At 36.0% G+C, this 575,484-nt stretch overlaps 37 protein-coding genes, 1 long non-coding RNA gene and 1 other non-coding gene across 75 annotated transcripts; 23 read left to right on the top strand and 16 right to left on the bottom strand.

Annotated features, from left to right (window-relative positions):
- Positions 1-38,568: 38,568 nt before the first annotated feature.
- Positions 38,569-39,802, top strand: LOC132254059 (uncharacterized). The gene is made up of 2 exons (XM_059737958.1): positions 38,569-39,428; positions 39,536-39,802. Exons 1-2 carry the CDS (start codon positions 38,606-38,608, stop codon positions 39,562-39,564), a joined length of 852 nt encoding a protein of 283 aa, XP_059593941.1. The 5' UTR covers positions 38,569-38,605; the 3' UTR covers positions 39,565-39,802.
- A 167,850-nt stretch (positions 39,803-207,652) lies between these two features.
- On the bottom strand, positions 207,653-211,136 carry LOC104879814 (uncharacterized). 2 transcript variants are annotated; one of them, XM_010654051.3, is made up of 2 exons: positions 210,866-211,136; positions 207,653-210,000 (listed from the first exon to the last, which is right to left on the bottom strand). In XM_010654051.3, the coding sequence occupies exon 2, from the start codon at positions 209,910-209,912 to the stop codon at positions 208,092-208,094; it is 1,821 nt and encodes a 606-aa protein (XP_010652353.1). In that variant the 5' UTR covers positions 209,913-210,000; positions 210,866-211,136; the 3' UTR covers positions 207,653-208,091. The 2 variants fall into 2 exon arrangements, with proteins under 2 accessions (XP_010652353.1, XP_010652354.1); XM_010654052.3 differs by having other exon boundaries at positions 207,653-210,052; positions 210,866-211,122.
- A 4,320-nt stretch (positions 211,137-215,456) lies between these two features.
- LOC100267480 (cathepsin B-like protease 3) lies at positions 215,457-226,593 on the top strand. Its single transcript, XM_003632373.4, has 10 exons — positions 215,457-215,896; positions 223,923-223,976; positions 224,086-224,166; positions 224,290-224,446; positions 224,659-224,738; positions 224,823-224,948; positions 225,190-225,408; positions 225,670-225,783; positions 225,912-225,947; positions 226,032-226,593. Exons 1-10 carry the CDS (start codon positions 215,825-215,827, stop codon positions 226,167-226,169), a joined length of 1,077 nt encoding a protein of 358 aa, XP_003632421.1. The 5' UTR covers positions 215,457-215,824; the 3' UTR covers positions 226,170-226,593.
- Positions 226,594-226,752: 159 nt separating this feature from the next.
- Positions 226,753-321,953, top strand: LOC100245180 (uncharacterized). Of its 2 annotated transcripts, XM_002281992.5 has the most exons (19): positions 226,755-227,373; positions 230,983-231,114; positions 249,150-249,221; positions 269,907-269,977; positions 270,086-270,185; positions 270,262-270,360; positions 274,006-274,132; positions 274,655-274,788; positions 274,880-274,939; positions 275,181-275,416; positions 292,320-292,749; positions 293,251-293,574; positions 293,701-294,303; positions 294,431-294,604; positions 299,617-299,847; positions 299,936-300,219; positions 303,099-303,383; positions 321,017-321,139; positions 321,487-321,953. In XM_002281992.5, the coding sequence occupies exons 1-19, from the start codon at positions 227,218-227,220 to the stop codon at positions 321,617-321,619; spliced, it is 3,774 nt and encodes a 1,257-aa protein (XP_002282028.2). In that variant the 5' UTR covers positions 226,755-227,217; the 3' UTR covers positions 321,620-321,953. The 2 variants fall into 2 exon arrangements, with proteins under 2 accessions (XP_059593937.1, XP_002282028.2); XM_059737954.1 differs by lacking the exon at positions 321,487-321,953 and having other exon boundaries at positions 226,753-227,373; positions 321,025-321,134.
- Positions 321,954-323,156: 1,203 nt separating this feature from the next.
- Positions 323,157-329,873, top strand: LOC100248665 (glucose-1-phosphate adenylyltransferase large subunit 1). Of its 3 annotated transcripts, XM_010654046.3 has the most exons (16): positions 323,191-323,498; positions 323,627-323,905; positions 324,010-324,132; positions 324,204-324,377; positions 324,704-324,796; positions 324,956-325,039; positions 325,134-325,189; positions 325,308-325,401; positions 325,511-325,623; positions 327,509-327,581; positions 327,681-327,761; positions 327,845-327,931; positions 328,017-328,121; positions 328,709-328,815; positions 329,060-329,120; positions 329,370-329,873. In XM_010654046.3, exons 2-16 carry the CDS (start codon positions 323,714-323,716, stop codon positions 329,469-329,471), a joined length of 1,545 nt encoding a protein of 514 aa, XP_010652348.1. In that variant the 5' UTR covers positions 323,191-323,498; positions 323,627-323,713; the 3' UTR covers positions 329,472-329,873. The 3 variants fall into 3 exon arrangements, with proteins under 3 accessions (XP_059593938.1, XP_010652348.1, XP_059593939.1); XM_059737955.1 differs by having other exon boundaries at positions 323,157-323,905; XM_059737956.1 differs by lacking the exon at positions 324,956-325,039 and having other exon boundaries at positions 323,260-323,498.
- A 529-nt stretch (positions 329,874-330,402) lies between these two features.
- Positions 330,403-338,387, bottom strand: LOC104879811 (LRR receptor-like serine/threonine-protein kinase RPK2). Of its 2 annotated transcripts, none has more exons than XM_010654044.3 (2): positions 334,676-338,387; positions 330,403-332,754 (listed from the first exon to the last, which is right to left on the bottom strand). In XM_010654044.3, the coding sequence occupies exon 1, from the start codon at positions 338,036-338,038 to the stop codon at positions 334,703-334,705; it is 3,336 nt and encodes a 1,111-aa protein (XP_010652346.1). In that variant the 5' UTR covers positions 338,039-338,387; the 3' UTR covers positions 330,403-332,754; positions 334,676-334,702. The 2 variants fall into 2 exon arrangements, with proteins under 2 accessions (XP_010652346.1, XP_010652347.1); XM_010654045.3 differs by having other exon boundaries at positions 330,403-331,917.
- A 282-nt stretch (positions 338,388-338,669) lies between these two features.
- Positions 338,670-340,219, top strand: LOC104879810 (uncharacterized). Of its 3 annotated transcripts, none has more exons than XM_010654043.3 (6): positions 338,670-338,802; positions 338,905-338,961; positions 339,061-339,204; positions 339,359-339,432; positions 339,530-339,667; positions 339,961-340,219. In XM_010654043.3, exons 2-5 carry the CDS (start codon positions 338,914-338,916, stop codon positions 339,663-339,665), a joined length of 402 nt encoding a protein of 133 aa, XP_010652345.1. In that variant the 5' UTR covers positions 338,670-338,802; positions 338,905-338,913; the 3' UTR covers positions 339,666-339,667; positions 339,961-340,219. The 3 variants fall into 3 exon arrangements, with proteins under 3 accessions (XP_010652345.1, XP_010652344.1, XP_010652343.1); XM_010654042.3 differs by having other exon boundaries at positions 338,671-338,802; positions 339,972-340,219; XM_010654041.3 differs by having other exon boundaries at positions 338,671-338,802; positions 339,964-340,219.
- Positions 340,220-341,558: 1,339 nt separating this feature from the next.
- On the bottom strand, positions 341,559-350,029 carry LOC100253760 (uncharacterized). 2 transcript variants are annotated; one of them, XM_010654040.3, is made up of 7 exons: positions 349,852-350,024; positions 349,282-349,374; positions 348,247-348,277; positions 342,480-342,506; positions 342,264-342,396; positions 342,063-342,138; positions 341,559-341,827 (listed from the first exon to the last, which is right to left on the bottom strand). In XM_010654040.3, exons 1-6 carry the CDS (start codon positions 349,915-349,917, stop codon positions 342,084-342,086), a joined length of 405 nt encoding a protein of 134 aa, XP_010652342.1. In that variant the 5' UTR covers positions 349,918-350,024; the 3' UTR covers positions 341,559-341,827; positions 342,063-342,083. The 2 variants fall into 2 exon arrangements, with proteins under 2 accessions (XP_010652342.1, XP_059593940.1); XM_059737957.1 differs by having other exon boundaries at positions 341,559-342,138; positions 349,852-350,029.
- Positions 350,030-350,256: 227 nt separating this feature from the next.
- LOC100245002 (pectinesterase) lies at positions 350,257-352,435 on the top strand. Its single transcript, XM_002275783.5, has 2 exons — positions 350,257-351,370; positions 351,450-352,435. Exons 1-2 carry the CDS (start codon positions 350,320-350,322, stop codon positions 352,145-352,147), a joined length of 1,749 nt encoding a protein of 582 aa, XP_002275819.3. The 5' UTR covers positions 350,257-350,319; the 3' UTR covers positions 352,148-352,435.
- A 488-nt stretch (positions 352,436-352,923) lies between these two features.
- Positions 352,924-355,047, top strand: LOC100241799 (pectinesterase/pectinesterase inhibitor). Its single transcript, XM_059738810.1, has 3 exons — positions 352,924-354,032; positions 354,112-354,734; positions 354,796-355,047. The coding sequence occupies exons 1-3, from the start codon at positions 353,030-353,032 to the stop codon at positions 355,045-355,047; spliced, it is 1,878 nt and encodes a 625-aa protein (XP_059594793.1). The 5' UTR covers positions 352,924-353,029.
- A 5,101-nt stretch (positions 355,048-360,148) lies between these two features.
- Positions 360,149-364,591, top strand: LOC100252061 (peptide chain release factor 1, mitochondrial). The gene is made up of 11 exons (XM_002274031.4): positions 360,149-360,375; positions 360,791-360,891; positions 361,315-361,413; positions 362,010-362,193; positions 362,326-362,374; positions 362,469-362,547; positions 362,870-362,944; positions 363,019-363,096; positions 363,373-363,531; positions 364,009-364,104; positions 364,188-364,591. The coding sequence occupies exons 1-11, from the start codon at positions 360,237-360,239 to the stop codon at positions 364,401-364,403; spliced, it is 1,275 nt and encodes a 424-aa protein (XP_002274067.2). The 5' UTR covers positions 360,149-360,236; the 3' UTR covers positions 364,404-364,591.
- A 1,436-nt stretch (positions 364,592-366,027) lies between these two features.
- LOC100250300 (protein RADIALIS-like 4) lies at positions 366,028-368,530 on the top strand. Of its 2 annotated transcripts, none has more exons than XM_002281761.4 (2): positions 366,028-366,788; positions 368,246-368,530. In XM_002281761.4, exons 1-2 carry the CDS (start codon positions 366,520-366,522, stop codon positions 368,271-368,273), a joined length of 297 nt encoding a protein of 98 aa, XP_002281797.1. In that variant the 5' UTR covers positions 366,028-366,519; the 3' UTR covers positions 368,274-368,530. The 2 variants fall into 2 exon arrangements, with proteins under 2 accessions (XP_002281797.1, XP_059593936.1); XM_059737953.1 differs by having other exon boundaries at positions 366,085-366,788; positions 368,055-368,530.
- Positions 368,531-369,693: 1,163 nt separating this feature from the next.
- On the bottom strand, positions 369,694-369,800 carry MIR408 (microRNA MIR408). The gene has a single exon (NR_127824.1). It is a non-coding gene; the product is annotated as a microRNA MIR408 (primary transcript).
- A 227-nt stretch (positions 369,801-370,027) lies between these two features.
- On the top strand, positions 370,028-370,887 carry LOC109122925 (uncharacterized). Of its 2 annotated transcripts, none has more exons than XR_009466023.1 (2): positions 370,028-370,401; positions 370,543-370,887. It is a non-coding gene; the product is annotated as an uncharacterized LOC109122925 (long non-coding RNA). The 2 variants fall into 2 exon arrangements; XR_002030464.2 differs by having other exon boundaries at positions 370,028-370,429.
- Positions 370,888-371,035: 148 nt separating this feature from the next.
- On the bottom strand, positions 371,036-374,238 carry LOC100255480 (uncharacterized). Its single transcript, XM_002281596.4, has 4 exons — positions 373,669-374,238; positions 372,826-373,406; positions 371,506-372,021; positions 371,036-371,432 (listed from the first exon to the last, which is right to left on the bottom strand). The coding sequence occupies exons 1-4, from the start codon at positions 374,078-374,080 to the stop codon at positions 371,295-371,297; spliced, it is 1,647 nt and encodes a 548-aa protein (XP_002281632.2). The 5' UTR covers positions 374,081-374,238; the 3' UTR covers positions 371,036-371,294.
- Positions 374,239-380,769: 6,531 nt separating this feature from the next.
- LOC100257187 (two-pore potassium channel 5) lies at positions 380,770-384,373 on the bottom strand. Of its 4 annotated transcripts, XR_009466022.1 has the most exons (4): positions 383,448-384,286; positions 382,912-383,360; positions 381,054-381,350; positions 380,770-380,980 (listed from the first exon to the last, which is right to left on the bottom strand). XR_009466022.1 is itself a non-coding variant. In XM_010654039.3 (3 exons), the coding sequence occupies exons 1-3, from the start codon at positions 383,934-383,936 to the stop codon at positions 381,203-381,205; spliced, it is 1,086 nt and encodes a 361-aa protein (XP_010652341.1). In that variant the 5' UTR covers positions 383,937-384,286; the 3' UTR covers positions 380,770-381,202. The 4 variants fall into 4 exon arrangements, 2 of the variants coding, with proteins under 2 accessions (XP_010652341.1, XP_002274039.1); XR_002030380.2 differs by having other exon boundaries at positions 382,912-384,286; XM_010654039.3 differs by having other exon boundaries at positions 380,770-381,350.
- A 10,531-nt stretch (positions 384,374-394,904) lies between these two features.
- Positions 394,905-397,503, top strand: LOC100260553 (acyl transferase 4). Its single transcript, XM_002281493.4, has 2 exons — positions 394,905-396,251; positions 396,432-397,503. Exons 1-2 carry the CDS (start codon positions 395,844-395,846, stop codon positions 397,296-397,298), a joined length of 1,275 nt encoding a protein of 424 aa, XP_002281529.1. The 5' UTR covers positions 394,905-395,843; the 3' UTR covers positions 397,299-397,503.
- A 3,483-nt stretch (positions 397,504-400,986) lies between these two features.
- Positions 400,987-408,435, top strand: LOC100267452 (ABC transporter B family member 11). Of its 2 annotated transcripts, none has more exons than XM_002273951.4 (13): positions 400,987-401,336; positions 402,180-402,594; positions 402,845-402,899; positions 403,006-403,181; positions 403,298-403,519; positions 403,650-403,888; positions 404,048-404,573; positions 404,684-404,957; positions 405,214-406,097; positions 406,194-406,460; positions 406,552-406,815; positions 406,893-407,186; positions 407,800-408,435. In XM_002273951.4, the coding sequence occupies exons 2-13, from the start codon at positions 402,256-402,258 to the stop codon at positions 408,151-408,153; spliced, it is 3,894 nt and encodes a 1,297-aa protein (XP_002273987.1). In that variant the 5' UTR covers positions 400,987-401,336; positions 402,180-402,255; the 3' UTR covers positions 408,154-408,435. The 2 variants fall into 2 exon arrangements, with proteins under 2 accessions (XP_002273987.1, XP_010652340.1); XM_010654038.3 differs by lacking the exon at positions 400,987-401,336 and adding an exon at positions 401,379-401,478.
- A 7,041-nt stretch (positions 408,436-415,476) lies between these two features.
- Positions 415,477-420,855, bottom strand: LOC100265766 (uncharacterized). The gene is made up of 7 exons (XM_002281398.5): positions 420,695-420,855; positions 420,517-420,591; positions 420,088-420,145; positions 419,474-419,529; positions 417,939-418,001; positions 416,709-416,777; positions 415,477-415,799 (listed from the first exon to the last, which is right to left on the bottom strand). Exons 1-7 carry the CDS (start codon positions 420,755-420,757, stop codon positions 415,545-415,547), a joined length of 639 nt encoding a protein of 212 aa, XP_002281434.1. The 5' UTR covers positions 420,758-420,855; the 3' UTR covers positions 415,477-415,544.
- A 683-nt stretch (positions 420,856-421,538) lies between these two features.
- LOC104879845 (diacylglycerol O-acyltransferase 3) lies at positions 421,539-422,855 on the top strand. The gene is made up of 2 exons (XM_010654243.3): positions 421,539-421,935; positions 422,028-422,855. Exons 1-2 carry the CDS (start codon positions 421,594-421,596, stop codon positions 422,709-422,711), a joined length of 1,026 nt encoding a protein of 341 aa, XP_010652545.1. The 5' UTR covers positions 421,539-421,593; the 3' UTR covers positions 422,712-422,855.
- A 1,633-nt stretch (positions 422,856-424,488) lies between these two features.
- LOC100243446 (L-cysteine desulfhydrase) lies at positions 424,489-428,791 on the bottom strand. Of its 3 annotated transcripts, XR_786228.3 has the most exons (3): positions 427,279-428,788; positions 426,615-426,671; positions 424,489-424,864 (listed from the first exon to the last, which is right to left on the bottom strand). XR_786228.3 is itself a non-coding variant. In XM_002281379.5 (2 exons), the coding sequence occupies exon 1, from the start codon at positions 428,636-428,638 to the stop codon at positions 427,283-427,285; it is 1,356 nt and encodes a 451-aa protein (XP_002281415.1). In that variant the 5' UTR covers positions 428,639-428,791; the 3' UTR covers positions 424,489-424,864; positions 427,279-427,282. The 3 variants fall into 3 exon arrangements, 2 of the variants coding, with proteins under 2 accessions (XP_002281415.1, XP_059593935.1); XM_002281379.5 differs by lacking the exon at positions 426,615-426,671 and having other exon boundaries at positions 427,279-428,791; XM_059737952.1 differs by lacking the exon at positions 424,489-424,864 and having other exon boundaries at positions 426,455-426,671.
- A 202-nt stretch (positions 428,792-428,993) lies between these two features.
- Positions 428,994-435,524, top strand: LOC100248579 (protein transport protein SEC23 A). Of its 2 annotated transcripts, none has more exons than XM_010654036.3 (6): positions 428,994-429,241; positions 429,372-430,400; positions 430,699-432,519; positions 434,544-434,660; positions 434,770-434,841; positions 435,030-435,524. In XM_010654036.3, exons 2-6 carry the CDS (start codon positions 429,924-429,926, stop codon positions 435,165-435,167), a joined length of 2,625 nt encoding a protein of 874 aa, XP_010652338.1. In that variant the 5' UTR covers positions 428,994-429,241; positions 429,372-429,923; the 3' UTR covers positions 435,168-435,524. The 2 variants fall into 2 exon arrangements, with proteins under 2 accessions (XP_010652338.1, XP_002281404.1); XM_002281368.4 differs by having other exon boundaries at positions 429,024-429,241; positions 429,907-430,400.
- Positions 435,525-437,131: 1,607 nt separating this feature from the next.
- Positions 437,132-444,384, top strand: LOC100253683 (proline--tRNA ligase, cytoplasmic). Of its 3 annotated transcripts, XM_010654035.3 has the most exons (14): positions 437,193-437,289; positions 437,482-437,625; positions 437,954-438,032; positions 438,129-438,214; positions 439,480-439,572; positions 440,036-440,152; positions 440,623-440,810; positions 441,016-441,082; positions 441,523-441,645; positions 441,784-441,936; positions 442,290-442,574; positions 442,724-442,942; positions 443,358-443,448; positions 444,066-444,384. In XM_010654035.3, exons 3-14 carry the CDS (start codon positions 437,969-437,971, stop codon positions 444,128-444,130), a joined length of 1,551 nt encoding a protein of 516 aa, XP_010652337.1. In that variant the 5' UTR covers positions 437,193-437,289; positions 437,482-437,625; positions 437,954-437,968; the 3' UTR covers positions 444,131-444,384. The 3 variants fall into 3 exon arrangements, with proteins under 3 accessions (XP_002281375.1, XP_010652337.1, XP_059593934.1); XM_002281339.5 differs by lacking the exon at positions 437,482-437,625 and having other exon boundaries at positions 437,132-437,289; XM_059737951.1 differs by lacking the exon at positions 437,193-437,289 and having other exon boundaries at positions 437,482-437,504.
- A 755-nt stretch (positions 444,385-445,139) lies between these two features.
- On the top strand, positions 445,140-463,773 carry LOC100250268 (protein translocase subunit SecA, chloroplastic). 2 transcript variants are annotated; one of them, XM_010654034.3, is made up of 20 exons: positions 445,140-445,667; positions 447,507-447,579; positions 453,946-454,152; positions 456,883-456,986; positions 457,137-457,316; positions 457,922-458,140; positions 458,585-458,698; positions 458,799-458,912; positions 459,465-459,632; positions 459,852-460,027; positions 460,574-460,640; positions 460,736-460,882; positions 461,093-461,188; positions 461,276-461,344; positions 461,459-461,560; positions 461,644-461,895; positions 462,011-462,078; positions 462,342-462,459; positions 463,060-463,299; positions 463,415-463,773. In XM_010654034.3, exons 1-20 carry the CDS (start codon positions 445,287-445,289, stop codon positions 463,571-463,573), a joined length of 3,054 nt encoding a protein of 1,017 aa, XP_010652336.1. In that variant the 5' UTR covers positions 445,140-445,286; the 3' UTR covers positions 463,574-463,773. The 2 variants fall into 2 exon arrangements, with proteins under 2 accessions (XP_010652336.1, XP_059593933.1); XM_059737950.1 differs by having other exon boundaries at positions 445,559-445,667; positions 447,488-447,579.
- Positions 463,774-463,951: 178 nt separating this feature from the next.
- On the bottom strand, positions 463,952-465,550 carry LOC100255449 (uncharacterized). The gene is made up of 6 exons (XM_002273855.5): positions 465,397-465,550; positions 465,234-465,281; positions 465,084-465,141; positions 464,863-465,000; positions 464,589-464,756; positions 463,952-464,472 (listed from the first exon to the last, which is right to left on the bottom strand). The coding sequence occupies exons 1-6, from the start codon at positions 465,459-465,461 to the stop codon at positions 464,359-464,361; spliced, it is 591 nt and encodes a 196-aa protein (XP_002273891.2). The 5' UTR covers positions 465,462-465,550; the 3' UTR covers positions 463,952-464,358.
- Positions 465,551-469,222: 3,672 nt separating this feature from the next.
- Positions 469,223-473,787, top strand: LOC100260519 (probable polygalacturonase). 2 transcript variants are annotated; one of them, XM_059737945.1, is made up of 7 exons: positions 469,223-469,478; positions 469,610-469,979; positions 470,702-471,019; positions 471,454-471,574; positions 471,659-471,833; positions 471,972-472,042; positions 472,729-473,787. In XM_059737945.1, the coding sequence occupies exons 2-7, from the start codon at positions 469,962-469,964 to the stop codon at positions 473,424-473,426; spliced, it is 1,401 nt and encodes a 466-aa protein (XP_059593928.1). In that variant the 5' UTR covers positions 469,223-469,478; positions 469,610-469,961; the 3' UTR covers positions 473,427-473,787. The 2 variants fall into 2 exon arrangements, with proteins under 2 accessions (XP_059593928.1, XP_059593927.1); XM_059737944.1 differs by having other exon boundaries at positions 469,223-469,488.
- A 477-nt stretch (positions 473,788-474,264) lies between these two features.
- LOC100258831 (protein S-acyltransferase 18) lies at positions 474,265-477,486 on the bottom strand. Of its 2 annotated transcripts, none has more exons than XM_010654032.3 (9): positions 477,315-477,486; positions 476,885-476,998; positions 476,461-476,787; positions 476,270-476,338; positions 476,099-476,170; positions 475,859-475,987; positions 475,681-475,761; positions 475,027-475,197; positions 474,265-474,950 (listed from the first exon to the last, which is right to left on the bottom strand). In XM_010654032.3, exons 1-9 carry the CDS (start codon positions 477,357-477,359, stop codon positions 474,432-474,434), a joined length of 1,527 nt encoding a protein of 508 aa, XP_010652334.1. In that variant the 5' UTR covers positions 477,360-477,486; the 3' UTR covers positions 474,265-474,431. The 2 variants fall into 2 exon arrangements, with proteins under 2 accessions (XP_010652334.1, XP_002281242.1); XM_002281206.4 differs by having other exon boundaries at positions 474,265-474,944; positions 477,315-477,485.
- Positions 477,487-478,616: 1,130 nt separating this feature from the next.
- Positions 478,617-481,940, bottom strand: LOC100264000 (probable WRKY transcription factor 47). Of its 2 annotated transcripts, none has more exons than XM_002281158.4 (6): positions 481,644-481,940; positions 481,466-481,546; positions 481,213-481,353; positions 480,075-480,422; positions 479,870-479,983; positions 478,617-479,735 (listed from the first exon to the last, which is right to left on the bottom strand). In XM_002281158.4, exons 1-6 carry the CDS (start codon positions 481,851-481,853, stop codon positions 479,109-479,111), a joined length of 1,521 nt encoding a protein of 506 aa, XP_002281194.1. In that variant the 5' UTR covers positions 481,854-481,940; the 3' UTR covers positions 478,617-479,108. The 2 variants fall into 2 exon arrangements, with proteins under 2 accessions (XP_002281194.1, XP_019076896.1); XM_019221351.2 differs by having other exon boundaries at positions 480,075-480,419; positions 481,644-481,898.
- Positions 481,941-491,517: 9,577 nt separating this feature from the next.
- Positions 491,518-492,717, top strand: LOC100265739 (chitinase 10). The gene is given in 2 exon segments (XM_003632336.4): positions 491,518-492,045; positions 492,132-492,717. Coding segments are annotated over 2 exon segments (804 nt in total). The 5' UTR covers positions 491,518-491,608; the 3' UTR covers positions 492,499-492,717.
- LOC100241721 (auxin-responsive protein IAA4) lies at positions 492,685-493,869 on the bottom strand. Its single transcript, XM_002281109.5, has 4 exons — positions 493,471-493,869; positions 493,162-493,367; positions 492,993-493,092; positions 492,685-492,909 (listed from the first exon to the last, which is right to left on the bottom strand). The coding sequence occupies exons 1-4, from the start codon at positions 493,659-493,661 to the stop codon at positions 492,855-492,857; spliced, it is 552 nt and encodes a 183-aa protein (XP_002281145.2). The 5' UTR covers positions 493,662-493,869; the 3' UTR covers positions 492,685-492,854.
- A 2,700-nt stretch (positions 493,870-496,569) lies between these two features.
- Positions 496,570-501,459, bottom strand: LOC100243415 (protoporphyrinogen oxidase 1, chloroplastic). Its single transcript, XM_002273757.5, has 9 exons — positions 500,920-501,459; positions 500,373-500,558; positions 500,164-500,248; positions 499,542-499,689; positions 499,385-499,465; positions 499,036-499,207; positions 498,180-498,339; positions 497,919-498,022; positions 496,570-497,431 (listed from the first exon to the last, which is right to left on the bottom strand). The coding sequence occupies exons 1-9, from the start codon at positions 501,331-501,333 to the stop codon at positions 497,132-497,134; spliced, it is 1,650 nt and encodes a 549-aa protein (XP_002273793.1). The 5' UTR covers positions 501,334-501,459; the 3' UTR covers positions 496,570-497,131.
- Positions 501,460-502,573: 1,114 nt separating this feature from the next.
- On the top strand, positions 502,574-510,581 carry LOC104879806 (meiosis-specific protein ASY3). Of its 2 annotated transcripts, none has more exons than XM_010654030.3 (11): positions 502,574-502,717; positions 503,258-503,344; positions 503,788-505,332; positions 505,621-505,774; positions 506,930-507,070; positions 507,175-507,238; positions 507,530-507,679; positions 507,756-507,814; positions 508,745-508,879; positions 509,703-509,794; positions 510,287-510,581. In XM_010654030.3, the coding sequence occupies exons 2-11, from the start codon at positions 503,306-503,308 to the stop codon at positions 510,356-510,358; spliced, it is 2,451 nt and encodes an 816-aa protein (XP_010652332.1). In that variant the 5' UTR covers positions 502,574-502,717; positions 503,258-503,305; the 3' UTR covers positions 510,359-510,581. The 2 variants fall into 2 exon arrangements, with proteins under 2 accessions (XP_010652332.1, XP_010652331.1); XM_010654029.3 differs by having other exon boundaries at positions 503,251-503,344.
- A 1,771-nt stretch (positions 510,582-512,352) lies between these two features.
- Positions 512,353-516,191, top strand: LOC100253874 (transcription factor PHYTOCHROME INTERACTING FACTOR-LIKE 15). Of its 4 annotated transcripts, none has more exons than XM_002273693.4 (7): positions 512,354-512,712; positions 512,803-513,875; positions 513,983-514,090; positions 514,206-514,271; positions 514,354-514,419; positions 514,507-514,962; positions 515,068-516,191. In XM_002273693.4, the coding sequence occupies exons 2-6, from the start codon at positions 512,805-512,807 to the stop codon at positions 514,903-514,905; spliced, it is 1,710 nt and encodes a 569-aa protein (XP_002273729.1). In that variant the 5' UTR covers positions 512,354-512,712; positions 512,803-512,804; the 3' UTR covers positions 514,906-514,962; positions 515,068-516,191. The 4 variants fall into 4 exon arrangements, with proteins under 4 accessions (XP_010652329.1, XP_019076835.1, XP_002273729.1 ...); XM_010654028.3 differs by having other exon boundaries at positions 515,059-516,191; XM_010654027.3 differs by having other exon boundaries at positions 512,353-513,875.
- A 334-nt stretch (positions 516,192-516,525) lies between these two features.
- Positions 516,526-525,474, bottom strand: LOC100259014 (uncharacterized). Of its 2 annotated transcripts, XM_010654026.3 has the most exons (8): positions 525,193-525,474; positions 525,061-525,120; positions 523,097-523,261; positions 521,089-521,271; positions 518,314-518,444; positions 518,015-518,183; positions 517,652-517,781; positions 516,526-516,986 (listed from the first exon to the last, which is right to left on the bottom strand). In XM_010654026.3, exons 1-8 carry the CDS (start codon positions 525,382-525,384, stop codon positions 516,700-516,702), a joined length of 1,317 nt encoding a protein of 438 aa, XP_010652328.1. In that variant the 5' UTR covers positions 525,385-525,474; the 3' UTR covers positions 516,526-516,699. The 2 variants fall into 2 exon arrangements, with proteins under 2 accessions (XP_010652328.1, XP_019076837.1); XM_019221292.2 differs by lacking the exon at positions 523,097-523,261 and having other exon boundaries at positions 525,193-525,449.
- A 7,076-nt stretch (positions 525,475-532,550) lies between these two features.
- Positions 532,551-535,355, top strand: LOC100264193 (cytochrome P450 709B2). 2 transcript variants are annotated; one of them, XM_002273627.5, is made up of 5 exons: positions 532,551-532,875; positions 533,603-533,826; positions 533,934-534,184; positions 534,270-534,654; positions 534,748-535,355. In XM_002273627.5, the coding sequence occupies exons 1-5, from the start codon at positions 532,590-532,592 to the stop codon at positions 535,177-535,179; spliced, it is 1,578 nt and encodes a 525-aa protein (XP_002273663.2). In that variant the 5' UTR covers positions 532,551-532,589; the 3' UTR covers positions 535,180-535,355. The 2 variants fall into 2 exon arrangements, with proteins under 2 accessions (XP_002273663.2, XP_010652327.1); XM_010654025.3 differs by having other exon boundaries at positions 534,733-535,355.
- Positions 535,356-549,350: 13,995 nt separating this feature from the next.
- On the top strand, positions 549,351-551,585 carry LOC100247039 (transcription factor MYB61). Its single transcript, XM_002280991.4, has 3 exons — positions 549,351-549,773; positions 549,899-550,028; positions 550,128-551,585. The coding sequence occupies exons 1-3, from the start codon at positions 549,641-549,643 to the stop codon at positions 551,218-551,220; spliced, it is 1,356 nt and encodes a 451-aa protein (XP_002281027.1). The 5' UTR covers positions 549,351-549,640; the 3' UTR covers positions 551,221-551,585.
- Positions 551,586-553,659: 2,074 nt separating this feature from the next.
- LOC100252166 (probable cellulose synthase A catalytic subunit 8 [UDP-forming]) lies at positions 553,660-564,597 on the bottom strand. 8 transcript variants are annotated; one of them, XM_010654023.3, is made up of 12 exons: positions 564,221-564,597; positions 562,826-562,939; positions 562,495-562,614; positions 561,001-561,845; positions 560,647-560,913; positions 559,860-560,205; positions 558,008-558,145; positions 557,809-557,934; positions 557,523-557,732; positions 556,293-556,709; positions 555,478-555,828; positions 553,660-554,730 (listed from the first exon to the last, which is right to left on the bottom strand). In XM_010654023.3, exons 5-12 carry the CDS (start codon positions 560,859-560,861, stop codon positions 554,149-554,151), a joined length of 2,385 nt encoding a protein of 794 aa, XP_010652325.1. In that variant the 5' UTR covers positions 560,862-560,913; positions 561,001-561,845; positions 562,495-562,614; positions 562,826-562,939; positions 564,221-564,597; the 3' UTR covers positions 553,660-554,148. The 8 variants fall into 8 exon arrangements, with proteins under 8 accessions (XP_010652325.1, XP_019076659.1, XP_019076658.1 ...); XM_019221114.2 differs by having other exon boundaries at positions 555,682-555,828; positions 561,657-561,845; positions 564,221-564,541; XM_019221113.2 differs by having other exon boundaries at positions 561,657-561,845; positions 562,826-563,086; positions 564,221-564,538.
- Positions 564,598-568,490: 3,893 nt separating this feature from the next.
- On the top strand, positions 568,491-569,887 carry LOC100262404 (uncharacterized). Its single transcript, XM_002280873.4, has 2 exons — positions 568,491-569,399; positions 569,492-569,887. The coding sequence occupies exons 1-2, from the start codon at positions 568,607-568,609 to the stop codon at positions 569,575-569,577; spliced, it is 879 nt and encodes a 292-aa protein (XP_002280909.1). The 5' UTR covers positions 568,491-568,606; the 3' UTR covers positions 569,578-569,887.
- Positions 569,888-570,473: 586 nt separating this feature from the next.
- LOC100247073 (pectin acetylesterase 3) lies at positions 570,474-573,629 on the bottom strand. Its single transcript, XM_002280829.5, has 12 exons — positions 573,427-573,629; positions 573,237-573,319; positions 572,914-573,043; positions 572,731-572,804; positions 572,113-572,199; positions 571,904-572,028; positions 571,738-571,798; positions 571,519-571,572; positions 571,344-571,421; positions 571,151-571,256; positions 570,906-571,051; positions 570,474-570,730 (listed from the first exon to the last, which is right to left on the bottom strand). The coding sequence occupies exons 1-12, from the start codon at positions 573,605-573,607 to the stop codon at positions 570,623-570,625; spliced, it is 1,233 nt and encodes a 410-aa protein (XP_002280865.3). The 5' UTR covers positions 573,608-573,629; the 3' UTR covers positions 570,474-570,622.
- Between the last annotated feature and the right edge of the window lie 1,855 nt (positions 573,630-575,484).

Here is a 575,484-nt window from a genome sequence, read left to right as displayed (position 1 = left end):
AATGTTTCTTGGAGTTTCAAATCACTAGGCTCAGATTCCTCATACAAAAAGGGAGAGTTCCGGTCACTTGTTTCTTTTCCTCGCATTAGAGAATTAACATATAGTTAATTCTCTAACCGGTGTTGTACAGATGCTTCCCATTAATGGGTTCAAACATTAAATCCCTCTCACTGATGCATCTTGCAATGACTCATACCTCTCACCTAGCACTTGCCATTCAAGGTGATCTTTAACCTTGGATTACCCGTCAAAAGCTCGCAAGAGATAACTAATGGATGTCTCCTTGGAGTCCAAAAGCTTACCAAGTGTTGGCAATTCTAGAAAATCCTACATTCAAGTCACCTCCCAGAGGCTCGCAAGGGGTAAACTAGTGCATTTCCATGGTTGGAAATCACTTGCCTTACCAAGTGTTGGCCCAGGTGACTCTAAGGTGTTTTAAGTTAACTAAAAAGATAAAAACCATTAACGGTCACACTTTCTCTTCATTAAAAACTAAAACAACAAAACTTCCAAATTATGCATGTGGAAACTTACCCGGCTTTCCTTACTCCAAGAGACAAAAAGCTTAGCCTCTCATCCTCTGTGGAAAAATCCTCAGAGTTTGGTTGGCTAGAAAATGAAAATGAAGGAGAAGACAAGAATATATATGAAAAACAGAGCAAGTGCTCTGTTCCTTGATTCTATATATGATATATCTATATTTTACATACTTCCCCGAGCGTCCTTTGAGAGTGTTTACAAGAGAGTTTATATAGGAAGGTAATTTACCCTTCCTTAGATACTTCCTAGCTAAGGAATTACATGAGTGGCTGAATACAAGGAGAAAATGGAAATTTATACAAAAATATCTAAAGAAAAGATCTAAAAGAGTCGGTGCAAAAATATCGGGAAGCTCCAGGAACATTTCGCAGGTGAAAACGAGGTCTGCGAGATTTCGCAGACACTCAAGAGGGCTGCGAAATATTTTCGCAACAACAAGTTAAACTCGCAGGGCTGTGAAATTGGCTTCCACCTTGAGGTTCTCAGCGTTCCAGCTTGCGGCATGTATCGGGTAGCTTCAGGAGGAATTCCATAGCACTATACAAAAAGGCTGCGAAATTCTCGCAACAAAAGGTTGATTTCGCAACACTTTGGAGTGATCTTCTTACAATGGCTGTAACTCCTTCGTTTGAACTCCGAATCGTGCACCGTTTGAAGCATTGGATTCTTGACTTCCTGAGCTTTGAAATGGTATATAGAATGTAGAAAATGGACTTCGGGAAGTACTCCAAAAGTGCAAAAGAAGACTACAGCTAGCTTTCCTCTGTTTTCTTCACTCTGTTTTTCCTCTCTCCTTGCTTCTCTCCTTGCATACTTTGAACGACTTTGGCAAAGGGCTATGGAGCTCCAAAGCTTGGTTCTTCATGAATTTGAGCTCTTCATTGCTTTGCCATGGATTCCAAATAACTCTCCTCAATCTTGGATTGTTTTGGTGATCAAATTACTAACAAAAACACCAAAACTTACACAATTTGATTAGAAATGATTGCAAGGGTCCTTAACATGTTAATTGAGTTAAAAGGCAATAACTACTACTCAAAAGTGTTTAAAAGAGTTAATTATAAGCTATGAAATTACACTTTTTGAGTAGTAATCAGTGCTAAAGAGCAAGTCTTTAGAGTAAAATGGTCAAGTAAATTTGTGTACTTAATTTAATCTCAAATAGTGAATTGTAAATTATAGGTCTTAACCCCATGGTTTTTTATCATCGTAATTAATGTGAGGGTTTTCCACGTAAAAAATTATTGTGTACCTTGATCTTTGATTACTTTGAGTATAGATCATGTATCTTGATATTCATCATTGGTGCATAAATTAACAATTTAATATTTTGAACTTTACTGATAATTTAACATGCATGTTAGTAGACCTAATTTTATATGCTATGAATTTCACCCTTGGTTAAAGTATATACAAGGACCAAAGTATCAGCTGAGACAAGTACAACTCAGCCAAGTCCTATCCGCCTTAGTCAAGCCTACTACGAAATTGATATTTGAGTTTGACTCAAAGATGGTCTAGATCCATTCAAAATGAGAAACAGCCTAGAACTTGAGCCTTGAGGAGAATCAATCACAAATGGTTTTATTCTCATTCACCTAATTGCAAAGAAAGGCAAAAAAATACGATTGATTGAGAAGAAGAGAACGGAGAGGATGGTTTTACCCTCATTCACCTAGTTGGAAAAAAAATGGGTTTGAAAGAGAAGAAAAGGATGGGAAGGATGGTTTTATTCACATTCATCCTATTGCAAAGAAAGAAAGAAAAAAAAGTTTTGAAATATAAGAAGAGGACGGAGAGGATGAAGAAATGGAACTTAGGTAATGAGGTAATGGATTTACCCATGGGTGTTAGGGTATTTATAAAAATAGGTAATGAATATAGTGGTATTTATACCATGGGTAATGAATATAATGAAATAAATAGAAATGTAAATATAAATTATAAAAATTTAATTTAATTATATTTTAAATAAATTATTAACTTTTTTTTTAATACAATTAAATAAGATGTATAAATTGAATTTTATTAGATAACATATTACTAAAATAATAATAATTACTTCTATCAATATTAACAAGTGAAAAATTTTATGATTAATTAAATTTAATATGAAGATATTAAATTAAAAGAACTTTTAATATTAAAAAATAATAAACATATTTTTATGTTTATTTAAATAATATTAAATATAATTAAACTTGAAACTTTATAAAAATTATATTAATTATATACATTTTGCCTGTCATCATCTGATACCGATCAGAGTGCCTCAAGACCTCCTAAGTTAATGACCAAGACTATGACTTTAAAAGATAGGTATATACATATATTGAGAACCCATCACTTGATCAACCCAATTAACACTTTTATCACGTACCTTTGGGGAAAAAGGGACTTGTGCTCTTGATTTGTGTTGTAACGTGTAACCATGTGAAGTTTGTACACTTCGTGATGATATAAAAAAATAAAAAAATAAAAAGAAATTTGAATCATGAACAAATTTTTGCTTCTTGTTGTTGTGCTGATCATTGATCTTTTGTAGGGCTAAAACTCAGCAGTCTATTAATCAGTGATTTACTTTATTGGAAAAGTAGAATAGATCAACATAGAATGGATTGCCCTGTAATTGAACTTTTCAAAAAATCCGGGCCACCCAACTGATAAGAATAGTAGGTTTTTCAATCAAAATCCTAACCATCTCATTGATAAGACATTTTGAAGACTACAAGTATTAGGTTTTTCAATCAAATTTTATAGCATGCATGTCCTTTTTTTTCATTTCTAACTCTCTAGAGTCTTAGGTGTATATATAACCTACCTAAATATGTTTTTGGATTGGAGACTTTGAGAATCAACCAACTTGCCCTATTATTCCCAATTTCTCAAGAAATAATTTATAGGATTGAATTTTAGGTTGTTAGAAGGATCTCTATTCCCTCAGAAGCTAAGAAAAATCTATTGAAGCATTGGAGGTACTACATCGCATATGTGAATTGTAGATTAGAGGTCTTAAGCCCTATGGATTTTTATCTCCACAATTAATGTGGGAGTTTTCCACATAAAAAATTATTGTGTACATTGTTCTTTAATTACTTTGAGTATAGATGATGTATCTTGATATTCATCATTGGTGCATAAATTAACAATTTAATATTTTTTAACTTTCTTGATAATTTAACATGCATGTTGGTAGACCTAGTTTTACGTGTTATGAACTTCAGCCTCGATTAAGGTATATACAAGGTCTGACCTATCAATCGAAATAGGTATGACTCATCCAAGTCGTTTCTGCCTTGGGCAAACCTACTACGAAACCAGTATTGAGTTTGACTCAGAGATGGTCTAGATTGATTCAAAATGAGAAGCACCCTAGAAGTTGAGCCTTGAGGAGAATCAATCGTGGATATTCTCATTCACCTAATTGCAGAGAAAGAAAAAAAAAAGGTTTGACTAAGAAGAAGAGGATGGGAAGGATGGTTTTATTTTCATTCACCTAGTTGAAAAAAAAAAAAGTTTGAAAGAGAAGAAGAGGATGCGATGGATGGTTTTATTCCCATTCATCTTGCTGCAAAGAAAGAAAAAAATGTGGGTTTGAAAGAGAAGAAGAGGACGGAGAAGATGAAGAAATGGATCTTGGGTAATGAGGTAATGGGTTTACCCATGGGTGTTAGGGTATTTATAAAATGGGTAATGAATATAGTGGTATTTATACCATGGGTAATGAATATAATGAAATAAATTGAAATGTAAACATAAATTATAACAATTTAATTTAATTATATTTTAAATAAATTACTAACTTTTTTAATACAATTAAATAAGATGTATAAATTAAATTTTATTAAATAACATATTACTAAAAAAAATTAATAATTACTTGTATCAATATTAACAATTGAACATTTTTATAATTAATTAAATTTAATATGAAGATATGAAATAAAAGAACTTTTATTATTAAAAAATAATAAACATATTTTTATGTCTATTTAAATAACATTAAATATAATTAAACTAAAAACTTTATAAAAAAAAAGTATATTTAATTATATATATTTTGTCTGTCATCTAGTACCAATCAAAGATACCGAAACCGACGTGCTTCAAGACCTCTTAAATTAATAACCGATACCATAACTTTGAACCATAGGTATATAAATATATTGAGAACCCATAACTTAACCAACCTATTAACACTTTTATCATGTGCCTTTGGGGAAAAAGGGAGAAAAGTTTTATATGCAGTTTTCTTGCATTTTCTAAAGAGATTTGAACAGAAGAAAACATGATCATAAACAAGCTTTGTGGTGGTGTGAAAATGGTATGTATATGCGTACACACGCCGGATGATGACCCATTCAAGGACACACACGTTCCTATCATGCCTCAATTCAGGTAATTCAAGGACAGTTTCTCCTTTATGACCGTTCAATTCCAGTCATCTCGTGGTAAATCCTAATAGTCAAGAATCCAAACCCTTCAAACAAATCAAACAATGAAAAATCAAAGTGATACCATTGGATATGCATGCATATAAATAACAATTAACACCATCTCCTCTTCATTTGTATATCATCCACATATCCAATTTATTTGTATTTCATCTCCTAGCCTGTTTGCCTCACCATCAAGACTATCATGAGGTTTCTCAACGTTCTTTTTACTGTCATAGCACTTGTTTTTCTTCTGAGTGTCCAGCCACACAATGCTGCTAGGGTTCAGCAAAGGGGTCCTGTCTCTCCTTCTGGCCCAAATCCATGTGGGAAAAGCCCCATTGGAGGCCCTCCTTGCAAACACCCGCCTGCATCTCCTGCAAGAGCACATGCCACTGCTCCGGCTGTCAAGGCTACCATGCACAAGTGACATTTTTACAGGCCATCAGCTCCAAGTATTCATAGTTTAGTGTCGTGTTTGTCATCTGAATAAACTGATTTGCAGGTCATTTTGGCTTTAGTATCTGTATTTTATTTTTCATCTTTTGATGAAGTTTGTGTTCAATGAATAACATGGACGAGTTCTATGCGTTTCTGTGTATTACTTTGGCTCTTGATTTGTTCTGTAACCATTTGAAGTTTGTACGCTTCATGATACAAAAATAAAAAGAAGAAAATTAATTGAATGATGAACAAATTTTTGCTTGTTTCTTTTCTGATGATCATTGATCTTTTGAACGTCTAAAAATATTTTTTTTCCTTCATTGACTATGCTCTTTTATTTATTTGACATCCAAAAATCAACGGAAGGTTTCAAAGGTAATTTCATTCTCAGCATGTGATCCAAAAAAGAGAGGAAGAAAACGGAGAGTGAGGGTCGAATGCATAGAAGACTTAAAAATGGATTCAAACCCAATTCTAAAGTTTCCCAACATAGCTCAAGTAAAGATACATGGAGTCATAGGTGGCTGCTGTTATCGCACAAAACTATGGTTTGAAATTTGACTTCTGCGATAATTCATCTTCCTGACTTCCTTTTCAACTTAAAATTTGGTCTCTCCTGACTTTGTTTAAGTCTAAGTTAGATGGATTTTAATTTCTTCTTTGATTATTTTTATTTTTTTTAATCAAGTGAGTTTTGATGATCAGCCAAGGGAAACAAACATTGAGGTGGCATATGAGACATATATATGGTATGTGTTTATGTGCCTATTTCTAGAGAAAAGACCATCATTTGGAATTACAGGTACTGTTAATTGTCTCTTGGCTTGTGACCATGCAAACATTCCATCTCCATGCATATGGGTCAATCTACCCCTTACTCTTCTTACTAGATGAAAACTCGATATATTATCAAATTCCAATCCCCTAGGAACTCAGGTGTGTCTGCAATTTTAAGAATTTTTTATGGCAAGATATATATAACTTTCCAATTGCTTCAATTTATAATTAATAATTATGTGCGGGTTCGGGTTTTGGTAGATTGCTCGAATCATGAACCCACACCAACCCTAATTTTTTTTAATTGATATTTTTCCAACCCAAGTTGAACCTTAACTTATTCAAAGTTTATCCTTCAACTTGAACCCTACATTGGGCACAAATTGGATCGACTCAAGTTGCAATCCTATTCTCATATGCATAAAATTGTTCAAATATTATATGATTTACAAAATATTTGATAAAACTTAATATGTTTTATTTATAACTTAAGTTGAATTGAATTTAAATTATTTTTAAATTGTGAACTTAAAATTTATTATTTAATTTATACTTTAAAGTATTAAGGTTATTCAATAAAATTAACTTAATATTTGTACTAAATCATCAAATTGACACATTATTCTTATTAATTTCAACTTATATTTACATTTTTTAATTTAAATTAATATGTACTTTTATTAATATTAAGTAATAAATTTATTTGAAAAATGTCTTATAGAATAGTAAAATAACAATAATATATTTAGTTATAAAATTATATGAATCACAAACGTGGAGGCATTGACATACAAGATATTCTCATTAGATTTGTGTATGGACAAAAGGCAATCAATTATCTAAAATAAGTTAATTATTTTGATTTAATGATTAAAATTATTTTTACCTTTGAGTTATAACATTAAAGTGGGTTTGGTAAAACTTAATACTTATTACTTAATAACTTAAGTTGAATTTAATTTAACTTTGGTAAAAAATAGTGAGAAAATAAAGGTTAATCTTAAATGAAAAAAACACCCAAGAGGGGGGTTAAATTGTGTTTTTAAAATTCTTTTTGAACACAACAAATTCAAGCACAAGAGAAGCAAATATAAAGAGATAGAGTTAAAGAAATCAAACTCAGATTTTATAGTGGTTCGGCACTTCCTTACCTACATCCACTCTCCTCAACCTCCTAACCGATTGAGGGTTCCACTAACGTGAAACTTCAACCAAGCTTCTAATCTCCTTTACACTTGGATTCTGGCTCCAATGGGCTCTTACACAATCTCTTCAAGATTCAACTCACTTAAAGGTTTTAACACTCAATTTGACAAGAATGAATCCCTCAACTTAGCTCAATAATAATTCAAATACAAATCCAAGCTAGGATGAATAACAAAGGTGCACTAAAGGATATGCAAGTGAAGATTTAATGCACCAAGAAAGAAATGAGAGCTTTAAGGCAAGAACAAGTGGGTAGACAAATAAATGCAGGTGTTCTCTTGTTCATAAATGAAGTGGAGCTCTCTATTTATAGGTTTCTAATCTCGGGAGGCAAAAAAAAACAAAACGCAACCTCAATCGATTGAGTTATAGTCGACCGGTTCATTAGTCGTTTGAGCATTTAATGCTTTGACAGGTTACCGTTACTTTGACCGGACCTCGACTGAATGTCGACCCGGAAGGGAATTACCTCGACCAGAAAGGGAAGGCTACTAGAAGAGAGAGAGAGTGTTTTTTGCACTCCTTGACCGAACCTCGATCGGGCAAAGGGAACCGGTCGACCGGTACCCTAGCCAGTTGAGCCGGTTGGCTAGTGCCTCAACCGGTTCACCATTTTGGCTCCGAAAACCTATCTTTTTATGTTCTTTTCTCTTCTAACGCTTAGGCAAGGTCTTTAAGTAAATTAATATATCAATTTTGAAATGATTTGCCTAAGGCACATTTGATAAAACTCGGGTTTTAATGAAATAGTAACTTTAAAGAATAAACTGAGTTTTGAAAGATGCATGAAATGATATGTAAAACCTAAGTGCACCCATGCATTCATCTTACATTTGTTTCCTATGATTGAAGGTCTTCCAAACGTCTTGATCTTGCATCCATTAGGTCTTTTGATGAATTTCCAAATTAATACCTGAGATTCTTTACAATTCAAACTAATTAGTAACTTAATCATGGTATGAAAGTAAAAATATTGTTTCTATAAAAAGTAATATTTCTTTTTTTGTATTAATAAAATCATAAGTTGTTTGAACAAAATTAATAAAACATGCATAAAAGTTTTTATTGATTTTAAAAAAAGAGTTTTTGACTTCTCAAATACGAAATCAAACAATATCTTAATCTAATAATAACTTAAATTAAGTTCTGAAATTATATAAAGTCGATCGTTAAATTGATTTGTCAAACAGTGTCTTAGTCATCCATTTTCTTTGTCAATCATGAGCAAAGATAAATGAAGGAAAGACGTCTTCAAAATTTAATCAATTATGAATTTTCCATTTTGTATATAAATATATCATTTACAATATTTTTAGGGCAGAATTGCAAGAAAGGATCACAAAAAATAGGTAAGAGTTTTGGGAAAGAAATATAACATATAAGAGGGAATGTTTAGAGAATTTAGGAATAGTGGGTGTTTCTCATTCCTTAAAAACTTTAAACGATAAACTTGGTTTTCATAATAATTAAATATTTAATTCAAAAGTTGAAATATATTTTTAATATTATTTTCATGTTTATTTATTTTGTTTTCACATTAATTGATTTAAGATTAAAGTAATTCTTTGGTATCTTTTGCATTAATAAAGGGTAGAATGCGAGTTCTAAGAATAATTTGGGATTTCATGAGTTATTTTCATAATCTATTTCAAATTTTGAAAATGAATCTTCAAAAGAGTTTAGTGTCTTTAAAAGTGATGTTAGGTGCATTTGATAGTATTTTTACTTGAAATGTTTTTTGTGAAAGCATTTTCTTTAAAAATTTTGGACTAAAAACATTTCATATAATCACTACCAAACGCCCTCTTACTAATCTTACGTGAGCTAATGTACACCTTTTTGTTTAGAAAAAGAACAAAATTATTTATCTTAATAATGTCATTAAAATATTATTAAAAAAATAGTCTATGAACCATCATATTTTTATCGGGGATGAGTTTTTTCTATGACTTGATTTCCAAATCAATAATAACTTTACAAAGATTTTCATTCACAATGAGGCTTGAATGGGTAAATAAATTCAAACTTGATTCTAATGCTTGTAAAACATTGGTTTATCTAAGACTTAATTTATATGTCATAGGTGGGTAGGGTTCTTAAAAAAATCAGAGTTTGAAGTTAGGTTTGACCTTTGATGCATCATTGTTCGTTTCTTCCGAATTGGTCGCTCCAACACACGCCCAATATATATATATATATGGATTTAAATTTTTTTTTTTTTAAAAAAAGGCAGCTTGTCATCTACAATAGCCTAACTCCAAAGCCAAGCCTACGAGCTTCGATCTTGAGCATGGCTATCCTTAGCAACAGAAGCCACAACAACATCTATCATAAAATTGGGAAATGCAGGCGGCGCAAGTCCGACACGGCCAGCTACGTTGATTTCATTCAAGGCGCACCTGCTTCCACTCTAACGAGGGATATGTGTGCATGGACTGGGACTAGATGATGGCACCGCACCCGACTGCAGGGACTGACGCAACATATCATTTCCCTCGGCCCATCCATGCAAAGGCTTCACTGCTTCAACTTGTCCGATCCTCCAACCTAAGAAAACTAGGAAAGTAAATAGCATCATGAAGAGGCTTTTCCTACAAGTGAATCCCATTTTTCAAACAAGGAATGAAACGTTTTTGTTTTATATGTATTGTTTTTCTATCTCTGGATCTTTTCTGAAAGGTGAGAGTTAAGGAGATCGAGAGTTGATTTATAAAGGGGTTGGCCTTCCTCTTTGTAGTCCTTGGTGACGGTTGACTAGTGGCATTATGGTTTTCTGAGAAAGATGGTTTGACTAGGCCAATCTTTTCAGGGTTGGACCGAGTGGGAATGAATCAAGTGATCTACTGACAACTACACGGCAACATAGTCTTCATATATAAAAGTCATCAAAATGAGGGAAGTGATTACGATTTACAATATGTATATAAATGTAGGGCATCATGTGGGTCAACTTGGATAATTCTTTCTAGGATTCTTAATTAAATATCATAGTTTTCAAATCATATAAATAGCCATGGATTTGCACAAGTTTTGGTAATTGAGTAATATAAAAATAGGTATTAGATCAAATTCAATCTTGAGAATATTTAATCATTTCAATCTTTCTTTTCTTTTTTTAAGGGTATTTGGTTTCTTAAAAAGTATCAAAAAGAGAAAAATAAAACAATAAAAGAAAGTAATTTTCTTACGTTTAAATAATATAAAGAAAAGATAAGAAAAATATCACAAAAATAAGAGAGAAATATGCTAAATAGTTTTAATTTCTTCTCACTTTGCTTAGAATTAAATAAAAGAAAAGTTGAAAAAATGTATTTTCTTTTTCTTTTAAATGTTTAATTTTCTCTCTTGATTTTTTCATGAAAAAGAAATTAATACTTTTTCTTATTTTTCTTTTTCCTTAAACTTTAGAATAATCAGATATAGTCTCAATAACAAATATATTGTATATGGAATAGATATGAAGTAGAGGATGATTTTGAATATATCTATGAAGTTACCTTCTTCAACAAGCTAAATGGCCACATGGAAGGAGGATTAACTACCAACTCCAACTCGATTTGATAATCTTTTTTCCTCTTTAAGGGAGCCTTTTAAGCAACTCAAGTGGTATCATGCCCTTAAACTCATCAAGGATTCCCTTGATTACCTTAGGTAAGCGTTCCCCTCCTTAAGTGTAGCCAAGTAAGTCACCTACTTTTTCTTTAACCCTTTTTTCACTTGCATAGCTGATAACAAAAGGGTTATGAGTATACCTTTGGTGACCATAAGGACTACAAATGGTGTCTCCTTATCTAAGATATCATGGAACATAGAAAGGATAGTCGCACTATCTTGACCTTGCATAGGAAGTCCATCCCTAACACAACATTGAAGCCATCCATCAATGCCACTATAAAGTCCATCTTGCTTTCCCAAGTGTCAATATGTAGGGTAACCCCCCATGCTACATCTTAGAGTGGCTTGGTAGCAAAATTGACTCCCATAAGCCATTGACCTTCCTTGGATGCATGGAACTTTAGTTTCTTTACCTTATCCACAAAGACGATTGTGTATGGCACCCTTGTCCACCATGGCCTCAGTAGGCTTGTCATTCACATAGGCTTTTACGTACATCAATCCTTTGTTGAGAGGAGTCTTAGGCACCGACTTAGTCTTAAAGGAATTTAAGAGATACATTGACCTGATATGAGCATCACTTTTTTTCCTTCTTATCAATCATGGCATTAAGGGTCTTCCTTTTAAGGCAGTCTCATGTCCAGTGTGAATTGTCGCATAGGAAGCAACTAGTCTTAAGAGTGAACTCCTCCCACTTGCCCTTGTCTTCCTTGGCATTAAAGGTCTTGTTCAATCATTCTTTAGAGGAGTTGTAGCTCTTCGACCCTTTATCTCCCCCACTTTTAGCATGGTTACCCTTTGATAATGGCTTTGGCTTGGAGAAGTCTCCCCTCTTATACTCCACTAAGGACACTACTACTACCAAGGTCATGGAAAGGTCTTGGACACCACAACATCTTAGCTCATGTGATCCAACTTTATGGGTTGTCCATGAAGTTGAACAACCCCTTTGTCATTTTAGGAATCTCAAGCATGAGTGTAGAGAACTCTTTAATGTACTCATGAATCAAGTTTATGTGCTTGAGACACTTCATGTTCTTTCTTGCTAGGTAAGGTACATCTTTCAAGTATAATTGCCTATCAATCTCCCTCTTAAAGGCATCTTATTTGTCTATAATGCATGTGTCTTTTTCTATATCAACATACCTCTGACGTCACCATAGAGTAATCATGTTAGTAAGGTAGAGGGTTATGTGTACCTTAACGGCCTCATCAGTTAGTGTTGTTACCTCAAAATACCACTCCATGCATGTGCCACAAAAATTTGTTTAGATCCTTAGCATCCTTCTTGCCATTGAAGACATGTGGCTTTGGCATCTCTACCTTAGGTGCCTTATGAGTGGTTGTGACTTGAGTAGAAACCACACTCTTATAAATGGTCGGTTCTTGATGTACCTCATTACCATGAGTCTCTATACGTGTTGCCAATGACTCTATAGACCCTCAATTTTGTCCCTTTAGCACATATCTTTAAGTTCAATTCTAGTGCTCCATAGTAGTTCCTTGATGGCCTACTACTACTCGTGTAGCTTACCTTTTCTGAGCCACTTTGGAGACTTTGGTTAAGGGGTTTATCCAGTTCCACATTACGACCTTGGTTGCCCTTCAAGTTTAGATTAGGTTTCATTTAGATACACTTGGCCCATTAGGCACCACCCTAGGCCCACTTAGATTCACCTTGACACGCTTAGATCCACCTAGACACCTTCTAAGTTGCACACATTCACCTTAGGTCACTTAAGCACTTTTTCAGAATAGGTCACTTGGACACTTGCTTTGGCATAGTCCACTTAGGCATGTTCTTGATTTTGGTTACTTCCTTTTCTGAGATAGGATGAGTATTGGCTTGATTATATATTGCATGAAATGAATTTTTTATTTTTATTTTTGAGAGTTTGAGTTTGACATTTAAATTATTATAATCCGTTGCATTAATTTAATTTTTTGATTTTTTTTCTAATTACATACGTCTAATATTTATTTTTATACCCTTATCAATTTATTTGTTTATTTACTCACTTATTCATTCATTCTTTAATTCCATGAATTGACATCTTGGATTTTTGTGGCCATGTGATTTGATTTTCTATTTTATTTTACTCTATTTTCAATTATATGATTTCTTATTTCAACTTTATTTTTAATTTTATATGAGAGTTGGAGCCATCAAGGAGAGGATATCACAGTTGAATGGAGGATGAAAAGAAGATTTATATTGTTAAAAAATGAAGGCAAATCACGATTGAAGGTAAAAGGAAAGGAATTTTTTATTATTTTTTATATGTAGAAAGTGGAGATTGACAGATCTGGAGAAGGAGAATTTCACTACCTCGGCAAGAAGAGGTCTTAGATTATGACTGATAGGAGACGTTTTTCAGTATGCATTGCATAGATGATTTGGTGCGATTGCATGCTTATTGGGCTCCTTTAGAGCTAAATCTGAATAAAGATCCAGTTGCAACTCGTGGAGTTTGGGAGAGCTTATGATTACTACTCAAAAAGTACTTTTTTATAGCTTGAAACTAACTATTTTACATACTTTTGAGTAGTAGTTAATACCTTTTAACTCAATTGGCACATTAAGGAACCTAGCAAGGGTTACTAATCAGTTTTTGGCAAGTTTTGGTATTTTTGGTAGCTTTTTTATCATTGAAACAAGCCAAAAAGAGGGAGAATCTTGTGAAATCAATGGCAATGCAAGTTGAAGCTCAAATACATGAAGAATCCAAGCTTTGGAGCACTTCATAGCCCTTTTCCAAACCAATCAGAGATACAAGGAAGAAGTCCAGTAACCAGTAGTTTCGCATGGTTGTGTGAAATTTCGCACACCATGCGAAACCACTTGAGGCAGCCAATGGATTTCGCACACCATGCCAAATTTCTCATGGTATGCGAAATCTTCCTGTGCACCGACTCCGTTAGATTTTTATCTTCAAATATTTTGTGTAATTTCCTAGTTTCTCCTTGTAACCAACCTAGATATTTTCTTTTATATCTTTTTATATATCTTTTAGGTAGCTTATATATAAGGGAAGAAAGAGAGGGAGATAGATATGTATATTTTTCATTAAACACTTGTAAATTCCCGTGGTAAGAAATATACAGAGCTTTTGCTCTACCTTTCCTTCTCATATTTGTTTTTACTTTTCTTTCTAGAAAAACAACCTCTGTGGATGATTTCTCAGGGGATGAGTGGCTAGGTTTTACGTTTCTTGGAGTAATGGAAGTTGGGTGAAGGACCCGAATGCAAAGATAAGAGTCGTCCTTCCTTTAAATGAAAGTAGTTATTAACCATTAATGGTTTTTATTTTAAGGTTTATCTTTAAATCCCTTAAAAGCACCTTGAATGGCCAATACTTGGTAAGCTTTTCGAATTCTATGGATGCTTATTGCTAGATCCATGGGTGTCTATTAGTTATCATTTACGAGCCATTGGAAGGTGGTTCAAGGTGAGGGTCTTTAGTGTTTGAAGCCATTAATGGGAAGCAACTATCATTTTCCATGAAACCTTTGGACCAAATCTTAATTGCTAAATATAAAACCGATTAGGGAGATAACCATCTATAGACCCTCAATTTTGTCCCTTTAGCACATGTCTTTAAGTTCGTTTTCAGTGCTCCACAGTAGTTCCTTGGTGGCCCATTACTACTCGTACAACTTACCTTTTTCTGAGTCACCTCGGAGATTTTGGTTAAGGGATTATCTTACCCTTTATTGTGATCCTTGGAAGTTTTGATTTAGATTTAGGCTTTTCTTGCTTTTTTTAGGATAGCTTTTAGATACACTTGGCCCATTAGGCACCACCTTAGGCCCACTTAGTCTCACCTTAGGCCCGTTTAGGTATACTGGGTCTATTAAGACTTTTTTTAGCGTGACTTATATGACTTGCGTGTTTGCATGGCTCATGGGGCCCATTTTTTGTTAATTTGTTTATTTTTATTTTATTTTATTTTATTTTTATTATTATTTTTTTATTTTTAGTTTTAGTTTTATGATTATCAGTCATTTTTTATTGGTTATCTTCCTCTTTATATTATTTTCCTTAACTTATTTATTTATTTATTATTTTTACCATTTTCTGATTTTTTTACTTATTTATCTATTCATACAATTGTTTAACTTCTAAAATTTCATGTTTTTGCAAGGAAACTTACCATTGGATTTTAAGGAAAGTGGGACTCTCCTTGGAAGGTTTTGGAGGGGAATTTGAAGTTGGGAAGATTGCTTTTGAATTGGAAGATTTAAAAAAGGATAAAGAGAAAAGAAGAGAGAAAACAGGAGATTTCACCTTTTTTTAGGGAGATTTAGGTTTTAGGGAAAGGCGGATATATATACGTGAGAGAGGAAGAAAAAAATGAGGGAAGCTTTTTTTATTGTGGGAGGAGATTCTTTTTTGGTGAGAAGCACGTATTGGAGTCTAGAGAGGGAGGAGGAGGAAGAAAGAACAAGCAAAAAGAGGATTTTTATCTGGGAATTGTCTTTAGAAGGAAGAGGAAAGATAGCCAGAAGCCGAGCCATTGCAACCAAAGCTGTCCAGGTATGCACCTCGTTGCTTTTGGAATTCTTACCTATATTTGATTTTTCCGTGTGTTCGATTCCTGAATATTTAATTGTTTTGTTGATTTTTGTGTGGACGAAAAGGGCCACAATTTGCTTTGTTGAGATTGGTTACTTGCCTGTTTGCCTTGTTTTGATTTTGGATGTCATTAATGTCTTCGGAAGCATATAACTCCATGCCTGTTCCCACTAACCTGAGCCTATTGAAAAATCATGAGATGTGGTTTTATTTTCTTTTAATCTCCCATGTCTGTTTTCCCATCGTTTCCTCTACTCTCTACCATATCTGTTTTGCTTTTCTTCCTACCCGTCACATAGCCATCAATTCTTGATATGGGGGTGACTCCAAGGTTTGGGAATATAGTCATGAGATTCAGCAAAGAGATCAAACACTTCAAAATTCTAGCTGGTCGGCTGTTTGTTCACTTGTTAAGGATATGTAGATCAAGGACAAATTGGGGAGCGTTAGATTTGTTTGAAGAAAATACCAATGAGAAGGAATCTGATTTTTCCAGTTTGCAATGATAAACTTTTCGAAAGAAGAAAGTCGAACTGAGGTTTTCACGGATTTTGGAAGTGGACGATAGAGGAAAGAGCGATCATAGCCAAGACTGTTTAGTGTTTAAGTCTTAATATATTTAGGCATGATTTGGGAGAATGACAAAAGTGCTGGTATGAGGGATGAAGAGTGCAGCAACCCGTCACAACTCTCAGAACCCAACCTCTCTCACCTTCAACTATTTGATCAGAGCCCATTCCAAAAGTTCAGCACCTCATTGAAGCTTTCACTTTTATAGCAGAATTCTTCTTTCCGCTGGTTATTTGGTCTCTGATAATTACACTTTCACCTCCTTGGTTTGTACCTCTGCTCAGCTATTGGTGCATGGGATCAGTTCGTTTGTACAGGGTGCCGTTCTGAAAAAGTGGGTTTGAGTATGACTCACCTGTTCAAAGTGGTTCAGTTTACATGTATGCAGGAATTGGGTGGTTTGGCTGCTTGCTAATGGATGTTTTCATCAATTCGTGAGCTAGGTTTGATGTGTCAAATTGAAGTGGTCAGTGTATGTGCTAAGATCGGATACTTTACTTTTGCTCAGAAGCTGTTTGATAAAATGCCCCACAAAAACCCTGTTGCATGGAACTTAATGATTTCGGGATATGCGTAATGTGGAGAGTCAAAGACATTGAGTTTGATCAATTTGACGAAAATACAGGGCGTCATCTTAGAGGGATGAATTTCTGGGGTATCCATTCGATTCAGAGGTTTCATGTTCAGTAATGCCAAAACATTCCTTTTTATTTATATAGTGGATACAACCAATTTTCTCATAAAGACAAGGTCACTGCACAGCAGGCATCTTCATGTCAAGACATTCCAAATGTTTCTTGAAAAATCAGTCGTTTTCAGACTTTCTAAGATGCTAACTTGGTGTATGGGAGCTGTGAAGGTATTATACAATGGATGTGAGCAACAGAGAAAGAAGAATTGGAAAATGTGGTGTTTGAGGAAGATGGTAAATTTAGATGATGCTGAATTTTCCTTATATTTTAAGAATGGCCTTGAGCTGTGACTGAGAGTATTTATTCATGAAGGACTGAATCTGATAGCAAACCCTCAAAAGGGTTAATGGTTACAAAATCTTGTAGATAATCTGCTCTTTAGTGATTACGGAAACTTTCAGTTCACTTCAGCATCGCTGCTCCAAAACCAAAGCACTTCGTTGTGGTCTTTCCCCTCATGCTGTTGTTTTGAAGACATGCACACAATCAGATGTTTTTATGTCCAACCATGTTCTCAATGTCTCCTGGTTAGTTGCGATTTCTTGCTATGACCAGGCTGGGGAGCCTCAGATGGCAATTGACCTATATTCCAAAATATTCCTTGTTCCAAATAAATATGTCTTTGCAAGTGTTATTAGTACCTGTGCAAGGCTTGCTTCAACGAGCCATGGTAAGCAGACACATGCTCATCTGATGAGAAAGAGGCTGTATCAAGATCTGGGAGTTGACAACCCACTCGTGAACATGTTTGATGGGGTAGTATTGGCTATGTATGTGATATATTCAGCAAAATGGTCCATCACAATCTTGTCTCATGGAACACCATAATTGCTGGATTTGGAAATCATAGGCTTGGGGAGAGTGCTGTAGAATTTTTTTTGAGCAGATGAATGCAATTGAGATAGGACCAGATTCAGTTATATTTATTGGGCTTCTAAACAGCTTGCAATCATGCAGGACTAGTAGATAAGAGGGCAATTATACTTCAATTCTATGGAAGAAACTTACAGAATTGCCCCTGACATGGAACATTTCTTTTGTCTTATTAATATGCTGGGAGACTGGATTTTTGAAGAATGTGCTCAGACGGACGTAGACTTGCTGGACCTATAGTTCTGAAGATGAGTGCCTGGGAAAGCCTTTTGAAATGGATGGTTTGAACTATGACTGCCCAGTAAGCAGAAAATTTTAAAAGAGCAGTACTATAAGGCTGACGATCATAATATTCTATTACAGGGAATTTGTAACTCATTATGGGCGGTCATTGAATATCCCTCTTAAGGATACATTCATTCAAAGTGAACATGGATTAGAAAATTTTCAAAGTGAGAGTAATGACAAGTAATGTGAGGCACCTCCATGATCAGCAAAAGCTAGAAACTTTTAGGAACTTAAAGGACTCAGTTGTTTGTTATGGAAAATATTCTCATGGGGACACAAAAATTGAGAAGCAAGAGCATGAATCTGATATTGAAATTAACAGTTACAAAGCTGTTAGTTTGATCGAAATGGAAATCAAATGCCTAAATTATGGTTGTCTCTTTTAGTGATTTATCATTACAGATGCAAACAATTCAAAGTAACTCTGTTCTGTAGTTTTCACTTCAAGAACCGTTCAACACATGGCTTTAAGATGGTGAAGAGAGCATCTTCTAGAGAAGGCACTGATGATAATTGCTTGTACTGTCCAGCTTCACATGACTTTTTAAAAGAGGAGAAAAGGCTTTGTTCCTGATCCAGGTTCTTCTAGCCTAATGAAGCCTGAGATCCATAACGAATCTCTAATTCCAAATGCCTCAACGACCGGTCCTGTAGTGCCTTCAAATTCTAATGATTGTCTCACACAACCAGAAGAGCAAGTTCCAGTCCCTGGCATTACTATGCTTGCTACTGATTTGCAGCTTTGTCTGGAGGAAAACACAGTTACCAGAACAATACTTTGAATAGCCTTTCCAGTTCTGACAACAGTGTACGGTCAACTCCCGAGTCAGCATGATCAATTTATGATGGCTTATATGAGGCAATTGATTCCTACTCAAAGGCGCACCAGAACTTAAGCTGAAAATGAGAGGCAAGGCTCATGGTGTTAGCAATTTTAAGGTGCTCGAATTTCAGCTTGGGTGCTCGGTGGAGTGCACTTGGTACTTAAAGGGTAAATTTAAACACTCATCTTAAAAATGAATCTGGGCAAGCTCCACAACAGTCTCTGTAACGACCCGCACCCAACCATGTAGATATTGTCCGCTTTGGGCCCAAGGGGGCCCTCACGGCTTTAAAACGCGTCTTCTTGGTTAAGAGGAGTCTCTACATATATAGCGCCAGGAACATTCTCCCCTATCCGATGTGGGACATCACAAAACACCCCCCCATGCAGACACAACGTCCTCGTTGTGTCCCATGGGATTGCGGGGCCAAACAGACAAACACCCCTTACGGAGCCAAACAAACCCCCACACCGGGGTCGGGGATCGGCTCTGATACCATTTGTAACGACTTGTGATGTCCCACATCGGATAGGGGAGAATGTTCCTGGCGCTATATATGTAGAGACTCCTCTTAACCAAGAAGACGCGTTTTAAAGCCGTGAGGGCCCCCTTGGGCCCAAAGCGGACAATATCTACATGGTTGGGTGCGGGTCGTTACAGTCTCTAATTCAACAGCCTCAAAAAGGATTTCTGACAAAGCCCTTCTAACAGAAAATGTTTTAGTCTCTAATTGATCAGATGTGGTACCTATGATTGTCCCCCGAACCAATGAGAGGTTAGATGAGGCAGCTGAATCCAAGAAAGAAGTTGGTATTTCTAGAGGAGCACACCCCGTCTCTTTGCAGTCTAGAACAAGTGATTTCAGAAAGTCCTCAAGTATGCAATGGCACTTTTACCACAATATCTGTTAGATCCACAAACCATATCACAATCTGGTAGGTTTCATGCAGCCCTCGCTCTTGATGACCTCTTCCAGTATGGAGGACTTGCTAGAGCTAGTGATTCTACATCAGTGTGTCGTATATTGATAAACAATTTCTGGTGAGATTTCAGCCGGTTCCAGTTGACAAGCAGTCCAAATTTGAGCATCCATATTTTTTACTAAAGGATAGCTATTGCCTCTTTATGAGTGTTTTCTCTGCATCTGTCGCTTCAGGAAAATCAATGAGCGGTGGTGTGAACCTGAATTGATTCGTGAAGCAGTGTCTTTGATATCAAATGCTCACCAGAATCCCCATTCAGTAATTGCTTCAATGTGAGCTCATAGATCCAAGGAAAACATGGATGGGGAAAGATGATTATGTCAGGACAGCCTCGGAAAGTGTCAAAAGGAGGCAGAATGTGTTTGGGAATTCAACACCAGCAAGATAGTCTCAAATTTTATTCCCAAGATCCACTCCATCATGGCAACCTTGCTATGCACACCTCTTCCTCGTATTGCTTCTTTGATTGGGAATTTATTATTTTAAATTGAATTTTTAAATCATTTTTCAACTAAACATTTCTAGCTTTGAAAAATCCATCTTTAGAGCCTTTCTAGTGACTAAAATCCAGATTTTAATAAATATGTTGCCACTTTCCTCTAGGCATGCATTTTCACTATTTTCTTTTATTTTAAACCATTTTCATGATTTTCTTGATTTTCAACAAGCATGAATAAACTTCATGATTCCAAACAATGGAATTCATTGAATCGACTCATGCAAAATCAACTTGGACCTTGGTGGGGGGTCCTACATTCTTGATATCTTCACTAATATTGATTTTAAAGATGATTGTTTGGTTTTTAATTAAATTTGATTCCTCTTGGAGATATGCTTGAATTTGTTTCATATTTATTGTTGAGCCAACCTTGCTTCCCAATAAAGTGCTCAAGTTACTATCCTCCATCACCCTATTTTCAAAATTCCATGAATATCTATGTCCTCGTGTACTATGTCCATGTTAGATGCATGCTTGACTTGCTTGGATAAAATGCATGTTGAGTGTTATACCTCTATATTAACTCTGATGTTTTGTGATAGCGCTTGAGAAGCGGTCCGGGTACGCATCCTAACCTTCCTTTATTATAATTTGATCTTGTTTAGCATGCTATTTTTTGAAATCACCTATGTCTATCTAGGTACTCTCAATTAATCAATTAATTGCCTCATTTCCCCAATTTAGTCAGTAAAGACTTCTTTAGGGCTTAGAGGGGTGCTACCTCCTAGAGGGGTGCTACCTCCTAGAGGTACTTTCCCAATAAGTAACCTGATCCCCGGACCTAGACTCGGGTTTTTCAAAGACATGCCTTTTTTCCAAAAATTATGGAGTCATATTTTAGGGTTTTTCTTTCTTGTTTTATTTTCCCTTTAAAATAAAAATAAAATAAGTGGCGACTCCGACTTTTCCAAAAATTATTTTTCACAAATAAAAAACGAGTCTCGCCGGTCGAGTGGGGTCGCACGTGAAAAATGCGGGTCCACACCATCCTTTATGTTATTATCCCCAACGCGAGGAGAAGATCCAGAATCTCCCCATTTTCCTAAGGAACTTGATCCTAGTGACCTAAAGCTCCAAGAAACCTTTTCTTTGTAGTTAATTTCACTTATTGTTTTTACTTAACTTAAAATCAATCTTTGCAACCACAATTCCATTTTCTTTAAAAGCTAATTTTCATAAGGAAAAGCACCATTTTATTTCCTTCATTAAAGTCAACTGTATGATGAAAACCCATCCATATGGACAATCCTAGAGCCACTATACTATGTTAGCTATGCTACCTTAGTGTAAGGTATTTTAGGTTTTATAAATTTTGTTGATAACACCCGTCTGACCCAGAATCAAATGGCATGACTGCAATGGGGACGAATCAAATAGCGCCGTTGCCAGGGATGGTGCCAAAGTACATTGACATGACTTTTGGTGAATACTTGTGATTTTCATCACAAGTTTGGTGATTTTTCTTTTTACTAATTACTTTTCTTTTTCTATATTTAGCTTATCTTTTATTTAGTTTTTAGCTAACCTTAACTTTTTCCTAGTATTGTATTTCTTTTGTTTTCTTTGTTTTTGTTTTAGTGATCTCTAGTTGTGCATGCCCTATTGGATAAGAGATATTGAGGGAAGACTTGTGAAGATTGAAACTCCTCGAGAAACTGAGTTGGAAGTATGCTTGAACATCATGGATGTTCCACCTGAAGATCAGAATAGCCAACATGGTCAAGAGGATAATTTCAACGCATACCGATCCATGAGGGACCGCATGTATCCACCTCGTATGAGTGCATCGTCATGCATAGTGCCTCCCACTGAGCAGCTAGTAATCCAACCTCACATTGTGCCACTCCTACCTATTTTCCATGGGATGGAAAGTGAGAATCCCTACTCGCATATTAAGGAATTCAAGGAGGTTTGTAATACATTCCAAGAAAGAGGACCTTCAATTGACTTGATGAGGCTCAAGTTATTTCTTTTTACCTTGAAGGATAAGGCCAAGATTTGGCTTAATTCATTTAAGGCCAAGGAGTATCCGAACTTGGACTGATTTGCAAGCCGAGTTTCTCAAGAAGTTCTTCCTTACTCATAAAACCAATGGTTTGAAAAGGCAAATTTCGAATTTCTCGGCTAAAGAAAATGAGAAATTCTATGAGTATTGGGAGAGGTACATGGAAGCTATTAATGCTTGTCCTCACCATAGCTTTGACACATGGCTCTTAGTGAGCTATTTTTACGATGACATGTCTTCTTCAATGAAGCAACTCCTAGAAACTATGTGTGGAGGAGACTTCATGAGTAAGAATCCGGAGGAAGCCATGGACTTTTTGAGTTATGTGGCTGAAGTTTCAAGAGGATGGGATAAACCAAATGCTAGAGAGGTTGGAAGAATGAAGTCTCAACCTAATGCTAAGGGTGGGATGTATGTTTTGAATGAAGACATGGACATGAAGGCAAAGGTTGCAGCTATGGCAAGGAGATTGGAAGAACTAGAAATGAAGAAGGTACAAAAAGTGCAAGCCATTTCTGAGACACCATTGCAGGCTATGCCTTGTTCAATTTGTCAATCTTATGAGCACTTGGTAGAGAAGTGTCCTACAATTCCAGTAGTGAGAGAGATATTTGGTGATCAAGCAAATGTTATTGGTCAATTCAAGCCCAATAACAATGCTTTATATGGCAACACCTACAATTCAAATTGGAGGAACCATCCAAATTTCTCTTGGAAACCAAAGCCACCTCAGTACACACAACCTGCTCAAGCACCTCAGCAAGCCTTGAATCTTGAACAAGCTATTGTGAACCTTAATAAGGTTGTGGGAGACTTTGTGGGAGATCAGAAATCCATCAATGCTCAACTGAATCAAAGAATCGACAGTGTAGAGAGTACATTGAACAAAATGATGGATGGGATGCAAAATGATATGTCTCAGAAGATAGACAATGTCCAATACACTATCTCAAGGCTTACCAACCTCAACATAGTGCAAAAGAAAGGAAAGTTTCCTTCTCAACCTCATCAAAATCCCAAGGGTATCCATGAAGTGGAGTCTCAAGAGGGAGAATCTTCAAAGGTGAGGAAAGTCAAAGCAGTTATCACCTTGAAGAGTGGTAAAGAGGTTGATCAGCCCACGTCCAAAACAAAGCATGATGAAGAGAGTGTAGCAGAAAAAGAAAAGAGTGAGGAAATGAAAGGAAAGAGAAAAGAGAAAAGTGCAAGGAAAGATGACCATGAGTCTAGTGTGGGTGAAGAACCCGAGAGGATAGTGATCAATGAAGCTTTGCATGGCAAAAATGGAACTAATAATGGATCAGAAATTTTTGAAGTATTGAGGCAAGTGAAAGTCAATATCCCTTTGCTAGACATGATCAAACAAGTGCCAACATATGCAAAAAAATTTAAGGACTTGTGCACTGTAAAGAGAGGGTTGAATGTGAACAAGAAAGCCTTTTTGACTGAGCAAGTGAGTGCCATAATACAGTGCAAGTCTCCAGTGAAGTACAAAGATCCGGGCTGCCCTACCATCTCAGTGAGTATTGGAGGGACTTGCGTGGAAAAAGCTTTGTTAGACTTGGGAGCAAGTGTGAATTTGCTACCTTATTATGTCTACAAGCAATTGAGACTTGGAGAGTTGAAGCCAACATCCATCACTCTATCTTTGGCAGATAGATCAGTGAAAATTCCAAGAGGGATGATCGAAGATGTCTTGGTTTAAGTTGACAAATTCTACTATCCAGTGGATTTTGTTGTTCTTGATACGGATCCGGTTGTCAAATGAACTAATTATGTTCCTATCATACTTGGAAGACCATTCCTAGATACATCAAATGCAATCATCAATTGTAGGAATGGAGTCATGTAACTCACGTTTGGCAACATGACATTAGAGCTCAACATCTTCCATTTGTGCAAGAAGCATATCCACCCGGAAGAAGAAGAAGGTCTGGAGGAAGTGTGCATGATTGACACTTTAGTGGAGGAGCATTGTGATCAGAGAATGTAGGAGGATTTGATTGAGAGTTTTGGGGATCTTGATGAAGGGTTGCCTAAACCCTCAGATTTGCTTGCTACCTTGTCCCCATGGAGGAGGAGAAAAGAAATTCTACCCTTGTTCAATGAGGAGGAGACGCAAAGAGCTGCTAAGGAGGAGTCCCCAAAGCTTATTCTTAAGCCACTACCCACAGAGTTGAAGTATGCATACTTGGAAGAAGACAAGAAGTGCCTTGTTGTTATATCTTCAGCTCTTACCAATCATCAGGAGGATTGTCTACTTGAAGTCCTTAGAATATGTAAGAAGACAATAGGGTGGCAAATTGCTGATTTGAAAGAGATCAGCTCTTTAGCCTGCACCCATCATATTTACATGGAGGATGAAGCTAAGCCAGTTCATCAACCTCAGAGAAGATTGAACCCTCACATGCAAGAGGTGGTGTGAGCTGAAGTTCTTAAGCTACTTCAGGCTGATATTATTTACCCCATATCAGATAGCCCATGGGTGAGTCCTACTCAAGTTGTACCAAAGAAGTCTGGGATTACGGTGGTGCAAAATGATAAGGGAGAAGATGTTTCTACACACCTCACTACAGGATGGAGGGTGTGTATCGATTACAGGAGGTTGAATGCGGTGACAAGGAAGGACCATTTCTCGTTGCCCTTTATTGATCAGGTTCTCGAGAGGGTCTCTGGGCATCCTTTCTATTGTTTCTTGGATGGCTACTCCGGGTACTTTTAGATAGAAATTGATGTTGAAGACCAGGAGAAGACCACTTTCACATGCCCATTTGGAACCTATTCATACAGGAGAATGCCTTTCGACTTATGCAATGCACCCGCAACTTTCCAAAAATACATGTTAAGCATTTTCAGTGATATGGTGGAACATATTATGGAATTCTTTATGGATGATATCACCATATATGGAAGTACATTTGATGAATGCTTGGTCAACTTAGAAGCTATTCTAAACCGATGCATTGAGAAAGACTTAGTGCTTAACTGGAAGAAGTGCCATTTCATGGTACACCAAGGGATTGTCCTTGGGCACATCATCTCCAAGGAAGGCATTGAAGTTGACAAAGTAAAGGTTGAACTCATTGTTAAGTTACCATCCCCAACAAATGTCAAAGGAGTAAGGCAATTCCTTGGCCATATTAGGTTCTATAGGAGGTTTATCAAGGATTTCTCTAAGCTTGCAAGGCCTCTTTGTGAACTATTGGTGAAGGATGCTAAATTCATATGGGATGATAGATGCCAAAAGAGTTTTAAAGAATTGAAGCTATTTCTGACAACCGCACCAATAGTGAGGTCATAAATAATAACTTATATATTATATAAAATTTTAAATAAATATAAAAAATTAAAATTATATACAATTAAAAGTTTTAATAATATTTCATTTTTATATTTGACATATCAAATAAAATGATGAAGAGAAATATAAATATATTAATATTTTAAATTTTATTAAATAGAACATATATAATATTTAAATATAAAGATATATTTAAAATGAAAAATATATAATATTTAATTTTATTTTCATGTCTTTTTTATTTTATTATTTTTAAATTATTATATTAATTAATTTATATTATTTTTATAATTACATTATATAATTATTATAGAAATCAATGTGACAGGGTTTTATACAATAAAAATTTGAAAAAGATATTAATTTTATTATAAATTTTTATTTGCAAATATAATATAATGAAGAAGCTTCATAGCTTAGTAGTTAAACTTCAATTTTTACACTTGAAGGTCCTAGCTCAAGCTCTCCTACTTGCAATTTTTTTTCTTCTCATTAACTAATCCCACATCCGAAATGGATAAAAAATATTTAAGGATTGTGGGGTATAAAAGGCATACAAGAATCATTAATTTGCAAGACTAAAAACTTATTGGGCTTGATCTCTTTTATACTAAGGCAAATGGCTTCGTTTTGGTGAGGGTTAAAAAAAATTAAATTGTTGAACCGTCTGGTTCAGATGGAACTAGCCAGTTCGTTGGTCGAACTGTCGGTTTATCTGATTCGCCAGTCGAACCGCCAATTCATCCAATCCGATCCCAGTTCAACCCTCTATTGGCTCAATTATCTGAACCAAACCGGAATCGTGATCACAGAAGGTCGGACTGAACCTGTACCGTGACCAGCCAGTGGTCAAACCCATTAGTCTGGTCCAATTTTTAAAACCATGATTTTAACTGATATTTACTTTTTTAATTTAAATTTATATTTGCTTTCTTTAATATTAAATAATAAATTTATTTGCTAAACATTCATATTAAATATCTTATAGAATCATAAAATAATTATAAATTATTAATTTTAAAAAAAATGAATCATAAATATAGAGTCATTGAAATAAAAGATACTCTCACTAGACGTGTCTAAATAGGACAAAAAGAAATTAAGGATTTAAAATAAAGTTAATTATTTTAACTTAATAATTAAAATTATTTTTGACTTTAAGTTATAACATTATGTCATTTTATTAAATATACTTAAACCTTGTGTGGGATGTGGGATAACTTATTATGTTTGGATTTCATTGGAAGCTAAAACCAAAAATATAATTTTTAAAGGATACTATTAAACACTATAAAATTTTCATTAAATATAAAGGTGCAACTTGAGTAGGTTGGCTCGATCCAACCCAAACCCAACCTGATATTTAGGTGAGTTTGGACAAACATTTTCAATATTTGGGTTAAGTTCACATATTAAGTTTTCTTCACCTGAGCTCAATTTGGGTTAACCTTGGATCAAGGTTCAAACAACCAAAGTCTAAACCTAATTCGATTTAATATTTTTATAGTTGTTATAATATTTATTATCTTGTATAATAATATTGCTTTTCTTTTTATATTTTAAAAAAAGGTGAATTACAATTATATCATATACTTTTCATTTTTTTTAAATATATAGAAATTTATTTTACTTTTTTATTGTTATCTTAAAGTTTTGTCTTATTTATTATTTAAATTTTGGTATAAATATATAGAAATAAGCTTTATAAAAACCATTGTGAATGGATTTTAAATCATGCAACCCAATCAATCCACCCAATCAAGTCTAACTTGATGAACTCGAGTTTAACCTAATCAACTTGAGTTTAACTCAACCAACCCCAATTCAACCCGAGTTTAGAAAAATAAGATTGAGTTGGGCTTGGGTTAAGTATCATAGGTTAGAGGTCGGGTTGAGTTGAACTTGAGTTGATTGTTTCTTAATTCGAGTTGGGCTCGGGTTAGCCGTCAACCAGACGAATCCACTTAAGTTGCAGCCCTAATTAAATATGAAAGTGAAAATATTATTTCTATAAAAAGTAGCATTTTTTTTCATATTAACTTTTTTTAAAATTATAAATTCTTTGAATAAAATTAGTAAAACATGTATAGACGTTTTTATTGATTTTAAAAAAGATTCTTTGACTTTTTAAAAGTCGAACCAAACAATAGCTTAATCTAATCTAATATTAAGTTATAAAATCATATAAAGTTATTAAATTGATTTACCAAACACTATTTTAGTTGTCCATCTTTTTTGTCAATCACGAGTAAAGAGAAATGAAGAAAAAACATCTTCAAAATTTAATCAGTCATGAATTTTCCTTTTTGTATATAAATATATCATTTACAATATTTTTTTTAGGGCAGAATTATATGGGAGGATCACAAAATTAATTAGGTAGAGTTTTGGGAAAGAAATACAACATACCACAGGGAATCTTTAGAGAATTTATTAGGAATAATTACCCCTTTTTCATTCCTTAAAAATTTTTAACGATAAACTTGGTTTTTATAATTAATTCAAAATTTGAAATATATTTTTAATATTATTTTCATGTTTATTGATTTAGTTTTCACACTAATTGTATATAGGATTAGAGTTTTCTTTGGCTATCTTTTGCAATAAGGACAAAAATTATTTATCTTAATAATGTAATTAAAAAGTTATTACAAAAAAGGTCTATGAACCATCATACTTTTCCTGGGGAAGAGTTTTATTCTATGACTTGATTTCCAAATCAATAATAACGTTACAAAGATTTTCATCCACATTGAGGCTTGAATGGGGGCAACATATATCATATATGTAAATAAATTCAAACTTAATTCTAATGCTTGTAAAACATAGGTTTACGTAAGATTTAATTTATATGTCATAGGCGGGTAGGGTTGTTAAGAAACTCATAGTTTGAAGTTGGATATGACCTTTTGATGCATCATTTTGAATTAATCTTTTGACTTACAATTTGTTTTTTCTAACTTTTAGTATTCTATTACTTTATAAAATATCTCTCTAATTTGTTAATACTTTAATTTCTCTTAATGCTTCCTCAATAATGTTACATTGAATTTAGATTCTTGTGACGAGTCTAGCTTAATTGATACTCTGAGTAGCCTTAGGTGGTTTTTTTTTTATTATTGAATAAATAAAACATTTAACTTCTTATATTTAGTTAATAGTAACTTGTTGACATCAATCAACATAATTATACTAAGTTTATTGATTATAAGTTCACTTTAATTATATTGGTTGATATTAATAGGTTACTTTTAGTTGAATAGAAAAAAAAAATATATTAACTTTTTTCCATGCAGTCAAAAAACAAACACCACCTTAATATTTAAATTATTTAAATATTTGGTTATAATATAATGTATCAATTTCAATGAAGCCTAGATATTTATCACGTTTTTATTTGATTTTATTTATCTTCCATTATTTATTTATAGTACATTAAGGAGAATTAAGGTGTACTCATCCTTATTTTTCAAAATAATTCCAAAAATCTCTATTTAGTAGCCAGTTTTATCTTAACGAATTTGGAAGTGATAAGCACATGTAGGAAGAGAATAAGTCAAATTTTGTTGCACAAAATTAAAGCTTCGATATCTGTTTATTCCTAATAGAAAATTTTACATTTGTGTCAAAATAAAAATTTGTAAGGCTAGGGCTTTATTTAAGAAGTGTTTTCACAAAAAAATATAAAAAATGGTTTTTTGATAACGGTTTTCAAAAACTATTATTTAATGTTTTATAAAATAAAAGTATATTTGAAAACATGAGATACTCTTAATTTGTTTTCTATGTTTTTAAATATATAATGAAAATAAATTTTCTATATATTATTTTATTTTTAATCATTTTTCATATTTTTATCATTATTTTTAAAAATAATTTATGAAAATACCTCTTTTTTTTTAAACATTGTTATGTTTTCTAATTATCAAACTTGTGTTCTAGTTTTTTGTTATGAAAAATAAAAGACTATTTTAAAAAAAAATTATCAAACATACTTAAATCTTCTGGCATCCTAACAAGATTCTTAATTTCTTAGCAAAAAATAAATAAATTAGTTCATCTATAGAAGTTCTTGCGTGCTTTGAAGTCATTTAACTTAATGTGTAAATTAAGCTTTGTGACAATTCATTGGAATAAAAGGTATAAAATCAATTTCCATACATTTGAAGTTACATCAGTTATGAGAGTTGTTGACCACCTTTTTCTTTTCTTCGGAATTGGTCACTCCAACACACACGCCAAAAATAAAAATAAAAAAGTAAAAAGCTTGTCATCTACAATAACCCAACTCCAAAGCCAAGCCTACGAGCTTCGATCTTGAGCATGGCCATCCTTAGTAGCGGAAGCCGCAACAACATTTATCACAAAATTGGGAAATGCAGGAGGTGCAAGCCCAACGTGGCCAGCTGCGTTTATTTAATTTAAGGTGCACCTACCTCCCCTCTGTCTAGGGATGTGTGTGCATGGACTAGGATTAGACGGCGGCACGAGACCTGCCTGTAGAAACTGACGCAACTAACCAATTCTCTTAGCCCATTGCTCTCCGCCATCAACTTGTCCTATTGTAATATCTAGGTTTTTAATGATAGGTCAAAAATTAAATTTATCATTGGCATATATATAAAGAGTAGGAATTTCAAAAATTAAATTTATCTTTGGAAAAAAAATTTAAACATCAAATAATTGAGATTAGATTTTGAAATTTTGAATATTAAGTATATTATGAGAATTAATTTAATTATTATTGCAAATTATCAAAGAATCGTAGTAAGAAAATTTTGGTAAAAATTTATATTATATCGAATTGTTATAATGGACTGTTAAAAAGAAATTAAATTTAATTCTATAACATTTAATTTAATTTTTATAATTGGAAGTAAATCTTATAGAATTTAAAAAAAAACATCAAACATAATTAAATTGAAATTAAATTAAGATTAAATCATGATATATGAATTTAGAAAAGTATACACAAGGGTAAATTAACTAAATGTGAATTTAGTGAATTTTAACTTTTGAAAGTTTGATTCAATTGAGGAATTTGACAAATAAAGTAAATTAAATAAAAATTATACCAAAGGGTTATAAATTTGATTATTATAAATTGAATGACTAAATAATTGATGAGTCCCATAAGGGGAGCAGTGTCTAGAAGTGGGGAAACAAGGCCACCCACTTTAGGATGCCAATGGACCTATCAAACGAACTCCATTTCGCATAAAATTTTAGGAGAATATTCTATTTGATGGGAGGGGGGAAGAGGGAAAGGGTGGGGGTGGGAGAGAGGGAGGGGCATTCCTTAAGTGAAAGCTCGAGAACAATAATGCATTACTTGATTGCGTGTAAGCATATGTATTATGTTTGCATTTGGAAGAAGGATTTGTATTATTTAATTGAATAATATCAATTATATGTTTGAATATATTATTCGAGACTAAAATGACTTATTTAATTTGTAAATTTAGAATTATTTTATATGCTATACATATGATTGAATAAGAAAAGTGATAATTTTGATTGATTTAAATTTGTATAGTTGAGGTTTCATTTAATGTATATAATGTAAATATAATATTATATTTTGGTATATGATTGTGTTATATTAATTTAAGTCTTTTTTTTTAACCCATTTAGGTGTAAGACACCCTATTGAGCAACATGAAAATGCTCACCCCTTCATTTTTTAAAATGTTTAGATGCAAATATAATTTATAGGAATCAGGAAGATCATATAGTATTCTAGAAAGCCCTAGAAAATAAAGGAACAATAATAATAGTTGTTTTTAATTTACATTACTTTTTTAACATGTACTAAAGTGAGTTATATGGACTTTTGTAACTTATATTATATTTTGTTATTTTTGTAAAACAATTTTGGAAATATTTTTTACTTAAATATCATTGTAGATATTTGGATTATCGCTTTAGGTGGTAAGATGATTAATAGATTTATTATACTTGTGAACAAGTGATAGTTGGTTTGACAAAGAAAAAGGAAAAAAAAGTAACTTACACAAATTTATTTGGGATTTGATGTCAATTGATTATATATATAAAAAAAAAATCAAGTTATCAGGACTAATTGTCAACTTGGATAAAAGTAACCCTTAGGGTCAAATCATTAACTTGGGATCACAAGTCAGATTCTGGGTTACCCAGAATTTGGGGTGTGACAACATGGTATCAAAGCTCAAGGTTGCGATAATACCTAAGCTTGTGTGTTATGTATGCCTACTTTCTTATGTTGTCCTCTTTTTTTGCTTTGATATATCATATAAGTTGTTAGTGGATTTCAATTTATGTGTTTAAGAAATAGTGTAGAATGAGTATTGAAAATAGCTTGAGCATGCAAACTACATGTTTTGGGCACATAAATTACTTATAATTAATATTGTTGATAATGATTGAATAAAGTATGAATTAATGTTGTTACTTCTTGTTGAGATTAAATTGCAATCATGTTGCTATGTCTTATTGTAATTTCGTTTATATTATGATAGATTGGTTTGAATATTTCATTAATCTTAAGTAGAATAATTAAAGTGAAGGATTTGGACATGGGATTGGGATGTTTCGGAGACTCAGATGAGGCGATATGATCTAAGAAAAAAGTAGAGAACATGTATGTATTGAAAAGCATATTATGAGTATATGGTTTTTTTTAAAACAAGTAATTAAGAGTTGAAGATTGTCTAAATAAAATTGTTTTGTATATTTATATGGGGATATATTGATATTGTTAGATTTGTGGTTGTGGTTGTGATAGTATAGTGTTATGCAAATGAATATATGCAATGCCTTGAGAAAAAAGAAGAAGGTAGAATTGCATCTCATAACATTTGAATGATTTTGGAGTTTTTCAAATATGACTAGTATTGTGATTGCTTATATAGATGTGTTTTTTACTTCTTAAAAGCCAAACCAAACAATATCATAATCTAATAATGACTTAAATTAAGTTATGATATTATATAAAGTTATTAAATTGATTGGTCAAACATGGTCTTAGTCATCCATCATCTTTGTCAATCACAGGCAAAGAAAATATGAAGGAAAGACGTCTTTAAAATTTAATAAATCATGAATGTTCCATTTTGTATATAAATATATCATTTACAATACTTTTTAGGCAGAATTGTAAGAGAGGATCACAAAAATTAGATAGAGTTTTGGGAAAGGAATATGACATACCACATGGAATGTTTAGAGAATTTAGGAATAATTACCCCTTTTCATTCCTTAAACACTTTAAACAATAAACTTGGTTTTTATAATAATTAAATATTTAATTCAAAATTTGAAATATATTTTTAATATTATTTTCATGTTTATTGATTTAGTTTTCACATTAATTGTATATAGGATTATTTTCATTTTCTAAGAATAATTTGGGATTTGATGAGTCATTTGGACAATCTATTTCAAAATTTGAAATTAAATGGAACTTACCAATCTTGTGTGGACTAATGTACATCTTTCTCTTAAGAAAAAGAACAAAAAAAAATTTATCTTAATAATGTAATTAAAAGATTATTTTAAAAAAAAGCCTATGAAACATCATATTTTTCTTGGGGAAATTTTTTTTCTATGACTTGATTTCCAAATCAATAATAATGTTGCAAAGATTTTCATCATGATGAGGCTTGAATGGGAGTAACATATATCATATATGTAAATAAATTCAAACTTAATTATAACACTTGTAAAACATAGGGTTATCTAAGATTTAATTTATATGTCATAGGCGAATTAAGGTGTACTTGATCTCTATTTAGTAGGTGGTTTTACCTTAACGAATTGGAAAGTGATAGCCACATGCAGGAAGAGAATAAGTCAAATTTGGTTGCACAAAATTAAAGCTTCGATATATGTTTATTCCCAATAGAAGATTTTACATTCATGTCAAAATAAAAATTTGTAAGACTAAGGCTTTCTTTAAGAAGTGTTTTAAAAAATAATTATGAAAAATGGTTTTTCAAAACAGTTTTTAAAAACAATTCTCTAACATTTTATAAAACAAAAGTTTATTTAAAAACCTGAAATGTTCTTAATTTATTTTCTATATTTTTAAATATGTTCTAAAAATAAATTTTATTTATTTTCAATCATTTTTCATATTTTATAAATTCTTTTTTAAAATACCGTGTATTCTTAAAATTGTGTTTCGTTTTCTAATTATTAAACTTGTTTTCCAGTTTTTTGTTATAAAAAATAGAAAACTATTTTTGACAATAATTATCAAACATACCTAAATCTTCTTGCATCCTAACAAAATTCTTAATTTCTTAACAAAAAAATTAGTCTATCTATCTAAGTACCGACTTTGAAGCCATTTAACTTAATCTTCAGATTAAGCTTTGTGACAATCCATAGGAATAAAAAGTATAGAATAAATTTCCGTACATTTGAAGTCACATCAGTTATGAGGGTTCAGCAAAGGGGTCCTGTCCCTCCTCCTGGTTCAAATCCATATGGGAAAACCCCTGTTGAAGGCCCTCCTTGCAAACACCCACCTGCATCTCCTGCAAGAGCACATGCCACTGCTCCGACTGTCAAGGCTACCATGCACAATTGACATTTTTACAAGCCATCAGCTCCAAGTATATGTAGTTTATTGTCGTGTTTGTCATCTGAATGAACTGATTTGCAGGTCATTTTGGCTTTAGTAGCTGTATTTTAATTTTCATCTTTTGATGAAGTTTGTGTTCAACGAATAACATGGACGAGTTCTATGCGTTTCTGTGTATTACCTTGGCTCTTGATGTGTGCTGTAACCATGTGAAGTTCGTACACTTCATGATACAAAAATAAAAAGAACAAAGTTAATTGAATCATGAACAAATTTTTGCTTGTTTCTTTTCTGATGATCATTGATCTTTTGAACGTCTAAAACTTAATAGTCCATTAATCAGTGATTTGCTTTTATTGGAAAGTAGAGTATAAATATATCAACATAGGGTGGATTTGCCATGATAAGACAAGCATTTTGGACACTAATAGTAGGTTTTTCAAGCAAAATCCTTACCATCCCACTACTAAGACATTTTGAAGACTGACTAGTATTAGGTTTTTCATTCAAATTTTATAGCATGCATGTCCCCTTTTTTGCTTTTGGGTTGAACAAACTTGTTCTTTGTCTTTGCATATATGTTTATCCTATTTTTTCATCTATATTTATGGATCTATTGAGAGGCCCAAACTATCCCAAATCTTTTTATGGGGTAAGGGTACAATTATTTTTAATGTCAACGGGGTAAGGATTGCTACAATAAATTTTAATATCCCTTTGTAATGGCTTCGGCTCCTTCATAGATGGGACTAGAGAGTTCACAGATTGCCCCACCATGAGGAATGTAAACCCATTTCAATGAATTTCTTGAAACGTTAATTTATGCCACTCAATTATAAATTCTTTTATAGAAAATCTATGAAACTAAAATCTTGTTAGAGCTTATAGTGGTATCTCATCCTAGGATCCATTTCTTTTTCTTCTTTTTTTTCTTTTTTTCTTTTTTTTCAGGAGTAGCATTGCATATCTAACAACCCCTCTCCCAACATGGGCTCCCAATATCACATACCTAACAATCTCTTTCCCAACATGGGGCTCTTGCAACTCTAACCCATGACGTAGTTCTAATTAATATCACTTATTATGATCAAGGACTTAATTAACTGTAAACCAATTAACTATCAATAAGATCAAGTTAATTCAATCATATTCTTTATTTTGGAAGCAGTTTTCTATGACTATGCTATCTTATTTATTTGACTTCCAAAAATCAATGGAATGTTTCAAAGGTAATTTCATTGTCAACATGTGATCCAAGAATGATAGGAAGAAAATGGAGAGTGACCCAATTCTAAAACTTTCCCAACATTTGGTTTGAAATTTGACTTTTAACTTCTGTAATAATTCATCTTCCTGACTTCCTTTTGAACTTAAAATTTGGTCCCTCCTGTCTTTGTTAATGACTAATATTAGATGGATTTTAATTTCTTCTTTGATTATCTTTATTTTCTTTAATCAAGTGAGTTTTGATCAGCCTAGGGAAACAAACATTGAGGTGGTATATGAGACATTTGGTATATATTTATGTGCCTATTTCTAGAAAAAAGACCATCATTTGGAATTACAGGTACTGTTAATTGTCTCTTGGCTTGTGACTATGCAAACGGTGTTACAAGTTAAGAAAAAGCAGAGAGAGAGAGAGAGAGAGAGAGAGAGAGAGAGAGAGAGAGAGTATGTGGAATGGATCATTTGGTCTGGTTTTTTGGCTTGTGAGAATGGAAACAGATAGACTGAAGGCCTTGAATTCCATAGGAGCTCAAACTTTGAACCCTAATTCGATGCCTTCTTTTGGCAACCAGACGAAGCCATTTTCATAGGAGAAAAGCTCCACGTGACCCCATGTGGAATGGATCATTGGGTCTGGTTTCTTGGCTTGTGAGAATGGAAACGGGTAGACTGAAGGCCTTGAATTCCATAGGAGCTCAAACTTTGAACCCTAATTCAATGCCTTCTTTTGGCAACCAGACAAAGCCATTTTCATAGGAGAAAAGCTCCACGTGACCCCATGTGGAATGGATCATTGGGTCTGGTTTCTTGGCTTGTGACAATGGAAATGGGTAGACTGAAGGCCTTGAAATCCACAGGAGCACAAACTTTGAAACCTAATTCGATGCCTTCTTTTGGCAACCAGACGAAGCCATTTTCATAGGAGAAAAGCTCCATGTTCTTAAATTTTTAGGCTAAAAATGTTTTATATAATCACTACTAAATACACTTTTACCAATCTTGCATGAGCTAATGTACACCTTTTTCTTCGAAAAAAGAACATAATTTATTTATCTTAATAATGTAATTAAAAAATTATAATTAAAAAAAAATCCATGAAACATCATATTTTTCTTAGGGAAGAGTTTTTTCTATGACTTGATTTCCAAATCAATAATGACGTTGCAAAGATTTTCATCCACAATGAGGCTTGAATGGGGGTAACATATATCATATATATGCATTTTTCTTGTATCGTGTGACTTCGGGGAAAAAGGGAGAAAAGATTTATATGCATTTTTCTTGCATTTTCTCAAGAGATTTGAACAGAAGAAAACAAGATTATAAACAAGCCTTGTGGTGGTGTGGAAATGGCATGTATATGCGTATACACCCCTAGATGATGCCCCAGTTTGAAAGGACATGTTGATAGAATAAATGTGGACCGACAATATATTAAACATTGTCCAGGATTAAGCTATCTTTTAACATGCAATTTCTGATTTAATCTTGAGTATGGGCCACCTAATGTGTAGAGCCCAATGCCATCATGGGCTTTAGATGATGGGCCTAAGGCCCGTGAGGCCCAATAACCAATGGGTATGGTCCCTAAGGCAGGAGGGTATAAAAGGGTTTTGGCTTGTGTCTTTTGTGACGATCACATCCTTTTGAAAAGAACTGAACCGCTCTCTCTCTCTCCCGCTCCCATTGCCTGAGAGAATACAGTGAAAGAGGTGGTGCCCTCCGTTGCTCTTAGAAGATCCATACCGTCTTCATCAAAAGCGACAAAATGGATTCAGGTTGGTTCCTATCGAAATGATTAATTGTTGAATATATTCTATATGTGTGTTTTGGTGTTAATGGAGAAGACATGAAGTCTCAACAATGGTATCAGAGCATAGGTTCCCATTTTCCCCAAAACCACATTCAAGTTCTTCCCGTTGCATGTTGCATTGGGAATCAAACAGATCCAGGACCCTTTAAAGGATCCTAATTATATCTAACTAGTAAAGTGTAATTAAATAGAAAATGGATTCAGACGCGGCATCCTTTACAGTGCCATAGGAAGTGTGCTTTAAGGCGCCACATGGAGGAGCCACTCAGACACGGCGTTCAGACGCCGTTAAGGGGCTATTATGCAGCGCCCTTCAGGAGCCAATGGAGGCGCCATACCAGGCACCAGTGGGGGGCGCCGTCCAGGCGCCAGTGGGGCCGTTGTTCAGGCGGCGTTTAGTGCCGTTCAGAGCGCGGTTCAACCAGCGCCATTAAGGGGCGCTTCAGGGCGCTATTCCAGCGTCTTTCAGGGCCATGTTTGCAGGCGCCCCCACTGGTGCGCGCTGTTGGTGCTTATGCCGCTGGTGCGTGCCTTCAAAGGGATCGGAAAGGTGCCATTTCCGGCACCGTTTTGACCCCCCGTTCAGGCGTGTTTAAAGCACGCCGCTCCAGCGCCTTCAAGCGCTACTTCCAGCGCTGTCCGCAGCGCCATTAAGGCGCCTTTGGGCGCCACTGCCGACACCTCTTCCGGCACCTCTTCCGGCGACGTTCAAGGCGCACTTTAGAAGGCATGCAGTTGTAGGCTCCCTTTTTTATTAAAAAAAAAAAAAAAAGTGAAAAATGAGTAAGACCACCAATGGGGCTCGAACCCACGATCACATGGTTGGAAGCCTTGTGCTCAACCAACTAAGCTATGAGAACTTTGTGTTTATATATGATTTTATACCATAAATGATCGTGATTTTGATAAATTTTTGTATTCTCTTCTCTATACCATGTTAAATATAGAGAATTTACCATTTCTTATTACATTTGTGTTTTATATTTTAAAATAAATGAATTGTGTATGTCAGTTGCCAAAGTGACTTGTATTATATAATTTATTTATTTTATAATATGTAAACATATTATTGTTATTTAAAATAATCGGCCCAAAGGAAGATTATATTGAAATAATAATAAATAAAGTAGTCATAAATATGTGATATATAATGTTTATCTTGCATTGATATGTTAGTCCAAAGACAGACATATTGTGTTTGATTTTATTGTCAATATTTATGTATTAATTTTGTATAAGGATACCAATTACAAGTTAATATTTTTGTCCAAAGACTGAATATTAATGTTTGTGCTAGGTATCTTGCATTATGTATATTTATTCATGTATGTATGATGCTTATGTGACTAATTGTGAGCTTTATTATTATGAATTCAGCATCTTCTATATCTGCAAATGTTAATAACATTCCTGTGCTTAACGGCACAAATTTCAAGAAATGGAAAGAGCACGTTATAATTGTGCTCGGGTGCATGGATTTAGACTTTGCATTAAGGGAGGATCGCCCATCAGATCTTACTAGTGCCAGCACTGCTGAGCAAAGGTCTACTATGGAAAAATGGGAACGATCCAATCGCATGAGTCTAATGATTATGAAGCACTCAATTCCAGAAGCAATAAGGGGTGCAATACCTGAGGAAACCCAAGCCAAGGCATTCTTGGACCAGATAGCAAACCGATTCGCTGCAAACGAAAAGGTTGAGACAAACACTATTCTTAGTAAGCTTGTCTCTATGCGGTATAAAGGGAAAGAGAATATTAGGGAGTACATTATGGAAATGTCTAATCTTGTGACGAGACTCAAGGCACTAAAGTTAGAGTTGTCGGAAGACATACTCGTGCACTTGGTCTTGATCTCTCTGCCTACACAATTCAGTCCATTCAAAATCAGTTACAATACACAAAAGGAAAAATGGACTTTGAATGAGCTTATTGCTCAATGTGTGCAAGAGGAAGAGAGATTGAAGCAAGAAAAGATAGAAAGTGCTCACTTGGCTTCCACATCTCAGGGATTTGGTACCAACAAGAAAAGAAAGAGGGACAATAAAGGAAAACAAACTGCAGTTTCTGGGACATCAAAGCAAAAGGAGCAAAAGAAACAAGATAAGGAGATCACTTGTTTCTTTTGCAAGAAGGCTGGTCATATGAAGAAGACATGTACCAAATACGCTGCTTGGCGTGAAAAGAAAGGTACACTTCTCAACTTTGTTTGTTCAGAAATTAATTTAGCTGTAGTGCCTACTGACACTTGGTGGATAGATACGGGTGCAACTACTCACATAAGTGTCACTATGCAGGGTTGCCTAAGGAGCCGAATGCCAACTGATGGTGAAAGATACATCTATGTGGGAAATGGCAACAAGGCTGCAGTCAAGGCTATTGGTCTTTTCAGATTACAGTTAGACTCTGGATGTACATTGGATTTGGAAGAGACTTTTGTAGTACCGTCGTTTAGACGGAATTTAATTTCTGTTTCATGTTTGGACAAATTTGGATATTGTTGTTCATTTGGAAATGGAATGGTTAGTCTTTATCTAAATTCAAATATTATTGGTACAGGTAGTCTAACAGAAAAACTATATAAATTGAACATAAAGGCCACTAATGGAAATGAAACCTTGCATTCAAGTAATTATGGCATTAAGCGAAAATTAATGAATGAGAATTCATCAATGTTATGGCACAAACATTTGGGTCATATTTCAAATCAACGAATACAAAGACTTGTGTCAGATGGAATTCTCGATCCACTTGATTTCTCAGATTTTCAAGTCTGTATAGAGTGCATTAAAGGAAAACAAACAAATATGAAGAAAAAGAATGCCAATAGGTGCAGTGATGTCTTGGAATTGATACATACAGACATTTGTGGTCCATTTCCTACCCCTTCATGGAATGGACAACAATATTTTATCACTTTCATTGACGATTACTCGCGTTATGACTATCTTTATTTGATTCATGAAAAGTCTCAGTCATTGGATGTGTTCAAGAATTTCAAAGCTGAAGTTGAGAACCAACTAAGCAAGAAAATAAAAGCCGTCAGATTTGACCGTGGAGGTGAATATTATGGTAGATATGACGGATCCGGAGAACAACGTCCAGGGCCATTCGCCAAATATTTGATGGAGTGTGGTATCGTTCCTCAATACACCATGCCAGGGACTCCGAGCCAAAATGGTGTAGCAGAGAGGCGAAACCGTACTCTTAAGGATATGGTAAGAAGTATGATTAGTCATTCCACCTTACCAGAATCACTTTGGGGCGAAGCCATAAAAACTGCAGTTTATGTTTTGAATAGAGTACCAAGCAAAGCAGTAGCCAAAACCCCATATGAGTTATGGACTAGCAAGAAACCTAGTATTAGGCACTTGCATGTCTAGGGTTGTCCAGCTGAAGCTAGGCCTTACAAGCCAAATGAAAAGAAATTGGACTCCAGAACAGTGAGCTGCTACTTTGTAGGGTATTCTGAAAGGTCAAGAGGTTTCAAATTTTATGATCCCTCAACTAGATCCTTCTTTGAAACGGGCAATGCTAAGTTCATTGAGGATGTTGAGTTAAGTGGGAGAGAGCCATTAAGAAAGGTGGTCTTTGAAGAGGAATTTGTTAATATTCCTATTATTACGACTGGACATGGTCATATTATGTTTAATGACACTATTCAGAATGTACAGTCAATAACAGGGATTCAAGACACACCTGAGATTCCTCCTACTCAAGTTATGGAACCGATTCAAGTTCATCAAGAGGTAACTCAAGAACCTCAAGAACCTCAAGTACAAGTGCCACTAAGGAGATCCACTAGAGAAAGGAGAAGTACAATTTCAGATGATTATGTTGTATATCTCTAAGAACATGAGTTTGACATGGGTCTGGAAGACGATCCAATTTCAGTAAGTCAAGTCAAACAAAGTTCTAATTCTGAAAAGTGGATAGAAGCCATGAAGGATGAGATGAAATCAATGAAAGACAATGGTGTTTGGGACCTAGTAGAATTGCCTAAAGGTGTAAAACCGATTGGTTGTAAATGGATTTTTAAAACCAAGTGGGATTCGAAAGGCAATATTGTTAGGTATAAGGCACGCCTAGTTGCAAAAGGTTTCACTCAAAAGGAAGGCATTGATTATAAGGAGACATTTTCACCAGTTTCATCAAAGGACTCCTTTAGAATCATCATGGCACTTGTAGCTCATTATGATTTAGAGCTACATCAAATGGACGTTAAAACTACGTTTCTTAATGGCAACATTGATGAGACAATATACATGGTGCAACCGGAGAACTTTGAGTCTAAAGATTCAAAGCAACTTGTATGCAGATTAAAAAGGTCCATATATGGTTTAAAGAAAGCATCCCGACAATGGTACCGAAAGTTTGATCAAGTGATTACTTCATTTGGTTTTAAAGAGAACACTGTTGATCAATGCATATACCTTAAGTTCAGTGGGAGCAAATTCATTATCTTAGTGTTATATGTTGATGATATTCTACTTGCAAGCAGTGATGTGGGACTTTTGCATGAAACCAAGCGATTTCTGTCTAGTAAATTTGACATGAAGGATCTTGGTAATGCATCTTTTGTGCTGGGTATACAGATCCATAGGGATCGTTCAAGAGGTATACTTGGGTTATCACAAAAGGCCTACATCGATAAGGTGTTGAGTAGATTTGGCATGAGCAATTGTGCACCAGGAGACACGCCTGTAGCAAAAGGCGATAAGTTTAGTTTGCACCAATGTCCGAAAAACGAACTTGAGAAGAAAGATATGGAGAGATTTCCTTATGCCTCGGCAGTAGGAAGTCTCATGTATGCACAAGTTTGTACGCGTCCGGATATTGCGTACATTGTTGGAATGTTAGGCAGATATTTAAGTAACCCAGGTATGGATCATTGGAAAAAGGCAAAACGGGTTATGCGGTATTTACAAAGAACTAAAGATTACATGCTCACATACCGTAGATCAAGTCACTTAGAGATCGTGGGATATTCGGATTCCGATTTCGCGGGATGTCTTGATAGTAGGAGATCCACTTCAGGCTACATCTTCATGTTAGCTGGAGGAGCAGTTTCATGGAAAAGTGTTAAACAAACACTTGTTGCTTCTTCCACCATGGAGGCAGAATTCATAGCCTGTTACGAAGCATCAAACCATGGGATATGGCTACGGAATTTTGTCACTCAGTTACGAATAGTTGATGGGATTGAGAAACCATTGAGAATCAACTGTGATAATAAGGCCGCAGAATTATATTCTAAGAACAACCGAAGTTCGTCAAAGTCCAAACACATTGACATCAAGTTCTTGGTTGTGAAAGAGAGAGTTCAGAGTCTTCAAGTATCGATTGAACACATAAGTACAAACTCCATGATTGCGGATCCGCTCACTAAGGGTTTGCCACCCAAAGTATATCATGAGCACGTCACACATATGGGTATTGTACACATTGATGATGTGTCAGAATAGTGGGAGTTTGTATCTAGATTTTGTGTTTATTCTCTTGATGTGATATTATGTTGTGTTATCTGTACAGACCTTGATTTTAAAGACTATTGTATTTGAACACTCTGAATTGAAATGATGACTTTCAGAAGCAGTTTAGCATCAAGTGTTGAAAGTGTTATTTGACTATCTTTTAGTCATAAAATAGGACCAATTGGAAATAGACATATTAAAGATCATATTCTATGTAATTTCCATGCTACACATCCATACTTGATCCATGTTGCTAATTTTGTTAATGTTGTGATTGATGATAGGTCAAGTTATAATTATGATTAACGAAGGCCGCTTTAATCCTATGTTAGCATAATTAGTAGACCGGATTGTTTAAGGATATTTTGAATAAGATAGCAAAGATGAGCTCAATAAAGTATTATCATGAACATTGTTTGTAATATATATATGTGGTCCAAGTGGGAGATTGATAGAATAAATGTGGACCGACAATATATTAAACATTGTCCAGGATTAAGCTATCTTTTAACATGCAATTTCTGATTTAATCTTGAGTATGGGCCACCTAATGTGTAGAGCCCAATGCCATCACAGGCTTTAGATGATGGGCCTAAGGCCCGTGAGGCCCAATAACCAATGGGTATGGTCCCTAAGGCAGGAGGGTATAAAAGGGCTTTGGCTTGTGTCTTTTGTGACGATCACATCCTTTTGAAAAGAACTGAACCACTCTCTCTCTCCCGCTCCCATTGCCTGAGAGAATACAGTGAAAGAGGTGGTGCGCTCTGTTGCTCTTAGAAGATCCATACCGTCTTCATCAAAAGCGACAAAATGGATTCAGGTTGGTTCCTATCGAAATGATTAATTGTTGAATATATTCTATATGTGTGTTTTGGTGTTAATGGAGAAGACATGAAGTCTCAACACATGTATTGTGTCTTAGGTATTGACGATAAAGGAAAGGTTGGTGCATGTGAGTGGAATCATCTGCAAAGAGTTGATCAATTCTTAATTAGGAGTTACGAGAAAAGCCAGCTTAAAACATCCAGAACTGTGGCCAAACCCCGAAATTTCAAGCCTCAATCCAAGCAAAATCACACTTAGTCTTTTAGAAACTCCTCAGCATATGGGTCCTGTCCCTCCTTCTGCCCCGAATTCATGTGAGAAAATCCCCGTTAAAGGCCTTGCTTGCAACAACCCCCATGCAAGACCACATGCCACCACTCCGGTTGTCAAGGCTACCATGCACAAATGACATTTTTACAAGCCATCAACTCCAAGTATACGTAGTTTATTGTTGTATTTTGCATCTAAATAAATTGATTTGCAGTTCATTTTAGCTTTAGTATTTTTATTTTATTTTTCATCTTTTGATGAAGTTTCTATAAAACGAATAATATAGCCGAGTTCTATGCGTTCTGTGTATTACTTGTGCTCTTGATTTGTGTTGTAACGTGTAACCATGTGAAGTTTGTACACTTCATGATGATATAAAAATAAAAAGAAGAAAGTTGAATCATGAACAAGTTTTTGCTTCTTGTTGTTGTGATAATCATTGATCTTTTGCAAGGCTAAAACTTAGTAGTCTATTAATCAGTGATTTACTTTGTTGGAAAAGTAGAATAGAACAACATAGAATGGATTGCCCTGTAATTTGTTAGAACTCATGAGAGTTTGCCTCTGAAGTTTGAAAAAGTCTTTGTTAGACTTAGTCTTTGTTATTATTTCATATCAGATTCTTGCTCCATAATTTTCTGTTTTCAGTTAGTAGAAGTAGAACCAATAAAATATGACAGTAACTGAGATTTTTTTGCAATTTCCGTTTGGTTGTAAGCCTATAAATAGGCATTCTCATTTGTGAAATATGTGTGTGTCTTCCTTCAATTCTTAACTCTCAAATTATTTATTTTTCTTTGCAAGTTCTAGTTTTTTTTTTCTACAGATTTTGACAGTGGTATCAGAGCACTGTTCCTCCGAGCCGTGAAGCAAAGTTTCTTTGAGTGTTTTGAGTGCTAAACACAGTGAGGTTGAGTGATTTATTTTTTCAGGCAGCTGTGGTGCAAACATGTCTACTTCCAGCAATACTTCCTCTGTAATTGCAGTGTTTAATGGTGAACACTATCACATTTGGGTTGTCAAGATGAGGTTTTACTTAAGGTCTCAAGGTTTGTGGAATGTTGTGATGTCTAAAGCTAATCCACCACCATTAGGAGCAAATCCTACAGTTGCTCAAATGAAAGCATATGAGGAGAAAAAACTCAAGAAAGACAAAGCCATCACCTGCCTACATTCAGGACTTGCAGACCACATCTTCACCAAAATCATGGACTTGGAAACACCTAAACAAGTATGGGACAAGCTCCAAGGTGAATTTGAGGGTAGTAATAGAGTCAAAATTGTCAAGCTCCTCACATTGAAGAGAGAGTTTGAGTTTATGAAGATGAAAGACAACGAGTCTGTGAAAGATTATTCTAGCAGGTTAATGGATGTTGTAAACCAAATGAGGCTTCTTGGTGAGACGTTTACATATTAAAATGTGGTAGAAAAGATCATGGTTTCAGTGCCACAAAAGTTTGAAGCCAAGATCTCTACAATTGAAGCGACTTGTGACTTGCAAAGTCTCACAATTGCAGAGTTAATCAGCAAGCTTCATGTAAAGGAGCAAAGGGTCTTAATGAGAGGTGATGAAGCTATTGAAGGTGCTTTTCAAGCAAATCATAAAGGAAAGAGTTCTGGAAACCTGCAAGGAAAGAAGTTCTTCAAGAACAACAAAGGGAAAGCTAAAGGATCTTCGAGAAAAGAAAAATTTTTGTTTTGCTCTCATTATAACAAAACCAACCATGCTGAGAAAGATTGTTGGTACAAAGGTAAACCTTCTTTTAATTATAATTTCTGCAATAAACTTGGCCACAATGAGAAGTATTGCAGAGCCAAGAAAAAACAATCTCAACAGCAAACACAACAACATGCAAATGTGATTGAATAAGAAAAAAATGATGATGAGCATTTATTTATGGCATCACAAGCACTCGGTTCTCATGAACTGAATACTTGGCTCATTGACAATGGTTGCACCAATCACATGACCAAACATTTGTCAATTTTTACCTCCATTGACAGATCAGTTCAATCAAAGATCAAGTTGGGAAATGGTGAAGTTGTGCAAGTCAAAGGAAAAAGGACAATTGCTATCAACACCAAGAGAGGTACAAAAATTGTCACTAATGTTCTTTATATTCCAGAACTAGATCAAAATCTTCTTAGTGTTACACAAATGCTAAGAAATGGATATGTAGTCTCTTTTAAAGAAATTTTTTGTTTTATCACTGATGTACATGGAACAAAGATAGCAAAAATTAAATTGAATGGAAATAGCTTTTATTTGAAGCTTGATTTAGTTGAAGGTCATGTCTTTTATGCCAAGATTGATGAGAGTGTTGTTTGGCACACAAGATATGGTCATTTCAACTTGAAGTCACTGAAGTTCATGCAAAAAGCTGGTATAGTTGAAGACATGCCTGAAATCACAGTTAATGCTCAAACTTGTGAAAGTTGTGAGCTAAGGAAGCAGCATCACAAATCATTCCCTCAAAATATGTCCAAGAGAGCTACTCACAAGTTGGAATTAGTTCATTCAGATATTTGTGGACCAATGAGCACAGCCTCATTGAGCAACAATGTATATTTTGCACTATTTATTGATGACCTCAGTAGAATGACTTGGGTTTATTTTCTAAAAACCAAATCACAAGTGCTCTCTGTGTTCAAAAGCTTTAAGAAAATGGTTGAAACTCAAAGTGGCCAGAAGGTTAAGGTGCTCAGAACTGATAATGGAGGTGAATATACCTCAAAAGAGTTTAATGTTTTTTGTCAAGAAGCTAGAATTGTACACCAGCTGACAGCTCCATACTCACCACAATAGAATGGAGTCTCTGAGAGGAAGAACATAACGGTAATGGAGATGGCAAGGTGCATGCTATTCGAGAAGAAGCTACCAAAGCTTCTATCGGCTGAAGCAGTTACCACCTCAGTATATTTGCTTAACAGACTACCGACTAAGTTTGTTCAGAGCAAAACACCAATAGAGGCATGGCCTGGTGTAATACCATTTGTCAAGCACCTGAAAGTGTTTGGCTCATTGTGTTACCTTCATGTGCCATCTATCAAGAGAGGCAAGCTTGATGAAAGAGCTCAAAAATGTGTTTTTGTTGGGTTTGCAGCAGAATCAAGAGGTTACAGAATTTATAGCTTGAGTAAAATGAAAATTATGATAAGTAGAGAAGTGCACTTTGATGAAAATTCCTACTGGAATTGGGACTTGAAGAAAGTCCATAAATGTGATCAAACCACTCCATCTATTCTTGAACCAGTAGTAGAAAGTACAAGTCTTGAAGATCCACTTGATGTTGAAGCAACTTCAGACACACCAATGCTTAAGGTAAGGCCATTATCTAATGTGTATGAGAGGTGCAATCTTGTACATGCTGAGTCTACATGTTACACAGAAGCTACAAGATTTCCAGAATGGATTGAGGCTATGAAACCTGAAATTGATGTTATTGAAAGAAATGGAACTTGGAAGTTAACATAATTACCCAAATCTAAGAAGGCAATTGGTGTAAAATGGGTTTTCAGAACCAAATTCAATTAAGATGGTTCAACCTTCAATCACAAGGCTACATTGGTTGTGAATGGTTTTGCTCAAGTTGTTGGAGTGGACTATGGTGATACATTTGCACCAATAGCCAGACATGACACTATAAGGCTGCTACTTGCACTTGCTGGTCAAATGGGATGGAAAGTGTACCATTTAGATGTCAAGGCAACTTTTCTAAATGGTATACTTCTTGAAGATATTTATGTTCAACAACCAGAAGGCTTTGAGGTTACTAGGCATGAACACAAAGTGTAGAAGCTGCACAAGGTTCTTTATGGTTTGAAGCAAGCACCAAGGGCTTGGTATAGCAGAATTGACTCTCACTTGATCCAACTTGGATTTAGGAGGAGTGAAAATGAAGCTACTTTATATTTGAAACAAAATGAGGATGGTTTGCAATTGGTAGTGTCACTTTATGTTGATGACATGCTAGTGACTGGAAGCAATGTACGATTGTTGGTTGAGTTCAAAATGGAAATGCAAGATGTATTTGAGATGTCTGATCTTGGCATCATGAACTACTTCCTTGGAATGGAAATATACCAATTCAGCTTGGGTATCTTCATTTCATAAAGAAAATATGTTATTGATATTCTCAAGGAATTCAATCTAGAATCATGTAAAGAAGTAGCAACTTTGCTGGCACAAAATGAGAAAATTTCAAAGAATGATGGTGAGAAACTTGAGGAACCCTCTGCATATAGAAGCTTGATAGGCAGCCTACTATACTTGATAGCAACTAGACCTGACTTGATGTTTCTAGCTGGTTTTCTTTCAAGATTCATGAGTTCGCCTAGAAATGTTCACATGGGAGTTGCAAAAAGCGTGTTGAAGTATGTTAAAGGTACAACAAATCTTGGCATCTGGTATTTAAAGACAGGAGGAGTTAAGTTAGATGGCTATGCTAATAGTGATTGGCCAGGAAGTGTTGATGACATGAAGAGCACTTCAAGTTATGTATTTACAATCGGTTTAGGTGTCATTTGATGGAATTTAAGAAAGCAAGAAGTAATGGCACAATCAACTGCAAAAGTTGAGTATATCTCCTTAGCAACTAATACAAATCAAGGAATATGGTTAAGGAAATTGCTTGCTGATCTAGGCCAGGAACAAAGTTCACCAACAGAGCTTTACTATGACAACAAGTCAGTCATTCCCATTGCTCAAAATCCTGTCCAACATGGCAAGACCAAGCACATGAATGTAAAATTTCACTATATAAGGGAAGGTGAAAAGAATTCACTTGTCAAGTTGCATTATTGCTCAACTGATGTGCAACTTGTTGACATAATGACTAAGGCACCTCCTAAATCAAGGTTGGAGTTCCTAAGGTTGAAGCTTGGCATGTCCAAGGCAAATCTCAAGGAGGAGTGTTAGAACTCATGAGAGTTTTCCTCTGAAGTTTGAAAAAGTCTTTGTTAGACTTAGTCTTTGTTATTGTTTCATATCAAATTCTTGCTCCATAATTTTCTGTTTTCAGTTAGTAGAAGTAGTGCCAATAAAATCTGACAATAGTTGAGATTTTTTTGCAATTTTCGTTTGGTTGTAAGCCTATAAATAGGCATTCTCATTTGTGAAATATGTGTGTGCCTTCCTTCAATTCTTAAGTCTCAAATTATTATTATTATTTTCTACAGATTTTGACATAATTGAACTTTTCAAATAGTCTGGGCCACCCAACTGAGAAGAATAGTAGGTTTTTCAATCAAAATCCTGACCATCTCACTGACAAGACATTTTGAAGACAACAAGTATTAGGTTTTTCAATCAAATGTTATAGCATGCATGTCCTTTTTTTTCTTTTGGATTGAACAAACTTGCTATTTGTCTTTGCATATATGTTTATCCTATTTTTTAATCTATATTTATGGATCTATTAGGAGAAGACAGAGAAGTAATTGGGCTCTTGAGAGGCCCAAACTAACCCAAATCTTTCGATGGGGGTAAGGATGATAGTTTGTAATATCCCTTTGTTATGGTCTTGGCTTCTACACAGATTGTGCCCAGAGAGTTCACCGATTACACAGATTGTGCTCCCTTGAGGAATGCAAAGCCAATGTAAAGTGATGAACTGCAGTTTCATGTGTCCTCTTCAGTGAGTTTCTTGAAATTGTTATGCCATTTATAAATCATTTTTTCTGTAAAAGAAATCTATGAAATTACAAAATCTTGTTAGGATCACAGAGTTATCTCAACAAAAAACCAATCGACTCTACTTATTTTGAGGCTTATAGTGGTGTGTAACCATCTCCAGCATTAAACACTCATCCCAAGGTCTTTTTTTTTTTTTTTTTTTTTTGTGGAGCAACATTGTTGCATACCCTAATAATTCCTCTACCAACATGAGGCTTTTGCAACTTGAACCTAGCTCCAATACCACTTGTTAGAATTAAACACGTAGTTATCTCATCTAAAAACCAATTAACTATCAATGAGATTAAGTTAATTTTCCACCTTACATACTCGTCCCAATGAGATTATGTGACTTGATGCCATTCATTCATATTCATCCTAAGACTTAATCTCATTGTTAGACACTATTTTCTTAATTAACTTTTGAAAAGTTGATATTTTACCTTTTAAGGAAATTTCATTTCTAACTCTCTAGAGTCTTAGGCCTATATATAACCTACCAAAATATGTTTTTGGGTTGGACACTTTAAGAATCAACCAACTTGCCCTATTATTCCCAATTTCTCAAGAAATAATTTATAGGATTGAATTTTAGGTTGTTAGAAGGATTTGTATCCCCTCAGAAGCTGAGAAGAATCTATTGAAGTATTGGAAGTACTACATTGCATATGTGGATCAAGGTATAGATGTTGAAAAGTAAGTGTTTAAGGTAAAACGGTCAGGTAAATCTACGTACTTTGATTTCAAATAGTGAATTGTAGATTAGAGGTCTTAGTTTCGTGGTTTTTTATCTCCACAATTAATGTGAGTTTTCCAAGTAAAAAATTATTGTGTACATTGATCTTTGATTACTTTGAAAATAGATGATGTATCTTGATATTCATCATTGGTGCATAAATTAACAATTTAATATTTTGAACTTTATTGATAATTTAACATGCATGTTAGTAGACCTAGTTTTACATGTTATGAATTTCACCCTCGATTAAGGTATATACAAGGTCCAACCTATCGACCGAGACAAGTATGAGTCATCCAAGTCCTATCTGCCTTGGGCTAGCCTACTACGAAACCAGTATTGAGTTTGACTCGGAAATGGTTTGGATTAATTCAAAATGAGAAGCAACCTAGAAGTTGAGCCTTGAGGAGAATCAATCGTAGATGGTTTTATTCTCATTCACCTAATTGCAAAGAAAGAAAGAAAAAAAATAGGTTTGACTAAGCAGAAGAGGACGAGGTGGATGGTTTTATCCTCATTCACCTAGTTGGAAAAAAAAAATGGGTTTGAAAGAGAAGAAGAGGATGGGGAGGATGGTTTTATTCCCATTCATCCCGTTGCAAAGAAAGAAAGGAAAAAAAAGGTTTGAAAAAGAAGAAGAGGACGGAGAGGATGAAGAAATGGATCTTGGGTAATGAGGTGATGGGTTTACCCATGGGTGTTAGGGTATTTATAAAATGGGTTATGAATGTAGTGGTATTTATACCATGGCTAATGAATATAATGAAACAAATTGAAATGTAAACATAAATTACAACAATTTAATTTAATTATATTTTAAATAAATTACTAACTTTTTTCAATACAATTAAATAAAATGTATAAATTAAATTTAATTAAATAACATATTACTAAAAAAAATTAATAATTACTTGTATCAATATTAACAATTGAAAAATCAAAGTGATACAATTGGATATGCATGCATATAAATAACAATTAACATGATCTCCTCTTCATATGCATATCATCCACATATCCAATTTATTTGTATTTCATCTCCTAGCCTGTTTGCCTCACCACCAAGACTATCATGAGGTTTCTCAACGTTGTTTTTACTGTCATAGCACTTGTTTTTCTTCTGAGTGTCCAGCCACACAATGCTGCTAGGGTTCAGCAAAGGGGTCCTGTCTCTCCTTCTGGCCCAAATCCATGTGGGCAAACTCCCATTGGAGGCCCTCCTTGAAAACACCCGCCCGCATCTCCTTTTTAATTATATTTTAAATAAATTACTCATTTTTTTAATACAATTAAATAAGATATATAAATTAAATTTCATTAGATAACATAATACTAAAAAAAATTAATAATTACTTGTATCAATATTAACAATTGAAAATTTTTATAATTAATTAAATTTAATATGATGATATTAAATAAAAGAGTTTTTAATATTAAAAAATAATACATATATTTTTATGTTTATTTAAAGTATATTAAATATAATTAAAATTAATGATTGAGACCATGACTTTGAACCATAAGTATATTGAGAATTCATAACTTGACCAACCCAATTAACACCTTTATCAAGTGCCTTTGGGGAAAAAGGGAGAAAAGTTTTATACGCATTTTTCTTGCATTTTCTCGAAATGGTATGCATACGCGTATACACCTCAGATGATGCCCCATTTTGAAAGGACACGCACTGTGTCTTAGGTCTTGAGGATAATGGAAAGGTCGGTGCATGTGAGTGGAATCACCTGCAAAGAGCTGATCAATTCTTAATTAGCAGTGTATGTTACGAGAAAAAGCAGCTTAACATCCAGAACTCTGTGACAAAACCCCAAGATGGGCCACTGCAGTACAGTAATCTCGAAACGCAAGCCTCCATTAAACAACTGTCGTCCCTTGGTGTGAATGTAAAATGAAATGAGAAATTAGACTTTGCCATTCAGGTAATTCAAGGGCAGTTTCTCCTTTATGACCATTCAATTTCTAGCCACCTCGTGGCAACCTAATAGTCAAGAATCCAAACCCTTCAAACAGATCAAACAATAAAAAATCATACCATTGGATATGCATGCTTATAAATAACGAATAACACCATCTCCTCTACATATGCATATCATCCACATATCGAATCGATTACATCTCCTAGACTGTTTGCCTCACCACCAAGACTATCATGAGGTTTCTCAACGTTGTTTTTACTGTCATAGCACTTACATTTCTTCTGAGTGTCCAACCACATAATGCTACTAGGGTTCTTGAAGGAGAGAACCGTGAGTAGTTGATAGAGAAAAGACGTGGTCTTCCAGAAAGTCCTCAGCAGATGGGTCCGGTCACTCCTTCTACCCCAAATACATGTGAGAAAGCCCCCATTGGAGGCCCTCCTTGCAAACACCCGCCTGCATCTCCTGCAAGAGCACATGCCACTGCTCCGGCTGTCAAGGCTACCATGCACAAGTGAAATTTATAGGCCATCAGCTCCAAGTATACGGAGTTTATTGTCGTGTTTGTCATCTGAATAAACTGATTTGCCGGTCATTTTGGTTTTAGTATCCGTATTCTATTTTTCATTTTTTGATGAGGTTTGTGTCAGACGAATAACGTAGATGAGTTCTATGCGTTCTGTGTATTAATTTCGCCTTTGATGTGTGTTGTAACAATGTGAAGTTTGTACACTTCATGATATATAAATAAAAAGAAAGTTGAATCATGAACAAATTTTTGGCTTGTTTCTTTTCTGATGATCATTGATTTTTTGAACGTCTAAAACTAAATGGTCCATTAATCAGTGATTTACTTTTATTGGAAAGCAGAATATATATATATTTATATATCAACAGAGTGGATTTGCCCTGATAAGACAACCATTTTGGACACTAGGAATAGTAGGTTTTTCAATCAAAATCCTGACCATCCCACTGCTAAGACATTTTGAAGACGACTAGGAGTAGGTTTTTCAATCCAATTTTATTGTATGCATGTCCCTTTTTTTTCTTTTGGGTTGAACAAACTTGTTATTTGTCTTTGCATATAGGTTTATCCCCTTTTTTCATCTATATTTATGGATCTATTGGGAGAAGAAATAAAAGCAATTGGGCTCTAGAGAGACCCAAACTAACCGAAATCTTTCGATGGGGTAAGGATGATAGTTTTTAATATCCCTTTGTTATGGTGTTGGCTTCTGCACATATTGGGCCCAGAGAGTTCACCGATTCCATAGATTGCACTACCTTGATCGAGGAATGCAAAGCCAATGTAAACTGATGGACATAAGTTTCATGTGTCCACTTCAGTGAGTTTCTTGAAATGATTATGCCATTTATAAATTCCTTTATAAAAAATTCTATGATATTAAAATCTTGTTAGGATCGTAGAGTTATCTCATCAAAAAACCAATTGACTATACTTATTTCGAGGCTTATAGTGGTGTGTAACCGTCTCCAGCATTAAACACTCATCCCAAAGTCATTTTTTTCATGGAGCAACATTGTTGCATACCTAATAATCCCTCCTCCAACATGAGGCTTTTGCAACTCCAACCTTAAAACATAGCTCCAATACCACTTGTTAGAATAAAAAACTTAACCATCTCATCTTAAAACCAATTAACTATCAGTGATATTAAGTTAATTCTCTTTATGTGGCTTGATGTCATTCATTCATATTCATCCTAAGACTTATAGTAGTGACTAACAATCTCCGATCTTACATACTCATCCCAAAATCAAAAGCATTATTGCATACCTAATAAATATGTTTTTTCCTTTTTTGTCATTTTTGTTTCTCACAGTGTTAGGACATTTTTATGTATTGACAATTTTATTCCTTCACATTATGGCTTAGAAATCTTTTTAAATAATAACTTACTCTCTATTGAAGATTCAAGGCTATGTGTTCAACTGGGTAGTCACAAATAAGTTTGAAAGATTTTGTTAATGGCAAATTAATTTTTTTGGAAGTTTTAAAATTGAGTTAAAATGTCTTCATTAATTTTTTGCAACTTTGCAAATTTATTTTTAATTAATTTTTAGAAAGTTAGATTTTATTTTTTATTTTTTAAGAAAATTCTTTTTTTAATACATTTTTGGAAGTTGATATTTTATTTTTAGTTAATTTTTAGAAAGTTGATTAGTTTATTTTTTTTAAAAAAAATTAAATTCTTTTGTTAATTAATTTTTGGAAAGTTTATATCTTACTTTTTAAGAAAATTTTGTTTCTAACTCTCTAGGGTCTTAGGCATATATATACTCTACCTAAATATGTTTTTGGGTTGGACACTTTGAGAATCAACCAACTTGCCCTATTATTCCCAATTTGAATTTACAAGATTGAATTTTAGGTTTTGTTAGAAAGATTTGTATCCCCTCAGAAGCTTATAGGAATCCACTGAAGTATTGGAGGCACTACATCACATATGTGAATCAAAATATAGGTGCTAAAGAGCAAGTCTTTAGAGTAAAATGGTCAAATAAATCTGTGTACTTAATTTAATCTCAAACAGTGAATTTTAAATTATAGGTCTTAAGCCCATGGTTTTTTATCACCGTAATTAATGTGAGGGTTTTCCATGTAAAAAATTATTGTGTACCTTGCTCTTTGATTACTTTGAGTATAGATCATGTATCTTGATATTCATCATTGGTGCATTAATTAACAATTTAATATTTTGAACTTTATTGATAATTTAACATGCATGCTAGTAAACCTAGTTTTATATGCTATGAATTTCACCCTCAGTTAAAAGTATATACATGGACCAAAGTATCAGCTGAGACAAGTACAACTCAGCCAAGTCCTATCCGCCTTGGGCAAGCCTACTATGAAATCAATATTTGAGTTTGGCTCAAAGACAGTCTAGATCCATTCAAAATGATAAACAGCCTAGAACTTGAGCCTTGAGGAGAATCAATCACAAATGGTTTTATTCTCATTCACCTAATTGCAAAGAAAGGAAAAAAAAAGGGTTGATTGAGAAGATGAGAACGGGGAGGATGGTTTTATCCTCATTCACCTAGTTGGAAAAAAATTGGGTTTGAAAGAGAAGAAGAGGATGGGAAAGATGGTTTTATTCACATTCATCCTGTTGCAAAGAAAGAAAGAAAAAAAAGATTTGAAAGAGAAGAAGAGGATGGAGAGGATGAAGAAATGGAACTTGGGTAATGAGGTAATGGATTTACCCATGGGTAATGAATATAATGAAATAAATAGAAATGCAAATATAAATTATAAAATTTTAATTTAATTATATTTTAAATAAATTACTAACTTTTTTTTAATACAATTAAATAAGATGTATAAATTAAATTTTATTACATAACATATTACTAAAAAAATAATACTTACTTCTATCAATATTAACAATTGAAAATTTTTATGATTAATTAAATTTAATATGAAGATATTAAATTAAAAGAACTTTTAATATTAAAAAATAATAAAGATATTTTTATGTTTATTTAAATAATATTAAATATAATTAAACTTGAAACTTAATAAAAATTATATTTAATTATATACATTTTGCCTGTCATCATCTGATACCAATCAGAGTGCCTCAAGACCTCCTAAGTTAATGACCGAGACCATGATTTTAAAAGATAGGTATCTTGATCAACCCAATTAACACTTTTATCACGTACCTTTGGGGAAAAAGGGAGAATAGTTTTATATGCATTTTTCTTGCATTTTCTCAAGAGAGATTTGAACATAAGAAAACAAGATCATAAATAAGCTTTGTGGTGGTGTGAAAATGGTATGCATATGCGTATACACCACGGATGATGCCCCATTTTGAAAGGACACGCACTGTGTCTTAGGTCTTGACGATAATGGAAGGGTCGGTGTATGTGAGTGGAATCATCTGCAAAGAGCTGATCAATTCTTAATTACGGTATCAAAACTTTATTCTTTGCTCCAGATAGGAAGAAATTACGGTATGATAAAAAAACACAGTACTGTACAGACCCCGATCCCAAGATGGGCCACTGCAGTACATTAATCTCGAAACGCAAGCCTCTGTTAAACAACTGTCGTCCCTTGGTGTGAATGTAAAATGAAATGAGAAATTAGACTTTGCCATTCAGGTAATTCAAGGGCAGTTTCTCCTTTATGACCATTCAATTTCTAGTCACCTCGTGGCAAAACCTAGTAGTCAAGAATCCAAACCCTTCAAACAGATCAAACAATGAAAAATCATACCATTGGATATGCATGCTTATAAATAACGAATAACACCATCTCCTCTACATATGCATATCATCCACATATCGAATCGATTACATCTCCTAGACTGTTTGCCCCACCACCAAGACTATCATGAGGTTTCTCAACGTTGTTTTCACTGTCATAGCACTTGCATTTCTTCTGAGTGTCCAACCACACAATGCTACTAGGGTTCTTGAAGGAGAGAACCGTGAGTAGTTGATAGAGAAAAGACGTGGTCTTTCAGAAAGTCCTCAGCAGATGGGTCCGGTTACTCCTCCTAGCCCAAATCCATGTGAGAATATCCCCGTTGGAGGCCCTCCTTGCAAACACCCGCCTGCATCTCCTGCAAGGGCACATGCCACTGCTCCGGCTGTTAAGGCTACCATGCACAAGTGACGTTTTTACAAGCCATCAGCTCCAAGTATACGTAGTTTACTGTCGTGTTTATCATCTGAATAAACTGATTTGCAGGTCATTTTAGCTTTAGTGTCTGTATTTTGTTTTTCATCTTTTGATGAGGTTTATGTTCAACGAATAACGTAGACGAGTTCTATGCGTTCTGTGTATTAATTTCGCTCTTGATGTGTGTTGTAACAATGTGAAGTTTGTACACTTCATGATAGATAAATAAAAACAAGAAAGTTGAATCATAAACAAATTTTTGCTTTATGATCTTTTGCATGGCTGAAACTCAACAGTCTATTAATTAGTGATTTACTTTTATTAGAAAGGAGAATATATTATCATAGAATGGATTTGCCCTGTAATTGAACTTTTCAAATTTGTGAATCAAATTTTAAAGCATGCAGGTCTTTTTTTTTCTTTTTTTTTCTTTTGGGTTGAACAAATTTTGTTGTCTTTGCATATATATATTTTTTCTATATTTTATGAATATATGGGAAGAAGAAATCGAAGCAATTGGGCTGTTGAGAGGCCCATACTAACCCAAATCTTTCAACCTTGTAAGGATGTGATAGTTTTAATGTCAAGGGGCTAAGGATCGATTCATGATTATTCAAATCCTGTTCAAACCTCATGTAACTTTGTGAGAATTGTTTTATTTTTATGTTCTTGAACTAACATTATTTGCATGAAGCTTCCACCGGCACAACAGATACTATACATTTTAACATCTCCAAATGTTCATAAACCAGATATTTGCCAATGCAAGTGGAATAGACATGTTAATCTATATCAATCATACTCATTTTTAGAGGTTTAGGTTAAAAAGACTAGTTACTATGATTTGTCCTCAAAGAAAAGTCAAGAAATGAGTAGAAAGCCCAAGGAGCATAGGAAATTTTTGTAAACCATGTGTACTGTTGATCCAAGTCAAACAAAATCTACCTGGCGTTTGCTATATCAAACTTGGAATACTTGAATAGTAATGTCAAACTTATCATCTTGTAACATGGGTATTTGTGTGTGTATAACACGACAATGTGAGCCAAATTAATGCTCACTTATTGCATTGTTTGTGTTGTATGGTTAGCTTTTAGCTAGAATGCTTTTTCTTCTCTTTTTTTTTAAATAAAATAAAATAAAATAAAATAATTTAAATTCATGTGTATGTTGAAAATAGTGAGTTTAGGAATTGAGTATAGATCATGCATCTTGATATTCATCATTGGTGCATAAATTTATTACAACTTAATATTTTGAACTTTATTGATAATTTAGCATGCATGTTAGTAGACCTAGTTTGATGTGTTATGAGTTTCACCCTTGGTCAATGTATATACATATATTGATCAAAACCCATCATCCAACCAATCTAATTATCTCTTGTATCACGTGCCTTTGGAGAAAAAGGGAGAAAAGTTTTATATGCATTTTTCTTGCATTTTCTCAAGAGATTTGAACAAAAGAAACAAAATCATAAACAAGCTTTGTGGTGGTGTGCAAATCGTATGCATATGCAAATACACCCCTAGATGATCCCCCATTTTGAAAGGGCAAGCATTGTGTCTTAGGTCTTGATGATGGAAATTAAGGTTTGTGCATCTGAGTGGAATCATGTCCATAGAATTGATCAATTCTTATTAGGAGTGTTAGGAAGTGTTCCAAATTTCTAATTAGCATAGATTCTTTTTTTTAAAGAATATTATATAGAATATTTTTAGGTTGATATATTATTGAAATATTAGACTTCCTTATAAAATAAAAAAGATTGTTGGAAATATCTCTATAAATATTCTAAGTCATGAGGAAAAAAAGTTATAAGATGAAGATGGGTCTATAAAGATTATTCGAGGTGAATAAAAATGTGAGGAAGAACGGGAGTCACCCGGTGGAGCGAGAAGGCTCGTGATAGAGTAGGAATACGAAGAGTGGAAAAACATGGGATGTTTTGAGAACCCAATAATTGTATATGGTTATGTCCTTTGTAATGTTCTAGTTATGTCCTCAATAATGTTTTCTATTGTATAGTGGAATGATTCTCTCTTATCCATGGACATAGGCATGGTTGGCCAAACTACGTTAAAACCTCATGTATCATATATGTTATTGTTTTATCTTTGTGTTATTGATTAACAATGTTTGCATGAAAGCTTCCACTATTGTAACAAATTGGTATCAGATATTGGGTTGAAGATTTATTTAAGAATAAAAGATCATGGAGCATACAAGATGAAGGCAAAAGGAATTTTCAATGAAGGTAGAGTCGATTGCTCTCTCGTAGTGATATAATACAAAAAATTGTGTCATGGAGAGTTTGAAGATTGACTTCATGGAATTTGGTCCAAGGTGGAGATTGTTAGAAAGTATCCCAAATTTCTAATTAGTATAGATTCCTTTTTTTTAAAGAATATTATATTGAATATTTTTAGGTTAATATATTATTGTAATATTAGACTTCCTTATAGAATAAGGAAAGTTGTTGGAAATATCTTTATAAATATTTTAAGTTATGAGAAGAAAAATTTATGAGATGGAGATGGGCCGGTAAAAACTATACGAGGTGAATAGAGATGTGAGGAAGAACAGGAGATACTCGGTAAAGCAAGAAGACTCATGATAAGGCAGGGATATGAAGAATGGAGAAACATGGGATGTTTCGAGAACCCAATAATTGTATCTGGTTATGTCCTCCATAATGTTTTTTATAGTGAAATAATTTTCTCTCATCTGTAGATGTAGGCATGGTTAGCCGAACCACATTAAAACTTCGTGTACCGTTTGTGTTAATTATTTTATTTTTGTGTTCTTGATTAACAATGTTTACATGAAAGCTTCCGCCATTGTAACAAGGAGTATATGTTGCGAGAAAAAAGTAGTTTAACATCCAAAGCTATGACCAAACTCCAAAGTTTCAAGCATCACCAATTCAAATAAACCCTTGGTGTGAATGTAAGAATGAAATGAAAAATTAAACTTTGACATGCATTCAGGTAATTCAAGGGCAGTTTCTCCTTTATGACCATTCAATTTCCAGTCATCTTGTGCCAAAACCTAATAGTCAAGAATCCAAACCCTTCAAACAAATCAAACAATGAAAAATCCAAGTGATTACATTGGATATGCATGCTTATAAATAACAATTAACACCATCTCCTCTTCATACACATATCATCTACATATCCAATTTACTTTTATTTCATCTCCTAGCCTGTTTGCCTCACCACCAAGACTATCATGAGGTTTATCAACGTTGTTTTTACTGTCATAGCACTTGTTTTTCTTCTGAGTGTCCAGCCACACAATGCTGCTAGGGTTCAGCAAAGAGGTCCTGTCCCTCCTCCTGGCCCAAATCCATGTGGGAAAACCCCCGTTGAAGGCCCTCCTTGCAAACATCCACCTGCATCTCCTGCAAGAGCACATGCCACCACTCCGGCTGTCAAGGCTACCATGCACAAGTGACATTTTTACAAGCCATCAGCTCCAAGTATACGTAGTTTATTGTCGTGTTTGTCATCTGAATAAACTGATTTGCAGGTCATTTTGGCTTTAGTATCTGTATTCTATTTTTCATCGTTTGATGAAGTTTGTGTTCAACAAATAACATGGGCGAGTTCTATGCGTTTCTGTGTATTACTTTGGTTCTTGATGTGTGCTGTAACCATGTCAAGTTTGTACACTTCATGATAAAAAAATAAAAAGAAGAAAATTAATTGAATGATGAACAAATTTTTGCTTGTTTCTTTTCTGATGATAATTGTTCTTTTTAACGTCTAAAACTTAATAGTCCATTAATCAGTGATTTACTTTTATTGGAATAGTATGTTGTGATATATATATATATATATCACCACATAGGGTGGATTTGCCCTGATAAGACAAGCATTTTTAAATCAAAATCCTTACCATCCCACTGCTAAGACATTTTGAAGACGACTAGTATTAGGTTTTTCAATCAAATTTTATAGCATGCATGTCCCCATTTTTTCTTTTGGGTTGAACAAACTTGTTCTTTGTCTTTGCATGTTTGTTTCCTATTTTTTCATCTATATTTATGGATCTATTGGGAGAAGACATAAAAGCAATTGGGCTCTTGAGAGGTCCAAACTATCCCAAATCTTTCTACGGGGTAAGCGTACAATTATTTTTAATGTCGGGCTAAGAATTGCAACAATAAATTTTAATATCACTTTGTCATGGCTTCGGCTTCTTCATAGATGGGACCAAAGAGTTCACAAATTACACAGATTGCTCCACCATGAGGAATGTAAACCCATTTCAATGAATTTCTTGAAACGTTAATTTATGCCACTCAATTATAAATTCTTTTATAGAAAATCTATGAAACTAAAATCTTGTCAGAGCTTATATTATTAGTACCTTATGCCTCTTCGTTGCCTCTGTCCTCTCTTTTATATTGCCAAGGAAAAAAACATCAATCCCCACCAAAAAAAAAAAAAAAATTATTATTTTATTATTATTATCAATAATTTATTGATATTATTATTATCAATAATGTAAGAAAGGGACACGAAGATTCTCTGGTCTTTCTACTCTTCTATTGTACGGTCCAATTATTTATTCATTTAAATCCTATTTTATGAAAATTATTGGTTTAATAATAAGATAAAATAATAATTTAATTTATAGCTTTTATTACACATTAATAAAATAAAATTATTATTACTTTTATTATTAAAAATAAAATTCTATACCATTAAAAAATAAAAATATTAATCTAAACAATATTTTTAGGTATAAATCTAATATTTTATTTGATTGAATGATTAATCTAATCCAAAATTTCTGATACAGGTTATTGTGAACCAAACCCACGACCCGATTCTAATATCAATTCTTAAAAAACTAATTAGCATTAATTGATAATTGATCAAATCTTTTATAATATTCCATATCACCGTAATTTGAATTATTCATTTAGGACTTAATAATAATATTATTACACTCCAATAAAATAGTTTTAAAAATATACATAAAAATAAATTTTTAACTTTAAATCCATTTATCTTCTTCTTTTTTCTCAAAATTTTGTCTTAATTTACATTTTTTTTATTTGCCTTTTTTCTCAAATTTTCCAATTTTAACCTTGTCCTTATTTATTTTTTTTGCCTTTTATCTCAAATTTTCCAACTTTAACCCTATAAATATTACACTTCTTAGCAATACATAGTTTGAGATCATTTCACCCATTCACCCCAAGAACCCTTTCTCAAATTTAGCATTAATATGTAGCCAAAACCCAACTCACTAAAATAAAAATACACCCACATCAATCTACATTTTCACATACATTATTGTAATACTATCAAATCATTACAATATTTCAAGTTTTTTGGATAATAATATAACTTGAATATTAAAAAGAGTTTGTTTGACAGTGATTTTAAGAAGCGTTTTTAATATTTTTAACATTTAAAAAAATTTATTATTCAAATGTTAAAAAAATCAAAAACGTTTTCTAAAACCAGTGCGGAACGCACTTGGAGAAATGGTGAATTCAGTGAGGGGTGGGTCGGAGAATTTGCCCGTTAGTATTTGTGAAGAAACATATAAGTTTGCAGCTTCTGTGTAATGGTTTCCATCCCAATTCACATATTCAGTTGTGTTATCACAGGGCTTTGCAGTCACCAAGCTTCCATTCAGGCTCTTCGTCTGCCCGCAGGCTATCCGATTGTCAAAATTTAAGGGCGGCCCGCCGTAGCCGCAGCATGCAGCTATGGATTCCTTGAAGCCTGACAGTCACGAGTGATTGAAGGTTCATTCGAGTCAGCGAAAAAATGAGAGCTTAAAAACACTTCCTAAACTCATCCTAAAATAAATGTCTTAGGGTGATTTTAGAAAGTATTTATAATATTTTTAACCCTTAAAAATTTATCTTTTAAGTATTAAAAAAAGGTTAAAAACACTCCGTGCTTATTGTTTCTAAGTATTTTTGTCTTTTTAACACTTAGAAAATTTTTATTTTTTAAGTATTAAGAATATTAGAAACACCTCTAAAAATTACTGTAAAACACATTCTAATAAAGTCTGTTTTGAAGTAATTTTAAAAATATTTTTAGCATTTCTAATACTTGAATGATAAAAACGTTTTCTAAAATTACTATCAAATACACTCTTATAGAGTGTTTAGTTATGATTTTAAAAAATATTTTTTTTATCTTTTTTAATATTTAAATGATAAAAATTTTCAAAAGTTAGAAACGCTTCAAACGAGCTTTTAGTGTTTTTGACACTGATTATAAAAAGTGTTTTTAATATTTTTAATACGTGAATGATGAAAATTTTCAATTTTTATTTTTATTTTTAAAAATTTTCAATTTTTAAGATATTAATATTTTTAATATCTTATCATAGGGTCCAATTTTTATTTTTATTTTTATTTTTTTTCAGGAGTAGCATTGCATATCTAACAACCCCTCCCCCAACATGGGCTCCCAATAATACGTACCTAACAATCTCTTTCCCAACATGGGGCTCTTGCAACTCTAACCCATGACGTAGCTCTAATTAATATCACTTATTATGATCAAGGACTTAATTAACTGTAAACCAATTAACTATCAATAAGATCAAGTTAATTCAATCATATTCTTCTTCAAGCTTAACTTTTCGTCGGGTTTGACTCATCCCACATAATACACGCATCGTTGGGCTTTATTTTGGAAGCAGTTTTCTGTTACTATGCTGTCTTATTTATTTGACTTCCAAAAATCAATGGAATGTTTCAAAGGTAATGTCATTGTCAACATGTGATCCAAGAATGATAGGAAGAAAATGGAGAGTGACCCAATTCTAAAACTTTCCCAACATTTGGTTTCAAATTTGACTTTTAACTTCTGTAATAATTCATCTTCCTGACTTCCTTTTGAACTTAAAATTTGGTCTCTACCGTCTTTGTCAATGACTAATATTAGATGAATTTTAATTTCTTCTTTGATTATCTTTTTTTTTTTTTTTTAATCAAGTGAGTTTTGATCAGCCTAGGGAAACAAACATTGAGGTGGTATATGAGACATTTGGTATATATTTATGTGCCTATTTCTAGAAAAAAGACCATCATTTGGAATTACAGGTACTGTTAATTGTCTCTTGGCTTGTGACCATGCAAACGGTGTTGCAAGTTAAGAAAAAGCACAGAGAGAGAGAGAGAGAGAGAGAGAGAGAGAGAGAGAGAAAGAGAGAGCATGCGGAATGGATCATTTGCTCTGGTTTTTTGGCTTGTGAGAATGGAAACGGGTAGACTGAAGGCCTTGAATTCCATAGGAGCTCAAACTTTGAACCCTAATTCGATGCCTTCTTTTGGCGACCAGACGAAGCCATTTTCATAGGAGAAAAGCTCCACGTGACCCCATGTGGAATGGATCATTGGGTCTGGTTTCTTGACTTGTGAGAATGGAAACGGGTAGACTGAAGGCCTTGAATTCCATAGGAGCACAAACTTTGAACCCTAATTCGATGCCTTCTTTTGGCGACCAGACGAAGCCATTTTTTAATTATGCGCAGGTTCGGGTTTTGGCAAATCTTGAACCCACACCTACCCTAATATTTTTTAATTGATATTTTTCCCACCCAGGTCAAATCTTAACTTATTCAAAGTTTGTCCATAAACTCAACCCTACGTTGGGCACAGATTGGACAGACTTAAGTTGCAATCTTATTCACATGCATAAAATTGTCCAAATATTATTTTATTTACAAAATGTTTGATAAAACTTAATATGTTTTACTTATGACTTAAGCTGATTTTAAGTTAAATTATTTTTAAATTATGAACTTAAAATTTATTATTTAATTTATATTTTAAGTATTGAGGTTATTCAATAAAGTTAATATTTTACTAAATCATCAAATTGACATATTATTCTTACTAATTTCAACTGATATTTATCTTTGTTAATTTAAATTAATATTTACTTTCATTAATATTAAATAATAAATTCATTTGCTAAACATTCATATTAAATGTCTTATAGACTCATAAAACAACTATAATATATTTAGTTAAAAAAATATATATGAATCATAGATGTGGAGTCATTAACATAAAAGATATTCTCATTAGATGTGTGTAAATATGACGAAAAGAAATTAATGATTTAAAATAACTTAATTATTTTGACTTAATGATTAAAATTATTTTTAAATTTAAGTTATAACATTAAGTTATTTTATTAGATATACTTAAGCTTGTTTTGGATAACTTACTATGTTTGGCTTTCATTAAAAGCTGAAATAGAAACCAAAATCATAATTTTTAAAGGATAGTATTAGCAGTATAAAAGTTTCGCTAAATATGAAATTGAAAATATTATTTTTATAAAAAAAAAGTAACATTTTTTTATATTCATACTATCTTTTTTTTAAATCATAAGTTTTTTAAACAAAATTAGTAAAACATACATAAAAGTTTTTATTAATTTTAAAGAAAAGTTTTTAACTTCTTAAAAGTCAAACCAAATAATATCTTAATTTAATAATGACTTGAGTCACGAAATTATATAAAGTAATTAAATTGATTTATCAAACACCATCTCAATCATCCATCTTCTTTGTCAATCATGAACAAAGAGAAATGAAGAAAAGACATCTTTAAAATTTAATCAGTCCTGAATTTTCCATTTTGCATATAAATATATCATTTACAACAATTTTTAGGGCAAATTTACAAGATAGGATCAGAAAAATTAGGAAGAGTTTTGGGAAAGAAATACAACATATCATAGGGTATCTTTAGAGAATCTAGGAATAATTTCCCCTTTTTCATTCCTTAAAAACTTTAAACAATAAACTTGTTTTTTATAATAATTAAATATTTAATTCAAATTTCGAAATATATTTTCAATATTACTTTCATGATTATTGATTTTGTTTTCACATTAATTGTAAATAGGATTAAAGTAGCTCTTTGGTTATCTTTTGCATTAATAAAGGGTAGAATGCATGGTTTAAGAATAATTTGGGATTTCATAAGTCATTTTGACAATATATTTCAAATTTTGAAAATGAAACTTCAAAAAAGTTTGACATCTCAGATACCTATAAATTAAAGTGTGTTTGGCAGTATTTTTACTTAAAATGTTTTTTTTATGAAAGTGTTTTTCCTAAAAATTTTAGGCTAAAAACGTTTTATATAATCACTACTGAACACACTTTTACCAATCTTGCGTGAGCTAATGTACACCTTTTTCTTCGAAAAAAGAACAGAATTTATTTATCTTAATAATGTAATTAAAAAATTATAATTAAAAAAAAAATCCATGAAACATCATATTTTTCTTAGGGAAGAGTTTTTTCTATGACTTGATTTCCAAATCAATAATGACGTTGCAAAGATTTTCATCCACAATGAGGCTTGAATGGGGGCAACATATATCATATATATACATTTTTCTTGTATCATGTGACTTCGGGGGGAAAGGGAGAAAAGATTTATATGCATTTTTCTTGCATTTTCTCAAGAGATTTGAACAGAAGAAAACAAGATTATAAACAAGCTTTGTGGTGGTGTGGAAATGGTATGTATATGCGTATACACCCCCAGATGATGCCCTAGTTTGAAAGGACAAGCATGGTGTCTCAGGTCTTGACGATAAAGGAAAGGATGGTGCATGTGAGTGGAATCATCTGCAAAGAGTTGATCAATTCCTAATTAGGAGTATATGTTACGAGAAAAGCCAGCTTAAAACATCCAGAACTGTGGTCAAACCCCGAAATTTCAAGCCCCAATTCAAGCAAAATCACACTTACAGTCTTTTAGAAACTCCTCAGCATATGGGTCCTGTCCCTCCTTCTGCTCCGAATTCATGTGAGAAAATCCCCGTTAAAGGCCCTGCTTGCAACAACCCCCATGCAAGACCACATGCCACCACTCCGGTTGTCAAGGCTACCATGCACAAATGACATTTTTACAAGCCATCAACTCCAAGTATACGTAGTTTATTGTTGTATTTTGCATCTGAATAAACTGATTTGCAGCTCATTTTGGCTTTAGTATTTTTATTTTATTTTTCATCTTTTGATGAAGTTTCTGTAAAACGAATAATATAGACGAGTTCTATGCGTTCTGTGTATTACTTGTGCTCTTGATTTGTGTTGTAACGTGTAACCATGTGAAGTTTGTACACTTCATGATGATATAAAAAAAAAGAAAGTTGAATCATGAAAATTTTTTTGCTTCTTCTTGTTGTGATGATCATTGATCTTTTGCAGGGCTAAAACTCAGCAGTCTATTAATCAGTGATTTACTTTATTGGAAAAGTAGAATAGATCAACATAGAATGGATTGCCCTGTAATTGAACTTTTCAAAAAATCCGGGCCACCCAACTGATAAGAATAGTAGGTTTTGCAACCAAAATCCTAACCATCTCATTGATAAGACATTTTGAAGACGTCAAGTATTAGGTTTTTCAATCAAAATTTATAGCATGCATGTCCTTTTTTTTCTTTTGGGTTGAACAAACTTGTTATTTGTCTTTGCGTATAAATTTATCCTATTTTTTAATCTATATTTATGGATCTAGTGGGAGAAGACATAGAAGTAATTGGGCTCTTGAGAGGCCCAAACTAACCCAAATCTTTCGATGGTGGTAAGGATGATAGTTTGTAATATCCCTTTGTTATGGTGTTGGCTTCTGCACAGATTTTGCCCAGAGAGTTCACCGATTACACAAATTGCACCCCCTTGAGGAATGCAAATCCAATGTAAAGTGATGGACTTCAGTTTCATGTGTCCACTTCAGTGAGTTTCTTGAAATGGTTATGCCATTTATAAATTTTTTCTGTAAAAAAATCTATGAAATTATAAAATCTTGTTAAGATCGTAGAGTTATCTCAACAAAAAACCAATTGACTCTACTTATTTTGAGGCTTATAGAGGTGTGTAACCATCTCCAGTATTAAACACTCATCCCAAGGTCATTTATTTTTGTGGACCAACATTGTTGCATACCTAATAATTCCTCCTCCAACAGGAGGCTTTTGCAACTTGAACCTTAAGACATAGCTCCAATACCACTTGTTATAATTAAACACCTAACTATCTCTTCTAAAAACCAATTAACTATCAATGAGATTAAGTTAATTCTCTTTATGTGACTTGATGTCATTCATTCATATTCATCTTGAGACTTACAATAGTGTCTAACAATTTTCCACCTTACATACTCATCCCAATATCAAAAGGATTGTTGCATACCTAACAAATATATGTTTTCTCCTTTTTCGTCATTTTTGTTCCTTTTTATTCTAGCTTAGAAATCTTTTTGGGTAATAACTGACTCTTTATTGAAAAATGTGTTCAACCGGGTTGTCATGAGTAAATCTAAAAAAGTTTGTCAAAGGCAAGTTAGTTTTTTGGAAGTTTTAAAATTGAGCTAAAAGGTCTTCATTAATTTTTGGCAACTTTGAGATTTTATTTTTAATTAATTTTTAGAAATCTAATTTTTTTTTTTTAAGAAAATTCTATTATTAATGAATTTTTGGAAAATTGATATTTTATTTTTGAAGAAAATTACTTTCTTAATTAATTTTTAAAAAGTTGATTATTTATTTTTTATTTAAAAAAAAAATCTTTTCTTAATTAACTTTTGAAAAGTTGATATTTTACCTTTTAAGAAAATTTCATTTCTAACTCTCTAGAGTCTTAGGTTTATATATAACCTACCTAAATATGTTTTTGGGTTGGACACTTTGAGAATTGACCAACTTGCCCTATTATTCCCAATTTCTCAAGAAATAATTAATAGGATTGAATTTTAGGTTGTTAGAAGGATCTCTATCCCCTCAGAAGCTAAGAAAAATCTATTGAAGCATTGGAGGTACTACATCGCATATGTGAATTGTAGATTAGAGGTCTTAAGCCCTATGGATTTTTATCTCCACAATTAATGTGGGAGTTTTCCACATAAAAAATATTGTGTACATTATTCTTTAATTACTTTGAGTATTGATGATGTATCTTGATATTCATCATTGGTGCATAAATTAACAATTTAATATTTTTGAACTTTATTGATAATTTAACATGCATGTTGCTAGACCTAGTTTTATATGTTATGAACTTCAGCCTCGATTAAGGTATATACATGGTCTGACCTATCAGCCGAAACAGGTATGACTCATCCAAGTCGTTTCTGCCTTGGGCAAGCCTACTACAAAACCAGTATTGAGTTTGACTCAGAGATGGTCTAGATTGATTCAAAATGAGAAGCAGCCTAGGAGTTGAGCCTTGAGGAGAATCAATCACAGATGGTTTTATTCTCATTCACCTAATTGCATAGAAAGAAAAAATAGGTTTGGCTAAGAAGAAGAGGACAGGAAGGATGGTTTTATTTTCATTCACCTAGTTGAAAAAAAAAAGTTTGAAAGAGAAGAAGAGGATGGGATGGATGGTTTTATTCCCATTCATCTTGCTGCAAAGAAAGAAAGAAAAAAATAGGTTTGAAAGAGAAGAAGAGGATGGAGACGATGAAGAAATGGATCTTGGGTAATGAGGTAATGGGTTTACCCATGGGTGTTAGGGTATTTATAAAATGGGTAATGAATATAGTGGTATTTATACCATGGGTAATGAATATAATGAAATAAATTGAAATGTAAACATAAATTATAACAATTTAATTTAATTATATTTTAAATAAATTACTAAATTTTTTAATACAATTAAATAAGATGTATAAATTAAATTTTATTAAATAATATATTACTAAAAAAATTAATAATTACTTGTATCAATATTAACAATTGAACATTTTTATAATTAATTAAATTTAATATGAAGATATGAAATAAAAGAAATTTTAATATTAAAAAATAATAAACATATTTTTACGTCTATTTAAATAACATTAAATATAATTAAACTTAAAACTTTATAAAAAAATATATTTAATTATATATATTTTGTCTGTCGTCCGATACCGATCAAAGATACCGAGACCGACATGCCTCAAGACCTCCTAAATTAATAACCGATACCATAACTTTGAACCATAGGTATATAAATATATTGAGAACCCATAACTTAACCAACCTATTAACACTTTTATCATGTGCCTTTGGGGAAAAAGGGAGAAAAGTTTTATATGCAGTTTTCTTGCATTTTCTCAAGAGATTTGAACAGAAGAAAACATGATCATAAACAAGCTTTGTGGTGGTGTGGAAATGGTATGTATATGCGTACACACCCCGGATGATGACCCATTCAAGGACACGCACGTTCCTATCATGCCTCAATTCAGGTAATTCAAGGACAGTTTCTCCTTTATGACCTTTCAATTCCAGTCATCTCGTGGTAAAACCTAATAGTCAAGAATCCAAACCCTTCAAACAAATCAAACAATGAAAAATCAAAGTGATACCATTGGATATGCATGCATATAAATAACAATTAACACCATCTCCTCTTCATTTGTATATCATCCACATATCCAATTTATTTGTATTTCATCTCCTAGCCTGTTTGCCTCACCACCAAGACTATCATGAGGTTTCTCAACGTTGTTTTTACTGTCATTGCACTTGTTTTTCTTCTGAGTGTCCAGCCACACAATGCTGCTAGGGTTCAGCAAAGGGGTCCTGTCTCTCCTTCTGGCCCAAATCCATGTGGGAAAACCCCCGTTGGAGGCCCTCCTTGCAAACACCCGCCTGCATCTCCTGCAAGAGCACATGCCACATGCCACCGCTCCGGCTGTCAAGGCTACCATGTACAAGTGACATTTCTACAGGCCATCAGCTCCAAGTATTATTTTGGCTTTAGTATCTGTATTTTATTTTTCATCTTTTGATGAAGTTTGTGTTCAATGAATAACACGGACGAGTTCCCGTTTCTGTGTATTACTTTGGCTCTTGATTTGTTCTGTAACCATTTGAAGTTTGTACGCTTCATGATACAAAAATAAAAAGAAGAAAATTAATTGAATGATGAACAAATTTTTGCTTGTTTCTTTTCTGATGATCATTGATCTTTTGAACGTCTAAAAATATTTTTTTTCCCTTCATTGACTATGCTCTCTTATTTATTTGACTTCCAAAAATCAACGGAAGGTTTCAAAGGTAATTTCATTCTCAGCATGTGATCCAAAAAAGAGAGGAAGAAAACGGAGAGTGAGGGTCGAATGCATAGAAGACTTAAAAATGGATTCAAACCCAATTCTAAAGTTTCCCAACATAGCTCAAGTAAAGATACATGGAGTCACAGGTGGCCACTGTTATCGCACAAAAATATGGTTTGAAATTTGACTTCTGTGATAATTCATCTTCCTGACTTCCTTTTCAACTTAAAATTTGGTCTCTCCTGACTTTGTTTAAGTCTAAGTTAGATGGATTTTAATTTCTTCTTTGATTATTATTATTTTTTTTTTAATCTAGTGAGTTTTGATCAGCCAAGGGAAACAACCATTGAGGTGGCATATGAGACATATATATGGTATGTGTTTATGTGCCTGTTTCTAGAGAAAAGACATCATTTGGAATTACAGGTACTGTTAATTGTCTCTTGGCTTGTGACCATGCAAACATTCCATCTCCATGCATATGGGTCAATCTACCCCTTACTCTTCTTACTAGATGAAAACTCGATATATTATCAAATTCCGATCCCCTGGGAACTCAGGTGTGTATGCAATTTTAAGAAATTTTTATGGCAAGATACATATAACTTTCCAATTGCTTCAATTTATAATTAATAATTATGTGCGGGTTTGGGTTTTGGTAGATTGCTCGAATCATGAACCCACACCAACCATAATTTTTTTAATTGATATTTTTCCAACCCAAGTCGAACCTTAACTTATTCAAAGTTTATCCTTCAACTCGAACCCTACATTGGGCACAAATTGGACCGACTCAAGTTGCAATCCTATTCTCATATGCATAAAATTGTTCAAATATTATATGATTTACAAAATATTTGATAAAACTTAATATGCTTTATTTATAACTTAAGTTGAATTGAATTTAAATTATTTTTAAATTGTGAACTTAAAATTTATTATTTAATTTATACTTTTAAGTATTAAGGTTATTCAATAAAATTAACTTAACATTTGTACTAAATCATCAAATTGACACATTATTCTTATTAATTTCAACTTATATTTACATTTTTTAATTTAAATTAATATTTACTTTTATTAATATTAAATAATAAATTTATTTAATAAATGTTCATATTAAATGTCTTATAGAATAGTAAAATAACAATAATATATTTAGTTATAAAATTATATGAATCACAGACGTGGAGGCATTGACATACAAGATATTCTCATTAGATGTGTGTATGGACAAAAAGAAATCAATTATCTAAAATAAGTTAATTATTTTGATTTAATGATTAAAATTATTTTTACCTTTAAGTTATAACATTAAAGTGGGTTTGGTAAAACTTAATACTTATTACTTAATAACTTAAGTTGAATTTAATTTAACTTTGGTAAAAAATAGTGAGAAAATAAAGGTTAATCTTAAATGAAAAAAACACCTAAGAAGGGAGGTGAATTGGGTTTTTAAAATTCTTTTTTAACACGACAAATTCAAGCACACGAGAAGCAAATATAAAGAGATAGAGTTAAAGAAATCAAACTCAGATTTTATAGTGGTTCGACACTTCCTTACCTACATCCACTCTCCTCAACCTCCTAACCGATTGAGGGTTCCACTAACGTGAAACTTCAACCAAGCTTCTAATCTCTTTTACACTTGGATTCTGGCTCCAATGGGCTCTTACACAATCTCTTCAAGATTCAACTCACTTAAAGGTTTTAACACTCAATTTGACAAGAATAAATCCCTCAACTTAGCTCAATAATAACTCAAATACAAATCCAAGCTAGGATGAATCACAAAGGTGCACTAAAGGATATGCAAGTGAAGATTTAATGCACCAAGAAAGAAATGAGAGCTTTAAGGCAAGAACAAGTGGGTAGACAAATAAATGCAGGTGTTCTCTTGTTCATAAATGAAGTGGAGCTCTCTATTTATAGGTTTCTAACCTCGGGAGGCAAGAAAAACAAAAAGCAACCTCAATCGATCGAGCTAGGGGTCGATCAGTTCATTAGTCGATTGAGCATTTAATGCTTTAACAGGTTACCGTTGCTTTGACCGGACCTCAACCGAATGTCGACCGGAAAGGGAATTACCTCGACCAGAAAAGGAAGGCTACTGGAAAAGAGAGAGTGTTTTTTGCACTCCTCGACCGAACCTCGATCGAGCAAAGGGAACTAGTTGACCAGTACCCTAGCCAGTTGAGCCGATTGGCTAGTGCCTCGACCGGTTCACCATTTTGGCCCCAAAAACCTATCTTTTTCTGTTCTTTTCTCTTCTAACACTTAGGCAAGGTCTTTAAGTAAATTAATATGTCAATTTTGAAACGATTTGCTTAAGGTACATTTGATAAAACTCGGGTTTTAATGAAACAGTAACTTTAAAGAATAAACCGAGTTTTGAAAGATGCATGAAATGATATGTAAAACCTAAGTGTTACATTTGTTTCCTATGATTGAAGGTCTTCCAAATGTCTTGATCTTGCATCCATTAGGTCCTTTGATGAATTTCCAAATTAATACCTAAGATTCTTTACAATTCAAACTAATTAGTAACTTAACCATGGTTTGTTATTATCAAAACCTAATTAGGAGAACCCTTGGGTTAACAAATAGTGTTAGCATTATAAAATTTTCACTAAATATGAAAGTAAAAATATTGTTTCTATAAAAAGTAATATTTCTTTTTTTGTATTAATAAAATCATAAGTTGTTTGAACAAAATTAATAAAACATGCATAAAAGTTTTTATTGATTTAAAAAAAAAGAGTTTTTGACTTCTCAAAAACGAAATCAAACAATATCTTAATCTAATAATAACTTAAATTAAGTTTTGAAATTATATAAAGTCAATCGTTAAATTGATTTGTCAAACAATGTCTTAGTCATCCATTTTCTTTGTCAATCATGAGCAAAGAGAAATGAAGGAAAGACGTCTTCAAATTTTAATTAGTTATGAATTTTCCATTTTGTATATAAATATATCATTTACAATATTTTTAGGGCAGAATTGCAAGAAAGGATCACAAAAAATAGGTAAGAGTTTTGGGAAAGAAATATAACATATAAGAGGGAATGTTTAAAGAATTTAGGAATAAGTACCCCTTTTTCATTCCTTAAAAACTTTAAACGATAAACTTGGTTTTTATAATAATTAAATATTTAATTCAAAATTTGAAATATATGTTTAATATTATTTTCATGTTTAATTATTTTGTTTTCACATTAATTGATTTAAGATTAAAGGAATTCTTTGGTATCTTTTGCATTAATAAAGGGTAGAATGCGAGTTCTAAGAATAATTTGGGATTTCATGAGTTATTTTCATAATCTATTTCAAATTTTGAAAATGAATCTTCAAAAGAGTTTAGTGTCTTTAAAAGTGATGTTAGGTGCATTTGATAGTATTTTTACTTGAAATGTTTTTTGTGAAAGCGTTTTCTTTAAAAATTTTGGACTAAAAACATTTCATATAATCACTACCAAATGCACTCTTACTAATCTTGCGTGAGCTAATGTACACCTTTTTGTTTAGAAAAAGAACAAAATTATTAATCTTAATAATGTCATTAAAAGATTATTAAAAAAAATAGTCTATGAACCATCATATTTTTATCGGGGATGAGTTTTTTCTATGACTTGATTTCCAAATCAATAATAACTTTACAAAGATTTTCATCCACAATGAGGCTTGAATGGGTAAATAAATTCAAACTTGATTCTAATGCTTGTAAAGCATTGGTTTATCTAAGACTTAATTTATACGTCATAGGCGGGTAGGGTTCTTAAAAAAATCCGAGTTTGAAGTTAAGTGTGACCTTTGATGCATCATTGTTCTTTCTTCCGAATTGGTCGCTCCAACACATGCCCAAATATATATATATATATATATATATATATATATATATATATATATATATATATGGATTTAAAATTAAAAAAAAAAAAAGGCAGCTTGTCATCTACAATAATCCAACTCCAAAGCCAAGCCTACGAGCTTCGATCTTGAGCATGGCTATCCTTAGCAATAGAAGCCACAACAACATCTATCACAAAATGGGGAAATGTAGGCGGTGCAAGTCTGACATGGCCAGCTACATTCATTTCATTCAAGGCGCACCTGCCTCCACTTTGTCGAGGGATATGTGTGCACAGACTGGGACCAGATGATGGCACCGGACCCGGCTGCAGGGACTAACGCAACAAATCATTTCCCTCGGCCCATCCATGCAAAGGCCTCACTGTTTCAACTTGTCAGATCCTCCAACCTGAGAAAAGTAGGAAAGTAAATAGCATCATGAAGAGGCTTTTCCTACAAGTGAATCCCATTTTTCAAACAAGGAATGGAACGTTTTTGTTTTATATGTATTGTTTTTCTATCTTTGGATCTTTTCTGAAAGGTGAGAGTTAAGGGGATCGAGAGTTGATTTATAAAGGGGTTGGCCTTCCTCTTTGTAGTCCCTGGTGACGGTTGACTAGTGGCATTGTGGTTTTCTGAGAAAGATGGTTTGACTAGGCCAACCTTTTCAAGGTTGGACCGAGTGGGAATGAATCAAGTCATCTACTGACAACTACACGGCAGCATGGACTTCATATATAAAAGTCATCAAAATGAGGGAAGTTATTACGATTTACAATGTGTATATAAATGTAGGGCATCATGTAGATCAACTTGGATAATTCTTTCTAGGATTCTTAATTAAATATCATAGTTTTCAAATCATATAAATAGCCATGGATTTTCACAAGTTTTGGTAATTGAGTAATATAAAAATAGGTATTAAATCAAATTCAATCTTGAGAATATTTAATCATTTCAATCTTTCTTTTTTTTTAAGGGTATTTGGTTTCTTAAAAAGTATCAAAAAGAGAAAAATAAAACAATAAAAGAAAGTAATTTTCTTACGTTTAAATAATATAAAGAAAAGATAAGAAAAATATCACAAAAATATGAGAGAAATATGCTAAATAGTTTTAATTTCTTCTCACTTTGCTTAGAATTAAATAAAAGAAAAGTTGAAAAAATGTATTTTTATTTCTTTTAAATGTTTAATTTTCTCTCTTGATTTTTTCATGAAAAAGAAATTAATACTTTTTCTTATTTTTCTTTTTCCTTAAACTTTAGAATAATCAGATATAGTCTCAATAACAAATATATTGTATATGGAATAGATATGAAGTAGAGAATGATTTCGAATATATCTATGAAGTTACCTTCTTCAACAAGATAAATAGCCACATGGAAGGAGGCTTAACTACCAACTCCAACTCGATTTGATAATCTTTTTTCCTCTTTGAGGGTGCCTTTTTAGCAACTCAAGTGGTATCATGCCCTTAAACTCATCAAGGATTCCCTTGATTGCCTTAGGTAAGCGTTCCCCTCCTTAAGTGTAGCCAAGTAAGTCACCTACTTCTTTAACCCTTTTTTCACTTGCATATCTGATAACAAAAGGGTTATGAGCATACCTTTGGTGACCATAAGGACTACAAATGGTGTCTCCTTCTCTAAGATATCATGGAACATAGAAAGGATAGTCGCACTATCTTGACCTTGCATAGGAAGTCCATTCCTAACACAACATTGAAGTCATCCATCAATGCCACTATAAAGTCCATCTTGCTTTCCCAAGTGTCAATATGTAGGGTAACCCCCCATGCTACATCTTGATTCGTCCCTAGCAGCGGCAGTGGCAATGGCACCATTTGATTCGAGGTTTGATCCTCGGCAACGGCGCCATTTGATTCATGCCCAATTGGTGTCTCAGCTGATTCGTGTCCAGCTGGTGCTCCTTGATTGAGGGATTGATCAACAAAATTTATAACCTATTACACCATATACTAGGGTAGCAAAGACAAAGCTACTATAGCATAGTGGCTCTAGGATCGTTCACTGGGATGGGTTTTCACTTCACAATTGATATTAATTCAAAGATGAATTGGTGCCTTTTCATTTCAAGGTTAGCTTTAAAAGAAAACATAAAGATGTTTAAATGAAAAAGGTTTGGTTTTAAGCTAACTAAAAATAGTAACTGATTTTACTTACAAAGAAAAGATGTTTCTTGGAGTTCAGATCACTAGGCTCGTTCCTCATACAAAATGGAGAGTTCCGGTCACTTGTTTATTTTCCTCGCATTAGAGAATTAACATATAGTTAATTCTCTAACCGGTGTTGTACAGATGCTTCCCATTAATGGGTTCAAACACTAAATCCCTCTCACTGATGCAACTTGCAATGGTTCATGCCTCTCACGAGCACTTACCATTCAAGATGATCTTTAACCTTGGATTACCCGTCAAAAGCTCGCAAGAGATAACTAATGGATGTCTCCTTGGAGTCCAAAAGCTTATCAAGTGTTGGCTATTCTAGAAAATCCTACCCTGAAGTCACCTCCCAGAGGCTCGCAAGGGGTAAACTAGTGCATTTCCATGGTTGGAAATCACTTGCCTTACCAAGTGTTGGCCCAGGTGATTTAAAGGCGTTTTAAGTTAACTTAAAAACATAGAAATCACTAACGGGTCACACTTTCTCTTCATTAAAAACTAAAACAACAAAACTTCCCAATTATGCATGTGGAAACTTACCCGGCTTTCCTCACTCCAAGAGACAAAAAGTTTAGCCTCTCATCCTCTGAGGAAAAATCCTCAGAGTTCAGTTGGCTAGAAATAAAAAGAAATGAAAAATGAAAGAGAAGGAAAAACAGAGCAAGGCTCTGTATATTCTATATATTGATCGATATTACATATATGATCCTCCTCTCTCTTTTACAGTGGATGCAAGGGAATATATATAGAGGAGTTTTTCCAACCTTCCTAGCTAAGAAATCTTGTGGTTGGTGGCTTACAAGGAGAAGAATGGAAATTTATACACAAAAATCTGAAGAAAAATATCTAAAAGAGTCGGTGCAAAAATATCGGGAAGCTCCAGGAACATTTCGCAGGTGAAAAATGGTGTCTGCGAGATTTCGCAGACACTCAAGAGGGCTGCGAAATATTTTCGCAACAACAAGTTAAACTCGCAGGGCTGCGAAATTGGCTTCCACCTTGAGGTTCTCAGAGTTCCAGCTTGCGGCATGTATCGGGTAGCTTCAGGAGGAATTCCATAGCACTGTACAAAAAGGCTGCGAAATTCTCGCAACAAAAGGCTGATTTCGCAACACTTTGGAGTGATCTGCTTGCAATGGCTGTAACTCCTTCGTTTCAACTCCGAATCGCGTACCGTTTGAAGCATTGGATTCTTGACTTCCTGAGCTTTGAAATGGTATATAGAATGTAGAAAATGGACTTCGGGAAGTGCTCCAAAAGTGCGCATGAAGACTGCAGCTGCTTGTCCTCTGTTTTCTTCACTCTGTTTTCCTCTTCTCCTTGCTTCTCTCCTTGCATACTTTGAACGAATTTGGCAAAGGGATATGGAGCTCCAAAGCTTGGTTTCTTCATGAATTTGAGCTTCCAAAAGCTTTGCCATGAATTCCAAATAGCTCATCCATCATTTGGCATGCTTGAATTGATTCATAAGCTGATAAAAACATGTAAACTTGCCACAAAATAGTTAAAACCAATTACTAAGGACCTTAATGAATTAATTGGGTTAAATGAATATGATTACTACTCAAAGGTGCTTAAAACCATTATAATTAGGTCTACAAAATAGCACTTTTTGGTAGTAATCACATCTTAGAGTGGCTTGGTAGCAAAATTGACTCCCATAAGCCATTGACCTTCCTTGGATGCATGGAACTTTAGTTTCTTTACCTTATCCACAAAGATGATTGTGTATGGCACCCTTGTCCACCATGGCCTCAGTAGGCTTGTCATTCACATAGGCTTTTACGTACATCAACCCTTTGTTGAGAGGAGTCTTAGGCACCGACTTAGTCTTAAAGGCATTTAGGAGCTACATTGACCCAATATGCGCATCACTTTTTTTCCTTCTTATCAATCATGGCATTAAGGGTCTTCCTTTTAGGGCAGTCTCATGTCTAGTGTGAACTATCGCATAGGAAGCAACTAGTCTTAAGAGTGAACTCCTCCCACTTGCCCTTGTCTTCCTTGGCATTAGAGGTATTGTTCAATCATTCTTTAGAGGAGTTGTAGCTCTTCGGCCCTTTATCTCCCCCATTTTTAGCATTGCTTGTCATCCGATACCGATTGAAGATACCAAGACCGATGTGCCTCCAGACCTCCCAAGTTAATGACCGAGACCATAACTACTAACCATAGGTATATAAATATATTGAGAACCCATAACTTAACCAACCCATTAACGCTTTTATCATGTGCCTTTGGGGAAAAAGGGAGAAAAGTTTTATATGCATTTATATTGCATTTTCTCAAGAGATTTGAAGAGAAGAAAACATGATCATAAACAAGCTTTGTGGTGGTGTGGAAATGGTATGTATATGCGTATACACCCCGGATGATGCCCCATTCAAGGACACGCACTGTGTCCTAGGTCTTGACCATAATGGAAAGGTCGGTGCATATGAGTGGAATCATCTGCAAAGAGTTGATCAATTCTTAATTAGCAGTGTATGTTACGAGAAAAAGCAGCTTAGCATCCAGAATCCAAACCTAATAAACACGTTCCTATCATGCCTCAATTCAGGTAATTCAAGGGCAGTTTCTCCTTTACAGTCATCTTGTGGTAAAACCTAATAGTCAAGAATCCAAACCCTTCAAACAAATCAAACAATGAAAAATCAAAGTGATACCATTGGATATGCATGCATATAAATAACAATTAACACGATCTCCTCTTCATATGCAATTTATTTGTATTTCATCTCCTAGCCTGTTTGCCTCACCACCAAGACTATCATGAGGTTTCTCAACGTTGTTTTTACTGTCATAGCACTTGTTTTTCTTCTGGGTGTCCAGACACACAATGCTGCTAGGGTTCAGCAAAGGGGTCCTGTCTCTCCTTCTGGCCCAAATCCATGTGGGCAAACCCCCGTTGGAGGCCCTCCTTGCAAACACCCGCCTGCATCTCCTTTTTAATTATATTTTAAATAAATTACTCATTTTTTTAATACAATTAAATAAGATATATAAATTAAATTTCATTAGATAACATATTACGAAAAAAAATTAATAATTACTTGTATCAATATTAACAATTGAAATTTTTTATAATTAATTAAATTTAATATGATGATATTAAATAAAAGAATTTTTAATATTAAAAAATAATACACATATTTTTATGTTTATTTAAATAATATTAAATATAATTAAACTTAAAACTTTCCAGAAAGTATATTTAATTATATACATTTTGTTACTCAAGACCTTCCAAGTTAATGATTGAGACCATGACTTTGAACTATAAGTATATTGAGAATTCATAACTTAACCAACCCAATTAACACCTTTATCATGTGCCTTTGGGGAATAAGGGAGAAAAGTTTTATACGCATTTTTCTTGCATTTTCTCAAAATGGTATGCATACGCGTATACACCTCAGATGATGCCCCATTTTGAAATGACACGCACTGTGTCTTAGGTCTTGACGATAATGGAAAGGTCGGTGCATGTGAGTGGAATCATCTGCAAAGAGCTAATCAATTCTTAATTAGCAGTGTATGTTACGAGAAAAAGCAGCTTAACATCCAGAACTCTGTGACAAAACCCCAAGATGGGCCACTGCAGTACAGTAATCTCGAAACGCAAGCCTCCATTAAACAACTGTCGTCCCTTGGTGTGAATGTAAAATGAAATGAGAAATTAGACTTTTCCATTCAGGTAATTCATGGGCAGTTTCTCCTTTATGACCATTCAATTTCTAGCCACCTCGTGGCAAAACCTAATAGTCAAGAATCCAAACCCTTCAAACATATCAAACAATGAAAAATCATACCATTGGATATGCATGCTTATAAATAACGAATAACACCATCTCCTCTACATATGCATATCATCCACATATCGAATCGATTACATCTCGTAGACTGTTTGCCTCACCACCAAGACTATCATGAGGTTTCTCAACGTTGTTTTTACTGTCATAGCACTTGTTTTTCTTCTGAGTGTCCAGCCACACAATGCTGCTAGGGTTCAGCAAAGAGGTCCTGTCCCTCCTCCTGGCCCAAATCCATGTGGGAAAACCCCCGTTGAAGGCCCTCCTTGCAAACATCCACCTGCATCTCCTGCAAGAGCACATGCCACCGCTCCGGCTGTCAAGGCTACCATGCACAAGTGACATTTTTACAAGCCATCAGCTCCAAGTATACGTAGTTTATTGTCGTGTTTATCATCTGAATAAACTGATTTGCTGGTCATTTTGGTTTTAGTATCCGTATTCTATTTTTCATTTTTTGATAAGGTTTGTGTCAAACGAATAACGTAGATGAGTTCTATGCGTTCTGTGTATTAATTTTGCTCTTGATGTGTGTTGTAACAATGTGAAGTTTGTACACTTCATGATATATAAATAAAAAGAAAGTTGAATCATGAACAAATTTTTGCTTGTTTCTTTTCTGATGATCATTGATCTTTTGAACGTCTAAAACTAAACAGTCCATTAATCAGTGATTTACTTTTATTGGAAAGCAGAATATATATATATATCACAACATAGGGTGGATTTGCCCTGATAAGACAAGCATTTTGGACACTAGGAATAGTAGGTTTTTAAATCAAAATCCTTTGTCATGGCTTCGGCTTCTTCATAGATGGGACCAAAGAGTTCACAAATTACACAGATTGCCCCACCATGAGGAATGTAAACCCATTTCAATGAATTTCTTGAAACGTTAATTTATGCCACTCAATTATAAATTCTTTTATAGAAAATCTATGAAACTAAAATCTTGTTAGAGCTTATAGTGGTATCTCATCCTAGGGTCCATTTTTTTTTTTTTTTTTTTTTTTTCAGGAGTAGCATTGCATATCTAACAACCCCTCCCCCAACATGGGCTCCCAATATTACATACCTAACAATCTCTTTCCCGACATGGGGCTCTTGCAACTCTAACCCATGACGTAGCTCTAATTAATATCACTTATTATGATCAAGGACTTAATTAACTGTAAACCAATTAACTATCAATAAGATCAAGTTAATTCAATCATATTCTTCTTCAAGCTTAACTTTTCGTCGGGTTTGACTCATCCCACATAATACACACATCGTTGGGCTTTATTTTGGAAGCAGTTTTCTGTTACTATGCTGTCTTATTTATTTGACTTCCAAAAATCAATGGAATGTTTCAAAGGTAATGTCATTGTCAACATGTGATCCAAGAATGATAGGAAGAAAATGGAGAGTGACCCAATTCTAAAACTTTCCCAACATTTGGTTTCAAATTTGACTTTTAACTTCTGTAATAATTCATCTTCCTGACTTCCTTTTGAACTTAAAATTTGGTCTCTACCGTCTTTGTCAATGACTAATATTAGATGAATTTTAATTTCTTCTTTGATTATCTTTTTTTTTTTTTTTTAATCAAGTGAGTTTTGATCAGCCTAGGGAAACAAACATTGAGGTGGTATATGAGACATTTGGTATATATTTATGTGCCTATTTCTAGAAAAAAGACCATCATTTGGAATTACAGGTACTGTTAATTGTCTCTTGGCTTGTGACCATGCAAACGGTGTTGCAAGTTAAGAAAAAGCACAGAGAGAGAGAGAGAGAGAGAGAGAGAGAGCATGCGGAATGGATCATTTGCTCTGGTTTTTTGGCTTGTGAGAATGGAAACGGGTAGACTGAAGGCCTTGAATTCCATAGGAGCTCAAACTTTGAACCCTAATTCGATGCCTTCTTTTGGCGACCAGACGAAGCCATTTTCATAGGAGAAAAGCTCCACGTGACCCCATGTGGAATGGATCATTGGGTCTGGTTTCTTGGCTTGTGAGAATGGAAACGGGTAGACTGAAGGCCTTGAATTCCATAGGAGCACAAACTTTGAACCCTAATTCGATGCCTTCTTTTGGCGACCAGACGAAGCCATTTTTTAATTATGCGCAGGTTCGGGTTTTGGCAAATCTTGAACCCACACCTACCCTAATATTTTTTAATTGATATTTTTCCCACCCAGGTCAAATCTTAACTTATTCAAAGTTTGTCCATAAACTCAACCCTACGTTGGGCACAGATTGGACTGACTTAAGTTGCAATCTTATTCACATGCATAAAATTGTCCAAATATTATTTTATTTACAAAATGTTTGATAAAACTTAATATGTTTTACTTATGACTTAAGCTGATTTTAAGTTAAATTATTTTTAAATTATGAACTTAAAATTTATTATTTAATTTATATTTTAAGTATTGAGGTTATTCAATAAAGTTAATATTTTACTAAATCATCAAATTGACATATTATTCTTACTAATTTCAACTGATATTTATCTTTGTTAATTTAAATTAATATTAAATAATAAATTCATTTGCTAAACATTCATATTAAATGTCTTATAGACTCATAAAACAACTATAATATATTTAGTTAAAAAAAATATATGAATCATAGATGTGGAGTCATTAACATAAAAGATATTCTCATTAGATGTGTGTAAATATGACGAAAAGAAATTAATGATTTAAAATAACTTAATTATTTTGACTTAATGATTAAAATTATTTTTAAATTTAAGTTATAACATTAAGTTATTTTATTAGATATACTTCAGCTTTGTTTGGAATAACTTACTATGTTTGGTTTTCATTAAAAGCTGAAATAGAAACCAAAATCATAATTTTTAAAGGATAGTATTAGCATTATAAAAGTTTCGCTAAATATGAAATTGAAAATATTATTTCTATAAAAAAAAAAAAAGTAACATCTCATTGATAAGACATTTTGAAGACGACAAGTATTAGGTTTTTCAATCAAAATTTATAGCATGCATGTCCTTTTTTTCTTTTGGGTTGAACAAACTTGTTATTTGTCTTTGCATATATATTTATCCTATTTTTTAATCTATATTTATGGATCTAGTGGGAGAAGACATAGAAGTAATTGGGCTCTTGAGAGGCCCAAACTAACCCAAATCTTTCGATGGTGTTAAGGATGACAGTTTGTAATATCCCTTTGTTATGGTGTTGGCTTCTGCACAGATTTTGCCCAGAGAGTTCACCGATTACACAGATTGCACTCCCTTGAGGAATGCAAAGCCAATGTAAAGTGATGGACTTCAGTTTCATGTGTCCACTTCAGTGAGTTTCTTGAAATGGTTATGCCATTTATAAATTTTTTTCTGTAAAAAAATCTATGAAATTATAAAATCTTGATAGGATCGTAGAGTTATCTCAACAAAAAACCAATTGACTCTACTTATTTTGAGGCTTATAGAGGTGTGTAACCATCTCCAGTATTAAACACTCATCCCAAGGTCATTTATTTTTGTGGAGCAACATTGTTGCATACCTAATAATTCCTCCTCCAACATGAGGCTTTTGCAACTTGAACCTTAAGACAGCTCCAATACCACTTGTTAGAATTAAACACCTAACTATCTCTTCTAAAAACCAATTAACTATCAATGAGATTAAGTTAATTCTCTTTATGTGACTTGATGTCATTCATTCATATTCATCTTGAGACTAATAATAGTGTCTAACAATTTTCCACCTTACGTACTCATCCCAATATCAAAAGCATTGTTGCATACCTAACAAATATATGTTTTCTCCTTTTTCGTCATTTTTGTTTCTAACAGTGTTAGGTCATTTTTATGTATTGACATTTTTGTTCCTTTTTATTCTAGCTTAGAAATCTTTTTGGGTAATAACTTACTCTTTATTGAAAAATGCGTTCAACCGGGTTGTCATAAGTAAATTTGAAAAAGTTTGTCAAAGGCAAGTTAGTTTTTTGGAAGTTTTAAAATTGAGCTAAAAGGTCTTCATTAATTTTTGGCAACTTTGAGATTTTATTTTTAATTAATTTTTAGAAATCTAATATTTTTTTAAGAAAATTCTATTCTTAATGAATTTTTGGAAAATTGATATTTTATTTTTGAAGAAAATTACTTTCTTAATTAATTTTTAAAAAGTTGATTATTTTATTTTTTATTTAAAAAAAATCTTTTCTTAATTAACTTCTGAAAAGTTGATATTTTACCTTTCAAGAAAATTTCATTTCTAACTCTCTAGAGTCTTAGGTTTATATATAACCTACTTAAATATGTTTTTGGGTTGGACACTTTGAGAATCAATCAACTTACCCTATTATTCCCAATTTCTCAAGAAATAATTTATAGAATTGAATTTTAGGTTATTAGAAGGATCTGTATCCCCTCATAAGCTAAGAAAAATCTATTGAAGCATTGGAGGTACTACACCACATATGTGAATTGTAGATTAGAGGTCCTAAGCCCTATGGATTTTTATCTCCATAATTAATGTGGGAGTTTTCCACATAAAAAATTATTGTGTACATTGATCTTTAATTACTTTGAGTATAGATGATGTGTCTTGATATTCATCATTGGTGCATAAATTAACAATTTAATATTTTTTAACTTTATTGATAATTTAACATGCATGTTAGTAGACCTAGTTCTACGTGTTATGAACTTCAGCCTCGATTAGGGTATATACAAGGTCTGACCTATCGACCAAAACAGGTATGACTCATCCAAGTCATTTTTGCCTTGGGCAAGCCTACTACGAAACCAGTATTGAGTTTGACTCAGATATGGTCTAGGTTGATTCAAAATGAGAAGCAACCTAGAAGTTGAGCCTTTAGGAGAATCAATCGCATATGGTTTTATTCTCATTCACCTAATTGCAGAGAAAGAAAAAAAAATAGGTTTGACTAAGAAGAAGAGGACGGGAAGGATGGTTTTATTTTCATTTACCTAGTTGAAAAAAAAAAGGTTTGAAAGAGAAGAAGAGGATGGGATGGATGGTTTTATTCCCATTCATCTTGCTACAAAGAAAGAAAAAAAATGGGTTTGAAAGAGAAGAAGAGGAAGGAGAAGATGAAGAAATGGATCTTGGGTAATGAGATAATGGGTTTACCCATGGGTGTTAGGGTATTTATAAAATGGGTAAAGAAAGAAAAAAAAATAGGTTTGAAAGAGAAGAAGAGGAAGGAGAAGATGAAGAAATGGATTTTGGGTAATGAGATAATGGGTTTACCCATGGGTGTTAGGGTATTTATAAAATGGGTAATGAATATAGTGGTAATTTATACCATGTGTAATGAATATAATGAAATAAATTGAAATGTAAACATAAATTATAAAAATTTAATTTTATTATATTTTAAATAAATTACTAACTTTTTTAATACAATTAAATAAGATGTATAAATTAAATTTTAAAAAATAACATATTACTAAAAAAATTAATAATTACTTGTATCAATATTAACAATTGAACATTTTTATAATTAATTAAAGTTAATGTGAGGATATGAAATAAAAGAACTTTTAATATTAAAGAATAATAAACATATTTTTATGTCTATTTAAATAACATTAAATATAATTAACATATCCAAAGTGTATAGAAAATATTATAGACGACACAGAAGTTAACTGGAAAGGGTGGGGCTTGTTTAGAAGCTACAAAGTGAAGAAAACTGAGCTTGGATGTTAGTTAACAGTAATGGGGCATATTTTAATAGGGGTTAGGAGTGGTCCGGAATAAGGGCTTCTCCATTATAAAGCCACCTTTCAGCTTTCTCGCATATCATACGTATATTGCCAAAGCTGTGACGAGGCAAATCACTTGTTGTATAGGAATCGGGGATTTCATTGAATCATAGGGTCTTAGGTCTCCTTTTTACTGACAAATTAGTTTCAGGGGCACCACAAATATTGATTTAAACTGGTTGGTATTTGTTTTTATTATCTGCAGACCAGTCATTAAGAGCATGACAAGAACAAACAGACAACATAACTAGACAAACACTAGATTGTGCAAATTCAGGTCCGCCCACTTTCATTAAGAATGGAGATCGAAGCACTATTTAACCTATATAAATCAAAACCCGAAGCTTCAAACTTCACAAGCAACTAATTTTTCAAAACACCACAGGCTAAATGGCTAGCTTGAAATTTAGTGTGTGCTTGATCCTGGTCTTGCTTTCATTTTCAAGGCACGAATCCCGATCTACTCCACCGATTGAGGAGAGGAACAACTCAACCGGACCATCCCAATCATTGGTTAAAGGTACCGAGGAAGAACTGAACTCAGAGTTTGGAAATAACAATTAACACGATCTCCTCTTCATTTGTATATTACGAGAAAAAGCAGCTTAGCATCCAGAATCCAAACCTAATAAAGACGTTCCTATCATGCCTCAATTCAGGTAATTCAAGGGCAGTTTCTCCTTTACAGTCATCTCGTGGTAAAACCTAATAGTCAAGAATCCAAACCCTTCAAACAAATCAAACAATGAAAAATCAAAGTGATACCATTGGACATGCATGCATATAAATAACAATTAACACGATCTTCTCTTCATTTGTATATCACCCACATATCCAATTTATTTGTATTTCATCTCCTAGCCTGTTTGCCTCACCACCAAGACTATCATGAGGTTTCTCAACGTTGTTTTTACTGTCATAGCACTTGTTTTTCTTCTGGGTGTCCAGACACACAATGCTGCTAGGGTTCAGCAAAGGGGTCCTGTCTCTCCTTCTGGCCCAAATCCATGTGGGAAAACCCCCGTTGGAGGCCCTCCTTGCAAACACCCGCCTGCATCTCCTGCAAGAGCACATGCCACCGCTCCGGCTGTCAAGGCTACCATGCACAAGTGACATTTTTACAGGCCATCAGCTCCAAGTATTCATAGTTTAGTGTCGTGTTTGTCATCTGAATAAACTGATTTGCAGGTCATTTTGGCTTTAGTATCTATATTTTATTTTTCATCTTTTGATGAAGCTTGTGTTCAATGAATAACATGGACGAGTTCTATGCATTTCTGTGTATTACTTTGGCTCTTGATTTGTTCTGTAACCATTTGAAGTCTGTACACTTCATGATACAAAAATAAAAAGAAAAAAATTAATTGAATGATGAACAAATTTTTGCTTGTTTCTTTTCTGATGATCATTGATCTTTTGAACGTCTAAAAATATTTTTTTTCCTTCATTGACTATGCTCTCTTATTTATTTGACTTCAAAAAATCAACGGAAGGTTTCAAAGGTAATTTCATTCTCAGCATGTGATCCAAAAAAGAGAGGAAGAAAACGGAGAGTGAGGGTCGAATGCATAGAAGACTTAAAAATGGATTCAAACCCAATTCTAAAGTTTCCCAACATATGGTTTGAAATTTGACTTCTGTAACAATTCATCTTCCTGACTCCCTTTTGAACTTAAAATTTGGTCTCTCCTGACTTTGTTTAAGACTAATTTAGATGGATTTTAATTTCTTCTTTGATTATTATTATTATTATTATTTTAATTAAGTGAGTTTTGATCAGCCAAGGGAAACAAACATTGAGGTGGCATATGAGACATATATATATGGTATGTGTTTATGTGCCTATTTCTAGAGAATAGACCATCATTTGGAATTACAGGTACTGTTAATTGTCTCTTGGCTTGTGACCATGCAAACGTTCCATCTCCATGCATATGGGTCAATCTACCCCTTACTCTTCTTACTAGATGAAAAATCGATATATTATCAAATTTTGATCCCCTGAGAACTCAGGTGTGTCTGCAATTTTAAGAAATTTTTATGGCAAGAAATATATATATATATATATATATATATAACTTTCCAATTGCTTCAATTTATAATTAATAATTATGTGCGGGTTCGGGCTTTGGTAGATTGCTTGAATCATGAACCCACACCAACCTTAATATTTTTTTAATTGATATTTTTCCAACCCAAGTCCAACCTTAACTTATTTAAAGTTTATCCTTCAACTCGAGCCCTACATTGGGCACAAATTAGACCAATTCAAGTTGCAATCCTATTCACACATGCATAAAATTGTCCAAATATTATTTGATTTACAAAATGTTTGATAAAACTCAATATGTTTTATTTATGACTTAAGTTGATTTGAAGTTAAATTATTTTTAAATTGTGAACTTAAAATTTATTATTTAATTTATATTTTAAGTATTAAGATTATTCAATAAAATTAACTTAATATTTGTACTAAATCATCAAATTGACATATTATTCTTATTAATTTCAACTTATATTTGCCTTTTAAAAATTAAATTAATATTTACTTGTATTAATATTAAATAATAAATTTATTTGCTAAATGTTCATATTAAATGTCTTATAGAATCGTAAAATAACAATAATATATTTAGCTATAAAATTATATGAATCATCGACGTGGAGGCATTGACATACAAGATATTCTCATTAGATGTGTGTGTGGACCAATGTTTTCATAACCGAACCGGTCATTGAATCAGAAAAGTTACTGGTTCACAGTTCACTGATCAGACCGATAGTCAAACCGTGGTCGAACCAATAATGTCATAAATATATAATTTATATTTTATTAAAATCAAGAATAATTTTAAAAAATTTATATATATATATAATATTAAAATTATAGCATTTCATTTTTTTGTATTTAATATATCTATTAATTGATAAACATAAATTAATATATATAAATATATCATTTTATAAATATATCATTTTGTATATAAATATATCATTTACAATATTTTTAGGGCAGAATTGCAAGAAAAGATCACAAAAAATAGGTAAGAGTTTTGGGAAATAAATAATAACACATAAGAGGGAATGTTTAGATAATTTAGGAATAATTACCCCTTTTTCATTCCTTAAAAACTTTAAACAATAAACTTGGTTTTTATAATAATTAAATATTTAATTCAAAATTTGAAATATATTTTTAATATTATTTTCATGTTTATTGATTTTGTTTTCACATTAATTGATTTAAGATTAAAGTAATTCTTTGGTTATCTTTTGCATTAATAAAAGGTAGAATGCGAGTTCTAAGAATAATTTAATATTTCATGAGTTATTTTCATAATCTATTTCAAATTTTGAAAATGAAACTTCAAAAGAGTTTAGTGTCTTTAAAAGTGATGTTAGGTGCATTTGATAGTGTTTTTACTTAAAATATTTTTTGTAAAAGCATTTTCTCTAAATTTTGGACTATAAACGTTTCATATAATCACTTCCAAACGCACTCTTACTAATCTTGCATGAGCTAATGTATACCTTTTTGTTTAAAAAAAGAACAAAATTATTTATCTTAATAATGTCATTAAAAGAGCGATTATTAAAAAGAAAAAAGTCTATGAACCATCCTATTTTTCTTGGGGATGAGTTTTTTCTATGACTTGATTTCCAAATCAATAATAACTTTACAAAGATTTTCATCCACAATGAGGCTTGAATGGGTAAATAAATTCAAACTTGATTCTAATGCTTGTAAAACATTAGTTTATCTAAGATTTAATTTACATGTCATAGGCGGGTAGGGTTCTTAAAAAAAATCCTAGTTTGAAGTTAGGTGTGACATTTGATGCATCATTTTTCTCTTCTTCCGAATTGGTCGCTCAAAACACACGACAAAAAAAAAATAAAAAAACACAAGATAAAAATAAAAATAAAAATAAAATAAAATAAAAGTCATTTATAATGACCCAACTCCAAAGCCAAGCCTACGAGCTTCGATCTTGAGCATGGCTATCCTAAGCAACGGAAGCCATGGCAACATCTATCACAAAATTGGGAAATGCAGGCGGCGCAAGCCCAACACGGCCAGCTACATTCATTTCATTCAAGGCTCACCTGCCTCCTCTCTGTCGAGGAATGTGTGTGCACGAAATGGGACCATATGGTGGCACCGGACTGGCCTGCAGGGATTAACGCAATAGACCATTTCCCTCAACCCATTGCTCTCCGCCATGCAAAGGCCTCACTGCTTCAACTTCTCCGATCCTCCAACTTGAGAATGTTAGCTTTTTTTCTTATAATGTGTGACCATATATAATTATATTTATATGAATATTATTTAAGGGTATCAATTGATAGGTAGGTGAATCAATTGATTGGGCATCCAAGAGTCTTATGTATGGAAGACTCAAATTACAAATGGGGAGTTAGAAAATTTAACTCATATGAATGTGGTGTTACAATTTTTGTAACCCCATCTTTATGAAATTTATTTGTACATTATGTTTATGAGTAATGGAGGAAAATGGAAAGGTATAACCTATGCAATTATATGGATGCATTCAATTTCATAACCCACCATTACCCATTAATTTGTACATAATGGGTGTAAATAATGAGTATAACTCCCATATAGTCTTTGATGGGAAGACTAAGAGATGTACAACTTATTATAAATTGAGGTCCCAAGCCACACTCTCATTCTTATGTCTTTTTCTTTCTTGTTGTTTATTTTTTAACAACATACACCACACAAGTGACCCATCCACTATATGAGAGTAGTGAGTTGAAGACCTTGACAATACAATTCACAAGGTGACTCAATCTCACTTCATGGATCAAGGTAAGAATATGATCATTATTTTAGTACTTCCATTTATTTGTTTTATGTATCCAAAATTGTTTTCAAAAATAATTATTTCCACATAAAGTTTATGAAAGTTTGGTTAACAATTGGTATCAGAGCCAACCAATTTTGGATCATAAACAATTAGTTATGTGTGTGTTGTTCAACTTATGAAACAAGTGTTGATCAACCCAACGGAGGATCATCACCATGTTTGATTATATGACAAGAGTTTAATAATAAAAGGTTGATGAAGTTTTTACCCAACGGTATTAAACTTCTTTACGTTTTAGTACTTTTATTTTAATAATTATGTCATATCTATATGATTTATAAATTATTATAATCCAACCCAACGAAAGGATTATAATAATATACTTTTGGATTATGTGATTGTAGTTCGGTCCAACGAAAGAACTATGATATGATCTCTTATGTTTATGATTAATGTGATATCTAACTTAATTTTTGTTGTAGTTAGATTATTGTAAAGTGTGGTGTTAAATATTGTCATGATATAAAATAATTTTCCTTTTGAATTAAATTTTATTTTGCAGCAATGAATCCTACTGCTATTATAGGCTATTTGTCTAGTATTGAACAATTAAGTGGGGCAAATTTTAAAAAATGGAAGGAACAAATTGGAATTGTTCTTGGTTGCATGGATTTGGACTATGCCTTAAGAGAGCCTACACCCACAAAGCCTACTTCTGAAAGTACTAATGAATAAAAGGCTTTATATGAAAAGTGGAAGTGCTCTAATCGCATGAGTCTAATGATTATGAAAGGTTCAATCACTCCTGCAATTCGTGGAGCAATCTCGGATTCAGATAATGCAATGACCTATCTTAAATCAGTTGAAGAACAATTCTTAGGAACTTCCAAGTCCTTGGCAAGTACTCTTATGATCAAAATGATAACAATGAAATATGATGGTCATAGTGGTGTACGTGAGCACATCATGAAGATGAGTGACATGGCTTCTCAATTGAAAGGAATGGACATGGCAATTTCTGAAGGTTTTCTTGTTCACTTCATAATGACTTCCCTTCCTTCACAATTTGGTCCTTTCAAAATTAATTATAACACTCAGAAGGATAAGTGGAAAATGAGTGAACTAATTGCCATGTGTGTTCAAGAAGAAGAGAGGCTTAAACTGGAAAAGCCCGATATGGCTCACCTCACCATTGGTCTAAATAAAAAATCCTTCAAGAAAGGTAAAGGTAAGAAAAATAAGTAAGGTAATGATGTATCTCACAATGGGTAAAAGGATGAAAATAAGATACAATGTCATTTTTGCCACAAGAAAGGTCACAAAAGAAGAGATTGTTCTGGTTTTAAAGGTTGGTTGGAAAAGAAAGGTAAAACTCAATGCTTAGCGTCTTATGAATCTTATTTAGTTGATATACCACCAAACTCTAGGTGGATTGACACTGGTGCAAGCATTCACATAATGAATTCATTGCAGGGATAACTTACAAGCAAGAGACTAAGTAAAGGAGAGCGAACCATTACTTTGGGAAATGGAACAAAAGTGGAAATTGATGCTATTGGCACTCTTCATTTAATTTTGGATACTGGTTTCATTATGGATTTAGTAGATACAGTTTATGTTCCTGTTTTTACTAAAAACCTAATTTCAGTTACAAGACTTGATTCTTATGGTTATGAATTAAAGTTTGGAAATAAAGAAGTTTCCTTGTTCTATAATTCTTGTTTGGTTGGTGATTCGTGCCCAATTGGTGTCTCAGCTGATTTGTGTTCAGCTGGTGCTCCTTGATTGAGGAAGTGATCAACAAAATTTATACCTATAACACCATACACTAGGGTAGCAAATACAAAGCTACTATAGTATAGTGGCTCTCGGATCGTTCACTGGGAATGATGAACAAGCAATCAAGGATACCAATTCCAAGTGAATTGGTCTTGTTTCATTTCACAGTTAGCTTAAGAAGTAAAACACAAAGTTTGATTGGTAAAGGTTTAGACTTAAACTAACTAATCTTAACAGAAGTTTGGAATAATTTAGGAAGAAAAGCATTCCTTGGAGATTTAGGTTCACTGGGGTGGTTCCTCATGCAAAAGACATAGCTCCGGTCAGATGGTTCATTTACTCGCATTAAAGATTCAACTTAGAGTCAATTCTCTAACCGGTGATGTACAGAGACTCCTTCAATTAGATTTCACTTTAATTCTCTCACTGATACAACTTGCAATGGTTCATGCCTCTCACGAGCACTTACCATTCAAGGTGATCTTTAACCTTGGATTCCCCTTCACAAACTCGCAAGAGATAACTAATGGATGTCTCCTAGGAGTCCAAAAGCTTACCAAGTGTTGGTAATTCCAGAAAATCCTACCTTGAAATCACCTACCAGAGGCTCGCAAGGGGTAAACTAGTGCATTTCCATGGTTGGAAATCACTTGCCTTACCAAGTGTTGGCCTAGGTGACTCCAAGGAGTTTTAAGTTAACTAAAAACATTGAAATCACTAAAGGATTTCACTTCTTCTTCATTACTAGCTAAAACCACAGAGCTTTGCATTTTTGCACTTGGAACCTTCCCTGGCAACCTTAGCTCCAAGGAATTGGAGGTTTAGTTACTCATTCTCTGGGGAAAACTCCTCAGAGAATTCATAACTTAGAAATAAAATGAAAATACAAAGTGAGAAGGTAAGGCAGTAGAAAGAAAAGACTTTACTTACTTACCAAATGGTTACAGAAGGAACTCCTCCCTGAGAACAGGCTCCCGAGAGGTATATATATCAAAATAATATAAAACTAATTGTTACAAAGATATTTGGTCTTTTTACTAACTTAAAAACTAAGGAATCATGTAATTGGTGGTTTACAAGGAGTATTTTGGGATTTAGACAACAAAAATCTAATGGAAAATATCTCCCAATGTCGGTAGCAAGCTTCGGGAGGCTTCAGGAGCCATTTCGCAGGAGAAAAGTGGTGCCTGCGAAATTTCGCAGACACCCAAGAGGGCTGCGAAATTAAAGGTAAGCTATCTTCACCAGGCTGCAAAGTTGGCTTCCATCTTGAGGTTTCCAGATCCCTTCTCGCGGCATGGTTCGTGCATCGTCAGAAGGAGAAACACCTTACTGTACAAAAGTGCTGCGAAATTCTCGCAACAAAAGGCTGATTCCGCAACACTTTAGAGTGATTGACTTGTAATGGCTGCAACTTCTTCGTTTCAACTCCGAATCGCGCACCATTTGAAGCATTGGATTGTTGACTTCCTGAGCTTTGAAATGGTATATAGCATGCATCATTTGGACTTCAGAAAGTGCTCCAAAAGTGGCTGCTACGACTGTTATCAAGAATAGGCTTTATGGCTGATCCTCTTTGCTTTTTCTCCTTGCAATCCGGATTCACTCTTGGCAAGTGAATTCTAAGCTTTGCCCAAGATTCCTCATAGCTCTCCTCATTCTTGACTTGCTTTGGTGATCAAAATACTAACAAAAACACCAAAACTTACACAAAGTGATCAAAATTGCTTTAAAGGACCCTTAACATGCCAATTGAGTTAAAAGGCCTAAACTACTACTCAAAAGTGTTAAAAAGGATTAATTAAAGGCTATCAAATAGCACTTTTTGAGTAGTAATCACTCCCCCCAACCGACATATTGCTAGTCCCTTAGCAATATAGGAGAGAAAAATGAAAATAAATAGCAACTAATCTAAAATTTACAACATCAAGCTAAAGGAAAATAATTCTCAAGTGGCATGATGATCCAATTCTCACATGAATCATTAAAGAAATACAAACCCAAATCTCAACAAGAGTCATAACACCTATGCTAAACACTGTCAATCAAGGGAGTGCATTATGCAAACTGAAGTTTTAAAATCATTTCCCCTTTTAAAGAACTAAACTTCAATCTTCCACAAAAATCTATGTGTATTGGCTCTTTAGGTTCCGAGAATAATATGCTACTAATCTCACCCCCCAACCTATCTCTTTTCAACACTTTAGCAAACTGACCAAAATCAATAAGAAAAGAACACACTTTCATCTTTTTTTTTTTTTTTTCAAGGTAGCTTTATGGGGTACTCTTTCTGACTTGTCCATGTAATGGGGGTCCATCGATGACTCCCAACCAATTAAGGTTTAGGGCACCAAGTTTTAAGGATCTTTCAACCACTAACTCCTCGGATTTTTCCCCGGACTTTTAAGAATGAATTTCTAATACCCAAGCATCTACCATATGCTAGCTCTACCTATTCACCCTTGTAACGAGCATTGAGGTCGGTGTCTCCCAACCAATTAAGGCTTAGGGCACCAGGCTTAAAAGATTTTCACCATATACCCCTCAGACCTTGCTCGGGTTTCAAGGCAAGCAAACAACTTTCTTTATTTCAAAGGCTCATTGGCCTTTTGCAGGGTGTTTCAGTTTTTATCAAATGAGGTCAAATATACCAAGTCCCAAAATTATACTAAGTCAAGAGGGAAATAGCTTTTCATCTTATAATCAGAAACTAATGTGCACAGTGTGTGGATAGCTTAAAGTGGAAGAACTCAATTCAATTTCAGTAGAAGTTTCAACAATTGGACCACTTTAGTAAGCATAATCCATACTCTAAGTCAAGTGAAAAACAACAGTTCAATTTCTCTTGGTTTAATTTGAAAATTTTCCTCAAAATTCATGGAGAATAGAGTAACACTAGTAAAAAGTAAAAACTACAGCTAATTAACCAATATAATTGCAATACCAAAAAGATTTAGCATACTTCCTTCCTCATACCCCCCAACCGAACTGAGCATTGTCCTCAATGTGATTTGAGTGACTGTAATAAAAGGGAGGAAGTGGTACCTCATTGCTGATATCAAATTCGAATATTGATTGGGGAAAACCACATGTTTCAAAAAGAATAGAATATGTGAGAAAAGGAAATAAGGAAACTTTAATGCTAACTTTTAACAAGAAAAAATCAACTTGTATTACTTTGAGTTCATTTGATTACAATGCTAAGGATAAGTAACACAAGGAATCCCATATATAGTACCAAAATACTGGAATTTCATTTCAACTAAAACAAAACAAACATGCATAAAAACATAAAAAAGCAAATATATATAATGTCTGATGAGTAGGGTGATGGTGCTAAGCAGAAGGATCTGCCTCCTCAGTAGGTGGATCAGCTGGGGCTTCGGGCTCTGGAGGATGAGACTCTGAAGGCTGAGAGTGTGGCTCTGGTGGAGTCTCAGTGGAGGGCTCTACAGCTTGTGGCAGATCGAAATGGACTTGAAGTTGCCTTAGGATGGCAGCTTGTTGAGCCTGAGAGGCTAACATCTGCTCCTGGCATGCTTTGATGGCTGCCAATTCCTGAGCAAGATTGCTCTGGGAAGCTGTAAGAGTTTCCAATGCACGGCACAGCTCTTGATATTCGGATATAGGGATGGCCATCCTCGGCTCAGCTGATGTGGATGGCTGTGATGGAGCAGGTGCAGCTGGTGAAGCTCGAGGGATGGCAGGAGTAGCAAGTGTTATACCTTCAGGTGCATGTCTTGGGGAGGCTCTCCTTGCTGCTTGCTGAGGCTGCCCAGGCTGATCAATTTTGTAGGCCGTCATATTATTCCATTTATCAAGGGTAAATGGCTCACGACAAATTCTCTTTCTTTCCTGCTGAGGCTCAGAGGGGTATCCGAGATGTTCCAAAACTTGGCATAGCAGCCTTGGGAAGAGGAGTGGAATGCAATCTACTCTTTGAAGCTTCTTCTTGTGAACCTTTTCCTCAATGTATAGAAGGGCTGCCATGATCAGATGATGAGGCCCAAAGAAGAATCCTTCTGACATCTTGTACAAGGCTTCCAGGAGAATTCCCCTTCTTTGGGTCCAATGCTGCAGGGGATAGATATTATGCCTCAAAAAGGCATCAATCAAAAACATAACTGGAGGTAGCTCCCCCCTCAGCAAATGTGATCGATTTGCAGCTCCTCTAGTTAGTGTGCGAACCATCTCTAACTCAGTAGGATTTGCCCAAGCTTTAAAATTGTCGAATTGGGTTGGCTCAAAAGGAATTTGCAGAGCTTCAGCAATATGTCTTGCTCCCAAAATACCATGTCTCCCATCAATTATAAAATGAATCAAGGTTGGATTTCTTACTTCTTTGGTTGTCATGGTCTGGTAGAAGTCCGTGACTACCCGGGGATAGAAAAAATCCCTTGGAGCTAGCAGATGCTCCATATGATATCTCCTCAGCAGCTGGAATGATTGGGCTAGCTCTGGCCTCACTCTAAATGCTGCTAAATCGAAGCACAATTCAAAATGGAATGCCCGAGTTCGGCAATCCAGGTTTCCTTCGATTGGGGGCTGGGGCAGCATTGGCCTTCGGATTACTTCTTCCAGAGGTGCTTCAGCTGCAATTTGGGGCTCTGGAATTGGCGCTTGAGGCTCCTGAGCTTTTTCTTGGGGTGCCAGAGATAGTACCGGCGATGGAATTGGAGTTGCTTCTGGTGAGGGAATTTGCGAGGGAATCGGTGACGACACTTGGATTTGCACCGGTGAAGGATTTGGTGAAGATACCGGAGATTGAACCGGTGTTGGATTTGGGGATTTCTCAGGGGATTGCTCAGTCAAATCAATTGGTTCAGAGCTCTCAACCCTGGTTTTCTTCTTCAATGGCTGACCGCCTGACCTTGTTAAATAGCGCCTTGCCGGCGGCTTTGGTAGCGCCGGCTTCACTGGAGGAGGATTTGGTCTCGACGGCGAAGGCTTTGGAGCAGGTTCTGGAACAGAACCTGGACTTGGCTCCTTTCGCAAACTCCTTTTGCGGTTCGAAGGGGATGAAGACTTCGCCCCTCGCGTTCGTGCCATTTTGGGCTATCGATCTTTGGCCGGCGCTGCTAAACGGAGAAGACGACCGGAGACACGGACGGCGTGGCTTGGTGAAGAAGATGAAGGGGCTGCGAGAATGGTGCTCTAATTTTTGAAACCCTTTTCGCGGCACTTTTGACCGGTATAAATAGGAAAAACGGAAGCCCAGGGGTCAGTTTAAGTTTCGCAACAAAACGCCAATTTCGCAGCAACTTGCCATTTTCGCAGCAACTTCGCAGTGAGTTTCGCAACTGCGAAATTGATGTCACTGTGCTGCGAAGTGGCACTCGTGTGCCAAAACCACTTTCGCAATTGCGAAATGCCCCGCGGAATGGGACTTTTGGTGCGAAATCATGCTTTTCCACTTCGCAATGGGTTTCGCAGCTGCCAAATGGATGCTACTGTACTGCGAAGTGGCACTCGTGTGCCAATTTCACTTTCGCAGCTGCGAAATACACTCGCAGAGGCTTCTACAGTGCTGTGGAGCGGTTTGGCAACAAAAATCACATTTCGCAGAAGTTTCCTTCACTCTGCGAAATTTCGCAGAGCTCTGTTTTCCCCCTGTTTTTACTCTGTTTCGGCTCCAATTTCGACCCGATTTTTTTCTTTTCAATCCCCTTGAAATTTCTTCCACCTGGGATCATATAAAACGATTAAAACACACCTATAAACATGATTTAAAATCAAAAACTTAGATTAAAAGCATGGAAAAAACTTGAAAATTTACAAAATTTACAAAAATTTTGGACTGTGGTAAAACCACGCCCAGCAAACCCATTTCACTTAGGCTTTTTGAGGCTCAAGGAGGTTTAGTGCCTTCTTTTCTGATTTGAATGACTCCATGAACGGCTTAAGACGATATCCATTGACTCTAAAGCTGTCCTTGCCATTGGAATTCAATAAGTCCACCACTCCATTGGAATATACTCGGTGAATAACAAATGGACCAATCCACCTTGATTTGAGCTTCCCAGGAAAGATATGGAGTCTTGTGTCATACATCAAAACTTTTTGCCCTTCCTGAAATTCCTTGTTGGAGATGAGTTGATCATGCCACTTCTTCATCCTCTGCTTTGCAACTTTGGAATTGATATAAGCATTATTTCTTAATTCCTCCATCTCATTAAGGTCTAGAAATCTCTTTTCTCCGGCCTTGATCAAGTCCATATTCAGCTTCTTTATTGCCCACCAAGCTTTGTATTCAACTTCCACAGGGAGATGGCATGCTTTACCATAGACAAGACGATAGGGAGACATCCCAAGAATAGTCTTATAAGTTGTTCTATATGCCCACAATGAATCATGAAGCCTAATAGACCAATCCTTTCTGTTGGAATTCACCACTTTCATCAAGATGTTCTTTATTTCCCTGTTAGCTAGCTCAACTTGCCCGGAAGTCTGAGGATGATAAGGTGTGGCCACCTTATGCTTCACTCCATACTTGGATAACAGAGCTTCAAAAGGTTTGTTGCAAAAATGAGCACCTCCATCACTGATTATGGCCTTGGGCACCCCAAATCTTGAGAAAATGTTCTCTTTAAGAAACTTGAGAACCACCCTGTGATCATTTTGCTTACAGGGGATTGCCTCAACCCATTTAGAAACATAATCCACCCCCACCAAGATGTAAGAATTACCAAAAGACATTGGAAAAGGTCCCATGAAGTCAATGCCCCATACATCAAATATCTCAACTATCAGAATGGGGTTCATAGGCATTTGATTTCTTTTTGTTAGCTTTCCGAGCCTTTGGCATCTATCACAATTCCTACACATGATGTGGGCATCTTTGAAAAGAGATGGCCAAGTAAACCCTGATTGCAATACCTTCATGGCTGTTTTCTGAGAGGCAAAGTGGCCTCCACATGCATTCTCATGACAATGAGATAGAATCCCTTGCTGCTCATCTTCAGGGACACACTTCCTAATAATCTGATCTGCACAATACTTAAAGAGAAAGGGCTCTTCCCAATAATAAGAATGAATTTTGGCGAAGAAGTGCTTCCTGTCCTGTGCATTCCACTCACTTGGAATTTCACCAGTTACTAAATAATTAGCAATATGAGCATACCAAGGAGTTTTCACTAGGAACATGAGTGATTCTTCAGGAAAATCATCATTGATAGGTAAGGGATGGGAATTATGTGCTATAACTAACCTTGACAAGTGGTCAGCTACTACATTCTCCACTCATTTCTTATCTTTGATTTGAAGATCAAATTCTTGTAACAATAGAATCCATCTAATCAACCTTGCTTTTGCATCTTGCTTTGTCAATAAATACTTCAAGGCTGAATGGTCAGTAAAGACAATGATGAAAGACCCCACTAAATAAGCTCGAAATTTGTCCAAAGCAAATACCACAGCTAACAATTCTTTCTCTGTAGTTGTGTAGTTTCTCTAAGCTTCATTTAGTGTTTTACTTGCATAGTAAATCACATAGGGCTTCCCATCTTCTCTTTGGCCAAGCACAGCTCCTATAGCAAAGTCACTGGCATCACACATCAATTCAAAAGGTAATTGCCAATTAGGGGCTCTCACTATTGGAGTTGTTGTTAAAAACTTCTTCAGTTGATCAAAGCTATGCTGACACCTTTCATCCCATATAAACTTAGCATCCTTAGCTAACAACTCACAAAGAGGTTTTGAAAGACTTGAAAAACCTTTTATAAACCTCCTATAGAACCCTGCATGGCCAAGGAACTGCCTTACTCCTTTCACAGTTGTTGGAGATGGTAATTTGGCAATAAGCTCCACCTTTGCTTTATCAACTTCAATGCCTCTTTCAGAGATGATATGGCCAAGGACAATTCCTTGACGTACCATAAAATGGCATTTCTCCCAGTTGAGCACCAGGTCTTTTTCAATGCATCTATGAAGAACTGCTTCCAAATTAACCAAGCACTCCTCAAATGTACCTCCATATACGGTGATGTCATCCATGAAAACTTCCATAATTCTCTCCACCATATCACTGAAAATACTCAACATACATCTTTGAAATGTAGCAGGTGCATTGCATAACCCAAAAGGCATTCTTCTATAAGCAAATGTTCCAAATGGACATGTAAAAGTGGTCTTTTCCTGATCTGCCAAATCAATTTCGATTTGAAAATACCCTGAATACCCATCCAAGAAACAATAGAATGGGTGTCCAAAGACTCTCTCCAGCACTTGATCAATAAATGGCAATGGAAAATGATCCTTCCTGGTGACAGCATTCAGCTTTCTATAATCAATACACACCACCCTCCATCCTGAAGTGAGGCGTGTAGTAATTTCTTCCCCTTTTTCATTTTAAATCATTGTGATCCCTGACTTCTTTGGTACCACTTGAGTAGGACTCACCCAAGGGCTATCAGAAATAGGGTAAATGATTCCTGCTTGAAGTAGCTTCAGCACCTCAGCTCGCACCACCTCTTGTAGATGAGGATTCAACCTTCTTTGAAATTGACGAATTGGCTTTGCTTCCTCCTCCATATATATATGATGAGTACAAACTAAAGGACTAATGCCTTTCAAATCAGATATTTGCCATCCTATTGCCTTCTTACACCTCCTGAGAACTTCCATTAAACAATTCTCTTGTTGATTGGTCAAAGATGAGGATATCACAACAGGACATTGATTATTTGCTTCAAGGTATGTATATTTCAGCTCCACAGGTAAAGGCTTCAGATTGAGTGTTGGAATTTCTTTTTCAACAGCTGTCTCCTCTCCTTCATTGAACAAATGTAGAATTCCTTCTATCTTTCTCCAATTTTGTAGAGTAGCAAGCCCAATAGGAGATTCAGAAAAACCTTCCTCAATATCCTCAAGACTTTCATTCAACTTGTCTTGCATATGCTGATTGCAGTGCTCCTCCACCAAAGTATCAATAATACATAGCTCTTCTGGACCTTCTTCTTCCTCAGGAGTGATTTGCTTTTTAGACATATAGAAAATATTTAGATCCAGTGTCATATTACCAAAAGTGAGTTGCATAAGCCCATTTCTACAATTGATGATTGCATTTGAAGTTGCAAGAAATGGCCTTCCAAGGATGATAGGAACCAAATTAGCTTCCTTTACAGTAGGATCTGTATCAAGAACAACAAAATCTACAGGATAGTAGAAATTATCTACTTGAACTAATACATCCTCAATTACTCCTCTTGGAATTTTCACTGATCTATCTGCCAAAGATAAAGTGATTGTTGTTGGCTTTAACTCTCCAAGTCCCAATTGCTTGTAGACATAATATGGAAGCAAATTCACACTTGCTCCCAAGTCTAGCAAGGCTTTCTCAACTACCTTTCCTCCAATCATGACTGAAATGGTAGGACTTCCAGGGTCTTTGTACTTCAAAGGAGACTTACATTGTAATATTGCACTTACTTGCTCAGTCAAGAAGGCTTTCTTGTTTACAGTCAACCCTCTTTTGATAGTACACAAATCCTTTAGGAATTTTGCATACGTTGGAACTTGTTTGATCATATCCAGCAGTGGAATATTAACTTTCACTTGTCTCAATACTTCTAGGATTTCAGCTGCATTTATAACCCCCTTTTTCCCTTGTAATGCTTGAGGAAAAGGTGGAAAAGTTGATTTCTTCAGCATTTCTTCCTTCAAAAGCTCCTTCTCTGGAATTACTTTCATTGTTGTATCAGAGTCTTTCTTTTCTTCACTGATCTCACTCTCTTTATCTTCCATTTCCTTCCCTTTCTTTATCTCTTCTTCTTTCTCAACATGTGGCTTGGGTGCTGGCTGCTCAATTTTCTTACCACTCCTTAGAGTGATCAAAGCTTTCACATCTTTCACCTGTGATGATTCTCCCTCATGGCTTTCCACTTCATGGACACCTTTGGGATTTTGGTGAGGTTGAGAAGGAAATCTTCATTTTTCTTGCAATGTATTCAAATTTGTAAGCCTGGAGATTGAATATTGGATGTTATCAAATTTTTGATTCATATCATTTTGCATTCCATCCATCCTTTGATCAAGTCGAGCATTGGTGGATTCTTGCTTTCCAATAAAATCTCCCACTACCTTGCTGAGATTGGCTATTATTTGTTCAAAACTTGAAGATTGTTGAGATGGTGGATCCGGCTGTTGGTATTGAGTTGCTCTGGCCTTCCATGAGAAATTTGGATGATTCCTCCAACTTGAATTGTAGGTATTTCCATATGGTGCATTGTTATTGGGCCTGAATTGTCCAACAACATTTGCTTGATCTCTATACATTTCCCTTTCAACTGAAATTGCAGGGCATTCCTCTACCAAATGTTCAAACGATTGACAATTGGGACACAACTTCACTTGCACTGGTGCTTCAGCAACAGCTTGCACTTCATGCATTCTTTTCAGCTCCAGCTCCTCCAATCTTCTTGTCATAGCTGCCAACTTTGCTTTCATGTCATCATCTTCTTTCAAATTATACATCCCAGCCTTTGCATTGTAAGCATTCAACTGAGACTTCATCTTTCCCACTTCTCCTTTGGTTGGTTCATCCCATCCCCTTGAAACATCAGCTACATAGCTCAAGAAATCCATAGCTTCCTCTGGATTTTTGCTCATGAAATCTCCTCCACACATTGTCTCGAGGAGTTGCTTCATTGAGGAAGACATACCATCATAAAAATAGCTCACCAATAGCCATGTATCAAAGCCATGGTGAGGACAAGCATTTATAGCTTCCATGTATCTTTCCCAACACTCATAGAATTTCTCATTCTCTTTAGCTGAGAAATTTGAAATTTGCCTTTTCAAGCCATTTGTTCTATGAGTAGGAAAAAATTTCTTAAGGAACTCAGCTTGTAAATCAGTCCAAGAGCGGATACTCCTTGGCCTTAAAGAATTAAGCCAAATTTTGGCCTTATCCTTTAAAGTAAAAGGAAATAACTTAAGCCTCATCAAATCAATTGAAGCTCCTCCCTCTTGGAATGTATTACAAACATCTTCAAATTCCTTGATATGTGCATACGGATTCTCACTTTCCATCCCATGGAAAGTTGGTAGAAGTGGAACAAGATACGGTCTGATCACTAGCTGCTCTGTAGGGGGCACTATACATGATGGTGCACTCATACGAGGTGGATGCATACGGTCCCTCATAGATCTGAATTCATTGAGATTGTCTTGACGACCTTGGTGACTATGCTGATCTTCAGGTGCAGCCTCCATGATATTCAAGATTACTTCAAATTCTCCTTTCTGAGGTGTATCACACTTAACAAGCCTACCTCCAATGTCTCGTATCCACTTTGGCATACACAACTAGTATTCAGCTGCAACTTAAATAAAAACAGAGGACAACAAGAAAAACAGAGCTACAACAACAAAATTAAACTAGGCTAAATTTTAAAAGATAAACTTAGATTGTAAATAAACAAAGAAAGAATGAAAATTAGTAAAGTGAAAGAAACTTTACCAACTTGTGATGAAAATCACAAGTGCTCAAAAATGGTATCACAATGAACTTGACACTCATTCCCCGGCAACGGCGCCATTTGACTCATGCCCAATTGGTGTCTCAGCTGATTTGTGTTCAGCTGGTGCTCCTTGATTGAGGAAGTGATCAACAAAATTTATACCTATAACACCATACACTAGGGTAGCAAATACAAAGCTACTATAGTATAGTGGCTCTAGGATCGTTCACTGGGAATGATGAACAAGCAATCAAGGATACCAATTCCAAGTGAATTGGTCTTGTTTCATTTCACGGTTAGCTTAAGAAGTAAAACACAAAGTTTGATTGGTAAAGGTTTAGACTTAAACTAACTAATCTTAACAGAAGTTTGGAATAATTTAGGAAGAAAAGCATTCCTTGGAGATTTAGGTTCACTGGGGTGGTTCCTCATGCAAAAGACATAGCTCCGGTCAGATGGTTCATTTACTCGCATTAAAGATTCAACTTAGAGTCAATTCTCTAACCGGTGATGTACAGAGACTCCTTCAATTAGATTTCACTTTAATTCTCTCACTGATACAACTTGCAATGGTTCATGCCTCTCACGAGCACTTACCATTCAAGGTGATCTTTAACCTTGGATTCCCCTTCACAAACTCGCAAGAGATAACTAATGGATGTCTCCTAGGAGTTCAAAAGCTTACCAAGTGTTGGTAATTCCAGAAAATCCTACCTTGAAGTCACCTACCAGAGGCTCGCAAGGGGTAAACTAGTGCATTTCCATGGTTGGAAATCACTTGCCTTACCAAGTGTTGGCCTAGGTGACTCCAAGGAGTTTTAAGTTAACTAAAAACATTAAAATCACTAAAGGATTTCACTTCTTCTTCATTACTAGCTAAAACCACAGAGCTTTGCATTTTTGCACTTGGAACCTTCCCCGGCAACCTTAGCTCCAAGGAATTGGAGGTTTAGTTTACTCATTCTCTGGGGAAAACTCCTCAGAGAATTCATAACTTAGAAATAAAATGAAAATACAAAGTGAGAAGGTAAGGCAGTAGAAAGAAAAGACTTTACTTACTTACCAAATGGTTACAGAAGGAACTCCTCCCTGAGAACAGGCTCCCGAGAGGTATATATATCAAAATAATATAAAACTAATTGTTACAAAGATATTTGGTCTTTTTACTAACTTAAAAACTAAGGAATCATGTAATTGGTGGTTTACAAGGGATTTAGACAACAAAAATCTAATGGAAAATATCTCCCAATGTCGGTAGCAAGCTTCGGGAGGCTTCAGGAGCCATTTCGCAGGAGAAAAGTGGTGCCTGCGAAATTTCGCAGACACCCAAGAGGGCTGCGAAATTATTTCGCAACACCAAGCTATCTTCACCAGGCTGCAAAGTTGGCTTCCATCTTGAGGTTTCCAGCTCCCTTCTCGCGGCATGGTTCGTGCATCGTCAGAAGGAGAAACACCTTACTGTACAAAAGTGCTGCGAAATTCTCGCAACAAAAGGCTGATTCCGCAACACTTTAGAGTGATTGACTTGTAATGGCTGTAACTTCTTCGTTTCAACTCTGAATCGTGCACCATTTGAAGCATTGGATTGTTGACTTCCTGAGCTTTGAAATGGTATATAGCATGCATCATTTGGACTTCAGAAAGTGCTCTAAAAGTGGCTGCTACGACTGTCATCAAGAATAGGCTTTATGGCTGATCCTCTTTGCTTTTTCTCCTTGCAATCCGGATTCACTCTTGGCAAGTGAATTCTAAGCTTTGCCCAAGATTCCTCATAGCTCTCCTCATTCTTGACTTGCTTTGGTGATCAAAATACTAACAAAAACACCAAAACTTACACAAAGTGATCAAAATTGCTTTAAAGGACCCTTAACATGCCAATTGAGTTAAAAGGCCTAAACTACTACTCAAAAGTGTTAAAAAGGATTAATTAAAGGCTATCAAATAACACTTTTTGAGTAGTAATCAGTTGGCTCTGGCACTTTACGTGGTAATCTTTATTCATTGAATTTAGATTGCAAATATTCACAGTCTCTTTTATCTTATCATGTGTATGAATTCTCTAAAAAACGAAATCGAGTGAATGAAAATTCATCCATATTATGGCATAAGCGATTGGGTCACATTTCAAGAGAAATGATGGAACGTCTTATTAAAGATGAAATTTTGACTTCACTTGATTTTTCTGATTTTACTAGTTGTGTTGAATGCATAAAGGGAAAATACACTAAGGTTAAGAAAAAAGGTGCCTCAAGGGCTACTGAATTGTTAAAATGTATTCATTCTGACATTTGGGGACCTTATTCAATTCCAACTATCAATGGACATAAGTACTTTATTAGTTTTATTGATGACTTTTCAAGTATTCTTATGTGTATCTTATTCATGAAAAATCTTAAGCATTAGATGTTTTTGAGATTTATAAAGTTGAGGTTGAAAATCAACTCAATCGGCGAATTAAAAGTGTAAGATCTAATAGAGGTGGTGAATATTATGCTAGGTTCACCAAATCAAGTCAACATCTTAGTACTTTTGCCTTATTTTTAAGAGAGCATGGTATCATTGCAAACTACACAATGCTTGGAACACCAGAGCAAAATGGTGTAGCAGAGCGACGAAATCGTACTCTAATTGACATGGTGAGAAGTATGATGAGTAACTCAACCTTGCCTGAATTTTTGTGGGGTAAAGCATTGAAAATTGCTATTCACATTCTCAATCGTGTTCCTAGTAAGGCTGTACCCAAAACTCCTTATGAGTTATGGGTAGGTAGGAAACCGACTTTGAATTATTTACATGTATGGGGATGTCCAGCTGAAGCTAAAAATTTTAACCCACAAATAAAAAAATTGGATTCTGAAACCATAAGTTGTAATTTCATTGGCTATCCTGAAAGATCAAAAGGTTTTAGATTTTATTGTCATGGTCAAGGCCCTAAAATTGTTGAAACTAGACATGCTGTGTTTTTGGAAAATGAATATTTTAGTGGGAGAACTGAGCTTAAAAAGTTAACCTCTAATGAAGTATCAACACCAATGATGGAATATGGTGTGACTCAAGAGGTTTCTTGTAATGAAAATGAGAATGTCCCAACTACAGAAGTATTTTTACGTAGATCACAAAGAGAGAAAAGACCTGCTATATCAAATGACTATGAAGTTTATCTTAATGAGTGTGATTATGATGTTGGCTTGGAAAGTGATCCTACTTCTTATGATCAAGCCATCAATAGTGAAAATTCAACTCTATGGCTTTATGCTATGGAAGAAGAGTTGAAATCAATGAAAGATAATGAAGTTTGGGATCTTGTAAAATTGCCTAAAGGAATTAAAACTATTGGTTGCAAATGGATTTTTAAAACCAAACATGATTCTAAGGGCAATGTCGAAAGATACAAGGTCATGTTAGTTGCAAAAGGATACACTCAAAAAGAGGGAATCGACTATAAGGAAACATTTTCTCATGTTTCCAAGAAAGATTCCTTAAGAATTGTCATGGCTTTAGTAGCTCATTTTGACTTAGAGTTACATCAAATGGATATTAAAACTGCCTTTTTGAATGGTGACTTGCATGAAGAGGTTTATATGGATCAACCTGAGGGTTTTCAGGATAAAGGCAAGGCACATATGGTATGTAAACTTAAAAAGTCCATATATGGTCTAAAGTAGGCTTCTAGACAATGGTATCTTAAGTTCCATGAAATTCTCATCACTTTTGGTTTCAGAGAGAATCTAGTGGATCAATGTATATACCTTAAGATCAGTGGGAGCAAAATTTGTATTATTGTATTGTATGTTGATGATATGTTGCTTACTAGCAACAATATGGGAATGATTTTTGAGACCAAACAATTTTTATCCAAGAATTTTGATATGAAAGATCTTGGTGAAGCATCTTATGTGATAGGAATTGAAATTCATCGAGATAGATCATGTGGATTATTAGGATTATCCCAAAAGAACTATATTGAAAAAATTCTTAAAAGATTCAACATGCAAAATTGTTCTAACAGTGTTGCTCCTGTTGTGAAAGGGGACATACTTTGTGAACTTCAATGTCCCAAAAATGATCTTGAAAAGAAACAAATGGACAAAATTCCTTATGCTTCTGCAGTAGGGAGTATCATGTATGCTCAAGTCTGTACTCGACCAGACATAGCTTATGTGGTAGGCATGCTTGGTCGATACCAAAGTAATCCAGGTATTGATCATTGGAAAGCAGTTAAGAAAGTATTGTGTTATTTGCAAATGAATACAGACTACATGCTTACATACAGAAGAACAGATAATCTAGAGATTATTGGTTATTCTGATTCCGATTATGCTGGCTATAAGGATACCAGAAAGTCTACATCTGGGTATATTTTTATGTTATCAAATGAACCTATTTCATGGAAGAGTCATAAGCAATCGTTGATAGCTTCTTCTACAATGGGGGTAGAATATGTAGCATGTTATGAAGCCACATGTCATGCAATATGGTTGAGAAACTTTGTCTCAGGGCTTCATGTTATTGATTCGATAATGAGACCATTGCGAATATATTGTGATAATAGTGCTGTTGCGCGATTCTCTAAAAATAATAAGACTACAGGAGGATCAAAGCACATTGATATTAAGTACTTGGTTGTAAGGGAGAAAGTTCAAAATGGAGTTGTCTCTATTGAACATATTAAAAATACACTCATGTTGGCAAATCCATTGACAAAAGGTCTTCCACCTAAGCTTTTTGTGGATTATGTTGCACGCATGGGCTTGGTGGCAAGTTTGTCAATTTTAGATTGATTGAAAGTGTAATGTATGTGATCACATTATAATGAGAATAAAGTTCTTGATTATGATATATTGATGATTATTATGTTACTTTTATACATCATTTTTGTGCACAATCTAGATGTTTAAAAGTTGATGGGACCATTATGTGAATGAATTAGCATTATTACCTTAATGTTGCTAATGTCATAAAAGTCATTGATTCATGTTAATGGATGTGCTAGTACTATAATCCTTGAAGAATATTGGATCGTTGTGTGATCCAATCATTTCAATGATTTGGTGCTAGTAGTTCCATGAAACATAATCTTAAAGTAAAGGATGCCTATTTTGAGAAATTGTTATGGTCATATTATGTTTTAATCTATTACAAATATAATTATGTAGGCCAAGTGGGAGATTGTTAGCTTTTTTTCCTATAATGTGTGGCCATATATAATTATATTTATATGAATATTATTTAAGGGTATCAATTGATAGGTAGGTGAATCAATTGATTGGGCATCCAAGAGTCTTATGTATGGAAGACTCAAATTACAAATGGGGAGTTAGAAAATTTAACTCATATGAATGTGGTGTTACAATTTTTGTAACCCCATCTTTATGAAATTTATTTGTACATTATGTTTATGAGTAATGGAGGAAAATGGAAAGGTATAACCTATGCAATTATATGGATGCATTCAATTTCATAACCCACCATTACCCATTAATTTGTACATAATGGGTGTAAATAATGAGTATAACTCCCATATAGTCTTTGATGGGAAGACTAAGAGATGTACAACTTATTATAAATTGAGGTCCCAAGCCACACTCTCATTCTTATGTATTTTTCTTTCTTGTTGTTTACTTTTTAACAACATACACCACACAAGTGACCCATCCACTATATGAGAGTAGTGAGTTGAAGACCTTGACAATACAATTCACAAGGTGACTCAATCTCACTTCATGGATCAAGGTAAGAATATGATCATTATTTTAGTACTTCCATTTATTTGTTTTATGTATCCAAAATTGTTTTCAAAAATAATTATTTCCGCATAAAGTTTATGAAAGTTTGGTTAATAGAGAAAACTAGGAAAGGAAATAGCATCATGAAGAGGCTTTTCCTATAAGTGAATCCCATTTTTCAAACAAGGAATGGAACGTTTTTGTTTTATATGTATTGTTTTTCTATCTCTGGATCTTTTCTGAAAGGTGAGAGTTGAGGGGATCGAGAGTTGATTTATAAAGGGGTTGGCCTTCCTCTTTGTAGTCCCTGGTGACGGTTGACTAGTGGCATTGTGGTTTTTTGAGAAAGATGGTTTGACTAGGCCAACCTTTTTAGGGTTGGACCGAGTGGGAATGAATCAAGTCATCTACTGACAACTACACGGCAGCATGGTCTTCATATATAAAAGTCATCAAAATGAGGGAAGTGATTACGATTTACAATATGTATATAAATGTAAGGCATCCATCATGTGGGTCAACTTGGATAATCCTTTCTAGGATTATTAATTAAATATCATAGTTTTCAAATCATATAAATAGCCATGGATTTGGGTCGGGATGTCCCACAAGTTTTGGTAATTGAGTAATATAAAAATAGGTATTAAATCAAATTCAATCTTAAGAATATTTAATCATTTCAATCTTTTTTTTTAAAGGGTATTTGGTTTCTTAAAGAGTATCAAAAAGAGAAAAATAAAACAATAAAAGAAAGCAATTTTCTTACATTTAAATAATATAAAGAAAAGATAAGGAAAATATCACAAAAAAATAGAGAAAAATATGCTAAATAGTTTTAATTTATTCTCCCTTTGCTTAGAATTAAATAAAAGAAAATTTGAAAAAATGTATTTTTTTTCTTTTAAATGTTTAATTTTCTCTCTTGATTTTTTCATGAAAAAGAAATTAATACTTTTTCTTATTTTTCTTTTTCCTTAAACTTTAGAAGAATCGAATATAGTCTCAATAACAAATATATTGTATATGGAATAGATATGAAGTAGAGGATGATTTCGAATATATCTGTGAAGTTACCTTCTTCAACGAGCTAAATGGCCACATGGAAGGAGGCTTAACTACCAACTCCAACTGGACTTGATAATCTTTTTTCCTCTTTGAGGGAGCCTTTTAAGAAACTCAAGTGGTATCATGCCCTTAAACTCATCAAGGATTCCCTTGATTGCCTTAGTTAAAGGTTCCCCTCCTTAAGTGTAGCCAAGTAGGTCACCTACTTCTTCTTTAACCCTTTTTTCACTTGCATAGCTCATAACAAAAGGGTTATGAGCATACCTTTGGTGACCATAAGGACTACAAATGGTGTCTCCTTCCCCAAGATATCATGGAACATAGAAAGGATAATCGCACTATCTTGACCTTGCATAGGAAGTCCATCTCTTACACAACGTTGAAGCCATCCATCAATGCCACTATAAAGCCCATCTTGCCTTCCCAAGAGTCAATATGTAGGATAACCCCTCATGCTACATCTTAGAGTGGCTTGGTAGCAAAATTGACTCCCATAAGCCCTTGACCTTCCTTGGATGCATGGAGCTTTAGTTTCTTTACCTTATCCACAAAGACAATTGTGTATGGCACCCTTGTCCACCATGGCCTCGGCAGGCTTGTCATTCACATAGGCTTTTACATACATCAACCCTTTGTTGAGAGGTGTCTTAGGCACTGACTTAGTCTTAAAGGCATTTAGGAGCTACATTGACCTGATATGAGCATCACTTTTTTTCCTTCTTATCAATCATGGCATTAAGGGTCTTCCTTTTAAGGCAGTCTCATGCCCAGTGTGAACTATCGCATAGGAAGCAACTAGTCTTAAGAGTGAACTCCTCCCGCTTGCCCTTGCCCTTACCCTTGCCCTTGTCTTCCTTGACATTAAAGGTCTTGTTCAATCATTCTTTAGAGGAGTTGTAGCTCTTCGGCCTTTTATCTCCCCCACTTTTAGCATGGTTACCCTTTGATAATGGCTTTGGCTTGGAGAAGTCTCCCCTCTTGTACTCCACTAAGGACACCACTACTACCATGGTCATGGCAAGGTCTTAGACACCACAACATCTTAGCTCATGTGGTCCAACTTTATGGGTTGTCTATGAAGTTGAACAACCCCTCTATCATTTTAGGAATCTCAAGCATGAGTGTAGAGAACCCCTTGATGTACTCATGATCAAGTCTATGTGCTTGAGACACTTCATGTTCTTTCTTGCTAGGTAAGGTACATCTTTTGAGTATAATTGCCTATTAATCTTGATTACTACTCAAAAAGTGCTATTTGATAGCCTTTAATTAATCCTTTTTAACACTTTTGAGTAGTATTTTAGGCCTTTTAACTCAATTGGCATGTTAAGGATCCTTTAAAGTAATTTTGATCACTTTGTGTAAGTTTTGGTGTTTTTGTTAGTATTTTGATCACCAAAGCAAGTCAAGAATGAGGAGAGCTATGAGGAATCTTGGGCAAAGCTTAGAATTCAATTGCCAAGAGTGAATCCGGATTGCAAGGAGAAAAAGCAAAGAGAATATGCCATGAAGCCTATTCTTGATGACAGTCATATCAGCCCCTTTTGGAGCACTTTCTGAAGTCCAAATGATGCATGCTATATACCATTTCAAAGCTCAGGAAGTCAACAATCCAATGCTTCAAACGGTGCGCGATTCGGAGTTGAAACGAAGAAGTTGCAGCCATTACAAGTCAATCACTCTAAAGTGTTGCGGAATTAGCCTTTTGTTGCGAGAATTTCGCAGCACTTTTGTACAGTAAGGTGTTTCTCCTTCTGACGATGCACGAACCATGCCGCGAGAAGGGAGCTGGAAACCTCAAGGTGGAAGCCAACTTCACAGCCCTATGAAGATAGCTCGGTGTTGCGAAATAATTTCGCAGCCCTCTTGGGTGTCTGCGAAATTTCGCAGACACCATTTTACTCCTGCGAAATGGTTCCGGAAGCCTCCTGAAGCTTGCTACCGACATTGGGAGGTATTTTCCATTAGATTTTTGTTGTCTAAATCCCAAAATACTCCTTGTAAACCACCAATTACATGATTCCTTAGTTTTTAAGTTAGTAAAAAGACCAAATATCTTTGTAACAATTAGTTTTATATTGTTTTGATATATATACCTCTCGGGAGCCTATTCTGAGGGAGGAGTTCCTTCTGTAACCATTTTGGGAAGCAAGTAAAGGTCTTTTCTTTCTACTGCCTTACCTTCTCACTTTGTATTTTCATTTTATTTCTAAGTTATGAATTCTCTGAGGAGTTTTCCCCAGAGAATGAATAACTAAACCTCCAATTCCTTGGAGCTAAGGTTGCCGGGGAAGGTTCCAAGTGCAAGAATGCAAAGCTCTGTGGTTTTAGCTAGTAATGAAGAGGAAGTGAAATCCTTTAGTGATTTCAATGTTTTTAGTTAACTTAAAACACCTTGGAGTCACCTAGGCCAACACTTGGTAAGGCAAGTGATTTCCAACCGTGGAAATGCACTAGTTTACCCCTTGCGAGCCTTTGGTAGGTGACTTCAAGGTAGGATTTTCTGGAATTACCAACACTTGGTAAGCTTTTGGACTCCTAGGAGACATCCATTAGTTATCTCTTGCGAGTTTGTGAAGGGGAATCCAAGGTTAAAGATCACCTTGAATGGTAAGTGCTCGTGAGAGGCATGAACCATTGCAAGTTGCATCAGTGAGAGAATTAAAGTGAAATCTAATTGAAGGAGTCTCTGTACATCACCGGTTAGCGAATTGACTCTAAGTTGAATCTCTAATGCGAGGAAATGAACCATCTGACCGGAGCTATGTCTTTTGCATGAGGAACCACCCCAGTAAACCTAAATCTCCAAGGAATGCTTTTCTTCCTAAATTATTCCAAACTTCTGTTAAGTTAGTTAGTTTAAGTCTCAACCTTTACCAATCAAAGTTTGTGTTTTATTTCTTAAGCTAACCTTGAAATGAAACAAGACCAATTCACTTGGAATTGGTATCCTTGATTGCTTGTTAGTCATTCCCAGTGAACGACCCTAGAGCCACTATACTATAGTAGCTTTGTATTTGCTACCCTAGTGTATGGTGTTATAGGTATAAATTTTGTTGATCACTTCCTCAATCAAGGAGCACCAGCTGAACACAAATCAGCTGAGACACCAATTGGGCATGAATCAAATCTCCCTCTTAAAGGCATCTTATTTGTCTATAATGCAAGCGCCTTTTTCTATATCAACATACCTCTGACGCCACCATAGAGTAATCATGTCGATAAGGTAGAGGGTTGCAGTGTGTACCTTAACGGCCTCATCAGTTAGTGTTGTCACCTCAAAATACCACTCCATGCATGTGCCACAAAAAGTTGTTTATGTCCTTAGCATCCTTCTTGCCATTGAAGACATGTGGCTTTGGTATCTCTACCCTAGGTGCCTTATGAGTGGTTGTGACTTGAGTAGAAACCACACTCTTATAAATGGTCGGTTCTTGATGTACTTCTTTATCATGAGTTTCTATACGTGTTGCTAAGGACTCCATCCTTGACTCCAAGCTAGCAAGCATGCTCATGACCTTGTCTTAGAAGGGCATGAATTCCTCATGTAACACTCGTTGAACTTGTGAGGCTAGCATGCCCTTTCTAAGGTCTTGGATCTATTCCCTTGGATCCTTTAAGCCCTCTTTGTGTTTTACTCAATCAAATTCATACCCTCTCCAACATCTGTCATGGCTAGCTTTACCTTGGCCAACCTTGCCTCCACATTCTCAATGGCATAAGACTCCTACTTCCACCACCATAGGTGGTACGTCCGGTCTCCCTCCCACCTATTTGCTCACTAGTCATATCCTCAACATGTTTCCTTTACTTTTTAATATGTTTGCCTCATAACCAGGCTTTGATAACACTTGTTACAAACGTAGGTATTTTTTAAGCTCATGTATGATACTTTGACAACTTAAGCCACTTAACGTTACTAAGTTAGTCTTTCCCACATACTTAGTTAACTATGTTAAGCAACCCAATGCAACCTAGAATCTTGAGATGAAGAAAGGAAACAACACTTAGAGAGTTTGGAATAAAGGAACGTCTATTGCACTAGAATGCTTTATAAGGTGTAAAATGTTTTCAAGTGTTCGATGTCTTAGTCAAATGAGGTCATCCTCTATTTATAGGCATCCTAGGAACTATCTAAAACCCTCAAAGGTTCCTTATATCTCTAAAATTCTCAAAAGTTATGTATAAGGTATATACAAGAGCTCTCATGAAGTACTTTCTAGAATATTTCACAATTCTCCACTTTCTCCCATCCATGTGTGGAAGTCCCCAAACTTCTCTAAAATTTTCCATGTTGCTCCACTAGTAAGTAAAGATGTGTAGATGACTCCAGGTGATTCTAGAAGCTTGTTGCTACATATAAAAGCTCAAGTGATCATTTGAGTAGGTTGTGAAATTAAGGAGCGTAAGAACTTTTTTATTTTAAACTAACTGAAGTGTTGATCCATCACATTAAAGGAATCGATAATTAGTAGAATATTTTAGTCTTAGGAATATTGGTTGGATCAATCATACTATATAAAATTTCATTTTTTTTTATCTGATCTATATGGTTAGGGACTCATCTTTAGATTTGGGATTAATATAAAAATAATAATTTAATTATTCCTCTTAGAACTTCAAATCTTTTCTATATTAGGGAGTGTTTGTTTATTTGAAAAAAAAAAATATTCAAGTTAAATATCATATTTGAGTGAGAAATTTCCCAACAAAATGTGTTGATTGATTTTATGTTATCCCTACACTCGTTCCTTATCTGTACGGTAAAACCCTTTTTATCATTTCTACACTTGTTTTTTATCTATACAAACAATCAGAGAGAAGATTGGAGGTCTTGAGTAAAGTAAGTCCTTGTATTCAATATTTTCTTTCAAACGAATTTTGTAATTGTGATTCACCCATGGTTTTTTTTATCTCTTTAAAGGTTTTCTACATTATATCACTGTGAAAAAACTTATAAAAAGGTTAACCTATTAGATGAAGGCAATGTGAATTCTAATACCCTTATTGGCGAGTTTTGACCAATAGAGAAGGGCAGCCTAGTTTGGACCACCCCTTACCAGGATTAAACTAGGACAATCCAAGGAATCACCAAAGGGGACAATACAAGAACAAAGAAAAACATTCAAGTTGTCAGGTAACGTAACTGTGGTGTCCTTTAATCTCTTGTGGGTTGAGCATCTAAAGGACAAATTTCAAGTCATTTTGATATGGTTTCAGAAGGTACACCCCAAAGTTTATGAATAATTCCATTTCCATATTCCTCCCATGAAAACTTGATGACACTAACAGGGTGAGGATCAAATTTGGTGATAGGAAAAATTTTGGCCAAACAAGAGGATCAAATTTAAATAACAGGCCATCATCTTCAATGGTTCTTCAGATGCATGTAGTATGAAGGTATCAAAACTGGTGAAAAATGAGACTTTCTCCATTCCATAGATAATGAGACATTTTACATCAAAGCCCCAACAGGAGTGAAACAAATGAATATAAGAGAAAAATTAGACACATACTAGAATATGTTTCCAACAACTTGGTCATCTCCAAGTTGAACATCTTTCTATTCACAATTTAACAGCATACTCTGAGGAAAAAGAGAGAAATTTCACCAAAAATGAAACATCCCAATAGTAGGTATAGGAGGAACAGATCAAGATGGGCATAAACTTATCAGTGTTGGAACTGAAGTGAGTACATCTTTCAGGATCTCCTTTGAAAAATTTAATAAACAAAGCCCGTCACAGACAAGCTTCAAAACTGTCAAGATTATACCATAATGTTTGACACCAATATTTGTGCCTGTACATATTTTTAGTCCTGCAGATAGAGAAGGGCATATCAGCTATTCAAGATTTCTTGTCCAGAGACTGTTCTTTCCAGCCCTTGAACATAATCTTCACTGCTTTTGCAACTTATAGTGAATCCACTGAAGTATTGGAGGCACTACATCACATATGTGAATCAAAATATAGGTGCTAAAGAGCAAGTATTTAGAGTAAAATGGTCAAATAAATTTGTGTACTTAATTTAATCTCAAATAGTGAATTGTAAATTATAGGTCTTAAGCCCATGGTTTTTTATCACCGTAATTAATGTGAGGGTTTTCCATGTAAAAAATTATTGTGTACCTTGATCTTTGATTACTTTGAGTATAGATCATGTATCTTGATATTCATCATTGGTGCATAAATTAACAATTTAATATTTTGAACTTTATTGATAATTTTACATGCATGTTAGTAGACCTAGTTTTATATGCTGTGAATTTCACCCTCAGTTAAAAGTATATACAAGGACCAAACTATCAGCTGAGACAAGTACAACTCAGCCAAGTCCTATCCGCCTTGGGCAAGCCTACTATGAAATCGATATTTGAGTTTGACTCAAAGATGGTCTAGATCCATTCAAAATGAGAAACAGCCTAGAACTTGAGCCTTGAGGAGAATCAATCACAATTGGTTTTATTCTCAATCACCTAATTGCAAAGAAAGGAAAAAAAATACGGTTGATTGAGAATAAGAGAACGGGGAGGATGGTTTTATCCTCATTCACCTAGTTGGAAAAAAAATGGGTTTGAAAGAGAAGAAGAGGATGGGAAGGATGGTTTTATTCACATTCATCCTGTTGCAAAGAAAGAAAGAAAAAGGTTTGAAAGAGAAGAGGATGGAGAGGATGAAGAAATGGAACTTGGGTAATGAGGTAATGGATTTACCCATGGGTGTTAGGGTATTTATAAAAATAGGTAATGAATATAGTGGTATTTATACCATGGGCAATGAATATAATAAAATAAATAGAAATGTAAATATAAATTATAAAAATTTAATTTAATTATATTTTAAATAAATTACTAACTTTTTTTTTAATACAATTAAATAAGATGAATAAATTAAATTTTATTAGATAACATATTACTAAAAAAATAAAACTTACTTCTATCAATATTAACAATTGAAAAATTTTATGATTAATTAAATTTAATATGAAGATATTAAATTAAAAGAACTTTTAATATTAAAAAATAATAAACATATTTTTATGTTTATTTAAATAATACTAAATATAATTAAACTTGAAACTTTATAAAAATTATATTTAATTATATACATTTTGCTTGTCATCATCTGATACCAATCAAAGTGCCCCAAGACCTCCTAAGTTAATGACCGAAACCATGACTTTAAAAGATAGGTATCTTGATCAACCCAATTAACACTTTTATCACGTGCCTTTGGGGGAAAAGAGAGAATAGTTTTATATGCATTTTTCTTACATTTTCTCAAGAGAGATTTGAACATAAGAAAACAAGATCATAAATAAGCTTTGTGGTGGTGTGAAAATGGTATGCATATGCGTATACACCACGGATGATGCCCCATTTTGAAAGGACACGCACTGTGTCTTAGGTCTTGACGATAATGGAAGGGTCGGTGCATGTGAGTGGAATCATCTGCAAAGAGCTGATCAATTCTTAATTAGCAGTGTATGTTACGAGAAAAAGAAGCTTAACATCCAGAACTCTGTGACCAAACCCCAAAATTTCAAGCCTCAATTCAAGTAAACACGTCCCTATCAAGACTTTATTCTTTGCTCCAGATACGAAGAAATTACGGTATAATAAAAAAACACAGTACTGTACAGACCAGATCCCAAGATGGGCCACTGCAGTACAGTAATCTCGAAACGCAAGCCTCCGTTAAACAACTGTCGTCCCTTGGTGTGAATGTAAAATGAAATGAGAAATTAGACTTTGTAATTCAAGGGCAGTTGTTCCTTTATGACCATTTAATTTCTAGTCACCTCGTGGCAAAACCTAATAGTCAAGAATCCAAACCCTTCAAACAGATCAAACAATGAAAAATCATACCATTGGATATGCATGCTTATAAATAACGAATAACACCATCTCCTCTACATATGCATATCATCCACATATCGAATCGATTACATCTCGTAGACTGTTTGCCTCACCACTAAGACTATCATGAGGCTTCTCAATGTTGTTTTCACTGTCATAGCACTTGCATTTCTTCTGAGTGTCCAACCACACAATGCTACTAGGGTTCTTGAAGGAGAGAACCGTGAGTATTTGATAGAGAAAAGACGTGGTCTTTCAGAAAGTCCTCAGCAGATGGGTCCGGTCACTCCTTCTACCCCAAATACATGTGAGAAAGCCCCCATTGGAGGCCCTCCTTGCAAACACCCGCCAGCATCTCCTGCAAGAGCACATGCCACTGCTCCGGCTGTCAAGGTTACCATGCACAAGTGAAATTTTTACAGGCCATCAGCTCCAAGTATACGTAGTTTATTGTCGTGTTTGTCATCTGAATAAACTGATTTGCTGGTCATTTTGGTTTTAGTATTTTTCATTTTTTTGATGAGGTTTGTGTCAACCGAATAACGTAGATGAGTTCTACGCGTTCTGTGTATTAATTTCGCTCTTGATGTGTGTTGTAACAATGTGAAGTTTGTACACTTCATGATATATAAATAAAAAGAAAGTTGAATCATGAACAAATTTTTGGCTTGTTTCTTTTCTGATGATCATTGATCTTTTGAACGTCTAAAACTAAATAGTCCATTAATCAGTGATTTACTTTTATTGGAAAGCAGAATATATATATTTATATATCAACAGAGTGGATTTGCCCTGATAAGACAACCATTTTGGACACTAGGAATAGTAGGTTTTTCAATCAAAATCCTGTAGTTGAATCATAAAAAGAAGAAAGTTGAATCATAAACAAATTTTTGCTTTATGATCTTTTGCACGGCTGAAACTCAACAGTCTATTAATTAGTGATTTACCTTTATTAGAAAGTAGAATATATTATCATAGAATGGATTTGCCCTGTAATTGAACTTTTCAAATTTGTGAATCAAATTTTAAAGCATGCAGGTCTTTTTTTTTTTTTTCTTTCTTTTAGGTTGAACAAATTTTGTTGTCTTTGCATATATATTTTTTTCTATATTTTATGGATATATGGGAAGAAGAAATCGAAGCAATTGGGCTGTTTAGAGGCCCATACTAACCCAAATCTTTCAACCTTGTAAAGGATGTGATAGTTTTAATGTCAAGGGGCTAAGGATCGATGCATGATTATTCAAATCCTGTTAAAATCTCATGTAACTTTGTGAGAATTGTTTTATTTTTATGTTCTTGAACTAACATTATTTGCATGAACCTTCCACTGGCACAACAGATACTATACATTTTAACATCTCCAAATGTTCATAAACCAGATATTTGCCAATGCAAGGGGAATAGACATGTTAATCTATATCAATCATACTCATTTTTAGAGGTTTAGATTAAAAAGGCTAGTTACTATGATTTGTCCTCAAGGAAAAGTCAAGAAATGAGTAGAAAGTCCAAGGAGCATAGGAAATTTTTGTAAACCATGTGTACTGTTGATCCAAGCCAAACAAAATCTACCTGGCGTTTGCTATATCAAACTTGGAATACTTGAATAGTAATGTCAAGTCAAACTTATCATCTTGTAACATGGGTATTTGTGTGTATAACACGACAACGTGAGCCAAATTAATGCTCAGTTATTGCATTGTTTGTGTTGTATGATTAGCTTTTAGCTAGAATGCTTTTTCTTCTCTTTTTATAAAAAAATAAAATAAAATAATTTAAATTCATGTGTATGTTGAAAATAGTGAGTTTAGGAATTGAGTATAGATCATGCATCTTGATGTTCATCATTGGTGCATAAATTTATTACAACTTAATATTTTGAACTTTATTGATAATTTAGCATGCATGTTAGTAGACCTAGTTTGATGTGTTATGAGTTTCACCCTTGGTCAATGTATATACATATATTGATCAAAACCCATCATCCAACCAATCTAATTATCTCTTGTATCCAAGGAGGAAAATATCGCGATATGTTGGCAACCAACTTGCCATCCGGCAAACTCACCCTTGATACATAATATGAACTCAACATATATATATAGTTAAACTCATTATATAAAGAAAATATTAAAAGAATATTTTAAAGAGCAAATTAATTATAATTATTTTATAATTAAATGCAAAATTTTCTTTTAATTGATTACCAAAAATATAAAAATTATATAATTTTCTTCATAATGTTTTTAATATCATTAATAATTAATTAAATATTAAAAAATTATACATATATCATAATTTATTTTATATTGTTTAATACAATTGAATTAAATGGATCAAAATTTTGATATTAATATATATTTTAAAATTAGACATATTACAATCAAATATCATAATATTAGATGTAATTTAATAATAAATGTACACTTATAAAATTCATATTTTTATCAATGCATTCGATATTATTATCAAATATGATAAATCATATTATACATATATCAAATTATTTAATAAAAATTAAAAATATCATTATATTTCTAATTACATTTTTATGAAAATTTTCTTATATTTTTATAAATTTTGATCAATTTTAGGCTTATCGATATTTTTTTTTCCAAAATATTCGTCAATATATCTGATATATCCGTAAAATCGAAGTACCGATATATCCGTAATTACCGATATTTTCATCCTTGCTTGTATCATGTGCCTCATGGGAAAAAGAGAGAAAAGTTTTATATGCATTTTTCTTGCATTTTCTCAAGAGATTTGAACAAAAGAAAACAAAATCATAAACAAGCTTTGTGGTGGTGTGCAAATCATATGTATATGAGGATACACCCCTAGATGATCCCCCATTTTGAAAGGGCAAGCATTGTGTCTTAGGTCTTGATGATGGAAATTAAGGTCGGTGCATCTGAGTGGAATCATGTCCATAGAATTGATCAATTCTTATTAGGAGTGTTAGGAAGTGTCCCAAATTTCTAATTAGCATAGATTCCTTTTTTGTAAAGAATATTATATAGAATATTTTTAGGTTGATATATTATTGTAATATTAGACTTCCTTATAAAATAAGAAAGATTGTTGGAAATATCTCTATAAATATTCTAAGTCATAAGGAGAAAAAGTTATAAGATGAAGATGGGTTTATAAAGACTATACGAGGTGAATAAAAATGTGAGGAAGAACAGGAGTCACCCGGTGGAGCAAGAAGGCTCGTGATAGGGTAGGAATACGAAGAGTGGGGAAACATGGGATGTTTTGAGAACCCAATAATTGTATATGGTTATGTCCTTTGTAATGTTCTAGTTCTATCCTCAATAATGTTTTCTATTGTATAGTGGAATGATTCTCTCTCATCCATGGACGTAGGCATGGTTGGCCGAACTACGTTAAAACCTCGTGTATCGTATATGTTATTGTTTTATCTTTGTGTTCTTGATTAACAATGTTTGCATGAAAGCTTCCGCTATCGTAACAAATTGGTATCAGATATTGGGTTGAAGATTTATTTAAGAATAAAATATCACGAAGCACACAGGATGAAGGCAAAAGGAATTTTCAGTGAAGGTAGAGTGGATTGCTCTCTCGTAGTGATATAATACAAAAAATTGTGTCATTGAGAGTTTGAAGATTGACTTCATGGAATTTGGTCAAAGGTGGAGATTGTTAGAAAGTATCCCAAATTTCTAATTAGTATAGATTCCTTTTTTTTAAAGAATATTATATTGAATATTTTTAGGTTGATATATTATTGTAATATTAGACTTCTTTATATAATAAGAAAGGTTGTTGGAAATATCTTCATAAATATTCTAAGTCATGAGGAGAAAAAGTTATGAGATGGAGATGGACCGGTAAAAACTATACGAGGTGAATAGAGATGTGAGGAAGAATGGGAGATACCCAATGGAGCAAGAAGACTCATGATAAGGTAGGGATATGAAGAATGGAGAAACATGCGATGTTTCAGGAACCCAATAATTGTACTTGGTTATGTCCTCCATAATGTTTTTTATTGTATAGTGAAATAATTTTCTCTCATTTGTATATGAAGGCATGGTTAGCCAAACCACGTTAAAACTTGGTGTACCGTTTGTGTTAATTATTTTATTTTTATATTCTTGATTAACGATGTTTACATGAAAGCTTCCGCCGTCGTAACAAGGAGTATATGTTGCGAGAAAAAAGTAGTTTAACAACCAGAACTAGGACCAAACTCCAAAGTTTCAAGCATCATCAATTCAAGTAAACCCTTGGTGTGAATGTAAGAATGAAATGAAAAATTAAACTTTGACATGCATTCAGGTAATTCAAGGGCAGTTTCTCCTTTATGACGATTCAATTTCCAGTCATCTCGTGCCAAAACCTAATAGTCAAGAATCCAAACCCTTCAAACAAATCAAACAATGAAAAATCCAAGTGATTACATTGGATATGCATGCTTATAAATAACAATTAACACCATCTCCTCTTCATACCCATATCATCTACATATCCAATTTACTTTTATTTCATCTCCTAGCCTGTTTGCCTCACCACCAAGACTATCATGAGGTTTCTCAACGTTGTTTTTACTGTCACAGCACTTGTTTTTCTTCTGAGTGTCCAGCCACACAATGCTGCTAGGGTTCAGCAAGGAGGTCCTGTCCCTCCTCCTGGCCCAAATCCATGTGGGAAAACCCCCGTTGAAGGCCCTCCTTGCAAACATCCACCTGCATCTCCTGCAAGAGCACATGCCACCGCTCCGGCTGTCAAGGCTACCATGCACAAGTGACATTTTTACAAGCCATTAGCTCCAAGTATACGTAGTTTGTTGTCGTGTTTGTCATCTGAATAAACTGATTTGCAGGTCATTTTGGCTTTAGTATCTGTATTCTATTTTTCATCGTTTGATGAAGTTTGTGTTCAACGAATAACATGGGCGAGTTCTATGCGTTTCTGTGTATTACTTTGGCTCTTGATGTGTGCTGTAACCATGTGAAGTTTGTACACTTCATGATAAAAAAATAAAAAGAAGAAAATTAATTGAATCATGAACAAATTTTTGCTTGTTTCTTTTCTGATGGTCATTGATCTTTTAAATACGTCTAAAACTTAATAGTCCATTAATCAGTGATTTACTTTTATTGGAAAGTAGAATATATATATCAACATAGGGTGGATTTGCCCTGATAAGACAAGCATTTTGGACACTAGGAATAGTAGGTTTTTAAATCAAAATCTTTACCATCCCACTGCTAAGACATTTTGGAGACGACTAGTACTAGGTTTTTCAATCAAATTTTATAGCATGCATGTCCCCTTTTTTTCTTTTGGGTTGAACAAACTTGTTCTTTGTCTTTGCATATACGTTTATCCTATTTTTCATCTATATTTATGGATCTATTGGGAGAAGACATAAAAGCAATTGGGCTCTTGAGAGGTCCAAACTATCCCAAATCTTTCTATGGGGTAAGGGTACAATTATTTTTAATGTCGGACTATGGATTGGAACAATAAATTTTAATATCACTTTGTCATGGCTTCGGCTTCTTCATAGATGGGACCAAAGAGTTCACAAATTACACAGATTGCCCCACCATGAGGAATGCAAACCCATTTCAATGAATTTCTTGAAACGTTAATTTTTGCCACTCAATTATAAATTCTTTTATAGAAAATCTATGAAACTAAAATCTTGTTAGAGCTTATAGTGGTATCTCATCCTAGGGTCCATTTTTTTTTTTTTTTTTTCAGGAGTTGCATTGCATATCTAACAACCCCTCCCCCAACATGGGCTCCCAATATTACATACCTAACAATCTCTTTCCCAACATGGGGCTCTTGCAACTCTAACCCATGAGGTAGCTCTAATTAATATCACTTACTGTGATCAAGGACTTAATTAACTGTAAACCAATTAACTATCAATAAGATCAAGTTAATTCAATCATATTCTTCTTCAAGCTTAACTTTTCGTCGGGTTTGACTCATCCCACATAATACACGCATCGTTGGGCTTTATTTTGGAAGCAGTTTTCTGTTACTATGCTGTCTTATTTATTTGACTTCCAAAAATCAATGGAATGTTTCAAAGGTAATTTCATTGTCAACATGTGATCCAAGAATGATAGGAAGAAAATGGAGAGTGACCCAATTCTAAAACTGTCCCAACATTTGGTTTGAAATTTGACTTTTAACTTCTGTAATAATTCATCTTCCTGACTTCCTTTTGAACTTAAAATTTGGTCTCTACCGTCTTTGTCAATGACTAATATTAGATGAATTTTAATTTCTTCTTTGATTATCTTTTTTTTTTTTTTAATCAAGTGAGTTTTGATCAGCCTAGGGAAACAAACATTGAGGTGGTATATGAGACATTTGGTATATATTTATGTGCCTATTTCTAGAAAAAAGACCATCATTTGGAATTACAGGTACTGTTAATTGTCTCTTGGCTTGTGACCATGCAAATTAAACGGTGTTGCAAGTTAAGAAAAAGCACAGAGAGAGAGAGAGAGTATATGGAATGCATCATTTGGTCTGGTTTTTTGGCTTGTGAGAATGGAAACAGGTAGACTGAAAGCCTTGAATTCCATAGGAGCTCAAACTTTGAACCCTAATTCGATGCATTCTTTTGGCAACCAGACGAAGCCATTTTCATAGGAGAAAAGCTCCACGTGACCCCATGTGGAATGGATCATTGGGTCTGGTTTCTTGGCATGTGAGAATGGAAACGGGTAGACTGAAGGCCTTGAATTCCATAGGAGCACAAACTTTGAACCCTAATTCGATGCCTTCTTTTGGCGACCAGACGAAGCCATTTTTTAATTATGTGCAGGTTCGGGTTTTGGCAAATTGCTTGAATCTTGAACCCACACCTACTCTAATATTTTTTAATTGATATTTTTCCCACCCAGGTCAAACCTTACCTTATTCAAAGTTTGTCCATAAACTCAACCCTACGTTGGGCACAGATTGGACTGACTTAAGTTGCAATCTTATGGCATAAAATTGTCCAAATATTATTTTATTGACAAAATGTTTGATAAAACTTAATATGTTTTACTTAGGACTTAAGCTGATTTAAAGTTAAATTATTTTTAAATTATAAACTTAAAATTTATTATTTAATTTATATTTTAAGTATCGAGGTTATTCAATAAAGTTAATATTTTACTAAATCATCAAATTGACATATTATTCTTACTAATTTCAACTGATATTTATCTTTGTTAATTTAAATTAATATTTACTTTCATTAATATTAAATAATAAATTCATTTGCTAAACATTCATATTAAATGTCTTATAGACTCATAAAACAACTATAATATATTTAGTTAAAAAAATATATATGAATCATAGACTTGGAGTCATTAACATAAAAGATATTCTCATTAGATGTGTGTAAATATGACAAAAAGAAATTAATGATTTAAAATAAGTTAATTATTTTGACTTAATGATTAAAATTATTTTTAAATTGAAGTTATAACATTAAGTTATTTTATTAGATATACTTAAGCCTTGTTTGGGATAACTTACTATGTTTGGCTTTCATTAAAAGCTGAAATAGAAACCAAAATCATAATTTTTAAAGGATAGTATTAGCATTATAAAAGTTTCACTAAATATGAAATTGAAAATATTATTTCTATAAAAAAAGTAACATTTTTTTATTTTCATACTAACTCTCTTTTTTTTTAAATCATAAGTTTTTTAAACAAAATTAGTAAAACATACATAAAAGTTTTTATTAAGTTTAAAGAAAAGTTTTTAACTTCTTAAAAGTCGAACCAAATAATATCTTAATTTAATAATGACTTGAGTCACGAAATTATATAAAGTAATTAAATTGATTTATCAAACACTATCTCAATCATCCGTCTTCTTTGTCAATCACGGACAAAGAGAAATAAGAAAACACATCTTTAAAATTTAATCAGTCCTGAATTTTCCATTTTGCATATAAACATATCATTTACAACAATTTTTAGGGCAGATTTACAAGATAGGATCACAAAAATTAGGTAGAGTTTTGGGAAAGAAATACTTTAAACATATCATAGGGTATCTTTAGAGAATCTAGGAATAATTTCCCCTTTTTCATTCCTTAAAAACTTTAAACAATAAACTTGTTTTTTATAATAATTAAATATTTAATTCAAAATTTGAAATATATTTTCAATATTACTTTCATGTTTATTGATTTTATTTTCACATTAATTGTAAATAGGATTAAAGTAGCTCTTTGGTTATCTTTTGCATTAATAAAGGGTAGAATGCATGGTTTAAGAATAATTTGGGATTTCATAAGTCATTTTGACAATCTATTTCAAATTTTGAAAATGAAACTTCAAAAAAGTTTGACATCTTTAAAAGTGATGTCAGATACCTATAAATTAAAGTGTCTGTGGCAGTATTTTTACTTAAAATGTTTTTTTATCAAAGTGTTTTTCCTAAAAAAATTTAGGCTAAAAACGTTTTATATAATCACTACTAAACACACTTTTACCGATTTTGCATGAGCTAATGTACACCTTTTTCTTCGAAAAGAGAACAGAATTTATTTATCTTAATAATGTAATAAAAAAATTATAATTAAAAAAAATCCATGAAACATCATATTTTTCTTAGGGAAGAGTTTTTTCTATGACTTGATTTCCAAATCAATAATGACATTGCAAAGATTTTCATCCACACAATGAGGCTTGAATGGGGCAACATATATCATATATATACATTGACTTCGGGGGGAAAAGGGAGAAAAGATTTATATGCATTTTTCTTGCATTTTCTCAAGAGATTTGAACAGAAGAAAACAAGATTTTTGCTCTTGATTTGTGTTGTAACGTGTAACCATGTGAAGTTTTTACACTTCATGATGATATAAAAATAAATAAAAATAAAAAGAAAGTTGAATCATTAACAAATTTTTGCTTCTTGTTGTTGTGATGATCATTGATCTTTTGTAGGGCTAAAACTCGGCAGTCTATTAATCAGTGATTTACTTTATTGGAAAAGTAGAATAGATCAACATAGAATGGATTGCCCTATAATTGAACTTTTCAAAAAATCAGGGCCACCCAACTGATAAGAATAGTAGGTTTTTCAATCAAAATCCTAACCATCTCATTGATAAGACATTTTGAACACGACAAGTATTAGGTTTTTCAATCAAATTTTATAGCATGCATGTCCTTTTTTTTCTTTTGGGTTGAACAAACTAGTTATTTGTCTTTGCGTACATATTTATCCTATTTTTTAATCTATATTTATGGATCTAGTGGGAGAAGATATAGAAGTAATTGGGCTCTTGAGAGGCCCAAACTAACCCAAATCTTTCGATGGTGGTAAGGATGATAGTTTGTAATATCCCTTTGTTATGGTGTTGGCTTCTGCACAGATTTTGCCCAGAGAGTTCACCGATTACACAGATTGCACCCCTTGAGGAATGCAAAGCCAATGTAAAGTGATGGACTTCAGTTTCATGTGTCCACTTCAGTGAGTTTCTTGAAATGGTTATGCCATTTATAAATTTTTTTCTGTAAAAAAATCTATGAAATTATAAATTCTTGTTAGGATCGTAGAGTTATCTCAACAAAAAACCAATTGACTCTACTTATTTTGAGGCTTATAGAGGTGTGTAACCATCTCCAATAATAAACACTCTACTTATTGTTGCATACCTAATAATTCCTCCTCCAACATGAGGCTTTTGCAACTTGAACCTTAAGACATAGCTCCAATACCACTTGTTATAATTAAACACCTAACTATCTCTTCTAAAAACCAATTAACTATCAATGAGATTAAGTTAATTCTCTTTATGTGACTTGATGTCATTCATTCATATTCATCTTGAGACTACAATAGTGTCCAACAATTTCCACCTTACATACTCATCCCAATATCAAAAGCATCGTTTCATACCTAACAAATATATGTTTTCTCCTTTTTCGTCATTTTTGTTTCTGGCAGTGTTAGGTCATTTTTAAGTATTGACATTTTTGTTCCTTTTTATTCTAGCTTAGAAATCTTTTTGGGTAATAACTTACTCTTTATTGAAAAATGCGTTCAACCGGGTTGTCATAAGTAAATCTGAAAAAGTTTGTCAAAGGCAAGTTAGTTTTTTGGAAGTTTTAAAATTGAGCTAAAAGGTCTTCATTAATTTTTGGCAACTTTGAGATTTTATTTTTAATTAATTTTTAGAAATCTAATTTTTTTTTAAAGAAAATTCTATTCTTAATGAATTTTTGGAAAATTGATATTTTATTTTTGAAGAAAATTACTTTCTTAATTAATTTTTAAAAAGTTGATTATTTATTTTTTATTTTAAAAAAAAATCTTTTCTTAATTAACTTTTGAAAAGTTGATATGTTACCTTTTAAGAAAATTTCATTTCTAACTTTCTAGAGTCTTAGGTTTATATATAACCTACCTAAATATGTTTTTGCGTTGGACACTTTGAGAATCAACCAACTTCCCCTATTATTCCCAATTTCTCAAGAAATAATTTATAGGATTGAATTTTAGGTTGTTAGAAGGATCTCTATCCTCTCAGAAGCTAAGAAAAATATATTGAAGCATTGGAGGTACTACATCGCATATGTGAATTATAGATTAGAGGTCTTAAGCCCTATGGATTTTTATCTCCACAATTAATGTGGGAGTTTTCCACATAAAAAATTATTGTGTACATTGTTCTTTAATTACTTTGAGTATAGATGATGTATCTTGATATTCATCATTGGTGCATAAATTAACAATTTAATATTTTTGAACTTTATTGATAATTTAATATGCATGTTGGTAGACCTAGTTTTATGTGTTATGAACTTCAACCTCGATTAAGGTATATACAAGGTCTGACCTATCAACCGAAACAGGTATGACTCATCCAAGTCGTTTCTGCCTTGGGCAAGCCTACTACGAAACCAGTATTGAGTTTGACACAGAGATGGTCTAGATTGATTCAAAATGAGAAGTAGCCTAGAAGTTGAGCTTTGAGGAGAATCAATCGTAGATGGTTTTATTCTCATTCACCTAATTGCAAAGAAAGAAAAAAAATAGGTTTGACTAAGAAGAAGAGGACGGGAAGGATGGTTTTATTTTCATTCACCTAATTACCTGTATCAATATTAACAATTGAACATTTTTATAATTAATTAAATTTAATATGAAGATATGAAATAAAAGAACTTTTAATATTAAAAAATAATAAACATATTTTTATGTCTATTTAAATAACATTAAATATAATTAAACTTAAAACTTTATAAAAAAAAATATATTTAATTATATATATTTTGTCTGTTGTACGATACCAATCAAAGATACCGAGACCGACGTGCCTCAAGACCTCCTAAATTAATAACCGATACCATAATTTTGAACCATAGGTATATAAATATATTGAGAACCCATAACTTAACCAACCTATTAACACTTTTATCATGTGCCTTTGGGGAAAAAGGGAGAAAAATTTTATATGCAGTTTTCTTGCATTTTCTCAAGAGATTTGAACAGAAGAAAACATGATCATAAACAAGCTTTGTGGTGGTGTGGAAATGGTATGTATATGCGTACACACCCCGGATGATGACCCATTCAAGGACACGCACGTTCCTATCATGCCTCAATTCAGGTAATTCAAGGACAGTTTCTCCTTTATGACCGTTCAATTCCAGTCATCTCGTGGTAAAACCTAATAGTCAAGAATCCAAACCCTTCAAACAAATCAAACAATGAAAAATCAAAGTGATACCATTGGATATGCATGCATATAAATAACAATTAACACCATCTCCTCTTCATTTGTATATCATCCACATATCCAATTTATTTGTATTTCATCTCCTAGCCTGTTTGCCTCACCACCAAGACTATCATGAGGTTTCTCAACGTTGTTTTTACTGTCATAGCACTTGTTTTTCTTCTGAGTGTCCAGCCACACAATGCTGCTAGGGTTCAGCAAAGGGGTCCTGTCTCTCCTTCTGGCCCAAATCCATGTGGGAAAACCCCCGTTGGAGGCCCTCCTTGCAAACACCCGCCTGCATCTCCTGCAAGAGCACATGCCACCGCTCCGGCTGTCAAGGCTACCATGCACAAGTGACATTTTTACAGGCCATCAGCTCCAAGTATTCATAGTTTAGTGTCGTGTTTGTCATCTGAATAAACTGATTTGCAGGTCATTTTGGCTTTAGTATCTGTATTTTATTTTTCATCTTTTGATGAAGTTTGTGTTCAATGAATAACATGGACGAGTTCGCGTTTCTGTGTATTACTTTGGCTCTTGATTTGTTCTGTAACCATTTGAAGTTTGTACGCTTCATGATACAAAAATAAAAAGAAGAAAATTAATTGAATGATGAACAAATTTTTGCTTGTTTCTTTTCTGATGATCATTGATATTTTGAACGTCTAAAAATATTTTTTTTTCCTTCATTGACTATGCTCTCTTATTTATTTGACTTCCAAAAATCAACGGAAGGTTTCAAAGGTAATTTCATTCTCAGCATGTGATCCAAAAAAGAGAGGAAGAAACGGAAAGTGAGGGTCGAATGCATAGAAGACTTAAAAATGGATTCAAACCCAATTCTAAAGTTTCCCAACATAGCTCAAGTAAAGATACATGGAGTCATAGGTGGCCGCTGTTATCGCACAAAACTATGGTTTGAAATTTGACTTCTGTGATAATTCATCTTTGTGACTTCCTTTTGAACTTAAAATTTGGTCTCTCCTGACTTTGTTTAAGTCTAAGTTAGATGGATTTTAATTTCTTCTTTGATTATTTTTATTTTTTTTTAATCAAGTGAGTTTTGATCAGCCAAGGGAAACAAACATTGAGGTGGCATATGAGACATATATATGGTATGTGTTTATGTGCCTATTTCTAGAGAAAAGACATCATTTGGAATTACAGGTACTGTTAATTGTCTCTTGGCTTGTGACCATGCAAACATTCCATCTCCATGCATATGGGTCAATCTACCCCTTACTCTTCTTACTAGATGAAAACTCGATATATTATCAAATTCCAATCCCCTAGGAACTCAGGTGTGTCTGCAATTTTAAGAAATTTTTATGGCAAGATATATATAACTTTCCAATTGCTTCAATTTATAATTAATAATTATGTGCAGGTTTGGGTTTTGGTAGATTGCTCGAATCATGAACCCACACCAACCATAATTTTTTTAATTGATATTTTCCCAACCCAAGTCGAACCTTAACTTATTCAAAGTTTATCCTTCAACTTGAACCCTACATTGGGCACAAATTGGACCAACTCAAGTTGCAATCCTATTCTTATATGCATAAAATTGTTCAAATATTATATGATTTACAAAATATTTGATAAAACTTAATATGTTTTATTTATAACTTAAGTTGAATTGAATTTAAATTATTTTTAAATTGTGAACTTAAAATTTATTATTTAATTTATACTTTTAAGTATTAAGGTTATTCAATAAAATTAACTTAACATTTGTACTAAATCATCAAATTGACACATTATTCTTATTAATTTCAATTTATATTTACATTTTTTAATTTAAATTAATATTTACTTTTATTAATATTAAATAATAAATTTATTTGATAAATGTTCATATTAAATGTCTTATAGAATAGTAAAATAACAATAATATATTTAGTTATAAAATTATATGAATCACAGATGTGGAGGCATTGACATACAAGATATTCTCATTAGATGTGTGTATGGACAAAAAGAAATCAATTATCTAAAATAAGTTAATTATTTTGATTTAATGATTAAAATTACTTTTACCTTTAAGTTATAACATTAAAGTGGGTTTGGTAAAACTTAATACTTATTACTTAATAACTTAAATTGAATTTAATTTAACTTTGGTAAAAAATAGTGAGAAAATAAAGGTTAATCTTAAATGAAAAAAACACCTAAGAAAGGGGGTGAATTGGGTTTTTTAAATTCTTTTGGAACACAACAACTCCAAGCACACGAGAAGCAAATATAAAGAGATAGAGTTAGAGAAATCAAACTCAGATTTTATAGTGGTTCGGCACTTCCTTGCCTACATCTACTCTCCTCAACCTCCCAACCGAGTGAGGGTTCCACTAACGTGAAGCTTCAACCAAGCTTCTAATCTCCTTTACACTTGGATTCTGGCTCCAATGGGCTCTTACACAATCTCTTCAAGATTCAACTCACTTAAAGGTTTTAACACTCAATTTGACAAGAATGAATCCCTCAACTTAGCTCAATAATAACTCAAATACAAATCCAAGCTAGGATGAATCACAAAGGTGCACTAAAGGATATGCAAGTGAAGATTTAATGCACCAAGAAAGAAATGAGAGCTTTAAGGCAAGAACAAGTGGATAGACAAATAAATGTAGGTGTTCTCTTGTTTAGAAATGAAGTGGAGCTCTCTATTTATAGGTTTCTAACCTCAGGAGGCAAGAAAAACAAAAAGCAACCTCAATCGATCGAGCTAGGGGTCAATCGTTTCATTAGTCGATTGAGCATTTAATGTTTTGATAGGTTACCGTTGCTTTAACCAGGCCTCGACCGAATGTCGACCAGAAAGGGAATTACCTCAACCAGAAAAGAAAGGATACTAGAAGAGAGAGACTGTTTTTTGCACTCCTCGACCGAACCTCAATTGAGCAAAAAGAACTGGTTGACCGGTACCCTAGCCAGTTGAGTCGATTGGCTAGTGGCTAGACCGGTTCACCATTTTGGCCCCGAAAACCTATCTTTTTCTGTTCTTTTCTCTTTTAACACTTAGGCAAGGTCTTTAAGTAAAACTCGGGTTTTAATGAAACAGTAACTTTAAAGAATAAACCGAGTTTTGAAAAATGCATGAAATGATATGTAAAACCTAAGTGCACCCATGCATTCATCTTACATTTGTTTCCTATGATTGAAGGTCTTCCAAACGTCTTGATCTTGCATCCATTAGGTCCTTTGATGAATTTCCAAATTAATACCTGAAATTCTTTACAATTCAAACTAATTCGTAACTTAACCATGGTTTGTTATCATCAAAACCTGATTAGGAGAACCCTTGGGTTAACCAATAGTGTTAGCATTATAAAAGTTTCACTAAATATGAAAGTAAAAATATTGTTTCTATAAAAAGTAATATTTCTTTTTTTGTATTAATAAAATCATAAGTTGTTTGAACAAAATTAATAAAACATGCATAAAAGTTTTTATTGATTTTACAAAAAGAGTTTTTGACTTCTCAAAAACAAAATCAAACAATATCTTAATCTAATAATAACTTAAATTAAGTTCTAAAATTATATAAAGTCAATCATTAAATTGATTTGTCAAATAGTGTCTTAGTCATCCATTTTCTTTGTCAATCATGAGCAAAGAGAAATGAAGGAAAGACGTCTTCAAATTTTAATTAGTTATGAATTTTCCATTTTGTATATAAATATATCATTTACAATATTTTTAGGGTAGAATTGCAAGAAAGGATCACAAAAAATAGGTAAGAGTTTTGGGAAAGAAATATAATATATAAGAGGGAATGTTTAGAGAATTTAGGAATAAGTACCCCTTTTTCGTTCCTTAAAAACTTTAAACGATAAACTTGGTTTTTATAATAATTAAATATTTAATTCAAAATTTGAAATATATGTTTAATATTATTTTCATGTTTATTTATTTTGTTTTCACATTAATTGATTTAAGATTAAAGTAATTCTTTGGTATCTTTTGCATTAATAAAGGGTAGAATGCGAGTTCTAAGAATAATTTGGGATTTCATGAGTTATTTTCATAATCTATTTCAAATTTTGAAAATGAATCTTCAAAAGAGTTTAGTGTCTTTAAAAGTGATGTTAGGTGCATTTGATAGTATTTTTACTTGAAATGTTTTTTGTGAAAGCGTTTTCTTTAAAAAATTTGGACTAAAAACATTTCATATAATCACTACCAAACGCACTCTTACTAATCTTGCGTGAGCTAATGTATGCCTTTTTGTTTAGAAAAAGAACAAAATTATTTATCTTAATAATTTCATTAAAAGATTATTAAAAAAAAATTAGTCTATGAACCATCATATTTTTATCGGGGATGAGTTTTTTCTATGACTTGATTTCCAAATCAGTAATAACTTTACAAAGATTTTCATCCACAATGAGGCTTGAATGGGTAAATAAATTCAAACTTGATTCTAATGCTTGTAAAACATTGGTTTATCTAAGACTTAATTTATACGTCATAGGCGGGTAGGGTTCTTAAAAAAATCAGAGTTTGAAGTTAAGTGTGACCTTTGATGCATCATTGTTCGTTTCTTCCGAATTGGTCGCTCCAACACACGCCCAAATATATATATATATGGATTTAAAATTAAAAAAAAAAAAAAAAAGGCAGTTTGTCATCTACAATAACCCAACTCCAAAGCCAAGCCTACGAGCTTCGATCTTTAGCATGGCTATCCTTAGCAATAGAAGCCACAGCAACATCTATCACAAAATTGGGAAATGTAGGCAACGTAAGTCCAACACGGCCAGCTACGTTCATTTCATTCAAGGCGCACCTACCTCCACTCTATCAAGGGATATGTGTGCACGGACTGGGACCAGATGATGGCACCAGACCCAGCTGTAGAGACTGACGCAACAGATCATTTCCCTCGGCCCATCCATGCAAAGGCCTCACTGCTTCAACTTGTCCGATCCTCCAACCTGAGAAAACTAGGAAAGTAAATAGCATCATAAAGAGGCTTTTCCTACAAGTGAATCCCATTTTTCAAACAAGGAATGGAACGTTTTTGTTTTATATGTATTGTTTTTCTATCTCTGGATCTTTTCTTAAAGGTGAGAGTTAAGGGGATCGAGAGTTGATTTATAAAGGGGTTGACCTTCCTCTTTGTAGTCCCTGGTGACGGTTGACTAGTGGCATTGTGGTTTTCTGAGAAAGATGGTTTGACTAGGCCAACATTTTCAAGGTTGGACCGAGTGGGAATGAATCAAGTCATCTACTCACAACTACAAGGTAGCATGGTCTTCATATATAAAAGTCATCAAAATGAGGGAAGTTATTACGATTTACAATATGTATATTAATGTAGGGCATCATGTGGATCAACTTGGATAATTCTTTCTAGGATTCTTAATTAAATATCATAGTTTTCAAATCATATAAATAGCCATGGATTTGCACAAGTTTTGGTAATTGAGTAATATAAAAATAGGTATTAAATCAAATTCAATCTTGAGAATATTTAATCATTTCAATCTTTCTTTTTTTTTAAGGGTATTTAGTTTCTTAAAAAGTATCAAAAAGAGAAAAATAAAACAATAAAAGAAAGTAATTTTCTTACGTTTAAATAATATAAAGAAAAGATAAGAAAAATATCACAAAAATAAGAGAGAAATATGCTAAATAGTTTTAATTTCTTCTCACTTTGCTTAGAATTAAATAAAAGAAAAGTTGAAAAATGTATTTTCTTTTTCTTTTAAATGTTTAATTTTCTCTCTTGATTTTTTCATGAAAAAGAAATTAATACTTTTTCTTATTTTCTTTTTCCTTAAACTTTAGAATAATCAGATATAGTCTCAATAACAAATATATTGTATATAGAATAGATATGAAGTAGAGAATGATTTCGAATATATCTATGAAGTTACCTTCTTCAACAAGATAAATGGCCACATGGAAGGAGGCTTAACTACCAACTCCAACTCGATTTGATAATCTTTTTTCCTCTTTGAGGGAGCCTTTTTAGCAACTCAAGTGGTATCATGCCCTTAAACTCATCAAGGATTCCCTTGATTGCCTTAGGTAAGCGTTCCCCTCCTTAAGTGTAGCCAAGTAAGTCACCTACTTCTTTAACCCTTTTTTCACTTGCATATCTGATAACAAAAGGGTTATGAGCATACCTTTGGTGACCATAAGGACTACAAATGGTGTCTCCTTCTCTAAGATATCATGGAACATAGACAGGATAGCCGCACTATCTTGACCTTACATAGGAAGTCTATCCCTAACACAACATTGAAGTCATCCATCAATGCCACTATAAAGTCCATCTTGCTTTCCCAAGTGTCAATATGTAGGGTAACCCCCCATGCTACATCTTAGAGTGGCTTGGTAGCAAAATTGACTCCCATAAGCCATTGACCTTCCTTGGATGCATGGAACTTTAGTTTCTTTACCTTATCCACAAAGACGATTGTGTATGGCACCCTTGTCCACCATGGCCTCAGTAGGCTTGTCATTCACATAGGCTTTTACGTACATCAACCTTTGTTAAGAGGAGTCTTAGGCACCGACTTAGTCTTAAAGGCACTTAGGAGCTACATTGACCCCATATGAGCATCACTTTTTTTCCTTCTTATCAATCATGGCATTAAGGGTCTTCCTTTTAGGGCAATCTCATGTCCAGTGTGAACTATCGCATAGGAAGCAACTAGTCTTAAGAGTGAACTCCTCCCACTTGCCCTTGTCTTCCTTGGCATTAGAGGTCTTGTTCAATCATTCTTTAGAGTTGTAGCTCTTCGGCCCTTTATCTCCCCCACTTTTAGCATGGTTACCCTTTGATAATGGCTTTGGCTTGGAGAAGTCTCCCCTTTTATACTCCACTAAGGACACCACTACTACCAAGGTCATGGCAAAGTCTTGGACACCACAACATCTTAGCTCATGTGGTCCAACTTTATAGGTTGTCCATGAAGTTGAACAACCCCTCTGTCATTTTAGGAATCTCAAGCATGAGTGTAGAGAACTCCTTGATGTACTCATGATCAAGTCTATGTGCTCAAGACACTTCATGTTCTTTCTTGCTAGGTAAGGTACATCTTTCGAGTATAATTGCCTATCAATCTCCCTCTTAAAGGCATCTTATTTGTCTATATTGCATGTGCCTCTTTCTATATCAACACACCTCTGACTTCACCATAGAGTAATCATGTTAGTAAGGTAGAGGGTTGTGTGTACCTTAACGGCCTCATCAGTTAGTGTTGTTACCTCAAAATACCACTCCATGCATGTGCCACAAAAATTTATTTAGATCCTTAGCATCCTTCTTGCCATTGAAGACATGTGGCTTTGGCATCTCTACCTTAGGTGCCTTATGAGTGGTTGTGACTTGAGTAGAAACCACACTCTTATAAATGTCGGTTCTTGATGTACCACTTTATCATGAGTCTCTATACGTGTTGCCAATGACTCTATAGACCCTCAATTTTATCCCTTTAGCGCATATCTTTAAGTTCACTTCTAGTGCTCCATAGTAGTTCCTTGGTGGCCTACTACTACTCGTGTAGCTTACCTTTTCTGAGCCACTTTGGAGACTTTGGTTAAGGGGTTTATCTGATTCCACATTACGACCTTGGTTGCCCTTCAAGTTTAGACTAGGCTTCATTTAGATACACTTAGCCCATTAAGCACCACCCTAGGCCCACTTAGATTCACCTTTATCCGCTTAGATCCACCTAGACACCTTCTAAGTTGCACACATTCACCTTAGGTCACTTAGGTCACTTAAGCACCTTTTCAGAATAGGTCACTTGGACACTTCTTTTCGCATAGTCCACTTAGGCGTGTTCTTGATTTTGGTTACTTCCTTTTCTGACATAGGATGAGTATTGGCTTGATTATATATTGCATGAAATGAATTTTTTTTTTTTTAAGAGTTTGAGTTTGACATTTAAATTATTATAATTCGTTGCATTAATTTAATTTCTTGATTTTTTTTCTAATTACATACGTCTAATATTTATTTTTATACCCTTATCAATTTATTTGTTTATTTACTCACTTATTCATTCATTCTTTAATTCCATGAATTGACATCTTGGATTTTTGTGGCCATGTGATTTGATTTTCTATTTTATTTTATTTTATTTCCAATTATATGATTTCTTATTTCAACTTTATTTTTAATTTTATATGAGACTTGTATCTATCAAGGAGAGGAGATCACAGTTGAATGGAGGATGGAAAGAAGATTTATATTGTTAAAAAATGAAGGCAGATCACGGCTAAAGGTAAAAGGAAAGGAATTTTTTATTATTTTTTATATATAGAAAGTGGAGACTGACAAATTTGGGGAATGAGAATTTCACTACCTCGGCAAGAAGAGGTCTTAGATTATGATTGATAGGGGACGATTTTCGGTATGCATTACATAGATGATTTGGTGCGATTGCATGCTTATTGGGCTCATTTAGAGCTAAATTTGAATAAAGATCTAGTTGCAGCTCGTGGAGTTTGGGAGAGCTTATGATTACTACTCAAAAAGTACTCTTTTATAGCTTGAAACTAACTGTTTTAAATACTTTTGAGTAGTAGTTAATACATTTTAACTCAATTGGCACATTAAGGAACCTAGGGTTACTAATCAGTTTTTGGCAAGTTTTGGTGTTTTTGGTAGCTTTTTTATCATTGAAACAAGCCAAGAAGAGGGAGAATCTTGTGAAATCAATGGCAATGCAAGTTGAAGCTCAAATACATGAAGAATCCAAGCTTTAGAGCACTTCATAGCCCTTTTCCAAACCAATCAGAGATGCAAGGAAGAAGTCCAGCAACCAGCAGTTTCGCATGGTTTTGTGAAATTTCGCACACCATGCAAAACCACTTGAGGCAGCCAATGGATTTCGCACACCATGCCAAATTTTGCATGGTATGTGAAATCTTCTTGTGCACCGACTCCGTTAGATTTTTATCTTCAGATATTTTGTGTAATTTCCTAGTTTCTCCTTGTAACCTACCTAGATATTTTCTTTTATATCTTTTTATATATCTTTTAGGTAGCTTATATATAAGAGGAGAAAAAGAGGGAGATAGATATGTATGTTTTTCATTAAACACTTGTAAATTCCCGTGGTAAGAAATATACAAAGCTTTTGCTTTGCCTTTCCTTCTCATTTTTGTTTTCACTTTTCTTTCTAGCCAAACAACCTCTAAGGATGATTTCTTAGGGGAAACAGAATTGAATAAAGGAATTCATGTTTACTACTGATAGTGATAGCACCGAACTAGGCGGGTAGCTAGGTTTTACGTTTCTTGGAGTAATGAAAGCTAAGTGAAGGACCCGAATGCAAATATGGGAGTTGTCTTTGCTTTAAATGAAAGTAGTTATTAACCATTAATGGTTTTTATTTTAAGGTTTAGCTTTAAATCCCTTAAAAGCACCTTGAATGGCTAATACTTGGTAAGCTTTTCAGATTCTATGGGTACTTATTGCTAGATCCATGAATGTCTATTAGTTATCATTTACGAGCCATTGGAAGGTGGTTCAAGGTGAGGGTCTTTAGTGTTTGAAGCCATTAATGGGAAGCAACTATCATTTTCCATGAAACCTTTGGACCAAATCTTAATTGCTAAATATAAAACCGGTTCGGGAGATAACCATCTTTTATGTTATTATCCCCAACGTGATGAGAAGATCCAGAATCTCCCCCTTTGCCTAAGGAACTCGATCCTAGTGACCTAAAGCTCCAAGAAACCTTTTCTTTGTAGTTAATTTCACTTATTGTTTTTGCTTAACTTAAAATCAGTCTTTGCAACCACAATTCTATTTTCTTTAAAAGCTAATTTTCATAAGGAAAAGAACCATGCTATTTTCTTCACTGAAGTCAACTGTATGATGAAAACCCATCCCTATGGACGATCCTAGAGCCACTATACTATGTTAGCTATGCTACCCTAGTGTGAGGTGATTTAGGTTTTATAAATTTTGTTGATAACACCCGTCTGACCCAAAATCAAATGGCATGACTGCAATGGGGACGAATTAGCTTACTTAAGAATAGTAGTTCAATATTTGGAGCCTAGGAAGGCTATATTGCGATGAAACTTGAAACATGCCATATAAATGAAGCTAGATCTATATATAAGAGATGCTACAATAAAAGGTTAGGTTCAGAGGACATATGTCATTCTTGGTTGTGCTTTGAAAGGGAATTTGGCACACTGGAAGATTTGAAGCATGTTGTATGAAATGTTACACCTCGTCTAGCCATTTGATTCGTCCCTATTGCAGTCATGCCATTTGAGTCCAAAAGCTACAGTTATTTAAGTTACAAGAGTCCAAAAGTATAGCTGCATCAACATATAAGATAGAGAATTGATTCGTCCCAATTGCAATCATGCCATTTGATTATGGCTCAGACGGGTGTTATCAACAAAATTTATAAAACCTAAATCACCTCACACTAGGGTAGCATAGCTAACATAGTATAGTGGCTCTAGGATCGTCCACAGGGATGGGTTTTCATCGTATAGTTGACTTAGTGGAGGAAATAAAATGGTACTTTTTCTTATGAAAGTTACCTTTTAAAGAAAATGGAATTGTGGTTGCAAAGATTGATTTTAAGTTAAGCAAAAATAATAAGTGAAATTAACTACAAAGAAAAGGTCTCTTGGAGCTTTAGGTCACTAGGATCGGGTTCCTTAGACAAAAGGGGAGATTCCAGATCTTCTCCTCGTCTTAGGGACAATAACATAAAGGATGGTTATCTCCCGAACCGATTTTGGATTTAGCAATTAAGATTTGATCTAAAGGGTTCATGAAAAATGGTAATTACTTCCCATTAATGGCTTCAAACGCTAAAGACCCTCAACTTGAACCACCTTCCAATGGCTCGTAAATGATAACTAATATACATCCATGGATCTAGCAATAAGCATCCATAGAACTCAAAAAGCTTACCAAGTATTGGCCATTCAAGATGATTTTAAGGGATTTAAGGCTAAACCTTGAAATAAAAACCATTAATGGTTAACAACTACTTTTCTTTAAAGCAAGGACAACTCCTCTCTTTGCATTCAGGTCCTTCACCTAACTTCCCTCACTCCAAGAAACGTAAAACCTAGCCACTCATCCCCTGAGAAATCATCCTCAGAGGTTGTTTGGCTAAAAAGAAAAGTGAAAACAAAATGAGAAGGAAAGGTAGAGCAAAAAGCTCTCTGTATTTCTTACTACGGGAATTTGCAAGTGTTTAATGAAAAACATACATAACTTCACCTCCCTTTGTCTCTTTCCTTATATATAAGCTACCTAAAAGATATATAAAAATATATAAAAGAAAATATTTAGGTTGGTTACAAGGAGAAACTAGGAAATTACACAAAATATCTAAAGATAAAAATCTAACGGAGTCGGTGCACAGGAAGATTTCGTATACCATGCGAAATTTTGCATGGTGTGCAAAATCCTTTGGCTGCCTCAAGTGGTTTTGCATGGTGTGCGAAATTTCGCATAGCCATGCGAAAATGCTAGTTGTTGGATTTCTTCCTTTGGTTTTCCTCCTTGCATCTCTGATTGGCTTGGCAAAGGGCTATTAGTGCTCCAAAGCTTGGATTCTTCATGTATTTGAGCTTTAACTTGCATTGCCATGGATTTCACCAAATTCTCCCTCATTCTTGGCTTATTTCAATGATCAAATAGCTACCAAAAACACCAAAACTTGCCAAAAACTGATTAGTAACCCTTGCTAGGTTCCTTAATGTGCCAATTGAGTAAAAAGGTATTAACTACCAATCAAAAGTGTTTAAAACAGTTAGTTTCAAGCTATAAAAATAGTATTTTTTGAGTAGTAATCAAGAATCCCCATAAGAAAAATTCCCTTGAGAAGAGAAAGTCAAGCTCCACTAGAACTGATGAACAACCTCCATCCAAGCGGCAGAAAGATACTGCTCAAAACCCATGGAAAGTTTATGGAAATGGCAATCGTGGAGAACTCATCTTCCTTTGATTTCAATGTAGAAATTTCTGGAGAAAAAGGCAAGGAGGACAGTAGTTCCTCAGGCGACAACCTTTTTTCTTCTTCAGGAATAACAGGAATTTGCCCAAAGACAATCCTATTCCTGTAGAAAAATCAACTTCTGGAAAATCAAATTCATCTTCAAGTCAGCTTACAAATACTGAGACATTGAGAAAGAAGAAGACATACAGTCGATTTCTAGTAGCATTAATGGATGAGAAAGTTCCTATTAGGAATATGAGGAAATTATTGAGAGAGCTTGCTACTGTTAAAGATGGAACTGTCCGGTTTGAAGTACCAGAAGATGTTAAATCCCAAAGCCTTGATTTTGGAGTAGAAAGTGCTTATAATGACGTTATCATTGAAGAACATGTGGATGCAATAGACAATCATATACCTCCACTTCAAATAGTAATGCTCATTGTTGGAACACAAGGAGATGTACAACCATTTGTTGCCATTGGAAAAGGCTTACATGCATGTGGTCATAGAGTCAGACTGGCAACTCATTCTGATTTCAAAGAATTTTTCTTGAATGTTGGGTTGGAGTTCTTCTAATTAGGTGGAGATCCAAAAGTTCTGGCTGGTTTACATCTTTACAGATATGGTCAAGAATAAAGGCTTCTTACTATCAAATCCATCAGAAATACCAATCTAGATGAGTCAAATAAAGAAGATTGTATGCTCTTTGCTTCCAACATGTGTGGAAGATGATGATAGAATAAATGTGGACCAACATCATATTAACCATTGTTCAGGATTTAGCTATCCATATATATTCATATGATTTCTATTCGTTCCAGAGTATGGGCCACCTTATGTGTAGAGCCTAGTGCCATCACAGGCCTTTAGATGATGGATCTAAGACTCGTGAGGCCCAATAGCCAAAGGGTATGGTCCCTAAGGCAGGAGGGTATAAATCCATAGAATAGTGTCTGTTCTTGATGATGACAACATTTTCAAAACAAAAATAGAACTTTTTCTCTCCCGCTTCCCATCATTAGAGAGAATCACAGAAAGGTGGTGCCCTCCACAGCCTTAGAAGATTTGTACCTTTTCAACAAAACAAAATGGACTCGAGTATGTTCCAATGAAAATGAAGGCATGATCTTTGAATGAATTGATATATATACATATATCTTGTATGTGTGTTTGGTGTTAATGGAGAATATAGAAATTTAATAGATGATCCTATCTCTAAGGTTTCATTTTAACCGGAGGCTACTATGATGCTGGAGACAACGTAAAATTCAACTTCCCAATGGCATTCACCACAACCCTTCTAGCATGGAGTGTGAGAATTTGGGCAGTTCATGGACCCAGACCTTCAAAATGCACTGGACGTCATTTGATGGGGTACTGTCTACTTGCTCAAAGCTACCACCACTCCTGGCACTATCTTTGCTCTTATTGGCGATCCTTTCGGTGACCATAATTGTTGGAAAAGGCCTGAACACATGGACACTCCTCGAACCGCTTATGAAGTCAACACTACGTCTCCCGGTTCAAAAGTCGCAACAAAGATAGCCGCCACGCTTGTTGCAGCTTCCATAGCTTTCAATGCTTCTAATTCTCAGTACTCCCAAACATTTGTAATGCGGGCAAAATCGGTATTCGACTTTGCAGATAAGAATAGGGGTTCCTACAACGATGCTATTGGTCGCGTGGTGTGCCCATATTATTATTGTGATGGCAGTGGTTATATGGATAAGCTGAGTTGGGGGGCAGCATGGTTATACAAAGCAACTAACAACGAGTCTTATTGGAACTATGTTCAATACATCATAAACAATTCGCCGAAGTATATAAAGGTGATGAACACTGATGGAACCCTAAGCTACCATTATAACTTTGCAGAATTTGGATGGGACACAACCTGACACTCCCATCACTTCCAAGTGGTGAATTTACTCTAGAAATTGCTACTGAGATATGTCCGCAAAAGAACACATCATTAGAGGACCTTTACAAGCCATCCGGGAATTTCTGTACACAATATGAAGCAAAGGATTTCCAAAAAAATTACATTCAATCAGGATCCCCCTGACATTATGGCAAAATATACATATCGTATTGAAGGCGATAAGTCATTATACCCAGTACAGTTGTCTAATGGAAATCTCATAGAGCATGGAGACCTTTAGGATGACAAACACGATGCCATTTGGGAAAACCCCTTCAAGAAACCTTGTTACTTATTCGCTTTAGTTGCTGGACAGTTGGAAAGCAGAGATGACACTTTTGTTACCCGTTCGGACACGACTGCATCCTTTAGGAAATCTCCAAGTGAGCCATTCATATATGCATTTCCCATATCCACGTGCGTTCAAAAAGGAAACAAAATATTCTATAGAAGGAAGGTGCTGCAATATAAATAAAAAAGAAAAGGAACAGAAGAGAGGGATTTTTTGGCAGAGAGAACACGCGAGGAAATTTTTTTGGGCAGAGAGATCCACACACAAAGAAATTTTATTTTTTTTGGAGATCGACACACGAGAGCAATTTTTTTAGAGGGGACACGCGCAGATTTTGAGAACAGCAGAGGACTTCAGACAAGGATTCGGTTGCCACTTTGACTTACCAAGAAGACTTTCTGAGTAACACGCACAAGAGCCACTCATTCGGGAGGGGTATCAACGACACGAGGTAAGTTCCCGTTTTTTTTAATTTCGATTTAATTTAGTTTTAATTTTATTTTTTAGTTTGAATGTGTTCAGGATGTTAATTTATTAGTTTAAATAATCTCGTGAGATAAAGTTTTTTTTTTTTTAATTCGGGATTAGTTTGGTTTTAGTTTATGTTTTAGTTTAAATACATTTGTCGATTTTAATTCATTAGTTTAAATAATTTCATCAAATAAAGTTTGTGCTTTTTAATTCTAATTAGTTTAGTTTTAATTTGTTTTTTTTTAGTTTAAACACATTTGTTGATTTTAATCCTTTAGTTTAAATAATCATGTCTAATAAAATTTGTGTTTTTAATTTTAATTAGTTTAGTTTTAATTTGTTTTTTTTTTTAGTTTAAATGCATTGTTGATTTTAATCCTTTAGTTTAAATAATCATGTCTAATAAAGTTTGTGTTTTTAATTCTAATTAGTTTAGTTTTAATTTGTTCTTAGTTTAAATGCATTTATTGATTTTAATTCATCAATTCAAATAATCTTATTAGATAGAGTTTAATTTCAATTTAGTTCAATTTTAATTTATTCTACAATTTGAATGCGTTTATGATTTTAATTCAATTGTTTGATTAACCCCCTTGGATGAATTCCATATTTTTAATTCCGATTTTAGTTTAATTTTATTTTGCTAATTTATTTATTTGTTTTAGTTTAAATACATTTGCAATTTCAATTTGATAGTTTAGCCAATCTTATTAGTTGATGCTTTTAATTCTAATTCAATCTAGTATTAACTATTTTTTTTTAGTTTGAATGAGTTTATGCGATTCTAATTTCATTAATTTTGATTTTAATCCATTCATATCCAATTTTGTAGTTGATTATAATTTTAGTTAATTTAGTTAATCATGTGTTATTATTTTTATGTCTTAAGTATGACAATTCTAATTTTGATCCATCAATATTTAGTTTTAGTGTTTTTTGAGTTTTAGTTAATTAATTTAGTCAATCATATGTTATTATTTTTCATATTTTGAGTATGGCATATTTTGGTTTTGATCTATTAATATTTAGTTTGAGTTTTTTAGGAGTTTTTGGATAGTCAATCTAGTTAATTGCATGTTATTGTTTTCCTATTTTCAAGATTGCTAAACTTTGGTTTTTGATTTACCATATTTTGTTAGAATGCTAATTTACCTTAAATGATCCCATATTATCATCTCCATATGCTAAGTTTGTTGACCTTAATCTTTGATTGGTTATTTTTTACCTTAATTCATGCATTTCTTGAAATCTAGATGTTAGTCTTGGATGATATTTTTGTTAGTTTGTTTGATTAGGAAGTCATTAGTCTGTTGTCTTAGTGATTGTTGGTCAAATTTTTTTTAAGGCCACTAGAAACCCATGAGGGTTGGCCCTACTCTCACCACTTTAATTGGCATGATTGTCTAAATCTTTATTTTGTGATTTTGTTTTCCTTTGGATTGCCTATGTTTGATGCTTGAATATTGTCCTTTGAAAATCATCCTTTTCATTTTTAAAAAGAAACTTTTCCTCAAAATGTTCCTCCCTAAAGTGCATTTCAAAAATTCATTTAGAGTCTTTAGAATCAAAATCTTCTTCTAAAAAAAAAATATGCAACCATATTTTGATCGGTTTGCATCTTTCTTGGTTTTTAATGAAAATTTTGGTTTTGAACAAAACATGAATCAAAGCGTGTGGTCCCAAATAAATGGGATAATTTTAGGCTAAATTCATGTATATTAATTTGGGGAATTGGTGAAACCCCTACATAAGAAAATCTTTTCAAAACTTATTTTTGCTACCACCCTTGCTATTTATTGTAATCATATTTACATTTTTTTTTAGGAATTATATAATAATTGATTATTTCATATACTCTAATCATTTTTCTATGCTAATTAGATATGCGTGTTAGGATTTTTTGTTTTATTATTTATTATCTAACTCTCCATGTCCTGAGGAAGCGTATTATGAGTTGTCTATGCTATCCAGATATGCTCCCTATCACCTACCTTCTAAATTCTGTAAACATGATTGTCACTATGAACTATGTCTATGTTTGATAATGCTTGGGTGTCTTGATATTTGTTAGGTTGCCCGATCATTTATGATAAAACGCATGTTGGGTGATATATTATCTAAACTAATCATTGATGTTTTATGATAGCGCTTAAGAAGTGGTCCAGGTACGCACCCTAAATCTTCTATATGATTGTGATTGGTTTTCTTGTTAGGCATGCTATTCTTTCAAAATCACCTAGCCTACCTAGGTATCTATAATTAACAAATTAATTGTCACATATCTTTTAACTTAGTCAATAAAGACCTTTATAGGGCTCATTGTGTTACCTTCATGTGCCATCTATCAAGAGAGGCAAGCTTGATGAAAGAGCTAAGAAATGTGTTTTTGTTGGGTATACAGCATAATCAAAAGGTTACAGAATTTATAGCTTGAGTAGAATGAAAATTGTGATAAGTAGAGATGTGCACTTTAATGAAAATTCCTACTGGAATTAGGACTTGAAGAAAGTCCATAAATTTGATCAAACCACTCCATCTATTCTTGAACCAACAGTAGAAAGTACAAGTCTTGAAGATCCACTTGATGTTGAAGCAACTTCAAACACACTAGCTTAAGGTGAGGCCATTATCTGATGTGTATGAGAGGTGCAATCTTGTACATGCTGAGCCTACATGTTACACAGAAGCTCCAAGATTTCTAGAATGGATTGAGGCTATGAAAGCTGAAATTGATGTTATTGAAAGAAATGGAATTGGAAGTTGACATAATTACCCAAAACTAAGAAAGCAATTGGTGTAAAATGGGTTTTCAGAACCAAATTCAATTCAGATGGTTCAACCTTCAAGCACAAGGCTAGATTGGTTGTGAAGGGTTTTGCTCAAGTTGTTGGAGTGGACTATGGTGATACATTTGCACCAATAGCTAGACATGACACTATAAGGCTGCTACTTGCACTTGCTGGTCAAATGGAATGGAAAGTGTACCATTTAGATGTCAAGTCAGCTTTTCTAAATGGTATACTTCTTGAAGATATTTATGTTCAACAACCAGAAGGCTTTGAGGTTACTGGGCATGAACACAAAGTATAGAAGCTGCACAAGGCTCTTTATGGTTTGAAGCAAGCCCCAAGGGCTTGGTATAGCAGAATTGACTCTCACCTGATCCAACTTGGATTTAGGAGGAGTGAAAATGAAGCTACTTTGTATTTGAAACAAAATGAGGATGGTTTGCAATTGGTAGTGTCACTTTATGTTGATGACATGCTAGTGACTGGAAGCAATGTACGATTGTTGGTTGAGTTCAAAATGGAAATGCAAGATGTATTTGAGATGTCTGATCTTAGCATCATGAACTACTTCCTTGGAATGGAAATATACCAATGCAGCTTGGGTATCTTCATTTCATAGAGAAAATATGTTGTTGATATTCTCAAGGAATTCAAGCTAGAATCATGCAAAGAAGTAGCAACTCCGCTAGCACAAAATGAGAAAATTTCAAAGAATGATGGTGAGAAACTTGAGGAACCCTATGCATATAGAAGCTTGATAGGCAGCCTACTATACTTGATAGCAACCAGACCTGACTTGATGTTTCCAGCTGGTTTGCTTTCAAGATTCATGAGTTCACCTAGCAATGTTCACATGGGAGTTGCAACAAGTGTGCTGAAGTATGTTAGAGGTACAACAAATCTTGGCATCTGGTATTTAAAGACATGAGTTAAGCTAGATAGCTATGCTAATAGTGATTGGGGAGGAAGTGTTGATGACATGAAGAGCACTTCATGTTATGTATTTACAATCGGTTCAGGTGTCATTTGATGGAATTCAAGAAAGCAAGAAGTAGTGGCACAATCAACTGCAAAAGCTAAGTATATCTCCTTAGCAACTTCTACAAATCAAGGAATATGGTTAAGGAAATTACTTGCTGATCTAGGCCAGGAACAAAGTTCACCAACAAAGCTTTACTGTGACAACAAGTCAGCCATTGCCATTGCTCAAAATCCTGTCCAATATGGCAAGACCAAGCACATGAATGTAAAATTTCACTATATAAAGGAAGCTGAAAAGAATTCACTTGTCAAGTTGCATTATTGCTCAACTGATGTGCAACTTGCTGACATAATGACTAAGGCACTTCCTAAATCAAGGTTGGAATTCCTAAGGTTGAAGTTTAGCATGTCCAAGGAAAATCTCAAGGAGGAGTGTTAGAACTCATGAGAGTTTGCCTCTGAAGTTTGAAAAAGTCTTTGTTAGACTTGGTCTTTGTTATTGTTTCATATCAGATTCTTGCTCCATAATTTTTTGTTTTCAGTTAGTAGAAGTAGTGCCAATAAAATCTGACAGTAGCTGAGATTTTTTTGCAATTTTCGTTTGGTTGTAAGCCTATAAATAGGCATTCTCATTTGTGAAATATGTGTGTGCCTTCCTTCAATTCTTAACTCTCAAATTATTTATTTTTCTCTACAAGTTTTAGTTTTTTTTTTCTACAGATTTTGACATAATTGAACTTTTCAAATAATCTAAGCCACCTAACTGAGGAGAATAGTAGGTTTTTCAATCAAAATCCTGACCATCTCACTGACAAGACATTTTGAAGACGGCAAGTATTAGGTTTTTCAATAAGATTTTATAGCATGCATGTCCTTTTTTTTTTCTTTTGGATTAAACAAACTTGCTATTTGTCTTTGCATATATGTTTATCCTATTTTTTAATTTATATTTACAAATCTATTAGGAGAAGACAGAGAAGTAATTAGGCTCTTGAGAGGCCCAAACTAACCCAAATCTTTTGATGGGGGTAAAAATGATAGTTTGTAATATCCCTTTGTTATGGTGTTGGCTTCTACACAGATTGTGCCCAGAGAGTTCACCGATTGCATAGATTGTGCCCCCTTAAGGAATGCAAAGCCAATGTAAAGTGATGAACTTCAGTTTCATGTGTCCTCTTTAGTGAGTTTCTTGAAATGGTTATGCCATTTATAAATCATTTTTTCTGTAAAAGAAATCTATGAAATTATAAAATCTTGTTAGGATCATAGAGTTATCTCAACAAAAAACCAATTGACTCTACTTATTTTGAGGCTTATAGTGGTGTGTAACCATCTCCAGCATTAAACACTCATCCCAAGGTCTTTTTTTTTGTTTATGGAACAACATTGTTGCATACCCTAATAATTCCTCCACCAACATGAGGCTTTTGCAACTTGAACCTAGCTCCAATACCACTTGTTAGAATTAAACACGTAGTTATCTCATCTAAAAACCAATTAACTATCAATGAGATTAAGTTAATTCTCTTTATGTGACTTGATGCCATTCATTCATATTCATCTTGAGACTTATAATAGTGTCTAACAATTTTCCACCTTACATACTCATCCCAATATCAAAAGCATTGTTGCATACCTAACAAATATGTTTTCTCCTTTTTCATCATTTTTGTTTCTGACGATGTTAGGACATTTTTATGTATTGACAGTTTTGTTCCTTTTTATTTTGGTTTAGAAATCTTTTTAGGTAATAACTTACTCTCTATTGAAAAATGCGTTCAACCGGGTTATCATAAGTAAGTCTAAAAAAGTTTGTCAAAGGCAAGTTACTTTGTCGAAAGTTCTAAAATTGAGCTAAAAGGTCTTCATTAATTTTTGGCAACTATGAGATTTTATTTTCAATTAATTTTTAGAAATCTAATTTTTTTTTTTTTAAGAAAATTCTATTCTTAATGATTTTTTGGAAAGTTGATATTTTATTTTTCAAGATAATTACTTTCTTAATTAATTTTTAAAAAAAAGTTGATTATTTTATTTTTAAAAAAATAAAATTCTTTTCTTAATTAACTTTTGAAAAGTTGATATTTTACCTTTTAAGAAAATTTCATTTCTAACTCTCTAGAGTCTTAGGCCTATATATAACCTACCAAAATATGTTTTTGGGTTGGACACTTTGAGAATCAACCAACTTGCCCTATTATTCCCAATTTCTCAAGAAATAATTTATAAGATTGAATTTTAGGTTGTTAGAAGGATTTGTATCCCCTCAGAAGCTGAGAAGAATCTATTGAAGTATTGGAAGTACTACATTGCATATGTGGATCAAGGTATAGATGTTGAAAAGTAACTGTTTAAGGTAAAACGGTCAGGTAAATCTACGTACTTTGATTTCAAATAGTGAATTGTAGATTAGAGGTCTTAAGTTTTCGTGGTTTTTTATCTCCACAATTAATGTGAGAGTTTTCCAAGTAAAAAATTATTGTGTACATTGATCTTTGATTATTTTGAGTATAGATGATGTATCTTGATATTCATCATTGGTGCATAAATTAACAATTTAATATTTTGAACTTTATTGATAATTTAACATGCATGTTAGTAGACCTAGTTTTACATGTTATGAATTTCACCCTCGATTAAGGTATATACAAGGTCCAACCTATCGACCGAGACGGGTATGACTCATCCAAGTCCTATCTGCCTTGGGCTAACCTACTACGAAACCAATATTGAGTTTGACTCGAAAATGGTCTGGATTGATTCAAAATGAGAAGCAACCTAGAAGTTGAGCCTTGAGGAGAATCAATCGCAGATGGTTTTATTCTCATTCACCTAATTGCAAAGAAAGAAAGAAAAAAATAGGTTTGACTAAGAAGAAGAGGACGAGGAGGATGGTTTTATCCTCCTTCACCTAGTTGGAAAAAAAAATGGGTTTGAAAGAGAAGAAGAGGATGGGGAGGATGAAGAAATGGATCTTGGGTAATGAGGTGATGGGTTTACCCATGGGTGTTAGGGTATTTATAAAATGGGTAATGAATGTAGTGGTATTTATACCATGGGTAATGAATATAATGAAATAAATTGAAATGTAAACATAAATTATAACAATTTAATTTAATTATATTTTAAATACATTACTAACTTTTTTCAATACAATTAAATAAAATGTATAAATTAAACAAATCATTGGATATGTTTCTCCCTCAATTCAAGGACAGTTTCTCCTTTATGACCGTTCAATTTCCAGTCATCTCGTGGTAAAACCTAATAGTCAAGAATCCAAACCCTTCAAACAAATCAAACAATGAAAAATCAAAGTGATACCATTGGATATGCATGCATATAAATAACAATTAACACGATCTCCTCTTCATTTGTATATCATCCACATATCCAATTTATTTGTATTTCATCTCCTTGCCTGTTTGCCTCACCACCAAGACTACCATGAGGTTTCTCAACATTGTTTTTACTCTCATAGCACTTGTTTTTCTTCTGGGTGTCCAGACACACAATGCTGCTAGGGTTCAGCAAAGGGGTCCTGTCTCTCCTTCTGGCCCAAATCCATGTGGGCAAATCCCCGTTGGAGGCCCTCCTTGCAAACACCCGCCTGCATCTCCTTTTTAATTATATTTTAAATAAATTACTCATTTTTTTAATACAATTAAATAAGATATATAAATTAAATTTCATTAGATAACATATTACTAAAAAAAATTAATAATTACTTGTATCAATATTAACGATTGAAAATTTTTATAATTAATTAAATTTAATAAGATGATATTAAATAAAAGAATTTTTAATATTAAAAAATAATACACATATTTTTATGTTTATTTAAATAATATTAAATATAATTAAACTTAAAACTTTCAAGAAAGTATATATATTTAATTATATACATTTTGGTACTCAAGACCTCCCAAGTTAATGATTGAGACCATGACTTTGAACCATTAGTACATTGAGAATTCATAACTTAACCAACCCAATTAACACCTTTATCATGTGCCTTTGGGGAATAAGGGAGACAAGTTTTATACGCATTTTTCTTGCATTTTCTCGAAATGGTATGCATACGCGTATACACCTCAGATGATGCCCCATTTTGAAATGACACGCACTGTGTCTTAGGTCTTGACGATAATGGAAAGGTCGGTGCATGTGAATGGAATCACCTGCAAAGAGCTGATCAATTCTTAATTAGCAGTGTATGTTACGAGAAAAAGCAGCTTAACATCCACAACTCTGTGACAAAACCCCAAGATGGGCCACTGCAGTACAGTAATCTCGAAACGCAAGCGTCCATTAAACAACTGTCGTCCCTTGGTGTGAATGTAAAATGAAATGAGAAATTAGACTTTGCCATTCAGGTAATTCAAGGGCAGTTTCTCCTTTATGACCATTCAATTTCTAGCCACCTCGTGGCAACCTAATAGTCAAGAATCCAAACCCTTCAAACAGATCAAACAATGAAAAATCATACCATTGGATATGCATGCTTATAAATAACGAATAACACCATCTCCTCTACATATGCATATCATCCACATATCGAATCGATTACATCTCCTAGACTGTTTGCCTCACCACCAAGACTATCATGAGGTTTCTCAACGTTGTTTTCACTGTCATAGCACTTGCATTTCTTCTGAGTGTCCAACCACACAATGCTACTAGGGTTCTTGAAGGACAGAACCGTGAGCACTTGATAGAGAAAAGACGTGGTCTTTCAGAAAGTCCTCAGCAGATGGGTCCGGTTACTCCTCCTAGCCCAAATCCATGTGAGAAAGCCCCCATTGGAGGCCCTCCTTGCAAACACCCGCCTGCATCTCCTGCAAGAGCACATGCCACTGCTCCGGCTGTCAAGGCTACCATGCACAAGTGAAATTTTTACAGGCCATCAGCTCCAAGTATACATAGTTTGTTGTCGTGTTTGTCATCTGAATAAACTGATTTTCTGGTCATTTTGGTTTTAGTATCCGTATTCTATTTTTCATTTTTTGATGAGGTTTGTGTCAAACGAATAACGTAGATGAGTTCTATGCGTTCTGTGTATTAATTTCGCTCTTGATGTGTGTTGTAACAATGTGAAGTTTGTACACTTCATGATATATAAATAAAAAGAAAGTTGAATCATGAACAAATTTTTGGCTTGTTTCTTTTCTGATGATCATTGATCTTTTGAACTTCTAAAACTAAATAATCCATTAATCAGTGATTTACTTTTATTGGAAAGCAGAATATATATATATATATATATATATATTTATATATCAACAGAGTGGATTTGCCATGATAAGACAACCATTTTGGACACTAGGAATAGTAGGTTTTTCAATCAAAATCCTGACCATCCCACTGCTAAGACATTTTGAAGACAACTAGTAGTAGGTTTTTCAATCCAATTTTATTGTATGCATGTCCCTTTTTTTTCTTTTGGGTTGAACAAACTTGTTATTTGTCTTTTGCATATGGTTTATCCCCTTTTTTCATCTATATTTATGGATCTATTGGGAGAAGAAATAAAAGCAATTGGGCTCTAGAGAGACCCAAACTAACCCAAATCTTTCGATGGGGTAAGGATGATAATTTTCAATATCCCTTTGTTATGGTGTTGGCTTCTGCACAGATTGGGCCCAAAGAGTTCACCGATTCCATAGATTGCACTACCTTGATCGAGGAATGCAAAGCCAATGTAAACTGATGGACATAAGTTTCATGTGTCCACTTCAGTGAGTTTCTTGAAATGATTATGCCATTTATAAATTCCTTTATAAAAAATTCTATGAAATTAAAATCTTGTTAGGATCGTAGAGTTATCTCATCAAAAAACCAATTGACTATACTTATTTCGAGGCTTATAATGGTGTGTAACCGTCTCCAGCATTAAACACTCATCCCAAAGTCATTTTTTTCATGGAGCAACATTGTTGCATACCTAATAATCCCTCCTCCAACATGAGGCTTTTGCAACTCCAAACTTAAAACATAGCTCCAATACCATTTGTTAGAATAAAAAACCTAACCATCTCATCTTAAAACCAATTAACTATCAGTGATATTAGGTTAATTCTCTTTATGTGGCTTGATGTCATTCATTCATATTCATCCTAAGACTTATAGTAGTGACTAACAATCTCCGATCTTACATACGCATCCTAAAATCAGAAGCATTATTGCATACCTAATAAATATGTTTTTTCCTTTTTCATCATTTTTGTTTCTCACGGTGTTAGGACATTCTTATGTATTGACAATTTTATTCCTTTACATTATGGCTTAGAAATCTTTTTAAATAATAACCTACTCTCTATTGAAGATTCAAGGCTATTGTGTGTTCAATTGGGTAGTCACAAATAAGTTTGAAAGATTTTGTTAATGGCAAATTAATTTTTTTGGAAGTTTTAAAATTGAGTTAAAATGTCTTCATTACTTTTTTGCAACTTTGCAATTTTATTTTTAATTAATTTTTAGAAAGTTAGATTTTATTTTTTATTTTTTTAAGAAAATTCTTTTTTTAATACATTTTTGGAAGTTGATATTTTATTTTTAGTTCATTTTTAGAAAGTTGATTAGTTTATTTTTTTAAAAAAAAATAAATTCTTTTGTTAATTAATTTTTGGAAAGTTTGTATCTTACTTTTTAAGAAAATTTTGTTTCTAACTCTCTAGGGTCTTAGGCATATATATACTCTACCTAAATGTGTTTTTGGGTTGGACACTTTGAGAATCAACCAACTTGCCCTATTATTCCCAATATTTGAAGAAAGAATTTACAAGATTGAATTTTAGGTTTTGTTAGAAGGATTTGTATCCCCTCAGAAGCTTTAGAGGAATCCATTGAAGTATTGGAGGCACTACATCACATATGTGAATCAAAATATAGGTGCTAAAGAGCAAGTCTTTAGAGTAAAATGGTCAAATAAATTTGTGTACTTAATTTAATCTCAAATAGTGAATTGTAAATTATAGGTCTTAAGCCCATGGTTTTTTATCACCGTAATTAATGTGAGGGTTTTCCACTTAAAAAATTGTTGTGTACCTTGATCTTTGATTACTTTGAGTATAGATCATGTATCTTGATATTCATCATTGGTGCATAAATTAACAATTTAATATTTTGAACTTTATTGATAATTTAACATACATGTTAGTAGACCTAGTTTTATATGCTGTGAATTTCACCCTCAGTTAAAAGTATATACAAGGACCAAAGTATCAGCTGAGACAAGTACAACTCAGCCAAGTCCTATTCGCCTTGGGCAAGCCTACTACGAAATCGATATTTGAGTTTGACTCAAAGATGGTCTAGATCCATTCAAAATGAGAAACAGCCTAGAACTTGAGCCTTGAGGAGAATCAATCACAAATGGTTTTATTCTCATTCACCTAATTGCAAAGAAAGGAAAAAAAATACGGTTGATTGAGAAGAAGAGAACAGGGAGGATGGTTTTATCCTCATTCACCTAGTTGGAAAAAAAATGGGTTTGAAAGAGAAGAAGAGGATGGGAAGGATGGTTTTATTCACATTCATCCTATTGCAAAGAAAGAAAGAAAAAAAAGGTTTGAAAGAGAAGAAGAGGATGGAGAGGATGAAGAAATGGAACTTGGGTAATGAGGTAATGGATTTACCCATGGGTGTTAGGGTATTTATAAAAATAGGTAATGAATATAGTGGTTTTATACCATGGGTAATGAATATAATGAAATAAATAGAAATGTAAATATAAATTATAAAAATTTAATTTAATTATATTTTAAATAAATTACTAACTTTTTTTTAATACAATTAAATAAGATGTATAAATTAAATTTTATTAGATAACATATTACTAAAAAAAATAATACTTACTTCTATCAATATTAACAATTGAAAAATTTTATGATTAATTAAATTTAATATGAAGATATTAAATTAAAAGAACTTTTAATATTAAAAAATAATAAACATATTTTTATGTTTATTTAAATAATATGGAATATAATTAAACTTGAAACTTTATAAAAATTATATTTAATTATATACATTTTGCCTTTAATAATTTGATACTCAAGACCTCCTAAGTTAATGACCGAGACCATGGCTTTAAAAGATAGGTATCTTGATCAACCCAATTAACACTTTTATCACGTGCCTTTGGGGGAAAAGGGAGAATAGTTTTATATGCATTTTTCTTGCATTTTCTCAAGAGAGATTTGAACATAAGAAAAAAAGATCATAAATAAGCTTTGTGGTGGTGTGAAAATGGTATGCATATGCGTATACACCACGGATGATGCCCCATTTTGAAAGGACAAGCACTGTGTCTTAGGTCTTGACGATAATGGAAGGGTCGGTGCATGTGAGTGGAATCATCTGCAAAGAGCTGATCAATTCTTAATTAGCAGTGTATGTTACGAGAAAAAGAAGCTTGACATCCAGAACTCTGTGACCAAACCCCAAAATTTCAAGCCTCAATTCAAGTAAACACGTCCCTATCAAAACTTTATTCTTTGCTCCAGATAGGAAGAAATTACGGTATGATAAAAAAAAAACACAGTACTGTACAGACCCCGATCCCAAGATGGGCCACTGCAGTACATTAATCTCGAAACGCAAGCCTCCGTTAAACAACTGTCGTCCCTTGGTGTGAAAGTAAACTGAAATGAGAAATTAGACTTTGCCATTCAGGTAATATAAGGGCAGTTTCTCCTTTATGACCATTCAATTTCTAGTCACCTCGTGGCAAAACCTAATAGTCAAGAATCCAAACCCTTCAAACAGATCAAACAATGAAAATTCATACCATTGGATATGCATGCTTATAAATAACGAATAACACCACCTCCTCTACATATGCATATCATCCACACATCGAATCGATTACATCTCCTAGACTGTTTGCCCCACCACCAAGACTATCATGAGGTTTCTCAACGTTGTTTTCACTGTCATAGCACTTGCATTTCTTCTTAGTGTCCAACCACACAATGCTACTAGGGTTCTTGAAGGAGAGAACCGTGAGTACTTGATAGAGAAAAGACGTGGTCTTTCAGAAAGTCCTCAGCAGATGGGTCCGGTTACTCCTCCTAGCCCAAATCCATGTGAGAATATCCCCGTTGGAGGCCCTCCTTGCAAACACCCGCCTGCATCTCCTGCAAGAGCACATGCCACTGCTCCGGCTGTCAAGGCTACCATGCACAAGTGACATTTTTACAAGCCATCAGCTCCAAGAATACGTAGTTTACTGTCGTGTTTGTCATCTGAATAAACTGATTTGCAGGTCATTTTAGCTTTAGTGTCTGTATTCTGTTTTTCATCTTTTGATGAGGTTTATGTTCAACGAATAACGTAGACGAGTTCTATGCGTTCTGTGTATTAATTTCGCTCTTGATGTGTGTTGTAACAATGTGAAGTTTGTACACTTCATGATAGATAAATAAAAAGAAGAAAGTTGAATCATAAACAAATTTTTGCTTTATGATCTTTTGCACGGCTGAAACTCAACAGTCTATTAATTAGTGATTTACTTTTATTAGAAAGTAGAATATATTATCATAGAATGGATTTGCCCTGTAATTGAACTTTTCAAATTTGTGAATCAAATTTTAAAGCATGCAGGTCTTTTTTTTTTCTTTTTTCTTTTGGGTTGAACAAATTTTGTTGTCTTTGCATATATTTTTTTTTTCTATATTTTATGGATATATGGGAAGAAGAAGTCGAAGCAATTGGGCTGTTGAGAGGCCCGTACTAACCCAAATCTTTCAACCTTGTAAGGATGTGATAGTTTTAATGTCAAGGGGTTAAGGATCGATACATGATTAATCAAATCCTGTTAAAATCTTATGTAACTTTGTGAGAATTGTTTTATTTTTATGTTTTTGAACTAACATTATTTGCATGAAGCTTCCACTGGCACAACAGATACTATACATTTTAACATCTCCAAATGTTCATAACCAGATATTTGCCAATGCAAGTGGAATAGACATGTTAATCTATATCAATCATACTCATTTTTAGAGGTTTAGATTAAAAAGGCTAGTTACTATGATTTGTCCTCAAAGAAAAGTCAAGAAATGAGTAGAAAGTCCAAGGAGCATAGGAAATTTTTGTAAACCATGTGTACTGTTGATCCAAGTCGAACAAAATCTACCTGAATACTTGAATAGTAATGTCAAACTTATCATCTTGTAACACGGGTATTTGTGTGTATAACACGACAACGTGAGCCAAATTAATGCTCACTTATTGCATTGTTTGTGTTGTATGATTAGCTTTTAGCTAGAATGCTTTTTCTTCTCTTTTTTTTTTAAAAATAAAATAAAATAATTTAAATTCATGTGTATGTTGAAAATAGTAAGTTTAGGAATTGAGTATAGATCATGCATCTTGATATTCATCATTGGTGCATAAATTTATTACAACTTAATATTTTGAACTTTATTGATAATTTAGCATGCATGTTAGTAGACCTAGTTTGATGTGTTATGTGTTTCACCCTTGGTCAATGTATATACATATATTGATCAAAACCCATCATCCAACCAATCTAATTATCTCTTGTATCCAAGGAGGAAAATATCGCGATATGTTGGCAACCAACTTGCCATCCGGGCAAACTCACCCTTGATATATAATATGCACTAAACATATATATATATATATATATATATATATAGTTAAACTCATTATATAAAGAAAATATTAAAAGAATATTTTAAAGAGCAAATTAATTATAATTATTTTATAATTAAATGCAAAATTTTCTTTTAATTGACTACCAAAAATATAAAAATTATATAATTTTCTTCATAATGTTTTTAATATCATTAATAATTAATTAAATATTAAAAAATTATACATATATCATAATTTTTTTTATATTGTTTAATACAATTGAATTAAATGGATCATAATTTTGATATTAATATATATTTTAAAATTAAACATATTACAATCAAATATCATAATATTAGATGTAATTTAATAATAAATGTACACTTATAAAATTCATATTTTTATCGATGCATACGATATTATTATCAAATATGATAAATCATATTATACATATATCAAATTATTTAATAAAACTTAAAAATATCATTATATTTATAATTACATTTTTATGAAGTTTTTCTCATATTTTTATAAATTTTGATCAATTTTAGACTTATCGATATTTTTTTCCAAAATATCCGCCAATATATCCGTAAAATCGAAGTACCGATATATCTGTGATTACCGATATTTTCATCCTTGCTTGTATCATGTGCCTCATGGGAAAAAGAGAGAAAAGTTTTATATGCATTTTTCTTGCATTTTCTCAAGAGATTTGAACAAAAGAAAACAAAATCATAAACAAGCTTTGTGGTGGTGTGCAAATCATATGTATATGAGGATACACCCCTAGATGATCCCCCATTTTGAAAGGGCAAGCATTGTGTCTTAGGTCTTGATGATGGAAATTAAGGTCGGTGCATCTGAGTGGAATCATGTCCATAGAATTGATCAATTCTTATTAGGAGTGTTAGGAAGTGTCCCAAATTTCTAATTAGCATAGATTCCTTTTTTGTAAAGAATATTATATAGAATATTTTTAGGTTGATATATTATTGTAATATTAGACTTCCTTATAAAATAAGAAAGATTGTTGGAAATATCTCTATAAATATTCTAAGTCATAAGGAGAAAAAGTTATAAGATGAAGATGGGTTTATAAAGACTATACGAGGTGAATAAAAATGTGAGGAAGAACAGGAGTCACCCGGTGGAGCAAGAAGGCTCGTGATAGGGTAGGAATACGAAGAGTGGGGAAACATGGGATGTTTTGAGAACCCAATAATTGTATATGGTTATGTCCTTTGTAATGTTCTAGTTCTATCCTCAATAATGTTTTCTATTGTATAGTGGAATGATTCTCTCTCATCCATGGACGTAGGCATGGTTGGCCGAACTACGTTAAAACCTCGTGTATCGTATATGTTATTGTTTTATCTTTGTGTTCTTGATTAACAATGTTTGCATGAAAGCTTCCGCTATCGTAACAAATTGGTATCAGATATTGGGTTGAAGATTTATTTAAGAATAAAATATCACGAAGCACACAGGATGAAGGCAAAAGGAATTTTCAGTGAAGGTAGAGTGGATTGCTCTCTCGTAGTGATATAATACAAAAAATTGTGTCATTGAGAGTTTGAAGATTGACTTCATGGAATTTGGTCAAAGGTGGAGATTGTTAGAAAGTATCCCAAATTTCTAATTAGTATAGATTCCTTTTTTTTAAAGAATATTATATTGAATATTTTTAGGTTGATATATTATTGTAATATTAGACTTCTTTATATAATAAGAAAGGTTGTTGGAAATATCTTCATAAATATTCTAAGTCATGAGGAGAAAAAGTTATGAGATGGAGATGGACCGGTAAAAACTATACGAGGTGAATAGAGATGTGAGGAAGAATGGGAGATACCCAATGGAGCAAGAAGACTCATGATAAGGTAGGGATATGAAGAATGGAGAAACATGCGATGTTTCAGGAACCCAATAATTGTACTTGGTTATGTCCTCCATAATGTTTTTTATTGTATAGTGAAATAATTTTCTCTCATTTGTATATGAAGGCATGGTTAGCCAAACCACGTTAAAACTTGGTGTACCGTTTGTGTTAATTATTTTATTTTTATATTCTTGATTAACGATGTTTACATGAAAGCTTCCGCCGTCGTAACAAGGAGTATATGTTGCGAGAAAAAAGTAGTTTAACAACCAGAACTAGGACCAAACTCCAAAGTTTCAAGCATCATCAATTCAAGTAAACCCTTGGTGTGAATGTAAGAATGAAATGAAAAATTAAACTTTGACATGCATTCAGGTAATTCAAGGGCAGTTTCTCCTTTATGACGATTCAATTTCCAGTCATCTCGTGCCAAAACCTAATAGTCAAGAATCCAAACCCTTCAAACAAATCAAACAATGAAAAATCCAAGTGATTACATTGGATATGCATGCTTATAAATAACAATTAACACCATCTCCTCTTCATACCCATATCATCTACATATCCAATTTACTTTTATTTCATCTCCTAGCCTGTTTGCCTCACCACCAAGACTATCATGAGGTTTCTCAACGTTGTTTTTACTGTCACAGCACTTGTTTTTCTTCTGAGTGTCCAGCCACACAATGCTGCTAGGGTTCAGCAAGGAGGTCCTGTCCCTCCTCCTGGCCCAAATCCATGTGGGAAAACCCCCGTTGAAGGCCCTCCTTGCAAACATCCACCTGCATCTCCTGCAAGAGCACATGCCACCGCTCCGGCTGTCAAGGCTACCATGCACAAGTGACATTTTTACAAGCCATTAGCTCCAAGTATACGTAGTTTGTTGTCGTGTTTGTCATCTGAATAAACTGATTTGCAGGTCATTTTGGCTTTAGTATCTGTATTCTATTTTTCATCGTTTGATGAAGTTTGTGTTCAACGAATAACATGGGCGAGTTCTATGCGTTTCTGTGTATTACTTTGGCTCTTGATGTGTGCTGTAACCATGTGAAGTTTGTACACTTCATGATAAAAAAATAAAAAGAAGAAAATTAATTGAATCATGAACAAATTTTTGCTTGTTTCTTTTCTGATGGTCATTGATCTTTTAAATACGTCTAAAACTTAATAGTCCATTAATCAGTGATTTACTTTTATTGGAAAGTAGAATATATATATCAACATAGGGTGGATTTGCCCTGATAAGACAAGCATTTTGGACACTAGGAATAGTAGGTTTTTAAATCAAAATCTTTACCATCCCACTGCTAAGACATTTTGGAGACGACTAGTACTAGGTTTTTCAATCAAATTTTATAGCATGCATGTCCCCTTTTTTTCTTTTGGGTTGAACAAACTTGTTCTTTGTCTTTGCATATACGTTTATCCTATTTTTCATCTATATTTATGGATCTATTGGGAGAAGACATAAAAGCAATTGGGCTCTTGAGAGGTCCAAACTATCCCAAATCTTTCTATGGGGTAAGGGTACAATTATTTTTAATGTCGGACTATGGATTGGAACAATAAATTTTAATATCACTTTGTCATGGCTTCGGCTTCTTCATAGATGGGACCAAAGAGTTCACAAATTACACAGATTGCCCCACCATGAGGAATGCAAACCCATTTCAATGAATTTCTTGAAACGTTAATTTTTGCCACTCAATTATAAATTCTTTTATAGAAAATCTATGAAACTAAAATCTTGTTAGAGCTTATAGTGGTATCTCATCCTAGGGTCCATTTTTTTTTTTTTTTTTTCAGGAGTTGCATTGCATATCTAACAACCCCTCCCCCAACATGGGCTCCCAATATTACATACCTAACAATCTCTTTCCCAACATGGGGCTCTTGCAACTCTAACCCATGAGGTAGCTCTAATTAATATCACTTACTGTGATCAAGGACTTAATTAACTGTAAACCAATTAACTATCAATAAGATCAAGTTAATTCAATCATATTCTTCTTCAAGCTTAACTTTTCGTCGGGTTTGACTCATCCCACACAATACACGCATCGTTGGGCTTTATTTTGGAAGCAGTTTTCTGTTACTATGCTGTCTTATTTATTTGACTTCCAAAAATCAATGGAATGTTTCAAAGGTAATTTCATTGTCAACATGTGATCCAAGAATGATAGGAAGAAAATGGAGAGTGACCCAATTCTAAAACTGTCCCAACATTTGGTTTGAAATTTGACTTTTAACTTCTGTAATAATTCATCTTCCTGACTTCCTTTTGAACTTAAAATTTGGTCTCTACCGTCTTTGTCAATGACTAATATTAGATGAATTTTAATTTCTTCTTTGATTATCTTTTTTTTTTTTTTTTTAATCAAGTGAGTTTTGATCAGCCTAGGGAAACAAACATTGAGGTGGTATATGAGACATTTGGTATATATTTATGTGCCTATTTCTAGAAAAATGACCATCATTTGGAATTACAGGTACTGTTAATTGTCTCTTGGCTTGTGACCATGCAAACGGTGTTTTGCAAGTTAAGAAAAAGCACAGAGAGAGAGAGAGAGAGAGCATGCGGAATGGATCATTTGCTCTGGTTTTTTGGCTTGTGAGACTGGAAACGGGTAGACTGAAGGCCTTGAATTCCATAGGAGCTCAAACTTTGAACCCTAATTCGATGCCTTCTTTTGGCAACCAGACGAAGCCATTTTCATAGGAGAAAAGCTCCACGTGACCCCATGTGGAATGGATTATTGGGTCTGGTTTCTTGGCTTGTGAGAATGGAAACGGGTAGACTAAAGGCCTTGAATTCCATAGGAGCACAAACTTTGAACCCTAATTCGATGCCTTCTTTTGGCGACCAGACGAAGCCATTTTTTAATTATGTGCAGGTTCGGGTTTTGGCAAATTGCTTGAATCTTGAACCCACACGTACCCTAATATTTTTTAATTGATATTTTTCCCACCCAGGTCAAATCTTAACTTATTCAAAGTTTGTCCATAAACTCAACCCTACGTTGGGCCCAGATTGGACTGACTTAAGTTGCAATCTTATTCACATGCATGAAATTGTCCAAATATTATTTTCTTTACAAAATGTTTGATAAAACTTAATATGTTTTACTTAGGACTTAAGCTGATTTTAAGTTAAATTATTTTTAAATTATAAACTTAAAATTTATTATTTAATTTATATTTTAAGTATTGAGGTTATTCAATAAAGTTAATATTTTACTAAATCATCAAATTGACATATTATTCTTACTAATTTCAACTGATATTTATCTTTGTTAATTTAAATTAATATTTACTTTCATTAATATTAAATAATAAATTCATTTGCTAAACATTCATATTAAATGTCTTATAGACTCATAAAACAACTATAATATATTTAGTTAAAAAAAAATATATGAATCATAGACTTGGAGTCATTAACATAAAAGATATTCTCATTAGATGTGTGTAAATATGACGAAAAGAAATTAATGATTTAAAATAAGTTAATTATTTTGACTTAATAATTAAAATTATTTTTAAATTTAAGTTATAACATTAAGTTATTTTATTAGATATACTTAAGCCTTGTTTGGGATAACTTACTATGTTTAGCTTTCATTAAAAGCTGAAATAGAAACCAAAATCATAATTTTTAAAGGATAGTATTAGCATTATAAAAGTTTCACTAAATATGAAATTGAAAATATTATTTCTATAAGAAAAGTAACAATTTTTTATTTTCATACTAACTCTCTTTTTTTTAAATCATAAGTTTTTTAAACAAAATTAGTAAAACATACATAAAAGTTTTTATTAATTTTAAAGAAAAGTTTTTAACTTCTTAAAAGTCGAACCAAATAATATCTTAATTTAATAATGACTTGAGTCACGAAATTATATAAAGTAATTAAATTGATTTATCAAACACTATCTCAATCATCCGTCTTCTTTGTCAATCACGGACAAAGAGAAATAAGAAAAGACATCTTTAAAATTTAATCAGTCCTGAATTTTCCATTTTGCATATAAACATATCATTTACAACAATTTTTAGAGCAAATTTACAAGATAGGATCACAAAAATTAGGTAGAGTTTTGGGAAAGAAATACAACATATCATAGGGTATCTTTAGAGAATCTAGGAATAATTTCCCCTTTTTCATTCCTTAAAAACTTTAAACAATAAACTTGTTTTTTATAATAATTAAATATTTAATTCAAATTTTGAAATATATTTTCAATATTACTTTCATGTTTATTGATTTTATTTTCACATTAATTGTAAATAGGATTAAAGTAGCTCTTTTGTTAACTTTTGCATTAATAAAGGGTAGAATGCATGGTTTAAGAATAATTTGGGATTTCATAAGTCATTTTGACAATCTATTTCATATTTTGAAAATAGAACTTCAAAAAAGTTTGACATCTTTAAAAGTGATGTCAGATACCTATAAATTAAAGTGTGTTTGGCAGGATTTTTACTTAAAATGTTTTTTTTATGAAAGTGTTTTTCCTAAAAAATTTAGGCTAAAAACGTTTTATATAATCACTACTAAACACACTTTTACCGATTTTGCGTGAGCTAATGTACAACTTTTTCTTCGAAAAAAGAACGTAATTTATTTATCTTAATAATGTAATAAAAAAATTATAATTAAAAAAAATCCATGAAACATCATATTTTTCTTAGGGAAGAGTTTTTTCTATGACTTGATTTCCAAATCAATAATGACGTTGCAAAGATTTTCATCCACAATGAGGCTTGAATGGGGCAACATATATCATATATATACATTTTTCTTGTATTGTGTGACTTCGGGGGGAAAAGGGAGAAAAGATTTATATGCATTTTTCTTGCATTTTCTCAAGAGATTTGAACAGAAGAAAACAAGATTTTTGCTCTTGATTTGTGTTGTAACGTGTAACCATGTGAAGTTTGTACACTTCATGATGATATAAAAAAAAAAAAAAAGTTGAATCATGAACAAATTTTTGCTTCTTGTTGTTGTGATGATCATTTATCTTTTGCAGGGTTAAAACTCAGCAGTATATTAATCCGGGCCACCCAACTGATAAGAATAGTAGTTTTTTCAATCAAAATCCTAACCATCTCATTGATAAGACATTTTGAAGACGACAAATATTAGGTTTTTCAATCAAATTTTATAGCATGCATGTCCTTTTTTTTCTTTTGGGTTGAACAAACTTGTTATTTGTCTTTGCGTATATATTTATCCTATTTTTTAATCTATATTTATGGCTCTAGTGGGAGAAGACATAGAAGTAATTGGGCTCTTGAGAGGCCCAAACTAACCCAAATCTTTCGATGGTGGTAAGGATGATAGTTTGTAATATCCCTTTGTTATGATGTTGGCTTCTGCACAGATTTTGCCCAGAGAGTTCACCGATTACACAGATTGCACCCCCTTGAGGAATGCAAAGCCAATGTAAAGTGATGGACTTCAGTTTCATGTGTCCACTTCAGTGAGTTTCTTGAAATGGTTATGCCATTTATAAATTTTTTTTCTGTTAAAAAATCTATGAAATTATAAAATCTTGTTAGGATCGTAGAGTTATCTCAACAAAAAACCAATTGACTCTACTTGTTTTGAGGCTTCTAGAGGTGTGTAACCATCTCCAGTATTAAACACTCATCCCAAGGTCATTTATTTTTGTGGAGCAACATTGTTGCATACCTAATAATTCCTCCTCCAACATGAGGCTTTTGCAACTTGAACCTTAAGACATAGCTCCAATACCACTTGTTAGAATTAAACACCTAACTATCTCTTCTAAAAACCAATTAGCTATCAATGAGATTAAGTTAATTCTCTTTATGTGACTTGATGCCATTCATTCATATTCATCTTGAGACTTATAATAGTGTCTAACAATTTTCCACCTTACATACTCATCCCAATATCAAAAGCATTGTTGCATACCTAACAAATATATGTTTTCTCCTTTTTCGTCATTTTTGTTTCTGATAGTGTTAGGTCATTTTTATGTACTGACATTTTTGTTCCTTTTTATTCTAGCTTAGAAATCTTTTTGGGTAATAACTTACTCTTTATTGAAAAATGCGTTCAACCAGGTTGTCATAAGTAAATCTGAAAAAGTTTGTCAAAGGCAAGTTAGTTTTTTGGAAGTTTAAAATTGAGCTAAAAGGTCTTCATTAATTTTTGGCAACTTTGAGATTTTTTTTTTAATTAGTTTTTAGAAATCTAATTTTTTTTTTTTTAAGAAAATTCTATTCTTAATGAATTTTTGGAAAATTGATATTTTATTTTTGAAGAAAATTACTTTCTTAATTAATTTTTAAAAAGTTGATTATTTTATTTTTTATTTTAAAAAAAATCTTTTCTTAATTAACTTTTGAAAAGTTGATATTTTACCTTTTAAGAAAATTTCATTTCTAACTCTCTAGAGTCTTAGGTTTATATATAACCTACCTAAATATGTTTTTGGGTTGGACACTTTGAGAATCAACCAACTTGCCCTATTATTCCCAATTTCTCAGGAAATAATTTATAAAATTGAATTTTAGGTTGTTAGACGGATCTGTATCCCCTCATAAGCTAAGAAAAATCTATTGAAGCATTGGAGGTACTACATCGCATATGTGAATTGTAGATTAGAGGTCTTAAGCCCTATGGATTTTTATCTCCATAATTAATGTGGGAGTTTTCCACATAAAAAATTATTGTGTAAATTGATCTTTAATTACTTTGAGTATAGATGATGTATCTTGATATTCATCATTGGTGCATAAATTAACAATTTAATATTTTTGAACTTTATTGATAATTTAACATGCATGTTAGTAGACCTAGTTTTACGTGTTATGAACTTCAACCTCGATTAAGGTATATACAAGGTCTGACCTATCGATCGAAACAGGTATGACTCATCCAAGTCGTTTTTGCCTTGGGCAAGCCTACTACGAAACCAGTATTGAGTTTGACTCAGAGATGGTCTAGATTGATTCAAAATGAGAAGCAGCCTAGAAGTTGAGCCTTGAGGAGAATCAATCGCATATGGTTTTATTCTCATTCACCTAATTGCAGAGAAAGAAAAAAAATAGGTTTGACTAAGAAGAAGTAGACGGGAAGGATGGTTATATTTTCATTCACCTAGTTGAAAAAAAAAAAGGTTTGAAAGAGAAGAAGAGGACGGAGAAGATGAAGAAATGGATCTTGGGTAATGAGGTAATGGGTTTACCCATGGGTGTTCGGGTATTTATAAAATGGGTAATGAATATAATGAAATAAATTGAAATGTAAACATAAATTATAACAATTTAATTTAATTATATTTTAAATAAATTACTAACTTTTTTAATACAATTAAATAAGATGTATAAATTAAATTTTATTGAATAACATATTACTAAAAAAATTAATAATTACTTGTATCAATATTAACAATTGAACATTTTTATAATTAATTAAATTTAATATGAAGATATGAAATAAAAGAACTTTTAATATTAAAAAATAATAAACATATTTTATGTCTATTTAAATAACATTAAATATAATTAAACTTAAAACTTTATAAAAAAAAGAATATTTAATTATATATATTTTGTCTATCGTCCAATACCGATCAAAGATACCAAGACCGACGTGCCTCAAGACCTCCTAAATTAATAACCGATACCATAACTTTGAACCATAGGTATATAAATATATTGAGAACCCATAACTTAACCAACCTATTAACACTTTTATCATGTGCCTTTGGGGAAAAAGGGAGAAAAGTTTTATATGAGTTTTCTTGCATTTTCTCAAGAGATTTGAACAGAAGAAAACATGATCATAAACAAGCTTTGTGGTGGTGTAGAAATGGTATGTATATGCGTACACCCCGGATGATGACCCATTCAAGGACACGCACTGTGTCTTAGGTCTTGACGATAATGGAAAGGTGCATGTGGGTGGAATCATCTGCAAAGAGTTGATCAATTTTGAATTAGCAGTGTATGTTACGAGAAAAAACAGCTTAACATCCAAAACTCTGTGACCAAACCCCACTCAAGCCTCAATTCAAGTAAACACGTTCCTATCGTGCCTCAATTCAGGTAATTCAAGGACAGTTTCTCCTTTATGACCGTTCAATTTCCAGTCATCTCGTGGTAAAACCTAATAGTCAAGAATCCAAACCCTTCAAACAAATCAAACAATGAAAAATCAAAGTGATACCATTGGACATGCATGCATATAAATAACAATTAACACGATCTCCTCTTCATTTGTATATCACCCACATATCCAGTTTATTTGTATTTCATCTCCTAGCCTGTTTGCCTCACCACCAAGACTATCATGAGGTTTCTCAACGTTCTTTTTACTGTCATAGCACTTGTTTTTCTTCTGAGGGTCCAGCCACACAATGCTGCTAGGGTTCAGCAAAGGGGTCCTGTCTCTCCTTCTAGCCCAAATCCATGTGGGAAAACCCCCGTTGGAGGCCCTCCTTGCAAACACCCGCCTGCATCTCCTGCAAGAGCACATGCCACCGCTCCGGCTGTCAAGGCTACCATGCACAAGTGACATTTTTACAGGCCATCAGCTCCAAGTATTCATAGTTTAGTGTCGTGTTTGTCATCTGAATAAACTGATTTGCAGGTCATTTTGGCTTTAGTATCTGTATTTTATTTTTCATCTTTTGATGAAGTTTGTGTTCAATGAATAACATGTACGAGTTCTATGCGTTTCTGTGTATTACTTTGGCTCTTGATTTGTTCTGTAACCATTTGGAGTTTGTACGCTTCATGATACAAAAATAAAAAGAAGAAAATTAATTGAATGATGAACAAATTTTTGCTTGTTTCTTTTCTGATGATCATTGATCTTTTGAACGTCTAAAAATATTTTTTTTTCCTTCATTGACTATGCTCTCTTATTTATTTGACTTCCAAAAATCAACGGAAGGTTTCAAAGGTAATTTCATTCTCAGCATATGATCCAAAAAAGAGAGGAAGAAAACGGAGAGTGAGGGTCGAATGCGTAGAAGACTTAAAAATGGATTCAAACCCAATTCTAAAGTTTCCCAACATAGCTCAAGTAAAGATACATGGAGTCATAGGTGGCCGCTGTTATCGCACAAAACTATGGTTTGAAATTTGACTTCTGTGATAATTCATCTTCCTGACTTCCTTTTCAACTTAAAATTTGGTCTCTCCTGACTTTGTTTAAGTCTAAGTTAGATGGATTTTAATTTCTTCTTTGATTATTTTTATTTTTTTTAATCAAGTGAGTTTTGATGATCAGCCAAGGGAAACAAACATTGAGGTGGCATATGAGACATATATATGGTATGTGTTTATGTGCCTATTTCTAGAGAAAAGACCATCATTTGGAATTACAGGTACTGTTAATTGTCTCTTGGCTTGTGACCATGCAAACATTCCATCTCCATGCATATGGGTCAATCTACCCCTTACTCTTCTTACTAGATGAAAACTCGATATATTATCAAATTCCAATTCCCTGGGAACTCAGGTCTGTCTGCAATTTTAAGAAATTTTTATGGCAAGATATATATAACTTTCCACTTGCTTCAATTTATAATTAATAATTATGTGCAAGTTCGGGTTTTGGTAGATTGCTCGAATCATGAACCCACACCAACCCTAATTTTTTTAATTGATATTTTTCCAACCCAAGTCGAACCTTAACTTATTCAAAGTTTATCCTTCAACTCGAACCCTACACTGGGCACAAATTGGACCGACACAAGTTGCAATCCTATTCTCATATGCATAAAATTGTTCAAATATTATATGATTTACAAAATATTTGATAAAACTTAATATGTTTTATTTATAACTTAAGTTGAATTGAATTTAAATTATTTTTAAATTGTGAACTTAAAATTTATTATTTAATTTATATTTTTAAGTATTAAGGTTATTCAATAAAATTAACTTAACATTTGTACTAAATCATCAAATTGACACATTATTCTTATTAATTTCAACTTATATTTACATTTTTTAATTTAAATTAATATTTACTTTTATTAATATTAAATAATAAATTTATTTGATAAATGTCTTATAGAATAGTAAAATAACAATAATATATTTAGTTATAAAATTATATGAATCACAAACGTGGAGGCATTGACATACAAGATATTCTCATTAGATGTGTGTATTGACAAAAAGAAATCAATTATCTAAAATAAGTTAATTATTTTGATTTAATGATTAAAATTATTTTTACCTTTAAGTTATAACATTAAAGTGGGTTTGGTAAAACTTAATACTTATTACTTAATAACTTAAGTTGAATTTAATTTAACTTTGGTAAAAAATAGTGAGAAAATAAAGGTTAATCTTAAATGAAAAAAACACCGAAGAGGGGGGTTAAATTGGGTTTTTAAAATTCTTTTTGAACACAACAAATTCAAGCACACGAGAAGCAAATATAAAGAGATAGAGTTAGAGAAATCAAACTCAGATTTTATAGTGGTTCAGCACTTCCTTGCCTACATCCACTCTCCTCAACCTCCTAACCGATTGAGGGTTCCACTTACGTGAAGCTTCAACCAAGCTTCTAATCTCCTTTACACTTGGATTCTGGCTCCAATGGGCTCTTACACAATCTCTTCAAGATTCAACTCACTTAAAGGTTTTAACACTCAATTTGACAAGAATGAATCCCTCAACTTAACTCAATAATAGCTCAAATACAAATCCAAGCTAGGATGAATCACAAAGGTGCACTAAAGGATATGCAAGTGAAAATTTAATGCACCAAGAAAGAAATGAGAGCTTTAAGGCAAGAACAAGTGGGTAGACAAATAAATGCAGGTGTTCTCTTGTTCATAAATGAAGTGGAGCTCTCTATTTATAGGTTTCTAACCTCGGGAGGCAAGAAAAACAAAAAGCAACCTCAATCGATCGAGCTAGGGGTCGACCGGTTTATTAGTCGTTTGAGCATTTAATGCTTTGACAGGTTACCGTTACTTTGATCGGACCTCGACCGAATGTCAACCAGGAAGGGAATTACCTTGACCAGAAAGGGAAGGCTACTGGAAGAGAGAGAATATTTTTTGCACTCCTCGACCGAACCTCGATCGGGCAAAGGGAACCGATCGACCAGTACCCTAGCCAGTTGAGCCGATTGGCTAGTGCCTCGACCAATTCACCATTTTAGCCCCGAAAACCTATCTTTTTCTGTTCTTTTCTCTTATAACACTTAGGCAAGGTCTTTAAGTAAATTAATATGTCAATTTTGAAACGATTTGCCTAACGTACATTTGATAAAACTCGGGTTTTAATGAAACAGTAACTTTAAAGAATAAACCGAGTTTTGAAATATGCATGAAATGATATGTAAAACCTAAGTGCACCCATGCATTCATCTTACATTTGTTTCCTATGATTGAAGGTCTTCCAAACATCTTGATCTTGCATCCATTAGGTCCTTTGATGAATTTCCAAATTAATACCTGAGATTCTTTACAATTCAAACTAATTAGTAACTTAACCATGTTTGTTATCATCAAAACCTGATTAGGAGAACCCTTGGGTTAACAAATAGTGTTAGCATTATAAAAGTTTCACTAAATATGAAAGTAAAAATATTGTCTCTATAAAAAGTAATATTTCTTTTTTTGTATTAATAAAATCATAAGTTGTTTGAACAAATTTAATAAAACATGCATAAAAATTTTTATTGATTTTTAAAAAAGAGTTTTTGACTTCTCAAAAACGAAATCAAACAATATCTTAATCTAATAATAACTTAAATTAAGTTTTGAAATTATATAAAGTCGATCGTTAAATTGATTTGTCAAACAGTGTCTTAGTCATCCATTTTCTTTGTCAATCATGAGCAAAGAGAAATGAAGGAAAGACGTCTTCAAAATTTAATCAATTATGAGTTTTCCATTTTGTATATAAATATATCATTTACAATATTTTTAGGGCAGAATTGCAAGAAAGGATCACAAAAAATAGGTAAGAGTTTTGGGAAAGAAATATAACATATAAGAGGGAATGTTTAGAGAATTTAGGAATAGTACCCCTTTTTCGTTCCTTAAAAACTTTAAACGATAAACTTGGTTTTTATAATAATTAAATATTTAATTCAAAATTTGAAATATATTTTTAATATTATTTTCATGTTTATTTATTTTGTTTTCACATTAATTGATTTAAGATTAAAGTAATTCTTTGGTATCTTTTGCATTAATAAAGGGTAGAATGCGAGTTCTAAGAATAATTTGGGCTTTCATGAGTTATTTTCATAATCTATTTCAAATTTTAAAAATGAACCTTCAAAAGAGTTTAGTGTCTTTAAAAGTGATGTTAGGTGCATTTGATAGTATTTTTACTTGAAATGTTTTTTGTGAAAGCGTTTTCTTTAAAAAATTTGGACTAAAAACATTTCAAATAATCACTACCAAACGCACTCTTACTAATCTTGCGTGAGCTAATGTACACCTTTTTGTTTAGAAAAAGAACAAAATTATTTATCTTAATAATGTCATTAAAAGATTATTAAAAAAAATAGTCTATGAACCATCATATTTTTATTGGGGATGGATTTTTTTCTATGACTTGATTTCCAAATCAATAATAACTTTACAAAGATTTTCATCCACAATGAGGCTTGAATGGGTAAATAAATTCAAACTTGATTCTAATGCTTGTAAAACATTGGTTTATCTAAGACTTAATTTATACGTCATAGGCGGGTAGGGTTCTTAAAAAAATTAGAGTTTGAAGTTAGGTATGACCTTTGATGCATCATTGTTCGTTTCTTCCGAATTGGTCGCTCCAACACACGCCCAAAATATATGTATATATGGATTTAAAATTAAAAAAAAAAAAAAAAAAAAAAAAAAAGGCAATTTGTCATCTACAATAGCCCAACTCCAAAGCCAAGCCTACGAGCTTCGATCTTGAGCATGGCTATCCTTAGCAACAGAAGCCACAGCAACATCTATCACAAAATTGGGAAATGCAGGCGGCGCAAGTCCGACACGGCCAGCTACATTCATTTCATTCAAGGCGCACCTGCCTCCACTCTGTCGAGGGATATGTGTGCACGGACTAGGACTAGATGATGGCACCGGACCCGGCTGTAGGGACTGAGGCAACAAATCATTTCCCTCGGCCCATCCATGCAAAGGCCTCACTGCTTCAACTTGTCCGATCCTCCAACCTAAGAAAACTAGGAAAGTAAATAGCATCATGAAGAGGCTTTTCCTACAAGTGAATCCCATTTTTCAAACAAGGAATGAAACGTTTTTGTTTTATATGTATTGTTTTTCTATCTCTGGATCTTTTCTGAAATGTGAGAGTTAAGGGGATCGAGAGTTGATTTATAAAGGGGTTAGCCTTCCTCTTTGTAGTCCCTGGTGACGGTTGACTAGTGGCATTGTGGTTTTCTGAGAAAGATGGTTTGACTAGGCCAACCTTTTCAGGGTTGGACCGAGTGGGAATGAATCAAGTCATCTACTGACAACTACACGGCAACATGGTCTTCATATATAAAAGTCATCAAAATGAGGGAAGTGATTACGATTTACAATATGTATATAAATGTAGGGCATCATGTGGGTCAACTTGGATAATTCTTTCTAGGATTCTTAATTAAATATCATAATTTTCAAATCATATAAATAGCCATGGATTTGCACAAGTGTAGACCCTCTATTTTGTCTTCCTCGCATATGTCGTTTATAGCAATTCCCTGGTGGCCCATTAATACTCGTGTAGCCTATCTTTTCTAAACCACCTCAGAGACTTTGGTTGAGGGATTATCTGACCTCTTATTGTGACCCTTGGCAGCCCTAACTTAGACTTAGGCTTTTCTTGCTTTTTTTAGGATAGCTTTTAGGCACCCTAGGCCCACTTAGGCACCCTAGGCCCATTTAGGTACACTTGGCCCATTAGGCATCACTTTAGGCCCACTTAGACACTTTAGGCCCACTTAGTCACCCTAGGCCCACTTAGTCACCCTAGGCCCATTTAGGCACCCTAGACCCATTTAGGTACCCTAGGCCCATTTAGGCACCTTAGGCCCATTTAGATCATTTTTTGCATGGGCATGGTTTGCATGATTGCATAGCTTGTATGACTTGCAAGACTCGTTTTTGTAAAATCACATTGCTTAACTTTTTTTTACCCTTATATTTTTGTTTATTTTATTTTATTTATTATTTTGTATATTTCTTCATTTATTTTATTTTCCTATTATTTTATCACTTTTCCATAATACTTGTCTTTACTTATTTAGTTTAATTTAATAATTTTGTTTAAACGTTTTCATTATTATTATTATTATTATTATTATTACTATTACTTTATTAACTTCGAAATTTTGTAGGAAGTCCACCAATAGAAAGATAAGAAAGTGCCTATGATGTGAAGCTTGGAGTGGGTAGCTACCATATTGGTTCCAAGAGTAGACATATGGAAAAAAATGAATGGAGCCATGTTATGGGGAAGATTCAGCTTATGTATGAAAAAAGAAATGATGAGCAGCAAAGAAGGTAATGTAATTTGTCTTTTGGAAAAAAAATCACGTGATGATGGAAGGAGGTTTCAGTAGTGTTTTGGGTCAAAGCATATTTTAAACGGAAAAGGAAAAGAGATGATATATTTTAGGAAGAATTGAGGTGGCATATTGAAGAGACAGACTGTATTTTGCAAGAAAGAGAGCAAGGGGAATTCGGAGAAAGAAACAAAAGTCAACTCACATGCAAAAAAGGGAGGAGGCGTTTTGAAGGGATAGGAGACGACTGTTGGGAAGGGATCAGCCTGCGTTTTGAAGCGTGAGAGGCTGCTGTTTGGAAAGGATCAGCCTGCGTTTTGAAGCATGAGAGGCTGTTGTTTGAAGCGATCAGATGAGGGATTTTTTATAGCCTTTGAGGATGCCGTTTGGGAGGAGATTAGTAGGTATTTTGAAGGGATCATAGGCTGCTGTTCGCACAAAGATCAGTCCGCATTTTCAGAGCGTGAGGAGTTGCTGTTTGAGATGATCCGAAGAGAGAGTTTAGAGAGTGTGAGAGGGGCTGTTTTGAAGGGATCAGTGCAAGGAGATTTGAGAGCAAAGAGGCGGCTGTTTGAACTCACTGACGGAACCATCTGGACAGCAGCCCATCCATCCATACATCTTTGAAAACGATGAATCCTCCAATTCCCATCATTGTCAACTACACAACCAGGCCATATTTTATTCTCTTCTAGCCACTAGAGTGCTGCAGATTATATAAAATAAAATAAAATTCTGACCTGGAATACATAAAAGAACTTGGTTCGGGTACTTATGGAATTGTATCTTATGGAAAGAGGAAGATGGCCGCCACATAAGCCACACATTAAGAGATGATTTTCTGAAACACGCAAAGAACGGCACGCATCCAAGAGTGGTCTTCCTACAACAGATTCAGCAATATGCATTCTTGAAGGCAAGTTTCTTTTTCTTTTTTTTAAATTTTGTTTTAGTTTAATTTTAATTTATTTCATTAGTTTAGATGTTTTTTTTTATATAATTAGTTTAATTAATTCTACATGATAAAGTTCTTATTTTTTTCATTTCAATTTACTTTAGTTCTGATTTTTCTTTTAGTTTAGATGTGTTTGTGAGTTTCTAACTTTTTGGTTTAATCAATTTTATGTGAAAAAAAATCATGTTTCTTTTAGTCTACCTTGGTTAAATTTAACTCATCGATTTAGTTTAAATACTTTTGTAGTTTTAGATCATTGAAAAAATTAATTCCATGCTTGAAAGCTCATACTTTTAGTTTTCTTTTATTTAATTTTGTTCATTTTAATTAGTTTAGGTAATTTTATAATTTTAGTTTATTAATAAAATTAATCCCATGTTCGAAAGCTCACTTTTTTTTTAGCTTGCTTCAATTTAATTTGGTTCATTTTGATTAGTTTAGGTACTTTAATAGTTTTAATTCATTAATAAAATTGATTCTATATTTGAAAGTTCATGCTTTTAGTTTACTCTGATTTGGCTTCACTCATCTATTTAGTTTAGGTATTTTCTATAATATTAGCTTATTAATAAAATTAATTTTATGACTGAAAATTCACATTTGCCTTGACTTAATTTCGTCCATTTTAACCAATCTAGATACGTTTGTGTGTTTGATTGATCATGTGCTAATTTTTTATTGTTATTTTTAATTGATGTGTTTCTCGAAAATAGTCATTAATTCTTGGTGGGTATATCGTTAGCATATATGATCTAAGTTCGAATAGTTCATTGCTTTGGTAGTCTATGGTAAAATTTACTTTTCGGAGGCCATTGGAAAATAGTGAAGATTGACCTCCATTCCCACCACTTCAATTTTCTCAGTTGTCAAAAACTCTACTTTGCGATTTTAATCACTTCTGTTTTGCTTGGTATTTTGTTCCTTATGTCTTGTCGTTTTCAAATTAATTTCTTTTATTTTGAAATCCAACACTTTTCTTAAAAGATCCCTTTAAAAATTTATTTTCAAAAATTCATTTAGAGTTCTTAGAATCAAAATCTCATTTTTTAAAATAATGTGCAACCATGTTTTGATCGGTTCACATCTTTCAAATAAAATCACAGTTTTGAATAAAACACGAATCAAAGCTTGTGGTCCCAAATAAATGGGATAATTCTAAGCTAAATTCGTGTATATCGATTGGGGAATTGGTGAAACCCCTACATAAGAAAATCTTTTCAAAAATTATTTTTGTTGCCACTTTTGTCACTTGTTGAAATTATGTCTATCTTTTTTTAGGAATTGTATACAAGATGAGTGTAATAATTAGTGTTTTCATATACTTTGATAATTTCTGCTATGCTAATTAGATAACGAGCATGCTAGGATTTCTATATTTCATTATTTATTATCTAACCCCTCATGTCTTATGGAAGCGCATTATAAGTTATCTATGTTATCTAAGTACGTCCCCTATCACCTACTTTCTAAATTTTGTAAACAATCATGCCACTGTGAAATATGCATATATTTGATAATCCTTAGGTGCTTAGATGTATGCTAGATTCGCTATGATTAAATACATGTTGGGTGCTATACTTCTATACTAACTCTGATGTTTTATGATAGCGCTTGAGAAGCGGTCCGGGTACGCATCCTAACCTTCCTTTATTATGATTTGATTGTGATTGGCATGCTATATTTTCGGGATCACCTAACCTACCTAGGTATCTATAATTAATCAATTAATTGCCATATTTCCCTCAATTTAGTCAGTAGAGACCTTTATAGGGCTTAGAGGGGTGCTACCTTTTAAAGGTACCTTCCCAATAGGTAACCTGATCCCTGAATTTAGACTCGGGTTTTTCGAAGACACGCTTTTCTAAAAATTATGGAGTCATTTTTTTTAGGGTTTTATTTTTTGTTTTATTTTCCCTTTAAAATAAAAATAAAATAAGTGGCGACTCCGACTTTTCTAAAAATTAACTTTTCACAAATAAAAAGCGAGTCTCGCCGATCGAGTAGGGGCGCACGTGAGAAATGCGGGTCCACAACAAGTTTTGGTAATTGAGTAATATAAAAATAGGTATTAAATCAAATTCAATCTTGAGAATGTTTAATCATTTCAATCTTTCTTTTTTTTTTTAAAGGGTATTTGGTTTCTTAAAAAGTATCAAAAAGAGAAAAATAAAACAATAAAAGAAAGTAATTTTCTTATGTTTAAATAATATAAAGAAAAGATAAGAAAAATATCACAAAAATAAGAGAGAAATATGCTAAATAGTTTTAATTTCTTGTCACTTTGCTTAGAATTAAATAAAAGAAAAGTTGAAAAAATGCATTTTCTTTTTCTTTTAAATGTTTAATTTTCTCTCTTGATTTTTTCATGAAAAAGAAATTAATACTTTTTCTTATTTTTCTTTTTCCTTAAACTTTAGAATAATCAGATATAGTCTCAATAACAAATATATTGTATATGGAATAGATATGAAGTAGAGGATGATTTTGAATATATCTATGAAGTTACCTTCTTCAACAAGCTAAATGGCCACATGGAAGGAGGATTAACTACCAACTCCAACTCAATTTGATAATCTTTTTTCCTCTTTGAGGGAGCCTTTTAAGCAACTCAAGTGGCATCATGCCCTTAAACTCATCAAGGATTCCCTTGATTGCCTTAGGTAAGCGTTCCCCTCCTTAAGTGTAGCCAAGTAAGTCACCTACTTCTTCTTTAACCCTTTTTTCACTTGCATAGCTGATAACAAAAGGGTTATGAGCATACCTTTGGTGACCATAAGGACTACAAATGGTGTCTCCTTCTCTAAGATATCATGGAACATAGAAAGGATAGTCGCACTATCTTGACCTTGCATAGGAAGTCCATCCCTAACACAACATTGAAGTCATCCATCAATGCCACTATAAAGTCCATCTTGCTTTCCCAAGTGTCGATATGTAAGGTAACCCCCCATGCTACATCTTAGAGTGGCTTGGTAGCAAAATTGACTCCCATAAGCCATTGACCTTCCTTGGATGCATGGAACTTTAGTTTATTTACCTTATCCACAAAGACGATTGTGTATGGCACCCTTGTCCACCATGGCCTCAGTAGGCTTGTCATTCACATAGGCTTTTATGTACATCAATCCTTTGTTAAGAGGAGTCTTAGGCACCGACTTAGTCTTAAAGGCATTTAGGAGCTACATTGACCCGATATGAGCATCGCTTTTTTTCCTTCTTATCAATCATGGCATTAAGGGTCTTCCTTTTAGGGCAGTCTCATGTCCAGTGTGAACTATCGCATAGGAAGCAACTAGTCTTAAGAGTGAACTCCTCCCACTTGCCTTTGTCTTCTTTGGCATTAGAGGTCTTGTTCAATCCTTCTTTAGAGGAGTTGTAGCTCTTCGGCCCTTTATCTCCCCCACTTTTAGCATGGTTACCCTTTGATAATGGCTTTGTCTTGGAGAAGTCTCCCCTCTTATACTCCACTAAGGACACCACTACTACCAAGGTCATGGCAAGGTCTTGGACACCACAACATCTTATCTCATGTGGTCCAACTTTATAGGTTGTCCATGAAGTTGAACAACCCCTCTGTCATTTTAGGAATCTCAAGCATGAGTGTAGAGAACTCCTTGATGTACTCATGAATCAAGTCTATGTGCTTGAAACACTTCATGTTCTTTCTTGCTAGGTAAGGTACATATTTCGAGTATAATTGCCTATCAATCTCCCTCTTAAAGGCATCTTATTTGTCTATAATGCATGTGTCTTTTTCTATATCAACATACCTCTGACGTCACCATAGAGTAATCATGTTAGTAAGGTAGAGAGTTTTGTGTACCTTAACAGCCTCATCAGTTAGTGTTGTTACCTCAAAATACCACTCCATGCATGTGCAACAAAAATTTGTTTAGATCCTTAGCATCCTTCTTACCATTGAATACATGTGGCTTTGGCATCTCTACCTTAGGTGCCTTATGAGTGGTTGTGACTTAAGTAGAAACCACACTCTTATAAATGGTCGTGGCTTTGGCATCTCTACCTTAGGTGCCTTATGAGTGGTTGTGACTTAAGTAGAAACCACACTCTTATAAATGGTCGGTTCTTGATGTACCTCTTTACCATGAGTCTCTATACGTGTTGCCAATGACTCTATAGACCCTCAATTTTGTCCCTTTAACACATATCTTTAAGTTCACTTCTAGTGCTCCATAGTAGTTCCTTGATGGCCTACTACTACTCGTGTAGCTTACCTTTTCTGAGCCACTTTGGAGACTTTGGTTAAGGGGTTTATCCAGTTCCACATTACGACCTTGGTTGCCCTTCAAGTTTAGATTAGGCTTCATTTAGATACACTTGGTCCATTAGGCACCACCCTAGGCCCACTTAGATTCACCTTGACCCGCTTAGATCCACCTAGACACCTTCTAAGTTGCACACATTCACCTTAGGTCACTTAGGTCACTTAAGCACTTTTTCAGAATAGGTCACTTGGACACTTGTTTTAGCATAGTCCACTTAGGCGTGTTCTTGATTTTGGTTACTTTCTTTTCTGAGATAGGATGAGTATTGGCTTGATTATATATTGCATGAAATGAATTTTTTTTTTTTTTTTTTAGAGTTTGAGTTTGACATTTAAATTATTATAATTCGTTGCATCAATTTAATTTCTTGATTTTTTTCTAATTACATACGTCTAATATTTATTTTTATACCCTTATGAATTTATTTGTTTATTTACTCACTTATTCATTCATTTTTTAATTCCATGAATTGACATCTTGGATTTTTGTGGCCATGTGATTTAATTTTCTATTTTATTTTATTCTATTTTCAATTATATGATTTCTTATTTCAACTTTATTTTTAATTTTATATGAGAGTTGGAGCCATCAAGTAGAGGAGGTCACAGCTGAATGGAGGATGGAAAGAAGATTTATATTGTTAAAAAAAAAAAAGGCAGATCACGGTTGAAAGTAAAAGGAAAGGAATTTTTTTATTATTTTTTATATATAGAAAGTGGAGACTAACAGATCTGGAGAAGGATAATTTCATTGCCTTGGCAAGAAGTGGTCTTAGATTATGATTGATAGGGGACGCTTTTCAATATGCATTGCATAGATGATTTGGTGTGATTGCATGCTTATTGGGCTCCTTTAGAGCTAAATCTGAATAAAGATCCAGTTGCAGCTCGTGGAGTTTGGGAGAGCTTATGATTACTACTCAAAAAGTACTCTTTTATAGCTTGAAACTAATTGTTTTAAATACTTTTGAGTAGTAATTAATACCTTTTAACTCAATTGGCACATTAAGGAACCTAGCAAGGGTTACTAATCAATTTTTGGCAAGTTTTGGTGTTTTTGGTAGCTTTTTTATCATTGAAACAAGCCAAGAAAAGGGAGAATCTTGTGAAATCAATGGCAATTAATGCAAGTTGAAGCTCAAATACATGAAGAATCCAAGCTTTGGAGCACTTCATAGCCCTTTGCCAAACCAATAAGAAATGCAAGGAAGAAGTCCAGCAACCAGCAGTTTCGCATGGTTGTGCGAAATTTTCGTGTGCATCGACTCCGTTAGATTTTTATCTTCAGATATTTTGTGTAATTTCCTAGTTTCTCCTTGTAACCAACCTAGATATTTTCTTTTATATCTTTTTATATATCTTTTAAGTAGCTTATATATAAGAGGAGAAAGATAAGGAGATAGATATGTATGTTTTTCATTAAACACTTGTAAATTCCCGTGGTAAGAAATATACAGAGCTTTTGCTCTGCCTTTCCTTCTCATATTTGTTTTCACTTTTCTTTCTAGCAAAACAACCTTTGAGGATGATTTCTCAGGGGATGAGTGGCTAGGTTTTACATTTCTTGGAGTAATGGAAGATAGGTGAAGGACCTAAATGCAAAGATGAGAGTTGTCCTTGCTTTAAATGAAAGTAGTTATTAACCATTAATGGTTTTTATTTTAAGGTTTATCTTTAAATCCCTTAAAAGCACCTTGAATGGCCAATACTTAGTAAGCTTTTCGGAATCTATGGATGCTTATTGCTAAATCCATGGATGTCTATTAGTTATCATTTATGAGCCATTGGAAGGTGGTTCAAGGTGAGGGTCTTTAGTGTTTGAAGCCATTAATGGGAAGCAACTATCATTTTCCATGAAACCTTTGGACCAAATCTTAATTGCTAAATATAAAACCGGTTCGGGAGATAACCATCCTTTATGTTATTATCCCCAACGCGAGGAGAAGATCCATAATCTCCCCCTTTGCCTAAGGAACTCGATCCTAGTGACCTAAAGCTCCAAGAAACCTTTTCTTTGTAGTTAATTTCACTTATTGTTTTTGCTTAACTTAAAATCAATCTTTGCAACCGCAATTCTATTTTCTTTAAAAGCTAATTTTCATAAGGAAAAGCACCACTCTATTTCCTTCATTGAAGTCAACTGTATGATGAAAACCCATCCCTTAGAGCCACTATACTATGTTAGCTACGCTACCCTAGTGTAAGGTGATTTAGGTTTTATAAATTTTGTTGATAACACCTGTTTGACCCAGAATCAAATGGCATGACTGCAATGGGAATGAATCAAATGGCGTCGTTGCCGGGGATGGTGCCAAAGTACATTGACATGACTTTTGGTGAATACTTGTGATCTTCATCACAAGTTTGGTGATTTTTATTTTTACTAATTATTTGTCTTTTTCTATATTTAGCTTATCTTTTATTTAGTTTTTAGCTAACCTTAACTTTTTCCTAGTATTGTATTTCTTTTGTTTTCTTTGTTTTTGTTTCAGTGATCTCTAATTGTGCATGCCCTATTGGATAAGAGATATTGAGGGAAGACTTGTGAAGATTGAAACTCCTCCAGAAACTGAGTTGGAAGTGTGCTTGAACATCATGGATGTTCCACCTGAAGATCAAAATAGCCAACATGGTCAAGAGGATAATTTCAACGCATACCAATCCATGAGTGATCGCATGCATCCACCTCGTATGAGTGCACCATCATGCATAGTGCCTCCCACTGAGCAACTAGTAATCCGACCTCACATTGTGCCACTCCTACCTACTTTCCATGGGATGGAAAGTGAGAATCCCTACTCGCATATTAAGGAATTCGAGGAGGTTTGTAATACATTCTAAGAAGGAGGAGCTTCAATTAACTTGATGAGGCTCAATTTATTTCTTTTTACCTTGAAGGATAAGGCCAAGATTTGGCTTAATTCTTTAAGGCCAAGGAGTATCCGAACTTGGACTGATTTGCAAGCCGAGTTTCTCAAGAAGTTCTTCCTTACTTATAAAACCAATGGTTTGAAAAGGCAAATTTTGAACTTCTCGGCTAAAGAGAATGAGAAATTCTATGAGTGTTGGGAGAGGTACATGGAAGCTATTAATGCTTGTCCTCACCATGGCTTTGACACATGGCTCTTAGTGAGCTATTTTTACGATGGTATGTCTTCTTCAATGAAGCAACTCCTAGAAACTATGTGTGGAGGAGACTTCATGAGTAAGAATCCGGAGGAAGCCATGGACTTTTTGAGTTATGTGGCTAAAGTTTCAAGAGGATGGGATGAACCAAATGCTAGAGAGGTGGGAAGAATGAAGTCTCAACCTAATGCTAAGGGTGGGATGTATGTTTTGAATGAAGACATGGACATGAAGGCAAAGGTTGCAGCTATGGCAAGGAGATTAGAAGAGCTAGAAATGAAGAAGGTACAAAAAGTGCAAGCCATTTCTGAGACACCATTGCAGGCTATGCCTTGTTCCATTTGTCAATCTTATGAGCACTTGGTAGAGGAGTGTCCTACAATTCCAGCAATGAGAGAGATGTTTGGTGATCAAGCAAATGTTATTGGTCAATTCAAGCCCAATAACAATGCTTTATATGGCAACACCTACAATTCAAATAGGATGAACCATCCAAATTTCTCTTGGAAACCAAAGCCACCTCAATACACACAACCTGCTCAAGCACCTCAGCAAGCCTCGAATCTTGAACAAGCTATTGTGAACCTTAGCAAGGTTATGGGAGACTTTATGGGAGATCAGAAGTCCATCAATGCTCAACTGAATCAGATAATCGACAATGTAGAGAGTACATTGAACAAAATGATGGATGGGATGCAAAATGATATGTCTCAGAAGATAGACAATGTCCAATACGCTATCTCAAGGCTTACCAACTTCAACACAGTGCAAGAGAAAGGAAAGTTTCTATCTCAACCTCATCAAAATCCCAAGGGTATCCATGAAGTGGAGTCTCAAGAGGGAGAATCTTCAAAGGTGGGGGAAGTCAAAGCAGTTATCACCTTGAGGAGTGGTAAAGAGGTTGATCAGCCCACGTCCAAGCCAAAGCATGATGAAGAGAGTGTAGCAGAAAAAGAAAAGAGTGAGGAAATGAAAGGAAAGAGAAAAGAGAAAAGTGCAAGGAAAGATGACCATGAGTCTAGTGTGGATGAAGAACCCGAGAGGATAGTGATCAAGGAAGCTTTGCATGGCAAAAAGGGAACTAATAATGGATCAGAAATTTTTGAAGTATTGAGGCAAGTGAAAGTCAATATCCCTTTGCTAGACGTGATCAAACAAGTGCCAACATATGCAAAAAAATTTAAGGACTTGTGCACTGTAAAGAGAGGATTGAATGTGAACAAGAAAGCCTTCTTGACTGAGCAAGTGAGTGCCATAATACAATGCAAGTCTCTATTGAAGTACAAAGATCCGGGCTGCCCTACCATCTCAGTGAGTATTAGAGGGACTTGCGTGGAAAAAGCTTTGTTAGACTTGGGAGCAAATGTGAATTTGCTACCCTATTATGTCTACAAGCAATTAGGACTTGGAGAGTTGAAGCCAACATCCATCACTCTATCTCTGGCAGATAGATCAGTGAAAATTCCAAGAGGGATGATCGAAGATGTCTTGGTTTAAGTTGACAAATTCTACTATCTAGTGGATTTTGTTGTTCTTGATACGGATCTGGTTGTCAAATGAACTAATTATGTTCCTATCATACTTGGAAGACCATTCCTAGCTACATCAAATGCAATCATCAATTGTAGGAATGGAGTCATGTAACTCATGTTTAGCAACATGACATTAGAGCTCAACATCTTCCATTTGTGCAAGAAGCATATCCACCCGGAAGAAGAAGAAGGTCCAGAGGAAGTGTGCATGATTGACACTTTAGTGGAGGAGCATTGTGATCAGAGAATGTAGGAGGATTTGATTGAGAGTTTTGGGGATCTTGATGAAGGGTTACCTAAACCCTCAAATTTGCTTGCTACCTTGTCCCCATGGAGGAGGAGAAAAGAAATTCTACCCTTGTTCAATGAGGAGGAGACGCAAAGAGCTGCTAAGGAGGAGCCCCCAAAGCTTATTCTTATGCCACTACCCACAGAGTTGAAGTATGCATACTTGGAAGAAGACAAGAAGTGCCCTGTCGTTATATCTTCAGCTCTTACCAATCATGAGGAGGATTGTCTACTTGAAGTCCTTAGAAGATGTAAGAAGGCAATAGGGTGGCAAATTGCTGATTTGAAAGGGATTAGCTCTTTAGTCTGCATCCATCATATTTACATGGAGGATGAAGCTAAGCCAGTTCGTCAACCTCAGAGAAGATTGAACCCTCACATGCAAGAGGTGGTGCGAGATGAAGTTCTTAAGCTACTTCAGGCCAATATTATTTACCCCATATCAGATAGCCCATGGGTGAGTCCTACTCAAGTTGTACCAAAGAAGTCTGGGATTACAGTTGTGCAAAATGATAAGGGAGAATATGTCTCTACACGCCTCACTACAGGATGGAGGGTGTGTATCGATTATAGGAGGTTGAATGAGGTGACAAGGAAGGACCATTTCTTGTTGCCCTTTACTGATCAGGTTCTCGAGAGAGTCTCTAGGCATCCTTTCTATTGTTTCTTGGATGGCTACTCCAGGTACTTTTAGATAGAAATTGATGTTGAAGACTAGGAGAAGACCACTTTCACGTGCCCATTTGGAACCTATTCATACAGGAGAATGCCTTTCGGCTTATGCAATGCACCCGCAACTTTCCAAATATACATGTTAAGCATTTTCAGTGATATGGTGGAGCGTATTATAGAAGTCTTTATGGATGATATCACCATATATGGAAGTACATTTGATGAATGCTTGGTCAACTTAGAAGCTATTCTGAACCGATGCATTGAGAAAGACTTAGTGCTTAACTAAAAGAAGTGTCATTTCATGGTACACCAAGGGATTGTCCTTGGGCACATCATCTCCAAGGAAGGCATTGAAGTTGACAAAGCAAAGGTTGAACTCATTATTAAGTTGCCATCCCCAACAAATGTCAAAGGAGTAAGGCAATTCCTTGGCCATGTCGGGTTCTGTAGGAAGTTCATCAAGGATTTCTCTAAGCTTGCAAGGCCTCTTTGTGAACATTGGTGAAGGATGCTAAATTCATATGGGATGATAGATGCCAAAAGAGTTTTAAAGAATTGAAGTTATTTCTGACAACCGCACCAATAGTGAGGTCATTAATAATAATTTATATATTATATAAAATTTTAAATAATTATAAAAAATTAAAATTATATACAATTAAAAGTTTTAATAATATTTCATTTTTATATTTGACATATCAAATAAAATGATGAAGAGAAATATAAATATATTAATATTTTAAATTTTATTAAATAGAACATATATAATATTTAAATATAAAGATATATTTAAAATGAAAAAATATATATAATATTTAATTTTATTTTGATGTCTTTTTTATTTTATTATTTTTAAATTATTATATTAATTAATTTATATTATTTTTATAATTACATTATATAATTATTATAGAAATCAATGTGACAGGGTTTTATACAATAAAAATTTGAAAAAGATATTAATTTTATTATATATTTTTATTTGCAAATATAATATAATGAAGAAGCTTCATAGCTTAGTAGTTAAACTTCAATTTTTACACTTGAAGGTCCTAGCTCAAGCTCTCTTGCTTGCAAATTTTTTTCTTCTCATTAACTAATCCCACATCCGAAATGGATAAAAAATATGTAGGGATTGTGGGTTATAAAGGCATACAAGAATCATTAATTTGCAAGACTAAAAACTTATTGGGCTTGATCTCTTTTATACTAAGGCAAATGGCTTCGTTTTGGTGGGGGTTAAAAAAAATTAAATGGTTGAACCGTCCGATTCAAATGCAACTAGCCGGTTCGTTGGTCAAACTGTCAGTTCATCTGATTGGCCAGTCGAACCGCCAATTCATCCAATCCGATCCCAGTTCAACCCTCTATTGGCTCAATTATCTGAACCAAACCGGAATCATGATCACTGAAGGTTGGACCGAACCTATACCATGACCAACCAGTGGTCAAACCCATCGGTCTGGTCCAGTTTTTAAAACCATGATTTTAACTGATATTTACTTTTTTAATTTAAATTAATATTTGCTTTCTTTAATATTAAATAATAAATTTATTTGCTAAACATTCATATTAAATATCTTGTAGAATCATAAAATAACTATTAATTATTAATTTTAAAAAAATGAATCATAAATATAGAGTCATTGACATAAAAGATACTCTCACTAGACGTGTCTAAATAGGACAAAAAGAAATCAAGGATTTAAAATAAAGTTAATTATTTTAACTTAATAATTAAAATTATTTTTGACTTTAAGTTATAACATTATGTCATTTTATTAAATATACTTAAACCTTGTGTGGGATGTGGGATAACTTATTATGTTTGGATTTCATTGGAAGCTAAAACCAAAATCATAATTTTTAAAGGATACTATTAAACACTATAAAATTTTCATTAAATATAAAGGTGCAACTTGAGTAGGTTGGCTCGATCCAACCCAAACCCAACTTGATATTTGGGCGAGTTTGGACAAACATTTTCAATATTTGGGCTAAGTTCATATTAAGTTTTCTTAACCTGAGCTCAATTTGGGTTAACCTTGGATCAAGGTTCAAACAACCAAAGTCTAACCCTAATTCGATTTAATATTTTTATAGTTGTTATAATATTTATTATCTTGTATAATAATATTTATTTTCTTTTTATATTTTAAAAAAAGTTGAATTACAATTATATCATATACTTTTCATTTTTTTTAAATATATATAAATTTATTTTACTTTTTTATTGTTATCTTAAAGTTTTGTCTTATTTATTATTTAAATTTTGGTATAAATATATAGAAATAAGCTTTATAAAAACCATTGTGAATGGATTTTAAATCATGCAACCCAATCAATCCACCCAATCAAGTCTAACTTGATGAACTCGAGTTTAACCTAATCAACTTGAGTTTAACTCAACCAACCCTAATTCAACCCGAGTTTAGAAAAATAAGATTGAGTTGGGCTTGGGTTGAGTATCATAGGTTAGAGGTCGGGTTGAGTTGAACTTGAGTTGATTGTTTCTTAATTCGAGTTGGGCTCAAGTTAGCCGTCAACCAAACAAATCCACTTAAGTTGCAGCCCTAATTAAATATGAAAGTGAAAATATTGTTTCTATAAAAAGTAGCATTTTTTTTCATATTAACTTTTTTTAAAATTATAAATTCTTTGAATAAAATTAGTAAAATATGTATAGACGTTTTTATTGATTTTAAAAAAGATTCTTTGACTTTTTAAAAGTCGAACCAAACAATAGCTTAATCTAATCTAATATTAAGTTATAAAATCATATAAAGTTATTAAATTGATTTACCAAACACTATTTTAGTTGTCCATCTTTTTTGTCAATCACGAGTAAAGAGAAATGAAGAAAAAACATCTTCAAAATTTAATCAGTCATGAATTTTCCTTTTTCTATATAAATATATCATTTACAATATTTTTTTAGGGCAGAATTATATGGGAGGATCACAAAATTAATTAGGTAGATTTTTGGGAAAGAAATGCAACATATCACAGGGAATCTTTAGAGAATTTATTAGGAATAATTACCCCTTTTTCATTCCTTAAAAATTTTAAACGATAAACTTGGTTTTTATAATTAATTCAAAATTTGAAATATATTTTTAATATTATTTTCATGTTTATTGATTTAGTTTTCACACTAATTGTATATAGGATTAAAGTACTTCTTTGGCTATCTTTTGCAATAAGAACAAAAATTATTTATCTTAATAATGCAATTAAAAAGTTATTAGAAAAAAGGTCTATGAACCATCATACTTTTCCTGGGGAAGAGTTTTTTTCTATGACTTGATTTCCAAATCAATAATAACGTTACAAAGATTTTCATCCACATTGAGGCTTGAATGGGGGCAACATATATCATATATGTAAATAAATTCAAACTTAATTCTAATGCTTGTAAAACATAGGTTTATGTAAGATTTAATTTATATATCATAGGCGGGTAGGGTTGTTAAGAAAATCATAGTTTGAAGTTGGATATGACCTTTTGATGCATCATTTTGAATTAATCTTTTGACTTACAATTTGTTTTTTCTAACTTTTAGTATTCTATTACTTTATAAAATATCTCTCTAATTTGTTAATACTTTAATTTCTCTTAATGCTTCCTCAATAATGTTACATTGAATTTAGATTCTTGTGACGAGTCTAGCTTAATTGATACTCTGAGTAGCCTTAGGTGGTTTTTTTTTATTATTGAATAAATAAAACATTTAACTTTTTATATTTAGTTAATAGTAACTTGTTGACATCAATCAACATAATTATACTAAGTTTATTGATTATAAGTTCACTTTAATTATGTTAGTTGATATTAATAGGTTACTTTTAGTTGAATAGAAAAAAAATATATTTTAACTTTTTTCCATGCAGTCAAAAAACAAGCACCACCTTAATATTTAAATTATTTAAATATTTGGTTGTAATATAATGTATCAATTTCAATGAAGCCTAGATATTTATCACGTTTTTATTTGATTTTATTTATCTTCCATTATTTATTTATAGTACATTAAGGAGGATTAAGGTGTACTCATCCTTATTTTTCAAAATAATTCCAAAAATCTCTATTTAGTAGCCAGTTTTATCTTAACGAATTTGAAAGTGATAACCAAATGTAGGAAGAGAATAAGTCAAATTTGGTTGCACAAAATTAAAGCTTCGATATATGTTTATTCCTAATAGAAAATTTTACATTTGTGTCAAAATAAAAATTTGTAAGGCTAGAGCTTTATTTAAGAAGTGTTTTCACAAAAACTTATAAAAAATGGTTTTTTGATAACGGTTTTCAAAAACTGTTATTTAATGTTTTATAAAATAAAAGTATATTTGAAGACATGAGATACTCTTAATTTGTTTTCTATGTTTTAAAATAAATTTTCTATATATTATTTTATTTTTAATCATTTTTCATATTTTTATCATTATTTTTAAAAATAATTTATGAAAATACCTCTTTTTTTTTAAAACATTGTTATGTTTTCTAATTATCAAACTTGTGTTCTAGTTTTTTGTTATGAAAAATAAAAGACTATTTTTTAAAAAAATTATCAAACATACTTAAATCTTCTGGCATCCTAACAGGATTCTTAATTTCTTAGCAAAAAATAAATAAATGAGTTCATCTATAGAAGTTCTTACGTGCTTTGAAGTCATTTAACTTAATGTGTAAATTAAGCTTTGTGACAATTCATTGGAATAAAAAGTATAAAATCAATCTCCATACATTTGAAGTTACATAAGTTATGAGAGTTCTTGACCACCTTTTTCTTTTCTTCGGAATTGGTCACTCCAACACACACGTCAAAAATAAAATAAAAAAATAAAAAGCTTGTCATCTACAATAACCCAACTCCAAAGCCAAGCCTACGAGCTTCGATCTTGAGCATGGCCATCCTTAGTAGCGGAAGCCGCAACAACATTTATCACAAAATTGGGAAATGCAGGAGGTGCAAGCCCAACGCCGCCAGCTGCGTTTATTTAATTCAAGGTGCACCTACCTCCCCTCTATCTAGGGATGTGTGTGCATGGACTAGGATTAGACGGCGGCACGAGACCTGCCGGTAGAAACTGACGCAACTAACCAATTCTCTTAGCCCATTGCTCTCCGCCATCAACTTGTCCTATTGTAATATCTAGGTTTTTAATGATACGTCAAATTCAGGGATGAGGAAAGTTTTCATAAAGTTAGTTAAATAGTAAAAAAGAATGGTGAACATCCACGTGTTATTATTTAAGTGGGAGAAATTTTGGAAAACTCAAAAGCCAATAGTTTAAAAATTTTACCATTGGCATATATATAAAGAGTAGGAATTTCAAAAATTAAATTTATCTTTGGGTTTAAACATCAAATAATTGAGATTAGATTTTGAAATTTTGAATATTAAGTATATTATGAGAATTAATTTAATTATTATTGCATAATTATCAAAAAATCGTAGTAAGAAAATTTTGGTAAAAATTTATATTATATCGAATTATTATAATGTATTGTTAAAAAGAAATTAAATTTAATTCTATAACATTTAATTTAATTTTTATAATTGGAAGTAAACCTTATAGAATTTAAAAAAAAAACATCAAACATAATTAAATTGAAATTAAATTAAGATTGTTTATAAGATTAAAGTAATTATTTGGTTATCTTTTGCATTAATAAAGGGTAGAATGGGAGTTCTAAGAATAATTTGGGATTTCATGAGTCATTTTTATAATTTATTTCAAATTTTGAAAATGAAACTTTAAAAGAGTTTAGTGCATTTAAAAGTGATGTTAGGTGCACTTGACAATGTTTTTACTTGAAATGTTTTTTGTGAAAGCGTTATCTTTTAAGATTTTTTAACTAAAAACGTTTCATATAATCACCATCAAACACACTCTTACCAATCTTACGTGAGCTAATGTACACCTTTTTGTTTAGAAAAAGAACAAAAATTATATATCTTAATAATGTCATTAAAAGATTATTTTTTTTAAAATAAAAATAAATAAATAAAAACAAAAACAAACAAAGTCTATGAACCATCATATTTTTCTTGGAGATGAGTTTTTTCTATGACTTGATTTCCAAATCAATAATAACTTTCCAAAGATTTTCATCCACAACGAGGCTTGAATGGGTAAATAAATTCAAACTTGATTCTAATGCTTGTAAAACATAGGTTTATCTAAGATTTAATTTTATACGTCATTTTTCTTGATGCAGGTAGGGTTATTAAAAAATCATAATTTTATAGGTGTGACATTTGATGCATCATTTTTCTTTTCTTCCCAATTGGTCGCTCGGAACACACACGCCCAAAAAAAAAAAAAAAGACAAGATTACAAATAATAATAATAAAATAAAATAAAATAAAGCAGCTTGTCATCTATAATGACCCAACTCCAAAGCCAAGCCTACGAGCTTCGATCTTGAGCATGGCTATCCTAAGCAACGGAAGCCACAGCAACATCTATCACAAAATTGGGAAACGCAGGCGGCGCAAGCCCAAAACACGGCCACCTACGTTCATTTCATTCAAGGTGCACCTGCCTCTTCTCTGTCGAGGGATGTGTGTGCACGGACTAGGACCAGATGGTGGCACCGGACCGGCCTGCAGGGATTGACGCAATAGACCATTTCCCTTGGCCCATTGCTCTCCAATCCTCCAACCTGAGTAAACTAGGAAAGGAAATAGCATCATGAAGAGGCTTTTCCTACAAGTGAATCCCATTTTTCAAACAAGGAATGGAACGTTTTTGTCTTATATGTATTGTTTTTCTATCTCTGGATCTTTTCTGGAAAGTGAGAGTTGAGGGGATCGAGAGTTGATTTATAAAGGGGTTGGCCTTCTTTTTTGTAGTCCCTAGTGACGGTTGACTAGTGGCATTATGGTTTTCTAAGAAAGATGGTTTGACTAGGCCTACATTTTCAAGGTTGAACCGAGTGGGAATGAATCAAGTCATCTACTAACAACTACACGGAAGCATGGTCTTCACATATAAAAGTCATCAAAATGAGGGAAGTGATTACGATTTACAATATGTATATAAATGTAGGGCATCATGTGGGTCAACTTGGATAATCCTTTCTAGGATTCTTAATTAAATGTCATAGTTTTCAAATCATATAAATAGCCATGGATTTGGGTCGGGATGTTCCACAAGTTTTGGTAATTGAGTAATATAAAAATAGGTATTAAATCAAATTCAATCTTAAGAATATTTAATCACTTCAATTAATTTTTTTAGGGTATTTGGTTTCTTAAAGAGTATCAAAAAGAGAAAAATAAAACCATAAAAGAAAGTAATTTTCTTACGTTTAAATAATATAAAGAAAAGATAAGGAAAAATATCACAAAAATAAAAGAGAAATATGCTAAATAGTTTTAATTTCTTCTCACTTTGCTTAGAATTAGATAAAAGAAAAGTTGAAAAAATGTATTTTTTTTTTCTTTTAAATGTTTAATTTTCTCTCTTGATTTTTCATGAAAAAGAAATTAATACTTTTTCTTATTTTTCTTTTTCCTTAAACTTTTGAAGAATCAAATACAGTCTCAATAACAAATATATTGTATATGGAATAGATATGAAGTAGATGATGATTTTGGATATATCTATGAAGTTACCTTCTCCAACTAGCTAAATGGCCACATGGAAGGAGGCTTAACTACCAACTCCAACTGGACTTGATAATCTTTTTTCCTCTTTGAGGGAGCCTTTTAAGCAACTCAAGTGGTTTCATGCCCTTAAACTCATCAAGGATTCCATTGATTGCCTTAGGTAAGGGTTCCCCTCCTTAAGTGTAGCCAAGTAGGTTACCTACTTCTTTGACCCCTTTTTCACTTGCATAGTTGATAACAAAAGGGTTATGAGCATACCTTTGGTGACCATAAGGACTACAAATGGTGTCTCCTTCTCCAAGATATCATGGAACATAGAAAGGATAGTCACACTATCTTGACCTTGCATAGGAAGTCCATCTCTAACACAACGTTGAAGTCATCCATCAATGCCACTATAAAGTCCATCTTGCCTTCCCAAGTGTATATGTAGGGTAACCCCCCATGCTACATCTTAGAGTGGCTTGGTAGCAAAATTGACTCCCATAAGACATTGACCTTCCTTGGATGCATGGAACTTTAGTTTCTTTACCTTATCCACAAAGTCGATTGTGTATGGCACCCTTGTCCACCATGGCCTCGGTGGGCTTGTCATTGACATAGGCTTTTACATACATCAACCCTTTGTTGAGAGGAGTCTTAGGCACCAACTTAGTCTTAAAGGCATTTAGGAACTACATTGACCCAATATGAGCATCACTTTTTTTTCCTTCTTATCAATCATGACATTAAGGGTCTTCCTTGGATGCATGGAGGGGGGGAGGGTTGTTGAAAGAGAAGAAGAGGATGGGTGGATGGTTTTATTCCCATTCATCTTGCTGCAAAGAAAGAAAAAAAAAATGGGTTTGAAAGAGAAGAAGAGGATGGAGGAGATGAATAAATGCGTCTTGAGTAATGAGGTAATGGGTTTACCCATCGGTGTTAGGGTATTTATAAAATGGGTAATGAATGTAGTGGTATTTATACCATGGGTAATGAATATAATGAAATAAATTGAAATGTAAACAAAAATTATAACAATTTAATTTAATTATATTTTAAATAAATTACTAAATTTTTTAATACAATTGAATAAGATGTATAAATTAAATTTTATTCAATAACATATTACTAAAAAATTAATAATTACTTGTATCAATATTAACAATTGAAAATTTTTATAGTTAATTAAATTTAATATGAAGATATGAAATAAAACAACTTTTAATATTAAAAAATAATAAACATATTTTTATGTCTATTTAAATAATATTAAATATAATTAAACTTAAAACTTTATAATAAAAAAAGTATATTTAATTATATATATTTTGTATGTCGCCCGATACCAATCGAAGATACCGAGACCGATGTACCTCAAGACCTCCCAAATTAATAACCAAGACCATAACTTCGAACCATAGGTATATAAATATATTGAGAACGTACCCATAACTTAACCAACCCATTAACACTTTTATCATGTGCCTTTGGGGAAAAAGGGAGAAAAGTTTTATATGCATTCTTCTTGCATTTTCTCAAGAGATTTGAACAGAAGAAAACATGATCATAAACAAGCTTTGTGGTGTGGAAATGGTATGTATATGCGTATACACCCCGGATGATGACCCATTCAAGGACACGCACTGTGTCTTAGGTCTTGACGATAATGGAAAGGTCGGTGCATGTGAGTGGAATCATCTGCAAAGGATGATCAATTCTTAATTAGCAGTGTATGTTACGAGAAAAAGCAGTTTAACATCCAGAACTCTGTGACCAAACCCCACTCAAGCCTCAATTTTAACACGTTCCTATCATGCCTCAATTCAGGTAATTCAAGGGCAGTTTCTTCTTTATGACCGTTCAATTTCCAGTCATCTCGTGCCAAAACCTAATAGTCAAGAATCCAAAACCTTCAAACAAATCAAACAATGAAAAATCAAAGTGGATATGCATGCATATAAATAACAATTAACATGATCTCCTCTTCATATGCATATCATCCACATATCCAATTTATTTGTATTTCATCTCCTAGCCTGTTTGCCTCACCACCAAGACTATCATGAGGTTTCTCAACGTTGTTTTTACTGTCATAGCACTTGTTTTTCTTCTGAGTGTCCAGCCACACAATGCTGCTAGGGTTCAGCAAAGGGGTCCTGTCCCTCCTCCTGGCCCAAATCCATGTGGGGAAACCCCCGTTGAAGCCCCCCCTTGCAAAAGGCCGCCTGCATCTCCTGCAAGAACACATGCCACCGCTCCGGCTGTCAAGGCTACCATGCACAAGTGACATTTTTACAAGCCATCAGCTCCAAGTATACGTAGTTTATTGTCGTGTTTGTCATCTGAATAAACTGATTTTCAGGTCATTTTGGCTTTAGTATCTGTATTTTATTTTTCTTCTTTTGATAAATTTTTTGTTCAACGAACAACATGGACGAGTTCAACGCGTTTCTGTGTATTACTTTGGCTCTTGATGTGTGCTGTAACCATGTGAAGTTTGTACACTTCTTGATACAAAAATAAAAAAAAGAAAATTAATTGAATCATGAACAAATTTTTGCTTGTTTCTTTTCTGATGATCATTGATCTTTTGAACGTCTAAAACTTAATAGTCCATTAATCAGTGATTTACTTTTATTAGAAAGTAGAATATATATATATATATATATATATATATATATATATATATATCAACATAGGGTGGATTTGCCTTGATAAGACAAGCATTTTGGACACTAGGAATAGTAGGTTTTTCAATCAAAATCCTTACCATCCAACTGCTAAGACATTTTGAAGACGGCTAGTATTAGGTTTTTCAATCAAATTTTATAGCATACATGTCCCTTATTTTTCTTTTGGGTTGAACAAACTTTTATTTGTCTTTGCATATAGGCTTATCCTATTGTTTTCATCTATATTTATGGATCTATTGGGAGAAGACATAGAAGCAATTAGGCTCTTGAGAGGTCCAAACTAACCCAAATTTTTCTATGGGGTAAGGGTACAATCATTTTTAATGTCGATGGGGTAAGGATTGATACAACAAATTTTAATATCCCCTCGTTATGGATTCGGCTTCAGCTTCGGCTTCTTCATAGATGGGACCTGAGAGTTCATTGATTACACAGATTGCCCTACCATGAGGAATGTAAACCCATTTCAGTGAATTTCTTGAAACGTTAATGCCACTCAATTATAAATTCTTTTATAGAAAATCTATGAAACTAAAATCTTCTTAGGGCTTATAGTGGTATCTCATCCTAAGGTCATTTTTTTTCGAGAGTAGCATTATTGCATATCTAACAATCCCTCGCCCAACATGAGCTCCCAGTATTGTTACATACCTAACAATCTCTTTCCCAACATGGGGCTCTTGCAACTATCACTTATTAGGATCAAGAGCTTAATTAACTATAAACCAATTGGTTGTCGATAAGATCAAGTTAATCTTGATGTCATATGATCTTTTTCAGGCTTAACTTTCTGTGGGGTTTGACTCATCCCACATAATACACGCATCGTTGGGCTTTACTTGTCTCGAAACTTAGCATCATCGTTTCATATCTAATTAATGTGTTTTTTTTCTTTTTCATCATTTTTGTCTCCACAGATTTTAGGAAAGGGACTGCAATTCTAGAAAAAAAATATGGTATTCGTCTCTAGAAGAATATAAAAATCTATAACTCAATTTTTAGGTCGACAGGTCAGCGCTGATTTCAATGGAGTGGTCTACGGAGCAGCGGATATCACTTTGGAAGCAGTTTTCTGTGGTTATGCTCTCTTATTTATTTGACTGCCAAAAATCAACGGAATGTTTCAAAGGTAACTTCATTCAGCATGTGATCCAAAAAAGAGAGGAAGAAACCGGAGAGTGAGGGTCGAATGCATAGAAGACTTAAAAATGGATTCAAACCCAATTCTAAAGTTTCCCAACATATGGTTTGAAATTTGACTTCTGTAACAATTCATCTTCCTGACTCCCTTTTCAACTTAAATTTTGGTCTCTCCTGACTTTGTTTAAGGCTAATTTAGATGGATTTTAATTTCTTCTTTGATTATTATTATTATTATTATTTTAATTAAGTGATTTTTGATCAGCCAAGGGAAACAAACATTGAGGTGGCATATGAGACATATATATATGGTATGTGTTTATGTGCCTATTTCTAGAGAATAGACCATCATTTGGAATTACAGGTACTGTTAATTGTCTCTTGGCTTGTGACCATGCAAACGTTCCATCTCCATGCATATGGGTCAATCTACCCCTTACTCTTCTTACTAGATGAAAAATCGATATATTATCAAATTCTGATCCCCTGATAACTCAAGTGTGTCTGCAATTTTAAGAAATTTTTATGGCAAGATATATATACATATATATATATATATATATATATATATATATATATATATATAACTTTCCAATTGCTTCAATTTATAATTAATAATTATGTGCGGGTTCGGGCTTTGGTAGATTGCTCGAATCATGAACCCACACCAACCTTGATATTTTTTTAATTGATATTTTTCCAACCCAAGTCCAACCTTAACTTATTTAAAGTTTATCCTTCAACTCGAGCCCTACATTGGGCACAAATTAGACCAATTCAAGTTGCAATCCTATTCACACATGCATAAAATTGTCCAAATATTATTTGATTTACAAAATGTTTGATAAAACTCAATATGTTTTATTTATGACTTAAGTCGATTTGAAGTTAAATTATTTTTAAATTGTGAACTTAAAATTTATTATTTAATTTATATTTTAAGTATTAAGATTATTCAATAACATTAACTTAATATTTGTACTAAATCATCAAATTGACATATTATTCTTATTAATTTCAACTTATATTTGCCTTTTAAAAATTAAATTAATATTTACTTGTATTAATATTAAATAATAAATTTATTTGGTAAATGTTCATATTAAATGTCTTATAGAATCGTAAAATAACAATAATATATTTAGCTATAAAATTATATGAATCACCGACGTGGAGGCATTGACATACAAGATATTCTCATTAGATGTGTGTATAGACCAATGTTTTCATAACCGAACCGGTCATTGAATCAGAAAAGTTACTGGTTCACAGTTCACTGATCAGACCGATGGTCAAACCGTGGTCGAACCGATAATGTCATAAATATATAATTTATATTTTATTAAAATTAAGAATAATTTTAAAAAAATTATATATATATATATATATATATATATATATATATATATAATATTAAAATTATAGCATTTCATTTTTTTGTATTTAATATATCTATTAATTGATAAACATAAATATAAATGTATTAATATATCAAATTTTATTAAATAGAATATGTATAATATTTACATATGAGAAGAAAATTATAACGTTTAATTTTATCTACATATCTATGCATTTTATTATTTTAAAAATATTATATTAATTAATTTATATTATTTTCATATTTATTGTTAATAATTATTATAAAGAATTGCAAAGAGCATTAATATAAAATATTGTTACCTATATTTAATAAAGGAATTGCGCACCATGATGGTTGTCCTCTTAATGCCATAGAGTAGCATTTATTTTTCTGTATAATCACATCCCACATCAGAAACTCACAAATTTAATGAGCTCTATGAATAACCTACAAAACTACTCTATAAATAACCTACACCTAAAGGAAGAGGAAAGTTGCTCAATGGACTGCCTGGTGGGTGGGTTTACCCACATGTTGACCGGTTCATAGAAAACTGAAAACCAGACAGTCCGATTCGACACCGGTTCAAAGCCCCTTCCCACTCAAAAGCTTAACCGAACCAGACTAGGGTTTGGTTGATGATTCAACCAATTGAATCGGTCAGTCCGATCCAATTTTTAAATCATTGGTATGGACAAAAGGAAATCAATGATTTAAAATAAGTTAATTATTTTGATTTATTGATTAAAATTATTTTTACCTTTAAGTTATAACATTAAAGTGGGTTTGGTAAAATTTAATACTTATTACTTAATAACTTAAGTTAAATTTAATTTAAATTTGGTAAAAAAATAGTGTTGGCATTATAAAAGTTCCACTAAATATGAAAGTAAAAATATTGTTTCTATAAAAAGTAATATTTCTTTTTTTGTATTAATAAAATCATAAATTCTTTGAACAAAATTAATAAAACATGCATAAAAGTTTTTATTGATTTTAAATATAAAAAAAAAAAAAGAGTTTTTGACTTCTCAAAAGCAAAATCAAACAATATCTTAATCTAATAATAACTTAAATTAAGTTATGAAATTATATAAAGTCATTAAATTAATTTGTCAAACACTATCTTAGTCATCCATCTTCTTTGTCAATCATGAGCAAAGAGAAGTAAAGGATAGATATCTTCAAAATTTAATCAATTATGAATTTTCCATTTTGTATATAAATATATCATTTACAATATTTTTAGGGCAGAATTGCAAGAAAATATCACAAAAAATAGGTAAGAGTTTTGGGAAATAAATAATAACATATAAGAGGGAATGTTTAGATAATTTAGGAATAATTACCCCTTTTTCATTCCTTAAAAACTTTAAACAATAAACTTGGTTTTTATAATAATTAAATATTTAATTCAAAATTTGAAATATATTTTTAATATTATTTTCATGTTTATTGATTTTGTTTTCACATTAATTGATTTAAGATTAAAGTAATTCTTTGGTTATCTTTTGCATTAATAAAAGGTAGAATGCGAGTTCTAAGAATAATTTAATATTTCATGAGTTATTTTCATAATCTATTTCAAATTTTGAAAATGAAACTTCAAAAGAGTTTAGTGTCTTTAAAAGTGATGTTAGGTGCATTTGATAGTGTTTTTACTTAAAATATATTTTGTAAAAGCATTTTCTCTAAATTTTGGACTATAAACGTTTCATATAATCACTTCCAAACGCACTCTTACTAATCTTGCATGAGCTAATGTATACCTTTTTGTTTAAAAAAAGAACAAAATTATTTATCTTAATAATGTCATTAAAAGATCGACTATTAAAAAGAAAAAAGTCTATGAACCATCCTATTTTTCTTGGGGATGAGTTTTTTCTATAACTTGATTTCCAAATCAATAATAACTTTACAAAGATTTTCATCCACAATGAGGCTTGAATGGGTAAATAAATTCAAACTTGATTCTAATGCTTGTAAAACATTAGTTTATCTAAGATTTAATTTACATGTCATAGGCGGGTAGGGTTCTTAAAAAAAATCCTAGTTTGAAGTTAGGTGTGACATTTGATGCATCATTTTTCTCTTCTTCCGAATTGGTCGCTCAAAACACACGACAAAAAAAAAAAACACAAGATAAAAATAAAAATAAAAATAAAAATAAAAATAAGTCATCTACAATGACCCAACTCTAAAGCCAAGCCTACGAGCTTTGATCTTGAGCATGGCTATCCTAAGCAACGGAAGCCACGGCAACATCTATCACAAAATTGGGAAATGCAGGCGGCGCAAGCCCAACACGGCCAGCTACATTCATTTCATTCAAGGCGCACCTGCCTCCTCTCTCTCGAGGGATGTGTGTGCACGAACTGGGACCATATGGTGGCACAGGACTAGCCTGCGGGGATTGACGCAATAGACCATTTTCCTCAGCCCATTGCTCTCCGCCATGCAAAGGCCTCACTGCTTCAACTTCTCCGATCCTCCAACTTGAGAATGTTAGCTTTTTTTCCTATAATGTGTGACCATATATAATTATATTTATATGAATATTATTTAAGGGTATCAATTGATAGGTAGGTGAATCAATTGATTGGGCATCCAAGAGTCTTATGTATGGAAGACTCAAATTACAAATGGGGAGTTAGAAAATTTTACTCATATGAATGTGGTGTTACAATTTTTGTAACCCCGTCTTTATGAAATTTATTTGTACATTATGTTTATGAGTAATGGAGGAAAATGGAAAGGTATAACCTCTGCAATTATACGGATGCATTCAAGTTCATAACCCACCATTACCCATTAATTTGTACATAATGAGTGTAAATAATGAGTATAACTCTCATATAGTCTTTGATGGGAAGACTAAGAGATGTACAACTTATTATAAATTGAGGTCCCAAGCCACACTCTCATTCTTATGTCTTTTTCTTTCTTGTTGTTTATTTTTTAACAACATACACCACACAAGTGACCCATCCACTATATGAGAGTAGTGAGTTGAAGACCTTGACAATACAATTCACAAGGTGACTCAATCTCACTTCATGGATCAAGGTAAGAATATGATCATTATTTTAGTACTTCCATTTATTTGTTTTATGTATCCAAAATTGTTTTCAAAAATAATTATTTCCGCATAAAGTTTATGAAAGTTTGGTTAACAGAGAAAACTAGGAAAGGAAATAGCATCATGAAGAGGCTTTTCCTACAAGTGAATCCCATTTTTCAAACAAGGAATGGAACGTTTTTGTTTTATATGTATTGTTTTTCTATCTCTGGATCTTTTCTGAAAGGTGAGAGTTGAGGGGATCGAGAGTTGATTTATAAAGGGGTTGGTCTTCCTCTTTGTAGTCCCTGGTGACGGTTGACTAGTGGCATTGTGGTTTTCTGAGAAAGATGGTTTGACTAGGCCAACCTTTTTAGGGTTGGACCGAGTGGGAATGAATCAAGTCATCTACTGACAACTACACGGCAGCATGGTCTTCATATATAAAAGTCATCAAAATGAGGGAAGTGATTACGATTTACAATATGTATATAAATGTAGGGCATCATGTGGGTCAACTTGGATAATCCTTTCTAGGATTATTAATTAAATATCATAGTTTTCAAATCATATAAATAGCCATGGATTTGGGTCGGGATGTCCCACAAGTTTTGGTAATTGAGTAATATAAAAATAGGTATTAAATCAAATTCAATCTTAAGAATATTTAATCATTTCAATCTTTTTTTTTTAAAAGGGTATTTGGTTTCTTAAAGAGTATCAAAAAGAGAAAAATAAAACAATAAAAGAAAGCAATTTTCTTACATTTAAATAATATAAAGAAAAGATAAGGAAAATATCACAAAAAAAATAGAGAAAAATATGCTAAATAGTTTTAATTTATTCTCCCTTTGCTTAGAATTAAATAAAAGAAAAGTTGAAAAAATGTATTTTTTTTCTTTTAAATGTTTAATTTTCTCTCTTGATTTTTTCATGAAAAAGAAATTAATACTTTTTCTTATTTTTCTTTTTCCTTAAACTTTAGAAGAATCGAATATAGTCTCAATAACAAATATATTGTATATGGAATAGATATGAAGTAGAGGATGATTTCGAATATATCTATGAAGTTACCTTCTTCAACGAGCTAAATGGCCACATGGAAGGAGGCTTAACTACCAACTCCAACTGGACTTGATAATCTTTTTTCCTCTTTGAGGGAGCCTTTTAAGCAACTCAAGTGGTATCATGCCCTTAAACTCATCAAGGATTCCCTTGATTGCCTTAGTTAAAGGTTCCCCTCCTTAAGTGTAGCCAAGTAGGTCACCTACTTCTTCTTTAACCCTTTTTTCACTTGCATAGCTCATAACAAAAGGGTTATGAGCATACCTTTGGTGACCATAAGGACTACAAATGGTGTCTCCTTCTCCAAGATATCATGGAACATAGAAAGGATAATTGCACTATCTTGACCTTGCATAGGAAGTCCATCTCTTACACAACGTTGAAGCCATCCATCAATGCCACTATAAAGCCCATCTTGCCTTCCCAAGAGTCAATATGTAGGATAACCCCTCATGCTACATCTTAGAGTGGCTTGGTAGCAAAATTGACTCCCATAAGCCCTTGACCTTCCTTGGATGCATGGAGCTTTAGTTTCTTTACCTTATCCACAAAGACAATTGTGTATGGCACCCTTGTCCATCATGGCCTCGGCAGGCTTGTCATTCACATAGGCTTTTACATACATCAACTCTTTGTTGAGAGGTGTCTTAGGCACCGACTTAGTCTTAAAGGCATTTAGGAGCTACATTGACCCGATATGAGCATCACTTTTTTTCCTTCTTATCAATCATGGCATTAAGGGTCTTCCTTTTAAGGCAGTCTCATTCCCAGTGTGAACTATCGCATAGGAAGCAACTAGTCTTAAGAGTGAACTCCTCCCGTTTGCCCTTGCCCTTACCCTTGTCCTTGTCTTCCTTGACATTACAGGTCTTGTTCAATCATTCTTTAGAGGAGTTGTAGCTCTTCGGCCTTTTATCTCCCCCACTTTTAGCATGGTTACCCTTCGATAATGGCTTTGGCTTGGAGAAGTCTCCCCTCTTGTACTCCACTAAGGACACCACCACTACCATGGTCATGGCAAGGTCTTAGACACCACAACATCTTAGCTCATGTGGTCCAACTTTATGGGTTGTCTATGAAGTTGAACAACCCCTCTATCATTTTAGGAATCTCAAGCATGAGTGTAGAGAACTCCTTGATGTACTCATGATCAAGTCTATGTGCTTGAGACACTTCATGTTCTTTCTTGCTAAGTAAGGTACATCTTTTGAGTATAATTGTCTATTAATCTCCCTCTTAAAGGCATCTTATTTGTCTATAATGCAATCGCCTTTTTCTATATCAACATACCTCTGACGCCACCATAGAGTAATCATGTCGATAAGGTAGAGGGTTGCAGTGTGTACCTTAACGGCCTCATCAGTTAGTGTTGTCACCTCAAAATACCACTCCATGCATGTGCCACAAAAAGTTGTTTATGTCCTTAGCATCCTTCTTGCCATTGAAGACATGTGGCTTTGGTATCTCTACCCTAGGTGCCTTATGAGTGGTTGTGACTTGAGTAGAAACCACACTCTTATAAATGGTCGGTTCTTGATGTACTTCTTTATCATGAGTTTCTATACATGTTGCTAAGGACTCCATCCTTGACTCCAAGCTAGCAAGCATGCTCATGACCTTGTCTTAGAAGGGCATGAATTCCTCATGTAACACTCGTTGAACTTGTGAGGCTAGCATGCCCTTTCTAAGGTCTTGGATCTATTCCCTTGGATCCTTTAAGCCCTCTTTGTGTTTTACTCAATCAAATTCATACCCTCTCCAACATCTGTCATGGCTAGCTTTACCTTGGCCAACCTTGCCTCCACATTCTCAATGGCATCACAAGACTCCTACTTCCACCACCATAGGTGGTACGTCCGGTCTCCCTCCCACCTATTTGCTCACTAGTCATATCCTCAACATGTTTCCTTTACTTTTTAATATGTTTGCCTCATAACCAGGCTTTGATAACACCTGTTACAAACGTAGGTATTTTTTAAGCTCATGTATGATACTTTGACAACTTAAGCCACTTAACGTTACTAAGTCAGTCTTTCCCACATACTTAGTTAACTATGTTAAGCAACCCAATGCAACCTAGAATCTTGAGATGAAGAAAGGAAACAACACTTAGAGAGTTTGGAATAAAGGAATGTCTATTGCACTAGAATGCTTTATAAGGTGTAAAATGTTTTCAAGTGTTCGATGTCTTAGTCAAATGAGGTCATCCTCTATTTATAGGCATCCTAGGAACTATCTAAAACCCTCAAAGGTTCCTTATATCTCTAAAATTCTCAAAAGTTATGTATAAGGTATATACAAGAGCTCTCATGAAGTACTTTCTAGAATATTTCACAATTCTCCACTTTCTCCCATCCATGTGTGGAAGTCTCCAAACTTCTCTAAAATTTTCCATGTTGCTCCACTAGTAAGTAAAGATGTGTAGATGACTCCAGGTGATTCTAGAAGCTTGTTGCTACATATAAAAGCTCAAGTGATCATTTGAGTAGGTTGTGAAATTAAGGAGCGTAAGAACTTTTTATTTTAAACTAACTAAAGTGTTGATTCATCACATTAAAGGAATCAATAATTAGTAGAATATTTTAGTCTTAGGAATATTGGTTGGATCAATCATACTATATAAAATTTCATTTTTTTTTTATCTGATCTATATGGTTAGGGACTCATCTTTAGATTTGGGATTAATATAAAAATAATAATTTAATTATTCCTCTTAGAACTTCAAATCTTTTCTATATTAGGGAGTGTTTGTTTATTTGAAAAAAAAAATAATATTCAAGTTAAATATCATATTTGAGTGAGAAATTTCCCAACAAAATGTGTTGATTGATTTTATGTTATCCCTACACTCGTTCCTTTTCTGTACGGTAAAACCCTTTTTATCATTTCTACACTTGTTTTTTATCTATACAAACAATCAGAGAGAAGATTGGAGGTCTTGGGTAAAGTAAGTCCTTGTATTCAATATTTTCTTTCCAACAAATTTTGTAATTGTGATTCACCCATGGTTTTTTTTATCTCTTTAAAGGTTTTCTACATTATATCACTGAAAAAGCTTATAAAAAGGTTAACCTATTAGATGAAGGCAATGTGAATTCTAGTACCCTTATTGGCGAGTTTTGACCAATAGAGAAGGGCAGCCTAGTTTGGACCACCCCTTACCAGGATTAAACTAGGACAATCCAAGGAATCACCAAAGGGGACAATACAAGAACAAAGAAAAACATTCAAGTTGTCAGGTAACGTAACTGCGGTGTCCTTTAATCTCTTGTGGGTTGAGCATCTAAAGGACAAATATCAAGTCATTTTGATATCGTTTCAGAAGGTACACCCCAAAGTTTATGAATAATTCCATTTCCATATTCCTCCCATGAAAACTTGATGACACTAACAGGGTGAGGATCAAATTTGGTGATAGGAAACATTTTGGCCAAACAAGAGGATCAAATTTAAATAACAGGCCATCATCTTCAATGGTTCTTCAGATGCATGTTGTATGAAGGTATCAAAACTAGTGAAAAATGAGATTTTCTCCATTCCATAGATAATGAGACATTTTACATCAAAGCCCCAACAGGAGTGAAACAAATGAATATAAGAGAAAAATTAGACACATACTAGAATATGTTTCCAACAACTTGGTCATCTCCAAGTTGAACATCTTTCTATTCACAATTTAACAGCATACTCTGAGGAGAAAGAGAAGAATTTCACCAAAAATGAAACATCCCAATAGTAGGTATAGGAGGAACAGATCAAGATGGGCATAAACTTATCAGTGTTGGAACTGAAGTGAGTACATCTTTCAGGATCTCCTTTGAAAAATTTAATAAACAAAGCCCGTCACAGACAAGCTTCAAAACTGTCGAGATTATACCCTAATGTTTGACACCAATATTTGTGCCTGTACATATTTTTAGTCCTGCGGATAGAGAAGGGCATATCAGCTATTCAAGATTTCTTGTCCAGAGACTGTTCTTTCCAGCCCTTGAACATAATCTTCACTGCTTTTGCACGATTTGCTTCCTTTGGAGTTGCAGACTTCAAATCAGCTCCTACTGTTAGTGGCTTGACAGAGTCTGTTGAGTTAAGCTTTGCACGAGTCTTCCTTCGCTTGTACGTTAAGGGAAGCACAAGGTCATTTTGAAAACCCTTGAGAGCACTTGGCTGCTTGTATAGCTTCTCCGATCCTCCAACACCTACATCAACTTGGTTCTTCATTTGATTTGAAGACACCATAAATTTTTCCTGCTCCTCATTGCCAATGTCTGGAATCCCTGACATGACTGCAGGAATTCCTGGTTGCATAATGGTGCCTTTTTGCATGGGTTCAATGTGCCAGTTCTGCTCATAGCACTGGACACCAAATGGGTGGCACGCCAAGGATCTCATTGGAAGTTCTGTATCTTCCATTCCCAAACTCTGCCTCAAGTTTTCACTACTATAAGCACATCTTGTTTCCTTGGAATCCATTGATGGTTCATGTTCCCCTTTGGGACCTATTTTATCTCCCTTCCAGATGCCAGCATCGCCCCCACACAGTTTGTGTTCTCCTAAATCAACAGTATCATCCAGTGAGGGATTCCTTTCCCTCTTTACCTTTCTGACAATGCTTTCTGGATGTCTACTTGATCCAGTAGTAATTCTAAGATGCTCAGATTCCTGCTGACTTTGAATACACCAAGGTTGCTTGGAAGTTCTATGGACTTCGCCACAACCAACCTTCTGCCACAAAAAGGGTGTCTCACAAAAGCCACCTGCATCCCACTGGTGAGTATACACTGGCAAGTCCTTGACCAACAAGGTTGATTGCTGTTGTGTTGACACCACTCTTGAATGTTTTGGTTGCATGGAAGGAACTCTATGTACCATTTTCAATACCCCTCTGGGTGCAGAATAAGACTGTTCCAGAGTCCCATTGTGTTTTTCAGATGAACCGTTGACAGAAGCCTTCATTTTCAGAAACCCTTTTCCTCCAGATTTTGGAGCAACAGACTTCTTCCCGTTAGCAACCAGAGGGAGCAAAAGCTTATTTTCCCTTCTGCTTTTCACAGACTTTGCTTGCCTTGACAATTGATGTGTGGCTGGTTCTGGATTCACCTCTTTACCTAATAAAAACCCATCCTCAGGATATGTATTAAGATCAAGCAAATCAGTTACTTTACGCTTTTTCCTTGTCCACAAATAAATCCTTTCCTCAACACCAGTGCTCATTTCACAGTGAGCCCATATCTTCCTCATGTTTATGAACATTTGTGTCATGCTGTCATGGTAAAATCTCAATGAATGATAGTACTTTATCCTTTGCAAGAACTGTAAACCTTCTCTAAACCAAGCCACTTTTGGAGGATAGAATCCACCTTTCAATCTGTTGAAAAATATATCCAAGGGACTGCCAAAAAATATATCACTACCACCAAGGAGTTCCTTCATAGTCAACCAAAAAGTCTGTTGGTCCATGTCTGGAAGGTAGGATGAGAGATAGAACCTTTCATCTTCTGTTAAACATGAATTCCATGTGTCCAGAGATAATATTTCTCTTAAATCTGGTAGATCGTAAAGCTCAAATGGAATGTTGCAAAGCTGACCTTCTACCATGCCAAGCTCACACCTCACTTCGGCAAATTCACAATCATCAGAGTCATCCTCGAAGCTTGTCCCTGAGGCTTGGTTCTCCTCCAATACCATGTTGTCAACGTTGGAGGAAGAAGAAACTCGTCTACGATTACTACTGACCCCTGATACATGACGGCCAATCTTTTGAATGCCCATAGAAAAAGAAAGGACAATGAAGGCAATGATCCAGTTCCACAAAGTCAAATCATCAGAATGAAAATGTTGATTCCCAGCAGAAGGATGCCTGGAGTGTGAACAAATCCTTAGCCATCGTTGCAACTTATAGCAACCAATTTCTGATAGTTAATAAGCAGAAACAAGCAAGAGTAATAAACTCAATAATCTATCAGAATATTTTGATCTGTGCAATCCAATAACAGCAAGCTCCCGATAGATGTGCATATTTCATGATATAATGCTAGTAACCAACAAATGAATGGCCTTGGCCAATTTTGAACATTGAACCAGGGCTAAATTTCTGACACCCGACGAAGGAAACTGAAATTGATAGCAGCATATATGAATATGAAGATGACCATCGTAGATGGATCTGAGTTAAGCCCACACCCCTATTCCATCTACATTAAGCCTACATCCTCATTCATCCCAAGCACACACACTACAAAAACACTAATACATAGCAAGATAGAATGATTTATGTGTTTCTTTCCCCATACCATCACATCTCAAAGAACAATGTTGATTAAGTCCAATCATTTCATTTAAGATGATAATCGGAAACCTTTTATCGATTCTAAAGTAGAAGATGGTTAAATTTAAATTCAGCGATAAAGCCAATCAAGAAAACTGTCAGAACATTATAGCAAACTAAACTAGCCACAGAAACATGCATTCAGTGAAGAAGCACTCAGAAACATTTGGGAACAAAATTAGAAAAATAATCCGTACTAATTTCCACAAGAGAATTTAGAGAACACTAGAGTAAAGTAAGCGGAAACTGAAACAAGAAGTTCTAATCCCTATTTCAAGAAGATCGAGCAAAAATCAAACAGATCAAAGAACGAAACACCACCGCATTAACCAGAAAGCATCATAGAAAACACAAGCCGACATGATTGAGACATCTAATTCCAGAAGCAACGCCTTACCTTGGAGAATGGCGAGCCGCGGATTATTCACCTTTACCTCTTCCGCCTATTCCATCCCTCCTTCCTTTTTCTCCTTTGTGAGAAACGACATCTCCCCTCTCAATTAATCAAATTCATAATTAACATGGTAACTACCGGACTGTACACGTTACCGGCACTTCCATAATTCCATTGGAGGAATGAAATCTCTTTCTCATAATCGCACTGTGAGGTTACCCCACTCGCATTAGGGGATACTGGCAGCACTGTAAGCTGTAAAATCAAGTGCTATCCTGTGTTCATAACCAACAGTTCGCAAATTTGTAATTTATTTTAATTATTTTTTTATAATTTATCTTTTATTTTAAATTTGTATTACCTTTTATTTTATTTTATATTTTTATTTTTAATTATTTTTCCTATTTATCACATTAATTCTATTTTAAAAAATTAAAATCAGTTTATGTTTTAATTTTTATATATTTACCCTTTTAATTTTGAATGTTTTTATTTTAAAATATTAAAAATATAAATTTATTAAAAAATTACTAAAATATCTAATGGAGTTATGATATTTCATAAAATATAATTTTAAATTAAAATTAATTTGATAAGATAAATTATTAATATAATTTTTAATAATTTTAATTATTTAAATAAATTAATAATAATACCAAAAAATATCGCCACAAATTATTAATAAAATTTTAGAAATTAAATCTCAAATAAAATATTTTATATAAATCTTGTAAATGATTTAATTTTTTTATTTAAAATATAATAAAATATATTTTAATAAATTTATTTTTTAATTTTTAAAATAAAGAAATATAAATATATTAAATGAAATTAAAATATTTTTTTCTAAAAAATTTGATAAATATTATTAGAATTTTTAATATAAATTTTTTGGATAAAAATTAAAATTTTCGAAATTAGCAATCCAACAAATTAGAAAAATCTTAAAAATTTGATAAACATTAGAAATTATTAATCATGACTCTTAATTTTATTATAAAATATAATTCAATGCACTAATTAATTTATTGTAAATATAGATTTGTTATTACTTGTAATAAAATTTTATTTTAGAAAAACATTACCAATATCTTTCAACAAAATAGGTTACCTCTCAATTTATAGAGAAAATTCGGACTTGAGTCGTGATGAAATCCGCATGCTTGAATAATTGCAAAAGACAATTGGCCTCCTTTTCTCCGTCTTTGGACAAAAATATTAAGTTTTTTTAGGGCGGCTGAAGGTGAGAAGGCCACTTATCTCGCACGTTTGTTTTGAAATCAAAGTTGTCAATTTAATATACAACTTTTACTATTTATACACTATTTAGATACTATTTGTCACTATTCACTATCATTCAAATAGTTTTTTTTTCTTTTGCGTTTTATATGCATTCTTCTTTACATTCTTCTTCACAATTTTTTTTTTTACTGGATAAATCTTAGGAGACAATTTTACAAATATATAATTGTATTAAAGATTCTTAAAATCTTTTATCTAAATTGACTCATAGGTCCTCCGTAAATGATTAACTCAGGGTTTACATATGACTCATCTGATAAAATTGTATCTTCATTTTCTTGATGATCGTCAAACTGTTTGAGGGTTTGAATAAGTTATTGATGATATTGTTCTAAATCAATAACAGTTGCTAATGAAGCTTGACATTTGCTTTTCAAAATTAGAAATCCTGCTTGAGTCAATCCTTGAGAAAAGCTTGTTGAATCTTTTAAATTTGATAATTTTGGCCTTAAAATTATTTACAAAATATTTTGTTAACATACGAACTCATGATTGAATTTGTCCCACCATTTGATATTGAATTCTTTGGAGAGAAATAATGGAAAAGGAAGAGGTTGATCTTGTTTCTTGATAACATTCCATGTGAAAATCAATAGCAACCTCTTCCTTTTCCATTATCTATTTTTAGAGAATTCAACATCAAATGGTGGGACAAATTCAATCATGTCAACAAAAGATTTTGCAAATAATTTCAAGGTCAGGATCATCAAATTTTAAAGATCCAACAAGCTCTTCTCAAGGATTAACTCAGGCAGAATTTCTAACTTTGAAAAACAAATGTCAAGCTTCATTAGCAACTGCTATTGATTTAGAACAATATCGTCAATGACTTATTCAAACCCTCAAACAGTTTGACAATCATAAAAAAAATGAAGAAACTGAAGATACAACTTTATTAGATGATTCATATGTAAACCCTGTGTTAACCCTTTAAGAATTTTTTAAGAATATATAACCATAGAAGGGTCTATGGGTTAATCTAGATAAAAGATTTTAAGAATTTTTTGTACAACCGTATATTTGTAAAATTGTCTCTCTGTATTTATTCAATAAAAAAAATTTATGAAGAATAATGCATATAAAACATAACAAAAAAACTATTCAAATAGTAGTAAATAGTGACAAATAGTATTTAAATAGTATCAAATAGTGTATAAATAGTAAAAATTGTATATTAAATTGATAATTATACATGGCCTTCTCACCTTCAACCGCCTGCAAAAACTTAATATTTTCGTCTAAAGATGGAGAAAAGGAAACCAACTGTCTTCAGTAATTATCAATGTTTTCAGAACCGGACCGGTGATCGAACCGGAAAAATTACCGGTTCACGGTTCACCGGTCGGACCGGCGGTCGAACCGCTATTGAACCGGTGATGTAATAAATATATAATTTATATATTATATAAAATTAAAAATAATTATAAGAATAAAAAATATATAAAATTATAAATTTTAATAATATTTGATTTTTATATTTGATATATTAAATTAAATGATAAAGTTTAATATTTTAAATTTTATTAAATAGAAAGATGTAATATTTAAGAATGAAGATATATTTAAGATGAAAAAAATTATATATTTAATTTTATCTTTTTGTCTTTATATTTTATTGTTTTAAAATTATTCTATTAATTATTTATATTATTTTTTATAATTGTTATAAAAATAAACAGGAATTTAAATATTTATATTTCTTTAAAGATTTTATATGATAAAAATTTGAAATAAAAACATTAATGTTAAGTCTTATTATATATATATATATATTTTTAACAACATTGCAATGATATGAAATAAAAATTTGAAATAAAAACATTCATGCGTCCAGCCCTCATGGACAGCCCGTGGTTCATGCGTCCAGCCCTCATGGACAGCCCTCAAAGAGGCAGTCCTATTCCCAGTCCCACATCGGAAGCACATGAATTCCATGTGCTTCAAGTGCTCTATAAATACCTTGCAAGTTGCAACATGCAAGCCAAGCTAAACAAGCCAACAAATTGGGCTTGAAAGGCATGGCCCAAGGGACATGTTAAGAAGCTGAGGTTTTATTTGTTTGGGCCCAGTTGTTTAAACCAACTTTGTGCTTATAATTAATTTGAGTTTCAATAGTTATGGGTGTGGAATGGGCTCAATGGATAATGGGCTCTTTAATATTAAACAAATTTTTGTAGAAAATAGGCTTGACCGGTTTGTGAAAAATCGGACGGTTTGTCCGGTTCAGCGGTTCGACCGGTTCAATGCCGGTTCAACCATAAAACGGTTCATTGAGACGGACCGAATCGGAAAGTTGACCGGTCGGCGGTTGGACCGGTCCGACCGGCCGGTCCGGTCCGGTTTTTAAAACATTGGTAATTATTCAAGCATGTGGATTTCATCAAGACTCAATTTCGAAATTTTCTCTATAAATTGAAAGACAACCTTCATCTCAAGGCAAAACTTGAGAACTGGAGAGCTCAAGAACCCAAGAGAGCAAGTAGTGCTAGCAAAGAGTGTTCTCTAAATTTCACTTAGTTTTTATAACCTCTCTCCTTTAAAAAATCTATTCCTTTGTAATCATCGCTCTGTTGTCAACAAGTCTGATTGTAATCAACAACTTTTTGTAATTAAGGTATATTTTTGTTTTTATGCTTGGAGTCCTTAGACAGAATTTGTTGTGTGCATAACTGTTGTATATCCTGAGTGTGAATGGTATCAAAACCATATTCTGTTTAAGAATCAAGTAGTATTACTAATTGAAATATTATTTAATTACTAATTTAGTTGAATTGAATTTCCTGTGAATAGTTTGGTGAACCAAAATAACGGTGTTTGCGGGCAAAAGAAGCGTAAGTCTAGTGTTGATCCGCTTGTGGTGGTCCTTGTTTATTTCAAAGAATAAATATAATATATTTTAATTTTTAAATATTGAAATACAATATATTTTCAATGAAATAAAATTTATATTTCCATATTAATATTCTTCTAAGCTTATTAATATCATTAATTTTATCAATTTATTCTATAAAATAACTTGTATTATTTCTTTTTTATCATTTTTTTGAAAATTTTTCTATATATTTTTAGTTTTAATTAATTTTATCTCATCAATATTTCATATTAAAATATTTATCATATTCCTCAATATAGCCCAATATATTAATAAAATTGAGTTACGATATACCCATAAAAATCAATATTTTATAGAGTTAATTTCACTTACCTTAATTCATAATTATTAATTTATGTACGGACGTAATTATCCTCATTATTGAATTTTAAATTAACCCACAAGACAAATATAAAAAAAAAAAACGAAAACACTTTTCGTCCCGACGATAAAATCTAATCGAAACCAGAGAGACTGATTTATTGACATAATTATCTTTATTGTTAAAAGAAATTTATAAATGGAAGCAGAGAATTTGGGGGAAGGGAATGGTTCAAATGGAGAGGATCCAGACGCCCGATAGAGTAGCTGGCGTCACGGAGGCCTAACACCGTTGATTTTGACCCTTGACGTCAGAAGGACAAAGGAGAGAATATTTCTGTACACGTGGATGGATATGATAGCATGTTATGGACATTTGACTCCCGGGTTATCCTCCTCCAGAATTGGGCTCTGGCACGGCAAGTTCGGAGGCGATCAGTTGTCAGCGATCTGAGGGAGGGGAAGACATGGCGATGAATCAGCTGTGCTTGGCGACGATTCTTCTACTTTTGGGGGCCATCTCCACGTTTCACCCGGAGGTGCTTTGTTTTCCCCTTTTTTATTTGTTGTTTTGTTTTCTAGCTCCTTTCACTCCCCTCGCTTCTGTCGGACGCGATCCAATGCTTATTGAGTGTTTAGCCTTTGGGATTCATGAATTGTGGGATTTCGTAGACCGTATGTTTATAATTTTTAAGTATTGTAATGATGATCATGCTTAGTATGCGTGATTCTAAGCCCATGTTTGATGATTCCATTGGAGCCACCTTAACTGGTAGGCGATGGCGTGAGAATCGCTAATGTTTTCGGCAGGATTATACTGGATGCGGGGCAGTGAAATGGGACGGATTGATTTTTGTTGTGAACGGGATATATGAATATGATGGTTTTGTATTTTGTGTTTGAGGGATAGTGAGAGGGAGAAAAAATAGAGATGAAAAGTTGGATGAGAAGAAGGAAAGAAAAAGCGTAGAGAATTTTAAAATAGATTTAAAGTAAAAAAAAAAACTATTTTTGTATACATTTCAACGCATTTCATTCATTTTAAACTGTTATATTTAAAGATTTAATAACTTGAAAATCAATAAGTTTCTATTTGATTTTAATTATATTTGTTTTTTTTTTTTTATAAAATTTTCATAGTGAAATCAAATATGAAAACATTTATTTTTTTTAACATATTTGTTTTCTTTTCCAGAACCAAGCATAGTGATGGTAGAGAAGTTTGTGGTTGTTTTAAAAGATATGACATTGACCTGGTGAGAAGGATAGCTAGAAAATGAGGGATACTGTGCTTAAAGAAATTATTGGAGGTGCTTTGAGTAAAAGTTAGAATTCCAACTGAAAAAACCAGTCTTTTATGCATAGAGACTCCCCACTCACTGTTCCACCCGATTTTTTGCTTTTCAATGCTACCCCAATTTCTGTTTCATATATATATATATATATATATATATATATACATATATTTTAATGTCAGAGGAACCTCCAATTCCAACAATGTTTTTGTTAGAGTGTGTGATATATATTGTGGGTGCAAATCCTACAATCTATAGATTTTAGGAAAATTAGTTGTCTAACATGGTCTCGGAGTGTTTGGAAGGAGGTCATGTGGTCAACTCACCATATATTTATTTCCTCAATTTGTTAAACCCAAAAGAGGCTACTTTATTTACCCAATTTATTAAGCCCATATGTAAGCCCAAAAAGAGGCTACCCTTGAGGGAGGGTGTTAGAGCCCACAATATAAATTGTGGAACCAAATCCTACAAACTTAAACTTCTAGGAAAATAGTTGTTTAATAGTTTTAATTTATTTTTTTTTTCCTTACACTCAGCAAATTATAACTGTTGTTGCTTAGTTCTGTAGTTGCCATCTAATTTTCTGATAAATTGACGATCATTTTTTCTTTGAGAACAGAAGATAAGAAAGTATCCTTTTCTGTGCAAGCAGCATCTATATATGTATATATGTGTGTATGTATCCTGCCTTATCCATTTTTCACTGTTACTATACTGGTTAACTGTTCTCCTTCATTATGGAAGAGTTACATTCCTGGATTCTCAACTGTCCTGTTCATGTGAGGAAACAAAATGGTCTGCACCTGGTATATTTGGATCAAACCATGATTGAAATAGTCTAATACCTCTCCCACTTGATTGTGATTCAAATCAAATCTTTATTCATTTATTTTTCCTTTAACAGCTGGACTAGATTCCACCCCATGCCAGTCAATCCCAACCTCATAAGCTGATACTTCTCTCTGAAATGACTTTTTGTCCTACTTGTGTTCCACTAGTTCTACATGCTTTCCAATTTAACCTACGCTTTTGTCATGAAATCTGTTGTCATATGTTCAAGGTATTTCACAAATTTTGTCTCACCTCCTACCATATCTCTTAAGAGAAGTTGCTAATATGATATGGAGCTTTTATCTACTATTGATCAAACAAATAAGAAAATTATTATCAGCCTTTTATCTACTATTGATTAAAGAAATAAGAACCTTATTATCAGAGTACCTGTATGGTTCTCATGGTTATACCTGCTCAAAGCATTATCTAGATGGCTAATGCAGGTTTTCACCCATTCTTCATCCATTGACACCAGTTTGCTTTAGCTAGTGAGTTTTTATATTTCCACCTAATTCCAATGCATGACTGCTTCATGATTTTGACTTCTCAGATCTTTACCAAAATCTGCATTCGAGCACTTTCCGTTGTACAAACTATTATTTCATTCATTCATTTCTTCGAGTGTATTTTTGTGATCAGACAGTTCATTGAGTGTATTGAAAAATCCTTTCCTCCATTTGCTATTTGCTAATGTCCTTTTGGATGGGCCTAATGCTTACTAGCTCTACTGTTGCATCTATCTTCCACAACATGGAGACAGGGTGTGGGTTTGATACGGCACTAATGTGTTGACATAACAGTGTTTTAGAGAAGTATGATGTAGACTTAGATGCATGCAGAGAAATAAGTCGATAGTAGCTCATTTAGATTCACCTATAAAGCTGCTCTTCTCCAACATTCTAATTATCTTGACAAAAATTATTGTTCTCTTGTTTTCTTTGCTCTTCTAAAACTTTTCTTCACAGTTCTTCTATAAATTGCTTCACTATTCTATGGTTATATTTCTGAAATCTAAGTTGTGCATAAGTTCATATTAGTCTTGGACCTGTGCATGGAGAAGGTGTGGCGGTGACCCTGTTGAGTTCATGGCTATAAACTGCTACTATTTTACACTTTCAGAACAAGCCAGCCATTGTTGACCTAATTTATTTTATATGAGAACCCAAAGTTATTGGCTACAGTTTGACTATTCATGTACCATTAATTGTACTGTAAAATATAATGTTTGTCTAAACTATTTATTTGTTATAACGTGAAAGAGTGAATTAAAGTGATGTTGAGGAAGGGTATTAGGGGAGAGGGCATGATCAGTTTAGTGCTCATTGTGGGTTCGGAGTAGGTAATGGGTGGTGACTACATGATGCTTGGTGTGGAGAAAGAAATCTTAAGTAGATATTCTTTGGTTTGTTTGTGTTGGTGGAGAATAAGGAGGTTTGAGTGGTGGACTATTATTCCAGGAGGATGCATGTCAGCATTGATGGTTGGAATTAATTATAGAGTTCCATGATTGGGAGATGGAGGAGTGGGTATCCCTTTCAGCTTATATCTAAACAGAAGAAATTTCTTGAGATAGGGACTGCCATTAACTTTGGCAACTGTATGTGCCAAAAAAAGGTTGGGAAAATTGAGGAGTGGGTATCCCTTTTAGCTTATATCCAAGCAGAAGAAATTTCTTGGGATAGGGACTGCCATTAAGTTTGGCAACTCTATGTGCCCAAAAAAGAGTTTATAGTTATTTGTACTTATAAGAAACAAATAAAAGATCGGGTAGTGGGGTTCTCAACCAAAGAAACTTAGGATTCCAGTTTATAGAGAAGAAATAGTGGGTTTAGTTCCTTTGCAAATGCTAAGATTTATGGTGCAAGAATAAGTTTACTCATATTATCTTGGCTTAGTTCTGATTCCTGTATTTTTCTTTTTAAGGTTCTTCTACTAGTTGTACCAAAGAGAACCTAGCAAAATCTTCATTTAAAAACCATTTCCATTCTATAGATTTTTTTTCCTCTTGCTTTCTCTTGGGGTTCAGCTGCACCCTTTATTGTGATTCTAGTACAGTTTTTTTACTTATATAGAACCATGTGGCTACATCATTATCATATTAAGTAATTTTTATGCATGTTGTCAACTTAAAGACATTTTGCATAAAATTTTCCACCTCTTCCAGTAGGTAAAATTTCATCTTTAGAAGGTTTTATCTTTTTCTTTTTGATAGACACAACCACATATATCATATTTTTGTTAGTTGTGGGTGCATAAAACACATTAGTCAAAATTAAATGTCTTTTCTTACTTCTGATAAAAAATGTATTTTCTTACTTTAATATGTCTAAGGTGGTGTTTGTTTTTTTGGCTTTTTGCTGAAAGCAATTTAGTTTTAGAATTTAGGTTGTTTGTTTTTCTACTTTTTCATGACTTATTATAAACTTTTTACTAAATAGAAAAAGCCAAAATATGTAGCTTTTTCTAAATAGAAAAAATAACATATTGGTTTTTTTTTACTTTTTAATACTTAATAGAAATAAAATACTACAAAAACAAACAACCTAATATTTAACACTATTAAGTATTAAGGTTCTATTTAGAATTAAGTAAAAAAACAAACACCATCTAACTCATATAAACCACACTAGGTATTGTCTTGAATGACAAACAGTGTTTTCCTGGTGAAATATCTCTCTGGTGAAGCTTTCTCAACTCTGAGTTGATTCACATTCAATATTGTAGAACTGTTTTATCTTGGCTGTTTAACAGAAGGTGATCAACCCAAATCTCAAATGATAAACGGTTGCTACTACCTTCTCCACTTTACGCACTGAGAACTTTGGTCTGTTATGCTGTTCTATCAAGAATAAGTAGTTGAAGTCTAGCAGCAGTTTCCTTCACAGATATCTTTTGCTCAATCCGTTACTTGTATATTTGAGTTAGTCACTCATTTTTTACACACATGTTGCATTCGAATAGCATAGAAGAATTGCTAGTTCAATGGCATTGGTTTGTCATTCCATTGATCTTGATTTCAAGTGCCTTCCTTTACATTTTAAAGATTTAATCTTCAGTTTTCTAATTCAAACAGGCTAAATTTAGCCCATCCTAAACCATGTATAATGGGCCAAGTGCAATTTGTGATTGTGAATGGGGCTTAGGCTAGTTTGGCTCAGCTTGGTCTGTGCTCGGCTCAGTGACGAGGTATAAGCCTAGTCCATCTTGCTCATGTACTTTTGGTGGCTGTAACCAAGGTTATTCTACTTTGTATGCAGACATTCACTGGTAAGCTAGTGACATCAGGAATATGTTGGCAGCAATGCACACACAGAGGATACAGATCCCAAGCCAGAGCTTGGACCCATGTGCATTAGTGTTAGGAAAGGTGGCCATTGCACCAGATCCATGAAACTAAGGAAAGAAAAGATCATGTAGCTTCATAGACTCCTTTTCAATGAGTTACATATACACACACATATATCTAATGCAGAGTCAAACTTTCCCGTCTACTTGAGCTACTTGATGTATTTGATAATCCGTGGAATAAAATTATAGCATCTGGGTATTTGTCTCTCTCGGAAAGTTCTGCAGCAAATTATAATAAAATTAGAATTTAAAAGAAGATGAATTGATTATAATAAAATTAAGCTAATTTTTTGTAAGATTTATCTACTCAAAGGCACACATGAGTTAGCTACTTTTTGATGTTGATGCGATTAGTGTTGATTGGCCACAAAGTAAGTTGGATAATGTTTTGCTTTCCTTCTTATTGATTCTGTACGTTCTTCTTGACGGATAGTTAATCCTTCTTGTGCCTTTTATTCATTTTTAGTGAATTGTAGGTTTTAATAGAAAAAAAGAATTACCCATAGGACATCTAAACATAAACTATTATAAAATGCTTGTTAAAGTTTATCTGCACTTCTTGCATTTCGCACCATTTTCTTTTGCTAAATTTTTGTGTTTGATTTCATGTGCACCTATATATGTCTTTTTTTCCCCTTTCCCCTTTCCCCCTTCATTAGTATCAAGGCTCAAATCCGTAAATTGAAGAGCTATGTATTGTTGTTGTTGATTCAAATTTAGTGTTATTTTTTTGAAGTTACATCATATTGTCCAACTTGTTCATCTGAACTTTTTCTGACTTAATAATATGAATGTTTGATCCATTTGACTTTTTGTTAAATAATTTTTGGACGTCTAAACCAAATCTTTTAGTGTATGACCAAATTTTGCAATAATAACAAACAAGTGTTGCTTTGAGTCTCAACCTGTGCAAGGAAAATAAATTCAATCTGTCTTCTAATGGATGACAAGTCAAATTTTATTTAACAGAAATTGTTCCAAATTAGTCTTAGTGACCATTTCTTCCTAAACTCTTCTCTTCCTCCCATTTAGAGTGTATGGCAGGGTTTTGCAATAATAACAAACAAATGTTGCTCCTTGAGTCTCAATTTTTGTACAACAATTCATTCCAACTTGTTTGCTAATGGATGATGAGTCAAATTTTATTAAAAAAATGTTGCAAGTGAATTTGGTGGTGACCATTTCTTCCCAAGCTTTCCCTCCTTCCCACCATGTACACTGCCCACTGCCCACTGTGCAAAAGAAAAAAGAAAGGAGAGAGAGAAAGAGAGAGAGAGAGAGAGAGAGAGAGAGAGAGAGAGGAAATTATGCAAAAAAAGGAAAAGAAAGAAATTGTCCCAGAGAGAGAGTACGGCAAATCATTCCAAATTGTCTGCTCAATTTTTATTTAAAAAATGTCACAAATTAGTTTTGTGGTGATCATTTATTCCCATACTTACTATTCCTCCCACCATGTCCTCCCCCCACCCTGCGAAGGGAAAAAGAAAAAGAAAAAGAATTAATCCCAGAAAAAAAGAATGAAGAAATTGATACAGAGGAGAAGGGAGAGATTGTTTCTATAACTTGGGGTGTAGGTAGAAACAGGAGCAACATGGCCCAAAGAAAGTATATGTGTGTGTGTGTGTGAGAGAGAGAGAGAGAGAGTTTCCACCACTTAAGATGTAGGTATAAAAAGGAGCAATGTGGTCCAAAGAAAGTATATAAGGAGCAAGTAAAGCTAATACAACAGGCATAAATCAAGTCTTAACTCCTACATATGCTATAAAGGGGTTAAGACTTTTCAAAGAGGCGACACCCCTTTCCTGAAACACTCCTGAACAGAACCTCAGACAAAAACAGATCAAAACAAAGCTCCAAGTGGAAGACCCAATAGTTGGATGGTAATTTCCCTATCCTGCAACCAAGCAAAGAAACTAACTTATCCATGTTCACCACATTACCACTGCGATGATCTCATTTTCTCAGATAAACTTTAAGGTAGATTGCCTTAAAGGAAAGAGGAATTAACCTCAAACACAATAAATGGCGATATTTTGCCTTGCAGAAACTGTGTAATTTCGATTCCCTCCCCCATTCTAAAATACGATTTGTCACAAGTTTATGCAAGGAACATTTTTGTTGTCTTTTGCATCATGCTGCCTATGGCTTTTGGTCACTGATGCCCATAAACCTTCCTAAGACATGTGTACTCCTTAGCAATTGGTTCTAGATCTATTTAACCTTGCTTCCTTTTTGGATCAGGCTTTATGGCAATTCTTCTTTCTTGCAATTGGCTCCTTTATCCTCTGATAAAGTAATGTAGACATTTATCTTCAACACAATATGAGTGGTATTGAACTTAGTGGACGATGAGGATTCTGACATGGTTCCATTGTTCCCAAAACTATTCTATGCTAAAATTCCTTAACTGCTAAGCACCATGCAGATAGCTGAGTAGGGGTGATATTTTTCTCCAAGAATAGTGTATTGATCATGACCCCTGCTCACTGACAAGTCTTCTCAATCTTCTAATAATGCCTTCTGATGACCTTTAGTTCATTGGTACCCTCAGGGCTTCAGCGAAATTTGTGGGAGATGCTTGTCAGACTAGTTATTGTTCCATGGAAAATACCTAAAGATTGTTTGATAATGTTGTATGATGCTCTAGCTGCTGTTTGTACCCATGAGAATGATCATCAATGGTTATCTGACTTACTAAACTTGGGTACCCACAAGAACATCTTGCTTTTACTGGCTAAAGTTTCAACTAAAAAGATGAAATGATTTTCTATTGCCTCAATTGAAGTAATGGGCCCCCCAATATCCGGAGGTTCATTATCTCAAATGCTCCCAGAGTTTATTGAATGGATCTCTTAGTTGTTGAGAGGGCTTCTGAAAGGTGGTTTATGGTGGTGTACATTGTAAAGCTTACAATTAAACCAGATATAGAGATGGTGACTGGGGTTGCTATTTCATTATCATATAATTTGAAGATCAAAATGGATCTATGATAAGATGTTTATTTACAAAATCAAACTGATATTTTCTGGGTGTGTTCTTTGTTATGAATTACAATTAAAACTCCCTTGGTGGCATATTTTTGCAGGTTGTTGCTCTGAAATCAGTCTCTCAGCTCAAGTTTAACACTAAGATTCTTCAGGTACTTTCCTTGCTTACATGATAGAGAGAAAAAAAGATAATCATTGTTTGCTTCAGTTTGAACAACAAACTTTCAAGATTAGCTCTCATTAATTACTATCACCATGTAGGAGTCGATGGTTGAGCTGATAAATGCAAATCCCAAGGCTGGGTGGAAAGCTGCCATGAATCCTCGTTTCTCCAATTACTCTGTGAGTCTACTGGCAGGATCTTGTTCATATTAGATCTTTCATTTTTCCTAATTGAGCAATGTAAAATATTCAGTTATAGGGCCAGCATTTTAGTTGCTAAGTCCTTTTTTTTTGGCTGCACAGGTTGGCCAATTTATGCACCTTCTTGGAGTCAAACCAACACTTCAGAAGGATTTGGAGGGTGTTCCTGTCATAACTCATCCAAAAACTTTAAAGCTTCCAAAACATTTTGATGCAAGAACAGCTTGGCCTCAATGTAGCACCATCGGGAAAATTCTTGGTCGGTTGCTTGATTCTTTTTCCTCCTATTTTGATGATTTTTTTTGTTTTGGATGTACTGATGCCCTCTATTTTTCATATCACTTGCTGGTTCCATTCTACATCAAAGATCAGGTAACTTGGTTTGCATTTTATTTAGCGTTGTCCCTATATAAATGAATGAGGAATTCTCAGAAATTTGGGTTTATTTATTTATTTATTTTTATTTTTTAAATCAGGGTCATTGTGGCTCTTGTTGGGCTTTTGGTGCTGTTGAATCGCTGTCAGATCGTTTTTGTATCCATTTTGGCATGGTATCTTGTATTTGTTATGAATGACAAACTTGACACTTTTTCTTACGATTCTAGTCATATTGATCCCTATATGTTTTATTGCAGAATATTTCTCTCTCTGTAAATGATCTCTTAGCATGCTGTGGCTTTTTGTGTGGAAGTGGTTGTGATGGGGGTTATCCTCTTTATGCATGGCGATATTTTATTCACCATGGTGTTGTCACTGAGGAGGTTATTTTCTTTTTTCAGCCTATTACAATTATTCATTAGTTATTCCGGCACCTTTTTCTTATTGCAAATAATTCTTCTTGCACTCTATGTTATATGGTCTAAAATTCTAGTGTTCTTCCTCAAGGTTATTCTCAAAAGTGCATCCTATGTTATGTTCTGATATTTCAATTTAAGACTTGCTTTTATTCCAGTAGCTTCATACACACAGGTATGCTAATGCTGAGTGATGTTTACTTGGCAGTGTGACCCATACTTTGATGCTACTGGCTGTTCTCACCCTGGTTGTGAACCTGGATATCCCACCCCAAAGTGTGTGAGGAAGTGCACTGATGAAAACCAACTGTGGAGAAAGGCAAAGCGTTATGGTCAAAGTGCATATAGAATCAGTTCTGATCCCTACCAAATTATGGCAGAAGTGTACAAGAATGGACCTGTTGAGGTTGCCTTCACTGTTTATGAGGTAAAAGAAAGCACCTGTTCTGCGTTATTGTTATGAATTTGATGCAGCTAATGAGCATATCTTCTGACGCATGACCAATTTGGCACTCTAAGACCATGGTCCACACCTAAACATCTCATTTATCTATGGTCCACATTTTCATTCGCTTATACTGTTTTCTGCAAATTACATGTGGTTAAGTATATTCTCGTAACAATTTACGTAAAGTTGCTCATTATTTTGTTTATAACATAACCTATACTTGATGGGTTTTGTTCACAGGATTTTGCTCATTATGAGTCAGGAGTTTACAGATACACCACAGGCGATGTCATGGGAGGTCATGCCGTTAAGCTGATAGGTTGGGGAACCACCGATGATGGGGAGGATTATTGGGTATCTCTCTATCTGTTCCTATTTATCATATTCTATAACCATAGATTTTATTTTGGTTCTATTTATCATCTTTTATAACCGTAGATTTTGTCTAAGATAATTTCTTGATTATGTATTCTTTGTTGCAGATTCTTGCAAACCAGTGGAACAGAAACTGGGGCGATGTAAGATTCTATACAATTCCCCCTTGAATTACTGTCACAAGAAGTTTGTCTCGACTCTTAACACTACATCATTTTGAATGGCAGGATGGTTACTTCATGATCCGAAGAGGAGTAAATGAGTGTGGCATCGAAGAGGGCGTGGTTGCTGGTTTGCCTTCTTCCAAAAACTTGATGATTGGAGACTTTGAAAGTGTGGATGCTGATCGCCATGTCTCAATTTGAGGAGTTATTATTCTAAATGCTGATAGTGTTACAAGCTGAAACTTTAATATCTTAATCGGGCTGTGCTGTTTGTATATGAAAAGATGGAAAGAATCCCTCATAAATTCATGAATTATTATAAATATGGAATGAATTTGAAACTTATGTGTTTTATATGGAAAAAAAGGGGAAAAAAGGGAGAAAATCTATAGCAATATTTATTCTTGGCTGGCCTGGCCTGGCCTGGCTGGCGGGGTGCGCCTTTGATGAAAATTTTGGATAGTAGGAATCTTGATTACTGTTCAGGCATCTCCCCATGGAGTATCGGCCGATGATAAATAAAAGGTTGTTGGAGAGGAAGAGGAACATCATAAGTATGGGACTGTACAATAATTCTGTAAATATAAAAATACCTTTAATGATGAAAATGAGAATGTTTTCTTTACTTCTGATAATTTTAAAACATTATTATTGTCTTTTAAGGCATGAAAAGCATTTTTCAAATGATTTAATCAAATTCCCATGTGGGGGAATAATGCTATTGGATATCCTAAGTTCCCACTTTCCAGACAATTGAAAGAAATATTCAGAAATAGGGAGCTCCACAGGTTTTTTTTCCGTCCACAGCGCCTAATTTATCCTTATACTTCTAGTTTCTTCACCCCGGGGATTAATAGGTGGCGGCTTCTCATCTGCGGTTGTGCATCGGGCTGCCAGTGGGAGGAATAGAATATCCATCCACAGCACACGCTTTGCACGTTGCTCTGCCTGAAACCGAAAAAGAAAAAGAAAAAGAAAAAAAGAGAGAACAACCGAAAATCCCCAATTGGAAGAACAAAAGTAAGGGAAAAAGGAAGGGCTGTATCACACTAGTAGATACTAGGTAGATGCATGCAAATGAGGGAAGTGTTTTGTGTGTGCGCTGGACTCTGCTTTTCATTAGTGCTGGGCCGGTGATGTGTATGGGCGAAGCCATAGATAAATAATTAGCTTTGAAGAAGAAGAGTATTGGTATACAGAAGAGAGGGAATAGATAATCGAGGTGGTGTGGGGTTGTTGTAGTGTGTGAATGACCATGTCGATACCAAGGGAGCCGGAGCAGGTGATGAAGCTACGAGGAGGATCTGTGCTGGGAAGGAAGACCATTCTCAAGAGCGACCATTTTCCTGGCTGTCAGAATAAACGCTTGTCTCCGCAGATCGACGGAGCTCCTAATTACCGTCAGGTTCCTGCTTTTTTCCTTTTTTTCCTTTTTTCCTTGCTGCTCCTCCACTGTTTGAAGATTGGTCGCATCTAACCCCGATATATGTATCTTTATGTGTTGTATTATTACTTTTAATTTATTTTTGTTTCTTCTTTTCTGGTTTGTATTCCATGTTTATTTCCGATGCGGATGCCAAATAGCTTAGCCGATACATTTTGGGCATTTTGTCATTCACTTCTGTTGCCAACTGTTTATCAGCAATCATCACTGGAAACAGATATCTTTTGGGGTGTATTTGTTATCTATGGCCAAAATGTCAATGATAGAAAATTTCAACTGGGGTTTCTGGGTGAAAGCACTTAGGTCTGTTTCTCCATTAAATCACTAGCGATCATGAACTTAACCTGAATTAAGGTTATTTCTCTTCACTGATGCATTTTTGGTCTATTTTTGCGTGCAATTGGACTATTTTAGGGAACTTCCCCTCTCTAAATAATGTGGGAGAGGGTTAGATCCAAGTGAAAAGAAATGAAGAAAGAGGGGGTTCTGAAACACAGACAAACAACATGTGCTTTTTTTTTTTTTTGTTGAAAAACATGGCCAATGATATTTCCACACATGCACCAAAGACATTGAAAACTGAGAAATCTGTGCATTGGCATTGGTGATTTTGGACTTTGGATTGATGTGTGGAATAGACAATAGTAGGTAACTGAAGATTCTAGTTGAAGTACAACTCCAACAGTATCTGAATGCCAAGCAGCCTTGCATGGTGGACTGAACCAGACTTAAAGACCTGCATAAGAAGCAACTGGTGGCAGCAAGCCTTCCTCCATGGTTTAGTTTGTGAATTGAAGGAGAGGAAAAATAGCAGTAATGGAGAGCTTAGATAGAAAAAGGTTGCCATCCTATCATGGCATGCTTGCCGATTTATAATGAGATTGGAACCAAATGCGCCTTTGATTTAGGGTTCCCAAAATCCATTGTGACACCTTTTATCTGACCGCCGTTATGGGCTTCCAATGGTCCTGTCTATTGGGTCACAACTGCCCTTCTTGGTCATGGGCCTGACTTGTGCATTACAGGGCTAGGCCCAGATTTCACCTTTTGGGCCTGATTGACTCTCCAGATAGCCCTCTCGCCATTGGACTTGGCTTAACTGACCTGGCTTAGGCTGGCCCATGGTCTTGCCCGACCCTTCAATGGTGTATTTATGTCTTTGAACTAAATAAACTTTTTTAATTGTTTGCTCCGTAGTTGATAAGTAGCATTTAAAGCATTTACAGTTGTCAAAGGCATGTTTAAAGCATGCCTAGGTCCAAGGCGCAATGACTCCCTAACTATAGTGCCTTACTTGCCAAGATGCATGCCTTGTTTTTTTTTTATATGATTGCATTAATTTTTTGTTCGATGTTTTTCTTAACTGCTTGGAATCTTGATCTTTTTGTTACTTGGATTGAATTTTTGATAAAATTTGATAAAATTGACATGCATCTTAAGTTATGCCTCACTTCACTTATGTGCACACCTTGGGTTGCTTCTTGCACCTAAGTCTTAGGATATTTTTATGCTATAGGTCTTTCAGAATTGTGGTCTACTCCTGTCATTCTCACACCATTATGGTGTCATAGTCTAGCCTTAAGCTGATGTGAATAGTATGCACAATTATTTCTTACAAAGGAGAGAAGAACTTGCAAAATACAATTGCAAGATAGAGAGAGAAAAAAAAAAACTCTCCAATTCAAATAGGAACTAAAAGATGCTAGGTCAACATAGTTGATACTACGTCTAGATGGTCTACAGACAATTTAAGGATAGAATAAGTAATGACTGGATTTGGGATTACTTGGGATGTGCAGGGTGGCTTTTAAGACCTTGAGACTCAAGTCTATGGGCTGTGTTGGAAAGAAGTTGGTGATCTTTGTAAAATTTAGGAGAATAGATTTAAAAAACTGTTTAGGAGGGAAGTACTTGAAAAACAAGAGAACAAAATATATAAGATATAAGATATAGGTGTGTGTATAATTCATTTCTAAATTTTTTCTGTTTTTGGTATTGAACCTTAGTTATAGACTTGATAGAGAGCACAAGAGAAAGCCTAAAAGTAAGGTAATTAATATGACTCAAATTTCTCAAGAATGGCAAGTTCCGTAAAGCTTCAAATGGGCTGGTTCACAATCCCAAAAAAATGCTAATCATAACTAAAACATCAAAAAAAAAAAAAAAACCTTGTAATTCACTCCTAAACTATCGTGGACTTGCCACTGTAGCATGAACAATATATGTTATAGCAACTTGCTACATGCTGCTATAGTAACTTGCTACAGAACCACTGTGGTGGCTACTTGCAAAAAAGTTATTGGTTTTGATTAACAATGTTTTTCTTATTAAACCAAGAAAGGTTTGTGAAGGATAATAATAGCAATAAACTGAAAACCCCAAATAAACCCAATTTGCCTTTTTCTTGTTTATTGTAAGTGCTATCCATTGTATTTACCGGTACTTCTATACTCCACTCTCCATCATGGGGATAGCAATGCACTTGGGACAAGATGATAGATAAACTGCTGTAATTTTATCGTGTAGGAAGATGGTTTTATCTTGTGGGAGAAGATTAATTACTTCATTAGTTTAGACTGATTTAAGTTTTGCTTAAAGGGGTGGACAAGGGAAAGGCTAAAAGATACATGGACTTAAGTTCCTCAACTGGCATGATGGTCTATTCTCTGTGTGCTTACTTATCAAAAAAAAAAAACTGGCAAAGCATGGTTTGTTTAGTCAGTCTAAGAAAGGTGGCATAAGAATTTTTTCAGCTAAAAATTATTAAAGTTGTATAATTCCATCATCTATTTTGATCACTACAAACCCTTTCTCTCTCTCTCTCTCTCTCTCTCTCTCTCTCTCTCTCTCTATCTATCTATCTATCTATCTCTCTCTCTCCCTCTACGTGTGTGTGTGTGTGTGAGCAATTTGAGGCTGTTTCAAGGTTTTGTGACTTGGCTAGTATATCTTGGAGGTGGTGCAGTTGTGCCAATTGTAATAGTGTGGGACATTTTTGAGATAGTTGCCTTGTTCTTTTTTGATGATATGGACACTTAAATTGGATGATCTTCTTTTTCTTCCTCCCCCCAATTTTTTTTTTGATAAGTAAATTTTTGTCCCTATTGGGACTTGAACCTGGAACCCCAACGCTTTACCACTTGAACTAGGTCTCAACGGCATTTCAATTGGATTATCTATTGTTATCATTCTTAACTTTATAGTGGATGGTTATCTTAATTTTCCATTTTTTTTAACTCTATAATTGATTTTAGATATTTTTTTTGATGAGAAAAAGCTTACTGACAGCTGAACAATAAGGCTAAAAATTGTGCACCTGGTACATTATGGAGGACTTGAACGTAAGGATGTTATGTAATAGGCTCTACTTATCAAAAAAAGAAAAAAGAAAAGAAAAAAAAAAAAGGGATAAGGATATTATGTAATAGGCTCACAAATTGCGTACCATGTTCATGTTTATGAAATCTTGTACTTCTATGAATCACCAATGCTTCTTTGATTACAGTTTGCATCTTTTATTGAGTTTCATTGTTTAATTTTGTTTTCTTTTCCTTTTTGACTAATTGATAGGCTGACTCAGTACATGTCCATGGGGTTGCAATTCCAACAATTGATGGCATCCGAAATGTTCTGGAACATATAGGGGCTCAAGTAGATAGGAAGCAAACACAAGTGCTTTGGATTAACCTTCGTGAGGAACCGGTAAAAACATTTGCATGCTGCAACAAAACACATTTCAGCAGCACCTTGCATGTTTTATTAGTTGATAGTTATGTGCAATATGCTGCTTTTGTATGGCTGCCTATTACTGCAATAAACCACCATCATGGTTACAATTGTTTACTTCAATTGTCTGTTAAATATGTTGGAAAAAACTTTTAAACTTAGAATGCCAAAGAATATGTTTGGTTTCAGGACTATTTTTGAAGGAAGTGTCAGGAATATTTTGGAGGCAAAGTAAACCCATAAGTTTTCACCAAAATTCTAGTTTTAGAAATTCAGAAACCCATCCTTCTCTGTTGACTGCTAAATTAAACAAGTTTGGGAAAGCATCTTCTAGAGATTGATTTTCACACTACAAGTCCTTCCAAAATTTCACTCTAGTACCATCCCCTACGATGAAGCGGAAGTGAGTTCTAATGTTCTCCCAACCATTTCTGATGGCCTTCCAAACCCCCACACCATAACAGTCTCTTACACCTTTGGAGCACCCCCCCCCCCTCTTGAAGGCCGTACTTTCCAGTGATAATTTGCTTCCATAGGGGATCATTCTCATTAGCAAATCTCCACAACCACTTCCCAAGTAAGGCCTTATTAAAGGCAGCTAGGCTGCAAATGCCCAGGCCTCCATCCTTTTTAGCAGCACAAATAATCTTCCAACTCACCAACTGAGGTCTATTCTCTAAGGCGCCTCCGCCCCATAAGAAATCCCTTTGAATCTTTTCAAGCCTTGCATACACTCTCTTGGGAATCACAAAGAGAGAAATAAAGTAGGTTGGGAGGCTAGAGAGGGTGCTTTTTAGCAAGGTAAGCCAACCACCTTTGGAGAGATATTGCCTTTTCCACAGAGACAACCTTTTTCTGAATCTTTCTTCGACTACATCCCACACCTTAGTGGATTTGTAAGGGGCCCCAAGGGGGAGACCCAGGTAGGAGGTGGGTAAACTCCCAATCTTACAACCCAAGACCGGGGCAAGAGTCTCCATAGGAACGCCTTCACCCACTGGGATGGCCTCACTTTTGCTCAAGTTAACTTTCAACCTTGAAATTGCCTCAAACCACATAAAAGTCCAGCTAAGATATTGCAACTGTTCTGCATTAGTGTCACAGAAAATCAAGGTATCATCGGCAAACAAAAGATGGGACACAATCAACCCCTCTCTTCCTCTTCCTCCCACTTTGAAACCAGAAATAAAGCCACCATTTCTTTCACTTGACAACAGTTGGCTAAGAGCTTCCATGGCCAAAAGGAAAAGATAAGGGGAAAGGGGGTCGCCTTGTCTCAATCCCCTAGAGTTACGAAAGAAGCTTGAAGGGCTCCCATTGATGAGGATCGAGAAGGTAGCCGTAGAGTAGCACTACTTCATCCAATTGATCCATCTATGCCCAAATCCCATCTTGAACATCACAACTATAAGAAAGTCCCAATTGACATGGTCAAATGCCTTCTCAATATCCATCTTAAGAAGGAGGCCCGACGTGTTGTCTTTCAATCTAGAATCAAGGGCCTCGCTAACAATTAGAACAACATCTAGAATTTGTCTCCCTTGGATGAAAGTTTGTTGAGAATCAGAAATCACCTCCCCCATCACCAATTTCAGCCTATTAGCAAGGACCTTAGCAAGCAATTTGTACACACTCCCTACTAGGCTGATTGACTTGAAATCTCTTAGGTCTTCGGCTCCTTCCTTTTTAGGAATGAGCACAAGGAACGTGGAATTTAAGCTTCTCTGGAAGGTCCCATTGAGATAAAACTCTCTAAAGAGCCCAAAAATATCTGATTTAACAACATTTCAACAAAACAACCAAAAGGCCATTGTGAAACCGTCCGGACCTGGGGCTTTATCACTGTAGCAGCTACTCAAGGCTGCAAAAATTTCTTCCTCAGAAAACATAACCTCTAGGCTGCTGGCCGAATCTTCCCCCAGCGCCTTAAAGTTTAGGCCATTAATACTTGGCCTCCAATCCCCTGATTCTAAGAGGAGGGACTGGTAAACTTTGCAAACTCCTTCTTTGATTTCTTCATTAGAAGAGAAAAACACCTCATTCACTCTAAATTTTGATAGAAAGTTCCTCCTTGCCCTAGCATTGGCCATTTTGTGGAAGTACTTGGTATTTTTATCACCTTCTCTTAACCAAATTTCTCTTGACTTCTGTCTCCAAGAAGTTTCTTCCAAAAGGGTCCACTTCTTATAGTCCTCAAGAGCCAGCCTTTTAGCCTCAGCCTTCCCAGGAATAAGAAAGTTCTCATTCTCCTTGGCCTCCCAACTCTGCAGGCGGGAGAAGGCCTCTGCTCTATTGTACGAGATATTACCTACCACCTCCCTGTTCCATTTCTTCAAATCCTTCTTGAGCGCTTTTAGTTTCTCAGCAATGCAGTGACTACCATAGCCTTCAACAAAGTAACCATTCCACCAACTCCTTACTAGGTCTTTGAAGCCTTCAATCTTTAGCCACATATTTTCAAAACGGAAGGGGCTTTTTCCTGATGAGAAGCCTCCAGCTTCTAGGACTATGGGGTTGTGATCAGAAACTAGATGAGGGAGAACGAACTGAGTAATGGCAGAAAAGTGGTCCTCCCATTGGTCCGAAATCAAGAAGCGATCCAATCTAGAGGCAGCCTGAGAATTCAAACCCCTTATCCAAGTGAAAGGGTCTCTAGCCAAAGGAAAATCCCTCAGCCCCAAATCCTCTATCACCTCTGAAAATCTCCTCATTTCAGCCGTGAGTCTTGGGGCATTCCTTCTTTCCTCTGGGAATCTTACAGCGTTAAAGTCCCCTCCTATGCACCAAGGGTCCTCCCAAAGACCACAGATGGCTCCTAGCTCCTCCCAAAAATCTTCCTTCTCACTACCAATCATTGACCTATATACTCCAAAGAAAATCCAAGTAAAACCAACACAGTTTCTGAAACGAACAGAGATGGAGTACCCTCCACTTTCCACCTCCAACTTCTCCAAGACTCTATTATCCCAAAATAGAAGGCGGCCTCCTGCGGCACCCGTAGCATCCATTGATGCCCAATTAAGAAATCTTCCTACACCCATACAGTTTACCATTTGCACTGACATTTCTTTCACCTTCGTCTCCATTAGGCAAACTAAATCTGGTTTCTGGTTCCTCACCACACCCTTGATCAACTTTCTTTTCTCAATATCATTAAGCCCCCGTACATTCCAACAAAGGATTTTAATTCTCATTAATCAACTGGAATCAACTCCCAGGAGCTCTGGCCGGTTCTTTTAGCTAGCCCTGATGTCCCCCCCATAACTAACGGAGCATTCCAATCTTTTTAACTCTCTTTCAAAACAGGTAGAACATGATTTTTTCTTCTTACGTCTCTTGCAAAGGGTACTACTGCCAGTCCTCAACTTCAGTTTATTTATTTATTTATTTATTTATTTATTGGAAATGACACAGAGAATATTGATAGATAAAAAGAAGTACAATAAGAAGGATGAGAAATCCTCCCGCCAAAGAAAACTAAATTACAAGAAATTACACTGTAAAACTAGCAAACTCTCTATAAAGGACCATTTCTTATGGAGTACATGCCGCTAACCAATCAAGTTGTAACACATTAAGGGGAGTCCCCTTAAACACCTTGGAATAGAAAGCCCAAAGAGAAGCAAGGAAAACAATAGAGTCCCAAAGAAACTCTGAATTCCTTACTTTATCCTAAAAAATCCTCGCGTTTCTTTCCACCACACAACCCGAATTAGAGCGATGCTCGCAGCTTGCCACAAAACTATCCCCCTCTTGGAAGTAGCAAAACCATTAAATTTGATGGACATCATGTTAAAGATGCTCCTCGGGGGGACCCAATCCATCTTAGCTAACTGAAATAACCTGTACCATAACCCAATCGTCAAGGAACAATGAAGAAAAAGATGATCTGCTGATTCCCCATGCTTCATGCACAGAATACAAATATCAGGACTAAGGGCTTTGTAGGGTCTTCTCACTTGTAACATGTCATTAGTATTCACCTTCTTATGTGCCATTAACCAGACAAAGGACTTCACTTTGAAAGAAATTTGAGAATTCCAAACGAACTTAGAAGGGAAAACCTGAGGAGATCCAAAAAATTGAGATAATGCTAGAAAGAAGGATTTGACTGAAAAAAGCCTTAAAGAAGATAATGGCCAAAATCTGGCATCTGGAACCGAAGAAGATAGATGCAATCCATCAAGTGACCGCATGAGACCTTCTAAGTCCTCTATCTCAGAATCTGATAGGTTACGACGGAAATTAAAATTCAAAGAGAAAGGACGAGTAGGACTGAGAACTGAAGAAATATGAATGTTTTTATCCACGATTACTCTAAATAGTCTTGGATATTGGGTTCCCAAAGGTTGGTCCCCCCACCACAAATCTTCCCAGAACCGAATTCTTTCCCCGTTTCCTACCACAAACCGAGTAAACAAGGAAAACTCTTGAAAGACTTGTGCAATAGCCTTCCAAGGGCAGCGATGTGACCATTTGACTAAAGTGTTAGCATCCCAACCATTAGAGTGTGAACCATAAATGCTTAATATGACCTGATGCCATAGAGCTGAACCCTCTCTAGGATACCTCCATAGCCATTTCCCTAAAAGAGCGAGATTCCTCAAAGAAATATTCCCAAAACCCAAACCCCCTATTGCCTTCGGTTTACACACAACATCCCACCTCACTAAATGATCTTTTTTGCCTTCCCCAATCCCTGACCATAAAAAATCCCTTTGCAACCTCTCGATTTTTACAGCCACTGAAGCGGGTAACTTAAATAAGGAAAGGAAGTAACAGGGCATATGGGTAAGGCAAGATTGGATAAGAGTTATCCTTCCCCTGAAGGATAAGTAGGCCTTTTGCCACCCATCTAATCTACTTGAGATTCTCTCAATCACTGGATCCCAAAAGCCGCACGCCTTGGGGTTTCCACCCAAAGGAAGACCCAAATAGAGTATAGGCCAGCCGGAAGCCTTGCAATCAAGCATCTCAGCCAATCTTGAAAGATGAACCTGATCAAGATTGATGCCATAAATATTACTCTTGTCAAGGTTGACCTTGAACTCAGAAATGTGCCCAAACACTAGCAAAAGACTCTTGAGAGTGCAGATCTTCCTCCCTAGTGTTAGAAAAGAAAATGGTATCATCAGCAAATTGCAAATGGGACACCCTAGTTCTGTTTCTACCCACCTTGAAACCCTCCAACATATTTCTTTCCTTTTCTCTCAAAGGCATCCTACTCAGTACATCTGCGACTAAAGTAAACAAAAAAGGGGATAAAGGGTCACCTTGTCTTAATCCTTTCAATGCCTTAACCCACCCTTTAGCACTACCATTCACCAAGACTGCATAAGATACCGAGGACAAACATCCACTCATCCATTTCCTCCATCTAGGACTGAACCCCTTTTTCTCCAACACTTGATCCAAAAAATCTCACTTCATGTGATCGTAGGCCTTTTCAAAGTCAATTTTGAAGACGACACCTTCCTCCCCTGATCGTCTTCTCTCATCCACTATCTCATTCGCTATGAGAACCGCATCCAAAATTTGTCTCCCTTGAACAAAAGTGCCTTGAGTAGAGTGGATGGTTTCATGTAGAACCCCTCTTAGACGCCCTGAGAGCACTTTGGCTATTATCTTGTAGAGACTAGTGATCAAACTAATGGGTTTAAAATCTGAGATTTTCTTTGTCAAACTCTTTTTGGGTAATAGAATAATGAAAGAGGCATTAGTGTTTTGATTGATAATTCCGCTCCTATAAAATTCTGCGAACACTCTCACCAAATTCTCCTTAATCATATCCCAACAGTCTTGGAATACTGCAATAGTAAAGCCATCAGGCCCCGGAGCCTTGTCCCTATCCAACTGAAAAATGGCTTTAGAAATCTCTTCTTCAGTGAAAGGGAAGTCCAACCTTAACGCGCTCTTTTCCGAAATAGGGGACCAATCTAATCCTTCAACACTCCAAGACTCTCCTGTAGGACTTGCGTAGAGCTTTTCAAAGTAAAGTAAGATCTCCTCTGTGATACTCTCAGCATTATTCAACACTAAGCCCCTCTCATTCTCCAACTCCTTGATATATTTCCTATTTCGCCTGCCATTAGCCACTTTATGAAAAAAACTTAGAGTTACAATCCCCTTCCTTAACCCATTTCACCCTACCTTTTTGTCTCCAATGGATTTCCTCCCTCCATATTAATTCCTCTAGCTCCCCTTTTCTTAAGGTTCTTTGACTTAACAATTCAGAAGTGAGACCCCCTACCTGCTCAATGGCATCAAACTTCAGTTTCTTTAGCAGGGCTAGAATTTCAACTTCATGCCCTTTGATAAGCATTCCCAAGACTTTGCTAAAGTGGGTTGGTTTGGAAAACTCCTCTTCTGACCACCCTTCTTCGCAAGGAAGTTCTGCTGACAATTCCCCTTGCTTCGCCACATCACAATCCACCAAAACCAACGCCTCATTTTCCAAAACAGGACCCGGGGCATCAGTCAATACCACCGTTGACCCATCTCCGAGCATCATGGATAGAGGATTCAGCGATGCTTCAGCCTCCCTTGGCGATGATTCCACAAGACTGGAGAAGGATCCCCCTTCTCTCTCAATCCCCAGAGCCCAGAAAGGAGTAGAAGAAGAAAAAGTGTTCCCCTCTCGAAGAGATCGGTGGAAAAGATGGCTTACCTTGAGAGTTGTGGGTTTCGGCGGGGAAAGAAATCTCAGCTACAGGCGACGTCGTCGCTTCCATCTGTGGAGTCCCAACAATGCAAGGAATCGGTGCGAAGGCTCTTTTCCTCAGACATGACGGGCACTTAGGGCTTCCTTGCCCTAAATCACTGGAGGGGGCAGGGGTGTTAGGCTTAAAAGGAGGCCCATACTTAGCAGAGACAAGGGCCTTCTCCAGCCCAGGCCCGAAAGCCTTAGCACAAGCCAAGCCCGAATGGGCCCTTGCAACTGAATGCTGGCCCAAATCCATAGAGGCACCTTCGCAGGCTTGGGCAAGGCTCTCAACAGCTTTGATCTTGTTCGAGGTAGGGGCACCACTCCCCGAGACAGGCGGGGGCAACTTTTCTGGGTGCAGAGAGGCTTCTGAAGCAGAGGGCAAGGTGCCCACGCTCCCCTCAGCGCGTGCAAGGGCCACCTCATCATCCTTAAGCTTCCTCGCACCAAAACCATGAGAGGGAAGCACAGTGGAGAAGCAGAGCTCTTCTTCCCACCACAGTTGCAAAGCGAAACAAGAAGAACCAGCTACCACCTGCATCGAGCTTGGATGCTGCCATTCTCTGGTTTCGATGAGGACTCTGGCCCACTGAAGAATCCGACGTTCAACCGTATTTTCATCCACAGCCACGAATCTCCCACAAGAATCTCCAAACCTTTTGAAGAGATTTCTTCCCCAAAGATGCAAAGGAAGACCCAAAATTCTGACACACACAAGGCGCGCACCCCCTCCTCCTCCCTCAAGACATCCAACGGAGGGATTCCATATTTCTAAACAGAAGCTTCTTCCTCTGAAACGTCTCACCCCTGACTTAGACACCCTTTTCGCTTCATCTTCAAATTCAAACTCTAGAAGCAAAAGGTTTCCTCCCATGTCTAACAGCCAAAGGTTCCCTTCCAAAAGCCAAGAGTTTTTCGCCCATAGTCCAAAGGAGACGAGGTCAGGGAGGCGGCCAGTGTCTCCCTCCCATTTACCCACGAGACACCTGCCCAACAACTCCTCATTTCTATCAAGGACCTTTGAGCGAGACTTTTCCTTCTTTATTTGCTTTAGCTTCGAACAAAGAGGCTTGGGTAAATGAAGTGTGGACAGCCGAGGGGGAATGGGGGGGAAGTTGGAACCCTTGTTTCAATAGACCTTTCAACGATTGGGAGTTGGAAGAAGTGGAAATGCTATTTTGTTGCTTGGAGGGGAAGAAGGTTAGGGGGGATGAGGAGGATAGGGTGAAGTGGATGGCATCAAAGGATGGGGTTTTCTCGGTGAAATCTTTGTATAGGACCATGCAGCCGGGGTCTCTTGCTTTTTTCCCTTCGAAAATTATAAGGAACTCTTGTGTGCAGCCCAAATTGAGCATTTTTGCGTGGGAGGCTTCTTGGGGGAGAGTTCTAACCTTGGATCACTTGCAAAAGAGAGGTTGGGTTATGGCAAATAGATGTTATCTTTGCCATAAGAGTGAGGAGTCAATTGACCACCTTCTTATCCATTGTGAAAAAACAAGGGAAGTATGGATGGTGTTCCTTTCCTTTTTTGGAGTTTCGTGGGTTTTTCCTCTTTCGGTCAAGGAAACCCTTTTAGGATGGAGGGGCTCTTTTGTGGGAAAGAAAAGGAAGGTGGCGTGGCAATTGGGACCGTTATGCTTGTTTTGGGTTATATGGAAGGCTAGAAATTCAATTGCATTTGAGGATTGTGGGCTGTCCATTCAAAGGCTGAAAGTATCTTTTGTGTATTTATTGTGGTCGGAAACCAAATTGTGGATAAAAGATAGTTCTTCAACCTTAATAGAATTTATAGAGTGGGTGTGTATGTGTTAAGGGAGAGGTTTTTTTGTTTTGCCTTGTCCTTTGTTGTTTGGGTCCTTTTGTAAGGGGGTAAGTCCCTTCATACTGTAATTCGGTGGGTCGCTTCTTTAGCGTCTCTTTGCAATACAACATATACTTATTGATCAAAAAAAAAAAATCAAGGACCTCTTTCTCAATTTCTAACCAAACAACATCACAAGGTGCAGAGCAACCATGTCTCTGCCCAGTTGACCCTTTTTTTCCTCAATTCTGCTAGGCAAAGCTTGAGATGGCATGGGATTTTCCAACAGAGCTCCATTCCCCTGAAGGGGAGAGATTCCCAAACTTCTTAGTTTGCTAGCAAGAAGTTTCCATCCCCCAACAAGTCCTCTTCCTTCAGGAAAAGCCAAGGTGAATATTTTTTTCTTCGCATCTCTCACAACACAAAACAAGAATCTCCCTGCTCTATTACTACGGATTTCCAGATTCTAGTCTCTATCTCCTTCCGACCAAAACTTCCAGAAAAGAGCTCTCTCCTTTAGACAACAACAAGACTCCACCCCTTCTAGCAGCAAAGACAAGCCTTTCCCTCCGAATCTGATCCATGAAGAGAACTTGGGACCTCTTTCACAAATCTTCCCACGTACCTTTCCTTTGAACTCCTCTATGCCAATCTCAAACGTCTTCAACTCAACACCAAACCAACACTTACCCCCAGGAGAAGCTACTGGCATTGTTTTTGTTTACAGGATTATTAGATGGTATAAAGTAGAGGCATTACATGTAGATAGCCACTTAGTAATCTAACAAATAGGCTTCCAGTCAATATGCTTGGTATGATCACATTGGACTATATTGTGAGTAGTATTATTTGCTAAATTTTTGTCACGATACAATTTTGTAGTTCCTTTCCATTGATTCTGAGATGTTCAAGTATTATCTTTAACCTTAGTAACTCACAAATCCTATGTGCCATGGCTTTGAATTCAACTTTTGCACTTGTTCTGGAAAAGAGTGATTATTTCTTACTTCTCCATATCACGAAATTCCCCCTTAAGAATGTATAATATTGTGATGTTGATCTTTTATCAATTAAAGACGTGATCTTGTACTTCTTCTTCTTCCTCTTCTTTTGGGAAGTGGTTGATTAGATGATGTGGATGGGTCAGGTAGAATAATGATGAGTTGATCATGTACTTTCTTCTTCTACTTCTTCCTTTTTTACTTCTTTTGGGAAGCAGTTTAGGAAAGATTTTCACCATTGATTTGTTGATGTGGATGGGTCAAGTAGAATAATGATGAGTTGGTGTATTTATGTAGGAAGAAAAGGAGTCTGTTAATTGTATTCTCCTATAGTATGAGATCACAAATGCCTTGTGGGCCTTGCTAGAATAACGATGAGTTGGTGTTATTTATGTAGGAAGGAAAGGAGTTCGTTAATTGTATTCTCCTATAGTATGAGATCACAATTCATGTGTGAAAACTTCAAATTTCTCAAGCAAAGTGGGGAGTTTAGATGAAGAATTAGCAGAAAAGGATAATTATGAAGAGCAAAGTTGAAAGGATTTTTGTGGAGAAAAAGAATTTTCAGGTCGAGTTTGAAGGTTTGAATGGTGGAACTTGGGTATCGGTAACAGAGAGGAGCCGAGGTTTCGTAGTTTCAATAGGTTTTGATATGGAGGAGCTGGACTGGTTGATGGTGCATTTGAAGAAAGCTGTGGAGGTGGAGGCTTCCAGGGGTTTTGTAAGAAAGATCAGGGGCAAGACTAAGACCCTCTTGATGGAGATATGCTTCAATAACAGAGGAAGGTTCATGAAAATTACAGAATTTGTTACAAAAAGGAAACCTTTATTTCTTGTCGTCCCCGAGGGCGTCAAAGGGAAAGGATGGGAAGATCTTAGGAAGGCGATCCTATCAGTGCAAGAGAATTCTGAACGAGACGGAGGAGATTCGAAGGAGAAGAATGGCGATATCCGGATGAATAGGGACACTTTCAGAGGAGGAAGGTCATATGCAGAAGTGGTGGCAGAGGCAGGTTTGAGGACTGGAGGTTCGTTTTCAGCTGGAAAATGGGCCAGAGCTGTAATATGTGAAAGCCAAGTAAAAGTCCAAGACTGGACTCATGAAGGAAGAGCCATTGCGAGGATGATGGGGATGAAAGGAATGGTGTCCATAAATCCCATTTCTGCTTTCAAAGGATGCTTCTTTGTGAGTTCAACAAGGAGAGCGGAAGGAGTTCATGATCAGGGAAGACTTTCAGTGAAAGGAAGGACGATTCTGCTAAGGAAATGGTCGCCCAAGGAAAATATGGTGGTTCAAGGAAAGTTCAGGAGGGGATGGCTAGTATTGAAAGGCCTCCCTTTCCATTTGTGGGATGAAGGTCAGTTGAGTTTCATTTTGAAGAAATGGGGGAGGGTAACGAAGGTGGCAAAGGAGACTTTGAAGCTGGTGGACTTGACGAGGGCGAAGCTATGGGTGGAGATGCTTCCAAACGTCGTGTTACCGGCGTTGCTTGAGGTGGAAGATGGGGAAAGGTCCTATACAGTAGCAGTCTCAGTCACCGGAGAAGACGAAGGTGCCGACGCTGTCACGTCTGAGTTAAACCGTAGCAGGAACGAGTGGGTGAGAGTGGGAGGTTGCGTCTCTCAGTCGTCAAAAGCTGCAGAAGGGCTACGAGGTAGCGTTAGGGACATCGAGTGCTACAGAAAGAGGCGTCTTCCCCGGGCACGTCATCGGCAATCAAGGTCGTGTTTGGCGGTTAAAGGGGAGATAGGAGGGGGATGGAGCAGGTCGGGCCAAGCTGAAGCAATTTTTGGGCCTATGCATGAATCCCCTATTAAGGCCCACAAGGCTAGGGCCCAAAGTGGGATGAGGCATCGTGGGCTTCAAGATGGCCCAGATGCTCCTCAAGCCCTCCAGTCTGCATCGGCTTTGTCCCTTTCTCCCCAGCGAGTTGCTTCATCTACAGAGGCGATTGCGAAGCTCTGTCCAGAAGATGCAAGGGCCGGCGACGAGGTTTTCCTTGGAGAAGAAGGTCGGGCCGTTGAGATTAAGGCCCAGTCCCTGCTCAACCCTAGGCCAGCGTCAGACAACACCATGGGCTGTAAGTTTAAAGGCCCGTCGGGGTTGGGCCAAAGCTTAGGAGGAACGAAGCCCTCTGGTTTGGAAGTCTGGTCGCGAAGAGAAGCAATCGAAGCGAGGAAGGGGAAAGATCCCGCTGTTCACATGAGGGATGCTACGCAGGAGGAAGAGACGACAATTACAAAGAAGACGTGGTCTACCCTCTTCCCTCCAAGCGCCGATCGACGACAGGGACATCGGTGCTGCAGTGAGCCTATTTTCACACGGGGTTCGTCGTCGTCAAGTGAAGGCCGCATCTTGGAAGAGGAGTCTGGGATGGGCTCTCAGATGAAGCGAGGAACCAGAGTGAATCCTCTCTCCAGATGTCTTCTGGCTGATACTCTTTCGAAGGAGGACACCTCGGCGAGCCGCGTTGAACTTAAAGGAGGGCTATCGGGACGAGCGGGGTTGGATCCTCGTGGCTATTCAGTCATGGGTTCACCTTCTAATCCAATAATCAGAGGTAAAGGACTCATCTTTGAGGGGTTTTGCGAAATTCCGGGAGCCAAAATCTTGGAGGTATGTCAGCCCTCTTCTTCTCAGACACCCGAGTCTCTTTTTCTTCCTTCCTGTAGCCCGGTTTCCCCTTTGATGAATCCCTCTGGTCCAATTCTTCCCAATTCAGTCCCTCTTTCTCAGTCTCCTACGGATGACCAAGGCATCTCAAAATTTTTTTATGAAAAAGGTGGTGTTGACTATTTAAATCATGGTGACATTCTTGACCGTGGTGAGGAAGAGAACCAGTGTGCTCTATCTAACCAGATGACAGAGAGCTGTACACCTAAGGATTCCATCGTAAGGTCGCATAAGGAGGTTTCAGGTGATTTCCTCATTGATGGTTTGTCCCCCGGGAAAATGGCCAAAGTGCGAGAGGTATTAGGCTCTCTTGACATTAAGGTGTATTCTAGGAGGAAGAGTAGAGGCCCCTCAGGGCATTGAGACTTGTTGGTTTTGGTTTGGAAGGTCAGGGTCTGTGTGTTTTCCCATGAAAATTATTAGCTGGAACGTTAGGGGTTTGGGTTCAAGGAATAAGCGTAGGATGGTTAAAGATTTTCTTAAGACAGAGAATCCGGATGTTGTGATGATTCAAGAAACAAAAAAGGAGATTTGTGATAGAAGGTTTGTGGGTAGTGTCTGGACGGCCAGAAATAAGGATTGGGTTGCTCTTCCGGCGTCTGGGGCTTCAGGTGGGATTTTGATCATATGGGATTCAAAAAATCTGCGTAGAGAGGAGGTGGTAATAGGAGCTTTCTCGGTCTCAGTCAAGTTCTCTTTGGACGGTTGTGGACCTCTTTGGATTTCTGCTGTTTATGGTCCAAACAGTCCCTCACTTAGGAAGGATTTTTGGGTGGAACTTTTTGACATTTATGGATTAACTTATCCGCTATGGTGTGTGGGTGGTGATTTTAATGTCATTAGGAGAAGCTCAGAAAAAATGGGGGGTTCTAGCCTAACTCCAAGCATGAGGGACTTTGATAGTTTTATTAGAGAATGTGAATTACTTGACCCACCTCTTCGGAATGCTTCATTCACTTGGTCAAATATGCAAGAGTCTCCCGTGTGTAAGAGATTGGACCGTTTTCTCTACTCAAATGAGTGGGGGCTGCTCTTTCCCCAAGGCCTTCAAGAAGCCTTAATCAGAAGGACTTCGGATCACTGGCCAATTGTTATGGATACCAATCCGTTCATGTGGGGGCCAACACCTTTTAGGTTTGAGAATATGTGGTTAAATCACACTAAATTCAAGGAGAACTTTAGAGATTGGTGGAGTGGGTTCCAAGGAAACGGATGGGAAGGTCATAAGTTTATGAGGAGACTCCAATATGTTAAAGCTAAATTGAAGGAGTGGAACAAGTTTTCTTTTGGAGAGCTTAAAGAAAAGAAAAAAAGTATTCTCAATGATTTAGCTAACTTTGACGCCATTGAGCAGGAAGGGGGTCTCAATCCTGATTTGTTAAGCCAAAGAGCCTCAAGAAAAGGGGAGCTAGAGGAATTAATATTAAGGGAGGAAATTCATTGGAGACAAAAAGCCAAAGTGAAATGGGTCAAGGAAGGGGATTGCAACTCTAAGTTTTATCATAAAGTGGCTAATGGCAGGCGAAATAGGAAATATATCAAGGAGTTGGAGAATGAGAGGGGATTAGTGCTGAAGAATGCCGAGAGTATCACAGAGGAGATCTTACATTACTTTGAGAAGCTTTACACAAATCCGACAGGAGAGTCTTGGGGTGTTGAAGGATTAGATTGGTCCCCTATTTCGGAAGAGAGTGCGTTAAGGTTAGACTCCCCTTTCACCGAAGAAGAGATTTCTAAGGCCATTTTTCAGTTGGATAGGGACAAGGCTCCGGGGCCAGATGGCTTTACTATTGCCGTATTCCAAGAGTGTTGGGATGTGATTAAGGAGGATTTGGTGAGAGTGTTCGCTGAATTTCACAGGAGCGGAATTATCAATCAAAGCACTAATGCCTCTTTCATTGTTCTAATACCCAAAAAGAGTTTGTCAAAGAGAATATCAGATTTTAGACCCATTAGTTTGATCACTAGTCTCTACAAGATAATAGCCAAAGTGCTCTCTGGGCGTCTAAGAGGGGTTCTACATGAGACTATCCACTATACTCAAGGCGCTTTTGTTCAAGGGAGACAAATATTGGATGCGGTTCTTATAGCGAATGAGATAGTGGACGAGAGAAGAAGGTCAGGGGAGGAAGGCGTCGTATTCAAAATAGACTTTGAAAAGGCATACGATCACGTGAAGTGGGATTTTTTGGATCATGTGTTAGAAATGAAGGGGTTCAGTCCTAGATGGAGGAAATGGATGAGTGGATGTTTATCTTCAGTATCTTATGCAATCTTGGTGAATGGTAGTGCTAAAGGGTGGGTTAAGGCATCAAGGGGATTAAGACAAGGCGACCCTTTATCCCATTTTTTGTTTACTTTAGTCGCAGACGTACTGAGCAGGATGATTATGAGAGCTGAGGAAAGAAATATGATGGAGGGTTTCAGGGTGGGTAGAAATAGAACTAGGGTGTCCCATTTGCAATTTGCGGATGACACCATATTCTTTTCTAACTCAAGGGAGGAAGAGTTGCAGACTCTGAAGAGTCTTTTGCTAGTGTTTGGGCACATTTCTGGGCTCAAGGTCAATCTTAACAAGAGTAGTATTTATGGCATCAATCTTGATCAGGCTCTTCTTTCAAGATTGGCTGAGATGCTTGATTGTAAGGCGTCTGGATGGCCTATTCTTTATTTGGGTCTCCCTTTGGGCGGGAATCCTAAGGCGTGTGGATTTTGGGACCCAGTGGTTGAGAGAATCTCAAGTAGATTAGATGGGTGGCAAAAGGCCTACTTATCCTTTGGGGGGAGGATAACTCTTATCCAATCTTGTCTTACCCATCTGCCAAGTTACTTCCTATCCTTATTTAAAATTCCCGCTTCAGTGGCTGCAAAAATAGAGAGGTTGCAAAGGGATTTTTTATGGTCAGGGGTTGGGGAAGGCAAAAGGGACCATTTAGTGAGGTGGGATGTTGTGTGCAAACCGAAGACAATAGGGGGTTTGGGTTTGGGGAATATTTCTTGGAGGAATCTCGCTCTTCTAGGGAAATGGTTATGGAGGTATCCTAGAGAGGGATCAGCTCTTTGGCATCAGGTCATTTTAAGCATTTATGGTTCACACTCTAATGGTTGGGATGCTAACACTTTAGTAAGATGGTCACATCGCTGTCCTTGGAAGGCTATTGCTCAAGTCTTTCAGGGGTTTTCTTTGATTACTCGGTATGTGGTAGGAAACGGGGAAAGAATTCGGTTCTGGGAAGATTTGTGGTGGGGGGACCAACCTTTGGGAATCCAATATCCAAGACTATTTAGAGTAGTAGTGGATAAAGACATTTCTATTTCTTCAGTTCTTGGTCCTTCTCGGCCTTTCTTGTGGAATTTGAATTTCCGACGTAACCTGTCAGATTCTGAGATTGAGGACTTAGAAGGCCTCATGCGGTCTACCGATGATTTGTATCTCTCTCCTTCGGTCCCAGATGCCAGATTATGGCCATTATCCTCTTCAGGGCTCTTCTCAGTCAAATCCTTTTTTCTAGCATTATCTCAACCTTCTGGATCTCCTCAGGACTTTCCTTCAAAGTTCGTGTGGAATTCTCAAGTTCCTTTCAAAGTGAAGTCCTTTGTCTGGTTAGTGGCACACAAGAAGGTGAATACTAATGATATGTTACAAGTGAGAAGACCCTACAAAGCCCTTAGTCCTGATATTTGTATCCTATGCATGAAGCACGGGGAATCAGCAGATCATCTTTTTCTTCATTGCTCCTTGACGATTGGGTTGTGGCACAGGTTATTTCAGTTAGCTGAGATGGTTTGGGTTCCCCCAAGGAGCATATATGACATGATGTTCATCAAATTTAAAGGCTTCGGTAATTCTAAGAGAGGGATAGTTTTGTGGCAAGCTGCGAGCATAGCTCTAATTCGGGTTGTGTGGTGGGAAAGAAACGCAAGGATTTTTGAGGATAAAGCAAGGAATTCAGGGTTCCTTTGGGACTCTATTGTTTTCCTTGCTTCCCTTTGGGCTTTTTGTTCCAAGGCATTTAAGGGGATTCCCCTTAATGTGATTCAACTGGATTGGAAAGCGGTGTGTACTCCATAGGGATTGGTCCTTAGTGGGAGGTCGTTTGTCTTAAGTGTATTTTCTTGTTTTTTAGTTGTCTTTGGTGGGAGGATTTCTCATCCTTCTTCTTGTACTTCTTATTATATTAATATATCTTTGTGGCGTTTCCTATCAAAAAAAAAATAGTATGAGATCACAAATGCCTTGTGGGCCTCGCTTTTCTCTATTTTTGGCCATAGGAAGGTCTGCAATTTGGCAGCATTTAGCTTTTTCTGGTGCATCTGGAAGGAATGTCAAAAGTGGATTTTTTAATGGATAAAGATATTGGTTGTCAGTCTCAAAGACCATTAAATTATCTAATGATGGCTGATTTTGGCTCTTGTTCTTGTTTGGTCTTTTTAATATACATGGGGGTGGAGATGTGGGAGATGGCATGAGATGGAGCTCAGTCAAGGATGGTAGATTCTTAGTTTAGTCCCAATTTAAGGGTATGATACAAGGGGGTGATGGTATATTGCATGTTGCAGGGGTATGTTGAACCTTACATCTAAAGGAGTATGGGATTCATGTCTACTTTTAGAGTTGCAAAAGATACTTAACCACTTTAGGAGGGGAAAAAGCCTCTACTTTAATATTGCATGTATACTAGGCATGAAGATGGTGCATGTGTTGTAAAAGATATTTTTCTATTTGCAGAGATAATTGGGTCCTCATGAACTGGTGTTGTATGGGTAAAAGATTAAGAGGAAACCATGTTTTGATCTGTCAAGAGGAAGGTTTTTGAAATTGCATTGGTGTGCCTACCTTGGTATATATGGAGGGGGAGGAATCATAGGAATTTTCTCGGCAATGAGTTCTTGAATCTAAAACTAGGAGTAATGTGCCCTAGATCCTTGTTTGTATTGTTGGTGGATTCATTTTGGGAGGGGAAGAGTGGCCTTTTCAGATTTGGTTTAAAGGGAGAGAAGAAGCAAGGTTGTTTGCTTTATTTTTTGTTTTTGTTTTTCTCTCCTCTTCTCCCCCTTTGTCTCTGTCTCTGTCTCTGTCTCTCTTTTTCTGTTTAGGGGGACTGGTGTATTGCCAAGTAGTTGGGTACTTGGATTATGTACCAATCTTGGGGCTTTTTAATGTAATTTTCCTTTGCCTATAAAAAATATTAAGAAGGATAGTATGACCTTGAAGCTACTCAGAGTTGCTGCCTCTCTCTTGTGTAAGAAAGCGGCCTCCTTGTTGCCAAAGGTTTGTTGCTCTACCTCTACTGAAGCCAAAAGTAAATAACAAGAACCAAGATAAGTCTCTCTCTCAAAAAAAAAAGGGAGGGTCAACGATCATCACACCCATTCTCTTGAAGGCCATTTTTCCTCCTGATCTCTTAATGCCATAGTATATTTCTTAAGAAATCTTCACAAATGGTTCCCTAAAAAGGCAATATTTCTAGGATACCCAAGGTCTATCCCCTTTGGATTGGGGACATCTTACAAACTCCAAACCACCCAAATGCTCTCTAATGCCTTGCCAGTCCACTCCCAAGGGAGTCCATTTGAAATTTCTTTGCCCTCCTAGCTACATGTATTGGGACATTAAATAAGCAAAGGTAATACATTGGATACTAGAAACAAAAGTTTGAATTAAATTGATGACAACAACTCAGAACACTGATCTGCCAGTGTTATTATCAACATTTTGTTTGGTGTTTAAAAGCTTGATCCACCCAGATTTTAAGATCCTCAAGCATTTATTGGATTTAACTATTTTAGTGCTCTGGTTTATTTATTATTTCCATTCTATTCTTGAAACAGGTGGTGTACATTAATGGGCGTCCCTTTGTTTTGCGTGATGTTGAGAGGCCCTTCTCCAATCTTGAGTATACAGTATGTTACTAAGATAATACTGGACCTTTACAAATTTATATATCTGTTCACCAATGTCCAAGCATTTTGCCTGTATTCATAATTTTTACTTGACCCATGGAATTTTTATCTTGGTTTCTTGGTTTCTTGGTTTCTTGGTTTCTTGGTTTCTTGGTACCAAAACATGACATTCCATGTTGCATGCACATGATATGGGACATGGATAAGTACTACACAAACATGCTGAGGCAGCAAATTTTTCTATGAACAGGAGATTGGTATACTAAGGACACTTCAAATTTTCAAATCCTAAACAAATTCTGGGTGCATCTGCTTGTTATATAATAGTGATGGGGCTAAAAGAGGTGGGCTGGCAAGAAACATGATTATGCTTGGTAGGAGGATCATGACATTATTAGCACTTGCACTTTAAGCTATTACCAAGAAGGCAGGTATGGATAAATGGCTAGGAAGTTTAGTACACTTGTGGAAAGAAGAAGAATAAAAAGACTGTACCCAAAACCCTTCAAATGAGAAGAAATTCGTGGTTTAGAATAGAAACACTAGAAAATAGAAATATTAAAAAACATCTGAGCAGGCATTTGATTGATAAGATAAGCAACAATGCAAACAAACATGCTCCAGAACCATGGGATAGCATATGCAAAAAAAGTTAAGTGGTTTATACAATATGATAATTCCTTTTTTCTGCAACACCATTATGATTTTGGTGTACAAGGGCAAAAAAGTTGCAGCAAAGTGTTTGATGAAGTGAAAGAGCATATAATTCACTTAAATAGATTGTAGAGACTTGATCTTTATCACTCTGAGATATGCAAGTTATATAAGTCGCTGTTGACACTGATCTATTGCTAATTGGATTGAACTAGAGAGGATAGGGGGTTGGGGTGGCTGAGTAGTTGTTTTAAAATTTTGGAAGTTGTTAGTTAATTTCATATTACCTGAATAAGCTCTAGCCTCTTCAGATTGTTCAATTTTGCTCTGAGGTTTCAAAATCAATTTTGATGTGATATATACTTTAGATCTAAAATAGCACCAACCCCAAGTATGTAGTCATAATCACAAAGAAGAAAAAAAGAAAGTAAAATGGCACAGGCCATACTTGGAAAAGTTAAAGATTCAGGTCAAGGACCTCAGTTGGACCCTTTGCTCAAATCAAATGCTCTAGAACTTGTGCAATGTGACCTATCAAAAAAAAGAGCTTAGTGCAATGTGGTTTTGGTTTGTACTTTGCTTTGAGTTTGTTTTTTAAGAGCTGCAGCTTGTTTCGCTTTCATTGAAGTGTTAATGCTTTTCCATTTTTATCAATTTTATTTTTATTTTTTAAATCTTGGAGGATTTCTCTTTCTTCTTTATACTCACTAATTTTAATGCAACAAATTAGTTTCTCTAATAAAATATTCCTTAAGACGTTTTTCCCATTTTTTAATAAGAGACTTGCTTGTATTCTTTCACATAAAAGTAAATATACAGAAGAAAGAAGGATTAGAAACACTTTAAAAAAAAAAAAAAAAATACATACAAGATAGTAAGAAGAGAAAAGAAAAGTCTTTGTAGTTAGAAAACTGCTTCCCCCTCCATAGGAATAAAGTAACAAAACTTACAATGACATGAGATCTCTAACAAAATCAACTATAGACAAGGATTCTCTCTTAGCCAATCTATCAGCTTCCTGAATAGTTTTTTTTTTTTTGATAAGTAAACAAGATATGCATTAGAAAAGGCTAAACGCCACAAAGCATACAGGGAGTATACAAGACGGCTACAGCCTCAAAAAGAGAAAAAGGACCAAAAAGAACTACCTCCCCTTAAGTGGAAGCTATCCACTCCAAAAATCCTATAAGGGAGAAAGACTCCTCACCTAAATACACTTTGACCCAATTCCACAAGTTACAGACAAAAGAATTCTTTAATTTCTGAATATTCAACGCACCCCCCCTAAAGGCTAACCTATTCCTCTCCTTCCAAACCGTCCAAAAAATACATAACAGAATGGATTTCCAAATCTTTTTCCTTTTCTTCCCTACAAATGAACCCCTCCAAGAGATTAAAGTTTCCTTTACAGTTTCTGGGAGGACCCACTTAACATCTATCAACCCAAAAATAATATCCCATAGGGCTCTAGTCACTATACAGTGTAATAGAATATGATTTACATTCTCTTCTTCACAACCACACAAAAAGCAACAATTTGGGAGTTGCACCCCTCTTATCTGGAGTCTGTCTAGAGTGAGCACCTTCCCCCATATAGCCTCCCAAGCAAAAAAACAGACTTTAGTTGGCACCTTATCCACCTATATTCTCCTTGCGGGAAATACTGTGGCATTAGGCTTGTCTAGCAGCCTGTAAGCTTCTTTGACCCTGAAAAGACCATTTCTTCCCTGCCTCCACATAACTGAATCATCCTCCAGGGAAGGCCTATGACCCCTCAAAGTATGAAGCAACTCCCCAACCATATCCAACTCCCAATCATTGAAGTCCCTCACAAAAACAAGATTCCAATCTCCTTGGCCCGAATCTTGGTCCCACATCTCCTCAATTGTAGCATCCCTATGCACGGCAAGGACAAAAAGATGATTGAAGCATTGGGACAACGGAGTGTCAGTGCACCAACTATCTTTCCAAAATTTGATTTTGGAACCCTTCCCAACTAGAAAAGCCAAATTTTCCCATCACCATTTAGATTCTTTCATAATCTCCTTCCAGACCCCTACTCCAGCCGCCCCACTAGCCTTCTTTGACCTCCAACCATAATCCTCTTGCCCATATTTCGTAGTGATCACTTGTTTCCAAAGGTTATCCTTTTCACAAGCAAACCTCCAAATCCACTTGCCCAACAAGGCTTTATTCAGAGTGGCTATTCTCCTTAATCCTAGCCCTCCCTTGTGTTTTTCTATACAGACCGCATCCCATTTAACTAAGTGAACTTTTCCCTCCAATTTTCCTCCCCCCCATAGGAATTCTCTTTGGGTTTTCTCCACTCTTTTAGCAACAGACTTGGGCATTCGGAAAATAGACATTTGGTAAATTGGCATGCTAGCCAAGGTGCTTTTTATGAGAGTGATCCTCTCCCCTTTGGAGATGTGCTGTCTTTTCCAAAGCGCAAGTCTCCTTCTGACCCTCTCTTCCACTCCATCCCACATAGAAGTAGCCTTATTGGGGACCCCTAAGGGGAGACCCAAATAATGAGAGGGCAGAGACCCCACCCTGCACCCTAACTTAGCTGCCATCTCAAGAATCTCCTCCACTTCTCCAATTGGAATGATTTCGCTTTTGGCTAGATTAATTCGAAGACCCGAAGCCGCTTCAAACCAAAAGAGAATCCAGCTTAGGTGAGAAACTTGCTCTTTGCTCGCCTCACAAAACACAATTGTGTCATCAACAAAAAATAGGTGGGAGATATTCAAGGAAGTTCTACTACCACCCCGAATGTTGCATCCTGAAAGATATCCCCCCTCCACCGCTCTCCTGATAAGGACGTCCAGAACCTCCATTCCCATAACAAAGAGGTAAGGGGATAGAGGATCCCCTTGACGAAGCCCTCTAGTGCTAGGGAAAAGCCCAGCTGGTACTCCATTAACAAGAATAGAGAATTTAGCAGAAGACACGCAGCTCCACATCCATCCCACCCACTTGGTCCCAAAGCCCATTTTTTGAAGGACCTTCATTAAGAAATTCTAATTGATGCTGTCATAAGCTTTTTCTATATCCAATTTGCAAATAAGGCCCTTTTCTTTTCTCTTCTGCCACGAATCTATCACCTCATTAACAATTAAAGACGCATCCAGAATTTGTCTTCCCATTACAAAGGCATTCTGAGCAATAGAGACCACCTTACCAATCACTTTTTTGAGCCTATTAGCTAAGACTTTAGCCAAAAGTTTATAGAGCCCCCCCAACAGGCTGATAGGTCTAAAGTCTCCAAGATCCTCAACCCCGCTTTTCTTAGGTATCAACACCAAGAAAGTGTTGTTAAGGCTCCTAACAAAGGAACTATGCTCATGAAATTCTTTAAACATCTCCATGATCTCCTCTTTGGTAAAATCCCATGCATTTTGCCAAAAGGATACAGTAAAACCATCCGGGCCAGGGGCTTTATCCCCATTCATCTCCATTAGCACTGAATAAATCTCAATCTCTGCAAATGGGATTTCCAGACTCTCTGCTTCTTGCTGGCTGATGCAACCTACCTGAATTCTACCAATATCCGCCTGCCAAACCATATCTTCAGAAAGCATTTGCTGAAACGAATTCACAACTCCTTCTCTCACCTCCTGCTCCTCTACTAGCCACTCCCCATTAACCTTAATTCTGTCCATAGCGTTGTTTCTTCGATGAGCACTTGCCATTCTATGGAAGAACCCCGTGTTTCTATCCCCCTCCCTTAACCAAATCTCCCTTGAGTGCTGTCTCCAATGGGCTTCCTCCAACAAGACCCATTTCTTAAAGGAGTCTTTAGCTTCCTTTTTTAATTCAGCTTCCTCCACAGCCAAGATTCTCTCACTTTCTACCCGATCCCAAAAATCTACTTGTTGTAAGGCTGAAGCTTTATTAGTTTCCAGCTTCCCAAAAACCTCTTTGTTCCACACTTTCAGCTTCTTTTTAATTTCCTTCATTTTAACAGCCAATCTATAGCTAGCGCTGCCCCTGACTTCAATTCCCTGCCACCAGGTTCTAACAATGTCTTTAAACCCCTCAACCTTAAGCCACATATTTTCGAATCTAAACGGGGTTGAGCCTCTTCTTATTCCACCCCCCTCTAACACGATTGGAAAATGATCAGAAATTGGCCGAGACAACCTGCTCTGAGTGAATCCACTAAACTGATCTAACCAGCTAGGGGAAACTAAAAATCTGTCTAGTCTCGCCCACGCCTGATTATTAAGCCCCCCATTCCATGTGAACTCTCCCCCCTGAAGGGGCAGGTCCAACAGCTCTAGATCATCCACAGTCTGCAAATCTCCGCATGGCTGAGCTGATTCTTCTTTGGCTACTCCTTTCTTGTTGAAACAGAGTGATATTAAAATCCCCACCGAGACACCAGGGATCATCCCAAAGGCCTCTTATTGCCCCAAGTTCTTCCCACATACCCTCCCTTTCCACTTTGGTAAAACGACCATACACTCCCGTAAAAACCCAAGTAGCCCCATTTTTTGTAGTCTTGAATCAACAAGACAAAGAGAACTGACCCTCCTCCCAATCCAAAATATCCAAAACCCTCTTATCCCAGCATATCAAAATGCCACCCGCAGCCCCCTCCGCATTTAGGGCTCTCCACTCTATAAATCTCCCCGAGCCCAGACTTCTCACAATACCCTCCGACATCTCCTGAATCTTGATTTCCTAAATACACATTAGGTCCACCCTCTGGTTCCTTACATAGTTCTTAATAATTTTTCTCTTAGAGCTGTCATTAGCTCCCCTCACATTCCAAATTATAATCTTCAGCTTCATTGGGCAACTATCAATTGATTCCCTTTGCCCTGTGAAGGATCTTTCTGCTTATTCCCCCCCTCATAATTGACAGAGCATTCCAGCCTCTTTAGTTCCCTTTCAAACTTGGACTTCTCCAAAAGTTCTTTGTTGTGAATCTTTTCCCGCCTCTTTCTGATTTTAATCAGAAAATTCAATATCTCCTTTTCCAGCCCCTCCGTAGAGAATCCCAGGAATTGGCTAAATTTTGCTAAACTACAGTCCTCCCATAGCTTCTCTTTCTCATTTTCGGTATCTTGAGAACCAGAGACACCAGTATTCCCCTCCTTGCCCCTAACCTTGTCTCTGTTTTTGTTGGCCTCTCCCAGCTTCCAGGATCCATTTTCATTCTCAACGTTCCCCTCATAGACTGTTAACCATGTTGACTTGTCCCCTCATAATTCCTCCTCAATTCCCCCTGGGCGATTGAAAGACTCCCCCTCCGGAGCCCGATCAGAATTAGAAGAGAGAAGAATAGGTGTCCCCATAACCCGTTTTCCTTTAGGATGGGAAATCAGTGCATACCTTTTAGCTTCCTCTGCCAGCGCTCGGTCAGTCATCGAAAAGCCATCATCCCTCTGTTCCCTTCTAAACTCCTCTGGCACCCAGCTCGACAAAGGATCCTCTGAAATGGGTCCTTTTCTGGAGATAAAACGGCCCAAAAAACCAACCTTCTCTAAGGGAACAGTTGGGCCCTCCCTTTCTAGGCCTTCCACCTCAACTAAAAGATGGCAGCCCAGTTCAGCAGCCCAACTACTAGATGATGGGCCTGCCTTTGAATCACCAGCCACCTTTGTCTTATTTTTTAAAATTCGACCCAAAGGCCCGTCTATTTTAGTCGGCCCACCATCCTTCTCCAACTCATTAAGACCCATATTTGGGCCACATGCGGTCGACCCAGCCACTCTTCCATCTGAATAGACCCAACCAATTCTTGCCAAGATTCACAATTCATTGAATCCATTGAGTATATCTGCAAGATCTTCTATGATCACAAGGTACTAAAGACAATTAATGTCGAGTCCTTCCCCATTAGTAGATTGGTAACACCCAACCTTGTGATTTTGAGACTTGCAAAACAAGTATTCTTGCTTTGACAATTTAACCTACCCTGAGTCTATTTGAGGAAACTTGAAAGGTCTCACCGTTATAATCTTGCATGAGCATGCAAATACTTATCTCATCCAAATTAGTTGTAGAACATCCATCTAAGTGAAGCTTCAAGATGCTAGGTAGTGAAAGAACCCAGTTAACTTATAGGTCCTATTAATCCTCCAATTGGGAAGCATACTAAACTTCAATCCCTTAAAATGGGGCTTCCAAAAATTCCTTCATAATCAACATTCAAAGAGAAGTAAGACAACAAATATTTTCCCACAATTTACACTAAACCTCTTTCTCTTCTCAAAAATCCAAATATGCCTTTTTAGCCAAGTGACCTATTAGGTTGCTAGAATAGCCCTATCCCTTCATAGGACTCTGCCTTTGGGCTTCTACAAAAACCTAAAAAAGAAATGAGTACCATATCATAGACACCTTTGGAAGCTACCTAGACTAAATTTATTGTTGAAAAAGTCCCTACTATAGCTCCAAAATAAGGGGAATATGGAAGAAGAGGTCATATGCAAATTTCAACCCCCTAAGCACATAAAAAATGGCCTAGTCTAATAGCTTTATTGTGTGTCCTTAAATAAGTGGATTATTTTTATTTACCTTTCTGTTAGCCATGAACCAAGCAAAGGATCCTTTTTTTTTTTGAAGTTTTAGAATTCCAAATAAGATTGGCTTAGGGAAAGGTGCAAGGAGAATAAATTTCTCAATGTATATCATACTTCAACAACACTTCTCATGTGTAGCCTCATATCCTTTGTGGGAGGCACATACCAAATTAGTGGAAAACAAATCATATTTTTGTGGGAGACCTATAGTTAACCACCACTTTGATACCATGTTGGACATTCAATTTCCCTAAAATCTTAAGTGGTTAGATTCAAGCCACAATGCTTATCATGCTCTAACACCTCGCCTCATGTGTAGTCCCCCATATCTGCCATAGGGGACACAAATCACAATGACATTAAACAAATTGTACTTTTAAAATTTTTTTTTTTTTTATGATTACTAATAATTAGATAGATAAATTGATGGGGGGAGGACTTGAACTCAAGACTTTTAGTTAACCATAGCTCTAATACTATGTTGAGAAAAGGCTTAGTAGAAATATTTAAATGAGAACAAATCATTGTAGTTCAGGAATTTTCATTAGGGTGGGAGGAAGACATTTATGAAGAGAACAAAAAGGTTGACAACTTTGAATCTCTGAATCTAAAAGATACCTTAGAATTGGAGTTGGAAGGAGGGAAAATCATTCATGAAAGAGAGATCTTGTTGAGCTTGAAAGGGAGTAAAGACATGAGAAAAGAACACATAAGGGTTTTTTTTTATCGAAGACATAAGGGTTTATCTCTCCTATATAGATCCTTCCAATGAGAATAGAAGAACCATCATTGATAACAAGACAAATATGACAAGTAACATCAGGAAAAATTTAGGATATTTTTTTCTAAGGGCATCAATGAGAATTCTCTTTTAGTGGTCCTAAAATGAAGCACCCTTGGATTCCCATTAGAAGTTATAAACAAGGAATTTTTACAAGATTACCCAATTAAGACCCTCCCATCTAATCTGGTCTTTAACTCTATCTTATTGATTTGACCTTAATCCAAGAAGCATGCCATGATCTTTAAAGCCACATTTTATTTTATTTTTTGATAGGTAAATAAAGATTGTATTAATAGAAGAAAGTGTATATGATGTATACGAAGCAACCAAAAGTGCGAATACACAAAAACCAACAACTATGCCCTAGGGAGAGCCAAACCAATCTGTGAAGTCTAACATCGACAAAGAACCATCCCCAATGTAATTCCTAACCCAATCCCATAATAGATACAACATAGAACCTTTAATCATTTGGTTCAAACTTTCACAATTCTCAAAGGCGTTTATTTCCTTCTGAATGGTCCAAAATAGGCATAGCAGTGCAACCTTCCAAATCTTTTTTCTTTTCTTGCCAACAAAGAGCCACGGCAACTCAAGAGCAACCCGCTCACTAAAGAGTGCATCATTCATTATACATCAAATAAAAGGAAAAATTAATTGCCACAAAATGTGTGCTTTTTGAACAATGAAGGGGGATTTGATCACTTGTTCCCTCTTCTACCTTGCACAAATAGTATCTATTCGGCATTTTAATATCATGTGAATCACGTACTCCTCAAGAGCAACAATTTGTTACACTCCTAGTAGCAACATTCATTACACTTCTAACACCTCGATTAATCAAGGTCGTTTTTACTTGATTGAAGATGTGTTTTCTATCTTCAATATTTGAAGAATTCCTTTCTTAGTAATTTGTTTACTTGGGTAAAGATGTAAAGGGAGATAGATTCTATGTCTTTATTCGATTTTGTAGAGTGGTTGGGCTTTTGTTAAGAGACAATGTTGTTTTTTTGTGTTCTCTCTTGTTAGTTGTGCTTTTAGGTGCTATTTGTATACATCTCGCGTACATTGGTGCATCCTTTTGGCGCTTTTATATATTATGCATCTTTGCTTATAAAAAAAAAAAAAAAACCTTTTTAAATAAGGTGGAGCCTAATCAATGACAATGGAACATTCTTTTAGAGTGAAAAAATAGTGTTTTCATGTCTAGAAAAAGGCAATTTGAGAAATTGAAATTCTTACTTGATTTAAGAATGAATATTTTTTTTCAATGGCTTAGCCTAAGGATGCTCACTAGAAGTTTACTAGGATTGCCTTAAAAATTTAATATATAAACATTCTATTTTCATTCAATATTAGTGGGAAATGATATGAAAATTCGTTTTTAGGAAGATATTTGGTTGAGTGATTGTCTCCTCAAGTTTCAATTTCCAAATCTTTTCAGAGTTGTAAGGACTAGAAATTTGCTTGTTACCTTAGTTGTAGATAGACCCTCTTTTAGTCCATCTTGAAATTTCAAATTTTGTCGAAACCTTTTGGATCTAGAGATTGAGGAATTAACATGCCTTCTTTCACTCTTGCTTCATCTATATATATCATCCATCTTCTTTTTTAGATGAAAGAAATTGATCATTGACTCCCTTAGTATGTTTGTATGTGAGCTCCTTCTATGAAGCTCTCTCTATTTTTCCTCATTCTCCTGTTATTACTTTTTTTGCTCCTGCTAAGTTAATTTGGAACTCAGAAGCTCCACTAAAGATTAAGGCTTTTGCTTAGCTCGTCAGTAACATGACTTATAAAATGTTTTAGTTGCAACATCAATCTATATCATTGTTAGATTGAGTTTATTGTTTTTTTTTTTCAAGAATTAATTGGTTAAAAGGGATGAAATGATCCTCGTCTTTGTGAAACTAACGCTTCCCATGTTTTTATTTGAAAAGTAACATTTTTTTGACATAAATGCCTTTTGCCATTTCAAGTATTTACATGTAGTTTTAAAAGAAAGGGTTATTTTTGCAAGAAAAAAGTAAGGACATTTTTGTTAAAATGAGGCCAAAAAAGGATGGAGGGTTAATTTTTCAAATTTGGGTTTTCAATGACCTTTTTAATCAAATAACCCTTTTTCAATGTGGGTGTTGTCTTGCTATTTAGTGTCCTTTCATTAAGTTATATTTTTGTTTGCTTGTTTTGGCATAAATGATTTATTCTAAGATGAACAACCAATCCAAAGCTGTCTTTAGCTAATATGGATTCTGTGGAGGGACAAAAATATTAGGATTTTGGAGGACAAGTGGAGGACTTCAAAGAAAATATGGGATCATATTCATTTCTATTCATCTTTTTGAGCCTCTTATACCTCGATGTTTAAGGGCATCCCTCTGAATGTTGTTTGGCTTGACTGATATTCAGTGTGTAGGTCATAAAGAGTGAAATTTGAACCCATGCTGCAGCCCCAAGTGGAGGTGGCTCAGATAGAAGGGAATGACTTCTTTGTCAAGGTGTTTTGCGAGCATAAGGCGGGCGGGTTTGTGAGGCTGATGGAGGCTCGGAGCTCTGAGCTCGTTCCTTGTATGTCATTCTGGCTTTGCTCATTTATCTTTGTTTAGAGGATATAGATACATCTTGTTCCTGGTATGAGGTGAGTTCAAGGGTGCTCTGAAGGGAATGAGGTGTCCGAAAGCATGTGTTGGTTTGCGATTGAATTGAAATCCTTTGAGATTTCGATTGATCAAGCAAGAGGGAGGCTAGTGGGTACGATCACGGAGAGAGGAAGAGGCTTTGTGGAGTGGATTAAATTTGGCGCTAAAAGTTTGTCCCAGTTATTGGAAGGGGTAGAGGAATTTTGCAACAATGCTGATTGGAAGAAGGACTCTAAGACGTGGTTAGAAGGAGGAAGAAGTTTCTGTTTGGCACTAAGGAGGAATACAACAGGATGCTTTTTACTTTGCTCGGTCCGCTCTACGGAAGGAAGAAGGTTTTCCCTTGTGTTTCCTGAAGGAAGTGGGATGGTGGGAGGTTGGGTCTTGCTGGCCAATAAACTCAGAAGTCTTGGGATTGTGCCCCCTACTGTTAGTCCTGAAGTTCCTAAAATGGTCGTCTTCTCTCAAGGTTTGACTAATAGTACTGTTAGAGGTTTGTCGTATGCTGAAGCAGCTAAGCTTAGTTGCAGGGGAATAGAAGAGAAAGTGTGGCTCCAAATTAGGGGGATAAATTCCTTCAGTAAACTACAGGATTTAAGACACTGTCTTGTGGGGAAATGAGGAGAAGAGGAGCCCATTTCACTGTCTTCCCTAAGAATCTGGGCTAAGGCTTTTTGGAGATTGAAGGGGGAGATTCACCTTGCTTTTCTTGGAGAGACTCTCATTATTTTTGAGTTTGAACTCTGTTCGGAGGCGGAGCGGATTCTCTCAGAAGGACCTTGTTTTTACAGGAGGAAAAGGCTTTGGCTAGATAAATGGGTCCCTGAGGCTGGCTGTGTTAGAGAAGGTGTGGAGGTGGGAGAAGTGTGGGTAAGACTGTTAGGCCTTCCCCTCTTTCTCTGGGACAATGATTTTTTCAAACAGTTTGGCGATGCTTGTGGGAGTTTTGTAGCGGTTGATAAAGACACTGCTAGGTCTCGGAATTTTAACTGGGCGAGGATTTTGGTGAGAATAAATGGTGAAAGCACTCCTAGTAGCCTGCAGGTTGTGGTGCAAGAGCGCTGTTTTTCCATTCCTCTATGGTGGGAGTTGTCCCCTCGGGTATCGGGAGTGGAACCATGGAGAGGTGGCCATAAGCTGAAGGTTGGGGATGACTTGGAGTGTGATTCACGCGTGAGGGCGAGAGTGGAGTTGGCCACTTTCTCAAAGGAAAAAGGTATAGATTGCTTGTCGCAGTTGGAGCAAAGGAGGGGATCTGGTGATGTGATGCAGCCTAGGTCTTCTGTTTCTGCACCGTAGAGGGATGACTCTGAGTCACTGATTGAAGAGACAGAGTTGGGCCTTTCCTCAGGTGGTGAAAAGGCCCAACAGCGAGGGGCTAGTCTAAGTGTGAAGGAGAGGTCTTTAGGGGCCTTTGTCCAAAAGAAGAATTTGGGCCAAGTCATTGGGATGGGCCCACGTCCAGAGTCAAGGTTTGAGCTGGGTTGCTTGACTAAAGCCCAAGGGGCCTTAGTGGGCTCTGAGGGCTCGTTTAGGAGGTTAGAAGGATCGGCCCAAACCCTTTCCTCTGTTGAAAGGGTGTTTGTGGTCTCGTAGAGAATGATCTTGGATGAGGGCACACCTCGCGAGCCCCAACTTTCTGTGGAAGATGTTAAGCTTGTTCTTGAGCAACGAAATCCTCAGATTTTTGACGCTTTGAGTTCAGACGTCACGAATGACGCGTTGTTGGAGGAGACCGCTCGCTTTACAGGTCAGATTCCCTTAGTCCTTTCTCTCGGGGGGGTCGGGTTATTCTCTTCTACTCCTTCTCCTTCTTCTTTGCCCTCCGGCGCAAAAGTCTTGGGTCCATTGGTCTGTTGGGAGGACTCGAGAAGCTTTTCGATGGATGGGGATGCTGTGGAGCCAGGGCCTTTGCGTATTGTCCAATTAGATGGCTCGGAGGTCCAGTGGCCTTCCCACCTTGGGTGTCTCGAAGACAACGAAAGCAAGGAAGGTGCAACCGAAGGCACTTTCTCAGACGAGACTTTTGGAAGATTGCTTTCATTCAATAGATTCATGGGGTTGCCGGTGGATGGCTTCGAAAATGAAATCTTGACTATGTTTCAAAGTTTAGAGTGTAGAAAAAGGGGCAAGATTTATGTTCAAGGAGGAAAAAAGAATTCTTTGCTTAAATCCAGAGTCGAGAGAGAGCTACGAAAGTTAGAGTGTTCCATTAAGTATGGGTCCCCCTCGGATTCAGGAAAAAGGAACAGGAAATTCGTTGGGGAATGTTCAAGAAGTGTTGATGTTAATTAGAATTCTCTCATGGAATGTTAGGGGAATAAATTATAAGGACAAAAGAAAGGTAGTGAAGGCCTTCTTAAGGATACAAAGGGCAAACCTAGTTTGTTTGCAGGAAACAAAATGCAAACTCATGTCGGATTCGGTAGTGAGAAGTTTGGGTTTTGGTAAATTCGTGAATTGGGGAAGTGTGCACTCCAGAGGGCAAGCAGGGGGCATCTTAGTTTTCTGGGACTGCAGAGTGTTGCAACTTCTTGAGATGGAAACATGGCAGTATTCCATATCATGTCGATTCAAAAATTGCGATGACAATTTCATTTGGATTTTTACCGGTGTTTATGGGCCAGTCCATTATTCTGAGAGAGAATTCCTTTGGTTTGAACTTGGGGATATTAAAAGTTTGTGGAGTGATCCTTGGTGTGTTGGTGGTGATTTCAATGTGATTAGGCTACCCAGCGAAATAAGAAATTGCCTGAATTTGTCTTCGGCAATGAGGCGTTTTTCAGAGGTAATTGATGAATTGCAGTTGAGGGATCTACCTTTGGTTGGGGGTTCTTACACTTGGTGTGGAGGTTTAAATAACAGATCAGCTTCTAGACTCGATCGTTTTTGGTCTCAGAGAACTGGGAGAGTCACTTTTCCAACCTTTCTCAAAGCTTGTTGCCGAAATCCATTTCTGATCATGCTCCTATTTTGTTGGATGGAGGAGGAATTAGAGGCAGAAAAACCCCTTTTCGCTTCGAAAATATGTGGTTGAAAGTGGAGGGCTTCAAAGACTTGGTTAGGAAGTGGTGGTCTTGCTATAATTTCAGCGGATCCTACAGTCACATTCTTGCTTGCAAGCTAAAGGCTCTGAAGCAGGATCTGAAAGTGTGGAATAGAGAGGTGTTTGGTAATGTCTCTTTGAATAAAAACGTTGCTCTTAGTCAGATTGGTTTCTGGGACGCCAAGGAAAGAGACTGAGGTCTCTCTTTAGAGGATAGTGAGGCCAGAAGAAGGGCAGTGGAGGAGTTCAGCAAGTGGGCAGTCTTGGAAGAGATCTCTTGGAGGCAAAAGTCAAGAGAATTGTGGTTGAAAGAAGGTGATAAAAATTCAAAGTTTTTTCACAAGATGGCTAATGCTCGAAAAAGAAAGAATTTTATTTCTTCTATTACAGTGGATGGTAGGAAGTTGACTGAGGAAATTGAGATAAAGGAGGGGGTGGTTAATGTGTTTCAGAATATTTTGTCAGAAAAAGGGGACTGGAGACCAAGTATTTCGGGGTTGTCTTTCTCTTCCTTGGATAGTGTCCAAGCGGGGCTTCTTGAGGATGTCTTTTCGGTGGAAAAGGTCCAGGCTGCAGTCTTTGGTTTGAATGGGGATAAAGCCCCTGGACCGGATGAGTTTACTTTGGCTTTTTGGCAATTTTGCTGGGACATAGTCAAGCACGAAGTAATGGGTTTTTTTGTTGAATTTCAGAGTTCTGGCCGTTTTGAGAGAAGCTTAAACTCCACTTTTATTGTTCTCATTCCTAAGAAATGGGGTACAGATGATTTGAAGGATTTTCGTCCTATAAGCCTAGTGGGGAGTCTTTACAAGATTCTAGCGAAAGTTTTGCCTAATAGATTGAAAAGAGTGGTGGGAAATGTCATTTCGAACTCCTAACATGCCTTTGTGGAAGGTAGACAAATTTTGGATGCTGTCCTTATAGAAAATGAGGCCTTAGATTCAAGATTAAAAACTGCAAAGGGTGGAATTATTTGCAAGGTGGATATTGAAAAAGCATACGATTATGTGAATTGGGGCTTTTTATTAGCAATCTTGGATAAGATGGGGTTTGGGTGAATTGGATGAGGTGGTGTATTTCTTCAATCCGTTTCTCAATTTTGCTTAATGGTTCTCCTGTAGGCTTTTTCCAAAGTTCTAGAGGCCTAAGACAGGGTGATCCTCTTTCTCCTTTCCTTTTCATTTTAGCAATGGAGACGTTATCTTCTATATTGAAGAGGGCTTTACAAGGAGGCTATCTTGAGGGTTTCATGGCTGGTAGGAGAGGAGGTGAGGGTGTGGTTGCTTCTCATTTTTTATTTGCTGATGACACACTAGTTCAGCAAGGAGCATGTGGAGGTCTTAAGTTGGGCTTTTATGTGGTTTGAAGCAATTTCTGGGCTAAAAATCAATCTTCACAAAAGCAAACTGATTCCAGTGGGGGTGGTTCCTAATTTTGAGGACTTGGTTAGGGTATTGGGCCGTAAAGTGGGTTCTCTTCCTTTTTGTTATTTAGGGCTGCCTTTGGGAGCTACTTTCAAATCATCTTGGGTTTGGGATGTAGTGGAGGAGAGATTTCAAAAGCGGCTCGCTTTGTGGAAGAGACAGTATTTGTCCAAAGGAGGAAGGTTGACTTTGGTAAAGAGCACTCTCTCTAGCCTTCCAATTTACTTTATTTCCTTATTTATCATTCCTCGCAAGATGAGCCTAAGGTTGGAAAAGATTCAAAGAGATTTCCTTTGGGGGGGAGGAGTTTCTCAAAGTAAGCCGCATTTGGTAAATTGGTCCATTGTTTGCATGGAGAAAAAGGATGGGGGCTTAGGTATCAGAAATCTTTCTAGGTTGAATAAGGCTCTTCTTGGAAAATGGTGTTGGAGATTTGCTTTGAAACAAGATTCTTTATGGAAACAAGTGATTGTAAGGAAATTTGGGGAGGAAAATGGTGGTTGGTGCTCCGACGATTCAAGGGAGAGTCATGGAGTGGGGCTTTGGAAGACGATTAGGAAATGGTGGTTGGAGTTCAGCGAAAGGGTGGCTTTTAAGGTGGGGGATGGTAGAAGAGTGCGTTTTTGGAAGGATAGATGGTGTGGAGAAGATTCTTTGGATGAGGCTTTTCCAAGGTTGTACTATCTTGCCTCCTCCAAGGATGCTTAGGTAGCTCAGTTATGGGATCAGTCCAGGAATTTAGGTTGTTGGAACCCTGTTTTCACAAGACTCAACAATGATTGAGAGATGGAAGAGGTGGAAACTTTTTTCAGTAGGTTACATGGCCATGCGCTTAGAAGGGGGATTGAGGATGTCATGTCTTGGAGGGTTTCAAAGAAAGATATTTTCACAGTTAAGTCTTTCTTTTCTTCCTAGCTCCTTGCATTGGTAGAGAGTTCCCTTCAAGCTTAGTTTGGAATCCTTGGGTTCCAAAGAGAGTCAGTTTTTTTGCTTGGGAGGCTCTCTGGGGAAGAATTCTAACTATGGATCAACTAAAAAGGAGGGGTTGGGCCTTACCAAGTAGGTGCTATTTGTGTAAAGCGGATGAAGAATCAGCTAATCATGTGCTTATTCATTGTCCCAAGGCAACTATGATTTGACACCTTATTTTTGCTCTTTTTGGTGTTCATTGGGTTTTGCCCAATTCTATCAAGGAAACCATTCTTGGTTGGAACGACACCTTTGTTGGAAAGAAAAGAAAAAAGACGTGGAATGCAACCCCTTTATGCTTATTTTGGACTATATGGAAGGAAAGAAATAGAAGAATCTTTGAAGATTCTGAATTAGCGGATCAAACTATTTTACGGTCTTTTTTGTACATGTTCTCGAATTGGGTTAGGGTGCATGTAAATTGTGCTTCATGGTCCATTTTCGATTTCATTGATTGGTTGGGTTGTAAGTAAGGGTTTTTTTGTTTTTTCTTTCCCTTTGGCCTAGTTGCCTTGTATACTCCGAGTATACTGTCAGGTGTACTTCAGGCTTTCTTTATACAATTGCTTTTACTTATAAAAAAAAGAAAGGTTGGTATAGTGAGGAAAGGAGATTTGTTTCAAGTTCTTTTTGAATGTGATTTTGTTAATCCTTGTTGGAAGAATTGGGATTGGGTTGTTTACCGTGTAACATAATTTCCATAATTAGGTGTTGTATAGTTATACTATATTATGTAGGTTCTAAAATTTTGCTAGGATTTATTTGTTTCCTTGTTGGATTTGTTGTTTCCTTGTTTAGATTCTGGAGTCAAAAGTTTTGTTCAATATATTGCCTTGTATCAAGACCTTAGAGTGAATGAGAAAAGGATTATTTTGTCTCTTGTTTCTCTCTAACTACAACAATCCTCATGGTTGTATAGATATATAAAACCTCACTCAAATGAGAGGTTTTATATTGAATGTTCTCAAGTGGTTTTATATCGAGTTACATGTTATATTAGTATATTGAAGAAGGCAATTCTTCCATTTTTTGATCAGCTTTTGTAGACTTGGGGAGGATTCTTCATCATTCTCATGTACTTGATTTATCCACTAATACATTTTTGTTTTTAATAAACAAAAAGAAGAAAATCCAAAGTGCATGTTGCTTCTATCAAAATTAAGCTTGAATTGATTTCAGCATTAGATGGGAGAAAACTGTCAAAATTAAGCTTGAATTGATTCCCAGCATATGATCCTATACCTGCCCTATGAATTTCCATTGTCAATTCATAATCAGTTATCTCATAGATCTCCTTCCAATCCCAAAAAATGATAGAATGAAAGAGAGCTTCCAAAACAGCTTTTGTTTTGCTTCAAGGTATACTGCAGGTCACACTTTTGATTATTACAGTGTTTGCCTTTGCAACTAGGGCAATGATCGTTGAATTGTTGTTGAGTCTTTTGGCTATGTTAATAAAGGAAACACCCTTGAATTCTCCCCAAGGCAATGCTAGCAATGGTTTTAACTCCTGGTTGGGGTTTGATTTCAATGACCTTACAAGTGTATATAAGTAATTGACATTTAAGGAAGTTTATGGAAATCTACAACTTAAATATCTAGTTGAGTGGCACAAGGTTTTAAACTTTGACTTTGGATTATGATTTTGTCACTCCAGAAGTTGAGTTCATGCATGGATGTTTGTGGAGATTTAAAACCAAGATGTCTTATTTTCCAGCAGTACATTGGCGTCAGTTCATCCTTTCATTTGCAATGTTTCAATATATGTTTCTTCACAAGGTTTTTTCATCAGATGGCTAATGCTCATAGAAGAAGGAATCAGATGAATAGAGTCAAAGTGAATGGGAGATGGTACAATGAGGAAAGGGAGATCAAAGAGGAGGTTTGCAGGGTGTACCAGGGGCTGCTGGCAGGGGGGTGGTGGTGGAAGCCCAGGATAGATGCCTTGATGTTTGAAAGGCTGGAAGAGGAGGATGTGGAGGGGCTGGAGAAGCCTTTCATGGAGGAGGAGGTTTTTAGGGCACTGTCAGGTTGTTGTGGCGAGAAAGCGCCAGGCCCTGATGGTTTTTCAATGGCTTTTTGGCAATTTTCGTGGGAATTTGTTAAAGAGGAGGTAATGAACTTTTTCAGGCAGTTCCATGAGACTGGGAGCTTTGTAAGAAGTTTGAATGCAACTTTCCTAGTGTTGATTCCTAAGAAAGGGGGGACAGAGGACTTGAAGGATTTTAGGCCAATTAGCTTGGTGGGAGGGTTGTATAAGTGGCTAGCTAAGGTGTTGGCTAATAGAATGAAGGGCATTTTAGCTAAGGTCATCTCAACGTCCCAAAATGCTTTTGTGGAGGGACGGCAGATCATGGACGCAGTGCTGGTTGCTAATGAAGCAATTGACTCCATTGTGAAAAGCAATAGAGGGGTGATTCTCTGTAAATTAGACATTGAGAAAGCCTATAATCATGTGGACTGGGATTTTCTTTTAGCGGTGATGGAGAAGATGGGGTTTGGGGAAAGATGGTGCAGGTGGATAAAGTGGTGTTTATCCACTGTTAGGTATTCAGTTATGGTGAATGGAAGCCCTACGGGTTTTTTCCAAAGCTCAAGGGGGTTAAGGCAAGGAGACCCCCTGTCGCCTTACTTATTTATAGTGGTGATGGAGGCCTTTAGTGGTTTGATAAAGAGAGCAATGGCTGGGGGTTTCTTGTCGCCTTGTTTGATTCGGGGAAGAAGAGGTGAAGGGGTCCAGATATCACATTTGTTGTTTGCTGATGATACGCTAATATTTTGTGAAGCAAAGGAGGATCAGTTGTTGTATTTGGGCTGGTTGTTAATGTGGTTTGAGGCAATTTCAGGGTTAAGAGCAAATCTGGAGAAAAGTGAGCTGATTCCGGTTGGCAGAGTCGAGAATGTGGATGAGTTGGCTGATGAGTTCGGTTACAAGGTGGGAAAACTGCCTTCCACTTACCTAGGAATGCCGTTGGGTGCTCCGTTTAAATGTGTTGCAGCGAGGGATGGAATAGAAGAAAGATTCAGAAAGAAATTGGCTATGTGGAAACGTCAGTACATTTCAAAAGGGGGGAGGATTACTTTAGTGCGCAGTACTTTGTTAAATTTGCCGATTTATTTTATGTCTATTTTCCAGATGCCTAGAGTGGTTAGAATCAGATTGGAGAAGATTCAAAGGGACTTTTTGTGGGGTGGCGGGGCTCTTGAGCAAAAACCACACTTAGTAAGATGGTCAATTGTGTGTTTAGACAAAAGAAGCGGAGGGTTGGGGGTTAAGAGTCTTGGGGCTTTCAATAGGGCTCTCCTTGGCAAATGAGTTTGGCGCTTTGCAAATGAAAGAAAGGCACTTTGGAACCAAGTGATTAGAGGGAAATACGGGGAGGAAAGAGGAGGGTGGATATCTTGTGAGAGTAAGGAGGCCTACGGAGTTGGGTTGTGGAAGGCAATAAGTAAAATGGGACATCTAGTAACCCCTTCTTTTGGCTTTGTGGTGGGTGATGGTGAGAAGGTGAAGTTTTGGAAAGACAAATGGTGTGAAACCATCCCTTTGTGCGAGACTTTTCCTTCTTTATTTGCTTTAACTTCGAACAAAGAGGCTTGGGTAAATGAAGTGTAGACAGTCGAGGAGGAAAGGGGGGGAAGTTGGAACCCTTGTTTCAATAGACCTTTCAACGATTGGGAGTTGGAATAAATGGAAAGGCTATTTTGTTGCTTGGAGGGGAAGAAGGTTAGGGTGGATGAGGAGGATAGGGTGAAGTGGATGGAATCAAAGGATGGGGATTTCTCGGTGAAATCTTTGTATAGGACCATGCAGCCAGGGTCCCTTGCTTTTTTCCCTTCAAAGATTATATGGAACTCTTGTGTGCAGCCCAAATTGAGCATTTTTGCGTGGGAGGCTTCTTGGGGGAGAGTTCTAACCTTGGATCGCTTGCAAAAGAGAGGTTAGGTTATGACAAATAGATGTTTTTTATGCCATAAGTGTGAGGAGTCAATTGCCCACCTTCTTATTCATTGTGAAAAAACAAGAGAAGTATGGATGGTGTTCCTTTCCTTTTTTGGAGTTTCATGGGTTTTTCCTCTTTCGGTCAAGGAAACCCTTTTAGGATGGAGGGGCTCTTTTGTGGGAAAGAAAAGGAAGGTGGCGTGGCAATTGGGACCGTTATGCTTGTTTTGGGTTATATGGAAGGCTAGAAATTCAATTGCATTTGAGGATTGCGGGCTGTCCATTCAAAGGCTGAAAGTATCTTTTGTGTATTTATTGTGGTCGGAAATCAAATTGTGGATAAAAGATGGTCCTTCAACCTTAATAGAATTTATAGAGTGGGTGTGTATGTGTTAAGGGAGAGGATTTTTTTGTTTTGTCTTGTCCTTTGTTGTATGGGCCCTTTTGTAAGGGGGTAAGTCCCTTTATACTGTAATTCAGTGGGTCGCTACTTTAGCGCCTCTTTGCAATACAATCATATACTTATTGATCAAAAAAAAAAAAATGTTTCAATATATGTTTCTTAAAGATAGTTAACAACAGAGATACTGCAAAGTGCATGCCATCCCTCCACACAACCATGCAACTCACAAAACACATACATATTTATCTGCTGGTTTCAATTTTTTATGACTTTTCTTATTAAATTAGGGAATCAACAGGGCTAGGGTTGAACAAATGGAGGCTCGGTTAAAAGAAGATATCTTGATGGAAGCTGCAAGGTATTTTTGGTTGCCCTCTTTTTATCTTCAGAGGCTAGAAAAATATTGGATATTTGTCATTCTTACTCTGCATGATAGCAAGCTTTATTTGCACACTTGACAAAGCAGATATGGATATAAGATCCTTGTCACTGATGAACTGCCAGATGGTCAGATGGTGGATCAATGGGAACCAGTGTCACGTGATTCTGTGAAGACACCGCTAGAGGTATGCCTGTTCACATTCATTTCAGTTACTTGCAATATAGAAATATAATAATTGTCCAAAATTTGTTTTGGTCTAGGTGTATGAGGAACTGCAAGTAGAAGGCTACCTTGTTGACTATGAACGTGTTCCTGTAACTGATGAAAAATCACCCAAGGAGCTAGATTTTGATATTTTGGTGGGTTTTCATCTTTTAAATTTTGGATTGTACCTTTTTCAGCACTTTATGGTATGTATCTGCGTGAGAACCAGGAAATATTCTGTTTCACCCACATTATTTTCTAGTACATTTGATATTTCATAATATACACAAAATTCCTTTGTATTAAATGTGGTTATGCATATCGCATGCTCTGTTTCTATTGCCTTGTCGGAATGTTTGTAAAGGATTATGATGTGGTTTTTCTTTTTAATTGTTCTTTATTGTTGTTGTTGCTGTTATTGTTATCATTGTTATTAATTTTTATTATTTCTATAGCTGTTGTTGTTACATGATGCATGTCCATGTTTATATTAAAGCAAGCATTTGGGAACGATGTAATCCATTTTTTTCCTCATGATAAATTTATCTATGTCTATCCCATAAAAAATAAGGCCCATTTGGCAATGTTTTTGAAAACAGTTTGCAAAAAATAGTTTTTGAGGATGGTTTTTGAAAATAGTTCTCAATTGTTTTTCAGGAATAAAATTCTATTTGAGAACCTAAATATGAAAACAATTTTCTTGGCTTATTCTCCATAAAGGTACTGCACACTTCTGGACAATGCAAAAGTTCCTATAATATCTTCCATATATATATATTGATGAGAAACAACATTATAGTATATTAAAGTAAGTAAAAATAAGTACAATAGAAGGATGAGAGATCCTCCAAAAACTACACAAAAAGAAAATAGGAACCTCCAAAGTTCAAGTAAATCTATACAACTATGAGGTTCCACAAACCATATCCCATGTAGGAATATACAAAAATAATATATCCTTGCTAGCCCATACCCTTGGAACTACACACTAACATCCAATCAAGTTGGATTAAATTAAGGGGAGCACCCATAAAAGTTGTGGTGCAAGAGGCTTAAAAAGAGGCTAAGAAATGAATTATCTCCCAAAGACCTTCTGAAGTTCTTGCCTTGTCGTAAAAAATCCTAACATTTCTTTCCCACCACACTACCGACATTAGAGCAAGACAAGCGAATTGCCATAACACCTTGCCTCTACTGGTACTTCCCAATCCTTTATATGAGATAATCATCATGTCACATATACTCCTAGGAGGAACCTATCAAAAAAATAAAATAAAATAAAATAAAATAACTTCTAGGAGGAACCTAATCCATATGAGCCAAGTTGAATAGCCTATGTCATAGCCTAAAACTCAATGGACAATATAAAAAATATGATCTACTGTTTCATCTCTCCATACATAACAAACAAACATCAGGACTGAGGGCATTGTAGGATCTTCTCAATTGCAACATGTCATTGGTGTTTATCTTCTTGAGTGCCACTAACTAAACAAAGGATTTGACCTTAAATGTGGCTTGCGATTTCCAAACAAAATCAATAGGAAATGATGGAATTGGATCAATATGGTTGGATAGGATTGAAATAAACGACTTTACCATAAATAAAACTAAAAAAGATAGGGACCAAGCTCTAGAATCAGGACCAAATGGAGATAAGTACAAATGTGAAAGAGAGGACATGAGTCTTTCAAGATCTTCTATCTCAAAATCTGAAAGATTGTGACGAAAGTTTAGATTCCAAGAGAAAGGATTAGTGGACTCAAGAACTAATGAAATAGTGGGGTTTTTAACTGTGATAATTTTGAATAGACCTGAGAATTGAGAACACAAAGGTTGATCCCCTTACTACACATCTTCCTAAAAACTAATTCTTGTCCCATCTTCCACCACCAGTCGAGTGTATCTAGAAAAATCTTGGAAGACTTGTGCAATGGCCTTCCAAGGACAATGATGTGACCACCTGATCATAGTGTTGACATCCCACCCATTACTAAGTGTCCCGTAAATGCTTAGAATAACCCGATGCCAAAGAGTATAACTTTCGAAACCTCCATAGCCATTTTCCTAATAGAGCATGCTTCCGCATAGAAATCTTGCCAAACCCTAAACCCCCCTTCCCCTTTAGACTTACACACTAAGTCCCAATCAATGAGATGGTCTCACTTATGCTCCCCAACCCTTGACCATAGAAAATCCCTTTGCAATTTCTCTTATTCAATTGTGATTATCTTATATTTTCCATATTTTTAATTATTGTTTAGATCACTTTACAAAATTAATTGAAAACACCTCAAATTTGTTCTAAAAGACATTCCATTTTCAGAACAAATAGAAAAAACAGTTTTCTGTCAAAAGTTTTCCAAATGTATTTTTTAAGTATGATAACTGTTTTCAATTCTGATGAACAAAGAACTATTCTTAAGACAGTTTCTAAACAAACCCTAGATGCCCTTTTTACTTCCTTATTTGATTTCATCATGTACCTATATTGTTCTTTCTTATTTGTACCTTGTGTGTCTTTGATGCTGTTGTTACATGGAGTTGTAAATAAAAGTGGTAATGCTACAACCAGTGGATGAACTGTTAAAGCCATACCAAGAAATGCAACAAATCCGTTACTTTGAAAAATAGTTAGTACAGTGGGTTGTTTTAAAAGTTTCCTATAAAAGATACCAATTGCTTGGTCCCCCTCCTTGCTAAATGATCTGCTGTGGAACTGTGCACAACCCCTCCTAGGCTCCCCCACCTCCCCACCCCACAAAAAAAAAAAAAAAAACCAGAAGAAGAAGAACAAAACAAAATAAAAGAATGAAAAAATAAAAAATAAAAACATCTCAAGTAAATAACATGAATATTTTGATGGATGAAAGCATCCTACCTTCACGAATCTCCTTGTTTTTTGGGACACCTACAAGATGATAATGATTCACCCTCAGCCCACAGATCTGAAAGACTCAAAATGTTTGCCAGTGACAACTCTCCATGAAAAAAAAAGAGCTTACCTGTAAAAAATAAATAAATTAAAAATAAGAATAAAAGGGATCTTCAACTTGAGCAAATTAATGATGATCACATGCACCATTTTTGGTCTTAAAAATAATTAAAACTTAACTCTTAACTCTCAATGAGTTCACTTTCAAATGGAAAGCAAGCTTCATGCTAGGGGCTTTTGTTTAGTGCTTCTTCCTCCCTGAGCTTTAACTTGGATTTTTTCTTTTCTTGTTGGTGTTTAGATGATGATGCGGGCCCACATTTTGCTTGGTTACTTGGATCCTTAGCAAATAAATCTTCGTAGTGTGATTATGAATAGTTCGTCCTTTGCCTATTCATGATTTTCTTCTTATCATTTAATGGAATATTTATTTCCTGTAAAAACTGAATAAAGAAATAAAAAATAAAGTTGTTCTTTCCAATTAAAAAAAAAAAGTTAGTTTTACTGATGTTTTCAGCAGTGTGAGAGTGGAATTCCAGAAGTAATTGGTGTAACTGAAGGACTGCTGATAGTTAAAACTACAAAGAAAGAGCTAAAAGACTGAGGGATATTAATGGGTCTCCCACATTAGTGATTTTAATTTCCTACCAGCAAGACGAAAAAGCAAAAAGAATTACAATGCCACATCACTGAATGGTCATGTTAAAGACATGAACATAGAATGTGCACATGTGCATGTATCTGTGCAGATTACATTTCTACAGGAAGGATGGATTTCTAGTCTTTGCATGGTAATGTAAAAGCTGCATTCACAATTTCCCTTAAATGTATTTGCTGACTTGACACTTGTTCTTTATGTTTTCAGGTTCATAAAATTTCTCAAGCTAATATAAATACAGAGATAATTTTCAATTGTCAAATGGGGCGTGGACGAACCACAACTGGGATGGTGATTGCTACTTTGGTTTACCTTAACCGAATTGGTGCTTCTGGTAGTCTTTATTGCTTTCTCTATCCAACCTTAAGATACTTATCCTTGAACCATTAATAGAATATGCCATCAATGTCATGAACATGATCTAAGCCTCAGCTGTCCAAATCTTGTTTAGCTATTCCATTTTAGCTAGATCAACTTTTCTGATAGATTGTGGGAATATTTATCCTTTTTACATAATGCAATTTCATGTTCTTTGTCATTCTTTTATTCTTTTAGAGCCTGCTACTGACATTATAGAACATCCTTACAAGTGCTTTTTTAGCTGCTCCTTGCATGTTTTCAAACTTCAAACCATCTTGGCCTGCCCCATCTCAATTCATTAAACAATGACTACTGGGAATATTCTGGATTTTCCATGCACCTATTTTTACTTTTATGTTTAACGAGTTCAATTGTCAAATATTTTACCAGCTCTCTTACTCTCTGTGTCTCTCTCTCTTCCCCACATATAAGTGCACCTATTTGTTTGCTCTCAATAGTAATTTTTTTGTTGTGTATGTTTTGTTTACATAAATAGGTATGCCAAGGTCTGATTCAATTGGTAAAGTTTTTGACTCTGGTACCAATGTGTCTGACCATTTGCCAAACTCAGAGGAGGCAATTCGTAGGGGAGAATATGCAGCCATAAGAAGCTTGATCCGGGTGTTAGAGGTGCTTGAAATTGGTGACTTTTAATTCCATATAATCTTTGTTCCACATTACATTTAGCAGGTTTTTGAATTTTTCAGTTATATGACTTCAGGGGGGTGTTGAAGGCAAAAGACAAGTGGATAAAGTCATTGACAAGTGTGCCTCCATGCAGGTATAGTTTGTAAGTTCTTGTTCCAATTTTTAAAGAAGTTCATCTGAAATAAACTTTTCTCTGGTTCCAAATTTTTAAAAAAGTTCATCTGAAATAAACTTTCTTCTGATCTATCTGTTGAATTGGTTGCATCCAAAATGGAACCTTTCATTCCCTCATGACTGTAAAGTTCTGTTTTCATGGTTTATCTTCTAGATTTTCACATTTTTAAAGTCTTTTTTTCTTGTGGATTGAGCTACAGAACTTACGTGAAGCAATTGCTACATATCGCAATAGTATTCTGCGCCAACGAGATGAGATGAAGAGGGAGGCATTGCTTTCGTTTTTTGTGGAGTACTTGGAAAGATATTACTTTCTTATATGCTTTGCTGTATATATCCACACAGATAGGGCAGCACTCCACCCTGATTCATTTGGCCACAGTAGTTTTGCTGACTGGATGAGAGCAAGGCCTGAACTGTATAGCATAATTCGCAGGTAGCATACATGTATACTTTTATGTAAATTTCCAAGTTCATTGTCAACTTTCTTTTTTAAGATGGTTCAGATTTTTTATTGTGTTAGGAATAAGAAAGATGATTATTTTAAGCATTGATGTTAGTAGTAGTAGTGTTTGTTTCTGCATGCATTTAATTATGCTAGATCAAATGAGTCAAACAGTGATTCATTTGAGCAAATGCTGACAGACACGCGAGAGTGTAGGTATGCATGTTGAATTACAGGACATTAATATGCTCTATCTCCTCAAGTATATTAGGCGTTGTTTTCATAGCCACAGTAACTGCTGCCAAGTAAAAGAATAAGTGGTTCCGCCTATTCAGCATGTTTGATAATAGAAAATTGACCACCACCTTTTGGTCAAGTGTTGGGAAAAAGTTATTGTTCTTAAATTAGTGTTAGGTTTGGAAGTGTTCGAGTGAATGAAGATTGGGATTAGGTAGGGTTTCCCTAAGGAATGGAGCTCTCTTAGGTAAGTGGCTTCAGAGATTTCCTAGGATCATGACTCTCCCTGATCAAGTGTTGTTAAAGACTTTCATAGGATAGATGCTAATTGATGGGATTCCAATGTCGAGGTTAGATGGTTCACTTATTTGCCTAGAAAGCCATTCCCATGGTTTCACAGATTTCTCTCAGTTTACTTGTTTCACATTTGGTGATGGCTCCACAATTCAATTTTGGGATGACCTCTGATAGGTGAATAAGACCTGCAACATTCTCTGTCCAAATCTCTTTCTAATTCTAAAGGCTTGGGAAATCCCTATTTCCCATATCCTTCTGGTCTCGAGTGTCCTTTCTTGGAATTCTAACTTTCAGTATAACCTATCAAATAAGAAAATTGATGACTTCTTCTCTCTTTTGCTCTTTTTGATTTTTGTTTGTTTGTCTTCATCTTTTGTGAACAAGACGAGGGGTTTTGGACTTCACTTCCTTCAAGCTTGTTCTCTCCTAGGTCAATTTTTGGTGCTCTTTCTGATAATGATCATTGTTTTGCTTTGCCTCAGGCTAATTTTTATTTGGAAAGCCAGAGTTCCCTCCAAAGTCAAACTAATGCAAGGAATTCCTCAATCTCATGCATAGGCATCAAGACTATATTTGTCATAATTAATGCAAGGAATTCCTTGTAATTTAAATTTCCTTCAATCTCACCAGCAAAAGTTGGTCCTCCATTTATTTCTTCACATTCTTCATTTCTTTCTTCAATTGGCAGTTGTTTACCTTTAGTACCAGGGGTAGTGTAGGGTTTAAGGCAATATTGATTTGTGGCCAACTTCTTCACCCTTGAAACATCCTTAATAGGTTCTGCATTCCTTGCACATGTTGTTATTCAGACACCATTTTAAGATTTCTTTCTAGTAGTTGTTAACCTTCTTGTCTCAACAACATTCTCACTCGGGGACAAGTGGTGGAAGGTGGGCGGAGAGAGATAGATCAACGGCTAGAGGAAGTTTTCGTGTTAGGGAAGCTGGCAGAAAGAAGAAGGGAGGAGAAAGGATTATGGCTAAAGTTTTTCCAGTGGGGACACGTGGAAAGAAAGGTTAAGAGGTGGGGAACAGCTGGTTCCTACCTCCCTCGTTGCCCAGTTTGAATTCAAAAAAACTGAACATTGGGCAAGTTGGGACAAAGAAGGCGGGCGTAGCTAGGGCCGGCGGGGACGAGGCTTTCTCAGATGAGAATGGTCGAGCCTTTGAGAGAAAGGCCCAGTCTCTTCCCAATCCTAGTCTACTAACTATTGCAAAAGTGGGTTGTAATTTAAAAGGCCCATCGTGGTTGGGCCAAAGAAAAGGAGGAAAGAAGCCCTTTGATAAGATGGGTTTGTTACGAAGAGAAGAAGCTTCTGCAGTGGGAAAGAGGAAAGTTGTATCAGTATCCTGATGATCAGATGAGAGGCTCCGCGAAGAAGGAAGTGAAGTTTAGTTCAAAGAAGTTGTGGACTACCCTTTTTCCTCCAAGTTTTGATCGCCGACAAGGACTTTGAAGTCGCAGCGAGCCTCTTTTGCACGGGAAGCCATCGTCAAATAGCGAAGAGTTTCCAAAGGAAGAGGCTTTCGGGGCGGGATCTCAGTTGGAACGAGGATTTAGTGCGAGTCCTCTCATTTATTGTCAATAGTCAAGGATTCAAAAGCGGTGTTCAGGGGAAGGGACTTCGTTGTCAAAAGGCGAAGTGGCTTTGCGCAAACCCTATTTTGAAGAAGACAAAGAAGGATTTTCGGGCCGAGTGGGGTCCGATCTTCGTGGTTCATCAGTCACGGTTTTGCCTTCTAATCCAGAAATCAGAGGTAAAGGGCTCAACTTTAAGGGGAATTGTGGAATGTTGGTAGTGGAAAACATGGAGGTAAATTCGTCTTCACATTCTTAGTCACCTTTGTCTTCTTTTCCCCCTTCTTATGGTTTGTCACTTCCTTTTCTGAGTCCGTCTGTTCCAAATCTTCCTAGTTCAGTCATTCAGTCTCAGTTTCCTATGGAAAATCGAGTAATCTTTGAAATTTTTTCCAAAAAAGACGATGATGGTACTTTATGTCAAAAATCTATTGGCAATCCTAACCTTGATGTGGTGGAGTCCCAGTTTGCTTATTCAAACTAGTTGCCCGAGAGTTTTAACCCCATTAAGTCTAAACCCAATTTGCCTAATGAGGTTTCCAACCTGGTTACAATTAGCCAAGGTGATGCTGTGGTCTCCCTATTGGGCGAGTTCCAAATAGAAGGCCTTTCCCCCAGGAAAATGGCTAAAGTGCGTGAGGTTTTAAGCTCTCTGGATATTAAGGTATATTCCAGGAGGAAGAGCAGATGCTCCACTGGTATGTGAGACCTGTTGGAACTGGATCAGAGGTTTAGTGTCTGTGAGGTTTTTCCATGAAAATAATTAGTTGGAATACCAGGGGTTTGGGATCAAGGAAAAAACGAAGGGTGGTTAAAGATTTTCTAAGGTTAGAGAATCTGTATGTTGTGATGATTTAGGAAACAAAAAAGGTGGAGTGTGATAGAAGGTTTGTGGGTAGTGTTTGGACAGTCAGAAATAAGGAATGGGCTGCTCTTCCGGCATGCGAGGCTTCAGGTGGGATTTTGATTATTTAGGATTCTAAAAAACTGCGCAGTGAGGAGGTGGTAATAGGATCCTTTTTGGTCTTAATCAAGTTTGCTTTGGATGAATGCAGACCTCTATGGTTGTCCACAGTTTATGGCCCAAACAGTCCCTTACTTAGGAAGGATTTTTGGGTGGAGCTTTTAGACATTTTTGGCCTATCTTTTCCGTTATGGTGTGTGGGCGGTGATTTTAATGTCATAAGGAGAAGTTCAGAAAAATTGGGAGGTTCTAGTTTAACTTCAAGCATGAAGGACTTTGATGGTTTTATAAGAGAATGTGAATTGCTTGATCCACCTTGACGGAACGCACCATTCACTTGGTCAAACATGCAAGAGTCTCCCGTGTGTAAGAGATTGGATCGATTTCTTTACTCAAATGAGTGAGAGCATTTCTTTCCTCAAAGCCTTCAAGAAGTTCTTCCTAGAAGGACATCGGATCATTGGCCGATAGTTTTGGATACCAACCCGTTCAAGTGGGGCCCAACACATTTTAGGTTTGAGAATATGTGGTTGCAATATCCTAGTTTCAAGTTTTCGAGGATAAAGCAAGGAAGTCAGAGTTTCTTTGGAACTCTATTGTTTTCCTTGCTTCTCTTTGGGCTTTCTGTTCCAAGGCATTTAAGGGACTCCCTTTAATGTGATACAACTTGATTGGTTAGTGGTGTGTACTCCATAAGAATTGGTCCTTTATAGAGACTTCGTTTGTTTTCTGTGTATTTTCCTGTAATTTAGTTGTCTTTGGTGGGAGGATTTCTCATCCTTCTTATTGTACTTCTTTTTTCTATCTATATATCTTTGTGTCGTTTCCAATAATAATAATAAAAAAATCCTAGTTTCAAGGAGTGCTTTGGAAGTTGGTGGAGAGGTTTTCAAGGAAACGGGTGGGAAGGTCACAAGTTCATGGGGAAATTACAATTCATTAAGGCCAAATTGAAAGAGTGGAATAAGGTTTGTTTTAGAGAGCTAAATGAAAGGAAAAAAAGCATTTTGAATGAAATGGCTAACTTTGATGGCATTGAGCAAGTAGGGGGTCTCACTTCTGAACTTTTAGTTCAAAGAGCTTTAAGAAAAGGGGAGCTAGAGAAATTAATTTTGAGGGAAGAAATTCATTGGAGACAAAAAGTTAGGGTGAAATGGGTTAAGAAAGGGGATCGTAACTCAAAGTTTTTTCATAAAGTGGTTAATGACAGGCGAGATAGGAAATTTATCAAGGTGTTGGAGAATGAAAGAGGCTTAGTGTTGAATAATTCTGAGAGCATCACAGAGGAGATTTTACTTTACTTTGAAAAGCTCTATGCGAGTCCTACTGGAGAGTCTTGGAGAGTTGAAGGCTTAGATTGGTCCCTTATATTTGAAAAGAGTGCGTCTAGGTTGGACTCCCTTTTTATTGAATAAGGGATTTCTAAGGCCATTTTTCAGTTGGATAGGGATAAGGCGTCGGGGCCTGATGGCTTTACCATTGCAGTGTTTCAAAATTGTTGGGATGTGATCAAGGAGGATTTAGTGAGAGTGTTTGCAGAGTTTCACAGAAGCGGGATTATCAATCAAAGCACTAATGCCTCCTTCATAGTTCTATTGCCCAAAAAAAAGCATGACAAAGAAAATCTTAGACTTTAGACCTATTAGCTTGATCACTAGTCTTTACAAGATAATAGCCAAAGTGCTATCGGGGTGTCTAAGAGGGGTACTATATGAAACTATCCATTCTACTCAAGGCACTTTTGTTCAAGAGAGACAAATATTGGATGTAGTTCTCATAGCCAATGAGATAGTGGATGAGAAAAGACGATCAGGGAAGGAAGGAGTCGTCTTCAAAATTGACTTTGAAAAGGCGTACGACCGTGTGAGTTGGGATTTTTTGGATCATGTGTTGGAGAAGAAGGGGTTTAGTCCTAGATGGAGGAAATGGATGAGAGGTTGTTTGTCTACGATATCTTATGCAATCTTAGTGAATGGAAACGCTAAAAGGTGGGTCAAGGCATCTAGAGGCTTAAGACAAGGCGACTCTTTATCCCCTTTTTTGTTTACTTTAGTCGTAGATGTATTAAGCAGGATGTTATTGAGAGCAGATGAAAGAAATTCGTTGGAGGGTTTCAGGGTGGGTAGGAACAGAACAAGGGTGTCCCATTTGCAATTTGCATATGATACCATTTTCTTTTCTAACACTAGTGAGGAAGAATTGTAGACTCTTAAGAGTTTATTGCTAGTGTTTGGGCATATTTCTGGGCTTAAGGTTAACCTTGACAAGAGTAATATTTATAGCATCAATCTTGAACAGACTCATCTTTCTAGGTTAGTCGAGTTGCTTGATTGGAAAGCTTCTGGTTGGCCTATACTCTACCTGAGTCTTCTTTTGGGAGGGAATCCTAAGGTTTGTGGCTTTTGGGATCCAGTGATTGAGAGGATCTCAAAAAAATTAGATGGGTGACAAAAAGGCTTATTTATTTTTTGGAGGTAGGATAGCTCTTATCAAATCTTGCCTCACCCACATGCCTTGCTACTTCCTATCCTTGTTTAAGATACCCGCTTCAGTGGCTGCAAAAATTGAGAGATTGCAAAGGGATTTTTTATGGTCAGGGGTTGGGGAAGGTAAAAGAGATCATCTTGTTAGTTGGGATGTAGTGTGTAATCTGAAGGCAAAAGGGGGATTGGGATTTGGGAAGATTTCTCTAAGGAATCTCGCTCTCTTAGGGAAATGGTTGGGGAGGTAGCCTAGAGAGAGTTCAGCTCTATGGCATTAGGTTATTTTAAGCATTTATGGATCACACTCTAATGTTGGGATGCCAACACTATAGTCAGATGGTCACATCGTTGTCCTTGGAGGCTGTTGCACAAGTCTTTCAGGAGTTTTCCAAGTTTACTCGGTTTGTGGTAGGAGATGGGGAAAAAATTCGATTATGGGAAGACTTTTGGGGAGGGGACCAACCTTTGGGATCCCAATATCCAAGACTATTTAGAGTAGTCACGGATAAAAATATTCCTATTTCTTCATTTCTCGGTTCTACTCATCCCTTCTCTTGGAATTTTAATTTCCGCCGTAACCTTTCCGATTCTGAGATAGAAGATTTAGAAGGCCTCATGTGGTCACTTGATGGTTTGCATTTATCACATTTGGTTTCAAATGCAAGATCCTGGTCTTTATCTTCTTCAGGGTTTTTTACAGTCAAATCTTTCTTTCTTGCTTTATCCCAATTTTTTGGTTCTCCTCCAGTTTTCCCTACTAAGTTTGTTGGGAATTCTCAAGTCCCTTTCAAAGTCAAGTCATTTGTCTGGTTAGTGGCATACAAGAAGGTAAATACTAATGACTTGTTACAATTGAGAAGACCCTACAAAGCTCTTAGTCCTGATATTTGTAAATTGTGCATGAAGCATGGAGAATCGGTAGATCATCTTTTCCTACATTGCTCTTTGACGATGGGGTTGTGGCACAGATTATTTCAGTTAGCCAAGATGGATTGGGTTCCCCTGAGGAGCATTTCCGACATGCTATCCATCAATTATAATGGTTTTGGTTTATCTAAGAGAGGGATATTTTTGTGGCAAGTTGCGTGCATTGCTTTAATTTGGGTTGTGTGGTGGGAAAGAAATGAGAGGATTTTTTAGGATAAAACAAAGAATTCAGAGAATATTTGGGATTCTATTCATTTCCTTGCTTCTCTTTGGGCTTTTTGTTCTAAGGTTTTTAAGGGGGCTCCCCTTAATGTGTTACAACTTGATTGACTAGCGGTGTGTAATTCCAATGGGTTGGTCTAATTTAGAGAGGTTGTATGTTCTTACTTTGTATTTTCTTGTTTTTGTATTCTTGTAGTTTAGTTTTTTTTGGTGGAAGGATTCCTCATCCTTCTCTTGTACTTCTTTTTTCTATCAATATATCCCTTTGTTGTTTCCTATCAAAAAAAAAAAAAAAACATTAGGCGTCTGTTTTTCAGTTTTAGGGCTCTTGTTTCTTGCTGGTTTAGAGGAGAAATAAACTGAATTTCATTCAATTGATGTGTTGAAAATTACAACATATACAACAGGTTTACATACAGAGGAGAAACTAAAATTTATGTAATATTAAAACAATTGAAGTAAATTACTAATGAGGAAAAAAATTATATATAAGAAAATATACTATAGAGCAGGAAAATCAATTAGGCTAATTTAGGAAATAAATCAGCCTTAACTAAGGAGAAACTTCAGCCTTTAGTTAAGAAACAAATCTCTATGTACAGGCCATCCACCAGCTTGGTTGGTTCCATGTTTCTCAACACTTTTTTTTTTGTTTATTAGAAACAAAAAAAAAAATTATATTAATGATAACAATGGTAAAGGTACAAGAGAAGGATGAGAGGTTCTTCCAGCAAAATACAAATTCTAATCAAAGTAAGAAGACACCCTTTTATACAAATCTATATACAAAGATAACCCTCAACTATCTCAAACTTTTGAATCATAAATTGCAAGCCAATTGAATTGTATAACACTAAGTGGAACTCCTCTAAAAGCAACAGTACAAGAGGCCCACAAAGAGGAGTAGAAGTGAAGTAAATCTCACAACATCCCTTTCAATCTCCCCTTATCCTAAAAAATCCTAGTGTTTCTCTCTTGCCACACAATTCACATTAAAGTAAGGCATGCAATTTGCTAAAGTGTCTTGCCTTTGATTGAATTCCTCAAACCTCTAAAAGCAATAATCATCATGTTTCCAATACTCCTTGGTGGAACCCAATCCACTCTTGCTAAACTAAAGAGCTTGTGCCATAGCCCAATAGTTAATGGGTAATGTAGAAAAAAGTAGTCAATCGATTCTCCATTTCCTTTACATAAAATGCACCATTGAGGACCAAGGGATTTATAGGGCCTTAACCTTTCAAGGGGCTTTTGATTTCCACAAAAACTTGGTAAAAGGAACAAGATGAGATTTGAGAAATTAGACAATGCCAAGAAAAAAGATTTTATAGTAAACAAGCCTGAGGAGGACAAAGACAAACTTCTGAATCTACCATAGAAGGAGACAAATGCATTGAACTAAGGAAAGACATGAGTTTCTAAAGGAGTTCAATTTCTATATCAGTGAGATTGCAATGACAGTTAAAATTCCAAGAGAGTGGATAGGAATTACCAAGGACAACTGAGACGGTGAGGTTTTTGACAGAAATAACTTTATAAAGACTAGAGAATTGTGAGCACAAAGGTTGGTCACCCCTCTATAGATCTTCCTAAAAATGGATATTCTCCCCATTCCCCACCACAAGACGGATATATGGGGAGAAATTCTGAAAAACTTGTGTAATAGCCTTCCAATGACAACTGTGTGACCATTTAACCACCATGTTGGTGTCTCATCCATTAGGATGTGTCCCATAGATACTCGTAATAACCTAATGCCAAAGACCACTCCTTTCCCTAGGGAACCTCCAAGGCCACTTCCCTAAAAGAGTACGATTTCTTGAGGAAGTCTTCCCAATTCCCATACCTCCTAACTCCTTTGGCTTACAAACAACATCTCACCTAATAAGATGATTTTTTTATCCTTCCTCTACCCTTGACCAGAGGAAATCCTTTTGCAATTTCTCAAATCTTTGAGGCTATTGATACTGGGATCTTGAAGAAGGAGATGAAATAGCTAGGGATGTGAGATAGACTTGATTGCATTATGGCAATCCTCCCCCTAGTGACAAAAAGGCCTTTTTCCAACCATCCAACCTCCTCGAAATTCTCTCAACCACCAGATTTTAAAAACTTATTGTCATTGGGTTCTCTTCTAAGGGAAGACCCAGATAAGACCAAGGTCACTCTAACACTTTGCAATTAAGGATCAAAGCCAAACTAGACAACAACTCTTGACTTGTATTAATACCAAATAGGATGTTTTTTTCTAAATTGATTTTCAATTCTGATACTTGCCCAAAAACCAATTGGATAGCTTGTTTCTCAACACTTTTATTCACTTGTTTTTTGGATGTGCTTCTAGAAAACTCCAAAATGTGTATGGAAACTACACATTTTGCATATTTGTTCTCAAACTACTCAATTTTTTTTTTTTTTTTGAACAGAAACAAACAAATTCATTTATCCTGAAAGATAAATGCATGAAGGATGAGCAATCCTTCAAGGATGTCCCAACAAAAAAAAAAAAAAAAGCCTCGCAATGACCAACCCAACCTTACAAATAAAAACCAATGTATGAAGAATAAAAATATAGCACACTCAAAGGGGAAGAAAGTCTCCAACAAAGGAAGCCAAAAGCTTAGCTCTTTGTTTGGCTAATTGATCTGTGACATGGTTAGCTGAATGGGGAATCTAAGTGAGGGAGAAACCTAACTCACCGACAACATCTATGTTTTGCACATCCAATTATCAAACTTTCATGGAGCTCTTTCCTTATTAATTGCCTAAGATATAACAGTAATTGAATCATCCTCTATAGTTAGGGTGGAAAGGCCTAAAGCTTTATCTTGCAACAAACCCTCCAACAATGCATATCTTTGCCTCAATAGCCAACCCCACTTTTGCCTACTTGGAGAAGACTCTCAGCACTGTATCGGAGTGATCCTTAATCACAACTTCAATACCCATTGACCAAGGTTACCTAAGGAACATACATCAAAATTTAACTTTACCAAATCTATTGGAGGGAGACAACAACCAATCAATACTTTCTTCATCAACCTTTGAGAAACAACCACTCTTCCAATCTAACATTAAAATAAACAAAGGGATATATGCAAAAGGCTTGGTCATTGAGTCCCAAAAGGAAGAGTGAACGTAAATCAAGTCCCAAATGACATCCATAGATCTCTATCTATCCTTGAATATCCTTACATTCCTTTCCAACCATATTAAGGATAAAACAACCACCTACCAAAGAATCTTCCCTTTTGGAAGGCTTTCAAAGCCCTTAAGGGAGATTTCCATCATTTTTTCTATGCCTCTAGGAGGGACCCATTCAAGATTGGTGAAGCAAAACAATCCTTACCAAATAACTATTGCAATGGGATAATGAAAAAGAGATGATTGGCTGATTCATTACTCTTCATGCACATAATGCAATGATATGGACCAAGAGCTTTAGAAGGCCTCCTCAACTGAAACATGTTGTTGGTATTAACCCTCTTATTAGCCACAAGCCAAGCAAATTCCATAACCTTCAATGGAACTTTTGAGTTCTAGATTAAATTACTAGGTGCAAAAGAGGTCAAGACAAAAGAGCAGGGGGGGTGGGGTGTGGGGTGGTGGAGAGCATAGAGAGCTTTGTAAAAAGAGTTCACCGTGAAAAGTCTTAAGAATGTCAATGATCAAACCCTTTCATTTGTAAAGGAAGAAAATATGCACACATAAGCCAGGGAAGAGTGGAGGCTTGGTGTATAAATTTGGAAGGAGTGCAATAGAAGAAATCTTTAGGAGGCCAAACTCTATGAGGAAGATGATAGACATAATCTTGTGATCATGATATACTTGGATGACAAAATCTAGTGGACAGGAGATAGATTTCATTGATAGCATGTGTTGTTCTCATGCTTTGAGGGGTGATGGTTACATGGCTTCTTTGTTTTTTCTAGGAGTGGAATTTGTCTACATATTTTAGACTTGGTTTACACTCCCTTTGACATTCTGTAATCTGTTCTTGGTGCTCGCTTATGAAAATGTGCTATCTTGTAATATTTTTCCTCTAACTGGATGTCTATTTTGATGATCATACAATAATTCAGAAGCATTTCTTCCTCTTTAACCATCCTACACTAATGCTATTTGCAATGCCTCTTCAATCTCCCTTCTATGATGAATGATCTGTCAAAATATTGTGTGAATGACCGAATGCCTTGGCCTTGAGTTTTGTATATTATATATAGACTTTACAAGGATGCTATACATGGAAAGCAAATAAAAGCAAATAAATTCCCGCATGATTCTAGCCCTATACATGTAAACTATAATCTGTCAAATAATGTATGCTAACTGTACAGAATAATAAATGGAGAAATAAGGAAATAATTGTGGGCTAAAATAAGGAAAGAAGAAGTGTGGACAGCAAGTTGTCCTTTGACAGCCCCCCTCAAATTGATGCAGGTTGATCAACAAGCATCAATTTGCTACTTAGCAAGCAATATCGATGACGAGGGAGAGCCTTGGTGAAGATATCAACAACTTGTAAGTCAGTGGAAATACGTGGAAGAGTGATAACACGAGCTTCAAAGGCTTCACGAATAGAGTGACAGTCCACTTCAATATGCTTTGTGCGCTCATGATAGACAGGATTGGCCGTGATCTAAATAGCACTTGTATTATCGGCATGTAGAGGTGTAGGATCGATCTCAGAAAAATCTAACTCCGCAAGCAAACCTCGAAGCCAAATGATTTCAGAACAAGCAAGAGACATCGCCCGGTACTCAGATTCCGTAGATGACTTAGAGACTCTGTCTTGCTTCTTACTTTTCCAAGATATCAATGCATCACCTAAGAACACACACCAACCAGTGATGGAGCGACGGGTATCCACACAACCAGCTGAATCAGCATCACTATAAGCAACAAGGCGAGTAGAATTGCATGCAGGGAAGAACAAGCCACGAGTAGAAGTGCCTTGAACATAGCGTATGATCCTACGGACAACAGCCAAATGAAGATGACGAGGAGTCTGAAGGAACTGGCTGACTTGCTGTACAACAAAAGAAATGTCCGGTCTAGTAATGGTGAGATAAACAAGGCTACCCACCAACTTCCTGTATAAACTGGGATCAACAAGTAAGTCGCCCTCCTCTTTGTGAAGCTTGACATTTAATTCCATGGGAGTATCAATAGAAGTAGCCCCTTGTAGACCAGTTGTAGCCACCAAGTCACTCGCATACTTATGTTGATTGAGGGAAATACCAGAGGGACTATGATGCACCTCAAGACCAAGAAAATATGTGAGAGACCCAAGATCTTTCATATGAAAGGACTCGGAGAGATGAGTTTTAAGCTAACCAAGTAAAGCAGAATCGGAACTAGTGATCATAATATCATCAACATAAACCAAAAGAACAACAATACCTATGTCTGATTTCCGAAGAAACAAGGAAGTGTCATACTTGTTCTGCCTAAATGAAAATTGTAATAAAGTGGTGCGGAATTTATCAAACCAGGCCCTCGGAGCCTGATTGAGACCATAAAGAGAGCGACGAAGCTTACACACATGTGAAGTCGGAGAGGGAAACAATCCCGGGGGTGGCTTCATATAAATACACTCTTTAAGATCCCCATGAAGAAAAACGTTTTTTACATCCATCTGATGTAGTGGCCAATCACTGGAAGCAGCAAGAGCTAGAATCGTACGAACAATAGTCATTTTAGCCATAGGAGCAAAGTTCTCTTCATAATTGACACCATATTCCTGATTATTCCCAAGTGCAACAAGCCGAGCTTTGTAACGATCCAAACTTCCATCAGATCGGACCTTGACTGAGTAAACCCATTTGCAACCCAGAGGAACAATAGTGGGAGGACAGGGCTCAATGTCCCAAGTGTGATTGGCCTCTAGAGCGGCAATTTCTTCCTGCATAGCTTGTCACCAACAATCATGCTTGGCAACATGTGAGTAGCATGTGGGAATATCAAAATTGGACAATGCAGCAGTAAGGGCTGAAATAGAATTGCCAGAACTGGAAGAGGGAAATCCATACCTATTCGGAGGTATAGACACTCGAGAAGAGCGATGTACTGAAGGTGCTGGAGGTGCTGCAACTAACTGAATCTGGAGCGTGGTAGGATCAAATATCGAGTGAGCCACCGAAAGAGACTGTGGGCGGGAGCGTCTCGTATACACAATACCTGGTTGAAAGCGAGAACTGAGTGGATGAAGATCTGAGAACTGCTGCTCAAAGGAGGGGAGGACCACAGTAGAAGAGGATACAGGAAAGAAATGTTGATTTTCAAAGAAAATAACATTCCTAGAAATAGGTGTACAATGTAATGTAGGATCATAGCAAACAAATCCCTTTTGACACATTATATCCCAAGAAAGCACATCGAACAGATTGAGCAGATAATTTATGTCGCTCATGAGGAGGTAAATGAACAAAGCATATACAACCAAAAATACGAAGGTGATCATAACTAGGTTGCTTAGCAAATAAGCGGAAATAGGGAGACTCCATATGTAGGACTTGAGAAGGTAAACGATTAATCAAGTGAGTAGCAGTTTTTAGAGCCTCTACCCAAAACATGGATGGAACAGAAGATTCTAACAAGAGAGTACGTACCACATCTAGAAGATGACGATTTTTGCGTTCGGCAACTCTATTTTGTTGAGGAGTAGAGGGACATGAACGTTGATGAATAATACCCTTAGAAGCCAAGAATGCTTGAAACTCAGTAGACAAATACTCACCATCGGAATCTGTGCGTAATGTCTTAATAGAAGTAGAAAATTGATTGTCAACATGCGCTAAAAACTCAATGAAAGTACGAAAGACTTCAGATTTAGAACGAAAAAAGTAGACCCAAGTAAATCTGCTATGATCATTAATGAAAGTCACATAATATTTAAATTTCTCATGTGAACTAACCGGGGAAGGTCCCTAAACATCACTATGGATAAGATCAAAGCAGTGAGATGCTCTACTTGCATGCAAAGGGAAGGGAAGAGTTTTACTTTTACCAAGTTTGCAAGAATCACACTCAAGAGATAAAGAAGAACGATCCTTATTACCAGGTAAATCAGAGTTCAATACATGAGATAAGATCTAAGTATTGGGATGGCCTAAACGACGATGCCGCACCATACTAAGATCTGAAACATTATTACAAGCAAAAGACCTAATAGAAGAAAGTGGAGAAAAATCTGGAACCGGTAAAAATAGTGGAAACAAGCGCCCCACTTTAGGTCCCTTCGCGATCGGCTTCCCCGTTACCTGGTCCTGCACAACACAACCATTACCAGAAAAATTAACAGCACAATTGTTATCAACTAATTGGCCAACAGAAATGAGATTTGTGGAAAGCTGAGGAGCAAGAAACACATCAATGAACTTAGAAGAGGCATCGCCGATAGCAGCTATGGGCAAAGAGCTACCATTGGCAGTCTGAATGGAAGATTAACCAATGTAGGGCCGAACATGACACAAAGCGGTGGGATTGTTAGTCATGTGATTAGAGGCCCCCGAGTCCACGTACCAAAGTTTAGTAGAATTGTTACCTTGAAACCCCATTGCTGATAATGCTGAAATTAACATCTGTTGCACCATTTCTGGGGTGCAGTAATTTGGTGCAGGAGGTGCAGGAACAGAGCACGCATCTGAAGGAGAGTCGTGTGCTACAGAAGTTGCTACAGAAGGGACAATAATCGAAGTCTGAAATGCTTGGGCCTGACGATTCTGGGGGCGAATACGACATTTTTTGATAATGTGACCCTTCTTCTTGCAATAAGAACAAAACTTCTTAGGGCAAGTGGCAACAATATGCCCATATTCCTTGCAGCAGAAACACTGCAAGTTTTTAGAATGCATAGGTGGTCCACGTCCTTGGGCGGCATAAGCTACAGTTGCCGTCCCGGAACTGCCATGAGATTGCTCTAGAATAGCTTGAGTACTAAGGCGTTGCTCTTCGCGAAGTAACTCACCAAAACAAATAGCAAGAGAGGGAACAGGAGATCTATTCAGTAAAGAGGAGCAGATAGATTCATATTCTGGACGTAGTTTCATAAGAAACTGATCACGCCGGGTAGTCGCGTGAATAGTCTGAATAGTTGAGAGAGCGGCAATAGGAACATCCGCTGTAACCAAATCAGCATATTCATGCCAAAGAGTCAGAAATGCCGAGTAGTAGTCCTGGATGGAAAGACTACCATGTTGAAACATGGCAATCACATGTTCTAACTGAAAGCGATGAGCATCGTTATCCTGATGATAAACTTTCTTCAAATAAGCCCACATAGATTGAGCGGAGCGATGGGGCCGCAAGTGGGTGACAATATGAGGCTTCACTGAACCAAGAAGCCAAGACATGATGCGTGCATCAAGCACAGCCCATGAAGGAGAAGACCCAACATCCTGAGATTTGTCAAAAGTGGATGGTTTTTCAACATCCGTGCCATCAATATGACCCCAAAGGTCTTTTTCCTTGAGAAAAAGTTCAAACTGAAATGCGCAGGTAGAATAATTTGTGCCTGTAAACTTAACACACAGAGATGCGGAATCCATAGAAAATAAATAGAACCCGAGACAAAAGGATAGACAAAAAAAAAAATCACAGAAGAAAACTGACCCATGACAGCCATAGAAATACCGAGAAAAATGGTTGTGGTTGGGTGCAGCACGGATCAACACAGACTTGACCGAAAGACACGAGAGGCACCTCCGAAACCGAGAAAACAAAAAATAATTTGAGGGAAGAAAAATTAGCAACCTTGCTCTAATACCATGTCAAAATATTGTGTGAATGGCCGAATACCTTGGCCTTGAGTTTTGTATATTATATATAGACTTTACAAGGATGCTATACATGGAAAGCAAATAAAAGCAAATAAATTCCCGCATGATTCTAGCCCTGTACATGTAAACTATAATCTGTCAAATAATGTATGCTAATTGTACAGAATAATAAATAGGGAAATAAGGAAACAATTGTGGGCTAAAATAAGGAAAGAAGTGTGGGCTAAAATAAGGAAAGAAGAAGTGTGGACAGCAAGTTGTCCTTTGACATCAATTTCAACTATTCCCCCATTTTTTGCCTATGTTACTAAAGTTAAATTCCATATACTCTGCCTTAATCATACTTAAGGTTCTTTCCATAGTTCTAAGCCCAAGTTTCATCAACTAAAACAATGCCATCGGCATAGAACATACACTGTTGGACCTCATCCTGGGTCATCATAGTAAGTTCATGACCAACACCAAAAGGTAGGGCCGACCTCAGTGTAATCCTGTAAGGCTATCATGATGGGATTTGACTTGTAGTTACTGCTCCATTATAAGTGGCAATGATCACATCAGTACATCTACTCAGTACCGTCTTTTCCATAAAATTCACCTCATTATCTTAAAAGACATTCAATCACATGCTTTATCTAAGTCAATAAGAACCATGTGAAGATTCTATTCTTCCCTGTAAACCTTTACATTGATTTCCTGGCTTCTAGCTTGCATGGTTGACCTCCTTGGTAAAAGAAGAAACTGGTTTTTCTGGGAGACTTTCAATTTTTCATCCTTGATCATTTACTTTCTTCCATGGTTTCATAGACAAATTTCTGTTGCTTAATACAACTGAAGAATGAGATGAAAAAAGAAACTTAGAAGCTAGATTCAACTGGCAAATAAACCTACAAAGACCTATTCATCCATGTAATAATTAAACCATGGATACACACCTGAGGACCCAGGGGGGACCTGGGTAAAAAGTCAGGCTTTGAATTTGACCAACTCTCACCAAGACTTCTCGTGGCTCAAGTTTTGACTTTTACACTCCTGATTCACGCAAATGAATTACATTCTTATGAAGGCCACAACACTGCTGTTCAAATTTGATAATGGTATTTCCTGATACTCGTTATTCTTATAGTGCAATCTCTTCATTTTTATGTATAGATTTGCAGAATACTGTGTCTGCAAAGACACCAACACGGATGGATTTATGCCTTGGAGATTAAAAGACATATTTTCTCTGGATGAATGATCATCCAAAGCCAATTTTTTGGAGTTTATTTGAAGAATAGTTTTTCCTAACATATCATAACTATTAATTATTGACATATTTTGATTTTTATGTTGTATGGTCTTTTGCCATATTGAGTTCAAATCTTGGGAAAGTTCACTTCTTACAGTGCAGTATTTCTCTACAGGTTGCTCAGGAGGGATCCCATGGGTGCACTTGGTTATGCAAACTTGGAGCCATCTCTAACAAAGATTGCTGATTCTGCTGATGGCCGCCCTTACGAGATGGGTGTAGTTGCTGCCCGGAGAAATGGGGAGGTTCTTGGAAGTCAGACAGTTCTAAAAAGTGACCACTGTCCTGGTTGTCAAAACTCAAGTTTGCCAGAGAGAGTGGAGGGTGCACCTAACTTCAGAGAGGTTCCTGGTTTTCCAGTTTATGGAGTTGCTAATCCAACCATTGATGGCATTCAATCTGTCATTTGGAGGATTGGTAGCTCTAAATCTGGCCGTCCAGTTTTTTGGCACAATATGCGAGAAGAACCTGTTATCTACATCAATGGCAAACCATTTGTGCTTCGTGAGGTTGAAAGACCATACAAAAACATGTTGGAGTACACGGTAAATGCCTACTTTTCCCATTATATCTGTATCAACTTTGTTATATGGGAATATGGATTAGAGTGTCTGGCTTGTATTTAACTTTGTTAACAGATTCATGCGCATGATGGGACAAATGGTTGTGATTGTGTGAATATTTGTTTTTCTCATTATAAGTTGTCAGTAGAATGTACCCGGACAATAAAACCATGTCCATATAGTTGATGTCAATGCTCTTCAGACCAGAGAACCTATTACATAGTGTGCTGCATTGAGTTGGAGATGGTTTGATGTGTGATAGATATCAAGGATTGTATCTCCTCCTCCTTCTTCTTCTGCTCCTCGTCCTCATCCTCCTCCTCCTATTAAAGTTGAAATGATATGATATCTGCATCCAGAGAATTGAACGTCCTCCTCCTCCTACTCCTCCTTCTTCTTCTTCTTCTTCTTCTTCTTCTGCTCCTCCTCGTCCTCATCCTCCTCCTCCTATTAAAGTTGAAATGATATGATATCTGCATCCAGGGAATTGAACGTGAGAGAGTAGAAAGAATGGAAGCTCGATTGAAAGAAGATATTCTGCGAGAGGCTGAACACTATGGGCACGCTATTATGGTTATTCATGAAACAGATGATCGGAAAATATTTGATGCTTGGGAACATGTTAGTTCTGATTCAGTCCAGACACCACTGGAGGTTTTCAGATGCTTAGAGGCTAATGGTTTTCCCATTAAGTATGCACGTGTCCCTATTACTGATGGTAAAGCTCCCAAAAGTTCTGACTTTGACACGTTAGCAGTAAATATTGCCTCAGCTTCCAAGGACACCGCATTTGTTTTCAATTGCCAGGTATTATTTTTCATTCTTAATCTGCTTTGATTGTACTTTTATATTGATATGTCATGACCTCACAAGAATCTGTGAAATATCTTTCCTTTTCCTGTCTCTCAACTAATGTCTTCTTAATGTCCAAAGATGGGTATAGGAAGAACAACCACTGGCACTGTAATTGCTTGTCTTCTTAAACTTCGAATTGATTATGGGAGACCTATTAGAATCCTCCTCGATGATATATCCCATGAAGAGGTTGATGGTGGTAGCTCAAGTGGTGAAGAGACAGGAGGTAATGGTGCTGCATCTACATCAAGTATTTCAAATGTAAGAACTGAAAAAGAGCAAGGTCGTGCATTTGGTATAGATGATATCCTGCTGTTGTGGAAGATAACCAGATTGTTTGATAATGGGGTGGAATGTCGAGAGGCGTTAGACGCTGTTATTGATAGATGTTCAGCTTTGCAGAACATTCGCCAAGCTGTTCTGCAATACAGGAAGGTATTCAATCAACAGCATGCTGAGCCAAGGGTAAGAAGAGTAGCGTTAAACCGTGGTGCTGAGTACTTGGAGCGGTACTTCCGTTTAATTGCTTTTGCAGCATATCTTGGAAGTGAAGCATTTGATGGGTTTTGTGGACAAGGAGAATCCAAAATGACATTTAAGAGCTGGTTGCAACGGAGACCAGAGGTCCAAGCAATGAAATGGAGCATAAGATTGAGGCCTGGACGATTTTTTACTGTTCCTGTAAATTTTCTTCTCTTTACGAACTTAGGGTATCAGGGGATTAAAGAAACATTTCATTTCTTAAAGTTTCTTGTTTCTATTTGTTTCTGGATTTAATTGCATGCCAATTCTCGATTTTCTATTCCAGGAGGAGTTGAGAGCACCACATGAGTCTCAACATGGAGATGCTGTGATGGAGGCCATTGTCAAGGCTCGTAATGGTTCTGTTCTGGGGAAGGGCTCTATACTTAAGATGTACTTCTTTCCTGGTCAGAGAACCTCCAGCCACATACAAATTCATGGTGCGCCCCATGTTTATGAGGTATGTTCATGAACTCCTACTTTGTATCATAAGGCTACAATATCTAAGGGGTAGAACAGGATCAGGTTTGGTCTTGGGGCTTCAGGCCATAGAAGTTGGGCTAGCCCAAGGGGTACAGGTTGGGCCTCCGTCTTTTCTTTATATATATATAATTGATGGGGCAGGATCAGGTAAGGCTACATATATAGAGGTGTAATATGGGGTCAGATTTGCTCTCAGTACTTCAGGCTATAGAAGTCTAGGTAGCCCAAGGGTACAGAATGGGCTTTTTATCTTAGCTTAATATGTATATAAATTGATGGCACATGGAACAATGAGAGTGTTGGAATCCAATAATTATTCCTGATTTCATGGCGTTTATTTGATTTATTCCTGATTTCATGGAGTTTATTTGATTTATTTATGATTTTATGGAGTTTAGTTGATTTATTCCTGATTTTGTGCATATTTGGGTTAGTTGACTATGTAAATTAGTGAAGTTGTAATTTAAAAGATTTGTAGGAGGAATTTTAGGAATAGGTTAGCTGTCTTATTCTATTTCCATTTATAGTACAAGTTTGAATGTTACATATATATTTGTACTAATTTTTCAAAGAAATAATAAAAAGATTCTATTTTCCAACATGGTATCAGAGTTGGAAAAAGGTTTTTAGCAGTTTTCTTTTTTCTTCTTAGCCTCATTGTTAAGCCTTGCCTATCATATTTGTAACCTTTTATTGTCATCATTGCAATAAGCTAAGATGCTCTAGAGAGACGTGTTGGAAATTGCATGGAAAGCCACAATCAAGGGCTAAGGACAGCCACAAGGGTAAGATGCAATTTAGAAACATCAACCTCAAACAGTCTCCCTTTCACAAAAGAACAACTAGATCTCTTGTATAAGATTATCAGAAAATCTGATGTTTCCTCTTCCTCCACTTCTTGTGTTTTTGCACAATTAGGTACTTTTAAAACAACACTTAGTACTTCTAGTGTTTTTCATTCTAACACTTGGATTATTGATTCAAGGACAACTAATCACATGACTAAAGAGTCTAATGTTTTTTTATCTTACATTTCGTGTTTTAGTAACAAAAAAAATTCAGGTTGCTAATGGATCTTTGACTCCTGTTAGTGGTAAAAACAATGTTTCAGTCACTCCAAATATCACTCTTTCATCTGTTTTGCATGTCCCAAATATGTCTTGTAATTTATTATCCATCAGTAAATTAACAAAATCTCAAAATTATTCTGTAACTTTCTTTTCCACTCATTGTGTGTTTGAGGACCTAACTACGGCGAAGGTGATTGGTAGTGCTAAAGAGAGAGAGGGTCTCTATTACTTGGTTACTAAGGAGTAAAGAAAGATTCAAGCTCATCAAATAAAAGGAGAACTCTGGTTAATGCATTAAAGATAAAGGCATCCAAGTTCTTTCTCTTTGAAAACTTTGTACCCTAAATTGTGTGTCAACCTGGATCCTTCTAAATTCCAATGTGAAGTTTGTGAGTTATCAAAAAACCACCGTATTTCTTATCCTTTGAGTAGTAAAAGAAGTGAAATTAATTTTTCTCTTATTCACATTGATGTTTGGGGTCCTTCACAAGTTCCTTGTCATTCAGGAGCAAAATGGTTCATAAGTTTTAATGATGATTGTACTTGAACCACATGGATCTATCTCCTAAAAGAAAATTTTGATACTATCCTCACTCTTAAACAGTTCCATCAAATGATCCGAACCTAGTTTAATGCAAAATTGCAAGTTGTGAGGTCGGATAATGGAGGGGAGTATTTAAACCAAACCCTTGGAAATTATTTCTTGGAGAATGGGATTATTCATCAAACCTCTTGTGTAAGTATTCCTCAACAAAATGGGGTAGTTGAAAAGAAGAATAGGCATTTGTTGGAAGTAGCTAAAGCCTTAATATTTGCTAGAAATGTTCCTAAATTTTTTTGGGGGAGATGCGGTGCTAGCTGCCTACCTTATCAATAGGATGCCCACAAAAAGCTTAAACTCCAAGACTCAAATAGACATCCTAAAACACCACCTACCTCACATAAATTGCCTTGGCTCCCTTCCACCCAAAGTTTTGGTTGTATTATATTTGTCCATATCCTATATAAAAATAGATCCAAACTTGATCCCAAAGCGACTAAGTGTATTTTTTTGGGCTATTCCCCCACACAAAAAGGGTACAAGTGCTATCATCCACTTACACAAAGGAAATTTGACTCTATGAATGTAAGTTTTTTTGAAAACCAACCCTATTACTAGAAATCTAATCTTCAGGAGGAGAAAATATTACAAGAAGATTAGTCTTGGATGCTTCCTTTACCTATCTGGAGTCGTACTATTGAACATGGTGATGTAGAGGAGGTAAACAACATACAACCAACATCACGAAAAGAAACCGACATCATAAAACCAATAGTAGTAGAAAATGCTATTGAACATGGTGATGTAGAGGAGATAGGCATCATACAACCAACGACAAAAAAAGAAATCGACATCATAAAACCAGCAGTAGCAGAAAATGCTGATTCAAACTTGATGGTTTACACTAGGAGGCTAAGGCTACCAATGCAAGAGCAAGACCCAATCTCTTACACATGACCAATCATCAACTCCAAAATTAGGTACATCTAATCCTTCTAATCCCTCTCTTCTTAATCATGGTTTTGACACTGATCTTGATATTTCTATAGCTATTTGCAAAGGTGCTAGAAGTTGTATTAAACATCCTTTGTCAAACTTCCTATCCTATCATAGACTTTGCCACCAATCTAAGGCCTTTACCACTCATTTGTCTTCAGATTTAGTTCCTAAAAATGTACAAGAGGCTCTAAGTGATCTTAGGTGGAATGAAGCTATAAATGAGGAGATGAAAGCCTTGTATAAAAATGAAACATGAGATATTGTTGATTTGCCTAAAGAAAAAAAACCAATGGGATGCAATTGGGTGTTCACTATAAAATACAAAGTTGATGGTTCGATTGAGAGTTATAAATCTAGGTTAGGAGCAAAGAAACTTTTGCACCTGTGACAAAGATGAATTCGATTAGAGTTCTTTTATCCTTAGTGGCAAATCTTGATTGGCCTCTACAACAATTTGATGTAAAAAATACCTTTTTGCATGAGAACTTGGAAGAAGAAGTATTTATGGATTTGCATCCTGGTTTTGAAGGAAAATTCAGTGGTGGAAAGGTTTGTAGATTGAAGAAATCATTGTATGGTTTGAAGCAGTCTCCTCAGGCATGGTTTGAGAGATTTGCTAAGTCTTTGCTCAAATTTGGCTATCACCAAAACCAAAGAGATCATACCCTTTTCATCAATCAATCACCTAAAAAAAAGATTATTACACTAATTGTTTATGTAGACGACATAATTGTCACTGGAAATGACGTAGAAGAGATGTAGAATCTTAAGGGAAAGTTGGCAAAAGAATTTGAAATCAAAGATCTTGGAAATTTAAGATATTTTCTTGGCATTGAGGTGGCAAGATCAAAAAGGGGAATTTATGTTACTCAAAGGAAGTATATCCTTGATTTGCTAAATGAAACCAGGAAGCTAGGATGTAAACTTGCGGGTACACCTATTGATCAAAATCATCAATTAGGCACCATCACTGAAGGAATAGTAGTTGACAAAAGGTGATATCAAAGACTTGTTGGGAGATTAATTTATTTATCCCACACAAGACCAGATATAGCATATGGATGCACTCTTGAGAATCTTGGGGTACCTGAAGTCAACGCTAGGAAAATGTTTATTGTTCTCAAAGAACAATCACCTTAGAGTTGAGGCTTACACAGATGCAGATTGGACAAGTTTTATTACTGATAGAAGATCTACTTTAGGGTATTGTACTTTTATGGGTGGCAACTTGGTTACTTGGAGAAGCAAAAAGCAACATGTAGTTGCTCGGTCTAGTGCTGAAGCGGAGTTTCAAGCCATGGCCCTTGGCATTTGTGAACTCATGTGGCTAAAGGGTTTATTGAGGGAACTACAAGTTAATCTTGAGAATCCCATGAGACTATATTGTGGTAACAAGTCTACAATCAACATTGCTCACAACCCAGTACAACATGATAGGACTAAACATGTTAAGATTGGTAGACATTTCATTAAAGAAAAGATTGATAGTGGATTGATTTGCACTCCATTTGTTGCATCCAAACTACAACTAGCTGATGTCTTCACAAAGGGAGTTCAAAATCCTACATTCAACTCTATGGTTAGCAAGTTGGGAATGAAAGATATCTTTGAACCAGTTTGAGGGGAGTGTTAGAATCCAATAATTATTCTTGATTTCATGGAGTTTATTTGATTTATTCCTGATTTTGTGCATATTTAGGTTAGTTGACTATGTAAATTAGGGAAATTGTAATTTAGAAGATTTGTAGGAGGAATTTTAGAAATAGGTCAACTATCTTATTCTATTTCCATTTATTGTATAAGTTTGAAAGTTGTATATATATTTGTACTAATTTTTCAAAGAAATAATAAGAAGATTATATTTTTCCAACAGAGAAGAGAGGGAGAGAGGTCTACATATGTAGGGTGGCTAAAAGTACAGGTTGGGGTGTGGTCTTAGCTTGGTCAAAGGGTACAGGTTGGGCCTTAGCTTAATAGATGTATAAAATTGATGGTGCACTTGAGTATTGCATTAGAGAGAGATAGAAATTGAAAGAGACATCCTTAGAAACACATCTTGTTGTGAGGAGATGAACTTCATCATAAAATGTTACTTTTGAACTTAAATATATATATATATATATATATATATAGAGAGAGAGAGAGAGAGAGAGAGAGAAGGAGACTTGCTTAGAAGCTCATCTTCTTGTGAGGAGATAAAGTTCATAAAATGTCACTTCTGAGCCTTTGTTTATATGTTATTTCTGCTTCTTCTTTTTTCGCCTAAAGATTTAACATGTGATTGTATTCTACTCCCTTTTCTTAGAATCTTGTCTTGTTATGAGGAGATAAACTGCATACTGCACTTTTTTTGTGGCCTAAAATTTTCATATGTTTCAGGTGGATGGATACCCTGTGTATAGCATGGCAACTCCAACTATTACTGGTGCTAAAGAGATGTTAGCCTATTTAGGTGCCAAGCCCATTGCAGAAGGAAGTTTTCATCAGAAAGTGATATTAACTGATTTGAGAGAAGAGGCAGTTGTTTACATTAATGGCACACCCTTTGTCCTTAGGGAACTAAATAAACCTGTTGATACACTCAAGCATGTGGGAATTACTGGTCCAGTGGTGTGTCATTGTCATCACATTCAATTTATTCTAAGGAGTAATTTAGGCCAAATATATTCCTGACTTTCCTTTTGTAAACATTTTGCAGGTGGAACACATGGAGGCACGGTTGAAGGAAGACATATTATCTGAGGTCAGACAGTCTGGCGGCCGAATGCTTTTACATCGTGAAGAATATAGCCCTGCTTTAAATCAGTGCAGTGTCATAGGATACTGGGAGAACATCTTTGTGGATGATGTCAAGACGCCTGCTGAAGTATATGCCGCTCTGAAAGATGAGGGGTATAATATAGCACATAGAAGGATACCATTAACAAGAGAAAGGGAAGCTTTAGCTTCAGATGTTGATGCAATCCAGTACTGTAAAGATGAGTAAGTATCAATTCCTAGTTTCTACATTGAAAGTAATTTGTACATTAAAAGGGAAGCTTTTAAACTAATTTCTATATTAAAAGCTTTAGCTTCAGAAGTTGTTGGTTTTGACCAATCACTGTAGTAGGTGTTGCAACTTGCATAGTTCTGAACCAGCTGTTGGATCAGGTGATGTAATTGTGCCAACAAACCCATGTATGTAAATTGTTCCTCTTTACCAACTCTTAAAGTAGGTGATATACCTTGCATGGTTCTTTGAAATAAGATGAAGACAGTTCCCCAATGGGAAATAAGGAAGAGAAAGAAGAAGAAAACAATTCAGGGAGAGCGAGAGAGAGAGAGAGAGAGCTTTTTGCAACCTGTGGTGTAGGCTTGGGAGAGGGAGAGTCATGTTTACTGCTGAACTTTGGAAGGAAATGGGGCTGAAGTCAGGACAGGGTTAGAGAAAGGGCAAAAAGCTCTCTCTCTGTGGATTGTTTTCTTCTTAAATATTTATACAGGATGAAATTATTATAGTACCCTTTGAGGATTAATTTTAAAAAATTTAGTTTGGCCTAGACTTGACTTCAGAGTGTCAAGCATAGACAAGCTCAACTTGAGCCTTTTGGCATGCTAGTTTCATGATCATTGAGCCAAACATATATTTAATAAATTTTATTCATCAAAATCTGGCATTCACCCTTCAAGCATTATTTTAGCCTTTTATTTCAGTTAGATGTATGTATTAGTTATACATACATCTAATCTAATACATACTCCAAGCATGCCAAAAGACACCTAATCTAATACCCATTTATTATTTGGATGACAATCAGAATAAACTATTTCTAGTACCTTCTAAACTTAAACCCCAATGCATTTGGAAATTTACCTCTTTCCATGTACAAAATATTCATAAATAAAACTTGAATGGAATAAGCTTCTGTTAGAATTAAAATACTTACTAAAACAAATCCTAATTTTAGTTCTATTGCATTTCCCATGATTACATGTAAATAGTCCTACCATATTTCCCCAAGTAGAAAACTCAACCTCAAAGTGTGCCTGTATTGCAATGTCCCAATCCATGGAATCAAATATTTGGAGAACCTAGAAGTCTACACTATCTTTACACGTTTGTTTCACTTTGCTAGTTGAACATGTCATCTTATGATGTAGTACAACCCTAGGATGGTGGTCTACAATCAAATAAGGGAGGCTTGGTGATGTCGAACAGTAGAGATTTGATACGAAATGATGCAGAACAGTATAGAGAAAAGAATGAATAGAAGTAGAAGAGAGAGATTGCAAAGAAATTATGAAAATTATTAATCAGAAAAGTCTCATGTAGTTAACATCACTGTGCCTATATATAGATAGACAATTCTAACTCTAGTAGGAAACTGATTAGAAGAATCCTAACTCTAATAAAACATTATCAATAATTAATAAATAATAAATAACAAAATCTATCGCTTCCTATATTTACACCTAATGTAAGTGTAGTTTAACATCTTTATCTTCATCGCTAGAGTTTCAATCTATTAAAAGTTCAGGAGGGAAACAAGAATAAGAGTATAACAAGGGGAAAAATAAAATAAAATAAAAGATAACAAAAAAAAAAAAAAAAGATAAAGAAGAAATAGAAGAAACTTTAGAGTCTTAATAAGACCTTTTAAGATAAGGAAGATCAATGCAGTCTCACTATTGAAAGTTGCAAGGTATGCAAAAAACTTAATATTATTCATCATCAATCATTAATCTTGTTTTATGTCAATTAGCCTTATTTATAAGCTTTAGAAAACCCGAAAAACTTAGTAAAACTATGAAAAAAGAAACCTAACCTACATATTAACTTAATAGGACTCTTATTTCTTTCTTAAAACTTCTAAACTTCTAAATAATGAAATTAAAAGAAAATAGAGACTTTTCTTTCAAAATTAGAAACTTTATAAAAACTTCTTGTAATAAAGGTTTCTAATAAAGAAAATTCTAGATTCTAGGGACTCAAAATAGAAACTTCAAGAAAAAAAATAATTCCTTTTTAAAAAAAAAAAAATTAGAAAGTGTAGAAATATAGAAACTTCTTGTAAGGAAATTTCCAATAAATAAACTTCCCAATTCTAAATGCAGCTCAAATACCAAGTATTAATCAGCTATGACAGTAAAGAACCTAAAACGATTCAAAATTGCCTAAACACCTTGATAGAGTAATTTCGGATTTCATTATTTCCTTTTATTTCTTCTTGAGTAGATTTTGGAGATTTATCCCCATCATCTTTAGCAATCAATCTTTAAATATAATAGTTTGTAGCTGCAGCATTGCATTTGCCAAAGGTTAATTTAATTCTATAAGAACAATTAATGTTAATGTATTTGATAATCTTTTTTGTTTTTTCACATATTTGTGGGGATAAATCATTTTTTTTTCTAGAAGTTCAGAACTTGCGTTGATACCAAATTGCCATAGCTTTTGATTCTTCAAATAAGAAAAATCGGATGGATAGATGTCAGGAACATTGTTTTGTACATGGTACAAGAAGATTAAAATTCCCAATTTCAAAATACTCTTTATGGTTTTGAAATTTTTAAGTGCAAAAGTTATCCTCCCTAAAGGGTAAAAGGGATCTGATAATTCTGCTAGTCTTTTTGTCCAAATTGTTATGGCAAGGACATCTTTCTTTTTCTAAAGTTGCGGATGTTGATGGAAATTGATCAAACTGTTACTTTGGGTTTGGGTATTGATCTTGGCATTTTTGAGGATTGACTAATGCATAAATTAGTCAATAATTTTTAAGGAGAGAGCATTCTTTTAGCATCATTTTAGAAAAATTTCCTTTCTGAAATTATATTTTCAACCCGAAAATGATGTCAAGAACTATAATAACTTTTATTTACAGCTCTGCAGGTTGTTATCTTTTCGTCTCACATACAGGGTTTGGAGGAGTTGCATACGCAATGGCTATTATTTGCATTAAACTTGATGCAGAGGCAAAGCTTGCACCAAAGGTTCCAGAACCTTTGATTAGCACACCAAATTTGTTTTCTACACTTGAAGAGAACTCACCTTCTCGGGATTCTGATGAAGTGCATAAAATGGGTGATTACCGGGACATATTAAGCCTCACAAGAGTCCTCATGTATGGTCCCAAGAGCAAAGCAGATGTTGACATCGTCATAGAAAGGTATCCCTCATTTTCCTTTATCTAGCAAATGGTCACCCATCTTACTAGATGAGGTTTTCGCTCTAAAGCCCCACCTCCCCACAAAAAATCCCTTTGAATTTCCTCAAACCTTAATCTGACCATACTTGGCTATAAAGGATAGACATAAAATAAATAGGTAGGTTCAACAAAGTGCTTCCTATCAAGGTAATTCTCCCTCCGTTGGCATTATATAATCTCTTCCACATAGTCAATTTGTTACGAAACCTCTCTTCTACTCCATCCCAAGCTGCCATAGACTTGAAAAGAGCACCCAACGACATCCCCAAGTAAGTGGAGGGTAAGCTTCCCACTTACAACCAAGCTTTGAAGCCAAATCCTCCACATTAGCCACACTTCCCATTGAAATTAACTCACTTTTATCCAAGTTAACTCTCAACCCTGAAATAGCCTCAAACCATATAAGCGGTCATCATAAATAAGTCATCTGGTACTGAGAAGCCTAACAAAAAACCAACGTATCATTTGCAAACAACAAGTGGGAGATCTCAACCCTCCACCTCTACCCTTCACCTAACAAGCCGACAAATAACCCCTGCTTACAGCTCTCTTTAGGAGGCAACTAAGAGCTCCCATAGTAATCACAAACAAATAAGGCGAAGGGTCTCCTTGCCTTAGGCTCCTAGAGCTTTGGAAAAAGCCAAAAAAACTGGTAGTGGATATACACCACTTAATCCACCTGATCTACTTCTCCCCAAAACCCATATTTTCCAAGACTGAAATCTGGAAGGACCAGTCCACATGATCGTAAGCCTTCTCTATGTCAAGTTTGCTCAAAATCGTGCCAACATTGCTTTTCAAAATCGAATTATTGGCTTCCTTGGCAACAAACACTACATCCAATATTTGTCTACCCTCCACAAACGCATTTTAGGACCATTAGTTGTACAAATATGAGTGCCAAAATCATATAAATAGATATATGTATTTGTTAAGGGAAAAAGAAGAAGAAGAGGTTTGTATGTACAATTTAATTATCATCATACTGTATAAACCTATTAGAGGAATAAATGGATGAAAATATTCCATAGTTTCTTTTAATAAACGAGTAATATATAGGAAATAAAAGAGAAAAATCTCTTTGTTAGGGCTCATAAGCCAAACATACAAAAGCTTATAACTTTAACTCTACAATGATTTAATATAGGAAACATGCTACATCTATGTTATGAGGACATTACAATTGTCATATTCAAAAAAGTGCAATCAGTAGAATTTTAGGTGACCTCAAGGTAGATTCCAGATATAGGTCATACACATGTAAGTGCATGCACACATTTATACACACAAACACACAATACATAAAATAAGGATAAGGATTCAGCCACACCAAACAAGGATGAGAATTCACACACACCAAGTAAGGATAAGTATATGTATTTCTCCAAGGAATTTGTTTATGTTTTATTATGGGTTTTTTGTATTTAAATCCTATTAAATTTATACTAGAATAATGTGTGGAAACTATATATGCGATATATGATTCTCTAATAAAGCCCGGTAGAGAGATCAATTATAGTGTGACACAATCTAAATATAGTCTCCAAAAAGAGAAGTGGAGAAATTATCTTCATCAAATTATTGTCTTTACTACTCTAATGCCTCAATATCATTGCTGCATCTTCATCTTCTCTGTTCAAGTCAACCTCAATTCCTCAACAATGGTGGTTCCTTCATCAAACACTACATTGTTACCTGGTACTTTCAACTATGCTCACATCAAGCTTCTTTGTTTACAATTACAGGAAATCAAACTCTTTGTATCATTGAATATCTATTAAAAATGAAAACTATTGCAAATAGCCTTATTGCAGCTACCCAACCCATATCTCAAGAAGATTTTGTTCTTGCATATTCATGTTGAATTAGCACAAAACATGACTCCTTCATAAACTCAGTCACAACTCATGGTGAACCTATTTCAGCTGATGATCTACATCAGTGGCGGAGCCACATGGTGCCGAGAGAAAAATGAAAACCAAAACAGTCCTAAAATGAGATTTGATCCTTTGCCTTTCATGAAGAGGTTAAGGTGGCTATCATCAAGCCACAATAGAAATTTGATTTATTTTTTCCCAACCCATCACACTGGAAATATATTCCTTATCTCTGCCCTGTATAAAACAAATTTCTAACTCCACCACTAATCTACATGTTCACTATTGAACTATGAGGGTGCACTTGAACAACAATACTGGTTGTGACACTTTGTTCTATCATTTGCATTTTATATTTGAGTCCTGTTTATTTTTGCTTTTGTAATGTGTAACAAGCCTATATATATAAAATAAGACACTTACATACCACACACTGCACAAAAGAAAAGAGGTTCTATTCAAAACCTCCTAAGAAATCAATGCAGCTACAAAAGGAGGTCAAAGCATTGCTCCAAGATATGTTGTATTAAAACCTCGATTTACATACCAAGTTCCAATTGAGCTGAAGAATACTAAGAGGAGTGCCCTTGAAATCTGAAGTTGTTGAGGCCTAAAAGAGGAATAAAAGTAAATTATGTCTCATTTCGATTCTATACTTCTCCATTTATCCTTGAAAATCCTTGCATATCTTTCCCACCATACTATATCCAAATCAAATTGAGGCATGGGCTTTTCTAAAGGGTTTTGCCTCTACTTGTACTTCCCAAGCCATGCCTGTAAAGGAAATGGTCTTCATATCACTTATGCCCCCTAGAGGAACCTAATCTAGCCTGACCACATTGAACAATCTATGTCAAAGCACCATAGTCGTTGATCAGTATAAAAAATGATGAGCAATCATCCCGTCATTCATCATATGCCTAGTGCGATGGTGAGGACTAAGGATTTTGTGAGGTTTTCTCACCGGAAGCAAGTCATTGGTGTTGACCAGGCAAAGAACTTGACCTTAGATGGGATTTTAGATTGCCAAATGAATTTTGATAGAGAAATAAATAGAAACTAGTAGAGTGGACACGACTAAAAGGAAGGATTTTAGTGAAATATACTTGAAAAATATAAAGATTAAGCTCTCTTATCAAGGATAGATGGAATCAAATGCTCACAAAAGAGAGAAGAAATTAGTCTTTTCAAATCCTATCTCCACATTAGTGAGATTAAAATGAAAGATAAGATTCCAAGAAAAATAAAGGATGGGAGGTTGCAAGAACATATGAGATAGAAGAATTTCTAATCATCACAACTCTGAAAAGATTTCGAAATTGAGAGTATAGAGGTTGATCCCCCACCATAAGCCTTCCTAGAAGTGGATCCTTGCTCCATCGCTTATCACAAAACGAGTATGACCAATGAAATCTTAGAAAACTTGAGCAATGGCCTTCTAAGGGCATCTATGTGACCACCTAACTAGAATGCTGGTGTTCCAACCATTTGGATGAATCCTATATGTTGAAAGAGAGAGAGAGAAAACCTTAATTCTCATTCATATGATTAACTTCTTACAATAGAGAAATATATATACAAGGCTAGGTTGAACTAACTATCATATATATGACCTATATTAAGAAAGGAAAGAAATGTTGTACACTATAAATACATTATATTCAACACTCCCCCTCAAGTTGGAGCATATATGTCATATGCACTAAGCTTGTTACAAATATATTTAATCCTAGGACCTCTGAGAGATTTAGTGAAGATGTCTGCTAGTTGATCATTTGAATTAACAAAACTTGTAGCAACACACCCTGATGCGATTTTCTCTCTAATGAAGTGACAGTCAACTTCAATATGCTTGGTCCTTTCATGAAAACTAGATTTGATGCAGTATGTAATGCGGCCTGATTGTCACAGACTAGCTTTATTTGTTCATCTTTTCCAAATCTCAATTCCTGAAGGAGTTGCCTCAACCATATGAGTTCACATGTTGCCAAAGCCATAGCTCGATATTCAGCTTTGGCGCTTGATCTGGCCACTACATCTTGTTTCTTACTCTTCCAGGATATTAAGTTACCTCCAATAAAAACACAATACCCTGAGGTGGAACGCCTATCTGAGGGTGAACCAGCCCAGTCTGCATCGTGTAACCAACAATTTGGGTATGACCCCTATCTTCATACAACATACCTTGGCCTGGTGTTCCTTTAATATATCGAAGAATGCGGATCATAGCATCCCAATGGTTGTCACATGGTGATTGTAGAAATTGACTAACCACACTCACAGGAAAAGAGATGTCTGGCCGAGTGATGGTGAGGTAGTTCAGTTTGCCTACAAGTCGTCAATATCTCCCAAGATCTCTTAGAGGCTTCCCCTGTCCTGTTACAAGTTTGACATTTGGATCCATAGGAGTGTCAACAGGTTTACATTCTAACATACCTGTTTCTTCCAAGATGTCTAAGGCATACTTCCTTTGTGACATAACCACACCTGAACTGGATTAAACTATTTCAAGTCTTAGAAAGTACTTGAGTTTGCCCAAGTCTTTGGTTTGAAAGTGGTTGAAAAGGTGTTGCTTTAGTCTTTGGATACCCTCCTGATCACTGCCTGTAATGACAATGTCATCCACATAAACTACCAAATAGATGCACTGGCTTGAAAAGTTATGATGATAGAAAACTGAATGATCTGCTTCACTCTGAAGCATTCCAAACTCTTGAACAACTGAACTAAAACGCCCAAACCATGCCCGAGAAGACTGTTTCAAGCCATATAGAGAGTGGCGTGACTTCCACACTAAACCAGACTCCCCCTGAGCAACAAAACCAGGTGGTTGCTCCATATACACTTCCTCGAGAAGTTCACCATGAAGGAAAGCATTCTTAATATCCAACTGATAAAGAGGCCAATGACACATAGCTGCCATGGAGAGAAATAAGCAAACAAAAGCAATCTTGGCAACAGGAGAAAAGGTGTCACCATAGTCACAACCATTAATCTGAGTATAACCTTTGGCAACCAAGCGGGCCTTAAGGTGATCGACCTGACCATTAGGACCAACTTTAACAATATAGACACAACGACATCCAACTGTAGATTTACCAGGAGGTAAAGAAACAAGATCCCATGTGTCATTGGAGTGCAGAACAGCCATTTCATCAACCATTGCCTATCGCCACCCAGGATGAGAAAGTGCCTCACTAGTGCTCTTAAGAAGAGAAACAGAGGATAAAGTAGAGACAAAGGCAGAATAGGATGAAGATAATCGATGGTAGCTCAAAAAATTATAAATAGGATGAGGATTACAAGTAGATCGATTACCTTTCCAAAGAGCAATAGGCAAATGGTCAGTAGATGATAGGGCCGGGGTAGGAGAAATCGGTGGGACAGGAGGTGAGTCATCAGGTACCTCAACTGAAGAGAGAGGAGGAGCAATAGCACGATGTCGACGATGATAAACCTGAAGAGGACGAGAGAGCGCATCTAAAGGAAGGGATATATAGGGAAGTGACAATACTTTAGAAATGGGAAGAGATTCAGAGGATGAGAAGAATAGAGAGTCCTCAAAGAAGATGACATCAACGGAGAGAAAATAACGATGAGTGTCAGGGGAATAACAACAATAGCCCTTCTGAAGTCGAGAGTATCCCAAGAAGATGCATTCATAGCCTTGGCGGAGAGCTTGTCCTGTCCAGGTATGAGAGTATGAACAAAACAAGTACAACCAAAGACACGAGGAGGAAGGAAATAAAGAGGTTGGGTAGGAAAAAAGAGGGAATGAGGGATTTGGTCATGTAATATAGATGAGGGCATACGATTAATCAAGTAACAGGCTGTAAGAACAACATCCCCCCAAAAACGAAAAGGAACATGACTATGGAGAAGGAGGGTACGAGCTATCTCAACAAGATGTCGATTTTTACGTTCAGCAACCTCATTTTGTTGAGGAGTATGAGTACAAGATGACTAATGGAGGATCCCATGTTGGGACATAAAAGAAGTAAAGGATGTAGAAAAATATTCCCGAGCATTGTCACTGCGTAACACTCTAATAGAAACATTGAATTGTGTTTGGATTTCAGCATAAAATTTCTGGAAAATAGAGAATAACTCAGCTCGATTTTTCATTAAAAATAACCAAGTATATCTTGAATAGTCATCAATGAAAGTGACAAAATACTAAAATCCTAAATTAGATGCGGTCCGACACGGACCCCAAACATCATTGTGGACGAGTTCAAAAGGAGACTTTGCCCGATTATTCAAACGCTTTGGGAACGAGACACGAGTATGTTTCCTAAGCTGACACTATTCACACGCAAGAGACGACAAAGTGGAAAAACGAGGGACCATCTTCTAGAACTTGGAGAGACTAGGATGACCCAGACAACTGTGAATGAGAAGAGGAGCATCGGTGGAAATGCAAGCTGCAAGAGATGAAGGTGATGTGAGGTGATAGAGGCCTTGAGACTCACGCCCTATGCCAATCGTCTTCCCCGTACTCCGGTCCTGCAAGATCACAGATTTATCAGAAAAAGTGATAGAACAGTTAAGAGTGTAAGTTATTTTGCTGATGGAAATAAGATTAAAAGGACACTCAGGGGCATAAAGGATAGAATGGAGAGGTAGGGAAAGGAGAGGATGAGCCAAACCAATACCTTTAGCCATAGTTTGGGAACCATTAGCTAAAGTAACAATATGTAAGGCAGAGGTAGTAGTAATAGAGGAGAAAATGTGTTTATTACCAGAGATATGATCAGATGCTCCAGAATCTAGAATCCATGGGCCAAGAGAAGGAGACTGAGTAAAGCAGACAGAGACATTACCGGTCTAGGCAACAGAAGCTGATGTGGCTACCTGATATTGGAGATAGGCATCATAATCACTACCAGTAAGGGTGATACTTTGAGATGTGGAGCTCGCAACAAAGTCAGGTTGAGATAGTAGAGGATCAGATGACTGAGCAATGTGGGCAGTGCGAGAAGGTCGTCCATGTAACTGATAGCAACGATCTCGAGTGTGACCAAGCTTATTACAATAGGTGCATTGAGGACGTTGTCCTCAACCCCGATTGCCACTACGTCCTCCTCAAGAGTTAGTCTGAGAGACTAACACAGATGAATCTGAAGGACCATCAGTCGACAAGGTCTGAGTAGAGGAAAGGCGTAAGAGACGAGCGAACACATCATCTAATGATGGTACTGATGGACTAGCAAGAATCTAATCTCGGATAGACTCAAGATCTAGACGGAGGCCAATGAGGGTTAACACCATAAAAAATTTGGCAGTCTGTATTTGTTGAGCTTCATCACCATTAGTGAAGGGCATCAAAGTTAAGAACTCCTCCTTAAGAGATGCAATTCAGCCAATATAAGTAGACAGATCCATGTCCTACTGTCTCACATGAACAATATCATAAACCACCTTATAAAATCGTTGAATATCATTCGTGTATAATCCTTTAGCCTGAGTCCAAAATTTAAAGCAGGTTTTGTAGGCATGAAGATGATGTAAAGTTTTGGGATCAACAGATTGCCATAATACGCTGCATAATTGTGCATCGATTTTCTTCCATTGCACTTTGTCAACATCAGGTGTAACAAGATGATCCTCATAACCTTGTCCCATAAACCAAAGTTCCACGGACGCTGACCAGGAGAGATAATTCTCACTACCAATCAATTTTTCCAATGTGATAGTAGGAGATCCAAAGATGACAGATGTAAAAATAGGATTTTTAGTTGCCATATCCACTTCACTTGAGATTGAATCACGTTTGGATCGAAGAGAGCCCTAAAGGGAGGTCGGATCACAGCTGTGGAAAAAGAACTTGGTATGTCGGGACCCAAACAAAGGAGAAAAGTGACTGGAGATGAAGAAGAGGCCTTCCCAAGGCACACACAGGTCTCGACCAAGGAAGGGAGCTACCGTCGGAGGCCGGAGGAGGCTGAAAGAAGACCCGCGGAGGCTGAAATGCCAAAAAAATGGAGAAGTAGGGTTCGGAGAGGACTGACGGAGGCTTAGAAGTGCAAGACGGTGCCGGACGAGCCTGCTGGTAGAAGCTCGACACCAGAAAGTGGGTCACGCGCCCTCACACGCTGGCGCATGGGATTCAGGCCGCCGGAGAAAAACGGCGCGTGGGAGGCACGTGGATCATTTTTTGGCTCCGGTGCATTGAGAAAAGTTGCAGATCTCCTCTTTGCACTCCTGATGATGTGGTCAGTGTCGGAAAATATCGCCGGAAAAAAAAGTCGCCGGAAAAGTCTCCGGAAAAATGTTGATGGTGATGAGGGTTTTCTGACCACAATATGGCTGACTGGAAAGTTTTGGGAAATGGAAAAGGTGACAGGAATGAAATACGATCACTGGACGAATTCCCGAAATTAATTACACAGGTAAACCAGAAAGAATAAAGCTTTCTCCCTTGGCTCTGATACCATGTTGAAAGAGAGAGAGAGAGAGAGAGAGAAAACCTTAATTCTCATTCATATGATTAACTTCTTACAATAGAGAAATATATATACAAGGCTAGGTTGAACTAACTACCATATATGTGACCTATATTAAGAAATGAAAGAAAGATTGTACACTATAAATACATTATATTCAACACTATAGATACTCAAAATTACTTTATGCCAAAGAGTGTCACTTTTCCTAGGAAACCTCCGAAGCTATTTCCCTAAGAGTATTCTATTCCTTAAAGAAATCTTCCCAATTCCCAAGTCCCAAACCCTTTCCATCTTACGCTTGCACACTTAGGCCCAACTTATGAGATGATCTCTTTTTTCCTCCCTCGTCCCTAACCATAAAAAATCTCTTTACATTTTTTCAATCTTTATCGTCACTACTAATGGGATCTTGTATAGCAAAAGGAAATAACTAGGAATACGAGACAAGCAAGACTGGATTAGTATAATTCGTCCACTTGAACACAGAACCACTTTATCTAACCATCTAACCTTTGCAAAATTTTATTTACTATTAGATCCCAAAAATCAATAGCCTTTGGGTGCTCCTTTAGAGGAAGACCTAAATAGGTTAAAGGTCATTCAAAGACCTTACATTCAAGCATCAAAACCAGCCTGGAGATCTAATCTTGACTCATGTTGATACCAAATAAAGTGCTCTTGCTTAAATTGATCTTAAGACCTAAAATGTACCCAAAAACTAACAATATTAGTTTAAGGTTTTGCAAATCTTCCATAGTAGCACTTGAGAAAAAATTGGTGTCATTTGCAAATCGCAAGTGGGACACCCTTATTCCCTAATTGGAAATCCTTCCAAGATACCATTTTCCTCTACTCTCAACATCCTGCTTAAGACATCAACTACTACGAAAATAGTATACTATCTTTGATACTATTAATAGAAAAGTAACCAATTGCAAGGAAGGATGAGTTATCCTTAAAGATAAACACAGCAAGAAAGGGAATAAGAAGTCAAAATCGTACAAGAAGGCATCAAAAGATATCCTCCAAAAACCCTAACTAGACCCCAACATAAACATATAGATTTCCTTTGAACGAAAAGCTTAAGAAAAGCCTCTAGCATAGGGTCTCCTTTTTGACCAATCTATCTGCTGTCTGGTGTATGGATCTAGCCTCCCAAGCAAAACAACATCCCTATTGTTGAGAAGTTAATAATCTTTTTAATCCAAGGTTCCATTTTTCACAGCCCCCTTTTTCCTTGAGGCACCCATGATTCCGTGAAAGAACATCAACCAAGTCACGTTCCACCTGAAAATATTATTAAATGGGCTGCTTCTAGCAAACCCTTCAGTAACACAAAGGCCTTTGCTTCAATGGCCAAGCTAAATCCAACTGGCTTGGGAAAAAAACCCCTAACCACCTTGCTCTCAGAATCTTTAAATGAACTACCAGTTTACATTGGCCTAAGTTGTCCAATGAACAGCCATCAAGATTAAGAATGTGTAGGTTTCCACCTAAACTGTAGGAGGAAATATCCTTCTCAAGTAACTGCTAACTCATCTCTAATCCATCATAGTTATATTTATGGGAATACCACTGGACTCTTTAGTAACAGATACTGTTATAAAATAAGTATTGAGATGAATCTCACTAGGCATCTATGGTTCTCCACTGGTCTTAAAAAAGTCCCTGTATTCTTCTCAGTCCATATCACCCAAGGAATGACATGAATTGCTTCCTGCAAGATTGTTCGACCCTTCAGTTTGTTCCCAAAATCCTAGGACACCATCAACATCATGTTTGTGATGCTTCTAGAAGAATCCCAGGAGATACCTGCTAAACCAAACAATCTCTGTGGCACGCCTTGTCTAACCAGACAAGGAAGAGATGCTTAATCATCTCTCCCCTACCTAAACAAGGAATGCACTGCTCAGAGGTGGTATAAGGTGTCCCAATTTTTAGCAAGTCATTGGTATTTGCATTTTTCTTGGCAGCTAACATTGTGAAGGCTCTTGAATTTTAAGGGAGCTTTAGACTTCTACATGAAATTGACTTAGGGAAAAATGCAAGGCAGATTGCTCTTTAAGAAGGCATGGTAAAAGAACTTTGAGGGAAAAATGTCAAAAGAAGCATTTGTTCAGCACCCCTCGTCTAGGAAAGAATGAGAGAAATAAATATGTTGCAAAGAGATTATGGATAGGGGAGATTACCAATATCTTAATTGGACAATTTACAGTGAAAAATTAATAAGGGTTTTGGATATGGAGATTTGGGTTGATGTAACAATGAGAAGTATGAGAATATATATTTCCCTAGAAAGGGCATAAAGTCAAGGACAAAGGATGCAAAGCAGTTAACCTCCCTCAAAATCTCCCATAAAAGAATTTTTGAACCATTTCCTATAATCAAACAAATAAGCAATCAAAGTCATGGGGTCCTCAGGAAATGAATTTTCAAAGACATTTATGGAACCACCTAAGCGTCCTCTATCCATTTGAGTGCAACCAGTAAGTTCTCATGATAACATGACATTATACTGAGTCACTTTCTTTGAGGAACAGCAATAGCTATTTACCTAAAAACAAAAAAAAAAAAAAGCCATCTTCCTTGTAGGGACCCCTTAGTACCCTTCTTTCCCTTGCAGCTATGATACTCAGACTTTGCAACTTCACCCGATGTTACTCATGTAGGCATGATAGGACATAGGTGTGGGTGTGAAATACTTGTTAGATAACTACTAATACATTTTGGATATATTGTTGATTTTAATTGATTTGTTTCTTACTTTCAACTTTCTTAGCAAATATTTATATTGAAGAAAGAAAGAGGTTTAAAAAAATGAACTTTCGTAAGAATGCCTGTGGCCTATGGATAAGAAAGAAAATATTTGAGATAATTAGAAGAGGGGAAGTTTTTATCAAGGATACTTTTCTTTTGACTGATATCCAATTATTTCTTTTTTTTTCTTTTATAATATTGTGTCCAAGTGTCGTCTACTTATGATTGAGATCCTTTTTGGCCATGTACCTGTATCTTGAAATTTGGAGCTGTGAAGGATCAAAATTCTTTGGCATTCTGCATTTCTTGCTCATATTTGTGATTTTGATTTAATGAAATACTATGATTTTAAAGGATAGAGAAAATACTTGCAAAGTTGAGGAACATGATTGACTTTTCAACCTCTATTTGGAATCCTATGGCTAAGAACTTTGTCGATTGTCCTTGTAAAAAGAGAGAAAAGGGAGAATGCCTAATTTTTGTTATTGAAAAATTGTTAATAATACACATTGGACTTGGGTATATATATACATGTTAGTGGGACCCACAATACAATAAGGAAAGAAAAGGAAAAGGAAAAGTAAATAACCTAAATAACTGTACATCATCTAACACTCCCCCTCAAGCTAGAGCATATATGTTATATGCACCAAGCTTGTTACAAATGTATTTAATTCTAGGACTTCTAAGAGATTTAGTAAAAATATCTGCTAGTTGATCATTTGAATTGACAAAACTAGTCGCCACACATCTTGATGCGATCTTCTCTCTAATGAAGTGACAACCAACTTCAATGTGTTTGGTCCTTTCATGGAAGACTGGATTGGATGCAATATGCAAAGCGGCTTGGTTGTCACAGATGAGCTTCATCTGTTCATCCTTTCCAAATCTCAACTCCCGAAGAAAATGTTTCAACCATATGAGTTCACATGTTGCCAGAGCCATAGCTCGATACTCGACTTCAGCACTAGATCTGGCCACTACATCTTGTTTCTTATTCTTCCAGGATATTAGGTTACCTCCAATAAAAACACAATACCCGGAAGTGGAACGTCTATCTGTGGGTGAGTCAGCCCAATCGCATCTGTGTAACCAACAACTTGAGTATGACCTCTGTTCTCGTACAACACACCTTGGCATGGTGTGCTTTTGATATATCGAAGAATGCGGATTACAGCATCCCAATGGCTATCACATGGTGACTGTAGGAATTGACTAACAACACTTACAGGAAAAGAAATGTCTGGACGAGTAATGGTGAGGTAGTTCAGTTTACCTACAAGTCGCCGATATCTCCCAGGATCTCCTAAAGGCTCCCCCCTGTCCTGGTATAAGTTTGACATTTGGATTCATAGGAGTGTCTACCGGTTTACAGTCTAACATACCGGTTTCTTCCAAGATGTCTAAAGCATACTTCCTTTGGCAAAGAACCACATCGGAACTGGATTGAGCTATTTCAATCCCTAAGAAATACTTGAGTTTCCCCAAGTCTTTAGTCTGAAAGTGGGTGAAAAGGCGTTGCTTTAGTTTCTGAATACCATTCTGATCACTGCCTGTAATGACGATGTCCACATAAACTACCAGATAAATAGACTATCCCGAAGAGTTATGATGATAGAAAACGGAATGGTCTGCTGTACTACGGAACATGCCAAACTCCTGAACAACAGAACTAAAACGGCTAAACCATGCTCGAGGAGATTGTTTCAAGCCATATAGAGAATGGCGTAACCTGCACACTAAACCAGACTCCCCCTGAGCAACAAAACCAGGTGGTTGCTCCATATAAACTTTCTCAGCAAGATCCCTATGAAGGAAAGCATTTTTAATATCTAACTGATAAAGAGGCCAAGAACGCATAGCAGCCATGGAGAGCAATAGACGAACAGAAGCTATCTTGGCAAGAGGAGAGAAAGTGTCACCATAATCAGAACCATAAACTTGAGTATAACAACTAAGCGGGCCTTAAGGCAATCAACCCGACCATCAGGGTCAACCTTAACTATGTAAACCCAACGACAACCAACTGTAAATTTACCAAAGGGTAAAACAACAAGATCCCAAGTGTCATTGGAGTGTAAAGCAGCCATTTCATCTACCATTGCCTGTCGCCAGCTTGGATGGGAAAGAGCCTCAAGGGTACTCTTGGGAAGAGAAACAGAAGATATAGCAGAAACAAATGCAGAATAGGGTGAAGATAATCGATGGTAACTCAAAAAATTGTAAATGGGATGAGGATTACGAGTAAATCGATTACCTTTCCGAAAAGCAATGGGTAAGTCAGCAAAAGGAGGCAGAGCCGGGGCAGGAGAAACCGAAGGGATAGGAAGTGAGTCAGCAAGTACCTCGGCCAAAGAAGGAGGAACAGCGACACGATGACGGCGATGATAAACCTGAAGTGGGCGAGAAGGCACTGCATCAAGTGGGGAGATAATGGGAAGGGGTAAGACTTCAGAAACAGGAAGAGACTTAGAGGTGGAAAAAAACGGTGAGTCCTCAAAGAAAGTGACATCAGTGGAGAGAAAGTAGCGATGAGTCTTAGAGAAATAATAACGATAACCCTTTTGAAATCTGGAATATCCCAAAAAGATGCATTTTGTGGCTTTGGCAGAAAGTTTGTCTTGTTCAAGAGTGAGAATATGAACAAAGCAAGTACAACCAAAAACACGTGGAGGAAGGAAATAAAGTGGTTGGTCAGGGAAAAGAAGGGAATGAGGAATCTGATCGTGTAATACAGATGAGGGCATACGATTAATCAAATAACATGCTGTAAGAACAGCGTCCCCCCAAAAACGAAAATGAACATTACTATGGAGAAGGAGAGTACGAGTTGTCTCAACAAGATGTCGATTCTTACGTTCAGCTACCCCATTTTGTTAAGAAGTATGAGCACAAGAAGACTGATGAATGATCCCATGTTGGGAGATAAATGAAGTAAATGGTGCAGAAAAATATTCATTGGCATTGTCACTGCGCAACACACGAATAGAAATATTGAACTGGGTTTGGATTTCAGCATAAAATTTCTGGAAAATAGAGAATAACTCAGCTCGATTTTTCATTAAAAATAACCAAGTACATCGAGAATAGTCATCAATGAAAGTGACAAAATACTGAAATTCTAAAGTAGACGCGGTCCAATAGGACCTCAAACATCAGTGTGGACAAGTTCAAAAGGAGACTTTGCCCGATTATTCAAACGCTTTGGGAACGAGACACGAGTATGTTTCCCAAGCTGACAGGACTCACACGCAAGCGACGACAAAGATGAAAAACGAGGGACCATTTTCTGGAACTTGGATAGACTAGGGTGGCCTAGGCGACTGTGGATGAGGAGGGGAGCATCAGTGGAAATGCAAACTGCATGAGTTGAAGGCGAGGAGGTGATAGAGGCCTTGAGACTCACGTCCTATGCTAATCGTCTTCCCCGTACTCCGGTCCTACAAGGTCACAAATTTATCAAAGAAAGTGATAGAACAGTTAAGAGTGCAAGTTATTTTGCTGATGGAAATAAGATTAAAAGGACACTCAGGGGCATAAAGGACAAAATGGAGAGGTAGGGAAGGGAGAGGATGAGCGATACCAAAACCTTTAGCCATAGTTTGGGAACCATTAGCTAAAGTAACAGTAGGTAAGGCAGAGGTAGTAGTAATAGAAGAGAAAAGATCCTTATTACCAGATATGTAATCAGAAGCGCCAGAATCTAGAATCCAAGATCTAAGAGAAGATGTGTGGGTAAGACAAGTAAAAGCATTACCAGTCTAGGCAATAGAAGCAACAGAAGTTGACTTGGTGGCCTAATAGCGGAGATAGTCATCATACTCACTGTCAGTGAGGGAAATACCCTGAGATGTGGAGGAACTAGGAGGCTAAGGCGACTGAAGATCAGATGACTAGGCCACGTGGGCAGTGCAGGAAGGTCGCCCATGTAACTGATAACACTGATCACGAGTGTGGCCAAGCTTATTGCAATAAGTGCAATGAGGACGTTGGCCTTTACCTCAGTTACCACTGCGTCCTCCTCGAGAGTTAGTTTGAGAAACTAACACAAAAGAATCTGAAGTGTTATCAAATGACAAAGTCTGAGTGGAGGAGATACAGAGGAGGCGAGCCAACACATCATCCAAGGATGGAACGGAGGAACTACCAAGAATCTGATCACGGACGGTCTCGAGATCTGGACGGAGGCCAATAAGCATAAGAACTATGAAGAACTTGTCAATCTGTGTTCGTTGATCCCCAACATCAGTAGTAAGAGGCATCACGGTCAAGAATTCCTCCTTAAGAGAGGCAATCTGACCAATATAAGTAGATAAATCCATGTCTTGTTGTTTAACATTGACAATAGAAGAAGCCACCTTATAAAGACGTTGGATATCATTCGTGTATAGCCCTTTCGCTTGATTCCAAAATTTAAAGCATGTTTTGTAGGCCCGAAGATGAAGCAGAATCTTAGGATCAACTGATTGCCATAACACACTACATAACTGTGTATTTATCTTCCTCCATTGTACTCTGTCAACCTCAGGGATATCCGCTTCCTGCGTAACAAGGTGATCCTCATAACCTTGACCCATACACCAAAGCTCCATAGAGGCAGACCAAGACAAATAATTTTCACTGCCAACCAATTTCTACGAAGTAATTATAGGAGATCTAGATATGACAGAGGAAAAAGTGGAACTTTTAGTAGCCATATCTATTTATCTGGAGAACAAAATATGTTTGGATCGAAGAGAGCCCTAATACGGCTTCAGATCGCGGCTGAAAGAAAAAAAACCGAGGATCCACGGCTGTGAGAGACCAAATAGTAAAGAAAAACAAATGTGGCACTACTGGAAGGGTAGAAGAACACTTCCTAAGACACGTGCAAGGCTCGGGATGGAGAGGAAGTCACCGGAGGTTGTCGGAAAGGTTGTTTAGAGGGTCGACGGAGACAAAAAAAAACCCCAAAAAATGCACTTTCAGGGCTCGGATGGCACAAGCACAAATGGAAGGTGGCTAGACGGCGTTAGGTGAGGCTGGAAGTGGAAGCGCGTGGCCGGAAAGTGCTCCACGCGCCCTCACACGCCGACGCGTGAGGTTCAGGCCGCCAGAGAAGAAACGCGCTTGGACAGCGCGTGGCTGAGAATCTCCCTCCGGTGCTTTGAGAAAACTTGAAGATCTCCTCCTTGCGCACCTGATGGTATGGTTGGTGTCGAAAAAGGACTTCACCGGAAAAAGGTTGCCGGAAAAGTCGCCGGCGGTGAGAGTTTTCTGACGGCGATACGGTTGATCGGAAAGCTTTAGGAGATGGGAAAGGTGACCGGAATGAAACACGGTCACTGAAATATTTCCCAGAATGAATTCACGGATAAACCGAAAATAATTAGGGTTTTTTTCTCCCTAGGCTCTTATACCATGTGAAAAGAGAGAAAAGGGAGAATCTCTAATTTTTGTTATTGAAAAACTGTTAATAATACACATTGGACTTGGGTATATATACATGTTAGTGGGACCCACAATACAATAAGGAAAGAAAAGGAAAAGGAAAAGGAAAAGTAAATAACCTAAATAACTGTACATCATCTAATAGTCCTCTTGGTTCATTCTTGTTTGTTGGACTTGAGAATCATCTCTTCAACTCATCCTGGGAATAGACTAATTCAAGTTTGTAACTTAATGCTTTTAGTTGGGCTGTACTCCTGGCTAGCAGTTTAGTTGTTTAGTTTGTGAAGGATTCTTTTTATCAGGCTTTCTTATTTCTTTTAATATTATGCATTTTAAATATAAAGACATAATATTATTATTGGACATGGTCATAATATTGTGTGAAAGATTTTGAAATTCTTCTACAAAAGGTAGACTCTTTTCTTTGGTCCTTTGAAGAAACCAAAAGAGGAAGAAATGTGGGCTAATAAGGATAATATCAGTAGTAATCATGTTTAGAAAATTTCCTACCCTAACTTTAGAGAGACAATCAGCAAGGAAAATAAAACCCTAGGTGAAGAAAGAAAAACTTTATATTGTTTGGTAAATGTTACTTCACATGTCAGAAAATGATAGGGAAAGGAACTCTTGATTTCTATTAAATTTATTTTTGCTATTTGTTTATCAATAGAACAAGCCATTATATCATACAACAATGTGTGCCACATGATTAGTTGATGTACCATGACTCTTTGTCCATGTACCTATAGGATAGGGATTATCTCCCTCAAATTGGCATGGAGAGAGGGGTGTAAACTTCTTCACTAGTGGTGTCAATCAAACATTTCTTAGGGAAGTTAGAAGGCAGAGATGGAATCACCATTGAGATTCTATGAAACATGGTTAGCTTGGGTTCTCTTTTATGGCATGACAAGGCATTAGAGTCTATGTTCACTGATCTCCATGGAGATGTCCCCAAATTATGTTTATATTATGATTCCTATCCTAGTTGAATACCATTTGCAGATAAAATGAAAGGATGTGTCAATAAGATAGCTTTTCTTTCTCTGAACGATGTTTTGTTTGTTCCTTTGTTTTAAAGGTGTGCAGGTGCTGGGAATTTACGACATGATATTCTCTTTTATAGCAAGGAACTCGAGAAGTTCTCCAATGGTGATGATGAGCATCGAGCATACCTCATGGATATGGGCATTAAAGCTTTAAGGTCAGTTTACATTATTGAGTCATCAAACCTTACAGGTAGTTAAGTGGGTCATTTTTTTGCTCCTTTCCCATGATTAATGGTAGAGACATGGACCCATTCATTAGCTAATTAAAGATCCCCAAGATCAACACATGGATCCATTTCTGAGCACTGATAAATCTGAGAAAAATGAATGAGTTGTAGTTTTCCATGGGCAGAATGCCCAACCTCTCAATGTTTAGAACGAAGAGTATGATGAATATTATCTGCTACAGTTAGTGGTCTCAGTCAGCAATTAGTCACTAGGTTGTCAGCTATAGCAGCATACCTTTGGTTTGAAGTAATTATTGGCTTTTTTGCAATTGCAGGCGGTACTTTTTCCTCATCACATTCAGGTCCTACCTTTACTGCACCTCTGCAACCGAGACAGAATTCACAGCTTGGATGGATGCAAGGCCTGAACTTGGCCATCTCTGTAATAACCTCAGGATGGATAAATGATTTCAGACATATAGCAATCATCTGCAGATAAATTTATGTACAGGCACAGCTGGCTATCTATCCTTGTAACAGTTTCTCCAGTATTAGCAGCTTACCAAAAGGGGAAAAGAGAAAAAAAAATGAAAAAATAAAGAGTTGTGTGAATAGGTCCTACAAAAAGTACAGCTCATTTTAGTTCTAGGTACTTCTCTCCAGGTTTCTAGCAGGAAAGCAAAAACTCAAAAGGCCAAATACCTACATGAAATGAACCTATTTCTTCCTTTCTCCTTGAGGCCGTTGCTTCTTTGTGAACTATTTTTTTACTCCCTATATCTTTATTGATTTATTTATTTTATTATGTGTTTTTAACTTTTTATTGCACTAGTTAATTGTATATCACAATTCATTACCATTAAGCTGACAGGTCATTTTGACATTCAAACATGATGGGTCTGTCTAGAAATGTTTTTGAAAATAATTTTCAAAAGTTTTACGATGTTTTCTAAAGTAAAAGTCTATCCGAGAATTTGGAATGTTTTGAATTAGTTTTAAATTTTATATATAGTGTTTTATTTTTAACTATTCTTCATATTTGTCTTATTATTTTTAAAAATAATCCTAAAAAAAAGTGAAAATAACTTAAAGCTACTAAAATATGTTTTCATAAAATTACCATATCATATTTTTGTGTTTTGAGAACAGTGTTAACAACCAGGCTCTAAAGTTTAAACTGTCATTTTATTTTATCTTCTCCATCAATAAAATGGATGAACCTTCCTCCACACTCAAGTTCCTCTCTACTGCCCCACAATTGAGTCTTCTTCCTTCACTTGATGGTCACAACTTTTTGATTGGGCAAGTTTAAAATTAAAAGCAATTAGTAGACAAAGCAAGTAGTATTCCTTATGATGACAAGGGTTCTTGTTTTCCTCTTCTATTGAGTCAAAGCCTAAACAAGAATAATATATCATTAGCCCATCATTTTCTAAATTCAAATTTTAGGTTTAAGTTCAGATCTTATTACACTATCAAATGATTCTTAGAAGGTGTTTGTTTTTTTAACTTTTGAGTTGAAAGTAATTTATTTTTAGATTTTAAATTTTATTTTTTATTTTTTTGTAATTCATTATAAATTTTTTATTAAATAAAAAAGTTAAAATATTTTACTTTTTTTGAATTAAAAAAAAAGTAATATATTGATTTTTCTTTATTTTTTAATATTTAATAAAAATATATTACAAAATAGATAATACAATATTTAACATTATTAAGTTTAAGTTCTATTTAAAATTAAATAAAAATAAATAAACAATATCTTAGTTTTTATTTTAGCACGGAACAATGAATTAAAATTTTAATATCTTGTGATATGCATGCTTTTATTTTTATTGTTATTTTTATCCACTCGTTGTATGGTGGGTGATGATTATATCTTAATAAATTTCTTCATTTAATAGATGGGGGTTCAAATTTTATTATAACGAAGTAATAAAAATGGCGGTAAAAATAACGGTCGGTGCAGCATATATTAAAAAATTTGTTGGTGGTCTAATAAGTCCAGGGAAACGGTCAACTAGCATTGGTTTTGGAAGTAGATAAAGATTGGGTTTGAGCTATTCCTTTTTATTTAATTAAATAAATTTATTGATCACTGTCCAACTTCATCTCCTTCTGGAAGAAAGGGAATATATAGATTTCTTGATGTAAAAAAAGGAGGAGAAGAAAAGGAAGATGCATGCATGAGTCGTTGCACATGCAGTCTCCATAGTGACCGGGGAATGAGAAAACCCAGAGGAGAGGAAAACGCCGTACTGGTATTGATGAGATGAGGAGGTGGCTTTGCCGCTAAGCTGCTGAGAATCTCCAAGACATCCCGGGATTCATGACAGACAAAAAGCGGGTGAGCTGGGGATGGGATGGTGGCTGGTGGAGCCATTCCTTGCTCTGTTTTGAGGCAACGGATTTCATTTTTCCCAAGCTACTGAAAATCTTAAACTGAATCAGTGGTTTATTTGTTTGTGTACATAGTGGAGGCTGAGTGTGGAGAGCGATAGATGATGATTTGAGATACTAGATTCAATTCAAGGGCCAGAAGAGGGCCAGCATGAAATAGAAATGCAGGCACCTATTTACTCAATTCTGGGCTCTTGCCAGCCAACTTCAAGGGTCCATCACAGGAGGAGGTCTGTCTTTCGGGATCCGGTTGTGCATTCAAACTCTAGGATTTCCGGAAATTTGAATATATGGGCCCCAACAAAAGGCTCCTCTGCTGCTTGTCTCCTTGCCGATGTTTATAAAGATTTTATGGTAATTTCTATGTTTGATTCTCAAGGGGTAGTATTTTTTTTTTTTTTTTTTTTTGTGTTGCAATTTCCCTGAAATTCCTGTGATGGAATTTTGTGTGAATTCAGACCTTGGATGCCCCAGAATTGGCAAAACCAGAAGCAGACCCAAAAACGGTTGCTTCTATCATATTAGGGGGTGGAGCAGGAACACGGCTTTTTCCTCTCACTAAATCAAGGGCCAAACCAGCTGTAAGTTGGGGATTCCATCTCTCTTTATGGCTAATAATATAGAAGTATATGAAGTTGTACATGGTTTTCAGGTGCCAATTGGGGGATGCTATAGACTTATAGATGTACCCATGAGTAATTGCATCAACAGTGGAATCAACAAAATCTACATCCTCACCCAATTCAATTCTCAATCCCTCAACCGTCATATTGCTAGAACATACAATTTGGGAAGTGGTGTAAACTTCGGCGATGGGTTTGTTGAGGTATGTTGGATTCCATCATTCTACTGCTTGTCAATGGAAGAGTCCCTTGCATGTTTGGGAAGCAATGGTGCTCTATAATTATTGCTGTTGCCATCTGATCATCAATCAGTGGAAGGGACACCTCTTGGTATGAAGTGATTTCAGGGTATTACCAATTGACTTATTAATCTTTTCTCTCCATGACATGCATATCATGGAAATGATTGGAAGGAGGGGTATTATAGAGAAGCTGAACCTGTCCATGACATGCTTTCCCTTTTCGAGATGGATTAAATTTAGTGTTCCTACTTCCTGTATTCCTAATTCCACTTCATTTGTTATGACAGGTATTAGCAGCTACTCAAACATCTGGTGAATCTGGAAAGAAGTGGTTTCAGGGAACAGCAGATGCAGTGAGACAATTCATTTGGTTGTTTGAGGTGTGTTCTTGAATTTTTCTGTTTTGGCAGATTTAATCCTTATTTGTTAATTTAGAATGGAAACATTGTGGCATAAGAGTATGTCAAGCAACTGCCAGGAATTAGTCTTTTGGAACTTCCATGCTACAATCTAATGCATAATCATGGCAACTTGTGTAGGATGCTAGGCATAGACACATTGAGAACATTCTGATATTGTCTGGTGATCATCTATATCGAATGGATTACATGGAGTTTGTACAGGTCAAACATCACCTGCTGAGTGGGCTTTTTTTCCTTGCTTCATTATTTACTACATGTTTTACTTTTGGATATGAACTCAAATCTCTGCTTGCAGAAGCACATCGATTCAGATGCTGATATATCTGTCTCCTGTCTTCCCATGGATGAAAGGTGAACATTTCTAAAATGTTCCTTTGCCTTATATAAGATGGTAAATATGCCTATAAAAATTGAATTACAATAAAAAATCTGTATTGAAGTTTGTTTATCATAACTTTGTTTCCTGCAGCCGTGCTTCTGATTTTGGGTTGATTAAGATTGATGAAATGGGACAGATACGGCAGTTTCTTGAGAAACCCAAGGGTGAAACTTTGAAATCTATGGTTGTTACACTTTCCATTTGTGTTGATTAGTTGGTGTATGCAGATGAAATTTCAAAATTGGTTGTAAACCTATAGCAGTTGGTTCTGATTGCAAGTTTTGTTGTCACAGCGAGTGGATACAACTGCTCTAGGATTATCACCTGTAGAAGCAAAGAAATTCCCATACATTGCATCAATGGGTATATATTTGTTCAAAACAGATGTCCTACTAAAACTTCTCAGGTAATTGCTTTTCCCTACTTGAGGTTTTGTTTATTTGAACTTTTCAAAACTCTAATATTCAATGTTCCAAGAGGGAGTATACAAGAGGACCCACCTAGATGAAAAAGAAGCAGCCCCAACTAGAAAAACAAACTAAAAGCTGCCTCCACAATTTGAATCATCAATAAAGTCCAAAAGAGGAGCACAATCCCTCCCCTAATAATATTCCAGACCAATCCATAAGAGACCTAAGCAGGGATTCTTTTACCTTAATGTCATTAAACTATTTATTTCTTGCTACACACGCCAAAACAAACAAAGAGGAGCCATACTCCACACTTTCCACTGCCCCTTGTCCATGCCTTTCACCTTCCAGCCCAGGAATAGCTCTTTCACAAATTCTGGAAATACTTACTGGAACCCAAAGTTTGCAGCGTGGTAGTTGTCTATTTTTTATGTGATATGTGATATTGAATCCTGTCCCTCCTATGAGTTAAGTGCAGCTTTGGGTTTAACTCATTGCTGTTAGGTGCGCTTTCTATCTCCTTCCTGTCTTCTTCAATTGATTGACTTCACTAAAAGAACTCAATGTCAGGATATCGTTTCATCAAATGACTGCATGGAGATGCTTTAAATCCACAACATTCAAGATGCTATTGCCAAACCAAGCCCCTACTTTAGGGACAAAAGTGTTTCTTATATTATAAAAAAAGAAGGTATTGATTTCAAAGACAACTTAGGTTATAGATCAATTCATGTAAAATTTAAGCATATAATTTAGAGATAAACTAATTCTATTTTCAAGACATCCTTCGACAAGGTACAAGTTTAGATCAAGACAAGGGAATGGAGTCCTTTACATGGATCCATATATCTGAAGAAGACATTTTGAGATAAGCTAATTATGCTCTTAAAAGTGCCTATGCCTCCTTGGAAGAACACCCGCATTATATATGGTGGCCAAGAACCCAATGATGGATGATGAACTTTATCTTCTTTATGGTTGATGGATCATTTAACATTCAAGATGGTATTCCCAAGCCAAACCCCAACTTTAGGGACAAGAAAACAAGAAGGAATTGATTTGAAAGATGACTTGAAGGATAGATCAATTTATGTAAATTTTAATGATAAAAAATAAAGATAAACTAATTATGCTTTGTAAGGTCATACAATGCCTCCTTGGAAGAATGCCCGAATAATAGATGGTGGCCAAGAACCCTATGATAGATGGCCTTTATCTTCTTCATGGTTGATGGATCTTTAAATGTCTTACTTCATTCCATGAAATCCCAAGAACAATCTCTTTTTCTATGTTTTATTATTCAATCAACTATCCTTATCAGTAATTGCCCACACAAATCTGTGCTGATCTGACATGTCCTCCTACAATTCTGGAAAGCCATAATTTCAGTTGTGAATCCTTCCCTCAAATACATTATAGGGCATTCTGTTTACAGCACCATTATCTACAAGGGCCCCTTTTGCCTCAGATAGCTTGCTATTTATACTGCTAATCTATTTTACATCATTTGTGCTCTCAAGATGAGCAAAGTTCTTGTTAATGGTGGCATACATGTCTGGAAGGGGCAACTAGATAAATCTTTCACTTGGTTCAGGTTTGACTATTTTTATTTTTTTCCTCTCAAAACAGAAGTAAAAAATTTAGCTACTATATATGGGTTTGCATTATCTAAAATTTTCAAACCTTTTCTTGTTTAATGAACAATACTTTTGTAATTGTTTCAACTGGATTCATTGCATTTCTTAGTCAAAAGTGACTCATTGGCCCCAGAAGTCAAAGATGGAATCATTTGAACTGATATTTTGGTCATTCTTAAGTCCACTGGACAAAGCAGCAAGGGGACAAAGTTACAGTTTCTGCTATGGTTTGTTTTGCTATTAGGTGGAGTTATCCAACAGCCAATGATTTTGGGTCAGAGGTCATCCCAATGGCTGCTGAAGAATGTAATGTCCAGGTAGATTGCAACAATAGTCTTTGATTAATTAGTATTTTCCTCTTTCTGAATATGAGTGGGACTGTTGCTAATTGGTGGCTGTTGATCATTCCATCACAGGCATATCTATTCAATGGCTACTGGGAGGATATTGGGACCATAAAATCCTTTTTCGATGCAAACTTAGCACTCACAGATCAGGTAGCTTCCTTTTAAAGTGTCTGTGGTCTTTTTCTTGGTAAAATGAGCTCTTGAACTCAAACATAGTTTTCTTGTCTTTGAAGCCTCCCAAGTTTCACTTCTACGACCCACTCAAGCCAATCTTCACATCCCCTCGGTTTCTACCACCAACTAAAATAGAGAAATGTCGGGTATCATTTTTAAACTTATCTCTCATGCTGCTAAGATTTCAGAGCTTGATTGACAGATTTTGAGCCTGACCCTGGATTGTTATAGGTCATGGATTCTATAATTTCACATGGGTGCTTTTTGAGGGAGTGCAGTGTTGAACATTCAATTGTGGGGATTCGTTCAAGACTGGATTATGGCGTAGAGATGAAGGTGACTGATTCTCCCTGTCCTTTTGGATTGGATCCTTTGCTTATTAAAGAAGGTAGCCAAATGTTCATCCTAAGCACAAGCATGAGGAAAGTCACATTTAAAGAATAAATTGGACAGGAAAAAAATATTTCTTCTTGTAAGAAACTAGAAATAGGATGAATGGAAAATGCTTCTGCATTCAGAACTAGCTTATAGCATTTTGGGTTATCTAAATGAGAATGCCCTTATTGTACTGAATTCTAAATCTAGCAGCTTACCACATTCCTATCCCTGTTCACATAATGCAGTGATGCCCCCATAACACTCTTCTTTAACCAGCTTGAAGATGAAATTGCTGTTCTGGCTGTGTGCATAAAATTATTAAATTGCTCGTTGTAAAATGCATATATATTGTTTTTGGGCTGTCCATATGGGATTGAGATTGATAAATGGACTTGGTGTATAAAAGAGTCATATCAAGGAATTGATTTGTTTATTCTTTTAGTCCTTCATAACCAGTAGTAATTAGAAGCAGGCTTACTATGATGATGGGTGTTATTGCTTCTTTTTCTGGATGGTAATATGAAATCATTTCATTTTTTTCTCAGGATACCATGATGATGGGTGCTGACTATTACCAAACTGAGGAAGAGATAGCAGCCTTCCTGGCAGAGGGAAAGGTTCCAATAGGGGTTGGGAAAGGCACGAAAATTATGTTAGTATCTGGTTTGAAGATTATGTTCTAATGTGTAACATTTGAATCACATAGACAACTCATATGAGGATTAGTATCTCCATGGATGCTGGGATAATCGTCTCAGCTTCTCTCTTTTTCTTCACCTGGGTTGCAAATTATCCTCTGCAATGATATTAAGCAAATTCAATTCCTTTTTCCTTGTTACAAGATTTGTTATTTTACTGCTTCATGAGATTCACTTGATAAATTCCCTCATTCACAGGAACTGTATAATTGACAAGAATGCAAGGATTGGAAAGAACGTCGTCATCACAAACAAGGATGTAAGATCTTTTATGGTTAACTAATGACTCTGTATTTAATTTTGTTTCATTCACCAGAATGATGGGGATGGGAGGTGTGATGAGGAAGGATATTGGTTAGATCCAACATTGTTGAAATGCATTCTTACCACAATCTAATTGTTTTCCGGACTCTCATTCTGATCATTTCACTAGTATCAGTTTAAAATGCAAAGATGACTCTGTGTTCATCAGGGAATGCTGACTTTCTATGTTTTGAATGAATTGCAGAAGGTAGAAGAGGCGGATAGACCATCGGAGGGCTTTTATATTCGATCAGGAATTACTGTTGTGCTGAAGAATTCTGTAATCATGGACGAGACAATCATTTAGGAACAATGTTTTTCCAATGAAGCGATGACAGAAAGGAGCATCAGAGGGGCATACATGCAAATGTTCATCCATGCAATAAGGTGGAATAAGATAAATTATACTTTCCTAGTCTTCATAGGTTTGGAAAGACTTTTTCTTACATGTTGCTGAGTCTTTTCTGCAATGTAAGTTGATCAAATAAGGCCTAGATATCTTGAGAAAAAAAAAATTAGAAAATGGTTTCCTAAGTCCCCTACCAAATCTTTTGTATCCTCCTTTGTGTGTGCATAGATATACACTATTCTGAAAGGTGTTAAACAAATTTTTGCCCACATATTCAATGAGATGAAGCACATTACAATTGTATTGAAATATGAAATTGATTCATAGAATTGAATGATACAACCTAGGAATATTTCCATCCTTACTGTGCAAAAACTTTCTCCAATCCACCCAAGAATTCTGTTTTTCACATCACTATCAAAGCTGAATTGAGATTTTTTACAGCAGGATGTGACTGTCGTCCTTGAGTGGTTCGTGTACTCAAATTATGTCTAACAATTTTAATGAGAAAGGTGGATACTGCAGAAGAGAGATGGAGAAGAGAGCTGCCAGAGCAAGGCTTCCTCCTAAGCTTAGTTAAGGCTTTGGTAATTAGCGTTGGCCTTTTTGAGTGGGACATGCACCCCACTTCAAATGAGAAATTATGTCAATCCTTTAGTTCCAGTACTGGAATTGGACTACAAATAACCAGAAGCAGATTTCCGATTTCTGACCTCAACCCATCTCTCAGTGGAGAAGCTTGGTCTGTTGGGCTTGTTTATTTGAACCCTGCAGCCTGCAGCCATGCATTAATCAATTGATTTGATTTTGGAAAAAATTAAGGAAAGAAAAAGAAAAAGAGAGAAAATGTTAGGAGTAGTCTATGCAGGAATGTTGGTATTCGTCTTGGTAGAGATGAATGAGGCAGAGACAGACTTCAGGGGTCATTGACATTGGAAATTAAATCAGGAAATGTTTGTGTCAAAGGAGCAAGATAATCATCACATTTAAAAACACAGCCTTCAAATTGAAAATTGTAAACATAACTTCATGTAAGTGACATAAGCTAATAGTTAAGACTTAGTTGTAACCACTTCAGTTGCTGTAATAGTTTTAGTAACTTCTCTAATGTATATCCGCATACATAGAGTTGCTCTTCTCTCAAAATATTTTGGCATTCTTCCAAAGAATTTCAGATCTCTGAATTTTATCTTGATATCAGAGCAATTGATCCTTGAAGCTCAGGCTCCATGGTGTCTGAAGGTTCCTCATGTTCTACTGTCCTCACTACTATGGCACTGGTTCAAGCCCAAGTGCTGCTTCAATTATGACATCTCTGAATTAAGCATTCACCATCAGACTTGATTCTCAAGTTATCTCCTATGGCACACTCAGATGCTCAACATTGTGATTGGTAATGGACTTGAGGACCCTGTCCACCAAGGTTTCTTGAGAACTCAGAGATTTGTAAATCCTGATTTTCTTCTATCAATTCTGCCACCAAGATCTGGAATGCTCTCGAGACATTCTTTCGACAGTGTCAAAAGCAAGAATTATGCAACTTCGCCTTCAACTTCAGACCATCAGGAAAGGTAGCTTGAACATGGAGTATCTTCTCAAGGTGAAATCTGTTATAGATAATCCTGCGGTGATCAGATAATCAAGTCCTGAACAAGACCACATTCTCTACCTGCTTGGAGATTAGGAGCTGATTACAACTCCTTTGCGGTTTCTGTGACTTCTAGACATGAACCAATTTGAGTCTAGAAGAAATTCAGACTATGTTGCTCACTTATGATAGACATGAAAAAGAAAGTGATAGACATTATCAATGCAAGAATATAAATATAAGTAATTCTGCCTAAAGTTGCCTTCCAAAAGACACCCTATGCATGCACACTTCAATCATATTTTCATTGTAGAACAGAAAAACAAAGATTATGTATCTAAGCAAACCAGTACCTTACACAATTTGATCACTGTTGGGCATTGGAGCAGAGTGATTCACCATTGCAACAGCAAAGCTAAGTAAGATAGATCAATATACCAACTAGTCTCCCATGCCCCTGTGGATCACTGATTAACTAATCTGTATGTTATCAAGCTTATAATTCCACCAGAGAAACAGCCAGCACAAGATTCAACATGCCAATTTCATCAAGTGGCCATACTACCTTTTACCGAAGAAAATATCCTAATTTGCTCAACTAGTCCACAAGTTCCCTAACGCCTTCCTCATTACTTCCTACAACTTCATCCATCTGAAAAAGGCAGATTGATGAAACCATTCCCCTGTGATCGAACAGACATAGCTAAAGTGGTTCTCTTGCATACCACTACACGACTTGTTAAACCAAGGCTGTGGACATTTGTTTTGGTCCATTGGTAGCTTTCCTCAACCTGCAGCTTCCCTTTAGCAACAAACCTAGGAGTTGTCACCAAGTAAAAGGTATTCACAATGTCAGATGAAGCAATCATTTTTTGAAGCAGCATTTAATTAAACAAGAAGAATTAAATTTAAGCAAGCCACAGCACAGACTCAAAATCATCCACATAAATGAAGCCACAGGAAGATCCTCCAGCCTCAAGATATCCCACAGTTTTTCACCCAATTGGTAGATCGCTAAACTCAAAATGTTAGTTTTAAAAAAGGCATCCATTTCATTGTCCATGTACCAACATTTATGGGACAGAAACAGATGATAAGGGTAAGGCAAATTTATGATTGGAGGGTAACAAATTGGACTAAATAAAATAAAAAATCAGAACTTAGACAAGAAGCAAATAAATATAGTAGAGGATGCCTCTAATAGAATTGAAGATTACTGACCATACCTCTTTTGAGTAGGAACAATCTGAATATGATTATCATGGTGAAAAGATCAGAAGACCCTGAGTACATACAACCATACACTACTGTTTTCTGGAAACCAGAAATACACCAGGAATGGGTAGCTGAACCATGGGTGATTTCATTTCCTTCCTGATGTAAAAGTCATGCACCTTTAATTGTATGAAATGTGATTACCTGCAACTTACTGGGGCTCAATAGAGAGAGCAAAAAATAACAGCACCCTTTAAATCTTCTTTTTAATGCAAAGTATTTCTGTTGACACACCAAACCATAAAAAAATCAAAATATTCTCTTCCTCTGAATTGATACTGATGTAGGCAACCAATCAAAGTAGAGAGATACAGAAGATAGGTACAGAATCTCTTTGAGGTCATATGAGACCAAATGCTAGGATCTCGCATGTAAAATCTGTAAAAAGTTTCCATTAGCAACAGACCATCACTACTAGATGTACCGTTTAAACTCAAATCAACTCAAAACTTTATCCTCTGGAATCCTTTCCTGCTATTCAGCAAGCATCATGTATAGGTGATGATAGGGCAAAATTCCAATTACTCGAACAAACCCCTTAACAAAAACCAAAAATAAATATAAAAAATAAAAAGGGGAGGATGAAAAACTGGGTCTAGGTAGAAGAAGAAGGTAAGATATGATTAGTTTTAACCTATCATTCTGCAAGTGCATACCCCTTCCCACCATTCAAATACAAGGATAAAATTTCTTAAATGTAATAATAAAAATAAAAAACTCAATCCCATCCTGCAAAGAACTAAATAAAATATTAAAGCCCATGAAACAAATTTTTATTTTTTATTATTTTTGATAAGTTTTAAAGCCCATGAAACAGAACATATGACTAAGTAAAATCAATTCCCAAAAGGAAGATTTCTATCTTGTTTAAAGTTTAAAGGGAAAGCATATCCAATGGACAAAATAACTTGGAGGTGAATGTGATTTATAACCACACCTTCCCCATTTGAAACAATTTTCCTTTCAATTATGATATAGAGGTATAATTTAATTGCTAATATATCAATGCCCAAAAAACAACTCAATCTGCCCAAACAGATGCCACATACTGGAACAAAGGAAAAGAGAACCTGCTCTCCATGAATAAACAAATCAAGCTGCCTAATAAATACTACATGGTCAAACAGGCACAAAAGGAAAACGAATCAATCAAAAAAGATGTGAGGATAATTACCCCAATACAAGTTTTAAATCCATATCAATGAGTAGGTTTGCTTCTGTTAAAAAAAAAGAGTGGGGGGGGGGGGTTCGGTGGGGAGAGAGAATAGATGTGAGGATGGGAAGCCAAATAAAAAAGAATCACATCTTACCAAGGAAATTTCCCAATGAAGATGATCTGGTAATACAATATGATACATCGTGTTATAAGGGCAATTGGAAAATGTATTTGTGCAGGATGATTCAAGAAAACCACCCTAAAGTTTAACATGGCAGGTCCCAATAAATAGCATGTAGATAAAAGGGAAATATGATTAAAATAGGACAGTTAATCATTCCAAATTCCACTTATTATTCAAAGTGTGCAATCCTCCCTTGTATATGCTTTTAGCCCTATATGTAAGCTTATTTTCTAACTTCGTGACTGTCAAATCAATGGTAGTTGAAAATATCTAAAATGCTCTAAAACATTTGTGCATCTTCTTAAAGGTACTTTATAGCATTAGAAATTGCCATTGAAAGTACTCAAAATAACAACCTCCTGAAACTATTAGGAATCAAATTATAAATATAAAGATCATTATTGTTTATACCATATTTATATTATAAATATAAATATCATTATTGTTTATAACATATTTATATTATTATCAAACTCATTCCACTCTAACAAGTACGAGGATTTATACACCCAAATATGCAAAATACCCATCAGTGAACAACTCAACTTTGATAAAGTGGAAAGTGACTATAGCCACTGGACTTACTCCCACTGAGTGATGGGGATTCTAGATCCTTAGAGGACCTACAACTTCCTCTTGTTTATTTTGGTTGGCACATTAACAGATGCTAGGGTTCATCCAACTATAATAGACAACTTCATTAATTCCTCCCCTCTAAAAGAACCCTAACTCCAATGGATCAGGACCAAAGGAAGAATGTGCTTTGACTTAATTTAAGTTTTGAGACAGTAGCTATAATTAGGTTCTTGGCAAAGGTTAAGATACATGGCTTGAGGGGAAAATTGTTGCAAACATTATAATGAAAACTTTTTTTGTTTTTTTACAAGACATATAACTCAGAATCAATGACAAAAATCAATGGTGAATTACAAATCATTAGCTTAACAGTGTTAACTTACAAAAAGGTGATCCTCTAAAAACCTCCACTAGCATGTTGGGGGCTGAATCCGCTTCAGCCGTTGGGCAACTTGCTTCATAGAAGGCCTGGTGGAAAGAGACTCACCTGTGCACATAATAGCCAAGTGAAGTATCTCGATTAGATCATCATGGGGTCCAGATTCCCATAGTCCAGCTGTGAAAAAGTCACATGCCTGGCCCTGCCTGAGGAGCATACTTGCCCAGGCTACAATGTTGAAGCCATTTCCAAAGGAAGAGAAGGATGGATCCAAAGCCTTCTTGTCAGAAATCAATTCTAGAAGGACAACACCATAGCTATACACATCTGCCTTATCTGAAACACGACATGTCATCGCATATTCTGGAGCAACATAACCAAAAGTTCCTGCTACATCAGTAGTGGCATGAGTTTCAGAAGTACCCAAAAGTCTGGCAAGGCCAAAATCAGAAAGATATGCATTGAAGTTATTATCCAGCAATATATTGCTTGGTTTGATATCACGGTGCAACACTCTTGGGACACATTCATCATGCAAATAAGCAAGGGCACGTGCAATATCCAAAGCAATCTTGTGAAGCATGCTCCATTCAACAGTTCTCCTTGTCCGATCCTGGATGAATTTTTCCAGATTGCCTCCTGGTAAGTAGTTGTAGATTAGGAACATTTCTGCCTCACTGACATGATAGCCTATTAGTGTAACAAGGTTTGGATGCTGCACTCTTCCAAGTGTTCTGATCTCAGCAGCAAACTGTTGAACGCCTTGAAACCTCCCAACTGAGAGCCGCTTCACTGCCACCACAACCCCGGGAACAATCTCAGCTTTGTATGTGGCTCCAAAACCTCCACTTCCAATGCAGTTTTGAACATTGAAACTTCCAGTGGCCCTGACAACATTCTCATAGGTCAGCTGAACACCAATGTTGTTGCAAGTTACAACCTCTTTCTTTCCTGATCCTTGACCCAACACAGTGTGGCATACAAATTTCTTCATGCTCACATAGAGGAGAACTAATGCTATAAGAACAAAAACAATGATTGAGGCAGATGTTATGGAGGCAATCTCTATAGGACTAAACACGTCGCTCTTTCTACTTCTGCTTCCAGTGGGAGGATAAGCTTCTTGTTGGGAAACATCATCAGAGTGCCGCCGCTCCCATTCAGTGGATGATGAATCATCATAACAAGGCTGAAGATTTGGATTCCCTTGCACATTTTCACATTTTACCCAATTTGAATTGAGAGGGAAAGATCCAGATAAATTGTTGAAAGACACATTGAGTACTGAAAGCGAGGTCAAGTTACCAAAGCTGGATGGTATCTTCCCAGAGAGGTGGTTGTGGTCTAATAGCATAATATCAAGATGCTCAAGCTTGGCAAAATCAGATGGTATCTGTCCTGAGAGGGAGTTTGAAGAAAGTTCCAGCACCACCAATGAAGTCAATTGAGATAGCTCCAGTGGTATTGTACCACTAAAATTGTTTCCAGACAAGGAAAGATACTTCAAATTCTTCATCTTACCAATATATGATGGTATAGGACCTTGCAATCTGTTTCCACTGAGGTTGAGGTTAACAAGGGAAGACAAGTTAGCAAATGAGAGAGGAATTGAACCAACTAGTTCATTTCCTGCCACATTTAAAAGTTTCATATATTTACAACTGCCTAATTTTGGAGGAAGTTCACCAGTAATTTTGTTGGAAGCAATATCGAAGACCAGGCTATTCAAACTCTGGCAGCTATCAAATGATAAAGTTGAAGTATTTCCCTTGAGATTATTGCCCTCAACCCAAAATCCATATGAAGGTCTAACAGATAATCTATCAGAAGTGATCAACAAGGGAGGAACCAAGCCAGTGAACAGATTGTTGCTAAAATCATGCAGCATGACCAGACCATAGGAAGGTGAAGAAAAGTAAGCAATACTGGTGACAGCATTCCAATAAAAGAAGGAAGAGTAGAGACCAAGCAAATCTATGTCTGACATCCATGGATTTCCGACCTTCTCAGTACACTCACTCTGAGAAAATCTCGGAATATCTCCAGACAGAGAATTTCCACTGATGTTGAAGACAACCATGCAGGGAACAGAAATTTCTTTGGGAAGAAACCCAGTCAAGTTATTGGAATTCAGATCAAGAAAGTACAAGCTCTTACATTTGCCCAGGGATGTGGGTATTTGTCCTGTAAAGTAATTCTGGGCTAAATTCAGCATCTCCAGGTTAGAACAAGACCCCCAGTTCTGAGGGAAAATGCCCTCAAGATTTGCTTGGGGGGCCCAAAAGACGTGAAGATTGGGAAGTTTTACTATACTATTGGGCAGTTGGCCAACAAAATAATTGTAATCTTCCACCTCCTCATTTCTCCATAATAATAGAGGGCCAAAGTTGTTCTTGAGCACAAGCAGTTTCAACTGCGTGCAGTTGCCTAATTGGGATGGTATGATCCCACTCAAGAAATTCCTGGATAAGTCCAGAGCTTCAAGCATCCCAAGTTTCCCAAAAGAAGAAGGAATTTCATTCTCAAACTTATTAGAAGACAAGAAGAGGGAACGGAGCATACTGCAATTTCCCAAGCTGGCAGGAATGGAACCAGACAGAGAATTCCCGGTGAGGTAAAGATGCTCCAGAGTCCCACAGTTGTGACCCAATTCCTCCGGAATAACTCCACTGAGCATATTATACGAAAGGGAAAGTATTTGCAGACTGGGCAAGTCAGCAAGCAACTCCGGAATTGTTCCATTGAACCGATTCCCCGAAAGATTAACCACCCGCAGTGCGGTGCAGTTTCGAAGAGCAGGGGGTATGGGTCCGTGAAAAGCGTTAGAGGCAACGTCCAGAACCTCCAGAAGGGCCAGGTGGCCAATCTCCCGGGGCACCTCTCCGAAAAACCCATTAAACCCTAGCGACAGAACCCTAAGTTGAGAGAGACGACCGACGATGGGGGGCAACCTCCCCCTCAATTTTGAAGCAGATGATGAACTCTTGTTGAACCCTCCTCCTAGCAAGCATGCAGCATGAACATCACTAGCAGGAGTAGCAAAAAGGGAAAGAAAGGAGCAGTTACGGTTGGATGAGAGATCCAAGGCAGTAACACGGCGGGAAAGGGTGTCACAGATGACACCGTTCCAAGAACAAGGGTCTGGGTCGTTGGGGTTCCAATTGGTGAGAAACCCTAGTGGGTCTTGGGTGACACAGGATTTGAGCTCAAGCAATGTTAATTTATCATCCCAAGAAGAAGAAGAATAAGAAGATAAAGAAGTCCCTTCCATGGCCACAGCCCAGCAGATGCCTAGGACAACAACAAGTGAAAAGCAGAGGAAACGACGGTGGGCAGTAGGACGATGTCTCCGTAATTTGGTGGCCATTCCTGCCTGTTTGAAAATTTCCCTCAGGGAGAATCGATGCAATTGTAGGGCTGTGGAAACGAGAGGAAAGTCTGAGAATCTATCCCCTTACCAGAGCAGAGAAAGAAAGAAACGACAAGAGACGGCCTGGCATGGCTGATGTCCGGGGAGAAAAGGCCAATTCCAGAAATGAAGCGAGTGAGGGAGTGAGGGAGTGAGGGAGCGGGAGTGTGAGGGTCGCCCCCACTTTTTCTGTGGACTTTGGGGAGTGGAAAAAAGTTACAGTGAAGCCCGGTCTGTACGGGAAGAGAAGCGTACGGTTTGAAAGTTGAAAGAGGGTGTGTTTAAAGTCACGACCAAACACGACCCAACTCAACCAAACGCAACCCAACACAAGAGCATCTTCCATCAACTCCCCTTTTTTATTTTAACTGCCTCCAAATTTTAATAATAATAAGGGAAAATGGATTTTTACATACTAATTTTTAAAAATATATAGAATTTTATATATATATATTTATAAATTATTTTTTTTTAATATTTTTAAATTTTTTTTTTTTTTATGGGTTGGATAATTATTTTCAAAAATATAATTTTTACTTGATAATATTAAATAAAATTATAAAAAATAAAAATAAAAAATTGAGAAAACTCCACCTCTCGGGAACAAAAGGGGGCGCCTAACCATCGAGGCAAAGAGTGAGAAGTTGAGACTGATTGAGATTTGAGGCATTTGCTGAGCAGTAGATTGGAGAAAGAGCGAAGAGACGAGGGCTTCATCCACGGTGAGTTTCCGGCAACATTCAACCTAAGCAGCTCCATTTGTTGTTTGAATCACTCTGGTGATTAGTGTAATTTTGTAACTGTAACGTGTCCACACTCTACAGTGTTAACCGATGGAAAGCCAAGGGGCTGAAGTCGCCAGAAAACGCATGAAACCAGCTGTATGTCCCTTTTCATTCTTTCCACTTTGGAACGAATCATCTATTGTGCCTTTTCCTTTGATTTTTATAATTTTGTTGATGGTGACGATGATGTGGTAGATGGATGAGAACGAAGGCGAGGTCGGAGATGGAATTGTGGATCAAATAGAAGAAGAAGAAACTGAAACCAACATTGCCGGATCTGAAGAGATGGAGCTTAGCATCAATCGCATTCTTGAAAAGATTGAAAACTTCACTCAGCTGGTACCTATCATAACAACACAATTTTTTTATTTTTTTTTCCGATTGTCAATTAGTTTGAGATGATTCCGTGCTAGATTCAAAGCTTTCTTCTGGTAAACTGCCCTTCTTCTCCAAATGAACGGAATGATGTAACTTGTAACCATGACTTGTGCAGGTATCTGAGTTGCTGGAATCAGGAAAGACGCTCTTCAAGGATTTGAGTAACGAATTTGAAGAACGAATGATTCTGTCTGTTACTGAATTTTTAGAATTAAAACTATTGGAGTTGCTGTTGGTTTTTTCCTTTTCCGTAAACACAATTTGTTTCTCAAATTTATGCTTATAGGATACACAAGGAACAGATAGAGAAGTGGCAGGAGGAAATCAGGGAACTCCGCCTGCTTGATGCCGCAAATGAGGAGATCAATGCGGTTCTGCATAATGCTCGATGTCTGCTTCAGAATGTTCATTTTCACTCGTGAAGGTAATCACTACATGGCCATTTAATTTTAAGATCAACAACCTCTTAACCACCCAAAAATATTGTGTCCAACCAAATTTCTTAATTGGGAATGGGGCCTAGAATGAACCGAGCTGATCATAGTGAGTTGTTCAGTTCAAGCTTCAGCTCAGTCGGTTTTGGGCCATGTATGACTCTAAACCTAAGGACTTGTTATAATCTGAGGGGTTTGTTATCAGCACCTTGATTCATTTGAACCCTATTCTTAATGGTTGAAAAATTATTATTACTAATTAGATAGCTACTGATCGTTTCAGCAGTGGTGCAGTTTCAATATCACGGCGTACAGATTAATGTTGACACCAGTGGCAGGACCTATATTGTTAACCATGGATACATCCAAGTTAAGAGATACAAAAGTAATTGTATTTTTTTTTTTTTTTTTGAATTGAAGCATTTGCCGCCTGCAACAGAATTGCAGGAGATGCCTTTATGAACATAGAGATTAGAGAGAGATGCTTGTTGTCTATGGGATATTGATCATTCTATTAAGATCCATCTACACATTTGCCCTTTTACATCTGATTCTGTGCCCCAGTCCATCTTTTATGTTATTGAGTAAATTGGCATACAGGCAGTGTGGTTTATTTAACCTAAATTTTCTCCTTCTATGTTTCTTTCCAGTTGGGGTGGGTGTTAGTTACCAACTTACCTCCATATAACATCTAGAGATCACAAAAGATTCCTAGAGCAGAAATCAGATGGGTCAAAAATATGTATTGATTGAAACATCTGGGTCAATAATAATAATAACTTTGATCAGAGATAAGGGGGAGAGCAGAATATGAATGAGGCCTACATTCTTACTGACGATGTTGCAGTACTAAATGACTGGTAGTACTGATATTATATAGCGACTTCTTGATACGGAGCATAAGGCTCTGTTTAGAAAATACCATCAAAACCAGTTTTTAAAAATAATTTTTAAAACTATTCTCTCACATTTTATAAAACAAAAATCTCCTTAAAAACTTGAAATATCTTTAACCTTAAATTATTTTATATGTTATTAAATACGTTTTAAAGATAACTTTTATAATTAGTGATTTATGTTTTACCATTCTCCTATGTATATAAAATCATTTTTAAAACAAGTGAAAATAAGTAAAAACAATTAAAAAATACTTTTTAAAAACATATCATATTTTGTTTTTAAGAATAAAAATTTATTTTCTATTATCTAATTTCCAAATATATTTCCATTTTTGTTTTTTTTTTTACAATTTTAGAAAACAAAGCCTAAGAAACTTTTTGACAACCGTTTTTGAAAATACTATTTTGTTCTCCAAAACAAAAAATCAAAAAAACATATTTAACAATCAAAAACTGTTTTTTTTGTTTTTATATTCTTAAGAACAAAAAACCATCCTTCAGCTATTTTTTGCTTTTTCACTTATTTATAAGGCCTGTTTCAAAAAATAATTATACAAATATATCAAATAATTAAAAATAAAATACTAGACATAAAAATTATTTTTATAACATATTTAAAAATATAAAAATAATTAAAAACATTTTAGGTTTCCAAACAGACTTTTGTTTTACAAAACATTATAACAAAGTTCTCAAAAATTGTTTTTCATAGCAGTTTTTTAAAACGGTTACCAAAAGTATTTTTTACAAAAAACAATCCCAGTGATACTGGATCAGACAGAGCAAACACTTCAGAAAAATGGCGAAGTTAAAACTAATCTTGAACTTTTGAGGGAGTCACCCAAATGAAATCATTACGTCAAATAGTGAAACTAAAACAAGGGAAGAAAAATGGTGAATTTCTGTAATGTCAAGGAAGAGTGATGCAAAACCAAGTGAAGAAACCTATGCAAGAGAACAAGAAAAACCGACGCCAAGTGTCTATACCAACCACCAAAGTGAATCCTGTCCATTCATTTTACATACCCATGAAAGTTGTGGTCTCTCTAAGTTAATTTTTTCTGTAACATTTCCACAGTAACTACCCCAGAAATTCTAGCTAAATGTTGCTTCATCCTGAAAATTTTCACACGATAATTGCATTTTACCTTGTTTTTCCTTGCAGATTGAGCATATGCTCCCATCCAGTGGACTGCAGCAACAGCTTCTTGTCAGCCATTTGGGAAGTGATGTAGCAGCAGCAAACCAGGGCTAACAAATAATCAGACCACAATAACACATGGAAGCAGAAAAAACTATGTCAAGTAAAGATTTTGAATAAGTAAATGCCAGTATGCACAAAGAAACAAGAATCAGGGCTGCAGACTCAGCACCACAGAAGTTCAGCAATTACTAATATTTATGGTAGTTAAAATTGCACCAATGCATTACAAACTGAACTTTAATGCACATGGCAAACTAATTATTCCATGCAACCAATATCTACCAGTTCCACTTGAAGTTTAGATCAAGGAAGAAAGGGATTGTGAGAAGGGTGCGCCAGTTTTTCCTTTTCATAGGCCCTGCAAAAGGATCCATGAAATAAAGATATTCAATCATTTAGATCCCCTTGAATGTTTTCTAAAGCAACTCCAAAAACTTAAAAAATATATACATATAGAAGGACCATCCTGAGATTGTCAATCACCTATAAGCACGATGTGCCCCAATTCCAACTGTTCCCACAACAATCAAAAGAAAGGGAATCCCAATCAAAGCACCATTACTTTTTCCCTTGTGCACGCTTGGAACTCCAGTTCTCACAACGCGAGTGTATGTAGCTAGTCAAGAGAGGTTACGTTTGATGGGGCAATAAAGAAACAAAGTTAAAAGTATAACAAACATTCTTAAGGAAGAAAAGTACCTGCAGATGAACCTTCTCCTCTTGCACCTGTGGTGGTCATGGCATGAAATATTCAGGAAGCATGGTAATCCATATTAATCTCTTTTCTTCTCTTTCTTTCTTTTTGCACATTAAAAATATAGAACCACTTCATAATCTTTTTGACATGTTATTCAGAATTTCAATCGTGGTTTGCAAACTAAACCCAAATGGACAAATAGATCCTTATTGAATAACCTCTAGTTGACAGCCATCACAATCTCAAATATAATTCTTTCCAGTCTGTTTTCTAGGGTGTGAGTGACACAAAAGATAAAAATAAATAAAAAAGAAACAATAATTCAATGCCTAACATGCACAAAGATTATAATGAAAATGGATACAAAAAATAAATCTGAGTGCACTCGCAACTTGAATAATACTCAGTATTGTCCAACTAATCCACCAGAGTTTTATGGAAATCAGAAATATATCTATCTGCAACCATAAACAAGGATCTGAACTTCCAAGAATTGAGGACTCGCAGATTTTGATAGGTAGGGAAGACAGTGAATATATCTAACCATGGGGCTCTAAGATTTAATAAGAAAGAAAGAGTGACCCAAAATAAGCATCATCAATACACATGCTAGAAAACCAGAATGGGAATTGCAGTATCATCAAATACAGCAAGTACTACAATTGAAATTAAAATATTTATAGATAAACCAAACAGCAACAACTAGATCAAGTGATAAAAAAAAAAATTTTAAAATATGCTGAATGCTTTGAACTTATTCAGTGATGTAGATATTATATAGTAAATAGAACAAAAAATTGGTAGTTAACAACTTATAACAAAATTACTTACCTACTAAATAATAAATAAATAATAATAATAATTATTATTATTTAAAATAAATAATAAATAAATAAATAAATGTCAACAGAAGAAAAGAGAACAAACAACTCATGTCAAATAGCCAACAAATGAACACCTTGAAATAGAAGCACCATGCAACAATTACAAGACAAGAAGTGGTCTCCAGTAGCATCAAACCACTTCTTTTTTCCAGGAATCATCAAGGATGTGAGGGATTTTAGTGCTTACTCTAGCTTGATGGTTCATGTGATATAAATAATTAATCAGTCAAATCATCATCAAGAAAATCAAGATCATCATCAAAAGGATTAACCTTGAAGGTTCAACTACACCAGCCAATGTGACCAACTCTTCAGGTCTCTCTCTTGTCTCTGCATTTTGATTCATTCTCATACTGATCATTTTCATCTCCATAGAATTGTTCTATCTCGTTATAAAGGATCTCCTACAACAGGAAATAGGATTTCAGGAATTTCACTCAAAATCTCATGTGAGAAAGATGTACGTAATGTAAGATTAGAAATACCACATCTTCTTGCATAGCTTGTTTCTCTGTCTCCACAATCCAGTCAGCTGATAGACTTTCCAGCATGACACTGTCAGCAGAGTTCAAGGTATCAAATTTTCTTCCCAATTGGCAATCTCTAAATCACAAGTTGTAGTGAACATAGACAAGGTCTTTCCATTTTTTTCTAGACACATGGCTACACAATTTTCTGTGAACTTGATCATATATACTCCAATTATCCTCACACCCAAATGAGCATGTCTGACTCAGTATATGAATGGCAATTCTCTGAAGCTCTATGCAACTTATCCCATGTTAATGCCACCATGCAGCTACTAAGAACACAATACAAAAACATACAAATTCCTGTCATTATAACATAACAAGTCACATGATTGAATTCATTTCTTTAATAAATAAGTAACACAGTATCATGAGTTTCCAAAATTAGTTCTGGTCTTGTACTTATAGCCAAATCAGTTCCAAAATCAGCTTTTGCATAATCAAAAGCTATCTGATAGGATGATATTGAAATATTAATCAAAAAATGACACCAAAAAAAGAAAAACATTAACAGTTCAGGTGGAAGGATTATCATCAAGGGTTGTTCCTGATCTGTTCCACAACAGTTAAATGCAGAGCAAGGGGCATTTTGACTTTGAAATAATAAGGAGGTAACCAAATTGCTCTGGAATTAGTCATTCCCAACAAGCATGGGATAGCCATAGAATAAAATGAATGAACCATTACTTGCATGGATGAAGAAATCCTTTTCCCAGTGCCTGGTTCTAGCCAAACAATGCATTCTGAACAATACATTCATTTACGGCATGAACCACCTCAGGATGCTACAATAACATAGAAAATTGCACAATTATGATTAGGAGGCTGGAGAATAAGCTTATGATGTGATGGAGACACTATTTCTCATACCATTAGGAAATCAGGACAATAAGATTGTGATGGATTAAGAATGTAGCTGCTATGTAAAGGGGATCGTAGAACAGCGAGTTCCAATGGTTGTCTATCATACTCCAGAAAGGTCCATATTTTCATGCATCATCACCATGAACAGATTTGATAGCAAGCTTTGCTCTATACATATCACTATATAGAGATGGTATTGACTGACTTTCATCACTGTCCTTTTTTTGAAGAAATTGGATAAGTGGTTCCAAAGATTTCTTCAAATACTGCTTCCAAAATGTGATATTTAAGACAATTTTTTCCACTTCTTTACAGTCATCTGATTTGGGAAATCAAGAACAAAGCCATTTGTTTGATTGGAACATTCTCTTAAGACCAATCTTGTGGTCCAACAAGCCTTGAACTGTGAAAAACCTAGTGGCAAACTTAGTCACAGCCGGCTTAATAAGTTCTCGTTCCTCTATGTATTCTCTCTTCATATGAACTTTAGTAATTTTTTTGGCTTTATCCAAGGATTCCCTCACCCATTTATACAAACATGCCCACAAGCATTCAAGCAATACAATGGACAGCACATGGGGTCCAGTTAATTACCTGAAGAACATTCTCCTCAACAATTTCTACCACCACATTGTCCAATAACTTAAAAAGGTTTAGAGCATCTTCTATCATATCAGTGGCATCAACTGAAGAAACAAAATACACACCACGAGGGCAAGAAACCACAAAGTTGATTAATGTCCCACTCTGCACATCTTTCCAACAATCAGCCATGATGGAACAACCTGTAATAGCCCAAGATGCCTTAAGCTCCACCAAATTGTCTGCAATGGTTAAAATCTAATCCTGAAGAAATCTACCCGATATCAATCACCGTGAAGGGCCTATTAAACTTCACCCATATTGGCCAACTAATTCTAGCATCTTATGGAAGTACATGGAATTTGCTGCATTTCGAGAGATTCCTGCATGATAAAAGAATTTGCAGATATAGCAGATATCACTTCCTTATGAGAAACCTTATCAAAACCAATATTTGAATTTACTTGCTTGTAATCTGGTGATGTTTGACCTTTTAGCATATTCAGAACAAAAGAATCCAATCTTGATCTAATCAATTGGGTTTCAGCACCACTGCTACTGCTACCAGGGGACCTCCCCTTAATCTTATTTCTAATGTCATTATCAGAACTTTTATCACCAACTGTCAGCTTGTCCTTGCTTATGCATCACAATAGATCCTCCCTGTGCTGTTCTTCTCCATCCTTGTTATCGGAGTGCATATAGAAGGCAGCTATCTCCATAGTCTCAGATTTCCAACGTCTTCTGCCAATATGATGCCATTTCATGTTCTCCTTGATTTTAAGATACACTTCTTGAGGTACTTTCATAAAATCTGCAACTTCTCCAGGGATCCTAGCCAGATGTTGTTTAAACCAGTTTATGCTTCAACTCATTATTTTTTCACAACAATTGCATTTTACCCTTTTCTTCCTTTCATCTTGAGCAACACAATGTTACCATCCAGGATCTACATAACCTAATGATCGAAGAGGGGCAAATCTTGTAACTAGGTTCTTATCACCCATTATTGCCTTTCCTTTATGTTTAAAACCAACAGGTGCTTCTCCCTTGCCATTATAATCAATTAGTGGAAATTTGAAGATGCCTGTTCATATTCAGATTGCTCACTTTTTCCATTTTTTGAATACAGTTTTTTAGAAAATAAAAAAGGAAAAATACCATCCCAACACATTTTTCAACCTAATTTATGTTTTCTTTGAAAATGAAAACAAAAAACAGACTAAACAAACAAGACCTAAAATTTCAACAAAAAAATGTTAAACAAAAACATTTTGTCCCTCCAGTCTCCCAATTATGTATGAGGGTATTTCAGGTGCAGATAATTAAAAACACAAAGTGCAACTCTTGACATAGTCCTCCACATTATTTCTTTTACATGCTTTCCTCCACATCATAACTAAAACTCCAAATATAAGATAGAAAGGAATAAGCAGATGTAAAAAAAAAAACAACACACAAAAAATCAAATAGTTTGACAAACACTTTCTAGAGGTCTTGAGTTCACTGTGTCTGTGATTGGTTATTTAGTCTCTTCATGTGTGATTTGAGGCTGCATGTCAAAAGAGCTATCAGCTTGATATGCATTGTTAGGCCCAACCTGACTTCTAGGAACTAGAGTTTTGGTACCATACTAAACTACTACTCGCCCTAAAAACTTTTGGCTTTTAGGGAACAGACCAACAATGCATATCAATTTCACACCCTCTTCACATCAGTTCCAATATATATATATATATATATATATATATGTAGATAGATTGATAACCAATCATAAACAAACAAAACAAGGGAACAAACAGAAAGATATGAATCAAAGATCCCTAGGAGCTAGAACTCTAATACCATATTTAACTAACACTTCCATCAAAAACTTAAGCTTTTAACTCAATAATCCATCAAACATGCAGCCTTCTATTGCATATAAGTTTAATAAATGAGGGACTAAACATATACAGCCATTATCTGAGACCTATAAGAACGAAGGTTATGATGTCATGATAACAAATATTCAGTTATAGATCACCGGTAATCCCACAAATTCTAACTTTCCAAATTGCACAAAGTCAATAAAAGTGTCAGGAATTCTTCCAAACTCTTGAGAAATACCAAGAATTTTCATAAAACCATGCCACAATTCAATGGAATTTCAAAATGGGGAACAAAATAAGGTTTTTTAATATTCTGAATTTGAACCTCCAACTCAAACAAATTTTATAAAAAAAAAAAAAAGGAAAAAAATCTCCAACTCAAACAAATGAAAAACTAGGCATGCAACTCTGCACCCAACAAATCAAAAGAAAATTTCCCAATAATTCTCAAATATAAAAAGTAAAAACAGTCCACCAGACAGGAAGGAAAAGAAGAATTACAGTTGTACAATTTGTGTGTCTGTTTGACATGCTGGAAATCCTTTTACAATTGTAAACCTCCTGCTGCGTTCCCCATTAAGAATGAAGCTGGCATATATTTCCTCTTCAAAAACCTTGAATAGATACATTGAGGAAACCTGAACTATTTACTAGAACTACAATAAATGGTGAATCCAAATTTTAAAAGGAAAATATATATATATATATATATAGAAAAATAAGTTTTCAGAAAAACATTAAAAATTCCAGAAAATAAAAATAAATCAAATCAACTAACATAACAACAGTTCACAAAATTGAGATCATATCCACCTGGAAGAGAAACAGCTTAAACTGGCTTGGTAAAGACAGTTCGCATCTACCAAAATTTTACATGTTTACCCCTGGGTAAACCAATTAAATGCAATGTCACAAGCATATGACTTCAGACTGACAAATTCATTCTGTTATTTTTCCAGTCCATTTGGAAGTTTGCAAACCATGATTCTTTAGAATATGCATTTGATCTTTCATAAACAATATGAAGACAAGAATTACCATCCAGCAGAAAATTGTAGGCTTCTGAAATCTGCAGCAAATGCACTGATTAAGGTCAGATTGGACCAATGATTGCCAATGGTATTAAATATTATGTGGAAAAAGTACATAATTCAGATGTTGCAAGATTTAATATGATAATATGTTAGAAACTATACATTCAGATATCTTTCAAACTAAAACAGCAGAGACACTGATTATATGGTAGAAACTATCCTTTCAGATATCTTTCAAACCAAATCAAGGGGGACAACAGTGATCTCTATGTTGTAATAACGATTTGTGTCGCCAAGTCATTTAGATTCTTTACTGTCAAACAGAGGCCAGAGACAACCATATGAGGTTCAGCATTGCATACCGTTAATAGATGGTAAAGGTGATGTAGGCCAAGAAAAAGGGTTCTGCCTAAGTCAAAAAAATTTCACTCATCCTCAAATAGAAAAACTGCAGTATAGATGTTGAACAAGAAGTCTTCTTTTGCAGGCACAAACTGATTACCAATCAGGGATGTGCTTTTCCTTCATTCTAGAAGATTAAACTTTACCATCAATCTAGTGAATCTATACACCTTTTACTTGGTAACCAGTCAATTAGAAATAGATAAATATACTAAAAAGTAAGTGTGATCAGAAGCACAATTTAATCAAGTACTCAATGAATCAGTACTGAGTATCATGTCACTTGCTGATTAAAGCCAATTACGGGCATTAAAAATACAACTTTCTATAAATCGGTTTGCTTTTAAAACTAATAAGATGTCACAAAAAGGAAATTTTTCTGCACATATGCAACTCTTTTAAATTATATATAAAGTTTTTTGATGAATGACCAAAAATTATAGAAACTTTTTTCTTTTACAACACAGAAATCCACTGGACCTGCTTTAGCTAGATCCAGGGAAAACCAAAGAATAAACACCCCCTCCCCAAGAACCATACATTCTTGAGTAGGAGTGTCTGCCAAATGAGCAGCCCATGGAGGCTTATTCTAAAGAATTATAGAAATCTTGAGCTGCTTAGGATCTTAGATGCTTACCAATTTGAACTTAGACTCTGCACCAGGTTTTTCCTGAACTGGAACGCGATCAGGATGGTACTCCCATGCCTTGCTTTTGTAAGCTGCTTTAATCTACACTCAATCATCACCATAGGACTTATATTACATACAAAAACTATAAGTCAAGATGATAACCATGAGACCAGAGATTCTGTTAAACTCAGGCCTGTCTCCTTGCATATGCGGAAATGAAACTATAAGTCAAGGCACTAATGAGGTGTTTGGTTGGTGGAAATGGAATTTAAAACCCAATTGTGGCTGCAGAGTTTGGTTGCTTCGCATACGAATGGATTTGGAACTGAAAATTTAAATTCACAGATCCCAGCACCGCACAAACAAAGAAATCCTCCGTGAGAAAACAAAAACTTTTAAATTCCATGAAATCATAATTCCAAATCAAATCCAGGTCTCGGCAACTAAACACACGCCATACACCAATCATTCAAAGAAAGTGAAGAAGAAACCAACGAGTTGATGACCAAGGGAATCAATCTAATACAGCGATTGAATAATCGATCATTATAGGGAGAGTGATTGGATGGTGAGTACCTGAGATAAAGTTACGCGAGAAGTAGGAGGAAACCCTAGCAACAACCTCGCCTCATCACCCCGCATCGCTGAGATGTCCTGAACTCGTTCCCGCAAGTTCAGCTTTTAATTATTAGAATTATTTTTAATTAGAAATATCTTCGGGTGAGAACCAGAAATTCTGAGGAGCGACTCCACTGAGGTAGAAAATGGAAAAGGGTAGTTTTGTAATTAAGAGATGAATGTTGGATATTTTTGCTTTGACGGTTTAGTCTTTGTGTCTACCTCTCATTGTCTCTACTCGAAGGCCGCGCAACCACAGAAGCTTAACGTCCATTTCATGCAAACACCCTAATTCTGGAAACTCCATGCTGAATATAAAGCATCTTGCAGCCCTCGTCTCCTAGCACCAGAAGTGGCGGAAAAGGGAGGAAATTCTCTCTTTCCCCTTAATCTTTCTCTCCGTCTCCTGGTCGGGGAGGAGGCTGTATGGTTGCAAAGCCCCAGTTGGCGGAGAGGGGAATAAATAAGGGAACCAAAATGATAGGAAAAGCAGTAGTTTCAGGGATATCTCTGATCCTTGTGGTGGGTGTGATCATCGGCATTGTCAGTGTAACGCGCCCCCATGGAAGCGATCGTAATGACGGTAACACCAACATGTCGTCGTCAATGAAGGCTGTGGCCTCCGTTTGTGCCACTGCTGATTATAAGGACGCTTGTATGCAAACTCTCAGTCCGGTTGCCAAAAATGGCAGTGCTACGCCCAAGGATTACATCCAGGCGGCTGTGCAAGTGACCATGAAAGAGATTAAGAGCTCGATGAATCTTTCGGAGAAACTCGTCCAAGCCACTAATGACTCCAGGACGCAAATGGCCCTCGGTGACTGTAAGGACTTGTTGCAGTTTGCCATTGACGAGCTTCAGGAATCATTCTCGTCTGTGGGTGAGAGTGATCTCCAGACCTTGGATCAACTATCAACGGAGATTATGAATTGGTTGAGTGCTGTTGTTTCGTACCAACAGACATGCCTTGATGGAGTCATCGAACCACGGTTTCAGACCGCTATGCAGAAAGGTCTCCTCAATGCCACGCAACTTACCAGCAACGCCCTAGCTATTGTGTCCGACATTTCTCAAATTCTCACCAAATTCAATGTCTCACTGGATCTCAAGCCCAACTCCAGAAGGCTTCTCGGAGAAATTGACGTACTTGGCCATGATGGGTATCCCACCTGGTTCTCAGCCACGGACAGAAAGCTTTTGGCTTTACATGACAACGGCAGGCTAACTCCTAACGCTATTGTGGCCAAAGATGGCAGCGGACATTTCACGACTATTGCTGCAGCTCTCGCCGCCTACCCCAAGAACCTCAAAGGAAGATATGTTATCTACGTGAAGGCCGGAATCTACCGCGAGTACATTACCGTCACCAAAGATCAGGTTAATGTGTACATGTACGGAGATGGGCCCAGGAAGACCATTGTCACTGGAACCAAAAGCTACCGCGACGGAATCACCACTTACAAGACTGCCACATTCTGTGAGTCTCCTAATTGCTTTTCTTTTGCGTTAAGACTAATGACTGTCCATGCTTTAATGTGTGTAAATATGGGTTGCAGCGGCCATTGGAAAGGGGTTTGTTGCGAGGTCGATGGGATTCGTCAACACCGCAGGTCCTGACGGGCACCAGGCTGTTGCTCTCCGCGTCCAATCAGATATGTCAGCAATCTTCAACTGCAGAATGGACGGGTACCAAGACACCTTGTACATCCAGGCCCATCGCCAGTTCTACCGCAATTGTGTCATCTCGGGCACCATAGACTTCATCTTCGGTGACTCGACGACTGTGATCCAGAACTCCTTGATCATAGTAAGAAGGCCAAAGGACAACCAACAAAACACAGTGACTGCACACGGAAAAGCTGAAAAGCGTGAAACCACTGGATTGGTGATCCACAATTGCAGAATCGTCCCAGAGCAAAAACTGTTCCCTGACAGGTTCAAGATCCCTTCATTCTTGGGTCGTCCATGGAAGCCGTACTCAAAGACGATTATAATGGAGACGACCTTGGGAGATTTCATCCAACCAGCCGGGTGGATGCCGTGGGCTGGGGACTTTGCCCTGAACACACTCTTCTACGCTGAGTATGGGAACCGCGGCCCTGGTGCAAACACCCGCAGCAGGGTGACATGGAAGGGTTACAGGATCATCAAGACCAGGAACGAGGCTCTTCAGTACACGGTCAACTCATTCATTCAGGGAAACCTCTGGCTGAAACAAATTAATATCCCTTATCTGCCAAGCCTCAAACGTTAAAGCTCGACATGTTGGCCTCGAGGAGAGGGGATATACATTCAAGAGAGAGCGCCATGCAGACTGGATCATCATGCGTGTAGCTGAGTTCTATCTTATTGAGGGAATTAAGCAAGTGGTGCCTCATTTTGAGGGAAGACTGTCCTTCAATTGTGAAGTACCCACTGGTTTCTTCTTTAATCCTTGACTTTTGGTCTGTAGGCCTCCCTCTTGTCCCTCTTTGCTCTGCAATGTAATATGATTTTGGTTCCCCTTGATCTTAAAAGAAAAAAAAAAAAAAACCTGTGAAAATGTGGTGCAAATTTCATTATCCATTTCAAAATTAATAATAATTATAATTATGTATTCTATTGATTGAAAATGAAAATGGACCAAAAATATAACAGGGATGACAAAATTTGATATAATTCGTGAACACTAACACCTTTTCTTTCAAGGGTTTTGATGAAATAGAATGGTATGTTTGGATCAAATTCCATCTAGATGTGCAGTTTTTTTAATAAACAACATTACATATAAATAAGATTTAAATAGAACTACTTAATATTATACTTGTTAATTTGATTTTGATTTAATTCATATTAAATTTTAATTTTGAGTAAATAGATTAATTAAATAATAAAAATATCAAGTTAGATTCAAATAGAACTTAATTTATACGTTACATAAATTAATAATTAAATAATGTTAGGTTATTTAATCCTGGAAACTCCATGCTGAATATAATGCATCTTGCAGCCCTCGTCGCCTCGCACCAGAAGTGCCCGAAAAGGGAGGTAATTCTCTCTTTCCCCTTAATCTTTCTCTCCGTCTCCTGGTCGGGGAGGAGGCTGTACGGTTGCAAAGCCCCAGTTGGCGGAGAGGGGAATAAATAAGGGAACCAAAATGATAGGAAAAGCAGTAGTTTCAGGGATATCTCTGTTCCTTGTGGTGGGTGTGATCATCGGCATTGTCAGTGTAACGCGCCCCCATGGAAGCGATCGTACTGACGGTGACACCAACATGTCGTCGTCAATGAAGGCTGTTGCCTCCGTTTGTGCCACTGCTGATTATAAGGACGCTTGTATGCAAACTCTCAGTCCGGTTCCCAAAAATGGAAGCAGTGCTACGCCCAAGGATTACATCCAGGCGGCTGTGCAAGTGACCATTAAACAGATTAAGAGCTCGATGAATCTTTCGGAGAAACTCTTCCAAGCCACTAATGACTCCAGGACGCAAATGGCCCTCGGTGACTGTAAGGACTTGTTGCAGTTTGCCATTGACGAGCTTCAGGAATCATTCTCGTCTGTGGGTGAGAGTGATCTCCAGACCTTGGATCAACTATCAACGGAGATTATGAACTGGTTGAGTGCTGCTGTTTCGTACCAACAGACATGCCTTGATGGAGTCATCGAACCACGGTTTCAGGCCGCTATGCAGAAAGGTCTGCTCAATGCCACGCAACTTACCAGCAACGCCCTAGCTATTGTGTCCGACCTTTCTCAAATTCTCACCAAATTCAATGTCCCACTGGATCTCAAGCCCAACTCCCGAAGGCTTCTCGGAGAAATTGAAGTACTTGGCCATGATGGGTATCCCACCTGGTTCTCAGCCACGGACAGAAAGCTTTTGGCTTTACAAGACAACGGCAGGCTTACGCCTAACGCTATTGTGGCCAAGGATGGCAGCGGACATTTCACGACTATTGCTGCAGCTCTCGCCGCCTACCCCAAGAACCTCAAAGGAAGATATGTTATCTACGTGAAGGCCGGAATCTACCGCGAGTACATTACCGTCACCAAAGATCATGTTAATGTGTACATGTACGGAGATGGGCCCAGGAAGACCATTGTCACTGGAACCAAATGCTACCGCGACGGAATCACCACTTACAAGACTGCCACATTCTGTGAGTCTCCTAATTACTTTTCTTTTGCGTTAAGACTAATGACTGTCCATGCTTTAATGTGTATAAATATGGGTTGCAGCGGCCATTGGAAAGGGGTTTGTTGCGAGGTCGATGGGATTCGTCAACACCGCAGGTCCGGACGGGCACCAGGCTGTTGCTCTCCGCGTCCAATCAGATATGTCAGCATTCTTCAACTGCAGAATGGACGGGTACCAAGACACCTTGTACGTCCAGGCCCATCGCCAGTTCTACCGCAATTGTGTCATCTCGGGCACCATAGACTTCATCTTCGGTGACTCGACGACTGTGATCCAGAACTCCTTGATCATAGTAAGAAGGCCAAATGACAAACAACAAAACACAGTGACTGCACAAGGAAAAACTGAGAAGCGTGAAACCACTGGATTGGTGATCCACGATTGCAGAATCGTCCCAGAGCAAAAACTGTTCCCTGACAGGTTCAAGATCCCTTCATTCTTGGGTCGTCCATGGAAGCCGTACTCAAAGACGATTATAATGGAGACGACCTTGGGAGATTTCATCCAACCAGCTGGGTGGACGCCGTGGGCTGGGAAGTTCGTCCCGAACACACTCCTCTACGCTGAGTATGGGAACCTTGGCCCTGGTGCAAACACCCACAGCAGGGTGACATGGAAGGGTTACAGGATCATCAAGACCAGGAACGAGGCTCTTCAGTACACGGTCAACTCATTCATTCAGGGAAACCTCTGGCTGAAACAAATTAATATCCCTTATCTGCCAGGTCTCAAACGTTGAAGCTCAACGTGTTGGCCTCGAGGAGAGGGGATATACATTCAAGAGAGAGCGCCATGCAGGCTGGATCATCATGCGTGTAGCTGAGTTCTATCTTATTGAGGGAATTAAGCAAGTGGTGCCTCCTTTTGACGGAGGACTGTCCTTCCATTGTGAAGTACCCAATGGTTTCTTCTTTGATCCTGAACTTTTGGTCTGTAGGCCTCCCTCCTGTCCCTCTTTGCTTTGCAATGTCATGTGATTTTGGTTCCCCTTGATCTTAAAAGGGAAAAAAAAAAAAAAAATACATGCGTGAAAATGTGGTGCAAATTTCATTATCCATTTCAAAATTAATAATAATTACAATTATGTGTTCTATTTATTAAAAATGAAAATGGACTTCGGGGTAACAAAATTTGATATAATTCATGGACATGACTAACACATTTTCTTTCAAGGGTTTTGATGGAATATAATGATATATTTGGATCAAATTCGATCAATATGTATAATTTTTTTTTAACATTGCATACAAATATGATTCAAATAGAACTATTTAATATTATACTTATTAATTTGATTTTGATTTAATTCATGTTAAATTTTAATTTTGTCGTAAATAGATTAATTAAATGATAAAAATATCAAGTTTAATTCAAATAGAACTTAATTTGGTATAATTATTAAATACGTTAAACATTTGAAAATTTATTTATAATATTGAAAATCCTAAAAATATTTAAAAATAAAACATTTTCCCTCAAACACAGTCTACTATTTGATATGGACGTTACATAGTATCACAATTCTCTGTCGAAGAAAAATTAAAATCTTATTTGATAACTGTTTTTTTGAAAATAATTTTAAATTAATTTTGAAAAACTGTTTGTAGACCCCCTTTCAAGGGCCGGGGACTTTAGGTTTTTTTATATATACAATAACATTGGAAAGGTGTCTCGGGATCACTAGCAGCTAGCAGCACCTTAGGCAAGTGGGGGGACCCCTTTCGGCATGAAGGCAGCTACGAGAGATGGGATGTGCAGCAAGTCAAGATGGCAGGGGCCATGCTGGTGATTGGAGGGCCATGCTGCTGATGCGAGGAACAGTAGGGCAAGTAGTGGCTTGCCAAGGAAGATAGAGAGGGGATCTGAGGGAAAAAACAGAGTAAGGGTAGGGGGGTGAGTTTTTCCTGAGATAGAGGGTTCTGGGAAATTTTGAGTGCATGAGGGAGAGTGAGAGAGAACTGAGAAGAAGAGTTTGAAAGCCATGGAGAAGCTGTAAGCAAGAGGAGCTATAGGGAGGTGATTTCGAGCTGAGCAGAGGAGGAGCTTCTCGTTTTGGTCCAGGTATTTTCTATGCTAGATACACAAAGCCTATGCTACACTGCAGCTACTTGTACAATGTTTCATAAGTCTGCCATGGATTCTTTGTGTTATGCCACTATTGACTTGACGACAATAGTTCCCAAGGTTAACAATGCAGCTGTATTTACAATGACCCAATGAGCAGGAAAAGTCCTTCGGTAAGTTTTTTTTTTTTTTTTTCTCTTTTACCTAGATCTCTTAGGCTTGGTATAGTTCCTGGTCCATCTTTGTTACCCGGATCTTCTCAGCCATTGGTTTATACCATCAGGAATTCCATAGATGCAGTTGGTTTTTTTTTCATGGAATGTTAAAAGATCTAGACATGGGAAGGAATCATCCATTCTTTCCATATCCTGCTTAACAGCTTCTTAGTGGGGATAGTGGTGCTGTTGGGGCCTTTTGAAAAGATTGCACTTTTACCACATTGAAAGAATGGATAACACAGCACTATATGAGCATGGCTACCCTCATCTCACCACCCATCAGAAACACCACCCTCTCATTTTCATCATCCCTTCCGCGAGCATGAGGACTGTACATGCACGTCGTCACCCTTCCTCTTTCCATCACCACCTTTTCTCTCTCTAAAGCACCTCTCCATTTCGCTCCTTCTCTACCTTCCTCTCTGTAGATCCTCTCTTTAAGTCATCAATGGGTACGCGAATCCCATCTCACCAGCTCAGCAATGGCCTTCACATATCTAAGCGGCAGGATCAGCACAAGGAGCGGCAGCCGACGACAGGGTCACGTGCAGCGCCGACTACCGGAGACGACTTGAAGAAATCCGGCGGCGTCGGGGGGCGGCGGTCAGGGCAGTTGGAGCCTTCAGGTTCGATGGGGGAAGGTGGTGTACGGTTCGTCACTGACGAGCTTAAACGAGGAGGCGAAGTTCAGGCTCAAAGTGTCAAAGGCGGCAATGTGGGTTTTTCTGGTGGTGGCGGGTGCAGATTTGAGCCCAAGCCCAAGTTTGTAATGGAAATGGCTGTTTTGGGGCTGGCCCATGGTTCGGATTTGGGCTTGGGTTTGGAGCCTAGCCCACGCATTGATGAGGAGCCTCATTGTTCCTCAAACTAGCTACCCTCATGGTCCAAGGCGATGTTGGGTTAGCCCACTTGGCTGCCCCAGCTCTAAAAAAAATCTCTAAACTCCTAATCCTCATAATCTATTTATTATTTATTTTTTTATTACACCTTATTACATTATTACCTACCTTCTTTAATTTGACTTGAGCATAACTAACGGATAAATCATTAGGGGTAAACATCGTTTTTTGAAACACAAAATAATTTATATTTTAATTATGTCTAATCACCATATATGAAAAACTTTTGTATAAATTAATTTATATTGGACTCAAATAAGTTTCTACATCCTAGACTTTACATTCCATTTTCAAAACTTAGGTCTTTAAGTAATCCTTCAAAAATCCTATGTTTGAATTTAATCCTTCAAATACTCGTTAAAATCTCATTTTCATTAAATAGAGTGATTAATTCCATATTTATATAGTTATTTAAAGTCTAACCCTTTTAAAAAAATCTCATGCCTCAATTTAATTTTTCAATAGTTCGTTTAAATCTTATTTTTATCAAATAGAATCATTATCTCATACATATATAGTTATTTAAAGTCTAACCCTTTTAAAAATCACAGGTCTTAATTTAATTTCTCCATAAGTCGTTTAAATCTCATGTACGTCAATTAGAATTATTATCACGTATTTATCTAGTTATTTAAAGTTTAATCCTTAAAAAATTCCATGTTTTAATTTAATCTTTCAAATCCTAAAAACTCTACAATTCAACTCAATTTTATTTTCATCACTTAGAGTTACAATCCCGTATTTATTTAGTTATTTAAAGTCTAATCCTTCAAACATTCCGTATATTTTTCTTAAATTTAATTTTTCAATCCTAAAAATTCTACAATTTGTTTAAATTTCATTTTTATCAATTAGAATCATCATCCTATATTTATTTAAAGTCAAATCTTTCAAAAATCTCAATTTAACTTTCAACCTTCGAAATTCTATTATTCGCCTAATTGTTATTTTCGTTAACTAGAATTCTTATCCCCTATCTTTTTATTCATTTCAGGTCCAACTCTTTAAAAATTCAATGTTCTAACTTAATTTTCAAACCCCTAAAAATTCCACTATTCTTTTTATTTCGTTTAAATGTTATTTTCGTTAATTAGTATTATCATCCTATATGAGTTTAGTTATTTAAAATCCGATCCTTTAGAAACCAGATGTCCTAATTTAATTTTCAAACCCCTAAAAATTCCACTATTCTTTTTATTCGGTTTAAATGATTATTTTCGTTAATTAGTATTATCATCCTATATTAGTTTATTTATCCAAAATCCGCCCCTTTTAAAAGATCCAATGTCATAATTTAATTCTCAATCCTAAAACCCCACTATTTGTCTAAATGTTATTTTCTTTAATCAGAATTAGTATCCTATGTTCCTTTACTTATTTAAAGTCTAATCCTTCGAAAATCCCATGCCTTAACTTAATTCTTCAATAATTAGTTCAAATCTCATTTTTCATTCATTAGAATTATCCACCCCTATTTACCTATCTATTTAAAGTCTAATCCTTCGAAAATCCCGTGCCTTAACCTAATTTTTCAATATTTCGTTTAAACCTTATTTCCATCTATTAGGATCATTATCCCATATTTATTTTGATAATTTAATATTTCAATAATCCGCTTAAACCTTATGTTACTCAATTGGAATCATTATCCTACATTCATCCACCCAAATATTGTTTTGATTAATCGGTAACATTACTCCATACTTACCCATTTATTTCTCTTAAAAATTTCAATCATTAGAGTCTAATTCTTCAAAATTCCGATTCCTGAATTTAGCTATTTGAATTTCCAATTGTCCTATCTCCGAACTTAATTTCTAGTTTCCCATGCTCCAATTCCCGTATTTACCCCGCTACTTATTATCGTCATTATTATTATCATCTATTTCATTATTTCTATAGATTTTGTCTTCGAATGATTTCTAAGATATCCATTTTTTACACATCAACCTTCATAATTTCCATGTCTCAAATAACTTAAGATTCCGATCCCTTTCAAAATTTAACTCCCATAATCCCGATCTTCGTAACTTAATTTTTCTTAAAAATCCCGAACTTTCAAATAACCCTTCAAAATCCCAATTTTCTTTCAAATTTAATTTCTAAAAGTTCTCATTCTTACATTTAATTCCTAAGAATCCAATTTTCGAATAATTTATAAGATTCTGATTCTCAAATGAATTTAAAAAATCCAGTTTTTCTTCGAACAATTCTAATCCCTGTTTAGTGATGCATGGATATGTTTTGTGCTCTATATGGTGTACTAACCCTCTCTATGGATAGCGCATGGTGGCTCGTTGCCCAGGTATGTACCCATTTTCCCTCTAATCGTTGTCTATACATGTCTCGATTCTTACGTGTGCATGATCATTCAAGGTATTCATTGACTTACTCATCAATTGTCACGTCAACTTCATTTTATTAGTAGAGACCCGACTTTAGGGACTTAGAAGGGTGCTACGGTTTTTTTCCGTACCTTCCTGATAAGTAACCTGACCCCCGAACCCGATCTGGTTTTTCACAGACCATCTTTTCCAAAACAAGGAGTCACACTTAGGGTTTTCTTTCTTATTTTGTTTACCCTTTTAAATATAAAACAAAAATAAGTGGCGACTCCAAGTCATTTTTAGTCAACAAATCAATTTTTCAAGTAAAAATCGAGCTCGCCATCGAGTGGGAAACGCATGAGCCGAAATGCGGGGTCCACACTGTTATTTGATTTTTTATAAAACAAAAAATTATTTGAAAATATGAAATATTTTTAAATTATTTTTAATTTTTTAAATATATTTTAAAAATAATCTTTAAACAATTAAAAATAAATAAAAAGGTAAAAACACTCTGTCCCTGTTTTCTTTTATTGTCCGATAGGCCTAAATAAGGCTACCTTCCCAGCCCAGCCCGTGGGGTTTATTGTACAAAAAGTTGTGAACTTTTCTGGTTTCTCTCTAGAGAAGAAGACAGAGGCAAGCAGTGGGGTTTAACATGAGAAGCAGAGGAGGAGGGTTTTTGAAACAAATTGGAACTCTTTACGCATCCTATACAACTTATCAAATTCAAAATGGGTTTCTTCATTCGACTATGGCGAAAACCCCTTTCTCCTTCATCCGCCCATACTCCACTGGTACCCTTCTCCGTTTTTTCTTTAATTCTTCGCTTTTTAGGGTTTCTATACACTGATTCTCGTAGATTTATGCACTTTTATAAGTAATTATTTTTCGTATTAGAAATCAAAATCGTGTTTTGGCATGTTACGGCGTTTCTCTTTTTTCTTTGTTTTTTGAACTTTCGGCGCTGCTGGTGGTGGTGGTTATGGTACGTAGGATTGAGAATCCAAAAAAAAAAAAATTGTTTTGCTTTGATTAAAAATGTTCAGGTGATGATCAATTGTTTTTTAAGCACCCAGATGTCAGGGCATTCGTTGTTTGTTCTTACATGATTTGATTTCATTTTTTGAGTATCCAAGTTAAAGCCCAGATACTATGATGTCTTACGGATGTATGTTGTTGTGATCATTTTTTTATTCTTCAAAATGGCAGAATTACAACCTCAACTTTCCACTGATCTTATTGGGATTATGGAACAAAGGCTGTCAGCTATTGAACACAGGAGTGCTTATCTTCAAGATTTTATAAACCGGGTAATGTTGATTCCGTTGTGTTTTCTAAGTGAGGATAACTTTTGTTCCTGTTTCAGTGATATTGAATCCTACAATTATGAAACAACTGATCCCTGCCTTCCTTTCTTAAGTTTATTTTTCTATCATAAGGGCCACCATGAATGTATTTATTTCATATGCTTTACAAGAGGTTCAGTTTTTCTCTTTGTCTTTAGTAAATAGGTGTTATATATTGACCCAGTGGAAAGAGATGAAAAAGTATATATTTGTTGACTAGGCAAGCAAGTGCCTTTTAGGTGCTTTCTAATGTTTTGGGACCTGTTCTATATTGTTTATATTTCTATTTTCTGTTTATTCTGTTTGGTTTTTTCAGTTAAATGGTAATTGAGTGCAGCATTTTTATTCATTTTTTTTATTTGACTTTTTGGTGTTAACTAAAGACAGCCAGAAGCCTCACCAGTGGAGTATGCTAGGGCTAATAAGGAGCTTCGGAAACTCAGAAGTTCAATCGAACATATAACTGAGTTGAGGAATAAACAGAAGGTAATTAGTTGCCGCATGCCCTTTACATTATCTTCTATCTTTGTACACTTGTTTCAATGGCTGGTAAATGAACTATGAAGGAAATATGACATGCTTACATGTTTATTCAACTTTTCACACACATGTATATAGCAAGGCCCAGTTTGTAGATTGTCGGTAGTGTAGTTGGTAGTCTAACACCTCATATATGTGAAGAACATTGGTTTTTAAGTTCATATATCATGGGATTGTCTGACCTGATTGATAATGTGTTGAACTATTGTGTAGGGTTATGATCATATCTAATGTTACTTTATACTGTAACTTTTGTTAGTGGCCTTCATTTAGCCATACTCCGCTGGAGAGAGAGAGACATCATGGCTTATAAGTTCCAGCATTTGCTAGTCTTTTTCTTTGCTGCTCTTTAACCAGGTGTAAATTCAGTGAATGAACCTTGCTGGTATCAATTATATTGGCTGCAGTTCACATCTTCCATCTTTTTCTAGCTGGAGCTTCTGCGCTTGTTTACTTCCCCTGGTTCTTACTATTTTTTTTTCTTTTGGGGGAAGTAGTAGGTGGTGGATGCTTGAGGTAATGAGGTCTTTCCTTTTCTGTAGGAGATTGATGGTTTGAAGTCACTCATGGCTGAATGTTCAGAAGATAAAGACATGCTTAACATGGCAGCTGAGGAACTGGGTCAGGCAGCAGAGGAAGAGAAAAGGCTGCAGAATCTGCTGCTAAAATCATTACTTCCCAAGGATGAAGCTGATGAAAGGGACTGCATTTTGGAGGTGAGAGCAGGTAATAAATACTTGTAGATAAGGGCATCTGAATCTAAGTTTCATGGAGACATGCTTTCTTGGTGGCCCTTCCGTGTCCAGTATCTCTCAGGCATATTTTTCTTAAAATTACTTTTGACAAAGTTTGAATCAGGGACCGGAGGAGAGGAGGCTTCTTTGTTTGCAATGGACATATTTAAAATGTGAGTTATTGCCACATTATAAAAATCACTGTGCCTTACTATTCCTTTTATCAAGTTCTTATTAGAGACTGGCCTTTTATTTAAATGACAACAGGTATGAGAAATACTCACAGAAGAACGGTTGGAAGTTTGAAGTGGTAGATATAACTGAATCTGATCTTAAAGGATATAAGGTACCCCCTTCTGTGGTCCGCCTTTATTCTGATGCTAAAATTAGATGGAGATGAATTGGAACTGTTGGTTTCTATGTGTGTTTTTTTACTTGAACTGCACAAGGATTTTTAAATATTCTAACTGAAGTTTTACATCGACTTTGAATTGAATTCATCCTAGATAGGTTTGCTTAGTTGTGAAACTCATGCTTGGTATTCTTTTAGGAGTTTGATCCAAAGATCACCTGTTTAGATGGTACCAAGCTTGTATTTAGATTGGTATAATGAAAAAGGAATTCCATCTTCCAGCTGTTAAACAAGTTTTATGACTTGTAAATGCCAGGAAGCTAGTGGAGCAATCTCAGGATCTGGTGTATATGGGAAGCTTAAATTTGAGAGTGGAATTCATCGAGTTCAGGTTCTGCCACTACTGCCTGTTCAATACACAGTTTTGTTTACCGACAGAAATTACAATGTTTTTTTATTTGGCAGCGAGTTCCAGTTACAGAGAAGTCAGGGCGTGTTCACACCAGTGCTGTTTCAGTTGCTATTCTCCCTCAGGCTGATGAGGTTCTAGCCATTTTAAACTGATGTGCTGTGCTATGTGAATATTATTAGATTTAACAACATGAGATTTTCGTTTAGTACCTCAATTTTTTCCTGTTTGAATTCCATTATTGATAATTTTATGGCTATTTTCCTGGTTTTTTATGCCACCTGAATTCTTAGGAGTAGATGTAATACTTTGAGATTCTTTATTCTCCCTCTGCTTTGTTCTCTTTTGAGGTTAAGGATTATCATATTTGTGTAATTTGTTTAATTTATCATATTTTGAGGCTTTTTCAGGTAGATGTCCAGTTGAGGAATGAAGATTTGAGAATTGATACCTACAGATCTGGTGGTTCAGGTGGTCAGCATGCAAATACTACAAACAGTGCTGTTAGGATAACTCATATTCCATCTGGGATGACAGTCGCCATACAAGATGAACGATCCCAGCATATGGTAAGAGATTTTAATGGTTGCCACTGTTATGTTTTCTTAGCGCCCTTGAGCTCTGGAGTAGATTTTCCACCTTTTGAAACAAACATATCTAATATAGGAATGCATATCGCTTAATGTTGCTTCTATGTACTTTAGCTGTGAGTTTTGTTGCTGATTTAGAAAATTAACAGCATAATATAAAGAGCCTTCCATTGCATTTAGCATCAGAGTTAGGATAATGCTTCTCTAGTGGGCTCTTGCTTGTGTCTTTTTTGGCACGGTTATTTGTATGTATGCTGTAACTTTACCTGAATATCAATGTTTGACTCCCATTTCAGTATGGATGGTGAGACTGAAGTTGAATGCCTTTTTCTTTTGTGCACCATATTATCAGGCAAACATATTTAGTATTCTGCAGACTGCATTATATTCGCTCTCCCTATTGGTTCTGCTTACTCTTCCTCCTTATTTTCTCTCCTCTTTTGGATGTTTTGATAGAACAAGGCCAAAGCACTGAAGGTACTATGTGCAAAGCTATATGAAATAGAAAGGTCTAGAATTCAGAAGGATCGTTCAAAACTTCGTATGGAGCAGGTACCAATACTTACGAGACACAGATAAGTTGTCTTGGTTTTCTCCCCTTTCCCTAGAATGATCGGATCTGACATCTTGTGCAGATTGGTAGTGGGGACAGATCTGAGCGCATCCGAACCTATAACTTTCCCCAAGGGCGTGTCACTGATCACCGTGTTGGCATCACTCATCATTCAGTAAATGATGTGATGCAGGGAGAGAATCTGGATGTTTTCATAGATGCTCTTCTTTTGCAGCAAGAGATGGACGCAATCGCATCCTTTCTCCTATGGTGTTTCAATTGCAAGCAGAACATTTGAGTCTCAGTCTCCCATATTTTTTAGGCTTGGAATTATTGTATTTTGTCCTAGCTTGTGGAATCTGCCTACTAACTTTAACCGGTAATTGATGTGGGCACGGGTCCCATTTAGAGCACTTTGCTGCATAATCAATTGGGGCCCTTGTATTGGTAAGAAATAAAGCTAATCCAATTTAGATTCCTACCCAACTGTAATTTTTTGTTGTCATGATTTAAGTCTAACTAGGGTTAGCAAAGTAAGATACAATTTGTTCATTCGGTTTTAATTTGATATATTTTTCACGAGCTTTGGTTGAATATAACCGTGCTTCGATCAAATTCATGTTAATATGCATTCAATCAAGTCATAAGTACAGTTGATGAGGTTAATAATATTGACTCAAATAAGAAGAACTTCAACCTAATTATTAAATAAGTTACATGACATCTACCAACATGAATTGCGATCCCTACTATTAAGCACTACAATTCGGGTGCAAATGATCCGTTTGAGGCAACTCTTTAACCATGATAATGAATATGGATCATGTTACAATCACAAAATTTACCCTCCGACCTCGCTTGTCCTAGGCAATTGTGGGTGCAACATCCTAGGCAGTCACGATGCAACGTGTTTTAAGTTTTTAACATGAAAGTAATCATAGATACGACATGCAACGTGCTTTAAACGTGAGAGTAATCATGGATAAAACGTGTCACACGAATAAGGTAAGGTGTTATCACATGGGGCCTTGGTCTTACATCAAGATGGTCAAGGTGTTCATCACATAATCCTGCCGTAGAATTATCCACCATTGACCTTTGAGGAAGAGCTCCTTCTCCACGCATAGGATGCTCCATTTCTAGAAGGATACACACCGGGAAAGTCGTATCGTGTAAGCAAAAAAGGAAGAGGAATTTATATCCCATGGCCATCATCCACGACCGGAGGAAAATAGTGCCTTTCCAACGCCTTCTAGAACAGATCCATCGTGGGCATGAATCTCCCTTTTATTTATAAGAGTTGTCCATTTTCTGTCTCACCGCACTAATAACAAAATATTAAAAAAATTAAAATTATAGAGAGCTAAAACCCCCACCCATACGACTTGTTTCAGATTGGATAGGAATATGACTGAATAAAGAGAGAGACGTAGATGAGGGGATGAGCAAAGCCCAGAGATATGATGCAAATCCGACTGGGTCCGAAAATGTCCGGATTGAAGGAGACAGGTGAACAGTATCTAACAAAAAGGCTAATCCTACCCGAATAACTTAATGGAAGGAAGAGAAAAATTGGAAAGAAATTTGAGATGATTAGACTAATTTTCACTTGCTGACGCAGCCAATGCGGAAAACTGGAAAATAAAGTTTTCTTTTGAACAGTTTGGAGCCATTGATTCATTTTCTTTTACCTCTCAGAGTCTTTTCCAACCCAAGAAAAAGTCTTTGAAAATGACCTTGTTGTGATTGCTTGATAACCTAGAAAAATCAAGGGAATGGGCAATCAATCCCACCCACAAGGGTCTCTTTCTTGTCTTGCAAGCTAGAAAATGCTAATTAAAGTTGCTTGGGAAAAAAAAATTGTCGGCTCTTTTCCATTATTAGACTTACTAACCTCAGATTTGAATGTGATGCCAGGGTTTCGGATCCAAAACCAATTGGGATCCAGCTAGAATTGGTAAAAAGGAAATGTTTAATGAGATCCGGATTCTGGCTTTGGCAACAAACTGTGAATGGTGGATTTGGTTGTCTGTTATGGGATATTTACTTTCCAATTATATGACCATGGCTTTAAAATTTCAAAAATTTTAGGGTGTTTTCTGTGATCGTATGACTGACAGCTTTGTGGGTATATCATATAAGTGGAATAGGGAGGAGAAAAACAAAAACAAAAAACAAAGGGGAAAACAGAAAAATATTTGCAGGTAGTAGTTTATCTGACACCCTCCACAAACACGGGGTTTCTAGAATCTGATAAAGGAGAGAATCAAACAGAGTCCCAGAAAAGATTCTCCCCCAATGATTTTTGTTTCGATGAGTACTAGAATGTGAGTGAATGATTGGGCCTTCCTTAATTTCCTAATAAAATCAAATCAAAAGGGATAGGGAAGGGGTTGCAGAGGCCCGTGGGTGGTATGGATGATTTTCCAAATGTTTTGTGTGAATGGAGTTGGGAGGAGAACAAGTCGTTTGAGCTAGCTCTGGCAGTGGTGGATGAACGAGACCCAGATCGGTGGAAGGTCGTGGCAGCCATGGTGGGAGGGAAGAGTGCGGAGGAGGTTGAGAAACATTATGTTATTCTCTTGCAGGATTTGCAGTTCATCGAGTCTGGTGAAATGGATCATAAACTGGGTGAGGCTCAGCCCTGCGTTCAACTCGAGTGTTGGACCGACCAAGATCACAAGTATGCAATCTCTTTACCAATTATTGGCAGAGACTTTCAATTTTGTTGCACCATTTGCCTTATTGGATGCTTTATGCATCTGGGTACCTCCTGTTTTTCCTTTTTATTTATCAATTCTCATCATCTTATATTCTGCATCCCATGAATGATTCTAATGACAGCTTGATTATGGTTCTCTCTGCTGTTTGTTTAAACATCTTGGCATATATTGTTTTAGGGCTTTCTCCGATTCATCTCTTCAGGTCAAAGCATTGGAGCTACTTTTGGTTGTTGAGAAAATTTGAGATCTTCCATGAATTTCTGATTTGTTGTTTTTCTGTTTCTCAAGGATCCAGATTTGGAAAATATATGGCTGTGGTCATCCTTTTATTTTCTTGTCTTTTCCTCCAGTTCTCAGCAACCAAACACAGCATCAGGGAATTGTTACATCATTGGGTTTCTGATTGTATTTCTGTCTAAAATCTCTTTAGAATTAAACCGAAATCTTCTAAAGTTATAGTCCCTGACCCCTATTATTCACTTTGGCCTGAAACATCTGCAGAGTCATCAAAATGCAGTTTTTACATTGGATTGTCAACTGTGTTCCGAAAAACAGTATTTTTATCCTGCATAATCACAGAATACTCAAAGTCTGGAAAGTTTCTATTTTTCGTGAAGCATCTGTCTTAACTCAATTCAACTCCATAAACCTTTTTCTGGATGGTTTGCAGTTGGCTACATGAGTCCTGCTGCACCTTCCCCCTCTGCAGATGACCCTATGTTTAGTTGAATCAGGGTCATCTGTCTTTTCTCACCACCTCTCCTGCATCCTTCTTGGCCTTTCTTCCATCCTTTGTTGCTCCCTGTTCTTTTGTATCTATCATGCTGTAGCCTGTAAGCTAACTGTGTATGTAATAAATAGGAATTATGAATATTCAGGGAAATCGGTTTGCAGTGATCCTCCACAAACATGCCGAAGAAAATGGAGATGACTCCTCTTTTTTCTCCCAGAAGCAATCTATTGAACAAATTGAAAATGAGTTTGGAACATCATCATCAACCCATATATGTTGTTTTTGAAAAATAGATTGCAGGAAACAAACTTAAACCTCTAAGATGGCTTTCCACTGTTTATAAGCCTATGTATACTCCTGCTTCCATCATCTCTTCCAAATTGATGTTCCAAATTCCTTGGTTGGGCTTCTGAAGTAAATGATTCTCTTACCATCATACTTCTAACAAGTTTAGGGTTGAAGTAAGAGTTTTGGTTTTTGGTTGACACTGCAGGGAAAAAAGGAATATTACATTTCCACCTCTTAACTGACGAAGCTATCAACATTTGCAAAATAGTTGCCATAGCAAATGGGCAAAATTCTATGTAGTTTGGCTCTCTACTTGTCTTTTTGTGGTCTGTTATTATTACTAAAAGCAATTTGGAGTACATTGATTCTCTGATCTTGCTGAGTATGTGATTACAGGTTGCTGGTTCAATTGGACATAAAGTGATCAGTGGGGTCAATAACCATTCATCAAAGCAGTTGATTCTTAATTCAGCTCATGCTCAGCAATGAACATTACAGCTGGACTATGGTTAGTGCATTGGTTTTTCTTATTTAGAACTTTTAGTATGTTGTCAGGGTAATGATCTCTTCTCAATTGTAAATCAGAAATTGCTAGTGACTGCATTTCAGAAGGATAAAACTTCCAAATTTGGAGAACTCTGATTCCCAAAATATAACATCCCATGTTTCACTTGGTTATCAGATGTTTCTTGATTTAGTATGATGAATGAGAAATGTGCTGAAGAGTGTATCAAGCAACCACCTGGTTACACCATGTTTATGGATGTCTGAAACCTGAGTTGCTGCTGAAAATGATCTACTATTAATGTCTCACCTATTTCAAAATGGTATTATTATTGGTCCTGGGCATCTAATAAGACATAATAAAGAGTCCCAAGAAGGTTCATCATAATAAACAGAAAGCATCACAACATTGCTTGTATATTTTCAGAAAGTTTTGTTATATTAGACCAAAAGTAATACAAGATTACAACAAATAAAAGCCAGTCTAGTATAAAAAAAGTTCCTTCCTGCACAAAACCCTTTTCTTTGCTATCCATTTTGGCATCATTGGACCCATGATCATCCCCGGTAGTGGATGCTGAGGCACCATCCAGCCCAAACGCTGTACAGTGTATAGATCTGTTCCCTTGGCATAGAACTGGCCGGGCCGCCTTGAATTTGACACATTTTCTGCGTGGATCATAGAAAGGAGCCCATTTCAATAAAATGATAAGAGAGCCCAAGCTTCAAACCCAAACAGAATGGCCCCTGCCCATTTCATAGTCTGCTGTGTCACTGGCCATCTATTCATTCAATTGTGGTTGAGCCCGCGAGTGTGCCTGTGCCTGTCTTAGTTTCTCCTTGTGCCCATCCACAGTATCCAATTCAAAAGAAGCATAAGAGAGAACTATTTTGATCGTAAAACAATCTCAAAAAGGTGATATTGTTGGTGTCGAGCCAACTGGGAATGACACGTGGAGGGAAGCCCTCCACAGATATGAGAAGGGGTCTGTTTCCCTCTGCAACACAGATCCTTTGTTGGGGGTGATTAATCAGGAAAGTTGTTATTTTGTCAAGTATCTTGTGCATCATGGGTGGCATGTGAAATGCGCTGTGTGTGAGAATGAGTGTTCTGGGGATGAGATTTGATGAACCACAGTGACAATACTTGTGGGAGGCAATTTTGTCTGGACTCCTAAAATTACTAACCAAACCTTCTATTCTACATGTGTAGAGAAGAAGGGATTTGAACTTTGAATACATTTCAATTTCATGGAAGTTCCAAAATCTAAAAGCAGAGTATGATTAATAATTTAATACACAGAGATCAATAAAAGAAAAAGAAAAAGGGAGGAGTAAAGGAGAGACAGAGCCAGGGAAGAGGCAGTGCATGGGTAGAGCAAAAACAGCTTAACATTCTTCTGTTAATAGTTCCATCCATGCACTACCTCGTCCCCGTCTTCCTCTTGTCTCCATTTACTTTTACCTTGTTTTTACTGTGTTTTCGCGCTTCAATCTCAAGCCCACCTTCTTCCCCTCTGTCTCTACATCATCTCCTTCATCTCCAAACCACCAAAGTACTCTTTTTATGCACAGATGTGTTACTGTGCAAGCCGTATTCCCCAAAAGGAAGGAGAGGAGGGGAATAGTACACCCTTGTACTATCACATTCTAGTTTGACCACTTCATAATGTACTACCCATTTTGCTTGTACTAAGTGTGGACTGTACTGCAATCCTTCCAGTACCGTACTACCACTACTCTGAATCCATCCCATTATTGCTATTATTTCCTTTCTTTCTTTACCTTGGGTGATTAGCAAAACAGCCTAGCAATAGGTCCCTGAAAAGGAAATGACTTCAGTGTACATATAGCAAATGGATGCCCCAGACCAACCTTAAACCACCCATCTCTGCACTCACCAGAAACTATCATGTCTGCCAAAGTTTCCAGCATGCAACCTTCCTGCAAAAAACTATATTTTCTCCTAGCTATTGCCATAATCAGATCGTCAGTTGAAAATCAAGCTGAATTCCGATGGGCAAGGGCGGAAGCAACTTGGAATCCAGGTGGGACATGTGCGGACACTTGATTCTAGTATGGCAGTGTTTTCTATTTCTTGCCTCTGGACAAATATCCAGAATTTTTAGCATTTTTACTCAACAATGGTTCACCTAACATCCAAATTACTTCCATCTTTTTGTTGGAAGGTTGACAAAAGGGTGTGTTTCATGCATGGACAAGAGTCAACACAGACCTCAGAAGTGGGATATCACATGCAAGGAGAACATAAAAATCTTTGAGGATCTCCTATCAGGACAATTGAACATCCCCCCTTCTCATTTTATTACAAAACAGGAGGTTTCTGCCTCTGTGGATGATCATCTGTCAAGTTGACATTAAAAATTTGGTACAAGTTAGGTGCTCAACCCACATGGTTGTAAGAATATCTTTTTCCCACATCCTAACTAACTTGATGTTAACTGTTTGTTGCATGTATTGCAGATGTCAAACACACATTGCTTTTTCTTTAAACTTCTATTTTTGTTCTTTTTCCTCCTTTGATGTGGTCCAGAGATTCAAAACATTAAACAGAGTCTAGCTTATTGATTCCAGTTACAAGTTGCCTGGAACCATTTTCCCCAGGCATCACTGTCTCAGAAAATATTAGCTTCCATTTTGAATAATTCGGAGATGTTCATGTAATGTAAATCATCAAGCTTTCCATTGAGTTTGGGATCAAAGCTAAAAATCCATTCCTTTGGATTCTTTGAACTGATATTGTTACATGTAAGCCTCATGGATGATGAAGCCCTGCCCTTTTCGGCCTGTTCAGCTTCCCCATCCCAAGGTTTGTATCTGTGGGAATCACAGAAGGCATTTTCTTCCTCTTGTTTAACTTGAGAGAAAGAATAAGTAAAACATCAATGGGAAAAAGGAAAAAAAAATCAAGAAACTTGATTTATGGATTTGGAGATGTGAGGATAACGTCAAAATCACTGAGAGTCCACTCCGCAACTTCTTCTTTGTCAGTAACAAAAATTTCGGTCCCCATATCAATGGATGTCCATATTCTCCTAGCAGGAGAGGTTCCTGGATCCTGCAACAGAAGAAGGGTATCAATCAGATAAGTCCATGACAACTTTTCTATGAGATGTTTACATATTACTGACCTGATAGAAGTAGAGCCTACTGGAAAGCCCACCCACATCAAGCTCCCAAGTCCTGGCATCACCAACCCAACCATCCCCTTGTTTGGTGGGATAGCCATACTCTGCCCATATGGGGTGAGGCAGCAACTGAACCAACTCTTGTGCCTGTGGATTGCTGTAAGGATCACAAGTGCTGAAAGGTTTCTCTGCATACTGGGCAGTCTCAGGAACACAGTAGTAGTGATAAGCTGAGTATGGAAAATTGGCTGTGTCGTTCCTGTGAATCTTTGTGTTGTTTGGAGTGATATGGTATGGAGGGCAGTTCTGCAGGCCCTTGGGGCTACACCATGCAGGAGTTGCAGGGTTTATGATCATCTCAGAGTATCTGGTTACATCTGTGACCACGTCGCCATCACAGGGCTCACCATTGTGCTTCCAGCAACTGCCAATATCTATAAGGTAGAATTGGCTCTTGGGCCCTCCCCCTTGCTTCACATCCAAAGACACTCTGACCTTGAAATTAGGTGACTCTGGAAGCTGAAAATCAACTCAACTTGTAAGTAACGGAATATGGAGTAGACAATGGACAGGCTCTAACATTCTTCAATTACCTAAAAGTAGTTGAGAAACAATAGATTGAAAACTAGATGGACTCCAAATTGGGAAATGTCCATTTCTTTCTTCTTTTTTGCCCTTTTCCGATCCTACTTGATACATGATAATGTAAAATAATACAAAGAAATGTGTCACCAAACCTCAAATGTAGGGCTTGTCTACTCCATTATTTAAAAACCATATAACATTAGGACCTTCACTGGATCTGTCTATCTGTTTCATGTAGACTATGTACCAGTTGAAACCAACCCAGTTGAAAATTCTAAACTACAATAAAGGGGAGAAAAAAAAAGGGCACATATGTTTGATGGGATAAGTATATAGATTTCGGTTCAGAAAGACCATGTCATTATTCAATTCATGCAAAAAAGACAATGAAAATTTACTAATTAATAATGCATTGCCCTGTCTTCAAATTTATAATTGAAATGAAATCAGCTTTGGTTGAGATTAGAGGAAACCAGTTAGCTGTCCGTGTGGGGACTTCTATCTGTATTTTATCAAAGGATCAATTTTTCAGAAGAAGTTAGGAAGAGAAGATCTATCTAATCATCACAAAAACTTCTAGGAAAAGAGAATTGGTTCTATCCTTTTTCTTTTTTCTCCTTTTTTTTGTTTTTTTTTTTTAAGTCTTGGCCATTGAAGAGGAGTAGAAAAAAAAAAAATCTAAATGGGGTTTTGAATTATTTACCAAGAAATACTAGACTGTAGCGAGTTTCTACTTACAATTTTGAGCATTCCTCTGGTGTCATAATGATACCCTCCAGAGAAGCCTTTGGTTGCATCAGCCCTGAGGTACAGCATCAGCCAGGGATACTTCTTTGAAGTTTTGAGCTTATGATTAAATACCCAACTTCCAACACCAACTGTTTTCTCCCAAACAACCTCAAAGAAAGAGATGCCATTGAGCCCACCCCCAATATCAGAACCCAAATCATAAGTTCCATTAAAACTTCCTCTCATTGTACCATCCCCTGATAAATATGTTTGTTGATGATACAAGAGGGGTTGATTCATACACCCACGTCCAAAGCAAGGGAAATTTCCTTGACCAAAAGGAGGTACCTTTTTCCCATTCCAGGGACACAGACCAGACTTGGTGTCATAGTTGCCATTTTTCAGCATAATCATCCAAAATTGCCATGGCTTTGGGGTGTCTGCAACTTCACATAAAGAACCCAGATACAGCTCCTTCTGTGCTGCATAAAGGTCCGGGTTGTTCAGAGCTCCAGGGCTCAACCCAGGAAATTGCTTTCCCACCCCTAGCTTGTTATCAGCTTCTGTCACCATGTGATTCAGAGAAGAACCTGACCCATTCATACAGAGCAAGAAAAGTTAGTATCAGTAATTAAAATTTGTTCAAATACCTTTTGGCATTTAGAACATTAACTCAAATAAATGGAAGCTAATAATGAAGGCATTTACTCAAATACTCTTTTGAGAATACTGTAAACTTTATCAAGGAAAGAAAAAAAAAATGCAGGTTTTGCTGATCTGATGCAGGGGAAAGGTAAAATAATGAACGCCCACTTCTCTTTACTCTTTTGATTCTTTTGTGGTTGAGCTTACTTGAGAGATCGAAACAATCAGCAGCTCTTGGGCTCCCCATGCCAGGAGCTTCACTGCCAACTTCATTGCAGAAGTTCCAAGCTTCCAATGCTACTCTCAGCCCATCTCTCGCCATTCCTGGGTCTCCAACTGCCGACATATTCTGCTTTCCAGTTGCAAAAGAAACACAGAACATAAGCACATTTGCCATGAAAAAAACCACAAACAACTCCTCCACGGCTATTCTCATGGTGTTTGCCATTCGCTCTAGAGATAGCCCAGAGTAGCTGTTATGGCTTGAAATAAATAGAGATTCAGAACATGGGTCGCAGGCTTGCAGGTAGTATTGGCCTTTCCCACATAATTTTTCTTCTTTTATAACCACGGGCCACTGCTGACTTAATGAATCATACAATATTAAGTAACCATTCATTTATGACCTAGATCAGATAGATCAGATAGATCAGATTGGATCTCTCCAAACTCCATCTGGGCCGTTCACTCTAAAACTGCTGGCATGCACCATCAACTTTCCTCCAAGAAAATAAATTAATGTACTACTTTTATAAATTCTTTTTTCCCTTGAAAAAGTATTTTTGTTGGATTGTTTGGCTTCTACTAAAAGCTACAATGCATTCAGATATTAGGTGGGTATTTTTCTGGGCCCACCTACAGTTGTTACCGACGGGGTCATGTTCATAAAGGAGAAGAACCGGACAGAATTTGCCTTGAAAGTCAAACCAAAGAAGAGGCCCTATTCTTTTTTTCTTTTCTTTTTTCTAATTATTATTATTATTTATTTAATCCTGGTAAAAAAATATATAATAGAATAAACTTAAACACTTTAAAATCTTTAATTTCTATCTAAAAAAATGTGAAAAAAATTTAAGAATGGATGAAGAAAAATTTTATTAGGCTACTACAAAACGCTCACGTGCTTGTTCACGTTCCATGGTTTTAGTTAAAAGAGTCTATATTTCATTGCTAACGGGATATGATAAAATATTTCACTTATTTTATATCCAATTAAATACGAGAAATGATAAATGGTGAAATATATTATTCATTTTTTTATTTATATATTTTTTATATTAGATATGTTAATTTTAAATTAAGAAATATGTTAATTCTAAGTAAAGATGTAAGCTAATATATATCCCATAAATCATAAATTTATTTTTTATTTTTTATTTTTATTTTTTATATTACTTATTTTGAAAAAAAAAATTGATTGAAAATTAAAAAACTAAAAATATATATAAAATATATTATAAATAATACTAACATATATTATTTAATACATAAAAAATTATATATTGAATAATATAATATAAAAAATTTATTTATAAATTCTAAATATTTTAATCATGAAAATCATTAATAAATAAATATTTATTAAATTTTATATATTTAACAATTTCTTTATGTCATAGGAGAAATTTCATGTTTTTTTTAGTAAATATTAGAATACAATATGATTTTTATTTTAAACAAATATTGATCTTGAAAAATAATTTTTTATTTTTATTTATTTTACAAACTAAATATAAGTATAAAGGTAACATATGCCATTAGGTACTTAGTTTTGCTATATCATATCCATTCAATATAATATATCATGATATTTCATTCGAGATATATCAAATATGTATTTCCTATGCAATGTGATATAATAAATATCTTATTCTATATTATTTTATCAATCGAATATAACTTAAAGGTATATGTTGGAAACTATTTTCAAAAACAATTTTTTGTTTTTAAGTAAAAAAAAAACATATATGAAAATATATTTGATAACCTAAAAAACAAAAAGTTTTTTTTCTTAGAAACATAAAATAGATTGTTTTCTTATAAGTATTTTAGTTATTTTTATATTATTTTCAAATTTTTTAGGCTTGTTTCAAAAAGTAATTATAAAATATATAAAGAATGATTGAAAATAAATCACTATACTTTTTTTTTTCTAAAAAAACATAAAAAGGCAGAATATTTCAAGTTCATAAGCAAACTTTTATTCTACATACCATTAGAAAACATTTATTAAAAACTATTTTTCAAAACTATTTTTTGAAACATTTCCTATTTTTTATTCTTTATTTGATTCTCTGTTTTTTCTTCCATTATATTTTGAGAGAAAAAAAAAGTTATTGGGCTTAAATTTGTATTTTTATTTTATTTTATTTTCATTTTTCTTTTTATTTTTTATTTTCATTTTTGCTTATTTCTATTTCGTTTTTTTATTTAAAATTTTTTTTTTTTTTGGAAAATAATGGAAAACTGAAATTTATTAAGACCATTTTTTTTTTTCATTCGATTGTCCAATGGTCTATTTATTTGAATGTGTTTAGAGTTGAAATCATTTGAAAAAAGATATTAAAACTATATTTATTTGTATTTTAATTTAATTTTACATTTGTTTTTATTTTATTCTCTATTTCTATTTACACTAAACATTAATTTGATTTAAAAATTAAAAAGTTTTCTTTTCTTTTATTTTCTATTCTTTTTTTTATCATCCATTTTTCTATTTATATCTAGATTAAACATATTTTATTTTAAAACTTTTTTTTTTTGGAAAAAAAATTGAAATTGATGAACACTATACTTTAATTTCTATCATAAATGAATGGAAAAACTCATGTAAGAATGGCTGGATATTTATGATTGATTGAACTTTCTTGGAATTTTTTTTTTAACCTTCTCATTTATGCATTTATTTTATATTTTAAATAGTGATAAACTTTAATAGGAAAAACAGTGGAGAAAAATCATACTTGTATTTTAAATTATTTTATTATTATTATTATTATTATTTAAATGAGAAATTATAATAGTTGGTATATTTTACTATTTATTCAGGTGGTCTAAATGAAAAATATATTTGGGAAAATCATGTGGTGTAGTTAGGCAAAAAATAAATGAATAAATAAAATAAAATAAAAACTCTTCAATTCCCAGCAGAGATTTCCCCAATCCCTCACTCCCTATAACAAGGCCTGGCCAAATGAATTTTCTTGTTTGAAGAATCTCCTTTGGGGTTTCCCCTTTTAAGAATTTCAAACCAACTCTGATTATTTTACTAGAACATTAATTTTTTAACAGGAGAGAGAAAGAATAATTCTTAATTATTTTCAAAATTAAGATTTGTTTGGTAATTTATATATGATGCAAAAAAATTTAGCATATTTGTCTCTTCAACTATTTCATATAATACTCTTAAAAAACACCCAAAAACATTTTAAATTTATTTTTTTAAAATAATATATTTTCAAAAAAAAAAATTTAATAAAAATTTGTCCTATTTTATTTATTTATTTTTAATTTAGGGAAGTGTTTTAAAAAGTATTTTTCAATAAACTCTAAGGGTTTATTTAACAATTATTTTCAAAAATAGTTTCCTGTTCTCCAAAACCAAAAAACAAGAAAACATGTTTGTTAATTCAAAAACTATATTCTTTTCATAAATATATATATATATAAAAGTGTTTTTAGGTAATATTTTTGAGTTATTTTCTATTATTTTTACTTATTTTTGAAGGTTGTTTTAAAAAATAATTATATAAATATATGTAGAATGGTTAAAAATAAAACATTAGATATAAAAAATATTTTGTAAAACATATTTAAAAATATTAAAAACAATTAATAACATTTTATGTTTTTAAATAAACTTTTATTTAACAAAACATTATAAAATAATTTTTAAAAATTGTTTTCAAAAACTATTTTTTGGAATTGTTTTGGAAGATAGTCACCAAATACAGTTTAACCTTCCACTCCTTTTTTTTTTTCTTCCATTGTATTCCATGTTTTAAAAATATGAACTTGTTTTAGAAAAAATGGGTTATTGGGCTTAAATTTGTAGTTTAATTTCATTTTATTCTTAATTTTATTTTATTCTCTAATTCTATTCACATTAAACATCAATTTTTTTTTTTTTAAAAAAAAAAGTTTTCTTTTCTTATTTTTTCTATTATATTTTTTTCCCTCTATTTCTATCTAGATTATCATATTTTATTTTTTTTAAAAAAGGAAATTTATTAAGACCATATTTTAATTTTTCATAAATGAATAGAAAAGCTCACATCACAAAGGATATATCCAAATATTATATAAAAACCTCATATTAATACTCATATGCTTATTACAATGACATCTTAATTAATGCATTATTACATGATTTTATTTACTCTTTTTTTATAAAATTTTTTAACAAAATGATCTATTATTTGAGCATAGTTTATAGTTAAACTTAATTTGAAAAAAAAAATTAAGAATTAAATTGAGGCACAAGTAAAAATACATGGGTGTGTTTTATAATTTACGCTTTAATTTTTTTGGTAATTCACTATTTAATTTTTTTTCCTCTAAAGTCTATTTACTTCTATAATTTTTCTCCTTCCATTTATTAATTTCATTTCCTTTGTATACTTTTTTAACCTTTTCATACATGCATTTATTTTGTATTTTAAAAAGAAATAAAATTTAATAGGAAAAACAACGAAAAAAAATTTCATCCCAAACTCCGTTTAACAATGATTCCAAGAAGCGCTTTTAATATTTTTGTCACGTAAAAATCCTTATATTTTGTGTTAAAACAGTTGAAAACACTTTTTTGTGATCACTGTTAAACACACTCTTAAGTTCTTAATTTAATGCATTACTGTTTCTTTTTTGCATCAATCAAATCAAAAATAAAAAAGTAAAAACTTCTAAAACATACATGAACATGTATTTGATTTATTTATTTAAATGAAAAACTATAATAGTTGGTATATTTTACTATTTATTTTGTGGGCCTAAATGAAAAATATATTTGGCAAAAGTATGTGGTACAGTTAGGCAATAAAACTAAAATAAAAACTCTTCAATTCCAGCAGATATTTCCCCAATTCCTCACTCCCTAGAACAAGGCCTGGCCAAATGAAATTGTGTGTTTATGGAATCTCCCTTGCGTCTTTCACTCCTATGAATCGGAAAGGGTGGCAATTCCTCACTCCCTAGAACATGGCCTGGCCAAATGAGATTGTGTGTTTAAAGAATCGCCCTTGCGTCTTTCCCTCCTATGAGTTAGAAAGGGTGATGGGGTAATGGGGTGATGCTATATCTTGGAGTCTATGGGGAAAATGACCTAATTTGTCATCAAGCATCCTTACAACAAATCCTCAAAGTGGGTATAGTCCGCATACAATGTTAGTTTGCTTGCCCCAATGGATAGTCCAATTGGGGTTGGTTGGAAGGCATCAAGGCAACTAGACCACTCACACACAAAACAATCTTCAACTTGCAAGCAACTTTTGTATATACATTGGAACAGGTGGTTTATTGGGGGTGGTGACCGGTGAGTATGTACAAACTACAAACAGAAGCAACCGACGGATCATCCAATGGGACAAGGCGGAGTCAATGATTCATTGAAAGAGCCGAAGAAACATCCGTGAAAACAAGTTGGGGTGGGGGGTGGTGTTTGGGTTGTAACCGACAGAGGGGAGGTATGTCAATTGGTGGAGTTGGAAAGATGTTAATTCAGTTGGGGATAAATTGCTTTCTTTCCTTGCAAATCAGGCTTCAACCTCACTCAACTCTATACTATCTCTCCATCCTTTTTGTTCTTTCTACGCCAAGCCAACTCCTTGGTGTTATGATGCTAACCCTTTTGACTCTCAAAATCTTTCCTTCCATCTCTTTTCTCACGTTCTTTTCCATTGGTATGAAGCTTTAATGAAGTCTTGTTATGGATTGGTGCACGTCTAAATGAGGCATTCAAAGTAATAAAAGTGACCTTCTAACCATGTTTCTTGCCCTTTACACAATGACCAGTGGGGATTATTTTTGGACTGATGTTATATTGGACTGTCTTCTTACTGCTGATATAGCAGATATGAATCAGGTAAGTTTAACGTAAGGAACCTATAGCAATCATTCAGTGCATCCAATGAGGGAGAAAGACACAGAACAATGACAACATTAGGTGTAGTAAATAGGTTAAACATTAATTCTTTGAATGGGCCGAGTCACTAGCCGGATGAAAGCAGAATTCTGCCCATAGGAAAGTGAAAAAGGCAATGGAGAGGCAAGCAAAAGCAGAGCTCAAAAAGAGAGCTCTTGTTCTTGACTCTGAAGGAGAGAAGCAGTGCAGAAGGGTTTGTAGTGATGCCCATATGGCAAGTAATTTTTTCTTGTCCTTCTCTGCTAGCCTAGAATATGCATAGCAGGATATTAGAAACCTTGTTCTTCTTGTACGTTATGAATAGGTTCCATTTTGAGTAATTAACATCTTGGGAGTCCCTCTACTAAAAAAGTTGGGACCTGATTATTGAATTTCTATGCCTTTCCTGTGATTAACATTCTAGCTTTTGAGGAACACAGAGATGTGCTTTTCAAATGTTAGGTCCTCTATCATGAATCAAAGTAATGGAGACTATAATTGGCAGAGGGCCCTCTCTTCCAAGGGATTAACACAAAAGTTTGCTAACATAAGTTAATGAGTACTTGCATTATCAAGGAGTCATCCCCCAAAAAAGAGATTAATCATTCTTAATAAAGTCTAGATCATTATAAATGAAGGGTCCTTTTCATAAAGAAAAATTATGCTAGCTTTTAGGAATATGCTCCGAACTGATTGACAATAGGTTACAGCTGAATGCAACAATTCTAAACTTGGCACATTTGATAAAGAAACAAACAAATGTAACCAAAACATCAGCATCACTCCCTAACAGTCCACTCCCAATATTACTGTACATTTTGGTAAAGCTTTGAACCATCATTTTCCTTACCACGATAGAGGGGAAACTACAATTCATGGCTGCCAATATCTGTGGAATTGGATGGAGGAACTAGCCAGTCTTCCAGTGCTCCACTCTGTCTATTCTCTATAGTCTCACATATTTTTGGTCCATTATAAGGGCCCAGAGCTTCCTCCTACCTGGCTGCAAGGCATTGGTGAAAATGACAGCACATGCTTTGTGTTCTTCATCACCATCTTTTTTTTTATTTCTTTTGGATTTTCCAATGATGAGTGTGATGTAGTTGGTCCCATCAGAGCTCTGCACATTTCTAAAAGCTCAATAAGAGAGTTCACCCACAACTAGAGCAAAATACAAAGAAGAAAATCAGTAACTAAAGGGAAACCAACCCCATGGCATTTGATCCTTTCTCATTACTGTTCACTTTTGAGATCATTAGTATCAAACAATACATCATACAATTTGAAAGACTCCATGCCTATTAGATTTCTTAACAAAATGTTATCTTGTAAAGAGAAGAAGCCACATGAGAGAAAGCATCCAGTGTCTTCAATCTGTTTCTTCTGTCATTCCTTTTTCTTCTGATATCACAAAAAGAATTTGATGAGTTCTGTACTCTCCATGAAATTTACAGTTGCTTGTGCAAAAGCTTACTTGCAAGAGATGGAAATGCATATCCTTGCCACTTGCAAATTTAGGCTGGGAAGGTACTTGCCAGCCTTGGATTCCTGCCTCTTTGCTCAGAACAGAGAAATCAAAACCCAGCCACTGCCATTGAATTCAAATGACCATTTCATTTCTTATCACAAGTGATTCTCCAAGAGATCAGGCAGGGTTATTTTTCCAGAGTTGTTGGGGTCAAGCTTGTTGAACTGATTACAGATCTGCAATACATCATTTTCCGCAATCTTCCCCATCTCCTTGAGCTTGTAGATGACATATTCTGATTTACTGGATAGAAGGAACAAAAAGGCAAAAATCAGGTCCTATTTGATAACACAGTTGCACTTATCTGTATACTTTTAAACAGGTAGCAAAAAATTCAGAAGCAGCATACAAGTAGAAACATTAGGGAAAAGATTCAGAAGCAGCATACAAGTGGAAACTTAAAGGAATTTCAGATCTATTTAAAAATAATTTGATCTATGCTGCACATTTTAAAGACATGAAAAGTCCAAGAAAACTGAAATCCAAGGGTTGACCAATTGGATTATTCAAACCATTTATTTCCATGTTATCATTTTGAATGACCAGAAAAAAGAGTACATCCTTAATGATCCTATAATGGTATAAATTCAGTACTTGGACTCTACCAGTAAAATCTCTTGTTTTCTTTTCCTCCTTTTTTCTTTGCTTTCCATAATTTACCTTCAATAGTTGTCTTCTAAGTGGTAGGTATCAGAGAAAAAAGTACCAGCATATTCTCTATGTAATTGGTAAAATATCATAAACCAGATGGTTTGTTGTATTCTCTATTGTTATCATTACCCTTTTTTTCTTCAAAATTGTCGAGTCATTCACAAATGTGCAGGAGAGATAGACAAGTATAATTTTCAATTTTACTTCCATGCTTATTTTACAAACTATGGTGCAGAGTCCTTTCCTCCAGACTCCACTTAGAGTCATCAACCCCTCACATTCAATATGAGACAGATGACTTGCTATAACTCAAAACATTTGAAGTCAGTGGTGGATTGATGTGAAATTTGACAAACAACTAACAATAAAGAATCAGACATCTGAAGGGGTGCCTATGGATAGCTTTGCTACAAAGGAATCTTGTGGAACCAGACGAAAATCGCCAACAATGGTATAAGAAGTCCTTAGAGACCAGAAAAACTAAGATGAGTAGCTTGACACTCATATGAAGTTTTAACTTCTGCTGGATAGAATACAACAGATAATTTTAAGCATCCAAACACCTATGCTTTCTGTAATTGTCTACGCTCACATTAGAATGTAGAAACATATAAAATCCTACCAATTACTCCACTCTGGAGGAGGGCATTTTATGGCAGTTAAACAACCTAAAATGACTCCATATATACTGTTTAATTATAAAGACTCTACAATGGGTTCTCATTTTGAATTATTTCCTTTTCTTTAGATTATACATGAGACTAGCATCCAAATTGAGTAAAGGTTTATTATAAGCCCTCAAATGCTACATAAAGAATACTAGATAAGGACATGCAATCATGTTTAAAGCATCATACTTTTCCTCTCCAAATCTTTCCCTATGGCAAGGCCTCTGTTTTTATGTGTTGGATTAATGTCTGGTGCAAATTCACCCCAATAAGATTTAGAGTTCAATCTGAGTAGCTAAACTATACTTAAACCCTATTCAAGAATCAAAAGGTTAAAAGAATAACTTCAATACCAATACAGCAAACACCCCAGCTAGAAAGAAAAGATCATTTTAATGGAATTATTGAAATGGAAAGGCGAAGGAGAAAACAAAATCTATTGGTAATTGAATAGAAAGAAAAGAGCTGGCAGGATAGAATGGCACCTAATGAAACCATTGTTGTTGATATCAGCCGCAAGCAAATCCTCGACTGTAATTTCCCTATGCAACACCCACTTTGTAATTCTCCTATGCCTCTTATCAATCCTTGCCTCTGCTAAATACAGAAAAGCCCGAGCCACTGCCAGGGTTGAGAAGAGAAGCCAAATTGCAGCAAACAAGCGACCGGGCAGAGTCTTGAAGGCCCTATCCCCATATCCAACCGAGGTGACTGACATGACAGACAAGTAAACAGCATCAATCCAGTCTAAATTCTCCACAAAATACAGCACCATTGTGCCCATACCAATGCATAGTACAACTACTCCTAGAGCTAACCCAACTTTCAATCTGATTCTCATTCTTCCCTTCTCCACATCGACTATATAGTTCCTAGCAGAAAAGCCACCGGCTGGTGCTCCACCCACCTGAATGCCAGTCAAAATCATGTTCTCCTGCAAATCAAGAACATAATTCACGACCCCACTCAACAATATGTCTATGAATCCAAAGCCCACCAGTACAAAAACGCAGGCGAAGACCTTGGTGGCGGGGGTGAGAGGAGCGATATCGCCATAGCCTATGGTGCACATGGTGACGATACAGAAGTAAAGGGCGTCGACCACGGCGTGGGTCTCGATGCCGGAGAAGTTGTCCCGATTGAAGGAGTAGATAACGACGCCCAGGGAGAGATAGAGAAAGAGCAAGAAGAAGGCCTGTCTGATGATGGAGGTAGAGTCAGAGTTGGGTTTGGGGAGTTGGGCCGGCTGCGATTTGGCGTCTCGCATAACGGCTAAGGCCGGCGCGGTCTTGCAGCGGTGAATGGTTTTGCGGGGCAAGAAATGGGTAGTAGATGGTCCAGGGGCACAAGGGTCTCGAATGTCTTGGTTGGAGATGGTGGGTTCCGAAATGTTGAATGGGAATTGATCATCGACCTCACCCTCACCCTCCGTCTCCACCTCCACCTCCACCTCCAGAATGGGCTCGAGCCTGGAAGACAGAAACGGCTCCCCTTCTAATCCAACATCCATATCCAGGGGATTTCAGACACCAATCGGGTGGAGGGTGTTGCCGTGTCACGATGGGCGTTGATGCTATTGAGAAAGTACTCTTGTCCTGCCCACCCTTTTGCTTCTGGATTGGACATCGGAAGGAGAGGTAGGATGGCCCACTCACACAGAAGCCGATAGTGATTTCGTAAGAAATTGCATCATCATCACCCATCTCTCATTGGGTTCCGGGAATAATTGTTGCCTTGCGGCTTGCCTCCTCCCATTCCTTCCTTCTCTCGTTCTATTAACCCAAATCCACCATCCCCAACCCAATCAAATTTGTGTTGACCTTTTACTCTGGTGGGACCTATCACATGCCTTTGAATCACTCCAATCCAATCAAGACTATATATTCTATGTTGTTATTTATTAGTATTTCTTCAATATCCTAAGCATAGAGGCCTTGCATAGGTTCAATTTTGTGTAGATTCATGGGGGCATTTTCTTTTCTTTAGATGCTCTTACTTTGGCCCAAATTGCCTCATTGGTTAGACCATTTGGACACAACACACGAGACGTCTCAAAGAGCTCTGTCTACCTATAAATTTAATCTACCACACCCCTCCAACCCATTATTTCACTTGGAAACCACTAAAGTCTATGAGCTTAGCCCCACACCTATGTCCACCCCACATACGATACTACTCGAAAAAGAAACACTCAATTCCCTAACTTTCGAGATTCTCCGCAGCAGATGTGACACCATTGTGTTTTAGATGTTGCGTAAACGTCTGGTCCTCCGCCGCGTGTTGAGAGAGACAACTTATAACGTCAGTTGTTGAGAAAGTACTCATATTTGGGTACGAAAGCATATAAATAAGTGGGGTTGCTCAACGCCTCACTCCAGATAAACCAAGCCCCCACCACTCCCATCCGGCTTGTATACGAGGAATTATGCCCGTTGGCTGGATTAGCAGGCACGTGAAGACGGGCCAAAATGCCCGGAAATTGAAGCAACCAAGACCGAAGGTGTAGGTTGGTGATGGTGATGGTGAACAGAGGTTTTTTAAAAGCTAGCATGGCCAGAGGCATTGAAATATCATAGGTATCATAATGTCACAAGCTAACCCAAATGAGCCTCCCCATGGCCTTATATAGGGCCAGGAAGCTTCCGGAGACTCCTAGAATGGGAAGAGTGTGGAAGGTTCTAGAGAAGTCTGGAAGAGTCCACACAATTCTACACTATGGTGGAAGGCACAAGAGGAGTCCGGGGCTTTCTAGAGAAGTCTAAAAGACTCTTGTATATACTTGTATATAGGCTTGTAACTAGAATGATGTAGGACATTCTAGAATAGTCTTGAGATGTAAGGAACCCTCCAAGGTTCCAGAGAGTTCCATTGGTGCCTATAAATAGGTGAGGGCCTCATTTGGCCAAGGCACCAAGCAAGTGAGCATCCAAGCACTTGTAAAGGCTTTCTTGAGATAATAAAGCTTCCATTCTTTAAGGAGTTGCCTACTAAGCTCTTAAGCTTTCGAGTCGCGAGTGTCTTAGCCGAGCAAGCTAAGCATTGGGGATCAAGGCTGACTTAGCAAGATCAAGCGTCTTGACTTGCCTAAGTGCCGCACGAGCTTAGTGAACGACTAAGTCCGTGACAAGTGGTATCAGAGCGCGGTTACGAGGTGGGCATACCAAAGGAAGCATGTCGGGCTCTAACGTGGAGGAGACTAGCGAGCAAACCCGTGGACGGGAGATAGAGCGTGCTGCACGAGGCCGAGGTAGGAAGGATAAGTCTCATGACGCCTTAGCCAACATGGAGGCAAGGCTAGCCAAGGTGGAGCTAGCCATGGCGGACACCCGGGAAGGGGTGGACTTGATCGAGCAAGGCATGGAGAAGGGATTAGAGGATCTAAGGGAACAGATCCAAGACCTTCGCGAGGGAGTGCTAGGCTCACAAGTTCAGCCGGTGTCACATGAGGAGTTCATGTCCTTCCAAGACAAGGTCATGACCATGTTCGCTAGTGTGGAGTCAAGGATGGAGGCCTTGGCTGCACGCATGGATGCCCGAGACCAAGAGATCCGACAAGAGCTGGCCATCTACAAGTCGGCGGTGTCAGCACGAGTTATGGCCACTCATGAGGCACCAAGGGTGGAGGTGCCCAAGCCACACATGTTCAGTGGCAAGAGGGATGCCAAGGAGCTGGATAACTTCTTGTGGCACATGGAACGTTACTTTGAGGCCATTGCATTGATGGATGAAGCCACTAAGGTACGCACCGCGACCCTCTACCTCACTGATAATGCTACTCTATGGTGGCGTCGACGGTTTGCCGACATAGAAAGAGGGACGTGCACCATAGACACATGGGATGCCTTCAAGAGAGAAATCAAGAGGCAATTCTATCCCGAAGACGTGGCTTACCTAGCAAGGAAGAGTTTGAAGCGTCTCAAGCACACGGGCTCGATCCGTGAGTATGTTAAAGAATTCTCTACTCTCATGCTTGAGATACCTAACATGGCTGAGGAGGAGCTACTGTTTAACTTCATGGACAACCTGCAAAGTTGGGCCGAGCAAGAGTTGAGGAGACGTGGTGTCCAAGACTTAGCCACGGCTATGGCAGTAGCTGAGTCCTTGGTGGATTATAGGAGAGGAGACTCTTCCAAGCCCAAGCCACCATCCAAGGGTAACCAGGCTAAAGGTGGGGGAGACAAGAGGTCGCAAGACCACACTTCTAAGGAAGAATCAAGCAAAGGCCCTAGTGGCAAGGATGGCAAAGGCAAGGACAAGCGGAAGGAGTTCAAGCCCAGGGCCAATTGCTTCTTGTGCGATGGTCCGCATTGGGCACGGGACTGCCCTAAGAGGAAGGCTTTAAATGCTATGATCGAGGAGAAGGAGCAGGAAGACGATGCTAAGATGGGATCGTTGCAGCTCTTAAATGCCCTTAAGGCCAAGCCGATGCCTAAGACGCCTCAAAGCAAAGGGCTGATGTACGTGGAGGCCCTTGTGAATGGTAAGGCCACCAAGGCCCTGGTGGACACAGGTGCCACTCACAACTTTGTCTCGGAGGATGAGGCAAGAAGGTTGGAGCTCCAAGCATCCAAAGAAGGAGGATGGCTCAAGGCAGTCAATTCAGCTGCCAAGCCATCACAGGGAGTAGCTCGCGGGGTGACTATGCACATTGGCTCGTGGGAAGGAAGGGTCGACTTCACAGTGGCACCCATGGACGACTTCAAGATGGTGCTAGGAATGGATTTCCTACAGAAGGTCAAGGCCGTGCCACTACCTTTCCTACGCTCAATGGCCATCCTAGAGGAGGAGAAGCCGTGCATGGTCCCTACGGTCACTGAAGGTACGCTCAAGACCCCTATGCTATCTGCTATGCAAGTAAAGAAGGGGTTAAAGAGGGAAGAAGTGACCTACCTCGCCACCTTAAAGGAAGAGAAGGATGATGGGTCGGGAGAACCCATTCCTAAGGAAATCAAGGGGGTCCTTGATGAGTTCAAGGACGTGATGCCGCCCGAGTTGCCTAAGAGACTTCCTCCTAGGAGAGAGGAAGATCACAAGATTGAGTTGGAGCCAGGAGCCAAGCCCCCTGCTATGGGGCCATATAGGATGGCACCACCTGAGTTGGAGGAGCTAAGGAGACAACTCAAGGAGTTGCTAGATGCGGGGTTCATCCAACCATCCAAGGCTCCCTATGGCGCGCCGGTTCTATTTCAAAAGAAGCATGATGGGTCCCTACGAATGTGCATAGATTACCGGGCACTCAATAAGGTGACGGTGAAGAACAAGTATCCCATCCCGCTCATTGCTGACTTGTTCGATCAACTTGGAAGGGCCAGGTACTTTACGAAGCTGGACTTAAGGTCGGGCTACTACCAAGTCAGGATTGCGGAGGGAGATGAGCCGAAGACTACATGTGTGACCAGGTATGGCTCATATGAGTTCTTAGTGATGCCTTTCGGACTCACCAATGCCCCAGCAACATTCTGCACCCTCATGAACAAGATCTTCCACCCATACTTGGACAAGTTCGTGATAGTGTACTTGGATGACATAGTCATCTATAGTAACACTCTAAGGGAGCACAAAGAGCACTTGAGGAAGGTCTTTAAGATCTTGAGGCAGAACGAGCTATACGTAAAGAAGGAGAAATGTTCGTTTGCTAAGGAGGAAGTGAGCTTCCTTGGGCATCGCATCAGAGATGGCAAGCTGATGATGGATAATAGCAAGGTGAAGGCCATCCAAGAATGGGATCCACCAACCAAGGTACCTCAACTCAGATCTTTCCTTGGTCTAGTTAATTATTACCGGCGATTCATAAAAGGTTATTCGGCAAGGGCTGCCCCACTCACTGATCTTCTTAAGAAGAATAAGGCATGGGAATGGGATGGAAGGTGCCAACAAGCCTTTGAGGATCTAAAGAAGGCTGTGACTGAGGAGCCAGTGTTGGCACTACCCGACCACACCAAGGTCTTTGAGGTACACACAGATGCCTCAGACTTCGCTATTGGGGGAGTCCTTATGCAAGAAAGGCATCCTATTGCATTTGAGAGTCGCAAGCTAAACGACGCAGAGAGGCGTTACACGGTGCAAGAAAAGGAGATGACCGCTATCGTCCACTGCTTGCGCACTTGGAGGCACTATCTGTTAGGGTCTCACTTCATAGTGAAGACCGACAATGTGGCCACTAGCTACTTCCAGACCCAGAAGAAGCTGAGTCCTAAACAAGCTAGGTGGCAAGACTTCCTGGCTGAGTTCGACTATACGCTGGAGTATAAGCCGGGAAGTGCTAATCATGTGGCCGACGCCCTAAGCCGCAAAGCTGAGCTAGCATCCATGACGAGTCAGCCCCAAGGAGACATAATAGATCTTCTAAGAGAGGGACTGCAACATGACCCAGTGGCTAAGAGCCTCATCGCCCTGGCTCATGAAGGGAAGACTAAGCGGTTTTGGGTGGAGGACGGCCTACTCTACACAAAAGGGAGACGACTCTATGTGCCTAAATGGGGGAACCTAAGGAGGAACCTGATTAAGGAGTGCCATGACACCAAATGGGCTGGGCACCCTGGGCAACGACGCACTAGGGCACTACTCGAGTCAGCTTACTATTGGCCTCAGATACGGGATGAGGTTGAGGCCTACGTGAGAACTTGTCTTGTGTGCCAACAAGACAAGGTGGAGCAGCGACAACCTAGAGGCCTGTTAGAGCCACTACCTATAGCAGAACGCCCATGGGACAGCGTCACCATGGACTTCATCATCGGGCTACCCAAGTCAGAGGACAATGGGTCTATCATAGTGGTGGTGGACAGGTTCTCTAAGTACGCAACCTTCATAGCAGCCCCGACTGACTGCACGGCAGAAGAGACGGCAAGGCTATTCCTAAAGCACGTAGTCAAGTATTGGGGGTTGCCTAAGTTCATCATCAGTGATCGCGACCCACGCTTCACTGGGAAGTTTTGGACGGAACTCTTCAAGCTTATGGGTTCGGAGCTTCACTTCTCCACAAGCTTTCACCCACAGACAGATGGACAGACTGAGAGGGTGAACGCCTTATTGGAGCTCTACCTAAGGCATTTCGTGAGTGCCAACCAGAAGGATTGGGCTAAGTTGCTAGATGTAGCCCAGTTCTCATACAACCTACAAAGGAGTGAGGCGACCAACAAGAGTCCGTTCGAGCTAGCTACGGGACAGCAACCGTTAACTCCTCACACCCTAACAATTGGCTACACGGGGAGAAGTCCAGCGGCTTTCAAGTTCGCAAAAGGGTGGCACGAACAAGCTGATATAGCACGCTCATACTTGGACAAGGCCGCTAAGAAAATGAAGAAGTGGGCTGACAAGAAGCGACGACACACAGAGTATAAGGTCGGAGACATGGTGCTTGTCAAGCTCCTTCCTCAACAATTCAAGTCCCTAAGGCCGGTGCACAAGGGCCTTGTGAGGAGGTATGAAGGACCCTTCCCCATACTTGGGAAGGTCGGCAAGGTGTCCTATAGAGTCGAGCTGCCCCCGAGGTTGAAGATTCATCCTGTCTTCCATGCCAGCTACTTGAAGCCATATCATGAAGACAAGGATGATCCAAGCCGAGGGTTGTCCAAGAGGGCACCTACAGCGGTCGTGACCTCCTATGATAAGGAGGTAGAACTCATCCTCGCAGACCGGGTCATCAGGAGACGAGGGGTACCTCCTGCTACGGAATACTTAGTGAAATGGAAGGGACTACCAGAAAGCGAGGCCAGCTGGGAGCCAGCAGAGGCACTATGGCAGTTCCAGAAGCAGATCGAGCGGTTCCGGGCAGAAGGCGCGACGAGGACGTCTGCGGCATAGGTGGGGGAGAGTGTCACAAGCTAACCCAAATGAGCCTCCCCATGGCCTTATATAGGGCCAGGAAGCTTCCGGAGACTCCTAGAATGGGAAGAGTGTGGAAGGTTCTAGAGAAGTCTGGAAGAGTCCACACAATTCTACACTATGGTGGAAGGCACAAGAGGAGTCCGGGGCTTTCTAGAGAAGTCTAAAAGACTCTTGTATATACTTGTATATAGGCTTGTAACTAGAATGATGTAGGACATTCTAGAATAGTCTTGAGATGTAAGGAACCCTCCAAGGTTCCAGAGAGTTCCATTGGTGCCTATAAATAGGTGAGGGCCTCATTTGGCCAAGGCACCAAGCAAGTGAGCATCCAAGCACTTGTAAAGGCTTTCTTGAGATAATAAAGCTTCCATTCTTTAAGGAGTTGCCTACTAAGCTCTTAAGCTTTCGAGTCGCGAGTGTCTTAGCCGAGCAAGCTAAGCATTGGGGATCAAGGCTGACTTAGCAAGATCAAGCGTCTTGACTTGCCTAAGTGCCGCACGAGCTTAGTGAACGACTAAGTCCGTGACAATAAGCTCCCACACCCATTCTCCATCACCACCCATCAATCTCTCTTTCATCTTTATTCTTTTTGGTCAACACTGCATTTGAGGACCAATCATCACAATTTCTACGCTTCCAAAGAGTCACCAACTTCACTATACTTCCGGATCTTGTTTTAATGGGTTTGGCTCGAATCAGTGTCAGATAAATTAAAAAAACTCCATCCATTGTCATCCGTTTCCTCCAAGAGAGATGACATGCATTGTTATCAAAGTGTTCATAGATTTTTTATAAGTGTACGGCAGCGATCGTAATTTTTGTCCAGCAAGAAAGAGATGATTTATTTCCTTTTAAAATAGCCTCTTTAAAAAATTATTTATTTCCTTTTTAAAACAGAATCATCTTTTGGGAGAAATCTTATCTTGAAGAGAGAATTTTCTTCAAGATAACAAGAAAACCTTGATGGCATGAAGGTTTAACCTTATGATCCACTCATCAATGTCGTGGTCATTTTCTTCATTAGAAATGGTGGCATGAAGAAGCTTGAGAGAAGTCTTCTTTTTAATAGGTGTATAAATTTCTCTATTTGGGGTTTTTAAAAAAAAAAAAAGAAATCCTTTTACAATGATTTCAATTTCTAGGGTTTCATTTTGAGTATTTAAGAAATTTGTTTTATAATGATTCCAATTTCTAAGGTTTTATTTAAAATCCTTCCATTATTTTCAACCCACAAAGTGGAAAACTCTCATACTCCATGAGTTTTCTACATTATTATAAGAAATGAATTCCTTATGAAAATAAGTTTTTTACATCATTAGAAGAAATATAGGAAATAGATATTTGCCTATTAAAATATGCATAGATGGAATTATAAAACTTTTTTTAAGTAAAAAAAAATAATTTTAATTTTCTTATGAATAAATGTAAATTGTATGTTCCGTAAAAATGTTCTTTTAAGTAAAGAAAACCATCTCACTTCTTAATTTTTCTTTTTAAAATTTCCTTGATATTGCAACTAGATTTTCATTTTAAGTTTATTTGGCTTGCAAATTCATATTAGTATTTTATTTGGCTTTTAAGAATATGTCATAAAATATATAGGCTAGGAAATATGGTATGATAATCCACAATTCTCAGTTTCATTATCATGATATTAAAATATTTGTGTTACAAGCATAGTGTATTCGTATCGTAACTAAACTTTATAATAAAAATATTACCATTAAAAGTTCCTTTTTAAACCTCATTGGGCATTAAAGCATCGTAAGCATATTATTATCATCCGGTCAATGCATTGAAATTGCTTAATGATTTTTTTTTTTTGTTTTTTTTTTAAAAAAACCAATAAACCTTGTGAATTTAAATTGATATTTTATTTGACTTATAAGGTTCATAACTATCAATTTTGTAATATATATATATATGTATTAATTATAAATTTCTAAATTAGGTCATGTTATAATACATCATAATATTAGTGTAATATAATTATAATGTATTTATGTCTTAACTGAAGTTTATAATAAAAGTATTAGTGTTAGAAATGCCTTTTTACACCCCCTTTGACATTGATATTGACACATTATATAATTTTATATTCTTTTTAGATTAAATAATTGACAATTTTGTGATATAAGACTATATATATTGATTATAACATATGAATACTTTATTGCAATTTCTAAAAGAAAATGACTAAATTCAATGTAAAACTTTTGACATAACTTGTAATGACGAATGATAATGAAGTTCGGGATATCATCTATTAGTGTATGGAGAATATACGAAGTACATAAAGCTTTACTAAAGATTCATTGAGACAGTTTGAAGATAAATGATGTTGAAATAATTTGCATATCAATGAATTCTTGTACTCTATTTATATGTTAGTAAACTTTTTTCTTTCTCTCTTCATTTAGTATACCAAAAAGTCAAATAATTAGACAAAGAAGAGTTAAGTTATTTTAACATTTGTAATATATATATAAACTTCATATCGATGTTCAATGTAAGTTGGAATTTTCCATTGACTTTCGTATTGTAAATTTCTAATACATATTTTCTTAATTGAATATAAATCAAAGTTACTTATACACATACTAAAATGTATCTTCTTTTAAATCAATTTTTTTTATTATTAGTTTTGTCATGTAAAAAAATTAAATTTTGATAAAAACTTGTTTTAATTGATGCCAAAGAATTATATTAAATCAAATTCTATTTTTAATTGATTTATGTTGCTCCACTTAATTTATTTATAAGAAATAATTTATCATTAAAAGTTTATGAATATATTTTTTTAAATGATTTTGCTAAAAACATTAAAAAAAAATAAAGAAATAAATTAAGTAATACACTATTTTTATTTACCATAAACTATATATGTCAGATAAGATTTTTTTCCTTTTTTTTTTTTTTTCAATTCTTACTCTATAATTCATTTTTACTATTTTTCTTATTTTATATTATTTATAAAATATTGTGATGAAGAAAATTAAAAAATCATTATTTTTTTATTATTTACTATTTATGAGAAGTATAGAATCTAAAAAAAAAATAAAAAAAATTGAACTTTTTTTTTAAATAGTCTTTATTATATAAAATAAAAAATAGAATTAGAAATAAAAACTTTATTTAATTAATTTTATTTTCATAATTAACATTTTAAAGTTAAGGCAAGGTACTGAATGAAGGTTTAATTAATTGATTACCAAGAATATTTTAAATATTTATATTTACTTTCAAAATAAATGATGAGTAAGTATATTTCTAAAAATTAAAAAATGACTATTTTTTATTTTTTATTTTTTGTTTTGATCCCAACATGAAAATTTGTATTATTAAATAAAAATTTAATCACTCCACTTAAACAATTTTTTTTTTCTAATTTCCATGAGGTATTATGTATAATACTTAAATTTTTAAAAATGTCATAGGATAAGGCTAAATTTGTAAAAATAAAAAAAATAAAAAATTTATTAAGACTTTAACTATTTTCATTAACAAACCATCAAATTACTTGACATTCAACACTATACCAAACATATTTCACTTTTATTAATTCAATAAAAAAAAGGTTTCAACACTTATAATTCAACATTGAATTGGTTATGTGCCTCAAGGTAGTAACAATTAGTTTGTTTCTATCATAAGCAATATTTTAAAAATCAGATCATTTATTAAATAAAAAAAATTCATAATTCATAATTTACTCATCGAATCGATGACGTAATAAATATATAATTTATATTTTATTTAAAATTAAAAATAATTTTAATAAATCAATATATATTATTTTACAAGTTTAAAAGATATTAGGCTATTTTATTTATATTAAAATTTTGAAATAACCTACATATTTTACTTTTTACTTTTACCATTCTTAACAAATTCAAATGGCTGGCAGATTGGTTGTCCTACGTCTTTCTTTTGCATACATTCAATTTGAATTTTCATTAAATAGGACCTACTCATCCCACATCGAAATTTAACGCGACGAAAAGAGGTTTATAATCCTCATTCAATCCTTTTGTAGGGGCAGCTCATTTGGGCCCAAGTTTCCAGCAAGCATAACGAGGTCCCATTTTGCCAACCGTAGAAAACCAATGAACCGAGTCAGGGTTGAACCCGACCGCAAAACACTGGTCATGACTCATGAGAAGTCACAAACCCAAGGGAAGATTTGTGTCCTCGTTGCTGGTAGTCCTAAAATGATTGATCATTGTTTTTAGAAGCAGTTCACTGGTGGAACCCCGTTATAATTATATAATTTATATATTTTTATATAAAATAAAAAATATTTGTAAAATTTTTTAAATATGTATAATTAAAATTTTTAATATTATTTTATTTTTATATTTGATATATTAAATTAAATTATGAAAATAAATATAAATATATTGATATTTTAAATTTTATTAAATATAATATATATATTTATATAATTCAAAAATTATTTCAAGCCCACTTTTAATTTTAATCTTTTTTTTTTTTTTTTAAAATTTTGGCCTTTTCTTTGATCTAACTTACAAACTCATTTTTTTATATCCATTTTTAGAGAACTAATTTAAACCCTCCATTTTTAGGCTTCATCCTAACCGTTCATTAAAAAATAACCCTAATTAGTAATTACCACGAGCAACCCTCATTATCCCTCTCTCCCTTCTCTTTCTTTTCCTTCTTCTTTCTTCCCTCACCACACCTACTGCTACTTGTCATCATCGGCCCCCACTGCTGCCACTCTCGTCAACCATCGTCGGCGATGCGACTACGGGCACTACCCTCGACCAACACCCCCCTTCTTCCTTCTCATCTCATCATCTCTCTCTTATAGCTCACAATCTCTCTCTTTTACTACCAATTTTCTCTCACATCCCACATAGAGTCACCAAGCCAGTGGACGTCGGCCAGTCACCAGCATCGTCCTTCCGGTGGATTGGAGGTGGAGGCCGCTGGAGACTCAGAGGTTAACAAGTTGAACGGAAAAAGGGGGTCATTCAACCGTTCGGTCCTTGAAGAACCGTCGGTTCAAAAGGTTTGTGACCTGTTCAATAGCTAAACGGTTTAGAGGAAGTGACCGAACCGGGAAGGCCACCGGCCGGTCCGATCCGGTTTTTAAAACATTGGAAAGAAGTGAACAGATGAATTTTATGCCATGGAAATCCATTCCAAATGTGTCATAAAAGTGATAAAACACAACAATTGAATTTCCATGAGACTTTCCAACAATTTTCATATTCAAGTAGCTCTTTTAATCTTCAAAAAAGTTACATAAATCATAACCCAATAGCTAATGTGTAAAGCATACCATTGTACTGCTAAAAGTTATCCTCTTATCACTACCAAATCTGCTGAAATTGGGCTTTGAAGCCAAGCAGTTGCACGCATTTAAATACAGAGGCTTGGTCATCTTTTCTTGTCCTAGTCCATTACCAAACTGATGAGACTTTGAAGCCAAGCACTTCCCATATTTTAGATATGGAAGCATCAATATCTTTTATTGATTCCTTGTAAAACAATATTGCACTACATATAAGATTGCAGAGTGGTAGTTCCTTCCTTGTACTTCCCCATCAATCCCTCTTCTGCCATGGCTCTCTCTGTGATCAGAACAAATCAAGGCCTTGTTCAGCCATCCAAGAAGACCCCTTCTGGTACACTTGATCTGTCGATTATTGATAGATTACCTGTCCTAAGGTGCAATGCTCGGACACTGCATGTGTTCAGGCATGGCCCTGGTGCAGCACAAGTCATACGAGAAGCCTTGTCCACGGCATTGGTTCCCTACTATCCTCTTGCTGGACGGCTGAAAGAGTCGAGCCATGGCGAGCTTCAAATTGAATGTTCTGGGGAAGGTGTGTGGTTTGTTGAGGCATCTGCTGAGTGTATGCTTGATTCAGTCCATTACTTTGACGACACTGCATCCATCCCCTATGATGAGCTTCTCCCTGATCACATCCCAGAAGCTGAAGGCATAAATCCACTTGTGCTAATGCAGGTATATGGTCAAAAACCACTCTGTTCCATAATCCATTCAATACTGCATTGCAGTCGTAGAATTAGCAAAATTCAACTGCTAAAGCTGGCACAAACACAACTTGAAACAATTAAAAAAAACCCGAAAACTGGTTGGTAATGTAAACTTCACAAAATCATATGTATTGTTTTTGTTCATCAGGTGACTCAATTTGCATGTGGTGGATTTGTCATGGGCCTCATATTCTGTCATAGCATTTGTGATGGCTTAGGAGTCGCCCAGTTCCTAAATGCTGTTGGGGAAATGGCCAGAGGCCTTGAGAATCCAAGCATTGCGCCAGTGTGGTGTAGGGACTTTTCTCCACCTCCTCCCCAAGTCCCACAAACAAATCCCACTGTCTTGCCAAACTTACCACCCCCCATGCCTGACTACCAGCTGCAGCATGCCAATATAGACATTCCCCTGGATCAGATCAATCAGCTAAAGCATGAGTTCCAGAAGTCCACAGGCCAAACTTGCTCCACCTTTGAACTTGTAGTTGCCAGTATCTGGCACCATCGAACACAAGCTATAAACTTGGGAGAGAACACCCAAGTCAAGCTTGTCTTCTTTGCAAATTGCCGCCCGTTCTTGCAGCCTCCTTTGCCACAAGGCTTCTATGGCAACTGTTTCTTCCCAGTGACCATCACAGCTTCCAGTGAGACACTGGCACGGTCGTCAACTGCTGATGTGGTAAAACTGATCCAGGAGGAAAAAGTTAAGTTATCAAACGAATTTTGCAGGTGGTTGAAGGGCGAACTGGTTGAAGATGGGGTAGATCCATTTGCACCACCCCTCATCTACACCACATTGTTTATATCAGAGTGGGGCAGACTGGGGTTTAACCAAATTGACTATGGGTGGGGCGCCCCAGTTCATGTGGTTCCAATACAAGGCTCTGCCATCATACCCGTTTGCATTGTTGGATTGCTGCCCTCACCAAAGAAAGGCATCCGTTTGATGACATGGTGTGTTGAGGAGGCTCATCAGCAACCCTTCCTTGATTTGATGTTGAAGTCAAGTACTTGAATCAATCTTCAATTCTTCATCTTAACCTTTGTATTCAGACCTTTGGTCACATATCCCTTAAATCTCTTTCAACTACTGTACTAAGCGTGAAGTACTGGTGAGAATATAAAATAGCTCAATTGGAAATGAAGCAAATAAGAGGAAACAGAGCTTCCAATCATTGAAAATTGAACTAGCTAAATAAAGCTTGGCTTGTTTAGACCAACTTCGAATGATTGGCTGGTTTTATTGACATTAAATCTCAGCTTGAGAAAGAAGAAAGAAATTAAAAACAGCCCTAATTGGGCTTTCATAAAAGGTGGGAGCAGATTGAGGATGGGTCCAGTTTGGTTTGAAGAACTGGTCCCAAATCCCAATTGAGGGCATTAAAGAAGTTGGGTTTTTGTCTCTCTCGGTTAATTAATTCAGCTCTCTGTTGGTGCATCAACAGACAAAGAAAGAAATAGAATTACCCAATTATCAGGACTTTTCTCAAAACCCAACTGCCATTCATGCGAAGTGAGCGCATCAACTCAACCGATTCATTGATTCTTCCCGGCCGCCAGACCTGTAGGCTTCAACTTCAACTGGGGTCAAGTCCAATCAACCCATACCCACCAACTCAGAATTCATTATGGGTGATTGCTCCAACTCAGAACAGGAGATTCAAGAATTTCGGTCTCCTACTAAAATTAGTGGAATCAAACGCTGAAAACAATCAAACCATGGTAATATCCTGTCCTACTGTTTCTCTGTTGTGTAATTTCCATCTTATGCTTGTTAACAGTAAACAGATACTGAATGATGTCATAACAGACAGAGACAAGGCAAGAGATATGAGAAAATGATGTGAATTGAATAAGTGTGTGTGTGTGTGGGGGGGGTGGTGGGGCGGGGCGGGGCGGGGGCCTGTGGGTGTGGGAGGTGGGGGGCGGGGTTGTGGTGCGGGCGGCTGGGGATGGGGATGGCAGATGGTTCCTCCACATTGAAGGGGTATGGGCTATGGGCTATGGAGATTGAAGGTGGGTATGGGTGGGGGAGGCTCACAAGTCATATATGAAGATTGTGTGAGCCATCGCTGTCCTCATCTTGAAAGAAAAGTTGGTAAAATTGCAGTAGAGGCGGACACAATCATAACCAAGTAGGACAATTTTCTTCATCTCTTTCCACTCCACCCATCACCTCCTCCTCTAGGCATGCTTTCTCCATCAACCTTTCATTGCTCTCCCCATTAATGTATTTATTTTATTTTCTTTCTTTCACATCTCAAATTCCCATTTAAGAAATATTTCTTTAAATAAAGATATTGGATAAAATATTTTTATTTCCATATAAAAATATAATTTCCCATTAAATAAGAAAGCCCGATGAACCCATCTCTAAGGATCGCAAAGATTGATATCATTCCCGAATACCACACAAACTCAACACGCTTTTCATAATTTGGGTTGAATTTAAATTAAATTCGTATCAACCTACATAATTTCTTTAATAAATAGATAATTTTTTAATCAACTTACATAACAATAATTTAACGTGAAGTAATTTATTTAATAATTTTGTTATTAATTTAATTATATTTTAAAACTATTTATCTCACATTTAACTCATTTTAAATTTATTTTAAATAAATAAATCAATTGAGTTATAAATATGTTTTATTAAGACATCAATCATACAAATATGTATAAAACCTAACTCAACTTTATTATTAAATTTGATGACTTGATTATTAAATGAATTAAATGGGTTATCGATATATTACTTGTTTAATAACTAGTAATATTCAAGTTTATATTTTTTATGTTGAGTTTGGATTGAACTATGTTGTAAAATACCTAAAGTTTGACACAACACAAACACGACCCATCAATACGAATTGTCACCCTGACCCATCCCTATAAATATTAAAAATCATAAAAATTTTGAAAAAAAGATATTCGAGCAACCAAATTGGAAAATTGTATCCCATTTCTCTTTTCTAGGTAAGTTCTTTATGATATAATAAATTAAATTATATATCATAAGCATAAGGGTCCATCACCATGTAGATAATCTTAGCAGAGAATTGTATAAAATCAAACTACAAATAAATATTACAAAAATATTAAATCCGATCACAGGTGGCCAAATGTGTCGTCTTGTGACTAAAAAGATGAAATTCAAAATTCAAAACAAGGAAGAAGGAAGCGCCATTGCGCCAACATGCATGATGCATGCCCGACGGAGCACGTTGTTTGACATGGCAATTTATTTATTTTTTTTTTAATTATTTGATTAAAAAAAATGAAATGATACCGAATTTGTAAATCCTCATTTATATTTCTATCTTAAAAATTATTCATGTTTGAAAAAAATACATTGATTTTTTTTTTTTATAAAAATAATATTCTCTTTTAAAATTTAGGAAAAATAATAGAAAATATTGAAAGATATTTATATCAAACTTTAGATTATTTTTAAAAATCATAAAATACCATTTATTTTTCTTTACAAATAATATTCTTTTTTTATACCTATGTGAAAATCATTGAAAATGTCTTAAATTGGGTTATTTTTAACTTTCAATGTACAAAAAATTAGATTTATAATTTTGAGATTATTTCATCTATTTTAATAAATAAATATTTTCTTCGTTCTAATTATTTAAGTATTTTAAAGAATTATTTTATTAAAAGAATAATATGATCCTAAATTTATATATCTAGCATCTTTTATATATTTACATTTTTAAAATTTATAAATTTATTTAAATTTATAAATTTGGAATTATTTGATGCTTTTTAGGTAAAATTTTTAGGATTTAAAAAAAATTAAATATGGAAGATTAGATTTATAAATTTGGAATTATTTGATGCTTTTTAGTTAAATAATTTTTTAGGATTTTTTAAAAAATTTAAATATGGAAGATTATATTTATAAATTTGGAATTATTTGATGTTTTTTAGTTAAATAATCATTAAAAATTTGGATAAAGTTCTGATTTTGTAAAAAAAAAAAAAAAAAAATTTGGATTATGAGCCATGAAAGTTTTTTTTTTTTTTTTAAAAAAAGACTTTCAAAAAGCAATTCAACCAAAATCACTTTTTTTTACTTGTCAACCTATATTTTGACTTTTTATTCGCAGCCAGGAAATGGAAAGCAGAGGCAAAGAGGCTTACTGCATCTCGTCAGTTCCCACTATAAAGAACAGAGCAGTTGGATGGCTTCAATTCCTTGGAGAAAATTCAACCCATTTACCAGGATATCCAGATTCGCTGTATCAACTTGTCGTTAGAATTGTGTTTAACACATGAAAAGGTGATGAACAATCACCGAAATTTCATTTGACAATCAGGATTTTCTAGAATCGCCAACCAAATTTGCCCTATGAAATTTGATGGAAATTGGGTCAAATGTAGCATCATAAAAAGATGGCTGGGCTCTGACTTGATACGGGGTTTTCCCATTGATAAGCATAAGGCTCATACACAAAAAATATCAGAAAATAAATTATTATTATTATTATTAAATTAAAAGTGGTAGGTAATTGGGTTGGGGGCGTGGTGGCTATGATGAGGGGTCTCCACATGTGATCATCTCCTGACAAATCCAAGCGTGATGTGTCAAACTTTTGTGTAGTTGAAGTGTAGGAATGCTTTGCTACTAGACCTCCATACCCACACCAAGATGATGGTATCTTAGGGAAGACAGGCTGTATTCTCAATTTTCGGGTTAATTTTCTTCAAACATGAACGGGGACCCACCGCCCACCAGCCACCACCACCTCCCGTATTCAGACAGTGTGTGTAGCCCAAGGAATTATATGTCATTTTGATTACAATACTTAAAAGTCTAAGACAAAGAACAATTCCTGGAATTGTGATGCAAAAGAATACCGAACTTGCATTTTTCTTTTCTAAACAAAGCCGGAAATCAAAACCTTTGACTGAGAGGCAGAGGTTGATGCTTGCTTCCTAAGCAAACTATTAGATTGCGACATGGGAGTATCCTTTTTATAAGTGTTGAGGTTCATGAGAACAAGAATGTAGGTGGAGGGTTCAGTAATACAGAGAAAAGGTACAAGTTGAGAACCAACCCAGATCCCATAACTGCTACCTTTTTTGTTTTCTTTAACTACTCCTCCTGATGTTTTGGCCTGTTCCATGTCTATGTATCATTCCTGTTTCAGCCGACCTGGGCTGCGTCTTTTGTTTTGGAGGTGGTTATGATTAGCTTGCATGTTATGGTTTGTGTGTTTTTGCAGAGGCTTTTTCAGTCAAAAATAGAGCAAAGTTTCATTTCTTTCTCTCTTTTTGACTCTCCTACTTGATTAGCTTCCTTGTTTTGAATTCTCCAGATTCAACCCTGCAAAGAAAAACCCAGAAAAAAAGAAAAAGAAAACATCATTTCTCTCTCTGGGATACTTGTGTTTTTATTTATTCTTTTCTTTTCCCTGTTCTCTTTTTCTTTTCTGTATAATTGATGTCATATGGGTTTTCCTCAAGTCAGCCTTTTTGATAGTTTGTACCTGGTATGTACCAAGCACGGGAGATTGGCTAGAATCTCCCAACTGTTGATGCAGCTTCATGGACATTTTATCCTCTGTTCATCTACCTTTTGAGTGACTTTGTTTGCTTTTGTACTTGTCGGATCTACTCACTTTAATTCTATTCAATAAGGCGCTGCCGACTCAAATTATTAAGTTATTTGTATCTTTCTTCTGGTTTTTTGCTTTTATTTTTTCTGTTTGAACCACCCATGATTCAGGATCCATTGAATCGTCTGCTCATAGAATTTCTGGGAGCTGTTATTTTTATTGGTTTCAATTCTCTTTCAATATTAATCTATTGAAATCTGCCATTGGCTCAACCTTTGAAGCTCCGTCTTTAATGATTCTGATTTCGCCCATCAATCTTGCAGCTGAAGTTTGAAGTCCGATCCCTTCCAGATAAAGTAGTTGCTATCTTAGAACTTGTAAGTATCTAGGAGTAGCATTATGGCTGAGGAGAATGACTTGAATGGAAAAACATATATGCATGAAGCCACAACATCAAGCAGGGGAGCACTTGAAACAGAGACTGTGAAAAGCTCTGGCCAGAATGGGAAACAACAAGATTCGGAGAAGAGCAAGGAAGAGGGGAAGCCCAGCACAGTTCCATTTCACAAGCTGTTCTCTTTTGCAGATTCTACTGATATGTTGTTGATGATTACCGGCACAATCGGTGCTGCTGGGAATGGAATATGTATGCCTCTTATGGCAATACTTTTTGGGGACCTGATTGATTCTTTTGGACAAAACCAGAACAACAAAGATGTGGTTGATATAGTATCCAAGGTAAAATTCTCTCTCACATTTGTTTCATTGGGTACTCTGCAGAAAATATTTCAACAACTTCTCAGGTTTAGATGTATCAAATTTCCCATTCAGGAATGCCATCTCCTGGGTGTTTGGTTGTGAATTTATCGCCTTTTCTGCATAAAGCCATGCTTCCTAGTATAAATTTTTATCTGGTTGTTCCTCATTTGAATTGTAGGAGTACTGAAACAAGGACTTTATTGACTCTTTATTTGATTATTGCATTTAGGTTTCTCTGAAATTTGTCTACTTGGCTGTGGGGGCTGGTATAGCAGCATTCTTTCGTAAGCACATCTTAAATTCAAAATTGTTGCAAAAATTTAATGGGTAGAGATATCTTCACTTTTGAGCACTGAGAATTGAGAAAGACTGTTTTTTGTTGTTTGTTAGAGGTGGCTTGCTGGATGGTCACAGGCGAGAGGCAGGCTGCAAGAATTAGGAGTCTGTATTTGAAAACTATATTGAGACAAGATGTTGCTTTCTTTGATAAGGAAACAAACACAGGAGAGGTTATTGGAAGGATGTCTGGGGACACTGTTCTAATACAAGATGCCATGGGTGAGAAGGTAATAACATGAACAAAACCGCCAAAAGGACACAATTTGCTTTATTTATCCTGAACATGTTACTTAAGCCTATAAGGGTCTTTAGGTTTTCTTTTTCAAATTTTGTTTTTGTTCAGGTAGGGAAATTTATACAGCTGGTATCGACTTTCATTGGAGGCTTTATCATAGCATTCATTAAAGGGTGGCTGCTTACCCTTGTCATGCTATCATCAATTCCTCTTCTTGTGATAGCTGGTGGAGCTATGTCTCTCTTCTTATCCAAGATGGCGACCCGCGGACAAAACGCTTATGCAAAAGCAGCAACTGTAGTAGAACAGACAATCGGCTCAATTAGAACAGTATGTCATATAGGCCAGAACTGAGTACATGCCAGTGGAATATTGGATATCAGTTTTCTCTAAGTTGTGTTTGGTTTTGCCCTTTTACATTCTGATGAAAAGTGACAGCATCTCTTTTTCTTCAATCTAGGTTGCATCATTTACTGGGGAAAAGCAAGCTGTAACTAAATACAATCAGTTTCTGGTAAATGCTTACAAATCAGGTGTTTTCGAAGGTCTGGCTGCAGGATTAGGCCTTGGAACAGTTATGTTCATCATCTTTGCAAGTTATGCATTGGCAGTATGGTTTGGTGCAAAGATGATACTGGAAAAAGGATATACTGGGGGTACAGTTCTGAATGTCATTATTGCCGTATTGACTGGTTCCATGTAAGCTGCATTCTGAACTTTCTTTGGCTTAATCAAGTTGAAGTTCCAATTGTAGCCCATCAAGGGAAAGTACTATTGCTAATATCTCTGTATTGCACTTTGGTGAAGTAATTCATCTTTGATTATTTACAAATTTTTGGTATAATATGAATGTTTCAGGTCTCTAGGGCAGGCATCTCCTTGCATGAGTGCATTTGCTGCTGGACAGGCTGCAGCATTCAAGATGTTTCAGACGATACACAGGAAGCCAGAGATAGATGTTTCTGACACCAAAGGGAAGAAATTGGAGGACATTCAAGGAGAGATAGAGTTAAGGGATGTATACTTTAGCTATCCAGCCAGACCAGATGAGCAAATCTTCAGTGGATTCTCTCTTTCCATCCCTAGTGGCACAACTGCAGCTTTGGTTGGACAGAGTGGAAGTGGGAAGTCAACAGTAATTAGTCTGATAGAGAGGTTTTATGATCCCCTTGCTGGTGAAGTTCTTATAGATGGTATTAATCTGAAGGAGTTTCAGCTTAGATGGATTAGGGGGAAAATTGGTCTTGTCAGCCAGGAACCAGTCTTGTTCACATCCAGCATTAGGGATAATATTGCATATGGAAAAGAGGGTGCAACTATTGAAGAGATAAGAGCTGCAGCTGAGCTAGCAAATGCTTCTAAATTCATTGATAAACTTCCTCAGGTTCCTAGTTCTTTCCCATTTGGTTTTTCCCCCTTTTTGCACTCATGTCTTCACTTTCATGGACATGTCCATTGTTGTTTTATCTCTGAGATTTTAAATTTTGCATTCAGGGGCTAGACACAATGGTTGGTGAGCATGGAACACAGCTCTCTGGAGGACAAAAGCAGAGAGTTGCCATAGCAAGAGCAATTCTGAAAGACCCGCGAATTCTACTTTTAGATGAAGCTACAAGTGCACTTGATGCAGAATCAGAACGAGTAGTACAAGAAGCATTGGACAGGATTATGGTCAACCGAACAACCATTATCGTTGCTCATCGTTTGAGTACAGTGAGGAATGCCGATATGATCGGTGTCATTCATCGTGGAAAGATGGTAGAAAAAGGTATGTTATGCCTAGCTTTTTTCTGATGGTTCTTGGCCTAATGTGCATCATTTTAAAAATAAAAAATAAAAATTTGTGCATTATGGCATATTCTCCAAAACTTTGGAAAGCCCTGCTTTATCTAAAATGTTGGAAATATTTTGCTAAATACCAAATTATTCCAAGTTTCTTCTGTTGTCAATGTGCATTGCTTTTCCTTGAATTCATTCTTGAGTTTCCAAAATTTATCTATGGCACTTCTTTGTCTATTTATCAGGCTCACACACTGAACTGCTCAAGGATCCTGAAGGAGCATACTCTCAGCTTATACGTTTGCAAGAAGTGAATAAAGAGTCTGAGAATCAAGCTACAGATTCCCAAGACAGACCAGATGGCAGCATTGAATTCGGTAGACAGTCAAGTCAACGAATGTCATTCTTGCGATCCATAAGTCGTGGATCATCAGGACCAGGAAATAGCAGTCGTCACTCATTCTCCGTCTCCTTTGGCCTACCTACAGGACTTGGCCTCCCTGATAATGCTATTGCAGATGCTGAAGCCCCTCGCTCATCAGAACAGCCTCCAGAAGTTCCAATCCGCCGCCTTGCCTATCTCAACAAGCCAGAGATCCCTGTGCTGTTACTAGGAACCGTAGCTGCCATCGTCAATGGCACCATTCTCCCAATATTTGGTATACTCATTTCCAGTGTTATCAAAACATTTTATGAGCCCCCACACCAACTCAGGAAGGATTCAAATTTTTGGGCATTAATATTTTTAGTCCTGGGTGTGGTATCATTCCTAGCATTCCCAGCAAGGACATACTTATTCTCTGTGGCTGGCTGTAAGTTGATACAGAGGGTCAGATCAATGTGCTTTGAGAAGGTGGTTCACATGGAGGTGGGTTGGTTCGATCAGCCTGAGCATTCAAGTGGAGCAATTGGTGCAAGGCTCTCTGCAGATGCTGCAACCATTCGAGCTCTAGTTGGAGACGCGCTTGCTCAGGTTGTTCAGAATGCTGCATCAGCAATTGCAGGTTTGGCCATTGCCTTTGCAGCAAGTTGGCAGTTAGCATTTATCATCCTTGCTTTGATACCTTTGATAGGACTTAATGGATATGTCCAGATAAAGTTCCTTAAGGGATTCAGTGCTGATGCAAAGGTATGCCCTCAACTCATTCAGAAAAAATGGATTTATTTTACTGGAAAATTGTGATTCCTTTCTTTAATCTCTGCTTAAAAATATAAATGGTTTCAGATGATGTATGAGGAAGCAAGCCAAGTGGCTAATGATGCAGTTGGGAGTATAAGAACAGTTGCTTCTTTCTGTGCTGAAGAGAAAGTGATGGATCTGTACAAAAAGAAATGTGAAGGCCCTATGAGAACAGGGATAAGGCAAGGGCTGGTCAGTGGGATAGGCTTTGGAGTTTCTTTCTTCCTGCTGTTCTGTGTCTATGCACTCTGTTTCTATGCAGGAGCCCGGCTTGTTGAAGCTGGAAAAACAACATTTGGAGATGTTTTTCGTGTATGTATTGGCATCCCCATCTGAATTTTTTGTTCCTTTCATAATAACCAATGTATATTTCAGAATTCTGAGACATATGCCTGTTTTGCAGGTTTTCTTTGCTCTGACCATGGCTACCGTTGGAATTTCTCAATCAAGTTCCTTCAGTCCTGATTCCAGCAAAGCCAAGTCTGCTGCAGCTTCCATCTTTACAATTATAGACAGGAAGTCCACAATCGACCCCAGCGACGAGTCTGGTACAAAATTAGAGAATGTGAAGGGCGAGATTGAGCTTCGGCACATAAGCTTTAAGTATCCAACTAGACCAGATATTCAGATTTTCAGAGACCTCAGCTTGACCATCCGTAGTGGCAAGGTATACTCCCTTGGTCTAATTTAGCTTAAATCCTATTCTTTTCAATGACTGACCAAGGTGAATCTCATATATTTCAGACAGTGGCCTTGGTAGGAGAAAGTGGGAGTGGAAAATCAACAGTCATCGCCTTGCTGCAAAGATTTTATGATCCGGATTCAGGTCATATCACACTGGATGGTGTGGACATTCAAAGCCTCCAGTTGAGGTGGTTGAGGCAGCAGATGGGTCTAGTGAGCCAAGAACCGGTCTTGTTCAATGACACCATCCGTGCCAACATTGCATATGGAAAGGAAGGCCATACCACTGAAGCAGAAGTTATAGCTGCATCAGAGCTGGCAAACGCCCACAAGTTCATTAGCGGATTACAACAGGTTAGAACGCTTAAAAACCATTTCACTATCATCTCCAATAACTACTAATAGGGGTGACAATGTTTCATATGATTCGCTAACACGATTCGAACCCTACACATTTTTCATATCATCCGGTTTAAGTCAAATTCGTGTGGACTTGCATAACCTATTTAATAATTAGGTAGTTTTTGGATTGATCTGCATAACACAAATTTGATTCAAATTGACATAGCGATTAATCTAATTATATTTTTAAATTATTTAAATTATATTTAACTTATTTTACATTTTTTTCTAAATAAATAGGTCAATTAAATCATATATATATATTTGGTTAGGATATTAATCATGTGGAATTAATAAGACTTGTTTCAATTTGATTATTCAATAAAAGGATCTGATTGATAAATGGGTTACATGACATGTTACTTATTTAATAATTAGATAGTACTTAGATTTATATTTTTAACATGATTATTATTTGCATCGGATATAGATTCGAACTATTTGGTAGAATGCTTAGACATTGACACGATACGAACACGACCAAAATATTCACCCCTATATACCACCAATGATGGACATGCTGACATGTTTGCCATTTTCAATGTCCCAAAAATGCAAAATACAGGGGTATGACACCATGGTGGGAGAGAGAGGAATCCAACTATCAGGTGGGCAAAAGCAGAGAGTAGCCATTGCAAGAGCTATGGTGAAGAGCCCAAAGATACTGCTACTGGATGAGGCGACCAGTGCACTAGATGCTGAGTCTGAGCGGGTGGTACAAGATGCATTAGACCGAGTCATGGTGAACAGGACCACAGTGGTGGTAGCCCATCGGTTATCCACAATCAAGGGTGCTGATGTTATAGCCGTGGTGAAAAATGGAGTCATAGTTGAGAAGGGAAAGCATGAAACTCTGATAAACATCAAAGATGGGTTTTATGCCTCCTTAATAGCACTTCACATGAGCGCTTCCTCTTAATAGCACTTCAAAGATGTTATAGCCGTCTTTACAATTTTGGTTCAAAGCCTTGTTGTGATGCCCTTGCCCAATGTCCACGTTACTCCACCCATGCAAATATCGATTTCTAATTTGTATTATCAATATATCAATAATGTGTAATTCTTCATCTTGTGGGTGGAGGAACATAGAAAGGAGAGCAAAAGAAAGCGTTACCTTTCTAACCTTTGAAGGATTATCAAATTATTAAAATGTATTTTTTTCTAAATGTATTGAAAAGATATCTTCTAATTCGACAAGTAACACAAGTGTCATGAGCTTTAATAAAAGACTTATCTCCTAAATAACACAATCTTCGATTTCCTTAAGTACAAAAATTAGCTAACAAATAAAAAAGTGTAAGCCTACACAAGGCATCAAGAGCAAAACGAGTATTCTTTTAAAGAAAATGTTTGATACTTATTGAAAAAAAAGTCTAAATTATTGAATATATTTGGTAAAATTTAAATCACTGAATGAAAGTACAATAGAATAAATCGAAGATATGAAGATATAAATAAATGAAATTAAAGTAAAACGATAGATAAAAATGTATATTCATGTAGCATTTGTTTTTTCGTTGAAATTTTTTTAAAAAAAAAAATTAAAATATTTGATTTTTTCTATTTAAATATCAATTAATACAATTAAATTAAATCTATTAGTTCATTTTAATTATATTAATAAAAAAAAATCAAACCGAAAAACAAAGAGTACATTAGAAACTATCTATCTTGGGATGACTTTTGGATAACTAAAAAGAAAAAGGAAAAAACCATCAGTGATACAGGTAGTGTAACAACGCCCTTTTCATATTATTAAATATTAGACACAACAACAACCACAAGCTTGGTAGGCACGGTGTCTCAGTATCTTATTTCTTTTCATTTAATTAAGTGACGAAAGAGACGGAATAATAACTTATTTGACTCTTGGCTCCATGAATCACCACCAATAATTAATTGACTACTTGATCGTATCATTTAGCCCGTTATCAGAGGGCCAAAGACGTCATCCATGACGACCAGCACCAGCACCAACTCCACTACTCCCAACTTCTATGTTTGGTTGCTTTTGAAGTCACGCTGAAAATCATCAAGGGTCATCTTAACAACAAAAGCCATTCAGTGATGTGGCAGGAAAATGCCATGGCTCATGAGCATTCAATAACAAACTTGCAGAGTTAATAAATGCGTGGACCTCCTGCCCGCCAGGCTGACCTCGCTCCAATCCACATCGTCATATCCGGTATCCCTTTGATTTTTTTATTCCTTGGTTTTATCTTTTCCAAGGTGGGGTAGAGCTGTAGAGGTGATCCTTTGAAGTTACTCACTCCATCAAACACATGAGAAAACTAATGCTTTGGCCGTTGTGCCATTTGTTAATAGTTTGCCCAAAGTTTTGAAGATAAAGAGAGACGTAACGTAAGGTCATTATCAGCTCTGTGTCAGGCCACGTTGACAATCCAAGCCTCTTGTTGATAGTTTGCCGTGCTTATATTAGACCCAATTCATATTTCCAAATGTGGGCTTGTGGGTGTACAGAAAATTGATGCAGATATTAAGAGACTGAATTTAGATCATGATTAGTTCCATCTGGAAAAAATAGTACTAGTCTCCAATGAAGTTCCTCTCACTTTTGTAACGGGTATTAAAAAGTCATCCTTTGATGGTAGTTGCAGCTTTTTTCTTGGGTCTTTCGTGTGAGGAAGAGTATTCCTTTTATACAGCGATCATGCGTGTAGAGCAAGAAAATCGTGTGTCATCACGGGCCATTCGTAGACCTTTTGGTTAAACACCAAAAAGGAAAAAGAGTTTGTCAAGACAATACCACAACCAGATCATGAGCTTGGCTTGATCCTTTTTGTCACGTACCTCTCCTACTTTCTCCCTTCAATATAGTCAAATTGCCCCCATCATGTACTATATATATATAAAGTCCAATCAGATGTGTCAGGGAAGTTTTGTTGCGGCTATTTTTAATCCATATTTTGTTCGAATATTTAACGAATTGTCATTTATCTCACCATACACATGTACTACGCAGGAGCAACGCATGTCCATGCAATATCCAAAGGACGCCACGTTCCACACACGCCGCCAACGCAATCACGTGAAATGATCTAATATGGCAAAGACATTTAGTACGAAGCATCCTTCAAATGTGGATAAGGATAAAGAACAATCACAAGAAACAATAGAAAAATAACACTTTAATACCTCATTTCACTTCCTTTTTCCAATTTTCTCAGCAACCAAACAGGGCACTAAGCACATTGCAAACCCTATATAAGAAAACCTTCAATAATTTTTTTATTTATATTCATTATGTACACTTTTTTCTTCATTTGTTTTTTTATAAATAATTACTTTATTTATATGAAATAAAAACCATTTCAAGATAATCATTTTTAATTAATTTGTTAACTATGGTGAATGATTATAAAATTCAAATTTTTTTTCTTAAAATTAGAATTTTCTCAAAGTACTTTGGAAAAGTGGAAAACAAAGAAATTATATAGTATAAAATAATTACACTTATTTGAATAAAATAATATATTTTAAAAAAAAGAAAATCTCAATCACATCCTCTCCATCATTTTTATTTTTAATTAAAATAAGAATATAAAAAATTCATCACAAATAACAATGATGGTAAAATTAATATTTATCAAATTTAACATTAACATTTTTAATTTAAAACATATTTATTTTCTAATTATAATAATAGGTATCCTAATATTAAGACCTTGTAGATCCCAAAATTTGTCCAAATTTTATTTTTACATTGATTTTCAGTATAATGTTATTCTTAAAATTTTAACCCAATTACATATGATTTTTTGGCTTACTCATCATTTAATTATTAATTTTTATTATTTTGTATATTATTTTATTTTATTTTTATTATATTATATTATATTATATTATATTTTTTTTTGGAAAACTTGTGTTTTGATGGAGCCATTTGGAAAATATATGGTTTTCGGAACCCAACTTTATGAAATCTGAAAATCAGCTTTTAATGTGAAAAATTATATCTTTTTTATGCACTCTGAGCCGGCTGCATATTTTGTGCTGAGATTGCCCTTTTTTTTTTCCTCCCGTACCCACCATCCGCTCTCCCTCCCTCCTCAGTGAAACCGGCCGACACTTTGCCAGCATCATCACCGGTCTTTCCCTCTCTCCCTTTCCCTTCCCTCTTTCTCTTTCTTTCCTTCTCTTTCGACATTACCAAGAGAAAAGAAAGTGGTGGCAATAGTGGAGAACCAGGGCCAAAGGGAAGAAGGTGCGGTTGGTTGCCATTGACGGCGGCAACCAGCAACTTTCGCGATCATTGACGGCGGTGACGGCGGAAACACCAGCGTAGGAAGAGACATCGAGGAGGGGCGGGTTGGTATTCCTAATTATGGAGGATCCATGGTGGGGTCTGTTGTTTATCCTCAAAAGGGCTCTTTTGGGTGTTTTGAGGGTGACTAGCTCTTCAAGTCTCGCTCCTCTCCCACCATTGTTCTTCTTCTTGACTGTGGAGGTATTCTAGATTCATACCTCTTCTTTAATTTTTGTTTGTTTGTTGGGAATTTGATTTAGTACTGTAAGAGAATCCATTTCTCAGTGATGGGTGGGTCTTGCCTTTTCATTCTCTTTCTTTGTTTGCCCTTATATTAGCTGAATTTGTATGGAATTATTACATTAATGGGTATTTTGTTTGGCTTCTGGATTTGGGTTTTGGATGCTTTGAATTTGAATTTTGTTGTAACGGTGGTGCTTCCCTCTAAGTAGAGCTCCCCTTTCTCCCTACGCTGGTGCTTCTGCCGCCGCCACCATCAATGACCGCGAGAGTTGCTGGTTGCCACCGTCAATGGCAACCAACCACTCCTTCTTCCCTCTGGCCTTGGTTCTCCACCATTGCCACCACCTTCTTCTCTCTTGGTGATGTCGTAAAGGAAGGAAAGAGAGAGAAAGAGGGAAGGGAAAAAGAGAGAGGGGGAGGTCGATGATGATGTCGGCAAAATGCCGACAGGTTTCATTGGGGAGGGAGGGAGGGAGGGAGAGGTGGATGGTGGATACGGGAGGAAAAAAAAAAGGCAATTTCGGCACAAAATATGCAGCTGGCTCAGAGTGCATAAAAAATATATAATTTTCCACATTAAAAGCTGATTTTCATATTTCATAAAGTTGGGTTCCGAAAACCATATATTTCCTAAATTGCCACATCAAAACACAAGTTTCCCTATTTTTTTCTCTTTCTTTTCTCTCTCCTCTTTCCTTCCTCCCCATACCTTCCCCAACCACCCCACTCACTCTCTCTCTCTCACCCATACCCCACACCCATCCCTTCTCATCTCTTTCCTCTTCTCTCTCTTCTCATTTCCCTTTTTCTTTTAGTTTTTTTTCCTTCCCATTTTTGTTTTTTTGGGTCGCCCCCATTTTTTTTCTTCCATTTTTTGTTCTCCACGGCCCTTCCCACACTACCATTTTTCAGAGACACCCACACACCAGCCGACCCCATTTCTTTGGCCCCATTTTTCTCCCTCTCTGCATCGCTTCTTCTTCTTCTTCTTCCCCCAACACCCACATCTCCACCCGAACAACCACTTCCATCTTCGACGGTCTCCATCGCCACTACTGATAGCGTTAAGCCGGTGTCATTTCCAACGCCCCTTCATCCCTCTCTCCCTTCTCCTATTTTCTCTCATTCATTTTTTTCATTGTCTTTCTTTCCCCCCCTTCCCGTCTTCTCCTATTTTCTTCTTTTCATTTTTTTTCATTATCTTTCTTTTCTTTTTTCATTGTCCATCATCATCATCATCATTATTATTATTATTATATATTAACCATTAATATGTGATTTTTGATATTTCAGACTTATTTGATTATGTTTATATATTAACCATTAATATGGAATTTTGGGCTATGACTTATGACATGTGAAATATTTATATTGGGTTAAATTTGCTAATTTTGGCCCATTTTTTATTAATGAAATTTATTGGACTAATTTGGGATTTGAATTTGGGTTTGAATATTTGTTTGAGATTTTGTATATCTCTGGATATTTACATTTGGACTATTTTTATTTTTGTATGGACCTATTATGCAATTATGTTGGCTGAGTACATATTTATGACAAATGGAGTATGGAATTTCATGAAAGAAAGTGAGACCCAAAAAGTCATAGAAAGACATTGAACTTATTGTAAGCTTGTTTGGGTACATGTTTTATTTCTCACTATTATTGAGTTTTATTTTTATTGGTTTACATAAATATTCATTTTTATATGTTTATTTGTTGTATACAGAATTGAATATCGAATAAATAAGAAATTTTGTTTAAATAAAAAGAACAATTCAATAAACATGTTTTAATAAAATAATAGTTCAAAAATTATTCTTTTTAATAAAAGTAAGTTTTCTTAATAAAATTCAAAAAATTTGTTTTTAATAATAATTGTTCAAAAATTGTTTTGTGAATAAAGTTGTCCCAAAAATTAACTTTTAAAATTTTTTTTGCAAATAAAATCATGTTTTTTAATAATTTGTACAAGTCACTTTTCTTAAATGAAAATAAATCAATTTTTTAAAAAAATAAAATTTTAAAAATTCATTCGTTTTTAGTAAAAATAAGTACAAACAATTTTTGTGTTCAAATTGAAATTTTGTAATAAATTTTTTTGATGCAATAAGTGTAAATAACATTTTTAAAAATTAAATACAAATGAAATTGAAGAAAATAAATTGACATTTTTTTGTAAATAAATAAATTGAAATTATTAATTCAAATTTGTTTTTAATAAAATCCTTTGAAATTTTTGAAAAACTAATTCTTTTGAAATATCTTTTTTATTTTGTTCAATAAATCATTTTATATAATTTTCCGTCATTTATTTTGTACATTCTTCTAATTAAATTTCATCATTATTTTTGTATATATTTATTTGTTCATTTTTTTTTGTATCCATAATTAATTAATTAATTGTCACAATTCTTTTGATTTGTTTAGTAGAGATAGTATGTATACCGGTTTAGAAAGGTGTTACGGCTTATCACCGTACCTTCCCAATAGGTAACCTGACCTCGAACCCAAATTCGGTTTTTCATAAACATGTCTTTCGGAGTCACATTTAGGGTTTTTCTTTCTTATTTTGTTTTTTTCCCTTTAAAAATAAAACAAAAATTAATGGTGATTTTCTAAAATTCATATTTTTCACCAAATAAATAAATAAATAAACGAGTCTCGTTCGAGTGGGAACACATGTGAAAAATGCCAGTTTCGTAGACCTTTTTTTTTTTTTTCAATATTTATAAATTTTTCCATTTTTATACCAATATCAAACCATGAAAAAAAAAACATCATTTTTTAATTTTATAAGAGTTATAAATGTTATTTGAATAAATTTATTATTTTAGTTTATAAAATTCAATATATAATAAAATATATTTGTTTATTAAATAACAAAAAAAATTAAATTAACTATAATTTATTCATCATAATTAATTAATTTAATAAAAATAATAATTAATTAATTTTATATAATATTGAAATTTTCTATTAAAAATATTAAAATAAATAAATATTTTATTAATTTATTATAAAACTTATTTCCAATTTTAATATAGATGGTATATCATTGACTTATAATTTAAAATATTATTTTTTAAAATAATAAATAAAATATAATCTTATCTTTTCTCAAAAAACAAATATGATTTAACCTATTAATATAATCATTTAATCAATATTAATGTTTTAAAATAAAATACATTCAAAGACAACCATAAAATAGATCAACATTAATTTTAAAAAATAATAATAATTAAATTTAAATTTAAATTTAAATATAAAAAAAAATTGCGCTATTAGCTAAGTGGTGCAAGCCTAGTTTTACTATATAAAAAAAAAAATCATAAAAAGCATAGGAAAACATGTTTGATATTAAAAATAATTAAACATTTTCAAAAAAACATCTTTCACTTGTGGTCACTTATTTTTTAAGATTTTTTTTAAATAATTATATAAATATAAAAAATGATTAAAATTAAATCACTACACGTAATGGTTATTTTTTAAAACATATTTAAAAACATAAAAAAATATATTACAAACATTTCGGGTTTCCAAGCAATCTTTTACGTTACAAAAAATCATAGAATATTTTCAAAAACTGTTCTCAAAAATTAATTTTTAAAAACCATTTCAAAAACACTGCTCAAACAGAGGCTAAGCCTGGTGTTGATAGGTGCTTATACCCAATTCATATTTCCAAAGGTGGGCTTGTGGGTCTACAGAAAATTGATAGACAGATTACGAGAATAAATTTAGACTATATGATTAGTTCTTTCTGAAAACAATACTAGTCTCTACTGAAATTATTAATCATCTTCCTCACTTTCATCGCTGTATGAAACCAGACCGTTTGCAGGTACATCATGGGCCTCATCAGTATCAACACTATATTTTTTCTCCAGGTCTGAAGGTTTTTCTGTATCAATGCTAGGTGTTTTCACAATTTCTGACCCTTCTGAGTTTGCTGGATCCACCTTCGCTTTCTTGGCTTGTGGCTTGACTTTGATAATCATACCTAACCGGTGAGAAGGCGGATTCTTCCTGACAACTGGTTTCTGCTCCTGCAGGCAACAACAGATTGCGTTTAGAAGTTCATTCAGTAAAACAGAGCTTCCAATTATAGATAGCACTGCACACTCGGATGCAAGCACAAGATAATACGTTAAAGCTATCAGATAAAGACTCAATGGTGACCAAGATCTGCAACCAAAAAGCCATGATTGGATGATCACTAGAATCCATTTTCTCTCTTCATCAAACATTCGACTATTGCTGAAACCAGTCAACAGAAAAGATAGTTAAATTGTTAAATTGGGCTAGGGTCATCTTGGTGGAACCACAAATGAGTGCCCAAATATACTGCAAAACAATAAATAAATCCTAAATCTCTCAGTAAATATGCAGAAACAAGGATTTGTCTCATTGGGAAGCCACCAAAAGTTGACACCTAGTAAGCCAACAGGTGCTTGCCACACCACAGTGCATAACATCTCGGTTGTGTTAAAAAAAAAAACTTGTGACATTTTTTACGTGGCAAGCGAGCATCGACTGTCAGGATGTTGGAATATGAAGGGGTTGGCTCCTAATGTGGACTTCCAATAGTATTTGCTTCAGATTCTGCCTTTAATGAACCCTGTCCACTCTTGTTCCACCCATGGCCCAGCATTCATAGAATCTAATCCATTGGATGTCCAGGAAAAAAACATGGCAAAAACAGGTCAAGTAAATGTTCAAGAATCCATAAGTTAGTTTGGACTTTGCAGAAAGAAAAAAGAAAAGAAAAAAAGACACCACAGGCAGCTATGCCATGACAGGTAAATGACGCAGAGTGAAGTGAAAGCATTGCCCTATCAAGCTACACCAATCCCAAGGTTGCCAAAGGCTCACTGTGTCATTTGTAGTCTGTCTCATTTCATGGCAAGTCCAAGAGTGTATACAAGTGTAAAAAGCCTGTCAATCAAGCAACTGACCTGGACTTTAGGAGCAGGGGGTGTATCCTTCAGTTCATGTACAATGGTAGACTGTGCTGCCACTGCTGCCTGTGAAAGCAACTACTTCAATGGTTTGAGCTGAAAGATAAGATGAATAATAGTGCAAGTACAGCCTTCATTCTACGCATGCAACATCAAATTCCTCACAAGGAGAAAATTACTATATATATCCATTTTCTCATAAGAATTCTACTTTGGCAGATAATTTTAGTGGTAAAGCAGTAATAACATACACCAGCAGAGTTACATAATGCATAACATCTCCTTGTTCTTTTTACTGCAGATCCAAGGAAAAAAAAGACACAAACAATGAAGAATTGCATTATTCATTCTTGAAATATGTAACAACACATATAAAGGATGCTATAACCTCCTGTAATATTTGTGTAATTCAAGATTCCTCAGTCAGATCCCAGAATCATTAAACTACTGACAAATGTATGCAGCCCTCAGCTACTTAAAAAATTCTAATTGCTGAACTTCACAGTTAAATCAAGGATGCCATCGATGCATATACTTGGATAATGCACTGAATAGAATTGTAAGCATTTGAATGAAGCCTCTCAGGGACTTATTAAATTCACAGGCATGATTAAACTACAAATCAACTTGGTAGCAATTTTCAGTTGATGAGACCGTCCGCTAGGATCTGTACTAATTCATGTTTCAGATTTCAAAATGAGAAAATTTATCCCCGTATTCAAATTCAAAAGGCATAAATATAGCAGCAAAAGGAAAACAAAATAAAGGAAAAGGAAAAGACATGCATACACACAAACCAAGAAGTTACAATAATACTCTTTTTTATGCATACTCAAGCAAAACGACAATTAACACTCTTAAATCAATAAATTGAGTTAAGGTTTGGTAAAGAAGGTCAATTACTTTGACACCCTGGTAAATGCTAGTGCCACATCATGAGAATGAAGGTACTTGATTCACTTCAGTTAGAATATAAAAATGATCAATTATTCAATAAAATAAACCAATCATAATTTATAAGGCTGTGGCACATTTACACGAGTCTATCATAGAGTAATCTTCACAAGGACTCTTTCAATTCTGATAAGTGTGACCTTGAAACTATTAGCTAAATTTCATTTTTGTTTTTTTCAATATGAGGAAAATTAATTAACCAGATTAAGAATTCTCCTTGATACACATTAATATAATAGTAATTCTACAATTCAGGAATGGTTAGAAAATGACCTGGAAACTACGGAGCTGTTGGGCTTCTTCTTCTGCCATTTGCTGTTCATAGTCCCTCCTTGACTGCATGAATAATCAAAACTTCAGAAAAGAGAAAAGACAACATTGCCTCTGGAAAGAAACCAGAGCAGCAGAAAAGACAAATGGAAAAAAACAAGAGTCAAGGTGCGTGCACACACACACACACACATGCACAAGCACACATGCATAGAAGGAAGGAGGGAGGGAGATTCCAAGTTTTGCATCCACACATGCACAAAGTGAAACATATCTTTCTTAAGATAAAAACAATCACTCCAGGAACAGCAGCAATAATGCCTCAACTGTAAAACTGTAAAGATCATATAAAATTTGCAATTCTTATGATAGCATAAAATTATATGATTTAATTGCAAGAATCAAAACTTGAAGCACTCTTGTTACAGCATAACGTATAACATAACGGCAAGACTAATCCTTTTAAAGAGCTATGGCATCAACCTTACAAATATGATCATGCAAAATTTAATGAATTTCTAGCATTTTTAATCTATGATTTGTAACAGCAGACATGGACATGTTAATATGTGTGCATTCCTGTATTTATAATGTTGAACATGTGTCTATTTGTTTGTTTTGAGTTTGTATTCTTGATGATAAAACAAGTATCAACTATATAACAAGTTTCACCACAACAAAGGGCACCAAGAGCTTTGTTTTTAAATTTATATGCACATTCTTGAAGAAATAAGGTAGATACTTTGGCAAGTTTTTTAACAGGTGTCAAATACATGTTATGCAAGGACAAGTGTACACCATGCCAATATTGACTACAAGAAGTGAGTTAGAAATCACAGGTTTAAATAATCACTAAAAGTGCCCTACAATCACAGTTTCAAGTTATGAGATGTAGAACACTATTCTTTACATCAGAATTAGCATGTAAATCATACATCCATGACACCTGCATACTTAAATGTCCAGTTCTGACTGTGTTTACATGACACATGCATCCTTAATTGTCCAATTCAGACACTTAGACATGAGTTCCCTTTAGAAGTAGAAAACGAGGCATGGAGGAATCTTCTTATATTGCCTTTTTGTGATAGGATGAAAAAGAAACTTGTGATAGGATAAATAATAAACTGATTACTTTAGCAACTATTAGTTATTTAAAGTTCATGACATTTTGATTCTCAAGGACATACAGCAATTTACATGGCAATCAGTAGACTTTCAGTACACCTTTTTTTTATAGGTAGACTTCCAGTGCACTTTGACTTCAATACTGAGGTCAACTCTATGGTTTTCCACACAAAACATGTGGATATGTATGGCTGAAGTGCTATATTTGGACAAGTTTCTGTGTCCATATCATGTGTCTCAACTGTAGCATCAAGTCTATGTCTGTGAGCATATACATCATAGGTTCAAATCAATCAACAAATCTTTCAAATTAAGTGCATTATATATATATATATATATATATATATATATAATCTTAGGTTGGTGCTGCAATTTCCAGTCAAAAAATAGCTCATAGCACATCGTCTCACCATCTCCAGGTTATCAAGAAACTCAGTCTCATCTTCATCCAAAGCTTTTGGCGGTCCTGTAATAAAAAGAAGAGATTACGGCTCCATTTTCGTTATGTATTCATTCAACAAAAGCAGCTAATGCTAAACCACTCTTTGAACCGTTCTAATCTGGCTTGGTATCACAAGCATGAAGTTTACCCCTCAAATTTTTCCCGTACAAAATTTTGGGGGTAAACTAAGTGCTAGTGATACTAGGCTACATATCCACAAGCTCTAAGATGGGTCATTCAGAAAAAATGACTAGGCTCTAAGATGGATCATAAGTGCTTTATAGAAAAACTAAAAAAATAAAATAAAAAGATCCTATAGAAGCACCTGAATACAATGGCAAGAGTTAAGACTTCCAGCAGTAAATACTAGCAATAATGCATACCAAAATACATGGAAACTAAATGCTTAGAAATGAATAGATCATGGAGAAATCCTTGTTATGAATCACCTCTTTTTTTCAGAAATCTACCATGCTGTTAAATAAAATTCCAAGTACTAATTAAGATGTTTATCAGTATTTTCAATAAATTCTTAAAGGATGGCGCCCTCAAATGCCATTGGAAATAGAATTGAGCACTCACTGTGCTTGAACCGCTCATTAAATTCGGCATCTCGCTTGTCCTTATTCTCCTTTAATATCTGCAGATAAAAGAAGATGAAATAAGAAGGAAGCTCAAAAAAAGTAAATTTTTTTAAGCTCAAACTATCTTTCTCAGGATAAGCACCAAATTCACTTATAAGAAACCATGTTAAGAAGCTATATTGATAGAGTCCGCCACTGTAAAGGAAAATTTCACATTTCCAAGCAAAAATTAGAATAAATATGTATTCAACTCAAAGAATCATCTGAAGACTGAATTTTTCTAATGCCAAACAGAAAAAGGGCATGGATGGCATGGATTTCAGTTGGTGAATCATACATTTTTGAAGATATATGAAACGAAAATGCCAGGACCATTTGTTATAACGAAAAGAAAGAGTTAAGAAAGTGAAAGGAATGGAATTTAAACCTCGAAGAGGGGTCTATCCCTCTGCGCAGTGCCGTCATCTGCTCGTTCACCCCTTGCTTTCTTAGATTCATCCAACTGCCATTACAATTCCCAATTATCCCCATTTCAAAATCAAACACAAAATTCTTCAAAATAGTAACAGTGAGAAAGAGTTTTAAGGGTTTCGGACGGGTAATACCTGCTCCTCGGAGATGAAATTCATCAACCTCATTGGAGGAAGACTAGAGGTTTCTTCGTCCATCCCAACCAATTCCTCCTCCAAACACACCAACTTCCTTCAGTTCTAAGCCCTTCCGGCTTTCTTTCCTCAGCGATCGAGCACCCAAATCAAAACTACGTCTCTTGGGACGGACGTGGGCCGGACTTCTATTTGGGTATTTTGTTGGGCTAGCTGCAAATCGAGTTGGTTGGGTTGGGCTTGTTCAACCTAATCACAACTCAAAACTAATGACATTCAACCCAATATTTATGTCAAAATTTAAATAATAAATTATATCTTAAATATATTAACTGATGGCATATTTTGGTATATATTATTGAATTTAGGAATTTTTAATATTAAAAAAGTAGATTAACAGATAAATGGAAATAAAAGGTTAAGATTTAGAATAATGAATAATATATTAGAAAGTTTTAATATGTGAAATATATATATTTAAAAAAAATATGTAATATTCAAGAGATAGAAATTTTCGGTATTTTAAAAAATAAAAAATAAAACAGTTAGCAAACTTTTGTTTTCTATATATTTACTAACCTTCTATAATACAAGTTGAAAATCTATTGAAAAAATTTCTCTTTTTTTTTATTATTTTAAAAAGCAGATTAACAATTTCATCGGAATTCTCAAACCTAATCCTAATTGGAATCCACATCACCATCCAGCAGTCTCAATCTCATCATCGTACCATCCGTACGTCCATCAGACACATGTCGCCCACACGATAAAGTGTGGCGATTAGACACCGGCCACGAGAAGTCCCACCGCCGTATCGAAGTCCGCAGCGTGTCTTGCCAGTTAATCTCACGAGTCTATTTATTCCCTACTGACCGATTTCACGATCAGTTTCCCAATCAATGGAGTTGTCCGCCGCGGTAGCTTCACGACCAGTACTTGTGCGCTTTCACGGCGCCGCCTGTTCTTCCGATTCCTCTCCATCTCTTTCTACTCTATATCTCAGACCCAGAAATTTTTCTGGGTTTGATCTGAGTTCTGGCATTGCCGTCTCTGGTCAGTTGCAGGGTTATGTTTCGCCCAGGGCAATGGGAAAGGAGAGAGAGAAGAAGAAAGACAAGGAGAAGAATTTGACATTGAAGAAATGGCTGGCCAAAGATTTGGCTACGTTTTCTGACATGGTTTCCGGCGTAGCGAATGGGAATTGTTCGGTGGATGAAGAAGACGAAAGGAAGATGATGAAGGTCAGAATCCCAACTATTTTTCTTTTGTCTTCTTCTTGTTTCTTTCACGAATGTAATGGTGCTGGATCAACATGTGATCTTCTTCAATGCAGGAAGCAACAGAGGTCCTGTTTGGACAATCTCGAGAGATGAGATCAGAGGGAAAGAAGCTGAAGAGGAAGAGAAAAGGAAAGGAGGCCCTGATGAAGTTGATGACAATCAACTCTGAGTTTGAATTAGACTCATCAGATTCAAGTGAAAACCCAAGCGAGGAGGCGATCTACATGAGCCTCTTAAGAGGTGAAACAATAAAACAATCAAAAGATAATTATGAACCACAGCAGGCAGTTCACCAAGAAGCAATATCAGCTAAACCCGGCTTACCTACTCAAGAAGAGAATAAGTCAGTGGAATCTGGGATTAGAGACCTCAATGTGCAAAATCTTGGAGGAGAAGGCAGTGGAAGTGATGGTCAAAATAATACAAATAGAGTTGGGGAATCGAAAACAAGGATTGAGGTTTGCATGGGTGGCAAATGTAGGAAATTGGGAGCCGCCATGCTGCTGGAAGAATTTCAAAGGCAGGTTGGAACAAAAGCGGGTGTTGTCCCATGCAAGTGCATGGGAAGGTGCAGGGATGGCCCTAATGTAAAGGGTGTTGAGGAGGTAGGATGGGGTTCCTGTAGCAAATCCTCTTCACATTGGTGTGGTGTGGGTTTGGATGAGATCAGCGTGATTGTTGCAGATTTATCTGACGGTAGGAGCAACAAGCCTCATGATCAGGTGCCCCCCGCCTGAAAGGCCTTAGCTTGAGTTATGTTTCTACATTTTTTTTTTCTTGTAATTTACCTCTGTTTTCAACGGTAACGAAAGGCAAGAAAGAGTTCCAAGGATTTGAATTGATGGGTTTAGATAAGGGTGTGATCCCACTTTCTAGTAGAAGGTTTTTTTTTTTTTTAATAGATAAAGAAATTAAAAAAAAACCATAAAAAACAAATAAAATGGAATATGATATATTCTTTGTCTCCCACGAGCCAATAATTCTCTAAAATTTTTCATTAATCAATTGAATTCTTAATTTTCAAAAATAATTTGAAACTTAAAAACCTATTTAATTAATACCAGAAAATCATGAAACTCGATAACATTAAAAAATCATAGATTAAATTTTTTGTTTAAATGACTGGATTGATTTCTACATTATATTTTTGTAATTTTTTAATAAACTTGAAACCATATTATCAAATAAAACTGAATACGTTGGATTTATTAATAAGTTTAATAATTTTAAAATTAATTAAAAATTCAAATGTAAAACCATTAATATAAAAAAATTATGAATTAAATTTAGTTCACCACACTATTATTTCTTTTGTAAAAATAAACTTCAATAAGTGATACTTTGTATTAAATTTATTTATAGATTTAACAAATAAAAAAATAATTTGGAATTCAAAAAATATATGTACAACTACAAAAAAATAATATTTAATTATCCTTACTGTTTCTTAATAAATATTTTAATTTCTAAAAATAATTTAAATTTCAAAAAAATCAAATTAATTACATATTAAATCAAAACATTTTAAAATATTGTCATCCTCATTGAATATTAAATATGTTAATATAACAAAAGACTTGAAACATTTACATATTAAAAAAGTTAAATTTTATTCCTTATTCATTTTAAACAAAATATATTAACAATCTTTGTTTTTAAATTATTATTATTATTAATAAAAATAATAATTATACTTTTAGGAAAACGTTATTATTCATCCATATTTTTCTATATTTAAAAAAAATACTTTATGATTTTGTTACAATATTACAATTAATATTTTTAGTAAAAACTTTTTTTAATAAGATTTAAATTTAATTTAATTTATATTTTAAATTTTGAATTTGCAATATTTTTACAAAATTAAAATAGAAAATTTCTTTTTAAAAATAATTTATCCAAAAAATAATTATTTTTTATTTTTAAAGATTGTTTTTAAAAACACACTACTTGCTAAACACCTTTATTTTTACAAAATGCTAAAAAACAATTGTTTTTTTTTTTTTTTTTGGTTCTTTAATATAAAAACAATTTTTAAAAACAACATGAACAAGCCCGTGAAAAACCTACTGCTCTCAAGTTGAATTCGATTTGTTGTTTATATGAGTGTGAAGTCCTGGCCAGGTCAGGCATGCGTGAAAACCCTACTGCCCTCAAGCATCATATATGCTTCTTGATGATCTGCTGCTCCCATCCCCTGCTGTTGATGGTTTTTCACTCTCTCCTCAAATTCTTCCACTGGAAGTCCTAATGCGTCTGTTTGCTTAATGCAGTCATGATGGAATCAGCAAATTACATAATATTGTCATTCATTGATGGTAGAAGGAGATTGAAGAAAACTCACTTTTGATCAGGCAAACATGATACAGATGTCTGGAGCTTTCAAAACTGGTGAGATGTCAAACAGGTCCTACAATCAGTGTGCCTGGAAACAAGAATGCTCATGCATTTTTATTTTTCTTTAGGAGATTGGATATATGATCATTTTGGGGGCCTCCATGCTTAAGAAATCAATGAGACAAGTAATCTAAAAGAGATTTTTTTAATTCCCAGACAATCACTCATTATCTTGGTGAATGAACCTCCAAGAGGTTAAACTGAAGTTCATGTAAAATTTTCAGCTTAACTTGATGGAATTGCTAGACTAGGGCTGATATTTTATGTTTATTGTGGTGATCAATTACCATGGGACATATACATATAGCAGGATCCCATAGACTAGAAAATTGGCTTACAAGGGGTGGAAGCTACTAGGAATCAATCACAGTTCTAGTGAGTACATAACACTCTCCAGCATTCATTATTTGGAAACCATGCAAGCCCGTAGTAGCATGAGTAGAGAAAATAGACATTGTTCCATTGAAAACTGCTCCTCCCTGCTCCCGACCAACTGCCAAAAGAGAACAGAATCAAGGGAAGTAATGAAAAAGCAGCACAAACAAGTTAATTTCTGTTTTCCACAAGTAAAGCATATATAGGACGGAAAGAATTTTGGACTGCCAAATTTTGAGACACAATTGCATCCAGTTACACACAAATAGCAAAAATGTCAAATTCCATGCATACAAGATTAAATTGAGGAGGGCACCCAATTCTGGCACTCAATGTAACCAAAGAAACAATTGGTTTCACTTGGTCCAAGAAGAATGCATCACTTTAACACAGAAAATTTACAAAAGGTATGACACCATGTGAACCAAGAAATATGTATATTATCAAGGCTAGGGTAAAAGAAGTGAACCACAAGCACTAGATATATGAAGCGTGGGTTCCAGAAAGAATCAAACTTGCCATCTCTGCAAGCCCATCATGTAGTGATCCAGAAATGAAATGGCCCAAGAATTTCTTCTCCCCCCACACAATCTTTCCTAACTGTACATGCATATGATCATCCAGTCCAGAATTTTAGTGGATATATACCAACTATCCTGCAAAGAGTACCATACAAGACGGGAGTAAAGGGGCAACATAGATATACAGGTAGAACCCAAAAGGGCCAAAGCATCTTGATCAACTTGGTGTCATCAATGCTATATTCTAAATGTATGGTACCTTCCCTCAATTTTTGCATCCCCTGCAAGTTTTCTAGCTTATTGACATCAGGAAAAGCAATGACATGGATTGGGAAACTCCTTTCCATACGAGTGAGCAAAACAATCTCCCATCTTCAGAATGATGAATTAAATAAGAGGGAGCAGTGTTGGGCTGACCATTATTATTAGTCATAGTAGTGATTTTCTTTTTAAATAAGTGGTCATATGTAAATTATAATGCCATTATTTGATTCATTTTTTACATTTCCATCTTAATTCTTTCATTTTTTATTACAGAGAAATAATCGTTTTTTTTTTCTTTTTTTTCTTTTTTGTGGAAATGGAAAAGGAAGAATTAATATTGAAATTGTTAAAGGTTGCTATTTTTTTGAAGTTTCAAAGTTTCAAACAATAAAGGCTAATATTAGCCATCTTAGAATTAATTGGGCAATATCAAAATAATACAGTAGTCGTTGTAATAGCCCCCCTTTACAACATCCTCTGTATGAGAAAATGAAAAATTCAGAAAGGAACCCTACAGCTGGAATTACAAACCCAGACATTCCACATCTACAAACTAAAATGACTATAAAGCTTTTTTTTTTTTTTTTTTTCCTGATCAGCAAAACGACTATGAAACTTAAACTGTAACAAGTTAGATACATCAAAAAATTCTATTCTCCAATCTCAAGAATAGCTGGCATGAAATCAGAGGCTCTTGGCACAGACTCAGATTTTGACAGCAGTATACTTGCCCCCAATCATCCACTTAGCTCCTATGTTTTTTATGGTCAGTTTGGTTTTCTAAATATGAACATGACTATTAGATAGGCTTCTAACTATTAACTTTAAGATGCTGTAATCTAGAGTACGTAATGGTTCTTTGATGAATACTACTTCTTTTGCCTCTTCTTTGAAGATGCTATATCTTAATGAATGCAGAAATAGAAGGATAGTACAGGTTAGAATTCCAAACAAATAGCTCAGACCAAAAACAAATTAATAATAATCATTCCCTAATGCAGCCCTTTGCAAGGCCCTGATGGGCTTCAACCTGGTATGGTGCATTGACCTTATTTTGGACCAAACAGAAGCAAATGTACGCACCCATCCAAAAATCTGGTGATGAGCCTTTTCAAATCTTCTTTCAGCTTGAAACTGGGCCTGCACACCACTGTTTTCAGTGCAGACTTGCTTTCAAATTGTTTAATTTTTTTTTCCTTCCTATCTAGCAGACAGACATTTCATACAAGCCAACAATCCTTGAATTGGTAAAGAAGTGCACAACAGATGAACAAGGACAACAGTAACCCATAATCCAGACCAAAAATAACAAACATAATAAATTATTAATTGTACTTCTAAGAAAAGCTTATTTATATTTCAAATTATCTTCAGATAGTTACTCTTTTAATGTTTTTTAGGAAACAAGTTCAGCAAGATCAAACACATGTGGAGCAGCTCTTTCAAGCCCAGAAGGTCGGCTGAATCAATTTTCAATATAAAATTCAGCAGGCTAACAGACAAATAGCGAACTCTCAATTTGCAATCAAATTCATCAACAGACCTATTATGCATGACTCAGCTAACCCTGCTGTAAAATTGTCAACTAAATGTAACTTCTAAGTTGCAACCTTATAATATAGATAATTTCTTCAAAACTAGGAAAAATTGAGGAGACTAAGAATGATGAGGATGGCCATGATCATAACAGATGATGTTCTAATGAAGAGCTAGTAGTCAAGAAGTGATTCCATGGGAAAAAGCATACCTCTTTATTCCATAAAAAGCATTTTGCAACTCCGTCGCTGCTCAACAAGTTGATTAATTGCATCCCTAAACTTGCAATAATCGTCAAAACTGTTATAAACTTGATGAGAAATCCTAGCATAACCTGTTACAAGACCATCCTTATCCTTTGGGCCACCCTCAACATCTGAGGGAGCCTGATAATGTAAGGGAACTTCAATACCATGATGCTGACGCAAATACGACCTCAATCTCATAGCATCTTCCTCACTGGAAATAAACAATCTAGAAGGCAAACCAACCATAATCATGCTAGCACACATTTCCGGAGGTGCCCCAAGATTTGTTCCCCAGGACTTAGCAAGCATTTCTCCCATTTTAACAACAATTTCATGATTCCTCATCATAATACCCTCAATACCACCTTCGAACCTATTCACAAACTCCAAAACTGAAGGAACAACAAGCTGTGAACTGTAATCCCTTGTCCCTATCCATGAACTTTCTATAGCCAATCCATTTCCAAATTCATGGGAAACCACCGGATGGTGCACTTCAGATGATAAAGGCGATTTTCTACAATACAAAAATGCAACTGAAGGCGGGCAAAAGAACCACTTATGCAAATTACTAACGTAGAAATCAGCCCCAATTTCTTTAACATCAACAGGAACACTACCAATAGCATGAGCTGCATCTACAAACACCTGGTCGACCCCTTCCTGCCTACAAATCTTAACCAATTCCTCTACGGGCACCACAACGCACGGCATTGATGTTATATGATCAATTATAGCTAACCTAACATGCCTACCATCGGATTTACCTTTCTCTAAACCTTTCCTAAACTCAGAAACGATTTCCTCTTTCGACGTCAATGGAAATGGCAATTGGACTTCGATGACGGAGCCACCGGCTCCAGTAACATAGGCCTGAATCGACTTCTTCACCGACTGGAAAGCGCAGTGGAGCATGACAACGACATCGCCTTTTTGAAATTTACCTTGGGCGAAGGCGCGGCCGATCTGTTGGAGCACGATAGCGGCGGCCGTGGTAGCGTTGTCGATGAGGGAAACTTCGTCGACGGAGTCAGCATTGATGAGGCCCTTTACAACAGTTCTGGATTCGAGCAAGCCCTTCCGGAGGTGATTGAAGTAGAAATCATCAGGCTGTTGAAGAAATCGGAGCTGCCACTCCTTCTGAGCGGCGATTATGGAAGCGGGGCAGCTTCCGAAACTACCGTTGTTGATTCGCGCGATTCCACGCTGGTGATGAGAGAACTCTTGTCGGATTTCCTCTTCGGATATGAAAGCAGAGAGCTTTGGCTTCTTGGAAACGTGGTTGTGAGAGGAGTCGCCGTTCTCTCCGCGGTCGGAATCCATGGCCGGAGAGTGGACGGCCAGGCTAGGGTTTGGGAAGAAATAAAATCATTTCATTACATTAATATTGTATTGATAAATTAATTAAAGGAAAGCAATGAACAGAAGGCCAATTTTGCTCTTCACAAATCCAATGCAAATTTTGTGCGAATGTACGAACTACTTCTGTCGTTTCCCCTTTTGCCTCAAGTGGGACCCAAAAATCCATGGGGCAAAACGTCGTCGTTTCCATGCTTTCCATTTATGATTTTCAATTTTGGTCTGGGCCTCATCATGGACTTTTCCGAGTTTAATTGATGATGGGTCAGGCCCGAGCCATGTATATCCAATTTTGTGGTTGCGATAGTAATTGTGTGTGGGGGCAGGCGCAGTGCAAGTTAGCGTGTTCCGCTTCGCCATCCAATGAGAGCTCATCGTAAAATTATAGGCGAGACGACACACGAAGAACAGAAAACAAGGAAAGAGGGAAGAGAGAGAGAGAGAGAGAGGGGAGAGAGAGAGAGATAGTGCTCGCCTGTCACACTACCCGGAAGAAGAAGTAGAATGATGACGATGAGGGTACTTTGATATTTAAAAAACAATATCATCTTCTTCGTCGCTTCCCAGGTATGCAATTTTCAATTTCCTTATATGTAGTTTGCTCCTTCACGCACTTAATTTTTATTCTGTTTGATGTAGAACCCTAGATCTTCTTTTTTTTTTTTATTCTTTCTGTTTGACTTTTGTGTGTGATCAGGGATCTCTTCAGGACCCCAATTGCGTGGATTCAGAGAGCCTGGTGGTGTTGATTCAATCTGGAATGGGAGTCCATCAAAACCCTGTTACGTTTTGATCCGGGAAGTTGAAACTTTGGTGTTTTTTTTAGGATTCTTGATTAACTTCTTGGTTTTTCCCTGGATACCTAGAATTGGGTTTTGATCAAAACCCATTCTTTCTTTTTCTTTGACCTGGGGTTTTAGGTCGCAGGGGTTTGGTTTTGTAGGTTTGGTCTATTAATTCCTTAAATCTGTTTATTCTCCGAGAACTATATTAGATTAAGATCCATGTGCTCGAATTATGTTGCTGCTTTATAGGCTGTTTAAAGTTGTCCTTTGAAGTTATCGTGTACTGCTCTAATCACATTATTGAAAATTATATGATCACATCATTGAATTTCCTCACAATTCAAACCCTTCACCTTTTATCCTCTTTTCATAATTGGGTTTTGGTTTGAATTGTTTTTGTGTTCTTCAAATCTGATACTTGACTCCGGCTTCTTGGATCTTTATTAGGAGAATTCTGAATTCCAATGGCTAACCCACCGCAACCTTCCCTTGGATACTCTGGCTCTCTCACCCCCACACAGCCAGACGCCCCTACTCTTCGTCCTGAGAAAAATTCAATTCCTCCACCCTTTCCCTCACCTGTAGCAGCTAGATTTCCTCCACCAAGATTACAGCAAGAACAGATTCCTTCCCCCTCAACTAGAACTCCAAATTTGCTATCACCAGTCAATGGGGTTAAAACTGGCAGCCCTATTCCTCATTTGAGCACTCCCCCTGGCCCTCCTGTCTTTTCTTCACCACTACGGCCTGCTGCTGTGCCCTTCCGGACATCACCTGCAACTCCTCAGCCTGTTGCTATCTCTTCTAGTTCATCTTTGCCCACATCCTCACCTCCTTATTATTCAAATGGGTCAGCTGAGTTGCAGCACCGAGTTTCTGATGCTACAGAGGAGTCATTGCATCTTGAGAAATCACCGTATGTTTTATTTTCAGCAGATAAGGTATCTCTCTTTCTCTGTCTCTGCAAGTTAGGCAGGATGTTTACCTTTATTATTTTTTGCCTGTATATCTACATTATTGCGGATGCCTGGTATATCTAGTTAATTTTGAAATTCCATATGTTGGGGGAATTTATGTTCATTTTGTAATTACTTTTCTATTGTTTTCTCATTTTATTTCATCTACAATTCCCGTAATGCTAACTATTACTTTTGTTTAAAATTTTGTAAACATTTTTTCACCATTTACTTAAAAACTTGAAATAATTGGAGCTTCTCTTCTACCTATGTCATTCTTTAGGTATTGAAGCGGAAAAAACAAGCAAATGTTCCAAGTTTGGGGTTTGGAGCATTGGTTTCTCCTGGGAGGGAGATTTCACCAGGTCCTCAAGTAATACAGCGTGATCCCCACCGCTGCCAAAACTGTGGAGCTTATGCAAATCTTTATTGCAACATCTTGCTTGGTTCAGGTCAGTGGCAGTGTGCAATTTGTCGAAATCTGAATGGAAGTGGAGGTGAATACGTGGCTACCAGCAAGGAAGAGCTCCTTAACTATCCAGAACTGTCGTCTCCTATGGTTGATTATGTTCAAACTGGGAACAAGAGACCTGGTTTTATTCCAGTTGGCGATTTGAGAATTTCTGCACCCATTGTTCTTGTGATAGACGAGTGTTTAGATGAAGCACACCTCCAGCATTTGCAGAGTTCCTTGCATGCATTTGTTGATTCACTACCCCCAACCACAAGAATTGGTATTGTACTGTATGGTCGCACTGTATCAGTATATGATTTTTCAGAGGATTCATTTGCATCTGCTGATGTGCTTCCTGGTGACAAATCACCAACTCAGGATTCTTTGAAATCATTGATTTATGGAACTGGCATATACCTGTCAGCAATACATGCTTCACTGCCTGTAATACATACCATATTCTCATCATTGAGGCCATACAAATTGAACCTTCCAGAAGCTTCTAGAGACCGGTGCCTGGGTACAGCTGTGGAGGTTGCTCTGCGTATAATTCAAGGGCCATCAGCTGAAATATCAAGAGGAATAGTTAAAAGGTCAGGGGGTAATAGCAGAATTATTGTGTGTGCTGGTGGACCAAATACTTATGGCCCTGGATCGGTCCCTCATTCCCTGAGTCATCCAAACTATCCTCATATGGAGAAATCAGCACTAAAGTGGATGGAGCATCTAGGTCAGGAGGCTCACAGACAAAATACAGTGGTGGACATTCTATGTGCTGGAACATGCCCAGTAAGAGTTCCCATTTTGCAGCCTCTTGCAAAAGCTTCTGGGGGTGCTCTGGTTCTTCATGATGACTTTGGGGAGGCCTTTGGTGTGAACTTACAAAGGGCATCGACTAGGGCTGCAGGTTCCCATGGTTTGTTTGAGATACGCTGCTCTGATGATATTCTCATAACTCAAGTTGTGGGTCCTGGTGAAGAGGCACACACTGATGCTCATGAAACTTTTAAAAATGACACTTCTCTCTCTATTCAAATGCTAAGTGTTGAAGAAACACAAAGCTTTGCACTCTCCATGGAAACTAAAGGAGACATCAAGAGCGATTACGTGTTTTTCCAGTTTGCAATTCAATATTCAAACGTTTATCAAGCCGATATTTCAAGGGTTATTACTGTTAGGTTGCCAACTGTGGATAGTGTTTCAGCATATCTAGGGAGTGTTCAAGATGATGTGGCTGCAGTTCTTATTGCTAAGAGGACCCTCTTGCAAGCAAAAAACTATTCTGATGCTATTGATATGCGAGCAACAATAGATGAAAGAGTTAAAGACATCACTATTAAATTTGGATCCCAATTACCAAAGTCAAAGCTTTATCGGTTTCCCAAAGAGCTCTCTGTATTGCCAGAGCACTTATTCCATCTTAGGAGGGGTCCACTTTTAGGAAGCATTGTAGGTCATGAGGATGAGAGGTCTGTATTGCGAAATTTGTTCTTGAATGCATCCTTTGATCTGTCTCTTCGTATGATAGCACCTCGTTGTCTAATGCACCGGGAAGGGGGCACTTTTGAGGAACTTCCTGCTTATGATCTTGCTATGCAGTCTGATGCTGCAGTTGTTCTTGATCATGGCACTGATGTCTTCATTTGGTTGGTATGTCACTTACCTTATCTCCTGGTTATTTTAGCATTGCGTGTTTTACAGGGTCATCATGTTGCCGATTTCTTTCTGTTTTTCATGTTTTTCCCGGTGTTGATCATAAATTTTTCTTTTTGAACCATGGAATGAGTGTTTATGTTGTGGGGGAGGGGGTGTTTGTGATTTATGTTTGGAAGTGATAGCTATTTGCACCCTAATTTTTGCTTTTGGTCACTATTTAAGTGAATGAGACAGAGATTTATGAATATGTTGTTGATGCATTGCAAAAATCAGGCATTAAACTGCAATTGCTTTCATGAAGATTATCATCTACAATAACTGTCACCACTCAATTCCTGTCATCACCACTACTTCACTGTTTCTGGTTTCAAGAACACCACCTCTTGGACTGTGACGTCTGTTCCTGGCTAGATTTTATTAACTGTATGGGGTCATCTTAGAGGGGTTTGGTCTTTGTTTTGGTTGTCTTCTGGCACCATTTGTATACTTTCCATGTACTTTATGCTGGTGTTTAATTAATAAATTCTTTCTTCCCCATAGAAAAAAGGGGTGCCCATCACCTTCATCTATGTTGCATCTTTTGTCTTTTATCTTTATATTTTCTTTCTTATCCCTAAATATTATCATAAATGTTTACTTTCCAGCAGACTTTCTCTTTTTTAAATGTAAATACTGCCTATATATGGTGCCCTCATTTTGGTGCTTCTTAATACATGCTTTGGTTGTATCAAAAAAAAAATTCTGTCAAGGAAGTTGAAACTTAAAATATGATAGATAAATCAATCAAAAATCAAACAGTCATATCCATGGCAAAGTGGGGATATCTGACATGAATTGACTCGGCACCTATGACATGACATGGGCATGCTAGATAAAGTTGGAGTGTCCATGTATCATAGTTTCTCAACACCATCACCTCATTAGCATTGCCATAATCACCATTAGTTCTGCATTGCCTCACTTGTTCCTGTGTACCTTCACTGTTGACATTGAGTTGATACCACAACCTTGAAGGCTTTCCTGTTCTACAAATACATTTATTTATTTATTTAGTTTGGTTTCAATAGCAATTTACATAACATAAGGGTCATTGTCTTTGTTGTAGCAGAAGTCTTGGCCTGTCAAGCATGAATATGCAGGTTTCAGTCTAGACTATTGAGAACAGTAACTTCACAGAAGAAATGCTGGAGAACAGACTGTATCCAGCTTAATATCAACATAACCACACACACATACAAAAATATATATACACTAGGCACACTTTAGTTGGGCTGCCACTAGGTGATTTATTACCTTTTTAGCAAATTATTAGACATGCTTTTGACTTTTGCTTTTAGGAAAACGGCAGAAAATAATAATAGTAGCAAATATGTTTTTATTTTATTATTACTGAACCACTTGTGTTAGATTCTGAATGTAAAACCATCACACAGACATATAATTTCATAAAGCCTACATATGACCAAGTTTTAACAGTTTATATTCTTAAAAGAGGATTAAGAAACTATCTTGGTATTAATGAGCAAGATCGGGATGGATTTTTAATAGATGTTTTATCCCTCAAAAGAAGATGGTTGCAGTTGTACTAATGAAATAATTTTTAACCTAGATAAAACTGTCCTTTTTCCTTCTCATTGTAGAAATGAAACGGATAATGTGTAACAAAGGACATGTGGATGCATGCTCACACATCCCAGCATCATGTTTAAGACATTCTCAAGCATAAAGAGAAAATTATGTGTTTCAGCTTCTGTTACCTGTAAGATTTTAGGTCTTGCTATCACAGTCAGATCCCTCTATGGATGTGAGGCCATGTATTTCTTGTGCTGAGTTGCTTCCTTTGACATCCACTTCCTTTTGTTTGTGTTTGTTGGTCAAGCATTTCCCAGCTAGAATTGCAGTCTCTCCTTTTATATTCTCCTTTTTTTTTCCTCTTTTTTTTTTTTTTTCTGTCTCCTTTGTTTTGTGTTTGTTGCCTGTGTGTGTTAAACATATTTCCATCAAATGGTGGCATTCAGGGTGCTGAACTTGCCGCTGATGAAGGAAAAAGTGCTTCAGCCTTAGCAGCTTGCAGAACATTGGCAGAAGAGCTCACTGAATCCCGGTTTCCGGCTCCTCGGATCCTTGCATTCAAAGTTTGTCATTTTTTCCTTTCACATTCTTTATTTGTTTGTGTTATTTGCTTTATATGTTCCACTTAACCACAAAGAAAGAAATCCCTTAATGGGTCTGGGTCTTTGACAGGAGGGAAGTTCTCAGGCTCGATACTTTGTTTCTCGCCTAATACCAGCACACAAAGATCCTCCTTACGAGCAGGTAAATTGGGAAAATATAAGAGTATAACGGTTTTTTTTAATAATAATTTTACTGTGATCTCATGCAATTGATCTCTGCATTGATGACTACATTATCTGTGATGCTTAATTTTTTATTGATCGAGTTAAAAGTAGTGTCATACTGTGAGTTAGCTCTAAGACAACTGCAAATTTAAAACTTGAGTGCAGGAGGCAAGATTCCCTCAACTTCGAACTTTGACAGCAGACCAGCGGGTTAAGCTGAAAAGCAGTTTTCTTCACTTTGATGATCCTAGCTTCTGCGAGTGGATGCGTGGTTTGAAACTAGTGCCACCGGAACCAAGCTAAGCCTCTTACTGAATTGTTTTGTAGTTGATGGTTCCTCCCAAAGGGGGAGCCTTGGGAGTAGTTCATCCTGCTAGCCTCAGTGAAAATCTGTGTCTCCTGCTCCTCCTTGCTTTACTTTTTTTTCCCATGATAAATGAAATACAACACAGACCATGTTAGTTTGGGAATGGTGATCAGACGGATAGAACCCCAAGTTTTTTGTTCTTTGTTACATTCTATTTTTTTTTCCTCTCTTTTTTATTTCATTGGAAGGAGAAACATTTATACCCAAAATGTAACTCTAGCTTGAAGTTAGTCCTTCGAATTCTGTTTCTCAATTTGAAATGCCATGGAACAATAAAGATCTTCCTTGATTCAGATATTATGGTAACATAATTGTGCTCTTATATGATCTGGGTTAGAGATGATGTTCATGATTGATTAGTGTGGAGTAGAGAAATGATCTCTTCTTTTCTCCATGGCCATTGGGTAGATGCCTAAACCAATCTTAAGATGTCTTGATTGTAAAAATGCTGGCTGTGTTATTGGGCGAGCTATGAGCAGTGATGGTCTTCCAAAGAAGACATGAAGGATTCAGGGTGTGGTTTCATACAGTTTGAAGCTATGAGAAAAAAAAAAGAAGAGAGAGATGCTAGTATGGATGGGATCACTGTCAAATCTTTACTTTAAAAAACAAATGGATGCAGTGTGTTGATTGCACTGCACGTTCTCTGCTTGCATTTAGTTGACCTTCTAATTTAAATATTTTAATACATAGACCCAGAATTGAATTGGATCCAGAAGTTTTGACTGCTTGCACTGCACGGATATGCAGATCCGGAGTAAAATTGTAATGAATGTAAATGGGTGTAGACATGTTCCAAGAATATTACCATGTCTCAATAGCTTGGTGTCCAAGGGTTTCAAATTGGGACAACTTCATTCAAACTATAGTCTCAAATTTTTATTAAGTTTAAAAGAATATTTATATAAATCAAATTAGAGTTTATATAATAAGCAATTTTAAAAATTTTTTTTCATGTTAAATTATTTTTTAAGCCATAAATTCTTTAAACAAAATTTGTCATAAAAATCCATATTTTTTTCTTCAAATAGATTGATTTGGGTTGGTTCAAAAGGCATCCTCTTTTAATAGGATGATAAAAATCAATCACATGTTAAGGTGCTTTAAAAGGAATCTAGGTATCACAAAAAATCAAATTGAACTTCATTATATTTTTTCTTATATAACCCGTTTGAGAGTAATTTCAGAAAACGTTTTTAGTTTAAAAAATGTTTTTGAAAACAAAAAATAAGACCTTGTTTGATAACTGTTTTTTAAAACAATTAAAAAAAATAGCTTTTAAGAACAATTTTTGAAAATTGTTATCTGTTTGTAGAACAGAAGTCTATTTGAAAACTTAAAATTATTTTTAACTTATTTTTAAATATATTTTAAAAATAATTTTTATATCCATAGTTTTATTTTTAATCATTATATATGTTTGTATAATTATTCTTTAAAACAACTCTAAAAAACCAATTGAAAAAAAAAACAACTAAAAAAAATTATCTAAAAATACAATGTTTTTTGTTTTATGAAAAAACAAAAAACAAAAAATAGTTTATAATTGACAAATGTGTTTTTCAGTCTTTTTGTTCTAAAAAACAAAAAACTGTTATTGAAAACTGTTATAAAATGAAGCTTAAGTGTTGGATATAAATTTTAAGAAACACTTTTAAAAATTTTAAAAATATTTTTAAAAAATACCTTAAGTAAAAACATTGTCAAATACGGTCTAATTAGTTTGGATTTCTTCATTCATATTAATTTTTTGAATAGTCATAAATGAAGGGATTTTAGAAGAGGAATCACAAAAGTTAGCTGTGGGTGTGATGAAAAGGGAATAAAGCTCTAATTTGCCTTTCACTTTTCACAATAGTAAATTAAAGGAAGGGGCATCTCATAAGAACTAAGAAAATGAGGGGGTGTGGTGTAATTTAGTAGAGGAAAATAAAAATCAAATAGGAAGGGGTTTTATAGTGGGGCTTGATTTCAACGCTGGGTGGGTAAGGTTAAACATCAATAGAGAAAACGAGTTCCTCAGTGTTTTCCCTCCCCTGTCTCTGCCTCCGCCGCCAGGTATGCACAGCTCTATCTTCACACCCTTTCTTCTTCCTTCCTTCTTCTTCTTCTTCTTCTTCTTCTTTTTCTTCTTAGATGAAATGAGATGAGATGATGAGAATATAAACCATTATCTATAACATGTAATCTCAAAACAAAAGAAATGAAACAATGCTTTCTCAAACATAAAAGTAGATGGTTTCCTATCAGGGCTGCAAGTGGATTTCTGGAAGGTGAATTCTTGAATCCGAAACTCTCAGCTCGCCGATTGGGGTTGCCTCCCCTCCCGAAACCCCAATCCACGGTTTGACCGCTGGAGTGGCAACCCCCTTGTACACGGATCTCGTGATTTAGGTCGCATACTCATCATATATGCTTCCTAGACTGTTAATTGGTTGTTTTTTCATTGAAGAATTTCCCATATGCGCGTTTCTGGTTCAATTAGCTGTCTGGGTTTCTCGTCTATCACCTAATTGCATAGTAATTTTTTTTTTTTTTTTTCAATTTACTCGTTTGGATTCGTGCGTATGGTGCGTTTGTACACATGGGTAAATGAGTAGTTTGTATGATTCGGCTGTGGCTTGTAGAATTTCCCGTCAAGAGAATGCATTTTGCTCTGTTTTGGCTGTATGGTTTAGTTTCAGTATGTTTTAATTCCATTTTTGTTTGATGTTTTTCTTAGGACTAAGTTAAGGAGATGGCTAGTGGTGAGGGAAAAAAGTCTGGTGAGGGAAAAAAGGCTAATGCCAATGCAAAGGGTGGTGAGTATTTGCTCCTCTCTGCAGTGTAAGAGCTTTTTCTGTATCTATGTGATGGTCGTATTGGTTCCTCTAAATTTTATTGTTGACTTTTTTCAGGTGGGAAAAAGAAGGAGGTGAAGAAAGAGACTGGTTTAGGCCTTTCCTATAAGAAGGAGGAGAACTTTGGGGAATGGTATTCTGAGGTATGCATTGCTCCATCAGGTTTAGTGGCTATAGAACAATTTTATTGGAATTTAAAAGTGGAAGTCCTTTTTTTTTTTTTTAGATTTTGGTTGGTTCCTGGAAAATTCTATGAAAAAAGTAAAAAAAATCAAATATAACTAAAATTAGTAAGAAAATTGTGAATTTTAAATTGTTTAATTTTTATATAGAAGAGTTAAAGTAAGTGAAATGAGTTTGAAGCAGTATATAAAAATCATTTATTGAATTTAAATCAATTTTTATTTTCCTTCACTTTTTCTTTCCTTTTATTTTTTCCCTCTATTTTCTTTTACTCTCATTTTCCTTCAAATTTTTCTTGAACCAAACATAGCCTTGAGCTTCTCAGTTTTATTTTTCTGATTTCCTTTTTGCTTACCATATTTTGATTGCTGACATCAAAAAGTATATCTCTAGTCAGGAATGCTTGGAGTGTCATAGGGGTTCTATTCTAAGGGGCTAATGCCACCTAATTATTACCAACTATTGTCTGTGATGCATTTCTCCCATATTTTAGTTTTTTTTCTTTTTTTTTTTTTTTTTTTAGGGTTCTTTTATGAACTTCTATGAGAAAAAGAACTCTGAGAAACACAATCTGCCATAAGGTAGATATGTTAATGTGTAGATATGATTTATTCACATTGGAAGTATCTTGTATTCAAGTAAAACTAGAAAGCCTATGCCCTTATTAGATTCTCTAGGACTGGAATGGCACAACACCATGATCAATGATTTTTGAGTGATAAATCTTTGAAACACTTAACAAAAATTTATTAAAAATTTTTACTATCTAAAGCAATAGGTTAGAAAACAGATTGTTACAAACTTATTGTGGTCGTCTATAAGTTTCTAATCTTGTTAACTTCTAGTGACTGGAAATTTATTCTTTACTCAATAGATACTGCAGATGCATTGAAAATCTTGGTCCTAGGTTGGTGAACTATCATGTTTGTTGCCCCTGAACAGTTATGGAATGATTTGTGGTTGCACAATATAGAGATCAGCGGAGAAATAATATTAGCCCAGGATAGGATTTCATTGCCTTAGCTGGAATGCTATATTATATTTTGTTATTTAGAATTCTGTAACTTGTGGATGTTGTTTCACTGTTGTGTTAATTTAATAGCCCTACAAACAAAATTATATCTGTGATTCATGTTCGATATAATGCTTCCTTGCTAGCTATCATATTTTAGAATGTACAAGTATTGTTGCCCTTGACCATCTAAGCTTTCTTTGGTTTGTTTAGGTTTGCGTCAATGGTGAAATGATTGAGTACTATGATATATCAGGCTGTTACATTCTGAGGCCATGGACTATGGCAGTCTGGGAGACGATGCAAGTAAGTCTGAACTATGCAATGAGAAAATTTTTCTTTCCTGGTTGGTCAGTTATTTTTATATGCAAATGAGAACTATATCAAAGCACCCCCAGCAAAGGAAAGTGGATGCTACCTTGGTAAACAAGAAGTATACAATACAAAGAATACCCAAATGAAGAGAAAACAAAATAAAAGAGCTAAATGGACAATACACCCTGCCCGTGGCCTTTGGCCAACCTCAACCTGTCAATGAAATCTGGAAAGGAAAGGCTATCAGACCCAAAAGATACCCCTCCACCACGAAAAGAGAGATTTAGGACACACATGTTTCAGCTTCAACATGTATGATACTTCTCTGAAATCATTCCCAGGATGTTTGGCTCCTAGTTGTTGCTGTTAATTCCTCCCTTTCTATTGTTTTTCTTTTCCTAGACTTTGAATAAGATATTATTATTGCTAAATTTTGAATGATATTGAAATGCAGACTTTCTTTGATGCGGAGATTAAGAAGATGAAAATCAAGAATTGCTACTTCCCTCTCTTTGTATCACCTGGTGTTTTACAAAAGGAGAAGGATCACATTGAGGGTTTCGCTCCAGAGGTAAGATTTTTAATGCTTTTCATATGATAGGATTAAAGTGAATTCTGTTTACTAATTAAGGTATTGATTTTGAATTCAACAGAATGTGCCTCTTGAAATTTGGTAATAGCATTCACCCCTGTTGATCTTCTTATGGAACTTTTTTTTTTCTTTTTTTAAAAAAGGCTTCTGCTCTTGAAGCGATTGTTGTTGATCCTGGGTAGAAGCATAGCCTATTCAATGCTTTTGTATGGGACTATTTTATTATAGGAATTGTCAAGTTCACATAGCTTTTCATGTTTTTATTTGTCATTAGCGTTACTTTTTTTTTTTTTTTTTCATTTGTCGCTTTGTTCTGGAGATATTTTGTTTGCTAATTGGTTATACATAGATTGTTTAAGAACTCATGGTGCTCATTTGACAAAAATGTTATGAATTATTTTATTAATCCTATCTCACCTAATATTTTGGTAATGTTGACTTTTTCCTAGGTCGCTTGGGTAACAAAATCTGGACAATCAGATTTGGAAGTGCCTATTGCTATTCGTCCAACAAGTGAGACTGTCATGTATCCCTATTATTCTAAGTGGATAAGGGGACACCGGGACTTGCCTTTGAGACTTAACCAATGGTGCAACGTTGTTCGGTGGGAGTTCAGCCATCCTACCCCATTTATAAGGTAGTTTGGTCTGCATTTATTGATTTTTAATTTGTTCTGTTTTCTTGTTTAGCTAACCTGAGGTTATTTTAGGATTAGAGATTATTTGCAAATTAGCTTTAGTTTTTCATGATCGACTATGATTCTCCAATTCCTTATTTGTTAATATGTTAAAAAATCTTGTTTAGTTGTTCATTGGCCTAGTTAACATACTTGATGGTTGTAGGAGTCGGGAATTTCTTTGGCAGGAGGGGCATACTGCTTTTGCTACAAAGGAAGAGGCAGATAAAGAGGTATGGAATTCAGGGTCTTAAACTTATGACTTCTTGTGAATCGGGGTCACTAGATAGTTGAAAAGTGAAATCAATTTGTAATATTTAAAGAAAGTTTAAATCCAATCACTCCTTGTGTGGTATTAATTCATTGAGTTTATGGAGGTGTTAGTTTAAGTTTATAGGAATTGTTTGAGAATTTTTTTCTTTCTTTTTCCTGTTTTGGTTTCCAATTTCAATTGTGATGTGTGGACCTTGAGATGGGCTCTACATTACCAGAAACTCAATGATATATGTATGGGCTTAGAGGATGTGGGCCTGTCACATTGAGGCTACGCATTCTACTAATCCTTAACGCAAAATAATAAGTAATGACTCCAAAGAAGTGACCCCACTCATTTCAATAGATGCCTCAGCTTTTGTTTTTGCACTTGGTTTTCTAATTGTTTTATTAATCACAGGTCCTTGAAATATTGGAACTGTATAGACGTATATATGAAGAGTACTTGGCGATTCCTGTTATAAAGGGTAAGAAGAGTGAGATGGAGAAGTTTGCTGGTGGATTTTACACAACAAGTGTTGAGGTACTTGATTTTTATTTATCTGCTTGCACTCCATCCTTTGTCCATCATCCAATGAATTGCAAACCGTTTGCATTAACTATTCTGTGTTCTATGATAGAAGTAAACTGTGTAATTATGTCTGTGTTTACCTTTTTTCAGGCCTTTATTCCAAACACTGGTCGTGGTATACAGGGTGCAACTTCACATTGTTTAGGTCAAAATTTTGCAAAAATGTTTGATATAACCTTTGAAAATGAGAAGGGAGAAAAGGCTATGGTCTGGCAGAATTCCTGGGCCTACAGTACCAGAACGGTAAATAAATGACATTTTTTTTGTTTGAGTTGAAAAGTTCTAATTTAACAGCAATTATGTTTCCAAAAGGGGGGGATAATTTTCATGCATGGGATTTCTTTTTAGGCATGGTGTATGTATGCATGAGGAACTTTTAATTTGATTCTCTCTACTAGAACTTCTTAAATCACTTTAAGGTTATTGGTGATGTATCGATGCCCAATATTCTACTTTTTATGGGGCTTTATTCATGTCCTTAATTGATTGACTTGAACTAAAGTATAATTCAAGGCAAACATGTAATGTAATTCTAACAGCTAATGAGATTGGATTTTTGAATGCTGATTTCTCTATCTTTCCAATCATATCTGCAGATTGGGGTGATGGTAATGGTTCATGGGGATGACAAAGGCTTAGTGATGCCACCTAAAGTAGCATCTGTCCAAATTATTGTGGTTCCTGTGCCTTTTAAAGATGCTGATACTCAAGCAATCTTTGATGCCTGTGATGCCACTGTGAATACCTTGAATGAAGCAGGTTTTCGTGCCGAGGCAGATCTTAGAGATAACTATTCACCAGGTTGGAAGTATTCACATTGGGAAATGAAGGGTGTTCCTCTTAGAATTGAGATTGGGCCAAAAGACTTAGCTAACAAGCAGGTATGGGTAATCCAATTGCTATTTTTATTTCCTTTCAACCAATTTGTTTCTTCTTTATATTATTGTGTCTGTTCAGTACTCTATGGTATTTCCATTTCATTGCTTTTACTTATTTACTGGAAGAATGATATATTTTGTTCTATCCACAGGCGCGTGCTGTTCGCCGTGACAATTCAGCTAAAATCGATATTCCTATTGTCAATTTGGTTGAACAAGTAAAAGACATGCTGGATAATATTCAACAAAACCTGTTTGATGTTGCAAAACAAAAACGAGATGCTTGTATTAAGACTGTGAGAACATGGGACGAATTCATAGAAGCGCTTGGCCAGAAGAAAATGATCCTTGCTCCTTGGTGTGATGAGATGGTATGGAAACTCATCCCTCATGTGCTATTGTGGGTTGTCTTAGTTGATACATATCATTTGATAATTACTTGTTTCTTATTCAACATTATGACTCTGCCTCTGCCCTTATCATCAATTTTGTATTGTCATATACCTCAACACTTTTACACATGATTCAAAATGTCAGTTCATTTTTGAGATGCAAAGGACCCTGGTCTTGGTTATAAAGAGGACAATTAAACTACCTATCATTAAAGCTTGTTTTACATCATGCGTGCTTTGGATTTAGCCTGACTTTCCATGTGAACTTTGACTAGTAAAGATTTTGTGTACCAAGTTAGGAGAATATTACTTGACCTCATGTTTTAATTTTGGGTTTGAAACACAGGTTTATTTTTTATTTTTTATTTATTATTCATCTGTTTTGACTCGCTAGGAAGTGGAAAAAGATGTGAAAGCAAGGACAAAGGGCGAGACAGGAGCAGCTAAAACTCTTTGTGCTCCTTTTGATCAGCCAGACCTTGAAGGTACCATTTTACTTATGATCATCATCATCGTCATTATTGGTTAAGATTTTTCTTATTATCTTCACTTCAGTGGAAGTCAACGTTTAATCAAACAAAAAACCTACAAATGGCGCTCCTTAATTGCTGATGGGTTTTCATCAATCATCACTTCATATAAAAATTGATGGTGGGTCTATTTATTAACCTAATCCTGCCTCAACTCCTTTAAGGCCATCATGTATGAGCATGTGATTAAAGACCAGCAGGGTTTGAATTTAATCATTCACTTAATGTAATTTATAAACTTATATTTTATCATATCGTAGATTACTACATATGCAATTAAAAGTAGAGACACATGCAGAATTTTGGATTCAATCTGAGTGGAGGCTTGGACTAGAATGGTTTCAGATGAATATAGACTAGTATCTAGTGTGTTGTTAAAAGGTGTAAACACCATCAAAGAAGATGAAGGCATCAGTTTTGCCAATATAATACATGATCTAAAATGGGCACATCTTCATTATGAATTTATTATAATATGAGAATATGCGAGTGAATGGGATTGCAGATTAATCTCATATTGTTAATCCAAATATTGGTGAATGAGGTCCTCTTTGTTCTTGTGGGTTGTGCAGGTGTTAATTGCTTTGTGACAGGAAAGCCTGCAAAGAAGTGGAGTTACTGGGGCAGGAGCTACTAGATTACAAGATTCTGTTTATCAATCAGTCTCTTTTCCACACAGAATTTCTGAATTTGTGGAAAAATTTGGCTAGGGTGATTAATCATTTCTTTAGAGAAGCTTAAGACTTAATAGGATGCTCTCAATTTTGCTTAAAAAAATTGGTAAATCATGATTTGTGGGTTTTACCAGTGTAATGTGTTATAATTGATTGGCTACTTCATTTCCTTATTTATACTATTGACATTGATAATGATATTTGAGAATTTTCTTCAGGATTTCACTTTGGTCCTTTTGGATGGAAAGATTTGGTTTCACAGTATGGTATGAGCATCCAAATTGGTTAAAAATTCAATTCATAAATCCTTTATCAAAAATAGCTCTTAAAGGATTGGTTCCAAAAGTAAGTTCTAAAAGTAAATTTGAAAAGTTTTCGGATACAATTCTTGAAGTGTTTTGAGAAGTACTCGGAAAGGTTATAGAATTATTTCTGAAAACAGTTATCAAACAGGTCTTAAGGTTTTGTCCTATAGTATCAAAGGTAAATTTTAAGAAAATAATAACAATAAAAAAAGTATATGTTTGGTTAAAAGGGATGAAACAATTTTTAAATTGTGAATCTGATATTTCCCATATTTTTGTTTAAAAAGTAGTCAATTTTTTATGTAAATGTCTTTTACTATTTTAAGTATTTACATATGGATTTAAAAAATATATATATACTATATATTATAATTATAAATATTATAAAAAATTAAATTGGATTTAAATTAAATAAATTTAAATTAAGTTTGGACCAAAAAAAAATTAAATCCAATTTGAATATTAAAAATGACTGTGGAAGCCCACCTAAAGATGGGATTGGTTGAATTATACATTGTAAAAAATAATAATTTTTTTTTTTAAGTAATGCTTGATATTATAATCTTTTTTCTTTTAATTAAATTAACTTTTGGACTGCACAGCGATGGAAACGAACGATGGGAAATATTGAAATAATATATATAGTATTCGTTTGGGCCGAGCTGAGTGTGGATGTGAGGAGGGCCCAAAGGATCCTACCTTATCCCGGTGCAGTCTCTCTCTTCATCTCCCTCCACAGAACCATGCTCACAGTCGTTCTGCGCAACTGAACTGATTGGAAGCCTATTCTTCCCTTATTGCTGGCATTCAAAATATGGCGGCACTGCCAGTGGAGTCGCCGGTGCTCAACCACCACCCCTCCATCTCACCTTTCTCTCCCAAATTATTTGGATTCTCCCACCCCACTTCTTACCGCAAACCCCCCACCACTTCCCTTTTTCCCCTTCAGCTATCCTCTCACTCTCACCGAGGCCGTCGATTGCGTCCCATGGCTTCCCTCGGCGGTCTACTTGGCGGTATTTTCAAGGGCACTGACACCGGGGAGTCCACCAGGCAGCAGTACGCCGGAACCGTCACTCTCATCAATAATTTGGAAGCCGAGATGTCCGCGGTATCTGATTCCGAATTGAGGGACAGGACCCGCCTTCTCAAGGAACGAGCTCAGCGGGGTGAATCTTTGGATTCTCTTTTACCTGTAAGTTTTCAGTTACCAAATCTATTTCTCATTCCACGATTAGCAACTTGGTGGAATTTGCTAGATTTCCGGGTTTCACATTTCTAATGATCTGGATACCAATATAATTGCTTATCAGTCTTTATTTCTTAATCCTTTAATGCAATTTGTATGGCATATCCCTGGTTCAGCAAACATGGGTGAATTTGAATTCGCCATCCATGCCTTCGTTCGGCATATTTTACACAACATTCATAACCTAACAATTTGAATATCGGAGCAACATAGTCTGCAGTTCCCTGTGAATCAATGGGAAATTGAAACCCAGAGTGAGGTTTATACCTTGTTCTGAGCTTGAAACATCTCCATGATCTCGTTCCTAATAGAGATAAGAACCTTGCTTATCTAAGTTAAAGAGGTTGGCTTCTTTCCAGTATGGTCAAGTGACCAGAAAATTTATGGTTCACAATAAATGATTTAGCACAATCCCAAAAAGGAAAAGGGGACTTTATTGGCTGTTGAGTGAATCCATCATCAACTTTAAAACTCTCGAGTTTTAAATCGATATTAACTATTTGATATAAGAACTCCCTCAAATAGACTCTCCAACAAAAAAATTCCCAAACTAGTGCTTCTTGGCATGAGGTTTTCTTAAAACCGTAATTGGTGAGTACATTTTTTAAACTTAAATTTAAAACCATAGTCATTGACTATGGCTTTAATCTTAGGTTCAAAATTATACTCATTGATTAGTTTTGAACTTAAATCATAGTTGTTGACTAGGGTTTTATAATGTAAATGATATACAATATTATATATATTTAGATATAATATATGCAAAATAAATAGTTAATACAATAATTTTGTAATTCCAAAATATGTTTATATAAAGTAGAAAATGCCAAAACATTAAAAATAAAATAAAAAACAACACCTCATAAGAAAAAAGCTAAGAAGTCCAAAAATCTCACTTAAAAAAATTATATGATAAATATGACTACATATTATAATACATACAAAACAAAATATTTAATCTGGTATATTAATTTAAAAAAAAAATAATTACATAAATTTAACAAAAATAAACTAAAATATTTTTAAATGTAATAAAAAGAAAACCTTTTAAAATAAAAAAATTTATAAAAATAAGAAGTTAAAAAATTGTCGTTAAAATATGCCCAAAACCATAATTAATAGACTACGATTTTGAATTTAAACTTAAAACCATAGTTGGTGATTTCGGTTTTAATACTTAAGCTTTAAACCATAGTCAGTGACTATGGTTTTAAATTTAAGTTTAAAACCATAATTATCAACTACAATTCTAAGTTTAAATTCAAAATTGTAGTTGATGATAATGGTTTTGTCACAAAAAAAAAAAAAAGAAAATTCAGGCCACATGCATCCATATGGCTGAGAAGCACTGGCTTGAGAATTTTTTTGTTGGAGAGTCTATTTTGGAGGATTTTTTTAATATATTAAATAGATTATATTGGTTTAAAAGAGCACACCAGAGTACATGGGTCATATACAAGGGCAGCAAAAGACAAAATCAAAACAAAGAAAGCAATTTACAAAAAACAAGAACCCTTCCCTTATATAGCACCAAACCAATTGACTAAATCTATCATAAACATTGTTGCTTCATTGAATCCCACCCTCACCCATTCTCAAAGTAAATGTAAAAAGGAGTGTTTCAGCATTTGATCCACTTGTTCCATGTCCTCAAAAGCCCTATTATTTCTCTTGTTCCAAAAAGTCCAAAAATACCAATTATTTCTTGCCTGGACTTTGTTCTTCAATATATTGATAAAATGTCTTAGCTTTTGTTTTAACTTCAGGGAAGTTGTTCCCTTACAGGAAGCATTTGCTGTGGTGAGAGAGGCTTCAAAAAGGGTTCTAGGCCTTCGTCCTTTTGATGTTCAACTGATTGGTATGGTGTTACATTGATGTGTTCTCTTGGATTTTTAATTTGACCTTTGCTGTATGTTGGATCCCTAGGCAACTGTAAAGACAACAGAAAAGTCAGTGTGCAATGCTGTCTGACAATATGAACAGTATTTTAGACTGCCAGGTCTTAGGAAACATGAGATTACTGATAAGCTATTATAGAAATCTTATCCCTTTTGAAGTTTGGTATGTGGAAAACCCATCCCTCACCTAAAATCTGTGACTATGCGCATAATATCACCTTGTACAATCACAAGCAAGCACACATTTGGCTACTTTAAAAAGAATGCTGAAGAATTTGCATTATTAATTTTTTATTTTCTGATGGGATCTATATTATGTTTTTCAATTTGGGCATCATTATATTATTATATGCAGTGATTTCAGCAGTATATGTTATATTGTATTACATTATAGCTAGAATGCTGAAAGAAATTTTATGTATAGTCTTGATATAATGAAACTATCCAAAGGGGATGAATAGGTAGTCTCTAAATCAATCTCCAAATTAATACTTTATTATAAATTTTCAATTTGTCCCTTTTGATTAATTACTTATTGAGAGCAATCAATTTCATGCAAATATATATAACATCAATCACACGAATAAACACAGGGATGTAATGTGGGAAAATCACCTAATAACCTACTAGGTGTAAAAAACAATGGGTGGTCTCTTAGTTGCTAAATAATCCACTAATTATGAGAACATGGTATACAGTTTTACCTGATTGGATGCACCTACTTCTTAGGGTCTTATACCGTCAGCACCTATACTCTTTTTTCACGTCCTTGATGCAACACTCCCTTGTGCTCCTTAGTGGATTCCTCAAAGCTCATTTTAAAGTTTCGTGATGATATCTATGACCTTTGTTGTAGTCAAGAGTTACTCTCAAGAAAGATCTTGAAAATTTGAGAGTTGGAGGACCAAGCTTTTAAGACGCGAGCTGGGCCGAGGGCCCGTCTCCCCTCTGCCATAAGTCAGCGGGCTGGACCAAGGGGCATGAGAAGCATATTGGGCTTCTAAAGCCTGAGGCCCATTTGGACTTTTTAAGGGAGCCCGACCCTTCTAGGGCTTCCACTGAGACTGTCGGGGCTCGTGCGGAGCTGGAGAAGGATCCTCTGGTCGCGGGTAGCGTCGGCGGCGTGGAGCCACCCCTCGGCCACCTGAAGTCCACTGACGACGCGCTTCTGAATGAAGCTTCTAGGTACCCCCGTAACTTCAAACTCCCTATCTTTTCTATGGGGTTTGGGGCTTCTTCTCCTTCTTCTCCTTTCTTGGGGTCGGATGATGATGTGTTGGGGAAGGTGAGGGCTAACAGTGGTCTGGTTGAGGCCGTGGAAGAAACGAGGAGCAGAGACTCTCCGCGTGAAAAGTGGATGGTAGACCTCTCGGTCCTCGAAGATAGGAACTTGTCCCCGAGAGCATCGGGTGGTGAGGCAAATGGGTCTGATCTAGCCATTGTTCCTTTTGGAGGGGTTTTAGAAAGCCCATTAGTGGAGACGATGGCCCTTCAGGTGGAAGTGGGGGACGGAGAGGAAGAATGGAGCTCCAGTTGCCTTGCAAAATTTAGTCACTGCTTGGGTATGCCAACAGTTGGTTTTGAGGAAGAAATTCTTTACCTGTTGAGGAGAATGAGGGGGAGAATTGAAAAGAAAAATCAGGATAGGGAGAATAAAAAGACAAAGTCATCGGTGTCAAAATCCAGCAGGGAATTAAAGAAGCTGGAATGGACAGTAAGCTATAAAAGAGCTAAGTTGGCATCCAATGAAGGCAAGTTCGGAGGGGCTTCAGGATCAGGGATTAAATGATGATAAAGATCTTATCTTGGAATGTTAGAGGGGCAAATGATAGTGAAAAGAGGAAAATCATCAAGTCCATAATAAAATCCAACAAGGTGGACGTGGTGTGCCTGCAGGAGACTAAAATCAAGGATATGAGTACGGGGATTGTCCGCAGCCTTGGGGTGGGGAGACACATTGATTGGAGAGCAATTAACTCTAAGGGGGCAGCTGGTGGTGTTCTGGTGTTTTGGGACAACAGAGTGGTTGATGTGTTGGAGGTGGAAGAAGGGATGTTTTCGGTGTCTTGTCTGTTCAAGAATTGTATAGATGGGATGAGGTGGGTATTCACCGGAGTGTATGGACCGGTGTGCAGGAGGGAGAGGGAGGCTTTTTGGGAGGAGCTTGGGTCTATAAAAGGGTTATGGAGAGATCCTTGGTGTGTGGGGGGTGACTTTAATATGATCAGATACCCGGAAGAGCGCAGTAGGGGGGGTGAGTTATCTGCATCAATGAGGAGATTTAATGAAGTGGTAGAGGATCTGGAGCTCAGGGACTACCCCTTACAGGGGGGCTTCTTTACTTGGCGAGGGGGGTTAAACAATCAGTCTCAATCTAGGCTCGACAGGTTCCTAGTTACAGATGAGTGGGACAGAATGTTTATTGGAGCCATGCAGGGGATTCTTGCTAGACCAGTTTCTGATCATTATCCTATCCTCCTTGAAGGTGGAGGTTTGAAGAGGGGTCCGTCACCTTTTAGATTTGAGAATATGTGGCTGGAGGAAAGGGGGTTCATGGATCAGATGAAGAGGTGGTGGGGCAGCTTATCTTTTACTGGGTCTTTCAGCTTCGTTTTGGATGCAAAATTAAGAGCCTTAAAAGGGCTCTTAAAGACTTGGAATAAAGAAGTTTTTGGGGTAATTGAGGCTAAGAAGAGAGAAGCTCTTAGCCAGGTGGCGTACTGGGATGCAGTGGAGAATCAATCAACTCTGAGTTTTGAGGATTGTGAAGCCAGGAAGGAGGCTAAGGAGGCTTATAAGACATGGGTGCTGAGGGAAGAAATTTCTTGGAGACAGAGATCAAGGGAATTGTGGTTGAAGGAGGGGGACAATAATACTAAATTCTTTCATAGGATGGCGAACGCGCATAGCAGAAGGAATTGGTTGTCTAGGCTGAAAGTGGATGATTGTTGGCATACGGAGGAGTTAGATTTAAGAAATAGTGTGGTGGGTGCTTTTAAAAATCTGTATACTGAAGAAGGGGGGTGGCGTCCTGGGGTTGAGGGGTTGTCCTTCATGAGATTAGACAGTTGTGAGGCTGAGGGGCTGGAAATTCCTTTTACGGAAGGGGAGGTATTCGCGGCACTTTCAGATCTAGGCAAGGATAAAGCCCCCGGCCCGGATGGTTTCACCATGGCCTTTTGGTTGTTCAGTTGGGAGTTAGTAAAGGTTGAAATAATGGGCTTTTTCAAGGAATTTCACGAGAGGGGCAGATTTGTAAAATCTCTAAATGCAACATTCCTTGTTATAGTCCCAAAGAGGGGAGGAGCTGAAGATTTGAAAGATTTTAGGCCCATCAGCCTTGTAGGCAGCCTCTATAAGCTGCTGGCCAAGGTGTTAGCCAATAGAATTAAAAAGGTGTTGGGGAAAGTGATCTCAGAGTCTCAAAATGCCTTTGTGGAGGGTAGACAGATTTTGGACGCAGTGCTGATTGCAAATGAGGCTGTGGACTCAAGATTGAAAGACAATGTGGGAGGGGTGTTGTGCAAGTTGGATATAGAGAAGGCTTATGACCGTGTTAGCTGGAGCTTTTTGCTGGCTGTTCTTAAAGAGATGGGGTTTGGAAAGAGATGGATAAAGTGGATTGATTGGTGTATCTCAACAGTGAAGTTCTCCGTGTTAATTAATGGGTCTCCCTCCGGTTTCTTCCAAAGTACAAGGGGGCTAAGACAAGGAGATCCCCTTTCACCTTATTTGTTTGTGATCGCCATGGAGGTTTTTAGCAGTATGATGAGAAGGGCTATTAGTGGGGGGTATTTATCTGGGTGGAAGGTGAGTGGAGGGAGGGGTGAGGGGATGCATATATCGCATTTGTTGTTTGCGGATGATACGTTGGTTTTTTGTGAGGAATCTTCAGACGAGATGACATATCTAAGTTGGCTTCTTATGTGGTTTGAGGCGTGCTCGGGTTTGAGGATTAACTTAGAGAAGAGTGAGATGATTCCGGTTGGAAGGGTGCTGAATATAGATGGTTTGGCTTTGGAGTTGGGGTGTAAAGTGGGAGGGATACCCTCTAGTTATTTGGGAATGCCCCTTGGGGCAGCTTTCAACTCTGTGGCGGTGTGGGACGGAGTTGAAGAGCGTTTTCGTAGAAGGCTTGCTATGTGGAGGAGGCAGTACATATCTAAGGGGGGAAGACTCACCCTAATTAGAAGCACTATGTCCAGTATGCCTATTTATTTGATGTCTCTCTTTCATTTGCCTAGAAAAGTGAGGTTGAGGTTAGAGAAAATTCAGAGGGATTTTCTGTGGGGTGGGGGAACTTTAGCCCATAAACCTCACCTGGTAAGATGGAACTTGGTATGCTTGGAGAAAAGAAAAGGTGGACTAGGGGTGAGAAATTTATCTTTGATGAATAACGCCCTTTTGTGTAAGTGGAATTGGAGGTTTGCTAATGAGAGAGATGCGTTGTGGAGGAATGTAATTAGCCTCAAGTATGGCGTAGAGGAGGGGGGCTGGTGTACTCGGGATGTGATGGGAAGAAACGGTGTTGGTCTTTGGAAAGCAATTAGGAAGAAGTGGGGGCTGTTTGATGGCAGGGTAGCTTTCCATTTGGGTAATGGGCAAAGAGTGAAATTTTGGAAAGACAAGTGGTGTGGTGATGAGCCTCTTTGTGAGTCCTTCCCATCTCTTTTTTCCATGTCCATGTCGAAGAATGCTTGGGTTTCGGAGGTGTGGAATCCTGTTGGTGATGGGAGTGGATGGACTCCTCTCTTTGCAAGGGCGTTTAACGATTGGGAGATTGATCTAGTGGAGCGGTTGTTGCAGAAGATCCAAGCTTTCAGGGTTCAGAGGGAGGAGGAAGATAAAATGATATGGACAGCTTCAAAAAATGGGGCCTTCTCTGTTAGATCCCTTTATTCTATGATGGAGCAGGGGGGCCTTTCTTTGTTCCCTTGTGAAAGAATTTGGAGGGCAAGAGTGCCTCCCAAGGTAGCTTTCTTTGCTTGGGAGGCTTCTTGGGGTAAAATTTTAACACAGGAGCAACTTCAAAGGAGGGGTTTCTCTTTGGCAAACAGGTGCTTCCTCTGTCTATCTGAAGAAGAAACAGTGGATCATCTTCTACTGCATTGTGTCAAGACGCGGGTCCTATGGAACCTCCTTTTCTCTCTTTTTGGAATATCTTGGACTCTTTCATGTACAGTTAAGACAACCCTTCTTGGGTGGAATGGAGGGTTTGTGGAGAAAAGACGCAAGAAGGCTTGGCAAATGGCCCCTTTATGTATTTTTTGGTCAGTTTGGAAGGAGAGAAATAGGTTAGCGTTTGGGGATGAGAACCTTTCGCTTCAAAAGTTGAAATATTCTTTTGTATGTAATCTTTGGTTTTGGGTCAGGGGTTCCCTAGCAGAGAGTCATTCTTCACTTGTAAGTTTTGTAGACTGGATAGGCTCCTAGTTAGGGAAGGTAGTGTGTATACTACCTGTATACCTAGAGGGCACCGGTTTTTGGTGTTTCCTCTTTTCGTTTAATATACTTCTTTTACTTATCAAAAAAAAAAAAAAGCTTTTAAGAATGGTTATGCTCTTTTAGGGTTCATAAAACCCCACCCTCTTTTTAAATAAAATTTCTCTATTTATATTTTTAAAACCTTTTTTAGAATTATGAAGAGTTCCTTAATTTCAAAAATATTTCAAAGATTCTTTGTAGAATCAAATACTAGTTTAGAGATAAATACAATTTTAAAACTTACTAAAATATTCCAAAAATTCTTGTTAGAATCAAATACAAATTTAGAGATAAATATAATTTCAAAACTTATTAAAAACAATTTTTGGAATTAAAAGCATGGTAGAAAGCAAATTTGGAAATAGAAAGTACTCTCTTCCTAATTTCTTGTATTAGCCATTCTAAAAGCTTTATCAACCATATATGCATACTTATCTTAAATTTTGAGATTCTGAATGACCCAAATCCAAATTTGATAAAGTTTGAAGTTGTATTGAAATGGATAAGAAGGAAGTAAGTTACATCTAATTAGTAAGAAAGGAACAAAATTGCTAACTAGATAGAATACACTAACAAATACTTTTACTTGGCTATTGAAGCTTTTTCAAAAAATTTAATATATAGATATGTATGTGCTTTGTGAAGTCTATTGATAATCACATCCAATTGTATGCATGTGTTTAGACTTATTGGCAATTTTTATGGCTGACTCTTTTTGTCTCATGCTGGATAGTCTGGATCAAAATCCTTAGATCATAGTTGTTTAGTCAGTGGATTGTTTATTTATTTGTAAACAGAAAGCTTAATATGAATATCAAGTTGAATGATATCTGTATTTGTAGGTGGCATGGTTCTTCATAAGGGAGAAATAGCTGAAATGAGAACTGGAGAAGGAAAGACCCTTGTTGCAATTTTACCAGCTTATTTGAATGCATTAAGTGGGAAAGGAGTTCATGTTGTTACTGTCAATGATTATCTGGCCCGGCGAGATTGTGAATGGGTTGGTCAAGTTCCTCGATTTCTTGGACTGCAGGTTGGCCTAATCCAACGTATGTCTCAGTCTTTTGTTATTTGTTCCACTCCTGCATTGGTATTCCTTTTGCTTGTATTTGGATGGAATATGAATGCATGCATTTCCAACCATGTGGAGGTTGTTATTTTGAACTTTTTGCCTATGAATGTATATTATGTCACTTTTTAAGAGTCCTCTGGTTGTCTGTAATTTTATTATTTTCCTGTCTATTTAGACAGGCTCAAAATTCTTTGTTTTACATCACTGATTTTTTTTTGTAGACTCCTTTTAATGATTTGTATGGGCTTCAAATATTTAGTTTGGTTATTTAGTCATAGAGTCAACTCTTGAATATTGGTTTTTTAAGTTATACGCTCTTAGAAAGATCGGATTTAGTATGGATGGCTAACTTAATTTAGATAAGATCCATCCACCTCTTAGCAATGACCTTTACTCAAGTTAGTAGCTCTATGATTTCTACCTGCATTGCATGATGGAACAGAATGTTATGGGTGTGTTAGGTGAAGCTTCCCAAAGGATTGGATTTGCTAGTTTCAGTGTTCTTTTTCTTTTTTTTGTTTGTTTTTCTTTAAGCTGGCAAATATATATTTTTTTTGATAGACGAAGACAAATTGAATTGATAAAACGCCAAAACAGGGGGCACACCCTACGTATACAGGCAGTATACAAAGAGAGCAAAAAACAAGCCTGCAAAAAGAAAGGAAAAATCTAGAGAGGTAAAAAGCTAGCCATCATGCCAATCACCCAAAAAATTCAGAAAAGAGGGAGAGTCTAAATCCAAAAACTGTTGAGACCACTCTAGAAGAGTCTGAAAAAAAAGGTTCCTCAAGTAGGGGTCTGACATCTCTTCCTCTTGGAACGTTCTTCGGTTTTGCACTCTCCAAATACACCAAAAAAGACAAATAGGCGCCAATCTCCAAACTGCTCTCATTTTCTTCCCTAGCCTCTTAACTTTCTGTTCCAGAAGCAGATTTCTCACTAAGGCGGGGAACACCCACACCAGTCCAAAAGAAAATTGCAGCAAAGTCCATAACTCCCTTTGTCCTACCACAATGAATCAGAATGTGGTCCACCGATTCCTCATTGTCTTTACAAAGGTTGCATTTGTTGACCATGGACCAACCTTTCGTCATTAACATGTCTACTGTTAAATTTTTTCCCCAAACTGCTTCCCAAGCAAAAAAACGAATTCTAAGAGGGATATATGAGCCCAAAATCTCTTTGGCTGGAAATAAAATGCTATTCTCAGCCCTTAAAGACCTATAATATGATTTGACATTAAACTTTCCCCTCCTCTCGATCTTCCAAACTTAAGGAATCCTCCCCTTCTCGAACCTTTACTCAGAAATAAGTTCCATAAAACGAATCACCTCCTCTAATTCCCAATCTTGGAAGGATCTTCTAAAGTGCACCTCCCAACACCCGCCTCCACCTCCTTGTTTCCCCTAAAGGTCAGCCACTGCAGCAGAATTATGGGTTGCAATTCTGAACAGCACAGGGGAAAGATCCTTCAGCTTAGAATCCCCAACCCAAATGTCCCTCCAAAATCTCGTGAGTTTACCATTTCCAATATGGATACTAGTTCTAAGAAGGAAATCCTCCCAACCCTTTCTAATGTCTTTCTAAAGGCCCATCCCATAAGAATCCCCCATCTCTGTAGTGGTCCAACCCCCATCCTCCTCTCCAAATTTTCTAACAATGACTTTCCTCCAAAAACTCTCCCTTTCTAGAGGAAATCTCCAAAGCCATTTTCCTAGCAAAGCTTGATTGAAAACCTCCAAATGCCTTAACCCCAACCCTCCATGCTTCTTATCTTTACATATAACCGACCAACTTACCAAGTGGATCTTTCTTCTCTCCTCCAAATCTCCCCACAAAAACTCCCTTTGAATTCTCTCCAATCTAACGCTCATTTTCTTTGGGATTACAAAAAGCAACATAAAATAGATGGGGAGGTATGAGAGAGTGCACTTAATAAGGGTAAGTCTTCCTCCCTTTGACAAGTATTGTTTTTTCCAAGTAGCCAATTTCCTCTTGAATCTTTCCTCTACAACATCCCAAACTCTACACGATTTATGAAGGCCTCCAAGGGGTAAACCTAGATAAGTAGTAGGGAGCATCCCTACTTTACACCCAAAACGCAGCTGCTCTGTCCACGTCCTCCATGCCCCCTACTGGTATAATTTCGCTTTTCTGCAGGTTTATTTTCAGGCCTGACACCATGCCAAGTATATTTATCCCTCTCTCTTGCTTTCACCTGAAGATTCGTCTTGTTTTTTAGCACTTTTTAGCAATGGAAAATGATTATTCAGAATGATAAATGACAGCTGCTGGTCGATCTAATTTTACAGTTTGAAAATCTAATTTCTTTTCATTCAGGTATCTGCCTTTTATTTTTTCCTTCTTGATAAACAATGACACTCTCCTTCAATAATTTTTTGAATACAATTTTTCATTAGCTTTTGTTCTATAAATTGTATTGTTGACGCATGTGGTTGAATGTAAGTAGTTGCAATTGAGGCTTGGCTTAGTTGAGTTAATTAGTATTGGGACATTTAAAATTTTCAACATCATTTTTAACTTTTATATTAGATGTTTTCAAGACCTGTATCAATTTGCACTATCATACACTTTTGGTGGGGCTGTGGATTGGTCCTTTTAAGTCTATAAGTTCTGCTTCTAAGTATTAGTTGATGAGTTAACGTTATGACTGGAATATATAACAATTTGATGTTTATACTGGCAGAGAATATGACAAGTGAACAAAGGAGGGAAAATTACTTATGTGACATCACATATGTCACAAACAGTGAGCTTGGTTTTGATTTCTTGAGAGACAATCTTGCCACGGAAAGTACTCTCATCTTTACACGCTGTTTTGAACTATTTTCTTATTGCAGTAACTTTTTATATGGTTGACTATCAACATATATCTTTCACACAAGCTAGCTCAATCTCCTTTCTACTTGAGCTGAGTAATTTCTCCTATTTGTTATGCAGAGTGTTGATGAGCTTGTCTTGAGGGGTTTCAATTACTGTGTAATTGATGAGGTTGACTCAATTCTGATTGACGAAGCAAGAACTCCTCTCATTATCTCAGGACCTGCTGAAAAGCCAAGTGATAGGTACTATAAAGCTGCAAAAATTGCCTTGGCCTTTGAGCGAGATCTGCATTACACGGTAAGATATTGAACTACTGTAAGATGATGGATTCTTCTTTGCTGTGAATTAATTGCAATTAAAATTGTGCTTGATTGTTTTATTTCATATTACTTTAATCATGCCTTTAGTTATGTGTATTGCTCTACAAAAAGATATGTTGGTGACTACATATCAGTTATGTTTGGTTTCCAGAAAATTTGAGGGAAAATGTAAGGTAAAAAAATTGAGAAGAAAAGTAGAAGGAAAGAAAAAGTGAAGGAAAATAAAAAGTAGATTCAAAGTCGATAAATTATTTTTATATACTCCTTCAAACTCATTTCACTTATTTTAACTATTCGATACAAGAGTTACATAATTTAAAAATGCATAAGTGTCTAACTAATTTTAATTATACTTGACTTACTTCGATATTTTCCGTATGACAACTAAACATATTTTCTTTAGCATTTTTTTCTTTCCTTGGTACTTTCTAGGAACCAAACATAACCATCATGTATGGCATATGACCAGAAATTTTGTTTCTGTCATGAGTCAAAACAAGCAGTGGATGACAAGACAACTGAAAATATTTCTTTAAAAAGAAATTATTTCATTTCTTTTTCTTACTAAGGTAGTTTTACCAGGTTGATGAGAAGCTGAAAACAGTTCTACTCACAGAACAGGGTTATGAGGATGCCGAGGAAATTCTGGCTCTGAAAGATTTATATGATCCTCGAGAACAGTGGGCATCATATATATTGAATGCAATAAAGGCGAAAGAACTTTTTCTTAGAGATGTAAACTATATCATTCGTGGAAAGGAGGTCCTGATTGTGGATGAGTTTACAGGTCGAGTTATGCAGGTGATCAGTTTATCTCAGTTTTGGCTTTGTAAAAACAAATTTTATGGAACAGAATCTTTAGCATAACTGTGTGTATACTGTATTCCTTTCCATTTCCTATATGCTAAAGATAGAAAAATAACTTGTATCTGGAAGTTGTGTTTTGTGTTAATGCTTTTCTGCAACTCTGAATTTTTTTGAAAAGGGAAATCTAATTATGAAGGGTTCTAATTGAATCGCTTGCCCAAGCATAACTTTATTGAGAAAGGAAAAATAAATGTACATTGAAGGAAAATAATTAGAAAACCTGTGTACAGACTTCTTTAGTGATGCTTGTATCTTCTTACATCTTTTGCCAGATGGAAATATTGTTGTATTCTTTGGGGAAATACTGTTCTATTCTTTGGTGAAACACCAATGATATAAGGAGGGTTGGTAATAATCCTAGCTTGTTTATTTTGATAGGGAAGGCGATGGAGCGATGGACTTCACCAGGCGGTTGAAGCAAAAGAAGGGTTGCCCATTCAAAATGAAACTGTGACGCTAGCCTCAATCAGTTATCAGAACTTCTTTCTCCAGGTTGGAACATCTTATTTCCCAAATCATTTCATGAAGCATGTTTGGATATTTACTTTCCATCTTCTAGCTTTCTAGTGTTAATTTCTATTCACTGTTGCAGTTTCCAAAGCTTTGTGGAATGACTGGCACCGCAGCAACTGAAGGCACAGAATTTCAGAGCATATACAAGCTTAAAGTTACAATTGTGCCCACAAACAAACCCATGATAAGAAAGGTTTGTTCTTGCATGCTGTCTGTTGTAGCAGAAAATCATCCTGTATTTATTAGCAGGTCAAATCACAGAACTTGGATGAGGAACAAAAGAAAAAATGAGACAAGATTAGATTTTAAACCTGGTTATAGGTAGTTAAATTAAAGAACAAAGTCATAACTCAATGACGCTGCTGCCAAAGCAGGTTTCAGGATGAGTGGGACACAGTCCTAACCTTAGACAATTTTTGTATGGAGTGATTGCCGTAAAGACTCAAACCTGGGCTTTAGCTTTTAGAAGCACAAAATTTTTACCATAACAACAGAACAGGCAATGTATAGTTAAATAGACAGATTTCTATGGAATCAATGTCACTGAAGTTTTGAATATATGATATTTTACTTTACTTCTTCTCTAGAACCTCAACTTACAAACAGATATGGATTGACTTGACTTTTGTTAGCTGTATTCTAGAAATATAGATGCCATTCAGCTTGAATACAAATACTTAATGTATAACTTTTTTTCTTCGGTTGATGGCCTATTGAGTCCCTCATTATTTCTTTAACTTGTCAGGATGAGTCGGATGTAGTTTTCAGGGCCACTACAGGGAAATGGCGGGCAGTGGTGGTTGAAATTTCTAGAATGCACAAGACAGGTCGTCCAGTGCTTGTTGGCACCACAAGTGTTGAGCAAAGTGACTCATTGTCAGAACAGTTGAATGAAGCTGGAATTCCCCATGAGGTGAGGTCCATAAATTTTTTGTGGGTGTATATTCTTTTAGTTGGGGGAATGCAGCAATGGTAGCATGCACTATAATCAACCTCTATAGGTGAAGTATGGTCGCTTTATTCTGTCTGTGTATGCTATATTTATGTTTCTCTTTTGCTGCCAACATAGCCAAACTACTATATCTAAATATTCGTTGTATGAGATATATTAACTAATATCATTTAATTAAAGGTTCTCAATGCGAAACCAGAGAATGTAGAGAGAGAAGCAGAAATTGTTGCACAGAGTGGTCGTCTTGGGGCAGTTACAATTGCTACCAATATGGCAGGTCGTGGAACAGATATAATTCTTGGTGGTAATGCAGAATTTATGGCAAGGTTGAAGCTTCGTGAGATGCTTATGCCAAGGTATAATTGCGCTCCATGGAAGTTGTTTTGTTTAACATCCTAACATTGTATATGCATGTGGCACATAGACAACTAATCAAGCTCTACATGCATGGTTTTTTATGGTCATTGAATCAGCTTAGGTGTTCTCTAAACATGAGTTTAGTGCACATGTATTTTACTTAACATCACATGTAGATTATGATTTTAACCTTAGTTTCTTATCTCAATTACCTGGAGCTAGTCTTCTGAGATGTTGAAGATTTTAAGTTTGTATCACAACTTTTTTACTTCTCTTCAGTTTGGTTTCTTGTATTTTTTTATTTCCACCCATTAAGGATGCCTGCATTATCAGGGGAAATGCCAACTTTACTGTGTATTCTGTACTCTTGGAACCTATAATGTTCTAATGTCCCAATTCTGGAACTTCTCTTTACATGCAAGGATGGGGGATCCTAAAGAGCTAAAAACATTGTATCTTAATAAAAATAAACCGCAAGCACCATCCACCTTATTATGTCTCAAAGCATATGTTATACTGTTTCTAAAATGATAAAAGGGCTGCAGGGTTGTCAAGCTAGTGGAAGGGGTTTTTGTATCTGTGAAGAAACTTCCTCCAAAGAAGATATGGAAGGTTTTATTTTCAGCCTGGTCTATATGAATTTGGTTTTCACAGTGGTCACCTTGATCTTCACCATCCTTGTTCTCAAGTCTAGTATCATTGTCCAGGTGAATGAAAGTCTATTTCCATGCAAACTATCCAGCACAAATACCAAGCTGGCTGAGGAAGCTGTGGAGTTAGCTGTCAAAACTTGGGGAAAGAGATCGTTAACTGAGCTTGAAGCTGAGGAACGGTTGTCTTATTCTTGTGAAAAGGTGAAATTTGCAGAAGATACTGATTTTCATTTATAGAATTATGATTGCAAATTAAAAGACATTTCTACACAGCACAAGAATAAATTTCACTTGATTGTGTCAAATTCAAACAGCTTGGGAATTATTTGAGGGGATTTTTTTAATAATTTTCAGTCAAGAATTTGCCTTTCCATACTACCAAATATTAATGACTTCATTTAGAATTTGTAGGGCCCTGCTCAGGATGATGTCATAGCAAAGCTGCGCAGCGCCTTCTTAGAAATTGTTAAAGAATATAAGATCTACACTGAGGAAGAAAGGAAAAAGGTTAGTTCAATTTTCCAAACACCAGTTTGAACGGAAGGTTGTCAATTTATATAAACTGTAATTTCTGTTATTTCTACATTCCTACAGGTTGTGTCAGCAGGTGGACTTCATGTGGTGGGGACAGAACGGCATGAATCTCGTCGAATTGACAATCAGGTGAAAGTTTCATTTTTATTTTTATTTTAGATTTGAAGTGGTGGATGTGAGTAAAATCCTATAATTTTACTTTAGTTTTCTCATCTGTGTGTGTGTAATCCTTCATCTGTACAGTTGCGTGGTCGAAGTGGCCGCCAAGGGGATCCAGGAAGTTCCCGTTTCTTCCTTAGTCTTGAAGATAACATCTTTCGAATTTTTGGGGGAGACAGAATTCAGGTTTAGCCTATGGTTTTAAAGTCTATTCGCCACTACAGTTTAGGATTTGCTTGTTAAAGGGTTCTCATTTTTGCTAATTGTAGGGTTTGATGACCGCTTTTAGAGTTGAAGACCTACCCATTGAGTCCAAGATGTTGACAAAGGCACTAGATGAAGCACAGCGGAAAGTAGAGAATTATTTCTTTGATATTCGAAAGCAATTATTTGAGTATGATGAGGTCCTGAACAGCCAAAGGGACCGTGTATATGCAGAGAGAAGGCGAGCCCTTGAATCTAACAACCTCCAATCTCTTCTTATTGAATATGCTGAACTGACAATGGATGACATCTTGGAGGTAAAATCATCCTGGGTTTTTTGTTCGCTAGACTTCCCTTTTTTCCCATCTATTGCAAGTTATACACACCAGTTCCTTGAGATATTAACAGATTGTTGTATTTAATGATGTATAGGCAAATATTGGGTCTGATGCTCCAAAGGAAAGCTGGGATCTTGAAAAGCTCATTGTGAAACTTCAACAGTAAGATCTGTACTCTTCATATGTTTAGTAAATCTGACTGTCTTGAAGTTGCAACACAGAGCAATGCCAGTGGAATGGGAGGAGTATTAAGAAGCTTTATATCTTTCCCATTTCTAATGAGTCATACAATGATTCCAACGTTTGACTTCTATGAATTGCTCCCACTTTTATCTGTCTTTCCCTTCGTAGCATTTTTACCTTCTTAAGAAGGATGGTTACTCTTTAAAAGAACTGTTCTAATGCTTTCATTTCTGCATCTTCAGGTACTGCTACCTGTTGAATGATCTAACCCCAGACTTGCTGGCAACAAAAAGTTCAAGTTATGAAGATTTGCGTGATTACCTTCATCTTCGCGGTAGAGAAGCTTACTTGCAAAAAAGGGTCAGTTTCTTTTAGAATTATAGACTTTGAAGGATTTCCTTGTTCCATAAGAACTCTAGATCTCAACTCAGCTGGGATTAGGCTCGCATAATTTTGCATAAATGAGGGCTAATGGTAAATTGTCATTATTTTCCTAGGGCATGGAAGCAACAAATGCTCTATGACATGAAATCAATATGCTACTTACATTAGCGTTTATTGCCCAATAATCAACTCCATCGTTTACCCTAAAAGTTGATAGACTTGTGGACTTTCATCGTCAAAGATAAGCTGATAATGTTATGCTTACACTTTGAGAAAAGCTGTTGAAAGCAAATGGATTTCAAATCACCCATTTGTACATGTTATTTTAAAAACTGGACAAGTTCTTGATACCACTCGTCTAAGAAAATGAATCTAGAAAGTATCAACTCATTATGAGTTCATACTGAGTTCTATTCCCCAAGCTGGTTTCCTGAATTCCATCTTGTCCAGTTCCCATGAGTAAGGTTGGCCTTACAAATATAACGCCGTAAATGTTAACATTCTTAAAATTAAACTGATCCTGCTTCTTTCTCTCAGTGGTTTTGAATATGACTATGTTCTTGAATTTTATTTTAGGATATTGTGGAGAATCAAGCACCAGGTTTGATGAAGGAAGCTGAAAGGTTCCTCATTTTGAGCAACATTGATCGCCTATGGAAAGAACACTTGCAAGCACTTAAGTTTGTTCAGCAAGCTGTAGGCTTACGTGGATATGCACAGCGGGATCCGCTTATTGAGTACAAGCTTGAAGGCTACAATCTATTCTTGGAGATGATGGCACAGATAAGAAGAAATGTTATTTATTCAATATACCAGGTATATATTAAACCAGAGCTAGATATTGTATCTTCAGTTTGTGCACACATGTCACACAGTACACTCACCAATTCTCTATTTTTATCTCACCTGCAATGCCCTTTTCCTATGGCAGTTTCAACCAGTACTAGTGAAGAATCAGGAACAACAAGAACAGAGTGAGAAATCAGGCAAACTTGTAGCAAACGGAACAGGAAGTAGTAACAACCAGCAGGATCCTGTTGGGGCTGTTGAGTCCACTTCATCAGCCGCCAGTCCCCAAGCTAGCGCATAAGATATCAAAGAAAAATTCCTGCAGAGATTTTGGGAGTGATTGAAGGAGGATAAAAGTTTCCTCTAATTTATTAGACCCTGTAAAGTGGATGAGTTAAAAGGTGATGTAGAATACTGTCAATTGTACCATAGGAGAACCATAAGATGAAATGAGAAATTATTGAAAAATCAATAAAGAAAGGCCCTATCATTTTCTTTAAATGCCATATTTCTTCAATTTCTTAGTGCAACGAAATTACAATTTCTAGAACTTGGAACTTCACTTCTGTTGGGTAGCCTTGTTTAGATATATGTTATAAGATGCATGCCTTGTTATCCCTCAATTAAACAAAGGGAGGGGGCGTGCTGTTAAAGAAAGAGTCCTATGCAAGATTAGATGTGAGCCCCTGAACCAAGCAATGAATATCCAGCATTGCAATTTGACAAACATATAAAACAAATGCTCGAAGCAGCTGGCCTTGAGCTTTTTCTGAAGTTGCTTCAGGCATGAAAAAGTAAAATTGGAACCATGCAAGCACTTGAATACATTCTAGTAAGATAGGTGAACAACATGGCTAAGAGGGGGGGGGGGGGGGGGGGGGGGGTTGGGGGTGCCCATCTTGAGAGGTAAAAGATGTGTGTCTGCATGATGAACAAATCTTTTGTATGGGTTTCAATGCCTTTGTTCATTTTTCCAGCTCTTCCCTGCTCCAATGGCTGATTATCAAACCCTACTATTCTGCAGCTCTGCTACCACCATTTTTTGTGCCACAGCATTAACAAACCCATTCTGTCCAACGTACAAGGTCACTCAACGATTGCATCAGACACTCCACCCAACTCTTGGCAATCTGTTCCAAGATTTACTTCTTTCCCGTGAAGAATTTCCTCAACAAGTTGATTGATGCCATTCTCTCTAGCCTGCATGCAGTGCCAGGTAACATCAAATTATAATCTTAGAAAAAAGGAAAAGGTTTCTACTACCCAAAAAAGGAAGATCAATAAACATAATAAGACAGGCCAAGGAATGAGCTTACCTTTATCCCAATGGCAATGGCTGTTTTTAACTTAACAAGTTCGCCTAATCTCAAAGAACCCCCTTTCTTATCTTTGACAAAGATGAGAGGTACCTTCCTTGAAGATGCCAAGCTTGGCAGATGTTTTGTCAACCATCTTGGATTGCTATCGGAAGCCACAAATACGGCCTGCATCCTCAATACAAGTCGTGTCATTAGCTATATCAAAAGACTACTCAGCATAACATTAATGAGAGTGAATGGTCTAATACTGATATCAAAGGACGTAACCCACCTGAAGCCGAACTGAAGGAAGTTGAAGCTCACTGGGATTGGCAAGAGGCTGTTGAGCAGATTCTCCTCCCATCTCAGAACATGGGGTCATCCGTTCAAGCACCCGAGTAACTTCATTCACCCCAATTGAGAATTGTTGCTATGTATACCAAACCCACATGGATTATAATTCGAAACACACATTAAAGAAGATTTAAGGTTAAGGGCATACAGCACTCATACCTTGAACCATATTTTTTCGGGTAGAACTCTATTAGAAAGCTTAGCCAACTCTATCTCTCTGTTCATCCAATATCGCATGAAAGCAACTACAAGTTAATTAAAAATACCGAATTCGACAGAGCCCAGGTGTAGCGGAGTGTAGGAAGTTACCTCTGAAGGGATTTGAGCATTGTAAGGAGACGCTCTCCTTCATAGCAACTGACCACCACCCAAATCCGCAGAACAAACCCAAGTCATCATGCCCAACACAGTTCTCGAATCAGTTACACTAAAACCCGAGTAACATAGGAAAGAAATCGGTGTCCGTAAGTACCTTTGTTGTTGAGAGACTGAGGGTTCGATGGGTGTTCTGGAAGTTTTGTTTCTGTTCCTCCCCATGATCGCTTCGCTTGCTGCACTCTACATGTTCGACGAAATATTCCAAGTTCCAACCGACTTTGCACTAATAGAGTAGGTATAGGCGAAAAGGGTGTTGGGGTTTATGTGGGCAGGGCGTGAATGGCTCATGGGCCAATGGGCAAGGCCCAGTCATGGACCCAAAACCACCATTGGGCAAATGGGATGTAGGAATGCAAAAACACCCAACAACCAAATCTGTAGGACCTTTGATCTTTCTAACTGTTTTGAATAATGGTGTAGGACCGAGGACATTGTGCATTGAAATAAGGCCCAATCCTCAAATCAAAACCATGGAAAATTAAAGGTAAGTTAATGAAATCATCAAGTAAGTACCCCACATTTTATTTTTGGTTAACACAAGTGTGGTCCTTCTCTGCCAACTCCACCCTTCCATTTCATTGGGTTAGAGATTTTATTTTTCAACTCAGCCAGGATCTTGATTGGATGATAGAATCATCGCATTAAATACTAATACTTGCCAGTTCTCATATGATAATTATGTAAATGTATAAAAGAAAATCTGCAAAAGAAAAAAAAAAAACAGAGAGAGAGAGAGAAACAAGGTACAGGGTCAAGAGAAGGAACAGCCCATGTGTGTGAGACTAAAGAATAGCATAAAGTGTGGATGCATTGATGCATCTTGTTGTTGCAGTAGATTGAAATGTATACATATAAAAATATATATATATATATATATATATATATATATATATAAGGTTGTACGGATCTATTCATTTGCTTTCTACCACATGAGATGGTGATGCTTCTACTCCATTATTGTGAATTATTAATATGCTAGAGACAAAGGTCTGTTTGGTATGAATTTTGTGGCCCATTTACACTATGAGTTGACATCTTTTTTTTCTTTTTTTAATTAAAAAAAATGGAGTAGTTGGTTGCCATTCTCTTATTGCATGTGTCATTGTTTGATGTATTCCATTGATTATGGGTATCCATAGCATAAATGTCAGTAACAGTGGGTCATGCTTCAGCTACTTCCATAGAGCAGCAAACCCCAAATGCCCATCTACAGATCCTTAGCGGGTTTGTAAAATGGACCTCACCTCTTTGCCTTTTGGGAGCTATTTCACATGGTTTGTAAGTGGATATTGATTTTACTGGAAAGGCCACTTGGTCACAGTCGGCATGTGTTGTATCATTAGTTAGTCTAACATCTCCCTAAGGTTGATGCCTAACAAGTAGAGAACTTCCACAATTTCCAGGAAAATGACTTCCCCTATCTTATTCATTATCATTTAAGGCTGGTTTTGGTTCACACATCAAGGATTGTTTTTTCTTCTGCTGCTCTCCAATCCATTTTCATATTTCAAAGAAAAAAAAAACCCTAGATATTTTGGAGATGAGCCCCTCTTGTCAAATTGTCAATGGACCCAAACGTGTGGAGGACAACTTCTTGACAATTCCTGAAAATGCATTGTCCAATAGCACTGTCAGCATTTTCAACACTGGAAAACAGGTTTCAGACAATGAACCCAAAGCAGAAGCTTTTGTTAAATTTTACACAAGAACAGTACTCTTGCTTTCCAAACTAGCAACCAGTGACTATACACTGTGATCAACCTATTTTACTTCCTCTTGCTAACCATCCGCTATTGTTGTCTACCTTTGTTTTCCCTATCCTAAATACAAGTGTGACAGACATAAGTCCTAGGAATTAATCAAATTAATTAAAACATGGTTAGGAGGTTACAATTTCATTATACAAAGCATGGCTTACGGGCCCGAAAAATTAATCAAAACCATTCATTACTAATTAACTAATGTGTATGATTCTAGTGTACATGCCACTCAAACTACATTATGGATACAAAAATCAAGTGTATGACAATGATGGAAAAGATGAATAAGCATACTATGATGCAAAATTGGTTGCTTTCCATTATAAAAGCAAGAATTCAATCTTTTGTGGACCTCGAAAATTATTGTCAAGTGCCAGAAAAAAAGAAAAAAAAAAGTATATATACAAATGATCCTGTCACTTGAGTTGAGAGAGTAAATAACACTTTTACATGTTGATAAATTCTTTGGTGATTTGGCTACAACCCCATATAACATTTTACCCATCTTGTGTGAAATCTGATTATTAGCATTCCATTGTGATTTTGTGTACTATATCTTTGCATTGAAAAGCACGGTTGGTGAATTTGGAGGGCTTGGCTTGTTATCATTTGTGTCTTTTGTGAGAATGACTCCAAGCTATATCCATGAGTCTGTGGTATGATTTTCAATGTGAGGAAGGTTGGTTTAGTTGACTGTGAGAAGAAAAAACACAAGAAAAATTAGACATATCCCAAACACACAAGATGTAAAGAGTACATGCACGAGTTAAAAGTGTTAAAACACAATGATGGAAAATGGGAAATTAACAAGGAAGAGCATAATTACAGGTTAATAAGAAACAAGAAACCTAGACCTAAAAAAAGAAAGGTGCTGACCTCATGCATGCGGATGGGGGGGAGAGGGAGAGAGCCCCCCATATGGAGAGTCATATCAAATATTTTGCAGTGTTGATCAGACTTTTCACCATTGATGGGGAGTGGGTGTGTGTTTGATTAAAGGGGGCATTGGATCCCTGACTTGGGAAACCAACCTTTTTTTCCCAAATGCTTCATATTAACACCTTTCGCATTTCACCCTGCCAAGTCCCCCTATCCCTATCCATCTCTCTCCCCTGTCCTCCCACGGGCCTTGTCCCCCTCTTTTTGGACGTTTTACCATTGGTGCCTAAGACTGCTACAAGTGCTTCTGTCATGGCTGCATTTTGAAAATTTTTATATACCCATTTGCATAGCTGTATACATATATATAGAAACATGGCACCACCAGCAGTGGCACACCTGTGAGGTCATTTTGGTTACTTTGATTAAACAATGAACTGCCTTGTCTCACTCTGTGCACATTCTTTGTTTGTCTCGCCATCACTCCTCCTCTTGTGGGTTCCCTTTCCTTTATTTTAATTCTAAGCTTTAGAATATTATGGGATTTGCTTTTGGGTTTAAGTTGATTACATGTTGGGAAACGTCAGCCTTGTTGGGTATTATTACTTGGTGGATCAGTCACACTTTTAAAACAAAGAAAATCATAGTAGCATACAATTCTGTGTGTTTAACGGAAAGGTAGCTCATTGCTGCATGATAAATCAAAGTTTAAGGGTGTAAAAAGCTGAGATTAAGAAAAGGGTTTTGGGGTTGGGTTTGGGTATTGAAATTGGGGTCAAACCCAGAACAGGAGGTGGACCAGGGTGTTCCCAAATCCCAAAGCCAGTCTCGTCCGCAGGTTAAGCACCGAGAATAGAACACACTTTTCTTATTTGGGTCAAAAATTTATGCAACACAAATCTCCTTGTTTTGAAAAACAAATTGACCCTTTTTTTTACAATGGGTGAGAAAATTGAAATGGGGTTTTAGTTTTGTGAAGGGAAAATTGCAGGATAGAAGCCAAACAGAGACAGAGTGCTAAACCACTAGAACAGAATCTAGAACTGGCAACATCACTTGATTCACTTCACAGATCAAAACTGAAGTCTCTAGTTTTATACTAGTTTATACTCTCTTTCATTTTTGTCCTTGCTCCAACACTCTACTGCTATTCTCAGTAGGGTAATATGGAAAACAAAAACAAAAAACTGAAAAACAAAAAGACTTTGGAAGTGAGTAAGGCGGAGGAGAGAGAGAGAGAGAGAAATTACAGTCTTACAAAGGACTATAGACGGATTTTACGAACATAAATTGTGATGATGATTCATGAAAGGATGGTCACATGAGATGGTCATGGGGTCATGAGAGAGATGCCTCAAAGCCCCCACCTTCCATGCAAAATTAATCTCTCTTAAGACAAAAACAAACACAAACACACATAACATACTCTCTCTCTCTCTCTCTCCGTCTCTCAAACGCGCACAGAAGGAAGGGAGGAAGGAACAGCCCACTCACTGTCAATGCACCCAAAATAGAATCCCACACAAGCACCACAGTGGTGCTCACCAGTTCATACCCCATCCTTTGATTTCATCGAGTTTATGTATCTATATATATAAAGATAGATTTTTTCTGTTGTTGCTCCACCCTCATTACCTTTTTCTGGGTATCTTCCATTTTGCATCACAGAGGTACAGAGAAGCAGAGGAAGAGGGGGAGAGAGAGACAAGTAATTGAAGAAGGTGAAGACAGAAGGGGTCCTACTGCTTAATTTTTGGCGGGCAGCAACGGTCACCATCAATGATTTTATTTGGGTGGTGGTGGCTCTCAATGACCCATCTAATCACACTTGCATATTGCTGGGGATCTTGATCCAAACCACCACCCCCCACCCTCAAGCTCTCTTTGTCTCCAGCCTTTGTTATTATTGTTGTTATTTTCTTTATCAGAAGAAAAATTTGCTGGTGGGTGTGGCTGCAGCCAGCAGATTCAAGTTTCTTTGTGTCCTTGGGCTGAAGGGATCATAGCAGATCTCATTCTTATGAGGAGATTTTTTACTGTGAGTTGTTTGATCATTCCTCCTCTGTTTCTGTTTTTGGGTTCTTCTTCCAATTTCTATTTTCAATGTTGAGGTCTTAATTGCTTGTTTATTACTGTCAGTATAAGATCTAAAAGAATTTTCTCTTCTTTTTTTCCATTTTTTTGAATTCTGAATTCTGTTATGCCCCAAATGCTACTTAAGATGAAGCTTGAAAGAACCACTTGGATCATATAGCTTCAGCCATAAATTAAAAACAAAAACAAAATTGGTTGGATCTGATTAACAAAAATTACATTTTTTTTTTCACTTTCTTTATGGGTGGTGGAGGAGAACTTGGCTCTGAGTAATTTATTAATGTTACTCCTTTTTGGATTTTCTGTGCTTCTTCTTGGTTTATTAGCTTTTTGCCAAAATGTAGTTCATCTGACCAGCGTTTCCCATCAGCCACTGATTTTTTCCTGAAATAGTTAATAGGTGAGAATCATCTGATGTTCTCTTTGGTTTATGTTGGAAAGCTAGGCATCAACAGCTTTTGTGTCTCATTAATGGGTTGTTTCCGATTCACATTGTAGTTCATTTGGCCAGCCTTTCTTTTGGGTCTTTGCTCTGCTAAGTATATAGTTTGTACTGTGATCATAATTTCTCAAACCAAGATGAAAGGGAAAATGCATCAGAGCTTCCTACCGTCTAATCTCATTATCAAATTTGTATCTGACTGATGTTGAAATGTTCCTTTTCAGCTAGTGGATGTGCTTCTGGTACTTCTTTTGTTCAGTGAAGCTCCATGGGCTGTCTGGGGCAGCCCACATTGTGACCAGACAAGCTCAGGGGTAATTCGACCTCACAGTGTTGCCATTACAGAATTTGGGGCTGTTGGAGATGGGGTCACGCTCAACACCAAAGCTTTTCAGAATGCCATATTCTATCTCAATTCATTTGCTGACAAGGGCGGGGCCCAGCTTTTTGTCCCAGCTGGCCGGTGGTTGACAGGGAGCTTTGATCTCATCAGTCATCTAACTTTGTGGTTAGACAAGGATGCAGTGATTCTTGGATCTATGGTGAGCCTTCACCTCCTCCTAAGCACAATCACATATTTAAGAAGTTGAGTTTAACAAAAATTTGCCCCTGTTTATGTTGAAGCATTCAGGTTTTTGCATATTTTCCATGAATATAACATATTACTACTCTAAACCGCTGAATTTACCAAATGGAATGTGGGAAATAGTTACAATAATCGCTGCAACTAATAAGCGTACATGCCAAGGAAGTCGAATTTTTAACTGAATCATAAGCAAATTACTGTTCTCTGAGGTTATGCTACCATTTTGAAGATGCAAGGAACATTCTGTATTTGTGAACTAGCTTCAATGCTGGTTCATTGGGGGATTTTTTTTTTTTCATTTTTTGGTTAATTTTTTCAATCTTAAAATTGGTTGATCCTTGAAGCCATTCTATGATTTAACACAAAAGCTGAATAATTGCATTATCCCAGAACTCTAATGATTGGCCAGTCATTGATCCTCTACCATCATATGGCCGAGGCAGGGAGTTGCCTGGTAGAAGGCACCGAAGCCTCATTTATGGATGCAATTTGACAGATGTTATTGTTACAGGTTGGTGATATTGATAAAGAATCTTGTCTTCTGAATGCACTTGCTTCTTTACTTTTTTGACACCACAGACGTCTCTCTACACAGGTGACAATGGAACTATTGATGGTCAAGGCAGCATATGGTGGAATTGGTTTCAAAAGAAAACCCTGAACTATACTCGGCCACATCTAGTTGAGTTCATTAACTCAACTGGGGTTGTCATTTCAAATGTGACCTTCTTGAATTCACCATTTTGGACCATCCATCCTGTATATTGCAGGTTTGTTCTCTTCAAAAGAATTGAATCGCACTTTTCTTCCTGTTTGTTGAATTTTTATTTTTCACTTCAAAACTGTGCACAAGTGTGAAGTTTTTATGAATTAGGGGGAGAGTTGAGACTGTTTTTCTGGATGAACAGCCAAGTCATTATCCAGAATGTTACAATCCTTGCTCCTCTTGATTCACCAAACACTGATGGCATTGATCCAGGTGAGTTTTCTCATTGAAGCTGGAAACTTTTTCTGCTTATGTGGTTGATGAAGGACAAGCATTCTATTTTTTATTGCATAGCAAGTACTTAGGGCAGTCTTGTTCTATAAATTAACTTGGGAATTCCTTTTTTGGAATAGTATTTTATCTATCCTATTGACCTCTACTGAAGCTGTTGGAATGAATATTGATTTCATATAAATTCAAGTAATCGTAAGTATTTCATTCAAGAAAATTTGGTCAGTCATTCAGAGGAAGGGAATGTTAAGTTGTCATATAATCGTCAACATTGTTTTATATCTTGCAATTCACTTTGTAATTATAAAAAATAAAAAATAAAAATTGCATCATGTAACAACTCATATGTGGTGTAGAATGTTCCAACCGTTTTTATTTCACTAGTTCAAGAGTGAAATTTTTGTGAGTCTAATCATTTTCCTGAGTCTTACTAGTCTGGATTCTCCAAATTTCCTGTTTGGGAATGACAAAAATCATAAACTTTTGGGGACAAATTGTTGTCTATAGTGTTGGTTGGCTTATTGTTCTGCGTTCTCTTCTTCCTCATATATATGCAATTTCATTGCTGTCCAACCATATAGTATAAACTTTCAAACCTCTAATTCACTTTCATCAACTTGATTTAAACAACAAACATGGGTCTGACTTGTTTTTTTAAATGCATCCAGACTCTTCCAATGATGTTTGCATTGAAGACTGTTATATTAGTACTGGTGATGATCTAATAGCCATCAAAAGTGGGTGGGATGAGTATGGCATTTCATATGCTCGTCCAAGTACAAATATCATCATCCGCCGGCTAGTTGGAAAAACCAACTCAAGTGCAGGGATTGCAATTGGGAGTGAGATGTCTGGAGGTGTATCAGAAGTTCATGCAGAAAGCCTCCAGTTCTTCAATTCAAAGACAGGTATCAGGATAAAGACATCTCCTGGTCGGGGTGGTTATGTGAGAAACATCTATATATCAGACATGAACTTGGTTGATGTAAAGATAGCGATAAGGTTCACTGGTCAGTATGGGGAGCACCCAGATGAGTTTTATGACCCAACTGCTCTTCCCATAATAGAAAATATTACTGTAAAAGATGTCATGGGAGAGAATATTAAATTTGCAGGCCTTTTAGAGGGTATAGAAGGGGATAATTTTGTCAACATTTGCCTCTCCAACATCACTCTCAATGTAACTTCAGAATCTCCATGGAACTGTTCTTATATTCACGGATATTCTGACTTGGTTTCACCAGAGGCTTGTGAACCTCTGGGAGAGAGAATCTACCCTGGGCATGTCTTGGACTGTTACCATCTTCCTACTCACTTATGGAGCATGAGTAATAGAAAAAGAAGTAGTTGGTTGCGGTCATGGTAAATAAGTGAGAATACAGCATGTCATACAATGTTGAAGTCACCTTCTACTGTGAATGTTTCTGATTTTAGTTGAAAATTTGTTAATTGCCATTTCTCAACACAACTGCCCATTGCCTCGCCGAAGATTGCCCGACACTTATAAAAGGTTCAGGTGGAGTTGCTGAATTTATGGTTGTTGACTTGTGAGATGGTATTGAGAGATGATTGTTTCTTGTAACTTTGTGTGCAGTAACAAATAATCGAGTGATTCATCAGTAATTGGAAATAGAATGAGCTTTTTCCCTTTTCTTTTGATTCTGTTCTTTTGTTTTGTCAATTTTCCCTATGAAATTTTGTATGCAGTAAGAACTGATTGTTCGTTATTTTGATTGTTCATTATTTCTTTTTCGCTTGTTTCCAAATAAACTGTATTCTTGGATGTTCAATCTACCATAATTCACAGGCTATGTTTCAGTGAAAACAGAGGTCCATGCTGTTGATTGTGGCTGTGAATCATTATGACTTCTATAGGTGGTAACTATTTCATTGAAGCTTTCACAGAGCATTAACATATTGTAACTTGTTTGTGCTGCTGATATCATATAAAGTGGTGTTCAATGAATAGAACTATATTCTTATCCTGAAGGACTCTCCCAGGACAGCACATGCAGCCGGAATCCATTAGTTTCTAAGAGAGGAATTACCATGTCAGGTTAATTTAGGAGGAAAAAGCCGATTACAGCAATGTTGTGCTCTATTCTGCCTATTGTAGGAACTTACAATTTGAACTGAACAGTGAAACTGATCCACAAACCATCGAAGTTCCCAAACAATTTTGGTAAGGATTTAACAAAAGAAAGTAGCAAAAAGATGTGTTAATTTCAATCTGGATAGTGAGAAAGAATTGTCAAGGATACATAGGTATGTCAATTTGAATTTCATGTGTAACAGAAATCAAGAAGAATACACAAAGCCAAACAAACAGTATTTCTCAAAGGTTGAGAATCCAAAAGTTTAAACAGAACAGCTATCTGGGGGATGCCTCACTCCCATCCTTCTTCAAAACTGAACACAGAACCTGCCTTGAAATATATGTTTCAAGCTCCCTGGACACCTCAGTTAACTTCAAGTCGAAGTTGCTCCTATACTTGTGCTTTGGTGATGGCACAACACCAGAGAGTACAGTGGGAGAGCTGGAAAATCTTTTTCTTGGGCTAGACAATCGTCCAGGCGACCCTGGAAATGTCCCTTTTGAAGTGAGAGGCGACAAGCTTGAATGATCATTTACTGTTTTCCTCTCTGGGTTCATTAGAGGTCCACTTTTCGTCTCCAATGGCAGTGGCTGCAATGCATCATGTTCCACAACTGGTTTCTGTTTCATGAGCCTTTCTCTGGCTTTCTCAGCTGCCAGAAGAGCTTTCTCTTTGCTCATCTTGATCAATTTCCAGGGGTCAATGCCTGCTCGAAAGCCTTGCTTCTTGATCAAGTTGGAGGTTGCAGGATCTTCATCAATTCTTATGGACAGTCTTCTTGTCGGGTTCTGAAACTTAAAAGCAAGCATTCAGAGAGGCTACGAAGAGTGGCTTCTTGAGATGCAAAACTTAATACTGTCTAAACTGTACCTGATTCATTCTCTGTCCTCTGCATATAAACCGAGACACAAATGTTGGCTTTTCAGGTGAATCAAATTCAGAGCTATCATCTGAAGAAAAGTCCGAATCGTTGAATGGATCTAGTTCCATAGGTTGGTTCTCCTCTCTCATTGCCAATATGTAATCATATGTTCTCATTCCCTGGGGCAACAATCAAGGACCATATAGAATAAAATAAAAAAATAAATATGGGAATGCACATTAAGCAAATGGGAATCCACATTAAGCTGACTGAAAGTAGTTCTTAAAAAGACATGATCACAAGTATGAAAAACTTTGCAATAATTGAAGATCTAATACTTGGGCAAAATGATGGAGCATTCTTAAGTGCTGAAAGGAATATCTTTGGGCAGGCAGGTGGACAACCAAAGTAACCAGCTGCTACAATGTTAAGCCACTGAGAAAGTTACAGGAGAGAGGACTCCTGCCACCACCTGACACAAGGACAATTCCAACTCTTTGCCGAAGAATATTATTCCCAGCTATTGCTTTCAACTAGGGTCAGAACTTCTCAGTGATACAATACAGACCAGTATTAGTTGTAGTTGTGGGTCAATAGAATGTCTCAATGGTTTTTCATATTATTATACAGGTGAGCTTTGCAAGACAGCCATGAAAAAATACCTTCCGAATGAGGACAATGTGAAAGAAATAGAGTTGTCCCAATGCTGCTGAACCATATGCAGTCATCAGAACCAAAAGGACCTGTTCACAATTTAAAGCTAATGAGGAAAGGAACTTTCATTTGAAATGGTAGCAAAGAAACATCAAGGAAACTGCGAAAACAGTAACAAAATATTACTGATATGGTTGCAAGTAGGCCTCGTGGAAACTCTAAATAGAGTTTCCTCTCCAGCTCCCCCTCTATCCCTTTCTTATCTGCAAAGCACCTGATGAATATGGCTACGGCAGTACCTCCTTCTATGACAAGCTATACCAAGGGCGATATATTTAGCGTGGAGAAGAACTAAAGAACAAATTGGGTATTTGATTTGTAATCAAGTTGATGTTAAAAGTACTGAAGAACACAAAATCAACTGACCATCAACAATACAAATGTCAATAGAAGAAAGAATGTTGTGTAATTCCTTTTCCCAATACAGTTGTTCAACCACTGGAAAGAAACAGAACACAAAAGTTGTTTTAACATGGTAGGTTATTCCTCCCTTCTTAAATCTAAACATTCAAAGGAAAACACCCTGCTTCAGCTTACCCTGCAGTGGTGATCAAACCCTTCAACACACCGGTTGCAGGACCTACAGTGCTTGCTGTTTTTTTTGACCTACAAAAAGGAAACAGAGATTTCAGATAGCTAAATTGCATTTCCCACAAACCACAATAGTCCTGAGAAATCTCCATTGCTAGATTTGATCATATTCTAGCTAAATTGTATTTCCCACAAACCTCAAAATCACAAAGGGCGCAAAATGAGATGTCATCCTCTTTTGGGTCAGGAGCAATGGCGTCATCTTTTACAACAAGGGGAAATGGAAGCAAGGGCTCAATTTGAGGTGTGGTATTCCATTGATCTAGGTACTTCCTTCTTATACAAGTTCGAAGGATCTTCCTTTCCATCCTCCTAAAAAATCTCACAACAATCTGGCCCAATATGAATCCATAATTTAACTTTGAGAATCCACCATACTTGGATCTTCTCTTCTTCTTTAATCTGGTTTTGTCAGTTGGATCAATGGCAGTGCATCTTATAAATAGAAACATGACCGAAAGGGCCTGAAATTGAAAACAAGCACAATTGATGAATTGCAGTGAGTTCTGACCAGAATTTGATGAAAGAATGGGGACAAAATATTATTTTCCTGACAATTACCACAAAGGAAAAGACTGTAGTCACTGTAATCTCGGCAATTCTGTTTCCAAGGAAAAGCCCCAGGAAACAATAGAATGAGACCACCAGAAAAGCATAAATAGCCATGCCCACTATCTGCACTCCAACGATGAAAGACATGGATTCAGAAGCTATAACATTGAAAATTCAAGCTATCATCAAATGGGTATTATACAAATTAAAAGACACCATCTTATCAACGAAAAAAAATACACCCAACTTGGAAAAAAATCTAATCTTCTGATCTGGGTCTTATTGCTTAGGAACTGATTGGGCTAAAAGAAACCTCTTGATGTATCTTGATCATTTCACAGGAAACGAAGATAAGGTTTTTTGAAATCAACCTTCAGAGGGCGGGTTTTTAGGCTCAAAATACAGAGTAGCTCATATGTGAAGGAGGAATAGAGAGAACCTGTAAAGGGTGGAGGGGTCGCTGCCAGCCATGGCGTCTCATCATGTAGTCCCTGCACTTTTGCTTCAAAATCTTAGATGAATCCAGTACTTGGCGAGAGAGGAAACTGGCAAGTCTTAGCTGCCTCAAGAAGACCCCAACGGTCGACTTCCGGGTTTCAAAATTTGAACAACGAGAAAAGAAAACCTAAGCTCATCTTAACGGCTGTGAATCCAAGATCTGAACCCCACGGTGGGACCCAATTGATGATGGCTTTCACCCTGTTAAAAACATAAAAATACAGTGGGCCCATTGGGCCAAAACTCTTGGGCCCAAGTTTCTGTTGATCCAACGGGCCTTTTAACCTTGTTTGAACCAGTGAAAGCAACAACCCCCATATGAGGGTGTATTTGGAGGTTGCAACAATGGAATAATGAAATGAATTTCATTCCATTTCTTTTTGTTAATATATTTAAATTCATTCTCATAAAACCAAAATTCATTCTTGTTAGAATTTTGATTTCTCTCCCATATATTTTTTTGATTCACCTCTATTGTCTTTCTTATTTTCACTCTTCTTTCTATATACCAAATACATACGGTAGTTTTGAAATTTTAATTCAAGTTCCCAAAACCTTTTGGTTAAGACTTTGGCAGTCAAAGACTTTGGATGGATGATTTAGTACCATATCTTTTTTAAACTAAGCCTTCTTTTAGACATTTGGGTGTGAATTTATGTTCAAATTTTAAATAAATTTAGACCTATTCATATTCTAGATCTAAATTTAGACATGGCGCTTCCTAGAAATTTCATTGTATTTTGTGTTGGGGTGTAATAATGACGTTTTTAAACCCAAAGATGGATCACCAAAATGATGACTCTTAAAAAAGTCCACAAGAAATGATGTATTTTCATTCAAAGCTAATTAATTTTTAGATGATATGGTCAAAACCCGATCCAAGATCCTGAAATACAGAATGATTTCTTGACTAGAAAAACCGCTATTGTTGATTCTTTTTCTTATTGGGTGAAGAAGCAATAGGCCTAATACAATGCATGTTGCCGTGCTGTGGACCTGTGGTAGAGCGAGAATCTAAGAGCCTTGGACCCCCATTCCAGCGATGGAGTTGACGCCAGGATCAAGGGTGGTCCTTCAATCCATTGAATGGAGTCGATGCCGCATTAGTTTTCATTGAAGCCAAGGAAATTGAAATCATGTTAGTTAGTGGCAACACCTTTATCAGATAAGCAGGCATATGTATTAAGATGAGTACGGATATACTGACATTTGATAAGAGATATATTTACGGAAGGCTACAAAATTTGAAGAATAATCTCTTTTTAATTTTTATTACTCTTTATTATATTTCATCCATCTCTGTACGTACATGATAGATTTCTCTCCAACACGTGACAAGCTCATATGGTACAGCAGCTGGGCCTGTTCTTTCTTACACCCCACTCTTAAGCATTTAAAAAGCTTATATCAATATGAATCTATTTACATCGACAATATTATATATAGATAAATATCAACAACAAAAACACTATATAGATATATAACATGATGTATATGGATCGAATGCTTGTGAGCAAACCTTCTCTTCTGTTCTTACTTCTGGCTTAAGCATGAAAATTTTTTGTTATAACCCCAGATAGTTTGGTTATATAGCCTGAAAACACATGCATGTCGGCTCTGAGGATGGGTTCCTGCCCATCAGCTCATCATCTTCAAGCATGTTGTCCTTCTCTCAAAATCAAACTTTCCTAGGAAAATGTTTACTGTGAAGGTTTGCAGCAAAAGCAATTTCACTCTAATTGGTGGAGAAGGTGGTACAGGATTGAGGGAGCTGGGGGGACCCTGGCAATGCAGGCATCCCGGAAAAGGGTTTGCTGTTCTCACCATGGCTGTTCGGGGTGTTGCCATAACTGCTCCTTGGTGCTCCGATAATTGTGGAGATGGCTGCAGCTAGGGCTGCGGTGAAGTTAGGGTCAGATGTGATGGCTGCAGTAACCGTCTCGACCATGCTAGGATGTCGATGCCCCATTTGAGCTGATGGCAGGACGGGAATCTTGGGAGGGGCGTACAAGGGTTGCCCTATGAGTTGTGGGCAAGCATGCAAAGGAGAAGGAAACGAGGTGGAAGAAGGGGGGCCTCGATGGAAGTGCATGGGATTGGTGCCTTGCGTCAAGTCGAGGGTGATGGTGGGAAATGGTGCAGAGGCGGATAGGCTGGCCATGGTTGATAAATAGGGCATAGGATGGAAGAAGCCTGCAGAATTTACTAGCGCTTCCTTGCTAGTATTTGAACCTGATAGTAGCATGGCTGCTGCTGCTGATGTTGAATTTGCCATGGCTGTAGCTGCTGGAGGGAGAGGGTGATTATGATTTCCCTCATAAGTTGTTATGAGAATGGTCTTGTCCTCAGCACATCTTTGAACCTGCCCCAAATACAAGTGACCAAACTTTAGAGGCTAGGGTTGATAATAAATCACTCTCCTAAACTATATGTACAATTACTTTAATTAGCGTCAAAATTGATCATATTATCAGCTAGGCCATCTGAGTCTCTTACCTGCTTTCGAACCGGGCATCCAGCGGCCATGGTGCATCGATAGTAGGCACGAGGGCAAGGGTTACCCTTGGCCATCTTTTGTCCATATTTCCTCCATTGACATCCATCGCTTATCTGAACAACACGTCCACAAATATTAACTCAACCATGCATGATATGCAACTACAAATTAGATGGTATAGTGCATTTATTAGTTATTACATACCAAAGGAGCTTCGGATCTTGCTCGTACGGACACTCTTGCCTTCCTGAAAGGGACCTCCGAAGCTTGCTCTTCACTCTTTGATGGATCTAGTACTGTTGGGCTTTTAGGGGAACCCCAGCTGTGGGTCGACCCTTGATCAGGACCATCTCCAAAACAAGTTTTCTTCCCGGCACTTGGAATCTTGTGATGTTCACTTTCATTTGACATCACCTCCGTAGTATTAGCTGGAGAAACTGACCCTTCTTGGTTCTTCTCATCCGATACGGAAGCTTCATTAATATCTAATCCACCGGATGGCCGTGGGTCCATCAACTGTCTGGTCCCTGGCTTGCAAGTTGTATCATCCTTCTGTTCAAAAGGACGGCTATCCATCAGAGAGATGAAATTGAATTTCCTCGCTACCAAATTTAATTTCACGATTCTATTGTTGTTGGGACAATACAAAAGCATGGTACTGGTAACGTTTAGGAAGACATCGCTGTCAACGTTTCCTTGCTTTTCTTTTCTTTTGTTCTTTTCCAATTACGCTCACGCCTTTTCAAGTGCAGTCGTCTAGATGCTTTGAATCGCCACCCTAACAACCTATCATCTCCCAATGTGACATTTCTCTGTACTCAATTATGCAGTTTAAGTTCTATGTTCTCAGTAGAAAAGAAAGAAAGATAGATGGAGGGAAATAAAGCTAGCTATCAATCCAAAACGAAAAACATGTGCATATAAACTCCAGCGATCCTCATACTAATTGGTTCAAAAGGCTAATGAGTAATGATGAATCTTCTAAGATGGTCGAGAAATGGTGGTATGGCCAGCTTCATGGGTTAGGGTGGGGACAGACCTTTTTGGCTGCATATAAGCCAAATGTAACACGCGTCCACAACTGTCTTCTAGCGCGATTGCAGTAGACATGAATTCAATGAAGTCTAATGACTTGAAATTAGAATTTTGTCGTTCTCAAAATAGTGCTACAATACACAGTACACATGAATTTTTTTTCTATTTTTTTCTTTTAAACATAAAATATAGATATATTAGTTTTCCGATTGAAGTGAATCGTGTGACCATTTATCCATGGATGAAAAATAGTTTTTCTATCTCAAAACTTTTCATTTTACGTAGACGTAATCTAAAAGAAATTCACCTTCAGTCTGGCTGCTTCTCCCATGGCCATAAGCAGTTGGCCTTGGAGATCACCGTAACTTTTGGTAATCTGTTCCAACATGCTTCTCAGCTTCCGATTCTCATCTCTCACTCTCTCCAATTCTACTTGGAGTGTGTCGAACTGGCCAACGCCAAATACCAAATTTCAAATTCCAAAACTGAAACGATAAAAGCAAAAAGAAACCCAACAAAATTTATCCAATCAGAACCTAAAAGCGGGTGCAATAACTCACCTCAGTTTTTGGTCGAATATTGAGATTATCATTTCCCGATCTTTGGATTCCAGTATTCAAACTCAGCAGATCCAATCCGGTCTGTAAAACGACACATACAAATCAGTCAGTGAATCACGACCTTTGATCACTACAAAATGCAACAATCATAGCCAAGATCTATAATTATCCATCTCACGTTTACGCCTGCTGCAGCCTCAGTCCGAGTGGACGATCCACGGTTGCTCTCCTGCTCATTTGGCTGATTATGTTGATTATTCCTGGAGAAGAAGTCCATCTCCTTGATGGGCTGTTTCTGATCCGTCGAGACAGTTTCGTGGACGCTGGAATTCGGTCGGAGAAAGTCGTCGGAGCGTAAAAATGCGAATTCAGGGCGTGGCTTGTCCATGACTGCTAGAGAAAAAGAGTAGTTGTCCAGACTAGTCAAGTTTAATACCCAGCAAATGGGCCGTAGTCTGTGGGGGGCCCCTAAGGAGGCCCAGAAACAAAAAAGAGAAAGCGAAAGGGAGCCGTTTTTCCCGCGGGAAAAATGACGTCACAGTGATGCAATGGGACAGGTGGCGTGATCTGGAGGGAGGACTACGCGGCTGAGCGTAGACTTGGGGAATATGCCGTTAGAAATAACGTGAGACGTTTTCACAAGGAAGCGGCACAAAGACTATCCACGTGCGTCAGTCGTGTAGGGTCAACGCAGTTGACGGCACGGCTCTCTGACGTTAGTTAGAATACGTGGGTCCCACACCCCCTCACAAACCCATAGAATACCTAATCCCACTGACTATGAAGCCACGCCCACGTCAATCCACACAATAATATACGAATTAAAACCCCCACAAACGACGTCGTTTCATCAATTGATTAATTGCACCACATGACCTTAGTATAGCCTGGTAGTACAACAATTAATGTAAATCTTAATCCCCATTTGAAATACACTTGTATGGGCATGGGTTGAAATATAAATTTTTAGATTGACTTAGAATTAATTCCAATGAATTATAGCAATAAAACAAGAGGCATCAATAATTAATGACAACTCCTCCATTGAAAAATGTTGTGCCCAAGTGTATATAATATGATATAATTGGCACGTTACGCAATAGTCCAAACCTTGAATCTATCCCACTTTCTGAAGATTTCTAGCTACATACATTTTCCAATTCTATTAATTTATCACCAGGGACAAATTCAAAGATTCTTCGTACTAATTTTGAAGTACAAATTAGTAATTGGACACAGCTAGCCCACCTCATAACCACAAATAAAATATCTTTAACAACCTTCACAATTCATCATATTTCAACTTGGCCCTCTATTTGCTTAATTACGTGTTGATTTTAATGGATTTTGATGTATGTATATTTAGCAAAATATTTCTAGAGTAGATTATACTAAGTGCAAAAAAAAATGTAATTTTGTTTTGAGAACTTAAAAGTTATATCTATTTTAAGCTTTTATTTAATCGGGCTTATTCAACCCTGTGTTTTGAGTTTATTATGATGCAAGAAAAATATATTTACCCTAATTTATCTTCATAAACAAAATTTTATATTTATGTGAAAGAAAAAAAAACAAAATTTTAATTATTTTATTTTTAAATTTCATTAAACTACTAGTGGTAGTATATAAACCATTGTGGATACAAGAGAAATATAAACTTATAAATAAAATTATAAGCACTTTTAAATAAAAATAATCATACTTATATTATAATTTTTTTATAATATCTTTAACAAATAAATCATTATTTTGGCATTGAATATACTTTTGAGTGTTTACATATTTTGTCATATGATTTTCTTAGAAGAAAAAATAACTTCAATAACTATATTGTTATTTATTGTATCATTTTTTAAAGGTTTTTTCTACTAATTTTACAAATTTTGATTGATTTTGTTAACTAAAGTTGGACACATACATGAGTAGAAAATTAAAAAAAATGAAAGATTTCAACGTGGTTCAATGATCAATGTGATCCCTAAATTTATATAGTGTATTAACACTCAACAATCTAGTAATCAAAAGAAAAAACCAAAAGACTATAACGGTGAAGCTGTTGAAAAAAAACATTTCAATTACGGTTGCACTCTTTAAAAGAAAAAAATTCCAAGACATAAGAGGGTTAAATATATTATAGGAGCAAACTCGTCATTCATCATATAAAATAAAAAAAAAGTTCTCTGCACCCTTCAACTAGCAAGCTAATCGGACAACTCGATCCCTACAAGCTAAACGAGGAGCTTGACTTTCGGCACCTCAAATGAAACACAATAAAATTGATTCAAGTTTTACCCATGTATGACAATTTCATCCTTGAATTCAACCTCCTTGTACCCCACTTAAAAAGAAGGAAGAAATTCCAAACACCTTGAAGAATAGTTTAACTTGAGGAAGGAATCCTTCCACAATGGCCGCTAGGCATCGTGAGTCTCCCTCTGTCACAAAAGAAATTCCAGAGAAAGTATATGATATTACGTGTGTCTTATGGCATAATTAACCGGGCGTTTATTATAAGCATATGGGTAAATATAATTAATTGCCAGAAATTTTCATACATGGCGGTTATGGTATACAAAATTCAGAGTTTAATAGGTCAAGGTGTGGAAAAGTTTGGTGATTCATAGCCCACTGGCCACTGAAAACTACAGGGATAAGGTCCCTTGGCCTGCTGTTATAATTATACAAAGGGGTGACCGGGAAGGATAAGGGGGTTGTCTCTTGCTATCACATGTAAAACGACAAGCCATGGGTCATATTCTCCCTCCCATAGGTATCCACAAGTCAATGCTATGTTAAATGAAGGATCCCTTTATTCTTCTTTCATTATCCATACTTTTGAAAAACTGGCCTCCCATCAGTAATCCAAGTATCCACTTGGGGTTAGAATCTAGTTTTAGTTTCTTCTTCTTCTACTAGAGTTTCGTCATACTTGGAAACCTCCCTTCTTCTCCATCTCTAAACCCTATTTTTCTTGGATATTTTCCAACTTCTCCATCTCTAAACCCTATTTTTCTTGGATATTTTCCAACTTGGATTGAGAATAAAGGCTTAGTTTATGATCCATAACAACCAAAGCTTTGTACTTTTGCAGTTGAGTTTGATACCATCTCAAAGATTATCCCCTTCGCAATATCATTTTATATATATGTAATGACGCTCTAGGGTTTGACTAATCATTTGTCGTTGTTGTTGATGGGTGGCGATGGTGACTGGGCATGCCGTTCAAGTCTTTGCAAAGGAGTTCTACAGTATGGAATTAATATCATATACACCCATCACCCTGATTTGAAAAACTAATACTTTAGGTGATCAAGGGAGGGAGTGAGAGGAGGGGGAGAGAGGGGAGAAAGGAAATCATTAAATAAAGGGTCGTGAGGAAGTCACATGCAACGTCAAAAAACAGAGAAAACAAATCAAGGAAAAGGAAGACAGTAAACGAAAGCGGCGCCCTAGCTGGCATTCAACACGGCCCTGGCATCGTCACCCCTGCCCCCACGCTGGCTCCCCACGAACCCCACTTCTCCTTTCAGTCTTTCAGACACAACGTCCTTGTTTGTATTTTAGCTTTAGCTTTGGCTTTTCCTCAAAGGTACAGTTGCATGAGTATTGGGTTCCTTCAATCTTGGGACTTGATGAGGAGGATTGTTTGAAACCTAGCCAAGGAAACTTCCCAGTGGTGGGATATAGTAGAAGTTTGTTTTATGAAGAGAGCCAAATATTATGATTTTTCATATGGAAAAGGTAATGTTATTTTTTATTTTTTATTAAATTATTACTAATTTTTCTTGATAAGATGACTTAAATATAGTTAAATTCTTTTATTAAATATTTGATTTTTTTTATTTTTAACAAGTTGATCCAAGCTATAGTGTTGTTTTATTTATGAGGTAGACGGTATGAATTTCAAATATTTCCTCTAATATTTTTAATTGAAATTTTATATGAAATATTGTTATACACGTAAGAGAGAAATAATATAAAGAAAATATGGTGAAACAAATACTATTGAATTTACACCTTTTTAAAAAGATTTATTCGCCATATGTATCTTTTGTTTTCTTGTGTTTGTTTTTTTTCTTCCTTCACCTTTATTTTCTTGACTTTTTTTTTTTCCCCTCAAATCAAACTTTGCAAGTGGGATGCAATTGAAACACGAGGTATGCTAAACTAAGGTCTAGTTAATTTCAATTTTGATGATAAGAAAATAAGATTTGAAATTAATATTTTGTAATAAGTATATTGAGATAAAAAGATTTTCAAAATAATAAATCACATAGATAAATCAAATAAAAAAAAAACAAGAAAAAAGATGAAGACCTTAAAGAGAAGAGCTTTGAAAACACATTTGTTTAGCATTTTTTTGTAAGGTTGTTGGTGCACTAGGTTCATATTGCATTTCCTTCTTGGATCAAAAATCATTTAAGTGCTAGATTGTTTTAAATTCTTTAATAATTGAATGATTTCATAATTTCAAATTAAAACCTTGAGCCAAATAATTTCTAAAATTGCTTAAAAAGATTTTAAGTTGCTATACATCAGTTGTTGAAGGTTTAAATTAAGGTTTTTAAGCATTTTACAATATAATTGATTTAGGGGGTTAAGAACCAATTGAATAAGTTGAACTCAAACAATCGAAGGGCATTTTATGCAACCTTAACTTCCAGTAGTTGAGGTGTAGTCGATCGGTTGAAGCGGAACCTCGAGGATCGAGGTCTGGTTGAAGACTAGTTGAATTGGTTGTTCAATCAGTTGACGGCCTCATGAATCCCAATAGTCATTTGTTAGAGCATTAAATACTAATAACTAGTAAATTAGTCGAGCTGATTGGTCAACTCATCAACTCCAAACTATGTTTAACGGCTAGCTTGACTCCTAAACTCGTATAAAAAGACTCCAAACTTTATTGTTTTAAAGAGTTTAACATTTAAAAATATTTCTTGATTATATTTAAGGCTTGGAGAAATGTTTTTTAGCGCACTTAATTTCAAAACTCATATCTATTTAGTGCATCTCAATTCTAATCTATGTTGTATCTATTTGAACTTAAACTTGTACTAAGATTTTCTTAGTTTAATTGTTAATCATTCTTTTTTTAACATTTGTGAGGTGAGTTCAAGTGTGAGATATCATTTAGGGGAAAATTTTAAATGTGATACATTATTTAATGTTTGTCAAATGTGAAGTATCACTTAGGAAGTTCAAAAATGAGACATCTCGTGAGAAAATTTGGTGTGCTCATTAGAGTAAAAAAAAAAAATCCAATTGTAAAGTTTGAAAGCTTTCAAGATCTTGAGGAAAATGAATGTAAGTTGGGTTGCATCGAACCATTGTAAAATCAAGTGTTTGCAATTTCTCTTCCTTGGTCTTTTTAATATATATGCAATTGATTTTCATTATATTTGTTATATATTTGCATATAATTATCTCTTATATTCATATAATTTAAATTTGTAAAAAGAGACCATCACCCCATTTATATCGTTCTCCCCACTTTTAAAGTAATTATCTTAGGTTGATCTAATTAAAGTACTTTTTACTTTTGAGGTGACGTCGAAAGGTTTCTTCTATTGATAATAGATGATGCTAAAGGACATAAGCATCAACCACATGGTAAATATCTTTTTTCGTTCTCTTATTGATTTTTGGGAGAGCAGATTAAAAAAATATATAATAAATTTTGATAACGCATTTGTATAAGCCATAAAATTCTCCTCATGATGATAGAAATGGAAATCAGACATGAAATAAATATTTCTATTGGATAAAGTTTTCTATTCTTTTATCATATTTTTTGTTTTTCATTCAATTATTTATAAAATTGGAGTTATATAAAGAGAAAAATGATATTAATTACTTCGTATCACATATGTCATCCTTATTCATACCTAACTTTATTATATTTTCCATAATGTAGAACCCTTGTAGATGAGTCGGGGTTAGTCAATTTTTGCTAATTAAGTTGGCGTCTTTCCACCAAATTGATAGTTAATCCATTGAATAAGTAATTAATTTGTCAAGTTTATCAAACTCATACCACACTACATCCCCTCACCTTAGCTCGAAAGAAGATCGTGAGGAACTCTACTTCTTGATCTTGGCATTTGGTGAAGACTATAATTGGTGTCATTGACAATCTTCTTCGAGTCGTCTTGCTATCAATTCTCTTACATCACTCTTATCAACAAAATTATATTTAAATACATAATTTTCTACTAAATTCTATATTAAATTAAATTTAGTTTATTTATTTGCTTCTTATAATTTTTTTTAAAAGATTTTTTTTTTTGTTTTTTGTTTTAATATCTCTTATCAATTTTTGTTATATAATTTTTATTAGAATGATAGCAATTATAATAAAAAATAAATAAAAGAGAAAAAAAAACAAAAATTAAACTTTAAACTCGCTATCATAGTTTTTTATATTGAATAAAGAATTCAAAATTTTATTAATTTTAAAATAATTATATTATATTATATATTTTTCAATAACATAACGTTCACGTTCCCTCATCTAATAAGATTTAAATGGGGAAAGTGACAAGGAAATACTTTTCCTTTTCCTTTTCCTTTTCCTTTTCCTTGGGTTTAGGTTCATTTGTCTCTTTCCATGGGCAATAAGGATCTTTGGCCTTATCCTAAAAAATCAGGCTCCGGTGGGACCAATGTGAGCATGCCACCTTTTCTTTAGAATTTTGAAAACCAAGCGACCCCCTTTCTACATGGTGGGATGGGAATGATATCTAGGATTGGCTTCACCCTATTGGTTATCAATTTTTATTTTTTAATATTTATTTTTATTTTTTTATTTTTTTTCCCACTCTTATGACTTCAACTCAATGCCTTTTCTTCCCTTACAATTTTTGGTTTCTTTTTCTTGTGTGAAAAAAAGAAAAGGGATGGGGGATGAGTCTACCTACCCCCAACCCTACTTTTTGTGGCCTCAAATTTAATTTCATGTAATTTGACTAAAATTTCAAGGACATTGACAACTTCACAATGGGTTTCTTGGAAATTTTCTCCACCAAGAGTCAAGACATTGCCCCCATTTTCACACACATCTCTAACCCTTGATCTCATCATTGGTGGGGTTCTTTCATTTAAGCTCATTATCCATTGACTCAAGCAATAAAATGAATGGATTGAAATGGGTTTAAGTCTTCAACCATATCAATATGGAAGAAAAATATTTTTCTTTTACCAAAATTATCGATCACCTAATAATCCATGCAAAGTCATGTATGAAAAGCTTGGCTTGTGTATATTTTCTTCTAAGAGAAAATATATTTTATTGACAAATCTTTATTTATTTATTTTAAATATATTTCTATTTTTTGAAAAAGAAAATTGAGATAGTTTCCTATTTTTGGGTTTAATTGGGAGTTAAAATCATAATTTTTAAAGGTAATATTGATATTGTAAAACTTTTATTAAATATAAAATAATTTTTTATTTAAATCAGTTTTTACAAAAAGGAAAAACAAATAATGAGTCTATTTGATAATTATTTTCGAGAACAATTTTTTATTTTTCACAACAAAAAAATAAGAAAAATATGTTTGATAATAAAAAATTAACAAAATATTTTTTGATAATATTTTTTAGTTGTTTTCTAATGATTATAAACACTGAACTTAAAAATATTAAAAATAGGTTAAAGACATTTAAATTTTCAAACGGACTTTTATTTTACAAAATATTAGAAAAACAGTTTTCAACAACCATTTTTAAAAATCGGTTTTTAGAACTGTTTTAAAAAATAGTTATTGAACAAGTTCAATATCGTAAGATTTTTTTAATAAAATTAGTCAAATAAATATAAAAACACTTATTAAATTTGAAAAAAGTTTCAAATTTCTTAGAAATCGACCCAAATAAGACGCAAAATCCATACAAAACTGTTATGGTACCATACAAAGAAAAAAAAAATCAAATAAACGAAACAAGGAGCATCATACAAACAAAATACAACAAGAGGTAGAGACAGGATGACTGGTATGGGAAGAATCCAATACCAAGCCAAGTTGATATCCAAAAGCAATAAGCCAAGTTAGGGGTTTGTTGGGTGGAAAAGGAGAGGGCATTCTTATGCTTAAAGCCAGCAGGGAACGGGTCCGGGTTGAGAAAAGGTGCACTCAACGGTGTTTGAAAGGACATGCTTAATTGGCTTAATTGGAAAAGGACCACAAATTGCTTTTGAACTCCCACGTTACTCCCTCCCTCAAGTGGGCCTTTTCCTCATTTCTCAAGCCTTGCCCCCACTTTTCATTTATTTCTTCTCCTAATACAGGACCATCCCACTGCAATGTGCCAATGCCTCTCTCTCTCTCTCTCTCTATTCTTTCTCTGTCCCCACACAAAAAGACCGTCTGGGCTTTGCCATGGTGTTGCAGGCCCATTAGGTCTATCCCCATAACTTATCAGTCCTTTGAGGGTATTCTCTGTCTAGGTTGGGCCAAGTTGACTAGGTAGAATGCCACCAATGCAAAGTTAGCATTCAGCCGAGGCCACTACTTCCTTTGTTTTCTTCTTTGGTGGTGGATGGTGGGGGAAAGGGGAATTGTTGAGACTGGTCCAAAGGCACTCAAATTTGTTCCAATATGAGACCTGTAGAATAGTTTCTAGATGGTATCAACAATGCTTCAAGTCATATCGGATAGATAAGAAGTTCTCTGTCACGATATATATATATATGTGAAGCTTCTCTTAATTGGACAAACCTGTTTTAAATGAAACTAGAACAGACAATATGTATATGAGATAAAACAAGTCACATCCTCGTCCTAGTGTAGGGCTCGTCTATCTAGCAACCCCACATGAAATGCCTAGGCCATAATAGACCATATCTACAAGGGAGAGAGTGGATCTTTACAATATACATCAATTCCTCGTTCATTGGCTTTGGCTTATTTGACACTTATGGGGAATGAACCTCCTTAGAATGTCCGTGGAAACAACCAGCACAAACACTTATGTAATACTTCCCCATCTTCTTTTTTTCCTCCAAAGCAGGAATTTCACTGAGATTGTTGTCGTGTAGCAACGATATCAACAATAGCAACAACTGATACACGAAATAATGAAAGGAAACATCAATGTGAATCCACCAGGACGCTGAAATTTAAAGCCCCAGCACTGCTATACAACCACTTTCCTCCTACTATTGTGCCTCAACATAGAGTCACCATTAGTTTTCTTTATTGAGGAAGATGGTATCATGGTCCTTCCTTCATCGTCCAAGTCCTATCATAATTATTATCACAATCGGAAGACTAGTATTACTTCTGCAACTGAGGCCTTTATTACCCACATTGGAGTCAAAGCACTGAAAGCAACCATAACTCAATTGCTATGTAGTGCTTACACACATGGCTGGCACTATGACTTAACCGAGGGTCAATTCTTTTGAGATGCATTGTATTGAGTCCTAGGCCTGTCCTCCATGCTGCTAGTGCTCACCACCAACCCAATTCTAGGCACTAAAAGCTTTCCTTTCTGAGCTATAAAACTGATGATGACGCTGGAAAAGGAATTGTTTAGAACTCCTCTAGGTCGATTAACACAAATTGTTTAAGTGTTTTGACCCACATAATATGCTGATGTTGAAGAGTTCAAAGTCAAGCCAGGTGTGATAGCTGTTTTTGGCAACAATTTCAAGTTAACAGGCTGCTGCTTGGCCGGCCATTTTTTAAACTTTCCCGGAAAGCCTCCGAAAGGAAAGGACGTGGACTATACTGAGCCTTGTCGCAGTACGGAATGAAAATATGATTGAATAAAGGAGATGGAAGAAGACAGTTTAGCCGTCTCCTTTCCCTGCAAAGAAGAAACTAATATAAAAGATAACCAATATTGTGTTTTAATTATGTTAGCAGGCCAAGACTATATCATACGTATGTATGTGTGGTGTCGACATTCCCATTTCCACAGTGGCTGTATAGGAGTCTTCCAATCAAAGGAGGAGACCAATTCAACTGCCAATGCCGTATCAGTGGACTGGTCAAAGATGGAGTTTTATCTGAGTTTCACAAGTCAAAAATCTTGCCTCTGACTTTGTAAGCCAGATTGCATCTCTCAGAGGTTCTCTTCTTATATTTAAATGGAGTTCCTTGGCTTCCATTACCAAGCAAATTGACTAACAGTTCTGCAATGGCTCCCTCTTCTCTTGTCTTTCTCTCCTTCATGCTCTGCTCTGGTCTCCTTTCTGAGGCTCGGGGACTCCCCATCTCTTCTCTTGTTACTAAGGAACTCTTTGATGGCATCTTCCTACACAAGGACGACAATGCATGCCCTGCTAAGGACTTCTACACTTATGACTCATTCATTCAAGCAACAAGATGCTTCCCTACATTTGGTAACACAGGAGGTTTAGCTACCCGGAAGCGTGAAATTGCAGCTTTTCTTGCTCAAATTTCCCATGAAACTACAGGAGGATGAGCTACTGCACCTGACGGACCCTATGCTTGGGGTCTGTGCTTTAAAGAGGAAGTTAGTCCACAGAGTGACTACTGCGACTCTACCAACACTGAATGGCCTTGCTACCCAGGCAAATCTTACAAAGGAAGAGGCCCTATTCAATTATCTTGGTAATGTTACTGTTACATTACTAGTTATGAAAGTTTGTTGTGATCAAAGATTGATTCGCCTACTAACATATATATAATCATGGCAGGAATTACAACTATGGGCCAGCTGGGAAGGCCTTGGGGTTTGATGGCCTGAGAAACCCAGAGATAGTGTCTAACAACTCCGTAACAGCATTCAGAACAGCTCTTTGGTTTTGGATGACTGAACAGAAGCCAAAGCCCTCTTGTCACAATGTGATGGTTGGGCGATATGTGCCCACAGCAGAAGATGTTGCAGCCAATAGGACAGCAGGTTTTGGGTTGACAACTAACATTATAAATGGCGGACTTGAGTGTGGAATCCCTAATGATGGACGGGTGAATGACCGGATCGGCTATTTCCAGAGATATGCAGCACTGTTTAAAGTTGGCACTGGGCCTAGCTTGGATTGTGCATATCAAAAATCCTTCTGATCATAGCCTCTCCTTTTGTTTAACCATGGCTAGTACCCCCAGAACTTCAACTCCATTGTATTGAGGCCTAGCCTTGACTTTGCCCCGGAGATTTAATTTCGGAGTGAAAATATTGGATGATAATAAGAACATTGAAGAGAATTGAATGTAAGAACTACTTGTAATGAAAGTTCCTTTTTCACATACAAATGAAACAAGGGAAAAATAAAACTATATATACTCATTTGGTGTGTATGCATGTACATCTATAACTCAGTAACAAATTCATATACTGTGAGTTTGATTTCCACCCCACAAGACAAAATGTGGAGAGATCGGAAAAGACAACTATCAAGGATGTACTGGGATTGGGCTCTTTAGTATTTGTCTACCCTAGTGATCTTCAATCTCTTTACAGTGGTCAAGAACAGCCTGCACAAAAAACAGAAGTTGGGCAACTTTAATCCATTAAAAAGAGTAGACAAGAAGTGGATGGGGGTTAAAGTGAAACTCACTCCCAAGGAACATCCCCAACCATCATCCAGTCTCCTTCCTTGTCTTCATATGTTAGCACATGGCATTTCTCAGAATGCAGAACTCCATCCACCTCAGCCCCTGCTTGAAATGAGTCATTAATGATTTCTGATTGACTAGAGCACATCAACAGAAATATGTGGGACTTACAGAGAATGGTGGTGCTGAACATATGGTCAAGAGTCCTTATCAAGGCATGGTAACCGTCGTGCGCAAATAGATCGAGCTTTCTTCCAATTGGAATGCCTTCCATGTATACCTTCACAAAGAAGGTGGCATCATTGCACTTGTTTCCTTCTCCTGCCAGGGCCTTCCTGAGGAGAGTCTTTATGGGTGGCCAATCTGATTGTTGCTCCCTAACATGCATTAATATTCATGAATTAAGCATCAATTGAACATAAAAAACTGGAAATTAAGAGATAAAATGGGCACTGCTGTATGGGTTAATGCTGTTGTTACCTTGGAGTGGAAGGGCAGTAATGGTGATCAGAGGTTGAAATGCTGAGCCCAAGGCTAAGATCTGTGCTGAGGTCTCTCTTGAGCCGGGGGAAAGAAGATGCAGATGAAACAGTTGGATGGCTGCTGCTGTCAATAGATGATGATGAAGAGTTTGTAGCTCTACCCATTGTGAATAAAGACACCCAAAGCATACACCTTGAGTCTTGGGCTTAAATAGAGAGAGAACCTTGGAGACAGAGAGGTGTCAACTTTGTGGGAAGGGACTAAGGAGGCATAGAGAATGAAGTTTAGGGGGGAGGGACGGGCTAGGGAGGCATATGAACTTGACCAAGAAAATCTTCAGCCTCAAATGTTGTCAGGGTAGCCGACACATACACATGTCAAGTAGGACATGACTTGATTTTACCAGCTTAGCTTGCAAGTTAAATACTTGAATGTTGGCTTTTATCATCATGTCCCATATTTTTTTTAACTTAAATGTGATTCATATGCAAAATTTAAGAGTCTTGCCGCTAGTACTCACAGCTTCCCACATGGGTTTATAAGTAATAAGGGTCATTCTAGACATAAACTTTGGGAAACCATCTCAATGGCAAACTACAAATCAACCCTTGACAAACATTAAGACTTCTTTTGCTTTCTTCCTATTTGACTTGGGCAATGCAAATTACTGATCAAGGTTTTAATAGTTCTCCCAAAAACACAATTTTAACAAAAGTTTCTCTTCTCATCCATTTGAGGGTATCTTCCAAAGTATACATATCTTTAGACAACAAATTTAAAGTGCACAAGTGAGAGCAGTGGGAACCATATGGACTAACACGTTGCCATAGGGTAAGGCTTACTGAACAATCTAACCTCTCCTTCCCTTTATTTTGAACCATGTCCTTCCCTTTTTCTCTCTCACATGAAGATTCAAAGCAAACCATTTCTCACTCTTTAAATTTTCTTGAAAAGAAGTGCCCAAATTACAACATGCATTTTAATAGATTCCATCCCTCCATATTAGCCAAGAGAGCTAGCTATGCCTCCTAGCTAATGGAATTGTTGCTAGCCATAGCCGACCAACATCCGGATTACCCTGACACTTTGGTTCATTAGTTTTATAGTTGTGTCAAGCTTTTCCAAATAAGAATCTACTTGGTAATGCAGTAGTAATTATATACAATCTGTGATGCATGTATATGGAAGAGAAGTGCCACTTCCTTTGCACATCTCCCTCTGACCTGAAACAAAAAAATATAAAACACCAGGGCTTGAAATAATTTGTCTTGGCAGCCTCCCATTGCTGCCTGAACAAAGGCCTTGATACTTGAGTTCTTTTTTCACAGTAAAAGTTCATATTATATCTAACACACCCTCAAATCAATGTTCAATGTATGAGTACATCGTGTTGCGGAAAGGACCGTGGGGCATACACATTATTTAGGTGTTGATACTCGTGAGATCAAACCAGCATATCAATGTTCTTTTATGCAGAGTAATATTATATTGTCAATAGTAAATGACTTAAAACCATAGGAGATGATGCTTCTACTTACAGAAAGACACATGGGGGGTGGGGGGGGGGGGGGGGGGGGGGGGGGGGGGGGGGGGGGGGCTGGCTTTTGAATACCCCCAATGAGAATTGATGGGTTCCTCTTGTTTCACCTAGAATTTGAAATGAGTGTCTTTAAGAAATATACCCCTTTCATTCATGATTAGTGAAAGAGTTCATTCCAAACTAGTCTCAACAAGGGTATGAACTTTGAAGTGTTTGTAGTGATTACTAATAGGAAAAGAGAAGAACAAAAATTCTACTCTTAGGGGACATGCAATCAACTCTATGTGTGGGAGACTAGAGGCAAAGGGTAAGAATCAAAGTTGATGATTTTTTCCCTATTCTTCATCAATTTAAAATCTCTCTCCACACGTGAAAATTTTTCACGTTTTTATTGCATCTCCCTCCTAGTACACAAGATTTTTTTTTTTTTTTTTTTCAATTCAATAATGGAATTTGAGATTTCATGAGTTTAAGCCTAGGAGCTATTGCAGCGGAGGGATGAGCTTGAGGTTTCTTTTACAAGAAGGGGAACAAGGAGGCTTGCTTGCACCTAAAGAAACGCCAAAGGTGAGCAAAGAAAGAATTGGAACAAACGTGGAGGAACAAAGCTAAAGTAGTTGTTCCCTGCCCTCCCTACCATTGGGTTGCTTCAATGGACCATCATCTTTCCCTTGCTCCAATGACTTTTGTGCCTCGTCTCCAAAACACACTTCCCTTTTTTTTTCTTCTTTTTTTCTTTTGCCCCACAACCATTCTTCTTCAATGCCCCCAAATATAACAGCATTGTCTTAGAATGCCAAATGATCTTTTCCCCAGCTGTGTGCTTGTATCAATCTCATCATCTTGTCTAATCTCTTGCGATTTTGCTTTTCCCTCTGGTCAAACTTTGGGGTTGCTTTTGATTTCCCCATGTAACCATGTTCCACCTGGTGTTTCTAGAATGTGGGGGCATGATCCTATTTCCATGCTAGTTTCATGGGGCCTTTCTCTCTTGTAATTCCCTTTACTGTGCACAAATGGAAGCTCTGTGCCATAATTTTGATTAAAAAGGGCCAACCATGAACAGGATCACTTTGATATTTCTTCCCCTATGTCCATGTATAGAAGGAACAACAAAGCCATAGAGCCAGGTCCTCAAAGATGGTTCAAATTGCTGTCTATTTTTTTTATCTTGTCAAATCTCAAATGCATTTTTTTGCTTTAACAATGAGAACAAACCCATTAAATGGAGGATTCTGTCTCTCCAAAAGCATGCCATTCCCCACAATTAAAAGGGGGAGGCTCTGTTTTTAACTTTTGACCCTTTCTTTACGGTAACAGTGGGTGCAGAGGATGTAAGGGTAAGGGCTTTAACGCCCGTTGAAAGTCAAAAGAGGATTTGGAACCAGATTTGTAGTATCTATATAATTAAAAAAAACCCCCCTTAGCAGTGAATGGTAACTCAGTTCTCAGAACACACGCATTATGCGGCAGCTTGAAGAAACAGGAGACTCAATAATCATAATGACCATTTGTTCCAACAGAGAAACAGAAGGGGGATCAGGGAAGTGGTGCACTATACCTTTTAATCGATTTTTGTTATTTTTGGGTTCTCTCTTCTTTTTCTCCCCTTTGAATCATAAGCAACTGTTTTCCTTCTTTCTTTGAGGAAAACAAGTAAGATTACACATTAGCAGTCCAAAACAAAGCCTAATCACATTTGATTCTTACTGAAAGAACCAAGCCCCTCCTGAGATAGGATATCAAATTTTGAAGCGAGATCTATTACATTATGAATATTCACTCCTTAGTAAAAGTTACTCTTGGTTTAGAGCATGCATATTGCCAACCCCATAACACCCTCCATCTCACATTGATCAAGCATGACAAAAAAAATAGATAATAAAAAAAAGCTCATTTTTTGGGAATTTTAGACCAAGCTTCTGAAAAACTTTGATTTTCTCAGTAATCAGGAATCATTAATGAAATAAGTGATAATGAAGACGTACAAAACAAGGAACTCTTAGGAACAAAATAAAGTACTCAAAACTTTGAGACCCTCCAGGAAAAACTCCTTATCAATGCATTCTACCAGATGCAGCAGCTCTTATTATCCCCAGAGTTTAATCCAAAATGCGACTATTTGTACACATACTGCGATAGGAAATCAGCTACCTCAGCTGCAACTTCGTATGCACCCTCCACGCATCGTCCCAAGGCTACACCAGATACATAGTTGCCCCCGAGGAACATGCCCTGGAACCCACCATCCCTGAGAGCGGATTTGGCAGCATCAAGGAGATCAAGATGACCAATCAAAAACTGTGGAATGGCCTGCGGCCATACTCTCACACCCAAAACAAGTGGATCCTTTGCATTAGGATTAATGAGCATCTTCCTCAAATCTCTGTCTACTGCTTCCACAAGTTCACTCTCTGTCTGCGGTTAAAAGAAATTGAGGTATTAGATACAATCCAAAAACAAAAAACCACGGAGAATATACAGCTTGCATGAAAATCCACCCAACCCTGTCACCACAAAAAAGAACTGCAGTAATTACACGGCACAACATGAGATAGAGAAGAGATTGCCTTAACAAAAGACAAACCAATTTACAAAGTCAATAAACAAACTTCAAAAAATACCCAACAATTTATATAATCATCCAGCACTAAGCACATGCAAGTAACAGTTATCAATTATCCACTAAACAGATGGAATACACAGCATAACAAATCAAATTTCATAGATGCTTACGCTGGAATTTGAACTCGGCCACCAATAATCTTAACCCATCTAGTATCTAAGGATTCATATGGACACTTGAAAATCAGAGAAAAAGAAAAAATAAAAATAATAGCAATTAAAATCTTCCCTAATTTGATCAACAATAGAAATTCAAATCTTATTTTGACAGCTGCCTTACCTTGGACAAAATTCCAGGATTGGTAGCCCCTCCAATGTAGTTCAAGAGCAAAATCCTTCCAGGCGGTGCTCGGTTAGGAAAAAGTGATGAGCTGTATATGGTTCCTGCAGAACACAAAAAGAACCAGCAAGGTGAATTTGACAGGAATTTCTAATACACCCTCATTTAAATATTAGTTTCTTGAATCCAAAATTGAGGAAAGCAGTATCAAGAATGAGTAAAAACCTTTCTGAAAAATATTGCAAACTAAATCAGATTTACCTAAAGTTTCCACCCCTTGGCTACGTGGATGTAACTGGCCAAATCCCTTAAGTTCACCTTCTATCAAGCATTCTGTCCGAATTGCTTCCTTTGGATATGAAATGGACACTGCCGCAACTGGGGGGTAGTAAAACTTTGATAGTGCATCTGCAGCAACAGCCTGCAAAGAAGTGGATCAATTTTGGAAATGTCTACATATTTGTAGAGCTTCTTGCTGCTTCCTCCCATTTTTTGTGCATTAATTGAATATGGATAAAGAAAAAACTGAAACAGTTACATCATTCTACAATGTACATAAAATTCCAGCATTTAAAGTGAATCAAAACCATCCAATTCCCTAGCGAGTAGCATGTACTGGTAGAACCGTCAAATTTCTTTGCCAGAAAAAGAAATGTGATTTAAGAAAAAGAGAAAGAAAAAAAGAACCATGAGCAGCGAGCAATACAGCCCCAACAAACTACATGACAACAGCATGGTGCTTGCCAATCACGTTCTCCATAAATGCATTAAAAGAATGTATGGAAAAGGAGGAAATGGAGAAAATAAGAACAAAGCTATATAGACTGCCAAAGAACTTCCAAGGCTGAGACTATATGAGAAAGAACATCCCTAGAAATTATACTGTTAATGTTAAAAAATAAAGGGAATATTCAACAAAAAGTTATTAAAAAAAAATGCATAATGTGACAAGCATATAATAATCCTAAAAATACCAGATTGTTACAAAAGTACTAAATAAGTTTAACCAAAGATATAGATTTTATTCACAATCAAGTTAGAAACTTCAACTAATGAAGCCAAGCAGAAGGAGGATACATCTACATCTATCTTAACCAGGTTCAAGAATGAAACATACAGAAAGAGGATGCAACAGACTACTTGCAACGCGGGATGGAACAGTCATCACAACACTTCTACTCTGCAGAGAAACTAATCCTTCTGGTGTTTCATAAGTCAGACTATACCCTCCATCATCCAATCTAATGATGCTTGAAAGTTTCCAAGATAATTTTACTTTGCCACCCAACCTGGAAGGTGAATACAACTCAATTAAGATTGTCAAACAGTCAAAGGATGTTAAATGTACCAAAAAGCATAGATAACCAATATAGAGATGATACTTCTATAATTACCAGCAACTGGAGTTAAACATTCAACTTAGATATTTGTTTTTCTCAACTTGGATTTTCAGTGAGAAAGGGTACCTTTTAGAAATTGCTTCTGGCAACATAATAAGTCCCTTCTTAAAAGATCCAACCGTTTGCCCCTTTGGCTTTGGCAAACGCCTGCATGAAAAATTCAGGGCATTGAACATATTTTCATGGAAGAATCATAAAACAAGCCTATGTGCATGTATATTACGGGTCTCGCAGAGGCTTGGGAGTATTATTTTTCTCCTGGATTGCTTTGAAGGTGCCACCAATTATACTACCACCCTTCTGCTCAAGCTTCCAAACTTTTCCAAATGCTGCTTTCATGCTCAGTTTTGAAGGATCTCCTGCATAAACACCTGCATACAAAAAACATTTCCAATGAAATCGGCCTGAGCAACAACCATCTAAAATGACAAGAGTCGGTGAATTCTGTGAACTTCATAAAACTTTTGACAGTAGAATATGGAGTCTGATCAAGCTGTCAATCATTCTTCATGCAAACTGAGGGTAAAATATGGATAATTAAAATATAAAACATGAGCAAAATGTGAAGTCAATAAACTAAAGAAATACTGCACAATGGCTGCAGTGAATCGGATTGCCTAATCCAGTTCAAACAAAAATTAGATCACATCCTAAGAAATATGCAACCATGTGATCATGAGTTAAATGTTTAATGACAAGTAATTCAGAGGCTACTGGGGCCTACAAAACTTTGAGAACACCAAGCAATATGATAAATTAGCAGGTATTTAAGTATAACTTTATAATTCCCAGTAGAATGCAGCATGATACGTGATAGGCTAAGAACATCAAAAACTGATTAGCACCTGAACAAAATGGCTCTATCAGGCGTTCAAAAACCTCATCACCAAGATTACGACGCACAAACTCTTCAACAGATTCCTCATGATCCTGTCACCTTCGTCAAAACATAAGTTTGAGAAATTCAATGGAAGAATGCATATATGCAATTCATGTGAATATATTTCCATGATATACTTCAACAAACTCATAGAATATAGTTAAGAACACGCACTGGTGGAGGAGGTCGAATGCCAAGGGCACCAAACCCAGCCCTGAGTTTTCCAGGAAAACTCATCAAGTCAAAGAAGGGCAGGTCGGTTGGCTTGGAGGGAACCGGCCTCAATTTACCATTCCACAATACAAATCTAGGTGCATTAGGATCCCCCAAAACAAGATCATCCTTCAAACCACTATCCACCTGCAAGAAAACAAGAATACAACATTTACCTACAAAATAGAACAATGTTTCAGGGAAATAAATTATCAACAACGCTAGCTCAAAAATCGACAAAAAACAGAAAAGGAAAAAATATTTAGCCGTACAACAACAACAACAACCCCAAATTGAAAAACGCCAGGGTAATGTCAGAGCATGTATTTAGCCTCAATTGTGACAAAATTGCATATACTAAACAGAAGAAAATCAGTTTTAGGCTCATGTTACTGCAGATTTTGGTGGGCATTGCAAGCAGAAATGGTGGGAATATAAGAAGGAATATGATCCTATCAACGGAGATAATAAGTGGGTCAGTGAAACCCAGATGAGGCTCAAAACTTACGGCCATGGTGAGCATGGAATCGGAGGGCTGGAAGCTGTTGGGGCCTTCCTCCCAGAGATAGCCGTCCCCCTCCATGGTGGTTATATTGCCCCCAACGCGATCTCTCGCCTCTGTCACAATCACATTGCTGCCCACATCGCCGTGCTTGGTGGCGAGAGCTTGAGCGATGCAGAGGCCGCTGATTCCCGCCCCGACGATGACGCAGTCCACCGGCGAGTAATTATTTCCGTCGCCGACCTTGGAGGAAGAAATTGTAGACTCCCCGGCGACGGCACATCGGACTCTCCATGGACCAGTGCAATTGTTCCTAGACGGTCTACAGAAAAATGGAGAGCTGATGGAGGTGGAGCGGCGGAGATTTACGGGAGAAAGAAGGCGAAGAGTGGGAGGGTCAGCGAGGGTGAGGGTGGGCATGGTGGGGGAGAGAGATGGTGCGACAAGCAAGCAAGGGAAGCCCTCGTTATCTTTTAACAGAAAGATTTGGATGTGGCTGCTCTCACATTCCCAGTGGCCAATAGGCAAAACCCATTTGACGCTGCCCCAGCCCCACCATCACATCCCTTTTTCTTCCCGGAGGAAGAAACGGAGAAGATCAACGGTGTCGTTTTGACGGCCCACTAAAAGTTTTGAATTTTGTTTGTTTTTACGTTAGTTTATCTAATACTTTTTTTTTTTAGGATTAAAGTCTTAGTTTAATCTCGTTATTGCAAGCTTATTTTCATCATTTTCCACTAAAAATTGTCATTTATAATTAAAATTAGAAAACTAGATTTTGATTCACTTAGAATTATATTTTTATAAGTATTTTTTATTAAATTTAAATATTAAAATAAAGAAATAAAATATAATATAAATGAAGAAATTTATTTATATGTTTATCATATTCAAGATCGGATAAGGGATGCCAAAGCACGATGAAGGGGTGCTCAAGCAAATTGCTTGAGTTTTTTTATTGAACCTAGGACATATAAGCAAACTTGTAGAATCACAACAGCAAAACAAAGAAGATGTGCAATCATCATATTGGATAGAGAGGCTAAGGTGCGAACTGAAGAAAGATGTGCAAATGTAGTTCAATTCATATTTCTAGTCATGTGTCTAATTTATCAAATCCTATTTTTCGTCTTTCTAAATCCAAAAACTAATTTAAAACAGTGAGCTTTGTAACTTTGTAGAAAAGGTTTCCGTCATGAAATTTAAACAATTGATATAAATACAAGATGACATGATTGTTATGTGACAATAAAGTCATTAAAATATCATTAATAATATGATTTTTTTCAATAATATAAAATTTGAATTTGAATTATGAGACTCTCACCTAAGAACATAGGTCAATATCTCGGCCTAATCCTAATTGGGATTTTCCTAGAATAGTTTTTTTTTTGTATCTTTCGCTGTATTCATTCCGATATTCTCTCTTGTTCTTTTTTAAAAAAAAAAAAAATTTCAACATATTAAATCTAATATGGAATGGTAACAACGTGCTCTTAGAGAGGAGGAAACGTAGCACATTAGACGGCGTCGTTTAGAGAAGTTATTCCGTTGACCTCAATAATCTAAATCGAACTAAGGGGTAAAATCGGAAATTAACATGCGGAGCAGTGCGCGTTGCGCACCTCGAGTACATTAGCAGCACTGAGGCCGTTTCTCTCAAGAGTTTGATTCATTTGGACAAGCTCATTTTCCCGCCTCCTGCTGTTTCCGCCAATCTGGTTCCCGATCATCCTTTCTCTTTCTCTCCCTCTCTTACATCAAGTTGAAATTTTCATCGGAATTGAACATCTACAAGGAATTTGTAAGTAATTTCCACTTGATTCTCACGGCTTGAATTTCTTCATTTCTTGAATTGAACGCCTGAAAGTGAAGTCGTAAGAATTTCGAGGGTTTAGATTTTTCATACTCACGCTTGATTTCTGTTTCTGTTTCCAATACTTCTAGAGAAGCATTTCTCGCCACCCTTTCATAATTGGATATTGAATTTATCTGTTCGGCGTTGCTTTAATTTATATTGAACAGTTCCTTCAATGATTCACGGCCTTGTTCATCTTCTTTTTCCATCCGTTTGATTGATAAGACAACTGAAGATATGAAAATCTATTATATTTTTTCATGTTGTGTTTCGGTTTTCAAAAACACACCTAAAAAAATTGGAAAAAAAAAAGTGCCCAAAGCCAGGGCAAGAGGCCTTTGTTTTATTGGTCATGGATAATGGAAATACAGTTCTAGGAAATTTCTATTTGTTTTATTGTGTTCTTCTGTCTTTCTCTTCAAGCAATGGGAGCTTTCGGGATTTTTTTGTTTCTTGATCTAAAACTGTTCTTTTGTTAGTCCTTAGGTTTCAGCTGGTGCAGGTTGTCGTTTCGTTGTTTTTTTCTCCAGGAAAATGGAAACAATGGAGATAGAAGGACAAGTTATACAAGATGTAAGTTGCGAAACCCCTAAATATAGATCCTGTTTCAGACTGCATGAGTTACAACTCAAAGCTTTTGATTGATTAGCTAATTTCAATTTGCGAGGACGTGAACGGAATCTGGAAATTGAATTGGCACGTTACGTTTACTTATGATCTTATATATAAATTGATGTTTACAATTGGGGCCACTGAAAATCGTTATCAATAATGAACAGAAACTTTATCCAATTAAGTTTCCCAATACTTCATTTTCTTCTTCTGAGCCATTGTTCTACATTTGTGTTTGTTAACTTATATATTTAATATTCCTTCTAGCTCATAAAAGGATCGCTTCTGTTTTTTATGGAATGGGCATCTTGTTTGTATGCGGGCCTTTGGGTTTTCCTTTGGTGTTCGTCAAGAAAAGTTGTTGTAAAGTTGGATGATTGTTTCTTTGCTACAACGTTTTTCAGGATCAAATGAGCAACTGCCGGAGTTTTGGCAGTAATTATCATCCATCTAGCCAATCAAGAAAAATTTCGATTGGCGTTATGATAGATTCATTAGCAAAGATAGGATCTGAAGGTATGAAGGATGATGAGGTTGCAGTGCTAAATGCAGAAAAGGCAACTTCTAACAGAGGGAGAAAAAACAAGGAGCAAGGACTTGCAGCTGCCATTATAAGTAAGCAAAATGAGGCTCCAGTGCAGGAGAGTTCCCCATGGATTAATACGAAATCATTTTACAAAAAGAGACCAATCATAGAGACTGTTTATACAAAACAAACTTCAAGTTTAAACATTGCTAGGGGCAGGGAAAACAAGGTTAATGGAGCAAAGGAAACACTAACAACTAGTTCGATCCAGTTTTTTGCAAACCAGAACTCAATGTTACAGTCTGGCAATGGAAATCAGAAGAAATTCAACAGAGTTACTGATAAAAGTAGTGGAGGGAAGGACGGAACCACAGAGATGGAGGAATTTCGATCTTCAGATGGGCAGGGAGTTGGTGTGTCTGACAAAGTAGGGACAGTGGTGAAAATCAATAAAACAGAAAAGAGAACCAGTGAAGCTTTGAAAATGAAGCTTTGGGAGGTACTGGGAAATGCATCTTCACCAAACAAGCAGTTCTTTTCAGGTTCTAAGACTCTTGAGATGGATGCAAATAGTCCGATGGTAGAGCCAAACTTTGATCAAAAGGGCAATACAATTGTTAAGCCCAGACAGAATTCAGACTCGATAGAACCTGATTCTGAAAGTCCTGATGCTACTACCAGGAGACCAGTGACTCGTTCTCTGACCCGTAAGAGAGCTCCGACTAAAGTGCAGGCAAAAAAAGTTAAAAGTGGGCCATCATCTAGTTGTAAACAGAAACTTAAAGAAAGGAGCATCTTCTCTTTTAAGGTAGGATTGTCTGGGGAATTACATGATGCTGTCAATGGTGTTTTGCAGAAATCCATAAAGAAGGGTGAGAGAAAGAGTTGTCGAATTGAGCCCCGTAAGATTTGGTTTCCTGAAAAGGATAATGCAGATAGGATTAAACCAGCAAATGATGGAAGCAAAGCACTACCACCATCTGAGAAAGCATCATTGCTTGGTAATAGAATGGAGAACTTTCAAGGCTGTCCTCTGAATAATGGAGATGGAGATCATGTTGAACCAAAGAAGGGAGACCAAGAAAAAGATTTCCATGGTTCACCAGTGACAAAGAAGGCCGATAAGGTGGGGGATGTTGACAGTCCAGCATTAACAAAAAGTGCTGATGGGCAGGAAGACTTAAGCAATCCATCTTTAAATATCCTGGAGGATCCACAAGATTTCCATAGCCTGACATTTCGAATGAGAACACCCATGAGAAACTCTTCCCCTTACTCACCCCCAAGGACTGACGGCATGGAACAGGATGTTTGCAGTCCTGCTGTAGCCGAGAAAATATTTACTTTCGGAGCTATCCATTGTTTCAGGACTTTGCCTACTCCAAAACGAGACTGTTATGGATCAAAAATGCAATCAGAATCCGTATCCTTGTTTACTTTAATGTTCCCGTATTGAGAGGTTTCAATGCATGAACTGGTTTCTAGTGTGGTCCTTTCTTGACTCATTCTTTGCAATCAATTTAATCACATTTCCTGAAATATGCTTTTTTTGATTTTACATTGTGGATAATTTCATCCTCTAGTTTGAAAGGACATGCGCAACAATCCTGTAGTACCATGCCTGAAAAACATTGGAACATAAGGATTTTTTTATTGCAAAGGTTCCGAGCCAGTTAATTCTGCCTCTGGGCTTTCCTTATCAAACTTCCAGGATGATGCAGAGGAGCTTAGAGTTTCTCCTACCAAGAAATCTGTGCCTATTGTGAAAGAAAAAGATGAAGGAAATGAATCGTCTAAATCATCATCTGAAGAAAGGGACTCTGATTGCTTTAAAGAAATTTCACCCATTGATCAAGGATATCACAGTATGTATATTCATTCATTCGCATGCACATTTTAACAAAGCAAATAACGCACTGGCAACAATGTTTACTGCTCAACTTCATTAACAACATCATTTTGAAATAAATTTCTCTGAATTTTTTTTTCCATTTAATTCAGTGTCAGTATGAATATACTAGAAAATCAATAACCACTTTTTTGCCTCATATTTGCTAATCTCATTCACATTCTTCTCTAACATCCAATAAGAAAATGTCACTTTTGGAAATGAGAACAAATCCTTCTCTTTCTAATTGCCAGTTCCCACCATGGAAATTGAAAGATGAACTGCCTCCCAGACCCAATTTTGGAATATTTGGTGGATTTAGTTGTTGAGAGACAGGGCCAGTTATAGGTCTAGGTGGTGCTCAAACCTAAAACAATTTTGGACTGCAGACCTGGTGTAGAGAACCAGCTGATGATCATCGAGTAACACTCTTGGTTCCCTCTGGTTAACTATTCATTCAAATTCCTGCAAGGACCCTGTTGGAATACCTCATGCCAGTTAACTATTTTTCTCATACAAGCTTGGTATTTCAAAAATTGTTACTGCTTCTTATTGTGATTTCTCTATAATTTTTGGAATTTCTGAATCCTTGTTGGAGTGATGGGCATAGCTAAGATAATTAGAGCAGGAAAGCACTAGGTTTTTGGTGGGTTAAAATCAAGATTGTTCTACAGGTTCCATAGCTAAAATCTGCTTACAAAAGTTGGGAGAGAGAGATTGGGACGTGGTTAGTTGCCAGAACTGGATTGATGAAGTAGGGTGAGGGGGAAAGAGAGAAAGGGGAAGGAGGGAAATCGAGAGAGAGAGAGAGAGTTTTGTGTTCTAGAACCATAAGGCACCAAGAGTTGGTCAATTGCCGTAGCTGGATTGATGAGGAAGGAAAGAAGGAGAGAGAGTCGAGGAGAGGGAAGCAAGAGGGGGTGGGAAGGAAGAGAGAGAGCTTTTATACTCATGGGCCATAATCCATCAAGAGGCCGTCAGTGGCTGTAACTAGATTGATGAGCAGAAACCAGGCTGGAGCCTACATCATCACAACATTCTTCTTCTTCTTCTTCTTCTTCTTCTTCTTGATCATCATTTTCATCTTCTTCTTCTTCATAGCCTATTAATTTGATCCAATGATCATGTGCAGGCTCTCAAGAAACAGATATATTTTCTCCAGAAATTGTTCCTGCTGACACACCAAAGTTCACGCTTCGTCCAGCTAAAAGGCTCCGGAGCCATGGAGGCATTAAATTTAATGAATTCAGTCCTGATCCACTCTTCCCCAAAGGCAGATACTCACTAAAATATCATTGTCTTCTGGTTCTTCATCACCATACCTGCTAAATTCCAATCTTAACCATAAGTTTTCTTCCTCTCCTTACATATGAGCAGGAACTGAAGGAAGTACGGAGTTCCAGTGTTTTTCAGAGCAGAACCAAGAGGATGGGCTGTCAAGGTTTTCCTAATCTGATAAATGAAGCTACACTAGGAGGGTGTTTGATGGATCAACTTATTGACTTAATATGACTTATGATTTAATTTAAATTATTAAGCATATAAATATATTTGGTAAAAATATCTTAAAGTTAATAACTTAAGTATAATTTAGTTTTAATTCACTCTAAATCATTAAGCATTAAGTATTAATTTTTTACCATACACCCTTTCAATTTCCTACTGAGTGTAAGTTATTTAACTGTAATCTGCTAATTTTGGCTGATTTTGGTTTCACTTAACAATTTTCTAGGGCCATCTCTCTGTTTTCCTTGGCTCTAGAGAGAATGAAAAGCAAAATGGAGACAGAGACTAGTAAAAGATCCTCTGAAATTGTGATGTCTGTTGCTGAGGGAATACACTTGCAACTGCAGAATGTCCAATCTCAGATGCAGAAAGATGTGTAGGTATTCCAAGATGACAAGTTTATACCAGCTCAAGATATTGGTTTCTTAAGTGTGATAATGATGATGTTTCAGAGGGAAGCTGACAAGCCTCAGTAAATTAAAAAGAAAACGCCTGGAAACAAGATTTCAAGGTAATAGAACTTGTAATGAGAGGATGGGTAAATATAATTGAATATTAGCTCCTACTTGAATTTATCAGATTTCCATTGCAATGACCACATATTCCCGTTGGAGATAACTATGATTTCTCCTTAGATGACCCTAGCATTTTCTTTACATATTATGCTTTGGCTTTAGGCGGAATACAAATTCAGTTAGATGTTAAGCAATACCCTTTGTTATGGAAGACGTTGAATTTTAGTACTTCATTGAGCACCTCATGTTTTGCACACTTTCCAGTAAGTATATAAATAACTGGTTCCATGTTTCTATTTGATATTAAATTTGCACACTTTCCAGTAAGTGTATAAATAACTGGTTCCATGTTTCTATTTGATATTAAATTACTTATGAAATGACTGGGACCTTATTCACAAAAATTTCATGGAATAACTGGTGCATGATTGAATTTCAATTCATGCTTCTTACCTACATGCTTGTAAGTTCCACTTTTCCTTGTCAGGGAACAATAATTCTGTATTGTAATAATACCTAGAGCAAAAATTATTGTTCTGCTTGATTAGTCCTTGAGATGAATTTACTGGTAGTCATGATTTCTAGCATGAACAGTTCCAAGTCGGGACTCATTCAGTGGTGGGTTCTGACTACTGTATGTGTCCGGGGTTCATAATCTCTGAGGGACCCATAGTTCAACCCTCAGCCTTTCATGCAGTATATTCCTTTTTAATATTGCAGTGGTTTTTCTTAAAGTTTCAAGGTGTTATAAATTCATATGTTGATCATCATCCTTCTAGGAGGAAAGGTCTTTATGATCATTCTGATGTGTCCAGTCAATTCAAAGAAAGATCACACACACACACACACACACACACATATATATATAGATTCTTTTTCCCTTGTCATTCTTAAAGCTTTAATGGGCGTCTCTTCCTCTTTCACAGAGCAACAAGAACAGCTAAAGCTAATACATGAAAAGTTTAAAGATGAGATCAATCAGCATATCCAGGACTGCAGAAGCTCAATTGAAGGGCTGGAAGTGCACCAAATTGAGCTTAAGAGAAATGTGGAGAGGCAAAGTATGACAATTCCTTTATCTTATGAATCTTCTTTGTTTGTCAGTGTATAGTTGCAGTCTGTTTGAGGTGTTAAACTATGCAATGTCTGCAGCATTAGAAAGGGACATTTCTCCTGCCTAAAATACGTAGTGTAGATACCTCCATGGAAATGTAAGGACCCTTTATATTGATGTACATACATTGCACTCCAGTATGCTCAGATGTCATGATCTTATGGTGATAGTAGAACTCTTATAGAATCTTCCACCAACCTTGTCATTGCTGGGTGTCTTAAAAATCTTTTACTAGGAAATTGTTTGGTCCTTTGTGTTTTACATAAAACAGTCAAATGATCGTTTGACAGAGTGAGATCACCATGATCAGAAAGGATATGGATCCCAGGTAGTTTGTTGGATTCCTAAATGCCCCCAGTTTGAGTTAATGTTAATAAAAACAGATTTTTTAAATACTTAAAGCAAACCAAGCAGATGATTTGAAATCCTATGTAAACATAACAGACACATACATTTTCCACAGTACATCCCAAACACCTCATCCTCGGTTAGGGTTCCAACAAATCAACATAAAACTTACCTTTCTGTAGGGATGACCTAATATGGATCATTCCTTGTGATTATGGATCGGAGTCCACGAACATGTAGCAGCTGGTGGCTTGCGAGGATACAATCACATCATGCAGCAAAGTTCTAGGATTTGGACCAAAACAGACCTCAAATGGATATAAAATAATATTTCCATGCCAAGATTTTAGAAACTAGATATATTGCGGTTGTTGGCAGTGTAGAGACACGGCGTAATTTTTTTGATTTCCCTTATATTGCAGAAGCATCACACCAGAAGCTTCTCTTGCAAGTGGAAGAAGCAATTGAGATCCAACTCAATGATGCGCAACAAAGAATCACAGCCATCCACAAGGCAAGTTTCCTTTCTATTTATATCTGAACTTGTTTCCTGTCATTTAGGGCAGTATATTCCTCAGGTAATAGGTTGCATGCCTGAATGGTTTTCCTCTTTGTTTCTGGGAGCATAACTATATTACTAACATCCACTGATTTGATATATGAATTTGTGTGATGGAGAGTGGATGTACTGATTTGGAATCCCCCTTCTGTGTGCGTCACTGGGTTTTGCTCAAATCTGAAGCTTATGATTGATTCTTCTCGCTCTTACCTTCTTGGAAAATGTCGCTGAGGTTGACCATTTAAACTTCTTAGTCTTCAATCTCAGAGATCCTAAAGGTGTTCCCATTAGATGTGGATCCTCAAATGTTGCATCTAGAGCCAGATATCCCTTAAATTTTGCTCATAGTAGTCCCTCCATAAAGGAAGTGTAAATTTTGCTTGTATTGCTGCAATGAAGCTTATACATCTAGTTCCATACGCATTTAACTATTTTAATTCATTGCAGATGGCCAGGCAAAAGATGCTCCAATTGAAGCTTGTACTAGGTGAATGTCTGAAAGATGGCATTCTCAGTTGAAATAATTTTCACTGCTAGCTACCAAGATGGAGATTTCGCTCAAAGTTTGACAAGAGGCCTCAAGATTTTGTCCATGTTTAGAAGCTTTTGCACCTTATAGCTATATGGTCCTATTACCATCTTCTACTTTGGAATTTATTGTACATCTTTCCACTGTTTCTGGAACTTCTCTTAGTTGTGAAGATAGCCCAATTCTCTGTTAATGGTTTATGACTTCAAATTACCTCTTTCTTTTTTTTGGCTTTGTTTCTTGTGGATTCATGAAGAGGTTTGATGAGTTCATATCCTCTCACATCGGAGAACATAGAAGGAATTCTGAGACTGTTCATGAATTAGAATTGCCGCACAGAGAAAGGTTTTTGTCTGCGTTGAACTGATCATGTCACTAATTGCAAACCCTAGATGGTTTGAATGTGGTTCGGTTTATTGTCTGTCCATGGAACCTCTTTTAGACGAGATCACATGCAACGCCACCATTGGTTAAAGCACGTTTATTCGTCCTTTAATTAATGGGTATCTGGTGAGCGTGTCCTAGGCAAATGTAAGCACACCAGCGGAGCCAGAAACAGTTTCCATGGGGCCATGACCCCTTTAAGTTCTAACTCAATACGTACCACTCTAACCGCATAAGGTGATCCCCTACTACACCTTTTCACCCTGTTGACTTGTCTTCATTCCTTATAAATTAATGATATATTGGATGTAGCTCCCCTTTAGCTTGCTCTCTCTTTTTTTATCTCAGAAAAGTTAAAAGCTTTGGCAGGTTTTTCTTTGGAGGCAAATAGTTTGAAGAAATTAATGAAGAATAAAAATTGCTGATCCTTGTGATTCAGAGGTGTTTATGATGCGTCCCATTATGGGAGGCTGCATGATGATAATCCGTACAGCCTACTGAAGCTTTTACCTCAATCGTGTTTGTGGGACAGAGAATCATGAAGCTATGGAACTAACCCAAATAATTCAAAACTAGCATTAACTGGCCACCACCATCACAACCACAGAATAAAACATGGTGGACGTGGAGTGTAAGGTGGACATTTGAGATACACTCATATATGCGTACTCAATTTCTATGGATGGTACCATTTAGTAATGGGTAACTTTGAGAATTTGTGAACCCCACTTGGGATCAAAGAAAAGAAAAAGAGGAGGAAAATCATGGGGAAAAAGGATTGGTTGAGCTTAAAATGCATTATTTAGAGTGGAAAATGTGGGGGGCCTTATCCTGAAAAGGATGCCACCGTCAGTCGGTTGGAATGAAGTGGGAGATGGACTTTAGTGTCGTCTACAAGCGTTTTGAATTGGAAGTGCTTCCCTACACAGACAGGAAAACATGGGGCCACGTGAACCACACGAGGGCACGTGAACTACATGCTTTTCCATAGGGTTAAAAGTCTGATATTTGAGGGCAAAGGCATCAAAAACCTCAGGTGTGCCCCCACACGGGGGCCGTGCTGGGCCTCATTCGTTTACTCCATCCCATTTAGTGCCCTCATAGACTGGTCACTTTCATTGGGAACCCTTCTTCCTCACCTTCAACACGATAATGAAAATGACACCCTCTTGTCATGCCTTTATCGTACCTAACCTATCTGATATTTTTTTTATTTTCCCACTCGCCATTCAAATTCAATCTTGGGGCCTAAGAACTTGGGAGCTGGGGCTAGCTACTAACTTCCAACTCTTCCTGTTGGGCGGGCTCGTGGAAGACGCAAAGTATTACTACATGACATGACTATCTTATCCTTGTATCCTATTAAGAGATGGTGGGGTTGCCCCCACCCCTCCCCTTCTAACATTTATTCATAATACACTGTGGGACCTGCAAACTGAGAATCTTCTATATCCCTTACTTATCTTGTATCTGTGTATGGTAACGTTGAGTTTAATGTTTTCCCCTTTTTTTTTGGAAGCAAGCTAGCTGATACCATGATTTCAGATATGTGACATATGGTTAAGGCCGTTGTTTCAAGATATATCCTCTCTTGGGTTTCTTGTCTACTCCTTTTTTCTAGAAATGGTGTGAAGACCAAATTTTTAAGATAATGGTCTTGTAAGTCATGTTTGATGCTTGCACTAGATGGGGTCCCTCAGTCTTCTCCCATTGAATTACCGTGCTATGGTTTGAATACATTTTAGCTTTGATTACAACCGCTTTTTAACTATTCAACGTGGGCCCTTGACTAAAAAGAGGAGGAGGAAGAAGAACATCCATATATAGCAGCTTTATCGTTCATTTTGGTCCTGGTGGAGTTTCCCTTCCTATTTGGTATACTAGGGTACTCATTCTGGACATCATCCAGTGGTAGAAATAAGGCTTGAATCAACTCTCTCCCAAGGATGACCAGCAGTTTGTAAGTTCATCCTTCTGCTCTCTTTGCATCCTTTTGGTGTTTTTCTAGGCTTCAATATATATGACCTGAGTTTTTGCTGTGGTTTCTAAGGCATGTCTGACCGTGATTTTGTGGAGCTTGTATGGGAGAATGGTCAGATTCTTACAAGAGTTCTGTCCAGTACTGGATCTCATGAGAATCACAGATGGTCCAGTTTTTCTTTACATGATTCTAAGGCTCAAGTGGAAGTAGGATGGGACACCTCCATGGTAAAGAGAGGAAGGTTATTGGACAAGGAATTTCCTGGACATACCAAGATGGATCCCCATCCCAACTATACCCGTCAGGATTCTCTTAAAAAGCACTGCCATACTGAACTATTGGCCAAATTCTCAGGTTCCATTCTAAACGATGAGGTTGCCTACACCATTAGTGGTCATGATGAACAACTTGTTCCTTCAGCTGACAATCAGAATTTTAAACAAGGCAATGCATGTAACCTTTTCAGTGGAGAACCTCAGCTTACTAGACCCAAAGGTGGCCAAATATGTGAGTCTTCTTTGCAACAATGGCAAGCTTCATCTCCATATATAAGATCAAGGGAGGGTTCAAGTAAGATCCCAGTATCAACCAGTGGATTGTCTAACTCGATGATGCGGCAGCCAGAGCAGGAGCAGGATGCTGACCCCGATAACAGAATGGGTTCGATGAACTTCTCCTATTTCTTAAAACTTGCAGCTCTCGATAAAGCCAAGGCTCAGAACATTGATGCTGCAAGAGCCACAACCAGCCCAGGCTTGTCAAGACTTAAGGAGTCGAAAAGTGACTATGCTAATGGCACCAACCCCTTCAGATTGAGGCCAATTGGGCCCCCAACCGGTTCAGTGACCCCCAAACTGTTGCCACAACCAGTTGCTTCGTCTTTAAAGGAACCACTCTCTAATGGGCATTGTAAAGCAGTTGGTCATGAAGTTGCCTTTGGGAATACTGCATCCGCTAATCAGATTCCTAAGCCCAACTCAAGCTTCGCAGCAAGCATAGTCAAGGGAAAGCCTTACGCTGAAAAATCTGTAGAACCATTGCTTGCATCTTCGTCTACATGCTCACGTGAAGCTTCAAATTATCCATCCTATTCTTTGAAGAGCAAATGCCAAGAGTCTGAGGAATCAGAACATCCAAGTCAAGTAAGTGAATGCGCTCTTTCCATTTTTCTGTTGTTTCACCTTTCATAATCCCCTCTTTCCAACTCTTTTCTACATGGTTCTAAGAAGTACACGCTTTTCTAGTGCAGAGTTTTGAAGAAGAACCCAGAAGGGCAGAAGGAGCAATGTCTACTCGAGGAGGAAGTGCAGGCTCCAAGAGAAACCGTAGTGCAGAAGGTCACAGCCTATCAGAAAAGGTTAGTAAGGCCAATTTAAAACCAGAAACCAAGAAAAGAAAAAGAGGAAAACCAGAGAAAAGTTTGCTGTGTACTAGGGTCTAAACTTATTTCTCTTGCGGTTCTTTGTTGACAGAGGCGAAGAGATAGGATCAACAAGAAGATGCGCTCGTTACAGGAACTCATACCCAATTGCAAAAAGGTTTCAAATCTGTCTAACAATGTCAAAAAAAAAAAAAAATCTTTCTTCTGGTTGCTGACTTTCACGTGGTGTGTTTTTGAAGGTGGACAAGATTTCGATACTTGATGAAGCCATTGATTATCTGAAGACACTTCAGCTTCAAGTGCAGGTAAATTCTCTCAAGCTTTATAATTTTCGATGCATGAATGTTGTCAAAATAGTCACACCAGTATCCACTCCTGGTTTCCTGATACAGGTCATGTCAATGGGAGCTGGGATGTGTATGGCTCCAGTGATGATACCTGCTGTATTGCAACAGATTCAAGCAGCACATTTGCCTCATTTCTCTCCCATGGGTATGGGAATGGGCATGGGCATGGGCATGGGATTGGGATTGGGATTGGGATTGGGATTGGGCTGCAGCCCAGAACAGTTCCCAAGTCCACCTATTTTGGGAGCCGCTGCTTTGTCTGGAATAGCAGGAACTGCACCTCAGATGCTTGGGCACCCAGGTCAAGTGCTTCCCATGTCATTATCAAGTGCACCCTTCATTCCTTTACACGCAGGGTCATTGACACAGTCAGTTCTAGTGCCCAGTGTCCCCAAGGATATCCACCCAGTAGAGCATCCGGGTTCTTCTCCATCTTCGAATTGAAAAGGCTCAGCTCAGAACACGGATGTAGAATGCTCAAAAAGCCAAAGACCATCTCAGGTTTGTGCATTCATTGAGGAGTCATTCTCTCTAAGGAAACGAAATTTCCCAGCTTGATTCTGAGGCTGGAAACTGATGTTTTCCTTTTCATTCTAGCTGTTTCAGGAAACAATGAAAGATGGTTCCAAACGAACTGCTTTTGACAAGGAGATAATCAAAGCTCAATGCTGTCATTGGCATTAGAACTTGATATTGAGATCCCATTAGCTCCATGTTGAATGGTTTTTGGAGAAGGAACAGAAGGTCTTGACTTCCAGCCCAGAACCTATTTGCACAAAAAATAAATGGGTGATTCAAGGATGTGGTTACCACTGGCCTTCAAGAGAAACCTTGTACAGGTTGGCAGCATAAGGGGATACTTTTACAATAACCATTTTGCACACAAATACCAGGGTGACCAATTATGTCCAGCATCAAGGAACTGAACTCCTTGACGTAGTCCCTCACAGATCCGGTGTGTTTGAGCCTTTTCAGCCTTCATCTGCACCACCTAAGTCAGGTGCGCGTGCAAAGCCCATCTGGTGCGCACGCGGTGCATGTTTGACTCGCCCATAGTGCATGCGCGGTGCACGTCTGGCCCGCTTGTGGTGCGCGTCTGGCTCGCCCGTGGTGCGTGTCTGGCTCGCCCGTGGTGCGTGTCTGGCTCGCCCGCGATGCGCGTCTGGCTCGCCCGCGGTGCGCACACGGTCCATGTCTAGCTCGCCCACAGCCTCCTCACATAGCCCCTGGAGTTTGAACCACCAAATGTCCAAGTTTTCCTTGCTTTCAGCCTAGGCTCTCATGTGTGCAAGGCCTACCCATGAAGCCTTTTCTTCCATGGTTAAGTCAATAGGCTAAGGGGCTGATAAACATGCCAATACAACTAACAACGGCAAAGATGTTTATAGATTGGAAGTGGTAAACATCTCTACTTGAAAGCACATATTGAAACTTGGATCTTCGCCTTTGAGGCCCTTTCCAGAGGAATGCAAGCTTCTATGGAAGTAACAGAGATCTTTCTTGCCAAAACAGGAGTTCCTTTATTTTTATTTTTTTTGGAATAGCATTTTGATTTTTTCTTGAGGACCTGCTTGAGAGTATGCGTTTCCTTTCCCTTTCTGGTTATTATTGTCTGCCTCTGTATGTAACATTTGATTGCAGAACTCTTGCAGTTAGTTTGAAAGTTGATTATCAGATGAACTACATTCTAGTATTAGAATTTTAGTGACTTCATATTTTGGAGCCATGAATTCGCTGATTGTTTTAACAAGCCAGTTCTGTACATTTGCTGGTCAATATAGACAAATTTCTATGGCTCCCCCTAGACCTCAAAACTTGATTCAGTGAAATGATCAAATCCATTTAATTCAACCTCATATCTAACTTACTCTAATGGAGAGAAATCTCTTGCAAGATGGGTCTTCCCAAGGAATTAATGGAAGATGCATTAGATCTCACATCCGGGTTCTTCCCACAGACTACATCAAGATACTCCAATAGATAAAATCCTTGTATGCCATGTGGCAAAATTATGTGGTAAGTTTCATGGTGCCCCTTATCTTACATTATACATCTATCAGAGCATTTTGCATCATAAAGATATTTACAATGCGCATAAAGATATTTATTTTACAAAATCAGAAGTTGCATAAGCAATCCAAAATGACCCAGTAATGGACATTTAGTCAGACACCATGACATGGGTAGAATACTGCAAAATCTCGTGATATAAAAAAATTAGGGTAATCTAAAATTTGACTAGGCAGCTTCAAGCTTGAGATTTTTGGATATGTTGTCTCTCTTTGACCCAGTAGAATTCAGAATGGTTGATCCCCTGGTTGCATTATCAGCAAGCTTCAAATCTGATAAAGCATCACACAATGATTTGGAAGATTCTGATGCCTCGGTTTCTCCTGCTGCTGTATCCACCCCAGCTTGGGAGACCAGTATTTGCAGGTTCTGATTTCCAAGTTCCAACTCTAATTTTCTGAACTCCTCTTCAATATCTTCATCCTCAATATCTACATATGATGGATCTGATTCCGCTAGAACCACATAAACTCAGGTTAGACATACAGAGTTTCAGCTTTCTTAAAAATGAAGTAGGGAAGGCCAAAACTGAAAATTCATGGATGCAACATCATGTGTTTGTGATTGGCTCCATTTACCCAATTTGCACCAGATTCCATCCACATTAATCAAGCTTAAGTTAGACTATTGTGTAAAATTAGGGTTTGTTTTGGGGTAGTTTTAATTTTTGCTTTTAGCAGTAGAAGTAAAAGCAAAAGTGACTACTGTCCTGCTGATTGCTTTTATGTTTGAGAACTCTATTTTAAAAATGCTTTAATTAAAACTATAGATAATTTTGACATTTTTAAAAATTTAATTAAAACCGAATGTGTTTCCCATATTGCTTTTGAGGAAATGCAGAGGTTTCCCTTCAATATGTAGGTAAATCACATTATGAAGTGCAGAGTCCTATGTTTGGAAGTGCCATTCAAACATCTTTAAAAGTTGAGTTGACCTTTAAATGTTATTTTTAGTTTTGAAGAAGCTCTCCCAAAAAAGACTAATATATAACTGTTTTTTTATACACTAATATTGAAAACCGTGAACAGATTAGTATGGTAGCCATGTAACCTATATGCAATCGAAGGAAGAGAAGGAAAAAGGAAAAAACGAAAAAACGAAAAAAGGAAAAAAAAAATACCTAGAGCTTCTTCTACTTGCTTTTGTGAATCAATACTATCACCAAGTTCTTGCAAACAGCGTTGAACTTCTTCCACATCTATCCTATTTTCCTGTATCGCTCGCGCACCAATTTGAATGGCTTCAGAAACCTGCTATCAGGAGATGATGGATGAGAATACATTATTCATAATTTTTATCAGTAAGGAACTTGTTAATTGTTATGGTTAATGAAACATATTGTGATATTAGTTTTTACTTCCAGCATGATCTTATAACTGAGACAAATCACTAGTTACTCATTCAAGTATAATTTAAACCAATAAGAAAAACTAAAAATGCACATGAACTCATGCAGAAAATTCTGTTTAATGGCTAAAATAACCTTTTTTGTGGATTCAGCATTTGCAATAAGACTGAGAACTTCCTCCACTCGGTTCAAAAAGGATATACATTTTTCTCTACTCTCAGAGGCCAATTTTAATGCCTTTGCATGTCTCAGTGCAACCTTTTTGTTTCCAGAATTTAGAGAAGCTAATGCAGCTTTTTTTGATCTGCACAAAGAACAGATGCCATTCATAAGAGACTCTAATCTTTGTTTTGCATTATCAGGGATACATGTTTTACTGTATCCACATTAGTTATAATCATGTTGACTAAAGTACTAGAGGTTAGAATTGTTACACTTCACAACGTTGGTCAATCACATCAAGTTGCTGCTGAAGGTTTTCTGTTGTCCAAGTCAAGTGCAAAACATCAAGATCCAGACTTGTGGTACCCGAAACTGCTGCAGCGGAAAGAGAAACTTTCACACCCTGTAAAATTGTAGAACTCAATGTAAACCCTGAGATAATTTCAAGACACCATGCATAGATGAAGTGCACAAAGAAAAAAAGTTATTCAGAATTGAACTTATGTAGGATCCGTCACTATTTTGGCCTGTATTGACATGTATTGGAAGAACTTTTGGCCAGCGAATAGTTGGTTATCCACACAGCTAAGATTTTATTCAACTTATAAGTTAATGACAAGTATCATATGTGACTTAAAGTGGAAGGTTTCAAAGACCTAATTAAAAACTGGTGCTTGAGCTACAGGTTCAGTGGCTCTAGCCGTTTTATTCTGGCTTCTAAATCGAAATCCTTGAAGATGGACTTAAAAGCTTGAAATTGAGAGGTGATTGGAAATGTGTCGATCAGGAAAGCAGATACATTATTGGGATGCGAAGGAGAGGGAAGCTCCACCGAGGAAGAGCTTGAGGCTAAAAGAGTGGCTGTTGAAGACTTTAATAAGTGAACAATGCTAGAAGAAACCTCTTGGAGGTAGAAGTCAAGAGAGTTATAACTGAAGGATGAGACAAAAATGCAAAATGGTAAATGCACGCAGAAGAAGAAACTTTATGGCTAGAATAAGAGTGAATGGGGCTTAGTTATCCACTCAAGAGGAAATCAAGGAGTGGGTGACTTAACTCTTAAATGAGCTTTCTTGCTGAGTCTGGATAATGGGGACCTTGAGATGTCCTTTGATTCTTTGTGAGAGGAGCAAGCTAAGAGCTTGCAATTGCTGTTTTCAGAGGAGGAAGTTTTCTCTACCCTCTCAGCTTTGAATGGGGATAAAGCCCAGAAACCTGATGGGTTTACCATAGCCTTTTGGCAACTGTGTTAGGACTTAATGCAGAGTGAAGTGTTAGGGTTCTTTGAGGACTTCTATGAGCAAGGGCTCTTTGAAAGAAGTTTAAATGCTACTTACTTGGTCTTAATCCCAAAAAAAAAAAAAAAAAAACTAGGGTAGAAGATTTGAATGATTTTACACCAATTAGTTTGATGGGCAGCTGGTAGAAATCACTAGCAAAGGTGTAAGCAAATACTCAAAAAAGTGGCAGGCAAGATGGTCTCTAGATAGAAAAGAGACAAATTTTGGACATCATTCTTATTGCCATCAATTCAAGGATGAAGAGTTGTACTAATGGTGTTTTATGCAAACCTGACATTGAGAACACCTATAATAATGTAAATTAGCTTCAGTTGCACAAGTGGATTAAAAAAATGTGGTCTCTAGCTCTCAATGGAAAAGAGACAAATTTTGGACATCGTTCTTGTTGCAAATGAGGCCATCAATTCAAGGATGAAGAGTTGTACTAACGGTATTTTATGCAAACCTGACATTGAGAACACCTATGATAATGTAAATTAGAGTTTCTTGCTTGCAGTTTTAGAGAAAATATAGGTCTCTTCAATTAGGCACTCAGTACTTGTTAATGGCACTCCTAATGACTTCTTTCAAAGTTTTAGAGGGATTGAGGCAAGGGAACCTTCTTGCTTCTTATTTATTTTTTATAGCAATGAAAACTCTTAGTTGTCTTCTAAAGGGATTGGGTTTCAAGGTGGGAGGTAGAGATGGCGACAGGCTGGAAGTGTCTCACCTATTGTTTGCCAACGACACCTTGATTTTTTTTAAGGCATGCAAAAATCAAGTGCTATATCTTAGTTAGATTTTAATGTGGTTTAAGGCAATTTCTGGGCTAAAGATCAACTTGGACAGGAGTGGGTTGATTCCAATTAGGAGTGTTTCTAACGTGGAGGAATTGTTGGCTAGTTTAGGGTGCAAAGTGGGCTTGCTCTCATCCACATGACTGGGTCTCCCTTTGGGAGCTGCCTACAAATCAACGGTGATTTGGGACATGGTGGAAAAGAGGTTTCAGAGAAGACTTGCAATTGACAATGTTGATCTATTAGAACAAGAGCTTAAATCCTTTTTTATGAGTACTTTGGAGTGGATCAAAGGGGGTTTGGAGGATATGTCTATGTCTACAGTAGATTTTGTTAATTAGTTAGGCTGTAAGGGAAAGGAGTGTTTTTTTTTTTTGATAGATAAACAACCAAATATATTAGAAAAGGCTAAAAGCCACACGTATACAGGGAGTATACTGAACAGCCCTACACAAGGCTAGAAAAAACAAAAAAGGGGAAAAAAAAAACCCCACCCATCCTCACCCACCCTCAAGGGAAAGGAGTGTTTTTTGTTTTCTCTTTTCTTATTCATTGCCTTGTAGTGCCCATGTGAACAGGACATCTACTTTGTGTGCCCTCTTTTAGCGCTTTTAAATATATTGCTTCCCTTGCCCATAGTAATAATAATAATAATAATAATAAAAAGACAAGTATTATAAACTTAGTTCATATTTGCATGTTCTGGTGATATTAGGAATTTTTTGTTGATTGTGAAATGATGTCATCTACATCCATCCCATTAACTAGCTTCATGTAGCTATGTTCTTTATGTTGGAACTTGGAAGAATCAAGTTTTCTAAGTGTCAGTAGCTTTCAAGATCACCCCTATTTTTTCACACATCAAAAATAGTAATTCATTTCTTTTGAGAATCATACTTTTATTTTTTGACAAGCATCTCATTTGAGAATCACACTTGAAAAATCCCAAAGGGACAAAAGAACCATATACCTCTATCAATTCCTTCTTACTGATTGAGAGGTACTGTGCTTTCCCACATCCTGACAAATAACTCAAAACTGCAGATGCCTCTCTGGTTCCTCCACAGATGTCCTGAAACTTCTTCATTGTAATAACACATGAAGAAGTCCACTGGCTTTCAGATAAAACCTTGACAACTTCAACAGTTTTATCCTAGACATCAAAAGAATAAATGTCAATGGATTTTGGAGTCATATCAGAGACAACATTCTATGTTAGTACAGTGAGAAGTAAATGAATGAGAAGCCTGTTTACACTGCCAACAAGCTAAGTAGGTCCAATTTATTATTTGATAAGGTCCAACTGAATAAACGGATAAAAACAAACAAAAATAAAATGTTGCTAGATGGTAATCTGAGCATGTTAAGAATTCACTTGGTTCGTCACCATGCAAATTTGGGAATGGAAATCATATTTTCCAAAATAAATGGTACAAATATGAATATGAGATTTTGATGGGGAACAACATGGAAAGCACCCCAACAAGGAAAATATTCACCAAAAATAGTTTTAGTAATTTTAATATTTCTTAGTTTTCGTTGGGGCCTTTTTTATTTTATTTTATTTTATTAAAATTGGTTTTAGCAGTTTATCGCTTAGTCAAATTTCTATTTGTTTTAGTTTTTAATTTGACTAGGAAAATCACTCATATTCCTACTAAAAAATAAAACCTTAGTCTTATTAGAAAAAAAGAGTTCCATGAGTCTACACAAACCTACATAGTCCTTAAATTTTAATGAATACAATTATTAACAATTTAATAATTATCTAATTTCTTAAGGTATGACTGCCTTCTCTAAGTGACATTGCTTAGAAATAGCTAGGTGTGATGACCAAGGATCTATGTTTTCTTTTCTTATCTTCTTTGATATTTCATCTCATTATACAACAAAGGAGAATCTTCTATGAATCTATGGTATTGGAAATCTAAAAAATCCTGCATCAGATTTCCATTTTAATGTTTGATTAAAGTTAGGACTTTGAAATTCCTGTCTCTTTTTTTTTTTTCCTCCAGTTTTGATAGGCAAGCAAGAAGTATGTATTAGTAGTGCCTAGCAAAAGAGCACCAAATGGCAAAGAACAAAAAGAGAAAAACAAAAAACAACTTCCTCACCTTATTTAGAGCTCAACCAATCGACAAAATCTACCATAAAATTGATGCCTCATCAATGTGCATTCTAAACCAATCCAAAAAAAATACATATAGAGGAATTTTTGAGCATTCAAATAACCCCTGATCTCTCCTTTTAAATGGTCTAAAATAAGAACAATGGAGTAGCCCTCCATGCTTTCTTCTGCTTCTTCCAACAAAAGACCCTTGCCAACCTAAAAGGGTTGATCTTCCTAAAGAATGCATCACCTAAACTACCCTAAACCAAAAATAAAATAAAATAAAAAAGAAAAAATGCAGCAGTCACGAGAATGTGTCACCTAAACTCTTGTATTGTCAAACTCTTATCTCCATTATAGTGTTTAGTACCCTTAGGACTCATTCAAGAATTAATGCAAATTTACGTAACAATTCCTAAAGTAATATCTACAAAAATTGGATCTAGTTATAAATGAAGAAATAAATAAAAATAAGTTGTCTATCTACCTTTCATCTTTATTCCTATAGGGATTAGAATAAAAAAATACCAAGTCCTCCATCGGTATAAGATTTTTCCAAAATTGAGAGGATCTCATCTCCAAGTAAACTAAAACTTTTCAAGTTATGTGCACTAGTAATCTTATATGTGGATATAAGATAATCATTCCCTAATTTAGATGTCCATGAACCAAACACATCCTAAATGTTAAATTTAGCATTTGATATGCCCTTTTTTCCTAATAGGCTTAACATTTGAGATGTCAATGGTGAAACCAATTTTGTAGAGACCCAAACTTCTAGTTTGTGGTTACTAACATGGGTTATAAGTTTTTTAGATAGAGGAATAATTAATTCTCTCTTTTTGGTAATTAAAAGACATATACATACCTTCAACAGTGGAAGAAGAATGAGATGATCTTCAAACATAACTTCTGCAGATGTTGATCTAACCATCATATGTTTTACTTTCCTAAAAAGCTGGGAAAGCCGTCCACTAGTTGGGTCCACAAGATCCACACTTCGTATAATATCACCTTCATTATACATCAAAAACTGAAAGATGAAAAGTAAAGATAAAACCAAAAAACAAAAGCAGCCAGCTTATTTAAAGTTGCAGACATTTGCTAAAGGAAATGACTAATGAGAGAGAGAGAGCACTTTCATTAGTCATCAAAAACTAAAAAGTGAAAGTAAAAAATAAAACCGAAACAAAATAATAATTTTTTTTTTTGATAGGTAAAGGAAAATTCATTAAAAGCCAAAGAGGCTAAAGAAAGAGTATACACGGAGTATACCAAGATACAAAGGAACAAAAGACAAAAGGGCAAATAAGCTTGACCCTTACTTGGTAGCTAAGCAGTCTATAAAATCTATCAAAGAGAAAGTGTGTTCTTCTATATACACCCTAGCCCAATTCACAAAAGTGTACAAAAAAATGGATTTAATTTCTTGGTCGTTCCTCTCAACATCGTTGAAGGCCCTCCTATTCCTTTCTTTCCAAATGGTCCACATCAAGCAGAGGGGCAGCTCTCCAAGCTTTCTCCCTTTTCTTGCCCACAAAGGATCCATGCCATCCCAGGAGGTTCCTTTCACAGAGGAGTGCATCACCCATTGCACCCCAAAAAGGGAGAAGATCAGAAGCCATAACAATCCGGCCTTCTCACAAAACAAAAGAAGGTGATCTGTGGTTTCCTCCTCATTTTTACACAAAACAAAATAATAATAATAATAATAAACAACTTCTTTAAAGTTGCATATGTTTGGTGAAAAAAAATGAGAGAGCGCCGACAAGCCTATTTAGAGAGAAAGAGAGAGAGAGAGAGAGAGAGAGAGAGAGAGAGAGATTCGGTGAAACAAATAAGAGAGCACCTTCATTATAACCAGAAACCAAGAACAGAAAGTAAAGATGAAATCAAAAAACAAAAGCAACCAGCTTATTTAAAGTTGCAGACATTTGCTGAAACAGGTGTGTGTGAGAGAGAAAGAGAGGGAGAGTCCTGAGGGTATCAGGTCTAGGTGTACCACAATACAATTTCAAGCGTTAATGCCTTCTTTTTATTGGTAAGAAACTACAGTGAAGCCATCAGAAGGGGGCAAACCCAGGAGCATGAGGGGTATACAAAGTAACAAAAAACACCTAAAGAAAAGAAAACCAGCAGCCACAAGGGTCCTAAGGTAGCCACAACTAATCAATGAAATCTAAATAGTATAACTTTTCTTCCCCTAAGGAATACCTAAAATACAGGAATAGTGATTTAGAATGATGACACTTCTTCTAGATACACCAGGGTTAGCATTTTCCACTTCAATAGTATAAATGTTTGGCACCATTTTTTGAACATCCAAGCTCCTCCAGGTTTTTCAATGAAGCAAATTGTAAGGAAAATAAGACTGCAACATACAAAGGTTCCAATTTGCAAATGAAAAATACGATTTAGTCCCTCTAGAAACACAAAAAACCACAATTAAACTGGGCGAGAATACAAAATAATGCATTCAAACAGTTGACTAGACAATTTAAATTCAGCCCCTAACCAGGCACACAAGCAACCCCATATTGATAGTGGAGATTCTGCAGAGCAAAGATTATGAAATCCACACAATAAAAGAAAACCAATAATTTGTAAAGAATTTCAACCATCCACTAATAAGATATTCCTTTCCCCTTAAAGTATAATAGCAACCGAAACCCAATAAACCCTGGCCCATTTGAACAACATTCCCGCAGCAGCAACCCCAATTTGCACAATTCTGATACATGTCATCTACATTGTTTTCTAGATAACCCAGACCCTGGTTTCACAAAAGAAAATGAAACGCAAAGAATAATGAAGGAAGGCCAAGAAGCTCACCAGAACATGGTCAAGGCACAAAGGGGTCAATCCTCCTCGATTAAACCAATCCTTCTTCACCTGAAATCCCTCTACTATCAACTACAATTCTCTCGATCATCAGTAAAAGAAAAAGGGCAAAAGGAAGAAAACCTGGGAAGACGAAATGAAGAGAAGGTGGAAATGGCGAGCCACCTTCAGAATCAAATCTCTCCAAAACTGGTACCTTGCCTCCCAGTCAGATCTTTGTCCGCTAAACGCCTTGAATCGAGCAGTGGCAATCGCTTCCTCCTCCCAATCCTTCACTTCCCTCCTTATGAACTCCCTCACTGCCTCACTCTCCATTGCCTCCCCAAACCCCACTGTGTCTTCTGTTTGGTAATTGCCTTTTCAAACTGATAAAAGGGTTCTCTCTCGCCTAACTATTTGCAAAATAATAATTTTCTATTTTTAAAGGCGGGTTCAAAGAACACAGTTTGATGATAAAAAAAAAATAGAAAATAGTTTTTTCTCTTAAAAAACGAAATTAGTTTTTAATTTTTAAAAAGTGAAAATAAAGTGTTTTTAAAAAATATTTTAAAATTGTTTTTAGTTATTTTCATTTATTTTTATTGGAATTATTTTAAAAACTAATTATATAAATATAGAGGATAATTAAAAATAAAATATTATATTAAAAAATATATATAATTATCAATGTAACGAGATAAATATTATATTTAGAAAATTAATCTCCACTTGTTGAAAAGAGAAATTTTAAATATATTTATTAAATTTTTGATAAGATGATTTTCAAGATCACAATCAAAGAGAGAAATTTTTTTTTAAATGTTTTAAAAAAGTTGTAATAATACCCTTGTCATCCATTTATTTATTTTAAGAATTTTGTTCTTAAACTTCACCATTTTTTCCGCAAGCTTCTCCCTCTCACCTCACTAGTTCATTCTATCAAGGGTTCTTCACGACTGTCATCACTAATTGTCTCCTTTACGACCTCCATTGAAGATAGTAAGTTATGAACTTAGGAATATCCTTTCTCGTAACCTACATTGTTATGAAATTTTTTTAGGGAGAATTATCCAAAAGGGTAGGCTGGGAAGAACAATTACTAGAAAGGGTGGTATCTTTTAATAATGCTGGGGGAGGACTTTAATAAGTTTAATATACCAAAACTGCCCTTTAACTAAAACTTTTAAAATTCAAAGCATTTAAAGCACTTCACTTGATTTGTCAATACATTTATGGTACATAGGTCCCACATTTATTGTAATTATTGATATTTATATTTTAAATCAAAATTTTGGGTTTAACCCTTACAATTATATATAATTTGTTATTTAAATTTACTATTTAAAACAAAAATACTTTTAAAAAATATTTTCAAAATATCATTTATTGTTTTTTTTCCTTTTTTATTTTTATTCTAATTTTTAATTTTATGAAGAAAAAAATTATGTTTTTGTATTAAATTTAAGAATGATAAAATGTTTAATTTTTCATTCAGATTATCTAAAAAGAATAAGAAAATGATAGAGAATGTTTAATCATTTTTTTATTTTTATAATAAAATAATTTTAAAAAATTTATATGATTTTTTTCCTTTGCATAGTGTTTTTTATTTATTTATAAATTTTCATATATATATATATATATATTTTTTCAATGCATCGAGTGGATGATGTTAATATATTTGATATGTTGAATATTAATAAGGTATAAAAGGTGATCCTCAAGATTATTACTTTTATTATAAAATACAGGTACAACAAAAATATGTTATAATTACAATATAAATACACTTACATTACAATACATTACAATAAAACCTAATTAAGAAATTTATGAATTTTTTTTATAAAAATGATAATTTGTATGATCATACCATATTTCACAACATACCTATATCATAAATAATTTCTGAAATAAAATAAAATACTAATTTGAATTCACGTAGTTTATATATATATATACAAAAATTATTAAATAATTTCAAAACACTAAATAAATGTTGTTAATATATTAATACGATGTGTTAATACCAATAGAGTATGAATAAATATTTTTAAAATTATTACTTTTATAATGAAATATAGGTACAACATAAATGCATTATACTTACAATATAAATACACTATCATTACAATATATTACAACATAATTTAATTTATTTTTATTTAATTTTTTCACGTGCTATATTACCTAATGAATAATTGTGAGTTATTCCATTTAATAGGTGTGTGTTAGTCAATTGAATATTTATATATTATTCAATTGATGAGTGCTCGTAAAAAATAATTATTTATTATATTATGATAACAAAGTTTTTAATTGTATGTTTTATATATAAAACGATATAATAACTTTAGAATATGGTTTTTATTTATGAGATATTAATTTTTTTTTTTTTACAAGGTTCTTTAAAAAATCTCAAGTTTTTTTAAATAAAAAAATAGCAAATTTTTAAACAGTTAATTATTCAAAATTGACAACAATTTTTTCAAGCTAAGAAATGTACCGTTGATTGCCTATCAACTGGTACATATCATCATGTATGGGTCCCACAACATTTATCAATCTGTACTTATCATCATGTGTAGGCCCCACATGATTGACAATCTCAATTTATTTAATAGAAAACATATTCAAGGGTAAAATTGTCTTCTAAAACAATGAGCCTTTATAGTCATTATTTTTTCTAACCCACCCTTTTGGATAATTCTCCCATTTTTTTATTGATTAGCATTATAAGAAAAAATTGAAGCTTGTAAACCAATTGGGGCATGAAGGTGATTGAACATTTGTAGAAGATCCTTGCCTGAGGTAATAAAGGACAATTGTCATGGGTGGGTATAGCAAAAAATATCGGGATTAAAAACTCTTGAAGACCCCCATCCCACATGGGTGGCTAGTCAAAAAGTTGGCATTCGGGCCTCCAAGAACTCTTGAAAAACTACAAATATGAACAACCAACCTTTTATTTATCAAAAAAATATATATATATATATATATATATATATATATATATATATATATATATATATATATATATATATATATATATATAGATATAGATAGGGTAAAAAAATGTTAAGTAAGTTTGATTTTTGAGTATAAAAATGAATAGCTGATTGAAAATGAGTTTGGGAGTGAAAAAACATGGATTTTTGTTGCAAAAGGAGTGAATTTTTTTTAGATCTACAAATGGGTTTGTGGAGTTGTTTCAAGTAAAGCTGATGAAGATGATTAACAGGTTGGTCAAAGCCACTGTAAAATTTTCTTTTGTTTTATTTTTAATTTTTTCTAATCTTTGTGTATCTTTTTAATGTGATTATGTTAATTCATTATGGATGCAATTTGAGAAAAGTGTAGACCTTAAGTTCTGTTTAAAAAGTGTTTTTAAAAATAGTTTTGATAAAACAATTTTTAAATATTATTCTTTAATATTTTATAGAATAAAAGTTATTTTAGAACTTAAAATATTTTAAAACTATTTTATATATTTTTAAATATACTTTTAAAATAACTTTTATGCATACTACATTGGTTTTTACATTTGTATGATTATTTTTTAAAATAGTTATCAGAAAATAAGTGAAAACAACTAAAATTTGTTCTTTAAAAATATCTTTTTTTTTATTTTTTTGTTTTTAAGAACAAAAATTTGTTTTCTATTTTCTAATTGTCAAAAATATTTTCATGATTTTTTGTTGTTAAGGACAAAAGACTATTTTAAAAAGTAGTTACCAAATAGGGTTTTATTGTTTGGTTTTTTATCTTATTGTTTGCAAACTTAATCATTTTTATTATTTTTAAAAAACAATAGATTAATATTTAAAAAATAATAGATTAATTTTATTAAATATATGATCACGACATCATAAAATAGTAATTATTGAAGTATCAAGTTGGGTTTGCTTATATTTGATTATTAGAATTATTTGATTAACAAGATTAATTTGTTAATATCATTTTATTAATTTAGAATATAAAAATATGAATTTAATTTATCTTTAACTTATCCTTAATTTATTTTTTCATTTATGGGAAGTATTGTATGGATTTAATTGATTAGTTAATGTTATCATTAAAAACATTTAAAAACATAAAAATTTGTATATTAAGATTAAATGAAATTATATGGATAGAAATGTAAGGATAATACAATTGTAATGTATTTGAAATAAATATACGTAACTATGAGTAAGATTTTATTTACATATTGATTAGTTTGGATGGTTAAATAAATTCAAATAGTGAGGTGGTGAATTGTTATTTACACAAAGATGGGGATGAGAAAGCTTCAAGATGGAATAGTATTATAGAATGGTGGTTAGAGGGTTGGAATGTTCATAAATGTGGAGATTTCGTTAAGCTAATTTCTAGCAATGGCATGTAAGGAATTAAATATTGAGCTCAAAGAAAAATTTGTTGTAAATAATTCATGAGGAATGTTGAAATAATATTGTACACATGACTTAAAGTAATTATTCCACATCTTCATCATATATCGAATAATTAGATTGGTAATTTGGATTTGAATGCAATTTGGTGACCTTATCAATGGATAACTCTCGTTTATTGTCATCTACGTTTTCCCTTGCAATGCATGATATAAAATATTTAGTCTTTTGAATGAGTATTCAATTATTCCCCTCTTTTATTTGTAAAAGTGTTTCAATCCATTCTTTAAGTTTCCTCAAACCATTGTTACTGAACAAGAACTACTTTTTGTATGTAGGGTGTATAGATCCTCTACAAGCTTATTTGACTCATCGAGCTATTTTTTGTACTCATTCATGTCTTAATACTGCATAGTATTCCTTTCAATCATAACTCTAAATATCAATATACTTACATGACCTAGGTAAAAACAAAGATGATTTTATCTCCTATGTTCATCATTTTTCTCATTATTGGGTGAGGTATTATATTGGTTGTTAATTATCTCCACTACCAATCACCACTACATATATTGAATACAATTCCTACAATTCATAAAGTACGTAGTTTACATGTGACGTTTGACACTTGGCAACAGATGATAACACAATGTGACTATTTAGTCACATCATCACATATGGTTGCAAATTTATTCACCTCACATTTCCAATGACATGTGAATGATATGTCTAATCAAACATGATAATTTACGGTAAACCTATAATCATAACTGTGTGTAGCATGTAAATGATATACTACTCTCCTACTGTTATAATAAGACCTTTAAAAACATGACATGATATAACAAAATAAGTTTTTCTTAATAAATTTGTTTAATATGATTTTTAGTTTCCTTTTCTATCCTTATTTGCATTAATTATTATCTGAGTATTTATGTTTGTCTCACTTGCATTGTATATAACTTGTGTGTATTAAGAGTTGCATAAAATATTTAAATCATGAGTTTATTATAAGATGATAAGTAATTCATATTTAGTTCAGAGATTTGAGCAATCCATCAAAAATTGTAATGTACTACCTTCTTATTGGGGGAATAACTTGTTTTGTTCATTCGAATGATTTTCTTATGGTGAATGTACTAATATATATCATTACACACTAGATAAGACCTATAGTGAATTATGACATTAACTATCGAGTAGTAATGATTTACCAAGCTATTATGTTACACAGACTCTCAATCTTAAGAGAATATTGAGCTAGTGTTGAGGTTTGGAATGACTTTGATATATGGTTAAGACCTTAAGATGGTTATATATTGTCTATGAATTAGATTATTATTGATTAAGACATGCGACAACAAGTATTCTCAAGATAGACCCTATGATATCTCATGGGTTTGAAACATGTCTCTTTATGTAATCTTAAGGATATGTGATTAGGAATTATGATTGTACTAATTCTAAAATTAGAATTTGATATATGATCTTAAAAAAAGTTAAACTATGTTGATTACTTACATAATAGAAGGATTTAAGTCTCAAGATTTGAGAGATGATCTTAAGAGGTTGATAACATATATCTTATTAAATTATGAATACTAGTTTATGGAGAGTTTGTATGCAATAAATAACAAGTCACAAACCTAAGTTTATATTTTGTTATAATGTTATTGGATACTAAAGGACAGTTGACTCTCTACAATAAGTTTATATTTTCTTTAGGTCTCAATGATCCTTACTCGAGTTCATATTTCTTGGTAACACTTTTATTCAAAATTTTGGGTTCCTTATTCATATGTATGCATAAAGATATTTTGGTAAAAATATAAGGTTGCATAAAAACTTATGGATGATCTTGTCAAATCGAGCTAATTAATTAATTAATTAAAACCCATATGGACTAAATTAAATGATCCAAATTCAAGATAAACTCAAATCACTTAAAGCTCATAAGTGAAGATATATATATAACTTCTTTCATAAATCAAGTTGCAAAATTGAGTTGTATTATTTTTCATTACGCAACTAGCCATGATAAAGATCTGAGTAATGAGGAGAGACTAAAGGACACATACAAAGTGTGATTGCTTCGATGGCAAAACTTATAAATATGAATTGCTTTGATGGCCAAAAAGTGATGACAACCAATGAAATTGTCAAAATCAAATTGGTGGATTGACCCACAAATATCACAAAGCTTCCTAGTGCAATAAATTGCAAGCTTCTGGTTTATAAGGGACCATCTTTTTCTCCAATTCCAAGGTGGCGTGGCCATGATCGCGGCTTTTATAGCGTGGTCTATTATAAAAGCTGGAATGGTGTGACATTGATGTGCAAGTGTAAGATTTTCCCTGGACAAGTATTTGGAGTAAAGTGTTATCGGTATACTCCTGTCATACATCCAATAAGAAAGAAAATTTAATAAAACTTTGTATGTAGACTTTATTGAGTGATGGATGGAGATGTAAGGAAGAGTGACTCATCCAAGGGAATGGATAGAGATGTAAGGAAGAGTGACTCATCCAAGGGAACATGATATGAATGCAAAGAGTGGTGAAACTTGAAACGTTTTTATCGTTTATTATATTCTTTACGGGATAATGAATGATTGATCATCTTAAAATCTAACTGTAATCCACTGTACTTGTGAATGATTTGATTTTTTATTTGTAGCTTAATACATTAGAATTGAATCTTTCCTTTGCCTAACGAATAGAATTATAACATTTTTCAGTAGTCTAATGTTTCAAGGAAAAGGTGGGACAGAAGATTCTGTAGTGCATGCACAAGGTCACAATATATCCATAACACAGATGTGTGGTTAGAGCTGAGTAGAGCATGCAATTGAATGTCCTGTAATCAGTCCAGATCTGGCACTCTTTACTGCAAGAGCCCACCAGTAGTTAAATGATTGTGATAGCAAGAGGATCTGAAGAAGACAGGAGCTTCATCCATGCCTAAATTTACTCTTTTTTTGAATGATAAGTGTGCTGTCTCCGGCCCCATCAGCTACATCAGCACTGACCTCATTGTCTAAGTGCCCCTCCCTACGTGGAAGCATTCACTGCTCGATCACCCAATATTTATATGACCCATTCATGGCAGCATGATTTTGCACTGTCTTCTCTCGGTCTCTAACTCTCTGCTATGTACGTAGAGATGGGCTGTCTAGCCATTGCCTTGGTTTCTTTCACAGTTATTTTTATTTCCATAATTTGGCAGATTTGCAGGATTCTGTTTTGGAGGCCTTATGTAGTGACTAGATGCTTTCGGAAACAAGGAATCAGAGGGCCTCCTTACTCAGTCCTTTCGGGCTCTCTGCATGAAATCGAGAGGCTGAAGAATGCAGCAAGAGGGAGCGTTCTGGAAACAAGTTCAAATGATATTATTCAGAGGGTTGTTCCTCACTACCATAGATGGTCCTTAGACTATGGTTTGTTTCTCTCCCTTTACATGTCATTGTCATTAACTAGGATCATATTAAATCAGTTCATGGACATTTTTATTGAGCAAACGAAGCTATGATACCACTTGTTTAGTATGTGAAAGCTCTGATATTATTTATTGGACCAACATAAGTTTCAATAGACATATTAACAAAAGAATACAAAAATAAAACAAATCGCATATAAAGATACACGAGGTTTAACATGATTCAACCCAACATGCCTACCTTTACAAATAAGAGATGACTTTCCATTAAATAATAAAAAATATTATAGAGAATAAAAATAAATACAACTAGATGTCCCGAAACATTACACATTTCTTTGTTTTTTGTTTCTCCATCTTAACTCACACTCTTTTGCTCCACTAAGTATTTCTCACTCTTCCCCATCACATCTACGCCTTAATAAACCTTCTTACTCCAAATGTTTTTCGCTATTCTTTACATCTCTATCCAGCATGTATACTTATTTTATAAAAAAAATATATTCCAAAATTTTAGACACGTTAGAACATTTTTCTTGGTTTTTGCAATATGACTGATACTGCCACTCAGCATTAATGCTTTTGAAGTTTCACTTTCTTTGTGTGTGTTCCCGATGTGATTGTCTTTAGCATTGCCCTCTTGCTTGCAGAATTATGACAGAAGCCACAAGGATCTGTTACTGAACTTACTCTATGATCTGTGGTTGTATCATGTTCTTATGCCACAGGAGATACGTTTCTGTATTGGTTTGGAACACAGCCAAGGATCTGCATTTCTGATCCAGAACTGGCCAAACACATCCTATCAAACAAATTTGGTTGCTTCATTAAACCCATGACAAGGCCTCTGCTAGAAAAAATGGCAGGGAGGGGACTAGGCCTGGTTAATGGAGCTGACTGGGTTAAACACAGGAGGATCACCAGTCCTGCCTTCACCTCAGGCAAGCTCAAGGTCTCAAACTCTCTAACCCTTCCACTTTACTCCCATGCTGAATATTAATGTGTTTATTGTGCCTCTTTTTCTTATATGTTTGGGCCATGGCCTTTTTGGATAGGAAGGTTATGATGAAGAGGATGGCAGAATGTACATTATCCATGCTTCATGAGTGGAAAAATCAGAGTTTTGTAGCTCATAACCAATGCAAGATGATAGAAGTGAATGGAGAATTTAGAAAGTTAACAGCTGATATAATTGCCCAGACTGCTTTTGGCACTAGCTATGTCCAAGGGAGGGAGGTCTTCGAGGCACAAAGAGAACTCCGCCAGTGTTGCAGAGCTTCCATTGCAGATATTCTGATCCCTTGGAGCCTGTAATTACCTTACTCCATGCCTTCTCTTTTTTCTAGTATTCTACAACTCCTGGTCAAGTTCTCAGTAATTTCTTTTTCTCTGAAGATACCTTCCTACCCCAGAAAATCTTGGTATATGGAAGACAGAGAGGAGACTGAACAAGGCATTGAGGTCAATCATAGAGAGCAGATTGAATTCCCAGGTTTCCAGAAGCTCAGATTCAGTCCATGGAGATGATCTACTCGGGCTGATGATCGGAGAATCGGAAGCTGCTAAAACAAAACCAGGCCTCAAGTTGAGTATGAATGAGATCATAGAAGAATGCAAAATGTTCTTCTTTGCAGGGCAAGATACCACTTCCACTTTGCTAAGTTGGACTGTGTTCCTGTTAAGCTCACACCAAGAATGGCAGGACCGCCTCAGGCAAGAGGTGTTGAAGGAATGTAGGATGGGAATTCCTGATTCAGACATGCTGGCCAAGTTGAAACTGGTAATGACATGTTTACAACTAGTGTATCTTTAATTCTAATTATTTTCGAACAACAGAAAAGGACTGAATTTGATATAGAATATTTGTTTTCAGGTGAACATGGTTTTTTTGGAAGTTCTGAGACTGTATAGCCCAGTGATAACAACATTCAGGAAAGCATCCAAAGACATAAAATTTGGGAACCTGATAATCCCAAGAGATACATGCATATCTATTCCAGTAGTGAAGATACATCGGATGGAGAAATACTGGGGAGAAGATGCAAATGAGTTCAATCCTTTGAGGTTCTCTAATGGAGTCTCTGAAGCTGCAAAACACCCAAATGCACTAATTGCCTTTGGAATGGGCCCAAGAGCTTGTATTGGCAAAAAATTTGCAATGTTGGAGGCAAAAATAGTGATTGTCTTGATGCTTCAGAGGTTTTCTTTTTTCCTCTCCCCTGACTATAAACACACACCAATGGAAAACCTCACTCTTCAGCCACAATGTGGCATCCCAATTCTGATGGAACCTTTGCTCTTATAAGATAGATTCCGCTGTTGTTTTATTATTCATAGCTTCATCAAATCTAAGGACTGATGTGGGTTAATATAATCTTATCATACTAGCTTCTGAATTTTCCCTAAGTGTATTGGCCCAGTGGTGGTCTTGAGGCTCACAGTACTCCAATCAAACAAAATGAAAATTCTTCTTTGGGATCATTTAACTTGCTATCTTTCTCTTTTTTCTTTCTTTTTCTTTTTGTTTTCTAATATGAAAGTTGTTTTCAGTTTTAAAGCAGAGGGAATGAAATGGGGAAACCCAAATGGGGTGATTTCATGTCTGAGAGATCAAACTGAGAAATGCAAACAATCTAGTTTTGATGCAAGAGCTTCAATCTCAAAACATTGTGAACAAGCATCTGTTTATCAGCCCAACTTGGAATAAATTATGGTTTAATAGAAATGTTACCGAATGCGTTTATGAAATTGACTAGAATATGAATTAATATTGTGTTAGTAAATGTGTGATATCTCACATTGGTTAGAAAAAGTTCATGACACTATGTATGTAGTGGGTTTTTCTTAATCATATATATTAATGCGTTTTAAAGTCGTGATGACTCGTTAGGTCCATAACGCATAATATTTACATGAAAGAAAGGAAACATTAAATATATCTTTATCTGCATTATTATTGCAATTTACTCATCGTTGTGTTTGATAGGATGGTTTGTACCATTCATGGGGCTTATAACTGTTGTGGAAAAAGTATATGCTAGACCCCTTTTCCATTTTTTTAAGATCATTGAAATTTTGAATATAGAAAGAATTATTTTTAATATGTAATCAGTTATAAAGAATAAATATATGATTATATAGAATATTTTAAGATATGCTGATTATAATAAGAATAAGTCTAGGATTATAATTAAAAATAAAATGAGGAATAATTGGCTTGATTAGATAAGGTACGTGATCACATTTTGTCCTAATACTTTTATTGTCTCCCTACATGCGTGTGCTAGTGAATGATATTTGCTCAAGATACAACTCCAATTAATTCGTAATTGTGTCGCCTCTATAGGCATATTTATACGAAGATTATGATGAACTACCAATCATCAACTCTAATTGGTTTGCAATGGTATCTCTAACTTCTTGTGAAATTTCATTTACTTTTGAATTTATATCTTACAAAAATTACAATTTTAGATCATATCTCATTTCTTTTAGCTCCAAGTATGACAAAATTTACCAAATCGGGAACCTCTCTCTCCGTGTCATATACATATACACACTATTTTAGTATATCTAGTCTAGGCACTCTACTTTCCCATGATTCATGAGTGGTTTTCATATTTTCTTTCACAACGACTCTATTTAATATATAACATGCAAATAATATTGTTTCCTCCCACAAGTTCTCAAGGGCACCAAATCTCAAAACCATAGAATTTGCTATATTCACATCCTTGGTCAAATATTATTTTCGAGCTATTTCCCAACCTCATTTTTGTATATCTTACACATTTCAAATTCTTTGTCCTTGCTCTTGATTTGATATAAATGACAATACTTAGAGTAATCACTCATAAACGTTGTAAAGTACTTATTTCCAACTCTAGGTAGAGGATAGTTTGAGTTACATACAACATTGTGTATTTGTTCTAACAATTTAATATTTCTTACAAGTGGTTTAAAATGATTTTTTTTTGGTTGCTTTGTTTGCAAACATATTAGATGTTTAATTTTAAGGTTTTTCAATTTTCCTAAGCTTATGTGACAAATTAACAAATTATATCAATTGAATTCTCCTATAGTACTTTTTCATTCATTTGAAGTGAGCAAAAGCCTATTTCATTCTAAAAAAGATAGTAAAGACTACTTAATCTAAAAGTACCATATCTTAGTACCATATTATTAAAATGTAACAACTCAAATCAATAGGAGGGAAGCATATTAATAAGAAAATAATACAACACAATAACAAGAAAAAGGCAATAAAACACACAAATTTACATGAAAAATCCTAAATGGGAAAAATCATAGACAGAAAAGAAGAAAATCCACTATATAAAAAAATTGGTACAATAAAAGAAAGATACAAATGACTACCATAGTAGCATAATCGTCATAACCTTAAAATTATATAGTGTTAATGGAGCATGATCAGACATCCAAAAAAAGAGTGTTTTAAATAAGAACAAATTTTTGTGGATATCACTTTTTCCCTATTAAAAATCTCAATCTTCGTAATTATATATATTGCAATCATATAAAGGTAAGGTTATTGGAAATTTTTAACTTCAAAATTTATTTTATCTAAATTTATTTTCTCATTTTTTTTTCCTTTTACAACAAACATATTCTTTTTAATGTTTTTATCAACATAAACAATTCTTCTTTTTGAATAAATTCTAAATTTTAATCTCACTTATATTGTTTATGGTGAATTTAAGATAATTCAATTAACTTGGAGAATGATTTAGTTTTGTGCGAAAATTTTACGTAATTAACAAAGGTTGTTCATTTATTTATTTTTAAAGTAAATGGTATTATTAATTAATTTATGATAATGAATTTATTTATTATAATTGAATTATTTATTAATTTTATCTTACATAAAGAATAATTAATATTTGAATTATTTAGATTAATGATTGAAGTAGGTTGAAATAGTAAAGTAAAATTTTCTTTTTCCATCTCCCTTAGGGAAATAAATCTTACTATTTCAATTTCTTCTTCAAACAGGATGAAAAAACTGAAATCCAATTCCTTTGATTTCAAATTTTGTTGATTAATTTTTTCTTATTTAGAATTTAATTTCAAACCCAACATAGAAAAAGGGAAACTCGAGTTCTATACGAAAAGAGCAACACCACTAGAAGATTAACTTCTAAAAGCTTTTAATCCGTTAATATGTATGTTGAAATTTAGGCCACTGAATAAGTGTACAAACACAATCACCTAAATTTCAGCATAAATATTTAATGGTCAAGATGTAGAGTTCGATAACTGTCAAACAATAGATCAAGCAAGTGCCTAACTTCCATCTTCTAATCTGTAATTCCTTCTGCTGCCTAACAATGTGTTTGTTCTTCTGGCTGACATACTACTCTGCATTTATGTGTATGCAGGCTGCTTCTTGGCATTGGCCTGTTCAGCAGCAAGGTATATCTCAAGGACTAAAACTATAATTATCTTCCATGGCTTGTAACACCCAAACCATATATCACACTCCCTTAGGTTGGTTGGTGACAGACTTGCTCAGTCCACAAGGGTGTACCCATATTTTTATTCAGGCCACTTCTTTCAGTCCATGAGCGACCATGAGATGGGCTCAAGGGTGTATGACCCTTAGTATATGAAACACAATTTTTGAACACAAGAAAATTTCAATCAGCATTGTCTCTGTCCTTTGCTCATTTTCTGTTGTCCAGCAATCCTATTTTACTTCACAGTGCTCTTGCTCTCCATAGTAAAGCCCATTAGTTCCCCACCTTTTTGGGTGACTCATAACCCACAAGCCACAATGCAGAATTCCCAATCATCCTTTTTAGTGTCAATCTACCCACCTATCTGGTTCTGTAGCTAAAGATTACCATGTGTGATATCCTCCAGTCAATCAACCCCACTTTGCAGCAATGGACTAACCATCAGGGAGAGCCCCCCCTGTTTTCCCTTTTGGGTAGGAGTGGCTCAAGTCTGACCAATGAAATGGGGGGAAATTGTGAACAGTAGAGAGTAAACTGGTCTGAATTGGGCTCTGAGGAACAATTAACAGCGACTTTTCCCACCACTGATATCCAGTCACCTCACCAGATCAAGCCACTTCATATTGGGGCATGGAGGCAGGCCTGATGTCACTGACTGATTACAACATTTTCCTTCTTCTTTTTTCTACACCCAGCTGTCCCTGTTCTTCCAGAAAAATATCCTTACCATTCCAGGTGATGTGATTGGGGATTGGACATTAATAAAAGAGCTCACCACTGCAGACAGTGTAACATGATAGAGATATGCTATTACTAGGCACGAAAAAAACTCTTTTTGCTCTCTGATTTATACTGGAACCTTATACTATACTAACTAAAGCCAGGTGATGTTGATTATTGGATTAGAGAGGGAGAAGTGACGGTCATATTGTATGGATAAAGATTATTAATATGGGTGGCTTGCATGTGACGGTTGCTCATATGACTAGTTTTATATAGTATGACAGATTCCTGGCCAAATGGTAAAATTCTCACCCTCCCAATTGTCAGCTCTGGGTAATGAATATCCTTCTGAAATTTGAGGGAAATGAGTGCTGAAACATTCATGATGGGAGAAATGGACAACGGTCTCTAAAAAAATTATGAAAATTTCAGGAAGCAAGGAAGAGGGTTCAGAAGAATCACCCAGAGAGACATGTGCTAGCTGGTAAATGGCAGAGAGAAAAACATACTAATATGACTAGTGTTTTTCTGCAAAATCTCCCTACAATTTTGGCCTCAAGGAAGCGTACTGCAACCAAAATACTGATACTGCAATTAAGCAGTGTTGAGAATGGATGGAAGTATGGAAGTATGGAAGGTGTCTTAAGGTAGTCAGTCCAACACCTTTAATCAAAGACTTTCAAGTATGCTCCAATAGGATCTAGACACGAAGCAGAGGCAGAATCATTGGTCCATGAGACTAGTTTCAAGAACTCAATTGAAAACAGGGTATGTAATAATGGTTGATTAAGGGCCTAATTATCCCCCAACATAAAGGTCAATGATGTAATGTGTGATGAAAGTTGACTATAATTTCCCACTACAAGCAAAAGGGGAGATGTAATTATTCAAGTTTGGGGGGACAAACAGAGTGATTTAACGTGACAGAACTTTTGATAATTGATGGGGTTAAAGGTCTTTAATCTTTCTTGTAATGTTGTGTTCCTTCATATTAAAGTCAATTGCCATTATAATTTCGGTTTCCCCAAAGCTTTTCTTTGTGGCTCACAATTAAAAGCCTAGTATCTTTTCTCATCTTTTGCATTTTACATTGGTTAGAACAGTGTGAATTGTGGCCAACTCTGAAGACCAGATGAAAAAGCTAGCTTTACGGGTGTGATGTAGATTAAGATGCAGTGAACATGGGGGTTTAGTGTATTTATTTGCATTGAATGAAGCTGAAAATGGGATTTAAAAGGAGGGTTTAAGGGAGGATGTATTGACAAGTCCATGTGGTAATGTTGCAGCTAATGCTAATGGGGCTATTAAGTGGGATACATTAAGGGCCAGAGAGTGAAGGAGGAACGTGGTGTGCTTCCTAGAGAGGGTGTGGGACATGGGCTGTCCAATTTTCATCCGTGACCATCAATTTGTAAGCACACTGGGGAGGATGAAAAGCTGTCCAATAGCATATGTGAAATTATTAACGAATTTAATGAGGACTTAGCACAATTTCTAATCCCATTATCCCAAGGTGATGGTTGATCTTTCATGTCAATTAGTTGTCGTCCTTTTGGAAAGAGATGGGTTAAAAAGATAATGTAATGAGGCCCCCTGACACTCCCACTGATGCTCCTCCGGATTTCAAACGACCAGTTGATTAGAATCTCCAAAATCTTTATATCCTTGTGAATTTCACTCACTTATATCCCATCAATCTCCCCAGTAGCCACTTCCTCTTTTGATTTGCTCATTTGGGCTTTTTTCTCCTGCACTTGTTTCATGGAAACACTTCTATTAAAGCACCCAAACCCACCACACTTTCTTCAAAAGCATGGAATGGAATCAATAATCATGCACCCTCCAAATACCTTTGCCTAACATACATACACATACATATACACAGACCTCCTTTTACTTGTGATTTTGAAGGTGAATCTTGAGTGTTGTTTGGGTGAAATAGGAAGAAGGTTATAGAGGTCCTCTCAGACAACTATGCAGAATGCATCTACTCCAAGCCTCTCAGCTCATAATTTTTGTGATGGCACCACCTCTACTGTTACTTTGTCAACTTCTCCGTATTCTTCTTGGACGTCCTTAATGTCATTTTCCGATTGTCAGATTTCTTGCTACATTCCCCTAATGCTCTGTCCACAACGCTCTCAAAAACAGTTTGACGGAAAAACAAGCTTCGAGAACAGTTTTAAAAAACAGTTATTAATTGTTTTAGGAAATAAAACTTTGTTCCAGAATTCAAACATGAAAAACAGTTTTCTAATTTACTCTCGGCAAAGATATTCTAACCGCCAATGTATAGTACAAAAGTTTTCAACACATTTTTTGAACAAATTTTGAAAATATGAAGCTACTTGTTGTCTAAAAGTTGCTTTTTAATTCATTATACTATGAATTTTAAAAAACTGTTTTATGTTTTTAAAAACAGAAAATTGGTTTTTAAATCACACGCAAAACAGATTCTTATTTTCTATCAAAAGATTATTAGGCTTACAACTTGTTTTTTCTAATTCAAAAATAATTATCCAACAAAAACAGTAAAAGGAGAATTATTATTCAAACTCGAAAACATATCTAAAATTTTTTATTGAAAATAGTTTTCAAAAACCTTTAAAAAATATGATGTTTTCTAATGACATATTTTAATTATTTTCACTTATTTTAAAAATAATTATATAAATATGAAAAATAATTAAAAAGTTTTCAAACATATCTTGAAAGTCTTGTCCTTTATTAATAAAAAAATAAAAATAAATAAATAAATAAAAAGTTTCTTGAAGGCTTCAAATTCCAAGCTTTCTAACTCGTGAATGTGTGTTGACCCAAATCCTGATTGATCCCAAGGGTTGAAATATTTTTGACAATTTTAGCCTACTGCCACGCATCATATTCCAAGTGGAAAAGCAATAATGACATAAAATATGAAGTGACCAAAGTTTCTAAATTGAAGCCATTTTTTTCAAATTCAAATTCAAATTCTTGATTAGTCGTAATCATACACCAAATTTGAAAACCATACCAATCATAAATGTTCCATCCCCAATGCTCTCAAATTCAATCATATCAACCTTGACCAAGTGGTTGGATTAGCTGGGCCAAATTATTGGGTTTAATTCCCCAATCTTCTCATTAATTTCTAATTATTCTAATTACCCATGCCCTAAACCACTGGAGGCCAGGGTTCAACTTCAATCCACCTAATGTACTCTATGGGGTTTAGCATCAAAATTCTTCACACGCATTTAGTTGATGGGTCTAATCCTTCATTAAGTACCATAATTTGAAATTAATTAATTAATTAATTAATTAAAATACACATTTAGCACATGCTACAAGTCTATTTGTGGGTATAATTTTTGGACCTTATATTAATGGTAATACACTTGATTGAATTTGTTCATAATTACGCCATGGTGACATTTTAAATTCCACGTGCGCACCGCCAGAGTTGTATTTTTGTGGAGGGTCTCTGTATGACACGTGGCATGTTTAGAAACGAGTGGATGTGAATCTGACCATGCCCTAGGTGGGGTCCCACATCAGAAAACGACTGCTTGCAACCCCAGAAAATGCAGGGGACTCACATCCATTTAATAGTTAATGTGGAGGTGAGGGTAGAGGAGAGAAGCCCATAGGGCCAATCAGATAGGGACGGCACTTGGGGGGCATGAGGTGGACGTGGGCGTACGGTAGAGATAGTGACATGGGATCATATATCCATACCCTCCCGTAGTTGACGGATCACGGATCCCACGATCTTTATCAACGGTTACGTGATGTGGGATAAAATTCATCATTTTTTTTTTCATCGTCGAAGCGTGCTCTCTTTGTTACGCGTCAAAATAGATATCATTAATGTATATATTAATCATCAATTTTTAGAAATTCAAATTTTATCTATTTAACTAATTTTATTAAAAAACTTTTTATATTTAATTAAACTATTTTTTTATGGTACGAATAAACATATATATTAACGACATCTCTTTTGACAATTTCCTCGCAAAGAAGCTAAAGGGGGAAGATTTTACTCATTTTTCAATGGTAATAATTTTAAAAAATAATTTTAATCTTTATAATATTAAAAAAGTTTTATTTTTTAAACATTTGAAATTTTTAGAGTCATTGTAAAATGTATAAAAAATTAACACCATTCAAAATTGAGGGAAAAAAAAAAAAAAAAAGAAGAGGAGGGGGTCTTTGGCTGTGCTTCTTCTGGCTACCTTCCTAGATTCTTCTCCAGAATGGCAATGATTAAACCGTTACGACACAAATCTTGGGGGTGGGTAGTGGGGCCTTTTCCCGTTATGTTCAACCCCCCTAGCCCATACCTTCATTTTTAATTTTGATGATCACTTTAAAAAGAGAAGAAGAAGGAAGAAAATAGTAAGAACAAGAAACAAAGGGAATAATTGGGTTGTATACTTTAGTATTGATGATGTGGGTCAATGGATAACTTTTTGAGTCGGATGAGAATTTCCCGATGTTCACAGGGATGTATGTTTTCAAAGGAGTTAGTTTTATTCTGTTGGCCAACAGTAGAGAAATGGAGAAATGGAGGAGGGGGGGGGGGGGGGGGGGGGGGGAGGAGGGAAGTGAAAAACCAAACAAGAAGAAAGTATTTTGATATCAAAATCAAATGTTTACAGTTGGAAAGGGGGTGGGGGGTGGGGGGGGTGGGGGATGGGAGTCGGAGATGATATATTATAATAATAAGAATAATAAGGATTAATAATGGCAGACAGAGACCTTTGTAGACTATCAATCACCAATGAATGTACATCACATGGTAATATCTGACATCATTTCGGGGTTTAAAACGGGGTGTGCCGACAATCACTGTGCTAATCATCATGTATTAATATCTGCAACCACTTTTAGTTTTTCCTCATTCCAACTATACTGTACTTTCATGTGTTTTACATTACATATGCCCACAGGTGGAAATTTTGGGAAAATTAGGAGAGAGGCATTCCAGTTGGGGAAGGTGGGTTTGTGAGGAATGATTGAAATCAATGGATTTGCATGGTGCTGATAATAATTGTTGTACGGTCCAATACACGATGCATCACGTCTTGGTCCACTCATCACAGTGGTGGGGTGGGGGTCCCCAATCCCCATGGGGGGATCCTAAGGCCCAGACTCTATAGCTTTCTTCAGCTGTGTGTAGATGTGGACTGGACTGACCTCATGTATGAGGAATGAATGGCTGAGATGTGTTGGATGTGTGGGTGGAGAGGCCTGGAGGGCGCGCGCGCGGGGGGGCTGTTATATGCTATGGGTGTACTTGACCTGAGGACAGAGACATATCCTTAGAATGGGTTCGCCTTTTGGGTGTGTAGCCTTTGGGTCCACATCTCATCAGCTTGGGAATTAGAAAGTGTGGAGACTGGAGGCTGGAGAGTCTACTCCCAAGACCCAAGTCCCAAGTCCCATCCTCTAATTATGGTTTCATGCCCTTTCTCCAAGCCACTCTGGGGTCTGTTTCCCTACACAACAGCCTGGATCATCCATGCATTTGTCCCCAGGCCCCAGACTCACCTTTTGAAGATACTGTACCCTGGGTGACTGGGTCATGTACTGTATAAGGGAAAAGACCATGGAATTAACAAATCATGGAGTCTTTTAAGTGTACATATATAAATATATATAGCTGTATTGGCGAATTAGCATCCCTTGGTTTTGGACTATGCCTCCCAGTTGTTTTTTTTCCTGCTCGAAGAAGTACTTCCCTTTTTGGCATTATTTTTGAACCTTAACAGGGGCAAAATGATTGAGGGCTAGGCCCCTTTGGTGGGTTCCGATTGGACTATTGACACAAAATACACTCGACCCCACTTCATTATCAGCTTCTCCATTCATTTTCCTCCTTCTCCTCTGGGGATAAACATCAAGTGGATAGAGGCAGAGACTCTCTAACGTGGTTACATTTTTTGGGATGCTCAAAATCTAATCAACCCCGAACTCCCACTTGAGGGGGGACAAATTTCATAATAAAACCTTCATTTGATTCGGAGAAGATCACGACTCATGGCAAAATTTGCCTAAGCAATGAACCTAGACCACCATCAACCCTTCTCCACCACACCTCTGCTCGAATCTTAACGTCATTCTTGACAAACCCCCCTGTAGGCCACACACCAAATGGTCCTCCGGTCAACACCGTTTTAACCCCATCATCCCACATCCCCAATCCACACCTGCCGACATCAACTCACCATTCCTCATCCAATAGTGGCAGTTCTAGTGTATCCATTCCCCAAAATTTTTGGTCCCAATCACCACCTCCAAATATGTTTGAATCATGTGAATTTTTTTTCATATAGACAATGGTTGACTAAATGAAACAGTTCATGTGGCAGCATATGATGAGGGTGAGGGTGCATACATTGAGATTACAAGTATCTTGTTGGGATTTAATTTATATGATCATAAAATAATAGTATGGAAAATGTGAGCCGGGACATTGCAAAGGTCAAGGATGCCTCATAATGATACAACAAAGAGACAAACTGATATCAAGGGCAGAGATTTATTCCCCCTTTTTTTGGGTTTGTTGATGATTTCTTTAACTCATGTGTAACAATTATTAGAACAATACTTGTAACAGGGGTTGAAGATGCTCCTTGATGGCTTTCATTGTCCTTATGCTCACAGCCTTTGTGGAATATTTGCCTTTCCCCTCCAACTGCATACCCCCAAAACAAAGCTCAGAACACAACCCCCCCTCCCCCCCCCTTCTGTGAAATAAGTTTATCTGCCAGGGAATCTTTCTCTGAAGGTTCAGTTCTCTTATCTCATATGACACCAGACCCATACGCATTGAGAGAATCAAACAATTGGAAAAAGGAGCGGTCACATTTTGGGGGTTTTTTTAAAAGTAATTTTTGAATTTATGCATATGGGTATATGTAAAATGATGATAACATATAAATGGTGGTAACAAAAAGGCAAGGAAGTGGGGTATTTTGGTGTCGGTGGAGAAGTACGACCAATATTCCATTTGGTGTGGGAGGGCCTACCCCAATACGTGTGGAGATTTCTTGGTCTCTTCTCAGTTTTGATCACTTCCCACAGCCTCACACCTACCATGTATGATCATGGGCTTTTCACACGTCCAGTTTTAATTGGTCTTTGGAGATAATACATGAATATAAAGTTGTGTTGTGTCTACCGTCATACCCAAGAAAGGAGGAGAGGAAGAAAAGTCAAAAGCTTTTTTTCCCCAGTAATATCAGCCTGCTGGGTCTCGACATGTGCTAAGTCAATTGGCCGTTCATCATACAAAGTCAAGGGATATAGAATCAATGGTCCTTTGTATCATAATTTCATCCCCAAAACCCTAAACTCTAACCCCATTATTGAAATTCCGTACATTAATTAGTTGGTTAACCAATTAATCACTTACTTATGAGCTTAAACCAACCAATTAGTCACTAATCTAAGTAAGAAGAAATGGAAATCAAATCATAGGAGATGAGATAAACAGAAGGGGCCCAAAAAGATAATACATCTGATCTCTAATCTGATGGGTCCAGCCCCAAGGATATTTTGAATCAACAAAATTGACTCTCCATGCTTGAATTAAACATTCATTTTTTGATTTCCCACTAACCCCATCTCTTGTCACGTAAAAGAAAGCTAATTGAATGGCTTAAATGACTTACAAAGCACGTTACAACTTTATGAGTTGCTCCCCAAGAAAACAAATGAACAAGCAAAAGCAAAAGAAAAAGAAGGGTTTACTTTCTTGTTCTGGAATCATATAAAACTAAAACGATTTGGTTTTGTCAAGAGAAATGATTGATGATTGGGTATAGTTTATGATCAAGTTTGTAATTCTTAATCCACCCATCTCTGAATTTTTCAAATCTTCAATGTAAGACTTGAGAGGAGGTTCCACAATTCAATGTGGACCCTGGCCTTAACAGCTAATGATTTGGAATAATTCATTAAAATTTGTCAATTTTTTAATCATAAATTTGTTTCATTAATGAAATCTACTGCAAATGTACAAATTTTTAAATTTTGTTAAAAAAATAAAAAAAAAATAGGAAAAGTGGGGTATTAATATTATTAATATTGTTATTAGTATTATTGATATTTAAATAAATATCTTCTTGTCTTTGTTTTGATTTTTTATGGTGTGTGTATGAGGAAGGGTCCCAAGGAGAGCTGTGAACAGCAAGGATTTCTGGTTGAAGGAATAAACAGTAAAAAAAATATATGTATATTAATGGGAGCTAAGATTGAATCTTCTAAATGATTAATAATTTGAATTAAATATTCAGTTGCAGGGAATTATTTGAATTATCATGCCACTGTACACTTCTAATCATTGAGAAAAATAAAAGTAATCCCATTTGGAGAATCCTGTTTTATTTGTTTATTCATGAACTTTCCAAAGCTGACATTTTTTTTTTTTTTTTTTTACGAATCAGCTTTTGTCCCACTGATTGACCTCAAAATTTTGAAGAACTATTATCAAATATGTTTGTTTCCTGGTAAAATTAACATTGGTTTGTTTTATTGGTCGAATTTGGAGCTAAGATTTTCTGCAACGCCAAACTTCTGGTTGGACAGCAGGAAAATACAGTGGGTTATGCTTCCATATTCATCTGGGTCCATCAGATTTTAGCGTATCTGATCAGTTTTCCATGGGAATTTCCAAGAAAATGTCATTTCAGAGACATTTTTTTGGCTAATATAATACTAGTACAAACAAAACAAGAATCAACCCACTTTACTGCCAATCCAGTCACTGCAAGGTGAAGGCGTACATGACTCTGTAAATGGACACTTGATTATTTGATTTCACATTTCATGGAATCCAATCTGCGGTTGGGAGAGGGTGCAGCCTTCTCTCCCATATCCTGTTTAATCATTCAAGGGATACCACTGTTTGAGATGGCCCCTAATCCATGGCAGTGGGTACTTCATAGTTCATGAATCATACTTGGGACGTACAATTCATACTCCCATTTCAACCCTTTTTGGATTCTTGGAAAGGGAAAGAAAGGAAGAGAAAAAAAAAGAAGATGAGGTAGTTATGTGGAGAGGAGGAGGGTCAAGGAATCAAACCCACCAGTACACTTTGAAATTTAATCATTTTAGACACACTTTGAATGCTAATTTTCCATGAAAATGATGTCAGTGAAGAAATGGAGGATATATATGAGGAGGGTGGGTTTCCACTGTGTTTACCAAAACATGGGTTTTACTTGAAAATGGAGAAGAGTATGGGAATAGTAAATACTCCCCAATTCAATAGAAAACAACACCCAAAGACCCTCTCTGCAACATGTTGTGCTTACATCATTTTATCTGCTTATGAAATTAGGTTGTAGCCGTGCACACAAAGTATCCCCATCATGCAGTTGCATGAAGCTGAAATGAGGATGTCCATTTTTCAAAATGGAAAGCATGAGGGGTTGTGGTAATTTGCAACACCTAGTGATTTTCATCAGAAATAGGAAGATACTCCTATATTTTGGAAGATGACCAAAATATTTTGTTCTTTCCACGTAATGATGAAACTTTTCAAAGTGATCATGATTTGGAAGAATTACCCAAAAAGCTCCAAAGAGTAAAGAAGGGAGAGGGTCCTCTTTTCCAGAGACACAAAAGGTCTTCAACAGAGGGGAGGAATATTTAGTTTTTTTTTTTTTTTTTTTTTTTGTATGTTATATATATTTATATATTCATATGTATGTTGTGCCTAGGGGGGATATGTATAAAGAGGCTGCTGTCATTTTCAGATTGATCAAGTGGAATATACTGTGTATGGAAAGTGAACTAAGCATGGGTGTATCTGGTTTACTGTGACATTTTCCATTTTTATCTTTTCTTTTCTTTACTTTTCTGTTCTGTTCTATTGGGACTGGTTGTGGAGTTAGGGAGTTAATTATAATTAGAATAGGATTAGTTGAATTAGGTTGCTTCAAACCCAAAACAAATCCATAATAGCCTGCTGTGAAAGACTCTTTCATTTGGCAGTGTGGGTGTGTGAACTTGTTTTCATCTTTCTTACATGCCTTTAACTGGTACCGTTTTCACTTGGTTTACAAGCATGGGTTGTTTTCAGCTTCTGTTTTTTTCTCCAATAAAATATCAGTGAAATGCCCCACCACCCCTGCAAAAGACATTAATTCTCAGACCTTGACGAGACATTTGAAACTCTTATAATTAATCCATTTCCGCTCCTAGCGAAGAAGTTTGTGAAATATTTACAGAGAAAAAAAATGAAGGAAAAACTAACTTGGAAAAAAAAAAATATATGCACTCAAATTACAAACACCATATTGACTATGACTTCTCTCTTTTTGAGGGCTCCCTCTTATATTAATTCGGCTGCTACTTCATTTTCGCAGCCTCCCTATCAACTCTCTCTCCCCCCCTTCATTCTCTCTCTCTCTCTCTCTCTCTCTGCCTACATCTTTTCCACCACAGCACCCCCTACAAATCCGTTCAGAACCCCCTTCTGGACTTTGCTGACAGTTAGCCTAGGTTTCAACAACTTGCTGTTTTAGGAAACTCTCTTCCTCATTGCAGGGGTGGTGGGTCTTACTCCAAATGGGGAGGCACTCTTGTTGTTACAAGCAGAAGCTAAGGAAAGGCCTATGGTCTCCTGAAGAAGATGAGAAACTTCTGAGGCATATTACCAAGTATGGCCATGGCTGCTGGAGCTCTGTCCCAAAGCAAGCAGGTATTCTTTATAAACAAACTATCCTCAATCTCACCTCCTTCTCTGTTTGTGTGTGTGTTTGACCCTTCAAAATTACGTTAATGTACAACAGCCTAAGAGGATTCTTCATGGTTTATTTTTTGCAGGTCTGCAAAGGTGTGGGAAGAGCTGCAGATTGAGGTGGATTAACTACTTGAGGCCTGATTTGAAGAGAGGCACATTCTCCCTACAGGAAGAGAATCTTATAATTGAGCTTCATTCAGTTCTTGGGAACAGGTCATCACTCCTCTCTTAATATCTAAACTTCACCTTATCCTTTCTTCTTTCTTGTTTTTCATGTATGCTGACATTACTGGGTTTTTGGGGCTTCCTCAGGTGGTCCCAAATCGCAGCACAGCTGCCTGGACGCACTGACAATGAAATAAAGAATTTGTGGAACTCTTGCTTGAAGAAGAAGCTCAGGCAGAGAGGCATTGACCCCAACACCCACAAACCCCTCTCTGAGGTTGAAAATAGAGAAGACAGCAACCCTCCCACCGACAGCCAGGACAAAGCTTCAGGAGTATCCAGTGAATTGAACCTCCTCAAGGTAGACAATTCAAAGCCAGAAGCGGCCTTGCTCGAGCAAAGATCGTCTTCAATCGCAACACGAGGCTATGGAATGGAAGTGGAAGGTTCTTCCAGCTCCAAGACAATAAACAGCAACAACAACAATAACAGCAACAGCAATTTGATGTCGCCCACACCCAACAAGGACTTCTTCCTAGATAGATTCATGATCTCTCACCAGGAAAACTCCACAGGCTGCCAACCATCAGATGTGGTGGGGTATTTGGCCCCTCAGCAATTGAATTACCCATCCAATGCTAGACTCTCAATTAACCCAACCCAACCTCTCTGGTTCTCTCAATCCAGCAAAACATTAGACATGAATTCTGAGTTCAGTTCCAATGCTGTATCCTCCGTTCTTTCATCTGTCACCAGCTCACTTCTCCCTTCACCTATGCCCTACAAGCCCTCCATTCCTTTTCACTCTGATAATCCTTCAATTCCCTCTTTCACTCTGAGTGGATCCCGTTTCTGGGATGCAGGTGCCTCCACCAACAGTAGCAATAGCAGCTCTGGCAGCAGTAGCAGCGCCGAGTTGCAGAGTAACAGCTCCTTCTTTGAGAACAGCATCTTCCCATGGGGATTGGCAGATTGTAGCACGTCAGACAAAGGAGCCCAAATCCATATCATAGAAAGCGAACCGGAGGATATCAAGTGGCCTGAATATCTCCAAAATCCATTTTTAATGGCAGCAGCTTTACAAAATCAAACCCCACAACCTTTATACAATGAGATAAAATCAGAAACGCACTTCATAACCGAGACGTCTAGTGCTATGTGGGCTCACAGCCAGCAGCAGCAAGAACATCTGCAAGCTCCGGATATCCAGAGACTCCCCGCAACCTTTGGACATATTTAGCTTATATCTTGACATATGGATGTGAAGCCTCTGGTCACTTTTGGGGGGAGGGGGAGGAATGTATTGCAAAATTTTCATATGGGAGAGAGGCTGGATCAAATGCTGTTTCTCATTGAAGGTGTGTGTCACAGATTTTTAATTTCTCTTGTACATAGGTCTGATACAAACATTTCTCACCTCTGGTTTTGGAATATTTGTGAGCAAGACAATCCCTTTTTTTTTTAGCCTTTTTCTTATCGAGTGTGGGGTAGAATTGCAGAATAAGGCTTGTCTCAGCATCGGCTGCTCTTTGCCCCATTGAATTTACCTTATAATCTTGCAGTTCTATCCATAAACAATCAAAAAAAAAAAAAATCTGTTTTGGAGCCATGGCTTTCCCTTTTCTGTTTTACTCCTATAGCAACCTCTCCCAAGGGATGCTAATCTCCTTAGTCTAGTGGTTTCCTTCATTGTCTCAGTCATAGACGCTCGCATACAGTTGAAAGTTCTCTCAGTCGCACACGCTCGCATACAGTTGAAAGTTACTTGGACTTCCATGGAGACCTTTTTTTCAAGTTTGAGATTGAAGGAACCAGATTCAAATGGATGTCTATCATTGTCGTACAGAGACAAGAGGTGGAATTCACTTTTTTAACAGCCTTGTGCCTCTTTTCCTCCCTTCAAGTGTGTAGATGGATTTAAGGAAATGAATAAATATGTGGAAATAGGATGCCTCTGATTTGAACCATCTTAGCAATTGGCCATCTCTCTCAATTTACTTGAATTCTAAGAATCTCAAGGAGATAATGCCTTCTCTCTACATGTCTCTCTCTCACACACAAAAAAGCAAAGAGGGGCAACTTTTAACGAAAACCCCACAAATGAACTCTCGAGTTATTCACCTCAGAGTCCGTACAAGGAGATGGCGACTCTCAATCTAATAAGGGCCATATATACCGTGTCTTGTAGCTCCTTTAAGGCACTAACATTATCTTAAAGGAAACACTTTACAAAGCAAGAAACTTCCAATCTGCAAAGAAAAAGAGGGGTGTTTTTCTTTTGAGGGGAAGGAAAAAAAAACAACTCTAATTTGTATTCTGAAGGGAAGTGAAGAGAGTAAGCCTTCACTTGTATGCATCTCTGCCATCCACTTGGCAGTAGTTAATAAGGAGAGCAGTTGTGATATTCCCCCTAGCATGGGACCAGGCTTTTACCACTTATGGTTCAAGATGCTTGGAATGAAAGAATATGACTCCATTGTCAACACCTTTTTACAGATGGGGTTTCACATGAGATAACAAGTGAGGAAAGGACTGCAGACTCAAAAACTTGAAAACCAACATAAGGGTGATTGCTCTGCTCTTGGGTTGTTTGTTTTTTACAAAAAGCCCACAACCCACAAATTTTCACTGTGGTTGATGGAGATGGGAACATGTGCATGTGAAATCGAGATTTTGAGGAGCCAAATTGGAGTATCTAAATAAAACAAGGGGCCTTGAATTAGGAGAGAAAACAAATGAAATTTAATCAAAATTTCTATACCAAGATTAAGAAATGAGCGAAACCCAACTTGTGTAAGCAGGACCCCACTGCATATAATTCTTGTTGGGTGAGTCACAGGGGCATCTTCTCATCTGCACACATACACATACATACACCCCATGCTCTCCTGGTATTTCAACCACATTATCACCCCACATTATTGGCCCTTCTGTATAGTTTCTGGATTCTCAAAAGAGATAATAAATCATCCTTGGACTGCTGAACCCTAAAAGACATTTCGTACACAGAGTGCTTGGCTTTCGCCTATTATCAGCCCTATGGATCAATCTTCATTTAAACAAATCTTTCATAACCCTACGCATGTGACAACACTGGATGACCCAAAGTTTTATGCCTCAAAATCAGAAGGGTATCACGGGTTCCCTTATGATTTTCCTTCTTCAACTTAGAAAAAAAAAACCTAGGAAGTTTTAATACATCGTGCCATGGAGCTTAAAGCATCAATATCAGGACATCATTATCCAGATGGGGGTTAGTTGTGAGATGAAAATCAAACTTGACATTAAACATAGAGCATCTGTGTCACATCATAGCAAAGAAGCCGCTTTAGCCCTCTAAAGCCAGAAAAATATTTCCGAAAACACTAACTAAACAGTATCTGTGCTTTCTAGGAAGTAAATGTTGATGACATGAAAAAATTGATGATGGTTTGTTGGGGGCAGTGATCATAATTATGGCCTTAATATATTCCACCTGTGTTGCTATAATCTACAGTGAAATAAAAAAAGGATGTTGGAGACTTGTTTTTGGGACAGGCACATTTTGCAAGATGTACAAGGCAAGAGAATTGAGACCACTAACTGAGGCATCCTTCAAATGAGAGTCTATACACCAAAAGGGAGAGTTCAAATAAAGTTAGCCCTCAATTTGTCAGAAAATGAAATCAAACTTGACAAATGAATAACACCTCTAGAGCCATGTAATTTTATTAGGTAAATTACTAAGTTAAAGATACAGCATAGTGGTATGATAGCCAGAGATACAAGGAGCTCTCCACAAAGTGGCAAACAATTTCTAGACTATCTGATACAAAATACATCTTTCTCCCTTGCCTTTTTGGGGGTAAACAGTGTTAGTAACATGCCAGGCACTGAAATTAATGCAGGTACAGATTTGAGTCATCAGTAGGAAACTAGGAAAATAACCAAGGAGACATCAGGAAATACCTGAAAATGAAGCTCCTGTCTGGGGAGCAGAAAGCCTTGATGTGCTCAACAAGTGGCAGAGAGAAGACAACAAGAACAAATGAAAAATATCCCAAATTGCAAGGCAGCCTTCGTGCCATCTTTGTGGGGTAAAAAAATGTGTCTGTCTTCCTCTAAGTGCAGGTTAGAAGCTTTAGTGTTCCATGAGCTGTGAAACCTGACACTAAGTTAAGCATTTGAATCAGCATTCATAGCCACAGGCCTCAGCATCTGGTCCCTGGAACCTAGTGGTAAAAGGATCAAGTCGAACCCACAGCAGACAGAATAGGGTTGCTAAAATTAGAGACCATAGTATGACTACTGTTGGAATATTGTGCTTCCGAACTAATAATCCCTTCAAGAATGGGTATAGGTGAACAATCACACAGAATGAGAAAAACAGCTTTGCAAACAGTGGGCCAAAAGACCCATAGCCATGGACAACTATTGAAAAGATCATTGCAACAACAGCCCACAAGTTGATGAGAATCAATGTTGTTGGCAGGATCAGAAGTGATGTCCATTTGAATTTATAAAACTCGATGGCACTGTCCTCATCATGTGTCTTCATCAATGTGCTTGACCTTGTATTTAAACCCAGCATGACCTTAAACAAACCCTGGAAAATAGCAAAGAAATGGGAAGATACACCAGCAATCACCCAAAACTGCTGATTTCTCCACCGCTCTTGAAGACTTACACCACTCCACCTAAGCTCAAGAAACCCATGTGCGAAAATAGACAATACAACAAGCATGAACCAGATGTTTGCCTCATAAGTAATCTGCAAATTAATAATAAGAGGAGAGCATGGTGAGGCATGGTTTGGCCTATGCAAGTTCCGCAAAGAGATACTCGAGAAATTAAGGTGTTGCTCGAGTTTCAATGTCGAAAATTTGGAAATTAAAAAGAATGCAGTAAATATTATAAACCAACCTCCCTTGAGGCTTCTCAAATACTAGTTGCTTTCCCTATTTTAGCAAGATGAAACCCTTCTAGATTTTATTTTAACTAAAATTCACAAGTACAGCAGTTCAGTTCAAGTGCTAGCAGAGGTATATGCCTAAAATCAAGGCCTAAAGGAATATCCTATCTAACGAGGAAGTTCTAATATACCTTAAAAGACTGTTGGAAGCCATCAACAGAAAAGTCATAAAAGTGATTGTGAACAAATAAAATAAAATAATAAAAAAGAATGACCTCCTTATAGGAAATGGATCTATCCCTACTAAACCTGGATTAAACACAACCAATGAAACCTTTAAATTTCCAAAAACCATCCAAACATGTCATTTACCATGACAATCTTACTAAACTTTTGCTTGTGGAGGAGGGCACATAGTTCACAACTCAGGGAAAGACAAACTGATATTCCCATTCCAAAAGCAATATTTTTTCCAAGATAATAGAGAGGATCATTTCGCCACTTCAAAATAGGAGAAGTAACAAAAAATAGGAATTCTTGATTCTCATAGTATGTAAATAGACAAGTTTGTTCCCAAAGTTAGCATACTGAACCGGTGGTACCTACCGGACTAATGATAGACTTCCCACTGAGATGGCAAATGGCAGGTAAAGCACAGTAAATCAGCAGGGGAACGGAAAAAATGGGATATATGACGGCATTTATATAAGCAACTCTCTCCAACAGCTTAAGCCCACCACCATATCCATACCAGATTGGACAATGCCGACTGAAAAGAATTTCAATAGAGCTAGTGGCCCAAAAAAGCACCTGGGTTAGACGATCTGAAAGATTAATAGGTGCTGATCCTCTAAAGGCGGCACGAACTGGCATACAATATACAGATCTCCATCCTCTAGCATGCATCTTCAGACCAGTCAGAACATCCCCAGTCTGAGAGCCATATATCCAGCCAACCTACAGAGATTAGTGTAAATAATGATTTCCACACCATAACAGTTTATGGGAAGAATAACTGAGATATCTGAAGTGGTACTTTTTTACTCTGTCTTAAGCAGAGAAATGTGGGTAGTTGTAAAAAGGGGGGAAAATGTGGCAAACAGTGGGAGAACATATGAGAAGTAGCATGGTGAACAATTGCATAGTGTTCTGGTAACATATGGATACCAGCTGCAAATAATTAACCAAGGCTAACACAAACCTATGTTCTGACATTTCAAACATTGGCCATTTCCAATTATTTCCTTCTTATTTGCCCGGCCTTCCTAGGGCACTTCCAATCTCGTTTCCCACTTGTTTCCATGTACGACATACCTTTCAGTGCTAAAGAATCATTGTCAAATTTTTCCCAAGCAAGTCAGTCCTTTATGGAGAAATGCTAGTCCCTGTGAAAAAAAGCTTCCTAATGGCTATTCCATTACCTCTATCCCCCAAGCAGTCTTGTCTTCATAATCACAACTGATTACATGAATTGCTGCTCTTAGAATTTCTTCAATTGTGGCATACGAAGAAAATATGTCATCATCAACAAAATTTGATGCAATAAGAAGTGGAGCCTGGCCAAAACACATCTCCATGCTTTGGAAACTAGATGGAAATTCCCTTTCAAGACTGTTCAGTTCCTGAACGAGTAAACTCGAGCTGCTTTCATCAGAAGCATCAGAAAAATAATGGCCATGGTTGTCACTTGGCCTCTTCATTCTAAGATCCAACCATCTTGTGTTGAGAATCTTTTGCTCAAAAGATGGGTCATAACCACATAAAGCTTTCCGGTACAAGAAGCAACCTGTGCCAAGATAAAAAGGCCCTTGTATTCCATCGAAACCCTTCAAGTTGATCTACAAGGAGAAAGATAAAAGAAAGGATGAGAAACAGAACCCATCCTCACACAAGCATGGGTAGCAGCAAGCATGGTCAACAATTAGTACAGGTAATTGTGTTTTTCCTTTTACAGTATAGCTCTGAACTCACAGGTGACAAAACGAGGGAATCCTCAGCAACAACCTCAACTCTTAAGTGAAGATTATACATAGAGGCATCTATACAATCAAAATTCATGCAAACTATAGTAAACATTTGATTATAATAGTAGTCTGATAGAAGACCTTATGCATGTTAATGTATGGAAAATCAAAATCAGTGAGTGAATTGTCCTCAATCTCAAAAATTGAACCTAAAAGTGTTATAGCGACCAAATGGTATCCCTTTTTCATGCAATTTTATCCTTACACCTGCGCTGCTATAATGCAAGGGTCACAAAGCACTGGAAACAAACTAATAAGCAAGAGATTCATCAAGTTGGGAGAATGTGCGTCACTTATTGATTTCTCTGGCAATAATGTACATTTATTGCGTTAAATTTCTATGCAAGGGTGCTCCTGGGGTGTACACCCACAATGGAGAAAAATACATGTTGCTCATTCAGAGTAATTCTGAAGGTCACTAGGTGTGCTTCTTTATTAAACATTTGGCAACAGCTACCTAGCATATCATAACATATAAACAGTGCATATATATATGGTCAAAAGCATGCACTTGGCGGATTGGTTCATGCCAACAGAACATAATCTTTGCCTAGTTATATGTGGCATTTGACATGCAAAGATTATCTTCAACAAGTAATGAGTGAGTGGACCAGTCAAATTACTTACATCATAGAAGATTGTGTTGTGGCTCCCATACCGATCATTTGCATCAACACCCTCGAATCTCTGAGGAAATTGAACAAAGCATATCTTCTGGTTACTGGGATCCATCAAAAAGCACATTGCTTCAAGGAAAGTTCTGCTGTTGTTTATATAGTGATCAGAATCCAGATTCAAAATGTAGGTCCCATTTGTAAGAAGAGCTGACACTCGGACCTAAAAATCAAACAGTGAGACCCTTCTTTTTGCTGTGCACCTATTTCACATTAATGTCCAGAACTTCACATTGTACCAGGGCATTCATGGCACCCGCCTTATTGTTGTGATGGAAACCAGGGCGTTTTTCCCGAGACACATAAACTACTTGTGGCAAAGCTCTAGTATCACTGCCATGAGGCCCACCGCGACCCATTATTATCTGAAACAGTGAACTTGTTCAGACGCTAAAAGAGGCAAGTGCATGTTGTTATTAAGAGCATTGAACAAAAAACCTGCATCATGCCCAGATGATTTTTTATGTCATTTCCAGGCCATGGAGTGCCATCCTTCATTGTCCAACCCTCAGAAGGTACATCTTGGAACTTGGTTATCAGACCATTAATTTGGGCTTTAAAATCTTCATATCGCCTCTGTAAATAGAAATAGCAGGCTTCAGAAGAAAAAAAAAATTAAAGAATTTCTGGTCTATTCATTAAGCAATAAATAAATTCCTAATCTCAAATTCCTAGTTAGTAAGGAATTGTGAGTTCCAACGTACCATTCAAATGAACCTTCATAATCGTTCCCAATATAGTGAAACAGTACAAAAATCAGACTAAGGTAAATTCCCCCTTCCATGCAAAAACTTGAAATCACTGATAAATAAAAATCATGATTGTTCCATCAAAATCCCTAAGCACTGCAAATACTGTAAAAACATGTTGTATTTTTATTATTTTTTGGCAAGGAGATGGCCCAGAATTAAATGGAAAGCAGAAGTTTACTAATATCTTGAAATTGGATGGGGCCATGAATACCTGAAATTTTGAAGTTATTAATAAAGCCTCCACAAGGTTAGATAGCCTAAAATCATTATTGGTGTGAACTATCCGAAAGGGGAATATACCATTTTAGAAAAATCAATTAATTCTCACATCAAGGAAATTGAGAAAGTAGTGATCATCTTGGTGCAACAATACTGCTCACTGGTAGTTAGAGATGTCTTCAAGCCTTGTGAGATGATCTTGCACATGCTTAACATAAATGAGGTCAGCCTAGTGATAATTAGCAACATTTGATTTTACTAGTCATTCACAAGCAAAGGTCAAAGGTGGAGTGACTAAACTTGCATTCATAACCCAGTTCATATGTTTTAGTTAGCTCTCCAGCAGCATAACATAGCTGATATCCCAAACTACCAAAAAAAAGTGCAGAATAGGGTACTGGTAAATAAAAAGATGTTTGTGTGGTATGTGTATCAAAATACAGGTGTTCCAAGCAGAGTAACAAATAAAACAAACAGGCAATCTTTCCAACCTGTATCAATGTCTTAGATCACCCCAATCTCTTGCTGTCTTCTAATGCTTGCTCAGTTGAATAAAGATTTACATGACTTCCAAACATAAACCTATCAATCACATAGGATTTAACTCTCTGCAGCTAATCCCTCGTTTGAGTAGAAGAAGATGAAGCAAGAGTTGGAAGCATATAGTTTTCATAAATTGCAAATCTTCAAAAGCAGAAGTCCTCTTACTCAAATAATTGCAGAACATTAGTTATTTCGCTTCCAGTAAACCTAGATAACCTAAAAACCTCAAAATACTTCAGAAATTGGTGGAATGCACAAAAGGAAGTAAAACCTCAGAGTCCTTTCTCAAAGTTATGGTTCAAAGAGTGCTAATCGCTCATCACATATTCAATGAAAATCAGAAAGTATCTTTCTCAAAGTGTCATTTTGGTACTGAAAGCACTACAAAACCATAAGTAATTTTTTCCAACTTATTCTAGCTATATTCTACTCCATTCAGCTGGTCATTCCATGCTGAAAACTTGGATAATCACTGTTAAGAGGGAAAAAAAAAGAGTACTGTGATATTACGACAATTTTAAGGAACAAAAATGGGCAGCAGGCAAATCTTCTTTTTTCTGTTCTGTTTTTTCTTTTTTCTTTTTTTGAAAGACGCATGGGGATCTTCTATCAGAAGTCCACTCTCCACACCAAGCAATATCAGTTCCCATATACAACCAGTAAATAATTTCTATTTAATATTCAAGAAAGTTGCAGATAAACCATATCTGCCAACTAACATAATAAGATGCTTCTATATTTTAAATAGATCATATCACAAGAAAGAAGAACCTCACCTTCATTAACCTTCTCTCCTTAGAAAATGTCGGATATGGGTTGTATTTCAAATGGTCAACCTTTTGTGAGAAATAACTCTCAGGAGATGGAGGCTCAATTTGGAATTTCTTGCAAAAGGGCACCCATTTTCTTGCAAAATCACAGGTTAGCGATAGAGTTTCCAGAGTTAATCGAGCTGCCCCCTCATCAGAAACATAGCATGAAACTTTTTCAGCTGGATAGTCTACAGAAAGTATAGAAAGGATAGTGTTTGATATGACAATAGGTGATTCTTTCAGAGGGTCAGCAGTACTGACAAAGACATCAACAGAAGCTAGTCCACTTGGTTTTCCAGGTTGGTTGTACCTGAAATAGTTATCATCTTCTGCATGTTTTAATGAAATAAAAATGCTAAAAATCAACTAAAATGAAACAACAGAAATGACAAAAAAAAAAACAAGGGGAATCCAAGGTACAAATGAAAGGCCAGAGATCGCATCAACATGGCTATATGTGCTCCTGGGACAAAACTAATCCAATCAGAAATGAATTGAACTTCTTAACTTCTTAATGTCATTCTTTTGAAATTTTAGTATAGAAAATTCAAGCAGTGTCTCCATATAATGATCCAATTTGCTGTTTTTTTACCATGGGGATTAATTGGCATCCATGATTAGGGTTATCTGACCATTCAGTATTTGCTCTACACAGAAGGCAGAGGAGAGAATGGATGCTAGCTGACTTCACCCTCATCCCGATATTCTTGCAAAAACAAAGAGAATTATTATGATATAATAACTTCTTCACCTCATGCAAAGGCGTTCAGGGAATGTTTGCCTGTTTACTGGTTGCCACTTGGGAAGCTGATCTAGAATCCAAGATACGGAAAACCAAACTTCACAGAACACTGAAGCTAACCAAAGCCCATATGCATTATGTACAGGATGGGTCAATCGATATCGGAGGAAAAAAGCTAAAATAACAAGCCGGAAGATCACTGAGACCCTATAGGGGTAGATCATTGAGGGAGGTATGGGAACTTTTCTTGAAAGAAATTGCCGACTTTCGTTATCCCTACCAGAAAGAAAAAAGAAAAAAAAAGTAATAAATTATGAATTATTATTAGATAATGAAAGCCATAACTTGAAATAGTGTGCATACAGAGAGATTTCAGCAACAAAACTCCCACACTTCACAAAAATAGAATAAGCTTCTTGCCCTTGAGAAACAGCTTATATCTGCATGTGTACCTACGTATGTATTCATACATATATGATTTTATGTATGTACCTACATACGTATATTTGTATGAAATGTATATCACAGATAGGAAACATGATAACTGCCATCATTATCAGAATGCAAAGTATCAAAATTTCAACATTCTATTGTGCACTTCATCTTTTTCTTCATAATCCTCCTTCCCCCAACCTGATGGTTTCAAACTACTGTATTCAAATTGGCACCAAAAATATTGTTGTTGTTTTTTTCCATCAAAACCCAAATATTCATTATAATAATTGTGATAGTGATAAGGTTCAGTATCGCATTATTGATGATATCCTAAAAAGGCCCCAACACAAGACATAACTTCATTGGTGGGAATGAATATAAATAGGTAAATAACAAGGACAGAAAGGAAAAGGGCTAAACACAAGATGTGATAGGATATATGCAACAAAGTAGATTTTACTATGCTGATCAGACTCATCTGAAGGCTATGGAAGAAAATATAGAATTACCATTGCCATGTAATATTCAACAACATCCTAAACCTTATACTGAACACATATTCTGAGTGGCAATAATTTGCATACATTTCTGGCTGTCGAAGTTCCATCTCATCTACCGAACCAAGGTCAGATGGATCAGGTATCTCTTCTTGGCTTCCAGTTCTTCGTAGCAGTCTCTCCCTTGCCAGCTTCCACTGACAAAGCCTTTCCTCCCAAATATTAGAATTGAAACTCATTATTCAGCCTTGAAAAATCCTGTCAGTGTCTCTTGAGCTGTATGCATGAAGCCATAGAATAATAATTAGTGGGATGAAAGATTAATTCAAAACAGATCAGGACAAGACTTTATTTCATAGGAAACGACCTTTTTTATGTGCCACAGCCTAAAAATGATATCACTTGATGATTTTACTGATCGGTAACAAGGAAAGATGAAAAAGAGAAGGAGAAAGATCATAAAGGCTCAACTAGCATTTTAATTGAAGAGGAAAGACTACTCTATTGAATTTTAACTCAAGATATCAATACAACTTTAATTTTGGTCATTCACAAAGGAAACACATATTGAAAGAACTATTTCGAACATATACGACTTACCAGACACTACCAATATGAAGAATAACTAACAATTTTTTTTTTCTTTTTTGGTTCTTTTTGATAGACAAACATAACTAATATAAAAAAACGCCTACAAAAGTTAATTTACACAACTAAAATTTGTGTCAATTAAAGCCACAACTACTAACAAGGAGACTCTTTTTTAGGCCTCTGCACCTGTCTATGGCTATTTGACCTAATTTTTTCTGAGGAAAACATTTCAAATACCTCATATCTGTGAAAGACACTGATACTTGTATCTGTTTCATCATACACGGGACAAATGTACAAAATGATTTTGCAGAAAGCCAAATGCAGAAACTACCTGGAGCACAAGGAGACAAAAAAGGAAGATGTGAATTCCCTGCTCAAGTGATGCACCAAAATATGGGTATTATTGACCCATGAAGGGATTCATAAGGTGTCTGTATAATTCTTGAATGACCTGTAAAACCCAAACCATCATCAATCATTTCAATCAGTATGCAATTCAAGATTAAAGAAGGCCTTGAGGCCTGGCTCAAGTGGTAAAGGGGTAGGCAGGGTTTGTGGGAGGTTTCAGGTACAAGTCCTAATGGGGACAAAAATTTACCTATCAAAAAGAAAAATTCAAGATTTAAGTACACATACACATATATACATGAAACAACACTGACCAAGTATCTTCAATACATGCTCTTGGCTTTCTGCTCATTCCTGGTGTGTATAAACATTCCTTGGCAGTACCAAGTACCAACCTTCTTGAATTGTCTTGTTCTCCCACAACATATCTGAAGCATCATCATTATCTCAGATGTCAATTCTTCATAATTTCCAGAATCCTGGATTCTATTGGAATAATGATTCAAATATGTTCTGAAGCAGTCCCTTCTTCTTTGAAAAAGGTTCATCAATGGGACCTTCATTTATCAAATTTCCTGATAAATGCAGAGTTTCAACCAAAAGCCTTGTGCTCAAAACCATACATTTTGTATAAATAGTCCTTTTTTTTATTTTTTTTGATCGGCAAAAAAGAGTATATCTCAGTCCTGGAAATTTTTAATGTATCTCACATATATATTATGACTACTTATAAAAATAGGAATGCATATACAAAATATGAGAACTCTTATGCAGAAATAAAAATTATTTTTAAAAACAAAAAAAACAAGAAATGTATCCAAACATCACCTAAGTATTATGTTTACTAATAAAGAATTTTATTTTCATAATGAAAAATTGCTCCTGAGGCCCAAAAGGATACAGAATTACTAATGATAGTCCCCATTTGATTTCCCACCACATTTCCAATTTCAAAACAATCACCCCACTCCATAGCTGTTCAACCTCCACCTTAAACCTTCAAAACCATCTACCTAGAAGAATGCTGTTCATAACTAAAATGGGTCTGACTTTATAACAGCCCTTTTACACCGTTTATCACTAGCATTACTAACTCAGATGAAACATCTTTTTCAATTTTTTATTTTCCGAGTCATATCAGATTTAACCAAGAAAAGAAGGAAAATGAATTAGGTTCAAATAGGCCCAAGGCCAATCCAATTACAGTCGGTTTCTCTCCTTTTTCTACCTATATTTTGCTACTGCCACCTTCTTCCTAGCCTGTCAGCCTCCCCTTTCAATGGTTACAAACATATCCCAATTTAGTAAACAGCATATAAATTTATTACCGTTTCTAGCACAGAGGAAATTTTCTTTAATCATTTTAAATCCCAAACTCCTAGGATATGGAATCAAGAAGAAATGAAATGAAATAGGTTGACTCTGAGACGTCAAACTGCTTCAAATCATCTCGATGTACCGCCATGAAGTTTCCATTTTAAAATGAGAGTGCAATGTGTCATATACAAGCAAAATATCATTAAGAGCTGAAGATGGAGGAAGAATGTCATGATATATGCCTTTTGTCATAACTCCAGCAATCATGGAGAGCTCCATTGTTAACAATTCATCAAAACCCAACAGCTCTATGAAATAATAAGCTACCACTGAAACCCAGATGAAATTATTGAAAAAAGAGTAAAAACAAAGAAGGGGTTGAGTTATCTTACAAATTCATCAATGGCGAACCATAGAGAAAGGCAGCGGCGGTAGTGTTGCTTGGTGGGTTTTCGAACCAGCCCTCCAAGTGAAGGAGAAAAAAAGTGTGGAAAAGAAGACGACTCGGTCTCCTCAGTGAAACTCGGATATCCATTGACGCAGACACAGGCCCCGACAACCAGAGAGAAATACGGAAACCCCATTTTATCAATGTCAAGAAAACCACCCCAAATCCACTCTCTCCCAAACCCCTCCAACCAATTCTTCCTCCACTCTGTCTCTACTCTCGCCCTCACCTCTGTACCATTCCAAAAACCCCTCCGATCCATCCTTCATAGGCCGGGTCCAGGAGAGCCCCAAGCCACTTCAATTGGGCTGCACCCCGAGCCCATCAAAATCGAAATTGAACACTCTCACATAATTTTGTACATCAATTATTCGTCCCATTCCCTTTCAAGGGACAAACTCAATGTCGTAGAATTAGAAAAAGCTAATTCAGAATGAGCCCACTACTTTGTCCGAACCCTCCAAACGCCTAGCTTCAATTCAAAGGCTGTCGGGCCTATCCCAAGTGTTATAATCTCACGTTGTCCACATGTCGGGTAATTATGGTTAAAACATGCTTAATCATAATTAGATAAAACCCTTCAAATAAGGTATATGCCACTGTCATTTGTACCCCGTTACTATCAAATAAGGTAAAAACTTTTAGTCATGACACATCTGCTTCCTAGATGGTGCCATGTATATATAATATAGCCACAACTATAGCCATGCCAAACTTGACCTACCAAAATCAAAATATGTGTTCCAAAAAAACAAAAAAATTAATTATTTTCATCACTTTTCATACCTTTATCCAATTAATTTCATTTGTTGAACACGAAAGTAACGCAATCGATTCATTGTTTTGACAAGTTGGTCACGCTTGGGACACGCTAGCAAAGCTCCAAATTGGGAGCGACAAAAATGTTCATATCAACTCTACCCTACACTCCTTCCAAAGACATGGTAGGAGGAAAAACCACGAAGTCCTGAAAATCATACATAAACTAATAGAGTCCACAGAAAAACATTTTCCACTGTCTATAGCATTGTCACAACCAACTCCATGGGCATGGCCCCTACCACCCCCAGACGTGGCCTTTGCTTCAACTGTCGGCACATTTGACTAGTTAACCATACATAATTTAGTATCATAAGATCATGGGCACCCTCTTTGTTTAATCCAAAGCCGAGCCTAATGTCGGACCATGATTGGTTACCGCGTTGAGGTGCCTCACAATGTGTTTATTTTATTTTTCACCGTGTGCTTGGCGCGTCACTCTATGTTAGCTTATACTTCTTGAGAAAGTCGGAATCGTTCTTACCGAAGATTGAAGATTTTTCCAGCGAAGAGTTTTTCTACAACTTCCAACTTTAGAGAATTGTTTTTGGTTTTGTTTGTTTGTTTCAATTTTGTCAAATGAGGAGGAATGTTTGTATTCAACTTTGTCATTTTTTATTCGAGAGGAAAGTCATAAAACGGTAAAGACTATATAAAAAAAATTAATATATGAGGAAGAAGGAGAAATATCCCGTCCAACAAAAAGGCTTATAGTAGAATATGAATACAAAAAATAAAAAATTATCATATATTTTGACTCATTTATAATTTTTTTCATTGTATAGTAAAATAATTATCATTTATTCATAAACATAAGCATGGTTAGTGAAATCATATTAAAATCTTGTACATGGCACGTGATTGTTTTATTTTTATGTTATTGAATTAATTTTATTTATTGTAAAACTTTCATTTATAAAAATTAATAAAACATTTTTTTATTATGCTTTTATAGGGGTTTTACACGTCCAGCCCTAGACCACAATTAATAAATGGTTTCAGGCTTCAACTCATTTCGCATTCGGATGGTACAGCTCAGGCTGAGAAAGACACCCCAGTTTTCCTTCCATCCAAACGCCGATGGTAGCTTATTATTATTATTATTATTATGATAAATCTAAGTCAGGTTGGAAGTTGGAACCATTTCCATCAAGAAGACCAGTCAAAAAATCAACGGTCGGTGAGCTACGCCGGACGGCCTGATAAGGTAAACAAAATTATAATAATGTCGGGACCCACTATGGGGGACACGGGGGTAAGGGGTGGGAAGGCGATGATGATGTGTAGGGTAAAGAGGTGCCACGTGGGTTCTGATGAATTGGTGGTGCTGAGGTGGACCCCATGTTTTGTTTTATGTAGTGGGGCAGAGCGTGACGGTGAGTGTCAGTGAGGATAGGACAGCTGTCGTGTCCTACGTGGCTTAAAGTCCGGACCTGGCCCGCCGGGGACCTATTTCAAATCCGAATAGTTATCAACTTATCATCATCCTCATCCAATCCCTAAACTGCCCTTGTAACATGAGTGATGATGGGCCACCAAACAGGGGCAATCGTGGCGTGAATTGATCTTCTAAAAGAGGAAAGAGGAGCGTGGGCGCATTCGTTTGGTGATTGGTTGTGAGAGAGAATATGAAAAGGTAGTATCTGCCTAATTTAATGTAGAGAAATGGTATTATCTTCTTTTCTTAAAGAAGATTTGTATTTACGTTAATGATTATGGATAAATCCTAACGGTCTTTGACCAAAGGAGAAAAATAACGTTAAAACAAAAGACACCTTCGTCTACCCAACTACCATTCAAGGAACACACCTCACGGATCCACCTAACTTCCCACCACCAATATCTTCCGATAGCACCGAGAGAGAGAGTCGTCATTCATAGTGTGTTTTTTTTTTCTTTTTTTTTCTTTGTTTTTTTTGGAATTTTGAGTATAAATAGCTCTTTTATCAAAACTTATTTTTAAATTAAATCATTTATTATTTTATTATTTTATTTTTTAATTAATAATTAAAATTTTATTTTTGAATTAAAAAAAGGAACGAGATGGAGAGAAGTGGGGGGCAAAAGTGAGGATAAAGTAAAGTAAATGACATGGATTTAAAGGGACTAATTTATATATGAATTTCAAAAGCAACCTAATTTTTATATCATGCACGAAAAGGGCTAATTTGGTCCATAAATTTTTTTGAACACGTGTTTGGTTCATTTAAAAATGATTATGATTTATGAATTTTTTTTCATAATATCTTAAATGGTAGTAATTTGTTGGAATAATTGTGTTTTGTACCTAGTTGAGTCCAAAAATTAAACTTTGATCCATATAAATTCACAATTTAAACCAAAAACTTAAAAAAAATGTGAAAATTAAGAAGAATGATATAGATTTTTTCTTTTTTCAAAAATGACATTTATTGATTATGAAAAAAAAAAAGAAAAATATTAATTTTAATTTTAATTATTTTTTAAACCTCAATAAAATTTAATTTAATTTAATGATTTGAAAAAAAAATACACCATTTCCTAAAAAAATAAAAATAAATTATTATTATTATTATTATTTAAAAATCAAATATCTTGAAAAATATATATTTTTAAAATTATGTATATAAAAAATAACTAAAAATATGTTAAAAAATTTTTTTAAATGATATATTTTTAGAATATATTTTTTAAAAAATTAATTTTTTTAAATTAATAAAATTTTAAAATAATTATTAAAAATTTTAAGATAAAAAAATTTATCGATAAAAAATATTTAAAATAGTTTTAAAAAATATATTAATTTTTTTATATTTTATATTATTTTTATCAATTATATAATTTTTATCGATAAAATCTTAATTTTTGAAGTATTAATTCAAAACACAATTCTCCAGATTTGTTTGGTACTTTCTGGATGATTAAGGATGGGAATTTTGACAGCTACAGCTTCGACACACTAGGTTTTTCAAGGTTGAGATGAGTGAGGCTGGGTAGAGACGAGGGTGGTGCCAGGGATGACTGATGAGCGGTGGAGCGAGTAGACATCAACGCCTCCAGGGGAAAACTTAGTCACTACTTTCTCATATTTCATTGTGTTCATACGTGCTGCCTCAAGAGTCGTAACCGTCGTCCAATCACTCAAACTCAGCAACAAAGGGCGTAACACGTGTCCCTGAGGCTGTGTACAGTGGGACCTTCTCCCCAGTCACCACATTTAAAGCAGATTCCGCACCTCAACCCCCCGTCCTCGCCACGTGCATTTCTTCATCCACGTACTCTCTACACTGGACCAGGGTGCTGATGCGGGGACTTGGATTATTACCAAAACACGCCTTGGTACAGTGCGAACTTGTGGGGGTATGATTGGAAATTGGAAGAGGGGAGATTGGTATAAATATGGGCGTTTGGGTGAGGGCAAAAGTTTACCTTATCACAAACCAAAAAAAGGAGCGGTCCACAAGCTTCTTCCAACAGTGGCTTTTCAATTCCGTGTCCAAACAGTCCCACTGGTGCGAGCGTCATCGTCTTCATGGCTTCTCCCGAGAGGATGAGAAATCAAAGCTTTTTTTCGCATGACGATGACTGTGATAATACAGATGATGGGTATGTATATGGGTATGGATGTGGGTATGAGCAGCTGCATCATCCTCACAACTTGTCTAGGCTCTCTATGTGCAATTTGAATTCCATGTCGCTTGATGAAGACGAGGATGACGCTAATGGGGTTGGGACGAGCATTATGTTGATTGAGAGCTCGGACGGAGATGCCGACGAGGAACTGTCTGATGATAAGGAGGGGAAGGAAGAACTGGGTGGCCTGTTGTCGGACTCAGACAAGGAACCGGGGTGTTACTCGCTGCCGGCGACGCCGCCGCGGAGGAGGAACCGAGGCGGTTTGTTGAAGGTGGTAGGGGTGAAAGAGTACGCGAGCGAGAACGAAGCTCAGAAGAGTAGTTTGAAACAGAGAATGAAGAGGAGGAGGGCGAAGGTGGTGAGGGAGAAGCGGGAGGAGATGACTTGGGATAATAGGAAGAAGAAAGAGGAGGAGGGCTACGGCAGCGTCCCCTGCGGTGGAGGCGGATTCACCAGCTTTAGTGGAGAGAGCGAGGGAGCTGGCTTGGTGGTGATAACAAGGCCAAAAGGAGGGAGAAGATCGCTGTGTATGGACTTGGAGGAAGTGAAAGCCTGTAGAGATCTGGGGTTCGAGTTGGAACACGAACGCATGCTGGAGATACCTACTCGAATCTCCATCTCCGGATCAACCCTCGAGACCAGCAGTGGTGGCAACTCCCCCATCGCTTCCTGGCGAATCTCCAGCCCTGGTAAGCCACCCACTTCCACGCTCCTCCATCTCCTCACACAAATCCCTATTTTCACATAACATCTAACGGGGCTTCCCACTTGTGGAATTCAGGTGACGACCCACGAGACGTGAAGGCCCGGCTCAAGGTATGGGCACAGGCGGTGGCGCTGGCATCCACCTCCCGCCACAGCAGCTAGCTAACCCAGTTACAGTTTTCATTCTAATGCTTTACTTTTTGTTGTCCCGATTGTAAATTTTTTCCCCTTTTTTGCTTCTGTGGGGGTTGAAAGAGGGAATTTGCGTCTGCATTGCTTCTTGATTTCCATTTCTGAAAGAAGAGAGCCCATTGAAGGGCTTCTTCTGTATGTTTTTTTTCCCTTTTTTTCTTTGGGATCCTCTTTACATCCCTGCTGTAAATATTCCGCCATGGATGGAGGAAGAGTACATGAGCATAAACTTCAGAAAAGGAAAAAAAAAGAAAAAAAAAGAAAAGAGAGAGTTTGTAAATATGATTTTGGATATTCTGCATATACCCCACTCCCCTGCATCTGTGTAGATTAGTGGAGAGGTTTTTTTAACATTTTACAGCAACATGAAAGGAATGGTTAGTAGTTAGTACTTCCAAAAGGCCATGCATAGGAGTTCTTCGACAAAATCATTTCACTGAATTCCCCATTTACAGAAGCCTGCAAAACCATGGGATCCGCGTTCAAAAAGTATAAAGTTCACGACACATAATTTTCCATGTGAACCTTTGGAGGTAAATGATAATGGGAAAAGCTGCCCACCCTGCAGCTAAAGGACCCCTTTATTACTTTGGTGACGTCCCACAGCATTCCCTTTCTAGTTTCTAATCTAGTACCATTCTTCTCTTTTTTTTTTTTTTCTTTCATATGTCACGACTCACCAGACAGCATGGACATCAATTGGAACACGGTTTGATATTTGTCTTTGTGACTAGATCTTGATCCAGATATTTATTTTTTTCCTTCTTGCCCAATTGCTGGTTTGCTTTGTGCTTTAGCTATTCAAACAGTACTGTTTGGAATGAAAAAAATTTCATTTCCTTGACTTGAAGCCTCTGGGAATTACATGGGCAAGTCCTGTAGCATCTAGTAATTCATTTAATTACATGATGGCTTTATTATCTTAAGATATGTTACATTATATGGCAATTGGGAGAAGGGAGAAGGAAGAAGGAAGAAGGAGAAGCCATAGGAGGAGCTGGTGGGCAGGTTGTGCTCACTTGAAGACCAGGTTGTGGCAGGTGGTGTCACAGGGGTATGGACAGTCGATGGCTTTGACGGGTCTTCGATCGAAATACCAGTCTCCAACAGACTCTGCAATCTTCTGCAATATTGAAAATTGAATTAATTTAGAGTTCAATTTCCATGCCTCCTATTGTGCCTAGTCCTTAACCATGCTGGGAAATGAGAGGGTTGAAAGCCATGAAACTTAAAAACTAATTCTTCTCTAAATCATGGAAGGAGAACGTCAAAATGAATGGATCAAATCCATGGCATACCTTTTTTCCAATAAGGGGAGAGTCATCAGCAAACCATGTATCCTGTCTCTCAGTCTGGCAATGAACAAAGCACGAATTTATGAAGAGTCCATTCTGATCATCCCTTGCAAAACTTTTGACATCATCAAGCATTTCCATCCTGAAATCTGTTTCATAGAACAGGAAAAACGAAAGAAGATCTCATTAGGTGTTACCACATTATATGCCAGGGACATGGAAAGATGGAAAGAAAATGAGGAAATTACCTTGGAGAAGCTGGATCTGTGTTGAATTACAATTGGATTGATTTGATTTGCATGCATTCCATTCACCATGGGGATCAACACTTGATGGAACTAAACTTTGATGAAACTGAGGGCCCAGGACAAATTAACCCATCATTCAAGGGATTATCCGAGGAGAATGAAACTATCATACATTGTCAGGAATAGAAGTTACCTGCCATGTATCGTAGGCTGCATTGAGCAGAAAGAGCGGGGTCTTAATGTTGTCGACCAAGTTCTCAGGGAAGAAGCACTAGGAAAAAGTAAGCAAATCTCATTTTTTAGCATCATTTCTCTTACAATATCCGATTCATGGGATTAAATAAAATCAAGAGAAGACAGAATGTTACCGAAGTTGGATCGAAACGGCTGATACAAGTGCTTGGCAGGTTCTTTTCTACTCCCTAAAATTTCATACAAGTTCCATGATCAAAACTAAACCTTTCAAATTATAATCAAGAGTCGGAAAACACATATCCAAGAAGTGACAAAAGATTTAGAAACATTCTACTAAATAAAAGCCAAAGATTTTAAAGTCTTGAGGCTAAAAAGAAGTTGACGGGTGTTACCTGTAAGCTAACTACACCAGCATAAAAATTCCTTATGGTGTGCCCACCAGCTGCATCGGTTCTAATATCCAAACAAAACCCTTAATGAGAACAATATTTTCAAGCCTATGAAGTTGCTATGCACTAATCGAATTTATTTGAACGATAATTAAGGATGGAAAATTACACATCAAGGAAGAACCCTGCATCACTCAGGCATTTCACTTTTGTAGTTTCAGGAAATAAACCGCCAAACTCATCGCAATGTAGTATAGACGCCAGCCCCCCAGCAGAGCATCCAGAAAGAAGAGCCTGAACCACATTTGTTTGTCTTAATAGAATAACAAGAAGTTCAAATTGAAAAGATGAGCTTAGAGAATATGCCAAATGCAAAACCTGATCAGCATTCTTCATCCCCTTTGACATTAACTCCTCCATACCAGCTTCAAAGATCCGTTGTCCTCGGAAGTAAAGTCCAGCAGCCTGAGAACAGAATCAACAAACATCAGCTACAATTGGTTAATACTAACAATGAACAAAAAGCCCCAAAGAACCCAACACATCACTTTCCCTTCTGATACAATTGCTTATCACTAAGAAAAATCAACTTCCCTGATTATGGAAAGGCAAGTTTTTTTTTTTTTTTTTTGGAACTTCTAGAGGTTGCAGACAAAAACAGGAAATGATTTTCTAGAAAATATGAACGTGAAGTTTTTCAAGCAATGGTATCTTAGTAAGTCCTACGTTTGAGTAGATGATAGGCTACCAATAATCATAGAATCCAATTACAGAAAGTCCAGTGGAAAGTAATGAATTATTAGGCTATCATCTGCTCATTACAATTTTTCTAATAATAAGAAAATTTAAAGTTAGAGGATTTATATATTTAGCAGGCTGATGTCCTAATCACAGCACCTCCATGGTGGAGTTCAGACTGACTAATCTTAAATGCCATGAAAAATATCAATTTTTTAGGGAAAATTTATGATTGGCTGGCTAGATGCTCTCACCTACCTCATTTTGACCTTCCCCACTAAAAGATGCGCCATCACAGTACCTAAGTTCGACTCTGTTCCAGTTGAAAAAATCTGCACCACAAAGGAGAAAAGGACCATGAATAAAATCTTAAGAGAATAAAGAGTAAAAGCAACAAGCAGAGCCACTGCTGAAATGGGAATCAATAATTGGAGTCAGGACCAGGATTTTCTTCAGCTTTATTGCTTAGTATTCCCGTGAAGGCTAATGTCTTTTCCATGTATTTGGATGAACCCCGGCGAGTTGCTTTGCGAAAAACACAAGATTTTATGTCATTACACCAACCCCCACCCTGCAATCAAGAAACCCAATTCAGTGTAGTTACAGACTTCAGCTCTAGAAGTTCAGATTTTTTTTCTTTCTTTCTTCCCATATAGAATTTTCAGGATTGTGAGAATGTCCTGCCCATCTTAAATCTAAAAGCTTGGATCCAATGCAGTGAAAGAGAAAGAAAATTGATTCATCTTGGGAACCCATCTACACACCTCCAATTGAATGAGCCAGCTGTTGGCACCTGATCCAAAACCCGGATGGAAATGATAACCAGGTAGAGTTCCATCCAAACAAACTGTAGCATTGGAAGAAGATGAAGTATAAGTAGAAAAATAATAATAATTAACAAAGATAGAGAAAGGAAGCAAAGAGAGTAGAAGACGTGAAGAAATGAAAACAAACCAGCTCCTTTAGCAGCAGCTCCTGGAATGAGAGTGAGGTCCACCATGAGAGGATTTGGGGAGGGAGTCTCCTCCAAATCCAACAAACCTTGAAAATCATCTTCCCCCAAGACATACCTATCCATAAAAAACAAACACCACGCCACTGTTACCACCCCCACCGCCATAACCGACATCTTCATTTTTCTATGAAATGCCAAGGCCTCACTTCCATTTTTAATTGGTTGTTATTTCTTTCTTTTCCTTTTCTAGCCCCAAATTTTTGGTCTTTGGATATATTAGTAAATTGAATATATAAAGTTAATAATAATTATTATTATTATTACAAGGAAAAGAATATATAAATATAGGAAAAAAAAATTTAAACCTTACGAGCCAAGTAATTAAATTTCTTTCCTGCTTCATATTGGATGATGGTTCAAATCGAAAATACTCCATTGGTCAAACCTATCCTAAAATTAGGCATATAAAAAAAACAAAACATTAATAAGTCATTTAGAGAATATACAACAATAATAAATTAATATAAGGTTGTATGGTGTGATATTAAAAAAACAATATCCCCAATATAGTGGGTGGGTTATCTTCAATCTTGAAGATGGTCAAGACAAAAGGTTTCATGCATATTTCTATTCTGTTGAAATTTGAAGAAGAAGCATTCGACAATTTTGTTCTATTTTATGGATGATAACTTCATTTAACATGTTAGTATTCATGGTCTTCCTTCTTACCATCCGTCTCTAAAGACTTTGAATGCTTTTTTTGGATATCAATTTTTCAATTTCAATGAATAAATTGGGTGTTGAAGTTTTAAAAACTTCATTCAATAACCTTTATTTATGATTTAAAAACCTATAACTCATTTGAGACTCATAATCTTAAATTGAGAACAAAAAGAATAAAATCCTCTCATAAAATTACTAAAAACAAAACAAAAATCAAAACAAAAATCAATTCTTCTAAACAACGTGTTCATATATATATACACCAAGGGCTAACATGTATAACCCAATTGAGACATTGTGGAATAGGTCAAACTTCTCTTAATATCTTTTTGAGCAATAGTTAAAGTAGCTCCTAATAATATTGTTTATCATACCTATCAAATATATTAGATTCATTATGTAAGGTATGACTATGAAAAAAGAAAAAAGACGAGCTGCAAGAAAAATTCTTGCTAATATCCATACCATGAAATTAAAAATATAAACCCAGTAGCCCAAACAAGATGTCCAAATAAGAACATCTATGCTTAGACTTATAAACTGTTCATACCAAAAAGGTTCTACCCATTGATAAATTCTAAAGATTTTAACCACAAAAAGTTGGATCTACATTGGATCTCACTTGAATTACCTCATCCATCCTCCTGAAAGGTTTGGTTTCAAACCCTGATTTGAATGGGAGGGGTACACCATGTTAATGTGCCTTGGACAAGTTCTAAAGAATTTAACCATAGAAAGTTGGATCTACATTGGGTCTCACTTGAATTACCCCATTTATCATTCTGAAAGGTTTGGTTTCAAACCTTGATTTGAATGGGAGGAGTACACCATGTTAATGTGCCTTGGATGACCCATATCTCAAGGTCAAACCCTCATGAGCACATTGAACTATCCATGTGGCTATACATAGATATACTTGAATATATGGAATAAAACATATTCATATAGATCTGATTTAATTCATTATTAAGTATCAATTTTAAACTTGACTGATCATATGAAATATAGGATTTCTCTAAGTTAATTGTTAAAAAAAAAAAAAATGTCTTGGCTGCAAAATAATGGAAAAAGAAAGAAAAAAGTAATGAAAATAAAATGAAGTAAAAAAAAATTGAATTAGGAAACCTATGAAATAAAAGGTGTTCCGCAAATTATGATAGGTAACTAAATAACGTTACAAGTAAATAAAAAAAAATTAATGATCGGTTTCCTTTATTGACTTATATTATGTTGTTAAAAATTATGTTTTTAATTAGCTTTTAAAAACTATTATATATTTTGTAAAACTTATTATTATTTTTGTTTCTAAAGATAGAAAATACCATCCAAATTAA

This window comes from Vitis vinifera, chromosome 7 (assembly GCF_030704535.1).
Source record: "Vitis vinifera cultivar Pinot Noir 40024 chromosome 7, ASM3070453v1".
Classification (NCBI taxonomy): domain Eukaryota; kingdom Viridiplantae; phylum Streptophyta; class Magnoliopsida; order Vitales; family Vitaceae; genus Vitis; species Vitis vinifera.
Note: the sequence above shows the minus strand (reverse complement) of the source record. Positions and strands in the feature narration are given on the sequence as shown.

Coding starts and splice junctions, on each gene's coding strand:
- LOC132254059 (XM_059737958.1), top strand. CDS start 38,606: ATGAATTCAGCATCTTCTATATCTGCAAATGTTAATAACATTCCTGTG. Junction 39,429..39,535: donor TGCTTGGCGTGAAAAGAAAG/GTACACTTCTCA, acceptor GTCACTATGCAG/GGTTGCCTAAGGAGCCGAAT.
- LOC104879814 (XM_010654051.3), bottom strand. CDS start 209,912: ATGGGCATTCAAAAGATTGGCCGTCATGTATCAGGGGTCAGTAGTAAT.
- LOC100267480 (XM_003632373.4), top strand. CDS start 215,825: ATGGCGATGAATCAGCTGTGCTTGGCGACGATTCTTCTACTTTTGGGG. Junction 223,977..224,085: donor TTAACACTAAGATTCTTCAG/GTACTTTCCTTG, acceptor ATCACCATGTAG/GAGTCGATGGTTGAGCTGAT. Junction 225,948..226,031: donor GGAACAGAAACTGGGGCGAT/GTAAGATTCTAT, acceptor TTTGAATGGCAG/GATGGTTACTTCATGATCCG.
- LOC100245180 (XM_002281992.5), top strand. CDS start 227,218: ATGACCATGTCGATACCAAGGGAGCCGGAGCAGGTGATGAAGCTACGA. Junction 269,978..270,085: donor ATCTTGATGGAAGCTGCAAG/GTATTTTTGGTT, acceptor TTGACAAAGCAG/ATATGGATATAAGATCCTTG. Junction 294,304..294,430: donor GACGATTTTTTACTGTTCCT/GTAAATTTTCTT, acceptor TTTCTATTCCAG/GAGGAGTTGAGAGCACCACA.
- LOC100248665 (XM_059737955.1), top strand. CDS start 323,714: ATGCAGGCACCTATTTACTCAATTCTGGGCTCTTGCCAGCCAACTTCA. Junction 325,402..325,510: donor GTGAAACTTTGAAATCTATG/GTTGTTACACTT, acceptor TTGTTGTCACAG/CGAGTGGATACAACTGCTCT. Junction 327,582..327,680: donor CTGAAGAATGTAATGTCCAG/GTAGATTGCAAC, acceptor ATTCCATCACAG/GCATATCTATTCAATGGCTA.
- LOC104879811 (XM_010654044.3), bottom strand. CDS start 338,038: ATGGCCACCAAATTACGGAGACATCGTCCTACTGCCCACCGTCGTTTC.
- LOC104879810 (XM_010654043.3), top strand. CDS start 338,914: ATGGAAAGCCAAGGGGCTGAAGTCGCCAGAAAACGCATGAAACCAGCT. Junction 338,962..339,060: donor GAAAACGCATGAAACCAGCT/GTATGTCCCTTT, acceptor ATGATGTGGTAG/ATGGATGAGAACGAAGGCGA. Junction 339,433..339,529: donor TTTGAAGAACGAATGATTCT/GTCTGTTACTGA, acceptor TTATGCTTATAG/GATACACAAGGAACAGATAG.
- LOC100253760 (XM_059737957.1), bottom strand. CDS start 349,917: ATGCGGGGTGATGAGGCGAGGTTGTTGCTAGGGTTTCCTCCTACTTCT. Junction 342,397..342,479: donor AGGAGAAGGTTCATCTGCAG/GTACTTTTCTTC, acceptor TCTCTTGACTAG/CTACATACACTCGCGTTGTG. Junction 342,139..342,263: donor GGGGCACATCGTGCTTATAG/GTGATTGACAAT, acceptor ATCCTTTTGCAG/GGCCTATGAAAAGGAAAAAC.
- LOC100245002 (XM_002275783.5), top strand. CDS start 350,320: ATGGTTGCAAAGCCCCAGTTGGCGGAGAGGGGAATAAATAAGGGAACC. Junction 351,371..351,449: donor TTACAAGACTGCCACATTCT/GTGAGTCTCCTA, acceptor TATGGGTTGCAG/CGGCCATTGGAAAGGGGTTT.
- LOC100241799 (XM_059738810.1), top strand. CDS start 353,030: ATGATAGGAAAAGCAGTAGTTTCAGGGATATCTCTGTTCCTTGTGGTG. Junction 354,033..354,111: donor TTACAAGACTGCCACATTCT/GTGAGTCTCCTA, acceptor TATGGGTTGCAG/CGGCCATTGGAAAGGGGTTT. Junction 354,735..354,795: donor ACGAGGCTCTTCAGTACACG/GTCAACTCATTC, acceptor CTTATCTGCCAG/GTCTCAAACGTTGAAGCTCA.
- LOC100252061 (XM_002274031.4), top strand. CDS start 360,237: ATGAGAAGCAGAGGAGGAGGGTTTTTGAAACAAATTGGAACTCTTTAC. Junction 360,892..361,314: donor TTCAAGATTTTATAAACCGG/GTAATGTTGATT, acceptor AACTAAAGACAG/CCAGAAGCCTCACCAGTGGA. Junction 362,375..362,468: donor GCAATGGACATATTTAAAAT/GTGAGTTATTGC, acceptor AAATGACAACAG/GTATGAGAAATACTCACAGA.
- LOC100250300 (XM_059737953.1), top strand. CDS start 366,520: ATGGATGATTTTCCAAATGTTTTGTGTGAATGGAGTTGGGAGGAGAAC. Junction 366,789..368,054: donor TGGACCGACCAAGATCACAA/GTATGCAATCTC, acceptor TTGACACTGCAG/GGAAAAAAGGAATATTACAT.
- LOC100255480 (XM_002281596.4), bottom strand. CDS start 374,080: ATGAATGGTTACTTAATATTGTATGATTCATTAAGTCAGCAGTGGCCC. Junction 372,022..372,825: donor CCAGAGGAATGCTCAAAATT/GTAAGTAGAAAC, acceptor GTTGATTTTCAG/CTTCCAGAGTCACCTAATTT. Junction 371,433..371,505: donor GTAGGCTCTACTTCTATCAG/GTCAGTAATATG, acceptor CTTCTGTTGCAG/GATCCAGGAACCTCTCCTGC.
- LOC100257187 (XM_002274003.4), bottom strand. CDS start 383,936: ATGGATGTTGGATTAGAAGGGGAGCCGTTTCTGTCTTCCAGGCTCGAG. Junction 381,351..382,911: donor AACAACAATGGTTTCATTAG/GTGCCATTCTAT, acceptor CCTTCTATCCAG/TAAATCAGAATATGTCATCT.
- LOC100260553 (XM_002281493.4), top strand. CDS start 395,844: ATGGCTCTCTCTGTGATCAGAACAAATCAAGGCCTTGTTCAGCCATCC. Junction 396,252..396,431: donor ATCCACTTGTGCTAATGCAG/GTATATGGTCAA, acceptor TTTGTTCATCAG/GTGACTCAATTTGCATGTGG.
- LOC100267452 (XM_002273951.4), top strand. CDS start 402,256: ATGGCTGAGGAGAATGACTTGAATGGAAAAACATATATGCATGAAGCC. Junction 403,889..404,047: donor GCCGTATTGACTGGTTCCAT/GTAAGCTGCATT, acceptor TGAATGTTTCAG/GTCTCTAGGGCAGGCATCTC. Junction 406,098..406,193: donor GATTCAGTGCTGATGCAAAG/GTATGCCCTCAA, acceptor AAATGGTTTCAG/ATGATGTATGAGGAAGCAAG.
- LOC100265766 (XM_002281398.5), bottom strand. CDS start 420,757: ATGGACGAAGAAACCTCTAGTCTTCCTCCAATGAGGTTGATGAATTTC. Junction 420,592..420,694: donor ATTTCATCTCCGAGGAGCAG/GTATTACCCGTC, acceptor TTGTAATGGCAG/TTGGATGAATCTAAGAAAGC. Junction 419,530..420,087: donor TAATGAGCGGTTCAAGCACA/GTGAGTGCTCAA, acceptor TTTTTATTACAG/GACCGCCAAAAGCTTTGGAT.
- LOC104879845 (XM_010654243.3), top strand. CDS start 421,594: ATGGAGTTGTCCGCCGCGGTAGCTTCACGACCAGTACTTGTGCGCTTT. Junction 421,936..422,027: donor ACGAAAGGAAGATGATGAAG/GTCAGAATCCCA, acceptor TCTTCAATGCAG/GAAGCAACAGAGGTCCTGTT.
- LOC100243446 (XM_002281379.5), bottom strand. CDS start 428,638: ATGGATTCCGACCGCGGAGAGAACGGCGACTCCTCTCACAACCACGTT.
- LOC100248579 (XM_010654036.3), top strand. CDS start 429,924: ATGGCTAACCCACCGCAACCTTCCCTTGGATACTCTGGCTCTCTCACC. Junction 430,401..430,698: donor TTTTATTTTCAGCAGATAAG/GTATCTCTCTTT, acceptor GTCATTCTTTAG/GTATTGAAGCGGAAAAAACA. Junction 434,661..434,769: donor CTCGGATCCTTGCATTCAAA/GTTTGTCATTTT, acceptor GGTCTTTGACAG/GAGGGAAGTTCTCAGGCTCG.
- LOC100253683 (XM_002281339.5), top strand. CDS start 437,969: ATGGCTAGTGGTGAGGGAAAAAAGTCTGGTGAGGGAAAAAAGGCTAAT. Junction 438,033..438,128: donor TAATGCCAATGCAAAGGGTG/GTGAGTATTTGC, acceptor GACTTTTTTCAG/GTGGGAAAAAGAAGGAGGTG. Junction 441,646..441,783: donor TTTACACAACAAGTGTTGAG/GTACTTGATTTT, acceptor ACCTTTTTTCAG/GCCTTTATTCCAAACACTGG.
- LOC100250268 (XM_010654034.3), top strand. CDS start 445,287: ATGGCGGCACTGCCAGTGGAGTCGCCGGTGCTCAACCACCACCCCTCC. Junction 445,668..447,506: donor CTTTGGATTCTCTTTTACCT/GTAAGTTTTCAG, acceptor GTTCCCTTACAG/GAAGCATTTGCTGTGGTGAG. Junction 461,189..461,275: donor CTGAGGAAGAAAGGAAAAAG/GTTAGTTCAATT, acceptor ACATTCCTACAG/GTTGTGTCAGCAGGTGGACT.
- LOC100255449 (XM_002273855.5), bottom strand. CDS start 465,461: ATGGGGAGGAACAGAAACAAAACTTCCAGAACACCCATCGAACCCTCA. Junction 465,001..465,083: donor CCGAAAAAATATGGTTCAAG/GTATGAGTGCTG, acceptor TGGTATACATAG/CAACAATTCTCAATTGGGGT. Junction 464,757..464,862: donor TTCCTTCAGTTCGGCTTCAG/GTGGGTTACGTC, acceptor TTGAGGATGCAG/GCCGTATTTGTGGCTTCCGA.
- LOC100260519 (XM_059737945.1), top strand. Junction 471,575..471,658: donor GACAGATGTTATTGTTACAG/GTTGGTGATATT, acceptor CTCTCTACACAG/GTGACAATGGAACTATTGAT. Junction 471,834..471,971: donor ATCCATCCTGTATATTGCAG/GTTTGTTCTCTT, acceptor CTGGATGAACAG/CCAAGTCATTATCCAGAATG.
- LOC100258831 (XM_010654032.3), bottom strand. CDS start 477,359: ATGATGAGACGCCATGGCTGGCAGCGACCCCTCCACCCTTTACAG. Junction 476,788..476,884: donor CTACAGTCTTTTCCTTTGTG/GTAATTGTCAGG, acceptor TTTCAATTTCAG/GCCCTTTCGGTCATGTTTCT. Junction 475,762..475,858: donor GCCTACTTGCAACCATATCA/GTAATATTTTGT, acceptor AATTGTGAACAG/GTCCTTTTGGTTCTGATGAC.
- LOC100264000 (XM_002281158.4), bottom strand. CDS start 481,853: ATGGACAAGCCACGCCCTGAATTCGCATTTTTACGCTCCGACGACTTT. Junction 481,547..481,643: donor AGGCTGCAGCAGGCGTAAAC/GTGAGATGGATA, acceptor GTCGTTTTACAG/ACCGGATTGGATCTGCTGAG. Junction 479,736..479,869: donor GATGCCCGGTTCGAAAGCAG/GTAAGAGACTCA, acceptor TATTTGGGGCAG/GTTCAAAGATGTGCTGAGGA.
- LOC100241721 (XM_002281109.5), bottom strand. CDS start 493,661: ATGCTTTGGGTGTCTTTATTCACAATGGGTAGAGCTACAAACTCTTCA. Junction 493,368..493,470: donor TACTGCCCTTCCACTCCAAG/GTAACAACAGCA, acceptor AATGCATGTTAG/GGAGCAACAATCAGATTGGC. Junction 493,093..493,161: donor GTTCAGCACCACCATTCTCT/GTAAGTCCCACA, acceptor CATTTCAAGCAG/GGGCTGAGGTGGATGGAGTT.
- LOC100243415 (XM_002273757.5), bottom strand. CDS start 501,333: ATGCCCACCCTCACCCTCGCTGACCCTCCCACTCTTCGCCTTCTTTCT. Junction 500,249..500,372: donor GCATTCGACCTCCTCCACCA/GTGCGTGTTCTT, acceptor CGAAGGTGACAG/GATCATGAGGAATCTGTTGA. Junction 498,340..499,035: donor GTCTGTTGCATCCTCTTTCT/GTATGTTTCATT, acceptor ACTTCTTTGCAG/GCTGTTGCTGCAGATGCACT.
- LOC104879806 (XM_010654030.3), top strand. CDS start 503,306: ATGGAAACAATGGAGATAGAAGGACAAGTTATACAAGAT. Junction 507,071..507,174: donor TGATCCACTCTTCCCCAAAG/GCAGATACTCAC, acceptor ACATATGAGCAG/GAACTGAAGGAAGTACGGAG. Junction 509,795..510,286: donor GAATCACAGCCATCCACAAG/GCAAGTTTCCTT, acceptor AATTCATTGCAG/ATGGCCAGGCAAAAGATGCT.
- LOC100253874 (XM_010654027.3), top strand. CDS start 512,805: ATGTCTGACCGTGATTTTGTGGAGCTTGTATGGGAGAATGGTCAGATT. Junction 514,091..514,205: donor GTCACAGCCTATCAGAAAAG/GTTAGTAAGGCC, acceptor CTTTGTTGACAG/AGGCGAAGAGATAGGATCAA. Junction 514,272..514,353: donor TCATACCCAATTGCAAAAAG/GTTTCAAATCTG, acceptor GTGTTTTTGAAG/GTGGACAAGATTTCGATACT.
- LOC100259014 (XM_010654026.3), bottom strand. CDS start 525,384: ATGGAGAGTGAGGCAGTGAGGGAGTTCATAAGGAGGGAAGTGAAGGAT. Junction 525,121..525,192: donor TCTTCATTTCGTCTTCCCAG/GTTTTCTTCCTT, acceptor GAGGGATTTCAG/GTGAAGAAGGATTGGTTTAA. Junction 518,184..518,313: donor ATTGACCAACGTTGTGAAGT/GTAACAATTCTA, acceptor TTCTTTGTGCAG/ATCAAAAAAAGCTGCATTAG.
- LOC100264193 (XM_010654025.3), top strand. CDS start 532,590: ATGTACGTAGAGATGGGCTGTCTAGCCATTGCCTTGGTTTCTTTCACA. Junction 532,876..533,602: donor TAGATGGTCCTTAGACTATG/GTTTGTTTCTCT, acceptor CTTATGCCACAG/GAGATACGTTTCTGTATTGG. Junction 533,827..533,933: donor TCACCTCAGGCAAGCTCAAG/GTCTCAAACTCT, acceptor TTGGATAGGAAG/GTTATGATGAAGAGGATGGC.
- LOC100247039 (XM_002280991.4), top strand. CDS start 549,641: ATGGGGAGGCACTCTTGTTGTTACAAGCAGAAGCTAAGGAAAGGCCTA. Junction 549,774..549,898: donor CTCTGTCCCAAAGCAAGCAG/GTATTCTTTATA, acceptor TATTTTTTGCAG/GTCTGCAAAGGTGTGGGAAG. Junction 550,029..550,127: donor CATTCAGTTCTTGGGAACAG/GTCATCACTCCT, acceptor GGGCTTCCTCAG/GTGGTCCCAAATCGCAGCAC.
- LOC100252166 (XM_019221113.2), bottom strand. CDS start 561,808: ATGAGTTTCAATTCTAATATTTGGGAGGAAAGGCTTTGTCAGTGGAAG. Junction 557,935..558,007: donor ATCATCTGGGCATGATGCAG/GTTTTTTGTTCA, acceptor TCACTGTTTCAG/ATAATAATGGGTCGCGGTGG. Junction 554,731..555,477: donor GGAAGTCTATCATTAGTCCG/GTAGGTACCACC, acceptor ATTAATTTGCAG/ATTACTTATGAGGCAAACAT.
- LOC100262404 (XM_002280873.4), top strand. CDS start 568,607: ATGGCTTCTCCCGAGAGGATGAGAAATCAAAGCTTTTTTTCGCATGAC. Junction 569,400..569,491: donor CTGGCGAATCTCCAGCCCTG/GTAAGCCACCCA, acceptor TGTGGAATTCAG/GTGACGACCCACGAGACGTG.
- LOC100247073 (XM_002280829.5), bottom strand. CDS start 573,607: ATGAAGATGTCGGTTATGGCGGTGGGGGTGGTAACAGTGGCGTGGTGT. Junction 572,029..572,112: donor GGATGAAGAATGCTGATCAG/GTTTTGCATTTG, acceptor AATGTGGTTCAG/GCTCTTCTTTCTGGATGCTC. Junction 571,799..571,903: donor GCAGGGTTCTTCCTTGATGT/GTAATTTTCCAT, acceptor TTTGGATATTAG/AACCGATGCAGCTGGTGGGC.